Below are 427,093 nucleotides of genomic sequence, written 5' to 3'. Positions count from 1 at the left end.
TTATAAGAAATTTTAATTCGTCGTACGTTACGGTTAAAAACATTTTGTTTCTTACGTTACGTAATGTTTCGCTATGTAAATTTATAAAGAAATACAGTAGAGCGTCGATTATCCGACCCCCGATTAACCGACCGCGTTCTAGTCGGCAAATTCAAATGTCCGCTAGTGATGTGGCGCTACTATATTTGGTTATGTCTTGCTACTTTAATATTATTTTTGTTAAATTTTTCCATGTTTTAGCTGGCAGCACTGGCTGAACCATGAAAGGGATGCTAGTATTTAAACCAGGCCTAATATACTATACTAATAATGTATTTTTTCATACTTTTCGGTTATCCGACTTTTCAGTTATCCGACCAACCCCAGTCCCCAATTGAGTCGGATAATCGATGCTCTACTGAAAATAGCGAAAAAAAATAACTTTGAAACAAAAACGATGTATAAAAAGTTTATGCTACAAAATATCGGAAGTAGCAACACACGTTACAATCGTTACGGTCTGAGTTTATGAAGTGGTAGTATAGCAGTTCTCAAGCTACATATTCACGTGTGTCGCTTCGTAAACGATTGAAGCAACTACTTAAAATAAAATATAGTAATTAAAATTAAAACTTTCAGTCACTTAATATTTCATAACAATTGAGAGTAATGTGACAGTCAAATTGCATATTCTTATGAATAATCGTTGCTTAATAATTATTTTATTATAAAAGAAACAATAAATAATATTGAAATAGATATTTCTATTTTTTGTCTACTGTTTAATAAGTTTTTATAAATATATTTATTTAATTCTCTATAAAAATAATTAAATTTAGTTTATATGCACGAGAAAGTTTCTAAATGAAGGAAGTTATTATCTCTTGCAAACACTTTTGAAGATTTACTTTACATAATATGTAGAGTTTGTGAGAATGGTTTTATTTTCTCTTGATCTGATTTTAATTTATAAAAATGTTTCATCTGAGCTCCTGTTTCCAGTTTGTGTAATGCAAAAGTGCGTGTGACTATAGAAAACTAAATATATTCATATTTTAACAAATATCTCCAAATTTCTTCTGTAATTCTGCGTTTAAAAACTAAAATTTGTCCTCGTACTTTATTATACGAACCATTGACATAGCTTTTTATTGGGCCTACTTAGAGCCTTTATATATTTTTGGTATCGAATTTTTACAATTCAGTGCTGAACACCAAATCATTTAAATATACATATAACAATAAATCTCAATTAATTGAGATCGAAAGAAACAAACAACCAGCTTCGCTCTAGAAACACCGTACACACCAAAAAAGCCGCAACGTGCGACTGCCGCGATGCATTACGGTATCGTATCTTGACCTTATGTTTTTATAGGCGTTTATCCCGCAAACCAATGTAGACGAAAATTAATTGATGTATAGAAATCCAATAAATATTTTGTGATGTATGTAAATTAGTAGTATGTTAACGGAACTGCCGAGTTTCGTAGCAATTGGTCGAATGGCCTACGAGTGCATAGCAAACAAACAAACATTCTCATTTATATACAATATATACAAGTATCTTCTTGCAAAATGTACTGTATGTAAAATGCCCTTTTATAGCTTGTTTCCCCTTTTTATAGTCTGCGGACGCCACTGCTGCTCCCTCTATGTTTAATGCCGATGTGCAGTTTTTATGCTGCAAGGCAGTATTTCCCAAAGGCTCTAAAAGAAACCCGAGTTGTAGCATACACCTATACTTAGTGCAGCTACATAAAAGCTAGAGAGAAGGGTTAGCGCCAATTGACTGTTCGTGTAGGTTTAAAACTAATATTAACGCAATTCAACAAAAAAGACGAAATTCAAAACTGTAACTGTTTTAAAAAAATAAATTGTAGGAATATTTAAAACACTCAAATTTTTAACTTTGGAGGGGAAGCGATCGTGTTTTACGTAATAACAAATCTATTAAGGAAACCGTAATAAAAATAGAAATAAACGTATATTAATTTATTTATAAAAATATATAATAAAATCTAATAATAATTTTTATATTTTAATGTTATATTAATAAATTTAAAAAAGGGGCCGAAAAAGTTAGAATGAGGTAGGAGAGGAGGTGTCGCTTCTTTCGTCATAAAATGGCGTACGTTGCTTGGTTTGATTGACCGACGAGTCGATTCATCCATGCTTTTCTGCTACGTTCCGCTTCTTTTAAGTCATAAAATCGAATTCCTGCACGCTAACGAGCCGACGATCTGTCCCGACATCGGATAGATAACAAACAAACATGAATTCGTTGCGATTAAAGCAGAGAGGACAAACTTTTAAAACTTATGTTGATCTCGGTTTGCAGCAAAAAGAAGATCCGGAGTTCTCGTCCAATTTAGTAAGCGAAACTTTTCAATTTCGTAACGTTACTCGTGACAAAGTCGAGCCAATGTTGTAATACTTTGTTCTATATTTAAACTTGAAACCTAAAGTAATTTGGATTGAGAAGAGAGTTAATTACGCCAATGTTTAAATTACTTAAATGACTGATGTAAACACAAAGTGCTCTTGAAAATCGCCACAGAAAATATTTATAATTATCCCTAATTTTTCAAACTTAAAAGCACCCGAAATTGCAATTAACTTGTGTACAATTTATTTAATGTTGAGTCTAATATTATATGAGTTAGTTATAACTCATTTAAGTGAGAATTGAAATAATTACAGTGAAGTATAAATAATAGATTTAAAATGAAGAATAACGATTAGTTGCATGAAAAATTTAATTTTCTGTACTGTCGTGTTTGTAAAATAAACTCAGAGAGGTATCTAAAATGCATCATCATTGATAAAAAGTATGAAAAAATATACTTAGTTGTGTTTTGACATAAATATCCTTTATTATTTTCCTTTTTCAAATATTTACCGTAATTGAACGAAGTTCTCTGCGTGGGGCCTCGTCGTCGTCTTACGAGGATCGTGGGCAGAGTCGTCTAGGCGTACGTGGCCGTTTGTTATTAATATATAATGCCCTTTTTTTGAATGGATGAAATGTACCAAATTAATAATAATAAGCAGTTTAAATAATTAATGTTATTTTCGTTAACGGAAAATAAATTTATAAGGTGAAGAACCACTGCTGGGCCTTAAGTTTTCTCTGGACCTGGTGAAAAATTTCAACTTCCTTCTTTCAACTGCCCTGATTGTAGGCCATTCTTATACAAGAAAAACCTAAAAAGAATTATAGATCCTAGAGCAATGGTGCATAGAGTTAGGACATCTAGGCACAAAAAATCATAACTTGTATGATTTTTATACCATTTTTTACCACTTGTATAACTTGTAACTTAATCTATATGCTTTTTGTAACTATTTGTGATTTTTAGTGCCGAGATGTCCTAACTTCGAGTGACCCTTTTCGGGATGTAGACCGCTGGTGAACTTCGTGTACTTCTGGTGGAATGCGTGCGTTTTCTCTTACTCGGCGGGTTTTAAGCTTACAACTCTGTACCGACGTAGTTCTTAACTGCCGATACGTTAGGTTATAAAATAATATATGCTAATGAGAATAAACTACATGTTACTAGTTTACATATCATCTTTTCACTGATCGAGTTTAAATGTTCTTCGTCGTGAATATCGGCTGAATTAGGGTTGCATAAAATCTTGAAGCAGAAAACTGGAAAACAAAATTACGTGGCCGAAGCTTTGGAAACTGCTTATTGGGTCTTTGCGGGCTACGGGTTGCTTGTAAGCTTTATTTGAAAAGACAGTTCTTTATTTTATCAAAACTCTCCTTGTCCTTTATTGAAATGAGAGAGGATGTGATTTGTCCTTTATTTTAATTTTTCAATGACTCTGATGGATTTTCAAACAGGCATATTCCTATCATTATATTAATCCATAACCTTCTCTATGGAAAGCTCTAGTTTACCAGTAAATGTTTTAAATTCTAAATTAAAGTTTACAAATACTGTACTAATCATCAATATGAAAACTATAATTTATAAGATAAGAATTCTAAAAATTATGAACAGAATGGTTATTAACTAAAAAGTCTTTCAATTTTACATTTTTTGGGTGGGATGTTGGAGTGAAAGTTGGAGAGTGATGGCATTAATCATTTTTAAGTGTCCTTTAATCCAGTTATAGAAATCTGGCTACCCTAGACCTTCACAAGTACTAAAAATTCAAATTTTGGTGAAATAGCTTGAATATCACTGTTCTAGGCTCTACGAGATTTAAATGTTTCTTTATATTATCTAGATATATGCTTGTTTGAGGAAAATGTTGTACTCAATTACATATATTTGCTTATTTATTTAATTTATTATTTGTTTAATTTCAAAATATTTAAAATATTTCAGAGGTTTTACTTTTATATTAGAAATAATTATTTCCAAAATATAAACCAAACTAAGAAAAAAGTAATATTATTGAGATATTAAAGCAACAAGCAATCATAAATCTAAAATTTCAGTTTTTACTAAAAATTATAGAACAGCTAACTTTTGGAAGTGGATGAAGAATAAATAGATTAATATATGCAGTAAGCTATTTATGATTAATGCAAATTATTGATTGATATGATGTTTTGTGCTATATTCAAATTACTCACTAAAGATGTTTCTTCCTCAGTAGTATAATTTTATCTATTAGAGGAAAATTACATGTTTTTCTACATAGATCATACAAATAGAATTGCAACTTCTTAAACTGTAGCTGACAAAAGAAATTATAAATATCGCAATTGTATTGAAATATACTAAAACATACAAATCTATTTTAAGAATAAGTATATACAATAGTTTGTTACAATATGTGTTGCTATAGTACTGTATGTGTATCATTTTTTATTTGTAAAGATCTTAAATGTTTTGTAAATTACAGAAAATATATTTATATTTTATTTTATAATTTTTAATAATTAAATTTTTAGCTTAATGTCATCGTATCATACCATCAGTTTCTTTATGTAAAGTTGAAGTGATGTGAACAGAAATTATAATTATTATTGTTTGATCTAAATTAGTAGAAATGATACACCTTTTACATTTTAAAAAGAAAAAAAATTATTTTTTAAATTTAATAAATTAATTTCAATAAGTTTAATTTCCACAATAGTTGTTGATATAAATTTAACAAATACCGTATTTTACGGATTATAAGACGCTACGGACTATAAGACACACTTTAACTTTTAAGCAATTTTTTAAAACAAAAATGCCTATAAGACGCTACGGACTATAAGACGCACCTGAATTTTGGAGGCAATTTTTCAAAGAAAAAAGTGCGTCTTATAGTCCGTAAAATACGGTATTACAGTGATCAAAAAGTATCTGGAATAATTCGTTTAAAGTGCACATGTGCAAGATGGTGCTTTTGTTGTTTGGTATGACTTTTGTTGACATCTAGAAACAATCCTTATTAAATGCTTGTTTTGTGTGAATTTTTATGCTGGCAATTTTTCAAAATGTTGAGTGTAATTAAGTAAAGAATATACATTAAATTTTGTTTTTGTAGTGGAATTACTGCTACAAAAATGTTGGAAATGTTGCAAAAAGCCTTTGGTGACAATAATCTATCAAAAATAAGAGTTTTTAAGTGGTGAGGAAGGCAGATAATGCATCGAAGAAGAAAGTGCTCTGGTAGACCATCCGCTTCAACTGATGAACATGTTGCTCAAGTCAGAGATTTGGTGCTCAATGATCATCATTTAACAATTAGGGACATTATTGAATATGCTCCAGTATTGTTTGGATTTTGTCAAACAGTTGTAAAAGATCATTTCGGTTTGTGGCACATCACTTCTTGAATCATCTTGAAAATGTTTAATTTTTTCCAAAAATGTGTTGGATATGCTTTCTCAAGGCAAATCTTTCTTAAAATACATCATTATGGGTGATGAAACATGAATTACACTTTTGACATCAAAACAGCTCAACAATCAAGTGAATGGTGCTTGAAAGGTGAAGTGAGACCAAAAAGACCACATCAAAGTCAGTTAAAAATAAAGGTCATGTTGACTGTTTTCTTAGATTGTCATGGTATTGTGCATCACAGATTTCTTTCAACTGGCCAAACTGTCAACAAAGAATATAATTTGAGCATTTTGTGTCATTTGTGTGAAGTGATTCATAGAAAAAGACCCAATTTGCAGTGAGAAAACTCCTGGATTTTGCACCTGCCTACAATACCTTTTGTTGTTTGTGAATTTTTGGCCAAAAATTCAACAAATACAGTTTCGCAAGCTCTGTATTCACCTGATTTGACACCATGTGACTTTTTCCTGTTTTCTTGACTAAAATTTCTGCTTGGTGGTCACCATTTTGAGTCAATTGATGCCATAAAACAAAATTTGCTGCAAGTCCTGAAGCGATTTTATGAAAACTATTTTAAAGAATGTTTTGAAGATTGGAAAAAATGTTGGCATAAATGCTTTACAGTGGGAGAGGATTATTTTGAAGAAACAAAATAAATTTTAATGAATAAATTAACATCTTACATTTTATTGAACCACTTCCAATACATTTTGATCACAGGTGTATTTAAAAATATAAACATTTAAATAATTTTTAAAAGATGCCAAACTTTTCATCATTTGTTTTGAATAATAATTAATTTACATAGATATGATAACATTATTTTAAATATGTTAATTTTTTTTTTCAAGTCTCAAAATGATTATACAATAATTTGAACCTACTGTAATTAGTGCACAGGATTGATGCTGCATTATAAATTACATCATAGCAAAATTAAACTGATTTCTAAATAAGTATTAATTATCAGAGTTGAAAAAATTTTTTTTAAATAGTATTAATTTTTGAGTGTTTGCTCAAAACAGAAAGGCAAATGTGAAAACTACATATGCATGAAGTAGCATCTAGTGGGATGGAAATACCGAACAATGAAAAGGAAGATGATAGGAAGAGGATCTCCCTCACTTATAACCCGGATTTAAAATCAATATATAATGCAATTGCCAAGAAATGTGAGATCAATATAGCGTACAGGAGGTCTCTGTCCATTTACAGCACACTAAGGAATGAAAAAGACCATCCCAAGCCGACAGATTACCGGGGATCTACGGTGTCCCGCTAAGAGATGGCAGATGCGAAAGAGATATGGTATATGTTGGTTCCACCAAATGTTTGTTAGCGGTAAAATTAAAGGAGCGTAAGTCAGACATACTACACAATAAATGCACAACAGCCCTTTCAACTTATGCGACGGACCCAGACATCACAGCTAACTTTAACAAAGCACATATCATCCTTACCACCCTGCATCATGATCACCTCAAAGGGTTGGAGGCAATGGAAATATTTAAGGCGAGTTGCAAATCCACATGCATTAATTTTAAAGAAGAAATGTCGCTTTCCACGGCATAGTAAGTCCTAATGGACGATAACATTTGATTTTTTATTGGTTTTTTAATGGTTTTAATTGAAACTTGTGCGCATTTAGAATTTCATACTATTATCCGATATTTGAATATCTTGGAATGTGTGCACATTTTGAATCAGAAATTGAATGCCTTCTAAATGAAACTCAAAAATTGAATGAACAGCTTGCAACGGATTTACGTAAAATTCCAAAGAAGAGCCCAGAAGGGGCGTCGAAAATGTTTGCAATAGTAAATCATTTTTTGCTCCAGTTATTTGATTTAAGTTTGGTTGCTTTTATAGTCTACTCTATTTTATTTGCCTGATAGATGAGCTTTCCATCAGTGTTTGTATAATGTGGAAAGAGCTCTAGTTAGATAAATATAGCAGCAAATAATGGAGTTTATGACTTTATGAATTTTTTCTAAATTTCTCCAAAATTTTGAATAAAATACTATTCACTAAGTGAAAATTTGATCTGTTCCAAAAATGTTGACATCTGCTGTTGGCAAAATGACAAATGTTAGTGATGTAATAAAGGATATGATAAAACAGGATATTGTGGTGATGCTCCAAGACCTTGATTTTCTCCAGTAAATTTGAAGTAGCATTTTTATCTTAATCTGATTTATTATGAAGTATAGAATAATTAAGAAATTGATTCAGCATAAATGAGATACATCATCATTCAGTCAGGATATATTTGATTTCTAACATGGATCTAGAGAGTGGTTATTTCAAAATTAATACATGAAAACCAAAAGTATCCAAAAGGAAGTGGTTTATCAAATACTGATGTATTTGAGGAGTGGTTATTGACAAATGAACATCTTTCATTTTAGAATATTTTGTTTTGCACAAGATTTTAAGAAAATCCATTTAAATATTGATCTGTTTCCAAAATCTTGGAGCAAGCAATTTTATTTAAAGTTTTTATTCAGTTGTAATGCATAGTTTTTCTTATTCTAGAATACAGAGTAGTTACACCAATTATTTTGATTTTGCATTTGATTAAACATTTTTCAAAAAGTAGTTTTACCATTTTTCTAAGACAAGATTTTCAATTAATATAAATTTACAGTTGCACTTATGCTATTACTTGTATGATATGATTATTATGATTAATGATGTTATCATATTTTCGCTGCATTATCACTAGAATGAAAATATATGTAAATTTTTAAGTAAGAATATAACACGTAATAAAAAAATGTTTATGCTGATGATTCTAAAATGTTATAATTATAAAGTCTCAGCATGTTATTTAAATACACATATTCTTTTTTGCTTTTAGATATAAGTCTATAGATATCATCATCTTTTTGTCCCTTTTTAAATTGAATCTCCATAGATTACTCTTTTCCATCATTTTTTATCCATAGCTGCAGTTCTGAGTTCTATTAAGTCAATCCAGTATTTATTTTAACTTCTTTGATTCAATATTTGGCTGTTTGGAAAAAATGAGAAGAATAGTTTCTTACTTATTTGAAATAATCATTCCAAAAGCATTTTAAAACAAAATGTTGAATGATAAAACATTTTTTATAAATATGTATCATTAAACATCAAGATAATGCAGATTTTATACAAGTATTCATTCATTGAATAATGTTTCTTATGCAAACTTAGAAAAAGATAGTAGTTTTAAGAATACACCAGAACATAGTCATTTTTGTTCGTTTTGGATAATGATCTAGTAAACCAATATTAAGAGAGAGCCCTACATTCATTCCTCTATCACTGTGTATGAATAATAAACTCAGGTATTGTATATACACATCTAAGTACTGTACATTTGTAACATTCAAATTATTTTTCCTGTACTTACTTAATTTTTCTTAATTAATTAATTTATTTACAAAGGAGAGGCTGGGTCTCCTGGGCCTCTCCCTGATTATGCTACTGAATGAGATAATGAAATCTAACACGAATTTAATCAAACATTTCTATAAAATTTAATGATATCGATGCAACCACCCTTACTGGTATCCATTAACAGGATGGTCAAGGGTAGGATTTCTGGATTTGAACTCGATATGGTGGATCTCATGATTTTTCAATTAGGTTGTGTATTTTTAAATTTTATTTTAGCTCTATCATTTGAGCCTTTTTTCATGCCCTCGTGGAATCAGCGAGTGTAGCATGGATGTAGCCAAGTGGTGAGAGAAGGTAATAGATATTAAAAAGCAATGAAAGAATCTGTAACATGGTCACTCAATAGCATTTGTGTTATAGTCCCTGTTTCATTTATTAAGAACTATATTTAGCACAGCTAATTTATCTGACTTAATAAGCAATCTTCAAAATTGCCATCATAAATATTTATTCTAAAATGATATGATTGTGATTGATTTGAATAACTTCTTAAAATACGAGCAAGGAAAAGTAGCATCAATATATGTTTGATTCAAAGTTATAAAAGTTTAAATTAATGTCAATTCAATTCTGTAATCTTATATTTTAACTGAAAATAATTGATAATTTATTTAGATTAAGTAAAGCAGTGGTTCTCAATCCGTGGTCCGTGGAACGTGGGTGCTCCGTGAAGACACTTCAAGTGTTCCGCAAAAAACAAATATATAATTAAAAATTGTTGCAAAAGAAAAATAAATACGATGTAAAATAATTTTTGTATGGGAATGTAAGTAGCAAATGCCAGTGTCGTTATCTACTAGACTGAGTGCACTTGATTTTAAAAAGGTTTGCCACCCCTGCTTTAAAGCTGATGTATTGTAAGTATTCTGCAGAAAACAATGTGAAAGATTAGTGTTCCCCAACTTCAAAAAGATTGAAAACCACTGAATTAATTAAAGTGTTCTTGAACATTAGCATTCATATAAATTTAAGCTTTGACATAACATACATGGATGGAGGTATATGTCTATATATATATATATATATACATATACATATATACAGTGTTTTATATATAATATATATTTAAAGTCTGTTATTTCTAAATTTGCTGAGAAATTTTTTGCAGTTTCATCTGTTGGTAATTCCTGTATTGATTTTTAAATACCAATATAAAAAATTGTTATTAATTAATTGTAAATCAAGTAGTTACTCAACATGGTAATGTAAAAGTACTGATTGTTGTTGTTTATATCATAATATAATTTAACTTAAAAAACAGTTATAACTCTCGGTAGAATAATAATGAATTTGTCTAGGTGATAAGCAGCTTAATTAGCAGTGTCTGCTTGCTGATTTTACTATTGATAGCAACTGCTTTCTAATACAGACAGCAAAAAAACATTTCATGCTTAATATTAGCAAAAATAAAATGTGTTTCTTGTATAATCCTTTTTCATTAACGGATATGATCAGGAACTAATAGGAAATATATTCTATTATATTTACTTTTTAAAATTGGATAAAATCCATTTTCTATTTAGTTATAACTTTCTAATGCGAGCTTTAAAAAATTGACATTTATATTACATAAAAATAAAAATTTATAAAATAATTTTTGAAAATTTTTATCTGAACTGCAAAATCAATATTTTAACTAAACAGTCCAGTCATTTAGAAATCCTTATACTTTATATAAGATAGATATCTACTATAGTAAAAATGTCAATTAGCCATTCCATTCATTAACATTTGTTTAATTTGTAAACAAAAGTAATGCATCTTGTTAGACTTGAGCTGATAGCAATTAGATAGTGATTGTAGTAGAATACTTATTCTTGGTGCAGAATTACAGAATGACTGGCCATTTTGCAATTTTGTAGGTACTGTACATTACAGAACAAGCACTGTTATTAAGAACAAGTAACAAGCATTCTACTGTTATGAACAAAGAACAAGTACTTTACTATCACAGTGATAAATTTGAATTGAATGTAACAAGCCAAGCTTGACTTATTTTTTAAGTTCTGCAGGAGATAAAAACAAAAAAATATTTTTATTTGAATTTTGTTACATCATAAATTTATATATATCGATAAATATAAATTCTTTTGAAAATCCTTTTTTATATCTTCCAGCAGAACTTGATGAAAAAGTCTTTCAAGCTTTTTATTTTTCAAATGGAATGATTGGAAATGAAAAATTCATGAAATAAAATTTATCATTTTAGAATGGATAAAAGAAATTTTTTATGCAAGAATGGTGTGAGAGGAAAGTTATACCAAAAAAAGCAATTTAATCCAGAAAATTGATATCGTGTTGTTGTTATTTAGGGTAATTTGAATCGAAACAGGTCGGCTTCATCTTTTCCAATATATCTACAGGAAAACTTATAAAAATAATCAGAGAAGAAAAGATAGAAAAATATCATGAACTTTATTTGAAACAATGTAGTAATCAATAATTTATCAAAATGGTTATATGGACTGAAATTAAAATCATAGCGATGATTTTAATAAATTACTTTATACTTGTATTTCATGATCCAATAAAATTGCCAACAAAACTGTTTATATACAATTTTATAGTATTTAAAGAAAGAAACTGATTTGTAAAGCTTGCAATTTAATCTCTGACAATTAGTGATAACAATGATTTCTATATTGATAAGAATTCAGTTTTATTAAATAAGCAAATATTTTGTGTTTACAAGTTTTATTAAATTAAGAATATGTAGTAATATAATAATAATGTTGTTGTAATAGAGTTTATAAAACAAATATCTATAAGACAGTGTAAAATTTTATGCAAATATTTTATTGATTCTAATAAGATTAAAAGTATAATATAAATATACTCTATTACTCTTGAAATATTAATGTAGAATCTTTTTCTGTTATTAATGTACATACTATAATCTTAATTAGATAATATATTATCTAATTTAATAACAAGACAAGTTATCAAATTGAATTATATCATTTCATAATTCATGAGTAAACAAAAGTAGGTGGGTTAATAATTTTTAAAATGTTAAAATAAGTAATAATTTCCTCCTCTTGTGTGAAAAGTTGCTTTTTTTTACAAAATTGTTGGAATATTTTATTTTTACACAAATTATAAAATTAAATCTATATTTTAATTCAGAGTGGATTAGTGTGTAATGCTATTTAAAATTGCTTGATGAATGGAAATGTTTTTTGCCTGCATATTAAATTCATTTTATTTGTTTCAGTCGTCAGATGAAATTTCATGCAAAAGAGCCATGCCAAATTTATTGAATGGAGAGATGGTCATAGCGCAAGCAGAAAATGTCCTCAAATTTAATATAATGAGTGAATTAAAAACGGGTATTTCTGGAGAATTAATCTGTACTACATTTAAGTTAAGTTTTGTTACTCCAGAAGATATTCCTTTGAATCAGGTAAAATAAATTAATTTTTAAAAATAAAGCTAATTTATGTTGTTGTTGTTGTTTTATTATTTTAAATATATAATTTGAAACTAACTTATTAATTAAAACTTCGGTAATTTATAATATTTCATGTGTTTTATATTTATTTAATATATTTTTGATATTTACTTTTAATATTGAAATAAAATTTTTTAGTAAATAACATTGTTTCTTATAAAAGTATGAATTAACATTAGTTTTACACGATATAATTTTGTAGATTTAATAATTTCAAATGTCGGAGAGTCTAATTTATCTGTTTCGATGTACTTGTACACATCCTGTTACTTTTATGAGTTGATAACAATAGGATGTTAAATTAGTTAAATGGACCAGTGATAATGGAATTTTTCATTAATTTTTTTTTCCTGCTAAACTTTTATTTATTTATTTTTTTGTAATTAGTACAATTAATTAAAATACATAAAAAAAAATTTAAAATTTACGTTATTAATAGAATAAAGTTATTCTTGTCAATATAATTACTTATAAATTTATTTTTACTTTTGTAAGAGAAGAAAATAACTATTTTTAATAAACAAATTTCATTAATTTTATTTTAGTTCTTGTAATTATGTTACTGTTTAATTAAGGTAAAATTAATTTGTGTCTGTAGATATTTAAATTGTAATAAAGTGTTCTATTTAATGTTCTGTTTAATATCTATGATTACTTTTAATTAAATAATATAATTTACTAAGCTTGTTATATGAAATTTTGTTAAAGAAGTTACAAAATATATATATATATATATAAACAATTTTTTATTTTTTTTTTAACCAATGTCTTAATTAATGAGATTGTATCTAAATACAGAACTGTTAAATGTTGATAAATTATTTAAATTGTTCGAAAACAATGAATACTTTGTTTTGAAGTTGTTTGATCTGACTTTTAGGATAGATTGTTTCAGTATTTTTATTACAATAGTAATTCTCTAAACAAAATGAAACAAAAACAGTTATGGGAATATTATAAAAACAACAATGTAAAGTAAATTAGTATGAATAATAAAACATTAAAAGATATAAGACTTACTTTTGCCTCATCACTAGGCTGGTTTGAGAATATGATCAAAAAATGTCTGCATGAGGTTTACTTTACCATAAGTTTAGGCAGAAGAGAGAGAATATAACTTCTATAGCTATAAGTTACTGCAGTTATTGACAATCTGAGTTTAACGTTTGGTTGCAATAATATATTTTAAATGCATATTTGATATTCTCATAGAAATTTTAGTAGGTTACTTAGATGTTTGTTTTTTAAATAAAAAAAATAATCTGTGTTTTAACTAAATTTTTTTCTAAAATGACAAATTTTCTAATATTTAAAAATGTTGTACTGGAAAAGGGACAGGACAAAGTTCAGACACAAAGATCTTAGTTTACAGGACACAAACATTAGACAGAAAAGTAATAGAGCAAACCGAAATAACCAAAATTAACAGAGAACAAATCAATAATAATAATAATAATTAACTGAGCTAGCTGTTTCCATTTCTTGTTCTTCGTGTCAAACAGAAGATATTGTTTCAGTGTGTTTATTAGTGAAACATCCTAACACGAGAAAGTTCCAAATCAAATTGTTACAAACATGATCACTGCTTTTTAAGGCCATGGTCAATGGCCATATCAGCTGAAGTCCACTTCAACATAAAGATAAACTATTGCTGTTTTTGATAATTTATTTATTTCAATTAAATATATGTTAAATTATGTTTTTGATAGGCAAGAAGTATCCCTTGGTGAAATAAAAATATTCTTCTTAAGAAAGTAAAAAATAAGAGCAATCAATCATGGAAAGGTTTTAGCCATTGTTCACTATAATGCTAAAATAAAAGGTTGAAATGTTCAATCTATGTATATAATTGAGATGAGTTGATGATAATAATAATAATAATCAGTGCAGAGCTCAAACAGTTAGGAGTTGAAAGTTGAAATTTGGTACAGTTAGGGTACGTCACGAGAACGCACACTAAGAAGGGATCTTTTGAAATTCCTCCTCACGGGGGAGGGACAGGATTAAGGAACACTTCCATTGTTGATGGAAATGTTAAGTAACAATGGAGAACAAGAAAAAGTGATGTGCAAGATTTACAGGCACTGGAGGAAAAAAAAAAGAAAAAGAGTAATATGTTAGAACATATTTGATTTTCAAATTTAAACAGATTAGTTCGGTTTTTCTTGACTTTTCTTCTTTAGAACATTCGATGAAAATCGAACAATATTAGAATATTCAATTTTCAAATTCAACCTTTCTTTAGAAATATTTAGTTTGTTGATGAAATTACTCTTTTTCTTCTGTGACTATTACGTAATAATCTTAATCTTCGCTATCGTTACTTTTGCCCGAGCAACGCCGGACCTACCTGCTAGTATATTAATAAATAATATATGTATAATTTTAAAGTATTTTGCAATAAGAAAAAATAAAATAGTAATCAGGTTTTATATTTATATAATTTGTGTGTGCTGTTTTTTATATTAAATTTATAAGCATCAGATACAATTTTTTAAAGGTTGTTTCTGTAATATTTAATAGTAATTAAGTGATGATCCATTTTATTTCGTATGAAAAATATAAGTTAAATTACATAATTTATTTAAATATTAAAAAGTAATTTGGGATAAAAAAATGGCATATATCAATAACATGCTTACGATATTTTCATATAAAAAAATTTTAAATGATCTTGGGAAGAAAAGGCATTTATGAACAATTTATAATTGATATTCAAAGTTTTTGTTTTGTTTGTTCAAAGAAATGATTGAAATTATCATGCAGTAGAGAAGGATCAACTGTAGAAATATCACACAAGCACCCAAAAAATGTTTTCAAGAAATGGAAAATGTCTGTTATGAGTCTTTCTTACACGAAAAACCTTGACGATCCAGTGTTTTTATATACAACTGCTGTGCCTGATGAAGACCCCGAAGAGGTTGAAAACGTTAGCAGTTGTATATAAAAACACTGGATTGTCAAGGTTTTTCGTGTAAGAAAGAATTAAGTTTCATCCAGTCTACGGGAAGAAGTATAGTTGTCTGTTATGAGTTTTCCATTTCCTGACGATTTGTCTACAACAATCATCATTGGGTGATGGACCATAACTGAATAGAACACTTTTAAATATTAAAAATATAAACCAAGCAGAACATTTCTAGAAAAGAATGAATGCAGATTTTTAAAAAGAATATATATGTTCATTATAGATGAATGAAAATGTTTGTGATAGTAAAATTAGATGCTTTTAACTAGTTTTTTGGGTGTTTGTGTGATATTGAACTCTATGTTAAATTCTTAAAAAATTGTTACAATAGTTTCTAAAGTTCTTAATAAATCTGGAAGTAAATAAAAAATTTTTATCTAACCAATTACTGCACTTAATACTTAATGAATTTTAAAATAGTTAATATATAAAGTTAATCTATGTTGGTGTTGGTTCATCAGTTCTTAGTACATCTGTCAAATTACTTAATGAAGCATTTAGTTAAAGGAGCTGTTTTAGTACATTGTTAATGCAACCAACCATTAAACAAATTAACTATTTTAAGTTATTTTCTGATGATGTCATTAATCTAAAATATTTTTGAATTTTTCTTAGTAGATTTTTAGATTGAATAGTGTTTTATTGTTTGTAAATGGAAAATAATTATTTGTTTTATTTTCTTTATTGCTTTGAACTTGGTGATAATTAAATTATCTGATTTTAATGACTTCTTTAATAACATTTAAAATGTGTAAAGAATTTTGTTTCTATTGATTGTGATACCGAATTGATTTTGGATTGGTTTGTTGTTAAATGAAATGATTTATTATTATTATTAGATAATTCACATATATTGAGATAATCTACATTGCCTTATTTGTCACTATTACATAAAATCAGTCTGTGTTTTATTCTACATAACTGTTTCAGATATCGTATTGTTATACCTTCAGCGCTCACTCAACCTATAGTAAGCACTAATTTTTAATTCGATTAGTTCCAAAGCTCTGTCAGATTAACAGTTTTACCAGACTGACCAAGGTCAAATAATAATAATGCAGCAGTACATCTTAGACCACTAATTATATGCTTCCCAATGTCTTTAAAGCACTGTGAACTGCTAGAAACTTAAATTAAGCATATATTAATTATGGACTGATGTTTGATACTAATGACATTCTTGTTTTTTTTTTTTTAGAGGCCATAGCTAAGATTAAATATAAGTAAAATGAACTAAAAATTGCACAATATTAAGAGATGACCAGTAACTGTAATGTAGACAATTTGTAAGTTGTAAAAGTTGAAAATATGCTTAATTTAGATTTTCAGGCTTGTTGAAGGTATTAGAAAAAGTTGTAACTTTATTGACTGCAATGGATCATCTGACGATGACAATAAAAGTTTTGTGTAACTGTAATGTAGACAGTCTAAGTGAATGCGTGTTAAATCCAATGCCATTTGTGTTCATCCAGTAAACAAAGTCTGCCAGTCACAAAGAATTTTAAATATTCTCTCATGACTTTACCTGTAATGTTCCAAAAAATCAGTGATGAGCCTGTGTCAAATTTTACTATTCTACCAAACAGTCCTTTAGTGTTCATAAAATGCCTATTGTTTCAGCTGTCAACTAGTGGATCATCATCACAAACATAAAAGGTTATTAGTGTAAAAAATAACCTGATTTTTCTACATAAACAAAAAACTAATTACCGTATAACTCGGCGAATAGAACGATTTTCAGATAAGACGATGCATAAATTTTCGTCGAAGTTTTATAGTTTTAGCATATATCTGTCCTATAAGACGACCCCCAAACTATCGACGGCCTATGAATTTAGTTTAGATCGGCAATCATTATCTGAATAATAATACTGTATAGCGTATATGGAATTATGTCCTATTTGTAATTTTTCGAATGAACAAATTTTATTTTCTTGCATCTGGCGATTTTTGCAAACAGTCGCACTAATTCGGGCATTCGGGTAATGACCGTGCCTATTCACAAAAATATTATATGGGCTATTCTATTTTGTGCACATACCCTACTCTCTTCTAGTAAATAATTACGGTTTGTCTGTCTTTTTATAATGGTTTTAATTTATATAAATTTCAATCTAATTTTTTTGTATCTGTCCTATAAGACGACCCCGGATTTTCGGGGCCATTTTTTATGGTTTAACTATCGTCTTATCCACCGCGGTATATGGTATACAATGGAACCTTGCTTAACAAGCACCTTGCATAATGAGCAAAACAAATTGTAAAAAAATGATTCTCTTAACGAGCGATGTTTTGCATAACAAGTGACGAGGAGAGTGGAAGTCCCAGACTGTGTGCATGCTTCATCCATCTGTGTTTAGCACTCATTTCGCTAGCATCTTAGTGTCGCTTGTGATCTCACATTTTTTCAAACGTGTGTGAACCTATAAACATTAACGAAATTGTGCTACATGTAAACATCATGTAACCAAATTTGTGTTACATATAAACATGCCAAACGATATGCCAAATTCTTGGGTTATGTTAAGACTATAATTAAATATTAAAAATTAAATAATTTGACTAGAGGTAGGCAGTTATGCAGCCATCTCGTATTAAATTTAATAATTATAAATACTTGATTTTTATTAATATTTTTATTAATTTAAATATTCCTATGTATAACATTTTTTTAATCCAATCCAAAAAGGATGTTATACATAGGAATTGAATAAACAGCAACCATATTATATTAATTTAAATATATTTTTATTAATTTAGATATTTCTAAAATTTAATTTGGAATTGGTCATTAAATTTAATACGAGATGGCTACATAACTGCTTACATCTAGTCAAATTATTTAATTTCTAATATTTAATTATAGCCTTTACATAGCCCAAGAATTTGGCATATTGTTTGGCATGTTTATCAGACACATTATCTGTAATTTTCTTTTTGTTTTCTGCAAATTGAATTTGCATTCCGTGCTACAAGAAAAGATGATGATGATTTACATTCCTTAACAATGTATATTGTATAATTTTCTTTGAATAATGGTTATACATAAAGTATTTGAGTATTTTTTTGGCGTGGAACGCATTATCATATATATTTTACATTAATTTATATGGGAAAAATTGTTTTGCTTAATGAGTGTTTTGCATTACGAGTAAGATTCTGGAACGAATTATGCTCGTTAAGCAAGGTTCCACTGTACATATATATATATTAGTTAACAAAAAGTTTATTATGTATTGAAATCTGACAGATGGTTGTTATTTGGTTATCAAAAAACCACCGGATAACCAAATAACAACAATCTGTCAGATTTCAATAAACTATAAATAAATAACGACTAACCCGTTACAAAGCTATACATCCACAAGAGCCGAATTATCGGGCTAGAGTTGGCTATAATAAATAAATAATTAATAAGACAATTTGGCACTAGAGCTTGGCGTTAGGCGCCATCTCTTACTAAACTTAATAATTATAATTAAATTAAATAAATAATTTTAATAATTTGGAACTGGAGGAAAAGAAATCGGCCCGAAGCGGGACTCGAACCCGCAACTTCTGCTATCCGTGCAGACACGTTACCAGTTACGCTATTCGGACCTTCAGTCCGATCGCCTCCTCCAGTATATATAAGCTAACACGACGACCATCGACGGTCATTACAATGCCGGCTGGGGACACATCAAGTGCCCACGTCCTCCCAAGGCACTCAACCGGCCATCGCAAGGCGTATAAATATAAATAAATAACGACTAACCCGTTACAAAGCTATACATCCACAAGAGCCGAATTATTTATTATAGTCAACTCTATTATTATAGTTGGTATTTATTATAGCCAACTCTAGCCCGATAATTCGGCTCTTGTGGATGTATAGTTTCAATAAACTATTTGGAATTTAGACCTTGATTATATAACTTCATTTTTTACAATAGATAAACATACATTATTCTGTATTTAGTTTTAATATATCTAAAAAATGAATTAAGTTTAGCTTATAATCTAAAAATTTGAATCATATTTTTAGCATCATCAGAATATATATTTGGGTGAAAATGATATCTGCTTGATTAATATTGACAGTATATTCCATGGTAAGAAATTTATAAAATATTATATTAAAATAAAAAATATTAAATAATAATAAAATTTATACTATTCTTAGAGAATTAATGATTACATTTATAAAAATCTTCAGAATTTAAAAATATAATTGCCAGTTTTCTTTTAAATTTCTTCCAATTGTCATTTATTTTTCTAAATTGATTGATATTTAGATTAGGAAATGTATTTTGCATGAATTTAATTCCAGTTGTTTTTAACAATCATTAAGTAAAATATATTTTTCAATAATTTTGTTTCTTGTTCAGAATTAAAATTATAACTTGTACAAAACAGTATTTCTGTGTTTAAAAAAGGGATTGATCTACAGTTCATTAGCAATATATTTTTAAGTTAATCGACTATTAATTTCCTGTTTTTAATAAATTTAATGTTTAGTGTCTTATAGCAATTTTGAACATATTTTAAATTAAAATTTGTATATCATACCATTTACTTAAAAATACATTTATAGTGTAATTCTCATAAATATTAGAAAATATTAAATTAAATAGTTTATTGGATGATTTTTTTCTTTTATCTATTTAAATTCCAAATTTTTGAGGATATATCTAATATTAGTGACAAAAAATAAAATATTTCAACCTGTAGATGTGAATTAAAAATTATTATAAGCAAATAAAACAAACAATAATGAGAACAATTATTGTAGATAAAAAATTTTAAAATTGAATTTTTATAGCAAATATATCTAAGTTCATGAAATTGATAAATTTAAATGAAGAATTTAAGAGATGTGTCAAATTTCTAAGTCAGTCATTGTATGTAGTGCTGCTGTTTGACACAATGTCCTTGTACAAATATATTTAACTTGAATTGAATATAGTCAAGTTCAAATGTATTATATAATGTTTTTTTAAAACTTTAAAATATGATGATAAAGTATTATAATTATTTTTATATTTTGTAAATGAAGAGAATCCTACATTAACACATTTTGGATGTGTATACAGAATATAAAAAATTTTTGAGGCATTAGACTGTTTCTGCCTCAATTATAAAAATGGAATTTTTATAATCAGGTTGGGAAAGGTTAAAGTAATTTTAGATGAATTGTAGAAATAAATAAAAATTATATAGTTTGTGATGAGTGGCAACTTGAGATAAATCATTGTTTTTTCCTACACGCTTTGTAGCAAGTAATAGAACATCTCAGTTTTATTATGAAAACATAAAAATTAAACTAAAAATTTATTAGAAAAATCAATTTTAAAAGTTATATTTAAAGAGTCATACAATTTCATTTCAAAATATTTGTTTTTAAATTGTCTTTTACTACCATATGTCATAAATTTTAAACAAAATCCATCAATGGTTTCTTTATAGTATCTAATGGTAGAAAGAAAAAATTATTACCAGGAAGTATCATTTCCAGTCAGATAGAAATAATTGAAATTCACTGCAAGGTAAAGTAAATTTTATAATATAAATTTGTTGTAATAAAGTTAATAATTTAATTTGTTAATTTTTATTTTAGGATTTCCGCATCTATACTTTTAGCTTCAAGTTCTCTCCTAGTGGCTGCAATAAACAGGTATTAATAAAACATTTACATATTTTTTTTATATGTAAATATTTTAATGTATAAAACTACTTTTAAGAACTATTCTGTTAAATTAATTTAAAAATTTAAATCATTTCACTACTAATAAAAATTACACAGGTCTGAAAGTTTCAACTAATAAAAAACTGTTTGGACTTTGAGATGTGATTTTTACTAACAACTATGGATACAACTAAAAACAATCTTGCAAATGTTTTCATCATGTAACATTTTGATACAAAGGCTTTGCAAATTTTTGTCAAAAATTCATAAAAGCATATTATATACACATTATTTTAATGCAGGAAAAATTACTAGTTTCAGTTTATTATTTACGTAGGTTCCACTGTAGTATTAAAATCCTCAAAATATGTGTAAATGAAGATGAAACAAAACATTTCTTGGCCAGCAATGTGTGTGTGAGAGATTTACAGATGTTGCTATTATAAAAATGAATGTAGACTTAAAATTTATTTAGATTTACATTATAAGGAATAAAAGATGTTTAAATAGTAGTACGTGGTTTTGATTAAATATGTATAAGTTTACTAAAATTTTTGTCTTTAATAATCTTACTTCATCACCTAATGATTGCTGAGAAAAACTACTTATTCAACAGACATTTTCAACTCATTATCATACACTTTGTTCAGGTTTTTGAATTAATTTAAAAATCTCAATTTTTCTCAGCAAATGTTAGGTGATGAAGTAAGATTGTTGTATCTCTCTGCTGAGTGTTTTTGAGTAAATTTGATTTCTTCATTCTTTTTCCAATTAAATAGAATTATTTGTTTAATTAATGCAATATTTTTTTCAGATTATCAATGCTCTTCTTTATCATGCCTTTGTTCCAAAAGTGCAATTATTATTTTTATTTGATTATTTAGAACATGATAGTAAGTTCAGGTATTTCTTTTTTTTTTAAATATTCAGGCAAAACTGATACATAAAATATAAAAGTTTAGTTTTGCTTTCTCAAAAAATATTTATCTTAAGAAATCAAAACATATGAAACATGCTAACTATTCCTTTTATTTTTAATTGATAGAAAATGCTACATCTAGTCCAATACCATTTTCACTTCCAATAGACTGGGAGGCAGAATTGACTCGTTGTTGTTGTTGTAGTGGTTGGAGAGTAACCCAAGTAAATGAACGTTATCAAATGTGTGAGAGGTATTGTCAGAGATAAAACTAAATAATTTAACATGTATTAAAAAAATATATATATAGTATTTATTTATTTATTTAATTGTAGACTAATAAATTTATTAATCATTAACAGTGGTATTGGTTTGATGGTATAATTAAATATCAAAAGTTGTTTATACTTAAATAATTTCAGAAAAAATTTGAAGAGTGTTTTATGCTTCTAAATTTTGCATTTTGTGAGAATACATTTACTGATTGCATTATTCAAATTTTGGTCACATTCTTCAAGGTCTTTTAACAGAAGAATTGCTAGTAGCTATTTATAACAGAAATAGATTTACATACTTGCAGATAATAAATTGATTTTTACATTTGGTATACTAGTTTCTGATGCTGATACTCAACTTGCAATCACATTCTTATAATATCTATCATTTTTTATAAGAGAAGTTATTTAATGTATAAGAATGAATTGTGTGTATTAATGAATATTATTTAAATTTTAAAAATTTATTAGAAGACTGATAGCTTATTTTTCTTTTAGTCTTCCAGAATGTTTTGTGGTACCTGCCAATCTTTTTGATGCAGACATAACTAAAGCTGCACCACATTTTATAGGTCACAGAGTTATGGTAAGTTTTTCTCTTTAATGTTGTTCTAATTAATAATTCAGTTTAATTTATAACTTAATGAAACATCAAACACCTACTGCAGAAAAATGTTTAATAAACGAACACTAACATTTTCAACCTACTAGAATACACCATCTTCAGGTGTGACTGAATTCGAACATATTTTAAAAATGTAACATTCTAACAACCAAACATCCAAATAATTTACATTTAAATTTATTTTTGTTTTAAATTTAAATGTAAATTATTTGGATGTTTGGTTCTTAGAATGTTACATTTTTAAAATACGTTCGAATTCAGTCACACCTGAAGATGGTGTATTCTAGTAGGTTGAAAATGTTAGTGTTCGTTTAATAAACATTTCACAGCAATAGGAGGTGTTTGATGTTTTTTTAAGTGTTTAAAATCGTTGAGTTTGATATTTGGTTAATTTATAACATTGATTATTGTTTTGTTTGTTCTATCCTTGTCAAACCTCTCTTGTTAATGTGGTATTTCTGGTATCTATAGATCATACTATACATATTAATTTAGAGACCAAACAACACTGGACTTTTTTTGGATTATAATTTGCAACTAAAGGCATGCTGCCTTTAGTTCCCATTAAGCATCCACCCTTAGTTCCAAATTATAATAATAATTTGATGTTTTAACTATAGCTCAAAAATCCAGCACTATTATAATTAAATAATCATTACTTACATAAATATGAAAATTAAAAGTGATTTAAATAAAGTTTATAATTATAATAACAAATGAATTGCAAGGATGTTTTTACAAAATTGAAACTTTTTTCCAAATGTATTTGATTACTGGAAAAATTACTAGTCATATTTAGATTGGGCCAAATCAAATTAATCAATATTCTCGGATAAACCTTTCTGACATATCAAGCTAACTCTTTATCCTTAAATTTGGATACAGTTGAATAGGAAGATAAAAACTGCATTTACGAACAAATTGAAGTGATGTGTTAAAGAAATAACATGCAACAGGAATAAAAAAAAACGACTAAAATAAATGTCATAAGAGAAACTGAGAATTTTGGATACAAAGTTCTTAAATTCAGAACGACATGTTCAATGAAATTTGATTATTTCTTTTGGCTATTTTTGTGTAATTAAGTTTGTGATTTTTGTACTTTATGATGGATGGTAAAATTGAGGCTATAGAAATAAAAGGAGAAATAATTGTTTTTAGACTACTTTAACTGTAAACATAGCTATGGGATGATGATAATAAAAAGGAATATTGAATATTTATAAAAGATACTGAAATATAAAATCCAATTTAGAAAGTGACATTAATAAGTCTAAGACAGATACTGTTACCAGGATTTTGATTCTTGTAAAAAATTACTAGAATGTTAAATTCTATTTGTGTTGAAAGTTTGAAAATCTTTCAAAATAGTTCTTGTGCAGTTAACATAATATGTAGCTTCCAATGGAATAGTATAGATTCTGTTTTTATGAAATTAGTGGGAAACATGTTATATTTCACATAACATGTTTCCCAACAGCTTTCCAAATTTTTCAAAGGGTGTATTTATAAACCGAGTTTACTTTTCTACAAGTACAGTTTGAATTATATAAAATTATATCAATATTGTTAAGAATAAAATATGGCATTTGAAGACTGCATTTCATATAGTCAGCAGAAGATTTATACCAGTTGTAAAAGTAAAAAATTTTCTGTTTTTTAAATGTTTTGTTTTAATTCTGTTAAAAATAAGGATAAAGGAGAACTAATTGGAATAAAATCTCTAATTCAATTCAAAGTTCTTCTCCCAAAGTAATAAATGAGTTGTGAATAAGCTTATAGAGAGAAAATGAACTTTATTTCTATGTAATTTTTGAATTCTTTGGAATTATATTCATTTATTATAATTTTAAACTATTAATTTCTGAACTTATAATGTTGATTTTTACTTAATTGTAAATGATTTTGTAAGTGCATGCATGTGCGCTTTATTTATTTATTTATAATAATTCCTTGAAGATTATCTTAAAATTATTGATAGATGTGGAGTTGGGGACTTCCGTCCGGATGTGCTTTAGTTCGAATGGCTGCTGCTGATCCTGCTATTTCAGAAACTGGTCAAGAATCAAGGTGAGCCATTACTTTATAAAGTAATATTTTATTTAAATAAGTTTTTGTTTTGAAATTAGATATCATACTCTTAAAGTTAAAAAATGTGTGTTTTGTAATAGTTTTTCTGACAAGTTGTCATTTTTACTTTTCTGGCTGTTTTATATAACAGAGAGAAAGTATGACAATTGATTAAAAAAAATGACCACCTGAGATTTTCACATTTTTGGGCTTGGGACTTTGAAATGTGAAGAAATGCAAAAGAAGTTGGGGATCTTTTGTGTGTGTGTGTGTGTGTGGGGGGACACAATTTTGTTCACCCTCTTAATTGAAGCTTAATAACTGCTATGTTTTTTGTCGAAATTTTCTGAAAGTTTGCATGGAGGTTGTGTATTGGGAGATTGATGCTATTAAATTTTGGTGGTAAAAGGTCAACAGGATGGGGAGATAAAGAGGGTTGTGCCATATCTTGAGTAGGGTCTGACTTAATGATGATTTTACTCGTTAATAGCATCTACAATTTTTTTTATAAAACCCATTCCTATGTTTAAAATTGAGTTTTTTGCCATTTTATAATAATTAAAAATATAAAATGTTCTTTTTAATAAAATATTGTAACAGATGGTGCCACCAGATGTTGCTGGGAAAGTTAAATGACTTGTTGTTGGGGTTTTTTTTATTTGTTGTTTTGCCAACATTCTCTTAAATTAATCTCTCTGTAATGAGCAATTATTTATTGTGATATTGTCACAATGCCAGAATGCAATTTTTAATCATATTTTTAATTTATTTAATTTAAAACATGCTTTCCACCTCAAATTATTGGCTTGTCCCTGTACATCTTACTTTTCCTTTAACAATATAATCATGTTGGTCATCTCTCTAACACTTTTTGGGAGGAAATTTTTGAATTGAAATAACATGGCTTCTGATTTGCATCGGAAGTTCATATATAGTTAATTGGGGTCTCCTGCCTCTAAGCTTTCCATGTCTGGTCTCATCTTTCATCTATGTAACTGTTCTCAAGATTAAGGAAAGAGATGGATGGATGACAGTAGGAATTTATAGGTCTACAATTTTTTGAAATTGTAGTCCAATTACTTAAAATTTTAAAATTTATTTTATCATTATTTTCTTATTTCTTCTGTTCTGTATTAATAAAAATTAATAAATTTTTTAGTATGATTGAAGCAGTCAGTTCAGCTCATCCACATCAGTATCCTGCTCGTGTGATTGATGTTGAGTCAAACTGTCCCTTCGTTAGAGAAATTCAAAACAGTTATTTAAAGTTACGTGAAATATGTATGCCATGTAAGTATCCAACTATTTAAATTTTTTAATTTAATAAATAGAATAAAGTTAATATCATTTTAAATCAGTTTGTTGACAGATTAAAAATTGCAAGACAAAATGCCTTTGCATTGAATATATCACAGTTTGAACTTGACAGTTTTGCATTTGACATTTCTAAGCTGTTAAAATGATGAATGATTCTTCATTTACATGCATTCTGAATTAATTATAACTTTATTTTAGTTTCATTTATTATTTTTTTATAACTATTATGAAAATGTGACCATAAAGTATTTTAAGGAATTAATTACAATTAAATTTTTGATCAGTTTTTGCTGAAAAATTAATTTAAATTCAATTTCTAAATTCAATTTAATTTTAGAAGGCAAAACAAATTCTGTGTTAAGAAGGAAAAGGGGAGTTAGAAAAAAATTAAAATCTCTCCAAATTAAATATGTATATATTGTCATCTATTAATTTTTAGAAATTTCCTGTAAATTTAGTTAGTGATGACCTTTTAAATCAAGGTAGGACATCTAGGCACTAAAAGTCATAATATGACTTAGTGCCTAGTCTTAGTCCTCACATTTGAGTTTAGGCTTATCTCAGTCAGTTTGATTTAAATCTAGCTTGCATTTGAGATCTTTTAATTACTCATGTTATTCGAGTTAAGTTTTTTTGAAGATGGAACTTGCAATGCCCAAATGTAAAAGTTAATGTCCTCTTAGAGCTTGCTATAAAGTAAACTGGGGGAGAGAAGGACAACCATGCAGGTTGTCCCTATTCAAGCCTAGCTAAAGAAACTGGTGAGGTGGCCAGCCCCATGCCAATGCCAGCTTTACCCTACAGAGATCATCCAATGAAAAGAAGGCTAGGTGACTCACAGACTTACATGAACTGCAATAAGTATAAACTGGTGCTATTGAAATTCAATCTTGGTTCATCCACTCAATAGTCCAGACCATATCACTAGATCACCTTAAACCTTGATATTCTATGTTAAAGCTAAACATTCTAGTGTTTACTATTTTAAACAAATTATAATTATATGAAATAATTAGAAATTTTTTGTATAATTTAATTTCTATTAGCTTAAACAGATACTGAAAGTTTATTATTAAAAGATACATACTTCTTCAATTGTCATAATAATTTTTTGTGAACTTATTATAACAATATTTAAGAAATGAATGATGATTTTATTTGATTAATTTTTTTTCTAGCAACTCCACATGAATTTTGGGAACAAGATTCCCATTATCTTAGTGCTCTTGAATCGTCACGATGGCTTCATCATATTTCAGCTTGTCTTCAAACATCTTTACAAATTGCTATTACTTTGTGTCAAAATAAGCATTCAGTAATTATTCAAGGTTAGTAAATTTTTCGTATTGTTTAGGACAGCGGTTGCCAATCTTTGACTTCGTGAACCACAAAACTCACAATTTTGAATTTTGTGGATCACTATCATGAATTTTTTTAATGATACAAACCTCTATAGAAGAATGATCATAAAAGTTCCAGTTTACTTATTAATATGAATTTCACTTGTTTAATTTAACAAATTAGTGTAAAGTTTATTGCTGCTGTTTGAAATAGGTTTATGGAATCTTGGCTCTTTTCCACAAAGGACCGCAATTGCACATCATTTATTGTTGATTATTTATTGACATTATTATTTATTTATAAGTCATTTTTTGTTTGGGTTAAGATTCAAATAAGAAACTTCCAATGAGTGAGAAAAAGCAACCAAGCATTTACATTTCTTTCATAACACTTTGCGTAACCTTGAGTTGATTAATGTCTAAATTTCTCCTTGGACCACCAAAATTGTTTCATGGTCCATCAATTGGCAACTGCTGATTTAGGAGATAATAAAAGTTTTGTAATATTTATTTTGTTGATTATAAATAATTATTTAAAATATATTTATAGAATATATTTGGTTAATGTGAGCTTAGGTATAACAAAATGGCGGCACTTCCGGCCGCCATCTTGATTACGACTATTGGCGAAAATATTTATGCAAATTAGGCCTCGCGGATTATTAGACACTAAATCCCTATTTTAAATCTATTTTATGTAAAAAGGTAATTATTAAATTGAAAAAACAGATTTACTTACATTAAGATGCTTCTTTTCCTTTTTTCCGACACTTGTTTTCTACAACAGTTGATTCTGACGGACCGGTCTGATTTTGTTTCTTCTTATTGGTTTTTTTGCTTTTTTTTGTAACATCACATTTCTTGCATGTTTCCTTTTTCACTTTTTTCTTATTAGTACAAACAGGAGCGGCAGGAACAGTCTCCAGTTCTTTCCATTCGGGAATTCTGCCACATCCCGGAAATATCTTTCTTAAATGTTGTAAGAGTATATAAAACCTTTCGCTGGGTTTCTTACATGACCAATCTAAAAACTTCTTGTATATAAATGCATACATGTACGAATCGGATAGATTGTCGGTATAATGTTTCGGCAGATTTTTTTTATTTTTTAAATACCCCAGAGTCTTTCAATATTTTGGGTGTGATCACCAGTAGTTGGATTAACAAAATTTTCTGAATGGTTGACTGTTCTATGTTCAATATCGATTCCATGCAGATCGTCTATATGCATATAGCCTTTCCACTTTTCGGTCAGCACTGTACTCCCTGAGTTAACAAATTTAAAAATTATCCAGTTTAAAGTGATTTCGGAGTGATCATTCACTTGACACATACAGCAGTTCCTGTCTTCTCTGCATATTCCACTGACAACCCATTTTGTACTTTTCAACTTCCATCCTTTTTCATATTTGCATTTGCATATGACTGTTTTGTCCATTTCTACAGTTTTGTTCAGCCCGCCAATTTTAAATGTAGTTAAATTATGCATAGCAACCATCATTACAAAACGGATGTGGTTTGACCAGTCTATTCCAGCTCTATTAGAAATACCTGAGGCTAAGGCAGCAGTTGTAGTAGAACAGTCTAATCCAATGTAATGCCACATAAATGAAAAAATTCAATTCAATTGAGATTTTGCCACATTTTCCTTTAAATGTTCCCTCAAAAGCTGAAGAATTGCTTCTACATGTTTGGCATCGCATAACACATGATTCTCTGTCAATTCTATAGATTATTTTACATAAATTAGAACACTTTTTACACACATCCCGTACGTGCTGTATTCCTAACGTTACTGCTAATTTAAAACCTTTATCAATTCGGGTATCAATACCCAGTTCGGAAAAGTCAGATTCGAACAATTGAAAAAACGATTGAGAGGCGCATTCAGCCCAAAATGCTTCGGAATCAATATTAAATGATCCCATTTCTAACAAATTACTATTAATAAATAACTAAATTGAAAAATTAGGAGTTTTAAAAAACTCAAATTTAGTATTAACGCAAAATCTACAGTTCTCCTACCGTGTCTCCTCACAAGGGGCGTTTCAAAAAGTAATTTGCATAACACGACACAATCGTCAGCAGCTCCCTCTACTTTGTAAGTCATTTAGTCTTTGCATTTGAGATTATCAAAAGTGCCGCCATTTTGTATACTTAAGCTCACATTAACCATATATTTTTATTGTTTTTATAAAATAATATTGAATTTTTTATCAATGTGGTATGAGTGCTGTTTCTTTTTCAATCTCCAATGGTTCATAAAACAAAGACAAATGTAAATAATAAAATGAATTTATTACCAAAAGTTAGGTACAAACATGGCTACTTTTTGACATAATTGCCATGAAGATTGAGGCATTTGTCATATCTGTGGACAAGCTTTTCCATCCTCTCTTTATAGAATGTTGTTGCCAGTGAATTGAGATGGCCTTAATGACATTGTTTTGAAGATTGTCATTAGTCTCAAACCTCTACCCTCCTAGCCACGTTTTCAGTTCAAGAAAGAGGTTTCCACACATCAAAAAGTTCCAAGCTGGGTGGAAGTCTTCACCACCTTTAAACACTCAGTGTATAACACCGATTTAGCACCAAGCAATTTCTACCTCTTTCTTCAACTGAAAATGTGGCTAGGAAGATAGAGGTTCGAGACTAATGACAATCTTCAAAACAAAGTTAGGGGCCATCTCAAGTCATTGGCGGCAACATTCTATGAAGAGGGGATGGAAAAGCTCGCCTACAGATAGACAAATGCCTCAATTTTCACTATGATCACATCAAAAAGTAACCATGTTTGTACCTAACTTTTGGTAATAAATTCATTGTGTTATTTACATTTGTCTTTGTTTTATGGACCATTGGAGGTTGAAAAAGAATCAGCCTTTGTAGTTTTATAGTTGTTAGTTATGATTGTATTATAATTCACATACAATAAAACAATCTGGTACTGAAAAATTTATTCACTTGCTAATTGAAACTTGGTTTTGGAAAATTTCTAAAAATGTTTATCAGAAACTAATGTAAAACTAGAAAACTTGAAAATTTATTTTTAAATTTTGTTTTCTAGGGTAATTTATTATAGAAAATAACCAAATTGAATTCTGCATATTGTGTAAACTGAAAAATGAAAAGAATTAAAACACAAGTACTTTCACTTATAATAAATAGGATTTCATAGGACTTCCTCAGATTGCAACAAATTTTAACAGACAAGATTGATTTTCATTCAGATTTGTATTGTGATTTGAAGAGTTACTTATTGAAGATGAAAGTACTTAATATTTAATTTTTTTTTATTAACTATTTTAGAGTCGTCATTACTATTAAACTATTTTCTATTCTTAGTTTTTTAGTTATTTCTAAAAAAGTAAATATATATTTATATTTATTTATTTATTTATTTATTGCTTTCTTATTGGACTGCAATTTGAACAAATTGTAGACCTATAACTTTCCACTGTTGTCTGTCTGTCTGTCTTTTGTTAATCTCAAGACTGGAGTAAGATAGATGAAAATAGAGACTAGATATGGAAAGCTTAGGAGCAGGAGGCCCTGATTAACTATATATGAGCTTCTGATTTGCACTAGAAATTACATTATTTCAATTTAAAAAATTCCTCTTAGAAGAAGTTAGATAGGTGATCAGCATGACTGTTTTGCTAATGGAAAAGAATTATGTGCAGGGGCAAGACACTACTAATTCGAGGTGGAGAATATATATTTTAAATGAAATAAATTAAAAATATGATTAAATTTGCAGCCTGGCATCATGACTATGTTACAGAAAAATAATATAAAATATAAATTTCTAAATATCAACATTGTATAATTCAATTCTTAATACCAAATAATTTGTCAAATTGTATCGAGCTATATTATGGTTATGTTTACCTACCTCTAGACAAAATTACTCTATATCTTATATTATAATTTTCGTCTACTAGTACGTATTTTCTATTATCAGGTCTTATTAGACTGGCTTTACAGATACTGCAACACAGTTTCACAGATCAGAAATTTGTTTTGTTTAATATACCTGGTTGTACATTTATTTCCAAACTTATTCCCTTCATTCTTATTTCTACCAAACATTCACTTTCAAACGTTAATAACAACAATACTGTAAATCTAAACATCTCTTCTTGTTCACTTTGACTTACTCCTCGTCTTAACTTGTTTTGATCGTTCTCTTTATACCTCAGATCCACCCACCAATCATGGCGAAGAATCATAGAGGAAGGGGCGTGTCTGAGGTATAAAGAGAACGATCAAAAGAAGTTAAGACGAGGAGTAAGTCAAAGTGAACAAGAAGAGATGTTTAGATTTACAGTATTGTTGTTATTAACGTTTGAAAGTGAATGTTTGGTAGAAATAAGAATGAAGGGAAAAAGTTTGGAAATAAATGTACAACCAGGTATATTAAACAAAACAAATTTCTGATCTGTGAAACTGTGTTGCAGTATCTGTAAAGCCAGTCTAATAAGTCCTGATAATAGAAAATACGTACTAGTAGATGAAAATTATATTATAATAAAATAAGGACATTGAGGCATATTAATTTACTCTATATCTAATTATTAAACATAGTCATAATATATAGTACAATGCAGTCCAGTTGATTATTTGGTATATATTTCTAAAATTGATTTTTAAAATATTTTTTAGAAGTTCTCTTTTTATAATCTTACAGAGGATATAAACTATATTTCATAGTGGAGTACTTTGAGAATGCATACTATATTGGTCCTAATTTAAGTCAACTCCCAATTTTGGAATCTCTATTTTTGAAAAAATTAGGAGTCAAATATAAGTTGACATTTATATTAATTTTAATTACAAACAAAAACTTGGCAAGTTGCATTAAAAACATTTGAAATGTAATTGAAACAAAACTATATTCCTTTTGTCATCAGAACTTTCATTGTCATAATGTTCTTCAGTCTCCTTGAACAGTACATCATTGTTCTGTCCAAGTTGTTGGTAACATAACATTTCTTAAAGAAATGTTATGTCTCTCTTCACTGACAATCTTTTCTAATACTATTATTGTTTTAACTTTTACAAGAATGTGGAACTTTTATTACTTTTTATCTGTGACATTGTTTTCAAAAATTAGTTGTTCAGTTAATTTCTGTCTTTTCAAAATTACTGCAATTAGAAATATGTTTTTTAATTTGATTCTCAGATATTTGTAAATACAATCAGCATAAATAAATTTCTACTTGCTTTCTTAGTAATTTTTACAAATTGCATTTAAATCATACCTAGTCAATTGAAAAACTATATTCAAATGATTTGTTTTATTGAAAGAAATATATGAATTGGATATCTATAATGTAAGTGGCAAATTGTAACTTATTGTTTTTTGTTGACATCAGTAAAAAACAAAATTAATAGCTTATGAAACAAAATCAAACAATGCCCTATGCACTGGATAGTAGTCTGACATATACATTACACTAGGGAGCTAGACTTCCTTGCATAATTCACATGTATTCCAGAAAGTGTATTTGTTGTTTTATGACTATCAGAAATGAAACTGAAACTTCATATTTCATTTCTGATAGTCATAAAACTATAAATACACTTTTCGGAATACATGTGAATTATGCAAGGAAGCCTAGTTCCTTAGTCCCTCTAAAAGCTCAAAACTTTCTAGAGAGTAGCTAAAGAAATTAATACCAAGCCTGAAAAAAGATCTGGAGCTTGGAGCCAAAAATTTTTAAAGAATATGTGGCTCTGGCTCAAATATCGGGTGCCAGATAACCACGCATTATCTGGTGCTAGAATGATGAACTCCTATGTATGAAAGAAATTTACGAAAAAACAATTTTACAATGTGTTGATTTTAGAAAGTTGAAACAAGTAGAATTAGAATTGAAAATAAAAATTATTTATTCTCAGTTTGTATTGTGAGGACTTAATTGGTGTCTGGACTAACATGAATTGAATTTTTAATCCAAAGATGATAGAGATAGATGAGATGATTTAAAATAATAAATACTTATTTTCCATTGTTTTTAAATTCAAAATTCTTCTTAATTGATGATGATCATAATAAAAGCAAAGTATCAAGATTATGAAAGTTTTTATTGCATGCATTTTTTTCTGAGTTTGCTTAAGATATTACTAATACAAAGAACACAAGTGTAACATAATTAAGCAGTTTCTTTCTCTGAAGATTCAAATATGTATCAAAAATGATTTTCATTAGTTTATATAATAAAGTATCATTTATTATTCAATACCTTTTTTATAAGAATTAAATTCTTTTTAACTTATTATGATATTGATTCTTTTATATGGAATTCCAAATTTTTAATGCTATTAAATAATTTCTTTTATCCAATAGTCCACTTAGATTTTGATTAAAAAAAAAAAATCAAATTTGTTAATTTATACATGTTTAACTTTGTTCTCACATTGCAAACACAATATAAAGCAATTAAACATAATTGATTTTCATCATACTAAACAGCATATATTTGTCATCAATTTTTCATATTCTGCTAAATAATAGTAATATTAACTTATAGCTGGATGCTTGATGTAATGAAGATATTGGCCTACTATTCTGGAGACTCAAGTTCTAATACAGATTGAACCTTCAAATTTTTATGGGTGGATTATGCCTGACCAAATGTGTAATGGGCATGATAAAGGATCTCTTAGTACCTTTTCTCTTAGAATGAGAAAGGTTTAAATAAACAAATTAGAAACAGTCAACTCTGCAACATAAAGTATAATTATGTATGAAATAAATTTTATGTAGTTGTTTTAATCACAATTTAAGATGATACTTTCACACACATCTTACATTAAATGTAACCTTTCAGTATTTTGTACAAATATATTTTAGATGCTCTTAATTTTTTCAAATTTTTATTTTGCACTTTTATATTTTTAATATCTGAAATTTAATTGAAAGTAATTGTGCATATAAAATCAAAAGTTTTATTAATTACACTTTCCTGTTTGAAATTTGCAAAATTTACAATTTTGAGATATTTAAAAATCTATACACCATTGTGTTTTAAACATTCTAAAGTAAATATTTATATTTAATTTGAATTTATTTAAGAGAGAAATTAGTATAGTATAGAAAACAAGGATAGTTTTTACTTTTCCACTTCATATTCAGTCCATGTCAAGTGCAGAATTTGCAATGAAAATATTGGTTTGTAAATTTTTAACACAATAGTGTAATTAAAATAATTAATATTATTTGTTATACTCAGGCAAAATAATCTGATAATTTCAATCATGTTTATAGAATGAATTTTATTAATATATCAGTGAAAAGCTAACAATGCCTGAACAGCTAAGTCAGAAAAATTCCATACTCTGGAATCTGTTCTTGATATTGTCAGATTAAACGTAGTGTGTATATAATTTTGGTCACTGAGTTGACCATTGTTGAATTATTGCGCACTGAAATAAATGCTGTTTTTTAAATTTGAACAGATGCTCTTCAGTTAATAAAAATTCTAACAATAATATTTTTGTTAACTCACAATTGATAAACTAAATCTGGCACTTTCTCAAAATTCACTCCTGTAATGGAATTTCAATTTGCCTCTGATATTTTATTTCTAGGTTGATACTTTAATATGAAAACAATTTCAGAAAAGGAAGGTAATAGTTATTTGTACTGTACATTAGTGATTATTTCTAAGTTGCAATATAAAATTAAACCAAGATAATTTAAATTTTCTTATTTTCTAAGAGTATGGATGTATCAATACAATGGGAATAATTTTTATTTTATAAATGTAGAAAAACAATTTATCTTTTTTATAAATAAATGAATTTTTAAAAATTAGATTAGTTGTTGTTATAAAGTTTACTTCTTAGTTAACTTTATTTAACTAATAAATTTATTTATATGTTAGTAGAAGTAAAACACTGTTACTGTTTAAATTACTGTTATGAATAGGTAAACAGAAATCAATGAATAACATGTTCAAACTGCACATTATTTGCTACCACTAAATTGAAATAATTCCAGAATTTCGTGTTTCAAATCACCATATAGTCTAACACTTCTCCCACACCGGGTTGTATAAACAAAAAAATTAAATACCTTCTAAAACCGATAACCGGTGCGAACTATTTTTCGAAATGGCGAACGTTTTCACTGCCCCTCCTGTGCTCTTCCTCAGGCCAATTCTGGATTTGATAAACGAACAGCATAAATAAATGGAACGTGTTCCATAATTTAAACGATCGAGTACGTTGGGCAACCGTGTGCCGTTCCAAATATTTAAATTTCCTTTTATTCCGTTTGGGAAAACGATGTGCGCCTCCTATGATGTAAATCGTTGACGTCACACGTATTTATCATAGGAGGCGCACATCGTTTTCCCAAACGGAATAAAAGGAAATTTAAATATTTGGAACGGCACACGGTTGCCCAACGTACTCGATCGTTTAAATTATGGAACACGTTCCATTTATTTATGCTGTTCGTTTATCAAATCCAGAATTGGCCTGAGGAAGAGCCCAGGAGGGGCAGTGAAAACGTTCGCCATTTCGAAAAATAGTTCGCACCGGTTATCGGTTTTAGAAGGTATTTAATTTTTTTGTTCACCATATAGTGGTAGCAAATGGCCTACATTTTAAACATGTTATTCATTAATTTCCTTTTGTCCACTTGAAATAGTAGAAGTAAAATGTTACATTACCAACATATAAATAAAGTTATTGCGGATATAATGTGTTGGGTACCCATTGAAACATCCTGTAATTCTTAGTTTACTCGTGTGGTCCTTATTAATAAGAAATTTTATCTCAGCACAACTTTGAATAAGGCATATAAAAAAAGTGAAATTCATTATTTGCTTAATTTTTATATTATGAATGTTATTTTTCGGATGTCTTGCTATTCATAATTTTATTATAACAAACTAAAATATTGAATTGTTATTACTAGATTTGAAATGGTTATTTTTACTAGGTATAATTTATTCATAGTTTAAAAACCGATTTTCTTTTAGCTATTTTGAATACTTTCAATATTCTTTACTTTTTCTTTATTAATAAACTGTTTCTTTATTTTAGAAAGAGAGAATCGAGATTTAAATTGTGTCATTTCAAGTTTAGTACAGATTCTTCTAGATCCTTATTGTCGCACACAACAAGGTTTCCAACACCTAATACAAAAAGAATGGGTGGCTTTGGGCCACCCTTTTATGGAAAGGTTGCATCATATAAATACCACTGAAAGCGAAGAGGTAATGAATTTTTAAAATATTGCTTTATATTTTTGCATAAATTGTAAAATATTCTAAAAATGAAATTATTTTTGCAGTCACCCGTATTTCTTTTATTTTTGGATTGTGTTTGGCAGTTAACACAACAGTGCCCTTCGTCATTTGAATTTTCAGAGACATACCTCACAACAGTTTGGGATAGTACTCACATAAGTATATTTGATACCTTCTTGTTCAATTCACAAAAACAATTGAAAGAAGCATATTCACAAAATGGAATATCTGGAAGTCATAGTGTGTGGAATTGGTCACAACAATTTCTTCCACATAATATTATGTTTTTTCGTAATCCTTTATACACGCTTAATTCGTATCAAAAAATAACAGTTGCAATTCCACCATTACAGACTAGACCTTGGTCTCTGAACAGTGCAAGAGATGCGAGGCGTAATTCGCAAAAACGACCTTTAAGAATATCTTGTCACGAAATGAAATCTAAAATTAGTTATATGACTCAAGAAAATTTATTAGAAATTGATCCTTATATTAAATCATTGAAATTATGGAGTCAGTGTTATTTGAGATGGATTCCACTTGCACAAATTGTTGGTGGTGGCATGCCCGTTCTTTATCTTAATAATCTGAAATTATCAGAAGAGATAAGGTCTTTGGAAAATATTATAAAGTCACTTACTAGTAGAACGCGTCAGCAACAACTTTTGCACCAGACCCATCGAAGAATTGCTTCGGACGATTGTGTCTTTACTACGGAAGTCAATTCCTGTAAACTTAGGCAGGATTCTTTTGTTATTACATCTTCGTTCCCATTTTTGCCTCTCGGGCCATGGACTTCACAAAATCTTCATGCTGTACCGTCAAGTTCTTGCCTGCAAGTTGTCAGCTTTAGTTCTGATGAAGAACTTTTAGATGAGTGAGAAAAATAATTTTTTTAAGTTAGTAATTTTGCAAATTTTTATACTTTGTTGATATTTTTTGAACTATTTTTTTAATTACAAAAATAGTTGCAAATCTAGTTATTGCTTTTATAATGATGGTTTTATGTAAATAGATATTATAAAACTAATGTCTTCCTGCAATAAAAGATTATTTTCCTTTTGCAAGAAACCTAATTTCAGAAACCTATATTTTTATTGTTATACATTTGAAAGTAAATAACTTAAAATTTGTATATATTGTGCAAATATAATTTACTATTGTATAATTATCTATATTTATGACAATTTAATTGATATTTAAAAACATTTATTAATGAAACTAAATACTTTAAAAGTATGTTAATGTATTAATTCTGAGTTGTCATCCACCCCATACCTCAGAAGTATGCTATCGTATTTGTAATCGTACGCTCGTAAAACAAAGACGCACGGCGAGTCGTCGCGGTCCGAATCGCGAACGGCGGAATTCGAGAACGTTTAGTCCATTGCAACAAACTTGAATTTTTAAAGTGTGATCATACCAAATTTGTTATCGACATACGAATGCCAAATATTTGAATTAATCAATTTTTACAACACGCTATGTATCTCATGTATTAGAATAGATCAGACCATCATTCCAAACAAAAGATTTGCTTATTTTAAGATAAGAATTGTGAGAAACTTCTATTTTGAAAAGAAATGTTATTTTATAAAAATCAAAAATATACATATTTTGCTTGTTTTTGACCATTAATTATTTTATTTGTACTAATGTGAAAAAATTTTCCATATTTTAATGGTTGTGTTGAATTAAAAAAAAAAATAATTGAAATAAAGTGAGATTTAAATGTTTGTTTGTTTCATTTGAAATATTCATGTTCCTTTTACTTTGTTTATTGTTAATATACATTATCAGTAAAATTCATAATCAAATACATAATAAATAGCTTTTGATTTCTTTTTATATTTAAAATATTTAACATTATACTTTCTTACATTTATCAAATTAAACTTAGTTCCATATATTTTCAGTGTAATATTTTTGACATTCAGCAATTCAAATTATTTTTGATTGTGAGAGTTAAGAATTTATATCCACACGTTTATTACTGCATTAAAAATATTTTTTCCGTAATTTAAATTTGTCGGAAAAATAACCGCTCTCTTCTAAACGTCTAGTTTTACTCTAAACATTTTTGGAGAATTTATCAAAATCTCTCGTGAACAATTACAGATTATCCAACGACACCCGCAAATTGTTTATAACGAAAGGTAACTCGGATTAGTTTGATATGTAAATGGTTTAAACAATGTTTTTAAAATACTTTTCAATTTTCTAAACTATATTTGGTTGTTTAAGAGCAATTATATAAACTAATAAGCAAACCTATCAAACCGAGTAACACGCCCCGAAAATATTTAATGCTACAAAATTTTGCAGTTACACCAAACAAGACAATTATTTGCTAGAAACTTAAACCAACAAATTTCAGTTCTTAAAAGGATTAATTTTATATCTAAGTTTGACAATATTGAAATGTATGATGATGATATAATATTTTATATATTTGTGTTCGGGCATTATTTTTTTAAGTTTTAAAATTGCATTATAACAGTTTCATAGTAACACATCGTACAACTAACAATTTTATGCTAGTAATTTCGTTACGTAAAAGCACAAAGCGATACGACCTCGGCGAATAGAGGACCGGATCCGGGAGACCAAAAATATTTATTTCGAACGTTTTAGACGGCTCCGTTCTGCCACTTAGAAGCCATTTCTCGAAATAACGATCAGAGTTTCCGATCGAAGCCATTTGTCGAGACCGTTAAATAAGCGTTTATCGGCCCTTTTGCTATTATAAATACCCGGGCACGAAACCGGTATCCGGCAAGAAGTTTTCTTCGTAGTTTCTTACCAGATATCGGTTACGCGTACGGTGTCTATTAACATACACCCAATTTTGGGTAGTTAAATTTCGTTATGTCGAGACCATATAAACAAGATTTATATAAAAGAATTTTCTTGCCATCAACAAGTAAATTTGTGTGAATCAAGTATTTATGTTAGTAACATTACTAATGTCTATGGTATATTTGTACCAATAAATGATTTTTCTACATAAATTCCTTATTTTTGTAATTGGGGGATTAAACATTTTAATTTGAGAAGAATAAAGTGATATTTCGAATAAACTAAATTTTTGTGTCTTCATAATTTATTACTGAGTTAATGAAAATTAACATAAGATATTATAATAAATATGGTATTTCGTTGATCTGGAGCCATGTTTATTTGCGTAAACGTAAGAAAATTTAAATTTTTTTTATACGAAAGTCACGTGACCGTTTTAATGTTTAAAAAACGCTCCTGCGCTTAACCAGACAATTTTGGCAAGTCGTTCGAATACGTCAAACTAGCGCATAATTGGGTAAATAATAAAGGGTCGCGCTGGTGGCCGGAACAAAACAGCCGGACGTACGTCGTATTATTTATACCGAGAGAAATTTGGCAATTAAATCGCGCTTAACGTACGAATAAATCACGGATTAAAAAAAAAAGTTAAAAAATCAGTGAACGTTAAAAGAAATGTCTGAGAGAGGGCGCTGTTAATTACCGCTTTTGTGAAAAGTTTCGAATGAACGAAAGAATAATGTCGGAAGGGATAATGTAAATATATTGAGAAAAGTACAATGGAATGCCCACATTTGGACGACTGCGTCAAAATAACAGTTCCTCCTCAAATTAAAGAAAGTGATCCGTACGAGTGGTACTGTTTCGGTAAGTTTTCGCTCCCTTTTAAAGAAAGAAAATGGTTAGGCCTAACCAATGAATCGAATTTGTATTTACTAACGTTTATTTGAAGAGAATTACATTAATACATCGATTATCACGGCCGATTCTATCTATATTTATTCACTAATTGTCAATCGATTCCTCTTCTCCTTGTTAACTGAATGACAGATGTCACCGTAGAGTAACATACATTACTCTGTGATGTCACTATTCAAACGATGTTTCCGAATATTTCTCATTAAATCTTCTTTCTACGCTTACAATAACCTCCCTTTATTAATTTTATAAGGCATTCGAACACTACAAACGAGTTTCGAGCCGGTGAAGCCACTTTCCTATTTTAATTTTCCCAAATCGACGGCCACTTACTTTTACGTTATTACCAGCGACGGTAATTGTAATTCGGTATTTTAATTTAAAATTATAATAAAAAAAATTTAGTGCAATAAACTCGATTCGTAACGTTTGCCGTTTTATTGGAAGTGAAATTCGTTTCTTGAGTGTTTCTGAGTAAAATTTTCTATGTAAAATTATTAGTAATTGGAGAGATTGTAAGGTTGATTAAAATTTGACTTTCTTGTATACAGAATTAGATTTGTTTTTTGTTAATTTGAGATGACGGTAATATATTGAACGGAATTTAATATTGTGAGATGTTAAATTGCTTTTTATATTTTTGAGGACAAATGGATTTTTTGATTTTTTGGCTGGTAACATTTTTCATATCATAATACTAGTAGTTATTGTATTTATTAATATATTTCTGTATAATTAGATCATATTTATCATCAGTTTTTCAAAATTTGATGGTCCTGTAATAATAAAACAGTAGAAATTTGTGTAATAATAATAATAATAATACACACACACTTCTACTATTTTTAAAGTTATAAGTTAATTTATTATTGTAATATAAATAAATATTTTCGATACTCGACTGTGGTGTTTCCAATTTTTATAGAAAAATAAAAGTTTATTATACTATTTACTTTTTGTTCTTCAGTATTATTGGTAAATCTCTTTGTTTCGTTTATTTTCTTATATAATAGAATTAGTTTTTTGATTATAACAAGTAAAAGCTGCATAGCTATAGTATTGATTTCTACTTGGTTTTTAATAATTTAAATTATTAATTATTGTTTATAATAAATATATGATCAATATATATAAAATCAAATTGTAAACCTAATTGTTCCAAGAAGATAAATTTCTTGGTTGTATGTACAGTACATATAATAAATGTTTCACAAATTCATTTAATATTAATAGATTTTAAGTTTCAAAGCTAATAAATTCATAAAGTGTGTGTGTTTGGTTATCTTTTTAGATTTATTATTATTATTATTGATCTAAAGTAGAATGTTTGTAATGAAAATTGTAAAGATAGCTTATAAGACATGAGTATATTTATATATGATAAATAATATATCTATTATTAGAATCATTAAATACTGATAACTGTGATTTTATTGGTTGCATAAATAGTATTGATTCTCTTCTAACTCAAGATTGTTTGTTGCACAAATGGCATGAAATTTATTTACACTGTCATATTTGGCTTTGTTATAAAGTAATTTAGCTTATTTTTTTTTCTAAATTTGAAAATGATACATTAGAAATAAATTTATTAATATTTGTTTTGGCTGAATTAAAAATTTTAATGATAATCTCAGATTTATTCTTTATAATGTCTTTAGTATATTTACTTATTATTCAACTTATAATAATTTTAAGACTTTTGTGAATTTGTTTTCTGAGTTTGATTAAATGAGTCCATACGTAACCAATACCAAGTTTTTTTCTTAACTTAAAAAAAATATATATTAACCTATTGAATAACAACATTGAAAAAAGTTATAAATGGTTACTTATATAATTTAACTCTTATAATGTGTTCTAATTAATGAGGATGAATTTCTCTTTCATAAAATATCAATTATATGTAATAAATATATTTAAAACTAAAGAAAGAAGTTTGATAGTTGACCTCAAATTTTAGGACACAGTTTAGAGCTGACACTTGCAAAAGGAATGATTAGTCATCGTTTAAGAATCCATTTCGTTCCACATCATCATCCGAATTTCACATTGAATTTGAATGTAGTGTAATAGCTTGAATTCATAAATTTTAGAGATATCTGCTTACTTTATACGAAAATATTCAAGTAGTAATTAATAATTGTTAATTATTTATTTTCAATGAAACTTTAGTTTATTAAAATTGTGAGAGTCAATAAGAACAGCAAACAGTGAATTTTTAGCATGACTTGCTTTCATCTCAAGGATAATCATTTTTTTTTTTTTATAGGAAGGAAATTTCATTTTATGTAAAGTTCTGCTGATGATGGATGTATAGTGTGTGAATGAATTATGAATTATTCAGAAATATGAATCTGAATCACTTTACATACGGCAAATATGGGTAGATAACACACTAAATGAAAGTCAAGAACTCATTTAAATGTTATATGTTAACATATATCCAAAGCAAAAATAAAACAAACGTATAACACCTAAAATACAAATGCCGATATACAAACTATGAATCGTACGGCAAATTCGACAAAAGAAAGTAAGGTAGGATTAAGTCCCAAGTAGAGGGAAAGATTTTGTTTTTCGTTTGTTTGGCCTTTGTGTATTCTTTGGATGTACTATAAAGTACATGTTGTTTACATATTACCGTATATAGTTTAGATATTGTTGTCTTTATTTAAGAATATCAATTGCATATGAATTAGTATGTGAATAAATTGAAAAAATTGCATATACAAAGTAATTTAATTTTGTAAGCCAATTATTGTATTAAAGAAATTATTTATACTCTTCAATAATATCTGGGGATTAATTGAGATTTTGAAACTGTTACAACAAAAAGTGAAGGAAAGAATTATTAATACTAATAATTAGTGGTGATTTAAAATAATTTTTTATTTCAAAGTTAAATCAGTTAGATGGAAAATGATATTGTTAATGAATTTTCATTTTAATTCACATTGTAACAGAAGTTGTAACTATTTTCTGAATTATACATAATAGTAAACAATAAATATTGTATTGTTGTGTATGTTATATCTAAAGTGAATATTAGGAAATTATAATGAAAGAATTGATTAAATTTTAGATTTTGGTGAATAAGATATTGAAAATTACTTTGTATTATGTAATGAAATCATACTTTGAATTATTTTTATTCATATAACATGATTTTTGAAGAGATTATTATATTTAATAAATTTAACTTTAATACAAAATTACTTAAATTCTTATTGAAATAATTCATCAAATCATCAACTCAAGTTTTGTTCATATTATTTTATTATATATTAAAAGTATGTCTGTCATTCCATCTTCTAAAAATTATTGCAAACAGGATTGAAATTAAATCTAATTTGTAGATGTACAGTACCAGTATAAGAAAATATGGAAATTTTAAATTATGGAGAATAATATATTGTTGATATTACAACAGTTGAATATAATGAAATCCAATAAATCAAATTTATTAAATTACAAGGTCTTTTGTGTATTAAAAATACTTAAGTTATTTTTTTTAAAGATATTTATATTTTATCTATATGAAGGATATGATATAAGAAAGTAGCAGACAGTATGGCAACCTGTCTATCCGTATTAATCTACCTGTATCTATGATAAAAGTAAAAAAAAATAAGTACTGTTAACAGGAATAAATGATAAAAATCTAATTTGCTAGAATGAGTATTTAAACAAGTTTAGTTGTAACAGATTTCCTTTGACATAAATTTTGTTCTCAGAAAATTATATTTCTCTCAAATTTAACAGGCAAATATATCAGTCATTAATATTGTTTGATATGTTTGTTTAAATATCATACATTAAATATTAAGTTTGTAATTTGATAACATCTAATGCTAGTTAACATTTAATTCGTTAGTTACTACTGATGTACCATACATATCAAAAGCATACAAATCATTTTCCTGAATATTATTTAAGAGACTTGCCAAACTGGCAGTAAAATTTGTCAGGCATTGTTCCTTATCTCCTTGTTGGAATCTTTAGACAGATGTTTGTAATTTCAAGAGATTTTACTTTTTTTATTTTTTTGTAGTAGTAGTTACTATTTAAAAAGAAATTTATTATATATATAGTTTAGGTTGTTTTATTATTTTGATTTTTCATAATTGAATTTGTATATCTAATTAATACAACAAAAACAGTCTGGTATTATTGAATCTGTTTTAACTTTGTAATTTAAATGTGATATAATAGAAAGAAGTAATGATTAATTAATTTTAAAATAAAATAAAACAGTTTTTTAATGTAAATGCTAGATATTATTTTAATGTTCTAAATTTTAATAATGTTTAGAAGAACAGTACATAAATATATGTACTGAATGTACTATTTGCTAGTTAACTATTGTGAATTGTGATTGACATAAAGTGAAAAAACAAGAACCTTTACTAACTTTACATTTGTTTTTCAATATTCTAGAGTTAATTAAAGACATGAATGAAATGTTCTTTTAGAAATCAAAATGAACTAATGGAGCTGTTTGTTTATAATGTATTAATAGTATTAATAATTTTGTCAGATATTAATAACTTTCTTCTAAATAAAAATAAAATAAATAAATTTATTTATTTTGGATGACACGTTTAAAGTAGTTTTTGAAAGTATCAACTTTTAAAGACTACTTTAAAACTATGAACTGTATACTTAAAAATTTTCAATTCTTAATGTTGCTTTAGAGATTTTGTACATCTTTAATTGTTTATTGTGCATTGTAAAGTAGAATAAATGAAAATATTTTTGAAAAAATATAAATACAACTTTTTATTGTTGTGTGAAGTAGGAACATTTCTATTAAAAAACACAGTAAAGTCATTTCTCATATTATTAAATTTTTTGTATTTTATTATAGGTCTATTATAGATTCAATATAAAATAATTTATTTCAGATATAAGTGATAAGATTATACATATATAAAGTTTATAAACATTCTTTTAAACAGAATGAGTACCTATGAAATTTGCAGATATGAAACCAGATTTTGGTAGTTTCTAATTTAGAATGAAATTTACTTTTTAAACACAAATGGGACTAGGAATTGGAAAAGCAGATTTTACATCAAATAATATTAATAGTAAAAGTTTTATTAATCAAAGTTTCTTTTATATGGTATTAGAATTATTTAAAAACAATTAAATTTTCAGTTTAAACATATTAAAGACTTACGTCCACAACAAACCAAAACGGTGTGTAACTCAACTATACAGCTTTCACTAACTCTTTCAAATCAACGGTTCTTCTTCGGGTGAAAAAAACAGACAAACGAAATAAAATTCGATGGAACATATTAAAGACCTTTATATCTCTAAAATGTTACTAATATTATATTAGAAACATCAAATTTTCTAGCTAATAAAATTAGTTGCAAAGATAGGTTCAATACTTCCTTCCAACATTGATTTTAGAAATATTTTTAGAAGTATATATTTTGTTTTATTAACGTTTTAATATTCTTTTGAAATAATTAGTTTTGACTAATAAAAGAATGCCTTTTTTTTTTCTTTTTTGGCTAGAAATGCTTTTCAAAATTTTAGAAGTAATTTTATTGTTTATAAATTAATATGATAATATTCTATTGAATTAAACCTGTGTAAATCAAAGATGATATTATTTTAAATTTTAATATGGCATCATCCTTGATTTACACAGCATTTATTTTTTAGTTTTGATTTTACACATTAAAGAATTGTAACTATAATTTGTCTCTACAGTTAAAAAAATTTTTTTTTAAATTATTGACTATTTAACATTGAAACCTGAGAGTTTATAAAATATCAAGTTATTCAATTAATTTGTTATATTTACAATATTCAGTTATTAACATTGAATTATTTTATATTTATGATGAATTAATTTTACTATTTATTGTGATCTGTTGTTGTCTGCTTCATTAAAATCTGTGCAATGTTACATAAATTTGTTAGTACTGATGACAGGGGAAAAATATATTTCTGATTTACATTTGAAGGTCACAATTCACGGAATTTGAAACAAAGCTTCTAATGGCCAACAACGTGACCAATAAACTAATTAAAATATTTGTTACAAAAATAATCAAAAGCACTTTCAATTGGTTGAAAACTAGAAAATATTTGATTTAGACAATGATCTTTAGAGCACTGCAATTTTAAATATTCTAATTAAAAGTTGATTTATAAATAAATATTTAAGAAATCCTAAAATACAAAAATATAATTGTGAAAATTTATTAAACAGACTTTAAATGCTTAATTTAAAAGAATAAACTTTGTTTTAGTGATGATTTTAAATTGAATTTAAATAAATAAATTAGAAAAACAAACAGTTCTTTTTGTTTGTAAAACTTTGGAATTTAATTCAACATTTTGTGTTAAATCTTATAAATTAGTATCGATTTACATACTATTTTTCTGAAGCAAATTACCATGGAGCTCCAGGGATACCTTTATTATTATTATTATTAGATTTATGTTACATCATGCATTAACTTTTTTCTACTTTTGTTGCTTGTGTTAAATTATCAAAAATCTTAATCTTAGATTCATTATATAATGATATCGTATCATCAAATTAGAATTAGATGGTAAGAAAAAATGTAATTTTAAAATTTTATTTTAGGAATTGGTTATTACTATTTTACTTTTCACATCCCCAAATGATTTGGATTATCTATTGGAATATTTTAAGGCTAGTAAATTATTATTTAATATCTTTTTATTTATTAATTATAGTAGTTTAATTTTAATTATTTACTTCTTACATTGAAGAAGAATAAATTTTAGTTTACTCAAGAAACATTTTAAATGTATAAAATTTAAAGTATTTTAAATGTGAATGGAATATATTTAAAATTCCATATGTTTATAGTAGTTAATTTGCAATTTTTAAAATTTGAAGTGTTTTTTCTATCATTTAATGAAATTTGTTTAAAAATTATAGATTATGAAAATCTTAAATTATTCTAATTTATCTGCAAGTGGGCCATATTTTTTTTACAAATAGAATTTCACATTTAAGTTTTTTTTATTTGAAATAATAATTTTATTTAAAGAAAACAAATATATAAGTAAATTTTATCATTATATTAATATTTATATAATTTTTAAAATTTCATCATTAAGTAGCAGATATGAAAATACAGAAATTTAATAATAATTTTAAATATCATGTTTCATTACTTAGTTAAAATTTAAATTCAAGTATTTACTAACAGTTTCTTTTATATTAAAATTTGGCCTTGGTTCTTTGTTATAACATGAAGTTTTCAGTATATGTAATTGAAATAAAGTATCATACAGAGAAGTTTTAGTGTTATACATCAAAGTAGAAATGATTTTAAAAAATATATAATTAATAATAATTTGTAATGCTTGGAAATGACTTTCTTCTTCTAAATGAAGTAATTAAATATTTAATTCTTTATTTAAATAAAAATAGTGTCAAGAAAGAGGTGAAAAAGCATTTCTAAGTGATTAAAATCTCATTAAGAAAAAAACAAAGTTCAGTTAATAACAGTAAAAGCAAAAAATGTTTTTATAATTTATAGAAAGTAAAAGATATCAATATTTAATTTATCATAAAATTGGAAACAATTTTGAAAAAAAACAAATGTGCTTTGCATATAATTTAAATTTGTAATTTGTAAAATCATAATTTTTTAAAATGATCCATGATTAATTTTACCTTGAAATGGCTTCTACAAGAAAAACTGGTTTAATTTTTGATTAGGTAAACATATTTATGAATTTTAGAAGAATGAAATTTGAAGAGTTTTTAATCATCATCAGTTATTACTTTTTTAAATAAGACATTATTATTTCTAAAACAGTGTTGAGTGTAGAATGGAGATAACAATTAAACAACGATTCAAACACTGCCGAATTATCAGGCTAGCAAATGGCTATATAAATATTAATAATTAAGATATTTTATTTAACAATTAAACAAATTGCTTTTGTTTTTTGTATACACTTTACATTTTATTATATATTGTTACTATAGTAGTTTTCTTTTTACATTAGTAACATATTAATTCTTTTTTATGAAACAAAACAATTTAGTAATTAGTATTTATTATGTAAAGTAAATGCTAATTGTTTGATATTTCTACTATAGCAATAATCAATAAAACACAATGATTTATGATTTATTGATTGGGGGATTGCGTGTCATTGTAGTGTGTATAAGAAATTGTCAGAGGATAGAAATAAATGATATAATCAGCTGTTATGATAAAATGTTTATAAATTATTAAAATTTTCTGAATTTAAGGTACAGCAGAAAATTGTCAAAATGAATTTTTTTATTTCTTCTGAATTCCAAAAGGCTAATTTTTTTTTTAAGGAAGACAAACTTAAAGATTTCTGTTACAAGATTAAAAATTAGTATCAGATATAATAATATTTTATTTAATATATTTAAATTAATAACATGCCAATTTTTGAATGAAAATGTTCGAGAATAATTATCATTGTTTCCTGAACAATATTAAAGTTGAAAAAAATTTAACAAAAGGAGTATTTTAAAAAATTCTAAAAAATTAATTTTAAATTAGTAGTGCTAGTAATTATTTCACATTTTTGTATTTTAATATTGGTAATGTTTCTTTAAATTTTTATATGAAAATGGTTCTTTCCAAATAATCTGACAATAGTTTCATTTCTTTCTATATTTGTTCTCTTTTATATTATGCACTTATACTAGATGAAGATTGAATATTATTTGCTTATATAATATTTCAAGGAATCAGGATGTGCTATTCCAGTAAGTTTTGACAAGCTAGAACATCTGGCACATTATCAAAAAAAGTGCATTTGAGTATGTTTGAAATCAAATGTATATTTTTAATTTTCTTTTTCATAGATATGTGATTTTTACATTAATATTTACATTCCAAATATTATTTGTTTATTAAAGTTAAGTCATTCCATTATATTATAAATAGTTATTTAGAAAAGATTCTTCAGGAAGAAAGTAAAAAAACTGCATTTAAAGTCTATTTGTTCCATTTGATTCTTACCAACCTTTACTGACACTGAGTACATAGGCTGTTTAGTTCTAAATCAAATGTATTGCTAAATATTTCACATTAACATCAAACTATCGTGCAACTATAGCATAAGAAAGTGGATTAAAGCTGATAATATCTTTATTCTAATTTATTACACTATAAAATTTTGTATTTAAAACTTATTTGTGCTATCTTTTAATAAGATTTAAACAATAACTTTGTGTTTTGGTTTTTTACAACATAAAACTCTGTCCTGTTTTGGAAATTCTTAAAATATAATTGTGTATATACTGTTTGAGATGGATTAATAAATCTGAAAACATGAATATTTGAAATAAAATTTTCTTCCAAAAACAATTCCTTATGAAGATGGTTGAAAGATTTACTTATCAAATTTTCTGAGGTTTATTACTATTATCAGTAAATTTTTTTTATATATAAAATTTTCCTTTTCTGAAAAAATGTGATTATCTTGTGTCAAATAATTAATGTATCTAACTTTAAATATAAATTAGTTTATAGAGAGAGATTTATTTAATAAAGTAGTCAAAATTTAAAAATATTAGACTCTACTAATACTATTTATAGTCATTCAGAACTTTGACTTAACATTGCATTTCATAATTCACAAAGGAAATTCTTAAGCATGACGTCATGGGGAAATCCTAGAAATGAGATTAAGTTGAATAAATGCCAAATGTGAATCATTGGGTTCCATTTGTTGCAACTTTGATTATAAGATTAAATGATGTGGCATCATACAATAATAAAATCATTACATTTCAATGAGAATTATCATCAGTTTATTTGCTGTTTACCAAATTTATTATTAATCTGAAAATAGAATAAAAGAATCTTGGAAAAAATAGCTGAAAATTGTTAAAAATGAACAATATTTATTAGATTTTAGGATATAAATTTTTAGGAATTATTTATGTAATTTTAATTATTATTTTAATAAATAAAATAAGAATGAAAATGAGTAAAAAACAGTTTTTCATTTTTGTATTATTTATTATTGTAATATTTTAAAGTTAAAAGATGACTATAAATAAACAAAATTCTTTGTTATGTTATGAGGAAAGCAATAATTTTGTAAACTGTGCCTAAAATTCCTATTTATTAATTGTTGTTTTGTTTTGATGCAAAATGTATAAATGTTTCTGTAAATTATTTGGAAATAATTATTTATTCACATATTATGTATTTATTTAGATCCTCTTTCATATAAAGTATAAATTAAAAGATACATATCAATAAAAATGTATATAAATTAAACCACAATTAATTGATTTTCTGCATAATTTGTCTTATTTGCTATTCACTGATGTAAACGGTATTTAAAATATAAATACAATATTTAGTGGTGATAATTAATTAGAAGTCTTTTTAATTGAATAATGATTGAGCAAATTGGCATTTTTAGTTTAAAAATTGTATTTATTTGTTTCAATAATGGTTTAGAGTTATAATTATTTGTGATATAAAATCAAAAGTTTTATATTTCTTATTTTTTATTGGAAAATTTTAGAATTTGGCATTTTATTTTGAGAATTATTTACACTTCAAATTGAGTTTTTTACTAAATTGAATCTTGAAGTGTAAATAATTTATTCAAACTGAAAAAGTAAATTATTTGTAAAATAGAACACCATTTGTAATTTAATATTTTAAATATACTTTGTCATATATAAAACACCAGACATACAGTACTTTATGACACTTTATTGGATCTTGCTGTACAATATGGAGTTAGGATGCTTTTGGAAGTATCCTCATCAGCCAACCATACATACTATCCATGAAGTTTTACAAATCACAAACAGCATTTACAGAACATCTCAGTATATTGAATTACATTGAAATGATACTATGTATTGTATATATGACCTAGTGTATTTATAACGAGAAAAATAAATAAATGTTTTAATAACTGGAAAACTATTTTAATTTCTTTTCACCAGTCACAAAATTATTTTTAAAAAAATAGTAATAAAAATAAGTTGACATAGAGCAATGTAATAGTTGTTAATTATACGTCAAAAGCATGTGAAACACATTCATTAGAGCAATGGATTGGAACAGATGGTTCAAACAAACAGAAAAGGCTAGTAGCACCTGCATTTGGATCAGCAAATCAATATTTATTTTACAAAATTTGATATAAAATAACCAGGAATGTGTGTTAAATAATTTTATTTTTTATTCCTCCAAAGAGAATTAGAATAATAAAAAATATTACATAATAACAAATAACAACAAAATACATTTATTGAAATTTGATACATACAAAGCATAAGTAAATGTGCACTATAATGCATATTTGTATAAATTACATGGTATTTATTATTATTAAAGTAATTACAGAATTTCAAATACTAAAAGTTAAAAAATATTATCTTGAATAATATCTCTAGATCCATTATAGTAATTATGAATTTTTTAAAGTTTTTTTTTAATTTTTAAATGATGAACATTTTCAGGTTTGTAAATTTTGTTTTTTTTCCAGATAGTAATTTGTCTGAACATGATACATTTTTGATCAGTTATAATCTCCACTTCAACTTTCCCATATGATATTTTATAAATTTACTAATTTTAAAACAAGTTGACAATATTGTAATTTATTTGAAATATAATCCCCTTCATTTGTGTAAAGTATGCTTTTGTGCAAAGATTAAGTCACAGCAATATAAATAACAATTTCCTAATTTTAAAATCTATTTTTCACATGAACACATTCTAATATATTCCTTAAAATATAGTTTAAAACAATTTATTTCATAAAGGTTTTTAAAGAGCACTGTGCATTGTTGAATCTGTGGATTTTTTCATCATAAGATCATATTATTTTTAATTCATTGTATACTTTTTAATGTATGAGTCATTATTTTAACATTTTTTTTTAATTTAAAAAAAATATTAAAGTTATAATCATTAGTCTAGAATCAATAATGGCTTATTTACTGTAATTTTGTAACTACTAGTGAGCATTTTAATTTTACAAGAATATCTGCTTAACCAATTTACGTAATCTGTCCTAATAATTAGTCTTGTTAATGACCATTGTTTGTTTGAGCCAAATGATAAAAACATTAGTTTCCTAGTACTTTCAGACCTCTTAAGTGCATTATCAAGGATAAAATTTATTAAAATCAAACTTTTACACTATTTGACTTTAAAGGAAAAGTGTTTGAGAATATTTTGATTAGTTGGTTTTGATTTATGTATGAGTTTTGCTTTTCACGAAGTTTATTTCCTTGGTGATAAATCTCAGTTCTCTAGTACTATAAGATTTTAAGTTCATTTCTCATTTGACTTCAGTAGAGCAGTTTTAGTATAGAAGGCATTAGTAAATATTAATGTATATATAATGACTTTTACAGGAATGTTATTAATTTTTTTTGTCTTTCTTTCAAGTAACAAAGATTGAAAACATTTTTGTATTTTGGTTTATATACAAGGTGATAGTTAAGGGCTGAATTTATATGCATATGTATGTTTTTCTCCTTAAATGCTATGATATTGAAATCTTGATAGAAACATGATTTGGATCCAAGTAAATAAAATTAAGATTGTCTAATAGAGCATATTTTGCATATTTGATGATTTTTGGGACTAAATAAGTGATTTATAATCTTTAAAGCATGTTTGCATGATTTCAAGTGCTATTTTTTTCAGTGATCTAATATTTCTATATTCCATTTCTTCTATCTGTGAGGAATTATTTTTGTACATGTACGGTTCCTACGAGAAATATCATTTCACAATCCAATTACAGATGCATGTGCAAAATTCAAATATTTTAAATTTGAGTGGCCATCTGTCATTCTTTTAACACGTTGACTGCCATCTACGAGATGACTCGTAGTTACCGTTTCTGCCTAGGACACCACCTACGAGTTATATTGTAGTTTGTTTCCTTGCCATATTTGTGCAGCTACGATGTAATTCGTAGTATATCAGTGTAAATATGAATAGATAGCTTCAGGGGCAAGAACAAAAAATCAAGTTTGGCTTACATGAACAAAACATTTATTAATAAATGAACAGAAAATATAATCATAAAAAGTTTATTCAAAATCGAAAGCAAAACAATATTTTTATTGTTTGTGATAATTTATAAAACAGAAATATAAATTTAAACGAACAGAAAATATTATAAAATGTTTATTCAAAAGCAAAATGATATTTTTATTGTTTGTGATAATTTTTAAAACAATCTTCTACGCAAAGGGCTGGCTTCTCAAGACAGATTGGACAGAAATAACGCGTTTCTCAGCGTTTTTTAGCTTTGGTACAAATTCGACATGGCTTTGTCGGATGTTGTTTTTTCTGAGTAGATGGGATACTCTGTAAATAGTGGAGCTTCTGCAATTTAATTTTTTTTGAAACTGGTTGAATCTCTTCTCCAATCAACGCTTTGACGAATGCTTCTCTAAACTTTATAAGTTTTATTTTAGAAGAAGTTGCTTTTTGAAAGAGTTTGTGCGCATTATGTATATATATTTCTATAATATGTAATGCAACCTTTTTGGACCATCTAATAGTCTTTCTTAGAGCTGTGTAGTACGATAGCATTTGATCTGATCGTCAATGCCAGACATTCCATGATTATAATCTCGAATTATATTCGGTTTCATCGAACATTTTCCATTGCGATTGAACACCTCTACCATTTCAACAACGTGCATGTTTGAAATGGTAAGGACTTCTCGTTTGTCTTTCCATTTACATACAGTAACAGGACCATTTCGCTGCCAAATAAACTCCCCCATCCTCACCAAAAATTTTGTCAGATTCTGAATCACTTAGATTAGTGTAGTAATCAAGTTGTTTTTTAGTCAGTGGTCTTTTCTTATCCATTTTGGGATATTTATAATTTGATTATAAAAATAAATAAAAAATAACACTCTCAAAAAAGACGTAAATGTGATGTGCTCGCCTCTATATCCGATTTATTACTAATGAATTTAGACGCACATCTCCGATTGGCTGTAGCGAAGTGACAGGACGAATCGTGTCTGTGCACGAATTAACTCGTAGTTTGGCTTTAGCGAAGAGCTTTCTGTTACATAAGCCAACTACGAGATAATTCGTAATACCTTTATTTTAAGAAAAACACATTCTATATGCTATTTGATTATTACTATATACTCTGATTAGAGTTTTTAATAATATAATATAATTAAATTAAGTTGGCGTTTTACAACAGAATCCTAAAAAGTCACGTGGCAGTCAACGTGTTAATAGTCATTCTCAAATATGTTACAATTATATATAAAGAAATAAGTTTAATAATAATTGATTAGATAGCATAAAAAGTTACAAAATTTTATTGAACATGTAATTTTATTTGTAATTGACTTGAATGTACACTTTCTACATGAAATATTATCCTAATGTATTTTATGATGCTATGATTTTCAAATCCCTTATCTACCTTTTGTTGTAAGGTTATCCCTTCTTAAAATATTGTACCAAAGCTCATGTGTTGCAAATAACAAACATCTTATTTTGATAAGACACTCATGCAATATACGAAGACCTTAAAAATGCGGAGAATACTGTTCAATGTGGTCTACATTCTAAAAGTGTAAAATTTAAAGATTATGGTATATTCAATAGCTGATTGTAATTGTAATTGATCCTCTCTGATCACATGCATTTGGTTGCTTTATTCAAGACTGTCAAATTTTCAGCATGTCGTTAATAAATCACACTTTTTAAATATCTCTATAACCAAAAATCACACAGATTAAGGTTAGAGCATCATAATGCTGACTTTTAGCACTATGATATTTTTATAAGTACAGTAGAGCATCGATTATCCGAAACAATCAGGGACTTGGGTTGTTCAGATAACTGATTTTTTGGATAACTGATCATGTACGAAAAATATATTAACCTATCCCATGTTAAAATTTTTCTCCGTTGCATGTCGCTTCGTGTTGAATTTTCGTCGATGTTAAGTCTAACGAAAATTTTTTTAAAATAATAATCGTGTTTATTGTATGGTTAAAAATTATTTCTTTATTTTGCACAAACAAAATAAATATATTGAAACATATAAAAACAAAAAAAAATTATATTTCGGAAGTTACTCTAGTATCAAAAATGTTCCAGTTCATCAAGACACACAATCCTCAGAAAAACACCACACAAAACAAGCAAAGCTCACCACTCATGATGGAAAAAAAAAAGCCTCATTCAAATACTGGCGTGTCCTTAAGTACCTTCTCATGGTCGTGCCAGTGCTGCCAGTTAAAAAATACACACCAACAAAAATAATATTGGAGTAGCCCAAGACAGCCAAATATTGCTGCCCCACAGCACTAGCAGAAATTTCAATATGCCGACTGAAATGCTTTCAGTTAACCGATGTTTTGGTTGATCACTATTCAGATAATCGATGCTCTACTGTGTATCTTTTACATGTCCTAAAATGTTACCATAACAAATTTAGTTGCATTTGGACTGTTGAATATCTTTAGACAGCATTGAATAGGAGTACTTTAATTATGACCATCTGGTATTCTGACATTGTTATTTTTTTATATTATTTAACTGGAAGTTCTTGCCATCAGATATGTCAAATTATTTAGTTGTACATATAATATTATTTATAGCCCGATAAATCAGTTACTGCTTTACATTTATTTAATGGAATGTGATGTTTTATATGAAAACTCTTACATATTATGCCCATGCTCTCCTAATAGGATTCCATTTTTCTATTTATATAATCATATTTTTAACCCAAAACTTTAAGAAAACTCAAAACTTCAACAAATTAAGAAAATGAATATGATACAAAAACTAAATATTTAGTTTTTCATATGTTACTTAAATAAAATTATATTTATAAGGGAAAATTTCATAACTAAGGAAAAATATTATAACTGAAGAATTTATCAAAGTAATAAATTGTGTTTTCAATAAAATTTTCATGTAATTAAAAGAATTGGATAAATAATATGAAAAAACTTTTCTTTGATGGCAAAATAATTCCTAATAATGAGAAATATACTTACGCTGGTCATTTATTTATAGGTATATGGCAGAGCCAGAGTTTTTATTCTCCCTACTATTACACTTCTGTAATGTCAGTTATATTTTCATATTTGAAAAAAAACGAAAAATTTAACTAATTTTGTATTATTGCTTCAAAAATTTAAAAAAAACATTTAATACACTCATTACCATTTAGCTGCATTCAAAGAATGATAAATTACAGCAAAATGGTTTATGTTGACAAATACTGCAATAAAAGTTGAAGTTTTGAATGCGATACACAGGTGGACAGATGACTGAAGTGGTCAAGACGTCTGCCTACTGCTCTGGGGACTCAAGAACAAATCCAGACAGACAAAAAACCTCCAATAATTTTTCATGAGCAGTCTGTCCCGTATACATTGGGCTCTGTTTCTTACCATTTGCCTGTCCCCATTGTGGGTGTGATCAAACCCACAGTATTGAAAAAGGTTTTCTTAGTACCCACAGAGAAAAAACAGAAACAAAAAATGATATTACAAATTAAATTATTTCAAAAATGTTAGTGTTCTAATGAAAATTTTGAAAAATTTTAAAATTGTCTTTAGAACAGCAGGAATAAAAGATATGATTTAACTTATAATTTAGTTGTTATATTAAACATACACTATCATTATTATGAAATAAGATTAAATCTTGTATGAAAGTATATATTTTATATAATTTTAGGTTTTTTAAAAATGTAATATATACCATCCTGAAATTAGTCTTTGATATTAATTATTCCTATCTCTTGGGAATGGTGTGATAACTAGGTGGAAAGCTATATGCTTCAGCATCAAAATCAAGTTATAGTTTCTTAATAATGGGAACAGATATAGTACATTGGTATCAACAAAGAAAAAAACTAGAAACTTATTCATATGATAATCTAGGCCTAATTTATATAAAATAAAATATTAAAGAAAAAACTTAATCATATCAAAAACTTGATGCCCTATATATATATTGTTTGGCTATGTATCTACTAGCAAATTACTTAGTTTATAAATTTAATAATCAATACTATTAAAAATTTATAATATGGAGATCATAAATGTTATAATTATTGTAGAAATTCATACTTCTTATATATATAGATTTCAGTAGTAATATTTGATAACTGTTACTAGTAAGGAAAGGAAGATATTTGTTCTATTAATGTAAACTGATTTGATTCTTGTTGATATGCAGAGATTTTGGATGAGTTATCTATATGTTGTTTGGTTTTTAAGCATTGGTTTGATAGTTTTAAATGTGAAGTCTTTGAGATATTTTATATGTTACATTGAAATGATTTACACAATCAAGATTGAACTAGGTAACAATTATGATCTCATTTTTCATCAAAAAATGGATATACATACATCAGTTATATGCTGAGTCATTATTTTATATTTTAAGGTTTATTGTCTTATTTCTGAGATAGATACAAAAGACATTTAGAGAATTCTTATTTTCTTAATTATGGCCAGCAAGCATACCAAGATTGATATCAGTAAAAATTTCATCATTAATATAATTACTATTTTTAAGTGTGTTTATTTCATGTTTCAGCTTTTATGAAGTTTATTCATTGGCATTCTCTAGAACTGAGTTAATGTCATACATTAGAATATAGTGGGTGATCGGTTAACAAACAGTTCGGACTACGAACAAATCGGATAGCAAACACTTTCACGAAAGATTTTTACATTCACACAACGAACACCTCATAGAACAAACACAAGAAGAAGCGATGTAAAATAATGTATACCTCTTGGTCTTCCATTGTCTTCGGGCAACAATTCAAATCTTTTCGGAATGCGGGAGACATCGACGCTCAACCCAGTATATACTGAACAGATAGTATTCCTCCGAACTTTGAAATACTCCCTTGTAATTCCAGCCTTTATTTTTCTGACAGAAACAATTCTTTTATAGTATTCGCGATACTGTCGAGCGGGCACTCGTTAAGTTTTGCGTCGGTTTTTATTTTCAAAAGGTGAGAGTATAATAGCAAAGGTAGAGAGTGGGCAGAAGATGTCTGATGTTGCTGGGCAGTATGGGCTTGAACAAATCTACAATAGGGCACAGTTGAATCTTATCTAAGAAAGATACAGTATAATCAAGAAGACTCAAGCAGCTAAAGGAGTAACAAAAATCACATCTAAGAAATAAAGAACATTGAAGAACTCGTAACGGAACCTGAAATGGATCTGATGACAGAAGAACGCCAAGAACTCTCGAACGAAGAACACCAAGAAACTCAGCAAGATGTGTTTTCTTCTGAAAAAGAGGATTAAAACCAATAGCTGCTATTAAAGATCTTTTTGAAAAAGTGGGAAGCTGTCAGAACAACGGTCTTAGAATGGCATCCAAACCAGGTTGAGGTTAATAGGTTTAGGGATCTGTACAATTACAATGCTATTAATTACTTCTGAAAAATCCTGAAGAAGAGAGAAAAGCAATTGATATTAGACAGATTTTTCAACCCCCACAAACAGAAAAAACATGACTAATAAAAAAAATGCAAGACTTTGTATATATGTATTTTTATTATTACATATAAATAAATGTAGTAAGAAAGACCACTCACCAAATAAACCATCACCAGTTCATATCCAAACAGAAAAAATTCTTGCTACGAATGTTTTCATCTATATGTAATAGACATTCTCAGGTATTGATGATATCGAACTAACAGCTAGTAGAATAGAATGTTTTTTAAAGTTCCGATTAACTATGCAATTCGTACTCAGTTTTTTAAAATTTATTGTAGTAAGAAAGTATAAATTTTTTATTTTTTGGGGTCTCCAGAACGAATTAATCAAATTCCCATAAAAACCTATGTTAAACTGATAATTGGTTAACGAACAATTTGGATAGCAAACAAAGATTATGTTCGTTAACCGATCACCCACTGTATTTAATATTCAAGTAGTATTCTATAATCTTTAAATTATAGTTATATATCTATATGTATTTATGTATTCTCTTCACAGAGTTAAATTGAATTACAGTACATTTAAATCAGTTTTTATTGTAAATCTTATCTAGTTATAGCTTTAATGAAATATCGAATTATTTAATTTATAAAACATTTCTTTTCAGAATGCAAAATAAAAAAAAGCCCTTGGATGTGTGTTCAGTGTGGAATAGTAAATTGTGGAAGGTAGTATAATTTTTTTGTTATATTATACAAATTTATGAATATATCAGTTAATATTGTTTAAGAAAAATGAACATAGTGGGAAAATTAATCATAGTTGTCTGAAAACTTTACTTAATTAGTGAAACAGTTTTTACTGAAAGATTCTTTTATACTGTATTAGCATGAATAGCAATAAAAAAAACAATGCATAGATAACAAAATAAAACACAACAATGCATGATACTGTAAATGCTAACATTTGTCTTCTCTAAAGTTATAATGAGCATTTATTGATTCTTCTATTTTGTTTACATGAAATCTTAGAATTGTAAAATTTGTAAATTCAATAGTGATAGTATTAAATTGTTATAATCATTGACATTAACAACAAGATTCATTTTATCAATGAACATTGAATAGAAATGATAGATTCAAGATAACAATATTTTGATGTAAAGTAAATATTTTTCTTTTTTAAAAGCCCATTTCTTTTTAATCTTTAGCTATTTTAATGCTTTATCAACATAATGATACTTGTAAAACAGTCAGAAAAATATCTGATGTTTTAAATTCATTTAAAATATATTTGAAGAAGCCATAAATATTAAAGATAAATCTGTTTGTGCAGTTTTTAAGTCTATTTACCATTATTGCAGTGTTGATTTGAGGATTTGTTATTAATAAGAACTTGAAGCAAGTAGTATATAATTTAATCAGTTAATTGATAAGAATTAGCTGTACCATATAATGAATAGTTTTTAACTAACAATAACACCAACAAAACCTTCAAAATATACCAGAAAATATAATTTAATATAAAGATTTTATCACAAATGTTTTTGATCTAAATTGGATTTGCTTCAGGTCAAAATGTTTGATAGAATGCAGAAGGAATTTAAATTTTAAAACTGCTGTAATAGATAAATATACCCTTCTGAAACTGACATGAAAGCTAAACTACAGAAAGCCAGTCTCATTTGATGCACCCTTCACACCGATCAAATCAAAATTTTAGAAGCTTTTGAACTTTTAAAGCCAAACTAAAGGGAAATGTGTCAATTTTAAAGAGGAGGCAAACATCTAGCATGCGTGGCAGTCTTTTTTTTGACAATTCCAATAACATTAATAAGAAATAAATAATCAATTAATTCAGGATTTGTAACAAACAAATATATTTGTTAATTTTTATTTTAATTTTAATGTTAATTTTATCATCTAGGCGTGATTTTTATATACTTGTTCTTGTATTTAACTGTTACAGTTAAAATATAAATTGGTTCTTTTGCATTCTAATTCTATCAAACATTTTGACCTGAAGTAAATCCAATTCGGATCAAAAACATTTGGCATAGCATATTTATATTAAATTATATTTGCTGGTATATTTTGAAGGTTGGTATATTTAGTGTTATTTCTTACTTACTATAACCAGCTTTTGGAAATTTTTGAATAGTTTATGATCTCATTTATGGTATCATTCTAATCATTAAAATAGCAATGCATAAGCAATTAATTATTAAGCTAAACGACCTTGCTGAAATTGTTGGGCTACTTTTGTGCTACATTAATAATTAATCATTAATTAATTCAACTATAGGGTTATGCATTGTTTATTTTGGTAAGAACATATTTGTTCTTTCTTTCATCTGTTCGTGATTGTTTGAATTGTTTAAACTTACCGTTATTGTGCATAACTGATAAATTTACTATTCAAAGAAGAAAACTTAGCAAACCATTCCAGAGCATATGGAAGAAACTTTTGTGACAAGTTATTTCTAAAAGTTACTGTTAGTGAAATTGGGACGTTATAGATGGCTACATGGCATGGAAAGTTAATAAATGAATGATAGTATTATGAAGCAAATGAACCACAGTATCTTTTAATTAAATATTAATTTTTGAAATACAATAGATCTCACTTTTGTTACTTAATTGGTTTCTGAAAACAATCATTAAACAAGCCATTACAAAGCAAGTTTTTGTGCTTTCCATAAACCATGCCATAAATTGAAATTTTGCAATCCATGAAAGAAACTGAGTTTTTAAATTTTTTTTGAATTGTCAAAATCATTGGAAAATGTATATTGAAGCTTAGGATGATAATTTTCAAAAATATTGTAAAAAAATATATATATATCTGTGTATTTTAGCTATTCTTGAAATTTTTTGACAATAATTTTATTTTTAGCAAAGATGATAATATAGTAAGAGAATCTTGTGAACTAGTTGCTTAAAAAACAAGTTTAATAATAAAATTACATAATGAGTTGAGAGTAACTATTTACAATGTATTATGCTATCCTTAAGTGTCAAGTTAAAAACTTGCAATTAGAGTTTATGAAGTTTCGAAATTTGTCTTATCTTCAATCTCTGGAAAAACAGCTCAAGATTCAGGACTTTATAAAATTAAATTTATAAATCTGAAATAGAAAAGTGTCAAATTTATTATGATTTTTAATTTCGTTAAAATGAATATTATATCGTAGAAGTTGATTAAATGTTTTTTACAGATCAATGAAATTATTTAATGACTGCAGTTAATATAACATGACTTGCTATTTTATACATTGATTTGTGTTTCTTAGGCATACCTCACAGAACATCTTTTCAGTTAACATTTTCTTGGTAGAACATAGTTTGGTTTTAATACCTAAACTTCACAGAGCTTAAGGAAAATTGATTTTTACATCATTACAACAATTTTGGCAAAACAATGTGTGGAAAAAGTCTGAAGTTCCTCATCAAAATACCATTGGCAGAATTTCAGAATCACATGTAGACGTTTTGAAAAAGCACCATTTGTGAAAAAACATTTGTATCTTGAATGTTGTTGGCACTGATAGAGGCATTACAGTGGTTTACCAATACCCTATAGAACAGAAATCTAAATATACTTTTGTAATGTCATTAACAATAGTTGTTCAATTTACAGAAGAATTGGAGAAATTCGTTAAATGCATAGAAATTTATTTCTTTTTTTTTCCTCACTGATTTCTTTGTTGTTGTATGTTATATTGTAAATGTAATGTTTATGGTATGGCATACAAACTACATATATTACTGCATAAAAGGCATCTGTTTGTTAATAATCATATTAATCATTTTGTTATTAGCAAGTGATGTTTTAAGATTTTTAAATTTAATGTGATAATGTTTGATTGTTACCTATATGAGGTGGCAAGTGACCTGGAAAACTGGAAAATCTCAAGGATTATTCCTAATAAACAATTTTTTTTAATTTACAACTTCAACATTACACCAAAGCAGAATTTCCCTCCTGATCCTTGACATCATTCAAGCATTGATGCCAGAGAGTTTTTCTACATAGTGCAAACATTGCCAAATGAAAATTTTATCACTGCGATGATAAATCACATGTCACAAACCAACAAACACATGATCATAGTAGGGGCCCAACAGTGGCCAAGCGGTCTTTGTACCCTGAACACTGGGAGTTTGGTTGTGGGTTTGCACCTCGCTCGGACAGGAGTTTTCCAGTTTCACTCCATGTCTGTAATGCCTAAATAGGGGCCAGTTTCCCTTTAAAAGACCTTCCAAAAGGCATCCCTCCTTAGGCAGATTGCCCAAGTGTTGTTGCCATAACCAAACAAACAAACATGATCATAATGATTAATAATAAAATTCCAAGGATAAATTTGTTGATTAAATCAAAATTACGACCATACAAATATTTTGGGTCAGAACACAATAATCCTTTTTAATAGTCCAACCAGAGACAGATGGTAACAACTTAAAACCGACGAAAAAAAGGATTAGTGTGTTCTATTAAAAAGGATTATTGTGAGGACTATTAAAAAGGATTATTGTGTTCTGACCCAAAATATTTGTATGGTCATAATTTTGATTTAATGATCATAATGATGTTTACTAGTGCTAGTGTATGTAATCAAAATGCAAATATAGCTGTTGTAAGTTTGCTGACTTTTAGGGGAGGATTGTTAATTCTTCATCAGGATGATCTAGGGTCGTTTGTCTCCTCTGCCACACCCACACACAAAGATGACAAGTATCTTACAAAAACCTGTTTATTTTAATATAAAGTAAACTTACACTACGAAACAAGGTTTTTTAAACAGTTGAATGTTTGAAAGCTCTAAATGTCGAGGATGTTTTTCTAGGTCACTCGAAGATTGGGCCCTGGGGCAGCAGCAGGTGAGGAAATTCGTCAGTTGACATCAGTGGCACGGCTTTCTGGATGGGCACAAGGGGAAACTCAGTCTTCCGTGTGTTGACACACAGTGTCTTTTTGCTTCCAACTTCACTGAGTGTCGACTTGCCGAGTGCTTCTTGCCAAGCATGATCAGGGATTATCAATCTCCGTTCTCCCCTTTTTTTGTCTGTTCTGATTGGTTCCACAATTATCCCTAAGCAAAAGATGAGACCTGTTCGGGTTTCGAGAAGGTTTGCTTCGGAGAATTTACTCAACGACATCTACTAACTCTGGACGGAAGGTGTTGATGGGACTTTGAACTTGCACTCATTTTACCCCATTGTTATCCAGTGTATGACGTCTTAAAATTTTAATGACTTGACATGGTATACCCCTTTTATAATTAACCTTTTCCCCTCTTCCAAAATTTTTCTATGTTCTAATTGCTTGTATACGAGCACCTTGTCAAAGGCCCATCTCTACTGGAGGACACTCATTTACATTTATTGCATCATGTTTTACATCAATAATATATATATATATTTTTGTCTCGGTTTCATATGACTAGCACAACTGATCCGATCTTTGATTGGTTTTAACAATGGAGGTTGTTTTTCTAGTTTTATTTAAAAAATGTTCTAATATAAATATTTAATTTCAACCCATTTTTGGGACCTCGCACTGTGCATTATTATTTTCCTTAAGGGCATTTAGTCTCTGTTAGTAGAACTATTATGGTCCAGAGCTCTGGTAAATAACATTGTCCTCAATGGACCATGTAAACATATATCATGGCCTGCTTCAATGGAAAAGTGCAACAATTCTAATTTCTGAGCTGACACTTAGGATCTGTTAATAATTATATATTAACTATTCCATATGTGGAAATATGTAAATAAATGCTGTTAATTGTAGCCTTATCTGATTCATGGGGTTAAGCCATAATATATACAAACTACTAACAAAATATGGATGCCATTGAATAAATAGGCAATTTTGTTTTGGCTTGATTTTAAAGAAAAAAAATTTGAAGAATTGATGATTGTTATTTTTTTATAAAAATTAATTTTTTTGTAATTAATAATTTTATTATCATCATAATCTTTATTTGTAATATGGAAACCTTGTTACAAAGGGGGATCAATTTTGGGTCAAAATCATTAAATATTAACATCAAGCCAGTTACAGTAGTATTAACAAGTAAACAATAAAAATAATTAATCAATTCATATGACAATGTTTTAATACATTAACAAGTTGTGTAAAATAATTGACACTTGGGTGATCTGCCTAGGGGGTGCCCAAGTCTAGGAGATCTTTTTAAGGGTAATTGACCCCTATTCAGGCATTATGGAGTGGAGTAAACGCGGAAAACTCCACGTGGCCAGCCCATCCGGGCAAGGCGTGAACCCACAATCAAACTTCCAGTGTTCAGGGAACAATTGGCCACTGGTGTGCTAAAAAAGTATAACCAAGCAATTTAAAAAAACTTTGTATAGCTTCATGATATATAGTACACTCAAACCTTTTTTTGTGTGATTTTTTTTATATGTGCAATGTGTTTTGTGCAATTATTTTTGTGCAGTATATCAATTTGATTGAAATTCATATACCGCACACAAAAAATCACACAAAACAAATCGCACAAATAAAAAATTGCACAAAAACTGGTTTGAGTGTATCTCTTTGTATTCAGCTTTGTATTTAAATTTACATGTTCAAATATGTTAAAAGGACTATAATCTTTTATATTTAACTAGCAAATGAGCCCAGTGTTGCTTGGTCAAACGATTTGGATGATTTGGAAATTAAGTTATTACTATCAAAAACAAAAAATTGCATCTAAAATAGTACAGTAGAAGCCGTTCTTCAGGTTAAACCTTAATCCTCTCCCCCCGCGGGCGAATTTCCAAAAATCCCTTCTTAGTGTGCATTTTCATGACGTACCCTAACTGTGTACCAAATTTCACCTCTAAGTTCAGCGGTTTGCTCTGAGCGATAATGAATCAATCAGTCAGTCAGCACATGTAATCTTATATATTTTGATTATAAGTGATTAATATATTTGAAAAGTAAGAATGTTAAAAAAAATTTTTTGTATATTTTTATAGATAAATTTATATATACTAAATATTGTTATATAAATTGTATTTTCATTATTAATAAAGAAAATTGGAGAAAAAATTTCTAAGTATGTTTCTAGCCATTATGGGATAAAGACTGCTTGAACAGTTTCTTTCAATGAATGTTTCATTTTTATTTATTCCTTGATATGAGCAAGATTTAAAATGAAACAGTTTGTAATTATACTGTTTTATTTCTGTATTTTGAATATTTTACTATTAAATAGTAAAAATAACTAATATAGTTAAATTCTGAAAATATTTAAAAAAATAATCTACTTAATGATTGTTACAAATGATTTTTAGTATAATTATAATTAAATTAATATAATAAATTTATATTTAAGTATACAATTTAATTACATGATAAATTTAATACCTAGATTTTTATAAATTAACTTGTTCTCTTTTTAAGTTATATTCATTTAATTTTATTGTATATATAAACAAGGAATTGTTCAAAAATTATCCGGTGACTAAGAATTCTTAGCAATCTTTTTGGAAGATCCTGTATTTCTATCATTTTAAATTATTGCAATTGCATTAATTATTATCTGTGAATGTTGTAATGGACATTTAAAACATTAGAAAACCATCTAAGTTTTATATTTGCACATGACAGTTAAGTGCAAGCACTTGTGTCACATGGTACACATGCAACTGAAACTCAAATTCTGTTGTCACTGTTATTCTATTGATTGGTGTATATCAAATACTACTCTGATAATAATTAACATAATTACAATAATTAAAATGGTAGAATTTATTTTGGAAGATTCGGCTTATATTATCTTTTTTGCTTTAATTTTGTTATTTCATATTTTATGTACCTGTACATTTGTTAAAATTTTCGAATGCTTGATTATTGTGGTTAACCTAACTTTCATCTGAATGATTGTTTTCATACATGGTGATTTTATTATAATTATTTGTATCATTCAGCATTTGTCATTGTATTATGATATCCAAAATCCTAACTTTACTTTAAAAAATAAAACAAAGAAAAATTGACATTTATAAGAAGTTACATCAGTAAGTTTAATTATTATTTGGTATTTACAAAACTACAGATTGAATTGGAGCTGAAATGTTTGTTATACAAAATATTTCAAAAATAAACTTTATTTACCAAGTTACTACAGTTTTGGAAGATTAAAAGTAATAAATTTAATTATAATTTATACCATTTCTGTAACAATCATTATTAATATAAGCAATTTAAATTCAATAGGTATGTAAATGGTCATGCAAAAGCCCACCATGAGGCAAATGAAGAACATATGGTATGCATGGATTGTATCAATTATGCTGCTTATTGGTAAGTAAATTCTAAGTTTATAATAAAAAAAATATAATAGGGTATATTATATAAATTACACAAGGATAATTAATCCTTCTATTTAATTAGTATTGTGATTTTTATTATTCATTCAAATTCTTTATTATAATCAATGTATACTTTTTTTTAGTTATGTCTGTGATGATTTCGTTGTGAATGATACCAAATCTGGTGGATTAGATCAGCTAAGAGAAAGATTGCAGGAATTTAATAAGTATGATATAAGTAATTTCATATTATCAGTTTTATAATTTATATTTACTATTTTTGAAAAATTCTTCACCGTTTACAAGTTAAAATGCCTTGATACGTATTTAATGCAGATGTATCAACCAATATATTTTTGAATTATTGCGTAATAAATATATATGCGCACTTTGTAATTTTTAAAAGATCTGTTTGACTTGCAAATTACTCATTTAAAATTTTGCTTATTGAATATTATTTATTAATGTTGTTTACTTGTATAATGCAGTAAACAGAAAATTCCAACCATTCAAGATAAAAATTATACAAAATAGTTTATTTTGAAAATATTTTATTTATTTATTCTTTAGATAAATAAAACATTTTTCAAGATTATCCTCTGTTTATTGAAAATTAACAATTTTTTTAATAATAATTTGTTTTTTTTAATTTTGATTTATTTTCTTTATAGTTTAGATTCCCAGAAAAGACTGAAGAGACAAAATAATGTAAGCAGTGGAACAGAAAATGCTAGAAGGAAGAAAAGCAAAAAAGTTAGCATTTTTTAACTTTACAGTAGTACAAATTACAAAAATATTGTATTAATAACAGTATATTCTGTAATTATATATAGTATAGTCTTGCTTTATGCAGGGGTTCCATATAAAATGAAATTTCATGTAAATTTGTGTTCCACCTCAAGTAGTCACTGGTGATTGCCTAAACACTTACGCAACTATTTACAATTAATAGAAAAATATGAAATTGCATTTAAAACATTTCATTTGTATTTGTTATAATGAATAACATTTTTACTCTGTTATTTCTGAATATACGGAGCAAAATTTTATTATACTACATGAAGTATATTACTTGAGAAAAATTTACCACGGCAATTAGCATTTGCAAGGCTGCCAAAATATTGCATGTCTATCAACTTGGGAGAGGAGAGAAAAATATGTGACAGTTCGACAGGTTGAACTTCAAGGATGAGGGACTCTTGCATTTTTCATGCATTTTGTGCAAGAACTTTGCTTCCCTTTTCTGCATAAATGGAATTGTGAGTGTGAAATCCTAATTCCCGAAGTTCTCTTTCACCTGTTTTTTCTCTTCTTGCATCTGCATAGATGCAGTCTTGGGAATTTCAGAAACTGGAGAAACATGATTTTCTAACTTAACAGTAAGTTTTATGACACTAGGATTGATTAATTAATCATTTATTATATATATTATTCTCACATAAAGCAAAAACCTTAATGTATAATGAAGTTCTTAGTGTGAATATTGCATATTATTATCATTTTATATTACATTATATTGAATATTCAACAAAAGTTGTTTGAGTCAAACAAAATGAGACTTAGTGATATTGTGAGTTTACACTGCCAGTTCCAACTTTCATCATTGTCAAACTTTTTATGTTACTTTTCACAAGTTGTACTTTCATTTGATTACCAATACAATATAGATCAATTTTTAAATACTTTAACCTTTCAACAGTGGGATAATCATGTATGGTGCTATCCCAAAGTAGTGGAAAATAAACGTGGGAAATTTTAAAGTATTTTTTCATGTGTTTTTTCTTGTTACCATTTCAGAAAAAGATTTTGTAAACAGTTATGTCTAGAAAAGAAAAGTCTTTTTTTATTGTTACATAATTCATTTTTATGTGAATTTTTTTTTTGCGGTAGTTTTTGGCAATTTCCCCAAAAGAATTTAATGGATATATATGTCTCTCACCACTGCCACACGATCCCCCTTGCTGGATATATATATGTTGGTCACTGCAGAGTGGTTAATTGTGAAGTGACTTTTTTATAATTAAAGCATGATTTAAAAAAAAAATGTTTTGTTTTTAACTTTTTATGAATTTTTTAATTATACTATTAAAATAAAGGATATCTGTAGTTAGTAGTTAATGTTATTTTTAAACTGCTTTTATTTATTTAGCTAATATGTTGCAACAAAAATTGATATACTGTAAACAAAGCTTTTAACTTTTTAATGCATTTTTTTGACATACATAACACTGAATTTCACCACTTACTTATTAATGTCAATATATATGATAGTCTGAAATGTTTTTACAAAATAAATTAACTTAAAATAGGAAACCATCCAAATTTTAATGCATTATTGTGATACTATGTGATTACAAGTATCTGTTTTTCTGCAAAATTTATTGACAAAATTTAGGATATGTTAGATTTATCAAAGAGAAACAACAGAAAATATTAATATACTACACTACATCAATTGTAATCTTGATTTCCCAAGTAATGTAATATTTTTGTTCAAACATATTTTATATTGATAAAAAAATTTATCCATAATGTCTGTTTCATGGAATTTGAAATTTTTATCATTTGGTTGAGCATATAAATGCTAGAATTATATTAATTAGCAAGGTTATATAAAAAAAGCTAATTATAGCACACCTGTAAGTTGCTTTTTCATTTGTTACATTGATTTGCTGATTGAATCAATGCATGGCTATGATAATTAAAAGCAATGTGAAAATGCTTCATTAAGTTAGCAGACAGGTGAATTTGATGTCACCTGACCAAAGTTTTTACTATTGAAAGATGGCTGACAATTTTTCCACATTAAAAAATACTTTGTGAGAAATGAAGACATTTTAGTCTCTATGTATTTTTTAACTAAGTTTTTTCTTTTGGAATTATGTCAGATATAACTTTTGCATTGTCTGTTGTTTTAAAATTTTATAAGTACATTTCTATTTCCATTGTCACTCATTTTTAAGAAATTGGCAGTGTTGAAGGTTATTTTGGACTCATTCATATTAGAAAACAAAACTAATTTGTATGGAGGTATTACAGTATGTTAAAACATTTTTATAATATAGCAAGTATGGTGACAATGACACTTGACATTTTGTGTTATATAACTTTCAAGTATTTAGGATAAACACTGTAATTATATTTACATAAAAAGAAAACAATTTTCCTTTAGAACATTTAATTATTTTCATATATTATTAGACAAAGAAACTGCAAAGTATAGTCCTATAAAATGATACACTGTAATACATCAACTACAGTGGCATCGTACTTCCTTTTAAGGTGAAATTAATGACAGAATTTTTTATAATTTTGAAATGTTTTATATGTAGTACAACATTAGTTTTATTAAAACAAGCATTTGAAAGTTATAAGTAAATATCTCTAAGTAACTATTTTGATAATCAGAAAGTTCATTCATTACTGAATTAATTTTTAAGATATATATAATTTATTTAAATTTTTTTAAAAATATATTTGAAATTTTATTTATTACTGTAGAATAGATGTATCAAATTTTTGAGCTATAAAGGATTACATAATGTATTGATTTCTTTTAAGGGAAATGGGAACAAAAGTTACTGTAAAACTCGAATTTCTGGTTTAAGAAATCTAGGTAACACATGCTTTATGAATGCTGTTTTGCAGTCATTAAGGTAAATTTATCTATCTTTAAAAGTTTTATTTAATTTATGTAATGTAGTTTCTAAGAATTAAATATATATTTTAAAAAGTTTTTATCGATTTCAGATACAGTTGAACTTTATTTATACATTTCTCAGTTGTACACTTATCACAGTTATACATTAAATATTTTCTGATGGTACTTTCTCCATTTTAAAAACACTTCAGTTATGATTTTCTACTTGTCATATTTTTCAGTGCCCTAGAGCACTTTTTTTCTCCTATACATTATTCACTTTCAAATGAAAAAATTTAAAGAAATGAAAAAGCAAATTATCTATTCACTTCAGCTTAGTTCAAATTGATAGTAAATTGCCAGAAGATGCAAAAAGCAAAGGAAATAATACATAACATAATTCTGTTTCTGATAAATTTTCCCATTTAGAAAATTGCCTTACCAGTCCAACACTGAAAATTTTTGCTTTCCATGTTCTGTAATGTGAACCAATTTTACCAACAAAATAAAAATTGCGTGGTTTTTTTATGTTTTTACTATTTTCTGTCAATATGAGGTAATCTTTTCTTTCTCTCTATTCTTTCACATGACTGGCATTTTGGCACACACATGCAATCAGATCTATTTAGGATGACAAAAGTGATTTCTCTGTAAAAGTGAATATATAGCATGATATTTGCTTAGCAGTTTCCCAGTAGGTAGTGTTGGTAGGAAAACTATGGAATTCTGCTTGAAGGAAGTCTGTTTTAATAAACACACAATAATTATGAAGTAAATAATGTGGAATGCTGCATGTACACATTGCAACTACCAGAAAACAAAGGGATCATTTGAGATATCTGAATTTTTTATTATTTAACCGTTAAGATGAAAACTAACATACAAACCACAAAAAGTAGCAGTATTCAGTAGAACATTTTTGAAAGTCTCAAACAAAATTATTAAATGAAATTACATCTTACAAATTTATAGATTTTTCAACAATAATGTAATAATTAATCAATATAATAATACAATTAAAACATGTATATCTCTAGCTTCACACTCCAGACTAAAAATTATTTGTTATGGTAAAAAAGCATAGTTGCTCTGTGGATGTGATTGATGCAAGTGCAATCAGGGGGGGGGAATGTTCTCTTGTGGGGATACTAATGCTCTTATTACTGTAAGTAAAAATGAAAAATAAGTAAGGTTAGAAACATGGATTATCAACGAACAGCTATTAAAACTACTATTGTATTTTAGCCCTAATAGAAAAATATATGTTTGTTACCTACATAGTCTATTTCTTATATGTGCAGCAGAAGGAAACAACTGACATTATGTGCTGTACAGCAGGGGTGGCCAACAAGTCGATCGCGATCGACCGGTCGATCGCCATGCCAATTTTGGTCAATCGCTAGCGATGTCTTGACTTAATGTATTATATTTGTAATTGAACTCAACTGTATGCATGCAGTTATGACTCGACTCATAAGCAATGAGTGCACTTCGTACTGAAACAGTGTATAAACATAGTATGTATTTCACACTTCCCCCCCCACTTAGACTATGCCTATGACAACAAGTCGATCGCGACACATTTTTACGATAAAAAGTAGATCTTATGTGCACAAAAGTTGGCCACCCCTGCTGTACAGTATAAAAAGAAAAAAAAACAAGAAACAAACAAAACTTGATCAGTTTTTTAAATGTACACAACTAAATTTTACTCTGTTTTAATTTCTGAATATAATTTGAAATCTATATTTATTCACTTTTTAAATATATATATTATTCTTAAATTTTTCTTAAAATTTAGTATTTATTGATTCAGTTTAAACTTGACATCATGAAGAGCAATTTTTTCAAATATTTTTATGCATTAATAGCACTCCATATTTTTTATCTATTGATGTTCATTGATTTATCCTGTATTAAATATTGTAGATACTATATTTAATTTTTAAATAATTGCATTTAATGCAAATAAAGGAATATATAAAGGGTAATTTGGGAAAAAAATTATTTGGTTTTCACATGCAAAACTATTAATTTAATTGATTCTGCCTATTCTATTATTTGACTTTTTAATTTGCATCTTAAAAATGCATCTCTCATTTATTTTTAAGGGAAATATTGTAAAAAATTTTTTGCATTAGAAATCCACAAAAAATTCATAAATTAATGAGAAACTTATTTTATACTTTCTGGTTAGTTTAAAAATACCAATAATTTTATTGTAAAAATTGCAAAACAGTTTAAGAGCTTATAACAATGCATGCATGAAATGCATCTTTTCTTCTAAATGATCTACATTTATTGTAGAAAAGTCATTTTACTGAAGTTGTTGGAATCAGATTGTATATTTAAAATGTGAATATTTTTAAAAGATCACATTTTAAATGCATAGTTTGACTGTCATGAAATTTATGTTGTTATATTTGCAATTTTTTTTCAATGCATTATTTACTTAAGTACAAGATGAAATTTGTGATGTTAATCATATTCAAATGCAGTTATCTGACTTTATAAAATAAAATGTAAACAAAAATTTGTATGCTCTTCAACATGTACTAAATGCATACTTGCTATAAAAATAAATGATTAAAAAAAATACTGCTATTTTAATAAATAGCAATAATTTGCTTTTCTATTATTTTGTTGCTTTTTGGATTATTTTATTTAACATATTTTACTACACAGTTAAACAGAAAATTTAAGGCAAACAAAATATAAAGTAAAATTTGGCTTATAAATTATTATTATTATTATGAAATTCTAAATAAAAATTGTCCAATGTTATTTTGGATATATAGATTTAATCAAGTAAATTATAATTTATAGATAAAGTTAATATAAATTATTAATCTGTTTTCTTTAATAATCTAGCAACATACAGCAATTTTCTTGCTACTTCAAACAGCTGCCATCTCTTGAGCCAAAAGTGCACAAAAATGGTCGGAAAAATAATCATGCGCGGAAGTGTAATGGAGGTGACGAAATGTAAATAAGGATATTAATTTGGAAAATATTGACATGGAAATTTTTGTTTTGTCAATAATTTATAAAATAGTAATTTATTAATAAATCATATAATATTTTATCCTATTTACAGATTATTAGCAGAAGAATTGAGAAAAACGTTAATATCTTTATGGCAAGGAAGCAAGACAGCAATTTCTCCCGAATCGCTGTTTGCTGTAATTTGGAAAGTTGTTCCTAGATTTAGGTAAGAAATGAGTTTTTCACTTTTGATTTGCCCTATAATAACCATAACAATATGTAAATCAGTTTAATAGGTTAACATTAATTTCTAAACTCTGAATCTTTCAACCTAATTACCGCATTTTAAAATATAAACTATTTTATTTTATCTGGAAATTTTACAAATAAATTGTTATGTTGTGATAGATACATATGTCTGCATGAAATATATATTTTTGTCTTTAATCGCTATGAAATCTGAATGTACGAAGACAATTTTGGATTAAAGTAAATGAATATTTATTTTTTGTAGAAATGTTTTTAGTTGTCTTCAAGCCATTATCAGCTACAATATTTTAACAAATTAATTGTTAAAATATAAGATAGTAAAGAAAGATAGTCTATATTTTATGTTATATATATGTACAGTATGTAAGTTAAAAAAAAACTTCATTTCAAGAGCAATTTTCCTCAAACATTTGTATAAACATTTTCAATAAGTACTATAATTTTCACTAAAATGCATTTTAAATTCATTACATTTAAGTTTTAAAAATATAAAACAATCAAAAACAAATTATGAAAGATTATAATTATTAGAAGTACATTCTAAGAATTATAATGTATACATTCAAGGAATACAAAAGAACATCTAGTCACAAAGACAAGTAAAAACAAAAGTGAATGAAACAGATTTTTTTTGAACAATTAAACAAATTAAAACAAAGATTTTCTCAAGAAATTCATAGTTGTTTTAAGATGAAATTATTAACATTAGCAATACTATATCTTATGGCATAAAAGATGCAGACTTCCATTTCAGCACATAATATTTAGTGTTTAGTATATTTTAGCCATCTCTTACACCTTTGGCACTTATTTCTAAAATTTTTTACTGTATTCTGGTGTTGAAAAAGTGAAATTATCATGCACACTTTTACTTATCAGGATAAAAGAAGAGTTTAATAGAAGTCAATGGTAAATGACATATTTACCATTTAAATATTCAACTTGAATACATGAAAAAGCTGCTTAATTATAGCTAATAATAATAAATAATGTGTTTAATTAAACGATAACATTTTTATTCAAGAGTGGTCTAGATAGAAGTTACCTTTAGCCTACGGTAGGCTATCTTGGGAATCCTTAAGGCTTGGAAAGCCTTAAGGAAGACAGCAACTTACATTTGAAATGCAGGGTTTTTTTAATGAACAAAATTTGCATCTTATATGCCATAAAATATGATATTTAATAAATAAATCTCATTTGAACTAATGGTATATAGAAATTGCTACATCATCCATTTATATTTGAACTAGCAGGTAGACCCGGCGTTGCTCAGGCAAAAGTAACAATAGTGAAGATTGAGATTATTACGTTATAGTCACAAAAGAAAAAGAGTAATTTCATCAACAAACTAAGTATTTCTAAAGACAGGTCAAATTTGAAAATCGAATGTTCTAATATTGTTTGATTTTCACATGTTCTGATTATATTGTTCGAATGTTCTAAAGAAGAAAGGTGGAGAAAAACCGACTAATCTGTTTAAATTTGAAAATTGAATATGTTCTAACATATTACTCTTTTTCTTTTTTATTTATTTTTTCTCCAGCGCCCGTAAATCTTTCACGTCGCTTTCTCTTGTTCTCCATTGTTACTTAACACTTCCATTGTTACTTAACACTATCATTGTTACTTAACACTTTGGTACTTAAATTTGGTACCCTGTGTACCAAATTTCAACTTTCAACCCCTGACCATTTGGGCTGTGCACTGATGATGATTATTATTATTACGTTGGGTTAAGTGAGATATACTCGGTTAACACCGGTGGCTATGTACTATGCCAGACCAAAGTCAAGGCATAGTAACCAAAACAGAAATTAAAGTGTATCAGTGTGTGTGTCTGTATTCAGGAATTTTCTCACAATATGACATGTATTCAATATAGTGGCCTTCTGTAGTGTGATGTATATGTTTCTATTCAATTGTAACGTGCCCAGGCTTTTGTGTAGTGTGTGTGGTATGACACCTGTAGAGGAGAGAACAACAGGTACAATAAGCACCCTATTCATCCTCCACAGATGCCTTATTTCCTGGGCAAGTTCTGTGTACTTGCTAATTTTTTCAGTGCATGCATTTTGTATATTGTGAGTGTTTGGAATGGATATGTCTATAATGTATGTGATTTTATTGTGTTTGTCAGTGAGTGTGATGTCTGGTCTGTTGTAGTAAATTGTTTGTGTGATTATGGCTCTGTCGTAGTACATTTTGTGCGTGTTGTTTTCCAATACTGTCTGCAGAATGTATTTGTAGTATGGTTCGTGGATGTCTACTAATTTGTGTTTCTTTGCAAGCTCTTGATGTATTATATTTGCTACTTGATTATGTCTGTGTAAATAATCTGTCTGTGCCAAGAGCTTGCAACCAGAGGTGATGTGTTGTATAGTTTCTGACATGATGTGACATTTTCTGCATGTGTCATTTGTGAGTGTTGCATCTTTTGAGTATGTGTTTTCTGTAGTTTTTAATATTTATGACCTGATCCTGTATGGCGATCACGAATCCTTCCGTCTCCCCAAAGAGGCATCCCCGTGCTAACCAGCTGTTTGACGCAGTTTTGTCAACAAAATCCTGGGCCAGATCATAAGGATGCCTGCCATGGAGTGTCTTTCGAACCCACGATTGCTTAATGGTGTCTATGCTTTTTATATGTGTTGTGTCCATATGATGTGAGTGTAAGTTTAATGGTGTGTTATTTGAGTCTGCTAGAGTTACTGCTTTATGTAATTGTGATGTTTCTTGTTTTTTATAGAAAAACTCTCTCAGTGACTGTATTTGTTTGTAGTGAAGGTTAACTGTGTCAATCAGGCCAATTATTATTATTATTATCATCATCATCAACTCATCTCGATTATATATATATATATATATATATATAGATTTGTAACTATAATTTCTTAATTATTGCAGATTCAAATGTAAATTTATTAAGAGCTAAGTATTCTAATTCTGGAAACAATTTTGTCATTTTCCATCAATTCTTTAACCTAAATGAAATAATTATATTAAATTCTTCGAATTTAATTTTTTTTGAATATATTTTTAACAATTTTATTTATAGGAATCAAACTATTTCTTATATAAAATATTTTTTGCTGTTATTACAATTGAAAAAAATCTAATTGTTTTAATCAACACTCCATGACTCTGATGTTTGAATATTACAGCCATTTGCTTTATTAATTTTAAATAAAAATTTTGGACTATTTTGGACCCTTTGATTTTAAAATCATCTAAATAAAACTTTGTTTGCTTTAACATAACTTATCTGATAATTGTAAAGATATAAATACTTTTTCTATTTTTATACGACAGAGGGTATCAGCAACAGGATGCTCACGAATTTCTTCGTTACATGCTAGACAGACTGCATATGGAATTGTTGAATATATTGTCATATCCTGCACATAGCAACAGTATATTTATAGGTCCAAAAGGTAAAGCAACAATTGTCACGACAATATTTGGCGGTATATTACAAAATGAAGTGACGTGTTTAGTTTGTGGAACAGAATCAAAGAAGCATGATCCTTTCTTAGGTATTTACTCTATCAAAATACTAAAAACAATAATAAACTTCACTTTTTTTATTTTTTTCTTTTTAATATTTTCTTAGATTTATCACTCGACATTCCTCAAACAGTAATGAATAAAACAAAGTTAAAAGAAGAAGAAACATCTCTAGTACATTTATCAGGTACAAAATTGATTACATTATGTAGGTATTAAATTATGCCAGATTTAGAATAATAATTCAAGATTGTGTTAGATACAAACATCAGTTAAATTATATATAAAAGTTTCACAAATTTCTATCCTATTAAAATTTGTATCTTAACTAATTTAGGTTATAAGGAGTCTATTGAAAACAACTAATTTGGTATTTGATATTAAAAGCCATTATAAAAGAATACTAATACTTTATTAGACTCTTGCAATAAATTTCATATTTATACTTTAAATTATAAAATTTATTTTCCAGATTGTCTTAGTAGTTTTACAGAATTAGAAGAATTGGCAGATAGTGAATTATATCATTGTCACACTTGCAAAGGCAAACAAAGATCCACTAAAAGGTTTTGGATTCGACGCTTGCCAAATGTAAGCATTTCAAGAAAATTTAAGTTAATATTGATATTAATCAATTTTAATAACAAATTCAATGCTTAATTTAATATTAGTGATTAGTAATTTTAAATTATGTAAACAAATAAGCATTTTTAAAAGAAATTTAGCTCTGAAAAATATTTTCCAAACTTCCTTATTATTATACATTTATTTTTCAAAATTTCTAAATATATTGTGAAATGGATCAAAATTTTTATACGGTCAAAACTCAATCTAGTGCCCTCCTAATTATCATAACCCTCATAAAGGTCCAATGAAGACTTATTAATGGAAATCTTTTTAGTATTAAATACAGAACCTTTTTAATATCTTTAAATTACTAAATGTACAATTTTGTATTGTAAATGACAATGTTATCACTAAATCACACAACTGCAACCCCCCAATCATAAACTTTTGTGTATACCAGTGTTGAAAACCTGTTTGAAAATCTGGGTCTAACCTGGATTTTAATATTACTTTTGGAACAGGAAACTGACTGTCAAACCTGGTTCTACCAAAATAAAGTTAAGCTCAATTTTCGTTTTCCTTGAATATTCTTTAAAAGAAAAAATAACACAAAATATGAACAGATTGAAATAAAAAATATTAAATAGATAAAGGAAATAGTAAAATTCTCTTTTCCAAAATCAAAAAAATTATTCTCTAGTTCTTGTTTTTGGTAAATAATACATTTTTTGTTTATTAAAAGTTACATAACTTTTTGGTTTGAAATTTCATTGCATTTTGAATGTAGATTTATTGTATTTCATCTGTTTTAAGTGGGGTTTTTTTTTTGCAATTAGTTAATAATTATCATATTTATTTTAAATGGACACTTTTTTTTTATTGATTCTAAAATTGATTCTTTTAATTTTTTTTGATAAAATGCAACTTAAGTATATTAAAAAAATTCCAAATTAAGTGTGAGTTTAACCTATCCTTTTTCATACTTTTACGTGTAAATAAAATTACTATTTCTATTAATGATAAATTAGTTAAGCGATGCTACCTATTTAATTTATTTTCTCTGTACATAATTAATTTTTTTTTCACTGTCAGAACTCAGTTTTGGGCCATGACTTGATCCTGGAACTGGTTTTGTGGTTTTTGGTTTCTTTTTATAACCCTAGTACACTTTGTTACTATATGTAAGAGTTCCTGTAGGACCATGAGATTCCATGAAGTGATTTAAAGAGTTTTATCAAATGAAAGTACATTATTTGTTGGTTGTTCTAAATTTATACATATGGCATTTGACACCAATCATTCAGCCATTGATAGTGTGAACAGTCCACTGCTGCTTCATTCCTGAATCTTCTTAAAAGACAAATATGTTTGATTTACCTCTTTATTTACTAGTTAATGTGTATTTTTCTTTTTTTAAATTAAGGTATCAGAAACCTTCGGTCCAACTTTAGTGGGGATAAGATAAAGGGCCAAGTGGATAATACCGCCGAACATCAGTATTTAGTTGCGGATTCACGTCCGCCCATGTAAAGTTTTCTAGGTTTTTCTCACATTTGTCACATCTAAATAGGGACCGGTTTCCCCACAAAAGACCTCCCGGGAAGCATTTTTCCCTCAGCAGATTGTCCTTACGTCGTGCGCCGATAATCAAAATGATAAGATAAAGACGGATAGGTGTTCCTCGGTATGTTCTATAGGTTTTTTGGGTTAAAATAGATCGAGAATCGTCACTCGAGGTACTTCGGTTTAACTCCCATTAAATTTTGTGCCGTCGTCGGAGGCAAAGAAACGGCGTCGCTAAATCGAGGTTCGACCGTAATCGAGAATTCTTTAATTCTTATAAACGTTTCCGTTTTATTCTGGTTTTATACATACAATTATTAGGATTTTAATACGAAGAATTGGAATCAAAATAACAAAGATTTACGTAACTTAAAACAAAAACGGGAAATTTCATTTATAGGTGTACGAATCAGTTAGCAATAAGCTGTTTTTGTTTGTTGGTTTTCTTACCTCACTTTTGAAAGAAAACAGTTAATTTCATGTTACATGCATAAAAATTTATAAGTGCATTTTAAATACTTAAAACATAGCAATGGTATAATGCAATATAATGCAAAGTATTAGTTCATTCCAAATACATCAGTGTGGTAAATATTATTTGTTATTAAATTTGGAAGAATTTTTAACACAGACAAGCATATTGTTTTTTGGAAATTTTATGGTTGGGAAGTAAAGATATATTATATTCTATGCTTTTTCAATAAGAGAGAAGCTAATTGGGTGAACTGAAATTGGATGTATGACATATCAAATTGCTAAAAAAGTTTACAAATAATCCTAATCAACATCACTGATTTTATATCATAGAGGAGTTATTTTTAAACACTAGTCATTTTGATAATATAATAGAAATTAAAATGGATTTTTTAAATCAGTTAAGAATTCTTTACTTTTTCTTATGTTTTGTATTTAGAGATTTTTATTAATTTTCGATAAAAACAATTTTCACACCTCTGTACGAATACTTTTGGTTTTAACTTACCTACTGTCTATAGTAGGTAAAGGTGTCTACATTCAAAAGATATTCTCGTACAGGTGTTAAAATGATTGGATATCAATTAACACCCGTTTGTGAATAAATGTCAAATACAGCTATTTAGAACAAGAATTTATAGCCAGGTAAAAGTTGTAAAAGAGCAGAGTGCCGATAATATAGTCTTTATTTTCTGTTTATGACAAAGTATGTTTACTATTTCATTGTTATATTTCAGGTGCTTTGTCTACATTTAAAACGATTTCGGTGGAATACCTACTTTAGAACAAAGCTGGATACTTACGTGAAATTTCCAATTAAAGGATTAGATATGAATAAATTTATGCTTTCCAATATGGTAAGTCTTGATTAAAAGAATTAATTTTACGCTAATTTTTTATAATCCGTAATTTATTACGTTCAGCACGAAACACGTGGAACATCGGGTGGCAGTACTCTGTACGATTTGGCGGCTGTGATAGTACACCACGGTTCTGGGTAACGTTGTTTATATTCTCTCATTTATTGGTGAAAGAAATGTTTTAAACTTACGGACACACGACTATTTCCAGGGTCGGTTCCGGTCATTATACCGCTTATGCAACTCACGAAGGTAATTTTATTGGTCCTTATTTTCGCGAATACCGTTTTCGTGACGTTTTTCTGTCTCGTTTTACAGGCTGCTGGCATCATTTTAACGATAGCACAGTCACCTTGAGCGACGAAGAGACCGTAGCCAACTGTAAAGCGTATATTTTGTTTTACATTAGACGAGAAGTCAACTTGACACCCTTTAGCCTATAGGTTGGAGTGAGATTCCGGAGACGAAACTCTTGCACCAAATACTCTTAACGACCAAAACTCGGCCGATTTTCGTTCCCATTAATCGGAGGACGAAGTGCCACGTTGCCTAGATTCCACATCCACTCTTAGTATAGATTGGTACAATCTTCCCTTTCTGCCGCACACACAAAAAAAGTGAGATTACAACACTCCAAAGTCTGTGTTCGTCATAGTGTACATTAACAAAATCCTCCCGTTTGGAGCGGGAAGCTTTTACTGGAAAATTCAGTGTCGTGTGCTTTTCTGCAACCGTCTGTGCCGTTCGAACTGTGTTTGCCATTTCTCTCATCGAAGAACGATACGTTATTTTGTAATTTCCATCCAGTTAACATAAAGGTGCCAAGCGAAGATTTACTCATTACAACTTCAGACGGGGAATAAATATGTATTTAAAAAAGGAAATCTTATCGGGCATCCATTCCCTTAAGTGTAAATCAGTGTCGATCGTTTTTTGTGCAAGTTATCGTTTTATGATCTCTACGCCTCTGGCAGGCTGTTTTTTTAATGGTGTGAAGACGACGTCGTTCGCTGTCGATTTCATTATACCTTCGTTAGACATTATTATTATTATTAGGCTGTGTGGAGTGTCGATCGGAGGACGTGTGGAAAAAAGTGGTGTGTTCAAGATATTCGCTTATCGTCTAGCACCCGAAGTATAGTTTGGTATTTAAATGCATTTGGTTTAAAATAATCTTATTTTTTATATTTCGTTTATAATTTTAAAAGTATTTAGCGAATCTTTGGAGTGCGGCACCAATTTTTAACTATATATATATTATATATATATAATATATATATATATGGTGTGTGTGTGTATATATATAGTAGACACTGCTGGCTTTCCACTAGCGTGGAAGATAAGAGGGGGAGAAGTTAAACAGTATTGTAAGGTTTTTTGAATCGCAGAATTTTTTGTTATTAAATCTGATTCATTTGTACTTAGAGCTCGTTTAGAATTTTCCTTGGGTTTTCTTTTCGTTTATAAATTTAAAACAGTCGAATGGTTCGGGTATTAAACTCCCTACACCGATTTTCGATTAATTCTAGATTGACGTGGAGGAGAGAATCTTGTGCATTTAGACTGGTTTAAAATAAACAATAAATTTATTTAATAATGTACGAGTGGTACTTTTTTGGCGAACTCGCAAACGGTTTCGAAGGTACACTCGAGTACATTTTCGGGAAAACGTCCACGAGAAAAATCATTAAAAATTTTCGTAGTGGTGAACGAATGCCGCTCCGTCCTTCCTGTTCAGTCGTTCGCAGGCCAACTGGACGCTGGTGGTCATGGGGAGAGGTCCGCAACTGAACACGCCCACTTTCGTCACCTGAAATTTAAATCCATGAAACTCCGCTTTGAACGGTGGTGTCGAAAATTGTCAACTTACGCTCGGATGCTGCCGCTGAAGAGAGTTGAAAAAGGCGAAGAAGTTGGGACGACCGAAATGAGTGACGGACTGAAGGCCGGTGAAGAGACTGCGATTAGAAATTCTCTGGAAATGTCTTTCGCAAATGTACTAAGAGGGAAAGAGAAAATCAGTGGGCCAATGACCGAGAAACGAAGAAATCAAAAATTGAATCTACCCACCAACATGGTGGTGCGCAAGTCGAATTTCTGATAAAACTGCGTGATAAATATATGAACCGTGACCAAATCGTTCTTGTCTTTCGCTTCTACGTCTCTGATTATGTCCAGCATCCATTCGAAGTGCTTCTGAGTTCTCGTCACCCAAATAAAGTAAACCTGGAATTTTTCTTTATAGAAAAGTGCCTTTACGAAAAGGTAAATATTTAAAATTTTCTCACTTTTTTGCAGGGAATTTTGGCGCGATTGCCGGATTTGGCCACCACGTCTTTGAGAATGGAGGCGAAAGGAGTGACTCCTATCCCTCCTCCCACCAAAACCGACACTTCGAAACGGAACCAGTCCTGGTGACCTTCTCCGTAAGGACCGTCCAAAAATATCTGAAGAACACGAGGATTTTAGTAACTGGGAGCGCCTTACGGACCGAATTACCGGTTACTCACTTTGGGATAAGCGTGCGAACCCACGTTGGCCGGATCGTAAATCCTTCGCAGATTAAGGGTCCAGGGCCCGACGGCGCGAATGTGCAGGGTCAGGTTCTCTTCGTGAGGAGCGGACGACAGAGTGAAGGGATGATACTCGTTTTCGTTGAGAGGGAGGCAGGCTATTCTGACCCATTGTCCACTCATGTATTCGAAGTTGGGAGGTCGTTTGAACTCCAACATGGTGACGCCTGCAAATACCGGCGCGCGCTTTCACAAAACAGTTTCTCCGCACTAGAAGAAAGGCTTAAAACTTACCGGATGGCAAGAGTTCGGCTCTTATGACGGCAATTTCTACCTTCTTCCTGTTGACGCTAATCAGTTTGTCGACGGTGAAGAGGACGCAGGGCCCCAGGAAAAAGTAATAAAAGATGGGATCCTGAACCAATCTTCCCAGCCCGTGCAAAACCATCAAAATATATAAAACGGGGTATAAATTGTGAGTTAACCAAAAGGCGTCGAAAACGTGTCGTCTGGAGTACTGAATGGCAAAGACGTACATAACGGCAATCACCATGACCAGAAAAACACCCGTCAATCCTGAAAATGGGCGTAACGAGAACGCTTAAACGCGCCACAGATAATTGTTATACTCTCGGTTGTGGATTTACCTGTTATCGTTTGGAAACACCAGTAATGGAATTTTGGCAGTTCGTGGGTTCTGAAATTCAAAGAAATTAGCGTGAAGAGAACCGATAGACAAAGGCCATGGTTAAATTAATAAATAAATTACGCGTGGTAAAAATCGCGGAAGAGGCAAGTAAGATCGTCGGCCGTCTGCGTAGAAATGTGGTAGAAGTTCAGAGCGTGACCGACGGTGTGGATGACTGAAAAAAAACGAAATAAAGTAAATAATAGAAACCGTACGGGTGCGGTTAACAAAAGAGGAAACTTACCGGTAAAGACGAGAGCCCAAAAGGCGATGTATTTATGAAACTGGACGGTGGCGTCGAAGGGCACGAAGCGATGAAGGAAAGTCTCCCTGAGGAAGGTGATGCAATTGCGACACATAGTCAACAGAATGGTGGAGTAAGTGAACATCATGACGCTGGCCGCTCCTCTGGTCACAGTCACCCCGTAACCGGCGATTCTCCTGAGTCCTCCGTGCTCGCGCTCCACCGAGTAATCTAGCGAGGAAGGAAACCCTGAGCCCCAATCCCGGTTAAAGATCTAAGGACGGACAAAAGACTCACAGTAGGCTCTCTCGGCGAAAATCCCGAAGACCACAAAGGTGTAGAGCACCGACCAGAAGATGTGCAATTGGTAGTTTTCCACAAATCGGATGGTTTTGATCAGCAACTGTCTAAACGCGGTGGTTTGGTAAGTCTCCTGTTTCGTTTCAACTTGCAGTTGGCTGGGAGTTTTAGGTTGGGCAGTCTAACGGGGTCGTTCCCTCCGAAGTAACTAGAGCGCGAGGAAAACAGACGTCAGTCCGTGGGTACGGAGTGACTTTCTAATTCGAGTGGGTTACCTGTAAGCGCGGTAGATGGTTTCGTGAGCCCTGAAGACCGCACTCTGCCGGGCTGCCGATTTGGGGGGCATGGGGTTAAATCCGCTGACTGCAATGCCGGGGAAAAATTAATTTCGGCGGGAGAGCGAAAGCCCGCGCGTAAATGCTTAAGAGGAGTACCGTCGAAATTCAGTTGAACGTATCCCAGGTCTTCGCGGTAATCTCCTAAGAGTTTGGTGAAATCGTCAAAGGTTAGGTCCTGTTTGTGCTGCAGATTGGCCGACTTGAACATGCTGTTCACCAATTGGTTCAGGCGTTCGGTAGTTAAATTCTGATTGGCCAATTCCAACATGGATCTGAAAGGAAAGGTGCGTTAAGACTGGCGCCGAGCGGACGAAAGGCCTTTCGGGTACCGACGTACTTGATCATGCTGGCGAATTCCTTCTTGGAAAGTTGTCCCGAATGGTCGATGTCGTACATGTCGAACATAAGCTTGGCCTTGTCTTCCGGCGTACCTGCGGGGCGAAAATAATTGCCATCGCCTAGTGGCACAAAACCCAAGCGGTGATTACGCGATATCGCGATAGTTTCCGTGGAACGTTTAATTGTTACTGTAACAATGACGGATCAAATCGTGCGTAGATAAAACAAGCGTCCCGGAACATTATTCCTAAAATATGGCAACCCTAGCCCAAACGTCGGAAGAACGGAAGTGTAACGGGATAAACCGATCTTAATCTTTAGACGCTCCTTTTTGGTTTTCGTGGATTTACCGTCCACAAATTATAATGCTTGGATAAATTTACTTTCATCCGTTTTGGCGGGTGTAGCTAGAACACAGTTAACCGACTCTAGGTCGTTCGGGAATTAATATTGGTGAAGGGTGTCCGTATTTACAATCCATAAAGGGCACGGCCGTATACTAGATATACCCCATTGGTTGTAAATTTACCGCGGCCTTGGAGTCCAGAGTAATTAGAAACGTTTGTTCTTACCTTTAGCAAAAATGACGATCATGTCCAAAAATTCCCGGAAAGAAATGTATCCGTTCTTGTCGGTGTCGACCAGAGCGAACATCTGCTGAACGAACACCGCGTCGGGACGCAAGGACAGAGATTCCGCGAATTCGTGAGGCGTTAATTCCGTGTTTATTATTTCTTTGGCCTGCGCCGCGTCCAGCTTCAACAATTCGTCTTGATCGTGTTGGATGTTGAAAGCCTGAAAACCGGAGATTAACGCCCGGAAAGCGAGAATATCGGGAGGAAACCGGCTTAAAAACGCTCACCTGGGCGAACACTACCCTGAAAAACTTTTCCAATTGCTTCTGGCGATGCGCTTTGGTTATGGCGTCGTTCAACATGAACGGAAGTCTGATCGCTCTTTTCTGTCTTCCCACTCCTATCGCACCTAAATACTCTTCTAATCTAGCCACGAACACGCTCCTTTCTTCCAACATGTCGAAACTCAACACCTGCAAAAGAAAGTCTATGCTCAAACCCGTAACGGAAAGAAAAGAAACACAACCGAAACTGACCAAGTCGTATTCTCTGGCACTCGAAACAGCAAAAAGTGTTTGTGCGCGCCCTCGCTGATTTGCATCTCCACCGTTTCCACGTGTTTCAGGTCGATGGAACGAATCACTTGTCTGTTCAGCAACTGAATAACGATGGTCTTGGAATTCTTGTCCGTCCGGATGATGATCTGCCGCAGCTTCTCCTTCTTCCCCACCCATTCGTTGACTGTGGATATAAAAATTGATCCCGGTCGGTCGACCACCTTTCGTTTGATTATAGTTCACGTTTAGAGCCTACCTAACATGTTATCCGGTCCTAGTGTTTCGCGCTTGGCTTCGTTCACAATTTTCTTGTGCGCGGCTAGCCTTCGTTCCCGCTTCCTGGCCAAGTACACCAAAACCACTCCGCAACCTACGAAAAATTAAACAATGTATTTTGCCGAAAATATTCGTCAATTCCGGCCAGATGTCCACCCCGTCTCCCCGGGTATTTCGTGGTATCGTACGAAACCACCGCGTTGCTATTCACCCTACTCCAACGAAGTACGAGCTTTAGCCTCGTCACCCGATGTGTTAGCCTAGCATTAATTTTGGAAAAATTAGGGAAACTTACCCACGACGAAAAGTCCCAGCGATAAGAAAGTAAATGCGTAAGACACTTGGCTTCCACTGAAGTAGTCGAAAGTCTCGACGCTGCTACAACTTTCGATGTGGTCGTGAGACAGCGGGGGTAGAGATCGAAAGGAGGCGTTGTCCGATTGATACGTGAAGTCGAAGGTTGGACATGCGGGACCCGGGTTTTCTGCCGGGAGAGGAAGTTTTCCGTCAAGCCGTTGTATTTAAGTCGGCCAAAACCGTGGCGTAACGTCCAGCGTTCGTACGCTACGTAAAAGTTGAAGTACGAGGTGCGACATTTTAATTTCCGGAATGGCGCGTAGTGACATAATTATATCGAAATGACACGCGCATTCGTGTTCGAACATGTTTGAACTAATACGCGCATAAATTTCAAGCCGATAGTGATAGTTGTTAATTAGCTGTTGCCGAGGTAATGATTATCCGAGTGTACTCTTCGGCATAAAAATGGGTTACCCAATTTCAGAGCAACTTATTAATATTAAATTGTGTGTGAAAACGGGTAAATACGTTACCGAAACGTTACAGTTGCAAGTGGCACGTGGCGAAGATGCTACGAAAAAGTCCGGTGTGTTCGAGTGACTTAAAGGTGCATTCTGGGGATTAAATTTGTCACACCTCGTACACCTACCGTTGGACGGAAGTAGGAAAGGATTGCTCTGGATGTCTTTTTTGGTGATGTTGGTGACCTCCAACAACACGCTCAAGATGGTCAGACGCTTGATTCGGTCGATTTCGTCTTCGGTAAACAATCTGAAAAATTTTTATGGAATTTCTCTCTGGAAAATTACTTCTAAAAATGAAATTCGGGCACCTACTTATTGTTTCTGTTTTCGAACCAAAATCTGTCGCCGTCTCTTATTCTTCTGAACTGATCCTTGATGATTTTCTTGAAGAGAGGACCGGGAGACGTTTCAGTTTCCAGTAGGCCTCCCACCCAGATGTCGATCTCTCTAGTGGAGTTGTAGTATTTCTTCATCTGTTCTACCAGGCCCTGCGTGCGGGGGAATATCACCGTCTCCGTTCACAATTTACCACCGTTAGGGGAAGCCGACTCACCTTGGCGTCCAAACTGGAAGAGATGGCACTCTCCATCTGTTTCCAGTTGTCGATGATCTCTTTCTCGGGGAGCAAGATTTTTCGAGCCGTCCTGTAATCGGGCAGTCCGTGATCCCTGCCCCTCTGGATATTAATAGCCATCAGGTCTCTCCGAGAAAATTCCAGAGGGCCGAACACGTTCCCTGCAAAAGACTCGATATTATCGTCTCTTCCAGGATATTATCAAAAACTCGAGTCTCGAGGAGTCTGCACGGGGATGGTTTCTATTTTTGCATTTACGTACCTTTGTGAACAAACCGCCGTCCGGCGAATATCTAGACCAGGGGTGGCCAACGGTTTTTGCTCGCGAGCCGGATTGGAAGGAAAAATTTTTTCGAGGGTCGAACGAAATATTAAAATTAAATCTCATGTTAAATACAAATACGCTGACCCGGGCGGCAGGTCAGGTTTATTCGAATAGAAGTTCCTGGCGCATGCGCAATGTTATTTTACAATGCGAAGAAATGTACAAGCAAAAAAAATAAGTCAACAGGCAGGCGGCGCTGCGCGTCACACGTCAGCATAAACGGAGTGGCATGGCGGAATGGCAGACGAGTTTCAGTGAGTGTGGGGTCTTTCGTTCTTCGAATAGTGTAAATTTATAACAGACGAATACAAACGTTGCAAATCTCTACAATGGAATTTTTTAAAAAACGAAGTATCGCGAATTCATTCGACCAATTATTGGAAGTTAAGTAGCTAATATTGAAAAATTAATCGCGGGCCGTATGTTGGCCACCCCTGATCTAGACTATTTTAATATTTGGCACCGCAAAATTTATCTCCGATTTTGATACAATTCTTTCGAAAAGGGAGTTGCGAGTTTTACATGGGTTTATGCCCGTTGTTGGGCTGCAATTTGAAAATTCCCACCGACTTACCTCTCAAATCCTCCACGATGACGTTGTCTTCCCTCTCCGCCGGTTGCGAAGCCAGACCCATGAGAATTTCGTCGATGCCCGACTCCAAGACGGAATCCTGCAAAAGCCCATCTCTGTGAGAAGTGACCGAGCGTCGACCGATCTACCCGGACAATTCGTACCTGAGGGTTCCAGAAACTGTTGCAAGTTCGGATGTTTTTGAATCTGTGGTGACCGCCGGCCTTGATTTGTCTACCCACTTCGCAGTCCGGAGCCTTGGAGCTACCACCGCAAACAAGTCCCCGTTTACGCTACATAAACACTTACGTCTCAAAGAAAAAGCAACCTACCGGGTGTGTACCGCCGACACCACCAGTGTGTGCCCGAATCTCATGGCCGCCGACTGAAAGACGTGCGAAATGCCCGGATCTATGCTGCTGTCGTAACCTTAAAAACAACGAAAACTTAGACTTTTTCGGGCAAATTCGGGACGTGCGTAAATAAAAAACTCACCGCTGTAAGGGTCCAGTTTATCCTCCAACCACATGGGCAGCCACTCGTCCACCACTATGTGCTGCAAAATAAAACTTTTAGAGAAAATTGCTACGCGACGTATTAAATCTGACTAAATTTTTTTGTTTTTATTTACGTTGGACCGAGCTTCGACGTCATAGGTCAAACTGGTAAGATGAATTGCCAAACACCGAAAGTGCCTTCCTTCGGACATCCGAGCGCTTTTTTTCTTTTTAGTCTGTGTATTCGCGTACCGATTTGTCCTCTAAACGAGAGTTGTGTCGCGCGACTTCGGTCATTTTGGAAACGATTCGACGGGACGTCGTTTCCGTCCAAGTTCGATTGAAGAAAACAAGCGGCAAAACCGGAAATGGAGGAATCGTCACGAAACTTGTTACCAATCGTCTCTATCGCGAACCAGTGGGCCGAGCGTGGATTGGTTCGGCGGCTTAAATACAAAATCTATTTTTCACAAATCCACCGATGTCTGTCCGTCAAAAATTTTAATAGCCTGTCTACGGAAAAGAATTTACTCGAGAGCAACGTCCCGCGTGACGTGGCTTCGATTAAACCTACCGGCATATTCCCTGGTCTTAATATTTCAGGCAGTATGCGAATTTTATTTTGTTTTATTTCGGTAGATGACAACGATTTTTTCCGTTAATTATGTTAATTTTTTATAGCAGGTATAGCTGTATTAACTGTAAAGAATCGTGCTTTTAACTAGAATGTAAAGCTTCCATAATACCAGAATCAATAGTTACATTGGTCTTTGCGCTATGCTCTCAAATAGAGTTAATGCGTCAGATTGGCGATAGCTGGCGTTAGTCTTGTAGCCTATGAGTAATGGGCTGGCGTTAATCTACTCCCATTTTCATGCGTTTCTGTAACTTTTTTCTACTGTTCTGACAAAAAATCTTATTCATAATTACATTTTTTAATTTTATATCATGTATAAAGAAAGAAGCGTATTTGGTTTATAAAAAAATTAATAATAATATGATTTTAAATTACAGATGAGGATGTAGATAAATCGAAAATAGTTCTATTTTCGATTTAATTTATCCAGGTTTAAATAGATATTTAAAACTGTTAAAACTAATATATCAAATACTGTAGTAGAGATAACAGACATATCACACTTACTGGTAACATAAAAATGACACTTCTATCATCAGAATGCAATCTTCTGTCATTTTAGTGTTACCAGTAGCATTGTGATAAGTCTCTGTTATCTCTACCAGGGCCGGATTTACATAAGGGCATTGGGGGCCTGTGCCCAGGGCCCCCATAAAACTAAAAAAAAATTATGTTTAAACATAATTTTTTTTCTATTACCGCGACAGTCTAGTGTGGCCTAATCATTAGGGCAACAGGCAGAGAGAACCAAACCCGGGGAAAAACCTATGAAACATCGGAAAATTTCGGGAAAAAATTTCACATAGGCATTTTTCAGTTAAATTAAAATAATTAGTTTTACACAATAAAATATATGTATGTTTACAATAACCGTATTTTTAAATGAAATTTACAACTTCCTAGTTCAAATCTAATTGAAAGTACAGTATTTTGTGTAAATTTTCTAAATCATCAAATTTGCCTACTCTTAAAGGGCGGACCCCCACCGAATTTGTGCCCAGGGCCCCTGGATTGGTAAATCCGGCCCTGATCTCTACTATAGTATTTGAGATGTTAGTTTCAACAATTACAAGACAAGAAGCTTTTTTATAACGTTTAAAACTGTTATATTGCTACATATTGTGAATGAACGTTTTGTATATAATGTTCTGTGTGTAATATATCTGTTTACTTATTTTACCATTACCTATTTATTAAATAAATTTGCATTTTACTGTTTTGGTTTATTACATATGTATGTCAATATAATTAGGAAAACCATAGCTCATCCTATGATACATTTAAATAGCCATAGAAATTTAATTCAGATAAAGACGAATTACTTTTTAAATAATTTATTAACTTTAACACTACATAAAGTGTGCTATACAATTTCACTTGATTTAGTATACTGAGAAATAGTATTTGGGATGATGAGAAATTACGTTTCTTATGACACTCATTGGCTCTACATATTTGGTAATTTATATAATATTGTGCACTATTAAAAGTAGAACACGAATGAAGATTTATTGATGGCCTGGTACGTACACCTGTCCTTTATTTATATAGGTTTAAAATATCACTAACATGTCTTTCTTTTAGCCTCCATGTCACCATTAATCACTATCACTGTTAATATCTAATAATACTGTCTGAACTCTCGCCATCCTACATTTACCTATTTTATTTGTCAACCTCTAACTCATCATCTAATCAACTAAGTAATTATGTGTCTGTAAATATGTTGAATATGTTGTCTAAATAGTTGGAATTTCCTCTTTTTTTCTCTGACTGTCTATATTTGAAATCCAAGAACTAAATCTACTGACTTAATCTCCCTCTCTAAGCTGTTCCTAACTTTTTTGGATCAATTTTAATCTCTTTCTATCTTATTAATAAACACAATATAAATTGTGAACAACACATATCATCAGGGCCGGATTATCGAATAGGCAAAGTAGACAAATGTCTAGGACCCGTAATCCGGAGGGGCCCGGCTTCAGTGCAGAAGATTTCGCTGTTTCGATTTCGAAACTCGAATCGAAATTCGATAGGACAGAAAAGGCTGTATTTAACAATTCTTACTAAGCTCCGCTCGACTAGCCATTGCCTAAAAAAAAAAAAAAAAAAAAAGGTCAACAGCCACCCGTGCGTCAGAAGTAATGTATGCCACGGGATCTCTCGCGCCATCTAGAAATATTCCTAGGGGCCGCGTCTCGTGGTAGTACTGATGTATGGATGGTTATGATTTATTTTCTAAATCTACACTTATACGTCGCGACATCGCATATTCGATATAGCGTTCAAGTTGCTCGAGTGCGAAGATATTACAATTCAACAGTGTTTTATAAAAGAGTTAAAAAGTTATGGGTGTCACCCATGCTAGCTACGCTAATGTCACATTATATAAGATTTGTTTAGATGCAACTTATTTAAATGGGGCCCCAATTTAAATTTTGTCTAGGGCCCGCTAGAGGCTTAATCCGGCGCTGCATATCATAGCTCTTCTCTCGCTGCAAACTACAATAATTTACCTAATATTAATAAATAAAAAAACAGATATGGGCTTAACCTCGATAAACTCCATAGTCATCCTAAATCTCTTTTTTTATAACACTTTAAATCTATTTTATCTTAACACATGGTTTAACACTTATACATTTCCACAATTAGATTATATAATTCTCATCATTCTCTTTTCTTCCCGATTCAGAGTTCTCGGGAACCCGAAGACATCCCATATTAATATTGTATATAGAGGGTTAATTATAAATTTTTTGACTGTTTTCTTGCCCTTAACGAAAACCCCCAAAAATATTTTAAAATGAGCGCAAATTGTAAGCAACAAACAAACAGTCTAATCAATTTAAAGATTAAAATCGTGAAAGTGACAGTTAATAGACATATAAATATTAACGACATTTACGAATAAATAATGTTCGAAAGCGAATTAAAGTAGTTATAAGCGGTCCTTTAAAAATGACAAATGAAATATCCGAGTTAAAAACGAGAAAATTTCATATATTAAAAGAATTTCGAATGTTTTCAGCTGACTCTCCCTATACTCCAGCCAAACTTAAGACTACCCGCTATCGAAGCGCTCGAAGTGGCAGAAATATTTATTAAACCAGAATAATAGCGTTACAGCTATTGGCCAATATATCTATCGACTATGATGATACTGTTTATGTCGGCGGTGACACGTTTAACAAATGAGCAAGATACCGGAGGTAACTTGCCACAACTAAGTCATCGATGGTCGATGCCGATTGGTTAATAGCCAGTTGATTCTTTTCGTAGACAGACATTTTTTAAAAAAATCTTTCTGTCCTGTGGGCATTAAGAGGGCATCTTTTTAGCAAGCCCATTATGGGTTCGGCCAGGCGCGCATTGGGGCGGCAGGGTGGTGAGGGATGGGGCCCGACATATCCGGACGGACTATCCCAAAGATTCCCGGGATTTTTCGACCCTGTCCGAATTCTATTTTGGGTTCTCCCAGAGCGAGAGACTGCCACCTTGACCGCTCGGCCATCCGACCCTCTCCGTAGACAGATTATAGATGGAAGGCATTTTACCCTTTCGAATAGAAAGTTCGAAAACTAACAGGCCCACCTGTGGCCAAGCAGTCTTCGTACCCCGAACACTAGGAGTTCGGTCGTGGGTTCGCGCCTAGTTCGGACGGTCTGGCCACGTGGAGTTTTCCGGGTTTTCTCCACGTCTGTAACGCCTAAATAGGGACCAGTTTCCCTTAAAAGACCTCCCGGAAGGCACATTGCCCAAGTGTTGCGTTGCCATAACAAACAATCGAAAACGTACGGTTACCGCCGACAAATATACAAACGAGTGGCGATGCCCCTGTAAATATACCGTTCTTAGTCACTTTGGAATATCTGACTCGCGCTAGTTGGCGCGAGCTCGACTAGTTTTTTAAATCCTTAAATGTCTATCCGGAACGTTGGCAAATCTGCAGACGAGACCGAGTAGGGCTTCCCCATTGTAGTACTGGTTTGGTTTATTTACGACAACGTCACCCCTGGGCCATCTGCCCAGGGAGATGTCTGCGGAAAGGATTTTCTACTTTGTTTTCGCCAATTCCCTTCATCGAAATAAGGGAATCCGAAAAAAAAAAAATTAGAAATTCGGATACACATTTTCAATGTATAGTGAATACTGGCCGGATGGCCGAGCAGTCAAGGTGGCAGCCTCTCGCTCTGGTGACCCGGGTTCGAATCTGGACGGGGGTGGTCCGTCTAGATATGTCTGGCCTCGTCCCTCACCATCCGGTCGCCCCAATGCGCGCCTGGCCGAACCCATAATGGGCTGGCTATAAGAGGCCCTCTTAGTGCCCACAGGGCGGAAAGAGTTTTTAAAAAATGTATAGTGAATAAATAAATAATATTTTCGTTTAAATTATATTTCGGTAAACTCCACATTTTTAGCCGCGTTAAAGTTTATAGGGGGAGAGCTCCCCCTATAAACTTTAACGCAGCTACGTTTTTACTTGGTAAAGGTAGCCGCGCTAACACCTTTTTGCTATGTAAAACCTTCCTGGCATAAAGCATCTCGAAAGCTAAAACGTGCGAAAAGTAACTCGAATACTTTTTAAATGAATCGCTAATTGCTCGTACACGTCCGAATTAAATTTCGAGTCACTAACGGGATGACTTTATTTTACGTATAATTGGAAAGTAACGACAATGGATTTCCACCCCCTAACGACGATTTTCCCGCACCGTACGACAGTGGCGTAGCGTGGGTGTCAGCCGCCCGGGGCGGAGGAAAATTTCGCCGCCCCCTTATTTAGGTATTTTTACAAGATATTATTATTTATTGTGTAATTTTGCCGCCCCCTAAAAGTGCCGCCCGGGGCGGGCCGCCCTTGCCGCCCCCACTACGCTACGCCACTGCCATACAAACAATCGTGAATCGATGGTTTGTACGAACAGAAATTCGTCGTTGGGTGTCGAGAAAGCCTGTGTCCGATTAACAAATATTCTGCCTTCGAAAGTCCTAAATAACGCCGTAAAACATAAAATATCTTAGAATAAACCTTAAATTATAATTTCCAGTTTTTATCCTCAACTAAATCACCCAATTTTAGGGAGAAAGTCTTCAAATTGGCCATATTGAGCGCACGAAACTCGACCACCAAAGTCGAGGGGGTTACGTACGCAGAAGCGTAAAACATTACGCTAACAAATTAATATTTTCTTACGGAGGAATAATGTTGCGCAAAAATAACGTAACACTAGCTTGGCCTGCGTACAGTAATAATATTACACCGTAATATTATGGTAACACGTATCTAAAGATTCTCGGCTTAGGCCGTATTTAATCTTTAATCTGGCATTGCAGACAACGATTCAATTGTTTTAGAAAGATGACGATTTATAGTATCCGGACAAGACGTAATTTCTAAAATGATCGACATTCGGTCGGAGGGACGACCACACCAATCAGATGAAAAATCTTGGCAAATTTTTTGCCCATGGTAAATACTATAAATTTAGATTTCCGTATTTTACAAAATAAATAAATAAATAAACTTGCCTGATAAGTAGCGATGACCCACTTTCTGGCTTCGTTGAATATCCGCTCGTCCGACCATCCCGGATTCTTATTTCGTAGGGTTTCGGCAATGCGATTGTGCCACCGGAACCATAAAATCCCAAAGGTCAACAAGAAGGGGTTCTCGTTGCCTCGGGGATTCCCCAACTCTGAAACCAGAGACGTATATAGAGACACGCGGACACCAGACAGGAAATGGTTAACCATACTTACTAAAGAACCGCGAAACTGGCTTCAAGTAATGATCTTTGGGAGGAGGAGGATTGGCCATGGGCAATCTGACGTCGTTGTAGGCGGGGTACAGACCTCCGTGAGAGGCGGCCAGGGTGCCGTTGACGAAGGATCTGAGGGCGTCGGCCCAAGCCTTAGACGTGCCGTACATTAACCCGCCGTCGATCCAGGGGGTGATTTCGTTCAGCTGAAACGACAAAGTACGTAGTACCATCGAAAGAAGGGGAATTCGGGTAAAGGTAAATGATCTACCGTCCTACCTGTTGTCTGGGATTGTTTGGAGAGTTTCCGGTATCCACGGCGTATCGCGTTCGTAGGACGGGCATCTCTCTGTGCCCGGTTTTCAGGTACTCGTGCCCCTCGGGTATGGGTATATTGTAATATTCGGGGGGACAAGAGGGTCTCTGAGCGTCCAATATCTCTTCTACCACTTGTTGACCTTAACAAAATAAAAGTAAAATTTAGGTGGCTGGCATTTTCGTCTTTATTTCCAAACTGGAACTTACCAAAGAAGACGAGAAAAGCGGTTTTCCCCGTTTTGGAGTGATTTCCCGAAGCTCCCTTCATCAACGCGTCGCTGAGAGTTATCGGGTTGGGACGATCTTTGGTTTCCACGGGTTTGTAGGACCCGTCCGCGTAGGCGGGTGGCAAAATTCGAATTAAAGGACTATCTGTTAACAAAATAATACTCGGTTACGTCGTGCCAACCGCACCCGGCAAAAACTATCTCCGGTAAGCGACTTACCCACGGCTCCCAAATTGGGGTGAGCGGCGTTATTGTACCATCCGTCGTATCCCTCGTATTCCACCGGTTCCCTATCGTCGTCGACGTCTTTCAGTAGATCTTCCAGAATCGAATTTTTCTTCTCGGCTAAGACGAAAAATGGATTTTTTAACCAAACTTTCAGTGTTAAGAGTATTGTTTGCATGGAAAAACAAGAAAATTTCCCGATTCGTGTTCGGCTGTGATATGAAAAAAGTTTACAAACTCTAGACAATACTGGCGTAAGCGGCTACCTTTATTATGCCTTTGTAGTCCCTAATAAACTATTTAGACGACGATACGCCTAGAAAATCACGATATTCCCCGAAGCGAGCGTGTGGTGGACACCGTCATCTTTACAAAGTAAAGCCAGCCGTCGTGGCCGGTGCTCCTATTTGCCAATATTTGTTTTTATATAATTAAGCTTCTGGCCACGGATTTTGCATATTGCTCTTTGACAAATGACATTGGTAATAATTTTTACTTGTCTTAACGAGTTATCAATGGCTGCCCGATGCTGTGAATTTGTTAGCCTTTCGTCGATTAAAACTACAATAGAGAATCGAATTACACATTTATCTCCCGAACTACCTACAATTAAATGCTTAGATAATCGGTTACAAACGGACATTTTTGCTTTTTACTCGTCCGGGCAATGAAATCGGTCACAAACGGTTCACTTGTGGTCTCTTATTAATCTAAAGGCCGGGTTTGCTATTTAGGTACTGTACCTGTACCTACCTACTTGCCCGGTTTAGTAAAAATTAACTAGATATTCATTTAACTATTAATTTGCTTTCTACCGGAAACTTGTAAAAGAGAATTTTCTGTTCATTATAATAATCTCCCCGTTTATATTCGCACCATAGTTTAATACAGTAGAGTGTCGTTAATCGGAACGCCGGTAATCGGAATCGCCGGTAATCGGAACGATTTTCAGTCGGACTGTGTCATGCTGAATCGAACGTTTTTGATACTTTTTTTTTTTTTTAACTCTTTCCGCCCTGTGGGCACCAAGAGGGCCTCTTTTAGTAGGCCCATTATGGGTTCGGCCAGGCCCACAATGGGGCGACCGGGTGGTGAGGGACGGGGCCCGACATATCCGAACGGACCACCCCCCGAAAAATTCCTGGGGATTATTCGACCCGTTCGGATTCGATCCCGGGTCCCCCAGAGCGGTAGGCTGCCACCTTTACCGCTCGGCCATCCGGCCGTCACGTTTTTGATACTAGATTTACTTGTAAAGTATAATTTTCATGTTTTTATATTCTTCAATATATTTATTTTGTTTGTACAAAATAAAAAAAAAATAATTTTTAACGATACGATAGCCTCGATTATTATTATAAAAATTTTCGTTAGGCTTAAAATCGACGAAAATTCAACGCGAAGCGACACGCAACGGAGAAAAATTTCAACATCGGATAGGTTAATATATTTTTTCGTACTAATATATTTTATCGAACATAATGATAATCGGAACAACCCCAGTCCCCAATTGATTCCGATTTTCGACTCTCTACTGTATAAAGTTTAAAAGATACGCACACTCCTTATCCTCGATTGGTAGCCGTATTGTTTACATTTCACTAGCGCTACCACAAAATGCGGTGGCAGCCGTGCGAGAGAATCGGGCACGTGATTCCAAAGTCAGAGCGGTCTTAAACTCACTGGATAATAGGAAAACGTTGGAAATGTGGCATACGACTTAGTGTATGACTAGTCTATGGAACAAAATGTAAAGAAATTATTTTACAATGCCTACTTCTCGTTGCCTAACTTTCCTGGCTGTTAAGAGAATTTTTTTTAAAACAACTTTTATGTTATCAAATACGCTATTTAATAAATAAATCGTGTGTGGCGCCACTGTTATGATATTTTATAATAAAAAACATTTATATTATTAATTACTGTATTAGAAAATGGCAAAACGCTTAATTTTGGGGTAGAGATGAGTTTTATAAACTCTTGTAAGTTAATAGCCAGTAACATTTTTATTAAATCCTATCCCTCTTCAGATATGACACGTGAACGCTTTTATCTCCCCACCTTCCTAATATATTCAAGAGGTATCCCGATTATAATAATGGATGCCTAAAACACGCGATATAGACGTCCAAAGGAAAATCCTTCAATGTAGAGAAGTATATAATAAAAAAAGCTAAGCTTATAAGCGCTGTATATTATCTTAATAATACGATAATAAAAGTTAATATACGAAAGTAAAGATATTTTTACTACATTTGTAATTATAGTACAGAAAAAACTCGTAGAATATAATCATTGTTTTTATATCGATATATCACGTATACAACCGTCCGTATGGTTATGGGGATATCTGAAAGATCGTGTCTATAGAGGAGGCAAACGAACTCTGCCTGAATTGAAAGCGAGCGTAACATGTCATATTGCTGCAATTTCTCAAGAACCCTATGGGGCTACCGTTGAACACCCTGTAAGGCGCTTTGAACACGCGATTGATGCAAATGATTGCTCGTTGAACAAATGTCGCGAATAAGTCTTTTGCGTATTTTGTGTTTCTTGTTCTTCGTGCGCCATTTTTTCACCTAGAAATTTGAACTAATTATTATTTTTTTTTGCATTTTCCTTTTTCCCACGGTCCCTATAACATATATACCAAGTTTCATCAAAATACGCCAACGAGAACAGACTCTATACAAGTCTGAGTAGGCAACTTTAATTATAACCGCCCGGTATATCTGTCACAGAATCGCTATGAATGCTATCGAATAAAAATCATCGCTAGGGCGTCCCTAGCAATAATTTTCAGCTATTATTTAAATTAATAGTATAAATTTATTTATTAACAGTATACCTGTATATTATTATTTTTATTTGTAACAGGAATTTGTTATTTATATGAATTTTATTATTTATACCACGGAATAACACTGCCGCTGCTAGCTAGAACGCCCACTAAGGGGCATCCCGGGATACTAGTATATTTATAAAAAATAAATTTATCATTTTTTCAATTTCTGTTTATTTTAATATATAGAGTGTTACAATGTAACATACAAAATTCATACAGGCTAAATTCATATAGTACTATGTGGAGGCTGGAGGTAGAGATTTCACTCCCCAGTGGAGTGTGATCCAAAACATTACACTAATATCGATGTTCGGTGTTCATTGACCGTATCGGTGTTCACGCGCCACTAGTGATCACTTTGAGCACTACCAATCGTTTAGCGTCGGAACTGTTAGAGATTAGAACCCAAAAAATCTATTTACTGCAAAAGTAAAGTAAAATAAAAACATATACACTAAAAATGAATTTTTTGAAAGATACTAAATTGAAAGGAAAGGTATTAGGATTTCACGAATGGTACTAGGAAAATGTTGTTGGGTATCTTGGTACTGGTATAAGTAAAAAGGTACTAGATCAGTACAAGGTGGAACAACACTGGCCACGACCCTTTCGACCCGTGTCGCCACCTCGGCACATACGCAGTTAAATTTAACGTTTAATTACAGTCTAAATCTCAACATATATTACAGTTATAAACGTAACGTTTAACCGTAATTATAATTAAGCGAAGAGGAGTGACAGAAACGATAGGCGCGATTCTGCCTTAACTTATAGAAAGGTGGAATTATATGTAGAGAGTGGGAGTTAGATATTATACAACTTAATTATTATCGGTCGACTTTCCCAACAATCTTTCGTGGATACTTCGTACAAATAATGTACGCTGGACGATAATATTACGCACAATTAAGACGAAAGATAATCTTAACTCTTAGCAATGTGTTCCTACAAATTTTTGTTGGTCTATTCTTCTTTTTAAGATACGAACTGAGTCAGCCGGATGCCGATTGGATGAGCATTTTAAATCGACAGTCGAGTAAACGTTTAAAGAAAGGATGTGACTTACATCCGGTATGAATCTACCGCTGACTTTCCACACGATGTCTCGTTTAATATATTTTTCCCAATAAAACTTTCTGATTGTAAAGGAATCTTTTATAAAAAATCAGGTTACTTTTTCCATTATACCGACTCCTTGTTCCGAAAATATAGTTTTTAATTTGAATGGATGAATTGTAAGAAGAAAATGGCTAATTATTTACCGAAATTAAAAATAATTATAATACAATGATAATTAGTTTGTCTGGGTAACAAAACTCGCAGAAAATATTTTATTTCGGCCAGGGAAAAAGCCTAAAGAAGGGTCCATCGGCGCAATATAAAGACGATTCCGTATTATGTAGATGTCGCTAATACTGTACAATAAACCACATAAGAAAATAATTGAAATGGATAATGGCGTACGCTCTCTTATATCGAAAGATTTATTGGGGAAAAAATGATGAGAATATCGCGCAAACGAGGTAATTTAGGGAGTGGGCGAGCGCAGCGGCACCTCCTCCGGATAGAAAAAAATTTTGTAAGGCATATTGCTTCCATTCTGTACCCCATTGGATTTCTACATCCGCTACAAATGATACGTGTGACCAGCAAATTAAAGAGGCGAGGGATCATTATAATAAAATATACTGGTAGGTAAAAGTTATTCGCGCGATTTGTCTATCGAATTTTATTTGATCTTTTGGCGCCAATCGATCGATTTCCAGAAGATATATTTATATATATTTGGATATATTTATGCGTGTATTTGTGCACGTGTAATAATATGATATACAATGATAAGGATCGAACATCATTCTATCAAGAAAGGGGGGTTTAGAACGAGAAATGAAATCTTACTACGAAATGGATCGACTGTGGACTATACAAAACAACTAAAATTGCTTTCGATTTAAGTTTCGATTTTGCATAATGCATGAATCACGAGGAAGAATTGCGATTTTCAGTATTTTCCAACAAATGAATAGTTTCGATTCGACATTTGTTTTTGCGTCACTCACGCTTCCAAATCGACAAGGAAACAAAACTGTCCAAAGTACAAGTTTTTTGGTTTCTTTTATTTAAATACAAATAAAACTGCGACTAAACATATTTTCGACTTATATTTATGGTTTCATTATTGTATTTCTAATTTTCATTCTTTCAAAAATAAGACAAAATAAAACTCTGTTAAACCATCGTCCACAATTCCATTATTTAAATCTTCGGTATGCATTAATTCGGAGGTCAGCCGACCAGCCAGGACGGCATCAAAGACACTCTTATACAAATAAAAATATGCAAATACTAAGAAAATTTAGATACAGAGTCAGCCTTTTAAATGTTTGTTTGAATTTGTTTGGCATTTGTGTGGAAAGTACGGGCACGCTTGTCGAGAACCATTGGATTAACACGTAGGCAAATAGTTGATCTGTACGGTAAATATATAGAGCATGATGTATATTCTGTACTATTCAATATATTGAAATGATTTTAAGTCGATCGACTATATTATCTGATTTCTATTGCAGAGAGAATGCTTTTTATGAAGCTAAAGTTATCTCCGTACATCTCTTTAGCGCCGTAACTTATAGCCTTTATATATTAAGTAACGTTAATTAAAGGACGTATAATGAAAATTTCTTTACGTAGCTCTGAAGTGATGTTTAGTGTATTAAAAACACGAAACGATCGATATTCGCAACATAATCCAAAATAAAGTGCTACGTAGACATTAACTGCTCGCCAATTTGCACGCTTATTTCTTAATTAGCGCCCGTATTGTTTGCTTCTCGGCGAAAACGTTTAAAATTATTTTTCGATATTCAATAATCATTTAATTGTACGAAATAACGTGGATACCTTTGTACGTCTTGCCAGACGAAATAAATATCTAGCTTCAATTTCCTATTTCGACTGTCGTTTCCTGGCACTTATATAATTTATAAGAAGGGCCTCTCGGAATTCGACCGAAAGGTCCTTACCTCTTTCAGACCCTCGATATATTAATATACAAGAAAGTGAGTGGAATGGTGATTTACGTAATGTTTCCGAAGCTTCCGTACGCGCGAGACCCGGATCGAACCACTCTTCTGTATTATCCCTGTGTTAAGGTCTAATTTTGTCATTCGTAATTGGTGTATAGTCGGTCAATATTAATTATTTCTATTTTAGGGAGATGGGGTAGTATTCCCGCGTCAAACTTCTCTCTTTTTTTTAACCTCTTTTCGGGGCTCCGTTCGACTCGCTCGGAACTCGAACCTGGAATTGCGAGGCTTTCTAAAAAACAGTCTTCTCGAAGCAAAAACGTGTGAGACCGACTATTAAATCGTAGATCGTCCTCCGGCCCTCCCCTACTTCCCCGATTATTACCCGGCTACAGACGGTTCGCTTTGATTTATACGCGCTCTTTTCGAGAACAAATGACGCATTATAAATGATAAAACTCGTACGCACAGGTACTTGCGGGTGTAGCAAAGTTACCGCGAAAATATCCCATCCCGTCACCCTACCGCCCCTAAAATGGGCGCAGTTAATATTGACCGAGTGCAATCTCGTCGCACCGATTATACATTATTCTAATTTAATTAAATTTTAATTCTCAAAATTATTTGATTAGTTTATAAGTTATTCGAATTATACAAAGCCATACTTACGATTTTGAGTGGTGGTCGTGGGGGCTACAGTGGTAGTGGTGGTGGTGGTGGTGGTGGTGGTGGTGGTTAAGGGGATGGGTTGAGGATTGGGATTATCTTGACCCCTGCCGGTGGTCCATAGAACAAAGATGATCAGGTATCTGCGATACATCGTCGGGAACGTCGTAAGGCCGAATGACAAAAGAACGGCCAGGAACTAAAAACAAAATGGGGGCGACACTTCTCTTCCTGAACTTCCTCTCTCGGAAAACGAATTTCCAGGAAGTTTTATCAGTCGGTGCCTTATTGGTTACCGATAATATTTCGAAAGTAAGAGAAAGTCCTCTATTTTCCACTTTTTAATCTATTATTTTTCTCTCGAATAACGTATTTTGTAAAAAATGTTATTTTGACAACTTGGCAAATCCTTGGCAATAAATAAACGTAGCGTTTAAATTCGTTGAAATAATTAAATAAAATTATACGTTTACATTTACGACAGACGGAAATTGTTTATTTTTTCAAATTATCCATCTAATCTTTCACGGAAAGAATGCTTTTAAGAATAAAATATTGGACGATTACTGAAGGCACGTAATGTTCTCCGACCCGTGGCGCACGAGCGTCACCAGTCCGCGTACACATTTTCAATATACTGTAATTACATTTATATAGTTTAAACCGGGACCGGTTCGAGGGATTGAGGCACCCAAGGTCAGTTTGGTTTTCGCGCCAGATCGTTTTTTTTCAAAAGTTTAAATTTCTTTTGTTTGATTTTAGAGGAATCTAGTTTAATATTGTCCGAGGTATAAATCTCGGACAATATTAAACTAGAAGTATAAACGAAACTTCTATATCCGTTAGGGACGTTGTGCAAAGCTGTGCTTAACGAAAGTACTGAAGGCATAGGCCTGCCGTGTAAAAATTCTCAAAATGAGGATGTTTTAATTGAAAGACTGCGCTAATTCGATAGTGTCTTCGCCTCGCTTTGTGGTATAACCTACCGTTATTTTCTAAATGAGTTGGATTTCTGTTCCATTTCCGAAATGATTGTTGATTAGATTGTAATTCATTGTTAATCTTTTATAACTCGAGTTTTTAAAGTTGAATAATTAATATGTGTTTGGAAAGGCATAAAAATGTACATTTTAGAATGTCGATATTTTTATTTTTGGGATAGTAATTTCACAATTAAGAGAATGTTACATTACTGCAGAGTTGAGTTGAAATAACAAAAAAGTTAGAAACTGTGAAACGATCGAAAACAATTTTTATTTTTATTACAGCAAAAGCTACACCGCATTTTTCACACAGTGTTTGAGAAATACCTGTGCATTATGGAAATTTGCACCGAATTATCTTTTCTGCCTACACAAGTCAGTTTCTAATTTGGTCTCGTCGCACTGCCATTGGAGAGACATACCGAGCAGCTCCTTTATGTTTTTTTTTTTTTTTTTTTTTTTTGCTTGTATGTCGTGTTCAATTGACATTCGACTTTTGATGTTTGGTTTTACTCCAAGCTTACGTAATGTTTTGCCAATCTCTATTCGGAAACTTGCAGATGCCAACTCTTTATCCTTTACAATTTTCCTTTTCGGACTCTTCTATACAAAAACCATAAATCGGCCATGGTAATATACGGGATATGATAAAATAGTGGAATCTGGCATCGTTTGTTTAGTAGCAACATTTTGTATCTACCCATTATGCTGTCAATCGTGTCCACACTGTCTATGTGACGATTATATCCACCAATAATATTAGGCCGATCAATCGATAAATATTTTTTGTTCTTTTGTCATATCTTCTAACCTCAGATTTTGGCATTTCACCAAAAAAAGTCGAAGCAAGATTGACTATTTTATTGTCTTTTCGTGTTACAATTGACACATTTAACTCATTGGCATTAGCCATGTATTCGATAGAATATCCTCGGTTTTCTTCATTACTTCCTTTTCTGATGGCAACTTGCAATCGGGGATTTTCTATTTCGGTTTACTGTTCGAGGCTGAGTATACCTTCTTTGGCAAGATATTCAAAAAGTGGTATAGAGGTATAATAGTTGTTTCAATAAAATAGAATTTCAATATTAGTTACACAAAATGTGTCGTTGGGTGTTTTTTGCACAATATAATAGTTTGTTTCTTCAGCAATCATCTCAAAAAATTGTATAAGAGTTTCAAGATCTAAGATGTCAGGTGGCAGTGTATTATTTCCAGTAAAAGATTACTGTTGGTTCGTTCAAAATAAGGTTTTTCTTTTCATTGTAACTTCAAGTTTTTGGTATTCTGATCAGATGTAATTGTCTGAAGAATGGAGGAATGACAGACGGTAGATGTTGAAGGCATTGGGCTAGTCGCTAGTCTCAAGACCTTCAATAATTGAATTTATACTAGTTTGCACATTATCGTCGGAAAGATGCGCAAAATCCTCTAATTACAGAAGAAAATTAGCAACAGCTATATTGTCGTCGTCATTATGTAGTTCATCTTCATTGTCCGTATATTGATTGAATACTTCAGAGATTTCATATTCAGAAAGGCTTTTTAAAGACATCTTAAAATAAATAAATATCCCGTGTTAACATCAACCATTACCCCATAAGAACACAACCCTTGTAATCCAATGTAGTAGATATGTTACAAACTATAAAACTATTTTTTTTCTATTGAATATACATAACTACAAGAAATTATTCAAAAATGTTATAAATCACTTACCTATCAACATATAACAAAAGAAAACAATACAATACAATAAAACAACTTCTTTTCGATATTTGAAATTACATCTTATAGACACGTGTTCGAGTCAGCAGAGTATAAGCTCGATGTGGGGAAAAAAATACAGTTTGCACCACTTATGATTTCAATTCTGAACTAAATTCACAGCGTAGTTTGTTACCGACACGTTACTATCATTTAAAAGAATTTTTTACAGTGTAGCCATTTTGTAAGCGGTAGCATGGTTTGTTGTAGAACTGCAACATGACGCTATAAACTGTATAATGTGTTAATAACCATTTAGTACATAAGTATCGTCGTGGCCTCTCACCATTAAATAGTTAAAGATGAAACACGACCTACGCAGGAAATCTTCGCGAAAATTTTGAAGATTTTCACCAGAACTCGAACACGAATTCCCGAAAGCGGCTAGTACATGCTTAATCTGCTCAGTCTTCTGGACGTCATAAAACTATAAAAATAGCATTCTTCCCAACCGGCTCTCCCATTATTTGCCTGGCCGAACCCATAATGGGCTTGATTAAAAGAGCAGCTTAATGTCTACTAGGAGGAAAGAGTGAAAATAAATAAATGTCAATTAGAAAAACTTTTAATATAAAATCCTAATTTATTTAATGTAAACCCACTAGAAGCCGAGCGGTTCTGTCGCTAAAACAATTTTTGTTACATAAACTTTACGTTAAACCTTAAATAGAATGTGATACAGTAGTAACAGCGACGGAAATTCCTCGGTGTAGCCTCCATCAGGGCCGGATTTACGTAAGGACATTTGGGGCCGGTGCCCAGAGCCCCCACAAAACTATGTTTAAACATGATATTTTTTTTCTATTACTGCGACAGCCTAGTGCAGCCACAGGCAAAGAAAACCAAACCCGGGAAAAAACCTATGTAACATCGGAAAATTTCGAGAAAAAATTTTACGTAGGTATTTTTTAATTAAATTAAAATAATTAGTTTTACACAATAAAATATATGTATGTTTACAATAACCTTATTTTTAAATGAAATTTACAACTTCCTAGTTGAAATGTAGTTGAAAGTACGGTATTTTGTGTAAATTTTCTAAATCATCAAATTTGCCTACTCTTAAAGGGGGCCCCACCGAATTTGTGCCCAGGGCCCCTGGATTGGTAAATCCGGCCCTGGCCTCCATTATTGTCTATTAAAACTTGCAAACGATGTGTGTTCAACCTCAGAACGCAATCCGGCTGTAGTGTTATTATATGTCAGGTTTCTAACCTGACAGATAGAATAACATTCGTATATCAGGGCGATAAGACGTATCGTCCTGACATACGATACTTTTGAGATCTCACAACTTATAAAATTCCATCCTAGGAAATAACCAGGAAATTTCTCGTCTCGTCTCGTATCTGGGTTAACATGGAAATTATTTCGTAATCGCTTATCCTCCGAAGAGCCGGCCGAAACTTTTTTGCTCGACCATACGGAATTACTCGCGAGGAGCTGAGCTGGGAAAATGTCTTCCGAGAGGTCTATTAAGGGTAACTTGGCCCCTTTCAGGCTTTAGAGACGTGAAGAAAACCCCTACGTGGCCAACCCGTGGAGGCGCGAACCCACGACCAGTATTCGGGAAACAACCGCGTGGTCACTGGTTGGCCATCACCAGGGATTTTTATCCGGGAACGAGGTGTTAAACAGCACCACGTAGACCTCTGGTGGTGACTTTTAAGACTAAAGTTTTTACTATGATAGCTTGCGCACGTCCAGGATAAAATTATCATCAAATTTGATCCAATTTCGCCCAGTAGATTCCTCTCTAAACTTGTCTCAGTAGAGATATTTTAATTATGGTCACCTCGCATTTGATTATTTGCCTGCAGGCATTTGATTATCCCTGTATAACACGATACTTCCGCAACAGTTAAACAATCGCTACAAACCTCGCAATATTGGCCGGATGGCCGAGCGGTAAAGGTGGCAGCCTACCGCTCTGGGGGACCCGGGATCGAATCCGAACGGGTCGAATAATCCCCAGGAATTTTTCGGGGGGTGGTCCGTTCGGATATGTCGGGCCCCGTCCCTCACCACCCGGTCGCCCCATTGTGGGCCTGGCCGAACCCATAATGGGCCTACTAAAAGAGGCCCTCTTAGTGCCCACAGGGCGGAAAGAGTTTAAAAAAAAAAACCTCGCAATACCTTGTATATAGAATGAATGTAATTTTTCAACATTTTTTTTTTTTTTTTATAAATTGGCATTTTATTATTGGCGTTGTATACGCCTTTAAAATTTTGAATAGAAAATCGTTTAATAGATTTGATACCGAATTCACTGCAATAAGGATGGCGGGAAACATTTTACAATTACGGATTTTTTTTTCTTCCTTTCTGCCCTGTGAGCTCTAAGAGGACCTTTTTTAGCAGCCCCGTTATGGGTTCGACCAGGCCCACAACGGAGCGACTGGATGGTGAGGGACGGGGCCCGACATACCCGAACAGACCACCTCCCGAAAAATTGAAAAATTCCTGGGAGTCCGGATTCGAGCGGTAGGCTGTCACCTCGACCACTCGGCCATCCGGCCATACAATTATGGATTATGTGGTACAATCCTGTGAAGATATGTTATTTTCTTTGTTAAAAGAAATACACGTGGAACCAAAATAAAAATGAAAAAAGTAAATTTTAATTTAGGTAAAAGTTATTAGCTACAGGTTCTTTTGAGATTCCAGTATATTTTCTGTCCCGACAGATGGAAATAAACGCATGAGCGAACAATGTTGTACAAAAATTCTCCGACTCATATATAGCTCGCGACAAAAGGAAAATAATTAAACTAATCTTATGCTAATGTTATACTATTACAAACACGAATAAAAAATGAAAATTAAAACTAATATTAAACTAAAGGAGGAGAATAAAGGACAGGTAAGAAAATGTAAGAAGTTAGGAAAGGGGTACCCAGCGTTGGTCTTTGAGGTCTTCGAAAAATCGGTCTCTTTTATAACGTCCTTGGCGAGGGTCTTACACAAAATATGTAGAGGGGATTCTCTTCTTCCTTTCAGTTCATTCGCTTGCCAAAATTCACAGTTAATTCTCGTGAATCGATCACAACGAATTCTTTAGTCCTTCAATCAAACGCTACTCTTTCTCTTCTGCACGATGCCAGAACGCACCAGAAGCTTCTCTCTCTCCTCTTTCTTGAGTCCGAATCCTTTTTGTTCTCTCCTTCACGACCCTCCTGCCCTCTAGTTTCGTACTCGACCCCTCAGGGGTCGCGCACCCTTTCTTTGTTTTTGGGGATATACTATGACCATATAAGGAAAGGAATTTTGGAAAGACATTCCAAAGAGGAAAAACAATAGGTAAAGAAAAGAAAAGGGGATAAAAGCGTGAGAAAGTGAAATTAAAAATAATAATAAAATATAAACTATATACAAACACATGGCGTACAGCTACAATTCCATAACGAAAAGCTGTTAATATTAAATTTATTGTTAAAATGCATGACCAGAGTCAGTTCATTCAAGAAATGTGCAGAAAAAAAGGAGTCGGTAGGATAAAAAAAATTGTGTCATACACAAACATCCGTACATATAAAAAACTGCCGAATTTTTTTTGCATTTCTCTAAGTTTCAAAATCCCCCGAATCCAAAAATGTAAAAATCTCGAGGAGTCATTTTTTGACCGATGGCCATACTTTCTCTCCGCTTTACACAACAGCCGAAAAAGTAAAAAATAAATAAATAAAAATAATAAAAAACAGAAAATAAACGAAAACTAGACGATACGGAAGAAAATTTAGAAAGCAAAGGCATTCCGAGACAGAGAAAACGTTTTTATTTGATTGAGCCTAGCAACAATGAAATAAGCATACATTATCTGAAATATACGAATCGCAGCTTTTTTTAAAGAAAACTCCGCCCTGTTGTCATTAGGAAGGCCGTTTTAGCAAGCTAATTATGGGTTGGGTCGAGCCGGGTGATAAGGTATGGGCCCGACGTATCTTACACAGACCGTTTACGAAAACTTCCGGAAGAGCCGCTCACCCGGATTTAATCTCGAGTTCCACAGAGCACGGGAATGAAGCACGGGAATTTTAACCGCTTGGGTCATCGGGTCCCGTTTCTCATCCTCTATAACAGAGTTTCGCATTATACGAGAATTTATAAAAATTCGAACACCGCGTTATACGAGGGTATTCATCGACACGCGATATATTAAAATCGAATAAACCACAAAGAATTAACAGCATTATCGATAAGTTTAATTAAAATAATGAAATTGGCAATTTTAACATTAGAATTACGAATAAGTAGAAATTAACGCTTATAGCTTCGGATTATCTCCTAGAAATCACTCTTATAATATCCACAGACTCCAGCATACACTAAGAAAGAAATATCTCGTCTCTAACATCGGAGGAAGGATGAGGATCCGAGAGCTTTCCCAATTTCGATTCGATCTTCTCGAACTAATTAATAAATAACATTGAAATATATTTAGCCGATTTATATCTCATAATTTTAGTAACGTAACTGTATCGCGATGTTAAGTCGTATCTTTGAAATTAAGGGATTATCAATGAGCGGCAATACGGCTCACCTTCTCTATTAAGCCATCGATGTATTTTTCTATACTTTTCAAGTTTTCTATTTCTTTCGAATTATTTAGTGTCTCGGGCATCGATTCGCGCTGTTTAAACTTGTATTCCCTGTCGGTTATCGGATTATCGTAATCGATAGCCAGAGAAGACGTAGCGGCATCTTTCTCGACTTCTTGAACGTAATCGCGTCGCTGGTTGTAATATTGCCCAATTGATTCTTCACTCTCCCGCCGAAAAAATAATCGATTAAAGCTTAATTCGGAACTGAAACTTTTAGAGGAAATTTCGGAAACGGCTTTTTTAACCTCATTCACCTGTTTAATAATTATTACAAAATTTAATTATTATTATACGCAGTGGCGTAGCGTGGGTGTCGGCCGCCCGGGGCGGAGGAAAATTCGCCGCCCCCTTATTTAGGTAACTCAATTTAAAAGACTAAAATATACAGTAATTCTAAGGAACTTTTCGGCAAGAACAATCATCATTATTGTGTATCGTATAGGTGTATTGTATTGTTATTATTTATCGTGAAATTTTGCCGCCCCCTGAAAGTGCCGCCGGGGTGGGCCGCCCCTGCCGCCCGCACTACGCTACGCCATTGATTATACGCGAAACCGAGTTTTTGGAGTGGTTAACTTTAATGACCTCTTCGAGTAATTTATCTATGCTTATGCTTGTCTTCAGTTTAACTTCGTTCGTAGTTCTTGCTTCAGATCTGTAAATGTTAGTAAATATTTTAATAAACTGTAATATTTGAAATTAACTTGAAATAAAGCCATACTTTAGTACAACATTTATTGTTTTCATTGAAAAAATCGTAAAAATAAAAAGTAACTCTGATTTATAATTTATTGAGTAAAATTATTTTTAAAATTTTAAAATGAAAAGGTAAGAAAAATTATGACGATTCCTGTGAAATTGGATTTATTTAAAGCATTTTCTAAAAAAATTAGAATTAACAAGATGTTTATGATTAAGACAGTTGCCGCCATCTGTCGGAACTTATTGAAATAATATCATTTTTTAAAATTTAAATTGGAATATTTGAGCGATGGCGCAACTAAAATTTAAAATTGAATTAAATATTTAATAATTAAAAAGTTCTTAATCGATAATACTTAATTTTTTTTCCTAAATAATAAAAAGTCTGAAATCTAAAATAAAATAAATACATTTAATTAATGTTTTAAAGTTTAAATTATTGTACGCAGGTTATATTTTCTATGTTTTCTCGATAATAAAACATACTGTATTTCTATCTTAATTACAAAAATAGTTAGTTCTAAATGATGTAAATGCGATAAAAATATAAATTGACGGTTACATTTTGCAAAAAAAATTCCATTTACATCTCTCATTTTAGACACTACTATTAAATTAATTAGAACTTATAAGATTTTAACGAACTCTTTAAATACTAGAGACTTTCGGGATACATTCTGGTCACGCTCATTGGCATCAACATCCGCATCCCCATCCTCTTCCAATTCGCTAACGATGGATGAACCAAAAGCGGGTTGAAGTAGCTTCAAGTCATTCATTAACTTGTTAACATCATTCGGATTCACTAAATGATCTAAATTTCCCAAGTTAAAACTGACAGAAGATTGAATTTCTTCGGAAGAGGAATTTTGAAATGTTGTGATGTCTATGGAGCACGTAGCGTGTTCGTATTCTTCATCCTCGTCCGAAGTGGAGAAAGAGGAGTTGGCATTTGAGTTATTCGGGAACATCTCCGACGTATATATTATATTCTATTTAAAAAAACAAACCAATTTACTGCGAATCTAAATTTCGTTATTTTAATTAAAATTCCGACCTTCAGTTTATTTTTAAATTATTCAAAGTTCACGTATGCACTGTACCTCATCGATTTTCTTTCAGAATAAATTTCGAAATAGTTTAACAATACAAAGTACAATAATACATTTGCAAAGTAGATATATTATTTAATTAAAAAAATAAGTTTATATATTAATTTTTGCTGTTAAAAATCATTTACATTTGAAAATATTAAAAATTAATGCATTAAAAAATATTAAGTTAATATATTTATATTTAAAATATGCCGAAGTAAGATAAAATTAATATTATTTTTTATTTTAACCCTTAATTTATTTTTAAAAATAGCAATTTACAGAAATTTTAACCTTTGTTTTTATTTTTTCAAAGTTTTTCGCAACAAAATTAGAAAAATATATATTTAAAAACGGAAATTTTTGAAGAAAAATCGATCAAAGTTTCATTTTTAAACCCCAAAATAATTCTAAAATTTCGATATATTCGATGCAATGCATTCATATAAGAATCTCAAAGTATATTTTGTTTGTAAATATTTTATTAATGTCAAAATGGAGAATATTTTTGAAACTGGAAACTTTTCTTTATTTTTTATTTCCAGATCCCATTTAACATTTAAAATGTAAATTGAACTCGGAGAAAGCAAAGCTTTGTGCAATATTTCCACGCGTCAACTTTTGCCAGAAGTTAAGAAAATTACAATATCGACCGGAGTTTCCGTTCGACTTCTATAAGTTATTTAAGAAGTTCTAGAAGTAAGGAGATGATGCGATACAAATCGTTTCTTTTTTCTTTTTTTTTCCAATATTCTGTCTGAAACCCCGAGGCTTGTAATAGGGACTGAACGAGGAACGTGATTTTGCATTTCCTGTTTCACCTCCCAAAGAGAGGGACAGTATAGGGAGTGTTTTTCTCAATCTATCCTGTGGAAAACAATCTCGGATAATAAATCATTCGGTTAATAAATGAAATATGCCATACCGTGTGGCAAATAGGCAATTCGCGTGGCGCGCGCGACATTTATAACCGGAAGAATTTTTAAACTTTTCTATAGTTTTACACCACGGTAGATAATAAAAACGCGTGCTTACTTATAAAAAAATATATATACACGTACGCTGTTTTTTATTTCGCCATTTTTCTACATTAAAACATTATTTTAAGCATTTAACGTAACAAAAAACGCATTTTAAAATTTCAAAATTTAAACACGAAAAAAAATCACTTAATTTCTGATGACGCGAGCAACCTGTTCATTATATAGTCCAATAATGCGAAGCGTTACAATTACGTCACACGAAAAGCGAGTAATACTATTTAATAACCAATAATCTAACTAAATAATCGAACGTCACTAGGTTTAAATCTTTTCGGCCAATGAGGCGAGGAATAGGCACCTACGTAACGTTGGGAAAGTTTTCGATTGGTCGGACGGCCTAGGTTGTCGTTTGCTTTATCCGACGTCGATTTAGTTACAAGTGGAGTGAAAGGAACTATGTTGTATGCCAGAATTTGGTTTAAAATACTTCTATTCAACAATTGGATGTAATATTACATGATCGGTAAGTGTTTTGGTATTTCGTATACGATCGGGTGGACCAAGTAATGGTTTGAACATCTGACAGCTCTCCGCGTAACTACACTTCCGCTCGCTTCTGGCCAAATTGACTTTAAAAGTCCAAACTTCGGGCGAGAGTCGAAGAAAGTTTTCCTTCGTTTACATTTATGGCCAAAACCTTCGATTTTCCATACGTTAATTTACTCCAAACCTCATTATATATTTAAATATCGAGTCCAACTCGTAATAAAATGGTTGCCTCGGAAACTAAATTCGTTACTTTTTTTATTTTTACTTAAAAACTTTATTAAAGTTTTACGGCTTTTCTGCCCAATAAAATTATAATAAATATTTTTACTATTTTTTTTTATATATAAGTGTACGTCACGTGTTTATATAGGTTCGTATAGGATTTTTTTTTTTAATTTCGATTTTATAAGTTGTGTTATTAATTAAGTACATTTTATATAATTTAAAATAAATCTACGTACCGTTTAAAAAGTGATTTGTAATGTGTTTAACATAGATAATCATTATAATGGCGTAGGTCATATGTTTCCATTCCACTCTCGTTAATAACCGTAAAAGTTTGTAATTTAAAAATGTATCCTGTTAAATATTTATTTATCGGTAAATTATTTTATAAATTTCGGATGAAGTCTCATTTAAATTTTAAGTAAATAGCGATTTAAACCTTAATTATAATATTGCGGGAAAAAATAACATTTTTTCCCCGCAATTTTACTTGCGTAAATAATAAAATTGTAGCGCGGATGAAAACGATTTTGGCAGTTTGTTTATTTAAGCGGTGGAAATAAATCAAAAAATTATAAACTTTCTATTATGTACTGACCAGGAAAAGCTGGCCGCTTCCTACTGATGAAGTTGGAAGATAACGGAGATTTTGACAAGTCGTGCGGACCCGACAAAAGTCACCGTCGCTTTAATTTAGATACATTATCGATTCCGTAACGTAATCCAATACACAAATTTAATTTATTAATTAATATTAGCGAATAACGAGTATCGCCTTACCGTATAAATCAATATATTGTAGTCAAACTCGTTCCCTGTAAATCTATGACGCCTAACACAATTACAGGCTTCTAATAATTTCTTTGGTTAGGAAATTTTAATAAGATAAACAGTTTTTCTTTTTGTTTATTTTAATAGTTTTTCTCTCCAATAATCATCCCTCTTTTTTAAAAAATTTTCTTGTTTCTAATTTAAAAGATTAATTTTTTATGCTAACTGGTATTATGAAAGTAAATATAAATTTTATATTTAAATAATTGTCTTACTGTACTTATTTTCTGATTTTAAAACGATTAAAGTATATAAAAGTCGCATTGAAAATACATATCTTTGATGATTTTATAGATTTTTCTGTAATCGTTCCTTTAAATCAAACGATAAAAATTATTTGGAAGTAATAAAATTGAGGTTGTTCCTTTTAGACTTTACTACGAGATTATTTGAATATAATAAAGTAGTATAAAATAATTAATTTCGTGTTTAAAGTAAATATTTATTGCCTTAAATGTGAAAAAAGTTACCGAGATTATTTTACGTTAATTTAACGTTCGAGTTATAATTATTTAAAATAAAGAATAGATAGTAAAATTGAATTACAATCAATTTATTAGTTAAAAAACATGTAGCATTTATTTGAAACGTAGAATAAATTACTTTGTAATAACGAGAAACTGACTTTTTCGATAATTTGGTAAAGTGGTCGTTCGATGGGATTTAATTAAATAAGTCGATCGGTAACGATTTAGATTCGGCAGTTTATTATTTTGGGCCGTGACGAAAATATTCGTCTTATATTTATCTAACTACAAATGTGACAAATTGAAAACTGTTTTAAATAAAAATGAAAAGAGGATAAATTTTTTAAAATAAGTTTTAATCGGATACAAAAGCTTGAAAAATTTTATTTCCTTTATTTTATAGTTTATCAAATGTTATCTTATCTCCTATGTCTGTAAATTCAAAAAAATAATCTCTTTAGACGTATAAAAATTGTTTTTTCTTGTTTGATTTTCTTTGTAAATTTCAATTATTATATCAAATATTTATTAAAGTGAATTTAATTAAAAACATTAATAAACAATAGAAACAAAATATGTTTCAAAGAAATTATTTAAAAATGGATATAGCATATTTAATTTTTTATTAGCTGAATAAATTTTATAGATGACCTATAGGTTAAATTATCCTACATATACAAATATCAAACAATTACTACTTTTTACTAATTATTTTACAAAATAAGAAAGAAATAATTTTAAAAATGTAATTGTCAAATGGCAGTAAAGTTATGGAGTTTATTTTATAAAAATATTATCTGTAATATTTATAAATAATGAATTTAGAATTTATCTTTTGTAAATATTTACAAATGCTTTTGAAATTATGGAATTCAATAAGAAACATGTGTCGACGTGGAAAACTGGGTTTTATTTACAGACGTTCGTCGGTGTCCTCTTTTCGGCATACGTGTTAGGGATAATATAATTTATTTCGTACGATTTATCGTACCGAATTTTTTCTCGACGGTCGAGAGATTAGAATACGTCGATTTTAATCCCGCATGGCTCGGAAAGATACGGTCGTACGGCGTATCGTTCTAATTTTTTGTATTTGCGGAAGATATTGCTTAATTGGTTTTTTGATAATTGATTTGTTGTTACTTGTATTTAATTTAAAATAATTAACCGGAGCTTATTTAGAAAACATTTTCAATATTTCTCAAAATAAAAAAAGTATTAATAGAAATTTTTAATTAAAATTAAACACTTTTTAATATTTTACCAAAATAATACATTTTTTAAAATTTTAATGAATTTAACTTTTATTCTTTTAACAAAAATAGGACAAGTGCTAAATCTCCATAAAGAAGGGGAAAAAATAAATAATGTGAAATTTCTCTTATGTTGAAATATTATTATTCATGTAGAATTTCTCATTTTTAATGGAAATTACATAAAAGTTTATGAAAATTTTGAAAAAAAACTCAATATATAAGCATATTATTGATTGAAAAATTTGTAAATTATTTTTATTTCTAAATGTGAAAATTTAAAGCTGATAAAATAATTTTAAAAGATTTGAAATAAATATTTCCTGCAATGTTACATGTTCTAATATTGCATCTTACAATACTAGACAGATTATTATTTCTGTGATGGGTTTATAACTTTATCTTATGAATATATGTTATATATACATATATACACAAGTGCACATATACACAAAAGTAGTTTTTAAACTGTTTTCGTCAATAAAAAAACATTGTTTATATTATAATTTAACTTTTTAATAAATTAATTTATGCTGAGATAATTTATGTTGAATTATTTACTGATAAATATTTATTAAAAATTATATAAGAAAATATGAAAAAAAAATACATGCAAAAAAATTGTTTAGGATCTTTAGGAAAATTAATTATTGCATTATTTATTAAAAAATTACCAAAATTTTCCATTCGCTTTTAGATATTATTGGATTATAGGTTTTAAGTCTCTTCGAAAGAGATTGTAGTCTCCTTTTGTCTGCCGCTCGTCTTTTTGAGCGGGGACGGGCGACCTTTTTCTACGTAAGGGCCGCGTTTCGAAACTTTCGAAGTGACGCGGGCCGCGTACGAGAGGAAAGAGAAAAAGAAATGCCGGTAAATCGCAATTATTTATTCGTATATAATTATAAATTAGCATAGGTATACTTAATTTAGCTTCCGAAACTAACGTGGGCGTAACGTGTCGGAAATATTTGGTTAAATATTAGTCGCCGCTAGTTTTAAATTAGTTTCGACGTGTCCGTTCGCCAATTTCTTGTTTTAATTTTTACTAAATTTGTTGTGTATAAACTATTTACGTACGTAAGTCGTAGAAACTAACGTTTGAATTTTTTGCCGCATACTTCCTTAAGCCGGAAAAATGGTATATTTGTTTGTATTTTATGCGATGCGGGCTCGAGGGCTGCAGATTTGCCCGTCCCGACTTTTGAGCACGAAGATATGTATGTCAAAAATATAAAATTGCCTCTAATAATAATTTTTAAATTTAAAATCAATTTATTTATTCAGTTGCTTTATTGAAAAATCTTTTTAATTTATAGAAATAAAATATGAAATTATATTCAGTAAAAAGCTAAATATATAAGATATTTATAATTTTTATATGACTATTAATTTGAATTGAGGTTTTATTTATTAAATATCTTATTTAAAACCCAATATGGCCTACCTAAAAATTTGATTATTGTTATGGTATAATTAAGCTAATTTTTAATTAATCTGAGATTTGGTTTATGTAAAGACATTTAATTTTCCCATCATGTGCTAAGATTAATAATTAGAAATTAATTTTTAATAACTAATAATTTAGAAGCTAAAATTAAAAGTTAGCCTTTAATTTTTAACATTTTAGGTCCAAGTTCCACTCCAAGCCCAATAAATTCTTCAAAATGTAGAAAATTTCGTAGAAACCTTGTACCTGCTACTTAATTTTTACTTGAAAATAATTCTGCTTTTTTAGATATTGAACATTATAATCAGATTAGAGCATATTATATGTTTATATATTTTTTATCTTTCCATTTAGTGTATATGGAATGGAAAAATAAAAAAACACAATATTGTATCAGTTTTCTTTTTGTCTTTCATGTAGTACATGATGATGTGCTACAAAAAATCAATTTAATCTTTAAATATTTGCCATGTTAACTGCTGAAAATACTTGAACTCTCATCATTCTTACATCATTAAAACTTGTTTATATTTTGTCAGTGGTATTATGAAAATGAAGTTAGGTGGTTCTGACCATATGGTGTCTGCTTCCGGTATGGAATATCCTAATACATGGTTTGAGGTACCAGGTTTATCTTTGCACGTGTTCTGTCTGATTCTGGATGTTTGGATTCTGTTTTTGTATAGACATGCATCAGATGGTGATTTTGATATAGAATTGGCTGGAGGTAATGTTTTCAGTGGTGCACCTAGAGGGGGCCAAGGGGCCTGGCATTGTCCAAGGAAAAAAAAATTTTTCCAAAAATCTTTTCCTAATTAAACTTCATTTTTTTATTTATATTTTATTGTTTTCTACACTACTTATGAATTAGCAGTCATATAAGGTTGGAATTTTATTGAATTCACATTAAAAATTTTTTTCTGTTCAACTTGGTTCCCCTCAAGATTAAATCCTGAGTGCACCACTGCTTTATTACTTTTTTCCCATGCATGTTCATAAATAATGAGTCTTTATATCAAATGTTCTTTAAATATCTTTTCATTATTCGAAACAAAAAATTGTAGCCAGTGTACTGAGCTGCCAGAAAGCGACGTTTCCAAATATGGGTGGCCTCTTTCTCGATAGAGGAACTGAAATACTTAGTCTTGTAGAAAATAACTGTACTTTTCAATTGTAAAGCTTCTATGGTTTCCTATAAAATGTTTTCTGAAATTTTACTTTTTTCCATTATAGTATCTGAATATGAATATGACAGTTTGTAACCAGATAAAAAAATAAGCCTTTAAATCCAACAAATGCTAATATTTTCAATCATGCGTGAAGCCTGAAGATGACCATTCAATCATGGTTGAAAAAATCAGTTTTGTAGCCTAATAAAATCATTTGCTGGATTTAAAGGTTTATTTTGAAATGTCTGTATATGAATAATTTCTGATAATTAAAAAAGGAATTGGTTAGAAAACCTTCACTGTTTTTTTTGCATGGAAAGATATCATTAAATAATAAATACAGTAATAAAAAAAATACATAAAAATTATGCAGCTTCATTGTCAGTAGAAAACACCGATTTTTTTGAAAAATCTGTTAAGAGAATATCAAATCTTGAAATGCTTTGGCACAGATTAATATATGAAATTTTGTAAAATAACAAATCATGAAACATATGCAGTTTCAATATGATGATATGCTCTTTTTTCTTATTTCATAAACAAAATAGCTTTTAAGAATAATTATGAATCTCATTTGTAATTATTGATTCTCATATATATTATTAAGATAATATGATCAAATTGAAACTGAATATATATGTGATGAAGATTTTTCTGAGAAATAATGATTGTAGATTGCTATATTACGACGAACTGTAACTGTTTGGAAGCTGTTTTCCTTTTATGTTCGGTACTCTATTAAATAAAATACTAGAAAGAATTGGAAGAAGTATCTACGAAGAAGTTTTCTATGTAAGTTATATAAGACGTATATAACTTACATAAATTCAATTTCAAAATATATAATTTATTGATAATTTTATGTAATATGATTAAGAATTAGCTATTTTATTTTTAAATTATGGTATTGAGAAGTCTTTTAATTCTTTTAAATGAATTAACATGTTCTATAATGCACATGTTAGGCTCAAAGACCGAAATTGCTTGTCGAGCGGAAAAACGGCCACAATGCATTGTGGCCAACTCAAAATGACCAAAAAGCGAAATTCGTGTCGTGACTTTCGTGATATTTGACCACGACGCGTTCTGGTTAGGTTAGGTTTGGCTAGGTTACTTGTACAGATTGAAAATGGTTTGAATGTTTTAGTTAGCCCGATGTCGATTGGGGACGTACAGCTCCCAGAAATGTTTTAGCCGTCGTTACGAGCATTAATCCTTCGGGTCTCTATCGGTTAAGAAACGAGGGTGTTCTCGATCGACTCTATGCTCGTACGAATTTACAATTTCTGACAGTAACTTTATTAACATTCGGGACGTATCCTCAACTTCACATTTTGCTTGGCATCCATGTTAACTTCTGGAAGTAAGCAAGGGTTTATAACGTGTCTCTGTAAAAGATACTATATTGAAAAAAAACGCAAATGTCACTTAAAGAACATAAAATGCAACTCGAAATGTCACTGTAATAGTTCTTGTGAAAATAAATAACTCTGCAACATTCTCAATTCTCATAAAAAGACTGGCTTATTAATAAAAGTTCCTGACAAAGTAATTATTTTTAGTAAATTAGTTGTTAGGAAATATTGACATATCAAGCACTGCAACAGATTTTCACAAATGATTACATGTTGTTGAAAAGTAACCAAGTAACCCAACTAACCTAACCAGAAGGTTTGATTTGTTTTATTACTACTTTATTTTACTCTTTAATTGCTTAAATTTGCCTTAATCCAATTTATTATTTAACAAATAGTCAATATGGATAGAAAAAACATTAATTTAGTTTTGTTTTTTAAGAATTCATAATTGTTCATAACAGTAAAATAAAATTTAAATTTAATAATTTTATTATTATTACAAATCATTAATAAGTATTTAAAATTTCTTTAAAAAAATCTCTGGAAAAAACAAAATTTCTTATTCAATAAGCTATAATATGCATGATTGACAGGTTCATTACTTTTTAAAAAACAAAATTCAGTACAAAATGGACCATAGATCTATAATTAGGTCATAGAGAAGTTTTTTTAAGATTTTAAATTATTAGGACAATGTAAGTGATTTAAGAGTTATGTAAATGTAAATTCATAAAGAAAAATATAAATTTTTAAAAAGTGAAATGTGTTTTCTTTAATAAAACCTTTTAATTATTCTTAACAACATTAAAAAGTTACAATTTATTTATTTACCCATTTAAAATCAACATAATTCACAAACAATCAAAACTTTCAAAAGAAAAAAAAATTGAATAACCAAACATGCATATTAAAAAAAGAAAAATTTGTTTTCATTTATATTTATAAGGACATTGGTATATTCAGTTTTTAGAAATTATTTTTCAAGTAATTATAATAGATTTTTAGCAATTAGTTCATTCTCATAAATTTATTTATTTATTTATTTTAGTAAATGTCCTTATTATAGTGAGTAAGTAGTTATAGTTTATCTCTAAATTTATAGTTATCATTATAAAATTTATTTCAAAGTTACACTTGAATGATTATTTAGAGCATTGCATGGAAATATTTGATAGATTAATTTTTTTGACTTACAATGTTCCATTACTTGATACGGTATTAACTTTTCTTGTGGAAATAGGAAATGAAATTTTGTTTCTTACACTTTACAGATAAACTCTCATTATCATTATATAAATACACAAAATATAATGAAACAAATTAAGTTACATAAATAAAAAACAAATCTGTAAAACTTTGAATTACAGAATTATAACAAAACTAATTTTTGTTTTAGTTATAGTTATGTGTAAAGTTTTGTGATATTCAACAGAAGTAAAATCAAATCTTAACCAGTAATGACATAATAAGTAATGACATAATAATGTGTCTTTAACAATGCTTTTTTTGAGATAAGCAAATTCTTATTTTATAATCTATAATAAGTTTTGATTAACAGTTTAATAATTTCAATATAACAATTTTAATTTATCTCATTATAAATTTTTCAAAGTTCAAAGTTGTTACTGATAATAGGCCTACTCTTTGTTTTTTTAATACAAGCTATTAGCTTAACTGTGTTAATACCATGCAATACCAGATCATCCAACCTGCTACATGAATAAAGAATGCTATCAAGAAAAGAAAAAGCTGATGTCAAATGAATAAAGCTGACACTCAAAATAACATAAACCATTTATTTTTCCATGCTTTTTATTAATGGCTGTGCTGATGATTGGATGACATAACAGCTTGTTACTTTTGCTTCCAAAGTCTCTAGCTGTTTTAGCCAATTGGGTCATAAGAGTATAGAAATACAGATTATGATGACTAGATAGTTGAGGAGACTAGGTTATCTGCCTACTATGAGGCCTGAGATCACGTGAGAGATTGAATTTGGGTCTGTGTTGGATCCTCGTGAATCTTTCACAATGATCTAGTCATGTTGATATCAGTTCCTCACTGTCCTTTCTACTTACATTTGTTTTTGTGATGCGTATGTAGCAACCGGCGTAGTGGAGTCGGTAAACAAATAATCCGACTCTGACTCCGGAAAATTTGAAATGTGCGACTCTGACCTGTCACACTACAATTCCTTTTATAAGGAAGATCCCACTAGGTATCCAAATATTTTTTTATCTAAAATTTTTCTATAAAAAGTTGTACTAAAATTGATGGTTAGAATCAAAAAATGGATGTAACGAATTTACCTCGGAAAAACTTTTGAGTACATAAAGACACATACATCTTAATCGTTCAAATTCCACTTTTTATTAGTTAATTATCAAAAATTGATTTAAATTTAATCATTTTAAAGAAAAGATTTAAATACACGATTTTCAGTTTGCATCTGAAGTTTGTATATAGTTAATCGGGGCCTCCTGCCACTAAGGTTTCCATATCTGGTCACATCTTTCATCTATCTAACTCTGCTCTTGAGATTAAGGAAAGACAGATGGACGACAGTGGAAATTTATAGGTTTACAATTTTTTCAAATTGTAGCCCAATAAATGAATTTAATTAATGAATAAACTGGTTTGCAAAATACTTTATCTCGTTCTGACAACTACTAGAATAGTTAATTTTCAACTGACGGTTGACTGAACTCAAGTATATCGTAGAATTTTAAAATATTAATTTTGGAAAAAATATACCAGTCATCTTTGAACCAATGCATACAATCCAGCCCAAGAAATTAAACTGGTAAATAATAAACTGGAACAATTCTATTAATTACATTTTACAGTTTTTGCTTCCTCTTTTAGTTTGTTGCAGTTAGATTCTGATCTTGGTTTTATTTTTTTGTTGTGTTTCTATTGACTGTTTTAAGGCAAAATTATGTTATAGAAGCAATAACGAGTAAAATGGCAAAGCCATATTTGTGACAAGACTATGTCTTGGAGACTCACTGCTGAGCGGGATCACTTTGACACTCATGGCGGGTCTCATTCTCTTTCTCCAATCTTCTTTGGTATTGCTAGTTTTGAGCGCAATCTTTGAAATTTAGCCGGCCACGACCACAAGGTCGTCCACGAGCCATTTTTGGTGAAATTAACTTATCCGATATCGAAATTTCTGTTCGTCGCGTGTCAGCCCCGGGTTGAATTTTTGCCAATGCCTAATGAAAATTTCTCATTTTTGAAAAAAATAATGGTGGCTACTGTATTGTCCGAAATTATTTTATTATTTTGCACAAACAATATATATTTTTATGTTGTATATATACATATATTAATAAATGTAAAAAGAAAAGAAATTATATTTCGGAAGTTAGTTTTAATATAAAATTATGACGATGCGCCATCTAGTTTCAAAAATGTTCCGATGATGAAACGAGATATCTCCGGTCAATTGGTCAAGGTTAGCACATTGCAACCAGAAATATGTGGGGAATAACACAGGACAGGTAAATGGGTTTTTTCAAAGATTCATCTGTCAAAATTCGATTTAGCAACATTCACTTTTTAAACTTCCCAACGCACGTGTTTGTCAAAATTTGATTTCAGAATATTTGTATTTCCAACTTCCCAATGAGCAATACACGCACAAATCTTGCACTACTGCCTGATTGTAGAGAGTGTTGCCACTTTGTATTTTATTTTGACTCGGTTCTTGGTCTCCTGACTACTTACAAGTCTGGTTTTTTTTATGCGCACATGATTTGGGCACCTAATACTCTGTGCCAAATTGCAAATCCTGACATGTACTCCTTCATACCTCTAAGCTGGTAACACAGCAGGCAGTATGATTTTATAAACAAGACATAGTCTTGTCAATAAATAGTTATAGTATAAAGGCAGTGAAAAAGTTAATTTGTCAAAAACAATTGATATCCAAGATAAAAAGTATCGTGCCAAGTAAAAGTCATGGCACCCATGACTTTTAACTATGACCAAAAATGAAAGTCAAATTTTTTCTTGGGAGTATCTCTTTGGCAAAGATAAGCTTGGCACTACCATAAAGTTTTTATTTTTGTCTCCATACTTTGTGTTCTTGCTTAAACAACATAGTGACATGGTGAAGTTTTCAAGAACAAATTTCAAAGATACTTTTTGTTTTAAAATTTACACATCTTTTGAGGACTTATCATAATAACATTTTAACACATCTTGCACATTTAAGTTCATTATTAATTAACTGATATTTTTAAAAAATATTTGATTTAACAGACTTCTATCAATAGTGGATACTCTTTTCTTCAAATAGTCTATTAAATTGAGAATTTACTATATGTGTATATGTGTTTTTGGTGATTTCAAGAAAATTCACGATGGCAAATGAATATGTCTGAGATACACAAATGATTTTTTCATATTTTCTAAAGATGGTCTTAGAGATTTTAGAGAAAGAAAAAGTTGTTTGATGAGTTTTTAATTGCAAGTTAAAATATGCGTATGAACTGTCCTAACACACAATTCATATCAGCTTTCCAGTTGCCTCTTAAGTACAGATAACCCACAAATTATTTGTAGAGAACAATGGTACTATAAATTTCAACACCTACTCAGACTGTAATCCTTAACTATTACAACACACACACCTTATATTGCTGAGATCAAACATTTTCAATCAGATCCTTCGACGTTTTCACCCTTTCCAGAGAATTTAAAACCTGACAATGACCTGTTGATCATGTTGAAAATGTTTGTTTAAAGTAATAAAGTTGGTTCTCAGCAATATAAGGTGTGTGTGTGTGTCATAATATTTAAGATACTATAAATCTTTACTGAATGATTGGTTTTTAGTTGGAGATTTGATGTGTTACCACCTTGATAACAGATGTTTAAATGTAAATAATATACAAATATATTCATTCTTTGTTTCATTTTTATATTGTAGAAGATTATCCTTTTTAAAGTTTTTTCCATGATCTGTAGATACTATTTCCATATACCTGAATATACATGGGATAAAGAAATTTTGGTATAGTTTAAGATTAATTAAAATTTCAGATGATTGTGAATGTTGTTTTCAATACTTCCAATGTTTAATTTTACTGTATTAGCCAATATTTCAGGATGATATCAGTATTATGAAGACAATAAATATTTAATACAGTATACAGTTTTTAAACTTTAAGTTTTCAAGATTGAAGTAGCTTGAATGTTGAATGCCAAATATAAATGGATATGAATCTAGCATCTTAGAGTTCATTGTATATCTCCAATTTTCTGAAGCTTGATCCCTGTAAAGTGACAAGATTATGCTGAAGAACAACTGACAAAGGTCATTAGGCTTAAAAAGAACAGAAACTAAATGATTAAATCTCAGAACACAAAGCTGTACACTCAACAAAGTATGTGAATAGATATTTTATCAATAAGGTCAAATTAATGATAAGAAGCTAAAGAAGAAAGCTAAAAATATTTTGATTGCTTATTCAGGTGGCAAAAACTTATCACAATACTGACAAAAAATGAATTACCCTCTATTAAAGTATAAATTTATAATTTTCTGAGAAGAAAGGCAAAATTTGAAAGCTTTGCTGAGCTCTGATCAGAAGTTTCTTTCCAGTAGATTGGGTGAAAGAGGAAAACTCATTCTCTAACAATCTTTGAAGAGTATTATTATTAATACAAAAGACAGATTCTAGATCAGTAAATAATTGAGAGTATTCAGTTATCCAATAGTTCATTTTGTCAGAACAATCCAGTATTTTCAATGTACTGTAGTTTGACTATTAGAAATGAAAATGGAACTGTTAGACTTTAATAATCATTAAACACACAAAAGACTAAAAGAAATAATGAATTAAAACAAATAACCTAGAAAATCATGGGAATCTGTTCGGTTGCACAAGAAAGTCTATTCATATTTTTTCTAAAGATTTTGATCGAACTTTTTTAAGATTGTACTGAGCATAATAAAAAGTTTCATGAAATATACCAGCAATAATGAATAGAAAGAGTGCATAAATTTATCGTAGTATATTTTATGCACTAATAATAAGTTTTCACATTGTGTTTATAGCTTTAATAATCTGTTAACTAAATTAATTTAAGATTTGTAATAGCTAGACAAAAAAGTAAATGAATGATAATAAAATCCATTCAGTTAATATTTCTGTATCATATACATGCTCATGTATCTAGCGAGATTTGTAACCTTACAGGTGGGAGAACCAAAAATTTTAAAAATTAAAATGCGGATGAATTTTGAAACACATAATTAATTAATAGTTAAAGAAATTGAAATGATGTAAAATTTTTTAAATTGTTGAAATGCATTTCAAATGCAGCTGAGAATTAATGTAATGTAGTCTTTAGGTATAATCTCTAATAATTCAACAGAACAATTTGTAAAACAGTCAATCTATATTTTGAATTATATAATTATAGTTACAAATGAATTAGCAACTATATGAATGTTACAAAATGATGGTAATTTTAAAATATATGGATGAAAAATAAATTTAATGAAAGAAAAATTAATTTTCTTTAGAATTTTGCTCATCATTATAATACATGAACAAAATTATTCATTATAAAATTAAACAGTAAGATATTCAAAATATTGATATTCAGTTGATTACACTGTTTATTATAGTACACAAAACATTTGTTTATTTATTGATCTGTGAATTATTTGAGAAAATTTATTATCCATGATGAAAATTGATCATTGCACTATCTATATATATAATCGAGACGAGTTGATAATAATAATAATAATAATAATAATCAGCGCAGAGCCCAAATGGTTAGGAGTTGAAAGTTGAAATTTGGTACACAGTTAGGGTACGTCACGAAAACGCACACTAAGAAGGGATTTTTCGAAATTCCTCTCCACGGGGGAGAGGGACAGGATTAAGTCTTAACACTTCCATCAACAATGGAAGTGTGAAGCAACAATGGAAGTGTGAAGCAACAATGGGAGTGTGAAGAGCCCAAACGGTTAAGAGTAGAAAGTTGAAATTTGGTACATAGTTACGGTACGTCACAAAAACGCACACTAAGAAGGGATTTTTCGGAATTTCTCCCCATGGGGAGAGGGACAGGATTAAGGCTTAACACTTCCATTGTTGATGGAAGTGTTAAGTATCAATAGAAGTGTTAAGTAACAATGGAGAACAAGAGAAGGTGACGTGCAAGATTTACGGGCGCTGGAGGAAAAAAAAAAAAAGTAATATGTTAGAACATATTCGATTTTCAAATTTAAACAGATTAATTCGGTTTTTCTTGACTTTTCTTCTTTAGAACATTCGATGAAAATCGAACGATATAATTAGAACACGTCGTGAAAATCGAACAATATTACAATATTCGATTTTCAAATTCGACCTTTTATTAAAAAATATTTAGTTTGTTGATGAAATTACTCTTTTTCTTCTGTGACTATAACATAATAATCTTAATCTTTGCTATCATTACTTTTGCTCGAGCAACGCCGGGCCTATCTGCTAGTTAAGAATATTTTTAAAGATGTAAGAATTTTTAGCTGTTTGAAAATTTTTATAGATAATTCTTATATACATTTCCTCTGACTACAGTTCATAATTCAACAGATTGAGATCTGTTAGAAGAGGACCAGCTTTCAGTTTTGATGAAATCTAGAACATTTTTTGCAAACCAGTTTTGTATGGTTTGTCTTATAACCTGGAATAAAATTCTGTTAAAATTGTTTATGGTAGTTTTTGAGCAGTTTAGTAATGATTTTCATTATATCTTCCAGAATTGATTATATCTCCAATATCTCCATTATATCTCCAATATATCTTCCATTATATCTTCCAGATCTTCCATCTTCCATATCTTCCATTGTTTCTTATACAGTGGAACCCTGGTTAACGAACTTAATCCATTCTGTGAGTCCATTCGTTAACCGAAGCAATTTTTCCCATAGAAATTAATGCAAATACAATTAATCTGTTCTAGCCGTCAGTATTTTTGTAATTTTATTTGTAAAATGGATTTTCTTTGATGAAAATATAAGAAAACATAGTATCTGTCATTACAGCAACAAATATGTAAACTTTATTTAATAAAGTAGCACTGTACATACCTTTGTTTCTGTGGAGCTTATTAATGCTTGGAAGAGGAATCCCCCTCCATAAAAATATCGGGTAGCACTGCATCGGGAGATTCTTCGAGTTGAGGTCTCTTTTGATAAGGAACAAAAAAATGATCTAAGGTTGATTGTTTTACTCTCTTAATCAAAATTTTTCTAAAATGTGCTAGTGCAGTGTTGTTTATTAAATTAATGACCCTATTAGCCACAACTTTTGTTAGGATGGTGCTTCTCAATAAATTCCTGCACATCATTTCATTTTCTGCAAATTTCCTTGATCTCAGCACTGGTGATTTCTTCCTCTGACGAATGCTCTTTTTTGTAAGACTTTCATCTGTTCTTCCTGCATGGCGACCAGCTCTTCTGTCGTTAGTTCATTTTGATGGTCTTTCAGCAACTCCTCCACATCTGCATCATCTACCTCTACTCTCAAACTCTTGCCAATGGACATGATTTCATGCACTACATCAGGAGAGCTCTCTTCAAATTCCTCAAAGTTTCCCTCTGGGACACACAGCTTTTTCCAGGCCGATTGCAAAGTGTGGTGAGAGACCTCACTCCAGGCTTTGTCAATAAGGATGATACAATGCAGGATGTTAAAATGCTCGTTCCAAAAAGCTCTAAGAGTTAAGTCGGTATCATTGGTAACCTGAAAACACTTGGTGAACAGTTCCTTGGTATACAGCTTTTTAAAATTGGAAATCACTTACTGATCCATTGATTGCAGTAATGGAGTTGTGTTGGGTGGAAGGAATTTGACCTTGATGAAGTCATGTTCACTATCCAAGTCTTCCTCCAAATTTGGTGGATGTGCTGGAGCATTATCCATTAAGAGAAGACATCTAAGAGGAAGATCCATTTCCTGAAGATAATTTTTAACAGTAGGAGCAAACACTTCTGTGAACCATTCTGTGAATAAAGTCCGAGTTACTCATGTTTTGCTATTTGCCTTCCATTTGTACAGGCAGTTTGGACTTTATCACATTTTTGTTCGTAAAGGCAGGGGATTGTCAGCATAGTAGACTAAAAGTGACTTGATTTTGAGGTCACCATTTGCATTAGCACAAAATAAAAGAGTGAGTCTGTCCTTCATGGGCTTGTGCCCGGGAAGTGCTTTCTCTTCTTGGGTTATGTATGTTCATCTAGGCATTCTTTTCCAAAAAAGACCGGTCTCATCACAATTAAACACTTCATTCGAGACGTATCCTTCAGTTTTTACAAACTCTGCAAATTCATCTACAAATGCTTTTGCTGCTTTTTCATCTGAACTTGAAGCCCCCCATGTCTTATGACACTGTGAATGCCAGTTCGTCGACGAAACCTATCAAACTATCCTCGGCTCGCTTTAAAGTCCTGCCTGCACTTGTACTGGGTGTCTGGGTCAACAAGTCATTGTATAAATTTTTAGCCTTTTCACAAATTATAGCTTCACTAACAGTGTCTCCAGCAAGTTGCTTTTCATTGATCCATACTAGCAACAGTTTTTCAACTTCATCTAAAACTTTGGGTCTTTGTTTTGATATCACATTCACTCCTTTAGCCACTTCAGCAGTCTTAAATGCTTTTTTGTTTTAATAATTTTAGAGATAGTCGATTTTGCCACATTATATTCTTTAGAGATATCAGAAACATGAATGCCATTCTTGTATTTTGCAATAATTTCTTTCTTTAATGCTACACTAAAACGTTTTCTATTGCCACTATCACTTTTCTCTTTCTTCAGTGCCATATTGATTAAATATATAAATAACAAAACTAAAAAATGAAGTTTAGCGCACTTGAAAAAGCAATGCTTACCTCGCGCATGCCTAACAGCAACTGAAATTTGTGAGGTTCCAGAACGGCTGGAAACTGTAATTTAATATCCACATGTTAAAAGCGAAAACACTATTGTTAAGTCGGACCACATTAGTTTTGTAAGGAAGAGGTAAGGAAAAAACTATAGTTGTCAAAACAAACACGAAGCGAAAATGAATGACATAACGGATCAGGCGGAATGTCCGCGGGGAAGATAGAACTCTGACAGAAGTGCTCATAAACAGTCGATCTAGATTAAATTTTTGGAAAAGGGGAAAGATTTGACGGGTATAAAAACATCGCGTATGATCGTTAAAGTTCTAAAATGACAGATAGCAGAAACAATCGGCTAAATTATGAGCGCAAGGCTTATAGGTTTATCAACAATCTCTGATCAGAGTCGACAAACAAGTGTCAAATAAATGCCTCGGAACAAACCTTTCTCGTGACTTGATCTGGTTTCGATTTTCACCTAGAGACAAAGAAGAAAACAATTGGGAAGCGAGGAATGGGATGCAGGACTAATCATAACATGAGATTCAAGGAAGAAATACTGTAAAAATCAAGAATCTCAAGGTCAAAATGCAGTTCTCCTAAAAATTCTACAGCAATTAATCTGTATCGTCTTCATCTGGATTAAGCCTGAAGTCGTGCTCGCTAAAATTTGTGTTGTGTCTTGCGGACTGCTCCAGTCATTGCAGCTCCATCACCTACCATTGCTTCTGTGACCAAGCGAACCCATCTCGTCTGCTCTGGGGCTACGACCGATCAGCTTGTACTATCGTAGGACTGGCGATTCGCCACTCCTCAGTGCCGGGAGAAAATACTGTAGATAAACCATTTCCAATCACCTCAAATATGTAAGCATCTTCCCGTTCTAATAAAAGATTTTCACTGTAAAATACCTGTCATCTGTCTCCTCCGCCACCACCAACATACGAATGGAACCTAGACCATCACTGATGCATGATTAACCGATTCCTCCTAAAAGTCGGCAAGCTTACAAATTTGACACAAAAAGCCATTAAGTTCGTTATCCGAGACAAAATTTTTGCAAAATAAAAGTTCATTAACCTATTTGATTGATAACCAGGGTGTTCGTTAACTGGGGTTCCACTGTATATAATAACTGATGTTTTATCAACATTTTAGGAAGGAAACAACTTAATGACCTTATTATATGCAACATTTTATCAAATCACAAAATCATTATAAATGCTGAGTAATGATATTTTTGAACTTCTCCAATTATTCTAGCTATTTCTCAGGAATTGTGAATATACATTTAATTCTACATTCATTGATTATTCTTCTGCAGAGAAAATAATCTCATCTGTAAACAGAATTATTCTGAGATTTTTGATTATATGTTAAGAATGTTATATTATAGACTATACATTGGTGAAAAATAATACTTTAAGTGTGTTTTTATTAAAAATTATTCTAAAGTTTTGCCAAAGCATTCCCCTACAAATTGAGACTTGTTTAATTAAATTTTCTATATTCAGTTTGAAAGAGAGTTTTGAATCAAATATTATACCTATATCCTGAACTGTAAGTGATTTCCAATCTTTGATTATTGATAAAAAATATATTGGAAGTTGGTGCTCCTACCAGGCTATAGATCATTATTTTAGTTTTACTGGAGTTTATTTATAAATTTAACTTCTTAAGTAAGGTACAGTAGAGCTTCGATTATGCGACTTAATTGGGGACTGGGGTTGGTCGGATAACCGAAAAGTATGAAAAAATACATTATTAGTATAGTGTATTAGGCCTAGTTTAAATACTAGCCTCCCTTTCATGGTCGAGCCAGTGCTGCCAGCTAAAACATGCAAAAATTTAACAAAAATAATATTAAAGTAGCCAAGACATAACTAAATATTGTAGCACCACATCACTAGCGGACATTTGAATTTGCCGACTAGAACGCGGTCGGTTAACCGATAAGTCGGTTAATCGGGGGTCGGATAATCGATGCTCTACTGTATTAAGTTTATTAACATCACATTGTAATGAATGATGACAGCTATTGGCAAGTCTAATATCATTGGTGTATGCATTTATGAATGAAGGAAAAATAATAGAAAGTGTTTTATTTATATATGTTATGAACAGTAGATTAGTAAGGATCGAACCCTGAGATATACCTGTCAGTGCTGAAAAATGCAAAAAGTAAAAATTGGAAATTTTAATCTGACAAGTACGTAATAGGAAAAAATTATTAAGCCAGATCAAAATGATCTCGTCAATTTCAAATTTGGAAGATAATTTGTCTAACAGAATATTTAAAACAACATAATCAATGGCATTCACAATATTGAAGTATGCCATGTAGATAGAAAGTTTTAACTGAAATTTTGATAGAATGATATGCTGAATTTCAAGGAAATTGCTTGTAATAGAATTATGTTTTATACCAAGATTTTGAACAGGATATATGTGGGAAGTAATTGGGAAGTAGATGATTTTCTATTGTAGATAAAAAAATCATGTACTTCCCAATTACCATTTCATTATCATTTTATATAGGCAGATTTTGAATAATTTCAACATGGCAAGGACTAAAGAAATTGGACGATAAGAGTTATGTTCTTTTTTTGGAACAATAGAAATAACCGAATGAGTCCATTGGGCAGGTATGTAAACAAAGTCTGGAATCTGGGGGAATAAGTGGAGGAAAATGGAGGCAGACAAAGGAACTAATTTCTTATAAAAATAGAAGGAATACTATTGGCACTATATGTAGATGTAGCAAGCAAATTTATAGTGTTGGAGAGAATAGTAAAAGAAAGTAAATGACTAGAAGTAGTTAAAATTAATTGATTAACATTTGTATTTCTTATACTTAGCAGTTGATATTGTGTTTCAAGATGTAAATTAAAACAGCATGATTTAATATTATTAAATATGCTACATACATATCTTCTTCGATAAGATGACAATGTTTTATTTTAGATTTAGAATAACCAAGGAACTATTTGCCAAAAAGTTTCAGGATCATGTGCAAAGTCAGTAATAATTCTTTGAAGGTAATTTAAATATTGAAATTTACATTCTCTTTCATAATGTTTAATTAATAGTTATTACATGGTGTAGACAGAGTTTTCCGTGAGTTTCCATCTGTTTTCCATCTGTGCCACAATGTTCTAGAACAGTGATTCTCAACCGTTTTTCATTACGGTACACTTTTAATAGTTTAAAAATTTGGCGGCACACACGGTTACTTCGGTAAATACTGCAGGACAACCGGCGACATCATAACAGTGATATTTAAATGCGAAGAAATTTGATCTAAAATTGAAATGTATGCATTTCTATTTTTATTTTTATGAATATAGCAAATTGGAATAATAAAAAAATTACGTTTGCATTAATTTTTATTATTTTGGATTAAATTGTAATATTTAATTTTCTAAGAATTTTAAATATTGAATTTTTAAATAATTTTCATTTTATCAAAATAAATTTTCATTATAAATTTATTCAAATTATAAATTATGTTTGGATTAATACTATGATATTTCTGGTCTTGAAACTTTAGATGAAATCATTTATAAGAGTACAGTTTCATATGATATTTATTAATGCATATTACTGAAGCATCTCCACATAAATAAAAAAAAAGCCTCATAAAAGTTTCCTATAGGCATGGTCAAGAAGTCAATTGTGATTGACCAGTCAGCACATTATTTTTGGTTGATGATAGAAAATATGGCCTGTGTAAACATGAAAAACATTTGTAATTTCCAATATAAATTTCATGTTTTCCACCTTAAAATCTTAACTACTGGGTGATTCGCTTGAGATCGAACATTTATTATGTAGAATATTTCTGTATAAAGTGAAAAGATGAGCATGAAACATAAATGGAACATCTATGAGATATTCCTATTTGCTATGAACCAAGGGGTCTTTTTAATTACATGTTACTCAAATGTGACCATGCCATCGTGAGTTATTAAACAAAATAAGTGTTCGGACCCGAGTGAATCTCCCTGTATCAGTATGGGTTGCTAGCACTGTGCTGTATGAAATAAGATTTGTTTCTGATTGTGACAAAATAGTCTGCAAAAGAGATGCAGAAACTGAATAAGAAATACAAGAGAATAGATAATATATATAAAAGATCGATGTTTCACAATTTCTCAACTGCCATTCTGTACAGATTTTTGTAATGATTCACAAAAATTATGGCCTAAAGAAAGATTTTGATGAAATCATAAAAAATAAAATAAAAGAAAGTAAATATCTGATGAAAAACAATCTTTTTATTGCTAATGTTGGAGCAAAGGAATTGGATGGCTGCTAATCTTGCTATATATCTTATGAATAAAATTCTTCAGATTCAGAAATTGAAAAGTTATTCAATGAGAAACAATAAGGATCAGATTATTCTTTGTGTTTACTATAATATTGGATTATTTGTTTAGCATTTCAGTTTTGATTTTCTTATTGAGTTTATTTAATTTTATTTATTTTGATGTAAATAGGAGTATGTAAAAATACATTTGTTTTGATGGTCTAAAGCAGAAAATTTGAACAATTCTTTGATTTCTAATATGTTTCGGATGGAGATCAAATGTTGCATTAAAAGTAATTAACAATTACGAAGGTAATCCCCAAAGTAAGGTGTCTTATTTTTTTAAAAATACAAAGAACTGTATATTTTCAATAATGTTCATATCATTTTAAAGTTTGAACATTTATCTATTTTTCTACATAATTGCCATTTTGATCGATGCATTTTTGTTTTAATGCCGTGGCAATTTATAATTAAGGTGGATTGGAATATAGATGTAGATTAGAGTTAAAAATTGTTCCTTTTGATCATAGCCAGTTTATTTTCTACATTTATTTTCTACATTTATTTTTTAAATCGTGTAAAAGCGAAAACGTGTAAAAGAAGTACCGTGTAAAACAAGGGATAGGTGTATTTTCTTATGGTGTATATATTTTTTGAAGAGCTACTGAAATTTAATTTAAATTAAGAGAGAATGAACAACTAACTATATTACCTATTATTTTGCAATGTATACCTTTTTGTTTCTCTCTTCTGCGTACCATATCGGAAATCCCGACGTCGGCGAGCACCCGATGTGGGTTAATAAGCGGTTAGTAAGGCACCGGGGAAGTTACGACCAGAGTTGTTTCTCGTCGCCTTCTCCGGTGCGCAACGTTATGCGAGGGGAAATGCCTTCCGGGAGATCTCGTAAGAGAAACCGACCCCCATTCGGGTGTTACAAACGCGGAGAAAACCCGGAAAACTCCACGCGGCCAGCCCGTCCGAGCGCGGCGCAAACCCGCGACCGAACTCCCGGCGTTTAGCGACGGAACCGCTCGGCCACGGCGGACTCACCTTTTTGTTTATATATCTAAAACAGTGGTTCTTAACCTTTTAGTGATGAGGGACCATTTATCAAAATTTTTCTTTTGCCATGGACCACAAGCTGTTTGGCAGTAATATAAGTTCTTATAAGGTTGTTCTATAAATTAAACATGTATAAAATTATTCGAAACCAAGAGTATTATATTATTTGCGAAAATGTTACATTAATTATATTATTTTAGTGCAATTTTTGTAACTGCATAGTGTTTACCAACCGCTGGATTCTTTGTTCGGTGCTACTCGAAGCCAAATGCGTGTCGGCACTGGCATCCAACCGATTTCGATGTTTATTTTTAATTATCAAAAGCACCGAGAATCCTCGCTTGCATAAATACGTGGTTGAAAATAAAGTTAGGTACCGTAAAGCAATTTCTTGAATTTTAGAGAAAGCGATAGCTTTATGGCTCCAAAAATCTTCAAGATTAATTCCTGTCTCGAAAGTATCCTCGCAGTTACTATCGTGTTACATTTCAATTAACTCTTCTTGTATTTTATCCGGCACCTCAGAAATGTTGACTATGAAAGGATTGTGGATCAGTTTCCGAATAATGCCTTCCAGGAGGTCTTTTAAAGGAAACTGGCCCCTATTCGGGTGTTACAAACGTGGAGAAAACCCGGAGAACTCCACGTGGCCAGCCGTCCAACACAGTGGGAACCCGCGACCAAACTCTCGGCGTTTAGAGACAGAACCGCTCGGCTACTGGTGGGCATCTCGGCACACCGTCTGTCAATAATTGGGTTCGATGTATCAAACGCAGAAAAATTCTCCCTTTCAACTTTGCCGATCAATAGGTCGATTTTAGCGATAAACGTACCGATTTTATCTTCAAATGCAAATATATTGCTAGTGCCTTCCAATTTCATATTTCCTGACCGTTGTAGTCGAAGGTTCAATTTATTTAGTTTGTGAAAAAAATCCACTAAATAAGCAAAATGTATTTGAAATTTGAACCGAAAAAAGTCGTCAACTCGTCGTCATTTATTTAATAATTTTAGGACGACTTCACGGACCACTTCGGGTGCTTTCAGGGACCACCATTGGTCCACCGGTGGTCCACGGACCACTGGTTAAGAACCACCGATCTAAAATATATCGACAAAAATGTGTATGCGAATATTTAGATTATATGCACAGAGATGTTGTTATGCATAAATTATTAAAATACTGTATATCTTGACAGATTGCATTCGTTATCCGAAACTGATTTCACAAGAACAATTACTTACAGAATTGTAGAGATTAGTTCTCATTCTTTATTTCTCAATGCCAACAAGCTGCATATTGGAAACAATCCGATGATGATTGAAGAATTAGAATTTATTTTTTTGATATTGATGATGATACTAAGTAATATATAAATAATACAAATTGTTTACAAATATAAAATTGGCTTTAATTTTCTGTATTTAAAGTTTGATTTTTCAAAGCGAATCGACGGAAAGTTTTAAATTTGAGGTTATAAAAAAATAAAAAAATCGAGCAGTACGTTTTGAATATTTTTGCGTATTGGCATTTTAAAGTTAAATGCATCTGGTATCAATATATGATTAGAAAAATCTAAGATAATATGTGAATTTTATTTTATACCAGAAACAAGACTTTTTCTGTCTAAAAACATTTGTTATAGGTTGAAAATGACAACATCGATCAATTATAAAATAATTATTTCAATAATTTTGAGAAAATTTTATTTGCTTTGGCAGTTTTAGTTATTTAGCATTCCTAAGATTATTTCAATATTTTACTGAAACAGTAACAATTATTTCACTCAATGTTTGTTGTTGCTCTTTTGTTTGTTTCTATAGTTAATTTTTGTTAGTGGTAATATTATAATTAAAGTTTGTTATTTACATAACTTAGTTCACAAAAGCGGCATTGTAAACAAACGAACAACAAAACAATATAATTAACCTTATAAATATTTGAAAAATACTTTTGCCAATTTATTACAAGTTTTTTTTTCATCTTGTTAATTATATTGCTTACGATGTTGCTTTTGTGAATATAACTTAGTTTGTTAATTATATAAGTTTACTCGATGTACAGGTTTTATTTTACTTCACAATTAAAGAAATTTATTCATACGCAAATTCCTTAAGAAACTGGAAGTCTGTTTTATAATTGGCATTTATAATTTTGAAATGAGAAAAATAAAATTATTTAAGTAATTTTGTGTGTTAAATTAGTTAGTAAATGAATAAAAATTGCCGTTTGATTAAAAAATATCCGAGCATTAACCGTACTTTAATACGGAATGGCACAATTCTAATCGTGCCGCTGTAAGTCGTTACAAATTAAGATAAAATAAAGATGCGCCGACTAATTTACACATCGGCGATGCAAACGATACGTAGAGAATTAGTCGATACAATAAATTTTAATTTCTTAGATTTTGTTCTTTCGTAATTGCAAAAATGCAAAGGACACCGGCGCTTTATCCGTGCGAAATAGTGTTTTATTTTACATTAGATTAAATCTGTTACTTTTGCATTCGTGGCCGTGAAATAAATTTGGAAAAGGAGTACAATATGTTTAATTTTTAATAATAAAAATAATCATTAACAGCGAATGAAATTTCAAATAAAAAACTATTAAAATATTTAATTGGTTAAATGAGACGTAATCATTTATTATTCCTCTACTATATAAACATAGAGATGAGTGGCAAATACAAGATTACGTAAACTAGCCGAAACTCATTTTTTAAAATTGCTCATAAAATCCTAATATATAAAACAACATTAATTTAACGAAACTTTTCGAGCGTGTCGTTTTATGTCGAATTTAAATGTAAATTATTTTCTCATATTTAACTAAATAATTAAACTCGTCAATTTGAACTTTGGACTAATTGTATATAGGAATGTTCGATTCGTGGATATGGAGAAACAATCGTGTTTTGTATTAAAATTGTTAATTGAATTTCGGCAGAAGACGGAAAAAGTTCTAGCCAAAACATTAGAATAAAAATTTAAAATTCCTAGTATCTGCACACGCGTTAACGAAGATCAATTTTTTTTTATCTATTGTATATTTTTAAATAAAGTTCTTCATTCTTGTTTAAACCATAAGTATTAACAGTATATATCTAGTTTACGATTCGTTTTTTTACCAAGTGTATTTTTACGTATACAGAAATTTTCTTTCGGTCAGTTTATATACATTAGCGTAACACCACACGCAATTTCCAAAGGCTCTGGTCCACGTGGGTAACAAAAATAGAATCAGACAGTTTATCCAAACTGCTTTTATGATCATTTTATACCAATCGTATCCTGTATAAAATCTATGCCAAGAGGTCCGAGACTAAATAGGACGCTATTTAGTCTCCACACTTTCGATAATTTATAACTTTTTCGCGTTTAATCTCCGGCCGTAGATTAGCTTTTTTAGCAAAGGTACCGTTTAATTAGAGGTTTCGATTAAAAAATGTATTTAAATTTTACCCGCTAGTACTTTTCTGCGTCCAATTGTTATATAATTTTAGTTATTTTTTATTTTATAAAGTTTATAAAACTTTTTTCTTTCGTAAAGTTAAGCTATCCGCGCATTGTTAAATCTTATCTTTCGGAGAGAGAAAGAAACGGGTTTAAAATATCTATTTTTTATTAAAATATATTTCACAAATAAATACGTAATAAAATTTTAGAAAATTTGATGGATATTTTAATTAAAAATTCACGGAATTGCGTGTTAAATTTACAGTTTTTAAGCAGAAGAGGAAGTAGAAAAATGTTTACCCGGGGTTTGAATAAAAATTTGTTTTATGCCAAATGAAAAAAAACCTGTTTAATCGAGTTAATCAAATTATCTAGCAGAGGATGAAGATTTATTTAATACTTTATACGAGTTACGTATTTGTGGGGTGCTGCTTTTTGTTAGTTAGTTATACTAATCGATTTTAATTATTTGTATTTGATTTTTCCAATCTGAAGGATAACTTAAAGCTGTTTTTTCCAATATTTATTTTTGTAACAGTTAAAACGATTATTTAACACTTAGGAAAATAACAGTTTTCGTTCGTTTCAATTAAAGAATCTAATACGGACGGTCTTGGATTTAATTAAATTTTAAAACATTATATTTTCGTCAAAGCCGTGGCGCCGGAAGCGCTCGACCGGAGTTGTCTTCGGATAGGCAGACGGAGAGGATGACCAAAAAAGAGGGGAGGAATTGCCGGTGGTACGGGATGTAGGATGTCCCGTGGGCTTATAATTAAAACGAATTATCGGGGATTTCGGAATGGGACGGAGAAGAAATATTGGAAAGAGGATAAAATTGGATAAAAGAAGGAAGAAAACGTCGATCGTTTGGTCTGGGTCGAGTGGCGAAGCGTGCAAATATCTCATCCGGCCATTGACGCGCGAATGAATCGAAACGATTTCGACTGTTAGTTCCGATAGTGGCGACGTTTAACGACAGTTTGTAAGCCACTACGCAACCCGTTTCCTTCCTTCTCTGGCTCTTTTGTGCGTGTGACTGGAGGGGCGGAGTCCCAAATCCGGGAAGTCGACCGCACTTTCTTCACTGGTTAAAGCCGACTTTAGGTTTTTTCCCGCTCCGGCTTCGACTCGGAATGTCGTTTGGCTTGTCGGGCGTGATTGTAGCTAGCGTTGGCCATCTCCTCCGCCGACGCGAACCGAATTATCGGATTCCGCTCGGTGGCAGCTCTTCGCTTGACCACGAGTCCGACCGTCCGCCGACCCGTGTAAATCGACTAAGGTCGTCCGGTCCTCCGGCTGCCCAGGAATTTCGATTGTATTTTAAAATCTCGCGGCCATTCCTTATCGCGATTCGTTCCTCTCCTCCCCTTTATTTTCGTTTCCTCCCCGAAACGGATTTAATAAATAGAAGGAAATTCTGGCGATTGTCGAAATTGCGAATAAGCGGAGGAAAGCCCGAATTATTTTTCTCTTTGACTAATGGAAGTAACGGATTTGCTACGACGACAATTACCGTTCTCTCGGTTCTCGTTGGAATTGCAGGACTATAATATGGTTATTTTTTATTTGGAGGAAAGTTTTTATCATTGTAAGTAATGTTTAAATCGAAATATATAGCCTAAAAAAACGCATAATAATCGTTACTTTTAAAAAATTTTGACTTCCACGGGTGTAAAAAATGTCAGAAATCTTACCCGGTCATCCGTTAATCTATTTCGGAATATTAAAGAGACGTTTTAAAGATTTGTCAGAAATAAATAACTAGTATTAGGCATTTCGTACGTTCACCCCTTGGATTTTTTTAAACGGAATATTTAGAGATTAGGAATTTATTATTTTTGTATTACAAAATAGCGCGATTTGATTTATTGTGAGATACGTTATAATTTACTGTTGATTCGACCTCCGGTTTGATTTTATTTTCAATTTTTTGTCTCCTTTTACGTGTAACAACTTAATTTGAAATTCTTGGCAACCTTCGAAGAAGTGCTTCGTTATTTTGCCTTTAACTGCAGGAAGTGGACAAACTCGTTACTTTATTTACATTCCGAAAGCATCGCGAGGAAATTAAGAATTATCGTAATTGTAGTTTTCCTGGCGATGATATTTCGTTCGAATTTCATTCATAATATGTAAATAGACGAGTTTTTTAAATTGAATTAACATTTATAAAAAAATTTCTAGAATTTATCGTAATTAAATTTTATTTTCGAAGATTCTGGCTTAACACTAATTCATTTTGATCGTCGTCGTCAGAAAGCTGATTTTTTTTCCATGTAATTCGTAAACAGATCATCTTTTATTTCAAATTTAATATTGTATGAAATTACTAATATTTTTGCAATAAATTATTGCATACTTCACCGATCATTCGATGATTTCTCGTACGAATAGGTTGGTTCCGTCGAATTCGATACAATAAGGATAAAGTAGGGATGACGGAACTCGTTTAACAAAAGCAATTTAATAGTAAAGAATATATTCGTATATAATTCCGTAAATTTCGTTTAGAATTATATTGAATGATAATAAAAGATGCTCTTTTTTAGATTTAGAATCTCTATTGAGCTAAAAATATAATAAATATTGTGCAAGGAGAATAACATTGCGTATGTTAACAATGCTGTTTGGAATGATTTGTTCGCCAGTGAAAAATTTAAATGATGAAATTCCTCTATTAATAAATAGCTTCGTAGAAAAATTTTTTTGCTTACTGTTAGCTGCTATTATTATTTTAATGACGATAGTTTTTGTGTAGGAGTATCTTAATCGAAGTGTGAAAAATCGATACAAATGTTTCGTTACTCGTCGAAACGTTTACGCGAATCGTTATACGAACCGTAATTTTAAATAACGGTTTCTGCCAATTAATCGTAAGAAAAACACTTAAAATTTTATTAAAAACGTAACAAAACAAGTTAAACCTCGATATAAAGCCGCCAACGATGCTCGAAAACGAACCTTTCCTATAAATATTAAATAGAGTAATTACTAAATGTACGATTTTTCTATTGCCAACCACCTCGTTATCGCCAAACACGCGCGAGATCTCGTCGTTTCGAGTTTAGTACCACACTCGATTTAGTGCCAATTTCCGAGGTGAACAAATGGTAGCGTTAAATCAAACATTGTATTTTAAAATAATACAGAAACGTTTAATCGATTATTGGCTTACAACGGAAACATTTTTATAAATTGTGGTTTTTTGAAGTTTTTTTATATATCGGATAATGTTTATTCTAAGAGAAATTTTTTAGGATAAATATTTATATATTTTTGCATATTTCAGACACGTAAATATATTTTGCAAACCGTATTTATGATTTTTACGTACAATTGATTTAGGTGTTTAAATAGGATGGCGACATTACTATAACTTTATATTTAGAAAAGTACCTCGAGAATGTACGAAATTTATTTATTGGCCGTTAAAATTGGTAGATAGAAACTACAGAATATGCGCAATTATCTAGTTTTTCCTCCCGTAATCCCAACACGCAGCGATTACATTTGAAAAGTTCGAAAAGTACGCGTAAAAGCGCTAAAGCGTGAACTGATGGCATTATTCGCTTCACTTAACTTAATTCTACGGTTCGATTAATATTCACACTTATTTCACTACGAAAATTATAAGATTTTTAAAAAATATATACGAATCGTTGAATAGATTTAGGTCTTAACCCGTAATTTCTCCCGCTAGTGGAATTCATTTTAGAATGTCTTTTCGTTTATAAATCGAGAAATTTCGACTAGTTACTTTGGAATCTTTATAAATGTTAGATAAGGTGGACGTGAGCTCTGTACGAGAAGAATAGTATTACGATAAATTAAAATATTTGAATATGCCAAGAATAATCTTTCTGGAGAATGTTCTTTACTCGGTCTGTAGGCGTCATATAGAAAAGAATGTCAGTTGCGCGTGAAAAGATTCGTTTAAGACAGGCATTTCTAATCCTTAATTTAAATACGATTTACTACTCGACAGAATTCTGAAGAATCTACTGCACACAATTTTGGATAAGTCGTCGATTAATGCCGAAGAGCCATCCGGGAGATAAGGAATGACCAAACGAGAAAATTTGAATACTAAAAAGTATACGTAAATAGCATCTTTATTTTTCTAACCACCGGTTTAGAAATATTTTAATCGATTTATTCAATTTGTTATTGTTCGGGCCGCGTATTTTAAAACTTTTATATAATATCACCTTTTTATTTATTTGAAAATAAATGTATTAAAATCAAGGCCGAATTTTGTTTGCAGGCGAGAGAATTAACTGGTCGAGTCGCTGTATAAACTTATTCTTCGATTCCCGGAGTAGAGTGGATTTAAAGATGAGATAACTTTGAATTTTTCGAGATTATTCGCGAGTTTTCGTTTTAATCTTTGATTTTTTATCGTTGTAAATACGAATGTGTAAGTTATTTATTGTAATCGACCTTTGTGAAATATTAAGCCAAGTTTAACCAAACTTAATGTTTGAATTCGTAAAGCGACTACGTAGCGCAGTTTTTCGAGCGAAGATTTTAATATATTTTAATGTCTAGAGACCTAAAACAGATTCTAGCCATTAAAGACGATGTTCAAATTTTCGGACTTAGCGAGTGCTATCGCTAGACTAATTTATTCTATACCAGTTAACCGAAAAACTATAATCTTAACTAATTTTTATTACAGCGAGACACGTGTTTGAGCCGTTATCAGACACAGCCCCGCGTTTAAAGTGTAGTTTCCGTACTATAAATAACCAAATAGGTATCGATTTGATTTAACACTCGAGAATAAGTATACGGTTCGACGAGTCGGTTATTTCTTGCATATTTTCGAAATAGATTTTTCTGCCGTTATTCGATAGAAATGTATAACATCCGACTGAAAGATTTCGTACGGTTTTTGGCAGAGATCGTCCGTACGCATCGAACTGCGTATAGAAATACTATAGCAGTATGTTTCCTTACATCGACCGAAGCAAATCTGCCCGGTATAATAACGTTTCCTTGTTTCGCCGCACAAATTAAAATGATAAGAAAATAAAACTTTATCGCGTGTTAATTCGATGGCGATTTTATTTTCAGACTTATTACACCTGGGACGGGATTCTTTTATTATTCTTTTACATTATTACCTTTAATTTCTTCCTCCAATATGCATTTCGACCGTACGTCCCTCTTCAGTTTGGAGTTAAATTATAAAAGTTGAATTAAAAAAAGTCACGTCTCCCAGGTGGCGACACGACCCTCGGTAAGACGTTACTCGTGTACTTATAATTATCGGGTGACTGGTCCTAGGTGGACCAAAATCGAGGGGGAGAGAAGAATATAACCGTATTCTCGCTCGATTTGCATAGGTCTTTGAAAAATAAAGAAACCGGTTAATTCGATTAAGTGGATGCGGGTTATATAATAGCGAGGACCGCGGAGACGGGACTGATAGAATAGGGTGAAGAATGAACGAGTTAACTGTCGTCACAGTTTATTTTTGAAACTTCACCAATGACATATCCCGTCGATACTTTTTCGGAAAATTTTATTTAGTCACTTTTTCCGGATGTTTAGCCGGAAAAAAACGAGGAAGTCGATTCCAACTACCAAACGCTCGTTAGTTTTGGGGAATAGAAAAATGTTTTAATTTTTCTACCGGATCGTTTCGAGCGGGCTAATTTCCATTTCGTGATTTTTCTTCTTTTTACGTCGTATTTTTAATGGTTTGTCGAAAATTCGGAAATGATCACTATAAAAACACGTAAAGGCTCTTTAGGTTCTTGGTTAACTCTTTAACATTTCCAAGTTATCATTCAAATATTTCCATTAATTGTATTTAATAATAAATAACTTCTCTGTTATTCTTTTAATTTTTATGAATATTTTTATAATACAACATATTTATAGACAATAAAAGTAATAATTGCAATTTTATTTCTTACACATCTTATGAGCCCTATTTTAAATCATATTAGATAGTTTTTAACCTTAAAATTAATGTTTTAAACAAAGTGGAAGATTTTTTAATCCACATTGCGCATTTCGTGGGGGAAAGATCGAAGCAGAATATTATTAATCTTATCACTTAACTTCGTATCCTCGTCACATCCAAATATAATTACGGCGCGGAAACTATTAATCACTTAATAAATCAACTAAGAATCGTCATCCTTAATCAGATTAGAAGAAATTCGGTCGTTTAAGAGGTTTAACTCTTCCTACTAAACGAAATTTAAATAAACGTCACGGTATATGTGGAAATCTTGTCGCGAGTTGTCAGTTATGTCATCGGAAACAATTAACGTAGTCTTTAGACAGGGACTGTCATCTCCGTTTACCTGTGTATAATTTCATAAAAGGCAAATTAACCGTTAAAGGAACGAGTATGAGATTACCGGTAACTCGAATCCAATATCGGAAAATGCTCTTCAATTGACGTTTTCGCCCGCGATGTGACGGTGCCATTTGTGGCAATAACCCGATCGACTCGATTCGTTTGTTTTGTATTATTGGGCCACAATTTGAAAAAAAAATTATAGATCTGTAAATCCCCACTGTCGTCCGTCTGTCTTTCCTTAATCTCGAGAACGATGTTACATAAATGAAATTACAGACCAGATATGAAAAGCTTAAGGACGAGAGGCCCGGACTAACTAGATACGAACTTCCGATGCAAACCGGAAGTCACCTTAATTTTAATTCGAAAACCTCCCCCGAAAGGTGTTAGATAGACGACGGGCACGATTTCGTTGCTAACGGAAAAGTATGACGTACGGGAAAAAACACTACTAATTTGAGATGGATAGCGTATATTTTAAATGAAATAAATTAAAAATATGATTAAAAATTGCAGCCCGGCAGTGTGACCGCGTGACAATAAATAATTGCTCGTTTTTTATACTTATTATCGTCGCATCTTAAACACTGGTAGGTTAGAAGATAGAGTATAGGTTAAGAATAACAAATCTCGACACTTACAGTATTAGGCTTTTTCTTTTATTGAAATATTCGATTATTATAAGCCTTGTTATAAACTTTTAAACATTAAAGATAAGGTAATAACTACAATAAAATCCGACGTTGCGTGTTAAGTAGCGCTCGCGCTCTTAAGAGATGGTTATTTTTTTGTTTTCTCTTCGCGAACATTCGAAAGAGGTCCTTATCGGTTACTTAAATTGTGCAGTTTAATATTAAAAGGCTGACCGATTCTTAACGATTTCGAACAAGCAGTTTTACGGTCGTTCTCGGCTGCATTTATTTAAAAATTTGACGGCGAATATTCATAGATTTTTTCTGGTGACGTAAATTCTGAAATATTTATAATGTTTTTATTAGAAATCTGGTGCAATTACACGCCAGTCGCGTTTCCACTATCTAATCTCATACGCGGCCATTAATGTAAATATTACGGGAATATTATAATTATCGATTAGCCAAATCTTTAATTTAGCTGGCATCCAGTTCGCTATCGAATCTGCCGATTGTATCGTGTTTGCCAAGCGTGAACTTCCTCGAAAATTAATCGTTATCCCGATAAAATCCGGGCCTTTCCGATACTTTGCCGTTATACACACACACACAAAAAAGAAAAAAATAACAAGAGTATTTTATCATTGTTGTTATTGTTATTAACCTGTGGGGAGGGTCGACGAACAAGGTCGAATCTTCCATCTGGAAATGGAGGTATTGATTTCTCTAGTTGGCATATTTGTTTAACATCTTTACACAAGTTTGCTTTTGTAGGCCACGGGTAGGCGATTTCGATTTTTCCGTTTTAATTCTCGGCATTACCGTGCCGTTAATATATACAAAAGAGAAGCGCGATTCTCGCGAAGAAATTAACGTTTAACAAATATATCCGTGCAAAAACAAACGTAGAGTCCCCTGGCAGAATCAATATTGGTATTTCGTAAGCCAGCGGCCATTCGAAGCTGCCGATGAAACTGTATTTTGTTTTATCGAATATTCCTTCCACTCGTATCTTTCGGATTATTCGGCTCCGCCACGCGTACGCGCCGTTATTTCCCGGTTTTAAGCGTTAATTATTTTTTTCGTAAATTATCAAGAATATATTGTAGAAATTTATGCGTAAGAGGAAACATTCTGTAAGGAAAGTAGCCGTGTCTTCGGAGAAACTGCCGACTGTGTTTTTCTCGCAGCTTCTTTTTCTTTTTCTGTTTTTTCCCCTCGTGTTATTTTTATTTTTTGGTAATTTTTAAATTTACAACGAACTGTTCGAGTACAAAAAATAGTGAAGCGTAATAAGACAGGCACGATAGGAAGAAAAAAATGATTTATGTAAAACTTAATTATTATTTGAGATTTTAACAAGTAGGTCAGCACTATTAATTTAATTAACATCGACTTTTCGTTATGCGATGTTTTTTTTATTCGCATTTTTCAAATAGGTTTCTAGAAAATCCTAATTTAATTTATTTTATAATTAAGGCTCTGCTCCGAAATATTGTGCCGTATCTACGCGCTACTCACGCTTATAAAGCAAATGTGTTTATTATTAAGCTTTGTCTTATAAAAATTCACGCTTTAACATTATTTATAATAAAAAATGTGTAGAATAATTACAAGTTTCAAATACGCTTACGTAAAATGGAGGCTTTCGATTAAATGGCAGGTGTTTTTCTTTACGGTTGTATCTGATTAATATTTACGTTAACTAATCTTATTTGCCATTATATTTTATTTTTAATTTTATTTTCGGTAATTCGTTAGAGCAGATACGACGCCACCAAATCGCATAGTTTATTGACCATTCTGGTGTGTCGAATAGGAAATATTATAAACAATGACTAACGAGAATAATGTATTTCGTAACCGGGGTTCGATAACACGCAGTAAATACCGATTTTCGTAATACATTTTGACGTACCTTTAAGGAAAGGGTCATTTTTGGTAATTTATAAACCGTTCTATACGTAAGTGCCGTATCTTTAAACCGTTGTAAATTACGCAGACTTTCTACGGCAGACTTCTTCGCGGACGAATTGTTCGATATTTACGCAAACGTAACGGCGCTTTGTCAATTCGAAACGAGTTTTAGAAGCCGATAAAATAAATTTTCCATTAAATTTTATAATTTTTTATACTGGGAAAATATATTTAATAAGAAATAATCGAGAGGATTTAGTTAATTATTTTACCAGTTAAACCGATTAATTAATAGCAGTCTTTGATGTTTGCAAACTTCGTAGTTGGGTAATTCCATTGTTTTATAAAAGAGTGTTTTCTTTTAATTACTAATTGCGTCCGATTTATCCGATTATTCTCGGAATAAATACATTGCCGAAAGATTAAACTTAATAAACCCGCGCCTTCTATTATTGCTCGAAATCTTTCCATATTACCCGCGCCGACCTTATTTGATAAATGGTCGAAAAAGGGGAATTGTTTAAGGTGGTGTCTTTACGCGTTTCTAATTGTTGGCCGATAACGGACTCTTAAATTGACTCACGATTTTCTTCGAACAATGCTACGAATATCTCCCACGGTGTTTACGAAACGAGAGCGCGTATACGTCGGCATTACGTCCTGTCTACGTTATCCATCACCCGGTTGCTTATAAATTATTACCATTACGTTTTCGGATGTACCAATTGGTAGCATTTCCACCATTACGTCTACGAAAATAGGACTTTTAGTACAGATACGGATCTTTAAATTATAGGCCGGTAGGGGCCGTGCCCTTTCGTTTCTCCTCTTAGATTTCGTCGATAATATTGTCGAAATTTCTTCGAAAGACATTTTCTCCGTCCGCGAAAGGAATCTGATACGTCCGAACGTGTCATTATTTATCAAAATAGTCGTCTGGCCGTACTTAAAACACATTGGCAGAGTACAGAGATACTATATTTGACGCGCCTTACGCTCCGTTAAAATATTGTTTGTTTTCATTAACTGGCTAATTGTTCACGCCACGTTTCGTTCTATAAATAGGTATTTATATTGTTCGCCGTTCGAAACAAATTAATTAGTTTCGGAGGGAAAAAACAAATGTTAATCGGGGTGTCCGTCCGGACGAAATTTACGGGTTTCGTCGTTTGATGTAAGGTGTATTTTGGCCAGATTCGTTTCGAAAAACTCGATAGGGGAGTTGTTTTATGTTTTATTCACGTTGTAACGTTTCAGAATTTAATGCATAAATATTTTTTTCGTCGTCGTAACGTGTTTTCGGTACGAAACTGGTTTTGCGGTTTTATTACGTTAACATTTTTGTTTTTAATATAACGGAGGCGGATTTTTTGACAAAAAGCGATATCTTTAATAACGTCCGGATTTATTGTCCAATATCGAATATAATTTTAAACCGTGTCCGCTTTTTATAGCGTAATTTTCGAGTTTATCGTCTCGTTAATAGTGTCGGGTACACAAAACTATTACGACTCGTTTCGAATTGCCCAAACGAAATTACGGACGGATCCAGTTCGTGTCGAAATGGTAATCGGTCAAACAAGTTTTGTTTTCGGAAATATTCATTTTTTTTATATTCCTGTATGGGTTTAGGCGTGTATAAGTTCATTTTAATTCTGCTTTGTTTTGCTTTTAATGCGCCGGTTTCGTTCATTTTCTGAAATATTGTTAGAAATGCCACGAAATAGTTTGAGTTGCTCCATTATTTAACAATTCGCAAATATATTGGTTAATTGAGTGTTAAATTTATATCGAGAATTGCGAAGAATTCTTACTATATATAAATATATATATAATTATAAATTTAAATTAAATATTGATATATTTTATTTCGAGACATTTGGGTTTTAATGAAAGGTAAAAAAAAATTGAAGTTCAAACGAGGTAAAAAATTGTCTCGCACCCAGTTTATTAAGAAAAACTTAATTTCCTAACGTTATTTTCAGTTTAATTAGTTCAATACGCAACGAAATCGTTAATTCTATATAGCGACACGTCAGAAATACTTTATTTTCCGTTTGTATCAGGATGTTATGCCCAAAATATTTACATTAATTTAATAAATAAAGAGCAACGAATTGCTGTATTCTCATTCGTAAATTTTCGAACCTTCTAGTACAAAATAAAAAAAAGTAAGGCAACGGAGGCATTTCTGTGGCAACTCGTTGTTTACGTGAGGTGGACGTGGCGGCAGGAAAGTGGTAAAATCATCGGACTAATTGAGACTTTGCGGAATATCGTAAGCCGGGTCTGTTACATTCTGGTTATTTTATTTTCTGTTCGGGTAGTAAAACGATATCGTTCGACGAAGCGAGTTTTGGTTTTGATCGTTTGAAGGTCGGGCGAAACGACCTTTGGAACCGACTTGCCAATATCATACTTTTCTTTATCGTATTTTGAAACCGATAAAATCTTTTCTGTAGATCCAAGAGCTATTAATACAATGTTGTTATTGTTATCTTCGGAACAGACTAGAGTTTAACAATAAGAAAAAGATTTTTCAAGTTCATCCCGATATAAAAATAATTGTTCTCTCGTAATTGTGTCGTTTTACAGGAAACGGACGACCGTTTTCCTCACCGAGCCGTTTGTAGCCGTGCCACATTCTCGTACGCAATAATAAATCCGAATCGACGCGTAAATGGCAAAATTCTTTGCCTTTTTATCTATAGGTTGGGCGTTACGGATAATTCTCCGTGAGAATTTCTAGTTAAAGTTCCGTACGAAAGTAATTCCGAAAAATCTGGCAGGTAATACGCGTCAGAATTACGATAAGCGTGGACAATTCTAAATATATGTTAAAGGATAAACGATATTATAATTGGGGAAATTTAGCAATAATTATCTCCGTCCTATTCGTCGCGCGTATAGACTCTTATAAGGTTTATATTTGCGCGTTAAGTGTTTACGCCTATTTCGTACGCATATACGACGTTTCGAGTGTTTATATTTATATGTAACACACGTCACGAGATGTATTTTTTGCGTCGTTTGGTAAAAATTACGATAAACATAATGTGATAGGGCATTATAGATTCGGACGATTTCACCTCTGCCTTTGACTAACGCTCGACACGAATTGCGTGGGATCCATCGGTCTATTTAACGACACGAATTATCTTTTTAATTTTATATTGTTTTACGGCACTATAAATTTATTTTTGATAAGGTTTAAACGTCGAAATTATCTAAAAATATAGAGATTCGTTGCTCGATATCCGGAGCAACCGTCTTCGGGAGTAAGTTCTTTATTCGGTTAATATTCTAATATGAAAAATGCTAAAATATTGTTAAATTTCCTATTTTATATTCTTCATTTAGTACGTAGGTTAGCGATATTGTCTATTATACCAGTAATATTTTACTTTAAGTGAGCGATTACGAAGTACTCGTATTTCTAAGGGATAATTTGTTATTTTCTATCGGCCCATTGCGCCTAGAATCCGTAAGTAATTTCGTACTCTGGCGCACGCACGTCCGCAAAAAATTTCCCGGCGGGGGCGACAAAGCTTGCCGACAAATAATTACGTGGATAGATTTTACTTAATTTATTAATTTTTGGGTTTCTCGCGGGTAGATTATAGAATACGGCATTGCATCGATAGGAGAAGACAAAGCGTCCCGCGGTCGGGGGTGTAAAATTACGCGTCTCATTCATTCGCTTTTACCATTATAATTTGTGGAAGTTTTACGCCATCCCGGGGAGGGCGAGCGCCGCTTTTTCAAAAACCCCTCCGCCAACGGCGCGTTTTCGGTGGGTCGAGGCCGAGGGATTAACCGGCGGATACCAAGAATAAAAATATACCGTAAATTTCCGAAAATTTAATAGAAAAAAAGGGAGAGATAAAATAGTCATTCCTTTTTCGGCTCTATTTGTAGAAAACGGAACCGTGCATTACACACGGCGTTAACAGCTAAAACTAGTGGGTGTTCCGATAGATCATCTCAAGGTTCTCGAAGGAGCTAATGTAAATAACAACGATAGTGTACGTCTACTGCACTTTAGCTGCCATTCGACCGAGATGAATAGCGGCCTAAGGCCAAAAGAAAATACGACCACCCTTCCTGTTTATAATGTCATCTGTTGCCATCCTATTAATACCAGGTGTTACTCTAACGGTTCCGTTCGATTAGCCTTTCACTTAAGCTCGACTCTTTTTTCGTCTCTTTTCAGGATCCTGCGGTTTAAGCGCCATGCGTCCCGTGCCGTCCAGTTCGCCCATTTACGTGAGTAACCCTAAATACTTGTGGAAACGTTTAAATTCGTGATAAAATTTTCGTTACAATTAACTGGACGTCGACCTTTCCGTTCCTTCCGACGGGAAATATCGGATTCGAACGGAAGGAGTCGACTTAGTAAATTCTATTCTTAACAGCAATTTGGTATTTTCAGGGTGGACTGGAGTTGAGTTTGGAGGTGGACGTTCGAGGCTCGAATTACGATCCGATTCACTCGCAGTTCTATCTAGTGTACACGGGGTCCAAGGTGCGACACGTGACGCCGGCTACGTACACCGCGGCCAAAGACGGCCCGACTCTTCGAGGCATCGTACCGGGTAAGTGCCTCCGATAAGATAAACATCCTCTACGTTTCCGGAACGAGTCCGTACTTAACGAGATTACGGCGATTCGTGCGCCTCGGCCAATAGAAGACGTTAGGAAGTTCCGGTTTATTACTATAATATGTTACGCCGGTCGGAGTTTCCTATTGTTCGATACGTATTAACCGAACGACACTTTGCGTTAATTTCTCTGGCCGGCGGCTGTTTTTAGACGGACGTTTCATTAAATTAACGTCCGACACGCCAAATCGGAAGCCATTTGTCGACAAAAGGCTACGTTTAATGGACGCTTAAACCGACGAGATAAACGGAGGCGCAGAAAGTACATTTATAGAAACGATACGGGCCGTTCGTTTCCTACTTTCCTTCCTCGGATTAATTGCCATCCGACCTGGCGTTAAGCTCCGCCCAGTTTTACGGACCGTTGACCGCTTTCGTAATTACTCTCTCTCTCGACCGTTCGTCGTAACGAGAGAGTAACCAGTTCTCCGGCCCGTGCACCCTTTTTTCTACATCTTCCTCCTCGGCCCACTCGCCGACACTTTCCTCGCCTTTCCAATAGGTACAGTCGAACGCCGTGGAGTTTACGCTCGTCCCTCCACCTTTATTGTTTTCGCCGTCATTGTGGTCGAGTCTCGAATAAAAATACCCTCTCGCTTTTTACTGGAAACGATTTTTTCTGTAAATGCCATTTTGCGTGTCTTTCCTCTTCCTATTGTCCCGCTGCCGTAAACGATCTCGGTCTCGGTCTCAGATATCGAATTGGAGGTCGGTGGCCCATCCAACCTGTTCTGCCGTCTCCTCCAATCTCTATATATAGACCGTTCTTCCCCCTACGACGTGGACGTTATCGGTTCGTCGCTAATAGAAATGAGTTAAAGTTTACCTCCTTTATCCCTTTAACCTACTTCTCACGTCTTAAGCCGACGTATTTAGGTTATTCTCCCACCCTTCGGCCGACAAATTATAAGTTCCTTTTACTATCGAAGCCCGGCCGTTTACGTTCAAATTTATCGGACGGACGGCCGCGGTGGCCCCGAACATACCGGTTCCCCCTCTCTCGTCTTTGGAAAGTAATAGAAATTTATAATTCGTTTGTTGCGCTAATGGGTAAAAGGAACTCGTTTCTTTGTCTCTCGGCAGCCACGGGTACTTTCGAATGACTAACTTTTGAATTAGCGTACGTGTCGCTCGTGTCCGATACGACTACCTTCGGTGTCGTAGTTAGTGTATATTCGAACTCTCCCGCTTATAACGATTACGTTTTTGTTTTATTAAATGGTCCGAAGGTGGGTTAGACCGTGTCTGTCGTCGTGATTTAATTTGGTGTATCGAAAGTAAGTGCGGGGCGTTCTTTGCCCGTAGATGTTTCGTGGAAAGCGATTTAATAACTGTCGTCTGTTGTGGCGCGTGTTGTCTTTTCGCCATTGGCTTTACCGCGCCGTCGTACACTGGGATGAAAAACACAGTTATTACTTTGTACCGTACTGTAGCTTATTTTGCTAGTTCCGACACCGACTAGACGGGGTCGAGGTTGGATGACGTCACTTTCGGTTACGTTTTACTCGATGACGCAGACTCCATTGCGTAATTCGTAATTCGGCGAGTTTTAAACGAAAATGGGTTTCGATGATTTTTCGAGTCGTAGTGGTTAAACTACCCACGCCTTTGGTAATACAATCATCAAAATAATGTTTTCGTATAAAAGTTTTGACTATTTTATTGCCCACCCACTCCGACTTGTTCCGGATTCCACGTTGTACTGTACTGTACGTCTGTACGTCTATTATTTAAAATATGACAAATCACTGTTTTCGTGCTGGCGATCTTCGGTATTTTTCGTTAATGGAAAGAAATTAAACGATTTTTATGAATATTTTACTGTTATCTTTTGTAAATAAAGATATAATATAATATATATATTATATCTCTTTATATATATATATATATATATATATATACTTATTATTATTCTGTAATTAATGCACCTTTACGTTGTATGACTAGGCATTGTTGTGTTTGAATTTGTTTAACATTAATATTAAAGAAATAATTGCACATTTCAAAGTTTATTTGTAGAAAGTGTACTCGTTAGTATTATAAAGCAATTCTAAGCAATAACTAATGTAGAAATTGATTAAACAGTGTTTCAATTATATACAACAGTTTTCCAATTGTATATATCTGTAATGACATCACGATTTATCGGTTGGAATATGTTCAAAATCTTTACTTCATTGAAATAATTAAAATTTTTAACTACCGATATCACAATTATCTGTAAAATTAGATAAAAGTTCGATAATAACCACAATAAAAAATAAAAATATTTCGATTATTTATCTTTAGTAGAGTATTCTTAAAATGTGGAATGGGCTTTGGACCGATGATAGAATGCCAAACAGAAGCGAAAGACGTCTATATCAATTTCTCTCTGTCGGGCACGCTTATTCTTTCATCCATTATAACTGTGGTGAATGAAGCACTACGACCGAGGAACTGGGGTCTTTAACCCCGCGTTTCCACCACTATATTTTGCTGCGTGGACAGTTCCGTTCATAAACTTACTTTTAATTTTAAAATATCGCGTAAAAATATTTTTGCAATAGTTTATATTATTTAATGTTTTTAAGAATATTTATAAATGTTTTTGCAGATAAAGTTTTGTTTTATTATCTTTAAATAAAAACATTTAGTTGTTAAAATTTATTTTGAGTTTTCACCATAATTTGACTATTAAAAATTTAAACAAAAATCAAATTTAAGCTTATTCCACTTCTACTTATCGAAATGCTTTAAAAATATATATTTATTCACACTTTTCGTAACAGATTCGATAGATGGAAAATATTTTGTATTGATGAATATAAGAAAAAATTCCATTAAAATAAATAATCCATAAAACTTTTCGTACAAAAGAATTACTAAATCTTAATAAATTATTTTAGATATGACGATAAGTTTCTTTTTAAATACCAGTAGAGATTTTTTTTTAAAGTTGCATTTGTCATTTTTATAAAAATATTTGTCAAAAAACTAAAATAAACTTTATTTTCGGTTCAAGAATATCGATTACATTATTTTGAAAATTCAAAATTGTTTTCGACCCGTTGCGTCTTTATATATTGCATTTATTTTCGGAGATGCCACTATTTTCACATAATTCTGCCGATACAGTAATGAAATAATTCGGTTTAAAATTTTTTAAATTTATATTTTTCATTTAATAATAATGACGATAATTAATGGATTAATTTATTATTAAAATATTAATTTAAAAAAAATTAGTTTGGAAAACTTTTGTACTGTACAGTACATCCTAGACGAGAAGAATGGCTTATCCATTACACTAACTAAACAAATTAATTTATGTTTTGTAATTATTTACGCATTAAAAATTGTATTATTAGATTTTGTTGTTACGATTCGGAACGATACGTTTATCGAATCTTTTAATATTTGTTAGATTTATGTCTGGGATATTACGCTAATCTTTGTCGGGAATGACGAAAGAAGCATTGTCGACATTTGAATAAGCGATTGAAAATATTCTTAAATTTGAAATATCAATCTGTATTTTGGAAAATATTTATTGCGGGGTGTGCGCGATCCAAATGGAATTTTTGCATTTTGAGTGTAAATTTCGGAAAGGTTTGGTTTGATGGGATGAGGCGATGCGACGTGTAGGCGATCTGTCGACGGAGGATGTCTCCCGGGAGAACTTTCTACCGGAAACCGTCCTCTATTTGGGGATTAGAAATTTGAAGAAAACTTAGAAAACTCCGCGTGGCCGATCCGTTGGGCGGATGCGAACCCGTGACCGACTACCGGCGTTCGGCGGTTTTATCCGCTAAGCCGCCGGCGGGGCGTATTAGGGAAAGACTTAATGCGAAATGTAAATTTGGGATCATTATATTCGTATTTATCGTAATAATCTCTTAAAGGAGCGTATCCTGGCGGCATATTCGGTACTACAACACCATTTACGACGAAAAATATATTATTATTTTATTATTACTATTAAATTTCTATTTTACTATTTTCTATTTTAAATTCAAGAATTTCCATAAATATATACAAAACATTAAGATGACAATATTGGCTCCCGGTAATGGCAGCCCTCTTTGCAAAATCTTAGATATTATAATAAAAATTTCTTCGTTATTAAGTTTGAAATATATTGAAGTAATAAATTTGAAAGATCTTGTGCTAAAATTTCATTGCTATAAAATTTAATGTATATCTTAGTAATACATTGCTATTTTTTTCTGATAAACTCAATTTTGTGTTTACTAATTCGATTCTGACAATCGATTCAATTACTGCATTTTTATTAAGATTGTATTCGGATTTTCAAGCTAGTTAAAAAAGCGGAAGCATTAAACATATGTCTATTATAAATCCTATGGTATTCGTTCGTATTTTCTGAAATGATGTTTAAAATGTAACTGCCGTGTCTGCACTTGTTGCTTAGACATTCGTACTGGTTATATTACGCTCGTAAACAGTATATTATACTTGTAGTTAATATAGTATGTAATATGTGTATAGTAATTATATGTATAATAATTAGTATGCGTAATATCGTCGAAGAAAACCATTTCTCTGATGTTTTCGTGTAATGCTTAATTTTGTATAACTTATCATTGTGCTCTTTTTCACTTTTTATTTACTAAGAATTGATGTATATAAACACACATACTGTAGATACAGACGTATATACGGTATACGTATATTTGAGAACAAATTTTTTTTGTTATTTCCGAGTGTCCGCCGGTGGCCGGGCGGATAAAACCGTGGATGCCGGTAGTCGGTCGCGGGTTTGTGCCTCGCCGCCGGGCGGGTCGCGTGGAGTTTTCCGAGTTTTCTTCGCGTTAGTAACACCTAAATAGGGCCGGTTTCCCTTAAGAGACCTCCCGAAAGGCATTGTACCGTACGTCGATAAATCTACGAAATCTTTATTTTTGATTAATTTCTTCCGGACTCGAAATCTTTAGAATGATGAACTGCCGATACTCGAGGAATATGTTGTTCTGTTTTATGCCATATTACCTACGGTTTTATTTATTGCTGCCATTGATTAAAAGCGATTTTCGAGATAAATAATTTCTGAAATCGATAATTATGTTACTTATCTTTGGATGCGGTGGAAACGGCATAAGTTACGAGAAGATAATTCGGATAATACGAGTTTTTAAAAATTAAAATTTTTAGTTTGTGCCTCTGCGAACGAGGGAACTATTTCAAAAGTACTAGGAAAATTTTATTAATATTTAACTTTTCTGTACTCCTAAAAAACAATGTGGAATTATTTGTATGCAAATCTATAAGAGTTTTTGTAAAGGCTAAATATTTCATTTTTGAATGTATACAGATTAGTCAAGTTATATGTATCAGACATCTCTTTATATTATTATTCATCTTTCTATTTACTAGTTCATTTGTCTTATGTTGTTCTATAATTATGATTTGTGAATATTCTCAGAATAAATATTTTTGGAATAGAATCAACATTTATATGGAAATTACTGTCTAAAGACATAATTAGCAAATGCAGTCCATTAAAGTTTTTCATATAATATTTAAAAATTTTATATTATTTATTTCAATTTCTAATTACAAAAGGTGTATATAACCCCATACGTTAGAATTATTAAATTTATTAAGATACGATGGCTCGACGTTTCTTACTCGTTAGCCAAATTGCTTTGAATGGCCGTAGCCCGATAAAAATGTTGCGGATCGTTTAATAATTACAAAAGTTTAAAATGTTAGAATATTTTAAACGTGATAATAATAAAATCTATTGTTTAAAATGATTAGTAAATCTTGTAGCGTGATGATAATTAAAAATAGAGTTAGGAACAGTTTAGTCACATTTATTTTACTTTTAAGTATTTGTTTTATATTTCAAATTTAATATCAGATTAAATTTGGAAACAGAGTTTGGATAATAATGTTTATATTTACTCAGCTTTAAATATTACAGAGTTTTGTTAGTTTTTTTTTATTTGTAGCAAGAAGAGTATTATGATAGAATGAGAGAAGTGTGTTTAAAATGCATAAACTCAGAACTGTTTAAGATATTAACATTGCTGCATTTTGCATAACTAACTAATGAATGCAAGTGAGGCTTATAAACTGGTTTCATTGTTTCTGTAATAAAACTCTATGAACTATAAACTAGAGATCTCAGTAATCCTACTTGACACCAGGTCATCAACATGCTTAAAATAGGAATGTAAAGTTCAAAACATCCAATCTAGTCATTTACACAATAAAAGATGGCGCCATACTTAGCATCATATCATTATTGAAAACTAGCAAATTTTAAATATAAAACACTATTAAACTACATAATTTAAATGAAATATAATTGCTTTATTAGAAATTTTTGGAGGGATTTTTTTTTTTACTTTGAGAGCATTTTTCAGGCCCATCATGGGCTTGGCAAGATCCAAATGAAGCCATCAGGTGGCAAGGGATGGGCCTGACATATTTAAGAATTTTTCGGGCTGACCATCCTAAAAAATTCTTGAAATTTTTTAGTTGTCTAGATTCAATCCCAGGTTCTCCAGAGTCTCTTTCTGAAAGAAATCTTTATTGTATTGAGATATATCTGATTCACTGGAAGAAGTCACTTTATTTAACAAAACTTCTAATCAAGTCAACATTAATTTTATATCTTCAAAAATAGTTTTCTTAAGAATTTAGGAAAAAGAAATAGAAATACTTATTATAGTAATTTATATATAAATAAATAACGACTAACCCGTTACAAAGCTACACATCCACAAGAGCCGAATTATCGGGCTAGAGTTGGCTATAATAAATAAATAATTAATAAGACAATTTGGCACTAGAGTTCGGCGTTAGGCGTCATCTCTTACTAAACTTAATAATTATAATTAAATTAAATAAATAATTTTAATAATTTGGAACTGGAGGAAAAGAAATCGGCCCGAAGCGGGACTCGAACCCGCAACTTCTGCTATCCGTGCAGACACGTTACCAGTTACGCTACCCGGACCTTCGGTCCGATCGCCTCCTCCAGTATATATAAGCTAACACGACGACCATCGACGGTCATTACATATTTATATATTATCTAGTTTTTATATATATATTTAATTAGTAGGTAATTTATATATCTATACCACATCTGTGTTTAAACTAATCTTTTTAAGAACCAGAAATACATATTAATCCTAAAGACATCAAAAAGTTTTATTTGATGAAAATCAATTCATATGTGGGATGCTGTGAAACATTCTAGAATATTTATCTGCATTTGATTTTCTGCTTCTTTCAAAATGGCAATGAAAGATCTTTATGCCTAATGTCCATTGCAAACGAGTCGATGTAGTTGTTTCGACAGGTAGACAGAAATTAGGTTTTATGTCACGTAACTGCTTTTTATCTGTGTTTGGTCATCAATTCACAGCAATCATTAGCTACTGTCAATGATTGCCATGGATTGATGATTGACTGTGCATGAGCATCACTAATCACTGAATGAAAAGAACCAACAAGTTGAATATGCTCTTCATCAAATGGACTATCTACATTTCGTTGAAAGGACCGACCTTGAGTCTACCGGTCAATTGCAAGCAGGCAAATTTGTTTCAACATCAAAGATGATCGGTTTGCTTTGATGTCGACTCATTTGTACCTGGCCTAAGAGTGTATAACTTTCACACATTAAATGAAACATTAGGAAGGGGGAAATTCACTGTAAATCATTCTGCAAATGAAGGAACTTCAAAATGGACTATATATTGCATTCTCTAATGTTTCAACAGTGAGTTATCACCACAGAGAATAACAAGATCTAGTAGAAAAGTGAAAATTCTAATGAAAACCAACTAGAAATGATTGAAAAGTACCTTTGAAGGCAGCAACAAGATTTCAATTCAATCTGTAACTGAAAATTACTTTTAGTTGGTTCTAAGAGGCTTTGGAAACAAAAACACATATTAAATATTGAAAGAAGCAGGTAATTCTGAACAGAACTGATATGTAAAATCACTGGCAAAGAGCAAGTGTGGAAGGTTATTGCAAAAGCTCTCTGAAAGGTTCTTCATTTTAGATGTCATATCTTATATGATTATAATCATATAATAAACGTTGGCATGAAGTGACATTGTATTATATTATGGATGTCATATCTTACTTTACACTTTTGGACTCAACAATCAATGGTAATAGTTGATTTTATACCACTGATATCTCCTCTACACTTACTCATGAAGTTTTCCAGAAAAAGAAATTTGAGGGCAAAACTTCAGTTTGGATTGCAATGGGACTGAAAGCCCTGATCAGAGAACAAAGTTTTGCTATCAATGCCGAACAATATTTAAATTAATGTATACGATATTGCTCGATTCTTTATATTTGAAAGAACTACAGTAGACCATCGATTATCCGAAACAATTCGGTACTGGGGTTGTTCGGATAACTGATCATTTTCGAAAAATATATTATACACAAAACTGTGCTGTATATATTTTGTATCACACATCTTACAAACACATATCTTATATAAAGTAGTACATTAAAGTAAGCCTACAGTTTAGGTTGGCAGGGAGGGGGGAGAAAATTTGAATTTGCCGACTGGAACACTTTCGGTTAACCGATGTTTCTGTTTATCGGAATTCAGATAATCAATGCTCTACTGTATTCTCAAGCAGAATATGTTATCTGGCCAGATCAAGCAAGTTCATACTATGCCAAAACTATATTGGATTATTTGTGACAAGACGACTTACCTTCATTGAAAAGGATGACAATTCTGAAAATATGCTGGAAATTAGGGCAGTCAAGTATTTTTGGCAGTTCAACAGTGGTGTAGCGAACATAACTGGCACCCGACATTTTATTGGCACCCCTTTCTCCCCTCCAGAAACATATAGTTTGTCTTGGAGACCATTTGGGCGCCTTTCTGCGAGTGGCACCCGGTGCACGATAACCCCCTTCCACCTCCCTCGCTACGCCACTGGTTCTCAAGGCAGCTGTTTATGAAAAGGGGTAGAAGGTAACAAACATGGATTGGTTGATCAATTGTATAAAAGACTGTCTGAAAAATGTAAACCAAACTCTTGTACAGAAACTTGCATTGCACAACCAAAGTTGAATTGATTACATTTGACAACAGGAACTTGTAGAAGTACAAAAATAAAAGATAATGTACAGCTTTTCATCATTTTTTAAATGACTATTTATTTAGTTCATACAATAAAAACTGTTACACAAACTTGTGCAAATTTTTTTCTGGACAGTCATTAATAACTGGTTAACATAAAATTTGAACACAAAGAAGACAAATATGAAAAAAGAGAAACAAATTTATAAACAATAATGAACAAGAAGAATTTGAAAGAAATTAGGTCCAAATATTCCTAATTTAAAAATTACCTGGATAAAATGTGAAGATAGCTAGCTGTTCAATAAGCATTTATCTACAACAGTTTTGAAATATAATTTTAAATGTGTTATTAACAATACAGTATTTCCAAGATATAAATATAGAAAATATAAAACAAAAAATACAAAAAATGTTTTTACAAAATGTATTTGAATAATGAAAACTGACTATACTCAGCATACATGGATTTTCATTTATAAATAATGCTAAAGAAACTAAAATATACTTTAAAATCATCTTAACAAAATAAAATGCTTAGAAGAAAAATGAATTGAGTTGTAGTATGGGAAATTTGATTTTAATGTCAATGATTGAGTTTTCAATAGCATATCTAAACACTGGAAAATTGATAAGATTATTTCCATTGTAAAAAATGATAAAAGAAACTATCAAAATTATAGATAAATAAATCTAATAAGTCATGCAGGTAAATTTAAAGTTCAATGGAGTAAATTATTACAAGAATATAAATTTTGGATTCTGATGAACAAAAATACAGTAAAAGACAAAAGCTAAATGCTGGATATACTATATTCAATCACCCTACTCAAAAGCCTAAACTCCAGCAAAAAATCCTTTACCTATGCAAATGTTTTTGTCTACATTCCATTGGACATCATCAAGCTGTGGAATTGGAAAATGGAGCCAGTGTTTGAAAAGTCAAATGCAACATGTTTAAAAATCACACAAAACCAATAACCGATGTGAAGAAAACAAAACACTATTCCAGCTATGCAACATGTTGTATGCTGATGACATGGATTTCTAAGAAGTCTCCCTATAGACTTCTTAGAAATCCATGTTGTACCTGGTGGTGCAAAATGGATTTTCTTTTCACAATGAATTTCTTTTCATGAATTTGTTTTCACAATTTTTCTAAAAAGTCTGTTAGGGGATCATAGAACACCATACTACCATTTACATCTCAGGAACTGCAATCCGCCTTAATCTGAAATGTACAACAGTCATATACAATGCAGCACTGGCTCCTATTTACCAAGAGATAGCATTTTGACATTCATGTTCCTTTCACAGATTGAAACTTTCTCCGTGCATTTATGTTTAAAATTTGGTTTCAAAAAGATTTTTTAAAATTACAAAATAAAAAATGTAATGGTTATTTTAAGTGAAAACTTTAATACAAAAAAAGACTTGATTAGAACTACATTAGGAGAAATAACTTCAAAGAAGGAAATAGAGGCAGAATGAGTAGATATTAGGGAGTTTGAAGGATTGGAAGAAAGGATAAAAGCAGAGAGATAGCATGCACTAATAACATCAAGCTGACCTACAAAAGGAGTGCACACATTTTTTCTCTCCTTAGAAATGCCAAAGACCACCAGTTTGGTGACATTCTCCAGGTGTATGCTCCATCCCCTTCACCAACCATTGAACTGGAAATGAATTGGAGTACATTGGAGCTATCTACAGACAGATTGCTTCCCGCATAAAAGAACACCAAATGGACATTTTCAGTGGTAGATAGATTTAAACTATATTGAAAATGTATCATTTTTAATATATATTTAGAAGCCTGGATCAAGATAGTTTTAATTTGGATAAACATTTCTAGAAATTCAATATTTCATTTTCAAGATTCAATAACCACTCACCACACCAGATTAATGATAATGACGCACTCTGAACCAATTACAGTGTGATAACATTTTTGTTATCGCGTCGTAATTGATTCCGAGTGCGTCATTTTCAAGATTCACTACGAATAAGATCTATTTAATTTTTTTAAAGGTTTAGAAATAAAAAAAATAAAAGTTGTTTATTGTATGATTTAAAAATTTATTGTTATTGAAAATCAGATTTACAATAGCTTTAAAAATCAGTTTATTGAAATTTTTAAAAATTTTTCAAATGATCCGAATTAATAAATTATCACATAAACTATATAAGGTATATAAATGGCAACAACAGTAATAATGTAGAAACTCTATTAATAAAATAGAATTTCTTTGGCAAATTTAATTTGATGTCAATGCAAACAGAGCTAAATAGTTTAGAAGAATAGAAAAAAACATTAAACCTAAATAATGAATGAATGTTAATATAGTGCACTATTTTAGAAACAGTTTCTACATTTAGATATCAATTCTTTTGACCTAGTTATACATAAACTATTAGAAAGATTGTTTCAATTGGTAAAATTCTGAAGAACAAGAATGTATTCAAATAAGGTAAATTAAAAGTCTGCAATATAACAATAATGCAGGTCTTTAATATTGAATTGCAGGCGTGAATAAATTGAGATAAAAGGAAAAAAAATTATTAGTATTTGAAATGAAGCAAACTGTTTAGAAGAAATTTAGAGATGTCCAAATATCATTTAATAATCATGTACTCCGAACCAATTACGATGTGTAGATAATGAAAACAAACAAAAACGAACGATTTCGAACTCCTTCCGCGTTCTTCATCAGTTCTTTTCATTATGTACTGTACATACTGTAATTGGTTCAGAGTATACAATTAACTATATCCTGGTGTGGTGAGTGGTGGTTCATTTTTCTTGAATTTGAATATTAATCAGATCCTGAATAATTGAATACTCCAAATACTTGGTCAACTTAATTATCTTATATAACTTATTTAGTTAATAATTTATTTAATATTTATTATTTAACTTGCTTTATTTATTTCAATATATTAATAAATTAATAAAGTAAAACAAAAAGTAAAAGGAAAACAATTGACTAAATTTAAAAAAATGAAACTTCAAACTTTTAATTTTTAATTTAAGTTTTAAAGTAGCTTTTTTTAGCTATTCTTATCTCAACTACAATAGATTAACAAAGAATTGTTCTCATTCTTATCTACTGCAGATTTTTATTTAAGAAAACAAGAATTTTAATATATTCGGGGCATAGTTTATTTCTTTTCCTGTCACAAATAAAACTAAAGGTGCCTAAAAGGAACTATCTGTACACAGTGGCAGATATAATACTATTGACACAATAAAAATTAAAATTTTATTTGTTTGTACTTCAAACTGTTTTTAAAAATATTTATGATAGCAAATATGGTTTATCATACCATCTGCAATACAATTGTCAAGCACTTGTTTATTAACAGTGCTTGACAAAGGTACTTAATAATATTTGAATAATTAATAATTGTCGAGTTAACTCTCTTCGTACTTCTGGATCTGCTACTGTTGCTGTACATATGGTGTGATATTTGAGATATTTGAATAAATTTTTTTAAAATTAATGTAATATTCACAATTTTGAATTTCAAAGACTTTCTAGTATTTGAGTATTTGCAGGTGGTATTCAGCTACATCTAAAAACTTGTAATTGTTATGTTGAAAATAAGTTATCAAGAAAGATTTAGTTAAAAGTAACTGATTTAATAATTTTGCATGAATTTCAAGTAAACTCCCATACTTGTTCTTATAGATAAATATGAAAAACATTGTAGTATGTGATAAAAAGGATGAAATAGGTTCAGGTCAATTGTAACCTATTTCATTCTTCATTTTACAAAAATTTTCATTTCAAGAACTTTGGAAAATCTACATTAATAGAAAATTTGTAATTGAAAAAGAATGAAATATATGAATTTCTAAGTAAAACACCTTTAATGTAAAAGCACCTAACCTAAGTAAAACACCCTAAATAATCTTGTTATATTAAAGGTGATTTACTTAGAAATTGTGATTCATTTCCCTCGGTATAACAAGTCCTAGTTCACAAGAACATCTGAAGTGGACACCAAGGGTGTTGCCAAGGGGGGGCAGGAGGGGGAAGCTACCCTCCCCAGAAATTCGAAAAAATTATTTAAATGCTAAGTTTTAATTAAAATAATCTTCTTAGGCTTCCTGTAAGTTAAAAAAATGTTTTAATTAAGATATTTCTTTTCCAGTACATAGTAAATCATTAAAACTTTATGAATTGTTTTTATTTTACCTACATACAATTCATATCCTCTATCAATTTACATCATCTTGCCCTTCTTGCCCATTGGCTGGCATCGTCCTTGATGGACACAGAGATGTAATATACTCTAGATCAGTGATCTCCAAACTTTTTTGATCCCGTACCCCTAAGACGACAGTAATTCTAAGTTGTACCCTCTATAATATAATAGCGACGTCGAGGCCGAAGTTTTAAACACGAAAATGTGTACGTCGGATGTTCGGCGCCGCTTTCTCGTAAGCCTAGAAGTTTGACAATGGTGTTTGGAAAGTCAGTGGAATCACGCTCGACATTCCAAATGGCATTGTCAAACTTCTAGGCTTACGGGAAGGTGGCGCCGAATGTCCGACATACATGTTTTGCGTTTAAAACTTCAGCCTCAACATCACTAATATAATACCATATTTGCTCGCATACAAGATGATCTCGCATATAGGACGAGATGTGATTTTAAAGATCAAAGTAAAGAAAATTAGATTTATTATTACAATTCTAATTTAATTTTGTTTAATCACAAGTAAAATATCAAATGAACATAAATGCACACATTGTCCTGAAAAAATTACTGGCATTTTAAACTTTAAGGAAAAATTTTGTAAAATCGACAACATAATTTGTTCACATAAAACTGGACAATCCGGAACCTTTTTTTTGCCAATTCTTAACAGTCGAATCCACTCTCCGTCGATTACACTTATGAGTTTCTCCGAATTCTGATTTCTGAATAATCATCTGTTTTCACGTGGGAACAGATTAAAACTCATATCGGGCTCCCACGTGATTTTGGAATTTTAAATTGGAATTCAATTCAAAAGCTTTGCTTTTCATGTTGCTATTCATCTTTACTCCTGACAATACACTAGAACGATTGAAACGACCCAGATAAAATACTTTTGTTTTTAAACACCAGAGGGTGAGCATCTGGTAGAAAATGCGAACATGTTGTTCACAAAAATTATTTGCAAAAACGTAAAGGATCTTTTGTTTGCGTGTATAGGATGACCTAGGAATTTGAAGCTGTGATAAATGAATAAAAACCTCACACTGTATTTGCTTGCACTATAAGGAATATATATATATATATGTGTGTGTGTGTGTGTGTTTAGTCAAAAGTCAAATTATTTATTATTTATTTATTTTAAACAATATACATAATTTAAATTAAATTACAGATTTACATTTTGAATTAGAATTACTATATTTTGACTGTATAGGACACATACAGTATTTTGAAGGAAAACTTGGCATACCCCCAAATATCACTTTGCATACCCCCTTGGGCAGTGGTTCTTAACCTATTTATACTCGCGGCCCACCAAATCTTTCATAATTTTTTTTGTGACCCCCATTTTTTTTAATAATAATTTATATTTGTTAAATTATCTATAATAAATTGATTTTTTATTATTGCTTTATTTTTTATATAATAAATGTAAATCATAACTTTACTATTTCATTATCTATTTAAATAACATTCAAACTTCACAATTAAATATGAAAACTCATTAATTTTTAACAAATAAAATCAGAAACATGTCGATAAATCGATCCAAAGTCGATGCTAAAACTAAACTAAAACTAAAACATCCACAACTTGTAAAGATTTTGCATATCCTTTGCAAAAATATTTAAATTTTCAAAGCCTACTACTAAGCTTACTATTTTTCCTAATTATTTTTAAAATTCCAAGCATGCAGTAGTGTAGCGTGGGGGGGTGCAAGGTGTATCATGCACCGGGTGCCACTCTCAGAGGGGCGCCCAAATGGTCTCCAAGACAAACTATATGTGTTTCTGGAGGGGGAAGAGGGGCGCCAATAAAATGTCGGGCGCCAGTTATGTTCGCTACGCCACTGCAAGCATGAATAGTTTCTTAGAATTGCTTTGGAATAAAAGAAGTAAATACTGCAGTGTAAGTAGCATATTTGCATTTATTTCTTCTGTACTAACAAAGTTGTATGTAGAAAGAAATAAAAAATAAATAAAAAAATACTAAATAGGAAAACTTTATCTTTCTTACTTCACTTCTCAATATGATATTCGGTTATACATACATACATACATACATACATTCTTTATTTAGGTACAAAAGTACATTTCTCGGCCCCGCGTATGCATTACCGAGAGGTTTGTAAAATATTAAATAGAGTAACATTGAGTAAATATATATATACATTAGTACAGTTAAAGTAATTAAAGAATAAATAGAATAAGTACATATGTATATGTAAGAACAATATAGTATTTGTAATAATAATTCATAGTGTTTAAATGAATAAATTAAATGAACAAAAAACAAAACAAAACAAAAAAAAAAAAAAAAAAAAAAAAAAGATTATAGTTATTATAGGTAATTATAGTTGCTGAAAACTGTAGGCACATCCGTGGTAGTCATAGTTTTATTCAGCAATTAAAATGTCGAAATGTTTGCCTGTAGGAAAAGCAGAGATCCAAAATGGAGAATGCCTGATGAGTGGTCTACAGGTGATCCAGTATGTCTATAGTTTAAGACACTTTGCCTTTAACAAGGCGCAACTCTCAGACGATGTAGAGTTCACGCACTAAGGGACGACCTAAAAGCAGCACCTCTCAATGCACAACTGAAGCAAACATAAACACATTGGTTTCCACAAAAAACTGAAATTTCGTACTACAGTTAAAAACACGTCGTATACATCAGGGCACGTTGATTACTTGAAACACGCTGAACACTAAGATATCGAGGCACACAGAGAAAACCCATTGCACAGATTTAGGAGCTTGCCGAAACTTATTCGAAGCACACTTGACCCATTGAAAACACCACAATGATATGTTGAGACACACTCAAGCACATTGAATTGATTTAAACATTGAAACACACTAAGCACTAAGCCTATTAGGCACACTAATGCATACGAAGCACATTAAAACACTTATGAACATACTGAAGACACATTGGAGGACGTTGAGGCACTTAAGTGGTAAATTAAGAAAGCTAAACTAAAAGTCTAGAATTCGTTGAAAGATATTATAGACATGTTGATCTCACTAAACCTGCCAAGCGCGTTGAAGGAAATTAATGAACACCACTGTAAAAAAAAAAAAATTCGGTTATACAATCAATTTTCTTTTTATTATATTCTGAAGGAAATTTTGCATAATTTGGCAGCCCCCGGCAAACTCCTTACGGACCCCCAGGAGGCCACGGCTTCCCTGTTAAGAATCACTGCCCTAGGGTATGCATACCCACTTTGAGGACCTGCTCTAGATATATCTGTAAAAAAATTATTTCACAGAAAGAGATTTATGAAGCCTTCTTTCAGAAATTGAAAATTAAGAATTTTTTTATTTTCTGTTACAGGCTTATAATTTCTTGGAGTGTTTTGGTTATTTACAACAGAATATGATATTATACTTTTGTTTTCATAACAGAATCTTACATAGACCAGATTGTTTTATTTATATTGTCATAATTTTATTTTTTAGAATTTAATTAACATAGTCATTTAAATACAGTAAATGACTAGAAATATAAGTTTTTGGTATAATGCTCTTTATAAGATGTTATTATCTATTTTCTGATATCAGTTGGTGATATTCTCATTAAAGGCTGGCCCTATATTGGCCTTCTTGTTCATTTCATTAAATACATATGAATTCAAAGTCCAGTTTTTCTTCTTAAGACAAAAAATGATTTTAAAAAGTTGCTTTGTAATTAAAGACTCTATTAATTCATTTATATTTAAATGAATTAGAAATACATATAAAAAAGAAGCAAATGGTCTTTTATTATAACTATTTTATTTACTGGATGTTTTTAAATTCTAGTACATTATACAAAAATAAACTTTTAACTAGAATATATGTATGATTTTAAAATTTTATAGATCAAACATCTCTATTTTTATAAGTAATTTATTATTATTTTACATAAATAGTTTTATACTTTAACAAAATCACTTTTTATTGTATTGAAATCTCTCTCATTTTATACTTGAAATTATCTATTTAAAAGGATTTTAATAATTTATTATAAATATTAACCTTATATAAATGCCCTTAATTTTAAATAATTTTATGTAGTTCAGCTAATAAAAATCAATAAAATTTTTCCAGTTATTTTTATTATATGAATCACATTTGTAATTGCTTATTCTTATTGACTCACTCGACATCATTTTATCCGATGGAAAAATATATACATTAAAGTTATTTTTATATATAAGTAATCAGCTTCACTCCCTTTTAAATGATCTTTTCAATTTTTCAACCCCACCCATCAAATGCTATAAACATGATTTCAATGTAAAAGTTGTCAAATTTAATAGTAAAATCATAAATTTAATTTTATTAAATATTTAAATAATAAATTTGTGAGACATTTAAGTATAAAGTTGTGAATGTATTAAAATAAATCTTATTTTAAATATAAGAAAAACATCAAGGATAAATGACCTTGGAATGTCAGATATCAAAGAAAGTAAGTAAAGTTAGAACAATTGCTAGGTTTTTATTCAAGGTTTTTCTTATAATTATCTGTTATCAGATATACAAAACTGAGTGTAATTTATGTTTATAAACTATATTCTAGAAATTAGTTCAGAAAAACAAATAATTCTAAATTTATAGTTATAAATGGATAAATAGTTTGATTAATTGAAAGGAAAAATCAATTTGTCATCACGATTTCTATAATTGTAGTATTGTGTTCCTGTTTTCATTAATGAAGAAAACTGTCGATATATTTCGAAAATTTAATAATGGTTACTAAAATCAGTACTTATAAAAATTTAAATTAGTTGTGTAGAAAATAAATTGTTAAAAAGTGAGACAAGGCTATTGGTTGTCTCATTTCTTATTCATTTGTTACTCTGAATGGTTGATCCAAGAAGTTTTTGATAATTATGAGATTGGAATTAAGATAAAATGAACTTTGAGTAATAACATGATTATACCTCATGATGAACTCAAGAACTAATCAAGAAATTGAATGCTGCTGTCAAAAAACATCATACAAAATTTAGTCACGAAAATTTCAAGAAAGATATATGATAAATTTAAAATTGGAAGGGAAGTAATCAAACATTTGAATATTTACGCAGTTCGATTGTTAATGATGTAACCGACTAACTTGAAATATGATTTTGAAATCAGAATCCACAAAGCAGGAAATAGTTTCTTTAAAATATCAAAAATATGCAGTAATGAACAGTTAAATAAAAAAAAAAAAATTAAAATTAATCAAGACAGCAATTTGGAGTGTGGAAACATATGGATGCAAATCTTAGATGCTTGACTCTAGGAGCATGTTGGTTTCCATCTTGTTCAAAGACAGTCTCAAAAGCTCCTCAAGCTTTTGAAATGTAGTCTCTGAAGAAGATGGAAAGAATAAGTTGGATGGAAATACTTCACAAATGATGGGTTGCTGAAAAGAATGGAAACAGAAAAAATTTGTTGGCCAGCATAATGTAAAGGGAAACTGCTTTTGAGGACATTTCATGAAGGGAACCTGGAAATCTTAAAAACTACATTTTAGAGAAGGATTGACAGCACTGGAGGAAAAAGATCCTCAATAAGCTAGGATTTTATTCGGGATCGTTCTCTGTAATTCTAGTGCATCAATCTGATACACTAGTATTATCAAAGTATTTGCTGAATTATTTCAGTCTATACCTATAAACAAACTGCTTTTTATCTGGTTATTAATTAGCCTTAATATGTGTTGATAAATAATCTAGTAGATTATTTGGTAAAAAGTTTAATATTGATAACTTATGACAATGTTTTTAGACCACACTTGCAGAGTTAATCATTTATATTTACAAGGATATATAAATATAAACGAATATATATAGTAGAGTCCGCATAAGTCGACATCCCAAGGGGAAGTGAAAATGTGTGGAGTTATCCAATATGATAACTAAAGCAAAGTTGGAAAATCCACAATACTACAATTAGTAAAATACAGTAGTGTAATATACCTCTCTGATTATCCATCAGTGATACTAAAGTTGGTTTCTACTCCAAGTACCCCAGCAATTTCCATCACCTTTTGTTTTAGTATTGGTCCCAAAACAGGAAGATTCGATGAATGAATTTGCTTTAGCCAATGTAGGAGAGCATCTTCGACATCTTTGTACGGCGACTTTCTCTGGTGTTTTGAGACAGCTGTGACAAAAATCCAAGAAGAAGTTTTTTAATTTCCTCTTTTTTCTTCAGGATTCCCACCAATGTTGTTTTTGAAAGGTAAAAAAAAACCTTCCAAAACTATTGTTTTGCAAATTTGGCTTGCAAAGTTTTCTTATATTCAACTTCAGAAACAAGTTCGTATTTTTCCTTCGGCGTAAGCATTTTAGCTTTCGGACACTCATTTCTAACAGAAATGTGAAACAGGTGCTACAAATAACGCATGACGTGAGAAAATGCAAAATCGGATTCTGCTGTGACGCTGATATAGATTGTATATTTTTTGTTTATCTGTTATTATTTTATATATAAAAATACATAGAATGTTAAAGCATTTTTATTATGTATATATTAACAAATAAGTCGACTCCCCTCCTGAAAAACATGAGTTTACGCCGCACTGTGCAGTGTGAACTCATTTTTTTTCAGGAGGGGGAGTCGACTTATCAGACGTCTAAACAAGTGTGGGACAGAAAAAGTATGTCGATTTATCCGGTGGTGACGAGTTAAATGGTGTCGAGTAAACCAGAGTTTTTTAACAGTGCTTATGTAAGTCGGCCGGGACCACGGAAAACTGACTACTTAACCGACGGTGTCGAGTTATACCTATGACGACTTATGCGGACTCGATTGTATATATTATATATCAGTATGATTATGAAAAATGATAAATTTATTATGTTGTTTTACTTTATGTATTATGTTACAAAGTGATAAATTGGCTTCTTTATGTACTGAATAATCTTGTAAAGTAACATAAACACGTATGGTGGACATCACTCCGACAATTGTACTTGACACAAGGAGAGAACCTCACATAAAAGGTGTTAGGGAATATTTTATTTTTAAATTTTTAAAACTTTTTCTTCTAAAAGTTGTTATTATTCTAAATGGTTAATGCCGTTCCTGTTTCTAATTTAAAATACATTCGAAAAAAATGTTCGATTCCTTTTCTGAATGAAGACGATGTTCATAACTCCATTGAAAGTGCTCGCAGGAAAATAAAATATTCCCTAATGCCTTTTGTGAGTTTTTCTTCTTATGTTAGTGAATAATCTGAGATATATTACCATCAGGACTGTCAAGAGAGAGAAAGATAGCCAGGAATTTCTCTTCGGGCCAAGAGAAAAATTTGGAGTGTGTAGTGATTCTTATTCCTATAAAATTAACATTATTTTTACTAACAGAAAATAAAATTTTTAAGACATCTTTTTATTAATAAAAAACATTCTACATATTTTGTTTGTTCAAAAAACAAAATGCTAAAGGGGCCTACTCTACCCTGGGCCCCATACAAACCCTCAACCTGGGTTACCATTCATTAATTCACTTTGAAAATACAAAATGCTATTAGAATTAGACCAATGAATAAATAAAGAATGTAAAAAACTGCCTCGTGTCTAATCAATTGCACTTCATCGTGCTGAGGAAACAAAGTACACAGGAAGACATGGTTTCAAATTTAATAATAAGCTATTAGAATTATACAAAAATCTATACATATATCATTTTCCACAGAAAATTTGAAATTAATTGATTATATAGATCAGACATAATACAAGTTTTCAAATCACATTCTAACCATTTGTTAAATATATTTATAATAATGTTTAGCATAGATTGTGTACCTAGAACTATTGTATATTTAATCCTTTACTTGGGCTGTTGTATAATAGAGGTTGAAATCAACCTCCTGATAGCATTTCCAAAATTCAATGAAAAATGAATAAATAACAATAAATAATTTGTCTACAATTTATTTATTAATAATATTTTTGGTTTTTACAGTACTTTAAACTTTGAGAAAGCAAGTAAATCACAATTGAAAGAGCAAATGATAATTTGAATGTTTTTGATAAATTACAGTGGCATGCCGTGACATTTGATGATAGGGAAGCTGTGTTTCTGTAAGGAGCCGACTTCCAGGGGCAATCGGTTAATTGCGCATCAGTGGTGGTCTAGGGTACGTGCGTGGTGGCGGAAAAGACAAAGACGACAAGTATCTGACAAAAACCGCATACAAAATAGTTTGCTGTAGGACAATCAGCTGTTTGAACATCCTGGGCATCGATGTGGTTGTTTGATCATGGTCCCGGGACAGCAGTGTTGACAAGTCTGTAAGACACAGAGAGACTTCGTCCGTTGACGTCGGGGACACGGTCTAAGTCTGAAGTGGCACAGGTTACAGGTTGGCACAATAGATGAGAAATTGTTTTTTTTGGAGCGTTGACACATGGCATTTTGGTTATTCGGAATGTTAACCAAGTGCGAAGTGTTCTCAATTGTCGGGGATTATATCAGTCTTCGTTCTTTCTTTCGTCCAGTTTGATTGGTTATTCTCCCTCAGTTACACTTCCCGAGTGGTTGGTCCCTGGTTACTGAACGTAACAAGACTCCTGGAGCATGAGAAAAATCAAAATCGAAGATGAATTCGATCTTCCACCGATCATAGGACTACTTCCTTCCGTGATTTATGGTTTCTGCCTCGCAGTTTGATATAAAGAATGGGTGTCCGACTACAAACGACATTTTCCTGTTTTTTTAAACCAAAATTTTTCTCTAAATTAACCATTTTTTCGTGTCTTTCGTGATGGTTCAGATCTGTCCGGAACCTCATATTTTCATAAAAATTTTAAACAAATACTAGAAATGACAAAAATAAACAATTTATGTATTTTAGTTCTAAAATACAAATAATACATACATAATACAAATTGATATGATACAAACAATAATAGAAAAACTTGTTTTTTTTTTAATTTTTTATAAACTAACTCTATTCGGCAATTTTTTCCTCAAAGTCATTAATTACTTTATCATAAAAGTCTCTGGTCGTCGGTTCCATCAACGTATTTAAAAGCTCTTTTTCTATCGAAAGCAATGCTAGTGACGACAATCTTTCCTCCAACAGAGTGTTCCTTGCCAATGTATGAATTTGCTTCGTGATTGAAAAACTGCACTCGACAGACTTACCGGTAGATGGTAGCGTAAAAATTAATGATATTGAATCATATAATTCTTTTAGTCATATAATTCTTCTAAAATTGTATAATTCTTTACATCTTTGTTCGGATCGTCATTAACTATAATACTTTTTATGTCTAAGAGTTACTTGTCAATATAGTCTGGACACGAATATAAATATTGCGATTCACTACGTAATTTAGATAAATCAAAAAATTTCCCATAAAATTTACTTAATTTAAAGAATTAAAACACGCTTGGAAAAATTGTTTTTCATAATATTAAAATTATTAACATCTAAAAGTGATAAAAATTCTAAAGATTTTATGTCCAAAAATCTGTCAATATAATTACAGTATAATTAAAAGAAAATTATAATTAAATATAACTTTGAGAAAAACATACATAAAAAAAACATTGAATACTCTTTACTTTTTAAATCTTGAAACAATTCACATAGTCAGATAGCTCCCTGCCAGTGGCTAAGGGATAGAATCCTTGGAAGCGTTATATGATATTTTGGTGTGTAGCTTCCACTGGCTAAACCGGGTGAGGTTGATGCTCTTGTAAAGCACATACGCCAATGCCTATAATCTGGCTGCTTTACACCATTCAGTTATTTTCACCATGGAAGCTGACCCGGTTTCAACAATACAGCGCTTCCATTCTGCCACTGATATTTGAATATACAATAGCAATCGTATTGTTTTTTTCACATGTAGTATAGAAATTTGTAATAAGATATATAATGTGGTTATAATAAAATATTAATTTTAATTAATTTAAAGTATGTTAAAATATGAAAATAATTACCCAATATGAATTTATATTTTAGAAAATACAAGGAAAGCGGTGCTTCCATCGCTTCCAATGACGGCACGCCACTGATAAACTATAATTATTAGAAACTCTCAGAAATGTATATAGTTCATCTTAGTTCAGGAATAAATTTTCAGACTTCCTAGTCACCAAGTCTTGACTGGGAGTATCATCTAAATCACCATCCTTATATTTTTTAGTTTTTAGGTGTTTTTCTGAAACAACTTGTTCAGTAATTGCATCTACTTAATCCCCATTTTCATTGCAACACAGACGATCAGCAATGTATAAAAATTCTTTGTGGTTTCTAATATTTTGTAGTTTATGAACAATTTTACTAACATTATTGGTTATATCTGGCATTTCCTGTTCTAAAGTCTTAAAACTGTAATCAGAAAAGCAGTTTTGAATTGTGCTCTAGCTTACTTTTCTTCAGCTATCAGCGGCATATTGTATTGCTTATAAAATAGTAACCTTGGAACTAATTTCATCTGCTTTTGTAGATGATGATAAGATATTTTTTTCAATTGCTTCAAGGATATATTGTACCTGCCTTCTGCAATACATTTTCAAATTTTTTATTATTCTCATATCCAATGGTTGTATCAGGGACATGGTATTAACTGGAAGAAACTTCAGATGAATGTTTTTTCAAACACTACATGAGGATGAACAGCAGAGTTGTCCAAGAATAGCAAAAGTGTTCTTGACTTTTTTGAAGTTCTGCATCCCAACTCACAAGCCATTTCAAAAAAATATTGGAAATCACCCATGCATTCTTGCTGGCATAATACTTAACTGGTAAACAGTGCTCCTTAGGAGTTATATTGAACGAACACTCAGCTGATATACAGAATGAGAGGACCACCAGTTCTAAGACCTTTAAAACACCGAAGCTTAGCATACTTTCTAATGACTAATAATGTTTATCACTTTATGACATATTACAGCAGCATAATACAGTAATGCAATCCATTGCTTTTTTTGAATCTGACAGTATTCAGTTTCATCTGCCTTGCAGATATGATCAGGACTAAATTTCTGCAGCAATTCATGCAACTTAGTTGATTTCCATTCTTTGGCACTCATAGTGTCAGCATTGGTTTTTCACTTTGTGCTATCTTAAATTTTATTTCATGTCTGGTTTTCCGTCACGATAATCACTCATCTGTAGCTTTGAAATTGATGTCATCCATCTTTGCAGCTAACTCTTCTGATTTGGTTTTTAACATCAGTCAATTAACATATTGCCATATGCTATGCCAATAAAGCAGTGGGATGTCCCAAATAAGTGAAGTAAATTTGCCTTATATCATCTCCTTTGTTTCTGTCTTTCAATATATGTCCCAAATACTGTAAATGGTAGTCCCAATTAACCAGCATGTACTGTACTGTATATGTAAAAAACATCACTAACTCAACACCAGAGTGCAGTAAATTAACAATACCTTCAAGCCTGTTACTGGTGTGTTCACCCATGATGACGAAAAATGAAAAAATAGTTTGTTACTAATGTTTTTGAACTAAACAGGTTCTTCTTCAGGTAACATTGAATTCCTGATGGAATGCAGATCGAAGAAAAGGAACACAATTTGAAATGCAAACATGCACTTTTCAATTACATCTTGGGCATGCACTCTCTAGCAATTGACGGTATTTATAGATTTTTGTCATAAGTGCTTGCCACGCTACTGATAGTGTTATCTCTTCTTTGTGATTGATGCAGTTATTATTACTGAGTCTAGCTATGTAGATGCACACAGCCTCTAACCACCTGAGATGTTGTGTGGTGCGGATAACTCTCATCTGATTAAAATCCAGCTCTGTGTCTGGATCCAAGGTGTAAATGGCCAGAGCAGTGGTCCACGCAACAAGCTCTCCAGACCAAGCCGAAACATACGCAACGCATCGCCAAGGACCATGGATACTACAAGCTCTCACATAGGTTGATCGACAAGTTCCACCGACACAAAAATACCGCCCAAGTCCTTTCCCAGGGCGAAGACCGACCCGAGAAAGACAAAATCATTCCAGTCACTTACAACCCTTATCTCAAATCGCTGTATACCGAGATAGCTAAAAAGAGCCACATTCGCATCGCTTACAGAAGATGTGCATCCATATTTAACATCCTCCATAATGGAAAGGACGATCCTGACCGGGATAGACTCCCCGGTGTATACAGCATCCTGATTAAGGATAACAGATGCGAGAGAAACCTAGTCTATATAGGTTCTATGAAGTGCTCTTTAAGAGTTAGATTGAATGAACACTCAGCTGATATACAGAATGAGAGGACCACCACTGCTCCGACCATTTACACCTCGGATCCAGACATAGAGCTGGATTTTAATCAGGCGAGAGTTATCCGCACTACATAACATGCACAACACCTCAGGTGGTTAGAGGCTGTGTGCATCTACATAGCTAGCCTCAGCAATAATAACTGCATCAATCACAAAGAAGAGATAACACTATCAGTAGCGTGGCAGGTGCTTACGGACAAAAATCTGTAAATACCGTCAATCACCGGAGAACGCATGCCCAAGAAGACGTAATCGAGAAGCACATGTTCAAGTTTCAAATTATATTCCTTTTTTTTGATCCGCATTCTGCCAGGAATTCAATGTTACCTGAAGAAGAACCTGTTTGGTTTGAAAACATTAGTAACAAACTATTTTTTCGTTTTTTGTCATCGTGGGTGAACACACCGGTAACAGGCTTGAAGGTGTTGTTAATTTACTGTATATGTAACCAGCATGTTCAAATATCTTGTTTTTTTTTTAAAAAAAAACTTTCTTTACTGTGGGAATTAAGAGAGCCTTTCTAGCAAGCCCATTTTGAGTTTGGCCATCCCACAATGGAGCAGCTAGGCAGTGAGGAGTGGTGCCCAACATATCTGGACAGACCACACCCTGAAAAATTTCTGGTGATTTTAGATCCCTGATCCCCACAGTGGTAGGCTGTCACCTTAACTGCTTGGTCATCCAGCCATTTAATTTCAAATATCTTAAATATTTAAAATAATTGATTTCATATATTTAATTTTGACATCTGTGATTTTATAAGATAATTTTAAAGATAAATGATACTATCCATCAGAATTAATCATCATTTAGATAATATAATCATTATTCAAAGTGTATTTTTTAACACTTTTTATTTGGATAATGATTTTTATTTTGTAATATTTTATTGATAAAATGTTACAATTAAATATTTTTCTTTGTGATTAAATAAAAGATTAATGCTTGAAATTTGTAGAAACTTTTAATTAATATAGGATTTTTCAACATTTATAGTTATTTCTCTAGATTTATAACTTGTAGAAAAGCAATAAAATTAATAGCCCATATTATAAGAATACTGAAGTAGAAATTTAGAGATTAATCTTGTATTTAATATTGGATATTTGATATTTAAAACATCTTTCTTTTAACTATCAAAAACTTTCGAATACTTTGACTTGGAAATTGTGCATGCAATTAAAAATAATAAATTATTTTTAATTGCATCTATTAATAATACATGTAAAGGAATATTCCGTATTTATTATGTAGGAGTAAACTAAAGTATAGAACACTTTGAATTAAAAAGTTGAAGTTGCTTGACTGGAATTTTATTTTACAAAATTTTAAAAATAGACTAAAAGAAGATGATTTTAGTCTTCATATAGAGATAATAATGATAAATTCTGCTGACCTATTTTTATAAACTTCAAAGTCTATAGTTATGCTCGCTCACTATCATATTGTGTTTTTCACTGTAACCATATTGAAAAATTTACTTAATAAATTTAAAATCTGAAATGGTTTGACTGGTGTTTCCTTTTATAAAAATTTAAAAACAACAGTTTACAAAGTAGTATGATTCTTTTAGACTGTAAATATTCTGGATTTTATTTAAATCTATGAAAAGAGATCAGTAAAGTTTATTAATACTTTTTTCCCTCTATGAAGAACAAAATTATTCTTCTTTTTTGATTAGTTTTTAAAGTTTCTCTAAGAAAGAATACTGATAATTTCAAAATTTAACTTTATTATATAAATTTGTAGGTATTTTATCTGATTAAAGATATAAGATAGTAATAATTATAAACCTTGTGCTGTATAAAAGTTTACAAAAACTAACAATTTTTAGCATTCTTTTCTACTCATTGAAATTTTTAAGAATGTACTTTATTTCTTTATTTATTTACTAATTTTATTGAGTAAAGCTTTACTCTAAAATGTTTGGCTGTCATATTCAATCAGTTTTAATAATTTGTGATTTAGTAAAAATATTCTTAAATTCAAACATCACGCAGTTCCTATCTCATATTAATAAAAAACAAGTGTTTAATTAACTCTGCAAAAGCATGCTATGTTAGTTGACATTTGCCAGCCCAATATCTTGTTTCAGGAGTAATTTATAGTTGAGTGATGATTCTCTTTTAAAATATAATAACTTTATTATTATTATTTTAAGAGAGATTCATCTTCTGCTAAGATAAGACAAATGGCATATTGTAGTAAGCAGACAGAATAATCTATCATAAAATATCATTCATTTAGAATGTTATGTTAGTAATTTTAATTTAGTGAATATTATTATAACTATATATTAATAACAATAATATAATGCATCATTAATAACTTTTTATTGTAATATGTAAATACATTACAAAAATTAAAGGAAAAAAAAATACTGTGACGACTGTAAATAAGTGACATTTATGCATCCAGATCATTAACCTGAACATCAGATGTGTTTTTTTAACTTAAATTTAATGATTATTTTATTGCAATTTAAATTTGTTAACTGTTGTTTTGAAATTCTTGTTTGTGAAATGTAAATTTATAGTAAAAGTCTTATATAATATAGTTCTTTTTTTATTTAAAATTGAAAGAAAGCAACATATTTTGACTCCTTAAAGCCTACGCCATTTGTTCGGTATTAATTAATTGTCGAATAATTGTTTATTCATCTCCTTTGATTTGACACGACATACTGACAAGGAGCCAATACCAAATATTAGTCGCTAGTAAATCATCTTCACCGTTCGGTATTGGCCAAAGTTTGCTCGGCATTTGGCAAATACCGTATGTGTGGAACCATCCTAAGATACACGGCCCCAAAAACAAGTAGAAACATTTTTAATTAATTGAAGAAGTATTCAATTTAAGACTTCTTTAGTTAATTAAAAATATTTTCACATTCTTTTGTGAATCGTATATCATATTGCATAAATTTATAAAAAATTATAGACAATTTAAAAGTTTTAAATAATGTTTGTGATATAATTTTATCATAAAGTAGATATATATATGCTTTATATATTTATATTACTGTATATGATCTAAAGCAGATATAATCTGCTTTATATCATACAGTGATACAGTTATCATATATATTAAATTCAAAAATATATTATGTGTATAAGTACTTTTGAATTGAGCATTTAAATAATATTTAAAATGTTAATTAATATATTAAAAATTCTGTTGTTAATAAAAAAGTAATGAAAGTGTTTTCATTTATATAGTTTACGACAATAATAATTATAAAATAAAAATTTTTTATTAATATACTATATTAGTGCAATAAACATATTTTAATATTCTTATATATTAATTTAGGTCATAATGAACCAGAAACTGTTCAATTGGATGCATTTATACAAATTAGCAATAAGTTAAAATGTATTGCTTCTTGTCGTTTCGATTATATTTCTGATACAATATATCAGATTGCCAAAATGCTTACCGATGGAGTCGACAATGAAAATATGTGGAAGAAAGTTGAATATTTATGTAAAGAATATATGGACACTACGTCGGTTTCAAAGTCGGAAATGGATTTGTGCCTGACGGCTGCCATTAAATCGTTACATTTACCCGTTTCTTGGAGTTATGCTAGAAACAGCATTGAAGGTATTTGGATATAATTAAAATTTTTTAAAAATGTTTTTGTTTAATGAGAAAATTATATTTACAAAAATATAAATAGTTTTTCTTAACATAAACTTTGAATTCTATCCATTTCCATTAGAAAAATCTTATTTAAGTATCAATCTGTTGATGTTATATTTTGCATTCATTAGAAATTTATTACTAATGAGTAGAAATATTTATTTACAAAATTATTTACTGTAAAGAATAACCACAATATCTTTTCAAGTATTTTGTATACTGGTAAACTGAACCAGAAATACATTGGGTAATTGAAAACGTCTCATGTATTTCAATTATGTATTGAAGAAGTATTAAATTACATACAGTATATGTATGTTTTTGCTTCGTATAATAAAGAATGGGATCGAGTATTTCACAACAGTTACAGATATTGAAAATATCGATACAATACCTGAAAAAGTTTGAAATCATTGTGGTGGTTCAGTTAAATTTGTACAAATACAACTCTGAATGAGACAGTTGGGTCCTTATCAGAGCTGTAGACTGTGCCTGTAGGAGTAAAAAAAAGTCAAAGAAACCGATGGTCTGTATGTGATCTTTTGAGGGATATAGCTCCTTGAAATTGGCCTATTTGGAATTTTGAATACTCTCAAAAATGGGTTAAAATAAAAAAGTGAAAAAAATCCAGAATTATTTCTCAAAACAATGCTAAACAATCAACTGTTTTCCACTTTACTAGAGATGGCTAAAAGCTCATAAAACACAAAAAACACCATTGCACTGACTACTTTCAGGACAGGACTGGAGTTAAACCTGTCACATGAGTAACAAGCAACTTGGTCAGATATTTTAACAGTAATGACATCACAAAAACATAGGAGGCAAATATCTCGCTAAGGGTCACAATTAGAGATATGACTCTTTTCTGGTCATCTAAGAAAGTGTAAAATTTAGGGAGTCCAAATTCCTCATTCAGAACTGCAATTTTACCTTAAATTTCAAATTGAAAACTTATAGGATATTAATAAAAGTACTGCATTAAAGACTCTTATCAATTAAAAAGAACATTGTTTTCTCTTAGAATATATAAAATACTAGCTTTAATACAAGAAAAATAAATATAAATTAAGATTGTTTTTCTCTTATTTTATACATTTGTATTATTGTTTCAGATTTTACCGTTCCCAACGACACATTATTTCATTTAGTTGCCTGTCTTGGATTTGAAAAGCTGGCTCTGTACTTACTGACCATACCAAATAATCATTTTGCATTACAGATGGTAAACCACAATGGTTATCTACCAGAACAAGTTGCATATAATAAACAATTTTCTGAATTAGCAAATCTACTAAGGATGTAAGTCATTGTTTTGTATAAATTATTTCTTCAGATGTTTACCTATAAGTACATATTTTATTTAATTATATAGTTATATGCATTCATTTTCTGTATAACTAATTAAATGTGAAAAAAATATATTTTTCACATTTGTGAAATATATATATATTTTACATTTTTGGGATCAAGTGTTTCAAAACTTCAAGATTTGCAAAAACACAGAGGGTCAAATTTGACATGATTCCAACACTTTCTCATGTTAAATATATAACAAGTCAGGAAAATAAAACACATTAAAAAACACTATGGAGGTTTTGCTCTTTCTGCAGAGACTTTATAGCACCTTGTAAAATATTTAAAATATTCTAAAGAAAGATTAATCCTATTATGTATGATGTTTCAGAGAATGATAAATAGTGAAGATTTCATCCAAAACAAGATTTTTAACATTTTACAAGTGACTAAGACTTTAAAGAAAAATCAAGACCATCTTAGTGTTTTTAATGTTGATTACAGTAATTATGTGGATGAGCAATGTGATTTTTATTTTTAAAGGAGTTTTTAATTTTATGAATGAATGTATGTAACAAACAAACATTTTTCTGAATTTGTTTCATTTCTAATAAGTAAGATTGATCATAGATTTTAAAAATTTGTTGGCATTCGATATTAGTAAGGAAATAACTTTAGGACGATTTATGTTGTTTAATACACAAAATGTTATTCCTAGTCTTGGAGAAAATTTTAGCAGTTTAAAAAGAAAATGTTTATTGTATTTTATTTACTTTATTTTCCATGATAGGAATAAAATTTACTTAATCTTATTATTCTGTGAGTTCTGTATATCACAGCTTATTATTTTTAAATTTTCCTGTGGTATTCCAGTATTATACATCTTTAAATTTAAATCAAATTTTAATTTTATATTATTGATATCTTATTCAGTATGAACATACAAAGTATTATCATCAAATAATGATATTTTTCTCATTTAAAATTTCATCTTTCATCCTTTGCTTTGGGATCGTCGAACTTGAAAAGTTTCTCAAACTTAAGTAATTTATTTTACAATGGATTATGAGTTTTTTACATAAAGTTCATTATATTTTTAAAAATTTAATATTTTTCTATTTATATTTAAATATTTTTTTACTTTTAGAAAACTGATATCATGATGAGTTAATTCAAGTTTAAATTGTTTTATTTCAAATAATTTGTTGTTGTTAATGTCTATTCTGTATTAGAACAAAATCCTAACCAAGCATTTAGATAATTAATTATGACATTATTTCATCAATTTAGTTATCTATTTTTTTCATATAGATCTGAAAAGTAAATGCTTCATTTTCTTTGCCATAAAAAGTATATTTATATATAGTGTCTAAAAGAGATCTTAAATTGTTATTACAATGTTTTCTTCAGGCTAAATGATTGTCAGATTATAATCAGGTTTATATATATATATATAAACCTGATTATATATTTAAACAAACCTCACAAAACCTAATAAATCTTTCTGCAATTATATTAATTATATTTAATTAATTACTAAATAATTTGTCACTAGAGGATGGCGTTACATGCCATCTCTTATTAAATTTAATAATTATAATTAAATTAATATTTATTAAGTAATTTAGAATATTCTGGAGGAAAAGAATCAGCCTGGAGCAGGACTTGAACCTGCAACTCTCATTTATGGGGTATGGATGTGTTGCCAGTTATGCTTCTGGAGCTTCTGGTCAGATCTCCTCTTCTGGACATATTTAAATATGATATAATTGTCCTCGGTAAATGGGAGTTGCGGGTTCCGAAAGAAAAGAATCGGCCCAGAGTAGGACTCTGGGCCGATTCTTTTCTTTCGGAATATTCTAAATTTATGGTGCCTAAAGCATTTCTCTAGTGACAAATTATTTAGTAATTAATTAAATATAATCATGGAAAAGTAGCCTAATGTTATCCGGTGGTTGTTTGGCTTTATAATACGGTTTTTACATGTTTATATTTGTACAGTATTTTCTAGTTAGTAATTTAGTGATTTGTAATTTTTGCATAAATGTATTGGGATTAAAATGTAGATGAACTGTTTGTAATTTTAAACATATTTTTTGGTAAATCATGTTCTTGTAAATTTGTTCTAATATATATATATATGACCATAGGGCAGGTATCTCTTTGATACTGTGTCAGGATGACACCACTGTATCCTTAGACCGATACAGAGATTGTAAATTCGCGCGAGCGGTTACGTATGGGTTAGACCCGGAATGGAGTGAACGGGGAGAATGACAGAAGAAAAGCATTCGGAGATTTTTTATAAATAAATAATACCCGTTTATTTAGACGTAATTTCCGTTAGGTACAGGTTATTTAGTTAGATTAATTGCTATATAAATTTACAGGTTCTCTGGATGAATATCATAAGTATACATATTTTAGATGAGAACGCGACCATAGTCAACTTTACAAGAGGATGAGAGAGAGAGCTTACAATTAGCCGCGGGTTGGATAAATACCTTAAGATATGTAGTCGAACGCCGATGCAATAATAGATGATATCCTTATAGGCTGTAGTAAGTGTTCGGTCCAAGAATAGATGATGATCTTGTAGTACAGGGATGGCAAACTTTTTTGAGTCCGCTTGCTATATTGTAAGCATACTTAGCTTTAAAGATGTTAATGCATGCCAAAGTCTTAGACTTCTAATAATGATATTTAAAGAAATTAAAGAAATACCCTTTAATTCGAATAAATGTTAAAAATCTGATTGAAAAAAGGATGATCAGGTGATAAACAGAAAGGATGATTGAAAAAACAGAAATCATATGATACATTACGTGCCAGATGATTTCTCTTGGGTGCCACATTGGGCACGTGTGCCATAGGTTCCGCCACCCCTGTTGTAGTAGATTATGGGTAATAACTCTGTCCAACAACAGGTAATAGTTGTTCAGGTAGGAAGTGTAACGACGACAGTTCGGCGTGAATATAGTTGATGAGGGAGGATTGGCGGCGATGGGTAAATATGCTTTTGAGTGCACCCACCAGTAACAGCTTCCGCATCCTTACTCATCATACGCCTTTTTTATATGAAGAGGTGTTTTGCAGGCACTTCCTTGATTTCGTCAGAGGAGATGATCTCCTTGGACCAATAAAGTGATGGGTGACATATTCGTGACACAGAAATTAACAAGGAACTCAATTCATGGGAATCGAGTTTAAACCGATCTTATCAGAAAGTTTTATCAGTTGATTTCCCATTAAACTAATCCTTTTTAGTTTACTTCGTTCCGTTTTTGTATAAAATGTAGTTTAACATTTTTATATAATTTTAATTAAAATATTTAAGTCCACAATATAAAAATCCCGATCTTCACATATATATTTATTTATTAGAACAAATTTATGTATATATAAAAGTATATATATATATCATCACCATCATCATTACTACTGTGAATATAATATGATATTTAAAAAAATTTTTTTATAATCATATTGATTAAGCAATTAAATATTTTATATGAAAAAGTTGAATATTATAGTTCTCTCAAAAAATATTTATTCAAATTTATGCTTCATTACTATATTTTTTCTCATTAGATGAACTGGATTTATTTTCTAGAGTCAATTTTTTTATTCTTTTCCATATACAACATTTTACACCAGATCTTGTTGACCTTGTATCACATAAAATAAATATTAAGCTCAATTATAATAATTGTTACAAGATTTTACATATATATATATATATATATATATAATGAAAAAGTAATATTATGAATTCTTACTTTATGTAGAACAGTAAAAACAATTTATATGCAATATCTTTTTTGGTTCTAAATACGTAATATGCGAGACAATAATCAAGGCAAAGTGGTTTAAGAAAATTTACTTGTTTTTTTCTTTGGATGACTTCTCAGATTAAAAAATTATTTACAGTAAAAATTTGTAAGTGATTGGATTGGCTTATAAACATTTTTTTTTATAGTTTTATTTTATCTTATTGTTGAATCAAGTGGTACAGCTTAATTCTTCAGAGTTTATAATCATTGTTATGGATTATATGCAGTTATAAATTATTAATGATAAGAAAAACTTTGTAAGTTTTGAGATTATTTCATTTTAGAAGTAAAAATATATTGCAACTATATATTTGAAGTTTACATCAGAATGCTACTCACTTGTGTTTATAGTTGTAGTTTTGATATTGTTTTTGTGAAATATTAGGTGAATCTGACATATATATATATACACCCAAGGGTTGTTCAAAAAGTAATGATGTGCCATAATTTAAATTGGGAAATGAAGACTGTGCCATGGCTGTACTTTTGAGGAGTTGTACTTGGAAGCTTTAGGTAATGTTGTGGAAAATTTCAAGTTCTCCTGCCAGGCAGGACCACAGCTTCATTGAAAAATGGTGAATGTCAGTGACGTACATTCCAAGCAGCATACAGTGATAAAATTCCTCATTACCAAAGGGAAACTGTTGGAAACATTCACAAACAATTGTGTGGTTTCTATGGTACTGCAGCTGTCAATCAAAGCACCATCAGTCATTGGGTAAAATGTGTGAAGTCAACGACAATAGGAATGGCAGATCTCTGCAATTTGGCACAAAGCAGTTGTCTCACTACGTCTGTCGTGGCAGCCGTGAGGTGAAGAAGCAGCTCTCGATTGACAAAAAGCAGCAACAAAAACCATTGCATAAAAACTTGCAAGACTATGAGTTTGATGGTGATGAGTTCCAGTCAGAGAAGATATTGTCAGTACTGTGAGGAAGTGGTTGCATGCACAAAATAGGACTGGTACCAAGCCAGCATACATGTTCTCCTTCAATTCTGGCATATGGCCAAAGGCAAGTGCAGAGACTTTGTTGAAAAATAACATGATAGCTGATGGTAGCAGCTAGGACATACCCAAGTTTCACAATTGTATGTTTCATACTAGAAGCAAAATAAATTCTGGTGTATTACCAGAATTTATTTAGTGGGTTTTCTATCACACTGATGAAAGTTTGCTTTGGAATGAATTTTATGCCAAAGCAAACTCTCCAAATGGTTGAAGGTGTTATCTTTTAGCAAAATTATAATCATAAGTGATGCAACATGAATAGCCTACTTTAAATTAAACTTGCTGTTGAGAAGGTTTTTTTCTCCTAACATAGGGAAAACTTAGGATCCATAGTGGTTGTTGTTACACCCAATAAATTGATGTTATTTTTACTAACAAAAAAAAATCTTTAAGACTGCTTTTTTATTAATAAAAAAACAAACAATATATATATTTCATTTGTTCAAAAAATGACAAAAGGAGTTTGTTCTATCCCTGGGTCCCACACAAGCTTTCGACAGCTATGAATTTATATATATTTCAAGGATATTGTCATTTATCATTGAAAGTTACAAATGCAGAACTAATATTTCAGTTTTTTGTCTTCAGATAATGTTTGTGTTAAAATAACTTTGCAGTTATTTATAGTATATTATTATTTAATGCAAAATATTTAAAAATTAAAAAATATAAAAAAAGTTTTAAAGAAATACTTTTTATTTACATAAATGCACTAAAAACTAAAAAGTAAATTTTCTTCAGCATTCACAGTGTTTTTAATATTATGTGACTGAAAATAAAAGCAAAGAGTGCTCATGGGAAGCCCATAAAAATAGATAGAAGTGTACCTAAGAATATTTCTAAACACAAATACTCCACTTTTATTTTTGGTCATATAATACCAGAAAATCTTCTGTTCGAATGGTGCAGAAGATTTTCTGAGGGCTAAGAGGATGTGAAAGACGATGAATGTTCTGGATGGCCCCGCACGTCAGAAACCAAGGAAAATGTACAAAAAATGGAACAGATTGTTCAAAGTGATCAAGGACTGAGCATAAGAATGCTCAATCTTTGATCAATTCGACAGTCTACAGACATGGCACACGTGGATAAGGAGAGTGTGAGGCAGATTTTGCATGAAAAACTGAACATGACAAAAGTGTGTGCTAAGGTTGTCCCAGGGTTGCTGTCCCCAGAGCAGAAAGAGAATCGCAAGTGAATTTATTCCAACATTTTGGCTCAAATTGAAGAGATGCCAAACTTTCTGGACAACATCATAATTTGTGATGAAACTTGGATATTCCAGTATATTCCTGAAAGAAAGCATCTATCCATGCACTGGAAGACACCGCAGTCACCAAGGATGGAAAAAGCATGACAAAGCAAGTCTAAGTTCAAGGCCACGCTCATTGTGTTCTTCAACATTAAGAGTGTAATTTTGGAACACTGGGTTCCAGAAGGCACAACAGTGAACCAATACTACTACAAAGAAGTTCTGGAATCTTTGTGGGAAAGGGTTAGAAGAAAGTGGCAACACAGTTTCATCCTCCATTAGGACAACACACCAGCCCATTTCGCTCTGTCAACGAAGCCGGTTTTGGCCAAAAGGGGAGTCACACTACTCGAACACCCACCGTGCTCGCCCGACATAGCTCCATGCGACTTTTACCTTTTCCCTAAAGTCAAGTCTGAAGAGACACCATTTTGATTCAATTTCTGCTGTCAAGAAAAAAATGACAGAACTTTTGTGTAGCCTTGCAGAAGATGACCCGCAGCACTGTTATGATCAATGGAAATTGCAAATGGAGCATTGTGTGGAAGCAGAAGGATCATACATTGAAGGAACAACTAAAATGAATATATTACTGAAGGCTCAAAGTTCCAGCTTCAGTCTCATTATTTTCTGGCCACAACTCATATAATATGACACAAAAAACTGACTTTATAATTACGCAGAATTTCTAATACTGAAAACATTTTGAATTAAGGAGTCAAACTGTAAAATATTTACAAATATACATTCATTTGCTATTTCTTGCTGATTTGAGTGAAATATTTTAAATACTTTATGAAATTTTTATGGCTGATATCAACACCGACCGATATTGTAGATTATACAAATATTTTCAGTATTTGTAGTTTCAGTTGATTTAAGATTGTCTATCTTAAATCAACTGAAACTTCAAGTATATTATAAAAGACTGTTTCAAATCAAGAATAAAGAATAATCTGAAGTTAAGATAAAATATTTAAACTGCTAAACTCTTAAAAATTCAATGTTTTGTTATTGCTTGTTTACAATGAATTCTTACATTAGTAGAAAATGGATTTACTATAAAAATAAATTATGATTTCTTCCTTTTATCTATTTGATTATAATGAAGAAATCTTTTATTTATAATTTACTTTTAATGAAGAAATTCCTGGTCTGTCTTAGTGCTTTGATAAGGACTTCAAGAAATCAATAGCAATTCTTCATTGTGTTTCTTAATAAAATCATCTGTCTTCATTAATAGTTAAATATTGTAATCATTTATGTTCATTATTTAAGATATATTCTAAATTATTTATTTTTCACTCTGCATATATCATGCACATAGCATGCTCAAGTCATTATGCACAATTTGTTCATTTATGTTCTGTTCTGTTTTTAAATATTCATTTCATTTTTTGTTTGATCTAATGATGTCCATTTAATATGGAAGGAAATGTTTGCTTTTACTAAAATTATCTCATTTTCTGGTTATTGCTATTTTTTGTTGGAGTGTTTATCATCATAATCTAAATAATAAATGTAAAAGCGAATATTGCATTGTAAATGATTATTGAACGATATTAAATCAATTGTTAAATATTTACAGAATAAAATGAAAAATAAAAATTTTGATCAAACTGAAAACATATTTCAAAATTTAAATTTTAAGTCATACTTAATAAATGCAGAATGTTGTTAAGCAATGATTTCATATTTCAGTTTAATAGTTTTAACATTTACAGGTTTGTTTGATCCCTTCTTTTTATTTTTAATAATCATATTCAGGGATTTAGAATCTTTTTCTTCTTTTATTTCATTTATTAATTAAATTTATTAATTTTTCTTTTTATGCTATGACACACAACTCTGCAATGTTTAGTAGATATCTCATTCATTTGTCTGAAATAAATCTGCATTATCTCATGCTAAAAACATTTCTTTCTTAACACGATTTCTGTTGGGTTCCTTTCTTTTAAATTATTTTTATGTTCTGAGATTTTTCTTTAATGTGATATTTCTTATATTAATTTATTCTTTGATTTACTGAATTACACATCACAATTTTGTGAACAGTCATCTTTTGTTTCTTGTTGCTTCATCTGTTTCTTTCTTAATTCATTGGAAAGTACTTTGTTCTCTCTAATAATAATGGATGTGGATTTTAAAATATTCTTTTTTAAAATTTTGACTATTTTGGACTTGTTATGAAAACTTTTTATAGCAAATTAACCATGATAAGTTTTTAACTTATAATGGTGATCAGATGTTGTGACTGTTCTCAGTTTCGCTGTTTTGATTTTTAATATTTTATTGTAGAATAATATCACCAATTTATAGATCAATAAATCAATTAGTTTTTAAAATTTATTTATTTAAGTTTAATCAGTTTCAGACTTCATTTTCACTGATTTTGAAATATGTTTCCAGTTGGATTGTAAATGATATGATTATTCTTTAATTGAATGGTACACTGTCTTTTAATTTTTATTCTTTACTACTGACAAATGTTTCTGCCTATGTATATTCTATCTCCCAAAATTCTGAGATCTACAGACCTCTTTAAATATCAAAAAATGCTTGTGGATGATCTATATATATATGTATTTATGCATGTATGTCACATATATATTTGTACAGTGAAAACTTTGTTATCTGAACTTGATGGAAACAGGTCTCTTTTGAATAATTTAGAAACTCATTTGTTTTTGTGTTTTGAGTACATCAAACACCATGCATTTAAAGTTTCATGGACCAGAAATACTGTAATGCAATTATTGTATTTGAGACTAAGTAAAGTTACTCAAAACCTAACATAATGCTATGTACATAACCTAGTTTAGTGGCTAAATCAACAGATGACAGTAATTTCTAGTTACATGAAGTGTTTGGTGTCTATGTCTAAAAAAAGAATGCTGCATGTTTTAATTTTTTTAAAACCATTTTGGGTAATCTGGAGTTTCTGCAGTATGTATATATTAAATAATGCACGGGACCATATAAGGTCTGCACTTAACATTCCGTGCCAAAGGTTTGCTTCGGTCGGCATGTCGCTTTCCATTAGCTAAGTGCATACTTATACGGTAAGTGTAAATATGAATTTGTGGTGGGAAACAAAATTAAAACTTGTTCTTTGAGGGAAGTGGTTTATATGCATACTAATCATATCAAAAATAAGTAAACTCATTGTAATTCTTTCAGCATATTCTTTAAGAAAATAACTGTATATTACTCTCTGAATGTTTTGTAGACCCTTTGGAATTAGACTGTTGAATCTAGTTTAAACAAGCTTTTTTGATTCTCTAATTCATTTTTAATTCATTAACTTGTGAACAACATTTAAATACTTTTATTTAAAGCACTGAAATAAAACTAGTTTATGATCTGAATGTAGTTTAAGAAGAATATATTCCATGTGTTAATATTATCAGTCTTTTGATCAATAAAACTTCTATGCAATTCTTTTTATTTAATTAATTCATAATGTGCTTTACTAGAATACAGATAATTTAAATCTCAAAAATATTTGAGATGTAAATTATTCAGATTTTTTGAATATTATTTTGTTAGACTTATTGAAAGTCTGAGGATGAATAGAGATACTTAAAAGCATTTCACCATAAATTAATTAATGTTTCAATAAAAATAATAATGAACTTATTAATTTGCTGTCTCATCAGATTATTTCTTTAAATTATAATTATTTTAATAATTTTTATTAATAAATCTTAATAAAATTATTACTGATGTTATAATTAGATATGAAAATCTGTTATATAATAATTTTAGCGTCAGTAATATGATGTAATAAAATTTTAAAGTAATATGTATAGAACAATAAATTACATTTTCTGAATATAATTATGAAATCTAAATTAATTATTAATTTTCCAGGCACAGAAAAGAGAATTCTGAAAACTGCATGTTTGATAGAATTGAAGAAGAAAATATATATTCTCCTGTTGTATCTTGTTGTCTTAGTTGGAGCAACAGAGATATAGGTATGTTCTTATTACTTTTACATATTATTTGTCAGCACAAATGATAAATGTTTGGGATTTTATAGTTCATTTTTTAACACCAGTTTAATGTGTCGAATGTTTCGGCATCAAAATTATTATAGTTTAAGATACAAAAAATTTTGCCAATACAAAAAATAATCAAAATGTAGTTTATATTTTTGGTAGTGTTTACTTAATTATCATGAGCTGTAATATTAAATAATTTCATATTTAAATATTTTGACTTTTATTTTTAAATAGAATTGTGAAATTTTATAAGAACATTCTGCACTATTGAAAATAGTCATCTTTTTATGTACAAGTTTTTCAATATAACAAAGTATTTTCTATAAGAAAAGAAAAAAAGTCATATCAATACAGAAATTATTAAAATTTTGACATTATAATCCAAATATGTGGAATTTTCAGCTTTTGAAGAATTCTATTTATTGTTTTCTAACAAAATCTTTAGAAATTCTGAAAATAAAACATGATTGTACATTTAATAAAAGGAAAGATTGAATGAAAGGCTATTTTAATATGTACAGTAAATATAAATAATTTAATTACACTTAATATTGATTATATTTATATGTGGAATAGTAAATCTTTTTGTAATGAAGTCTACTTAAATAGGACAGAAAATATTCACTAAGTTTTACGAAAACATGTCTACTTAAAACGATTTAGGATACTTTGTACACATTAATTATTTCCACACAGTTTCAAGTTTATTTTTATAATATGAGGACTGATTGATAAATAAGGGTTTCATTTTTATAAAATTAGTTTGGGAAGAGTTCGAATAATGCGAACAGCTTTAAAAAGTTGCAAAAATAATTTTTTGTAATCATGCCTGTTTATTTTTCAACATAATCTCCATTTTAGAAAGATATTTTTTAAACATTCCACTTTTGCTTTCTGTGCAAGAAAACTCATGATTATTTTTTGATCAACTTCCATACAGTAGCTTGAACTTTGCCATCCAATGAAAAGTACTGATCTTTTGACACATTCTTTAATTTTAGGAACAACCAGAAGTCTGCTGATGACCACACTGCAATCAGAAAACAGTGAAAATGCTTACAAACCTTGAGTTAAAAGGCTTTCTTTACAGTCTAGATTTAGTAGCATTAGACTTCTGGTTGTTCAGAATTTTCTTTGGATGGCAGTTGATTTAAGAAAATGCCAAAACATTTCATCATGCAAAGAATAAAAATGGATTGAAGGTTTGGAAAAATGTGTCATTCTAAATGTTGATTATAAATTGTAAGATTGAAAAATGAATGTATATGATTAAAGTGAATAATTTTTAAAACTGGTCATGTTATTCTATCTTTTCCCAAATTAATTTCATAAAAATGGAAATTTTGTTTATCAATCAAATCTCATTTTTTACATATCAAACAATATTTATTGTAGTTTATTTATGTTTGGGTATTTTTGAAACTTAATTAAAATTTTTTGGATATAAATGAATTATTTCAAAGAAGTATTACAGTAGAGCATCGATTATCCGACTCAATTGGGGACTGGGGTTGGTCGGATAACTGAAAAAACAGATAACCGAAAAAGTATGAAAAAATACATTAGTAGTGTAGTATATTAGTATGTTAGTATGTCCCATGTAATTAGTATGTTAGTATATTGCTATTAACCTACTTCGTGTTGAATTTTCATCGATGTTTAAGCCTAACAAAAATTTTTTAAAATAATAATTGTCACTATTGTATCGTTAAAAATTATTTTTTTATTTTGCACAAAATAAATACAGTACTGTACTGTATATTGAAAAATATAAAACAAAAAAATATATATTCGGGTTACATATTTTACATAAAGTAGGCCTATACATTAGAAAAAGAAGTCTAAAATTTTCTTTTGCTTCACAGCCGACACTCGTTTTTTTTGCCGCTAAATCTCTCACACGTTTTAAAAACAGCAATTGGATAGGGTCGTTAAATAAAATTAAGCCCGATTTAAATACTGGCCTCCCCGTCGTGGTCGAGCCAGTGTTGCCAGCTAAAGCAGGCAAACATTTAACAAAAATAATATTAAAGTAGCCAAGACATAGCCAAATATTGTAGTGCCGCATCACTAGCGGACATTTGAATTTGCCGACTAGAACGCGATCGGTTAACCGACGCGACGGTCGATCGGGGGTCGGATAATCGATGCTCTACCGTATATAGATTTCTACGAAGTTTAAATTTTTATATTAAATTCTAATTTTCAGATGGTCCTCAAATTCTAGACAACTCACTTTTTTGTACATAATACTTCAATACCTGTAAATTGATTTTCATATGGCAAATTCACTCTTTTGTACATTTTCAGCTGACAGATAAAACTTTCAAGATATTGTTTAATAGTACTTTCTGTCAGTTTTGGTTCTTGTAACATGAAGTATAAATTTTTATTATGTGTTCACAGTTTAATTTTTACTTTTAATATTCAAAATAATGTTTTATGCATTGTAAAGTATATATTCATTGTAAAAAGAGAAATTTTTCTGTCTTAATAAGAGATTTTATAAATAGTACAGATGTGAAAAAATAAATTAGTATTACAAATCAAATGATAAAACTAGATTCATTGTTAGGCTTTAACTTGGCTATTAAATATACAAGTATTATGCAATTTAAAAAGGCAATTAAGTTATTATCTTGTATTAAATTTAATAATTAATCCAAATAATGTATTATTTTTATATTTAATGAACCAGGTTATAGCACAATAAGGAACCTGGTTTTGTTTGATTAGTAATATAATTTAAGCTTTTTTTCTTATATGATAAAACAGTATTTTTGTATTTGAATTACTTTAATAATTGTACTTATTTAATAGTTACAAGATATCTACAATATCTACAAATTTTTTTATAAATGCATTTTGCAGATTATGATATTGCAGAATTAGAAAGATTAATGTCAAATAAAAGAAACAGAGTCGAAATGTCTAGAATATTGAAGCCAAATAACAACCAAACTGGTAAGTAATTAAGTTTTGAATAATTAATTGTTTTCTTAGTTAGTATTTGGCTATATACAGTTAGAATATATATAAATTTGAACTATATTTCTATATACTGTAGTTAGAAAACTATAATCATTTTGTTTTCTACAAAACCAACATTACTGTAAATACAAGTCCAATTGTTTACATAAATTGGAATATACATTCATAAATTAAAATATTTTAGCAGCTTAACTAGAAATAGTATTCAAATTTCAGTAATATTAAAATTTTAAGACTTAAAGCATGTTTTGTGTTTTGTAGACTTAAATGAATTTGTCAAAATACAGTAAAATAGAAAATACAAAATATGCTTTAATGCTAAATATTAAGAAGACAAAAGTTATGCCATGTTTTATTCTGATACTGATTGATGTTGATGGGTAAACTATGGAAATAATACATTCTTTTGGACTTCAAAATGGAAATAGTAACTATTTATTAGAGAATTAAAGAGATAGTTCTAGGAATAAAATTATTTTTATTGAAAGAATTGTCAGAATAAAGATTTTTTTTTCAGTTAAAAAAAAAAAAAAATGGATAAAGTAAGAGAGTAACTTAGGAAACTAAACCTTTCAGATTCAACATTAGAATATTAGCCATCGTCAGGTTCTAACTACATTACTATCAACTTCTAGAATATTGATTTGATAGTTAATGCAGTTAGAACTCGACGACGGCTAACTAAATTAACCAGGTACGTTTGTTCGTGCCAAAAACTAAATTCTGGAAGTTTTAAGGTTCTAGTTCTCAAAGAATACTGTAATAATCAAGTAACATCTTTGAACTTTGGAACAAAAAGTGAAAATGAGCATTGTCTAAAGAAGAGTCAATAATTTGGTTTTAATTATAGTTTAGTGTAATAATTTGGTACAAAATCAAATCTAATTTGCTTACCAAAAATAATTTACAACAAAAAGTTTTATCATAGCAATTTCTTTGCTGAGATATAATTTGTACAGACAGTTGATTAGAAAAACAATTATGCTAAGAAAAGTTTGGACAAAAAAAGCAGACAGCAAGTAAGTTGGATGGATGGAATTGTAAACTTGTTGATTGACTCTGGAAGAATTATCAGACCTTACTAAAGATAGGACAAAATAAACTTTTGCTCACATACGGTATAATTATCTTATATGAACAAAGGTTTAATTGAACATAATGAGATGAAATCTAAAATTTATTTAGAATTCTCATCAAGGTTAGAAAATGGCTGTTGTATCTTTAATATTATACATATACATATTTTTTAGAGTATTATGTTAAATTTGCTATTCATTCCAGATGATAATACATAGAAAGTTGCATAAATGTATTAAATTATCCATCAGCATGATTTATTAATTTTATTTCTTTCTATTGCTATATCCAAATGAACTAAGTAAAACTAAAAATAAACTAATTCTGAAATATAATTTCTTAAGAGAATGCTATTTTTAATTATTTTAATAAGTGTAATTTGCAATACTAAGACACCTTTGTACACTTTCTAATTGAACTTTATTTACATTAAACTCATTTAACATAAAGTCCCCAGAAATTATATAGAGATGTCTTAGCATTGCAAATTATACTAATTCTAAAAATGTAAAAACAGGCTTTCTTACAATTACTTCTCCTTATGGAGCTCTGGTTCTTTCAAATTTTGTTGTTTTGACTGTAATGAATATGTTACTAAAGTTTATAATTTTTTGAAAAACTTGAAATGATAGATTTGAGCCAAAAAAAAAAAAATGTGTTAAACTGCTCTAGAAATGTTAAAACTGGATTCCTTTATTGTTTAGTGTTAAATGTTATCAAAAATTTCACTCAAATGTTAAAAAAAGCAAATAATGATAATTAATTTTTCATCTGTGTTGATGCCTACTGATTGCACTTAACATTTGTTTGAGAGAGTACCACATTTTGATTTGAAAAATAAGTAATAAATTAAAAGTTAATTAAAATTTAGTTTATTGCATTATCGTCATTGTAGAGAAAGGAAAATACTCTATATTTGACGAGTTTAGTAAAAAAAAGGAATGTATCACTGAACAGATTTATCGCAGTAGAGGATATTTTTCAATTTGAAGAATTTTATGTTAAGCTAATACAAATTGTATATGGAACTATATTTCTTACTGCTATGAAGGGATTTATCATTATATTAATAATTGCCAAGATTTGACTGTATGATAAAACTACATTAGTATTAGTTGCAACAGAAAATGCTATATATTTAAATTACTATTACAATAAAATATGATACAAATATGAGGGTCATTAAATGCCAGAATATACTGCCAGACAAAATAAAATATATTTGATTTTAAATCGACTATGTCATCTGTCATTTACTAATCATCCGAACATCACCAGGTCCGGACCGGGGCTACCTTCTTTTACAGAACGAATAATATTTCGAATTGTAATCGCACACTGGGGTGTATATGACAAAAAATGGACTCACTCGAACCTTTAACCGGTGCGTAATATGATTAATGTTAAAAATCAAACGTTTTCTTAGGAAAATGTTCGATTTTTAACATTAATCATATTACGCACCGGTTAAAGGTTCGAGTGAGTCCATTTTTTGAATACTACTTCAATTGGCTTTTATATTTTAAATATATCAACAGTTTAATACATTCCAATTGGCTTCAGCTGAAAACTCCTCAATATAATCTTCGTAAACCTTCGTGTATTTTTACTCCTGTTTTTAGATTGTCCATTTCTCAAAAATCATTTTTTATTGCATTTCTGAAAATATGATAAACTTCAAAAAGTATACTTTACAAAAACTTTACTCATTCTAAAAATATTTGCAAAAGAATTCTTTATAACTTTAGAGTGCACTAATTTTTTTTAAATGCATTTTTAGCTTTTTTTATTTGTTGTTTATTTTATTGACATGTGGTTTATTGTTTTGCAGCATTGGAAATCTTTTGTCTTACTCAGACTTTTCCAATTGTAATTAAGATAAATAAACAAATTAATTAATTAATATTCAACTTAGAAAGTTCTGGAAGAAAAGAATCTGCCTGGAGCAGAACTTGAACCCACAACTCCTACTTACCATAAAGATGTGTTGACCTCTGTCTCTCTTCTCTTTGCCTCCAGAACTGTTAATAATTTAAATATAGATAGGCAAAATTACTTAGTATGTAATTATTAATAGTAGCCACATCATAGCCCAATATAATATCAGTATTTGTTTGGCATTTATCAAATAATTGGGTTATTGGTTGTTTATATTTGTATGAAGATCATTTGATAAATCATGGCAACTGTTTTTCTAAGACTGTAAGAGGTTTTTAGAAGAAAAAACACACAAATTAACTACATTACATTACAAAATTTTTGATATAAATTTGAAATCGATGCATACAATAGCAATGCCATGATGATGATATCAACTGAGACAACTGTCAAAAACAGTCCAAATGTTTCACTCTGAGAATGCCATCTTGTTTAGAGTGGAAAAGCTACCTAAAAGTTGCCATTAAAGATGGATTTACTTCAAAAGAATGTCATGAGAAACTAGTAGAAGCCAAAGGGCAATAATGCTCTCCCATATTAAAGGATTGCCAATGGTGAAAATTCTTTCATAGTGGAATATATTGAATTGCAGATGAACAAAGCAGGGGTATCTACTAACAAATATTAAGAATTTGCCAATTAGATCCATTGGACATTGCCTTGAGTTTGATTGGCAATGGAGCTGAGTTATTTAGTAGCAGAGATTGATCTTACAGTCAATCACATTCTTACAAAAATGTTGTATAAAAGAAAAGTTTGTTCTTGGTGTTACCCATTGGTGGATTAAGGATATGTTGCTATGGAAACTTGATGCAGAGTCAGTCTGATCAGTTTGGTGGGCTGAAGTGTTTAACCCATTTTTAAGGCTGGTTTACAAGATATGACTAGTACTAACATTTTTTCACACCCAGAAATTTGTCTACAAGATCTGTCAGATATTTCAATTCAGATATTTACATGATGTGCTGGATTACAACTTTCAAATCATTCTGACTGTGAACATGTGCAACAAACAGCATTCATCTCTCTCAAATGTGGTAAGAACCAATGTGATCTAACGTGTGTCTGATTTCATCATTGATTGGTTCAGTGATCAACAACAAGAAAAATATCTAACAGATTAGATTTTCTGCAATTCTATTGCAATTTGTTGAACCAAGGTCACCAGTAAGTTGCAAGTTTGTTCAATCAAGGCAAATCTGTCTGTATTACAGTTTTGAGAAACATACTACCCAAAGACAAAATTCTCTGTCTCCATAAGCATTGAAAATTGAGTTGACATTTATTAAACATAATTACTATCCTTTATCGATACTGCCCAATATTTAGCACAAAAAACATTGTAATTATTACAGAATGTTTTTCATACAGAATATTGGCTTTTTCTGCAGCTCTACAAATCTGTGAACTTCTCTGTGCATTTGGATCATATTTTTTCAGGATGTTTAAGCATTGCTTAAGATGGGTAAAAGCTTCAGTTATTTTCTTTAGTGTCAAAGTTCTTGTAATGTTATATTGATAATCATCATCATCATCATCATCAAGTAATACTCTATCTTCTTTCACGACAATCAATTCATTTGCATTCTCAGTGGGATTCTGAGTCCATTTAGTCATGAGCTCAACAGTTTTTTTGCAGTAGCAGTTTTAGAATTTTTCTCAAAATCTTTAAAATTTTGTACTAAATTTGTGCACAATTTATTCTGACAAACATTCATTGTTAATTCCCTTATCTTAGCTGAATATTCTGCAATTTTATGGAATTCTAGATGTTGAAGCTTTTCCAGAATATTTAGGGTGAATCCATTATCTTGTCAGTTATGTTGACAACTAGCTCAATTATTTTCCTGAAGTAGTATTGCTTGAAGATGGCTTTGATTGTGTGATCTATTATCAAAATATCACTTGAAATATTTCAAGATAGAAACAACTTTAATTTTTGAACAGAGATCTATAACCATAATAATTGCAGATGTCCAGAAACAGTGTCATAAAGTAGAATGCTTTGAATGCTAAATTGTTCATGCCAAAACATTGTTTACCTACTGGAATAAACAAAAAGACAAAACTGATTTTGAAAAGTTTTTCTGTAATCCAGACATTTTAGTTTGATTTTCAGATGACTGGCTGCTTTCTCTTACCTCTCCTCTTGGTTCTCTACCTCAAAGTTACAGGATCCCAAAAGACAAACTAACATGATTTTTAAGTTTAAAGTCAGCTGTTACATTTCTATCAAGTAGTAATGCAACGATGTAAAAATTTTGTAGCCAAACGCATCCTTCGCATTTTTTCCGAATAGGTTTGTGTAGATATCTTCTTCCAAAACAGCTCTGTTTCATCAACATAAAATCTGACAAGCAGAATAATCTTTTGTTGTCAATAATTGTAACGAAGTTTTTATCTGTATTAACAGACACTCCCATCAATTTAATAATATATAATATTAAATTGACTCTTCTGTTCTTTTCTTCCACCCTTCTATTAACTTAATTATATCAATCTTTGTTTGATGAAATCTCATGAAAGCTTCATATAAAGTGAAAGCATTAAGTTGAATTATTGAAAGACTTACAGGAATGTTTTTTAATGTAGATCTTTAATCCATAATTTTACAGATCTTTCCTTTATCTCTGTTGCCTTCCTATTTTACCGATGATAATGGATGTAATATTTCCAATGTTTTGCTCATTCTTTAATTTTGTTCTTCTCCATCATAATTGAAGATTTAGTTGACCAGCTTAAGTTCAATGTATGTTTAATTTTCACCACCCTAAAGCTTCGGCACTCGGCATTCCTAATTATCACCATTATTTTCTCCAATAGTATTAAGTTTATAAGATCTATGTTCATTATGATTGCTTTTGGCACTTTCTATTTTCTAATTTCCATTCACTTTTACTAAAATAATAAAAGGAAATGCAAAAAAATATTAAAATACTTTAAAAGCTTTTCTCTAAGAAAGTTAAGGATTCATTACTGAAACTGAAACCAGTGGGAAACTGGCATTACAGTATTTACACAAGCTATTTTCTGGAAGCTGATCAATCTAGCCTTTGCTTGCCAAAAATTACTAATACATTACCAAAATCTAAAGAATTTATTTGGCTTATGAAAAGTGGTTTAAGGATATTAAAGTATTATGTTTAAGAGAATCCAAAAGTAAAGTAGCTGTAAAGAATATTAAGGAAAGTTTGATCTATTCATCTTCAATCTTTAGATATGAATGATTGAATTTATAAATTATTTTATTTATCTTGAATTTAATTTGATTTATATATTTATTTATTTGTTCTTTTCAATTTATTTAAGTTAGGAACAAATATTTAATATTTATATATTTAATAAATTTCTAAACCTGAAACTAAATTTTCGAGATAAATCTTTCTCGTGAAAATTATGTTTAATATGAATATATTTTCATTTATGTTTTCTTTTTTATAAATAATTCAAAAAGTATTGGGTTTTATTGAGCTCTTTGAAAAATTCTAAATCAGTATCATGCAAGCTGCAATACATTAAAATCAAAGTTTTTATATTTAGTTAACATTTGTGTGATAGAATAGAAATCAGCATTCTCTAGTGTAAGCTTGGAGAAACTCAGACTAAATTATTTAATGCTAATTAAATTTTACTTTGTATTTATTTCTAATTACAGTTGTATTTCATTATTTATTTCTGTTTCTAATTGAAAATTCAATTTAATGATTATTATTGTAATTAAAGTACATTTAAAAATATCTTTAATTATATTTTAAAAAATCTTTAAAGAGTAAATGGTTAAATATCCTGATTAACTACTTAAATATTCTTTCAAATTAAAAAAATTTATTATTTATTATTTTATTTCATGTTTTTGGTTATGCAAATGTATTTAATTATGCAAATATTAATTTAAATCTACAACAAATATGCTAATAATTAATATTTGTGATTTCTTTTTTAAGAAGTGAATGCATTGACATTTACATTGTGCATTGATGTGAAGCAAATGCATTGATGTTTACTAATAGAATAAGAATGTTAATTATTTAAGTTTCTTAATAAAAAGTTATAAACTCATTTAAGCATGTAAATTTTTAATTAATTTATTTTTATAAGTCTAAAATTTACAAAAAAATCAAGACTGTGGAGTCGGTAGATTTTTACACGACTCCGACCGAGGGTGGACTCGTTAACAAAGTAGGCCCGAAAATTCTGATGTCATCGCGTGACCTCAGAATATTAGCATCAATAAATATAGTTCTAATAAAGATAGAATGTAGAAACTTTTTTATTCCAAAGCTAAAATATTCCTCTAAGTAATGAGTCAATACGATAATTTTTACTTTTCTGTTGTTATATATAACAGAGGAAAAGTGTAGCCATCGTTCAAAAAATGATCCCACCAAATTTTTGCATTTTTGCACTCGGCACCTCGAAATGTCGAGATATGCAAAAGATTCGGTTTTTTTCCTGTATGTACGAATGTTAGACTGTACGAGAGGTACGATTTTGAATCGGAGTCGGATGGTTTAACACGGGAGTTATTAAGCTTGAAAATGGTCGAACTAAATCGGTCGGTACACATTCTAACATCCATTTGCACTTCACTACGTTTCGAGGCTTCTCGAGTTTAAAAGAGTAAAATTCTGAGAAAGTCATTTTTTGACCGATTGTCATTCTTCTCCTTCGTTATAGGCCTATACCGTATAACAGCCGGGAAAGTGATAATGACGACGATTCTGATTATTTTTTTAAAAAAATACAAAATAAAACGATTTTAAAAAATTAATTAAACATTAAAATTTGACACATCTACCGAATATATAAGTTCACATTTATTGACTCGTTTGATGATGGCATTGGTATTTGGTAAGCGTGTATGAATAAAAATAGTAAATACATTCTTATACAAACAAATTAGTTTAATAAAAATGTTGTACAGTACATAATATACGAGTGTATTGCATAATATATAAGTATGCAGATACATTAAACTAAGTCAAGAATGAGAAATATAACATTTAGACTGGTAAAAAAGAGATTTCTTATAAACAGTACTCACATCCAAAACCAATAACCAGTGCGAAAACTTCCAAAAAGCAAACATTTTCGATTCCCCTTCTGGGATCTTCGTCAGGCTTATTTTGGAAATTTTCGCACTGGCTATTGGTTTTGGATGTGAGTACTGTTTTTAAACTAACCGGTGTGGTGAGTGAATATATTGAGGTTTCTTATTTTGCCATGTTGATTAATTTATTATTTTTCATTTCTGTTAAAAACTGAATTACTTCTTACAAAAAAAAATCACTTCTATTAAGTCAACATTCACCGAAGCTCTTAAATCATATTTAATAATTTTAAGAGCAGAAAATAAATGCTCTACCGAAACTTGGTTGGTGACAATGCCGTGGCAATCAATGTTGTATTTGTATAATGTCTGGATAGTGCAGTATTGCCATTTTAACATCCAAACTTGAAGAGTGGTCAATGTGATTTATTTTTTCCAGTGCATAATAAATATCATCTTCAAATTTTATAAGATTTCCTTTTCTGTCTGTTCTCATATTAGAACTCAAGCTTAATTTCGAGGGTAGAAACGAGTTTTATAAAAAAAAAATAAAAAATAAAAAAATTAGCAGATTAGCCAGATGTTGCTCACGCAAAAAGTAACGATAACGAAGATTAAGATATTTAGATTATAGCCGATTTTACTCGTTTTCACTGGGTGCAAGAATTAGGTCCTCTCTGTTCTGAGACTAATTAGAGAATTTTTAGATGGGTCTAAAAGTATGTTCGATTTTTCACAAAAACGCAAAATACCGCATCTAAAATAGTACGGTAGAAACGGAGTTCTTCGGGGTAATTCTTAACCCTCTTTCTCTTCCCCCATGAGAGGAATTTCGAAACATCCCTTCTTAGTGTACATTCTTATGATGTATTAAGATTGTGAATGCTAATAACAAGTAAAATATTCTTTAAGTCCGACCACACCGGAGATATGACACGTGACCTCTTCTATGTCTCTACCCTGTCGACCTTTAATAAAGAACCAAAATTTAATAGCATTAATGCCCTTTATACACATGCTACTGTGCCAAATTTTGTTTCTTAAACTATACTCATTCTGAGATATTGTTTAATAGTTCAGAACAGAATGAAGAAATTAAACAAATTAGACGCCAACATATGCACGAATTTTTCCCTTTATTTGACATTTTTGGGTTCGAGAGATCTCCAAATGTATAGATTTGCAAAAATCTCGGAGAGTCAAATGTGATACGATTCAAATACTTTTTGTTTTTATATACATAACAAGTTGGGAAAGTAAAAAGGAGTCGGGGGATTTTTGACGACTCCGACTCCAACTAAAATACCAAAACTCCACGATTCCGACTTCGACTTCACAGCGCCGAAAAAAATACTACCTAACTGCTAATTTTTCACCTAGGAACATGGCACATAGGAAATAGAACAGAATTACAGATAATCCTAATCTATTTCCTACACGATGGCTCAAGAATGGTATAAAGTATGTCAAAAATATTAGCATTTAAGTAATTTTTGAAAGTTAAGGGCTTCTGTATATAGTTGAAGTTATAAGGTTAAATATGCAAATAATATATTGAAAGTTTACTTACTTCATTTAAGTTTGAAAAGAACAAGCATTGTTTTCTTCTTAATTAGAATCATAAGTTTATTTCAGCTGAATAAAATAGAAAAGTTACTTAGTTTCTTTAAGTATTTATAAAAGTACAGTACATGTTAAAAAGTTTTATTAAGTATATACCATAAACTAAAATTCAGCAATAACTTTTTTATGTTTTGCATTTAGATCATTAACTATACAAGAATGCTTTTTATACAATATGATAAAATATGCTAATTGTTATTTATTTTTAGAAATAGAACAAAAAAGTCAAATACCAACCATTTTGGAAAATTTTCAATCCATAAAAAGTTATCATTGTCCAAAGATAATTCCGACCGTCGGCACGACCTCGCATTCGCCTCCTAAAAGAAAAAGTATCGTATTAGGTAGGTTTGTTTTTCTTTTTAATTTTTGAAATATTGTGTAAGTATTCTCCACATAGTTTGTTCACATTGAATAGTGTTTAAGAGAATTTTTAAAATGCATTAAAAGCAAATAAATATCATCAAAAATAATACTCGAACTTGGTACCACATTCAAAAAGATGAGAAAAAAGGGCTTAATTATAGAAATGAAAGTAAATTTTATCCTGAAACGTTTTTGTTCTTTTATAAGAACATCATTAGTTTTAAAGTTGTTCTCTGTTTTGAACGTATTTATTCTAAGACACTCGATAAATTTCACAGCCAACGATGATGATCTTATAAAAGAACAAAAATATTTCTGAATAAAATTTTATTTTTTTCCAAAATTAAGCATTTTTTTCCCTCATCTTTTTGCAATAAGTATTTTTTTTTTCTTTTTGTTTAAATTTAAATAGAAATCAAAAGCATTCAAGATAATTTCCTAATAGGATATATTTCAATTCAATAAATAATAAAGTTATGCAACAAAACAAAAAAACACATAAACAGAATTAGAAGGCAATACTTTCATATTGTTATTTTATTTTCGTCCCGTGAAAATCCGCCGATTTAGAGACACTTCCGTGAATAATATTTCTCATTTGGATTCAATTTAAAAATCAATTAATTTTTTTATTTTGTTATAAAAAGTCTTCAATATTTCTTTAATGATCTTCTGAAATAAATAACACAAGGAGTAAACAGAAATTATAATAATTTGCATAAGTATGTTCGAAAATCTTGGCTTTAACTGAAATGAATTTTAATTAATAGGCAGGAAAATACAATTTTATAATATCCATTTAAAAATTTTTTAGCTTTTATGTTCAAATTGCAGATAATTTTACTTGATTTTGGAGAAAAAATGTTTAAAATTTGGTTTCAAAAAGGTTTTTTTTTAAATTACAGATTTAAGGTGTGAACAGTCATTTTAATATATGTTGTAATTAAAACAATCTTGTTTGAGATCAGATTTCAAATGTTTGCTTACAGAATTATATTTCATATACCATATTTAAATTTTGCTTGACAACAGATTAATAAGGCAAAGTCTTCAGTCTCAATTGTTTTTTTAATTTTTTAGTTTTTATCAATTTATTACTACATTTCTACATATTTTCATATTTATTAACTACAGATATTTCATAAGGAGACCAGTGTTTTTGTTTAAAAAATTATTTTTCTTTATTTTAAAATTTCTTGAAATTAAGTAAATTACTGAAATGTTAAACATTGTTTAATGATATTTTTATTTCATTTGTGATTTTTTCTTAAAGTTGCTTAGTTTTGTTATAGAGTTTTAGGAAAGTTCTTCATTACAATAAACCATTCTCAGTGATTATGATTGGACACAATTTTATCACATCTCTCTCTCTTTTTTTTTTTTAATAGAATTGGAATGATAAAGTGCTTTCAATACTTGCCATTATACAGTAGAGAGTCGAAAATCGGAATCAATTGGAGATTAGTCATTTGTTCCGATTACCCATTATGTACGAATAAATATATTAACCTGTCCGACGTTCAAATTTTTCTCCGTTGCGTGTCGCTTCGTGTTGAATTTTTGTCGATTTTAAGCCTAACGAAAATTTTTATAATAATAATCGAGGCTATGGTATCGTTAAAAATTATTTCTTTATTTTGTACAAACAAAATAATACATTGAAGAATATAAAAACATGAAAATTATACTTTAGAAGTAAATTTAGTATCAAAAACGTTCGATTCGGCACGACACAGTCCGACTGAAAATTGTGCCGATTACCGGCGATTCCGTTTACCAGTGTTCCGATTAACGACTCTCTACTGTAATTGTCATTATAAAGGGCTGATCTCCGTAAATTTTGCTTTAATCGTAATTTTATCTCATGCCAATTGTAATTTCAAAGGACAGCTACACGATAGGAATTATAATGATGTACAAACCTATGATCTGTAATGATCTGTACTTCAAAATTCCAGATTTTGTTACAAAGTTACAATTTGAGCATAATATTATAATAATAATTCTTGATAACGGAGAGAAAAAAATGTAAAGAATCAGAGAAATTTAGATGAATTTGAATTTCTTATATAAGAGACTAAAAATAAATGTAAAAGTTAGAAGAATAATGTGGGTATGAATGGGATTGATTTATTAAGGTTATTGATGTATGGAAGAAAGAAAGCAATTATTTTCACAAAAATCAATGTTAAATAAGATAATGCGGAGTATGATAGGAAGATTAATATAAGATGTTAGTTTCATTATATAAGTGAAGAGAGTTAACTCAAATATCAAGAAAAGGAATAGCAAATTTTATACAAAAGATTGTGGTTTTTTGATTCACCCTTTTCAGATAATTTCAAGATAGCATGAAAAATGTTTTTATAAAATCATTCAATTTCTGGTCAAGAGCATTCATCTTCATTATTTCCATAGAATCTGCTTTATAAGTGGGGGGGGTTTACAACATCTCGAAAATACAGTAAGTCAAAAGGAAAATATCTTAAAAAAACTAATAAAGGAACAAACTTAAGGATGTATTTGAAATTGGGAATAACCAAAATTGGAATAGAGAAAAAATACAAAAGAGAATTTTGTATCTATTATTATATAAGAAAATGCATTGGAAAGAAGTAAAGACATCTGATAGTAAAACCAGGTTCATTATTATAGAAGTAATTTTATCAAGAAATGATTTCAAGATCTATTTTTATAGTAAAAACAAGTTTGAAAGAGAAAAAGGATTACAAAGTTAAATTATTTTGAGGAAAAAAATAATTGTAATTTTTTACTGAAGGAAATAGAATGCTAAAATAGAAAGTAAATGCATTATGAGAAGTTTTAAATGTCTAGTTCATTTGAAAAATTTAAAAATTATGTAGAATATATACAATTATTTTTATGAAGGTTTCTGTAAACCTATTAACATTTTGTTATTCATCAGTTCAAAAAAAGTAATCAAAATATCTTATATTAAAAAAATCATAATAATGTATCTACTTACTTTTAAGCTTAGGAATCATGTTTTGATTTTGTATTTTTTTTAGTAAATTTCCATCATAAGTCGATTTGCCGAGAGATTCATTTAATAATGAATTCACGCCATCGTATTAATATTCCATTCTATTTCTTAGATTGAAAATATATCTGCAAACTTATTTAGAATTTATTAATAATAATAATAATTACTAATATTTATAAGAATCAATGTGATCAAAATGTAATTATTACACCTCGGATGTTGTGCGTAGATCGTCAAATTAAAATCGATATACCATATACGTCTTAATGATTATTTAGATGATTTGTGTATTTTTATAACTTCCATTCACTTCAGTCTTATCGACTGAAGTGAATGGAAGTTAATAAATAAATAACATAGATTAAAAATAAATATCTTAAATAAAAAAGTAAATAAATTACACGCGAATAAATAAAAGATAATTGTGTTCTTTAAGAATCATTTTGAGACGAATCGTTCCAACTCGGCAAAGAATTTTCTAAACCGTACCGAATAGACAACTTCTAATTGTGCTTTTATTTTTTACATAATATTATAAATTAGTAATAAATAATTTCAAAACTCAAAATTAAGATATTTTTATTTTATTAAACTGTGATAGCTAGAAGCTACAGGTGATCTCTTATTTATTCTGAAACAAGAATAAAAGTCTATGAACATATTTTTAAAACTAGATATTTATTTAATTATTCTTCTGTACAAAAACATAAAAATGTAATTTTAAAATCGTAAAATAAATAATCAGGATCATCCTTGTTAATTTTTGTAGATTTTAATAATATATATAAATAAGGTACTATTATATATAAGGTTGCCAACTTTCAGAATAAAAAATTTCAAATGCGATAGGAAAAAATAAACCCAAACTTGAAAAAAAGTGACAAGCAAAAGAAAACCTACAATCTTTGGAACATTTCCTTCTTCTCTTTATAATTACGGCGACGATGTCGGAAAGCCGAACGGCCAAAGCGGTTAAGGTCTCGGGCTTCCGTCTGGGATCTAAAAAGCAAATCCAAACAGATCGAAAACCCCGGGAATTTTTCACGGACGGTCTGTTCCGGAAACGTCGAACCTCAACCCTCGCCACCCCGCTATTGCCATTGCGGGTTTGGTGGCAATGGGTACGATTAAAACAGACTTTTAGTGTCCACAAAGTGGAAAGAGACAAAAATATAAAAAAAGCAAATTAATGGGAATGAAAATAATTTGGATTACAGTTAGTAGTACAAATTTTTCACGAGGATAAAGGGACAATTTAAAAAGAAACAAAAAACAACTTGTCCATTTTTCATAGCATTTTCAAACAATTTTTAAAAAATAACTGAAATTTTATACAGATCAGGAAATTCCAGACTGTTTGTGACCCTAATTATATATATATTAGTTATCTCTAGAATACATAGTCTATGATAGAAATGGGTACAGAGAAAGACTTGGATAGTAAAAATGTCTCATTTAAATTCATTCTAAATTTATTAATCGGTTGTTCTACCAAATCCTATTTGTCTAATATAAATAGAGCCTAGTAAAATACTCAACAAGAAAACATTCCCGATTGAATAATAGTTGATAACAATTGTATCATGTCTGAAATGTTACTATATAGAAAAACTGTACATTTAGTTTTGTAATTTTATTTGGTTTTTAAGTAAAAAGAAAAAAGAAGACATTATGTTTGTACCTTGTTATCAAAGACGTATTCCCATATAATGTTTATGTCATCTTGGATATGATTACATTAGCATAAGTTTTACTTTTGCTGTTGAAAAATGGACATACGAATTTAGATACAGACTAACTGTTTGAATATTTTTTTGATAAGACAATTTGTAAGGATGAAATAAGTAGAAACAAAGTGGAAAATTGTTGAATATAGTGGGTGAAGAAACTTTCCAATCAAATGCAGCAAGTACAAGTATTTTCATGGAAATTCAAGGAAAGTTTTTATGTAAAAGATTGTATTTTCCCCCTCTTTATTTAACAACCCATTTTATGTAAATAATCTCTACAGTTTACAATTTATCTGAATTCAACCCACATATATAAATCAGTATTAAAACAATATCTTAAGATAATAGTGATAAATATATGTATTGTGGAAATAGTGGAAAAATTCATTTTTGAAAATTTAAAAATGTCATTGAAAATGTAATTTTATTTAAAAGTTGTTTACTTTTACTTGTATATTATTTAAGAATTTTGTTTGGGAATATTTCAAGACAAACTGACAACTTGGTCATAAATTAGGATCAATAGGATCATAAGCATTCTATAAACAAATGTAAAAGTAAACACAGGAATCGATTCCAGTTTTTCTCACTCATTGTAATGTATTAGCATATTAAAAAATGACAAGTTTACTTTCACTTCTTAATAATTTATTGAACAGGAATTTTTTTCCAATATAGAAGTGCCTCCTCATATTAATGGTAATACAGTTGTCATTTTATTTCAGATTGGATTATGAGTTAGATAGATAATACAAAGAACGACGACTTTAATGCCCACAGTCCGAGGCAAAAATAATTTAAAATCATCGACTTATCGTCGTTGTTCCGTCGGTAGACCTCATAATGCAATAAAGTATGATATAAAACGTTGTCTGGTAGTTGGAGACTTCTGAGGATTTTTTCTGTTTTCTGTAATAATTGAAAGGAATGTAGTAAATTTTTTTAAGCTACAGATTATTTAAACCAAGTAGTATTTTTTGAATCAAAGATAAGAAATTCATAGGAAATGTTAATTTGTTTGAACGGTTGATTTGTTTTGAAAGAACTTGCAAGTTACCACAGAAACACGGGTCTAGTGTAGCATATCACTTTATATTTGTTTTTTTCATCTAAACATTTTCTTATAAGAATTATACTGGTAATTGAGAAATTGTCTCTTTAGAAATCTACAGAATCAAGTTTTGAAATTTTCAAATGAACAAAAAATATACATGAAAACTAAAAAAATAAAGAGAGTTGAAATAATGTTAAAATTAATTTAAAACAAAATAATTAAATTATTGTATAAAGAACAGAGGTTGATATAGATTCCAATTAAATTAGGCTGACATTTTTGTTTTTAACACTGCTATATGTTTCTAATGTAATTTTTTCACATTATTTCTTGGAATATTTTGGTATTTAAAATATTACTAGAATAAAATCTGTTAATTATTTTCTTCTTTCTTGCGAATAGTGACATTACTTTTATGAAAGAAAAATGGTGTTAATTCTTTAAAAAAATCGATAATATTTTTTATTAAAGTCTGGATTTTTCATTTAGACTTTTATTAAAGTATTATTCATTTTTAATCAATTTACGAAGATAAAAATTTGATCTTTCGGGGGAAATATCCGAAAGGGTAGAGAATTGTTATTAAAAGTGATAACTTTTATTTGATGTCGTGCAATTTTGGGAAGCGATTCTTTTGTTTTGTTCTCTTATCCATACCATTGCAAAGATGCGGATCAAACAACGCATTGTTTCCATAGTCTTGATATTAAAGAGCTTTATAAGATCATCTTCAATATCACGCGGAAGAAAAGTAAACCGATTCAAGGACTTTTGTTCGCAGCACTAAGCTTAGCTGATTATTTACACTAAACTGGATTAAAAAGGGGAAGAAAAGAAAAATTGTTACGTTCAATTAAAGCTGCGAGAAAACTGCAACCTTCAAAAAAAAAAGATCGGCAAAAGAATCGACGACTTTAATAAAAGTATCGAGTAAAACACATTTAATCAATTATTCGAAGTGTTAGAATTTGACCCCGAGAAAGTCTTATTGGGAGTGGTGACTTTTTATCATTCCGCATCCATTGGTAATCTAGTCATTGTGGTAAAACACATTCAGTTACTACTGTAAACCCGGATACTTAATATAGATACATTTTCAATAATTTTAGTTGAAAATAAAATAATTTTATAATAAATTGAATGGCAGAAGCAAAGTTTACGTTTGCAGAAACGAGTAGAACGGGCGCAGTTCGGGCTTAAAGGAGAGCCGTACTAAAAATACCACAACGAAGAACGATAAGAAACTTAAATGATTAAACTTTACGAAATTTATGAATTCAAAAAGAAATATTTGACAGGTGTAAAACTTACGACTGCGAAAATAAGTCCGGAACGAGAGAAAACAGAATCGCAACCCCCTAAAAGTGTTACGTACTGTACACAGAACAATTGGTGTCAGATACACGTGCCGACGTTAGTCACTGGAGGATGGTAGCGCCAACCTCGGAAGATAATATCAATAATACGTGGATTTTCCCGGGTTTTCTGCACGTCGTCCGTAACGCCTAAATAGGGGCCAGTTACCCTTTAAAAGACCTCCCGGAAGGCATCCCCCTAGGCCAGTGTTTCTCAAACTTTTTTGTCTGGTGGCACACTGAAATTATTAAACAAAATTCACGGCACTCTTATTATTATTATTATTATTATTTTCCTTTTTTATGGTTAGTAAAGATATGAAGGATGAAAAGTCTTTGAAAAAAATAAAAGTTTTTAAAGTAAGTAAGCTTGTTTACAAACAACACAAAAACATTCAAAACAAAAGTTATTATTATAAAGGTGATAAAATGAGCTCTCAATTTTTGATGATTTACTAGTGCTAATTGATTCCTTAGCTTTACTACCAGTAACCACTTCTTGATCATTAAAATCTTTACGTTTTCTTTTTTTAATGAAAAAATTATTCATAATATTGAACGACATAATTAACTTCGATATTTTATTATAAAATTTAATTACAAGTTAATAATTTATTTTTTCTTGCTGTAAAGAAGAAAAATATTTGTATATAATGCTTTTTCGTTATTGTCTGAACATATAACAATAATAAAAACAACTACTTACTGCATTCAACGCATTTATATCGCACTTCTACTCGCTGCAGGAACAGAAGAACAGACAACTAGTAACTAGTTCGTTTTTTATTTCTAGTATTTACGTATAGCCAATTACCGAGTGACTGAGACGAGTGGCGACGTAACAAGATTAGTAGAAAAAACCAATATTCATTTTTTATAGTTGTTTTAATTATTTATTTAAATTAATACTTTAAATTAAAATTACTTAAAATAATGGAATTAATTATTTAAAAATTTTGCGGCACCCTTGTGGCGTACTTGCGGCACCCGCTTTGAGAACCACTGCCCTAGGCAGATCGCCCAAGTGTTGCCTTGCCGTAACTAAAACAAACAAACAGTCCACCTTTTTTCGCCTCCCGCCGTCCTTAGAATTTTAAAGCGCGCTTTTTTAACCTGGTTAAAAACACCTTACTTATTTGTTTATTCATTTAAGGAGTTTAAAATTGTCCCGTTTTATCGCGAGTATATTTTAGCCAAACCTGAAGTATACCCTGCCGTTTGGTAATGTTTCTATATAGGCCGACCCCGCAGTGGCGTAGCTAGGATTCTCCGGGCCCGGTGGAACCAGATTTGTGGGCCCCGAAAAAATTTTTCGGGTCTTTTTTCGTGATTTTGGGTCCCCCGTGGGCCTATCGTTTTCCCGGGGCCCGGTGCGGACCGCACCTACCGCATCCCCCTAGCTACGCCACTGCTACCCTGCAGTTCGTTAATATAAAAACATTTACGTCCGTCCGAGTTAGAGATTTACCAGAGAAAATTTTTCGAATTTTTAGATTAACAATCACTGGCATTTTCTGAATACCGTATTGGCCGGCGGGTAAGATGCTCCCCATTTTCGGGAAAAAAGTGCGCCTTATGCTCCGGAAAATACGGTATTTATATCGACGTCGACGAAATTATTAATACAGTTTTAATTTCGAAGGAAAATGCAAATAGGAAATATTTTTGTTAGAAATCGTTTGCTGGGAAGCCATGAAATATTTAATAACTCGATTTTTGCAGTTGGTTATACTATATTTGCTTAACACGTCCATTAAGGAACGGGTTAATGCGTTGTCGGAACAGAAACTATCGTCTAGAAACGTTAAATGCCGGTAAATGCGTCTTATTTTATGAATTAACAAATAAAATATTTAATGAAAATGTTAATAGGATTTTCCAGATTTTAATAATAATAATAATTGAGGGGGGAAGCGCGCGGTAACGAAACGGAACGTTAAATCGCTTAATTGAATGTGTTTAAAGCGATTTTAACCCAGTAGAAAGTAAATGTTACGTTTTGATTAACGTTATAAATGCTTTGGAAAGTCACGAAGTTTACCGATAAAGAACATCATTTTTATATACGCCAATTTGTTAAATAGAGAGAAGGAAAAAAGAAGTGTGTCTATAGACGAGTCTTTTAAATTCTGGTTTCGTCTCCTTCCTTTTAAGTCGATTAAACGGACTTTTTATAAGTAGAAGGAAAAGGATTTTTTTTTTGTTTAATTTTCCTGAACAAATCAGTAACCGGGCGCGATTTCGTTTCAATTAAGTATTTAAATTTCGATGAAATTCTATTTTCTAGCGCCCGGAAACCCGGGGCTAAGAAATTCGAAGGTATATAACGAAATTTCGGCGAAAGATGTTATTTATTTTGAAATGTCCGGTAGGTGTGGCCCGTGTCCGTCCAATTGCGCCTGTAAACGTAGCCGTTTCCGGCGGTAGAACGTTTGTTATAATTTAAAAAGTGAAGTTAGAATTTGATAAACCGGAATGAAATAAGAATATTGTACTGGAAACTAAGTGAAATTTAATCGGTTGTGTTCCTATTAACGTCTCACGCCAAGGATAAAGTAATTACACTCCGTTAAATATGCGCAATTAAGTTTTGTCCGTAGCGTACTTAGTTTTGAGAATTTCCACTTTTCCGGTAGCGTTTCGATTTGTTTTAAACGGAACTTTAACGGCTGTAATTTCCATAGATATACGCCGAGTAGGGTTTGGTACCAAAAAGAAATAAATAAACTAAGAAATTTTCTCTTAATTCTACCGATATTATTTAGTTTTTCGGCTCGTAGACGGCTTTAACACCATAAAAAAAGACGTACTACCGTACTTGCCGTTTACGTACATTTATACCGGCGAACTTTCCTGTTTGCTACGTACTGTACAGTACAACAGAAGCCGAGTTTGATGTAAAATTCCGCCTAATCTGTATTCGACTATCGTTAACTATTGTTCGCACGAAAAGCCCTAGCTTACGATTCCTAAAACATCGATTATCTTCTGGTTTCTATGAACAGTGCAAAGATTCCAAATTAGTCATCTTTTTGAAGAAGAGATAGAGGAAAACCGGTCGGAAGATGGAGCCTGAATGAGTCGTTATTAATCTAATCCTTGAGTATTTACGACGACGATGCCCCGCACCTTTGCGCAGTTAAAGTCAAATGACAGAGAATGCATTAAAATTGATGGTCGATACAGGAAATTTTTAAAATTTTGTTACAGATATTAAACGATTAAAAGAATCATCGGTATACGCATTAAGATGAGACGAGGGTGGATGCGGGTCCACCCTAAAATCTCTTTAATCACCCGCCCTCCCACTCCAAAATCATTTATTCCAGTTTATCTACGCTGATCATTGGGCTGCAATTTGAAAAAAATATACACCTATAAATTCCCACTGTTTTTCCTTAATCTCGAGAACGGAGTTAGAAAGACGAAAGACCAGACCAGATATGGAAACCTCGGGCAGGAGGTACCGATTAACTATATACGAACTTCCGGTACAAACCGGAAGTCACGCGAGTTCCATTCAAAAATATCCTCCCCCGAAAGGTGTCAGATAGATGACCGGCACAGCTCTACTGTTAAAGGAAAAGTGTGATGTACGGGGGCAAGCCACTACTAATTTTTGGTGGAGAGCATATATTTTATTATTAGAGGATTTTTCGAAATGCGAATGGATGATCGGCCAAGTAATTACAGTCTCGGCTGAAGCTTTTTTACGCGTACGTCTTTCCGAAAATCGACCGCTAAATTTAAAAAAATTATTTCGTTGAACGATAAAGTGTGCGGACAATGTTCCTCCCCTCACCCAGAATGAAAAACCTAGCGCCTTACCGTTCCTTACATAAATATCTTTGGAATCGAACGATCATTGGGTGTATTTTCGACTGGGAGAACCGTTTTTACGCTATTTCTTGCTAATTATTTCCCGGTGTGGAGAAAGGTGGAGAAACGGTTTTCTCTTCCCTATTCGTTATACATATTTATATGCAATATCTGTCATCTGGTCTCGTTTCCGACACGTCGTCGCATGGGTTCCAGACTCGATACACGGTTTTATTTACGGCATTTCTCCTCTAGAACATTTTAACGTCCACGTCGATACGTGACGTATAAAAATGGTGTTTTTACAGAAAAATTATACGGCATTAGACAGAAACCCGGGTAAACGCTTTACGGAAATGAAAACTCCAACGATGCGAATAATTAGAGAAAATATCAAGTCCGTATCGTAAATTAGGTGAAATCGCTAACAGTCGATCGACAAGTTGTAAAAGTTTCGTTTTATACCGTCGATTATCGCGTATTACGCGTGTCGGATTGATACCACATGACTAAAAAGTCATCCGAACGAAGTAAAATAGCGGATTGGAATTACGGCTGGTGGAAAAGTCGATTAACCCGGGTAAAATATATCCAGGTTAACCGACTTTCGGACTACTCCTTAAGTGGGTCTGTTTGTAGAACGGGGATTACAAGAGACGGTAATGGGCGGAGAGACGTCTTTTAACCGTGTTTCCGCGGGGATTTCGGACGACGACGGAAAAGGAAAGGAGTAAGACCCCGGGTGACTTCCTAATCACGCGCGTGGCACCGTCTCTTCCCCGTTCGATACGCTTTCCTAGTCTCCGATTATTTGTAAAGTCCCTTCGGACGCGGACGAAAAACCGAGGCCTCCCGGAGAAACGGGTCCCTCCGTTTTGTCGGGGACCCGTTTCTCCGGCAGGGCCGCGGCCGGGTAACTCGGGCGACACTCACCCTTATTCGTTTGTCTTTGCAGAGGACAATCTGCGACGCCTGCACGACATCCACGAGGGCATCCAGAGACTCCGTCGACTCGACACCCGCGACATGCTGCTGCAGGTGAGTCTCTCCTCTTCTCTTTCTCCTGTGCGGCCGGCGCCGTCTATTTAACGTTTCCCGTCTGTCCGGGCGCCCGGTCCGGGAAGGGCCCGGCGGGCGCGGGGAGGAGGCGGCGCGGAGGACGGGACGGGCCGCTAGGCGGCGCTGCCGGCGGCCGCCGTCGGCCGGAAGCGGCGGAAGGCGGGCCCGCGCCGACTTCCTCAGTCGACGGTGCGCGCCGGCGTCTCGGGGAAGCCAGATGAGCGGCCGTCGGTCGACCGGATCCGCCCCGTCCCGTCGGAGCGTCACCCGCCGGATGCTGGACGTTCTGGTGAGTGGCCGCCCGCCCTTTCCTCCCCGGCCCGCGGGCCCCCGGGCCCCCTCCATTTCCGGGACTCCCGCCGGCCATCTCCTCCGTTCTTCCCCGGAGAGAGGGGACGCCCTCTTCCCTCTTCGGTCTTCCTTATATCCCGCGTTCTCTTCGGTTCCGCCTTATTATTATCGGAAGGAAAACGACTTTTCTCTCCCGGAGAAGAAATTCGCGCCCGGGCCCATCCGCCGTAATTTTTTCCCTCAAATTTCGGGCATTTCTTATTCTTTTCGGGCTCTCCTTTCCGGCTTTTCCGGAAAGAGAGAAATTTTTCCCAGAAACTCGTCGCGGCTCCCGAATTTTCCTTTCCGCCTTCTCCCGTTTTTGCGCTCTTTGGCGGAAGTTTCCACCGATATTTTTCCGTTGGTAAAATCGAAAGTTAAGAGTTAAAACGGAATTTGATTCGGTTTCCCTTCCGGGTGGTTTGGCCACGGGGGAGAAAACGGAGGAAAATCGGCCGGACCGACGCGTTATTAATTCCATCAATTGGCGGGGGAGGAAGGCTCTTCCACCCTTTAAACACGCGCTCCTTTATCCGTAAAAACTCCCGGCGCTTCCTACGCAAAATTCGTCCCCAGGAAACTATTCTTAAGGACGTATTTTGTTGCGTCGACCGTGGCTAATCCGGCACTAATTTCGAGTTTCTGGTGTCGACCCGCTACGCTCGGGGTTGCTGGACTCGACCACGCGTACCGTAACGACGAAATGTACGATAATTTCACAAGAATTTTCGTTTAATCTTTGCTTTTTCTCTATTGATTGACTCGTACCGATTTAAGGGATATTTTAGACGGATGAGACGGTTAACTTCATTCTCGGTAATCCGGCCTCCTACTGTTCCCGAAGATATCGGATTAGCCGTGGTCGACCCGTATAAAGAAAATAGAATTATCTTACGGTTTATTCGATATTGCGCCGTCTTATTCGGAAAGAAACGGAAGGAGAGGCTAACGTCTGTACCAAATCCAACCTCCGACCTTTTTCGCTTCCTGCCCGGGATCTCGCGCGGGTTTGAGAACCGCCGGAATAAGACGAAAGAATTTTAGGGATTTAATTGGGTGGAAAGTAACGATTGGAGGTTCGAGATTGTTTCGAGTTAGCGATTCTCCTCTCTGGCCTTTTCTTTTCCAGAGGAAAGCTACTTTATTATTAAATAAAACAGCTACGGAACGCGATAGCGAGAAGCCAATAAGCGTGAAGTCGTAATCTCGCGCTTCTGGCGATTTCGTTTCGGCCGTCTTTCTCGCCATCTAAGCTTACCACCGACTGTCGGATAAATTCCGTTACTTCATTCGTGTTTGACTTATTACTTATCGCGCGCGATAAAACGAAAAAATTTCGCGCCAACGTTGGAAAAGTGGCAAAATCCTAAAAATCCGCCGGTGGGAAGAATTGTTAGTTCGGCGTTAAGTGCCCGGTGCGAGTCGTCGTCTTCGAGAACTTTCGGCGCCAACCCTAAAATCCTATTGGAGTGTATGGAAACCGCGACGGTAGGGCAACGAACGCCGTAACGAGGACAAACGACTCGATTTCCTCTTTCTGTTTTTACAGAAAATTTTGCTTTTATGGTCTTTTGAACGCTCGGGAGGATGGAAGAAAACTGAAGTGGCAATCCAAGTGTATACAGAATGCACCGTTTAGAACTTGGTTTATTCTCTCGTATGTTCTTTAAAGCGTTTTTCGTTGAAAACGTATTCCAAAATGTGGGTATTCCTTAACGTTCTAGTATTTACCAGACGGGTTCTTTGTTTTCTACCTTCTCTATTTCAACATGGTTTGTTTCTACGTGTATAAAGGAGCGAGAAAAGGAATTATCTCCCCCTTTCGATACTCCGACAATTACCTTAATTGTGTTTTCGCTTTTTTTTAATCTCGTAATTAGTTTTTTCTCGGTTGCTCGGAAAAAGTAAAATAAAACCGAATGTCGAGTAGACTGCAATTAATTATCGAAGCGTTAACCGCCGGGTCGTTCCTTCTACTTACGTCGTCTCTCCTTTGTTTCCGTCTTCGAAACGGTTACTTACTCTTCTCGAATAACGTAACCGTCTACGGTCGAACTTCGATTTAGCGCCACTGTTCGTTCGCCTCCGAATCTAGTGTGACGCTAAATCGAAGTACAGTACGTGGAGCGGTAATCGCCGACTCGAGTGTGGTCCTTCCGAATATCGCCACTCTGGTAAAGTTTCGGCTTTTCGGGGTGGCGCCGTTTCGAAGGGGTTCGACTGCTTATATTTCTATAGAATTTCAAAATATGCCTTGGTATAAATCTAAAGTTTCGATTACGAATGTCGACTTTGCTCCTCTTTGTTAAGTAAAAGAGTTGGAACGTTTCTTTCCGAGAGAAACGGCGTCGATGTATTTTACGAAACGTTTTCGAATTATTCTTTAGCGAAAACCAGCGCTTAATTAACTTTCGCTTATTTATTCAACAAACTAAATAGAATAAGTAATAAACTGCTAGGTCTTACTTGCCAGCGAAGCCGAAGACCCGCCCTTTCCAAAACGTTTACGCAAATTTCATTTTAATAAAATTAAGCAAATTCTGTCGGCAGTTCCTATTGTTTGTATTTTTTTCCCCCGCGGATTTATTAAAATAAGCGTGTCGGCGATAATTGTTATAACATCCGAACAATAGGCGCGGAACTCCGATGGAACCTCGATGTAGCCCCTTACTAATTAGCATCACCCGCGTAAGACGCCGTATTACCGGATCGTCCCGACTTTCGAACTCTCCAGTCCAGGCTGGCGCGTAGATCGTCGCGCGTGCAGAATTCGCATCGTCCGAGATACTTCGGTTTAGCGCCAGGCTCCATTTAGTACCGCTTTCGAAATGGAAGAAACTGTAACGTTAAATCGAAATTCGACCGTAAATGATTTTGTTGGATTGAAATATTGCGGTTTAGCCAGTCCGAATTTGTTGGGTTTAAAAATGTAACGTCGAGGTTTTTCTTTCCCGGTAATAACGCCGAAAGCTCCAGCGCAATATTATGTAATTAAGCTCCAATACGATTAGGTGTAAGCAATCCTAAGACGAGTCTAAACACGTTTTATTACGTTTTCTGCTTTCTGCGCACGAAATATTTTTGTCGGCGTTTGTTTACTCGCCTTTCACGCGTCATTTGTGTGTTTTGGACGGTCGATCGATACGGCAACCTGTTGCTGCGCTTTTAATAAAAAGTGATTCTTCCTCCGAACACTATGGATAACGTTTTCACCGCTTTTCCTTGCCAAATTAAGGAAGGTCGCATCCGCCCAGGAATTGGTTTCCCGAGGCCCAAAATTTGACGGCTCGACCTCGATACTTTGCATTTTTGTTCCGATAGCTGCGCGGATTGGCGACCGGGGGACGGATAAAAATAGAAAGGACGCCGAGCTAAGAAATTCATGCCGTTTAAATTACGCATTTGTTCTTTCACGCGACGAAGAATTTGGGGAAATGGGGATTTGCAGATTTAGGGAAATTTCGATGGGAAGGTAAATGTCGGCATAAACTCTTAATTTCGGTTGCGGAAAAAACTTTCTGTTGTTTCCTACGCATTCGTCCGCTTAAATTACGCTTACTTCGCGTATTTTACGTTAGCTTATTACTGCGCCTGTTTGTTTACCGTACAGAGATTACGAATAATTTATTAAGTATAAAAGTATGCCGTGGATTTTTACGTGGATCGTAGGCTTTTCCTAGAATTTCATTTTGTAGAATTCCGTCTTTTGGCCCCGAGAAATGGTATTTTTAAATGGAATAAAAGATACGAACGTTTCGATGCGTTTGTTTTTTTAGCAAATGGTAAATATTCCCGGAAAGCGAAGGGAGAAACCGGCGAGTTTTTACCTGGGAATAATAAATTTGTTTATTTAATTTAGGAAAAATTTTGTATTACTTGCGGGTATTTGTGATTTATAATTATTAACCTCTTAAAGTCCGGTCTTAGTGTCGATTGATGGAGATGTAATAGACTTCTCTACGTAAGAGGTTCCATTATCGGAGTAATTACCTTAAAAGATATTAGATTACCTCTCGAGTCTCGGCATTGGCCGTTCCTTCCTTAATCTGCGAAGGTGGGTTCCGATCGTCGGTAGCTCGGAAGTCTCCGGAGAATAGGAAAAAAAATCACCGTCTAAATTTGTAGACGCGGGTTAGATCCCTACGTCGACTCGGCGGGTTTCCTCCGCTTCAACGGAATGACCCTTCCTGTCGCCTGCCGGAATCGCGGTCTCGCCGATAATCGAGTAGACGGTTATTCCGTTACGTCCCCTTTTGCGGCCGGAATTACTTTTTCCCCGTCGAATATTCGTTTAGTAATTACGTCTAACCTCGGATTTTCCAGTTGCGTTCTTCGATGGCTTTCGTTTAAACATAAAATCTGGCGCTTTTATTATTAAGCCCGAAAGGGGAAGAGGATTTCGATCGATTCGAATCTGGATGCGACGAGATCGACGGCACATAAATACGAAATGGCGTATCTCGGAATTATTCCCGTCCTTAGTCAAAGTGATTTTAAATATCGAATCTTAAGAATAAAATTTTGGTGACGGGCGAATCAATTTTCCTTATTGGGTACTCCGGAAAACTACTCGTGTACGACGTGTGTAAAGTCTCGCCCCCCTTATATAACGTATAAATTATAAATTCCGTAAAATGGCGCCGGGAAAATTCTGCCGAGCTTAACACGGACGTATTACCTTTAGTTATTTTATAAATTCTCGTTAATTACGCGTTACGTATGTAGTGTCATTACGGTATATAACGCGTTTTTACTTCCGAGAAAACGAACGTTAAAAAATCGTCCGGACGGATCGACGGGCCGGCGGACACTAAAACCGATAAGACCGCAATTAGGATAACTTAAATTCCAATATACTTATTAATCAAAACGTAGACGTCGATTATTCTACAAATCGATACTTTCTGCCAGTACGTTGGGCGTAAAGAAATTCCTCAGACCTAAGAATGTCTAAATTTTGCAGCGGGGCGCAATTTAATAAATTTTATCTTCAGTTTTTTTAGAGTAATAAAGTTAATAAGTACGAAATTCCGGCACTTCGCTCTACATTCGATCCATATTTTTCCGGTTCTCCGCATTAGTTAAAATACCAAAGAACCGGTAAATTGTTGTCCGGCGTAGAGCAACGTCGATAAATAATTTAAGATTTGGTCCCTTCCGAAAGCCGCGTCATTCTTGCCGGATCGAATCGGGGAATAAATATCGATCGTCTTAAAACGACAGTCGAGATTTCGGTTCGAGTGTGGTTTTCGGAATTCCTCGTTCCCCGTCTTCCTTTCCGAATGTCTAACGGGATTCGTTTTAATTCGGGTTATCGACCTAACGTATATTCTTCCGGAAATTAACGGGAAGACCATTAATATCTAGTAACCGCGTTAAAGAAGGTGCGGATACGGGCTCCCGTCTGACGATATTATACCAGATATTCGTCCCCCCGTCACGCAATAAATACGAATAAACGGAGATTTTCGATAATTTTTCTAGCGAATTTATATATTTAAATTAATGTCGAAGTTATATACCGAGAGGGTGAATGGTTGGGGACGGAATCCAATTCGGATTGGAATATTTTTACGTAAACGAAATGTCGGGCCTCCCACGTTAACGAAAGAAAGAAAAAAAATGGAAGTAATTAGTTGGAAGCGAGGTGTTCCTTAATGGTTAACTTAGCAGCAGGATTCAAATTCGATTTGTTTCGGAGTAAATTCGCGCTTTCTCTCTGGAGTCGCACCATCTTTACTTCTTTGTACCCGTTCGTGCATTTAACTCCCTGTTGCGATTTAGATTTAAATGTGCTAAACAGTTTAAATGAAGAGAGAAAGAATACTTTCGTTTAATTCCGGAATTAATAGTTACAACCGGCGTATTGCGATTTTTTTATCACGTTTTAATTTTTAAAAAGGCGACTTTCGCTTCGGACCAGAAGTTGGTATATAGGTAATTGGGGTTTGCGGATCTGGTTTCGATGTTCGTCTGTCTAACTCCGTTTTGGAGTTTAAGTAAGGACGGTGAGAATCTACAGCGGCGCCGTAACTGGATTTATTTATATTTTGGAAATATCTCTGTTCGAATCCAACGGAATTTGAAGCGCTGTTTCGGTTCGGACGATTTTTTTTTTCTCGTTTCGGAAGGACGAAAGTCGGTTCCGCGTTTATTTTCGAGATTCGTATCGTTTACGCGGCGATTTATTTGGAGATTTTTGCACGGACAGTTGGTGAATTAGGCGGAAATTTCCTTCCGCAGCCCTATTGGAATAAGAGACGACCGACCGTCGCTCGTCTCTTGGCTTTGGGACAGAGATTTGCTATTAATAAGAAACCGGGTGAAGTTTTCACTTTTCCGTTGGCTTTCGATCTTCTGGCCGGATCCGTTGGAGACCGGCGAGAGAAGATTAAAGGGATAAGAGGCCGGTCCGGTCTAAGGCCGCCATCTTTTCCAGTCGGACGACCGTCGTGGGTTTTTAGATTAAGGCAAAGAAGTGTTTATCTTTTTCTATTGTGTACCAGCTATCGCTTCATTCCCGTCATTTGAAATTCTGTGGAGCAGCGGTGAGGGAGTCTCGGGATTTGGCGGGATTTATCCACTCGATTTCTCTCGTTTCCAACGGCAGAATTTTTTCTACCTCGTCTAAGAGGAAGGAGGATCGATAAACGAAGCGTTTCGATTACCCCCTCTGCCGTGGCGGCTTTTCAAACTTTTCTTATTTTTTTCGGTCCTTTTACCGGAATTAATCCCCAAGATTGGCTTTTGTTGTCGTTTCGTTTCGGTTTTCTCGCGGTTCCGTTGGATGGGAGGGTAGAACGACGACTCCGTTGTATTCCTAGTCGAAGAAAGGACCGCCAGTCGAAAAGTTCCGGTTTAAAAAAAATAATAATAGTAATAATCGCCAATGGTTCGGCGGTTCCACGAAAACCGAAAGACGATTATCTTCTTTTCCTATCGGATGCTCCGGAAAAGATATTAAAGCTGGTTAAAGAGAATGATGTAGGCGATTTTTTCCTTCGATCGGCAAATACGTGTTATTTAAAAGACAAAGAAAGCCAGCAACCAGTTACGTAACTTTCTGGGAGAAAAACACTCGACGTACCGGCACAAAAGTAAAATTGTCTGCGAAGCCATCCGTTACGAGTTTTCGTTTAAAAGTAACTTTTACGTTATTAATGACTATAAAATGGCAAAAGGTTTAATTTTCAGTAAGAGGATAAGTTTTATAAAAGAAAATTGTAAACACCGATAACGAGTAAAATCTCTATTTCGCCCGACTCCAATGGATATACGATACGTGAACCCCCTGTATCTCCCTACCTCCCCGACCTTTAGCCACAAATATTTAGTAGCATCGATGTCCCTTATACACGAGCTACCGTGCCAAATTCTGTTTCTTAATCTTTACCTCATTCCGAGATGTTAAACGAAGTAGATGCCAACACAAATATAATACAAATACACACGGAACTTTCTTCCGTTTGTTTGAGTTTTTTGGATTCGGGAGGTGTCAAAAGATGGAGATTGTCGAGATATCCGGAGGGCCAGACTCGATTCGACTCGATTCCAATAATTTCATTGTTACTTATAGGCTACGTAACAGCCGGGAAAGTAAAACGAAGCGTGCGACGAGCTCAGCGGAGGTATAATCTACGAGAGTTCCGGTCTCTTCGGTGCCATTTTCGAGAGGAGAGAAAAGAGATAATTATTAGAAGACGGACAACCTCCTTCGAAATCTGAAGAGTTATTCGGGATTCGAAGGAGGTTATTTTTTTTATCCGGTTACGCCGACGCTTGTTCGTCACCCGTTACTTTGGTAACACGATGCAGTAGTTTTTCTCTTTTGATGATTTTCCAAGAACTTCCGTGATCGTCACTTCCGGACGGAAGTGACGATCACGTTAATGACCCCGATCCCCCTCCGTCGATGGTCGGGGTTTGTAACGTTAATTGACTTTATAAGGCGCGGTTACATCTCCTCTGTTTCCTTCTACGAAACGTTCCTTCCTGAGCGTAATTTTTGGAAGTCACTTCTTAGCGTAACGAAGCCGCGAAGAGTGGATATTTTGTCGCGTTTTCGATACAATTTTTATAATTCTGGTAGGAAAGGGGAGAGCGTTACGTGTCGTGAAAATAGAATATAATATTCGCAAATAGAAACGATTTTGCGAAGTTTCCCCGTTAATCGATAGTAAAACGGACGATAAATACTTTTCGACATAAACGTAGACGTAACCGGTGTATCGCCGGTCGACCGTCGCTAATCCGGTCCTAATTTCGGCAGGCGTAATTTCAAATTTCTGTGTTGCCAGACGCTCGTAATTTGACAAGAATTTCTATTTTACGTTACTTTTTTCGTTACTAATTAGCCAACTCGTAGCGATTTTGAAGGTGGAGGGATATGGTCAGTCGTTAGATTAAGCGTATTCTGATCAGTTATCCAGCATCCTACGGTCCTAATGATGTCGGATTAGCCACGGTCGATCCCTGCTAATCGGGTTTGCCTGTAGTAAATTCCAGATGGGTGGAAATTTTTCCGTACCCGGTAAGGATCCAGTTCGAATCATTCGTGTTATATACAATATTTTCTCGGTTAAATTTGAAGAGGAGAGAACGGAGCGAGAATCGAATTGTCTTCTGGAAAATCGAATCTTTTAAGCGAAAGAGCGACCACTCGTCGGATTCTAGCGAATTTTCTCGGACCACGTGTCGCCAGTCGTACGTCGATTGGGTAATTTTGACGGATTATTTCTCTTTGTCGTACGAAATTCTTACCCTCTTCTTACAATGCTAAGAAATTGGCTCTTCTCGTTACTGGCCGACAAAGGCGTAAAATATAAAATCGTAATAACGTTGTAAACGGGGTTAATTTTAGGCATTGTTAGAAAACAGAAGGTGGCGTGTTCTTCGTTTACAAAAATTCCTCGTGAACGGCTGAAAAATACACTTTCCGTGCATTAATTCTTCTCCCGATGAAGCCGTGTAGTGTTACGTTACGGATAATGTAGTAATATACAACGATTGAGAAGGCCAGCGATTTCGAATTATTTAAATTTTTTCCTTTCTCTCCGAACTGGCATCGTCGTTTCTTTTACATAATTTTAGTTTTTCGTAAAAGAATATGGATCGATTCGTCGTTTGTGTGCCTTATTGTTCGAATACATTTGTCTATACGTGTATATTTTCTGCGTATTTGACTGTAATAAGTAGTTTCGTAATAATAGAGCAAATTGATACATTGACAATTCGACGTTGTTATAATAATAATAATAACGATTAATGTCGTATTGTAACAGTATACTTACTTCGGGCTTCGTTTAAGTCATTTTACTTTCTCGGCTGTTATATATAACACAGGGAAAGTATGGCCATGGGTCAAAAATGATTCCAAAGATTTTTACATTTTTGGATTCGGAGAATCCGGAAACGACGAGAAATATAAAATAAAAACTTTTTCTGTACGTAGGGATGTTTGCGCGGAGGGCCTGATCTCGTTCGGCCACTTCTATTAAATTTTGTTGGTTAATGAAAGATGGTGGGGTGGGGAGATCGAAGGGGTCGGACTTAACAAAGTTTTTACTGATTATTAGCATTTGCAATTAAAAAATAAACTCTCCGCTCAAAATGAAGCGTTTTACCATTTTATACTAATTAATAATGCGGAAAGTTCTTAAAATAAAATCTCGTAACAGGCGGGGCCGCGGGCGATTTTAAAGCTTGGCCAGGAAAGTCGCCAACCGGTTGCTGGACTTTTTTTATTTTTTTAATACGAACGAATAATGATTTAAATTTTATTATTTTCTTTCATTTTCTATCGACCGTATAAAAATTTAATTTTGATAGTTTTAAACAAAGTTATCGATTATATATAACGCCCGCGAAAATTTATTTCTTTTTGTCTCCTACACGAACATAGCCGCGGGACATTGAAATCTTAGCGACTATCACAGTTATAGACAGGCCGGTAATAAAAATCGGCATCTTTCAGCTGTTACGGCTCGAGCGGTTCTTAAAGAAAGGGAGAAACGAATATAGGGTCGTCGACACGTTGCGCTTTAATCGGAATCGAAGTTTGAGAAAGTTTTACCATTAGGAACGAAATATCGAGGCGTGTAAGAGCTTTATTATCTCCTAAGTGCGGATATAAAGTATCGAACGTTTCGGTGATATTGAGTCTAATGTCTCCCTGGCACCGGATAAGCGCTTGTCTTTACACTCGAACGTTGGCCGTCCCCGTCGCTAGTCTTACAAATTCGAAATCTTCGTGCGTGATTCTTAATGAATTTACTCGTACGCCATTACCTGTTTATCATCGATGTTGCGTTTACGGAGTTTTATGTACCGTTAACAACTTATTACGTCACCAAAAACAATGGTAATTGAAGATCTTGGAGCAAAAAGGTTCGAATTTCTGAGAAAATCGCCATAAAGTTTCGAATTTTAGGACGTGGCGAGTGAGGTTAGAGGAATAATAGTGGTTGGAAAGCCCAATCTATGGGAAGTTACGAGTTTCGAGTTTGGAAATTTTTTGAAATTCGGCCGTGTTCTTGCCTCCTGGGTCTTGTTTTCCTATTTTCACACCCGTGATTGATTACCGAAAGCAAAAACTATACGAGGTTTCTGTTTTGAAGTACGGTATTTTTAATGATGGGGTCGTCTTTAACGCCTTTATTTCGTCACATTATTCTCGTCGGCATCGATCTTTTCGGCGAGTTTTACTTTCCCGGATGTTATGTATAACAGAGGAAAAATATGGCGATCGGTCAAAAAATGGCCCTTCAAGATTTTTACATTTTTGGGATTTCAGGACCTCGAAATGTCGAGAAATGAAACAGAAATTACTCCCCCCCCCGAATTTTTTTTTCATTTGTAGTGTTTGTTAGTGTGTGTGTGAAGCAGGATTTTGTTTACCCTGTTTGAAGCTTAAATAATTCCTGTGCTTTTTGTCAAAAATTTCTGATATTTTACATGGAGGTTTGTTTATTAGGGGAATCGATGCTATTAAATTTTGATGGTTAAAGGTCGAGGGGGTGGGGAGATATTGGGGATCGTGTGTATCTCCAGTAGGGTCGGACTTAATGACGATTTTACTCGTTATTAGCATTTATAAGTTTTTTTTTTTTTAATATATATATGTATATATATAACTCACCCCTACTCTCAAAATAAGCTTGTTGCTATATTATAATAATTAAAAATATAAAATGCTTTTACTAATAAAATATCGCAACAGATGGCGCCACAACGTAGTTTTAAATGTTTCCGGGAAAGTTAAGCAACACGTTGCTGGAATTTTTTATTATTATCCGGTTCTGTTTAGTATTCGAATCTACAGGAAAAATATGCACTAAACACGAATTACGGTCGACATTTCTTTGTGTTTAGATCAATTTTTGTCCTTCCCGGCAGTATCGCGATTGTCCCGCGAAACGAATAAGATGATTAATTGACGCGGAGTAGAACTTAAAAGCCGATCAAGTAGTTTCATCGACAATTAATTAAGTGTTGGTAAATTATAAAATTTAATGGACTTTAAACGTTTTGATTAATATTTAAGTAATCGAGGTAATTGAGGAAAATATTTGGACGTTGGGAAATTTGATCCTAATGGCATCGTGGTCAATTCCAGTTTCCATTAACCAGTTGTGAGAAGTGACACAGAGAGGGCCGTTGAAAGTTATATTATCTAACGCATCTAAACAATTTATTAACTGAAATTCCGGCCGATATATTTTACGTAATGTTATTTAGATGAAATTTCGAATTTCTCAAATAATGTCGAAGAGTTCTTTATCAGTTACTTTAGATCTGGATACGGTGGAAGTCTGTCTACGCTCGACAAATCTTTTGAAATCTTTGAAGTAGAAATTCGGCACTCAATCATTTTCTCGTGACGCTTTTTTCTCGATTTTATTGATCTCTGCCGCGACAAATCTGAATTTCTGTTAAATAATCTTCGGTCGGGTGGCTCCTAATCCGAAATAGAAGAAGCATTTTTATTCGTTGTACCGAAGAATTTGACGGTGTATTTTTTCGGCAATGACGCCGGGTTCCTTTCGAGTATTTCTAACGGCAAATAATTAATGTTCGACATTTTACTTTATCTTCCTCATTTATTTGAGCTAAAAATAAATCTTATTTACGCAGCGGATTTTAAAAGATTTTAATTTACGAAATCTAAAATTACCGTACGAAAACGAATTTCCGAGACAATTTAAAATTAAAATCAAAAAAATTAATTGGTTATTCAATTTATTCAATTTGTTGAATCTTTTAAAAACCCATTATTTGAATAATTCGTCCAGAAATCTTTAATTAAAAATTATAGCCGTTACGATGGGTTTCGACGTTACAAATTCGTAGTTTTCGGCATATTTTTTATTCGATCTTTGAAAAATATCCGTATAACCAGTTTAGAATAAATATAACTAGGGTAATAATCTTGCCCGGTGTTGTTACTCCTCGGCGAAAATAATTACTTCATTAATTTCGGCTAAATAAAGAAAAATGTAACCATCTTTTACGTAATATTTAAAAATTTTCCACGTTATTTTAACATTACTTCATTAAATTAACTCGCACAATGCTTATTTTTCTCGCAGGGAAAATTTAGCGACGTGACAATGGCGCCTAATTTCCACCTACAGGACGTATTTTTTAAATGTTTTTACATTTATTTCCCGGAAAGCATTATCCTCTTCGTTCGTCACGCGTAAAAGGGTTTTAAATTATAGAATGGCGAGCGGTCCAACCTGCGTATAGCGCACCCCGATATACTCCCCAAAAAATCCAAAGCGATGGCTATACGATGCGGCGTATATTAAGAAACCTAGCAATTTTGCCGCGTTTTTTATGAGTAAGACCGGTAAATGCGTTGTTTGTTTATTGTAATGGGCTCTCGATGCCAACTGGTGATAGCATACAATAAATGATTTAGTCTCTCGGAACGAGCTAAATCTCTGGCCGCTAACGGGTTACACTTCTTCGGATGGACCGTTATATCGAGGGGGTGAGCCGTGTTTACAACCGGCGAGTGGTTATTTGGTTAGAAAGGATTTAGATTTGCTCCCCGTTATTCGTTTTTCGCTTACGACCGTTTGTTGAGAGCGAGAGATTTGCCCAGTGGTGTGGTCATATATTTTTTCCATGGCCGATAATTACGCATATTCTTTTTTCTTGCACTGACATTTATATAACGTGAAAATTATCCGTAAAATCTACCAATGTAACGGCGTTAGAGCCTAATTTGACGACGTGGACGGATGGAAATTACGCGCAGAATATGTAAATTATTGTAATTCGTTAATCGCGTAAACGCTAAAACGGAAAATCGATACCGGCACCATCGACAATTGCGCTTATCCGATACAAAGAAATTATCTGATTTTCATCGGAAAATTCTGGTGGAAATATATTTTTAAATAACGCAGAAAATTTTTATCTCCGATTTTTCCGACGTAAGAAACAATAATAAAGAAAACAAATTATTAATTAATCTCCAACTGGCAAGAAAATTCCTTTTTAATAACGATATTTCATTGCGCGGCATTTCGAATCCAGAAGAGAAATTTTAAGCCCTTCCTAAGAAGAGTATTGCAATTTTATTATTATTATTATTATTTTAAACGCGGGCAATAAATCAAGCTTCGATAACAGGAACCGTTGCCGAGATGACAGACAAAGAATCGCCACTTATTAATCATTTTGTGTTACGTCACTCGTTGGTTTGCCACTGCCTTTTTCGTTACGGTATCGATTAAAAATATGCCAGCGAGGACGATCCGTCTGTACTTACGGACAGATTCGATAAACGTCACCTCCGAACTGTTAACCTCTGGCACACCGTCACATTTTTTTTCAATTTCCGTTTTTTACTACTACAAATCGAATGCTTTCGTTCTATCCGGGCGCGGAATTTACAATTCTTGTGGCTTTTCTCGTTTCCGAAGGGCACGAGATTTATACGTCGCAGTGTTTTTATTGTTTATCGTTTGTTATTTCGGACGTTATCTGGCTCTCTTTTTTTGTCGACGCGTCGGGAGGAGCGCCGACTGCAATTTTCCCGTAAGTCGACGTCGACGTCGCTCTATGTTCGCTTTGTTATCGATCGACGGAGGTAGGCGCCTTTTCACCTTTTCCATTCTCGTATTCAACAAGTCTCTTTCCTCGGCCAAACGTTAAATAAAATCGTTTATGCGCTTTTCCTATTTAAAATTCCTACTCGCTCCGTTTTTCTATTTTCAAAAATAATAATAATAAAAGACTTAAGCAGTTTTAAGTTACATCTTTTCGGCCGCGCGTGCGTAATCTTCGTCCCGAAAGAAAAAAGAAAACGTGGACGTTTTGCAGAATGCATTTATTTGCGTAAAATCCAATTTCGTTCGGATGCATTTTCGGATTTTTCTAATATTGTTTATTTTTTCCCCCGCGTTCGGCACGCATTCGACGTCTGCCCAATGGAATTGTGGGAGTTTTGGCGTTCCGAACCGAAGAAAATCGTCAAACGTGGAGCCACCGACGTGGTGACATTTCCTTTAGTCCGTCGCCGCACGTCGCTAGTGTCGTAGTTACGGTTCCTCTCGTTTTTTACCTGTTAATTAGACGGGAGGAAAAGAAACCGATAGACTTTACTAGTCGATTAATTGGTCAAAATTCTTGTTTATTTTAGTATTAGTAACCTCGATTCTTTTGCCCTCTCTTGTATTCCTTCTTAATAATTAGCTTTTTCGTAAACATCATTATATATTTTTTAATGTCTTACTAATTAACCTTGTTGATGTCTTCTACACTACTGCGTCCAATTCTGTCTCTTTTTTATACGTCGCTGTCGTAACCAGATTTTTATCGGTTAACTTATTATTCGGTTACAATTTGAAGAAAATTGTAAACCTATGTCGTCCGTCCGTTTGCTGTTTGTCCGTCCTTATTGTCGAGAACGGAGTTAGATAGACGGAAGCCGAGAACAAATACGGAAAGCTTAAGGACGGGAGGCCTCGATTAACTATATACGAACTTCCGATGCAAACCGGAAGTCACGTTATTTCGATTAAAAAATTCCCCCCGAAAGGAGTTAGATGACCGGAATGACTCTACTGCTAACGGGAAAAGTATGATGAACAGGACCGAGACTACTAATTTGAGGCGGAGAGCATACATTTTGAATTAAATAAATTTAAAAATATGATTACATATTGCAACCCGGCGTTGTCGTCGAGTCACTAAATAATTGCTCTTCTTTAATACATTGTTATAAACGGAATCTCCGGGGTTTAAATTCGTGTTCGTGTTTACAATCCTTCGCAGATTATTCCAGTCGAATATTCTCGAGTTTTTGATCGGATTCGCCCGTAATTAACCAATTTGAAGCTCTTCCGTGCAGACGCTATACCGTATACCTCGTTATAACGTCCAAATTGTCTTTGCCTTAATAAAAAAAGACGAAAAAGATCGAACAAACGAACCACTTCCAGTTCGGCTCTACCGTAACTAGACGAAATGTAATCTTAATACGCGGGTGCCCGGCGCTAAATCGGGCACCCGCGTATTAAGTAGACAAATTAATCGACTGGCTAAAAATCCGTTTCTGTAGACGTGACGTTTATCAATGAAGTTCGAATTAACGTTTGTCTCGTTTCATTGCGTAGTCTGTGTTAAGAAATACGTAGTAACCGCTAAAGTAGCGTCAAAGAAAACCTTTAAATGTCACTAGAATAAGTGTTTCGTTGCGTAAAATTCATATTGTTTTTTCTAAAATCATTATTTAAAAGGATCGAAAATAACCTTTGGATAGATCTGGCGGCACGGATGGATCCACCCCGTAAAAAATTATCCATCGATCGGCGTTAATTAAATTAATTAAGTAATGCCGTTAGATGTTAAAGGAAATATCATTGTAATCCTTTATGGCTATCGATTTATTTATTGGAATTGGGATTTTCTCCCGGTGATGCTCCGGAACGAGACAACGGTGAATATACGAGTACTTTTGTATTTTTCGTATATCGATTTTTTCATTTAACGGGACAATGCAGTTCGTGTGGCGTGAAATGTTTATTATTATTTTTTATGAAGTGGAAACATCTTTTTGTGATAATAGAAAACCGACCAGCAATTATTTATTGTGACGGGGTCACCATTCCGGGCTGCAATTTTAATTTATTTCATTTAAAATATATGCTCTCCACCTCAAATTAGTAGTGTCTTGCTCCCGTACTGTACGTCATACTTTTCTTATATCGACAGAGTCGTGTCGGTCTTTCGGGGGGAAATTTTTTAATTGAAATAACGTGATTTCTGGTGCAAATCGGAAGTTCGTATAGCCTATATACAGTATAATCGTTACCTCCCTCTAAAGTTTTCGTGTCTGGTCTCAATTTTTATCTATGTATCTCTGTTCTGGAGATTAAGGAAGGACAGACGGACGAAAATGGAATTATATAGGTCTACAGTTTTTTCAAAATACAGCTCAATAAGCGGAAATTTGCCTCGAAACCGTGAGATTTTTTACGGTAATTGTACGTTTCCTTATTTTCTAATAAATCTTTTATAAACTGTAATCATTTCTTGATTACAGTAGATATTTTTGGTGATTTAAAAAAATGTTTATAATAGAAGGCAACCGTTTTGTAAGCCATATTATACAATAGGATAGTGGTTGGCTCCTGTTCGGAGCGGCAGTTGGTAAACGTCGAGGATGCGCGGACTTTAATATAAAAATTACGCAAATAATGTTAAAAAACTTAGCGTTTTGAAGGATATTTGGAAATTCCGTCGCGCCCTTGTGGGAAATTCGCGCCGCACCGGTCGACGGCCGTGGCTTTATTTAGTAACTCTGCGTATAAATTTATATCAATAAGTTTAGAATTTATAATTAAAACCGTGTTCTTTACCCCGGATATAAATATAAATTGGAAATAATTATATGGACCGCATGAATCTTATTAACGTAATTAGCATATCTTCTAATCGATAATTTGCGCTGGAAGCCGGACCGGATCCGTCCAACTTAGACAATGGCTTTGATATGACTTGTGTATAATATTTCCCGATAGAAAAGCGGATTTGTCGCGCGATCCCGGATTAAATGGCAAATTATTCCATACTTTTTACTATGGATTGAAATAAATACTACCTTATGGCCAATTTAGTAAAGAATATATGTTATAATTTTGTCGCGAAAACAATCTGCTTATTATATAATCGAATAAGCTGACGGAATTTGAAAAGTAAACAGAATTAACTTGGTTAATTTGCATTGTTCTTTTCTTCCCACTCGTGTTTACTAAATGTTTACGGCTTCCATTTTCCGTCGTCTAAAGGAATTTTTATGAAAAGGACGTTTAAACTGGCAATTATTTATCGTGACGTCGTCGGAATGCCGCACTGCAATTTTAATCGTCTTTTAATTTTAAAAAAATCACACCACTTCCGGTTCGGACCGGAAGTTCGTATATAGTTAATCGATGTCTTTGGCCCCTAAGCTTTCCATATCCGGTCTGAATTTTAGCGGTGTCTCGCTCCCCTACGTCACACTTCTCCCGATAATCGTCGAGTCCTGCCGGTCGTCTATCTAATTCCCTTCTGGGAAAATTTTCAATTGAAATCGAGTGACACGCAGTTCAGAGCGGAAAGGCTGTATATTTATTTCTTAAAAAGTCGCGAACAATATCAGATTTTGTCTTACTGTTTGAAGATTGAAGTCACAAAACTGCTATTGCCCGTGGTCTTTTAAGAAATAAATATGTAAAACTAATACAAACAGTGGGTAAGATAACATTTGAACTTAATAATGCACTAAGTGTGTCTTACTTCGGATATTTTATAAAAGTAGAGCAAAGTTTCAGATGCAGTTTGTAAAATATAGGTTGAAAGACAAATAAAAAATATACGTAAGCCGTAGCGCAGTTAAATTTTTGATGGATATTTAATATACATTTGTTTGTATACTCTCTGTATATTTATAGTTTTCTCTTTCGAAAGCAGAATTCGAGAGTTACGAGAGTCCTCGCTTTGCGCAATTTCGAATTAAAATTCCTACAACGAAACACGTAAGCGAGATTTTTTCGGGGCGGCATTACTCGGGTGACAAAGACGTTGGTTTATCACTCCCAACTCCCAGGTGGGACCGAGTTCGAATTCTAATCGAACTCTCGGGTAGTGCATCTCGGATATACATCGGGTTCCGTTCCTCGTCGTCTGTAACGAACCGGTTTTAAAATATTTTTGCATTAATGGTAATTTGCAAGCTCTTAGTGTATTTTCTTAAATTAAACGTTAGAAATTTGAAGTTCTCGTTCTCGAAACGATTTCTTTGATCCGTCGGTCGGGATGGCAACGTCGAAAGTGGATCGTTACCGGTGATGATTTCGTTAGCGGAGCTTTTTATGTGACTCGTTTGCGTGCGTATGGCGCAATAAAAAAGGATTGGAGGGGATTCGTATAAAAATTTAATAGACGATTGCCATTTAACAACGGCACGGCGTCACTTTTACCGCCATAATTTTAGATATAAATGCAACTTTAATAGAAATTTAAATGTACGGTACGCGTACATTACGTATATTTTTATAAGTATCGGACGAAGAATGTAAGCGGACATTGTAATTAGAAACTTACGAAATTGATTTCACGTTTGGTCCGTAGCGGGAAATTTAGTGTTTTCCTTCGTATTAAGACTGGAGTCGATGGAATAAAGTATATTCGATATAAATACAGAAAGGAATTGGTCGGAATGGATTTTTTCCACGCCGAGTAAGAGTCGAGCACTGGATTTTGTCCACTTCTATTATTAAATAACCTCTTCTGAGATCCGAGGTTTTCAATCGAAATGTAAAGTTTATTAAAAAGCCAATGGTAAATTTCACTCGAGAAAACGCTTTAGAAAAGACTTTTACCGGACATCTTTGCAGAAGGGAGGGAATATCGAAAATAGTGCTTCGACCGTTTACAATGTTAGAATTGGTTTTGAATCCGGATCCTTATTACGAAATTCTTTATACACGCAATGGGTACCGTTGCGTGTGTACGAACCGTGTGTGTACCGAGAATAAACCGTTTGTATGCTCACCGTCTTCCGTCGAGACTCGGGTGACACGGTTTATCTGGTCGCAACGTAACGAAGCCGTATGAAAAAAAGGCAATAAATTGCCAGAGACAAATTCTAATTAAAATTCCCTTTGAGAGCGACAAAAAATTGTTATTCCGGAGTGAAATTTGCCAGTCGCTTTCGATATATTTTAAGTTAATCGATACCTCCGTGTAAAAAAAAAATATCTAGCAGTCATAGAGCCAGACGTTTAATAGAAAGATTGTATCTCTTTTTAACGCTGGCGATACGCCGCTTAATTTATTTTGTGACAGAAGTCGATGTCTTAGTTCCTTCCATCCCGCTGTAGTAACGTTGCCTCCGACTTTATTCTTCTATCGTTTACGAATACTTTTACCGTCGAGCATTCGGAAGGGCGCAATGCCTTAACGTTGTAAATGCCGTTTTTCTCTAAATACGTTTCATCGAAGAAATGAATTCTAAACGCGTTGTTTTCTGCTGCAAAAAAATATAGCGGCGCTGTAAGTGGCTGTATTTCGAAGTCGAATGTACTGTATGTGCTAGGCGTGACGTTTTAAGCGCCAAAGTGCAAGTCACGTGACCCTTTTGGCGCCTAAACCGTTACGACTTACGTTTACATCGTTTTCTTATTTAAGCGAATTTGTAACATAGTGAGTTGTTCGAGCATTTTTTTGTAAAATTGAAGTGAATTCCTTCGAGTCTTCAAGGAATTCATTTACTAGAAAACTTTTTTTTTTCAAATTCCTCCGGAAAAGTTCGTTTTTTTTGGCATGGCACGCTTCTTTTATCTCCGACGACACAATGGAGTAATTTTTTCTTCTTTACTCGACTCCGGGCCAGGGTTAACCCTTCCCGTCCGAAATTTTTTATAACGATTTAATTATTTGTCGGGCCTCTAGCCAACCGCACGAGTCTTGCGATGGCTTCGAGAGTCCCAACCGCGTGTACATTCGAAACGAAAATGTCATTGGCATTGAAAGAAAATACCCTTTATCCTACCTTCACCCGTCTTAAGATTGTGTTATGTTTGAACCTTTTATTCGGATTACGGAGAATTTTTTATTGTTTTCTTCTGTAAAGACAGATTGGATACCGCAAATAGGTTTTTCTCGTAATATTTTGTTGGAAAAATTGAAAATTATTAAGTTGAATGGGGCGAATTAATTTTTTGCCGGATAAAAATTTGGGTGTGACGGACGACGTTAAACCCTAAGAAATTCGATAATTGATAGAGCGATATCTTTATGATTAAATGCCAGCGTTTTCGAGTGGAGAATGGGATTGACTGTAATTTAGTGTAGAACCTCAAATATATTCTGGCTTGTTTCGAAGTTTTCGGTGAATTTAACGGTACGTTTCGTTTAAACGGACATTCGTGATATTTATCGAAAGAGAACGGGATTTTACGCTCCGATAATATCTTACTCGTAACTAAATATTTAATCCTCTTCGTTTATTTTTGGACGAATTTCGCCGGATTACGTTTTGTGAACTTCCTCGAGGGACACCGAATTATAGAGAAGTTTTTAGAGGAATTATAATGTAATAGTAGGTCTTCGCCCCCTTGTTCCCAATATAGACTATTCCTAACAAAAATTTCCTGGCGAATCGTCGATTCTCGGCTTATGTTTCGTTGAATTACTTGGGATTTTTCCGTTCGTTTACATTTGTTGTATCAAACAGCGAATTAAACAATTTGGTCCGTCGTGGGAGAGTCTGATCCGCGATAGGATTGACTAGTATAAGTGTAGGAGGACGATTTTTTTCCATCCCGTGGGCACCGAACAGGCCCTTCGCCCGTGCCGGGAACGTCAGGACGGCCAGGGACGAGGCCCGACTTATTCCGAGAGAATTGCCCATGAAAAATTGCCGGGATTTCTCTCCCGGACTCGACCCGGTTCCCCAGAGTCCGATTTGTTAGAAAGTAATTATTACTTAAGTCTCGTTGTTCGATACCTTCCTATTACCGTCGAATCGATTCCTTCGCCGAATCCGTACGCACTCGAGTATGTCTGTCTGTTTAAATCCGTTCGAGGCGTATGTTTATTCGAGCTTGCGCAGCAAATCTGTGGGTTTAACTTTGAAAATTACTTCTTGTACGCATTGGTGCCAGTAACGGATACTAAGAAATAATAATAATAAAGTAATGCGAAAAGTAAGGGCGACGAGAAATGCGAGGTTTGCTATAGAATCTCAATTGTCCAGCCTAAACGGGAATGGCGACGGAACAGATAATACGGAACCGATTGTATTTGGAAACGGATTGTTAGATACAGCCGTTAATGAGATAATAACCGATTCGTGTAGTCTATTCATTTTTGTGGGATTTTGTGGAAACGAGCGAGACGTTCGGAGAAGAGCCAACTTCGCTGTTCGATGCTAGCGTGCGCTTCTACGTCACGCCTAACGGGTTTTTATTCGAAGACGTGCGTATTTTAGCAGTATCGGCTGGACCATAACTCGCGTCCGATGCAAAACCGATTTTTTATCATCTCCCCTTGCGGGACACTGATAAACCGAGAGCGCTTGTAGCACTCTTGTGCGAACTATTTATAAACAACTTTAATGCGCATTTACGGGACTTCACTGCATTCGGTTTATTATTTTTATTATTTATTTTTTTCCTCTGTTTGAACATTTTTCACCAGTCACTGGCCTCGTCCCTCCGGCCGATCCCGTCGTTCTTACAACGCTCCTTATTAGAAAGACGAAAAGTGCACCCTAGTAACACAGAAGACCGGATAATCGGGAATCTGCCTCACGCAGATTTTCAAAACCGATTTGTAATATTTATATTGGTTTTTCTGCACCGAAAAAGCGAACGAAATTTACGACCGTGGGAATTCTCATTCTCTAGTCGTAACGAATATTTTTATTGGCAGATCCTGACATTTTTTACAGTACTCGTATCGTCGCTTATAAAAAAATTAATATTTTAATTCCATTTCTTACTGTAAAAAAAAACAGAAATTCGATTATATAAACTTAATTTAGCGAATATGTAGGCTACTTTTAGACACCGATTAAAAGCCGGTCCGGAAGAATATCTGGAATATAAAGGTCATTCCCGGTCGAGATGTGGAACTTTAAATTGTTAAGAATGGAAATTCCAGTTCATTTCCGCGAAATCCTTCTTTAGATGTTATACGGAAGAGCGACTCGATTCCATAATTAATTAGGAGTAAATGAGGCCACCGAGGAAATGAGTCGGCACGGTCTTTACGACACTGACTTTGTTGATTACACCGGACGAAATCTGCGCATTCATAAATCATTTATTTGTTCCCAGTTAATGCGTCAAAGGAATAATAATTATAAAGAAGCTCTTTCGCGCTTTTCTACAGGCGTTCTCTAGTTTTCGTATCAGTAATATCAATAGCAGTTTGGAGAAATCGATGGAAACTACTCGGATAAATTCTTTTAAATGGTGCAGTAAGAGGCGTAAAGTTCGAAGCCTGTTTGAATTTTAGTAAAGAATTGATCTCTGTATTCTAAAATTAATTACGTCGATGTTTAAACGCGTCAAAAGTATTTACGGTAAGCTTTTATAACGTTGACACGCGCGTACATAACGTTATACACTTTGTTTTCTGTTTACTCTGTTAATTAGATTTCAATTTTTCTCGGTTACCGGCGACGGGAATGCATTTATTTTTATTACGCTTTCATTACAATGGCGTTAGTTAAATGCGGTCTTAACTTTATTTCTTTTGATAATATTTCGAAATCGATATACTATGGAAAATTGGCGCTAAAACGAATTACCTCAAACAAAGAATTATATACGGTAATGAGATCTACTTCTTCCAAGTCGAGAGTGAGTTTCGCGTTTGTGTTTCACCAGCGGGCTGGTCGTGTGGAGTTTTCTACATTTTTTCAGATGTCCGACATTTAAATAGGGACCAATTTCCTATAGAAAGTCTTCCGGGTGGTACTATTCCCCGGTCTTCTTCCATCGATCCGTTTTGCGGAATCTTCGAAGTGTGCCGTGGGATTCACATTGAAAACCCCTGCACTCGGGCGTAGGTTTGCGCCCGAGGAACTGGATGGTCTCACGGAGTTTTTCGTATTTAATTCGTCTACCTAACATCTAAATAGGACTAGTTTCCCGTAAAAGTCCTCTCGGGAGGCACATCTCCTTGGAAGATCATTTGAGTGTCGCATTACCTTATTCTATCAATCCAATAAAAAAAAATAATAAGAACCCGATAACGATATTGTTTACGAGGAAAAAAAAAATCGTACGATTTGTAGTTTGCAGGGTTCTAATATTTACTATTTATGAGGAAGATCCGTCCACAAATATTCATTGACGCTTCGCCGGACGGCGCTGTGTAGAAGCTGGCCGTGTCGAGGTTTGATTATATTTAAATGACAACACTTAGGAATAGAAAATTCGAGAGAAAATCTCTTGGTTTATACACGGTATATGCTTGAGATTTGACAACACGATGACAATTGACTGCTTATGTTCTATTTTTACTGTAAATGTTATAAATACAAGAAATTGTATGTAGCATAAAGCGAAACCACTCCTTAATGGATTTTTATGTAGAAATTACAGAAACCTCTGGTTTTTTTTCGGAATCAATTCGGTAGCCTTTACTAGAAAAAGAAACGATTTGACGTCGTTATCGGAAAGTATTTTGTAACTCGATTATGTCAAATATAAAATTACAATTTTACTTGTGGACGTCACGAATAGACTCGTTCATTCATCATATCTCCAGACTGGTTTACTTTTCGAGCAGTCAATCGATTTCCTTTTCCATTAGATGCCGGATGATGGCCAAACATTCCCCTGATATAATTATATGTGTAACTTAATACCGCAATCGTCTAGCTGCCACCCAGTAATATCTGTTACACGTGAGAACTGTAAATAATTTGTTAACTTTACTTCAGTAATACAACTTGCTTCTGCTATTACCACCCATTAGCTTAGTTCGTAAATGATTATAAGCGGAATTCTTGCAATTCTCGATTTTATTATCCGATAATAAACAGTTCTAATTCTTTTATTCCGTGACATTTTCCAATTTAAATATGGCAGAAAATGGTCAAAATCTACTTGGAAACGCTCGAGTACGTCGTATTTACTTTCCTGGTTGCTACGAATAACAGAGGGAAAGTATGGTCTACGAGATATTTGGATTTTCGAACTCTGGTATCACGAGTGAAAAAAAATTTGGGGTTATTTCTGTATATATGTTTGGGGGCACGATTTTATCTACTCACTTTGGAGTTTAATAACTTCTGTGCCTTTTGTCGAAAACTTCTTAAATGTCGCAGGAAGGTTTGCGTATTAGAGAGATCGATGCTTAAAGTTTTGGTGGTGAAAGGTCCAGAGGTTGGGGAAATAGAGGGAGTCACTTGTCGTATCTTCGGTGGAGTGGGACTTGAAAATTTTACTCGTTATTAGCATTTACAATTCTCTTTATAAAAGTCCTCTCTATCCTCAAAATTAAGTTTTTTTTCCATTTTTAATAATAAATAATATAACAAGTTTTTAAAAAAATTACGCAACAGATGGCGTGACATACAATTTTAACATTTTTCGGGGAAAGTTATGTAACTCGTTGCTGGATTTTTTTTTTAAACATTTATACGTCTAGGGTGGTCTAAAAGTCAGTTGAGCGTTATAAAGACTAAATTGTTATCTTATTCAAATACAGAGTAATTCGGAAGTCGGAAAAGACTCTAAAAATTCGTACCTCGATAAATTTCGATGGTTTTTGACAGAAATTCTAGAACGACCAGAGACATTTTATGCAAATTTTAGTGACAATTCTTGTCATTAGTGGCGTCGGCACGTAAGGAAACGGGCTTACGATGCCTTCTTTACCATTGACTTCCGCCTCTTTACATCTCGTTCTTTTTATCGATCACTGTTGTCACGTCACGTAACGATTCCCCGTCTGAGAACGGTGCCCTTACTGTAAAAATTATAACCGTTCTAAGCATTTCTGCGAAAACCGTTCGTATTTAGCATAAAAATCCACCGAAGACACGAATTTTTAAATTTAGATTGACTTTTGCATCTCCCTCCCCCACGCGGCAACGTGGCAAAAATTCAAACGCCTTCGATACACGGAGTTTTGAGGGGAAAAAATTGCCGAAATAGTCGAAAGTAACACGGTTTGTCGCTTTTGGGCCACCCCGTAGGGACTTTTATTAGTGCCGAAAATACGCGTTTGTACATTGGCTAATCGGAACGAATTTTGTGGGGAACGACGGCTCGAACCGAGTAATCCACCCAGTTTAATATTCTCGTTTCTATTCGTTAATGGAAATTAAAAGAAAAAGGAAAATCCTTCCGATTTATTGTGGAACTCGGAAGAGTCGAATTGCAAGTTTTAATTGAATTAATTCTCCACGGAAAATAAAGTAACGCACCGGAGAATTGGAAATCGGTTCTCGTTCGAATCCTCTTTTCCACCACACTAAAATCCCGTAACCGTCGAAATTAAGACCGAAAAATTTTTCGCCCGCTTTCGCCGTAATTAATGACCACATTAAATTTATTTTAATTAAAATGAGTTATCGTTTCCTCTTCCCCGACTTAAAATTTCCTCCGTTTCCCGCATTTTTTCCTTCGATTAACGTGGTAAATTCGATACGTATTTATTACCAAATGTCGAAATTGACCGGTTTTCCGCATCGTCCTGGCCATTTTCCACTTAAATATCTCTGCCGTATCGAATAATTATCGATAATTATAATAGATTTAATTATCGTTTGCCGAATGAAATAGCGTAACCGATGAAATGTAGCTAATTGACTCGGTTACGCTCGGGGCACGAAAGAGTAGTTAAGGAAATTTGGAAGTGATAGGAGTGTGTGACGTTTGATCGGGCGATGACGGAAAAAAAAATTAAAAGATCGTACGGAAGACAACCGTAATACGCAACGGGGACTTAACTAAACCATCCAAGTTTTTACTTTTCCGTCTGTTGTAACGAGGGAAAGTATTGTGATGTGTGAGATTTGGTCTTCCCGGTTTTTTTTTTCAAATCGTGACGTTTTCGGACTCCCCGAACCCCTAAAAGTCGAAAAATTCTCTGTGTGTCTTTGTTTAATATCTCATTATGGGATAATGATTAAGAAGCGAAATTTAGCACGGGTTACAACTTGTATATAATTAGTGTCTATTTTATTAAATTTTAGTGGTTAGAGGTTGCAGGGGTGGAGATAAGAGGGGAGTCACGCGTCATATCGGCAGTGAGGTAAGATTTAACTAAAATTTTACCGGTTATTATCATTTATATTTGTTTGACATAATATTTGAGACGTATTAGGCTCAAAAATTAAGAAAAATGCGCCAATCTTCTCTAATATAATTTCTGCACCATTTTCGCGTTTAATTTATTAAGAAATGTGATTAAATAACTTTGATAAATGACTTTCTTCTGGACATTTTATATTTAATGGAAAGAGAAAAACTAGCTTTTCTTTATTTGTGTTTTTCGGTAGCTCCTAATTCACCATACGAACAACTCTCTGATAACAATCGAATTACGTCACGGTATAAATGAAATTGTAATTTGTTGCGAAGAACTTTTGGTTATAAATCCTTTAATTGGTTAATCAAACTATTGATTTAGTTAGCGGCTCGATTATCGACTCGACAATGTTAGTGGAATTACAATTGAGGCGTAATGTGTGCAGTCGCCGACGGAGTCGAAACTCGATGTCAACCAATCAGAATTCGAGTAGTTTAAGTAAAACGAATGCCGATTGAACGACTCTGTTGGCGACTGCACCGCCGATGTTTAGTAAAATGTGTAGTATAAGAGTCGAGTCCCGTTCTACGTGTTGATTATAAATAAACGTTTTCGGTTCCGTGAATTATTGAAAACTTTCTATTTGCATTTCTACTCGCGCCTCGCTTGATATTTTGTTTAACACATTCCATCTTTCCGCTTACTTTTCCCGAGTAGTGTTTTCTGGTATTTAAGATAACGACCAATGCGATGAAATTTGGAAGAACTATTTTCCGGAATATTTACGTAAATAGTGAAAATAAAATAGTAATTTTAATCGTCACGAAAAAAAACTGCAGAAACGGAACGATCGTTAATTTTTATGTCGTACGATTTTATTTGGCGTTATTTCGTATTTTCGAATATATTGTTTTGTCTCGGGTCAATTTGACTAGTCCTGGCCATCGTTTACGGAACGTATTCTATGGGCCATGGCTACTTCTCTTCGAATTTCGAGTGTTGGGTCCTTAACACAAGAGATATTCTTTCACACTAGTTACTACGTTACAGTCGAAATACCTTTCGCATTTTCATCCCTTTCTAAGCTACAGGCGACAGTTTTCAAATTGCGGGCGTATACCTTCCCACTGTCGTCCGTCCGTTCCTCCGTCCTGCTTAATAACGGAGTTAGATTTACGAAAATCGAGACCGGATATATAAAGCTAGAGGTGGGAGGTCTTCGTTGAGTCGGATGATTTTTAATTTAAAACAGGATTAAAAATCGAGCTCGACATTACCCGGCACGATAATATATACTACATTGAAGTTTTTACTTACGTCTTAATATTAAGTATTCGAAAAAGGACGATACGGAAATGCCTGTAATTATCGAGGCGCGAGTTTGGCATAATTACGTTTGGCACAGGCGGAACTCGAGTACCGATTCGATAGGTATTATCGGTGGATGTAAGGAAAGAACATAGAAGTCAAAAGTCGCGTGGAAAGGTCGTTTCCGGGACTAAAAAGGAAAATCATTAATAATTTATATGCAACACCTCGCTTTGGTAAAGACGATGGAAATTGGCGAAGGAGCGTTGGAAGAATGCCAGACGTCGAGGGCTTTAGATTAATAATGTTAACACTTAGCGCGACGAAGAATAACTCGTCGTAATCGAGAAAGTCTCGGAATGTTTCTCTTTCCGTAAATTCCCACTGTAAATACAATGCAATCGCGTGTAAATAAACACCGATTGGGCATTACGTAGCGAAATCCATCGGTTTCCTCGGTGTCGGAGATGGACATTCTTAACACGAAACGAACGGATTCGTCTGTAAATCTCTTATCGATAACAATGTCGTTGTCGTCTTACGAGAAAAGTGCCGATATAAATCGATCCTTTCTGTTTCTTCTTTCTCCCGTCACTCTTCTCCGTCCTTCTGTCGACGTAAATCGAAACGTCAACACTTTCGTAAGTAAAAACTTTCTTGGCTACTTTCTTTCTGCGCGCTTTCTTACTTTTTGGGCCGCAACTTGAAAAAATCGTAGACCCGTAAATTCTCAATGTCGTCCGTCCGGCTGTCTGTCCATTTTTAATCTCGAGAACCGTGTTAGATAGACGAAAGTCGAGACGAGATACGAATGGCTTAGGGGCAGGGGTCTCCGATTAACTGTACGCGAACTTACGGTCTAGACCGGAAGTCACGTCAATTCGATTCAAAAATTTTCCCCCGAATGGAGTAACGTAGATGACCCCCGCGACTCTGTGGTTATCGGGGAAAGTATGATGTACGGAGCATACCACTAATAATTTGAGGTGGAGAACTTATATTAATATTATATATTATAATTTAAATTAAGTAAAATGAATGCGTTACTACAAGAGCACTTTTGGATTACTATTTGAATCTTCTTGGGCTTTAATGCGGTTAGTTAAAGAAGACGATGACGCAGCTGGTATCCTTTGAAACGGACAGCGCCATTGGTTGGCTTATCCCGTTGTATTAAAGCCTCTCGACTGGTTATCTTTGACTTTCTGCCGACGACGTCGTTACTTCTACTTCCTTCCGCCGAATGTCGGTTACACTCTCGACTATTCCCCCACTTGTAGAATTTTATTACGCCGGGCCGTCGATCCTTCCGGTTCGTACGATCGATGAAAAATTTTATATCGAGTATAAGAGCTTCGATAATATCCTACGGAATTACAAAGTTACGTATTTTTAAAAAATCACGGCTTCTTTTTGGTCGTAATTAAAATTATTTTCGACGTTGCCTAATATTCGAAATAATTTAACAGGCGAAAACTTTCAAAGCTCTTCATTTCTTTCTCGGTATTAAGAGATTACAGGTTAACTCGGCCGTTATTGGGCCGCAATTTTCAAATCGCACTGCCGTCTTTCGTTAATCTCGAAAACGAAGTTATAGGCCAGACTGGATAAGGAAAGGTGAGGGGCCCGACGATCCGATTAACTTCCCATCCGGACCGCGAGTCGCATTATTATTTACATATAACAGGCGAGGTAACCGGCGAAAGTACCGTTTCTGCAAATCGTTTTACACGAATTTTTCGAACGTAATCGGGTGCAGTCACGTCCGAGCCGTAGAGAAGAATTATTTCGATGGGACGGGTCTGTTTCTTTTAATTACCCGTTTAGAAATACGGTGGCTTAACGACGATTCGGAAATTGGAAGGACGTAAGCGATTTTATCGTGATTAAAAGCGAATCTCGCTTACGCGCGCTCTTAATGCCGGAGACGATATCGATCCGTCGCTGTCCTTAACCGTATCCTCTTACCACCGAGATAAAAGGCTATTTCTATTATTCGCCGCATAATAGCCTCGATGTTAAGACTTTTAAAGTCGTCGATTGACTCTTGTCGACAAAATTCAGATTACCCTATTCTCTACGGCAGGTAACTATTATATTGCCTCCTTCCCCGCCACGTCCCCCCGTTTATTTTGTAAAATTTTGGTAACTGGAAAGAAAATTATTCCGGATTTTTCCTCGTCGTAGGCGTCTACCGCCGTGTAACCAGGTAGGGTACGTAACTCCATCAAAAATGAATCGTAGATTTTAAGAAATCGCTTCCGTCGACTTAATTAATTAAATCGATAAGAAGATAAAATATGAATTTTTTGCCGATTCTACACGGCGGGAAAGCTGAAAAATTGTGAAAGGACGAAATAATTTTATGGTTTACGAGTATCGACGATACGACGTCGCCTTAACGGTACGACGTTACACCGAAAACGACGGAAAAATGTGGTAATTCTGTGATGGGTGATACTCCTTACGCGCGGCTGGTCGCCGACAAATGTCGTTCTCGTGTTTCGTTCGTTTATAACGGGGTTCTTAACCTTCTTTGTTACACCACCCCTATTCCAGTCGGGCAAAGGTCACGGACCCCTTCTCCCAACAATGTTTTTAAGCGCTTAAAACAAAATCACAAAAGAAACCGGTTACCGTAATAGAAATACATTTATTACGAACAATTATTTATTGCGATGCCGGGCTGCACTTTTTGATCATATTTTTAATTTAGAGTATATGCTCTCCACCTCAAATTACTCTTTCCTCTGTACACCACACTTTTCCTTTAACAATAATCGTGCAGTTCATCTATCTAACTCCTTTCGGGGGAAATTCTTGAATGAAATAACGTGACTTTCGGTTTGCGTGGTAAGTTCGTATATAGTTAATCGGAGCCTCTTGCCTCTAAGCTTTCTATATATGGTTTTGAATTTCATCAATCTAACTCCGTTCTCGACATTCGGGAAAGACAGACGGACGATATTGGGAATTAATAGTTCGGTAGTTTTTCAAATTGCAGCCTAAAAATAAAAACGTACGATATAGTAACACGCATCTTTCCTAACACAGTTAAAAATTTCGGACAATAACGCAAAATTAAGATCAGTCGATTTATCCCCTTCCCAGCCCATGGCCCCCCGAAAACTTTTTACCTACTACTCGGGGTCCTGGATGCCCGGTTTATAACGTCAGTAGTGTATCGAGTATAACTTATTAATTTAGTGTTGGTCTGATAAATTCGACAGTACATATTTTCTATGCTTTATTATAAAAATGTACGGTCAAATACTATATCCCGAATAATATCGATTCCGCGTTCATATAATCTTTTACGTAAGTGGTTGATAGCTTCCCGAAGGTTATGTAGTAATAATAATAATATTGTAATATCGTTTAAATTGGGTGTTTTATAACAGTGCCAGAAAGCGGCAGTTATTTATTCCCTCCTCCCGTTTATGACGTAGTCTTTTTCTTAATTTATGGGTGGATGAAAAGAGAAAGGAGTGAGTTTTTTTTCCGCCAGAGATTTGACGCTTTTTTCTTATAATACTCACGATCTTATTATTAAACAAAACGGACAAAATTATTGCCACGCCGCCAAAATATTTTAAATTTATTTAATCTAAAATATATACTCTCGACTTTGTTAGTGTCTCGTCCTGGTAATCGTACTTCTCCCGATAAGGACAGCCGGTCGTGTGTCTTTAATTCCGTTCTGGAGGAAATTTTTAGATTGAAATAACGTGACTTCCGGTTTAGACCGGAAGTTCGTACACAGCTAATCGGGGCCTCCTCCCCTAAGCTTTCCATCATCTGGTTTCGATTTTCGCCTATCTAACTTCGTTCTCGAGATTAAGGAAGGACAGACCGATTGACGGACGCCAGCGGGAATTTATAGAGTTTGAAAATTGCAGCCCAATTATAGATCGTAATTTTGCACTTGGATCAACGTTCAATCGCGGTTTAAACCAAAGTTTCGTGGGAAGAACGTGTTAAGATATTCACGCTTTCGAATTAATACGGAGTGAATTATTCGCTTTTCATTAAAAATATATTTTTTTAAAATTTCTTATTAATTAAATCCGTCATTTAATTCGGAGGGGGAACAGTAGTGAACGTTGGAATATTCTTTGAGATTTTGGCCGTTATTTCTCGAAATGTAGCATATTTTTTACTCGACGTTTACACGAAAAATAATAATCAAGTCATTTAAACGCTCCTAATTTATTTATCGCGGGAGAAAAAAATATCATCCCGCTCAATTTATTACAAGAAAAACATTGCTGTTTAATCAAATTGCGAATGGAGCTGGCCACAATCCGAAGGAGAATTCGAAAGTGTTTCCTCCGATCTCCAATCTTGTTTTGTTTCCGGCGACGAAAAGTGGATCGTCCACAAATTCTCTAACCGAATCTAGTGACTTAGGAATTTCCACCCCAACCGAAACGTTCTTTCTTTTAAATCGATGACGTAACTATAAACGCATTTCCTCCCGGTTTACTAAATTCTCCGAAGCTCTTCCGCATTAAAATATATTTAAATAAGTCGTTTCTTCTCCTTTTCTGTAGAAAACAGCGCTTTAATTTTAAACGGTTTTTCTTTTCTTTCCTCTTGTTTTCGGTTTTTAAGTTTCAGTTTTCCACTTTTTCACCTTCTCCGTAAAATTAGGTTTTCGTCGTCGATCCTTATCTTCTCTTCGCGTAATTATTTTATCTTCAGTCAAAGGTTAAAGGTTAAGTCCGTGTCGGGCGAATAAAGAATTTCCTTCTCTCACCTTTCTTAGTCCTTCTTCCATTTTACTTCCGCCTATCCAAATTTCCGGTTGGAAACGATTAAAGAAAATCGTCTACGTTTCGCCACGTCAAAGGTCAAATTGGCGCATCGTGACCGTAAATTTTAATAGAAGAAGTAAACTTTTACTTTATTAAATCTTTTAAATGCGCTTTACTTTTATCTATCGGCGAAAGTGTGGCTCGGAAAAGAGATTCGTACCTTTCGCCAATAACCGGATGCATTTGATTATTACTTTCTATCCAACCGAATTCTTAGATATATTCGGAGATGTAACCGGAAGTTATATTACCTCGGACGAGTCGCATCCGGGGGAAAAGTAGAATGAAATACATTATTTACCAGCGGAGCCTGCGTAATAAAGTAAATGGTTTACGAAAACCTGTGGTGCACCCACCGCCAGGCAGGCAAGATTTTATTTTATTTCTGTATGAATTTTGGAGGGTCTTTAATTGTTTAAGCTACATTTAAAATCTAGATTAAAACGGGCGTCAAAAGTGGGACTACCCTTTTTCTTAAGTGAAGATTCGTAAACGCAGAGTGAAGAGCGGATTGAAGTTTTCCACGACTAAATCTTCGGTTCGATAGAAGTTAATGATAAAACATTGGTAGAGAAAACACCGTAACGTTAAAGCGTGGGAAGAAGCGCCTCCCTTTTCGTATAAATCGGGAAGAAGAGTTTTTATGGGAATGCCCTTGGTGTATTTTGAACGATTAGCAATTGTATTATTAATATAAATCGAGAAAGTGATTAGATTATCGGTGAAAGTTTTCCATTATCTTCGGGAGAAAGGCGAAGAAAACAAGTTAAAAAGTGAAAAGAATGCGAATGAAAACATTATAAAAAGAAAATGCAAAAGTTTTTACGGAAGTTATTATTAAAATCACGTCTTTCCTCATAAAGGTCTAGCGCCAATTGTACGAAGAAAATTAATTATAATCAATTTTATTCGTAGTACTTTTCCCGGTTTCAAATTCGTTCGACGTACCAAACTCGATATTCAAATTCCAGTTTCTTAAATTGGTTTTTAATATTCAAATATTCATAAATGCTCGTAAGCCGGGGGACAAATATTCATTTTATTCCTCTTACGTGAACGAACGGCCAGCCTTTTTTCCACGTTAAAAAGTAGAATTTATATCTAAATAGAAGTTATTCCATCGTTATGGCCGCGCGGACTGTTTAAGGACTTTTCTTGTGTTTGTGTCAGGCCATTGCCGATCGAGTATTGTATTCCCAATTTTACTTTCCTCCTTAATAAGTTTAAACATAATTTAAAACTAACATCCCGATGTATCGCGCCGGGCCAGAATAAATATTCTACAATTCTGGGCACACCGCTGGTCGAGAGGATAAAACTACTGGTAGGGGGTTCGGGCCTGACCAATGGCCTGACCACGTGGGGTTTCCTAGGTTTTCTTCGCGTTCGTAACACCGAAACGGAGGCCAGTTGCGCATAGAAAGTCCTCTCGGTAGGTGCCTTGCCGTATGCGAGCAAGCAATAATTCCGAAGTTGTTACTAAATTTATTAAGACACGGCGTATTTTAAGAATTTCAACAATTCTACGGTATTGTACTGTACGTTATCGTCGTTTATGTATTACGGTGTAATCGATACACCGACCACCCGATTTAACGAACACTCGATATATAAAACAATTTCATCGGTCCTTTCTAATCCCTATGTTTGGATCCTCGATATAGTGAATTCTCGAAAAGTCTATCACTGTATATCGAGAACCCACTACAATTTACGTATTTATTTGCAGTTATTCTGTTCCTATATTCGAACCTTGGAAGATACTCTTTCGATTGAAGAATCGAAAGAGAGCATCTTCGACGACATTAGTTCTCTTTTCTGTTGCAGTAAGTGTATACTTTAATTAAAATCGTTTGTGTGTACTTTGCGACCCGAAAGTCCACACTTAACTTATTATCGGACTTCTCGATCGATTAACGAGCCGTATAGTCCTTTCTGTCGAGGATGGACTCGAGAGTTTACTATATACAAAGAGAACGGCAGGGATGGTGATGAGTTAAGAACTCGTCGTATCCGTTTAGAGGCGCGTTAAAATTCTCTCGTACACAAAAGAAATCGGGAGTTTGCCTGTTGTAACGAAATTTATGCCGGGTTTCGTTTTCACAATATTTAAAACTTCGCTTTTCCTATTTTGAATTATTACTCTAGTCGATGGATTTTGACGTCTCCCTCCCGGGAATTTTCCCATCGATTCGTTTAAAACTCGATACGCTTACAAGAAAGCCTTTTATTGGAAATTAATAACAATGTTACGTAACGTCGACTTTTATTTGACTTACTCGTTACATACGCTAATCTTTCATTTATTACTAATCTTGCACGCTCGTCGCTGCTTATCCGATTCACTCGCCAACGTGCGCTCCCCGCCGAAGCCGAGTAAATAAAGGCCTCGTATGCAAAATATAAATTAAAATTCCTGCGGTTTGTCGATAACGCCAAATGTTCCGTTCGTAAATGTTGGCCCGTTCCGAATTGCTTTCGTAAACGTTTACCGGTACTTCTAAGCAAAGGATCGACTAAAACGACGTGGTTACTTGGGCATTTCGTGGCATTAACTGGCCAAACTTCCATACCGCGTCCTTCTGTAAAACGCCACCTTCATAAAGCGCTAACGAATGCTTACGTGTAAATTTATTATTATTGAGTCATCTACTTTGTTTAGTTCCGCGCTCAGTTTAGTGACAAGTAATGGCGCTAAATCGAAGTTTAATTAAGCGTAGTTTCTGCCAGGAAAAAGTTATCGGACGAAAGCGTAAATATCGGTTGTTAACTACCTTTTACAATCTTTTAATATGGCCCTGGCGTGTAACCCCCGTTCCGATCGAAGAAAATACACGAGCGAAAGAGTGGCACGAATTTTATTACCGCGAGGAGGGGACACGCGGACTCGTACAGTACCTAAGGATTATAAGGTATCGCTAAAAAGTTCGTATTTGCGTTTTAGTTCGATATCGTTTTATCTCACAAATTAGATTCTTCACACTTCGATATAGCGCCGCTATTTGTTGACTTCCGAAGTTGGCAATAAATCGAGTGTGGCGCTAAACCCGTATATTTCAAACGATAAAAGTTACGTGACGAGTTCTGTAGTCGAGTTTAAATGCGATGCTTCGCGAGTCACGTGAATCGATAATAACGTTTGCGTTAATATTTATGGGAAATATTCGTCCACTAGTAGACCTATTCGTTGGCACCTTACAGGGTAGCACTGTTTACAGAGGTCGACTATAGTTGATCCGAAATAAAATGTCAAAGTATCCGACGTCATTTTGTCTAATCCCGTACTTTCGAATCCGCCAATAATTGGCGTTGGCGGGTCGCGGTTTGCCTCCGACCGACGTGCCACGGGGACTTTTCTAGATCTTTACGTGTCTAACGCCTAAATAGGGACCACTTTCCCATCGAAATCCTTCGAGAGGCACCCCTTGGCAGATTACTCACTCGTTGCGTTGCCTTATGCCATTAATCCGGACCACTTCCCTGTAAAATTTTGTGGAAAATTGTTTTCGTGTGTTGTTTTGTCCGTCGTTACTGCCTGGTTATTAAAAATGGTGTTGGACCGAACACTTTGGGAGGAACGGGTCTCGGTTGCGAGGTGTCGTATTTTACATATATTTATTTGTTTTTTCTCCGGAATCGAAAGAAAGGAAAATAAGGAGATGGAATAGCTTTTAAGGAGAGGTGGGTCGACGGTTCACTTACCTGGAAGTTATCTGTCAATATCTTATGTCGAAACCGAGAAAAATTTATGGACGTCGTTAAAAATATAAGATCCTATTTGGACGCTCGTCCGAAGGATATTATTTATTAACGTAAGTCGACCTAAATTAAAATAAGGCATAAAATTACGGGGTTCCGCCTTCGCCTACTCCGCCACCACCTGATAAATGGGTTCCTTTGGCTCTGGTTATAATTACAGTACTTGGAAGTTCAAGTTAACATCGCCAGCAATAATTTTACCGATTTAACTTAATATAATTATAAATAATTTAATTATTTAAATTTTATAAAAATATCGACGATAAACTCTAATTTTCTTTTACGAACTTCCTCTACTAGAAATCCAAATAAATGTTTTTTGTAAGTAGGAGAAAAGCTACCATTTTTGTTTAGTTTCACCCGAACGTGTCCGGTGCAGATTCATTGTTACCAAAATCACACGAAGCCCCTCGTATAGGTTTTTGTCAATGGTTTACACGTATGTATATGTAGGTTTTCTTTAATATAAGAATACATGTAACTATAACTCCAGGCCGTAATTCCTATCGAATGCTTACATTCCGAAAGCTTAATGGGCAAAAGTAGTTTTTCTCTCCCTGTTGCGAATCTTATAATAGCTCCTTAGTGCATCCAGGGGGAAGTTCTATCTTCTTCCTTTCTAAGAAAAGAAATGGATCTTACAAATTTTCAAAACTTTGCAATTGATTCATTCTCGTAGCGTATTCACTTATAAAGGTTGGTGTGAAAGTCACTCTATCGCTGTAAAGTCTAAATTGCAATTAATTAAAAATATATTTAATTCGGTTGCAATTTTATTTCGTTTCCGGTAGTTTTGTAGAAGACTAAGACGAAACGATGTTAACCGACTTCCGATAAATTTCGGAGAATTTAGGCGATTTTTATACGAAAAGTAATTTATAGCTGTGTAATTTAGGGTCCGTTAATTATCTTAGGCGTGGCGTCACTATTAGTGGCGTAAACATCCTAAACCGAAAAGCGAAACGTCGACGTCCTAATCCGAAAAAATAGTCCGGAAGATCGAGTACTTTAGAAGTAGCAATAAAAATCTGGGAGAAACGATTTTTACTTCATTTTAAGGCTATAAACTCAAAATGGAGTGTCCGAAGACGTTAGAAGGTTGCTAAGGCAACCGCGCTTTCCGAAAGCTTTACACTCGGAGCCGAGAGTTAAAAATTGAAGTGGTTTTAAGAGAAAGGTTACCGCAGTTTCGTGGACGAAAGTTTATTCCGAAAATCGTGTACGATGTCTTCTAGCATTTCTGATTTACGTAATTAACTCCGACGTTCTCCCGCTAATTCCAGAAAAGAGGATAATCGCGCGTAAAGGAAATGGTGATTGGAGAAGACGTTTACGAGACCATTTCCGTTTAAGACTTCTCTTTTCGCCCCGGGACACTAAGAGGGCCTTTTTGCCAGTCCGTTATGTGGTACGATGGTGCGAGGGACGAGAACGGGCCACCTCCGAAAATTCTGGGATTTTTCCACCCGCCCGCAATTGGATTCCGGGTCCTCCGGGACGATGAGTTGCCACCCTAACCTCTCGATCGTCCGGCAGTCACTGGCAAAATTGTGCGGCACGCGCGTGAGATGCGTAAATGGTACAGTATTACGTTTCCGCCTCTCTTTTCGGGAAAGTTTGTAAGAAAATTGTTTACGTTTTGACCATTGGAAATGTCCGTCTCGTTTTCGTTTAAAATGTGGGCGAAATGTATTTTGACGCTCGGCATTCCTCCTTTGGTCTGTCGGGTCGTATTTTTTTTAATTATTATTTAAATATTTATTTAACGTCGTTAGCATCCGAATCGCCTTCCAACGACCTTGGATTCTTTTCTTCCCGCCCCCGTTAGACCGGAGATTCCCGGGAGATTCGACGGGATACGCCTTTAATTCGCTTTTAATGTCTTTAATTCGTCAGGATCGACGACGCCCCTCGACCGTTACCAAATAAGGCACTTCCCGATACGCCCGAATTTATCCGCTTTAATCGCTCGATTACTCTCGGCCGGTTTCCCCCGGTAGAAAAGACGGGAGTGGCTTTTTCTTTTACCTTTGTACCGATCGATTCTCTTTTTTAGGGAAATTTCGCCGGGATTTTTCCCGGTTGCGGGGAAAAATACTTTCGGGCGCTCTTCCCGGCCTGGGAAAATCGGAAAGATGCGGCCACTTCCGCGCGTATGCCAAGTCGATACCATTAAAGCGCGCGCACGCGTAAATCGCATCGGCTTTCGAAGGCGATGACGAGAAACGTCTGCCGGCCTCCGGTTTATCGTCGCGGTTACGCGTGCGATAATTTAATAATTAATTTAAAAGGCGGGAGCGTAGCAACGGTTTTGTTCCGGTTTCTCCGGCGACAAAACAAAACGGTGGAGAGGGTGAGTATCTTCAATTTTCTCCGTTCCCGGGCGGGTTCGGAACGCATTTTGCTTAATAATTTCTCCCTCCCGACTCCCACGCCACGGTGGATTGCCGTCGAACCGAACGCCTCTTATTTACTCGTTCTTCGTGGACGGGGTAGCGGCCGAGCTAGAAACCTCTCCGGAAACGTGCGGAATATAAGGGCATTTGTTGGATTTTCACTCGGTAAGCCGTCGGGCAAGACCCCTTTCTAGTTACTTTGTTATTCTTCTACCCGACGAGATCTTTTGGTTCTCGAAATGTACAGAAGATAAAGGCCGAGTGCTGTTCTTGCTGGAATTCTGTCGTCAGAACGTGCGACAAACCCACCCGGTGGATTAGCTGGTGCCAAGTTTTCCCTTTTGCCTACCGACGGGGGAACGTTGATTACGTGTGAAAAATCGGAAACGTTCGAAGATTCTCTCCGATAATTTATGCCTCTTCGTATGAGGATTAGCTCGCTTCCCGTTTTAACGTCGGAGATTTGAACTTATTTCGGTCTTCCCGGTCGTAGCTTGTAATACGATGGTTAGGATTTTTTCTTTTACTTTCTTCCTCGGATCATATCCTTTTCTCCCTTCAATTCCATTTATATTTCTCCAAACGTATCTTTCGCGCTTTTAAACGACTACGTTCGCTGCAAGCGGTTGGAATTTTAAAGATAACTCGTGGTGTCCGTGGTAGACTAGGCAAGATAACGAGGGGTGAGCCCCACCCCTTCGGAAATTTGCAAGGATTCCGTCCGAACTCGAATCCGGAACCTTCTGGATCGTACTTTCAGAAGATATTTATAATTAAATAAGTTTTTATTTAATACCGGCAGGTTCGAGTACTAATTGTAATTCGGTAATCCGGCGGGAAAATTCCGATACGGACGAGTCGGTCGGCAACGGGATCGATCGATTCTAAAAGAAAGGATTGGAAAATATTTAAATTCTAAGGAGAATTCGACAGAAAACGTTCTCTGATAATTCTGTAAATTTCCGTCACCGTCGATTCGATAAAAACAATTTAATATCTAACGCCGAAGAACGTTTCTCAGAAAAAAAGAAAGGAAAAATTACCTCGCCGGGAAAGCCAACGAGAGGAAATTTAAGTGAAAAATTCAAAAATGTATATTCGGTCGTCACGCTTTTTAGCGAGCGAGAAACAAAATCTAAATCTTAAAGCGTATTGGCCGCTACCGAATTCGTTGGACAGACAACCCGACCGACTCTCCACCTCCGAGCGGAAAGGCGACGGAGGGAGGGTAAACGTCGCCGGAGCGTTATTCTCGTCCACGTCTCGAATGGCTCGTAAATTTAACGATTAGTACAACGGCTAATGACTCGTTGGCTTTTATAAATGCGCCTTTTCTTTTCCTCCCCTCCGCTCTTGTCGTTTTAACGATAATTACCTGCTTATAACTATTTATATCCACGGAAAATGATAAAGCGTTATTTGTAGTCTTGCACGTAAACTCTAAGAACTTCTTTTGTAATAAACTTTTTTTTAAAGCGCTAATTTAGTTTTTAAAATTACAGTCTGCAGTCTCTTACGTGTTTAAACTGCTTCCATCGGTCGCACTTATCGATGCGAAGATGATAACAAAATACAATATGGTAATTTATATCGAATATGTAAGTCTTACAAGTAGCCTGTGCATAGTAGTCTTTAAGTGAATTCGACGATCGAAGATAAGGACAACGCCTTACCCGACTAACTAGAGAAACGCACCACCCGAATTTCGACTTCTCGCCGATTACCTGGTTGCAATAAGAATTTCTCTTTGGAAACACCCGACTTGGAACGTCGTCTTACTGTTTGGATATTGGTAGAAGACCGACCTAACGCATTATCTCCGACCCGTTAGGAACTGGATCCTCGAGGCACGAACCGAATCGAATTCGCTCTCGTATTGTGTGCCGTCACCCCGGGCCACCCGAATATTTTTGACTTCTTTCGATAAACCGCCGAAATGGCTTTCCGCCATATGTTGGAGTGGTTCCAAAATGAATTTTGCTGGAGTTTCTCCGAATCCTACGCCTTTAGCGACCGGATACGTTTATCTCAAAATTCCTAATCGTCGACGTTGACGCAATATGTAAATGGGGATTATTGAAATCCGAAGGATGATGTATCGGAAGATTGGATGTCCGGAAGAAATTTATTGCAGTTTTATATGGATTTTTCACCAAGAACAACTTACTTCGTGCAGCGTAGATTTGTGAACGATCTTTATTTAATAAAAATGGACAAAAATAAATATGGTTCCGGATTAATCGAACAATGCCCGCCTGCAGTGTGAAACGTTTCGCTTTCATTTTTTTTCCGACTTTTCGCCCCGTGACCGCCGAGAGGACCTTTTTCGGACCGGTATGTCCGAATACGGTAACCGTCCCCGTCTCGTGGTGGGCCCGGCCGAACCCGTAATGGAGTTTCTAGAAAAGGCCCTCTTACGTGTCTAAAGAGTTGGAAAAACAAAAGAAAAAAGACCGTCCATTAAAATCCCAAGGTCGCTCTCCCGGATTCGATTCCGGATTCCCCGTAGTGACACGTCGACGCTTTAACCGCCCGGGTCATCCGACCCGAATTAAATATTTATGACAGTTGTTGGAATATTATTTTGAATAAATATATAACATTCGTAACGCTAACGCTGGTCGGTAAACCTATTTCTGCGCCCTTTCTTTCCCCCCTTCTGTTTGTAAAGTAGTAACGACCTCGAATGACTTTTGATAGCGAATTTACTTGTTTATTGTAAGCGAAAATCTATGGTTTTTTATTTGCATAATGACAGACGCTGCATTTTTTTCTTTTCTTCGGTCTGGTGAAGTAGCACGTAAATGTCACAAGGTTGCCAAGTCGAGCAATCGATAGGCTACGATGTTACGAATACGCGTGTGTCCCAGACCATTATGTCTGGAAAATTCTCGAAACGGGGAAACTGTTTAATCCTAAATACGGTATCGATATTTGGGAGTGGGCGAAACTCCCGTTTGTTTCCCATTTAGGAAGTGGCTCTTCGATTTTCTTTCGGGCCGTATGCATTTACACAAACATTCTATCGAATGCTCACCCTACACGCCACCACCAGGTTAAACGTGATTAATCTACGTTGCCCCCAATGGTTTTTGCCGGAGACGAAGTTAGCGCTGTTTACTTTGGGGTGGATGGCTCCGTTTAATCCGATTAACCGTACGAGGCATTCTTTCCGAAAATCGTTGGTTATCGAGGTATTTATGATAAAACTACGTTAAATATAAAGGGCTTTCTTTCGATTTCCGCCGACTTCTGCCGTTATTTACCAGATATTTATCTCGGCTATTACGTTATCTCTCCGTACTTATCGTTGTTGTTATAAATAACCCGGACTTTCGATCGTCCGTCAGAAAAATCGGCGATGTATTTATTATTAACGGAGTAAAATACATAATGCAGAATTATTTTAAAGAGTTTCTTTTTCCATGTTTTAAATAGCGTTAGAATATTAGACTCGATTTTTATTATGCTATAAGAAACGTATCGGCAAAACTGCCGATACGTTTCTTAAAAAACGCGATATTTCACTTCTTTTAGTAAAAGAAATATATTTAAATTTTTTCAAAACTCGGTAAATTATCAAATATTATAATGGAGTTACGATATATTTAATACACCGTCAATGTTTTATTAAAGTCACAAATACGAAAGATAAAGATCCGCAATTCGGTTTTGGTCACAGGCGAGAAGACTTTCCCGGCTATTGAAGATAGCGGAGGGAAAGTATGACCCCCGGATTTTTATGATTTAGGTCTCGGAGGTCCTCGAAACGTCGAAAAATGCAAAAGAGTTCGGGGTTTTTTCTATATGTATGAATGTTACTGTACGTGTGTGGCACGATTTTGTTCACCCTCTTTGAAGCTTAATAACTCTTGTGCCTTTTGTGGAAAATTTCTGAAATTATGCAAGGAGGTTTTTTATTAAGGGATCGATGCTATTAAATTTTGACGGTTAAAGCTCGAGGGTGGGGAGAATAAAGGGGGTCGTGCGCATCTCCGGTAGGTAGACTTAATGACGATTTTACTCGACATTAACGTTTACAGCTTTTTTTTTTTTTTTTTATAAAACCCATCTCGCCCCTCAAAATAAGCTTTTTGCCATTTTATAATAGTTACGATATTTTGTTTTAAAAAAACTTTAACAGATGCGCCACCAAATGTTTCCAGGAAAGTTAAACAACTAGTTGCCAGGTTTTTTTCAATCGATTTCGTTACTCGGAGAGATCTTTCGGTAGGAAATACGGAGGACATTGCAAATACTGTATTTGTCATTTTTAGGAATACATTTTTTCATTAAAAGTGTTCGGTTTCTTTGTATACGGGCGTTCTTCCGAGAGAAATGCCTCCCGGGAGGGTTTTCTGTAAGAAATCGGTCCTTGTTTAGCCGTATAAATGTGAAGAACCCGGTAAACTCCGTTGGTTGTGGGTTGGACAGACCCGAACCTACGACCGGTTTCTACGTTAGATGGTTGTATTAATTAGTTGAGGACATTACTTTAACATCGTATATTATGGATACGATCGTAATTGCCTACGCTGTTTACTTCTTCGCTTACTTCGCTCTTTATTATTATTATTTGAAATTTTACCAAGTCTTCGAATAAAATGGTTTCTTTTAATATTAAAAGTATCCTCGGTGTTGGAGTACGTTTTGCATTTCTCGGAATATTTTTGAGATGAACTTTTTCCGAATTAGCGTTGGAATTTTTGAAAATAATCGGAAGTAACGTGTTTTTATTTTCCGCAGATTTTTCTCTCTTTCCGGGCGAAGTGTGCCTGGCACAAACGCTCCGAAGTTGGAAAAGAAAAAAAGAAAATTAAATTTAAAAAAATATATTTTAAATCCGAAAATATAAAAACATTCGCGACTCGACGGCTTCTCTTGAAGTTAATTTTCTTTTATTAAATTGTTAATAAAAATTGCGATTTTAAATACGTGCGATGCACTTTTTTAATTTTTATTCGGAAAATATTTCTTTATTATTTCCGAATCCCGGCTGTAATATTAAAAATAAAAATGTTGCAAAATTCATTTCCACGTCCGTCGCCATTACGTATAAAATTAGAATGTTAATGCATATTCATTTTATTCCCGTACAGATGGAGAATTCCAGTAAAATATCCTTGGATAAAAAATGTATCGATCGGTTCAAAGATTTTGGATCTTAATTATTTTTTCATCCGATAAAAATTGCTTTTTATTGTTAAGATGGCAAAGATTTTCTATGAAAAATTCCTTCGAATTGTCTGGGTGAGTAGTAGTCGATTGGAGCGATCTATCGAGAATCTTCTCGGACCGACGTGTCCGTAGACAAAATACGAGTTTATACACATTTTCCGTAAATATCGGGCTTAATATTTTTATTGTTTGAGCGAAAACCACGCGCATTGTGGTCTTCTCCGTGTCGCGGGTTCGCATTTCTTCGGGAGCCAACACGTAATTAATCTCTTTTCTAAGTTGGACAAATAGCTGGTATTTGTAGACGAGTTTATTAATTTCTGCGCCGAAGTAATGCCGAAAATACCTATTCGACTCGTGGATTTATAAGTGTAAAATGGTTTCCGTACGGAAATTTATAAATTGTCTTAAGAATTTTTCCGTCGTCTTAATCGATTTTGGAAACTTTAGATATTTTTGAAGTCGCGTCTTCCGGTGGCAATCGATACGCATAATTTACATTTTTATTTAAAATTCCCCGGTGTTCTCCTCGTAAAATTTCACGAATTAATGCGCGCCCGTCTGAAAAGTTAATACGAATAAATATTGTATCAAAGAACTGCTTTAATTATTTCGACCAATCGATTTTCAACAAATTTTATGCATGGGATTGTGTATTTTCGTTTGATTCGATTAATCTTTTCCACCATTCCTCCCGGTGTAAAGAAGGGTTAAGTATTTGATGAAGTACTAAATTCTTTGCCGTTCAAAATGCCCGAAGGGAGGAGTTTGCTTCGAGGTCATATTACACGCGAAAAAATTCCTTATATTATATTTACGATATTGGTGAGGATAAAATAAAATATTGTCGAACAATTCTGTGTCGAGAATTGTCTCTATAAGGGATTTCGCGATTGTCTTTGCTCCCGCTATTAAATGCATCCAATCGATCATTTCTCTTAACTCGAATCGGATAAAATCGTGAATTTATAATTAATGCGCGTGATCGAAGCTTATTGCCAATAACAAATGTAATGCGTACGGCTCGGGTCCATAAATTAGATTTGATTTGTTACGTGTTATACCGCGCAATTCGCTCTACCACACATCCTAATTTTATATACTTCGCTTCGAACAAATTTGAAGCGAGTGGGGAATGAGAAATCGTGCCTTAACACAAATTCCTTACTAGAGGATTCTGCGTCAAATCCACTTTGTCCCGGGATCCTCTAGCACTTCTGGTATTGAATCCCGGACTGGTAAAGATTTAGAAGCCTTAAAGCGGTAAGAGAATATCCCCCCGTTAAAATGGGTATAAAACATTTCTTAATAAAACGCTGATTAAAATTTTCATTAAATACGCGCTTATTTTTTGTAGATGTATTAAAATTAAATCCGTGCATAAAAATGTCATTAAGTCGTAATTTTAAACGGAATTTAATTTGTGAAAGTATCGGCATTTCTCGAGTATACGATACACTAAATCGGTTGATAATTATAACGGCGTATTCTGGTATAATTAAGAAACGGAATTCGTGTTAGGTGCTGTTGAGAAATTGAAGTTGACACTTTGTATTAGTAAAAGACGAAAAAAAAGGATTTTTTAAATTAAAAATAACGTTACTATTATTGTTTTTTTAAAGAAATAAAACATCTGTAAGCATTATAATTCTAAAAATGATTTCTTTTAATTTAGTTTTTGTTAAATTTAAAATTAACAATTAGCTTTCGGAAAGAAGTCAAAATGTATTTCTCTTCATTTTTTTTCCAAAATCAATTATCAACTCAAACGGAAGCTTTGAAACACTTTAAGAAACAATTGTTTTTTTTTTTTTTTTGAAAACTTAAATTTTAAGTTTGATACGTAAGAATGAGATTTGAAAATAAATTTTGAAGCTTATTTAATTGTTAAAAAGCTTTACTAAGAACTGACTGTTTGAAGAATAAGTAGTTAAAGGATGCTTTTTCTTATCATAATTCTACTATAAACAAATTTAAAAAAAAATCTTTATTTACAAATTTGAATTTATTTTACAGGGATGGCATAAGGAGGGTCGAAGTAGATTGAGCAGCTCTTGTCCTTCTCTTCCTCTCGTGGCCGACAATACGGGAAACGGTAAGCGTTTAAATTACGTATTACGCAAAATTTGAATTTCTGTTATTATATGTTTCATAAATAATGTTTCCGGGGACGTAATATGCGGTAAATTAAATTGGTTTAACGGAATATTTATTTAAAATAGCATTTGGTCGTAAATTTTAACCGAAAATGGGAAATTATACATAAATTATAATTTTTCCCGCATTTTTGAGTTTATTTGCAAAACGAGGAAATTTTTTGCTTTTCAAATTCCGAAGACTGGAATAATTAATAATCGGCTAGAAGAAGAAAAACAAATAAGGAGTTTATTTTGAAACTAATATTAAATAGTTAAAATATATTTTTCTAAATTCCACGAAAATATAATTTTATGCGGTTTCAAAAAATTCACTTAGGAAGAAGAAAATTTTAAATGGAAATGTTTCGGCCTTTGCTCAATTAACTATAACTTTACTCTTAGGAAAATGGATATTAATATGGGAATCTCGGTCTTGGCATTCGTTTTATTCTAGCCGGCGTCTTCGACAAACGAACTTCTGTAGAAATACGGATCGAAACCGTTACTTTCTTTGAACAGAAGTGACCAGTTTCGATTTACTTTAGAAATGATAAAGAGGAATTTGAAGCCTTATGATTTTAAAGATGATGTCATATTTTAAAAAATAAAATACTAAAATTTTCCTCGATAAATTAGTTTCTGGCCAAACGTTTTTCGCCTATCTTCGGCTCGTTTTTACAATAATATACTATAATAATTTTATAATAGAATTCTCTTCAAATTTAAACAAGATGTTCTTTTAATTAAGTTAACAAATTCAAGTTATTCACAATTAGAGTAATTAACTGATGTTAGATAATCTAATTGTGAATAATTAAATATTCAATAACTTCATAGAGTAGTAAGTTACCTACATCCAAAATGCATTATTTAATAAAGTTATGAATTTTTCTTACGTATGCGAGATGTTTGTTAAGTTTCGTAAATTTCGCATTACCAACAATACACAAAATTAGAATTAAAATATTTAATGAGTGTTTTCTCTTGTTTCGCTCCAGCTTTGTCGGAACATTTAAAAAAGACAGAATTTGAATTTGCTTAAGTCGAACGTATATGAGTTTAAAATTTAAAAATATTGCATTTATAGCACCGATATATTTTCTTAAACTGTTTGTTTCGTCGATTAATTAATTGTTTAGATCTTGCACTTTAACAAATAAGCTTGAATTCCTTTGGGATAACGTAAAACTTTCGTCTTACTAACTGGCGTCGAGTTCTCGAAACTATTAATTATGGGCACTTACCACTGGACTGCCTGACTCCTGCCTGACGATATAAGATCGTTGGACCCATTTGTCAAACGTCGTGATGGCCAATCAATCTATGACTAAAATTTTTTAAATAATTTTTTTTAATTAAAATGAAATTAATTAAAGCATTCAAAAAGCTAAGTTACATTTAAAAAAATCATTTTCCGACTTATGGACAATGGATAAATAGTTTTCTCGCATTCGTCGTGGATTTGATCGGGCTTACGGTAGAGGTGGCTGGAGAATTAGAGAAGTCGTCGAATATTTACGTCGAGCCACCAATAAAATTTTCTGAAGTTCCACCCGGATCTAAATCTTTCGGAATAGTGGGTTAATGTCTGTTTAGAAGCGAGATTGAAGTAACAAAAGACTATTCCACAAAAATATCAAAGATTTTTTATTTGAAATTAAATTTATCGTGTAATTTATCACTGTTTTGTTATCCAGTTGATGTTTTAATGGTGTGAGATAAACCAAACACTTTTATTGTCATTTATATGGTTAAGGAGCATTACTATGTTATCAAATAATTTCGATAAATCTGATTTTATATTTATTAATTCAATAAATATTGAATAAATAAAACTGTATGTAAAATGCATTTTGAAAGTATTATTTTTATTTTCTAATATTGTAGAATTGTTTTAATACGTGTGTATATATATATAATTTAGGTAATAATAATGAAAGGTTTATAAGAGAAGAAAGGATAAATGTTTCGACTGCAACAATATGTGATTTACCTCAGAGAAAAAGAACACTTTCTTCAAATTCTGGTGCTAATGGATGTAAAGTTCGGGAAGGGAAAACGATGGATAACACGGTGAAGATTCGCGTCAACGACATCACCCCTTCGAATTCTCAAGAGTTTTTGAATGCGGACGGCGACGGAAAACGTTCCCTCGGCAGTTTGCCCGCCGACGTGCAGATCGAAGAACGGGGAAGCCGTATAGGAGGGACTTCGGCTCGGAGGTGCGCCCGTAAACCGGTTACAAGGAATTAGTTAGACGGCAGAGTTGGTCTTCCCTTCTGTCTAATACGCAAAATAATCCAAAAGAAGAAAATCTCCACATTCATAAAAGGTATTTAAAATTTAACATTTATTTTACATAACTTTGTTGCGATTGTTTAATTATAATTTTAAAATAAATATAAAATTAGGAAGAAAAAAATATGATAAACAGTAATAAAACTGAAATAAGGTTATATATTTTATTAGGAACTTTTCAGATTGTATCGTTTGAAGTATAAATAACTCGTAATTTACTCGATTTTTATTCTAGATTATCCAAATCTGTTAAATTCACATATATGTATATATTATTAAGTATTTAGTCTAAATATAACAAAAAATTATGTATGCAGGTATATATAATATGATAATATAATTCACATTTTTAATAGTAAAAATGAATAACAGATAACAATAAAATTTATATAACATTAACACTATTTTATTCTTATTTTTATAAAAATAAAATTAATATTATTTGTTTAGAACTTGCCATCAACAATTTTCATCTTTTTATAACAGTAATAATTTTTTTCAGAATTCAAAACAGACACTCTCAGTTTTAATTTAAGTCAAACACTTAATTTTAACTAAGTTACAAGTTTTGTTTGTAGCATATTTTTGAAGACAGTCTCTGACTGTCTTCAAAAATATGCTACAAACAAACAAATGCAAATAAATGAATATAAAAATGGAATATTATCATTATCATTGTCTTATATCGATCTGTCTTTATTTGGAAGTCAAAATAAAGTGTATGTCTAGAACAAGCAATAAACTACTATAATAGGCAATAACATATTTGTTATAATGAATGTTTGCTGTAATTTATCTCTTTCTATCTATACTTTTGATAGTTTATGCAGTTTATAATAGAGCTACAGATACAAATCTTAATCCCAAAAGTATTGAAACTGTTGTCAACTTCCCTAGTTTAGAAGGAATTTGACAAACAGTTTCAATACTTTTGTCATAAACAAACATGGGATGAATTTTTTTATTGCATCAAAAATCTTATTTCCATGCAAACTCTATATCATATTAGCTTTATATAATATTGTATACTTAAAATTTTTTTCCTTTAAAATAATCAATGATTTATCAGACTTTTATTTATTGATAAAAATAGTTTTTTAATTTATTAAACTCGGCTTAATATTTTACACGTTATGTTATAACACTTAATATATATTTTGAGATACAAGTATTAAGAACATTTTACATTTAGTTTTCTATGGTTTATTTTGCTTCGGTTGCTCACTCTTTTATATATATACCTTTATTTAAGTTAATATTAAGAAAAATGGATTTGTAAAACTATTTTGTTAAAATTTTTTATACAATATAAATTTATAACATCATCACAATGACTGGCTGCATTTTTAATTTATGTTTAATTTAAAATATATGCTCTCCACTCAAATTAGTAGTAGTTGTCTTGTTCCTGTACTTCATACTTTTCCTGCTAGCAATAGAGTTGTGCTCGTCGTCTATCTAACTCCCTGCAGGGAAAAATTTTCGAATCGAAATAACGTGACTTCCGGTTTGCGTCGGAAGTTCGTATATAGTTAATTGGGGTCTCCTGCCCCGAGGATTCCGTATCCGATCTCGTCTTTCGTCTAACTCCCCTCTCGAGATTAAAGAAAGACGGACGGGCAACTTACGACGGTGGGAATTTGTAGGTCTGCAATTTGAAAAATTGTAGACCGATAAAATATACAATATACATTTTAAAATAATATGCAGATTTTTAATTGGACAATTAATTACACATAAAATTAAAACAATTAAAATGAACTTTGAATTATGTTACTTCTAAGTATTATTCGTGCAGCTCGTCTGCTTTTTAAACATATTAGGATAGAAATTTATCTGTTTTATTGTTTAACATTTCTGGTGGATTTTCTTGGCTTAACAGATTGGTTATTTATTGTTAAATTCATTTCGAGAGAAATCCTTAATAATAGGATAATAGAAGTCGATAGCGTAACTTATCTACCTAAATCTCTCTCTCGACAAGTTGATGGAATGCTTCATTTTTATTCTAAGAATCTTGTTTATTGAAGATTAACTAAATTCTGTTTGCAGTAATATAATAAAATATCTTTTTTATTTGAAAATTCTTTTAGATTATATTCCTATCAGTAATTTGATTGTTGAAAGACTTGTCTGTGTATATAATTCAATCAGTCTACAATTCATACTTTCAAAAGTTTTATCCAAAATTTAGCAATGATTGTAGTCAAATGTTACCGAATTTTGGAAGAATTGGAAATATCCAATTCTTTTGCTTTTCACTATAGATACCACAGTACAGTTACTTTTGTTTTAGTTTAAACTTTTTAAAATTGTTATTGAAATAATATAAAATATAAAAAGTTATAAAATGGAAATTAATATTCATTTATAAAATACAGTTGGAGTCTAAGCAGTCTGGAATCCGACACGGACGACAATACGTTTTACGATGCACGAGACCTTCCATTATCTCCCACACATACTTGTTTACCTTCTTCTACTAATGGAGTAGTATCATCTAGTAATGATAGTCTGAAGGAGAAACAACGTAGCTTTTCAGGTATATTATTTTTATTACAAAAAATTAGATTATTTTTTTTTAATTATATTAATTGTATTGTTTAACTTTTATAAAAACTCAATAAATTGTAACTGAAGTTATTTTTACAACAATAAAACAATTTATATAAAAGACGTTTTGTAAATATTTGAAAATTATCCAAATTATCATAATGAAATTTCTCAGTTATTTATTACGGTAGATTTATTTTTCTTTAATCACTTTTGGTCTTGCTCAAACTGATAACAATAACCAAATTATAACGTTAAAAGGATTGGGTAAATAAGGCTATAATTACAGGAAATACTGGTTTTATTGACTCTAACAGTGAAAGGACAGTAAACAATTAAAAATTATTTAAGTTGAAAATTTATTAATTATAATAATAATTATTTTTTTAATGTTTAATTCTTTAGAAAAACTCACGCTTGCTATGCAAATAGTTTTATTGAGCAAAAGGAATTCAAAAGCAATGCTACTAATTTCACACTAATACCTTTATGTGCAGTATATTTTTAATTACACTTTATTGTTTTTGGTCGTTTTTAATGACCTTCTTCAAAGAAGAAAAATTTAGAATGTATTTAAAATGGATCACTCAGATCATCAGCTGTTGCAGTGTGCAACTGTTTGTCATTAGTTTAGTTTTTGTTTTGAAAGTTGCATCAAATGTATTAAAACCAAGGAATAAAGCAAAAATAATTTACAGTTTCGTTAACAGCCATCATCATTCGCAGTAATATTAGATTTATTACACCGGGATTGGAATTATGGCTTGATTAGGAAATTGTCAACATTTATCGATTCATTTTATACGGGGAACACATTCCGGACCATTTTGTCTCTCGTCGGTCCCTATACAAGTTATACATTGTCAATAATCATACATCGTGATGTATTACTACGGATGACGATGGCCATTAATGAAATTGTGAAACGACAACCAGGCACCAAGCAAATGCAAGAAAAAATAATTTACTTATCAAATGGGTACAACCTTACCTTGGCTTCTGAGTTGCCATAGCAACATCTACTTCTGAAATTTCCTGCCAAAAACACTACATCAATAAAGCCTGTGGAAAAATTTGTGATTTTGGTGCATTCTATGCTCTATCACAAGTGACTTTTTTCATATTTTCTGACTTTTTGATTATTTTCACATTGAGCCATTCAGACATTTTTGGGTTTGAATAAATTTAATATGTTTTGCTAAGCAAATAATTATTAATTGGTGCATTAAACATTGCTATGTCTGGCAATAATAATTGTTAACAATTGCCAATATGCAGAGTCTATTGTATATACTGCAGGAACTTATTTTTTGGATATTAAATTATGAATAAGTATATCATTGAATAATAAATGATTTACATAATTTTAAATTAATATGCAAAACAATTTATTTAAAATAAATTTGATGTAATTAGAGTTTTTTAACTCAATAATAATATTTTTGAAATGCATATAGTAGGCTAATATAATAAATGTATATATATGCAAATTACTTGCCTAAAAGCATGACTCTTTTAATTGTTACAATTTTTTATGACTATTAAACTTTCCAATTCAGGAACCAAAGTAACATGTTTATTAGTAGAAATATTTTCCATCGCAGGGTTTAATCATTGTTGCTAACCAATACAGAAATAAAAATAAATAAATAACAGGGGTGTACTATAGATTACTCCCTATGGAATTTCAGGACTTTGATTATATATTTGAACTCAGGGGACCGAAACGAGTTCAACGGTACCCTATTTTTGGACCGGAGACGAAAAATAAAAAAGTTATCATACTTTTTCCCGGCGATCGCACGATGATAGGGAGTCGCGTCGCTCTCCGCTAAGTGGCCTCGCTATCGCAATCGGGAGTCGCGTGCTTGCCGTTAAAATTGCCTTTAGTAGATGTTTCCCCCCTTTTTTTACTTTGTTCAAGAACTACCGTGAATCGATCACTAGCTTAGCACATGGCGGCGTGTGGTGGCTCTTATACGAGAGGTCAGTCGGGAGCACGAACAGTGGGAACGGCCGCCGTGTTTGCGATCGCACGATGATCGGAAGTCGTGTCGCTCTCTCCACTCTCGTATCGCGTGTTTACCCTCCGGAAGATGACCGTAGTCTGACGTCATGGTTTGCAGACTTTACCGCAAGATGGCAATACTAGCAACTACGGTGCCGTCTGCATGAGAGCATTAAAAAAGTATGGTAACTGAAAAAGTATGATAACTTTTTTATTTTTCGTCTCCGGTCCAAAAATCGGGTACCGTTGAACTCATTTCAGTCCCCTGAGTTCAAATATATAATCAAAGTCCTGAAATTCCATAGGGAGTAATCTATAGTACACCCAATAACAGTTTTTGTCTCTGTTACGTAACCAAACATTACTAAGTATTGATTGAAAACAGCTCTATTAATAAATTCATTATTTATATTTCTGCATTTAAACATTTATAGTTTAATTACTTCAAATTGCTGAAATGAAAAATGCTTGCATTCTTTTTAGAAAGTCATTACATTTAATTCTTGATTTAATTATTTTTAAAATAAATGTAATCAAATTTATTCTAAGTTAAACTACTTTAGATTGATTTATAAATCACAATTTATGTAAAGTTTTTATTTTAATAATGTTTCTACATTAACTGCATTTTGCTTTTATATATAACTTTAATATTTGATATAATCAAAAAATATAGGATCCTGTGATCCGTTTCAGTACAAAGTAGCAGTCTTCAGGGCTTTAGTTTAGGAGAGCTTTCACACATTCGTCCTCTCTCCGGGCACTAACTCGGGAAAGCAAACATATAGAAGGGATAGCAGTAGCCCACGGGTACACCAACCCTGTACGTGGATTATGTAAACGATACAGAAGTAGCCGGGAAGCATACAACAATCCGACGGAAAGACAGATAAATTATCAAGAAGAAAATACAGAAAGGATCCCCATCACATTTAATTCACATTTAAAATCATTATATACCATGATAGCCAAGAGACGTCGGGTCAATATAGCATACAGAAGATGCCAAACTATTTTCCAAATACTACGTAACAGAAAAGATCCTCCAAACCCAGTCAGACTACTGGAATATACACCGTCCCGCTCAGAGACCGCAGATTTGACAGAGATAGGGTTTATATTGGCTCCATCAAACGTACATTGGGGATAAGGATTAAAGAACATAAAGTTGACATACAACACAACAGGACTATAATTGCTCTCTCAACATATGCCACCGATCGGGACATCACGGCGGACTTTGACGCTGTGCACATTATCCTCACTACTAACCACTCCGAACATCTCAAATTCTTGGAGGCTACGGAAATATTTAGAGCAGGACGTAACGCCTCGTGCATCAATTTTAAAGAAGAGATGGCCCTTTCAACAGCCTGGCAGATCCTGCTAGATAATAATATTTAAAATTCCCATTGACATTAATAAGGAGTGCATGTGCTTTACACAAATCATTACTCATTTCATTTTAAATCTCCTGGAAGGTTTCCACATGTCATGATTTGAATGGTAAACTTTTCAAAAGAAAATATTTGATTTTCATTGTCCGGCTTATTATTTACACAAAAGGCCTGAAGAAGAGCCCAGAAGCGGCCTCAAAAACGTTAGCTATCTTATAACACAACCACTTCGGTTACCAGGTTTAACGTAAGTGTTATTTATATCAATCAATGTACACTACAAATATTAACATAAAATGAAGAAAACCTCAGTATTTTGGTGATAAATAAATCAAAAAGACTATTTTTTCTCCTTTTTAGTTGCACATGCTTACTTATTCACTTCCAGGGCTACTCAAACTGTGGGTGCTTTTTGGCCTCATTCACAATCTGTCTTCATCTGCCTGTATTTGTTGCCATTTCCTCTCCATAACGTAATTATTTTAAGTTAGCAGTAATATCATATTTTCATTCAAGTCTTGATCTTTATCTGGACTGATTTCAATACAGTCAAACCTGTTTTTATGCGCTCTTTTTATGTGCGATTTTTATTTGTGCGATTTTTTTAATGCGAATTTTTAATTTGTGCGGTATAGTTGGCGACTAGTCTCGTGCGATTCGTCATGTCTTACGTTGACTTATTATAGCTAAATAAACTTATTATAGCATAAATGCACTTATTATAGTAATATTATTGCATGAATATGCGAAAAATGAAATAATTTACTTTTTAAGTCAACAAAACACCACCTGGACAAAAATATGTAAAACAGACGATAGACCAGACGATGCAGTCAAGTGCTGACATCTGTTGTCAATAAATTCTATTTCGTACGGTTTTGAGTTATTTTCTATGTGAGACTTTTTTTATGCGGTCCCTGTTGACCGCACAAAAAAAATATTTTTTTAATTGTGTTGCGAAAACTATTATTTACAGCCATTCGTGAAGTTTCGTGAGATTTTTTTAAATGCGTTTTTTTTAATGCGGTCGCTATCCCCCGCATAAAAACAGGTTTGACTGTAATAGTAGTTATGTAGACTATGCATATGGGTTCTGGGAGTTTTTCCCGAGCATTTTTGTTGTTGGTTTTGATGACAATGTCATCTGCAAAAGCCAATAAGTTGATGGTATTTCCGATGTTTTTTTTGATTACTTTCTTTAAGTCCTGTTCTAAGTTAGAATATATAGATTATATTCATAAAATTCAAAATAAACAATTATTAAATTATTTTTTTAAAATGTTTCTCTCATTAAATAAAAAAATAAATTTTATCATTGTTTAACTATTGTCTAAAATTATAGAGCCATATTCATTCATAATGAAAAAGTAATCATATAAGAACTGCATACATTTTAGTATAATGAACAGTTGTAATTAGTTTGCTTTGATTGTTTTCATGTCTTTTTCTGTTTCTTTTAAAAGCAGGAATAATAAAAAAATAATGTAAATAATAATTAATGTGGTGTAATTCTCAATGTGAACTGTGGATTCAGGACTAATATGTTTAGGTTCTTTGATAAAGAAACATACTTAAGTACTGTACATATCCAGATAAAAATATTAGATATGGCAGCAGACAATATAAAAATATAAACTATGTATGTATATTATGTCTACAGTTTATTTATATGAAACAGAATTCAAAACAGAAAATTTCTAGACTTGATCCATTACAAGTGTTTTGTTGAAACCAAAGAATAAACTTGGGAAAACAAAATTTTCTTTTGAACAAACAATTGTTTCTTCTTGTTTTTTTACTTTATCCCCTTTTCTTCTGCTAACAGTTGGTCCTTCTCCTTTCTGGGTTCCTTAACACAGATCACTTTTAGAGTTTTTCTCATTTTAACCAAAACAAAAAGACATCCTTGCTCGACATCCGGTTTATCACTACCGGTCCACGGGTCGAACCCTTTGCAGTTTTAGTCACAGATCGATCCGAATCAATCGTTATCGTCCAGGGAACCAATACACCAAATAGGTTAGCTATTAGCACTAGAATGGAAGATAGAAAGGGGTAATAAAGAAAAGAAACAATGGATGCTAGACCACAATACTTCTTATTTATTTACAAAATATGATACTTAACCGATAACATACCAAAATAATTACTGTATAATATATTTATAAATAGCAATTTATAATTTAGTATTAGGAAGTCATAAATGTGGGAATTTACTTATATTTCATTGAATTAAAACATTATTGCAGAATTAAAATGCAAATGGTTTTTATTAAATTTTCCTCTCCTTTACTTTTGGATCTTGGCCAAGTTTGTCTTGCTTTCAATAAACATAAATTAAAATCTTTCTTACCTGTCCACGTTAGTACTAGTCCTCTGGTACACCTTCGTCTTCTGGGTGCACTTTAAAGCGATCAATAATATAAGTTCCACGAGGAGCATGTTCTAAGTTCCAAGAATTTTACCAGATTAGCCATTTATCTTCTCTAATGAAGAAATATTTTGAAATTTTTCTAGCAATAAGATTTTGCTGCTAGTTTACTTTCTGCATTCATTAGAAATGTGTACATATTATTCACTCTCAGCTCTTAAACAAAACTAAGAAAGTGGGTGTGAGAAAATTACAGTTTCAATATACTCGTTAGTATATTGAAATTGTATATTACAAGGATGTAAATAATGTACTGATCCAAAGTTAAGTAATGGATTAAATTATCAAGTATAATTTATTAATTATTTTAATAAAAATTCATGTATTTTAATTCATAGAGGTATTGAAAAATGTAGAAAAATGTTAAAAAGCTTTTTTTTGTTATTTTTATTTACTTATAAACAAACTTTTATGTGTAAACTCTGATTTTTTTAATGTATTAAATAAATAGATAAAAATATTTTTGATTATTTATTTTTTCTGGAAAGATTGACTCAAATTTAATTTAAAAATTATATTCTTTAAGGAATCTTACATTGAATAGTTAAAATAAAAATTGATTGTATAAAATTATTTCATAGAAGAATAAATTTACTGTAGCTTTGTTCAGTGATTTATTTAATTTAACTCCTTGAATTTAATTAAATATGTTACTAAGTAAGAAGTTTAAAAATTTTAATTTCACAGACTTCTGTAAATATATTATGTGTTTATGATTCAAATTAAACTTTGTTTTAATAAGAAGGTTATTTTAATATTTAGTTATATAAATAATGTAAATATGTTTTAAATGTTAACTAATAATGTTGTTAATAACGAGTAATATTCTTATAATTTGTCAATAAATGATATAGCATTTGTCTCTCTTAGCAGAAATTATTATAAATGCAAATTATTTTACGAAATAATAATGGAAAATTTTATATTATTTTAATAATTGGATATTGTATACGAGTATATGCACGAATATAAATATAAATTTTTAAATTTTAATAGCTGGCAGTGGTGACGATGTCTTTCGTTCGCTGGTCGGCGATAGAGGAACTATGGCCGTTCACAGTTTGACAGATATTAATTCTGATGTTCATTCTGTAAGTAAACAAAACACATTTTGTAAAGCAATTATTAATAATAATTTTTATTTTATTTTTGATACTATTTTTTGTCTAAAAAAATTCAATTTGGAAATATTTTCACTTATACAAGAAAAAATATAAACTGCAGTTTTTAATCTGGCCGTAAATATTAAAATTGAGAAACTTTCTTGTTTGAAAATATGAGTTGGGAGAAAAAATGAAATAAAACTGCTGTCATGTACTACTGTAACTATAAATTAAACTTTCAACTATTTATTTGAGCATTAATTATAATCTCTTCTGATCCTTCATAAAGTAAATCCTTTCTGATACCCAGATATAAATTTCTTTAAAATAAATAAATAAGTTGCTGATGCAGAATTTTTCTCCATTATTTATATGCCCTATAATTAAAAAATGCATGCTCGAGGAATTACATTATCTAAGGTATTTTTGAGAAATAAAAGAAAAGAAAATTAAATTCTGCTAATATTTTAAATAATTTGGTAGAAATGCTTTCAGTCTCTTAAAGGATTATTTTTAATTTTTGCATTAAAATATATTGAAGAAAATATATAATCGAATTTATATGAGACAAGTATGACTATAAATTTTAAAATGTTCAGTAAATAGATATTTTTTACTTACTTCTTTATATCTATTAGACAGACTGTATGAATATATAACATGTAAAATTTTCTGTACAGTATAAAACTCACCAAATATATTCAGGGATGGTACAAGAATATTTGATGCTCCTATTCAAAGAAAATTTAGGTGCTTTTACACATTGTCTATGTACAATTACATTCATATTATTATTATTATTATCATATCATTATTATACTCATACAAGCACACATACACTCATATATGTAAATATTTATAAAAATAATATCATTAAGAATATTTTTTTTAAATTTTTATAAATTAACACTAATTAATGATCTATTTTTTTTTTTCTTTGTTTATGAGTAAGGCTGATGCATATAGACCAGCGTTTCTCAAAGTGGGCGATAACGCCCCCTTGTGGGTACTGGAGGCTTTCAGGGGGGCAGTAGAAGGCTCAAAGGAAATTAGGGGGCATTAAGGAAATCTAGAGGGGCGATGGCAGACAAATTATATCTATAAAAATCTGACTATAATATATATAATATGCTGACAATCTATATATTTTTTAATTTTTATTGAAGATCACAACCTGAATATTTCTAACTGTTGACTTATATTATAGCATGAATGAACTTATTATAGTAACATTATTGCATAAATATGCTAAAAATGAAAGTTCAAGAATGGCTACCAAGAATTTTGGCTGCAGAAGCAAATCTCTCAACTGTACCCTGAGTTATGGTCAGTTGTTCAACGATTTCTGATAGCATTCCCATTGTCGTATTTGTGTGAACGTGGATTTAGTGCTGTAGCAACGTTGCTAACTAAAAACAGAAATCGGCTGCAAGTTACTGAACGCGGCGACTTACGGCCGATTTTAAGTGAATTTGACCCCGATATTAACAAACTGGTCGAAATACATCAGATTCATCTTTCACATTAGATAAGTTTTAAATTCAAAGCCTTCTCTTAATGTTAATAAAAATACTTCTAAATATGATCAAGTATGAGTTTTATTTCCTCTCATTGAAACATTCTTTGATCTCAGAAATAGGATATAGATCACACCCTATCTATCCTATCCATATAATAATGCATGTTTAAACATTATATTTGCAACTGTTTTTAAGATACGCAACAGATGGTAATGTAAAAAGGCAAGTTAAAAAATATGGGAGCACTAGGAATTTTTTTAATCTCAAAGTGGGCGGTGGTCGAAATAAGTTTGAGAACCAGTGATATAGACAATTGCCTAGATTTGCCTAATGGTGAAACTGGCCTTGAATATATTTATTGAGTATATAAAATCAGTTAACCAAACTGAAATTTCTGTTGCATTGTTTATTGAATGATATTGTTTTAGTTATTGTGCCCACAGCTATCAAATTAATATCCAGATGATGTCCTTTTGAAAATAATTATACATGTTATTGGCCTTTTGGCCTTCTTTTGTACAAATTCATTTTTCTAGTATTTATATGTGTTAATTTTATGGTAGATGCAAAAAGCAAAACTTGAAAATGGTTAAAGGAGTCTGATACTTATAAGGTGGAGCAGTCACATAAGGTGGGAATTTTATTGAATTTGCATTAAAAACTTTTTGTCCGTTTAACTTGGCTCCCCGAGATTAAATCCCGAGCGTGCCACTTGCATTAATGGTTGTTCTATTCAAATTATCAGAACATCTATTGTTGTTGATTTGAAGATGGGATTGAAAATCCCCAAAAGTACTTAATACAAATAAATAAACTGACTTCTTTAACCACTTTCAAGTTTTTTTCCTTACATTTATACCCGTCGAATTGTCTGTTTCAGTTTTTGAGTTTCATGATAGATTTTTCAGTAGTTTAGTTTTTATGTATGTTATGTTTTTTCAATTTTTATACCTTAACAGTGAATGTAGGAAGTATGAAAATACTAAGAAAATTTTGTTTGCTTCTTTGTTTTGACTCCAATCTTATATTTTATTTGAAATGCTTTTTTATAATTATTCTTAATAGATAATGTATTTTGTGGAAAGGTTTACACATATCTGTTGAGAGCACTTGAAACTCTGATAAATTATTTGAAAATATATCAGTAATTTTTAAAATATTTTATTCTTAATCAATAAGTGTTTTATCTCGACTTTTGTGGCTTAATTTTATGTCTGTTATGTGTGTTAAGAAAAATTATGGTAGATTTAAAACATAAAAAATGTAGAATTTATTTTTCCATTTTGTATGAATAAGAAAACCAAAAATAGACTAGTTTAGAAAGATGTAAAATATGTTTTCTATTATCTTTCTATATAACAACCTACTCTCAGACTTTTCTCAATTTAATAATAATATAAAGAATCAGTAAAAATACAATATTTTGATTTATCTTTATTGAACTGCTTAGAGATTATACTTTTTCAGCCAAAAAACATATGACTTTATATAGATTTGGAGATAATAAATGTTTTTTAAAACTAAGTTAATGACTTGGTTCTTAAGAATTAAGTTCTAATCATTTGAATATTTTGGGATTGGTTGTTTATAAGATTTTTATGCATTTATTTAAAGATAATCAAAGCTTTTTTTAATTCATTTCAGTGTACAGAAGACGAAACTATGGGTGCAAATAACCTGATAGGATGTTCTGATACAAATGCATGGTTATCGGCACCAAGAACCCCTTTACAGAAATCTGTATCGACACCTTCCATCTTAATTGCTCAAGAAATCCAAGAGAAAAGTATTTAAATATTTCATAATATATTTAAAATTTAAGAATTAATTACTACTTTTAATGTAATATAATTGTTAATTTTATATAGAATATCATACATGACAGTTTATTAATAACTAGACAAACAGGATATTTTCATATTTTGGAAGACTTAATAATCTTCACATTGTTTATTGTCCTTGGCTATTTCATTAATTCTTGTGCTAATTGAAATATTTTTTATAGAATATTTTATTTAAGTACAATTTTGAAAATTAACATTCTACATTGTACAGTTGTATTAAATAACATTATTATATTGAGAAAAAATATTTTCATAATTGAAAATCTAGACAATACGAACAATGTTCGAGTCCTTTAAATCTTTTTCGCTCCATTCGGGAACTATAAACGGTAGATGACTTGAAGCAAAAAACTTCTTAAAATTGACAGATAAACACTATTAAAAAAATTACACATTAAAAATGACCTTGATGTTAAAAAAGTATTTATTATAATATATATATTTAATATATTTTTAAAAACATTAAAAATATATTAAATATATATTTTTTAAATATTTGTAGACATCAAAGCCTATAACAGAAGGTTGACGTCAAGCTCATTTTTAATGTGTAAGTTTTTTAATAGTGTTTATCTGTCAATTTTAAGAAGTTTTTTGCTTCAAGTCGTCTACCGTTTATAGTTCCCGAATGGAGGGAAAAGGATTTAAAGGACTCGAACATTGTTCGTATTGCCTAGATTTTCAATTATGAAAATATTTTTTTCTCAAATTAAAATAATCCTGGACTTATGTATAACATTATTATATTTTCAATGTCAAATATCTTGTCTGCAATATATAAATTCTTTAGGAAAGTAATATTAAATGATTAGGAATTTTAAGTTTTGATCACATAATTTGTTCTAAAATTTTCTGACTAGTTTAAAGACATATTTTCCTTCAAGTAAGTAAACTTTTTACATATTAGTTCAGTGGTTCTCAAGGTTCTCAACCCGTATTTTGCTGAACACAAGTATTCCACAAAGTTGTCCAGAGTGTTCCATGGAAAAAAAAAAAAGACTTTTTTTGCAAATTTATTGTAAGACAATTTGTAGACAATTCCATGTTTTATATTTTATTCAATACAATAAAATTTATTACTTAATTGGTTTAGTGTTTTGTGAAAATAGTAAACATGGAATTAAAAATATAATGTATTCACAAATATCACAATCAGTTCATCAGTGTGAAATCCAGACACTTCGAACATTTTCGACCTACCGCAAAGACCTTCTCGGGAAGAACAGAGTTCCGAAATGGATCGTTTGACGAGCCACAGAATACTCACTTTAAAAATCACACTTTAACCACAGAATGGCTTATTGATTTTTTAATATAACAATGCTGATGCTCTACATAATGAAAAGTATACAAATGGTATTTTATGGTCTCAGAAAGGTTAAGAAATACTGTATTAGTCAAAGTACATTACTCCATGGCAATTGTAAAAGTTTTTCTAATAAATAACCTCCAAGAAGTCAGTTGCAACTTTTTGACTACCTTCGATGACGTCAGAATGTGCCATTCATTAAAATTGTATTTCATTTGGCAGTAATATTAAGTTTTTACACTTTGTATTAACTGCCTTGGTCTTAGTATTGTGGGAAAAATTTCAAATTTTTCCCACAATATAATAACGCTAATCAATAGTTGGAACCAGTCTTTTGTGGGTAATTAAATCAGGAAAATTGATGGATTTGTGAAATTTTGGGACAAATTGCAAATTGAGAAACTTTAGTTGTTTTTTTTTTCCAGAAAAAAAGTTATATTTTTTTTTAATAGAGAATTTTAATAAAGTTAACTTATATTTGGTACAATTTTTAACAGTTATTTCTTTCTGATCTAAAAACTTAACATAGGATGATTGTAAGAAAATTATAAAACATTACAAATTCTTACAAAGGCAATAATTGAAATTATACAAAAATCCATAAATTATTTAATTGTAGAAGTTGTTTTAATATTTTAACAAAATAATAAACTGAATAAAATATATAAAAAGATGCTTTTACATAAACCATAACATTTCATTTTAATAACTTTCTTGTTTATTTTTCCAGATCATCGGGAATGTAATAGAGATAGGTAAGTTATATATTGTTAATAGATTTTTCTGCTAATTGAAAACTCAATTTATCAATTTGTTAACATAAAAAAACTACATTCAAAAAGAAAACATAAATGAAATTAAAAGATTTTAGTTCTGTCAAGTTTAATATATTTAAAAATTCAAATGTCTCAGTTCCTCAAAAAATTTTCCTTAAATAGTTTTCATTAAATTATGGAGATTTATTATTATATTTTGCATCTTAGATGAGAAATGTCATAATTATGAGAAAGTTATTTATGTAAATTTGAGAAAAATGATGATATTGCAATGTCGATATCTGTATGGTGTCTATTATACTTTAATGAGAAAAAAGAATTGCATGTATTTTTATTAGAATGATTTAGATTGATATTAACTGAACGTATTGGAAGTATGGGGTGGTTATAATTAAAGTCGAGCCACTCGGACCCGTCTAGAGCCCGTTCTCGTGGACGTATTTCGATGAAACTTGGTATATATGTTATATGGACCATGGGGAAAAGGAAAATGCAAAAAAATATTTAGTTCGAATTTTTACCACTAGGTGCAAAATTGGCGCAAGAACAACAAGAAACACAAAATGGAAACACACAAAAGGTTTTTATTCACAACGTCTGTTCAATGTGCAATCCATTTGCCTCAATTACATGTTCAAAACACCTTACAGCATTGTAAGGCGTTTCTTGTTTTTCACGAGCCATTTTTGCACCTAGTGGTAAAAATTCGAACTAAATATTTTTTTTGCATTTTCCTTTTTCCTATGGTACATATAACATATATACCAAGTTTCATCAAAATATGTCCACGAGAACAGGCTCTGGACAGGTCTGAGTAGTGCAACTTTTAATTATAACCACCCTGTATTTATCATTGTAAAAGAAAGGTATCAATATATGAATAGAAAACTGTCTATGCTTGCATAATTTAAAATACTTGTAGAATAAATTATGGATTATAATGTCTGTAAGATGTCATAAGTAACAGAATATTAATTAAGAAGCTATAAATTATTCCTAATAATTCATTCTCTAAAATTAAGGCCTGTTTATAGTCAGTCTAATGGCAGCATGGTACTGCAGCAGTTTATGGAGGTTTGTTAAGTTTGTTACATTACTACTTTGCTAGATGTCAAACTTTTTTAAAACACTTGATGTTTGATGCTACATTTTTCATTTGTACATATTCTTAGTTTTGTTAAATATGTTGGCCTTTTCTTTTTGCCATTTGCCAAGTATTAAACTATTGTTTAATTGTTGAGCATTAAAGTGTAAACAAATTTAAGAAGAAAAATTAAGTAAAATTTTGGACTTTATTGTTTCTACTAAAAAATTTTGATCGTCGCTACTATTTAGACACATTTCAGATCTGATCTTATCTTAATTTATTCACTTTTTTTACTTTGTATTTGTAATAAAATCATACTGCAACAAAAACATTTTGATATTTATTAATTTAAGATGAAAAATTCTCTACTACTAAATATTCATTTGATTGATCCACATCTAACTTACTGGTTTGGGCAACGAACGGTAAGATAGTTAAGAAAAGTTAAACAATATTCAGTTTCGACGGGACGTTTTGCCGAGTTAGATTTGTCCCCGGTCGAATATAACCGTCGTACCGACTCGTCGACTGCATCGACGATAACAATCTCGATACTCCGTGCTGCCGTTGGACTATAAATTAATTTTTATTATTATGACTGAATTACTTTAAAAAATACTACATTTATATTAAAATTACCTTTTCTAAAATGGAAAAGATTAAATGTACAAACTTATAAACATATTTTGAAGTTAAAATCATTTGATAAATTTTTCATTTATATTCTTTCGTGATATTTTAAACTGAAGGGTGCATACCCTTCGCATCAACTTTTTTCAAATTAATTACGTTATTGGATATGATTTTGTCTAAATTGTCTCTAAAATTCAGTTTTCTGTTACCTTGATCCCGATGATCTTTTGAATTAGATTTACTAACTAAAATTTATTAAATAGAGTTAATTTATATTAAATCAACAACAGTTATCATTTAAGCAATTAGACTTTTTACGGAAAGTTTTTGCTTATTTTAGTTATGATCATAAATCTGTGATAATCTGATAAATCACATTAAATATTTTTTTATTAATGTACTTTACTTTCATTTGTGTTTTTTGTTTTTGTAAATTTTCATTTTCTTTATCAGGAAATTTTATGTTAATGCATGCAATTATTAAGTTACATAATTTTTGTTCAGTTTTAATTTTATTTTTTGCTAATTATACAAACAAATTTTGGTTAATAATGTCAATTAAATATTTAAGTTAATTTTTAACTTATGTTTCGTATTATTTTATTTTAAATTATAAAATGCACGATTTTTGATTAGTTTGTTCAGTAGTCAGTCTTTTCAACTTCACGAAATTGACGACGACGACGATGCAAACTTAGTTTTAGAAGAGGACGACGAGCCCGATGAAATGCCAAATATTTTATCGAGGCATATATCTCTTGCTGGTATATTTAGGGAGTAAGTTTGATTAGAAGCTTTTTTTTTAAATAGAGCAGTGTAGATAGAATATATTCAACATTAGTTTCTTTAAATATAAAGAAATATTTAAAATATATTCTAATACAGTCAATTAATTTTTATTTTAGTTTTTAAATATTAAAAATGGGTCTTTGATTTGCTTATTTTAGCCACGGTTCTTTGGTACAAGATAGCGACGAGGATAAACCTTTTCGGAAAAGAAGAAAGCGCGGAAGTCTCTTTTTTAGGAAAAAAAGAGTAAGTGCATTTATAAAATCGTTAGTAAAATTATAATTCTACTAACTATTATAAAAAATACAAATGATGTTGAAAGCTCAGATTAATAAGGCAATAAGGTTAAAGTGACCTTTTGTAGTTCTGATTAAAAAAATGAATGAGATAATATATTCTTCAACAGAAAATTATAAAAATTGTTCTTTGCTGTGTTTTAATATTTTTTAATTATTTGCACTTTCTATAATTGTTAATATTAATACAGTAGACTCTCCCACATCTGGCCCTTCTATATCTGGACTCTTCCTTATCCAGATTGATCAGAGATAACAAAAGTTTTTGTCATATTGTACACTGCTCCAAATCTTACTTTTCTATACTACAGTGTGTACATTTTTTAATTATTTCTTTTATTAAGGTTCCTTGAAGTTTGTAGAAAGAGTACAATGCATGAACTACCACTAAATGTCGAAAATTCTTGCATGTATTTAATTCATAAAAAACTCCTCTATGTAAGCTGAAACTAATTTAACTTGAAAAACACCTTAAATACTCTTTTCAGCAAGACTTAATTCATCAAGTAAATAAATTTAATGTCAAATTACATTTTCTTCTGTATGTCAAAATAAACTTTTTGACGAGACTATGTCAAAAAGTTTTGTCTATAAAATTGCTCGTCTTGTCTCTAAAATTGCGCTGCTGTAGACGGCTGGACACCTTAGAAGCATGAAGGAGTACTGTACGTGTCAGGAGTTGCAATTTGGCACAGAGTATTTGGTGCCCAAATCATGCACACGTGAAAAAAAGTCAGATTTGTAGGTAGTCAGGGGATCGAGAATCAGGTCAAAATAAAATTCAAGATGGTGAGACTGTTTCTACAAACGGGCGCAAGTGCGAGATTTGCGCTTGCGTTGCTCACGCTCTCCGAGACATAGTCCCGTCCCAAAAATGGCTTTGCCATTTTACTTGTTGTACATACAGTAGGCATATAAGTTACAGTCTTATTTATAAGTTCTCACACTCTTCTATCCAGATTTTTCTAATATCTGAATCATCTCATCTGCATTAGTTTGGATACGCTGTATAAGTTTAAATTTGTTAATAAATACGATCAGTTTATTAATCAGTCATTATAAATATAAATGAATACAAATTTACTATGAACACAATACAAGAACAAATGTAGTACTTAGTATGTATACACATTAGCTATTTTATAATATATCCATTTTATATTAAGTTATAAAGCTTTTTTACATTTATTTTTAATTTTAAATATTTTTATATGCTACAGCAGAAATGTGTTAAAATTAACAGTTTTAAACATTTATAAAAGTTATAAAATTATTTAGACCAATGGAAAACTCACACAAATATACCAAAACTAGTAAAAGGAATAAAATTATCTAATGATATGAGCATTTTTATTCATATCATTAGATCAATTGTCTAGTTAGCCAACAGTACAGAATTTCTTTGAAAAAGATTTTCTTTAAATAGATTTTAGACTCACTTTAAGTTATTAATGATTATTAAAGAATATTTATCCCAGAGACAATACAATAATTTCTTTTTTTCCAAATTGTTTCTATAATAATTAATATCAGTGCTTATTGATGCTTGCCTTGCCAAACGTCTTTATTTCACAAGTTGCCATATAATAGTCGTCGACACATTTTGGGATAATTTATTCCCTCTTTGGTATAGTTTATTTTCTAGTATTTTATAGTTTTTTAAGTCCTGTCTTTTGCACTTTTGTTGTCACAAAGTTACTGGATTGGTTGAGTATGATCTTATTATATGGCAATTTGTGAAATAAAGAAGTACAAAATAAGAAGACGTAAGCATTGATAATGACTAATATTAATTATTATAGAAAAAAATTGGAAGATAAGTGCCATAATGCAGTTCCAGGAACAACAGTAATAAGTATAGAAGAAAATATAATAAAAATAATTTTTTATCAAAGAGTGGATTTTCCATCTTTTTTATCCATCTTAACTTACTGAAATCATAAAATAATAAAAGTCAATTATCATTTAAATGATGATTATTTTTTCAGTTATAATTAGATTACACAATTGAAGAGCTTATTTTCAAAGTAATGTATCTCCATTTTTTTATTTTTTTTAGTTTGTGGCTATGGCACAACACATTGATAATATGCTTCTCTATAGTGCTGCAATATTTTTTTCCCAAAACAGGTGTTTCGTCTGTTGGAAAATGTATCAAAAAATTGGTTTTCTTTTCAAATGTGATGTTTTTTGTTTTGTATTTATTTCCAAACTGTCACACTTCCATAACAGCCAATTACGAAGAGTACATTGTTCGCGTGACTAAGGCGATACATTGCCAACTGCCGCAAATAATCAGGCTAACTTTTGGATATAAATGATTAAAGATTAGAAATAAATTTGGCGACGTATTGGTTTAATGTTATCGGGTTTAGTACGATGTTTATTTGTCACGCGACTATTTCACGGTAATGACTTTTCTGAAGTGCAAGTGCCATAGTGTTTGATTGTTCTCTTACTTTTTTGTTAATAATGGCCACATTTTCTAAAGAAGTTCAAAGAGTATTTAGTCGATATGCTAGAAAGATGTCGTGTTCTTGTTTTGTAGAAATTTTTTTAAGTAAAATCCAAAAATCAAGAAAATTCATTTGTTTTGTGATGGATGCAGTACTCAAAACAAAAATTATACATTATTAGAAATGCTAAGTAAACTTTCAGATATGTATGGTGTGTAATTTTTGAGATTACATATCCGGTGCAGGGTCACAGTTATTTACCCATAGATAGGGACTTTGGAAGGGTGGAAAAACTGTTAAGAAAAACTGAACTGCTTCTTTTACCAGAAGACTACAATAAAATTTTTAAGCTTATAGGACAAATACATGTTCTCGGTAAAGACTGGCAACTTGGTAATTGGAAACTTGCAATTTATTCACACATTACGTCTAAAATAGATTTTAAAGTATGTGAAATGAAAGTAATCAGAATAAACTGTAAATATGTTTGTTGCAAACAGCACTATTCTGATAGATTGGAAATGTGCAAAACATACAATGTTAAAAAGAGGTAAAAAAAAAATGGTCATATCTATTAGTTGATTTGTTACCATTGGAGAATAAACTTAAGCTGGAAAAGATAGATGAGGTGAAGAAATTTTTAAATAAAATGGGAATAAGTAATGGGCATACTGCAATGATATTTTACAAAAGGTGTTTTGTTGTTTAGAAAGTGATTGATTCTAAATAGGTACTGTGACAGAACAATTACAATATGATTTTTATTCATTTTATGTACTCATTAAGTTTTCTCTTTCTTTTGGAATTATTATAGTTTTTTAAACACCTTTTTTTTTATTATCTTCAGTCATATGAACAAGGTTCGTGTGATTTTCATTTTTGTTTTGTATCTTATTTTGTATATTCTCCTTTGATTTTATATATTAAAAGTTTTTGACCATCTATTTGTTGTTTTTATTACATTATCCATTTAAATGCTGCAATTTTGTTCCAAAGTGGTGTAAGTTTATGATTTGAAGTACCAAAACTACCATTTCCTTTGCCTCAGGATTTTTTTCACTGTTAAACCTATATTCAGAATATAAAAATAAAGCTCTGTACCAATAATTAAGTTTTTACCTTAACATTTAAAGCAATTATTTAAAATTTGCAGTTTTTGGAAATTTGTATTTTCTGGAGATACATCACTTTGGGAATAAGCTCTTCAGTTTCTTCATTGTTTATCAAATGTATTTTGACCAAATTTTAAAGTAAAATATTTTTATTTATATTTATTAAATAAGAGGAAAATTATAATTTAATTTTAAATTTAACAGGGTAAAGATAAGGAGAAAGAAACGAAAAAAACTCCGCATCAATTTGTATCCATCTGTTATAGTACCGCCGCCGTGTGCGATGTTTGTAACAAACAATTAGCTAATAAAAATGCCTTGAGATGCGAAAGTAAGTAGTGACTTTTATTTTAAGTAAAAGAATTAAAATGATGATAAATTTACTTTTTAACAAATAGCATTTTCAAGTTATTTTACCAGATTTAATATCAGATAAAATCAATAATAATTCTGAAGTATTGAGTAATAATAATTTTGATTAGAAATTTTTGGTTAGATGAATTTTTAATAATTAAAAAAATTTACTGTAATCAGTGGTGTAGTGTGGGTGTCAGCTGCCCAGGGCAGAGGAAAATTTCGCCCCCCTTTTAAATAAAATACGGGGAATCCCTACAAGTCAGTACAGACGGTGTTGTCGGTCGCTACAATGTGCAAGATGTCGTTATTATACATTCATTTAAAGAAAGAGGATTCCCCAGTTTCGTCACAGAATAAGTAATGAAAAATTCTGTGCTCGTTTCGATCGGTCTGAATCGTAGGTGCGATAAAAATACGAAATGAAATGGTTCAAATTTTTACAAGATATTATTATTATTTATTGTGAAAAAATGCTGCCCCCTAAAACGCCCAGGTATGGTGTAATGCCGCCCCTGCCGTCCCCACTACGCTAGGCCACTGACTGTAATAAATTTGTAATATATAAATAAATAAGTCTAATGTGAACAATTCCTTTTAATGAATTAGACCAGTTGTATTGTTTGTTTTTAAATATACGGTCCAACCTTTGATAAGCTGCCTCCATCAGTTTGGCAATGTTTTCGGCAGATAAAAGTGACTGTTATCAAAAACAGTCCGACGGTCCTTTATAAGACGTCGACAAGTAAATGATTATTGATATTCGTGTAATATTAGCAATAGCGTAATCTGTTAAAAAAGTATAAATTTATTAAATTATCACATAACAAATTTTATAAAATTGTCAATATACTGGAAAAAATATATCGGAAATTAATTTTTTCTGTTACACAATTAAAATTATTAAAAATGTAAATTCAAAAATGATGAACAGCACAGTATAAATTATGTTCATTAACACTTATTTTAAATTGAGTATATAATGGATACTCGTGAGTGGTTTGAAAAGAATTAAAATATGCAATATTGGTATTGTGGAAACAAATTTTATTAATGTTAGATGATTTTACTCAAATTTATAATTTTCCCTAACTGACATAACATTTTTAAAGTTGCAGAATGTTTTAAAATTTAAATGCATTGATTATACATCTGTATAATTTAACTTCTGATGTTTTGGTCTACTTTGCAGACCATCATCTGAAATAACTGATTATATAATTATTGTAATTAATGACATGATGGCACAAACTGGCAAGGGAGAGTTGCCTCCCCTGTAATTCTCCAAGGAAATTTTCGGAAATAGGTGAGATTCCCGCAGTCTCCTCGAAACGTAGCTCCTTACAATTTTTAAGTTGATTTCACTTCGTGCATATCATAACTTCCATATTGTGTACCTGTATGTATGAAAATGTATGAAGATATACGTCAAAAATATGTAAACTTTTGACCATTTTAATGTTAAATTCAGAAATCTGATAGCACTGTGTATGACATATATTTAAAGACAAAAATAATGTCGATAGGACTTTGTCTACCAATACAGTTGGTGATGGCATATTAATTGAGGTTTCCTATTCTTTTACATTTGGGAAAGATCTGTTCAGTTACACTTTTTGGCAGTCGGCGAGGGTGATCCGTTATCGGGGTGATTTGTCGAGGGTTGACCGTATATACGTAATATGCACATTTATTTATATAATAAATATAGATTCTTTGTATATTTGCCTTTATAAATATTTGTAAATATAAATGAATTTAAGTATACACATGCATATAGATCAATATTTACATTTTGTTTCTAAATTAATATATTCATATTTTTCTTTTTTAAGATTGCCTCGTTACAGTTCACGAAAGTTCCTGTAAGGATCAGATTCTTGACTGCAGCAAATTTAAAAGTCCAAAAGTAAATCTACTTTTAATTGATTTGTATTTGAATAATTATTATAGTAAATTGATTATAAATTTAATATGAAAAATTAAATAAAAGTATAATTTTTAGATTTTTGAAGTTATACAGGGTGATCAAATGAAGGGAGACTTTGTAGTTTAGCAATGCTAAGAGTCAGATTTAGTGACATTGTGAGCCTGCAATAAAACAAATGTGGCTGGCTGGGACCATTGTCAAGTCTGACTTTTAGTATCGCTTCACACTAATTCTTGCAAGATGTACTTTAATTTGATCCCCGATATAAAACAAAATGATATTTCGTTGTATTCATTTGTATTATTAAACTTTTTCTTTTTTGTAGTAAACTAATTTCAATGACAAATTTTTCTTTTAATAAGAAATAATTACAGAGATGAAATAGAATTGTATTTTCTCTTAAATTATTGATTAGTTAATAAGATTAAGGATGATGATGCATCAGTTTAATTTTAGAAAATAACTTTGATAGTTCTGCCTTTTTAATTTTAATACTTATTGTTAAATTTTTTGACAGTTACCTCCCAAAAATAATTCTTTATCTCTGTCCAAAGATCAATTAAATGCAAAATTACAAGTCTCACATGGTAAATATTTTCTTTTTATTTACACTTATCTCTTTCAACTAAAGCATGTTTCGCCTTTTTTTATTACCTTATTGTTGAAGAATAGAATTTGTTATTGTCTGCTATGGTTCTAATTCAAAGCTAATGGTGATTGTGTCTGTGTGTTAAATGCTTTTGTCATGTTGCATGTTCACAGGTCGCATTCCTTATTACCCTTGTCGTTATCAACATCTTTTAGGATCGCTTAATCCGACCGTAACTAACTTAGGTGTGTATCTGTTTTGCTTCGGATATTATTTATGCGGGCTTTGTCTTAGTTTATTTCTTTTTCGTTATTTGTTTGAAATATTTTATTTAAAAAATTAGTTTCATTGCAAAAATTAATATATAATTCAGGGAATAATAAACATCATTCAAGCAGTCTGAGTAGTAAAGAAAAGAAACAAGGATTGATATCTGTAAATAAATTTCAATCACAACCAAATGCAGGAAACAGCGTAAGTGATCACTTAAATTCATATATATTAACTATATACTTATATTTTACTTATTAATATTTATAATCTAAATGTTTTTAAAGTTATCTTAATTAATTTTAATATTTTTATCTTCAAACATGAATGATGTGAATTTTTTCTCAAATTAGTCTTACTTATAAAGTTATCAGATTGTATTTGTAAGGGAGTGTTTTGTTTCAATGTTAACTCTACCATTAAGAGGGTATAAATATCATAAGTGTGAAAGTAAAGATTGGCATCCAATAGGTAAATGAATTCGATAAATACACGTGTCATAGACCGTGTCGAGGTGGCAATTGCATAAGGAAATCTTTCCTAGTCCTAGCTTTGCAAATTTTAAACTAACTTTCTATAATCCTTGGCCAGCAATACCATAAAGCAGTATAATAAACAACAGTAGAAAGTGGAGAAAGAACTTAGAAACAAAATCATATCTTATATCACTCCGGCAAGCAAAAATTTAATAAGCCAAAAATGTTTTTAATCCAGTTTAATGATTTGGTCTTTTTTTTATACATTTCATTGTGGGTTCAGCTAGACCCACAATGGAAGCATCTAAGAGTGAGGAATGAAATCAAAAACATCTGCATCAGAACAGCCAAGAAAATTTTCTGAGATTTTCAACTCAGATTTGAACTCTGGCATTCGTCTAACTGACATCTTCATCAGCTTGATCATTTAGCCATCATGAATAGATTAAGTGGTGTGATTATAAAATAGAGTCTATAGCAGCATATAGGATTAATGTATTATCTTCAGGTTACAAGATAAAATGATGATGTTTCTGTTTATAACTATCTGTTGCATTTTATAAGAATGAGAAAGTTTTATGCATTTAAAATTTTGCAATTTAAAAATTATGAAAATTTAAAATTGTAAGAATCTCGAGTTAGAATGTTGTTCTAATTGTTTTTTTCTCCGCACGTAGAATTAAAGTTCGTAATAATGGTTATAAATACGGTCGGTAAAACTTAGATTTTGCTATTATTATTTGAACTTTCTTTCGTCAAAGCAATCTGATTGCTTTATTTATACATATGTTTTAATTCTATTATGTATTATAATTAAAAATTACTTTAAATTACCGTAAATTGATCTATTTAATTACAGAATTCTCCAACACTGGAAACATCTGGTAAAATCGTAATAAATTCAACAAGGTAAGTATCATAAAGTAAACAGATTCTAATAATTTTATTACGTTATAAACTTTTCTTTTGAGAATACAAATTTTTTTTTCTTATTCTCAATCATTACGTTAAAATATAAATATCAGTAATTAGTTTATTAAAACTACATCATACTGTTTTAATTAATAATGTAAACTCTGTTCATCACTACTAAGTTCATTATTCATTTACTTAATTTTATTATATAAAATGAAATATAAAAGATTTTTCTAAATAACACAGGGTGATTAATTGAAATTCTTTATGCTCTAAATAAATTAAAAGTAAATAGCAACCAGATTAAAATAAAAACAGAATTGTTCCTTATTAAATAAAATAAAATAAAATAAAGTAGTAAGGCAGTTGTTAGATTGAACATTAGTCAGTATATTGAATAAATTAAAATATGTGTAATGATTTTTTTGGATAGATGTAAAATTACTCATTTTTATTTGATTACATTAAAAATTCAATATATCATTTCACCTCTAAAGGATTATATATAAAGACACCAGAAATTCATTGATATCAATGCTATTTATATACCAGCAATGAGAGAATTAAAGTCCACATTTTCACTTTTCATTGAAAGTGATGTCAAAAATAAGTATTGTTTTGTGCATAAATATTTATGCACAAAACAATACTTATTTTTGACATTGATAATATTTATAATGTAAATAATCAATCATATTACATTTGATTATTAAAAACTATTTTAGAAAATTTTTGAGTCAAAAAAGTAGGAATACAAAATTTACTATTTAAAATATAACAGGAAGAAAAAATTCTAAATTACAATTGTTTTCGTATTATATTTACTTTGTTAATAAGTAATACTATAAAAATGTATGAATTTTATTTAATGTTATAAATTTGAGTTTGTTACTTTTATTTTTTAATTTTGAAATGAATATATATTTTATATTTAAATTTTGAAAATAGATCATATTAATTTAAGCATTGTTCATGCAACTGTTAATGTTTATATCAGAAATATTCTACTTATAGAATTATAATTATAATATAGATATACTTTCGATTGGCTGTTAGAAATTTCTTTGCCAAACCTTGAGGCAACCGAATGTTCGACACTCCGATACCTTACATTTTTTATAAATTGATTTACTTTGTTAATGTGACCGATCCCAAAGTAAACTAATATAATGTATTTAATAGTTAATATTGTCGATTCATTAATTCATTTCTTCTAAATAAGTAAATTAAATTCATGTTTAATAGAAAAAAGTACCAATAAAAATTTTGGAATAATTAATTTTTAACTAATTAATTAATTAATTGTCTCTGTCAAAAGCAGAAAATAGTTCTGACAGTCTTTTATATGTAGTAGGAATGCCAATGATCAGCCTACAAGAAAGTTATGAGAAGTTCTGATTATTATCAGACTTTTGAATGTTTTTTTAAACAATCAGTTTTTAGAAGTCATAGATTTCTTTGATTGTTTACACAATATAGATGTAATGCCTTGTAATCCAATACCGTCAAACACTCCTCATTCATGAGCGTAACATCTTAAATTCCTGTTAGTGAGTTACGCTCATACTTCATTGATAAATAACTTGCAAATTCCTACTCCTGGAAATCCTTTTAACTAACGGCTTAAGAAAAGGAATGTCACTTTTTCTATACCTCCATCAAGCTGCCTCCTTGCTTTTGTGCCTTGCGGGACTTTTTATTCGCCAATATCAAGAACGAAAGAACTACAATATAGGTATTTAGATTACAGTTTTGTCAAAGAAAGTTTTCGTTTTAATAGAGATAAGTTTGGGTTTACCATATTACGTAACAACTCGACAAATTAAATTATTAATCTGAAGTGTACGGTGGGTGATCGGTTAACGAACGTAATCCGTTCCGAGATCGTGTTCGCTACCCGAATTGTTCGTTAGCCGATTATCGATTTATCATAGATTTTTATGGGTATTTGATTAATTTGTTCTGGAGACCCCAAAAAATAAAAATTAAAAAAATTATATACTTTAAATGGCAATTCATTGATTTGAAGGTAATGCTTGGAGCACAAACTTTCAAACAGCCAATCTTTGATAAGAGCCTGCATGACCCATGCTCTTTTATTTAATCTCCACATTACTGGCAAAAGTCTTTCTTTAATTATGGAAATTTTTTTGAATGCTCTAGGGTTCTCAGAGTGATAGACAAGAAGTGGGATAAGCTTCGTATCACCACTAGCATTAGCTCCCAAAAGTAACGTCAATTGGTTTTTCGTGGGTTTACGATCAGGAATATTTTTTCATCTTTCGTGATGCAGTACGGTTCAGCATACGCTTCCAAAATAAACCAGTTTCATCACAATTGAAAATTTGTTGTGGACAATATCCTTCTTTTTTAATGAATTCTTCAAATTTGAGACAGAACTGAGCTTCTTTATCTGCACTAGCAGACTCACAGTGAATTACCACATGTTTAATGCCAGATCTCCTTCTAATCTTTGCAAACCATCCAGTGGTAGCCTTGAATTCTATCTCCGCATGTGATGAAAATAGAGTTTGTTTTTTCAGTTTTTCAAAAATTTCTCTAGCTTTCTCTTGAATGATACTCAAACTAGTTACATCTCTTTTCATTTCCCTGTCTTTTATCCAAATTAAAAGCAATCTTTACATTTTTTTATAGATGGCACATCTTTGTTTCTCAGATATGATTTTCATTACTCCTCTAGCTGCTTGAGTCTTCTTGATTATATCTTTCTTAGCTAAGATTGTGCCTACTGTAGACTTGTTCAAGCCATACTGCCTAGCAACATCAGACATCTTCTGCCCACTCTCTACCTTGGCTATTAAACTCTCACCTTTAGAAAATAAAAACTGATGCAAAACTTAATGAGTGCCCAACAGTCTTGCAAAGAGTATAAAAATTATTATTGCCATACTGCCCTTTAGTTTCTTATTATATATTTTGTCAACAATTTTGTGGACATTAATTATTAATAGGACAATTATACAGGTTTTAAGATTTTATGCAAGTATAAAAAATTATTTGTCAGAAAGGTAAACAAAAAGCTGGAATTACAATGGAGAGTTTAAAAGTTTGGAGGAATACTATCTGATCAATATCGGGTCGAGTATCGACGTCGATGTCTCCCGCGCTCTAAAAAGTTTCGAATTGTCACCCGGAGACAAGGGAAAACCAATTGGTATTTGTTATTTTACATTGCTTCTTTTTTGTGTTTATTCTGTGAATTGTTCGTTATCCAAACACGTGTTCATTGATCAAATATAAAAATCTTTTGCAAAAGTGTTTGTCGTCTGATTTGTTTGCAGTCCGAACTGTTCATTAACCAATCACCTACTGTGTTTTATTAAAATATGAAAAAATAGAACTGCATTTTGTAAACAAATTGTGAAAAACTGGTAGATTTGTTTTGTGTTTTTACTTTCCCAGCTATTATATATAACAGAGGGAAAGTATGGCAGTCAATCAAAAAATGACCCCCCAAGATATTTTCCTCAAATTAATATTATATATACAGTATAATTTTGAGAATTAATGTAAATAGAGATTATTGGATTTCATTTTAATTTGGTTAGACAATCAGCCCTACTTACACTGCATAATTATGAAAAATTCATTAATTCTGGTAATTCTATGAATATAAATTTAAATAATCAACAATATTTTTTTGCTGAATCTGCAGTTTAGCTTCTCTGATAATAATTATAATGCTTTAAATTAGTTTAATCAGAACTTAACAATAAAATTATGGAATACTTTTTTATTCATGTGAATACAAATTAACAAATTATGCAAAAACTGGGATTATTTTATAAAATGAAAAAAATAAATACTTTCTGACCATATAATATATTTATGTTTACTATCTTTATATTAATACTTTAAAAAAATTTTAATTACATATATTTACTGTATAAAATATATAATTATAATATATATTTAATAAAATACTATTATTCATTTCTTTTACAAAAAAAAACAGTGATTTCTCTAGAGATCAACAAAGCTTTATACAATTCTTTAAAAGTGTGCTATTATTTAAAATTTTGTAATTATGTTAATTATTATCCAAGAACTTTGTAATGTACATTAACCATGGAAAACTGTCCAACTTTTACATTTGCCCATTACAATTTCTCAATACATACACTTCATATCACTTGGCACACGTGTGACCTATATTCAAATTCTTCCTATGCTTACTATGGCATATCTGTTGTCGTGCCTCAATCGTAGCCACAATTTTGCGGCTTCTGCAGATTACATGTGTTGCACAATATAAGTGATTCCAACTTTGCAAATCATGGGGAACAAAATGCCTTCTTTGTTGCAGAGTCTCTATTTTTGTTTATGGTGCCTCCTAGAGGTAGTAGAAAACAAGACATTTGAATGCAGATGGTAGATGAAACTGACGGTTACTCTATTGATTGATGTTCTGTACGTTGCATACTTCTTGGATAATAATTAATATAATTACAATAATTTAAAATGGTAGCATTCATTTTGGAAGACCCTGTATTGTATTTTTAAACAATTGCACTTTAAATTTCAGCAAAATATTTGATTAATGTTTACAAAAGTCTTTTCAATTCTGTATAAAAGTGTTTCAAACAGAATTAACAGTTAGTTTGAACCATCATTATATATAAATGTATTTAATAAGATAATTAGTGATGATTTTTTATGATAAAATTTAGTAGATATCAGTAGTTAATGAACAGTGTTATTGTTGCATTATCTTAGTAGCCAATTTTTAAACTTAACTTTCACTTTCTGACAGTAAATCAATTGGTAGTTATTGTCATGGCAAATTAATTACGTTTCGTAACAAATACCTTAATGCGGTACATTTTATTAGTAGATTACTATTATTTATTTGCATTTTTATATCATATACCACAAATTGCATGATCAGAGCAATTTTGGTTCTATTTGCTGTCTTGTTTTCCCAGTGCACTGCGTAGACCTTACACTCCTAGTGGTTACTCCCAGTGGCGGCGGGTGGCCACAAAATTAGGGGTCAAGTAAGTGGGGTTTCTCTCTTTCTAAGCACAGTTCTCGAACGGTATTATACTTTTGATGCCTGAGGCATGTGCATGGCGTGTTTAGATTTTTATCACGTTTAATTATCGTTTTGTTTTTTAGTTGCTATATAATGATTTAGATAAAAACTATAGACATATCAAATCATTTTAATTTATTTGCATGGTTGTTAAATGTTTGTTTACCATTTTGTTTAACTACGAAAGATTTCTGATTTAATACTTTTCGTGTAGCAAAGTTATTTCGGAAGAAAAAGAATGCGAACCGATCGAAGATACGTGTTCTAGCAAGTGAGTTTTGATTTACGTTTAAGAAAATAGTATAAAAATAAAACAATTACGGTTCATTTTAAAATTCTATTTGACGTGTTTTGTAGTATCACAGATGTTAATTCGGCTTCCATGGAATCTCTAGACGAAGGTGAATTGAAAAGTTATTAAATATTCATTATTTTTGAAATTTAATGAAATAGTTTTATACAACGATTAAACCGACTATCGTTTAGGTGCACAAGAAATCAGTGATTTAGACGACGATCCGCAACATATAGTTATGGACGAAGAATCGGAGTCGTGGAGTACGACAATCGATAAAAAAGTAGGCATTACGTAAAAATTAGTTAAGAAAAGAATTGTAATTAATATTTTTTGAATTTTTAAAAATAAATTCAAAAGAACAATGAAACTTGGATAAGTATGTCTCATTTAATTATTTTTACAGATTTTGAAAAAATTGAAAGATAAAGAAATCAAAAGGCAAGAAGGAATTTATGGTAAGAAAATAATGTAGTAATTTTTTGATAGATAATCAATATATCAAATTAATCATAATTAAAGGTTATATTTTTATTATCTTTAACTTAACAATATTTATTTTTCTAGAACTAATTCTTACAGAGAAAAACCATTGTATAACATTAAAGATAATGCAAAAGGTATTATTTTTGCTATAACAAATTATAATAGTTTTTAATTTTTATATAATAAAATTATTTAAAAACATTGTACTATAAGATATTTTGACATTTTAGAAATTATATAGCCATTTTTTCCCCTTTGTTTTAAGAATAGTTTTTATTTTATTTCTAGGTCTTCTATCATTTATATATATATATATATAATCTTTTGCTTCCACAATTTAGAACTTTCAGTAATGTATATTTAGATTATCATCTAGTTTCTATCTTACGTACATTTATTAGCTTTATAGTTGTGACTACTCCCGAATAACAGACACGATTCCTTCAGTGTCTGTAAGTCTACAGAAAGAAGTCAAATAAAGAGTATTTTTAGAATTTTGAACTTTAGTGATTTTAAATTAATTTTTTCATCAGTGTTTATTCGAGTACAACTTTCCACTTGGTTTTGAATGGTTAAAAATCTTCTTTGACTATTTTCTGCTCTACGTGTAGTTAAACACAAGAAAAAGCAACAATTTATTTTAAACAATTTCATTATATCATTAAAGAAATTTTTAGAAAGAAGTGTAATCTTACAAGGCCAATACAGATATAAAATTCATTCTAAAACATTATTTGATTTGACTCTCCATTTAAAGCATTTTCGTAACCGTAACTTGACTAAAGAAGTCGAGAAAGTTTTTATGTGTAATAAAACATTTTACTACCTAAAAAAGAGGGGTGAATTTGTATTTTTATGGTACAGTATCAAGAATTTTGCAACTTAAAAGATTATTTCATTCTTTTTGTTATTCTAATTACTAAAAGTAAAAGTGATGAAAAAACAAGAAATTTGAAATGCTAATTTCTGGGAAACTTGCATGTATTTATTATTTGAGTGATTCATGTTTATTCTAAAAGTCCTTCTAATTGTTATTAATATTTAGAGTAATACTATTACTGTAGTAACTAATTAGACCAAAAATACAAATCAACAAGATCAACAGCCTGTAGAATTTTGTAAAATTGTCTTTTCAATTGTGAACAACTGTGCATATTCTTATCCTAAAATTTCACCCTGAAAACATTCGAGAATTTTGTGAGTGCCTGCAAATCAATTTACAAATGCTTTATTCGGTAAAATAATTACACTTTGAATCCAATCGTCACTGTTGAGTTTACGAGATAACCTAAACTTCCTTAACTTGAAATTCTTGATAACCAGAATTTTATTTTGAGTGTATTTCTATAACTTTGTCAAAATAATTTTGAGATTACATTTTGCTGACTTGAAATTTAAGATTTACAGACTTCATTTTGTGTCTAACATATTTTCTGTGCTTACATTGTGTTTTTAAGGGGCTGAATGATATCACAAAGTTGAAGATTGCTATTGTATAGAACTACACTTATAATTGTACAACATAAAATTGAAAATTTTAACAATGTTTTGCAATTGAAGTAATGAGTACATCTGTGATTTGACAACTTACTGTATTATTGGCCAATCAGTTTTATAAGTTCATCTATATGTATCTCCATATTTGGAACTAAACATTCATACTGTATAAATTTTATTGTAAAGTTTGAATTGCATGTTGTGAAATGAAACTCTGGACAGGGTATGAATCTCTCACTAAAATTCATTTTAAAATGTTTTGTGTAGAAAATAAAAGAAAAGAGAGAGAGTGACAATCATGGAATTTGACATCTTATTCCAATGGTCATAAAAACAGGTAGATTAGAGTGTCCCTTATTTTGATGAAATATTTTTTTGTCAAAATGTTTTTGTTCAGTCCCTGAATTTTTACATTTTGTCAGAATTACTCAAATATGAAGTTTCACCTCAATAGGATGACATTAACCCGTGCCAACTTGAGTGCAAAACCTGAATATGGGGAATGATTGACATGGAGGATATTAAGCAACAGTAAAACCAATAACTAAGAAATATAACAGTTTATTAAGTTTTTGATATAGTAGTAGTCTGTAACATTTAATTACAAGATTAGAAACACTACTGTGCTTACTTTCTCTTCGATGTTTCTTTATTTTTCAATTTGGAAAATAAGGGACACACTAATATAGATGTTAACTTTTTTGATTTGTCACACAATCTGTGACTCATCAAACCATCAATCAAACTGAAAATTGAACTACATCGTACTGTTTGTTGGATGCAACTGAACAAAGTTACTCTTGTCAGGGATGACAAAACCAAAGCTATGGTTTTCATTTGGACATTCTGGATTCAAAGGAAGCAGCAGGTGGCTGGATAAATTTAAAAAGAGGCATGGAACAGTTTTTTCAACGAAATCTATAGTGAAAGTATAGAAGTGTGATAGGAGATTGCTGAAAGTGCTTGAAAAGTTTACCAGAAATTGTATAGAACCATAGCCAGAATGATGTTTTTGACACGTGAAATGAACTTATTTTTTAAATGGCTTTTGGACAAAACAATGGAGTTCAAAAGCAATTCATGTGATGAAGGTAATAAAAAAAAGAAAGAAAGTGTAACTTGTTTTTAGAACAAACATGACAGATAATGAAAAACTGTCATCATTATTAATTGAAAAATCTATAAAGCCTCAAAGCTTCTGCAATGTCAAGATTACCTATACAATATGCAGTGGTTATGAAAGCATGGATGACATCAAGGTTTTTTCTAACTGGCAGAAAAAGTTTGACACCTGCATGATGTAAGTAAGCTGACTTACAGGGGAGAATCAATTAATTCTGCATCAGTAATGGTCTTGGGGCTTTTCATATGTGGGTGGCAGCAGCAGAGACAATGATGACAAGTGTTTAACATAAAACCATTTATTTTAACATAAGAGTAACTTACACAATACAAAGGTAGTTTGTTCTAGAACAATCGGCGGTTCAGATGTCCCGGGCAATTGAACGTCGTTCCTTGATCGCCAATCAAAGGTGGCCCTGGGGCAGTGGCGTCGACAAGTCCGTAAAGGCAGGTGGGGAGACTCTGTTTGTGGTGTTGGCAACACGGTTTGAGTCTGTAGTGGCACAGGTTACAGGTTGGCACAATTGATGAAAAACTGTATTTTACACATTGATATATGTCGTCTTGGTTAATTAGAACATTTAACTAACTGAGTGCGAGGTGTCTTTGATTGTCAGGAATTATATCAATCTCCATTCTTTCTTTCATTTATTCCAATTGCTCATCCTCCCTCATTCACGCTTTCAGAGTGGCTGGTCCCTCATTACTAAGTGTAATGAGACTCCTACGTGGAGTTCAAGAAAGGTCACAATTGAAGCCGAATCCAATCTCTTGCCGATCATAGAATGAGATTCCTTCTACGATTTATGGTTTCTGCATCACATTCTGATATAAACAAAAGGTGTTGGACTACAAACGTTTTTTTCTTTGCCTTTTTTAAACAATTAAATTTTTCTCTAAATTAGCCGATTTTCACAGATTTCATGACAGTTTGGACCTGTCTGGGACCTCACAATTGCCAAAAACAGAAAAATATTCTTTTTATCAATAATTACAGTACACATTTGGTGATTTCCATTCTGAATGCTAGTTGAACAGTTTAATTATCATCATCAAATATAACCTCTAGATATTGCAACATTTAGATCAGGGAATCATGCAAAAGTTTAAATTACAATACAGAAAGCTTATTATACAAAAGATGTTATTGAAGATGGCTCACGTGAGTTTAGAGTGAACCTGCTATATGCAATGCAAGTGATTAACAAAGCCCGGAATTGTATATATACAATTTTTAGCTTTATATATATATATATATATTTTTTTTTAATTAACACTTTAAGTCTATCAACTACTAAAAACAAAAAATTATTTTCAGTTAAAAGCAAGTAAAACAATACTCGATCTACTTCCGACTTCGAGGACCTTACAGGTCAAAATGGCAAACAAATGACGGGAAACAAACAAAGGTATCCACTGATGAGGCCTACTAGAGAGGTGAAATGCGTTTGGATAAAATAAAAGCATTGGTAATGATAGTTTAGTTTGTTTCCTGTCATTTGTTTGCCATTTTGTGACCCATAAGGTCCTCGAAGTCGGAAGTAGATCGAGTATTGTTTTACTTGCTTTTAACTGAAAATAATTTTTTGTTTTTAGTAGTTGATTGAATGTGCCGATCCCATTGGTTTTAATTGTCGAATTTATAACTTTAAGTCTAACTGTATTGTTTGTATTGTGATATTTACAGTTTTATTAAAATAATAATAGTTTCTATAGCTGGAAATTTCATTAACCTGAAAATTTTTCTCTGTTTCTTTCATTTTGAGTAATTGAAAGTCTTCTGTATATCATTTCTTTCAAGCTGTTTAAAAAGGAATCCAGTAAATTAAATATTTTAAATTATTTAATCCAGTTTTATAACTTGGAATTTATAATTTTTGTTCTTTAATATATCTAAAACAAATAAATTTGCTTTAAAAAGGGTATTTGACTAATAATAAAGATTATGTTTAGTGATTAAGTTAAATATTAATGATATGCTTATATAGTATGTTATTATTACTAATTGACTTTCAATTTACCTTTCTTTCCTTCTTAGATTTATGCATCCGGCATGATCAAGGAACTCAACATGAGCAAAGACTTAGTCGAACGCATTCTTCCCAGTATAGAAGAATTACTAGACGTTCATTTAAACTTTTTATACAAACTAAAGGAGAGGCAACAAAAAGGATGCATTATCGAAAATATCGGCGATATTTTGATTCAGCAGGTACTTGGAAATTTTTACATCAAGTTAAATAATTTAATATTTTTAAAAGTCTGTAATATTTTGTTCTTATGTTAATGAAATTTTTTATTATATATTTTTCAAAACATTACAAATTGAATATTAAGATTGTTTTTCCTTATTAGTTTCAAGGAGAAATGGCAGAGCAGATGAAATCTGCTTACGGCCATTTTTGCAGTCAACATAAAGATGCATTATCTCTATATAAAGACATCTCGAAATCGGATAGAAAATTTCAGAATTTTATAAAGGTATATAATCAAATATACTGAAATGCAAATTAAATTTTAATTTTATATTGTATCTTAATAATAAAGTAATAAAATATATATTTATTTATTATTACTTGTTGATAAAACTTATTTAAAAAATATTATGTATTCTGCTTAAATAAAAAAATACTAAATTATTTATTTCTAAAAATTGTTTCAGAGATACAAGTTAAAGCCCACTTTTAGAGGCAGATCGATTCCCGAATGCATTCTTCTAGTCACCCAGCGGATTACGAAATATCCTCTCGTTATAGAAAATTTAATAAAATTGACTAAGGGTATGACAAATATTAATTTTAATTTATATATTTAAATATGTTAAAAATATCTACTTTTATTTAAGTTACGTTAAATTAAAAAACATAACGTAGAACGTTATTTTTGGCCGTTAAAATTTAAGTTTTTAATTTTTTAGACAATAAAAAGGAATTTGACGAATTGACTCAGGCGCTAAATTTAATAAAGGTGTGTAATTTTAGTTATTTTATTTTATATAATATGTTTGAAAATTTTTTGAAAGTAAAAAGTGTTACTTTAATTTGCATTTGGGTAAAAGTTGTTAATATTTTATTTATGGAAAAAAATGCTGATATATATTTTTTCTATTTAAATCTATCTCAATTATTAGCTCTGCATTAACATAACAGTTCTGTACTTCAAAAATTAGTGTTACTTGATTGCTTTTGGTTCTCTTTTAGATTGTTGAAAATGAGCATAAAATTGCTTTGGAGAACTCCAAAGCAATTTTATGCTCACTTTAAACATTCAAAAATTTAGCTTCTCTACTAATTATAAGAAGACTTAAGAATAATTTCAACACATAAAAATGTAAACAGTAGGAAGACAAATTAAATTACTAATACAGGAAATTCTCATTAGTTCACTCCATCACTCATTGCATTCTTCCAAAATGTTATGCAGCACTGAAGAACAACACTACATCTCAGGATTCAAACAAACATATAAATTTCCATACAAACAAACCAAATATTCATTAGGTGAGGAATTTTTCAAGGAGATTCCTTGAGTTCTTTCTGGTTCTACCAAGCCTTGAATTCATTATCCAACAGTTTAAACAACATGCAATATGGTTACAATATCAGACATGAAAAAACAACACAGTTTACACTGTCACATCTCATGTACATGGACGACATAAAATTTCATGCATCCACACAAAAACAACTTCATCAACTGCTACAAATTACACATTCATACACCAAGGACATACAAATGGAGTTTGGCCTAGACAAATGCAAAACACTTCACATAGAAAAACGAGTCCTGAAGAAAGAAGATTTTGCACTTGGAAATGGAGACGTTATTGAATCCATGGAAGAGGGCGAGTTCTACAAGTATTTAGGATTCCAACAGGCCAAACTAACAGAACATGCACAAATAAAGCAAAGATTAATTAAAGAATAACAAAGTAGGTTAAATGCTATTCTCAGAACACAGTTAAAGCAATAAACTCATATGTTGTTCCAGTACTCACTTATTCTTTTGGAGTTTTACATTGGACTCACAGAGATCTTGAGCAGCTCCAAAGGAAAACAAGAACAACACTCACTAAGCATAAACAACATCATCCTAAATCTGTCACAGAAAGATTAATCCTTCCATATAAAGATGGCGGACATGGTCTGATTGACATACTTAACCTTTACTACAAACAAATACAGACACTACAAGAGTTTTTCTATAAAAAACAAGAAACATCACAGTTACATAAAGCAGTAACTCTAGCAGACTCAAATAACACACCATTCAACTTACACTCACATGATATGGACAAGACACAACATATAAAAAGCATAGACACCATTAAGCAATCGTGGGCTCGAATGGCACTCCACGGCAGGCATCCCTATGACCTGGCCCAGGATTTTGTTGACAAAACTACGTAAAACAGCTGGTTAGCTTGGGGGTGCCTCTTTGAGGAGATGGAAGGATTCATGATTGCCATAAAGGATTGGGTTGAGGGTAATGGAGGGCCGCATGTGGAATCAGAAGAAATGGCTAGTCCCTCACCCATCCATTTCGATCATTACTAAAACTTGTGTTTTTCGGGATGCGGTAAAAAGATTCTTGTGAAGTCCACAACTACCTTTTAAACACTAACAATATTTATTCATGAACAATCGGTACAAGTACAGTACACGTTAGAGCTACACGTGCTCTAGCTACTAACTTCCGACAAAAACTGGTATCCCAGAATACCACGGGAATAATCGAGTTCTCGTGTACGAGGCTATGGGGGCCTCTAGAGGAATGGCGCCATCTGTCAAGTCTGTGACAAGTTACTGGTTGCCGCAGGATCATAAATACTAAAAACTACAGAAAACACATACTCAAAGATACAACACTCACAAATGATGCATGCACAAAATGTCACATCATGCCAGAAACTACATGACACATTACTTCTGGTTGCAAGCTCTTGGTACAGACAGATTATTTACATAGACAGAATCAAGTAGTAAATATAATATACCAAGAACTTGCAAAGAAACACAAATTATTAGACATCCACGAACCATACTACAAATACATTCCACAGACAGTACTGGAAAACAACACGCACAAAATGTACTACGACAGAGCCATAATCACAGATAAAACAATTTTCCACAACAGACTAGACATCACACTCATCGACAAACACAATAAAATCACATACATTATAGACATGTGGTGTACATACAAGTGGTACCGTACGGTCCGCGAACGAAAGTACAGAAAGACTCTACAACAATTATACAGACGTTCAAAGTCCCTTTATTTCACTTTGTACAAATAAGTTTTATCAGGAATCCCAACTGGTTACATAAAACCCTTAGATTCGGCGCGGCTTTCACAAAACTCCTGGTACCAAACAAGGCACGAAGTGACCGTTCCCCGATCGCGCGACAATAAAATTTTGGGGAAAAACGCGTAACTAACCTAACTTAATTCTAACTTAAATCTAACTTAATACTAAAGGAAAAATGAGGGAGATAGGAAAGTGGGAAGAAATGAGAATTGAAAAGTTTCTTCACCCGGGATTTTTCTATTTTCAGGACGATACGCACTTTGGGGATGGTCTCGGTTCTGTTATCGATTTCCGTCTTTCGGATTCTCTCCTCTATATCGTTATTTGAGACTTACGTTCTCTTACTCGGTCCCTGTCTGGACGGCCTCGAACTTCTATCTCGATCAACTTCTTTTCGAGCTCCTCACACGTCTGATCTCCTCCGTGTCTCGTCCAAAAGTGATCTATATTCGGGCGCTATTCACCCGGCCGCACCTTCTATTGTTCCGTGTTCCGATTCTTAGAACCGCTCATTCCACCCCAAGGCAATAACGGTCTTTGAAAGTTTAGGAAAAGAGAAGACAAAGAAACAAAGGAAAGACTAAGACTAACTAAAATTAACAAATATAAGTATATTATTATGGCCGACGGCCACAGACATATCCATTCCAAACACTCACAATGCACAAAATACATTTACTGGAAAAATTAGCAAGTACACAGAACTCGCCCAGGTAATAAGGCATCTGTGGAGGATGAATAGGGTACTTATTGTACCTGTTGTTCTCTCCTTACAGGTGTGATACCACACACACTACACAAAAGCCTGGGAACATTACAATTGAAAAGAAATACATAAATCACACTACAGAAGGCCACAATATTGAATATGTACCATATTGTTAGGAAATTCCTGAATACAGACATACACATTTATTTAATTTTTGTTTTCTACTACTATTCCTTGATTCTGGTCAGGCATAGTACACGGCCACTGGTGTAAACTGAGTATAACTCACTAAACCCAACACAGTAATAAAAATGTAAATGTGTAGGTAAACAGCACGTGTGATGAGAACTTCACAAGTTGCCAGATATGTCTTATAAAAAATAAAGCGGAATTCTTCGAAATGTTGCACCAATTATTTTTAAAATGGCCTAAAATATAGTAAATAGTAAGTCACCCAATTGTATTAGTCTAGATCCCTACAAGTATCTCAGTCAGCTACTCATAGCCCTATCTTGCCATCCTGAAAACCAGCCTTATTTTACGAGATGAGAGAAAAAAAGGATAGTCCGTGGGTAAAGTGACACCTTCATTATAAACAAACAACTTAACATGCATATCATGGTTCAGACAGAATTTTCACTTCAAATTTCAAACTAATTGAATTCCCTAATGTGTAACTCTCTATATTTTCTGCCAGAACAGATAGTATGGTTATACAGTTATACACTAACAGGATTTTAAACTATCCAAGTTCAAATTAATGAGAATTTCCTATAATTTTAAGTTTGTCCTTTAAGTAGACTATTGCACTCCTACAGAACAATTCAAAAATGTTTAGATGAAACACAGTATTTAACCAAACAGACATGACTGATATATGAATTTGTTTTTTTGGCTACAAATTAAATATTAGAAAAGAAGTTAATGACTATTGAATATTTGACTTGCTCATTTGATACAATTGACCATTTGAGAAGTTTGAATGAATTTCTTATTGTTGTTCATCCAATTCCATTTCTGTAAATTGTCTTGTCGTGTCTTATGACGATATTACTTGCATTTTCAAATTTGTTTTAAGTTTTGTAAAATATAAATTCTTAGAAATCGATTTAGGGTATTTTGGTTTTAAAATTCTTTATTAACGTTTACTGAAATAATGAAATGTTATAATTTTGTCATAATATTAATATTGGATATCTTAGAAAGTTTTATTACAATTGCTAAAACAGAAAATCTCAAATGGTTTTGAGTTCTCTGAATTTTATTTAAAGATATAACAAAGAAAAAAAATAGCATAAATTACATTAAACTCTGAATCTAAATAATTCATAGGGCAGATGGCCAAGTTATTAAGGTGGCAGCTTACTGCTCTGAGAGACCTCAGATAGAATTCAGAGGTCTCTCAGAGCAGGTAAAACCTCTGGTATTTTTTGGGGATGGTCCATTCAGAAATGTCTGGTTCCGGTCCCTCTAGTACCCACCAGGCAGAAAGTTTTAAAAAATCTAAATAATTCTATGTGATAGAATGTTCTGTTAATACATATTAATAAAGCAAACAAAAAAAATCAAATTTTTATCAGATAAATACAATTTAAATTATAATTTTTTAAATGTTTGTTTATAAAACAGGTTTTCAAAGACACTGTAAAAATTAGATCAGACTTTTAACAAATACATTGTTAGACACTTTTTAATTTCAAATCATTTTATAATAATTAAATATATATATATATATTTGTTTGTTTAGAGATGGCAATAACATAGATTTGTAATGCCAAGATGCAAAATTTTCATTATTCAATTTCAATTACTTTATCTAAGGGATGTATTTTTTACAGGAAATAATACATCACGTCGATGCTCAAGTAGCCGAAAAGGACAAAGAACAGAGATTGTTAGAAATTTATAATAAAGTGGATGCAAAGTCCACAGCTTTCTATAAAGGAAAAAAATTTAGAGTGAGTTAATTATTTAAAACTTGGTTATTTGTTTTGCAGTTTTGTAATTTTGCGTAAATTATTTATAGAAATCGGATCTGTTTTCAAACAATCGGAAGTTAGTTCACGAAGGTCCTCTCTCTTGGAGACTGAGTGGAAAATCGAATGGAAAAACGTCAGGTAAAAATAGATAAGACTAATGAAATTTATTATTTTCAATGATTAATGAATATATGACTAAAAGTGATGCTAGCTACAGATTAATAAAAATAAATTTAGAAAGAAGTATTTTGTAAATTTTCGAAATGATATAATTTTTTTATATTTATATTAATTTACTTTTGCAATATTTCTTTAAAAGTACATTTTCCCTCATTGTAGAAGTTATTGGAGTTTTACTTTCTGATGTGATGCTTTTTCTACAAGAGAACAATCAAAAGTATTGCTTTGCTTCCATAGACAATAAGGTTTGTTAACTCTATATATTTTTAAAATTAGAAAGGCATAATAATGAAAATTGTAACAATTTATTAAATTTAATATGTAAAAAATTAAGTACAGTAAACCCTGGCTAATTCAGACTAATAGGAAATGAAGGTTGTCTGAATTAGCAGGATGTTTTCTCTGACAATGCATAAAATGAGATGGATATATGGCACAGTAATTTGTTATGATCAGCTGTATATGGAAGTTTTAATGAGCTTTACTAGGTTATACTGTTGAATTTATTATTACAGGAAATGAGCTATAAAAAATTAATGACAGTACATTATAATGTTTGGTCTTTGGCAGATTACTGACTGCAGTCATATAATGTATGGTATAACAAAGACTTCCAGATATAAACACTTGTTAATTACAATTGTATTATAATTACTCATTAATTATAATTTTTTTATTGTCAGGAAATTTAAAATTACTGTATGGTACTTTTCAAAACAATTTGTCTGAGTTATGCAAAGTCCAAATTATGATATGGGCAAAAAATCAATATCAAAGTCATAGAGCATGACCAATTAGTACAAAGAGGCACCCTACATATGTGAATAGCGTGAATAGAAAGCGTGAAATAATTCCTTGCGCATCAAGCACATTCGGTTTCTTGTTTTCCTCTGTCTTTGTGCTGCATTCGTTACCGTTTTTTGTATTTTGTGAGTCATTCACACATCAGTATATAAGAACTTTACTATCTACTTTGTATTAATTTAAATTAAAATGCTTTAATATTATAATTAGTATAAGTAATTTTTCAGAATAAGTTATAAATTGATGAAGTCTATTTTAAAACTGGTATGATTAAAATGTTATTCAGAGTGATAAAATTAAAATAGAATTTGTGAAAAGTATCACAAGAAATTTTGGTAATGCTGTGATACAATTCAGGCAGTGACACGAACCAGTGACTTGACAAGTATGGTTGGCTCACAATGTCTTCAATTCTGACTCAGAGCATTGCCAAATCCTTTATGCTACTTCTTGCAGTTTTTACATTTGCTTGCTCATCTGGTATAAACAGGTTAAGGAATATCTATTTACATGGACACAAATTTTTTTGAGTAAAACAAATTTTATACACTATGTTGCAAAAAGTGATTAGACACCATACATCAAAACAAAAGCTTTATTGTCAAGAATGTTAGTAACATGTCACATGGAACTACCTTTTGCACTTATAATGCATGCTGTTTGTCTTATTCTCCACTAGGTTTTGGAGCATAGCGATTTGAATTAGCTGCCATTCTTACAGTAATTCTTTGGTTAGATTATCTGTTGATGTAGGCAGTGATGGCCCAGCCCAAATTCTCTGTTTAAGTTTTTCTCACTGGTGCTCAGTTTGGGTTCAGATCATGGCTTTGGGCAGACAAATTCATCCATTGCACATTATCTTATTAATAGTAGTGTAATGTGGACCAGGCAACATGTTAATTTGCATTACTATCTAGAAAATAACAAGTATTTGTTCCAAAATGTTCAAATTGGAAGCATCCGATTGTCCAGAACGACTTGATAGGCACTGACTGGCATCCGTTCTACCTTTCATCACAACCAGTTGTCCCAAGCCATACTAATAAAAACCACCTCATACAATGACACTTCCTCTGCTAAGTTTCACAGTAGGAACTACATACTTAGGAAAGAGATATTTGTCCAAGTAAATGCCAGACTCAAATATGTCCACCTGAGTGGAAAAGTCATAATCTGGATTTATTTAGAGAACCCATTCCATTGTTCTACATACCAGTTTTATGCTATTTTCCTTACTGGTTTGTTATTTTTGGTGATCAATGACTTATGAGCAGCACTTTGTCCATGAATCTCTATGAGATGATCTTTGTATGCAATGTTTAAACATATTCAGTGACTTCGTTGGTTGCTTGCCACTCTTTCTGGATATTACACATTGATAAGAAGTGTTTTGTTGCATCGTCCTCTTCGGCACCCTTTGATTTCTAGACGACAGTTTTCTTAGTTGATACGATCTTGACTGATTGTTAGTTACCACACTACTTCCATTTGCATATTATGAATGGCCAGTTGATTTTGGATGAATAAGAATAAATCTGTCAAACTCATACATATGACATCTGATGATGACCCTTTTCTGGAAGCCTGTCAGCAGCATTGTGTGATGTCACACAGATTTCAGTCTGAATGATGTCATACAGTACTACTCTCAGAATAACTGATTATGATCCAGGCATTTTATCCTGCAAATATGTCACCTGAAATATGTGACATATTTGAATTTTTCATGTTTAGCAGAGGGATCCAATCACTTTTTGCAATATAATGTATAAGATTACAGTTGATTTTATACATGTTCTATTGATTTATTTTGTTCATTAAGTCTTTCAATATATATTATTATTTAAATTGTTTATTTTTGGGGAAATTAAAATTTTATTGTAGATTTAGCATAAAAACTTTGAGATTTATCTTATAAAAGTTTATTGTTTTGCAGTCTGGAATTTTGTCACTTCAAAAACTTCTAGTAAGAGACAAAGCTGGTCAAGACAATCGCATTGTTTATTTGATATCCTCAAATCCCAAAGAACCCGAAATGTACGAAATAAAATTTCCAACTCAAAAGGATAAGAAAGTGTGGATTGGAAAAATTAAGAAAGCTATTGAACATTGTGCAAATGAAGGTTAGTTTGAAGAACAAATGTTTTCATATTATATTTTATGTAGAATATTTCTCTTCACAGTTGAACATTACAATTAAAGTGAATTTTAAGTGATACAAATAAAAGATACATTAGAATAAGATAAGAATGGAAATATTACTAACAAAATTAAATACACCAACCTTTATTTTCAGTTAATATATTTACTAATCAAAACGTTTTTGATCTCTTAAAGGCCATTCTGGTGTTTTCTAGATGAAACATCTTTCCAAAACAAAAGAAGGTTGGGTTTGGAACATTGATATCATTATTTTAAACATTTTTAAAACATGGAACATTCTATAAACAGAGAGTTCTTGGAAATTTAAAATATGGACATTCCATAAAGGAAAAAAGAAAAACAAACACAATTTCAGAGGCTAGATCTTGTAATTATATAGCTGCTCTACATAAATTTAAATGATTCACGGGTGGAAAGCCGGTGTAGGATAAGGTCAGACAGAAAGGCATAAAATTAAAATAGGAACAAATAAAATAGAGATAGAAAAGAAATATAGATCAGACAAAGAATATATTAGTCTTTGAACAATGCTTTCCAAACTATAGTAATGAAGTTCCTATCTTTTTAATTAATGCACGTTGCATTTTTTCTGGCCTGATATATTTCAAGTTGTTTTAGCAGCTTTATGTCATCTATATTTCTTGCAGGATGGATTAGATCAGCCTCGTCGAATAGAATTTTACTTTCAGAATCTGAGATAATTGTGGATAGGGGTTTGGCTTTCGATTCTTTATTCATTAGTTTATTTTTAATGTTTGAAGACAAAATTTGCCCGTGTATGGATCACTATTTATTAGCCCAAAATTCGCTCGAATGTTGTCTTCAAATATTAAAAATAAAAAGAATCGTCGGATGAAAAAATTACGAATTATTCATTAGTTCGGTTATTCTAGATAAGAGGGAATGTGGGGTGACTGCTTTGTATACACATCTCATTTGAAATCGCCTATCAATTAAAGATATTTCATATGCATTTGATTTCTTAAATGAACATTGCATATCTTTCTCATTATGAAACAGCCCTTCTGTGAATCAAATGAATCTGACATTCTTCATTTAGAAATAAATTTATACAGAGGTTTTAAAATAAGATTGAAAGCAACTATATTCATTTGCAATGTTTCCTTTCTATTTGTTTTTAAGTCCTTAGATGTGCATATAGTAATATGAAAACTAAGAACACCAACCTTTATCTTCAGTTAATACATTAATTGAAGATAAAGGTTGGTTATTGAAGATAAACTTTAGTTTTTTATATACTTTTTTTCTGTTTTGGAAGTGCTGATATAATTAGAAAATTTTATATAGAGCAAATGAACTTCTTAACATATACTGGATAAAATATACTTCTTCACACAAAAAAACCTTTAAAATCCAGTGATGCGTGTTTATACGACAGCTAACGTTTTCAACCCCGTCGGAGTCTTCTTCGGGCAAAGTTCGTACGAGATTTCAAATACAAGCGGAACGGAACAAAAACCGAAGCGTACGAACAAAAAACTTTGCCCGAGGATCCCGAGAACGGGGTCGAAAACGTTAGCTGTCGTATAAACACGCATCACTGGATTTTAAAGGTTTTTTTGTGTGAAGAAGTTTATGTAGAGCATTTGAAATTCTGAATGGGAAAGAAATATATTTTAAATATGCTGTTAAGAAATTAAGCAATGTAACTGCTAATAATTTAAGGAGTCTTGCCATTTTTATTTCAGATAAAATGTTTTTTGAGACCAACTATTTTGGCATCAAATTTCTAATGGATTAGAGATTGATGTCAAGACAGTTGTTTGAGACAGACATTGAAAGTGAAAAAATACTGAAACTTAGTTTTTTAAAAAATAATTTGAACAAAAATTTTTTATTAAAAAAATAGTTTTTTTCTTATTTTTGCAACTTTTTAAAAAATATTTCTATTGAGCCAAGCTAAGTGCCATATAAGATTGGACAATTATAATGTTAATTACTAATTAATTTGTCCTAGAGGGAGCTACTAGGTGCCATCTCGTATTAAATTTAATAATTATAATTTAATTAAATAATTTTAGAATATTCTGGAAGAGGTCCATTCTTATATGGCAGTCGGTTTGGCTTTATACTAACGAATCGGAGTTTGAGAGACGTACGTTTATATAAGCACATTTCTATTCATTTTAATGTAATATTGTTACCATATTGAAATCAAGTCTGAAGTATAAAATAATAGTAATTAATATATGCTGTTTCAGATGAAGGTATTCCAAGCGAAACAGAAGAACAAAAATTAGAAGAAGCTAAAAGCTCAAAGCTGAAAGAACTAGTTGGTAAGTTAGGTTGCTTTGCAACACATTCAACTATTAACGTTAATTTAAAAACTGGCAAGCTTCAATTCAACTTTGGCATATGCTTTTTTATGTAGTAATAGATTAAAAAAAAAACTTGTGTTTATAAAGCTTAATATTTTAATACAATGAAACATGTGAACATTACAAAATTGTAATGTTTTAACTTAAGGTTAATAGTTGTGTGTGTTACACAACGATTCATCCAACATTTGTGAGTAATTGGTCACTTTGCTTTATTTATTTATTTATTCCTGTTTAATTGATTACAAAATATCATAAATAGCAAGAAAGAGAGTTTATTTTTATATAACGGAAAACATACTAAGAATGTTGATATAAAAAAATAAGTTACAAAATATAAACATAATTATACAAATATTAACGTTATATATAATAAATTTACTACATCCACAAATAAAAAGTGATTTGCAAATGAAGTTGTGGCAATAATTGCAGGAGTGAAAAATAAATTTATAAGTTTACTATCAAATGAACTTGTATTTTTTTTCTGAATGTGTAGAAATTTTGTGCTTAAAATGGAAGATTATCTAGAACACAAGTAAATACATATTTTTTTTAATTTTAATATTACAAAATGCATATACAAAACCAAGAAAAAATCTTACATATGATAACTTTCTAGCTAATAAATTCGTTTAATAAAGTTATTAATGAGGTTCTTAAATAGCATTTCGTGGAATGGATGGAGCTTATTGCAGGGTATCTAAAGTTAGTGTGCAGTGAGAAATTTGTAATAACATTAAAGTTGGTATTGTATATGAGACCCATAAGTTGTGTATATCCTGCATTTTCACTTTGTGGTAGATAGTACAGTAGAGCGTCGATTATCCGAATCAATTGGGGACCGGGGTTGTTCGGATAATCGATTATGTACGAAAAAATACGGTATTAATATCTCGTGTAATTATATATAATAGTATTCGCATTTTTCACCGGATGCTCGCCCTCTGGTGTTTAAAAACAAAACTATTTTATCTGGGTCGTTTGAGTCAATCTTTACCTTAAAGATGAATAGTAATAGCATACACAAAGCTTTCTGTTGCATTCCAAATTGCAATTTCAAAGCCACACGGGAGTCCAATGTAAGTTTTCATCTATTCACATACAAAAAACAAATGATTATTCAGAAATCGGTCAGTTATATTATTTATGAGCTCAGAATTCTGAAAGAGTGATTGTCCAGCTCTACATGAACAAGTTATGCTGTTAATTTTAAAGGATTTGTTCTTAAGTTTAAAATGCTTAAATCCGGCCCTGTGCCCCTGTGGGACACGGCCGGATTTAAGCATTTTGAGGCCCTAAGATGACCTCTGTAAGGTCTCTTACCAACGCTTCACAATTTTAGAGTCAATCATAAAAAGAATTAATTCAAACTATGGCTCTGATTTAATACGAATATTGGAAGAAAAAGACGTGAAGATTCACTCGTCTTATGTTTTATAACTAAATTTAATTAAATGTTTATATCCGTTTCATTAAAATCTTTTTAATTTGGTTTTATCAATTTTAAAAAAAAAAGACTCTATGTTAATTCTTTAAAAAACATTAATGAAATATTACATAAAATATTAATAAAAAGTATATTTTGTTGGTTTGTAAAAAATGTTTTATTATAAAATTTGACTTCAATTTTCTTTTTTGTAGAAATGTTTGAGGTCCCTTGAAAGTCGAGGCCCTAAGCAACAACTTACATAGCTTACTTGTAAATACGGCCCTGGTGGGACAGATGTCAAAGTCGATGTGTTTTAACACAAAGGGCACAAATATGTATAGAACAATCTCGCTTGTTTGTTTCGATACCACATAATGATGTCCCACTAACAATAATTGTCACCTTCTGTAAAATTTCTCGATAAATGGCTACAAGCAACATGTATCAATATATCGAACAGTAATATATGATTAATTTTACATCACTAGTTACGAGCGACCCAGATAAAGTAGCCATTTTGTAAAAATGCAGCGCCTTCATGAAAAACGCAAATATTAATATATCCCACGTTGAAATTTTTCTCCGTTGCGTGTCGCTTCGCGTTGAATTTTCGTCGATGTTAAGCCTAACGAAAATTTTTATTATAATAATCGTGGCTATTGTATCGTTAAAAATTATTTCTTCATTTTGTACAAACAAAATAAATATATCGAAAAATATAAAAACAAAAAAACTATACTTTAGAAGTTAATCTAGTATCAAAAACGTTCGATTCGGCACGACACAGTTCGACTGGAACACTTTTGGATAAATCAACGCTCTACCATATTACCACTTGCTCACGGACGTCCTGGTTTTGTGGGCTGTAGTTTTCGGAAGACTTCTTTGCCGACCGAATAATATCCCCAGGAATCTGACTTGCGAGGTCTTCGGATCTGGATTTCCCAGATTTTGGGGGGTTGGGGATGTGTGGTGTTTTTTGTAGAAGAAACTGCAATATCGTATGTAAAACTTTACTTAAACCTTTTTCATTGCGCAGTAACTTTTCCAACACCCAGTACTTTAATATGTTCATTAAATAAACATTGCTGGGCAGTTTTTGAAAAAGTTCAGAGGTTGCATGTTGGAATTTTTTTACATTTTCTAAAAATTATTAGTTGATAATTTGAATGAAGTCAGAAAATTACTTCCATAAACAACATATTTTCTACATTTCATGATTAGGAATAAAAATTTTGTGTCAGTCAGAGGTTTGTCTTTATTATTGTAGATATATAATTATAATGAAAATATTATAATTAGAATTACTTATTTCAATTTTGTAATATTTCAGGACTATTACATGACAAAGATATAGAAATTGCTGTTGTATGTGAAAAGAAAATGAAAATATTAGTTGATATCCTGGTAAGTTTAATTGTAATTTAAAAGATTTTGCTTAAGGAATTAATCAATGTTTATTTGAACAATAAAATTCATTAATAACTAGAATAAACTAATAAATAAAATGTCTAGGATGACAGTAATGTATAAAAATTATTCACAAAATTGGAAGAAACGGTAAAATGTCTTCATATCTCATCCTCTTCGACACCCGAGGGACAGAACGGTGTATACTGCAGAGTCGACCTTTTATTCGAGGCTACTCGTCCACTTTCACATGCAAACATGTTTAAAATTTCAGGGTGACGACACAGTTATAAAAACATATTAATTAATGAATTCCAATTTTGCGAATATTTTTTATATATTATCATCATCATTACGACAATTTTATTTATTAATTAATATATTTTTATAATTGTGTCGTCGTCTTGGAACTTTTAATATTTTGCGTATCGAGGCAGACGAATAGTCTCAATTAAAATGTTTTCCCTATTGTGTTCCCGAGATGTTGAAAACAACAAACTACAAAGGCATTTTATTGTTTCTTGAAATTTTGTGAAGATTTTTATAGAATAAACTATTAAAATGTCGTCAAGAATCGTATTAAATAAGAACACATACACATTTTATATAGAAACTTATAGTATTATATTTTGAATATAATATTATAATATAATTTTTTTAACTCGAGGAGAGTGAACTTTGCTGTGCATAGTACATAATAAAGCAATATAAAAAGTCTGTAATAATTTTTTTTAATATTGTTAAAATAAAAAAAATTAAAGAATATTTTTGTATTTGAATATTTATAATTGTTGTAGAGAGAAACAGACTATAAATAAAAATATGAAAAGATAGATTTATTTATTAATTTGATGTAGTAAAATAATTTAAATGAAGTCAAAGGTACTTTCATATCAGTTCTTTGTATTTGTTATGGAACATCATGTATAGACAAAATCAAACTAGTTCATATCTCCAAAATTGATAGTTCTAGGGAACCTGTGAAGCTTTTACAGGAAAATAAATATTGGACATGGTTGAGATTGAAGAAATATTTAAGTCAATTATACAAAAGCAAAGTGGATCATTTTTAATAATGAATACACAAAATAGTTTCTTCGATGTCGGTCAATTTATTTTGTACAAAGTGATAAAATTCATTACATTATTAAGTTATCTCTTAGCCGAATCACTTCTGCAATACATTTAGTCGTAGAAACGGTTAGTTGCAGAATTTGCTCCGAGGAAGTTTGGTCTCATTCTTTCATAAGATGTTGCAAAGCTGAAGCAGGAGTATTAGTTTTTGCTTATTGCTTCTTCACTTTAGATACCTCTAGAAGTTTTCAATTGGATTAAGATGTGGTCTGCGTTGAGACTAATGTAAGAGGTTGGTCTTTTTTCCAAAACCAAGCCGTGGTTATTTTCACCTATGTGGCTTCACGTGGTCTTGTTGGAAAGTGAATTTCTTCTTTTTGAATAATTTAACTGGATTAGGAACGATTTTGTTCCAATATTTTGATGTAGTCTTTTGCAGTGATGATTTTGGTGTAGAAAATTTAGGTGGCCAATTCCCTTTGCAGAAAAACAACCACACACACCAACGGAGCCTATTTACACGGCATGTGAGCGGCAGCACGGGTGGTCGTCTTCGGTCCACGTTCGTACCAATTTTTTTCTAATAATGCCGTATTCTAGGCAGAAGCGGGATTTGTCTGATTGTGATATGTTTTTCCCAGTCTTTCCCTGATCACTTTTGTACACTTCTAGTCTCTTTCAATGTTTGTCATTTATTATGGTTTTTCTTAGCACAATGGAAGACAAATATTGTCATATCTGTGATTTAATATATTTTTCTTTTGTGCATTTCTTGTTCATAACAAGCTGATTCTTCTGGATATGTCTGCAATTTCTGTCATCTAAGATCCTTTTTCTATCACATCTTTGTTTCTGTGAAACTGTAGAACTGCAATTATATGGTACTTAATTATATTTTGGACTGAACATTTACTCAGCTGCAATTCTTGAATTATCTTAGCATAATTTTTTTTTACACTTGTGTTTTTCCACAAGTACTTCTTGCAGTCTGCACTCACAGATCTACTCCTAGTAATTTCTATGGTTTTGTTAATTTGTTTGGCTTCTATACCTCTTCAGCCACCTCCAACCTTCATGACTTGCTTTCATTTATATAATTCTGAAAGTTTCCACAGTTCCTCATTATAATGTGAAATAATTTGCATGCTACCAAACAGATATTTTTCGTATTTGTTACGGTTAGTGCCGTTTCTTGCTTTCTTTATTATGGGCTTACATATTTCGTGTCCCGAATGCTGCCCAATTCTGTTTTTTCGGTCACAATTTCGTAGTCATGCCGAAATGATAAGTTTTAGCAGATACTGGTACTAATTATTTTAATTTTGTCTTTGTACATAAAATTAGCTAATATGATTATTTTATATCATAATCGCAATTAATTTGAATTGTTACATTTATTCTTTTGTTTTTTATAGGAACTTTCTGGGATTGAAGCAGAATCATATGAAAATGTAATTATGTTCACTTATTTTATTTAACATAATTTACAATATTAAATTTTATTACCATTTTTTCTTTTTATGCAAGTATGCGTGTAAAATTATTTTATAAGAAATATAATTGACTGAAGTAATTTATAGTTTTCAAAAATAATTAATTTTAAAAAAAGTAAAATTCAAGGACCCAGGAGAATATTATTACATCTTTTATTTATGTTAAGTACCTGTTTTTTGGATCCTTTCCAATCTAAATGAAAGGAGTTTTTTATTAAAATAAAATTGAACAAGTTTTTACAATTTACAAACGTAATTAATGTTTAACATACATAATAGATAATATAAAACTGTATAAAACTTCCTATCTTAAAAATTCACTCGGTAAAAGTTTAATTTTTTGAATATCGAGACATTTATTTCCACGTGTACTTAGAATATATATCAAAGCCTGATTTCTATATATATATTTAAGTATATATATAGAAATCGGACTCGAATGTAATAACTAGAGAGTCGAGAACTGCTAGATTTATTTGGATTATTTTTAGGCTAGAGTTTAATTAATTTAGCATGAAAGTTTAATCTAAAGATAGATAGTGTTGCCATGGTGTAAATAATTTAATAATCAGAAATAATTTAATTAATTAATAATTTGTAAACATTTACGGCAGACAAACTGCGGTCGGTGGGGTCGCACGCAGACTTCTTTCGCCTTTTGGCATAGTTTGCTTTGTTGTCGTTAGCATTCGTAATAAAATTGTTGCTGCTAAAAAACTAGGTTGTGAAATAATTAGTTGATTTCTGTTGTGAAATTGCCTGCATTTTCAATGTAATTTTTTATATAAAATTTATTTCTTTTTTATTTAAGAAACTTTTTAAAAACAAGCTTTATCCTGTTTTATTCAATTTTGGTTTTCTACTAAATGATTGTTCAAAAACAGCTAATCTTCCATCTGATCTATTTTAAAGAATATAGTATTAATTACTATCTGCATGATTTTGCTTCTACATCATAGACAACTGTATTGTTTTAAAGAATATTGAAAATAATTGATGATGAGCTAATTTGTAGAAGCAACATCAAATATTGTTCTGCATTTCTTTACTTTTACAAATTGACCTTTCTTCTTTAAGTAATTATTGATGCTCTGTTTTAATTTTCATTAGTTTATTGAGATCTATTTTCTGTCTTTTTGAATAAAAGATCTTTTATAATATTTGATTAAGTTCAATTTTTCTAATAGTGTATACTTGAAATTATGTTGTCATTAATTTGAATGTATAAAATTTTACTACTGTACTTTGTTTTGTTTCTTATATGGCTCGAGACAAGATTTGAATTAGTCGATAGGAAAGAGTCGATTCGAATACGGTACGTTATCGTTTATGCTATCTATTTTCCGAGTCAAACGTTGCTTCTAGACATTTATATATAATTTAGAAATATTATGCAATTATGTGGATTATGTTCTCATTATGTAATGTTTCTAAATTTTATATACATCTAGAAATAACAGTTGACTCGGAGCCAGATAGCTTAATAGGTAACACATCTGTTCGGTTTACAAAAATTAAAAGTTTTAGTTTTACTCGAGTTTATCATTTCTTCAAGATATTGTTGAAATGTTAATTAATAAAATTAATTCTAATTATTAAAATATTTACAAAATAGAAATTCCACTTTGGAATGTACTGGAATTATCTGTACACTAAATTTCATTTTAAAGTAATTAAACTCTAACCTAAAACTAATCTGAAAAAATACAGTATTTGATTAACAGAAAGTTACAAATAAATCTTATTTTTCATATTAAAATGTCTGTGTTTTTTCATAGAAACTAGTGTATGAAGTATTAACATAATTTAATATAAAGTTACTCTCAAGCGCTAATAAAATTAAATAAACCTTTTATCATAGTTTAAATAAATAGGCCTTTTAATAGAATAATAATAACCAATGCCCTGTAACATTGTATTATCTAGCCATATGATGAGTAAGTTAGCTAAGTAACGTAGATGTAGGATTGGGTAAGAGCCGTGCATAAATTATGTAATGACGGGAGTGGGTATGCAGGTAATCATAAAAATGGGAACAAGAGCAGGGGGTGTTTACAAAGATGTTACATAATGCTGGGGTATTTAAATTGACTTGTGTTGTTAGTTAAATATGTAGGATTAGGCTTAGATAACAGAATAATTCATTTTTGTTTCTGAAGTGTTGTGTAATGAATTGTACTGTTTATGTCATCTCTTTGTACAGTACATTATATGTGTAATTAATAAAATAATATGTTCGGTACTGTGTGCTGTTTATTATTCCTTAGTACAATTAAGGGGGTTGTTTAAGTACTTATGTTACCTAATTTTGGGGTTGGACACGTACGACAATATTATAGAACAATACAGTAGTGAGATGTAGTTGAAAAGTATAAAAGTAGCATTAGGTAATTTATGGACGATTCAAAGGCATACACTTTACATAAAAAATTCCTTGTTTGTGGCTGTGTCTAGGGACATCCCGATACTTTCAATACCGCATCGATACTTTCCTTCGATACCGAGCACGTTTGTACTCGATACTTTATTTTAGGCATTGAATCTGGTATCGTTACATTTTTCACGGACAGGTAAGATTCAAAACCAGATTTTGCAGCCAAATCAGGAATAGAAATGGAATTTCATACTATTTTTGATTAAGTTAAATGTATATAAAAAATATTAAGGACAAAAAATGAATAAATGTTTCATGTCAGATTTCATTTCCAGAATCTATCTGTGCTATCCCAGTTCCAATTACTATTTATAAATAAATATTTAGTTAAACATTATGCAATACTTTTGTTTGTTAACCAACCTGGACCATTGGTGGAGATTAAAACTGAACTACAATTTGTATATACTTATACATGACATTTGTAAAATTTTAACACAATAAAGAACTTTTGATACCTTTTTACCAACGATTCCTTATTCACCCCTATCCCATATATAGTAGTACCCACAGAGCCCATTAACACGACTATAGATCTGGGGCTTCTTTTGTGTACATAAGACATAAGATTTATTTTGATTGTACCTTATTTAATTTTGAATTTGAATTTTTGTATTCCATGGATGGAATTTTAATTTCAAATGTATTCCAAGCCTGAAGATGGCCTGTGAATCAGGCTGAAAACGTTTGTTTGTTGCAAATAAATATATTTTTTCTCGGCAAGAGTAAGGTGTTAAGTACGTATATCTATAATGATTTGCTGAGTGCTTTATAATATCATAAGACATCTTACGAATGTAAACTAAAGTACTGACTGATGCATTGACTTCTGACCAGATAGCCGGGATTCGATTCCCTGTAGCAAGCAACAAAATACAAATTGCCGTTCCGAGGCCCACTCGGCCTTCATTGTGATAAGTACGGTACACCTACCCTCTTTTTATGTAGTCCATTTTACACGATTTTGAAATAATAGTCAACAAAAGAAAAATAATCCTCTTTTTTACATGGGGAAAAATTTATTAGAAAACTTTTAAATTCAACTTTTTGTTAAAATTGTTGAAATCAATAATTAATTTTTTTTTTCTTTCTAAGCACAGTACAGTGTGCTTGGAAAGGAAAAAAATTGTATATCAGAGAATACTGTGTGTCAATTTTATGTTTTCTATGCTACCTTGTATTTATTATATTTACATACAAATAATGCTAATGATAAATGATGTTAGAATAAATAAAAGCTTGTGTTTCTTTTGTAAATTTCATATTTTTTTGTTCCATTAAAGTTTTGGATCCTATCGAGCATTTTTCTGTGGGATGCACGTACTGTACATTTTATGAAATTTTTTTTTTACATGACGTTCTTTGAAATGCATCCATCACATAAGAAAAATAAACGTAACTTCTCGGTAGTAAAAACGACACGAAGGCAAAGTGACAGAGTGAACGGAGGCAGCCGGCAAGATTTTCGGTTTCGATACCCGATGCCAATACCGGCCATTATCGATACTTTAAGACCGATACCGATACTTTAAAACTATTTGTGATAATCAATACTTTTGTGGTATCGGGACATCCCTAGCCATTTCCCTTAATTAAATTGTAATTTTATAGATTATTTACTGTATATATTTTGCTATTTTCTTTCCTCCTATAATTGAGATTTTGCTATAAATTTAGAGATGAATAATTTATAGAAATTACAAATTTAAAATAGTAATCTTACATTTTAGGTAAAATATACTCATTTAGTAGAATCCGAAGAAGGAACTAATCCTAAAGAATTAATGTTGGCTGCTTTAAGTAATGGTAAGTATTACACGATTTACTACGTTTCATAAAATATCGAGTCAAAATATATAATTTTGTTTTGCACAATTGTTTTCGTAGCCTCTCGTCTGGCAAGTTCTCTCTATGCTTCCGGCACTAATTTGAGTAGAAGTGTCAGTAGTGCAGGAGAACATCAGAGCGAAACTTTCATATCACCGCAGTTACCGAAACGAGCGGAAACGTTCGGCGGCTTCGACAATCCCAACAAAGAACAAAACAACAATAATAAAGGTCGGTCGACTTTGCTTTCCGCGGCCGTTGGCAAATATAAACGACTATATACATATTTATGAATTATATACTTCGTTTTTAAGGATTAGGAGTGAAAAAAAAAATACAGCTTCTTAAGGATCAAGTCGGAATGAACATTTCTTCCATATCTCTGTCTGCTAAATCAGAAATAGAAACCGAATTGGAAGTTCCAGATAATAAGGTATTTTATTTATCATTTTGTAAATGCAGAAAGACTAAATTAACTGAAAAACAATTAAAATGTGCTTTTTTTCTTTTTCGTGTGAAAAGTTTCATAAATACCTTTTATATTAACTTTTTTCATGCAAATATTAAGAAAAATTTTTTAATGTTTATGCAATTACTGTTTTCACTTTTATAAACTATAGTTATAATGAACAGATATTAGATAATTGTATCTCTGTAACAACAATGCGAAATTAAAATCTCTCACATATACGGGAAAGATTTCTATTATATTTAAATCAAGTAAAATTAACGAATGTCGTTATCAATTTCTTTTAAAGGGAACCGAGGTGCAAAGCACACCAACAATTATTACTGCTATTCCAAAATCAAGAACAGAAAGTCCAGTAAGAAACTTTTAGCTATACAATGAAAATAATTATTTACAATTTATTATTATGATATAGTGTATATTCTGTTATATATAAATTTCTGTTTTCTGTCTTCAGTTTTTATAAAATAAAATATGGCGTTTACTCAAAACAAGATTGTCTTTGCAGGAAAATCAGAGTCCACCTCAAGGATCGGTTGCCAGCAAAGAATTTTTAAGACTGACAACTACACCACTCTTAGTGACTCAAGGAAAAGAACAGTTAGAAGAAATTGTTGAATTATCTCATAATGTTAATACATTAATAGTAAGAATTTAATTATATTTCTAAGTATTTATTCCTTTGCATTGTAATATATTTGAATTTTTAAAATTTTCAGTGTCTCTTAAGTCAACACTTCTCAATTGTCGAAAGGTAATTTTTTTTATCAAAACTTTATGTAAATTAATTTTTTCTAATGTTATTAACAGTATAAATAATTATTCAGCTTTTTATATTAGTAATTATATCGGTACGTCCCAACGGGAGTACGGAACCGCGGCTAAGTGCGAAACCGTAATTTTCAGAAAATGGGATTTGGAAATCGGAACAATCTTTAATTCTTTGATAAAAATGACCAGCCTTTCTTTCTGAATTCTAAGTTTTATTGTATTTACTGGAAATATTTATTTTAATTCGTTTCGTTCATTTAAAATAAATTTGCATAATTTATCGTGGTAGAAATTAATTTATATTACTCGGTAATGACGATATAAAGATTTATAAAACCAATAGCAAAAATCGTGTTTGATATTTATATTTTTAATCGATAGTATGCGAGTTCAGTTAAAAGAAGCTAACGAAAAAATTGCAAAATTAATGGAAGAAAAAGCTCCCCGAGAAAAACGCGAAAGAAGGTCGTTCTACCGGCCGGAACACCAGTTGGAGGAACTGAGGAACCTGCAAGAGAAATTAACTCAGGAACGATTACAGTGGCAAAAACAAAGGATAGAAGAAGAAGCGGAATTAAACAAATCAAAAGCAGAATTAGAAAGACTTCAGGTAAATTTTTCAAATACCTATTAGAGTAATTATCAAATAGTAGATTGTCAGAAGAAAATTTCAAAAACGTTTATAAGTCATAAGAATATGATAAAAATTGTAATTAAGTACAAATACATTTACTTATACATCCTTGTAGTTTACAGAAAGCTAAGATACATAAAATTTTCTAATACAGCTTTAAATATAGCATTTTAAAGATGACTAAAATTAACAGTATTTGCCTAGTTAGAAAAATCAAGCATTTAATAGCATTGTTTCTAAAAATCATCTATAAATGACAATAACAGCAAAAGTTACTCCTAAAGAACATATGAGAAACTCCTACCAAAGCTATCACATCCGATTGTCTCAATGGTCAAAGTCTCCAACTAATCTTTGGAAAAAAATTAATCCTGTAAATTTGCTATTCTTTCCAGTTGGCAGTAACTAGAATTCTTTATTTCATTGTTTATATATATATATATTTTAATCATCATATTACTTTAAGACATATCTGCAGGATTTAATTAATAATAAATGTGAAAAATGTATTAATATGGTCTATTTTCAACCAGCAAATTGGAATGGACAAAATTGAAATTTAAGCACAGGTTGGACAAGGGGCTTATTCGAAAGACCGGTGGACACTTCCGGTAGGCTTTGGAAATCGATGTTTGTAACTCGATGGGAGCGTAGCAGAGGTCACAATCGCTCGTACCCACTACATACATATCCAAAATGTCAGATTGTCAAAGGTGTGCATATATCTCTTTTATCGTCTTTTCTGGTGGAAAACTAATCATCACTGGTCAAAACCAACTTTAGGAAAACAGTGAGAGTCTGCTAGAAATTTGTGAACTACAAAATATTATCGAGGTTCGAGTATTCTGTCGAACTTTCACTCTGTTTTCAAATTTAAAGCGCGTTCTATTCAGACAATACACTTCTTGATTAATTTGCACCAAATAAAATTATAATTAACACGTTTGCGTGTCCTATCGATATACGGTACGTTGGGCCCTACGAAAATTTTGTGGAAAACTATTCGCAGTGGTTTTCTTCTAGGTGTGTAGTAGAATATAATTACTGCGTGTAAACTTCCATTCTACGAAACGCCAACGTACTAGACTGAAAACTATTTATGTTACGCCATCTTTCGTTTCATTCTCTCAATGTAAAAATACCTAAATCGAGTTGGACAATTTGGATAAATGTAATAAAGCGCAGTTACACGAATGAATTCCACGAAATACGATAGAAAAGAGTATAAGTTTGGTTTTTTAATGTTGGATAAGGATAATATTATAGAATAATAAAAGAAAAAATCCCCGAAAGTTCTTACTCAAAGCTATAAGGGCTATTTGCAGCCTCCACAAATAAAATGCCCAGGACACTTCACACCCACGCAATATTTGTAATACTGGACGGGATGGGCCTAAACGTTTGCAGGGCTGGGTTCCAAAATTGTGCAGGGCCAAAAATGCATTTATCACAATAAGTAATTTATTATTACAAACTTTAGAAGTAGGATAATTCCTATTGTTGTGTTATAATGTGGTGGAAGAAAAATACATTTGAAATCATTTGCAATTATCATTATTGAATTTTCTTTATAAGTAGTAAAATTGGGACGTAATGGCCTATATTTTCTTGTTCCTATTCATATATGGGCATTTTATTATTTGATCTCGAAAACGTCATTTTTTAATTTTACAGTTATAATAAGATTCGGCTTTAGATATTTAATAACGTTTTTAGATTTGAGCCTAGTTGTAGTTAAAAATAATTATTTTAGTATTCCTCTCCGGTGTTCTTCTCCCTCTCTTCTTTCTTAAAATATATTATTTCCCATTTCAACAAACTGTATCTCCTCCTACTGATGTAATTATAGACTGTGGTAATATTCCTAGCATTCTGGTATTTTTGTAATGTCGTCGGGAATATAAGGGAAAACGATAATACTTTTGTTTGGGGTTACTTAAATATAGTTTAGTTTTGAAGATGCGTGACCGAACACTCCGGTTAGTTGCCGAATCCAACGAGTTTTGATCGTTTGTCCGATTACTTAGCCAACATCGGAACACCCCGCCGCACTTAATTCCTTTGATTCTACAGTTTTTTGTATTTTCTGACATAATTAGTGTTTTTAGGTTATAATTTTACCTAAAAATTTGACACCAATGTAAAAAACCCCGGTTGGGTGGAAAGGAAACAACACCCAACCGGCGGGATTCGAATCCCTCGACGGGATAGCGCTAAAATGCGATTTACTAAATAATACGAGGGCTATTTTTTAAATAAGGTCCGTTTGTGAATGAGAGTGAGAATAATGCGCAATCAAGGCAGTACGCATGGGCTTCTGCTCCGAGCAAGCATGGCGCGCGTTTTGACGCCATTTGTAGCCATATCGTCAGTCTGTGTGCCGAGCTGTAGAAGTTTAAAATGTTTAAGAAAATCGAGTCTCCCGCCGACTGTGAGATGCGATCTGTTATTCGATTCTTGAGTTCAAGAAACCTGGCAGCAGCGGAAATTCACCGTCAGATTTGTGAAGTTTACGGTGATAATGCTACGAGTGACAGTAAAGTTCGAAAATGGGTAAGAATGTTCAAGGATGGGCGAGTTAATGCGCACGATGAGCCACGCCCTGGCCGACCTTTTCTGATTTCTGAAGATTTTGTTCTTGATGTGGATAACAAAATTCGAGAGAACCGACGATTCACGATTTCAACGTTATCAATCGAATTTCCACAGATTTCAAGATCAGTCTTGTATACCATTGTTTCGGAGAAACTGAATTATCGAAAATTGTGTTCTCGGTGGGTTCCAAGATTGCTTTCTGACGATCACAAAACAAAAAGATTGGACAGTGCTTTATCGTATTTGACTCGATACGATCATCCACAAAGTCCAGACCTTGCACCCAGTGATTTTCACTCGTTTCGATACTTAAAGGAGTTCCTTGGTGGTCAACGATTCAACGACGATGAAGAAGTGAAAACTGCAGTCGTGGATTAGGCTTCTTTACGGGCGGCAGATTTCTTTGAAGTCGGAATTCAAAAATTGTTGAGCGGTATGACAAATGTTTAAACAAAAATGGAAATTATGTAGAAAAGTATGTAGAATATGGAAAAAATATATTTTAATGATATTTACAGTATTTTTCTTTTTATTAAAAAACGGACCTTATTTAAAAAATAGCCTTCGTAATAACAACAAATTAATAGTCGACTGCAGAAGAATGTGTGATTTTGTATGATTGTGCGCTCGTGACCGTACAACGGAAGGACAATTGTAAGTACAGGTTGAAAGATGTGTGAGAAAACCGTTGGTAAACAAGTTTTAAAACTTCTAGTGGAAGGAAGAATTAGTAAAGGCCGTATCGAATTATGTCCAAAGTAAATATCCGTTTTTTCTCTCATTTGCATAAACGTCGTTTATTATTCGAGACGTAAATATTTACTAATTATTCTACTTTGTTTATAAATAAAGTAAAGTGCTATTTACTGCACGTTTTAACCAAACCCGGTTTTAAATTCTCCCGAAAGTAAACAATATAATGTTAATACGGACCTGGTAGGCGCCAATTATTCCTTCTTACACGATTGTACGCGAGGGATTTTTCCAGGAATTACGCATAAAACTGACAAAACTCCGGAAAAAACTATAAGATAATAAAATTAGTTCTCGTCGTCGGTCCCCGATAACGGATGGCGGCATTAGCGTCCTATTTCGGGGTGGATATCGCGCGCGTGCGGGAAGATCTTTGGTAGCCGCCAGCTACTCAATTTATATAAATCGCGGTTTATAAGTGGGTTTTAAAGACCTATCCACGTTTTAATCGTCCGTATATTTCCACGCTGTGTATAATTATACGCCCATATTTGAATGCGTATGCAAATTAATAGCAACGAAATTCCGACAGAGTTTCTTTCGGTTTCTAATCGGTGGAAAACTTTCCGGTATTTTCTGTCGAATTTTTTCTAAAATTGAAATTCCTTTTCGCTTATCTTTATGTCGTGGTTTTATATCTCCCGTTTTATTACGCCATTTCGTAGACCTCGTTCCGCTTGAGACGTCGGTACAAATCCGTTTCCGGAAATTCGAAATCCGCCATTTTGTAAAAATTTCCGTTGGTTATGTTTTTCTTGGAATGGAGTAAACGATGGCAAGGATAAAGCTGGAAACGCTAATATTTTACACTTGCGAAAGAACGCGATGCGGTACCCTATAACGCGTAGGCGCGTATTTGTTAAGGTTAGAGAATAAGAATAGCTGGTGTTATTTAGAAAAAAACTTAAATTGGTTGGTCGTTACAGGAGCAGATCAAGTCGGAACAGGCGGATCTCAACCACCAGAGAGACTTGCTGTATCGGAAGCTGGAAGCCCTTCAGAAGGAAGGGATCATCCTCAGCCCCCAACACACGGTGGTCAACTTGGGAGGAGCGGGAAACAAGGAGGAGGCGGCCGCCGTGGATCCGGTGGCCCAGCATCGAAGGTCCGTCTCCTTCGACCTGCAGAGGGTGCAGACACCCGCCGCCAACGGGGAGAACAGGTCCAGACACGACCCCCGCTTCCAGTCGTCCCACAGCGCTTCCAGCCTGCCCGTGGCCGCAAAGAGGGAAGGGGGCCGCGAGCCCGTCCCCCTGCAGCTGCGCAGCGCCACCAACATGCAGAAGAGACAGGTGGGCCAAGTCCGGCAGCAACTTCCGCTCAAGTTGGCCAGCGGTAGTTCGGCGGCCAACGGTCCGGCCCCCACCCCTCCGCCCCTCGCTTCGGGCCCCGAGGGGGCGGGATCGCGAGCTTCCTGTCGGTCGCCCGAAGAGAAAATCGAAGGGCCTCCCGGCAGTCCCAAGGGCTGCGGCCGGAAGTCGGGCGTAGAGGGAGCGGGGGAAGAAGAGAGGGGCTCCGCTCCCTCGCGGGCGGCGCCCGGAGATCGGAACCGACGGGACGGAGACTCCGACCGGGAAATCTTCTGTTGAGGGGAGGAAGACGGGAAGCTTCTTCCGTTAGACAAACGGACGGACGGAGGAACGACGGGAAGGAATGGCCTGCCCGATCCGCTCCGTCCCAATTTCTCTTTCGCTCCGTTCCGTGTACATAGACTGTCCCTGTAAATAACGAAACACGGGCGCGCGTGGCGCGGCCGAGAAGAAGAGAAACCGGCCCCCTTCGCTCCCTTGTAGGGGTAGGGTAGGATTCCGGCCCCCGTCGGCGGGCGGGGACCCGTAACCGGAAGACCCGGCGCGGTCCGACGGAAGGCGGAACGTTCCGGCCCCAAAAAATTGTGATACTTCCGGTTTTTTAGAGGGCCGGCGCCTTAGACGTACGCGCCCCCTTCTAAAATCCCTTTCGTTTCTATCGCACCGCGCACTCTTCGGTTGTTTTTTAAAAGAATACTCCCGTGATTCAATGGTAGCCTCGGAAATGTAATAATAATAATAATAATAATAATAATAATAATTGCATCGTGTCGATAATTCTGTAAAAAAATTTCTAAAAACTAAAAAAATATTCTATGTATATGTATAAATATATATATAATGCGGAAATAATTTTGTGATATTTAAAAGAGGAAAAAGTTTATATATGATATTTTAAGCACCGAATATATAAATATATATATAATGAATATAATGTACGTAATTAAGATCTTATTCCCGAGTTGTAAATGATCCGATGTTTTATATTCGCACGACGTCGACTTCACCAGGTTCTGTACATAAACGAGCGATTGCCATCTAATACCTGTAAATGATGTATTATTTCTGATAATAAATGTTTTACGGTTCGACCTCTCGGCCCTTTTCCTTCTCCCTCGCCCTCTGGCGACGGTTTAACCAAACTCGGACCCGAAGTTTCTAAACCGGCGGATAAAAGTTTCGTGAAAAACCAAGTAAACCGGTAAAGTTGCAGGAGTAAATTCGTGACGTCGTTTATCGAAGTTTGGCCGAACGAGTGAAGTTTACGTCAGTGTCGGTAAATGACGTAATTAATTGCCGATAAATCTGTCGTCGGACGATCGTAAGCCTACCGATAACCACGCGCGGTCCGGGACTAACTGCGCGTGCCGGATGGCTCGGTGGGTGTCGGCGTGGCGGGCGATTCTGGCCTAACCACATCGGTTTTCGGTTTGTTTCCACGGGTGGCTTTTAGGCCACGGAGCCGTTTTCTATTTAATACGCGCCTAAATCCGACTTACGTCGACCGCCACCCATCGTCTTAAATAATGCAACCGGTTGTAAAAATCGATGGTCGAACGCGTTGCGGATCCGTGTCCCGACCCAACGTCGTTCGGAACTCGAGCCACCGTTAAAATAAAGGTTTTCCGAATTCGCACCCGTTTGTTGGCGATTTAACGCGCGGGACGGAGGCGGGTGGATCGTCTTCCGCGGATTTAGGAAGCGAAACGCGCGTGTCTCTGTCCCGTCGAGCGGAAGGCCGGCGGCCGAAACCGGAAGAAGAAAAAACGAGTCCGGGTTCGGCCGCCAGAGGGCCGGAGGTTTAAGAAGAGAAAGCGACGGGACGACTTCAGAATGTCGATCGACGGTCGACGGAGGACTTCTTTTCGCATGGACCGGACGACGGCCACGCTGCTGCTTGCCGCCTGCCTCTGCGCCGCCGTCCGCGGACACCGGACGCCTCCCGGGACTTCCGGTACGTGTCTTTTCCCTCGCGGCCACCCGGATCGGACCCTTCGACCGGGTGGGCGGTCCGACGCCCGGGGCGACTGGGCCCCGGACGCGGCCGGTCCCCGACCCGTCCGGGACCGGTTCTGACGTTCGTCTCTTGCAGATCGACCGGAAGTGGTGGTTCCAGAAAGGATCGACGGAGCCGGGCGATTTGTGGGCCACGGCCTGGCCCGGCACTTCGGGCGCGGAAAGAGATCGGTCGAAGAAGCCGTCCACTATCGTCTGCCCGCCGGCGGAAGGGACCTGCTGCTGACCCTGAGGCCCAACCGAGGCCTGCTGGCTCCCGCCTTCGTGGTAGAGAGGCGCCGGGGCCCCAACTCCACTTTCCACCGGAGCCGGAAACCCTCGGAGGACGGACTTTGCTACTATCGAGGGAACGTTCGCAACGTCACTGGCTCCAGCGTGGCACTGTCCACGTGCGACGGTCTGGTAAGTCTCTATCCTCCTCCTCCTCCTCCTCCTCTTCCCATTCTCCCGTTTACTCCGGAATCGGTGCAAATGCTCCAGCGGAAGCCACGTTTCCACTTCCACTTCCGCTTCCGATCTTTTCGTCCGTGGTTTCTCCCTGCGGGAACGACGGGTCTTCATTCTTTCCGAAAACGGAAATTCTTCTCTTGACACGGACGTGGTGGCGCATAAACGAAGACGGAACCGATAAGAATTCGAATTTGGTAAAAATTTCCGATTTTAAATAACGAAAAACTGTTAAAATTACGATTTTACCCGTGGCTCGACGTAGGCCCGACATTCTTTTTTTTTCGTTCGTGTTTGTTTCGAACCCGGGCCTATAACCACGATAATCTTTGGCTTTCCGCCGTAAGATGGCGGCGATAAGACGGTACGGCCCGGTTACTTTTTTGGCACCATTTTAGTGCCGAGACAGTATCAATCGTACGTCTTCGTTCGGACGAACCGGCGGAAAATAAAGTAACTGGACGAAAACTTGGCCACTTTCCTGTCTTTAGACCGGAGAAATAACCCGACACCCGGCGTAAAGTTAGCGAATTATTCAAACTTTTGGCCGAGATAAACGTGAGAATTCGTACCACGATTTTACTTTCTACTTTAAAAACCGTGCCGTATTTTCTTCGAAAGAAGAGGGATAACACGGTACGCGTGACCGATTTGATCGGTCATCCCGCGGAGTTTTTCCTAAAGCGCGCGTGAAAAATATAATTTAATATTCGATTTATTTTTACCATCTTCCGTCGATTCTTCATTTTCTTTCCCTCGTTACAGCCCGTCGCACCACGCGGAGGAAGTCTCCCGTTTGATGTTTCCTTACCTCACTGGCCGCGGACCCTTTCGAAACTCCCTCATTCTCCCCTGCTTTCTGAATTTTCGCGCTTATTCTCCGGTGGTCGACCGTTACAGCCGGGAAACCAAGTTCGAATTACGGATCCAGGACGGAGGAAACCCGCCCCTATATCGACGTTACCCGACCAAAATTCGCCAAACTCCACGTGGCCGGCCGAGCGCCACGTGGAGTTTTCCCTCCGCCCGCTACCGGCGTCGGGGGATTTTGTTGGTTGGGCCCCCGGCGGGCGCTAACGACTTTTCGTTCCCGATTTGTTCGGATTGTCCTTCTCTTCCGATCATTTATTCCCAGCGTCCGCTCCGACCGTTAACGCCGGAAGGGGGTCCGGTCAATAGCGCTTTATACGTGCGTGTGCACATTCGTAGTATATATAATGGTCTCCGGGCGCCTAGGGATTATTAGGGCTTAAAATAAAGGAACCGATGGAAATTTTACTTAGAAGTTAACAAGAGGTGGGCCAGAAAAATTGTTAGCCGTCGGGGTTAACCATCTTATTCCTTTGCCCGTGCGTGAAAAAATATCCGAATTTTCTACCGTCGACGTCATCCGCACACCTCGGCCGAATTTGAAAAAAATTGGTTTTTTCCATCGAGCTCGTCCCCCAAACTACGCGCGCCGACGCCCTCTCTCGCCCTAAATTTGCCCGTAAATCCTCTTCCGACTACGACCTTTGCCTTCCTACCGAAGTACTTTTTGCGCAGGCGCTAGGGAACCGGAGCGCGTGCTCGTCGACACGGGCCGTGCCGAATTCCACCGCCAAAGACTAATTTTATAAGCGGACCGCTTTCTAACACCGGGAAATTTTCCGGCAGTCGTCTCGAGACAACGCTTTAACCTTGAATTTTATTTCTATAAAAGTAGACGAAAATTTTTATTTATTTTTTCCGTCTTTCTCCTGTCGCGCGGAGGAAACTTCTGGTCGACCCGGCTCTTGCGCATCTTTAGACGAATTTCCTCCGTGGTTTATCTCGTCTCGGGTTACGCGCTTCGTTATCGCCTCCGCCCGACGGTAATAGGAATTCTGTCACGTGATCCGTACCGTAGGAAGTGGCGGTTATTTGTCCGTCCTCTTCGCCAGACGTCGGAAGTGGCGGCGGCTTTCTCTGCCGCCTCGACTGTGACCTAATAAACGCGGTGTATCGATTTTCGTCCGGATTCCAAGCCGGAAACGGAAGTCGGTTTTCTTTGGTCTGTGGCGGAGGTGGCATTTTTAAGTCGCCGCCCGAGGTAGGGGAATTTTCGACACCTATCGTATTCGTTCATTCTTATCGCAATATCGATATATTTCGACGTATAAGCGCCAAGATAGTATCTGAAGTTTTTACGCTCTACCTGTACTTCGAAGGTTGCAGTTTTTCCTCTTTTTACAGAATTGTCTCTATTAACTAACTGCTTTCCCATCGACCTTGCGCCCAACAATTTATTCCAATTATTTCCTCCTTTCGGTAATTCTAGAAAAAACGACTGGAATAGAAGTCTGTTCGTTTTTTCCCATTATTTTCCTTATTTCGGGGTTTAATATAGGCGTGACGTGGGTTGAGAATCGAACCACTTCTGTAATTTGCCATCTCGGAGACAAAATTATTCCAGTTATTTGTGCGTGTGACTTTACCTTTACCTCGTCCGTCCAAATAATTAAAAATATTTTATTTCCCCGAAGGAAAAGGAAAATGTTACTTGTCCGAAACAAAAGGAATATTACACGTGTCTGTCGTTTACTGTTTCGCACGTTTCGCCGGCGCGTAAGAGTCGACGTTCCTTTCCATTATTCTTTGTTAAATCGGGGTATTTAGTCCTTTAAACGTTCCAACGTTTTTAGCGTTAAATCCGAGTTTCTGCGGGTAGAATTATCCGAGAAGAACGAGTTTTACCAGCCGCGGTTCGGCATTGCCCGTTCCCTCTTGGATTTCTTGTCTCTAATTATCCCTGTCCGGCCGCAGCGTTACCCGACCAATTCGTGCCACGTGACGCTATAAGCGGAAACCCGGCACCCAGACGTGTGCCTTAATTTGGATGGTCAAAAGTGCATTTTAAGCCAATTTAAATCGAGTTTTCGCTCAGAAAAGGTCATTTTTAAATACGAATTTTGCCCGATGCTAGAGTATTTCGCTCTTCGTTCGCGCTTGGCTAATTAGAGGCAATCCTAATTTAAAAAATAATGACAAATTTATAAAACAAAAGAAGTGATTTTGTTGTTATTATTATAGAATTTCCAGAAATAGAAGGCCCTAAAGCTGCCGGGGGCCCCGTAACATTTCGAGCTTCGGGGCACCAAAAATGTAGGTCGGATAATACTATTAAAGTTTATAGTATTATCGAGACAGTGTCTTCGAATGTTATTGGGGCTAGTAATTTCGAATTTTCGGCGCGTTGTAGTCAAGAAGGGTGGATAGTAGAACACGCGAATGGGAAAGGTTCTACTCCGTTCCGGCGAATAAACCAAACTTTATTCTCGCGATATCCTTGAAAGTTATGCCACCGGTGATATACTTTTTGAGAAAAACGAGTCCATATCCGGTTATAAAGTTTCGAAAGCCAAGCGCCATTGTATGGGCAAAAAAGGTGTTAACATTTTATGCCTCTGCGCACCTAGACGAAAGGATAGTTAAAAATATGTATAAAAATTTACAGTACTGTATTGTTACGCTGAAAAACTGATAGTTACGGGAGACGTCAGTTGAAACGAGAGAAGTGCTCGTGGTAGACATCTGTGTTTCTCCAATTGTCTGTTAAAGAAAGAATACGATAATCTGTCGATGTCCAAAGATGGGCTACACCGATCGACTCGAAAGTTATTGCCTAAGTTTCTTTGTACGTAGCGTGCATTATACGGTTCTTTATACAGCGTGTAACGGAACTCCGTGCCAATACAAGAAATCCTGGTTAATTCGAACTCGGTTAGTTGAAAATTTCGAGTGAAAATTCTATCGGAACTAAACTCGTTAACTGGTTCGTTTAGATCCAAGTGCCTCCATGCTGTAAGAGAACAATAGATCAAGAACGACTTTAATCCGATCAATATGGCTTTGCTTTACTGTAACACATTTTCGGGTGTCGCCTTACCCACGGTCTACCCTTTTTTTTCTTATCCCATAAAATACGGCTGGTTTTCGGGATGGCGAGATTGGGTTACGAGTAGCAGATTGAGATATTTGTATGGATTTAGGCTAATACATTTGGACTACGTTTCGAGGAATTCTTCTTTACTTTTTATAAAAACCTATCTGCTAACCTGTGAGGTTCTCACCGAACACCCGATGTTTACCCGCAGTTTATTAATATTATTATTACTGATTAACGAAAATGGCGTCCGTTTACTTAATAAATTACATTGGTTACGTGACATTTGACATATTGTGCAGAAGTATGTAAATCTCGGATTATTCCAAGTGCCGACTATTTTGCCTTCTGAGACGAATAAGTTTAAAATCCTTTATAAACCTTTCGCAAATTCTGCTTGGTTTTCGAGATCTGGAGAACATTTTGAGTAGTTTCTGTAAATTTTTCTGTCTAATTTTGTAAAAAAATCTTGCCTTCCAACTTTTTTTAGTGTAAAACGGATGGATATGTAAAATCTTCAAGCGCATTGTTTACATTTATTACAGTAGAATCCACTCCGGCAACGTTTACTTACGTCGATCCGTTGACGAAAACGTAAGATTACAAATTCTTTTAAAAAAGTTGCCATCTCTAGGTACTTTGGCGGGAATTTGAAAATTACGGTGATGTCTCGGAACTCGAATAAATTGAAACCCGAACAATTTCTTCCAGGAAATTTTGCCCAAAAGTCGAATTTTTCTCGGAATTCGAACACAAAGAAGGCCTTACTGTAAGGTGTATGATATCTTTACAGGTAGGCACGATACGGCAATGTTACCCGATTAGGTCAGCTTTTATTTTGAGCTACTAAACATGATTTTTGGACTGCAGACAATGAAAATCCGTTACTTTTCTAAATTCGTTGATACCAGCTCGGGACAAGTGTTGAACCAATCCAGTTGCATTCTATTGCCTTATTTACTTCTTTTCGTTGTTTTTAATCTATTATTATTATTTTTCATTGTTTTATGCATTAATTAATGATTTTCTTAGAATTAAAATGGGCATATTTGGGATTTGGTAACGGATTAATTCACTTTACATTATTCCTTATGGGAAAACTCCAGCAACGAGTCGCTTTACTTACCGGCAACATTTAAAACTGCGTATGGCACCATCCGTTACGATACTTTATTTTCAAAATTTTTTTATATTTTTAATTATTATAAAATGGCAAAAAAGCTTAATTTTGAGGGTACGGACGAGTTTTATAAAAATAAAAAACATTGTAAATGCTAATAACGAGTAAATTCGTCGTTAAGTTTCACCTACTCGAGATATGGCACACGATCCCCTCTATCTCCCCATTCCCTCGACTTGTAACTACCAAAATTTAACAGCATCGACTACCCTGACATACAAATCTTCCTGCAAAATTTCAGAAATTTTCATCAAAAAGCATAGGAATTATTAAACTTCAAACAGGGCGAACGAAATCGTGCCCCTACACACTAACATCCATACATACAGAAAAATCTCCGAATTTTCAACGTTTCCGAGTCTAAAAATGTAAAAATAGTGGGGGTCATTTTTTGACCGAGAGCTATACTTTCCCTCTGTTATATTTTATAAGGGTTTTCATAGTTCCCTCTGCGTTTATATTATCTACACCCTCGTAATTGCCGATGGCCGGCGACTAATTGCTATAATTAAGTGTAAATTCCGTTTAAATTCAATTTTCTAGCGTTGGACGAAGAGAAATTGCAAAAAAATGGGCCGTCAGTTTGACGAGAAACTTAATCGTGTGGCTCGTTTAACGGAGTTAAAACCGGCGGTTTTATTGGTGGTCTCATTGTATTGTTATCTTCATTCATTGCAAATCCGGTTCATTCACGACTCTGCTCGCGAATGATCCGGATTTAAGAAGGTTAAGTGAACGCAATTCAAACGTTTGCCCTTACTTTTTGCTATAAAAACTGTTAAACTGGGACAATTACCATGCAAATGAATGGCGATTTCGTAAAAATTTCCTGAATTAATTGTCGAGTTAATCGGAAGAATTTCGTCGATTGTAGTGTATAATATAATAAAAGTCTGGTATAATCGGACTTTAGAGCCTTCTTCGCATTTGTAGTGTAGTTTCTTAGTCTTTTTCTTCTTAAATAAACGGCGCCGTTAGTTAAGGCAACAGGAAAAGTGTCATTGTAGAATAATAAATTTATCAAATACGAAAGGAATGGAAACAATATCTGCCAAATTTATTATTATTATTATTATTATATTATATTGATGGCCGTTTCATCTACACCGGATGCTCTATTACGTAACGATTTTATAGTTCTGTGTAACTCTGTAAGGCGACTTTCAAGCTGTAAGGAATACGATACGTTCCTCTATCGTAAATTCATCTGGACGTTTCGCGTCGTAAATTAATAATAATTTATGTCGAAGTTCCTATTTAACGGCCCTTTGCGCGTGCCTTTCGTTTAAACTGTCCTTACTTTAAATCGAGAAGAGAAATTAAATCAAAATTTCCATTTATTTACGTCTTTTAGTGTCTATCCGGCGAAATTAACAATAGAAGAATCCAAGGATTTAATCGTCGGTTTCTTTTCGGAAGGTTCGGGTTCGATTTCCGATTCTCGTCTCGATTTTGGCGCTTTCCTTCACCGAAATCTCGATGAAAATTCGTTTTTTGTCGTTTATTTTGAAGCGAAATCTCGCTTAAGAGGGTGTTTTTTTTATTTCGAAAAATAGAAGGACAAATTGTTTAGTAGTTGGGAAAATTAACCGAATTATTAGGGAGAAATTTGGCACGCGACTTCTAGCTTAAAAAGGAAATTGTAACTCACTGGTGGCCCCCGAGTCGCTTCTTCCTTCGGGACGTCTTCATAAAACAATGTATTTTGGTAGGGAAAAAAATATGAAATCACTTTGGTGTTCTGTCTACTCGACCAGTGGAACGTTGGCGAAAGGCAGTTCCATCTTTGAGGGTAGGTCACGTGTTTTCTGAGAAATTTAATGAAGTTTTGAACAGTTCTTTAGCCTTTTCGAACAGTTTTAACAACGTTCCAAAAAGTAGGGTAATTCGGCACGTATCCGAAAATACACGCACCTTCTTACGGATGTTTATCGATAGGATACGCTGTAAAACAAAACAGCCGGTTGGATTCGAACCCGTAACCACCGGCAGAAAACTATATTGTAGTTTCTGCTTGTGGTTACGGTTTCGAATCCAGTATTATAAAAATTTTAGTGGGTAATTCATACCGGAGCGTGATCGGTACGGATAGAGACGAATGACGAACGAAAGACGAGTTTTGCCAATGAATCCAGCCAGGTAAAAATATTTACGTAATAAAAGAAAATTGTGATTTCCCTTTAAAGAATATAGGGGAGAACGATCGGTGGCTAAGCGGAGACTGGTCTAAAAATGTGTAACCGTGCCAACGTTTATAGGAACTGGAGTGTATAAAGCTATTATTTAGTGGCAGGAAGAAAAGAGACGGGGTTTTTCCTTGAAGTAGCTCATTCGTTAATGAGAGAGACTTAATGACTGGTGTTTTTACGAAATTTTTTAACCGGTTTTGTATTTCGCAGTCATCTTATATACAGGATGAACGATATTAAATACTCTAACCTTGAGAGGAGCTCGGAACATTCAGTTAATGCCACCGATCCTTTCCGATATTGGCCCCCTTTTCCGATCGTTTGTAATGTTTCGTCCCATTGGTCGACTAATTGCTATAATTAAGCTCGAATGCGTTAAAACTAACAGGAAACATTTCAAAGCCTGTTTGTTTTTTTAAAAATTAAATACTTTGCTACTAAAATTATTAAAATTAATAATGATTTCAATTAAAGAGTTAAGTTACGTTATTATTTCCTCTTCCGCGTCCTTTCTCCCTCTTGTTTTTGTATTTTTTCCTTAAATTTACCTTTAAACACGTTTGCGGGAGTAGTGACCCCGGTATAGCGATTCCCAAATTTCATAATGTGTAAAAGAATCAAGTACAGAAAGTATTTGTTTATTGTTTTTCGTAAGAGAAGTTACCATCGGTTCTTAACGGAATAGAAAAACGTCCGAATCAACGCTTCCTACACAAATATTCCAGTCCGGAATAGGAAAATAAGGAAGCGGGAATTAGCGGGGTGAAAATTTTATAATTTTTAATAATTGATTTTTCGGAAGAATGGCGAAGCATTAATATCGTGCAAATACTAGAATTATTCGTACCTATACGAAGTAAATTATAAATAAATAAATATTCTTGCTTCTCGACTTATCACACTCCGTTTCGTCGCTTAACCTACAAGGTGTGATAAGTCTGCACAATTAGCCAGTCCCGGGCTAAGTCGAAAAAAATAAATAAGTAAATCTTAAATTAATCGGGATTACACTTACGTGGGGAGTAAAATTTTTAATATAGAAAATAACCGTAGCTAGAAATTAAGGCCCCTTAATTTTTAGCTGGAAACCGGCGTAAGAAGTTGTAAGTAGCCACACAGTTTGTAACATTTGTTTCGAACACAATCGAAAAATTCTTATTTTATTTAAAGTAATAAACAAGAGTCCGAATTACTTTCTTCTGGTGTGTTAACAACACTCAAATCGTACGTTATTTACGCGTTAAAGCATAATTCGATAGCGTAGAATGGTTCTTTTGCAATAAAATGACTGCGAAAGCCACACTTATACGACAACGAGAAGACACGTGTCGCGTGGTGGAATCCGTAGTAGACGAGTACCCAGGAACAACGTTTATTTGCCGTACATTCTAAATTTAATTTTATCACTTAGACGTGAGGATATAACATTTTTCGAAACTTGTTTCCGAGGGAGCGAACACGGGATGGAAATTTGTGGGGAGGATCGGTAACGCCGAGGGGTGGCCCCACCGGTGCGTCACCGTTAACAGTAAGAAGCATCGGTCGATTGTCTAACTACTCCGATTCGAAAGTGAAATTAAATAATGTCTAAGGTCAAGTTCGAGAATCCGTTTCTTAAATTACACGCGGAGTTAAGTTATTAATGCCGCGAAGAATGTTTAATTACGGAATTACGACATCCATTGTTTGCGACACTACCGCCTGGTTTCCTGGTAACGTATAACGCGCGGTTAAAACGGTCACGCACCGAAAATTTAATACACAATTCGTCTTATCTGGGTGGGGGTAAGACGAGCGTCGTGTTTTCGTGTAGAATTTCCTGTTGACGCGTAACGCTCTTACCAGTTGAGCAATTCTCTACCCACCGTTCTACACCAATCGAGTAATTAGTCTCTACGCTAATTACTGCCATTATCTCTCCGGCCGAGCAATTTTATACGAAAAAGAACTGCGCGAGTTTCCCGGGATGTGCTACTTCGTATTCGTCGTCTCACGCGCCATCGATTGGTCAAAATTCTGGCCAAATCTTTATTTTTTAACTGTTTACATTCGAATGTAGGAAATTAGAGACGTGTCGTGTAGCAATTGTGATTCCTTTTATTGTAGAAAGCGTCACTAGCGCGACTCTCTGGTTCTTTAAGCATTTTATTGAAATTTCGGACTGTACCGGCTTTCTGTAGGTTATAAGCGAACGAAAAGGATCGCCCTTTCGCCTCGTGATCGCTCATTCCGTGCACGTGAGTTCTTTGTCGGTAACAATGCGTTACTAACACAAAGATCACGTTCTTCTCCTCGTTAAGACGATGGTGAATGCAGAAGTTCCAATCGAATTCGTTTCCTCGCATTCTTATTCTAGCACTTAAAAAACATTTTATTGTTACGTAGTTTCTTCTTAGTTACCGTGTCTCGTACGTCCCTCGAATGGAAATTATCGTGGTGGTGTAATTGTTACGTCGAGTAAGCGCCTAGAAGCTGGGAAAGGTTAAAGTAACTCGGCGTTTTAAATAAATAAGAAATATTTTTTTCTAAATCTCTCGGGTGGATTCTGACAAAAATGTATTTTCATGAATATTTTTCGTGCCGAACGTACATCATTCGATATTGTCTTCGTTATTAAGTTACATTATGTAATTTCCCCTTTCTAAAAGGCGATTTGGTTTCATCGGCATCGAGACGCGAAAGTCTGAAAGGTGCCTTTACGGTGGGAATCGATTTTAAATAACGAACACGCTTCGGTGAATGGAGATAACTTTTCTCACACCGTGGTAATTGCCGTATTGGTCGGCGCGTAAGGCGCACCCCATTTCCAGTCAGTAGGAAATAACTGCGCCTTATACGGGAATGGATTTTGTAGCGTGTGTCGATCGGACGAGGGCGAAACACCTTTTGCTCTTCGGCACCTCGCCACTCTACGTAAATAATTCAATTAAAGTAGGGTATAGCGAGAATAAACAGGAATTATAGTTTAGGAATTCCAGAACGGACAGGCCGATTATCCAATTGTATTTTTATGTCTTTGCCGTCTTAAATAAACCACTTTTACGTCCGTAATTGCGGAATAACACTAATAAATCGGAGAGGAAAAAATTTCCGAGCGGAAATAAAGGTTAGCGTGGACGGCATTTGGCAGGAAAAGTTGGTATTTAAGGCCACCCCGTGCCACGACGGGTCGCATTTCTTAATTCTTATCGACAGACTTTGTTTTTCCTTGCGAAAAATAAGAATCGAATGACACGACTCGCCTTTTTAATTCCGAGAGATTAATTTCTTCCAACTAAGACCTTATAACCTCAAGTTCACGTGGCAGACTCACGTTCGGTTTTATATTCTCCCCCGGCATATTTTTTTCCTCGGACGATCTTTAAAAACGTCGGCTTACACTCCACATTGCAGCCATATTTCATAAATAATCTGAAAAAATTTAATTAATAATTTCGTTTTTTTAGATAGAAACCATTCTAAAAACGCGCAAATTACCCAGCCGTTCGGCAAGTGGTAACGTTATATCGAAGTGCGCAGCTCGTTAATTCGGTTAATTATCTAGCTTCGAGACCGGCCAAGTTTTGCACGTGTCTTTGTTGGCTTCGGAGGAAATTTCCGGTTTCAAGTTCAATTTAGACGGCGTTTTCGAATTAAAATTGATTTAATGAGAATAAACGAAATTCGGCAGATCGAAGTTAGACTAGAAGACATTTTCCGCATTCTCTCCCCCGCAAACAAAGAAAGTTACTTTAAAAAAGGGAACCTTACGGGTGCCCCGGACCCACGTTACTACGCCAACGTCTTCCTCCTCTCGTCGGGTTTGGTCTCTGCCTAGGATTTGGAATTTCTTTATGTTACGGACCGAGATGTGGTAGGTCTTATGGTCTCTATATACACGTCTGGTGATTCTCGACCTATACGAGTTGATAGCGCGCGCTCAGTCTTTGATGGCACGCCCACGAAACGGTGCCGAAATAATACTCTCGCGGTATAATCCGAAATCCTTTTTATATAAAAAATATCCAAATTAAACTAAAGATGGGGACCAAAATTAGCATTTTTGTGGAATTTTGTGACGAAGTTCGGCGAAAGAACGCCGCAGTGGGCCTACGTAATTGTAAACAAACGACGCTCCGACGATTTCGTGTAATAACACAACAGTAACGGGAATAAATTTAGCCAGATGAAATTTCGGTTCGTCCGAAGTGAGACGAGAGCCATTTTGTGGTTTGACTTTATAATTTAAAATAGAGGGTAATTTAAACCCTTGACATTCCAATTATTTTCCTCTTTAAGTTTCGACTCGACTCTTTTCTCAAAAATTTCTCCGCTTATCGATTTACGTAGCGAACGGGAAGGAGGACGATTTCTTCGTGCGATTAACAAAGGTAATCACCGGGTTTCGAATCGGATAGACAATAATAATAATAAAATAGGAGAAGAATAGAGAATAACAAAAGTATTATAATAATACTCATTAATTTACGTCAAGTTATTGTTTTTCCGGGAGATTTCAAAAGGAAATTGCTTCCGTTGGAAATCTCCCTGTATTCAAATTAAATAAAGCACATTTTTCAATTACTATCCGTCGAGTTTTGTTACGCTAATTACGGGATAAAGTTAAAATAATAATAATAGTGACGATCGTAGGACGAAGGAAGACGGTATTTTTGTGTCACTATAGATAATTAACGGCAGGTTTTACGACTCTCAGATACAATGCTCAAACGAAGGTAGGTGACAACTCTACGTAACGAAAGAAAAGGGACTAACGTCTCCGAATCAGACGTTAGTTCCCTTTTCTTCCGTTCTAACTTAACGTAATGGTTTTCTCGATGTATTTGTATTACGGAAGGAGGAATATTTCGCACGCGCCACGCAATACGTTAGGTTACGTTTAAGCGATAATACGTGGACGGACGGTGTTTATTGCAGATGGGGGTCATCAGGACGGAAGGAGAAGAGTTGTTGATTCAACCCATGCCGGGAGGGAGCGAGAAGAGCGGGCGACGTCCTCATCTCTTGTACAAGAGGTCGACGACGGAAGTGCACGGAAGGGAAGCCAAATGCGGAAACAGAGGTAAGTGGCCGATGGTCCGTCTGGACGAGTTTACTCGGTCGAGGCTGGTTTCCACCACGCCGGAATATATACCGGAAACGGAAAACACAACCGGAAGTACGAAGTTTTCCTTTCCCGTCGCACCTTGGCCCACAGAAGAACGTCGCGGTTACCGCGAAGTAGTGACGTTTTACGTCTGCCGTATCCAAGGACGACGACACGTTATTCTAAAAGAGCGAAAAGAATTAGAATTCTTTTTACAAGAGGTCTGGAAGTATTGTTTCTTTTTATAATAAAATAGAGAAATAATATAAAGACGTCGGACTTAATCGCTGGCGCGCTATTCTCCGGGCAAAATAGACAATTGCCCGGGGCTTCCATCGAGAGGAGTCCAACCATCTTATATATATTTCGGGGGAATATTTTCTTATTTTTTCATAAGAAAATATTCCCCCGAAGAAAAATGTCTACAGTCGACACGGTACACGGGGCCCCTAATTGAAATTTGCTCCGGCGCCACCACCAAGACTGGTGGCGGCGCCGGTGGTATTGTGGTACGGTGGAAATGGAAGCGAATCTCTATTTTTCCGTTTGGATTTTCTGCTAAGGCGGAAAGCGGCCTTTACAAAGGAGTTAGGAGAGGGCGACTCGACGGATGAAAGGACTAACCGGGTGTTTTTGTGGACAGACGACGTGGCCAGAGCCCTGAAGTACCGAGCCGAATGGGAGAAGAAGAAGAAGAGGAAGAAAAAAGGAAGATCGAGAAGCAAGCGATCGGTGAGCGTGGAGAGGAACGTCGAGACGTTGGTGGTGGCCGATAAGGCCATGGTCGACTATTACTCCGACGAGGACATCGAGACCTACATCCTCACCGTCATGAACGTGGTAAGTGGACGGCGCCTAATTAACCCCTAATTAATTAAAGGGAGAGACGGGTCCTCGGAGAGGAATACACTCCAACCCAAAATCATTTTCATTTAACAACTTTGACTAAAATATAAAATTTTCCCATTTAATTTTTTGGAGATGCCATTTATACGGCCGTGTGTTCCATTCAGGTAGGCGGAATACGCCTAAGGAATCCAAGGGAGTTTTCAATTTATGCAAATTTAACAATTAATTTGTTTATAAAGTTTCGGTATGGAATTACATATATATATTTGTTATTTTACGCCGTCATTTTATAACTTGTGCGTGACCGATTTATAAAAAACCAAGATAAAAGAAATTCGATACGCGTCGTACAAATACGAAAGAATCCTACGGCGGCCGGGAGGGTCGAGCAACGATAATTGCTATTTGAATTACAAATTCACCTTCGAATATTTAAATAGGCGAAAAGTATGAATAATTGAAATTTTATTCCGTACTCCAACACTCGGATCAGAAATCCATTGTTGTCTTAGAAATTTCTTAAGCCACATCCGGAAAATTTCGTTAACTTTATGATTATAATTGTAGGCGGAAGCGTAGGAAATCCTAAATAATACCACCCATTCTCCAATGATCTTATACGTTCTATAGCATCTTATGTCTTGTACAGAATCTTAATATCCTATACTTAGAGCTCAGGGTTCTATAGGATCTTACGGCCTAGGGCCGATTTAGACGTGTGGCTACGCGTCTAAATCGCGATTCACCGCAATGCGAATAAACCAGCAGTTATAAATCGGGCGCTCGATTTTATAGTTGATAATATAGAGAATTGGTGCAACGGAACGATACGGGGTTAGGAAACTTTAAACTGTCATTTTGCAAGTTAATCGTTTCCTAGCTCGTAGAAACCCGTCCAAGTAGGAGAAAACGGAATCTTTCGGTTTGTTTAATAAGAAACGAAATGCCAACAAATCGTTTGGAGCAAGAAAAATATCACGGAAAATATAAACACGATCGAATGTTTACGACGATACATTAAAGTTAATCGTCGGACGTCCCATCGCGCGCCCGTCACGTGGTGGCATTAATTCTTTCCCCTTTTTTCGTCGGTTCGATGAGCAAAATATAAGCCACATCCGGTCAGACGTCGAATGTAAGAAAGATTCGACGGCAGGAATTTTATCTCCTTTCATCGGCACTTTGGCATTTTATCGGGTCACGCCCGGTAAAACCACCGTAATTTGTTCCTAAATACGAGGGGAAAGTGTTGGAAAACAATACTTATCGTCTGGCGCGCTTCTCTTTAATTATAACGTTCGATGAATACTTTGCATTTAATCGCATGCCATTATGAAGGAGCTTCCGGTCTTTTCTTAGGTCCGGATGCCGCCAGAGGCGGAAGGAGGTGCAAAATCCCCGCGCCTTTTGGCGCACGTAGCCAAAGCCTGGCCTTTTTTAACGCCGGAAAATTCAAATTTGCCCTATTATTAGCGAGGTTGATGCCGAAGTTTTAAACGCGAAAACGTGTACGTCGGACGTTCGGCGCCGCTTTCCCGTAAGCCTAGAAGTTTGACAATGGCGTTTGGAATGTCGAGCACGGTGGAATCGTGCTCGACATTCTAAACGCCATTGTCAAACTTCTAGGCTTACGGGAAAGCGGCGCCGAACGTCCGACGTACACGTTTTCGCGTTTAAAACTTCGGCCTCAACCTCGCTATTATCGCCATACGTAAACGTCTGCGCGCCCTACGTCACCGAGCCATTTTTCCGGAATGCGTCTCCGGATAATAGGAAAAATTTTTGGTAGATGTTAAAGTAACGAACCGGGCCGTGGCCATTTATTTTCGTTACTCCGTCCCGGGCGCCGCGGAAAGGGTAGGAAGTCTTCCGCACCGGAACTAAGCTTAAAGATACAAAGTTAAATACTTAGGTGTAGTTACAAGACTCGGTAATCGGATCCGTAAGCGATAAGAAGATGGAAAACAAAAAGTATATATATATATATATTGGCACATTTACATTATTTCCAATTGTAAGAATGTTATAAAACTAGTTAACTTTACAACCGTTATATTCATCAATTTTTAGTGTTTGTGCTCCAACGCGGGTGGGTTTTCGTCAGGTAAAACCGCGGGGGGGAGCGGAACATTCGGAAGTTTCTATCTCCGGCTTACCGATTCCTCCGGTTCTTTGTTTTCCAAGGTCGGGCATAGGCAAAGGTTGGCGCCAAAGGAATCGTGCGCCCTGTCACGATTCCCGCCCGACCAATACGTATTTTATCGACGCCGCGCATACTTTTGCGGTTCCCCGGACGGGGGGACTGCGGCGCCGGGTGGCTCGGCACCTGCGGTAAATGGGATTCCGGCCATTTTTTGACAAGGTTTTCCGCCCTGTGGCCCGGAGTTTACGGTAGGAGCATTCTTTCGGTAGAAAGAACCGGAAGAAGGAATCTTTCCTCTTTAGGACCGGAAGCCGCGCGTTCCCGTTTCCGGGACGGTGACGTAGTGGGGGAGACGTTTACGGTCGCGTGAGAGAAGAGGAGCGACGGCGTCCTCGGCCTCGAGCTCGGACGGTAAACAGACACCCGATACCGGAAGGAAGAAGAGGTCGACCCACGGTAGCGGGGTCGAAGCCGCCACCGGAAACGGGATCCCACGGCCGTCTCCTTCTCGCGCCCGATTAATCGCCGTCCCCGGGAGAAGACATTTTAATGCCGATTTTATTTAGTAGATAAATATAGGACAGGCACTCTTACGTCTCGGCGCGTGGGAAATGCGCCCTCTCTCTTTCTCCGTTGCCGTAACGTTTACACCGGGCAGAACCTTCGGGGCTTTTGTCTATTTAAACTCGCGTGTTTGTGTTTGCGTGGCTCCTTTCTCTCTCTCCCCTCTTCTTCCCTCCCCGCCCGTCTTCGCGCTTTTCTTCTTGTCTGTGGCTGTGGCTGTGGCTGTCGTTCGCGGAATCCGACCGGGAACGTCCGCCGGACGGGAACGGACCCGGACGAAGCTCTTCTTAATTCTACGTCCGGATTAATTAACCTCTTAATTACTTCGGACGTTTTTGCGCCCTCTTCCGGCTGCGCCACTTTCTCTTAACCGGATGGCCCGCGCTTTAATTTAACGCGCAAATAACTGTAAATCGATAACTCCGACGAAGATTTACTCCTATTTATTCGCAATTATTAAATTTAAATTCGTTTCTACCGGGAGAGGGGTGGGCTTGACGCTAGACCGCGGTGGCGTATTTAGGTTTTCTGTTCCGTCGCCGGAGTAATTCCCACTTTATTTTTAAGTGGCGTTACCCCCGCGCGGAATCGGGTCTCTACATTGGAAGTTCCGTCCGCAGGTGTCTTCTCTGTATCACGACGCCAGTATCGGGAATGCCATCAACGTCATCCTGGTTCGTCTCATCCTGCTAGAGAGCGAAGAACAGGAGGTAATTCTCTGGTTCTTTCCCGCTTCTCTTACGTTTCTTACTGGTTCTTACTCTATTGTCGGATGCAGAAGGAAGATCTGTACATCAGCCATCACGCCGACGACACGCTGAAGAGTTTCTGCAAGTGGCAGAAGTACGTCAACCCCCGAGACGAAAACCACCCTCATCACCACGACGTGGCCGTATTACTCACGAGGTACGGATGCGGTAAGCGATATTTTATTTCTTAGAAATCCTTTTTTTCTCTCTCCCTTCTTTCCCCCGACACAATGGCGCCGGTCTACCCTTTTGTTTTTTATGTAAAGTACTTTTCTTGGTTCTTAATTAAATTCGTTAAAACCAGTTTAATTTAAAAAACAAAAAGAAGAGCCCGGTGACGTCGGGAGGAAAATAATTAGAGAAGAGCGCGGCGAGACGTCCACCGACCGCGCTATTAAGTTACGTAAGAAAAACGAAAATAACGAATCGGAAATCCCTTTTGTCTTCTTTTGGCCGCGCAATTTATGGTTTTTTCGTCTTGTCTGATGTAGAGAAAGGCGAGTAGAAACCTTCTAATTCGATGGCAATATCCCCAGAGAGGTTACTTACCGGCATACTCTCGTAGTAAAATAATATATTATTACTCAAAGAATTGCTTCTAAATAAGTAAGTAAAAGCGGCTTAAGACACAAACATTTCGTCGTCTTGCCCCGGTGTTAACTGTGCTTAATCTGTAAGTAAGCGTGTAAGATTGAGACTCGTAGACTGTATTTAATTGTACGATAAATGAAATGAAGGGCTGAACGATTTTAAACTACAAAACGTAGAATATTCGACAAAGATATGTTCTACTTCCTATTAAGTCGGTTTGCATTTTCAATACGGTAGTAACAAAACGTAGTTTCTTTATTTTTCTGTGACTTTAAAACATTTAATATCGAAAGGTAGCAGTTTCCCTAGGAATTCGTTAGAATTTCTAGTGAAACTACTGAAATTTCACCAGAAAATTACGATGAAACTAAGATGTGTTACAGAACAAAAAGAAACTATAGAGTTTCTTTACTAAGAGACTGGTAGAATCCGTCAAATTCCCAGAAAATCGAGATTAAAAAAAAATAATGCGCTGGAAACGATGAGGTGTCAGATAACACGGGAGACTTTCTCTACTCGAATTGGTCTTAGTGTTTCGAGAATGTCAAACTCGCGTGCTCTAAATCGTTTATTTTACGTTAGGCAAATTCTATGATTTACGTGTCGATGTGTTAAGGAATTCGTTAACTTAATAATTTTAGAAAGAAGGGACCAAATAGGAGCGCCGTTCTCTCCGCTTCGTCCGCTGTTATCTTAAAATAAATGCATAAATAATAATGTAACTTATATACATTCTGTTATTAACAAATGGAATTCACCAACGATCGAATTTTCCACTACTTATTACGCTTACGGTGACTGTAACGTACTCCCATCTGTGAGATAAGCCTATTGTTATAGGCTATTTCCGTAAAGGGACCAAAATGGCCAAGATGTTTAAGACTGGCGCGAAATTTAAATTCCGAAAGGTGTGACGATCTGTATAAAATATATCCGTATATTAAATAAGTATATCGATCAATTAATGGATATACGCATTTGTGATGCCTTCTAGTGTCTATTAATAACTTTGTGGCGCATCCTTACTTCATTCTAATGTCTTTGTGGTAACCTATCTTCAAGTGTCTTTCGACTCCGTCTGGCAACTCTTTGTAACGCATTGGTCGCACTAGTACTTAGTGTTTTCTAATACACTCGTATTTCCGAAGTCTTCTATTGTTTTCTTAATGCTTTCTATAGTCTTCTACGTGCATTCTACACGCGAAGAATACGAAGATTTCGTATTCTAATCCGATTTGGTACCGAATTAATTTATCGGAAGTTTTTCAAATTGTAATTATACCTAACGGAGGAATAAAAACGGGATAATTTGGATAGATCTTAGTAGTATTTTTCTATGGTCTATCCAAAATTCGGTAGGTCGAAAGTGATGACAGTCGCCGTGACGTAACTTCCGTTGTCGCTTTGACATTTCGGGTAATATACGCCTCGATCCAGCGGAAATTCCTTACAATTTCCTACAGAATGTGATTAACTCGTGGACGATAACCAGGAACGGGAGGAGGATGGAGAGAGGTCGAAGTGGCGACTAACCGTGGAACTCAATACGGAAGTAGTAAATGCATTTTCCCGGAAGGAGTGCAACGGACCAAGGCGATTTTTCCTAGAAAGCTAATCCGCCGGGGCCAAGTTAATAAAGAAAAACATAGCCAATTTCGAGGAATTTTGATCGTCGTTCGTTGTTCGCCAGTCAATTCAAACTCCGTTATAGAGTTATATTTCATTATTATTACTATTTATATATTTATTTTTTAAAGGAAAAGTACGTAAAGTTATGGTACACGTTAGGCAATGCGTGTGTCCACAGCCAATCCAGTTCAGTGGAGAAGAAAGAGAAAGAAAACCCAGAAAAGAGTTGCTTAACTTTCCCGGCGAAATTCAAAACTGCGTGTGTGACGCCATCTGTTACAATTTGTTATTATTAAAAACTTTTTATGTTTTTAATTATTATAAAATGGCAAAAAGCTTAATTTTGACGGTAGGGATGGGTTTTAAAAAACTGTAAAGGCTAATAACGAGTAAAATCGTCATTAAGTTCGATCCTACTGGAGATACACGCGACCCCCTTTATCTCCTCACCACGTCGACCTTTAATCACCAAAATTTAATAGCATCAATCCCTGTAATAAACAAACCTCCCTGCAAGATTTCAGAACATTTCGACAAAAAGCACGGAAGTTATTAAGCTTCAAACTGGGTGAAGAAAATCGTGCCCCCCACACACACTAACATCCATACATACAGGAAAAAACCTCGATTTTTTTTTTTTTTTTTTTTGCATTTTTCGACGTTTCAAGGTGTCCAGAGTCCAAAAATGTAAAAATCTGGAGTGGTTATTTTTTGCCGAATTTCCACACTTTCCCTCTTATTTATAACAGCCGGGAAGTAATATAACTGATTAATAGTAATTTCCAAATCGAGAATAATCTGGTGTAAAGTTTATTTCTGATATTTTTTTTTGTTGCTTTCTCTTTATTGACTTTATCAATCGTCTCGTTTGAGAAACGGTGACAACTTTGTCGACTTCAACTGTTTAGTGCAGTGCTTCCCATATAATATGTATACTGCATATATATTTTTGTTTCGAGATGAATTTTGCCATCTTGTTTGTCGACACCCCTATCACCCCTCACCTTCGAGTCTTCTACTACCCTGGAGGGACAGTAGCGCCCACTTTGGAATCACCGGTTTAGTGCAATTCATCCGTTTCTGATTTGGGCTGAAAATGAATTTGGTTCGAAAGACATTTCTGCGCTGCTTCTGTTTTATATTATTTCGATTTTTTATAATGAACTTTTCCACTTAGATCTTAATTTTATAATTAATCCTTTATTAGGAGTTATCGGTTTACACTTACTTATAAGAATATATTGGTAAATAAATTCGATAGATAAAAGTATTTTGTTTCCGCCATTAGAAAATATTAAGTAAAAGTTATACGCAACGATAGATGGAACTCATTGATAAATTGTGGAAGCTTTTAAAGAATGATATCACGCACTGGTGTCTATACCTCGGTAAGTAGGCTACCTTTTTCCAAGTACCTTTATATGGTACTTGGCTGATTGCACCCACCGTGCATCCGATTCACTTGTCCGCACTTGGAACTATCCGTAGTTGGGATCTCGATAATGTGCCACGGTGTAGCCACGAAGGATCCGAATTGGAATGGCTGGCTGGTCGGATCCAATGTCATTGAATTATTCGATGGATAATAATGGCAAATAACAAAAGAATTTACAGTGTATTGTAAATGTATTTCTTACATATTTATGGCTACATATTTCATAATTTTTCGTTTCTTTGTAAGTAAAAATAATTTTTAACGATGGACGTTTCTTCGACTGCGAACAGATATAACATTTGTACCAGAGTGAACGAACCTTGCAGCACCCTGGGACTGGCCGAGGTGGCGGGAATGTGTCAACCTCACCGAAGTTGCAACGTGAACGAAGACACGGGTCTGGCTTTGGCTTATACGATAGCCCACGAATTGGGACACAAGTAAGTCTTTTCGATCCTTCACCGCAGATCCTCGCGTGGAACCAACCGAAAATAATCTGTCGACGGAGACCGGAGGTTGGATTGTTTTCGCCGTTAAAACCCGGAAAACTGGCGAATAAAAACGATATTTGGCCAATTTCAGTTTCGGAATGAGCCACGACGGACCTCACAACGGGTGCCAGGCGCCTTTGGGAGAACGTCAACACGTCATGTCGCCTCATCTCAATTCTGACGCCAGTCCGTTTGTCTGGTCGAACTGCAGTCGAAACGAGATCACCAAATTCCTAGAGTAAGTATAATTATTTTATTGAGTCCAAGTTAACGTCGTATTACTATGACGTAATTACAGCCGCGACTGGGGCAGCTGCCTGGACGACGAACCGTCCGATCACGAGTTCACCTTTCCCGAATTACCCCCGGGTGCCATGTACAACAGCGACCATCAGTGCCGATTGCAGTACGGCCCGGAAGCCGAATACTGCGAAGGCATCGAGGTACTCCCCTACTAATTATAATTAACTGCCTTTCGGTAATTGCTCTTAAGTGGCCTCGTTAATAACTTGCCAATCCGTTAAACTCCACCACCAATTTACTCGGTAGGACGTCTGTCAGACCCTGTGGTGTCGTCAGGATAACAAGTGCGTCACTCGACTGGAACCGGCGGCCGAAGGCACCCTCTGCGACAAAAATAAGGTAAACCGTTTCTTAATTATTATAATTAACTTTTAATACGGATTACGAAATTCCTGCTGCCCGTGGATTTCGTTTCCTCGCTCCATAATCAAACAATTGCAGCTGCCATACAATTTCATGCTTAATTTATGCAAATTTTTTCCTTCGATTTCTGTTAATTTTACAAATTTGTTTCCTGTTTGTGGTGTTAAAGCAATTGTACACGTTTTGATTGTCATTTTTATCTATTGTTAAAGTCACGTTACCATTGGTGTTACTCACTTTATATTACTAATTGTAGGGTATTTAGAAAGTATAATTTGTAGTACAAAGTCAAAGTGATCAATTATATACCTGGATTGTTCCTGATTTTACTAATTTTCAAACAATGAAGGAAGATGGAAAATTGTTCAACTCCACGCTCTTAATTGGTATTATTTTTATAATTTCGATTATCTCCATTCGTTAAATGCCCGTTGGGACGTTTAATTAACGAACGGGATTGTGGTAGTGCCCGAAAATGAGTCATACGGTACTGTCGCGCTAATCCGAACTAATTGAGACTAGTAGTAGTTCGGATTAACGGATTATGATGGTAAGAATATGATGCTTACGCTTCCCGGCCAGTTTTTACCGTTGTAAGATACTTTACCGCAGCAAACAGAGATTAGATTTGTCGTTAAGTCAAAGAGGGTGGTAGAAAGAATGAGCAACGATGCTCACAACGCGTGACTTATTTTACTTTACACGCCAGCTGCAAGCGTACAGTTGACAAGTCCATTATTTTAGTTAGGAAAATGACAGAAGCTGTTATGTTACAAAGATTACACAGTACTGTGTAATTATTATAAGATTATGACGTAACAATGATGTGAGCAATCTTCACTCGTTATGCAAAATACCGTACAGTAGATAAGCAGGATGGATCTTTGGCGCATTAAAAAATACTACCATATGCGGACAACCAGATAATTAATTTAAGTATTATTAAAGGAGAGACGTGGTGCTAAATGAAGAGAGTCGAGGAAAGGAAAGATTAAGTGGAGAGAGCGAGACAGTAGAAAATGGCAGTTTTGTCTTCCAATCTATTTAATTGAATTTATCATCTACTTCGCTCGAACGGTCCCTTTATTGACTTATCCCATATCTTGCTGGACGATTAAGGCTCGGTAAGTAGAATGGATATTTAAACATTCGATCGTTCACGTATCATTTGTGTTTAATTAAACACGTGGGAAGTTTTATTGAATATTAAGTATACTTTATCCCGCATTTACGAAAATCGTCGTAAGGCCAGCGCTTTCTGTTACATATAGCCTAATTAAGGGCCTGGGGACTTTACACTAGAGTAGGGCCTCGAATAACCAAAATTTCTACTAGAATTGACGCTATATTAGAATTTTGTGGACGAATTCGTAAAAATATTTAAAGATATAACTTCTAACATCGGAGATAACAAATCTGGCATCGCTTGCCAATGTTTATCAATTCGCAACTTCGTTAATTCGTAATAAAAATCGTGTAAGTTTTACTGTTTTGTCGGTCTTTCCTTTTTCGTTTATAACAAAAACTTGCCAATTAGAATTTTTGTTTCTTTCTTCAACTTTGACTTTCTGCTTCTTTAGTTCTTTTGCATTTAGATGTTTAAACGAGATACATCGGAACAAAGAAGAACGATTATTCTTTCTTTATATTGAATCTTGGTTCCTTGAAGTATCTCGAGAATAAAGGTTTTTTCAGAAAAATCTAAGAAATCTAAGTGCTCTCTACCAATTCGGTTGCATAAAACGTGCCACTTTAAGCAACTAAACTGTGTAACCTTACATTTGATAAGCTGCGTAACTTACACAAATATACAAGATACATACGCAAACTAGAGCAAATAAGTGTGTAGCGTTGTAAACCTTATACAGAATTGGTTTTGATCACTTTGATTTTATCACGAATTTAAGAAATATTATTTACATTTTATATAAGATGTAATAATAAATGAAGAGGTACATCGAATAGGCAATTAATTAGTTCCGTTAATTATCAATCGAAAATAAAGAGGTTAGTCTATTGGATTCGTTTGTCAACCCTCTTAATATTAGCCTACATCTATTGATTTTAATAAAATTATAAATGTGTCTGGACTAAGATACAATAAACCCCGGAGCCGGGCACGCTTTGTTCTGGACACCCCTCTAAGTTCGACTTTTAATTAGAACATGCAGACGTTTATACGTTTTCCTCTTCTTCTCTATCTAGGACGTCCCCGTAAAGTGGTTCCATAATTTTTGTTGGATTACTTCGTTTAGTATAAGAAAAGTAGTATTCGTTTAGTATTACTTCGTTTTATATCCTGGACACTCGTCTAAATTGGATTCGGCCAGCATCTACATAATTTTCTTTTTCCTCTCTATAAAGGACACAACGGTTCCACAATATATAGTGTTTAGTTAAGACAGATTTTACTGCATTTGAAGCAAATGTAAGTTTTCGAAACAAATCCGAAATAAATGCCGCAACGAACGATAAAATATTTATAAATTTAAAAGAAAAATGACCGGTAATTTTACGTGTTAATACCAATTATTCCTCGCTGTAACAGTAATTTCTAGTTTTGATTACCGAGGGATTAGGTCGATCGGACCTATTAGAGAAGCTACCACACCCTCATAACAAGACACGGCTTAACGAACAAAGCCTTTTTATTAAGTCGCCAGATTAAATCACGCACTTGAAATAAAAAAAAAGTCACATACGTACCGAATTTATTTAAAAAGTGTGTATGTACCGTAATTGTTGGGCGCAGTACTTTAAACGTTCTTCCAATTGTTGAAGCGTAAACTGCATCCTCTTATTTACTCGAAAGTAAAGAGTGAAATTTAAATAAACAAGAGACTTTTCCCCTCTAGAATTACAACAAAAGAATCTTATATTAAATGAAAGTAAGAAGCCGATCGAATTTCTAGTGTAGAAATTTATTTGTTAAACAACTGTTAAATTAATACAACCGTTAGTAGTATCTGGTTGTTTGTTTATAATGTCGTCCCTGTTTAAAGAATCGGTTCAAAGTAAAATCTGTAAAATAAATCTGAAATCTTATCTAAAGGTCAATACAAAATATTCCAATATTTGCTATTTTAAATATCGTCTCGGTTTTCTTCTGCCGTGGGCTACATTCCAATCTAAATTTCATCTGTTCGTAACTTAGCGTTACGTAATTAATTATTATTTTTTCACTTTTATACTTTAAGGCCGATTTAATTTTATAATTTGGGGTAGAAAGTTTACTTTTAAGGTCCGAACTTGTAAATATTAACGTGTAAATCGCCTAAAAGAGTATTATAGGATCTGGCTTTGTGCATAAGTTTGGAATGCATCGTACGAAAAATAATTAGCTTTAATATATAACGTTTATATAAATATAACTATTTTCCTTTATTATTTATCAATTGTAAACATTTATATCGATTGTACTTTGCTCCCATCCGCGGCTCATTTATGAGCCTTTACGGCTGTCTGTTCGTCTTGCATAGGTGAGGACTGTTGTCGTTATCTATTCTATTCCCAATACAGACTATTCGTAACAGGAATTGTGTGACGAATTTAAGCTAAGTGTTTTATGTAAAGGTATATAGAACACATTTAAGTATTAATAAATTGACGGAAACAGTTTTGGCAAAAATACGGCACGACGGAAGATCCCGTATAAAGACTGATGAATCCATTATTTGATTTCGAGGTAATTAAAGCACTTAACGTTTGATCGACGTGGTTTTATTAGAAAGGATTTTACAATCCGTTTAGTCCTCAATTCGAACAACGGCCGTGCCTCGTTCTTCGAATTTAATTCGTTCGAACCGTGAAACGTTCGAAGTACGAGATACCATTGTACTTAAAACGAACTTTTCCAACATTTCTAAAAATTTTAGAATTAGAGTTTCTTCGATAAGAATGTATTTAACTTTTAATAATAAATCCGTTGATTTGATGATTAATTAATTAAATCATACAACTGTTTGATAATTAAATGCATCTTTACGGTACTTGTTTGTATTCATTAACGGTTTAAATACGTTTAGTTTCTTAATTGATATTTCGCGAACAGGAGGTTCTTTAATGACACAAAGAGCAGTTTGAAGCAGAGTCGAGAGTTTTCTAGTACCGGCGAGTATCTGCTAAGTGAATCTTTAAGGGAAAAAAAGGTTTAATTTTCTTATAATTGCAGAAACGTGGGACTAATATCGTTATTATTCTTTAGAGATTTCGTGAAAATACAAGTACCGTACTTCATTTCTGTTTGGCATTGTTTATTAGAAAAGGGCAATACGATTTAAATAAAAGGAAAACAAAAACGATCTTATATGTATATTTTTCATTTAAATCGTAATTCATAACGAATGACATCATTGGCTAGCATGGTCTTAAATGAAAATGATATCACCGATTGGAGACCATCTATTGCATCATTTTAAATTGAATGATTATTAAATTACCATTTACCGTTTAGATAATTTTCTATTTTTATACGTAAACTGCGTCATATTTTGTATTTTAAAAATACTATTCATTGTGAAATTTGAAATTTTTTAACTTAAAATACAGTATATTCTCTCCACTTCAAATTAGCGGTGGCTCGCCCCCGTACATCATACTTTTCCTTTAATAATAGAGTCGTGCCGTCATCTACGTACTTCATTCGGGAAAAATTTTTCAATTGAATTCACGCGACTTCCGGTCTAGACCGGAAGTTCGTATAAGTTAATGGGGCCTCCTTCTCCAAGCAATCCGTATCTGGTCTCGGATTTCATCTAACTCCGTTCTCGTGATTAAGGAAAGACGGACAGACTGACGTTAACGGTGGATATTTATAAGTCTACAATTTTTCAAATTGCAACCCAATCAGTTTTATAAGTTTTATATTAACTTCTGTTGTTATGTAGGGCAGTGTTTCTCAAACTTTTTGGCCCGCGACCCCCCTTCTGCACTTAAAAATTTCAAAGAATAAGTATGTGTCGAAAAACATCCCGGAGGGAGGGGGTTAGGCTCGTAATTTAAATTATTATTTATATGTGCAATTTATTTAAGTAAAAATTATTTTATATATTTTTTATTTCTATTATTTCTAAACATGAATCCATAGTAAATTTATAAAATATTTGAAAAAATTGATCTGGCATCAATTTTTCAGCGACCCCCAAATATTTTTCACGACCCCCTTGGGGGTCGCGACCCCCACTTTGAGAATCACTGATGTAGGGGATAAGGATTGAACGGACAATTCTATAAGGCATAAGGATCATCTCTTTGACATCGCGGTAATATTTGCAGAAATGCAATTACTACGACTAAAATCGGTTTGAGAGATGCTTTCGATCCAATTCTCGTTTCTTTACAAGGAGAAGAGACAAGAAGTTTGTTTTTTAGAAATTCCAGCCATTTATTGAAATATATTTACGGAAATTGCCACTCGGTAATTTCGTAAGATTACAGTAAGTTACATTCGTAAATAAAAAAAATTAATGTACGGTACAATAGTAGATACCACCCGTTTTCGAAAACAGTCCTACAGCCAGCCTTCTGATATTTTCTTACGAATGATTACTGTATAAGTTGAGAGTCATTACTTAAATAATCGTTTTTGACTACGTGGCCGACAAAAAATGCGCCATTTCTGTACGATAAAAAATAAACCAGGAATGAGTTGCTCAACTTTCCCGGCAATATTTAAAATTTTGGTGGCGCCATCTGTTATCACATTTTATTTTTAAAAGTTTTTATATTTTAAACTATCATAAAATGGCAACAAGCTCAATTTTCGGGGTAGGGATGAGTTTTATAAAAAAATCTTAAGTGCTAATACTCAGTAAAATCGTCATTAAGTTCGACCTACTGGAGATACACATGACCCCCATTATCTCCCCATCCTTCGACCTTTAACCACCAAAATTTAATGGCATCTATCCCCCTAATAAACAAACCTCCCTGCCAAATTTCAGAAATTTAGACCAAAAGCACAGGAGTTACTAAGCTTCATACAGGGTGAGCAAAATCGTGCCCCACATACATCCATACGTACAGAAAAAAAACCCCGAAATTTTTTGCATTTTCGACGTTTCAGGGTGTCCTAAGTCCAAAAATGTAAAAATCTTGGGTCGGTTTTTTGACCGATGGCCATACTTTTCCTCTGTTATATATAACAGCTGCAATTTTTTTTTAAAATTATCTTTTAGTTTAAAAATGGCGTGATTTTCGGTTCGGACCGGAAGTTCGTATATAGATAATCGAGCCTCTGGGCCCTAAACTTTCCGTATCTGGTCTGTATTTTCTTCTATCTAACTCGAGATTAAGGAAGGACGGCCAATGACTTAATTATTTGTCTGGGGTTAATATAATTATCGATTAGAAAATGATTGTTCTTTTCTAGGCTAGAAAATTCTAGTTTGGGTTTGGTTTTATTTGTCATGTATCTAGAGGAATGCCTGCCGGCAGGATTTTTATAGGAAAATGGCTCCTATTTATGTGTTATTAAGGTGAAGATAAAGGAAAAATATGATGTACGGGGCAAGCCACTACTAATTTGAGGTGGATAGCGTATATTTTAAATGAAATAAATTAAAAATATGATTAAAAATTGCAGCCCGGCATCGTGACCCCGTCACGATAAATAATTGCTCGTATAGTGTAAGATAATTAATATTGAAGAGGGTGGGTGGAAAAAGATTTTTCTTAAAAGGGATCGATACACAGAAAGATCGAGAACCCCTGCTCTGTTCGATTATATTTTCGAAGCTTACGAGTAAACTGGCTCTAGGAAACGAAGTTGGATTCTGTTACCTCGGAAGAGAAAATCTTTCCGGATAGTGTTTTATCCTTATCTCTTTTGTTCGTATTCGGTGTTTATAAGAGTGGACTCGAACTCTCAACGGTTCTTACGAGCAGAAGAAATATTTGATCTACTCAAGTGTGTTCTTCCAGATATCCGTTCGAGTGTTTACTCGAACGTAAACTTCCACCCTCATTTCGTCTCTGGCTAGCGTTTTCAAATATACACCAGAGATCGACGTTCTCGATAATCCCGGAGAGAAACTTTCCACGCTTCCTTTCTCACGTGTCTAGCGCAGCTGCTCGATTATCTCTTCCTTCTCGCAAAATAAAACTCCACTTATCCGCCTTGTCTGTTTTAAAATTCCAACGGGCGCGGGGGGCTTTCTTTATTATAACTGCGTAAATTACGCTTATCAATTTTTTGTCGGTACGCGTATTTTCGTAGATGTCGTGCCGTAGACCGGGACGAGAGCGTGCATCCTATCTTAAGATACGCAGGAACCGCTTACGCACTTGGCCGACTCACCTGTCGATAACGGTAATTGGATGTTAAAAGCTAATTGTTCTATTAGTTGTGACGTAACGAAGACGTGAGAGGGCGTTTGCCTGAGTTCGTGTTCCGTTCGCTTTTATAATTAACCGTTTGATGTCTTTGCGTTACTTCCCGTCACCGACGTCCCTTATTTTCCGCCCAATCCGTGAGTAATGCCCCGATAAGAACGTTTCCGCGTTGTCTTTTTTAGCTTCTAAGCCTGGTTTTGAAAATAAAGTGCCGATTTTGGAGTCAGTCGATCACCGTGGACAAAATGACCCTAAGACGTCGGTTATACACGCAGTTGAACCTCCGAAAGACGGCCGCCGACCGGAATGTAAAAAATCCAACAACGAGTTGCTTAACTTTCCCGGTTACGTTTAGTGGCGCCATCTGTTACAAATTGCTGAAAAAAGTTTTTATATTTTTAGCTATTATAAAATGGCAAAAACAAACTTAATTTTGAGGGTACGGATGGGTTTTACGAAAAATTGTAAATGCCAATAACTAGTAAAATTATCATTAAGTCCGATCCTACTGGAGATACCCACGACCCCTTTAACTCTCCACCCCCTCGATCTTTAATCACCAAAATTTAATAGCGTCGATCCTCCTAATACAACGAACCTCCCTGCAAAATTTCAGAAATTTTCAACAAAAAAACACAGGAGTTATTGGGCTTGAAAGTGGAAAGTGGGTGAACAACGTCGTGCCCCCCACAAACATCCATACGTACAGAAAAAATTTCCAACTTTTCGTTGTGCACTTGTCGACGTTTCAAGGTCCCCGAGTCCAAAAATGTAAAATTCATCTTTTGACCGATAGTCGTACTTTCCCTCTTATTACATCCGGGAAAGTAAAACCCCAAAGTTTAACTTTTTAAATTAAGAACGGTGAAATGTTGAAATTTCTAATGAAAGTTTAATTGGAAGAAATAATCATGTCTATTTAATAAGACTTTCAATTGCCGGAAAACACATTAGAAAGGAAGCAGAAGATGAAAAGATGCCACCGAAAAGGGCATTTTCGATCTTCTTACGAGAGGAAGAGGAAGAATATCGTATACTTCGATTGTTATTTATTACGTAATTTATAGAAAATTATTCTCGTATTTTACGATAAACGTTAAGAAAAACTCCCCCGAAGTAGTGACGAAATTTTGCAGGTGTTTTCTTTCATTTAATTTCTTTAACACGTTACCGAATAAGTCAAGATAATTAATTATTCTGTCTGCACTTTGAAATGTCATTGAAGAATGGATCCAAATATTGTTTTTGTATTAAATGTCTGACATTTTAGTTTAATTCGATTCGTTTTTATCTTAAATTTTCACATTTAAATTGCGAGAAATCGCGATTTATATCGGCGAGGAACCGCGCGTAGTACTACGAATGAGATAGATTTCAATTTTTTCGTTACGACGAACACGTAAATAATGTAAATCCTCACTCAAAAATATCTTATAAAAACTTCAGTTGGTATTTATTGAATTTAAATATTTGTAAGACGTCTACTGACACAAATCTCCCTTTTCTATTTGTGTCACGGTTCTAGTGTTCTTGTTTATTTCTGTTTCTCTCCGTGCGATAGACCCTAGGTTCGTTAAGGCATCCTAAGCTAATCGAGTGTCGAATATTGAAAAACAATTTATGTGACGTCGGCTAGTCTCTCTCTCTGGTGGGGACGACGATGAAGTCGGGGGCAATGGACCTTGTACTTCTGTACTTATGTCGTAAACTACGTCTGTTAGTTACTATTTTTAATAAGTGACTTGAGAATTTTGATTTGTATTCGCAAATAATTATTATTGTTAATCTACATCTGATGCATTAATATTTAAAATATTCTGAAAGTACAGTTGTAATTTTCCTTATTTTCTCCAAAAATTACTTGGTAAAATTTACATAAAATTGAAAAGATTTTGTCGTAACGTAAGATTTTTACCTTATAAAACACGTAATATTTGCACAAAAAATTCGGTCAAATAATGGAAATTGTACACAAGCCGGAGGGCATTGTTTACAATTGTTTACATTCTAACACTTTTATATAGATTACACGTAACTTAGCGTGATTTGATATCGTTCGTAGTCGCTTTTTTGTTTCCTGGAGCCTTTTGTTTACTTCATAAAAGGAAAAGTTTTAGTAGAAAAATGTAGGCTATGCGTACTTGGGTGTAATTTGTATTTTTGTAAAGAATCGACGAATACGAAAGCTGTTTTTATTTTTTAATGTATTTGTAAACACTAGATGACGTACCTGTACGATACGTCAGGCACGAATAACAACGTAACAATTAGCAAAATGGCACGTTATTTCGGCGTAAGCGCACCGACACAGCGCGCAGTGTTTATCGGAAGTGATTAGCAATTAGACATAACAAAGTAAAGATACAATCGAAGACGTTTAACTGTATTCGTTCCCCGACTTGTCTTTTACGGCTGACGTGGCCCTTCTGACAAAAAGTTGGACACTCCACGATCTATATAATAGCAAACGTGGAGAATTGTTGCATTTAAACGACATTAAAATGGGTATAACGCGTGTAATAAATGATTTAATAATTAATAAATAAATTTTGGATCCTTTTTCGAAAGCAAATTTAAATTTAAATTATTAAATGTATTAGATTTAAGTCATTACTTGGATCAAGAATTTTTATGGCTTATTTTATTTTTTGTATAAATTACGCTATCGTCCGAGTATACCTACATGCTGTTCGAATGCATATTTAATCAAATAATGCGTCATGCCGCGTATTGCACGCCGTGCGGTATTACGTAATACGTACGGTGGCGTTACCCCCGGTCATCCGAATCCATTGTAATCCGAACAGCTTCTACTATTCTCCTAACTAAAATTATGTTAACTGTAGGCCTACACTTGCAGTTGGCGTGTAAAGTAAACAAATCACGTGTTCTTTCCGTCATTCTCTTTGACTTAACGATAATTCCAACGTTTATTTGGTCCCGTAAAATAATTTACCATAGTAAAAAATGGCCGAAAGCGTAAGCATCATATCCCCATTAATCCGAACTGCCAATTAGTTCGGATTAGCGCGACATTAATCTTTATTTACTATATTCGCGTAGTACTACCTTAAAACGAATACAGATACTACCTTACGTACATTTTAGTGTCGAATTATGTATCTAGACTTAGGTAACGCTGCATTTACATTTGTTATTGTATAATTCTCCATTGTAGTTTCGTACAACGTAAGTCGAACTGGAAGCTTTTGTAAATTTGAATAAGTTTCAACCTATTGTCTACGGAGGACATGGCGAGTTATCAAATGGGCATATATTTAAGAGTTATTTATCGCTATTTTTGATGTTTTTTTTAACCGATGGATTCATCGATAAAGTGAAAAAACTGTTATTTTATCAAACGGTCGCGTGAAGTGATCGCTGCTGTATGACTATAAAGTCATATGACCCGTTTCCTCGTTACGCAATCCAATATAATCCGACGAAAGAATAATTAACACTTAACGAAGTGTGCGTCGTTTAATATTTCTGTTATTTCTTTCGTCCGACGACGTTTGTTACGAAATTCTTTCTGGTGACTTTTTATTCCGGTCACGTGTTTGCTCTTTATCAAAGACACCGACGTCGAAGGACTATTTTAATCTGCCCGATTGTTTTTATTTCTTATTGCCTTTAAAACTGAAATCGACGTTAATAAGAATGGTCCTACCATTGTTTTTAAATTGTTTAACGAAAAGAAGAAGATTCGGTTCCTGTTTTGATGCCAACAAGTCTGATATTTAGGTTCAGATTTGTAATTTGGTTATTATTTGTTTAGTTAACGAAATAATACATTAGACGAATGTTTCTTTTTTAATACCCTAATACTACAGATGCAAAATAGATCCAACAGTCAGGAAAACTCTCCTTTATGCAGCTTAGAAAATATGTAAGTAAATCAATTGCAAAAATGTCTGTACGATACTTTTGAATTTGTTTTTGTATTAATCTACAATTATTCATCTTTTTTATATCCTCTATTTGTCAGTCCCCAAAATAAATAAAGGAATATACGATCGATCTCCAATTCGGAGACAGCCGACGACACCAGAGTCGTGGATTCAAATAAATAATTTAGTTTTTTGAATAGCAGATATTTTCCAGTCATTAATTATCTACAAACCTAAGTATTCTGGAAAATAAATTTGTCGTTGCGTAACGCTACACGGGTGGCTTCGGAGCATCAAAAAGCCGCCATTAAAGTTGATTTCTCACAAAAAAATTCCTGTTTAAACAACGTTTTTAATGTATTGTATTTAATTTTCTAAATTTCTTTCCTCTTTATTTATTTATTTTTTCTTACATATTGATACGTTTTTGCCTTGTGTTAATTTATAGCAGAACTGAACACAACTTTCAGTCTTAGTTCTGCTTATAACGTGGTTTCAGAATTCCGAATTTTCTGTGAATGTTTCTTATTCTTCCTTTTGTTTCTATTTTTGGATGTTCTTTCATCGCAATCTTTCGCTCCATTCAGTTTTCCTTTGTGTCAATTATTCTTATTTGTCATTACGATCTTACAAAATACCTTACTTCGATTTTAAGATTTACCGTTCCGCCGCATACATCGGGAGTCATTAAATTATACGGGATGGATGAAAAGTAACTAGACACGGAGAAATTGCTGTAATTTGTATATTTTTAAGGCAGTGGTGATGAAAATAGTTTAACCTGTACCTTATTAAATGGAAATACGGATGTCTACCTTAACATTCAATTTGGGCACCGGCGCTATTCATCGACTTCCCGAAAAGACCGGAGATGGTGATGTGGACGGACGGCCACTTCTCTGCGCGTCCACCACCGAAACTGCAGTTGTGGTTCGAATGACAATTTTCCGTGTTTCTAGACGGATTGTGGCACGACGTCCTTTCGCCATTTCTTCCCGGCAACCACCGATTCCCACACCTGGTAGCGTGCAGCAATCTGCGCTCGCTCCCAACCTGACGAGCGGTCGGCCATCTTTTTTTACCACAGCGCGTGCGGCCTCTCTCGGTCATTACTCACACCACATATACAGGAATTATAAAATTGCGTTGATTGATGTACGTGTATATATACGTAAATTTTATTACGATTGCATTATTATTGCAAAAGTTATAGTGATTTCTCAACGTCTAGTTACTTTTCATCCAATCTGTAGAATAAATTCTCTATCTAGAATTTAGATATTGGATTGTGTGTAAAGTTATAATTTACACAAGTCATTGTTTGTTAAAATTTGCTATGTAAAACGCCCGAGTCTTAAAAACGTGTTTGCGCGTGTTGTTTTTTCACGTTTTTTTTTCATTTTTTAAATAGGGATGATATTTTACCTATTCATCCCGGATAATCGATAGCGTACGCATATTCGAAGCATCCGGAGTGTTTATTGTTTAGTTGTATAAGAAAGGAAGTAATAAAATACTTTAGATTCCATTCTTCGTTACTTATACATTAGCCTATCGTTTGAACTGTATAATAATTTCTTGGAAGATAAAATCAGAGAAGACAGCGAGTAATACCCCGCAACATTAAACACATGCAATACATTTTATGTAATAATTTTCAATTTTAAAGGTTTGTTAAAATTAAATTATAGTTCGAAGTATCAAACACAAATTCGTGTTAATAACAACCACTTGGCTTTTTTCCACCTTTATTTAGTTGATACGGTACACGTTTCGGGCCTTATGCCCCTCATCAGTCAACTAAAATAATATAAAATAATGTATACAGCGTTTTTACCGACAAGTTATATAAACTATTAAACGTATATAACATACCAGTTCTTCCCCAGTATGGCACTTGTACACGGTAAGTTTGGACATTACAAACTCGAGGATAAAAGTTATAAAATTCTTTTACATCTGTTTTGAGTTAAAAAGTACAACTATTTAATATAACAATAAATTTACATTAACTGTGAATAAAACTGGGACAAGTTCTTACTTTGTTGTTCTCTTGCACTTCTTAGTTGATGGTTAATACACAGTACATTTTCAAAGGTCGTTCGAGCACTTTTGGCTCGTTTATGTTGAGACAGAATCCAGAAAATTTTTTTAAAGACAAATTTGTAGACCAACTTTGGGTATAAGTTTTAGTCTGAACTTTCCCCTGTTGAACGTTGTTTAACAACGTTCAACAGGGAAAGTTCACAAAATCAACAATTAAATTATAGTAGTAATTTGGTCTAAAAATGAAATATTTAATTGGTAATTAATACTTTAAGTAAAAATTAATATAAAAATAAGGATCCAAAAGCGCGACTTTAAACGAGAATCCACAGCTACAAAGTTACAAAATTTCTAGACGAATTATAATTATGTTTTCTGCTCGAAAGCTTATAAACTTCCTTAAAACTTAGCAATTTTCGTAATCAGTCGACTTTTTATGAGCTTTGTAGGCCCGCTTTCGTCCTCACCACTTCTCTAGATCTTACTGTATTCCTTGACCCTCTGTTCCCGACTTCATATCTTATAGCATCCTTCTTCGGCTTCTCGTCCCATGTTTTCCTTCATCTTCCTCCAAGATAAAAATTAATAATAAGTGCGAGCTGCAAAGTATTTTATATTGATATTTAAAATGACTTAAATCGATTTTATGAATGTTTTTCTTTTATGATGTAAGTAGATTACATCAGTTTCTAGGAATATTTATTTATCTATTAATTATATAAATATAATTTGTACTCTCGCTTTTAATAATAATATTAACATATATTTATTATTATTTTTTGAATATAGTGGTGTTACATGGGAAAATGCACCGTTATAGGAGAAAGATTGGAAACTATCAACGGAGAATGGGGATCTTGGAGTCCGTGGTCCGAGTGTTCTCGATCGTGTGGTGCGGGCGTCATGCATTCCGAAAGGCACTGCGACAATCCTATGTACGCATTCTAAGTACAGTCAGAAATCTAATAAACCTTTATAGACTTTTTAACATTAACCCAATTACTCCTTATATTATAAAAATAATCGACGGCGATAGAAGTAAAATTTATATTACTTTCTGCGAGGTTAAAGATCGCCGGAACGTAGCGACTTTGCGTGTAAGCTGGCCAAAAGTAGGTCGGGCGCGCAACAATGAAATAAAATACAACTGTTGGCGTTAATGGAATGATATTTGATCCGAAGTCTGACCACTTTGTGACAACAGAATTGGGATTTCGATCAAAATAATCGTACCACGTCCTCGCCAACTCCGGTCGAGCTTCCTATTAATGTAAATACTAATTTTGATAATTATATCCACAGATTCAAATTTAAAAGCCATCATTTTTCTTACTGTTTTAAAGATTTCTGGCGGAACGTTAACCATTCCTTCTACGATTGTTGGAGTCGACTTAAAGTATTTTAAAACCTGCTTCGACCACGTCGTAATCACCGATACATTACCCTTTACTAATTTATCTCTTCTAATTCTGTTCTTGATAGCATAGATTTCTGTGTTATCTTTCAAGGTCTGTTTTGGTTATTGCTGTGATTCCTTGGCATGCATATTTGCGTTCTTGAGTATTTTTGGATCGACGCACTGCAATCGATAATTCGCATCTGTCTACTATCGTTCTTGTTTGTTTCTTTTTTGCTTTTTTGTGTCACGTCTGGTCCCGTAAACTCGATTCGTTTGGTGCCGACAGAGATGTTCGACTAATCTGTTAGCTCCGATGACGTAAGCTTCTCTACTTCTCTCGATTTATTCTCCTTCTTACCATCCTCTTACTCATTTCTCATTGTAGAAAACATTAAACAGAAGGTGGAGATGAAAGTTAATGATACTATCTATCGATGAAATGCAAAAAAAATAATTAACATTTTTAATAATGTTAAGTATTTCTCTGAAATATAAATACAGTATATTGAACATAAATGTATTTTGCAAAGTTTTGTATGTAAGATGCATTTTTACACTTCTTTGCCAATTGTGTGTTTATTCGTTATATTCTTATATAATAAAAACATTCGAAGATTAATATGTCTTTCCTTAATCATATTCGATTTAGTTTTTCCTTAAGTTTCGATTTCTTATATTTAATTATATTATGTGTAGTGTATATATATATAATATCAATAGCTTGATAGATCCACTCTCTGTGTATATATATCGAGCGTGACCCTCTGAGGGATTGGTCAGTGTTTTCTTGTGTGATATTGACGGAAACGTGATTTAAATATATATTTTTTTATAATTTAATGATTAATAAACTTATACTGTTTTAACTTGTCCAATTATTTCGATCTCATTTTGAGACTCCATTTTACCATTTTAGGCCCGGAAATGGCGGACAGTATTGTATTGGAGAAAGGAAAAGATATAGAATATGTCAAACGGAGGTAAAAACGGAGTTGTATAAATTACATAGGAAAAACGAATAGAAATTTGTAATTTCAGTTAAATTCTACATTCTTCTACAAAATTTGACATTTATCTTTTAGCCTTGCCCGGAAAATTCCCCGAGTTTTCGTTCGGTGCAGTGCAGTGAATTCGATAACATACCTTACAAGGAGCAGCTGTACACCTGGCTCCCAGTTTCTACGCCTTGTAAATATTTTAAACGTTTATTAAGTATAATTCTAATAATAATTTATGGAATATTACATACAAATATATGAATTTCTATTTAACATTTTTACTTAAATGCAATAAACAAAAAAATTTAAATATGATTTGTGAAATTTATTATATAGTGCTCGAATAATACTGTACTTTTAAATATAAATTTGATAATTATTCATTTTACAATTTACGTCATCGTAATTTATTGAAAGGATTCAATTTTTCCTCATTTAAATGGAAATTAAATAATCTAATTCGTACAAATTAATGTATAATTAAAATTCGGCGTATTAATTTTACAGTAACCCCTTGTCAGTTGCATTGCAAGCCGAAAGGAAAGTTTTTCTCTGTTATGCTGTCGGATACTGCGAAGGATGGCACACCCTGCAATCCCGGTACAAATGACATGTGCATTAATGGAAAATGTAGGGTGAGAAACTTTTCTATCTACGTAATTACAGTGTAAATATATATATCTATATTCCATAATTAACTAAATAAAAATTTTAATATTAATGTTCCTCACAAGTTAACATTCGGTGAAGAATTTTAAAGAAAAACACTTGGCGAATGCCATTATAGACGACTCAAACAATTTAAAACGTTGCTTTAAACTGTTTTCGGGTATATCGATTGATATCGAGTGGACTGAAAATTCAATTATTCAACAGAATTGGCTTGGAAATTTTATTATTAAATTTTTCAACAACTTTTAAGTAGGGAGGCTTTATGATTCATTTACATATGCTTATCGCTTATGTGTTTATAAGTTGTATAACAAATGCGAACGATTAGTGTGTCGTGTTAATTTATAATAATAATTTACACACGTATTGAACATATTGTGCAAATCGTGAATTTATACATTAAATGAATGTCATCGTTTCAAAATAAGCTTCTTGAGATTATTATATTTCTTGAAAACAGTAACAATTTACATTAAAAATCTATGAGCTAACTCTTTTAATGTTTTCGTCACATTAATCTTGCTTCTGTGTGTTTGCTGAACTGTTAAATTGTATATTTAATATTTTATTTGCCAGACAATTTCGCATTTCAAATTAAATTCGCGGTTGATAATTCCAATTTCGCGAAATTTTGTTGTAATAAACATCACCAAAAACTGAGAAATAATAAGTGTAATAACGTTGTCACGTTATCTTCTGAAATACCTTTAGTTCTTTCTGGAATTTAACTTTCTCTTATTGTTGAAAATACCCAAAACTTGTTTTATTGGAGTATTAACATACAATAAGGGAACACCATAATGCAACTTTTAACAGCATGCATTGACGATAAATAAAATAATACTTTTTAATGCTTGCAATATTAAAGCCGAACGAACTGTTGAATTATTGTGATATAATATGGTTATATTATTAATTAAATACAAAATAATTTAAAAGGTGTAAAATAGAATGAAATAGAATCAACATATAATTTTGAGTCTTGTAAATGATAAATCAAGAGGCTCGAAATTATATGTTTATGGACAAATAATTTCCAGCCTCTTGATTTATCATTTACAAGACTCAAAATTATATGTTGATTCTATTTATTTATGATGGTTCTCTAATCAAACAAGTTTTGGATATTTGTAGAGATTGGATGGTTTAAATATGTTACCAAATCTTCCAGTCTGAATACCGGTATTAAATAAGTACTCACTTTTTGAACCTTTGTATCCGGTACTTTTTTACTCTCCAGAAAACAAACGTTTTCGGCCTCACTCGAGGTCTGCTCCAGGTTAAGAAAACAAAAGAACAAAAGAAAACTGGCTTCCCAATTATTTGAATTATTCTTCGAGGAACGTTTAGCTTTAAAATAAATTCGAACGTAATTTTCGAATATATGCGTGACGCTACGTAGCGTTGTCGTCTTTCTTGTTCTTCGCATACGTAACACACAGGCGTATGAAAGTGCGTTGCCGTCTTTTAGAGTTTATACATTTCCCTGCACGGCCGGCTCTGTATATTTCAAGGGCTTCGAGGGCCCTGATGTCTTCCGTCTGAAAGCTCTATTTATCAATCTGGCATTGGATAGGTCCGCGTGAATCTCTGGATCGGTGGCGTAGGTGGATAAGGCGGTGGTATAACGAGCATGGTTTATATCGTATCTGTGCTCCTTGAGCCTCTGTTGGATGGAACGTTTAGTGGAGCCAATGTATACTAATTCCCGCCTAAATCTGTCATGTCTCACTGGAATACTGTATACGCCTGGAGCCCGAAGATGGTTCATTTTGTCTTTGGTGTTGCGCAATAATTTATAAATATCTGGGGACCTTCTGTATGTCAATCTGGTACCAGTTTTGGTTGCAATTTCTTTATATAAGGCTGAAATCGCCGGTTGTATTCGACAACTGCGTATCCGCTGGCTGGTTCTTGATTCCGATCCTCATTTCTAGCCCTTTGAGTAATGGGTGTACTTTGCGTATCCCGTGGTCTGGAATAGGCCCGTGCTAACTTTCGTATTAGTTCTTTTTTGTATCCATGTGCCATCGCGATGCGTTCTATCTTCTGTAGTTAAATTATAGTATCGTTCCACCTGGAAGGGTGCGTATACGCTCTTCTAATTAAAGCCCGGAACGCTGCGATTTTATATGTGTAAGGGTCGGCTGAGTTTGCTGGTATAAACCGTGGGATGTAGCCAGGTTTATAATATATACCAGTTTCAATCCTTCCTCCATTCAGTCTGATGTTGATATCCAAGAAGTGGACATTGGTGATAGACATTTGGTCCATTTTAAGGGTCAACCCGTATGGATTGATGAATAAAGACGTGTAAAAGTTTTATCCGTCTCCCCTTTTTATCCTTGCTGGCTCAATTTATCCAAAACCACCATCAAATTCCTAACAAAGGTTTATGGACCCAGTAATGTCTTTATAATTATTTGTTCGATGTGATACTGGATTTATATGTGATTTGGTGGGATATCCGAAAGATAACGTGTGAGATGAAAAATTTACAATTTATTTTGGAAGTTGACGAACCCTTCACAAAGGAAGGGTTGGTCAACTTCCAAAAACTGAATGGTTCATCTAATATATCATCATAGCAATTCGACATAAAAATGCTGTTGATGAAGGAAGATCTGCGGGCAGCAATCGAGATCCTACGGCGAAGGAAAAAGTTGTGATCGAAGGGCGTTAGGACGATAGCCCTGATAGTTGAGGACCATATCAAAGTCGATATGCAACATTGTACAAGTGCCAAAGAATTATGGGATACTATAGTAAATCTCTACGAAGATGAGTATGCTGTAAAGGCTACAGATAAAAAGAGAACTATATTCCATCGATTTTAACACGTGCTTAGGTACGGCCGCTTATATTAATAAAATACAAACTCTTATTGACCAATTGAGGAAAGTTGGTTGTACAGTTGATGATCAGGAACGTGCCGAATTATTATTCATGCGTCTACCGGAGGAATATGATAGTTTAGTAACCAATTTAACGATTGCCACAGACACAAAATTAACCTCAGTTGCAGTCAAAGCTAAATTGCTGCAACAGGCTGCCAGAAAAAATGAATGCAGTAGTACTAATGACTCAAAAGAGTTTAGTGCAACAAAGAAACCGTTTCGATAGAACATCGCAAATGTCACAGTGAACCAGATAAAATCGTTTAACTATAAACAAGCGTTGACGCACACAATCTGACTAGATAATAGACAGTGGTAACGCTCATCATTTAAGTTATTCTCGTGAGCTTTTCGTAAACTTTAGACCTGCTAATTATGTGATATGTGTGGCAAATGATTCGAGTTATGAGAGTTGAGAGTAGCAGGTGAAGGCGATATATCCTTGTGCTAACGTGTAAACGTGAAAGATGTACCCTTCAATTGTATACTAAGAGATGTCTGGGTATATGCCCGAAGCGACTGTCAATCTGTTATCAGTAAGGCTAGGCTTACCAAGAGAGACTCGAGTTACTCATTTTTATGGAAATAAGTGTGTCATCAGAAAGGGCGAATTTATGTTATGCCACAGCAAAGAAAGTAAACCACTATATATATACTTATATGCACTTATATGTAGGCCACAAACGAATGGGACATCCGAGTGAAGCTACCACGAAACATATTAAAAGAGAAACCAAACAGCGTCGACTACAAAACAGTACGAAATGAAGTTTGTGATGTGTCTACCAAAGGTAAAAGACAACGTCACCCGTTTGGCCAAAGAAAAAATTATAAAACAAAAGGTCTATTAGAGCTAGTCCAAAGTGACGTATGTGGCCCTGTGGGAGTGAATCACTTGGAGATGAGAAATATTTGCTGACTTTCATTGACGATTATTCGGGATGGATTTATGTATATCTCCTAAAATCAAAAAAGTGAAGTACTTAATTGTTTAATAAACTATAAAAGATTGGTAGAAAATCAAACATGATAAACAAATAAAAACCTGCGAACTGATAGCGGCGAATATGTGAATAGTCAATTTAAAAGCTTTTTGAGTAAAAATGGAATAATTTCACCAGCTTACTTCTCCGTACTCACCACAACAGAACGGAAAATTCGAGCGGATGAACACAACTTTATTAGAAAAGGCCCGTTGTATGTTGCTCGAGGGTAATATTCCACCGGAGTACTGGGGAGAAAGTGTATTAACAGCAGCTTACATCGTCAATCGTATTCCACAAAAGAATGGAAATATTCCGTATGAGAAATGGTTTAAGCGAAAAGTGAGTTTCAGACATCTTAGAGTATTCGGATGCACAGCTTATGTACTGTACAGTATGTACTGTACATGTACATAAGATGCAACGAAAGCACAAGTTTCAAGCACAAGCACGAAAATGCATCTTGCTTGGTTATTCTCCCACCATGAAAGTGTACAGACTGTATGATCCCAGCAACAAGTTCATTGTGATATCACGAGACGAGACGTGAAATTTGATGAAATGTCAAGAGATACAGCTGACAAAAAAACAGATAGAAACCATTCACGTATTCCTTATCTCTAGTTCAGATGATAAAAAAATAGGTTGAACACAGATGAACATCAGAGGTTAGCGGGGGCTGATTCCCAACGTGAAGACGGATACTCAATGTATCAACGTTGACTCCATGATCTCCGATGACGAATCTGAGGAGCACGAGCACAAACAAGAAGCAGAGCCATTCATCTGTCTCGACAACAAGAGCTGGATTAAGGAGAAAGATTGGACCACCACACACAAAGATACGGCAATCCAATTGTGTATGCAGTAGGTCAAGTGCCTTTTTCATATATGCAAGCAAAAACCCAAATTCTAAAGACTGGATTAATGCAATGAAAACAGAGTTAAAGGCGATTCAATCAAATCAAAAGGTATGGACATTAATGTAAATTGTCCTACTGATAAAAGAGCGATAAAAACTAAATGGATTTTTTATAAAAAAGGAATTAGATGGGAAAAGTAAATTCAAAGCTAGGTTAGTGGAGTAGATTTTGGGGAAACGAATGCATCGACCGCCAGGAGCACAACCATTGGGGACGCTGTTTGCATTAGCCACAATGAAAAACTTAGAACTCGAGCAGTTTGATGAAACAGCTTTTCTTAATGGAGAGCTGCAAGACGAAATCTTTGTAACTCAGCCAAAAGATTTCAGTGTAGAAGGGAAAGAGAATTGGGTTTATAAGTTGCATAAAGCATTATACGGATACAAACAATCGGAGCGCGTTGTTGTTGCAACAAACACTAAAAGAAAAATGAATGCAGATCAAGTTGCAGACGTCAAGCTCTGACGACTGTTTATATTATAGGGCTGAAGGTACGAAAATTTTATTACTGCTGATTCATGTAGATCAGGAGTATCAAACTCCAACTCCTTAAGTGCCAATTTTTTGTCTCAATGTAATTTGTTTGATGAAACCGTGTCTTTTTCTATAATTTAGGCTTAGTAAACACCAGTGTTGTGTTGTGTTACAAGGACACTTGGCAAGTTTTCCATCAAATTTCTTTATTCAGTTTAGTCGGCTAAACTGAATAAAGAAATTTGATGAAAAATTTGTCAAGTGTCTTTGTAACACAACACAACACTAGTGTTTACTAAGTGCAAATGTAATACTAAGTATAAGTAAGAAGTATATATAAAAATGATTTTATTAAAGAAAAAAGTTATATTTTTTTTAAGTAGAGACGTATTAAACCGAAATATTTTGAGGATCCAAAAACTTGATTTCTTTACGCTTCATCATCTCCTCGATGTTGTATTGATTTTCAAAATGGACCGATATTCATCTGTAAGTCTTGAACGGTATTTAGATTTATTAATCTTCATTGTTGAAAACATCTGTTTACACACACACACATGAACTTCCAAACATGCATAAAAATGTGGGCAGCGTGGTTCCTCGAGTTTGGATAGCTATTTTGATTTTTGAAGTTCTTTGTATAAAATGCCAAAACGTCAAGTTCATTGAAATTGCGTTTTAAAGTAGTATCACAGTGCAAATTCTATTAGTTCCATTTGCATTTAAGTCGGTTCTTTACCAACATCGAAACGTAAATACACCATTAAAAAGAGGAAAATCGTACGTATTGAGCTCGCGAAAATCTGCAGAACGACTATCAAAATTCAAAAATAAGACCAAAGCGAACGGTTAGAAAAATCTAATTTATCTGCATTATACAATGCTAGGGAAATGGTCTAGTTAAAAATAAACAAATAGCATTATTGAATTGATGTCGTAGGCCGCAACTAATTGTCTCTCGGGCCATATCTTTGACATGCCTGATGTAGATGATGATAGCTCATAATAATGGTAAATGAGTGGACGAAAATAAGCGGAGATTAACAGAATCGTTCAAACTAAAAGACTCGGGTTCTAAAGTCCTTCTTAGGGATAGAGATTAAAAAGGATTGCGACATTGGCACAATTACACTAAGCCAGGAAAAATACATTCGTGAAATTCTAGAACGTTTTTTATGGACAAATGCAATGCAGTTTCAACTCCATGCGATTCTAGTAAGAAACCTGAGGCGACAGATTCTGAGTTAATGTCGAAAATACCCTACCAGCAGGGCAATCGGCTGTTTAATTAATGTATGCCGCAGTAATGATCCGTTCTGATATCGCGTATATAGCCCGATATTCGAGCAAGTATAATAATGCGTTTGATAGAACTCACTGGGAGGCAATAAAGTGTTTAAGTATTTAAAGGGAACTGCAGATGTAACGCTTAGCTATCAAAGAAACGGAAAAATGGACATTGCAGGCTTCTGCGATGCTGATGATGCTGGCGACGGAGATGACAGAAAATCATGTTCTGTCATCTCCGTTTATGTTTTAAAAAAGGAAACAACCCTGGTCAAGCTGTAAACAAACCAGTGTCTTTCAACGTGCGAAGCGGAATACGTAGCAATAACCGAAGCTAGCAAGAAAGCAATTTGGATAAAATTGATATTAAGAGAAGTGCTATCGAGCGAACTTAAAACAAAAACGATTTGTATATTTCCGATAATCAAGCAGCGATATGTTTGGCCAATGGGGAAGGCTCTCGCAAAAGGACAAAACATATTGACTTAAAATTACATTTTCTGAAGGACCTCGTCAGTGAGGGTAAAATCAAACTAAGGCACATCTCAACTGAAAATATGCCTGCAGATATATTGACAAAGGCTCTCGGTCCTAATGAAAATAAGAAATGTTGTAAACTATTGGATCTTAATATTCATTAATATTATCATTGACCTTTGACCAGGCGACAGCCACGCGGGGGTTTGTTAGGAATGTGCGAAAGTTTGGCGTCTGAAAGGCAGGATGTGGTGTACGATGACTGTTTACTCTGGTTACCTGTGACTCTTTGGACACTTAATACCTTACCCCTTTGTAACGTTCTTATGACTGTACCTCTTCGATGAATAAACACGTATAAAAGTTTTATTCGTCTCCTCTTTTTCTCCTTGCTGCCTCAATTTATCCAAAACCACCGACAAACTTCCTAACAATAACGAGATATTAAACGAAGTAGACGCCAACACGTGGAATTTTTCCCGTTTTGTTGACTTTAGGGGTCTCAAAACGTCGAGGTTTGCGGAAGGTATAATTTAACGTTATTCCCTTATTGTGTATAGCCTACATTACAGCCGGGAAAGTAACACTATTATGGAAGGTCATTCGCTTTTATTTGCTCGGTTTAGCCTATATGTTAATGTTCTTTACACGTGATTTAGAACAATTATATTTAATTTTTATTCGACGTATTCATCGTTTAACTCTTTAAAACTAGCAAAGTATACTCGGGGTTGCTGGAGAACTTAGGGATAGGTATTACAATTTTTGTGTTACTACACAATTGAATAGGGTTGAGTTGTCCTCGTTATAAAGTAGCGTATGTTTTTCACCGAGTGGCATAGAGCAACTATACAAAATTTGATGCAAATCAGTCAAACGATTTGGCAATTTGTGTAGATTACTTTGTGTAGATACTGTATCTCATAGCATAAGACTAATTCTTATTTTTAAATAATGGAACGGTAGGATTAATACTAAAACAAAGAACACACGAAAATACTGTAGACCTAAGAACAAAAGTTTAGTTTCACCTAAGGGAAGTAAATTCGCTCTTTATAGTTGTAAGTTTCTGATAATGTAAGGATATTATATATATATATATATATTGGGATATAAGAAAGATACGACCAAGATAATATAAACAAAATAAACTTACACAACTACTCGAACTGCACGAATCAAAACCGAAACCGAATAGATAAGAGAATAAGTTTAAAAATGCCATCAGTGGTGACTCGGAAGGGAGTAGTCAAACGACAATACGACGTTGCCAGACAAATGCTGCGGTAAAAACATCTTTCTCGAGTACTTTCCTTTCTTAATATAAAAGTAGTTTATATCTCAGGTTTATCCGAAAGGAATAATCTTTCCATTAGCAAATAATTTAAGAAATCGGTTCGTTAGACTCCGAGATTACCTCCAGCAAACAAAAAACGAACAAACATTCTCTATTTATTATATATAGATATAGATATAGACGACATACAGATTATCAGGAAATCAATATCCTCTTTACTTAGAATACTACAAAAAGTAATAATAAAATAAATTTCAAACATTATCATCAGATAACGAGCAAATATTTGTTGTGACATGGTCACAATGCCGTGCTGAAATTTTTAATCATAATTAAATTTTACTCGCTATTTTAACTTATTTCATTTAAAATATATGCTTTCCACCTCAAATTAATAGTGGTTTGCGCCTGTACATCATACTTTTCCTTTAACAATAAAGTCGTGCCGGTCGTCTAACACCTTTCGAGATAAAATTTTTGAATGGAAATAACGTGACTTCCGGTTTGCGTGGGAAATACGTATATCGTTAATCGGGCCTCCTGTTCCTAAGCTCTCCATATCTGGTCTCGATTTTCATCTATAACTCCGTTTTCGAGATTAAGGAAAGACAAACAGGCAACAGACAGACAAATGACAGTGGGAACTTATAGGTCTAAATTTTTCACATTGCAGTCCAATAAACCTTTCAAACTCGAAATAGCTTGCATAAATATTTAAAAAGATTCTATATCGCTGTTAAAAATTAAAAGTTTATTGCCAAATGTCATGTTGGGTCAACGAGACGAACACGCACGCGTCTCATGTAACACATTATTATTGTTTCCCCCCTTTTTTCCTTTAACGGTTCGCTCTGTCCCATTAGTAATTCAGTCTCACACCCGAAGAACTGCCGGCAGTTCGAAAACGTTTGTGGTGATTAACATCCTTTAATTTTTATTTTTTTATATCACACCGGTTATAGGTTCTAAGAGTGCAGTATTTTACACATCCCGGTGTTCTCCGGTGCAGTTTAGTTTATTGCCAAATATTAAAACATATATTAAAGCTCCGCTTACTTTAAGAATTTCATACAACCGCGTTATATATTCCAGGTTATTTAATTATATTTAAAGGAATTATTATGCCACCGATTTCACGTTATAAATGTAGGCTGTGTGTAACCGAACGACACTTTTTGTGTTTTTGTACAGATTAAATAAATACTGTGTGCATTTTAATAGGCTAGACACGGGATGTTCTCGACTTTCTAATAACACTTCGAGCTCTTTGAAAGTTTTAAATGAATATCCTTATTAAATTTACCAATTTGTCAAAATGTTAAACTAGTTTAACCTATATTTAACAATAAGCCTATATATTAATTTTAATTTACTACGTTATGAAATCAGAATATAAAGTAAATAAATATTCTGTATATATTATAAAATATATACAATTTGCGTGCTGTATACGAGTGAGTTTGTTGGTATTTCTGCTATAGCTCCATCTTTAAATTACTTGATAAAATATAGTTATTATTAACTCTTCCTTTGTTCTACATTCTAACTCAATTAACACAGAAATTTGTATTTGAATTTAAATAAATAAACTCGTTCTTTACACTAAAAAGTATTTCACCCACCGTATTGTACTTTTTAAATATTTATATACCATAAAGTAATTAATTCTGGAGCAGTTTCTAGACACTTTACTCCATAATCGAATATTCTGTAGACGACTTTACCACGTAACACGTATTGCGTCGAATTCATTAGTTTTCTCCGGCCCCTGCCAAATGTTGATTTATTTGTATCAACAGCTTAAATGCCATTTGGCCTTGAAATAGTAGTCAGGATATTACACCATATCGCGAGGTCATAAACGTTATTTGTTGTTAACTTTTGACAGAGGATCATTTTTTATATCTGTTTACATACACCGTTATCGAATTTCCCTGTAATCTAATACGTGGAAATATATAAGCGTGACACTAAATACATTTATTTTATATTGTGATATTATTTATAAATAAATTCGCTTAATAAATTACGTTGTGTTTATATATAATATGGCAATAATTTAAAACAATTCACACCTTTTTACACTGGCCATTTGTTCATTTTCTACTCGCAAGTTTGGCACGGGCGTTAAATTCTTCCTCATCTTATAAGTCAATCGATAATTGAATTGAATTCTTGATAATTTATTTTGATCTTACGACAAAATATTAATCAACTTATTTTATTGTTATTATGTTTAAGAAACATTAACCTCGTAATAAACTTCGGTAAATACTAAGATTAAGATTGCTTTTGTAGAGTTAAATACTTTCTTTCCTTATATTTTAGTGGGCGATATAACTTTCCAAGTGTTCAGGATAGTTTGGTGGAGGTTTCTAATTAAGTGACGGTGAAACAATTAGATAATTGTTTGTACCGATGACCACGAATGCCGCTTCTTACGCGCGATATTAGATTTATTTGATGATTTCTACAGATTTGCTATTCTTAAAGCGGATATTTTAGAAACACGTCAGCGAAATAAAACGATTTTTACACTTTTATCGATAGCACTGATGTCTGACATGTTATGATGAAATGTTTCGTCTGTCAAGAACAAAAATGTAAACAAATCAAGCATAATTCTAGCCAACTAATTGCAGTATATAAAAATATATACATTGTTTTGTTTTATATTTTCAGTTTGTATGTTTCGTTATTTTAGAATTGCATTTGTAGTCAGTGTATATAACATGGCTACTGTAGAACTGATAAATATGGCTTATTTTTATATCAGTTTTCGGGTATTTTAATACTAAATCGTCTTTATAATTGGAATATGTTTGAATAAGAAGTTTGTAATTCGATGTAGAAACTTTCTAATACATTAGATATTTATGCGATATCGCTGCATCTGTAAATAACATTTGTATTATTTAAAATAAATCATCTCCGCTTTTAATATTGATAATTCACTTCTGAATTTGAAATTCTCATCTTGTGTTTGACTGTGAGACACGAATGTTTTAATATCAGGGAAGCATTACTGACAAGCTTGTAACTCGATGCTTCCACATCAAACACGGCACAAGCTATTGAAGCTGTTTATGGTATTTTTCACGCAGTTTTTTACGTCCTTTCAAATTTGTGAGATTTATACTATGTCCGATCATTTGTCACGAAACGTTTATAATTAATTTTAGTGACCGTGACCATCGTTTTCGTTGCAGAAAAATACTTTCGTCTCGTTTTTGCACATTTTTTTATGTATGTTAAAGACATTAAAGGTGCAAAAACATTAAAAGAATATTTCGGATATTATTCTTTGGTATCTCCGAGATAGTCTACATTCGTGTCAGTCGCAGAATTCAAAGGATTTATTTGCAGTCACGTGCGTCTTTTTATCAAAGGGTTAGAGCCTACAAATATGCAGAGTGATTGAAAAACGACTTTGAAGGCGTATAGAATTCTAATCGGGAGACTCGCAGAATCGGTTGAATCGTTAATTATTACAAAACACATCAAACTTTATCTGGAACGGTCGTCCTGTCAGTACCATTGGTTATACGGAAGACATAACACCCGAATTAAATTACTTGCGTGTCTGTTGTCATCCCGGTAACTATCTACGGTAATTCGAGTTTTGAACTCGGTGACATTTGCAGGCAAAACACCACGTCTTTAACGAAACCTCAGAAGCATATATCCGGGATTTCCTCAATAAACGTGACTAAGGTCGGCGGATTGGTCGAGCAGATTTGACAACTCGCGAATTTTCTTACGGTGTCTCGTTAAATATCTAGTGTTTATTCCGTTCTTTCCTGCCAATCTTACAGAACCGAAAACTCGGACCACAATCACGGTTATCGAAGTGACAAAACACACGCTGCTTCGAGTTTGGCAAGAAATTAATGCGGGTAGAATCATCAATAACGCTTATACAAAACTGTTCCACGTAAAACTTGATGTGTTTTGCTATAAATTAATGCCTGAACCGATTCCGTAAGTCTTCTGATTAAAATTCTATATGCTTTCAAAGTTGTAGTCTTTTTTTAAGTTAATATTAATACAAAAAATTTAATGAAATTATTTTAATATCAAATCTATATAATTTTTTGTTCTCAAAAATACTGGTATAATTAAAATATTAATTAATAAGTATCGCAATTATAATGGTTATTATTTAGAAGATCCAGGACTTGATCTATATCTGCGATGACTAATGACTGAATCGAACTTGTTTAATTTGATAATGCCGCTATAAAAGACAAGTTATTAAGTATCTTTACAGTAAACAGTTACTTACAGATAGAGATATTGCTTCATACAATAACAACATTTATCAATTATTTATTTTATATAAGTTTTTTCTAGTCGATCCCAGAATCTTATCTGCCTTTATACACTTAATGTTTATAAATTCTTTAAAATATTCATTCGGTCGCAAGATTTTTGAATATGAAATCTGTTTTATCTATTGCAAGTAATTTGAATGTTTATTAATTAAAAGACATCTCAACATTTCGTGGAATTTATCAAAATGATTCGTAAAACATACTTTTCTATGCGATAATTTAACTCTTAAAAATGAATGTTTCGTGTTCATTAAATACAAAACGTATTCATTATAATACAAGGCCCTCTCGTATTAACGTTTATTTCTATTTTGAATAAAGACAAACGTTTTCTCTAAATTTTAACATCATCCGAATAATATTTTACGTCCTTCTCCAGCATTCCTCACACTAATTTTAATATTTTTCTATATTTTTCTGGACGTCTTCTGTGCCGAGAGTTGAAAGAGATTAAAACAGCCGAGATAGTTGTATCCTATTTGTTACGTATCTGTTCCAAAGGAACCGGTCACCCAGTAATCTGAATTTTCGTTATTACTGGCGTAGCTGGCGAAAGTCCTTCTAGAAATGAAAATATATAAAGAGTAGATTAAAATCGAGCCATGGCTGATTCGTGCTATGAACTGCGAGAAGATTTTGAGCGGAGTTGAAAACGAAGAAATCGCCATGGCTGTAGCCGAATCTTGTCCCCTATTACCAAATAAATTATTTGTTTTTGTTATCATTTAACAACGAATAATGATATTTGTAAAATATCTTTTTTCTGTACTTAATCAGTGACGTTTGTAAACAAAAATTGATGGAATGGTCGACTCCTTTCCTTTATATTCATAGCTGTCGGCGCCACTCCATATACCGGTATTTCCCGCGGTTCTCGAGCAAATTCCACCATGTCCGCCATATTATAATTATGTCCAAAAATTAATTAAACGAATCGTTACTAGAAGATACGGTTTCGTGTACGGGGCTTTGTGGTTATTCTATATATACACTAAGTCAACGTAAAGGATGCGGCCGAGGTTAAAACCGATATAGTCGGTATATTAAGGCCTACACGGTACTTTTTGGGTACATAAATTATAAGTTTATAATTGTATTTTTAAACTGGAACATTATTACATTTAATTACAGAACGTCGCTTGCGATTGGGGGATCGATTCAAACGCTCAAGAGGATCGATGCGGGATTTGCCACGGAGACGGAACCCAATGTCAAACCATACACGGAAACTTTCTACAAAAGAAAGGTTTAGGTACGTATTCCGGCCGTCGATATTGCACGGATATAAATATATAAATAACCTTTGTAATTATTTCTTTCTCAGGTTACGTCGAAGTATTAAAAATACCAACGGGAGCCAGAAACTTTCGTATCGAAGAATTGGGGGATGCAAATAATTACATAGCCATTCAAGACAGTAGCCGGGAGTTCCAGTTAAACGGTCAATGGTTTATACAGTGGAGCGGCGAATATCCTGTGGCCGGTACCATATTTTATTACAGTCGAGAGGGAGAGGAAGAATCGTTGCACGCTCCCGGACCCACCAAAGAACCCGTATATATCCTGGTAATTATTTTTACTCCCACGATTACATTCGTATACCCTACGGTATACTCGTCGTAAAACATAAAGTTTAAATTCGCAATTAATCCCAGACAAATGAAAAACAAGTTGAGGAATACCGGCGGGGGATACCGCGCGATATCAAATTCGCGCTAATTGGTCATTCAACTTCCACCAGTACTTCAGAGAAATAGCATTAACTACCGAAATAACTATCCGTAAGTCCTTATTGACCGCCGGTACGCATCTTGCGTGTTAGATTAATACTCCGTATTCCTTTATTTTCTTTTCTCGATTCGGCACTTGGCCAGAATGATCGCCGTCGACATTTTCCAGATGTTAATTAACTTTTCCTCTTCGTCGGAACTATCTACATTCCCCCAAGAATTATCATTTTCTCTTTCATTCCTCATTCACTCCTAATCTCTCCATTATAAAACGTCTTGCCAGTGTTCGTGTTATTTTAATATAATATTTTAACGTAAGTGTGAATTTACAGTTTAATACCGAACAAAACTGATTTACGACGTATTTTGTTTATTTTTTAAAATCGCTTTTTACAATTATTATTGAATGTAATGTGCTAATTATGCCATGGTGTTAAAATAATATTAATTAAAACCGAACCTGGAAAGAGAAAATTCAATTTCTCTAAAACTCTAAAAAATAGGCAAAAATATTCCAGTGTGAACTATACAAATCTATTTACTTCTAATTTTCTTATACGTCTTCTAAATAGATAATCTTACAGCATAAACCACTCCTCTTCATCCGTCTCTATCAACCGGTCTCGTCCACTTTCTAATATTCTCAGGCCGTTCCTCTTTTCTCTCTGCTTTTCCTTTTAATATTAATCTAGTATCTGCTGCATACAGCCTGTCGGCCTATGTCGACCACGCTTTCTTTACCACGACGTTATTCGTCTCCATAAGTTTCTTTTTTGTCCACCTTCCTTGCTTATTTCATCCACAGAGCTTATCTTTTTATCCTTCTATAACACCGGGTTTCAGACGTCTCGGTCCTCCTACATATATAAGCCTCTATATATACTATAGCTAGATAAGCCTATATACATACAACCCACGTGTAAACATCTATATAGAACCTATATGTATAGCCTCTATAGGCTTACATATAGGCTGTACATTGTTATACGTGTATATATGTATATGTATATATATATAATATTACGCTTCAAAGTAACTATTTTTTTGTTTTTTCTTATAAATATAGTAAAAAATAGAACTTTTAAGGAAGAACAGAAAGAAAATATTACACGATGAAGCATATTTTAGTGCTGCAGTATAGAAGACGGTTTTCGAAACGAACAATTATACTTGTTATTTTCAAATATATTTTCCATTAGCAGTGGTATATAATTAATTATAATTTGATGCAATTTTAGATAATTCACTCACAAGGAAACTTCTGTCCTCCGTGTATTATAATAAATCAACTAACTTCAAGGATACAGTTATTTGCCATTCCGTTTCTGTGCAAATTTTGGGTTTTATGTGCCATAAGATTACTAATTAATTATTTATTCGTCGATGATAATGTAAATTACTCTATTAGATATTAACCGACATTAAAATTCTCTTACAGCTTCTCTTCCAGACTGAAAATCCCGGTTTGTCCTACGAATACACAATTCCAAATAAAAATATCACCAGAAAACCAGAATTCCATTGGCAGTACACTGACTGGTCTGTCTGTTCGGCTACTTGTAACGGAGGTAAGTCATTTAATTAATGTAATTTATACACTTTAGATTGATGCATTTATCGATTAAATAATACCAGAGCATTGGCTGCTATAATTCTTTGCGCGTTTTATACGGAATGGTCCGTTAACCGTTGTAAAATACTAAATTACTGCCTTATTACTTACAAATTTTACTAAGATTGTCCAGAATGAGGTTCGACACACGAATACTTGTCGAAAACACCGTTAACTGACGTTTAAGCCGCTTTATATATTCTAGTTTCACTTTTATAATCTTTAAATTCAAATATATTTTGAAATTTTGGTGTGATAGTGAGTAGAAGAATCCTTTGTTATTGTATTTATCCACACATAAAAAGATTTGAATAATTGTTAACACTACAGGAAATTAGTTTTATTATTTTGTATGAAACTTGTACGCCATCTTTCGGACACATTCGATACAATTTACCAGTCGTCTTGGAATTTTTTATTATCACACGCTGTTGTTTATATCAGTTATTTTCACCCGGTGTGCTACGGCATACTGATTGAGAAGTAGATATCCTACTTGCTATAGTAATAATTTTCAACCGGTAGACTGCCCTATTGAGAACGACCGATTTAAGTTCCATCAACTCTATAAGATGGTATTTTGATTTAAATGAACAATATATAAGTGTGTCCATAAAATGAAAATAGAAATGCAAATTAAAACAGTCCAACTCCGCCATCGTAAAGCCAAGGCATCCCATCCCTTATAAGTTGAGCCAAAATAGCGTAAAAAGGGGTGACGAGGCCCGAACAGAGTTTGGTAGAGGTGAGATCGGACCGGTGAAAAATGTAAGGCCCTACAAACAGTTATAAAATTTATGAATAAAACACAAATTAAAATAGATTCTCCCGTTACGTTTCTCATGTGTAAGAGTAAATTTGGAGCCTCGCTCGAACCGAATAATTCGCTAGGCCCCTTCATGGATTATTTCGATATTAGAGAATCTTTTATGATGCTTTCAACAACGGAATATTTCAGATATATTTATAGAAATTCAAAAATAGTCAAACGTTCTAGGTCCTAAGTATTTTTAGATTTATTCAGTACTGAATACAGTATATACTTTTTTTTTATGGTCTTTATTTCACGTAAACACACTTCATTCGCTACTTTGATTCTTTCCATGCACATTCTTGGTTTAATTAATTCAAGCTTTTTCATTATAAAATAAACTATTAATTTTTAATTCGTTGTATACTGTATGTGAAAAATAGAGTACGTTCGTTTGTTGATTTTTAATCAATTTTGCTAAACATTTACATTTTTCGACAACAGATGGTGCTACAGACACTAAAACTTCAAAAGTGAAAATTTCAATTCTTGCTATTACATTCGAAGATATTATTAAAATTGAACTAAAATTATTTCTGAAATTGTCAAAATTGTTTTAATTGGATACATTTCATTGTTTTTATACACGTAACTGAACACAGCTGTGTACAGTACCGTACCAACAGTGACGTGTGTAGTGACGTATACATGAATTAAAACACTGAATCCAGTTATAAAATTTAAACAAAATTAAATAAAAGTTTTCACGAAACAATATAATTAACAATATTTTACATTGTGTCATTACGTGATAGAATCAATGAAACGTATCTGAGGAGCTAAGCCGTTCCGCAGTCTCTTTTCTAGTTTATTTTCTAGGTGAAACATTTCATTATTTTGATATTTATTTGTTTACAATATGGCACAGTGGAACTCCAATTATCCAAATTGTCGTTATCCGGATCGTTATCTCAACAAAGCAACAAATTCTATATAAGTACTGTATAGCAAATTTATTAATTTAAACGTTTATATATGTTGTATTGTAGTCAATAGGAAATAGCATAAACTAACCTTGTGTAGAAAAATGCACTTTATGATGTGACAATAGCCTAGTTTCGTTAGACATCCAAATATCCGGATTTTCCGTCTGTCGGTCCCAATTAATAAAGATAATTGGATATATACTGTATTGCACCTATGTATTTGTATGAAATATTATTTTGGTGTGTATTTGTTATAGTTATTGTACATTTTTACTTTAGTTTTCCACTTAATGTTTTCTTTTTTCATTCGCTCTTTACTATGGGTAATTGTTGTTAATGGTGATTGATAGTTGAGTTCAATAAATGACAGTAATCGCGATGAAGTACTTTTGATGTTGCTTTTCTTATATTAAAGATGTCTAAGTGCCATTTTAACAGTGAAAGTTGACCGTAATGGTCACCTTATCTCCAAGTGGGATAAGAAGATCGGTGATCATATAGTATTATGCATAATACAGTATCTGATTCAAAAATAACTACTCAAAAGAATTTCGGTCATTGTCTCAACACGCTGGAGAGAAAAAAACATAAAAATTTGCCAAAATTAGGTCGGCACTACACCAGCTTCGTCTTGTTGGTACCACTCCTACATCACGTGTCACTCAAGCAGCTGCTTCGAGTGGAAACACCATTGCTCTTAGATGTTCCAAAGATGCAGAAAGGGCTGAAATCATATAGAGTGTTAAGAGTAGTTTCAGACTTTTCAGCTTCTTCGTGTAGTATTATTATCGAAGCTTTCTCTGTTAAATTTGGTCAAGGAGCGGTTCTTGAAAGTTTTTCTTTATCACCTACAAAAATGGGTTATATTATTACAAATTGTCTTGGACCAGACTTTACAAGAACTTACTGAAGGTCTTCAGTCTTCATCCATATTACACATTGCAGTTTGTTGCAAATAGTGCCAAGTAGTTCAGCCGATTTACAGGACCATTACGGCAACAAGAGTCACTTATTCGTGTTTTACATAATTGTCTTCGGAATCTTGCTAAGTTGTTTCTCTTGTGTTACAAGAAGACAGAATTAGTATTTAATATATTAGGGAGGGAAAGAGCCCCAAGTGAAAATGAGATATATCCTGTTCGTGAAGTAGAATGTGGCAATAAAGCAAAATAAAAAAAAAACTTTAAGAAAAGTTGCGAAGAAGGATGTACTTCTTATTTTTAAGAACGTTAAAGCCTATTATGAAGGGGCATTTTGTCACATTATCGGAGTCACTTCTGTGTTCAGCAAAACTTTCTAGTACACGACTTATTTAAAACCAGAGAAAAGAAGTTCAAAAAGCTGCATACCAGTGAAAGTAGTGGACCTTCCGCTATACTGAAAATCAGTTCTTTTCAGGCCTTAGTAATGGGCTGACTGTGTGAAATTTTCCGGTTTCTCCACATATCTAAATATTCAAATGGGGCTTCGTTAAAGTTCTTCCGGAAGGCTTACGTTTGCTAACGCTCCCGTGGAGTATGGCCAGTGTCCCATTACCAAAATTCAACTTTTTCAAATTTCTGCGTCAATCTTTAGTGGATTGCCCACTGTCGTAATTGCTTTCCTCTGCAGCTGTGGGCAAACCAGACAATTCAGGTCGGCTTTTAGTTTGTTAGGAACTATCTTCTCTCCTACACATTTTTGAGCTGCAGGAATTTTATTAAAATGAATTTCAAAATGAATTTGATATTCTTCTTGAGTGAAAAATGCAACACGCAAAGGATGATCCAGAAAATTACACAGATCAACAGCGGCGCAATCAGAGAGGGACAAGAGAGAGAGCATTCCCCTAAAGAGAATTTCAACAATGAAAATAAAACAGCACATGCTTACTCTTTTATTGTGATGTTTTAAATAAAAAGAGGCAAAAATTTTTGTTTTTTATTTAAAGTTTCTGGTTGCGCCACTGCTGATCCACGGATCAGCCATGTTGAACGATGTTTTTCTTTGTCGGGCCAATTTTTCTCGAAAGAGCGAGTTGCTATCCAAGGTTAAACCTCATTAGTGCAGTAAAGAAATATTTTTATAAACCGGAACTACTACCAATCACAAATGAATTACTACACGATACATGAGAAAACTACCACGAGCACTCGGAGCGAGTGAAAGAAAAACAGAGGAAAAATCAAGAAGAGAAAGAAGCGCGGAAATTAGCAGAAAGAAAGCTGCCAGAAGAAAAACTAAATATTGAAGCAAAGAAAAAAAGAAAAGATGATTACACGAAGAAGAAAGCGGATAAAGTATTTAGTCAGGCATCCGAAGTTTCGAAGAATGCTTTGAAGAAGAATGACGTAAAAGAAGTACAGTTTGACCAAGGCATGTTAGAGGTTTTAAAAAGTCAGAAAGGAACCTTGCAGAAGATAAAAAGAAAAGATAAATTCAGGAAAAGTTGGATAAGAATAAGTCAGGATGGATCAACAGCTTTCCTGTACTTGTACTTGTACTGTACGTAGAGACAAATTAAATACAGCGAAGTCTGTTGACATTTCTGTTATTTGCATAAATATTTTAATGACACGAATCTTTTAAAGTGCATTATTTTGTATTTTACACGGTCGTATTTCATAGATTGTAAAGAAAACTGACCAGACTTCGTAGTCTCGAGTGGTGTGAATAGCAAAGCCAACGTGTCCGGAGTGTCACGTGATACCAATGCCTCCAACGTGTTAGTACCGCGTGACACTTCCAACACGTTCGTGTTGCCACTCGCGTGACTGGAGACAGGGCAGAGAATACTGTTTAATTTATGACCCCGTTCGTTTATTGCGTTTTTCGGGCAAATTGATGCAACTGCTTAAATGATTGAGCATCGCACATTGTTTGATATTTTGTCTACAAGTATCAGTTGGGCCTTCAGTTTTGATTTAACCGGGTTCATAAAACGGTTGGGAATAATCACTTTTTATAAAGTGAAGTTTTTCGATCACCGTTTAGATATTTTTCACCATCAATCTGTTTTTAATTATTTTTTTCAAGAATTTAGTTCACTTTTTCACTTAGTAAACTGAACTGTGAGTGTTGTTTTTACCCTACTTCAGGCAATAAATGTATAAAGACTGTCAGGTAGGCAATCATACTGTATTATCTTCCTGTTTTTACATGGGAATACATAATTTTTAATATCCAGTATTGGTAATAGACAAAAGTAAATCACTAATATTCTAGTTTGTTGTGGCGTAGACAGAATTCCTTTGTAATCGATTAGAAAAAGAGGTTTTTATTAAAACAGAGAAAACAATCCAAGAATTGGAACGTTATAATTAGAAGCTCGTTCTTATGTAAACCGATGGATCAGTTAACACAAGAGGTTCGTCTGTCTTCTTTGATGTCGGCTTCACTGTATACTTTCGAAATTTTGCGTATTGCCTCCTACCAGTCGACTGTGTTTTTCTAAACAGAGATTAATTCGGTATACAACATTATTGGATATAGTCCGGGTCCATTTTTCTCCGGTATACTCTCAACTTCAAAATGTCGATTTCTTGTGTCGAAATTAAAATATAACATCATTGCTTTGATCTGTTTGGTTTCTTTGTCTACGACAACGCGACAGGTGGGCGATCTGCCTAGGGGGATGCGTGAAGAAAACTCCATTGAAAATACTCTAGTCGCTATAATTAATATTATTTACCAATTCCTTCCCTCGTACCTTACGAATGAAGTCTTATATAGAAGAAAACCGATTTTAAAAGTCTTTTTATCAAAGAAAATGAATGTTCAAGTTTTTAAATAATCTCCCCTAATTATAATTTAATTTCTTGCAATTGTCGAGTTAAATTTTATTTATTTATTTATTTTTATACACAGAAGGAGATGTCAGACGACAATTGATCTCCATCCCCATTAACAATTAAAACACGTAAAAAGCAGCTGAAACTTGTAAAAAATTAAATGTAAATACACATAAAAACAAATTTTCAAATCGCAAATCTTTCAATTTTAAATTCTTAAAGATAAGAAGACGGTGACTTTGTTTTTATCTTAATGTACTTTTTCATTAAAACGTGAATATTCGATGGTATAAAGATAGAAATTAACGATAAAGGAAGGAAGGGGGTAGAGTTTCGAGCATTGCACCGGTCAGAAAAAAAATGCGCCAGGTAAAATTGCCGCCAACTACCGTAGATAGAAATGGCAAATATATAACAGCGGGAGCGGCTCTTTAAATAAATATTATAGAAAGATATGACAAAAGAGGAGTCGGCATGCGGTTTACACAATAGGGTTTGAGTTAGGACGCTATTTGTTTATTAAAGGGGGTAAATTCGGGGGAGCGGTAAAGAAAGAGAAGAAATATCTGACGAACGGCCGGACAATAGGTCGAGATAAGAGTAAATAACTTTTAGGATATATTTGCAGCGCGGAAAGGAGTTCGTCCGTCTTATTACAGATCGCCTGCACCATTTTAATTACCGTTTATTTGCTTTCGGAGTCTTTTCAAAAGGACGCCCCCTTTGGCCGGCCTCTCGAAAATGGGCCCGGGTGCATCGCACCCCGCCTACTCCTCGCTCCTTTCTACGCTTCTAAATTAGAAATTATGAATTTCTGTCTTCGCCCGTCTCTCGACGGTCTTCCAAATACCCGCGTGTTGTAAATAGCGAAAATTACGCGACGTTAAATACAATTTTATTCGTTTTTTACCGAGCGAGTTCCGTTTTGGGTAGTCTCGCAAAATTCCAGTTTCAAGCGGAAGTTTTATTTATTTAAAAATAAAAGAAATCCAGGAAAATGCACTTTGGTCTTCCTTAATTTCTCTTTAACCTCTGACTGTCGCCATCTCAATGGCTTTCTCTACAATTTCGTACTTCGTTTTAGCGTTAATTGGGCTGCAATTTGAAGAAATTGTAGACCTATAAATTTCCATTGTCGCCTGTCTAACCGTCTTTCCTTAATCTCCAGAAAATTGCTGGTTTTTAATACATTTTTCTGGAGTAATTTCTTAATTTTAAATAAAATTTTAGCTTAAAACGGGAAAGGAAGAGCTTGCCTGGTAAAAACGTTTGATATATTTAGTTTATTTACTCGTTTTTGTTTGCAGATAATAAACTTTGTGAACTTTGTCGCCTGGAAAAGTCTTGCCCGTCACTTTTCTGTGGACGCCACGTTTGTTTCTTTATACTAGTTATTACAATTAATTTATAGTCGTTTTATCTCGTGTTTGGGAATTAATCCAGCCGAACCCACGTTCATTATCTCGGTTCGTTCGCCTTCCTTACACAATATTAGGAAACGAATAAATAACGTATTTGGACGAGTAATGTACTCGATACCGCGTAAATAACTTGAAAAATACTACGTAAATTGCCCGTACGGTATTTATAATATAAAACAAACACGTGTTAGTACATGTGTATTAAAAAGTCTTTCGGTTTTGTGTAATATACTATAAACATTCTCGGATTGTGTTATATAAGGTGAATAGCTACTATGGGGTTTTATATTACGCGCACGGTAATGAAAGGGCATGCCACCGCATTGTGTCGGTAGTGCCGACGAGCGTGATTTTTTATCATTCCGCGTGCAAACTGTATAGTAATTATGGAGTGGGTACTATACAAAGATACGTTTGTCGCACATTAAATAGGCTAACGTTGGTATTTACTACGGTTACTGTCATCCTGTAATAAAGACGTGTGGTAATGTTACTAAATGGAAAAAATATCCGTAACGAAATGACCCAGGCTGGTAGATCAACCGATAAACGGGGCAGCGTACTGTACATTATTACGTCAATTTGACGGCATTTTATACATCGTTATAAAAATAGAGGCGACATTAAACTGTCGTAAGAGTGACGATTAACGTAAAATTCCAACTTTTAAACGGGTTAATTTATTTATTAAACTCACGAAGAATTATCTCTTAAATAAGTGTATTGCATTCGTTACATAATAACATTTGTGGTTCCCCGATGATCTGGCCAGAAAGAAGAAATGTATTGTTTTTCCGTAGTATTTTGCCAAACGGAATATAAATTTGATATTCGATTATAATTCGTTACTAGAAAAACAACTCGCTTATCAAAAGGAAGGAAGAAAACGTCTAAACAAACAAATGCCTATTATTTATACGTTTGTTAGTAAATTTATTGGAGAGATGCTGGTAAAGTCTTATACGACAATAAACTAGGGACTCGTTAGTGGAAATTGCTTACCTGTTTCCTATTACTGTGTTCGGTATATAATTTCAGAAGGTAAAGTTGGATAAAGGTAAATAGTAAAATTAGATAAATGTAAAACAAAGAATTGTTGAGCCTTCTGGTCGAAACTTGATAGAACCCGCCTTTCTTCCTTTGTTAAAAGCTTAATACAAAATACCTCCCACAGCGACGCAGAGAATAATTGTTACAATTAATTGATTCGGCGACACCTAAATTATGTGTTTAAACACGCTGACGATTGTTTCAGTAACGCGTTTAAAGTTACAAACCCAAAGGCGTGAATTTACTTTCGAGGATATTTTAATCGCATATATCTTGGATGGCCACGCGTTTTATTATTCCAGTAGAGCGTAGTATTGGATATCTGAGGTGGGTTAGATGGGCCGATTTGACTTTACACCCACATCAATTACATGATCAATTGTCCCTGGGTTGGCCGTCAAAGTAGAAAGACGAAGGTAATTATTTAGATATTTCCATCGATCTAATCTGAGTGTTTCATCAAATTTCGTATCGAAAATACCATCTCGTGACGCCATCGGCGATTACTGTTAAATAATAATTAAATCGTTTCCGAAATAATGAGATAATTCGACGATAAAACATTATCATTTCCTCCCTCGTCGTCAATTAACGTTCGTTCGATTTAAAATACTCCCAGTGATTAAAGATGAAATTTCGTATGACCCTCCTAAAACTAAACGCCTCTTCTCCTCTCTGCAATAGAATTCTAGTGTAAAGGCGAGAAGAGTTCTTCCACACTATTCTAATATGGCAGGTGTTATCCCCTCCCTGCTGTATTTACATTGTTTTAGTGCAAAAGGGGGATAGTCTCTCTACACTAGAATATTGTACAAGGATGATTTCGATAATACTCCTGTAAAATAATTTACTTGTTATTGATTGTATCGATAATAGAAAAGTATTGTTTTAAATTGTTCAATTTATAGCTGCCGTTTCGTCCGAAATAATTATTGGAACGTGGTTATCAGATGCGCGCGTGTTACCCAGATGTTACATCTAAACAATTTTAACTGGACGTTTGGTCACTTATTTGCTTGGTTTTCTTCCATACAGAGAGGAAGTGTCTACACGTTTGGGACGTCTATTCTTTGTCTTGTTCAGACGTTGTTGGTTAAGTTTTAGACTTATCGCCACCCATCAATTATAATAACAACAATAATAATTACCCTTAAAATAGAATTTTTGTCTGTCTGTTCTCGAAACACTTCTGAACTCTTTCTGCACTAAATTTTTCATACTTACTGCCTAGGATCCTGCAGAAAATGTCACCTACCATACCTGGACACTCCGTCCAATTCCTTTCGATGTCATCTCCTTCACACTTCTCGATAAACGTAACAGTGGTAGGTTAAATAACCGAGTACAGGCACATCTGCGGCTAATTTATAAAATATATTGATAATTTAAAATAATAACATAATGTGACGGTTGTTATTTAATGAGGTCTTAGGGTTACAATATGCTATCCAAAAGGCAGACTCCTTCAATTTAAACACCTCCGTAATATCCTCGTTTTCAAAATAACTTTGTCCTCTTTACAAAATGTTGTGCCTTTATAGATACTACGAAGGTGTTTAGGAGGAATAATGTAACTCACCACAAGCTAATACATAAGAATAGACACAAAAGGGTTAACCTAAAGGGTTTGTTATTTATATTTCCTCTATTTTTTAATACACCATTGCATAAAATTTATAACCATATAACAAATAATGGGTTCTTAATTCGGAATAGCGATTTTGTCAACTCTCTTGGATTGTTTACCAACCGGTAGCGTTTAGATTGTTGAAATCGTCGTGTAATATGACGGATTTCAAGACGATACAGTAGAGTAATTCGGTTTGCTTCCGTTCTATTCTTTCGTATTCCCGAAAATAATACTCGATACTAATTACCGATTTTACGACACAACTAATCGATGAAAGTCCTCGGTTACAACAAAATATTTTGAATGCTACGTGCGTGATAAAGGCAGAAAGGAGTTAAGAGAGAGAAACGATTCCATAGGCCCTCGCCGAATTTTCTCTCACAGGATGTAAACTTGTACGATTCAGCTCAACCAATAGATTAAAATCATATTCCTTAAACAGATTTTATCTATTACGCTACCTTCGTCTACCTTCTTAATACCCAGGTTTAAAAAACAAGCGAAACTCCAATTATCCACCCACTTGGACTAAATAACTCCTCATACGTGTTAAATAAGAACTATCGGGATTACATTTTCCACGTGAGAGAATAGTTCAATAAAACAATTTTTAAAAATAAAAAATAATGCCAAAATATCGTTATATTATAAAACTGGTGTTTGAAGAAAGGAATAAAGAAAATCTCGGAAGGGGGTAAGTGTGGTGGCGCGAGATTACTATTAATTTCTGTCTAATTAAAGCGCATTTTAATGCACGAAGTTTGCTTTATTACAAGTATACCTGCCGCCTGGTTTGGTCGACGGTTGACGTCGAAAGTTTCCTATTTCGGGGATCTTTTTTGCTACCCGTTTGTCGAGAGTATCCGATTTAATAACTGAATTTCCAAACTGTCGCTCCCCTGCTAATAACGTTTTGATGGATTAATGAAGGCCGATCCGCGATATAATTATAAAGTTAATAGATCAAAAATAATTTGTTTTTTACATTTTAATATACCAAATTCACTGTTTAAAGTCAATAAGAAAATAATTATCGCGCTTAATTTATTCCAAGAGACTTAATTCGATTTTTTAACACTATTTACTAGTATTTTAATTAACTAATAAGGCTAATTAATGATAATTATTTATAGAATATAATGATGCTATTCTAAAATTACGACTAATTTTGTACCTTCCAGTCCTCCGTTTATTTCTCCACATTCTGGGTGTACTAAAACTAGTGCCACCCCTCTGTGAACCCTATAATAAACTATTCACTATAAATTCTTTCACGATTAATATTTTATATTTAACTGTGGTAAGTTTTCGATTTAGCGCCATTATTCGTTCGACTGGCAAATTGGTACTAAATCGAATGTGACATTAAACCCAACCTCAAACAATAAGAATTACAAGTAATAAAGAGGTTTGAAACCCGATTTATTGATTATAATACGACTCGCAATGCAAAATCGTATATTTATTAACTCAGATTTTGCTTGCAAGCTTTCACGCGGGTGGCGGTATATCGAAGACTTTTAAGAAGACGCTACGTCGAGGTTAGACCGTACTTATATTACAATATTCATATGTTAGTTTCTTTAATTGACGATATAATTAATTATTTATATATCAATGGAAACTTATTGCTAAAATGTTTATCTGGTATATCCGAATTTAGACGCCCACCTGTGGCCGAGTGGATAAAACTACCGAACACTGGCGGTCGGTCGCGTGGAGCGGGCTATCACGTGGAGTTTTCCGGGTTTTCTTCACGTTAGTAACACCTAAATAGGGGTGAGTTTCTCACAAAAGACCTGCCGGAAGACATACCCTCTCGTCAGATCGACACGTGTCACGTTGCCGTTTACGAATAAACCTAAACCGAATTTAGACTCTAAGCCCTAATACATAAAATGCCCGAGCTATGCCCTCGTGCGATAGGTAGAGCCTACGCGTATTTTCTGCGCTGGATATGTAGAGACGAATAATTCGGCGAAGAAGATTTGGGAAGAGGTTTCTAGTCTTGTTATTTCTTTTATATTTGTCGATACTCTCGAAGAAAAACTAAATATTTAGCTAAACTTACGTTGGGTTTTCGTGTTATTTAAATTATTTTACAGGTATACAGATATCACGCGCGAGATGTTTGGAAAAAGAAGCCGGTTTAGTGGAAGATATATACTGCAGCGATCTGGAAAAGCCCGCCGATATCAGCAGGATATGCAACAGGCACCAATGCCCCGCCAGGTTAGTGAATCAATACGGTATATAAAATCAATGGGAGCATTCTTTGGTCCCGTGTTTATCACCGACATTAATTAATTTGGAACTAGATGGTGGGCGGGACCGTGGCAGCATTGTTCCGTCAGTTGCGGAAGTAACGGAATTCGCAAAAGAACGGTCATATGCGTTCGTTCTCTAGGACCCGACGAGCAAATCGCTCTTCTGGACGAAGACTGCGATGCCGAAGATCGCCCTTCCGATTCCGAACCCTGTCGTCACAAGCATCCCTGTCTCATGCACGCTCACTGGGAAACCGGCCAATGGACCGACGTCAGTATCCAAATATCCTCTAACACCAGTAATTACGCCTCTCTGTTTCTTTAACGTAAAGTGGAAATGTATTGTGGTTTCAGGTTTGCCACGGGGATCCTTGTAATTACCAAAGCAGACACGTCTACTGTAACATCCCCAATGGTTTCTGTAACGAAAAGGAGAAGCCGATTTCCAGAAGGAAGTGTGGAAATATTACTTGCGGTGTATGGGTCATTGGGAATTGGTCCGAGGTACGTATGTCCGTACTTATATTTTTTAAGTAAATTCGATCCGACGAAACTGTGAAAGATTAGTTTTTTCTTTCTTTCTTAACTCGTCTTCTTTTTTACGTGGTATTTTTAGTCGTTCGGTTAATTTAGACGCGTATACTTCCTTACAAAAGTAATTTGCAAGGTTACAAAACCCATCCCTTACAAAACGAGTTAATAACGCGACGACACCACATTGTTCCAGATATTCTATTCACTATTATGTAAACCTAAATTAGACGATTGGTCTAGCTAAAACGTTTGGCACATTAATGAATTCATATACCGTATAATTTTTTTATGGGAAACAAAGTTTTAAAGGGCCGACTATACTGGGAATGCCAACGATTTCCACTGGCTAAATTTGAAAATAATTGTAGAAATTCTGGAGACCACCGATCTTGTTCATTTATATAAATGACGGAATTCGGTGTTCGATGTTAGAAAGAAAGACGAAAAGTAAAACGACAAGCAATGGTTATTCAGTATATTAAGTAAATCGAATTACGCAGTAAAGACTATAAAAATTTTTAGGTTAATTCGTTGTAAAAATGCGTAATAAACCCTAACCATCAGTGGATAAATTTGTAAATCGAAACGGTATTAAACTGTAGGCAACTTTAGGGAAAACCAAATTGGATTGTCGAATAACATTTCAGATTATTCATTATTGCGGGATTTTTACTTCCCTAAGCCACAACGTATGAAAGGCACCCCCTTCACCAAATAATGATACTGTGTATTCAATAAAGCGAGGTACTAAGCTACTTTCTAGGGGTGCGAGGCTGTAAGTCGTATCCCGTTACGAATAAATCGAGCTTCAATTTGCCAATTATACACCTATTTATAGCCCTACCCTCGATTAGGTAGAGATGCGTTAATTAATCCCTTTCAATTTACGCTTCTTTATGTCCGCTTAGAAGATAGAAACGTGCAGCATTCGTCTCATCACCGACACCACAACACACCAGAATTCTCCTAGGCTCTTATAAGATATGTACTGTACATATATATTGTAAATTAACAATTTTTTTCAACGTCTCTAATGATAATCTAACGGACCTAGCTTTGTTTATGAGGCTATACTTTGGGGGTTAATTTATAATTTCTGGAGATATTGATAAACAACCAACCGGTTAAATTGATACTATCGACGTATCAGATAACCTCTGGTGTTTATTAGTAATTTGTTAAATTAAATTTCGCAAAGAGAAGCGAAAACGGAATCCCGAGATGACGTTGGTGTTTATAAGACGAGAATAATTAGTTAATTATCCATTGTTTAGCGAATGAATTAAAGAAAATCCATAAATAATGTATTTTACAGTAAAATACCTGGCATCTAGTTGGTTTCATCGAGAGTAAATATGCAAGAATCGAAAATTAATCAAGTAAATATTTATGAATCGAATTTTGATCGAGTTACGCACTGAGATAATGCACTTAACAAGGTGTTTCTTAGGTCCTTGTTCCAATCCGGCTTTATGTAGCCTAAATTCAATCTTCCAATTGCTTCGGAGATAGAAGCGGCGAAGGAACTTGGTTTGTTGCTATTTCGTTCTACTGTTTGACGGATTACTTTCTTTATTCTTTCAATAACTATTATACGAGCCGAGTTCAAATTATAATGGCATTTCGACAAATACTATAAAAAATGGTGGAGTTAAATTTCAATTCGATGGTATTCAATGATTTAGATCCGTAGATACCAAATGAAATATCAGACGAATCGTTTTCGGGTCATAAAATTAGATCTGTAGATAATTTGAGTACATTTATGCCAGGCTCGTTCGGTGGAAAACCCGAAAAATGCCACGAAACTGGCGGAGGCGACGGTAACTGCGACTGGCAAATGTGTCGGTAGTGAATTTCTTTGTCGTACTGTACTGTACCTTAGAAGTGTCAATGGATGGGTTTTTATCTAAATCGGTCGAGTATGCTGCCTTCCTTCGTCCACTGCTGGAGAGGCGCCGCCATTTTATGAGTCGCCGAATTACGTTTTCGCTGGTTAACAGTGTTGCCAATCGCAGTCACCGTTGCCTCTGACTGGGAAGTTTCGTGTGTCAAAACTACTACGCTCGCCCTCCCGACTTTTAATGGCACTTTCTTTGGTTTTGTATCGAACTTGTCTTTGTAGAAAATCTTACTTTTACCGATTAAAAAACAAAAAAGATAGGTATTTAAATGAAATGGCAAACTTTTTGCTGGACGAAAATTCAAGTCTCTTACATTTTACAGTATATCGTTTCTTTACGAAGTAAAATATTCTGTGAATTATATTTAGGCCTAAATTATCGTAGATACAAGCTGTATATGTTACAAAACTGATAACAAAATTAACAGAAGAACGGGAGTAAAAGATTTGTCAAGAATTGGAAAACCAATGAATAGTTATTCTGAATTACGGATAACGCCATTAGTCGGTAATCAAATATATGGATCGTTATTTCCTGTAGACGTTCCGTACAGAATTAGAAGAAAAATTAAGATTGTCCTGGGCGAAATATAAAGATTCTAATTTAACGGCGGGCACGCGCTCCCTTTGTCTGGGTTGCCCTTTTCCTAATCTCCAAGGGGTCCCCCAAATCCATTGTCGACAAACAACAGAAAATTCGTCACTTCCAGCCTCTTCTGAAAATATAAAGGAAACTAACGAACGGTATTTGTCCGTTGTCTCCTGCAACTTAGCCCTGTGTCGACCAAAACTTGGCCTGGAATACAAGGAACACGTTATCTCCGGTCGCAACCGGTGCCATCTCGTGGGAGCGCCGATCTCAAGTTGAATCACAGTTGGAAGCTTCTTGCGTAATGTAGGATGCCCCTTTTTTTATAGTCTGCGGGCGCCGCCGAATTTAAGTAATAAAAAAATAGGCTATTTCTGACCGTTTAACACTTCTTAATGCTAGTAGAGTTTTAAATGTTAGAAGAAGAAAGAAAATAACCAATTTTACATACTTGTACATTTTTGCGGGTGTAGTTTTATTCGTGTCTTTTCACTTGTATTGTTATTCTTATTTTGTTTTATCCATAATTATTTGTAAATGTTTCGGGGCCGTATCCGTCGGCTCTACCTGCCTTGCCATTGCAATTAATTTAATTTAAATAAATAAAATAAAATAAACATTGCATACAAACAGTTAATTAAAGAAGTACGATCAAGTAAAAAACCGATTGTCTGTATCCCGTCCGTGCGTGGGTCCTCGAAACTGTGGTAAGACGAGTGCTCCCACCCTTATAAGACCCCGAGACGTGAGTAACGGGTGCAATTCTGAGTGCGACCAAATAAAAAACGAAGAAACAATTTATTTTTTATCACCTTTCGGCAAGAATACGCGAAAACGATGGGTGGAGCGTATATACAAAAGGCCAACTACCGTTACTAGACTGACTAAATGGCAATAACTTTCCGACGTATCTCCATATAAATCTAGAATCGTGACGGAGGGAGGTATCTACGTCACGAAGGAGGTAGGCCCACGTTTTTCGACCTTTAAAAAATGGAGGAAAGTTACTTAGAAAAATATTAAACGGTAAATTAGGGCTTTATCTTGACGGATTACCAACAGTTTTCCGTCAGTAACGTCGGAGGCGGGTGGTGACACAGTTAGATAAGAGCCTCCCACCTAAACGAATTGGATGGCCAGATTTTATGTAGAGGTTACCCAGATCCGGAATATTTCTTTAGGGGTCGTTCGTCTTTGTATCCGCCATCGTAATTAAGAGCACAAAGAATTAATTTAAATAACAGGAAAGCTACTGACACATTTATACAGAATCCCGTATATTAATTGCCATCTCGCGGAGCTAGCTTCTACTTTACTCTCTTGCCAGTAACCTCGTAAAATCACGTGTTTCTGGATACATGTTCTTCTTGTTCCTCATTAATAGACGCAGAGATTTGATCCGTGTGAAAGAAATTTCCAACATTAAACTGAACTAGTGGTTCTGGTCTTATTCCAGCTTAGTATTTTTAAATAATTTTCGAAATTTTATCGTACACTTTTACTTTCGCGGTTATTTATGTAGGATATAACAGAGGGAAGTATGACCATCCACCAAAACATGTCGGGAGTTCTTTCTGTATGTATGGCTATTAGTGTATGTTGGGGCACCATTTTTGTTTACCCACTCTGAAGTTTAATAACTCTTGTGCCTTTTGTCGAAAATTTCTGAAATTTTGCCGGGAGATTTGCATATTAGGGGATCGGTGCTATTAAATTTTGGTGGTTAAAGGCCCAGGGGTCACGTGTCTTATCTCCAGTGGAATGGAACTTAATGAAGATTTCACTCGTTATTAGCATTTATAATTTTTTTATGAAACCCGTTTCTACCCTCAAAGTTAGTTTTCGGCCATTTTAAAATAATTAATAGTATAAAACGTTTTTAAAATAAAATATTGTAAGAGATGGCGCCACAGACGATTTTAACATTTGTCGGAAAAGTTACGCAACTCGTTGGCTTCTGACTTTTTGACGCACTGATTTAGGATAAAGGCTATAACAAAGACATCTGTTGTAGCCCGCTCGATTTCTTTATTTTCTATAGAGAAGTGGTGTATAATGCGCAAACACCTTACATAGAATATAATAACTTATAGAAGAGACGACATTATAATGTATTTTTAGCTCATTAATCCAATAATATTAATTGGATCTATTCTATAATAACATATTGGCGGTTGAAAGCGTCATTAAAATTATTTGTATAGATTCGAAACCGGTTAATTAATTACATTAGGATGCGATCTCTTAATAATTGCCTGCATAAATCTGATTTGCATTCGTCGGCGATTTGAAAATGAATCGAGTAAACATTTATTTTATTTTTATTTAACACGAAATTCTCTAAATGAAAATTCTGCAGAATAGAAGAAACACCGAAAAAAAAAATTAAGCGACTTCCTAATCTCTCCTTTATTGTGACGCTCTTCCCCGCCTGGGTGTGTGAAACTTGTTGAAATCGGCCCTCAAATATGTCATTAATTAAAGGAAATGTAAGATCCACAGTGGATCCTTTTATATTTTGGAAAACTTGGATGTTTCGACAATAGTGTATAAGGGGAATCCCTTCGGGTTTGTCGATACCTCTTGGTAATTGAATTGTCAATATGTATCCAGGAATTATCATTTATCTCTCATTTATTCGCAAACAATTTACATCAAATAAAAATCTATACTAAACTAACATTTGGTTAACGTTTAACGAATGTTAAGGAAAGTATACAAACACCATACAAAGTTTACTTAAAGAGGAAAAGCGTCGAGTAAGACGGTAGTTAGTAATTTTACACCGAAAAAAGTCCATGCCAAAACTACTCGTCGCAAAATATTTTTACGCGATTTTACAATCCATTTTATCAAAATTTTAATAAAAAATAATTGTAAGCGACATTATTAAGTTCGGATGACCCACCAAATTTAGATACTTTGCCAGTCAGTAATTCTTAATAGAAATTTTCAATATAAAATGTACTCCCCCGTGTTTATACCTTAAAATCCCATTAAATAAATACTGAAGGGATGCCGTGCCACGATCTGTTCGGAAACAATCGAGAATTGTCATTGGAAACTAAAATGATAACATACTCGATGCATATCCTCGTCGCGATTTGAGCCGTATCGTTAGCGGCTGGCTCCGGTGCCTACATTAAATTCTTAGGTATGCATCGGTACCTTTTAATAATCGGTACCTTTTGCAATCGGTACCTTTTACCACTTAATAAAGTGCGCGCCAAGTGATTTTCATCACCCTCTTCGTAGAAATATAGAAATTATAGGGATTTCTCGATGCCTAGTTACTTTTTACCCATCTTATATTTGACTCTTCAACATGAATTGACGTGTAAAATAGCTTTTCTCATAATTTTTTCCGTCTGCCGCTTTCGTTATCGAGTATTAAGTGATTAGAAGTTCGAGATTACTCTTAACTGTAGAGACGTGACGAGTTGGGAATCGAACATTATCATTCTCGGTTCGAGATTTTCGTTATGAAAAGAAAAAAAAAGAAAAAAGATTAAATTTCTATCCAGAATACAAATTTTCATTATTAACTTTTCCTTTAGTGTTCTAAGACCTGCGGAACCGGTTACAGAAGGCGAAACATCACTTGTCAAGGAGGAGAAGCCTGTCAACAGGCGATTAAGCCTGTTAAGGAGACGACGTGCAACGAGCATCCCTGTTTGCCCTTCGACGATACTCAGATTTTCGGAGTGGTACACAAATCGAACGATCATAAAAATAATAAAGGTGGGTCCGACCACAAGCATCGACATCATCACGGGGAGGACAAACACGAAGAGAACGAAAACGAAGAGCGGAGGTCGGACAAGGTGGCCAAAGACGTCATCGTCGTCCCTCTCTACGAAGTACCGGATAATCGAGCGGAAGACGTCAAAGTGGACAACGAAATCGACGAAGGTATTCATCAGATTAGAAGAGAACCCCCGACCGTACCAGAAGGAGGTCGTTCGAATCCTAAACAGGATAGCCAAAAATACGAGTGGCAAGTGACCATGTGGGAAAAGGTAATAAAGTACTTTACTTATCTTTGTCGCGTTACGTTAATTAATATAATTAATTAACGTAACGCTAACGTAACGCGAAAAACAATTAATATAATATATATACATCAATATTACACTTATATAACCTGATACGGCAATAAATATATACAGTAGCATTCTCGTCTTACCACGTAACTCACTGTTAGAAATCCGTCGTAAAGCGAGCGTGGCTCTAAAGACCCAATGTTATAAATGAGATTACGTTTTTAGACACGCAGTATATATCCAAGAATGTTTTCACATATATACTACACCGAAATGACCGAAGATTCTGACATTTTAATACAATGGCAGAAAAATTTATATCAGTGGTAAAGCGAGGGATCTGCCGTTTTTATAATTAATATTCCTATTTATAAATAGAAAATGGGGTTTAAAAACGAAAAGTATATATAATTGCCCTTAAGCACACGCACACGTACTATTATCGGATTTCTAATTATTTTATTTAATATAATAAACGAATAAATAGAAACCCAATTGTACGTGGGACGATAAGAAAGTTGCGGATTCTTGAAACGACAGTCATTTAATAATAAATCTTCGTGTAAAATGCATCGAGTGCCCTTAGTAGCTATTCTGGGTATGTAAATACTTTATTAACGAATTCGATGGCTTCTCGAACCGGCAGAAATAATATAGAATTGTATATTTATTGTTTATCTGCCAGGGTCTCCGGAGAAACGTGTGTCTATATAAAGAATTCCACTGCTTTTATTGAATGCGCCTATATCAATCCGCCTAAAAGCTTACTACACAGGTTACACAAAGTCGGTTTTTAAAAAGATATAAAAAAATTATTTGAGTTAAACTTTACAAGTTTAATGTACTGTACGTGGTATTTATTGTTTCTTATCTCGAAAGTTATCTGTCTATAGGTTTTTACTCGGTACTCTGAAAACTGTCTAAATAAATTGTAGATAAACGATTTACGTATAAACAAACAATAACTTAAGGAAGGTCCTTTCCCTCTATCAGGTTATGGCTTAAACTTACTATTATTTAACCTCGGATTTATACGTTACAAAACCGTTTCTTTTATCCATACGTAGGGAAGTTAAGTATCGGAGTTTGATTTTTTTTAAATATCGTCAACGTGCCGACGATTTCTCAAGAAAATTATGCAAATTTTATGTAATTATTCCTCCGAATTTTTCATATCCGTCACATTTCCCTTTATTTCTAGTTTTTCTGGCGTATCGACAGCAGATTTGAAAAGTTAAATGACTAGAGTTTGACTTCAGGTGTTCCTACGCGTTTGACTTTTTAAGTTGAAAACGATTATTGTGCAGCCGTTTATTTGGGTTTATTCGGGCCCAAGAAATGACTAAGCTGTCACCTTGAGTCTAGGTCATTTCTTGGGAAATAAATCGGCCCAAATGGGCTGTAATGGGCTCCTCTACTTTCCATCGAATAAGTTATAGTTCATGTCGATTTAGCTACCGAATTAGCTAGAAACTTAAAATTAAATAATGACTTAAAAACATCCTAACAACGAGTTGCGTACCTTTCCCGGCCAAACTTTAAAATTGCCTGTGGCGCTATCCGTTACGAGATTTTATTTAAAAACTTATTATATTATTAATTATTGTAACGTGGCAAAAAGCTTAACTTTGAGAGTAGAAATGGGTTTCATAAAAAATTTATAAATACTAATAACGAGTAAATCTTCATTAGTTCCGCCCTTCTCGAGATATGACGAGTGACCCCTGTGTATCTTTTCACCTGCTCGACCTTTAACTACCAAAATTTAATAGCATCAACCCCCTTAACACATAAGCCTTCCGCAAAATTTCAGAAATTTTCGACAAAAGGCGCAAGAGTTATTAAGCTTTATAAAGTGGGGGAACAAAATCGTGTCCCCCCACACACTAACATTCGTATATATACAGGAAAAATAATATTATCTTCATAAAAAGAAAAAAATGTTTTGCGTATTTACTTGAACGTTAGTTCGGCAAATTTTTGCTAAAAAATGTAGAAGAATGCGAGAACTTTTCAAGATTATAACGTGTTAGTAACACGTTTATATATTTAATATATTAGTATTATTTATTGTGTCAGAAGTTTTCAGCATTTTTGTACCATAGTGTAAATTTTTCTATCGTAATTGTGTCTATTAAAATAAATGTAAACACCAAAGGATAGTGGGCACTTCTTGGTCGATATTCGTATGTCAAATATACATATTTAAGTATGTACCGATTGACATAATAATACGAGTGCATTGTATCAGGATAGATCGTGATATATTTAGGCTAAATACAGCAGGCCTCCTTTATATTAATACTTTGTTTCTATTATTGAATTTTTATAACATTTTATGTAGTTATTTCATGTGTTTTTGTAACATATAAATCCGGGTATTAATTATTATCATTATTTGGCGAAGGGAAGTCTCTACATGTTATAAGAGATGGCCCAACAATTGTAAATCCGGTACGTTTTAAACACTGCATTTCAGAGCTATGTTGTATAAAAGGTAAACAAATAAAATTACATCCGATTTTTCCAACAGAAATTTAGGACTACTCGCGATTTAATTCTGGGAATTTTTTCACCATTATGGAACTTATAAGGAAATTTGACACTTGTTAACTTTTCAGTGTAGTAAACCGTGTGACGGAGGAGTTCGAAACAGAAGAGCTCTGTGTTTCGACGCCGTGACCAAACACATGGTGGTGTCGGAATTATGCGATCCTTTCGAAATGCCTTCCACCGAAGAATCTTGTAACTTGGAACCCTGTCTGGACTGGATTCTCACAGAGTGGAGCGAGGTCTGTATACTTTTTAATTCAGTCCCTTGTAATATTAGTTTCTGGTTATCTATACGCTTAACACGAAAGAGTATTATTAGAAGCATACGCCGTAATATATCGTTTTCAATATATTATTAAACACGTAAAATTCAATTAAAAGCGGAAATATTTATACTAGTTACGTTCTCGGGGTCACAATAATAAAAACATAATTTTAATCCGCCTATAAATTTACTGTAGCCTAATCAATATGTATTTTACACATCAGTAATTAATCTCCCCATACAAAGAATATAATTAGCGACTCTACCCATAGAAAGATTACAATCAGCACTCTGTATTATACAGGTTAGCCTATTATGGATATGATCACTTGTCAAATATATCTCGCACGGGAGAGGATTTTTCCCGAAGAGCGTAGGAATTTAGTCGTATAAACGACTTATTTACAATTACTTAATAGTTATAATTTAATCTATTTAATTCTGGTTTATTTTTGTATTATATGGAACCTGGTTAACTCGAATAAGTCGAGGAAGAGAATAACTCGGAGTTATCCAGGTACGAGTTAACCGGGTTCCACCGTATTACGACGAGTAAAATTAAACAAATATCACTTGTTAATTTTGCCAATATTCCTTATATTTAATATAGTATATATATTGTAATTTATTGGGTAAATGAATTTACTGGTAATTGTAAATTACTTCGTAAGAATATTGTTTATATCAATGACTTTACTAGTTTATTAATTAAAAAATTAACTACTTTCTTTGAAAAAAACTGATAAAATAATAAAGTAATTGGTGTAAACAATATTCCTACGAAGTAATTTATAATTACCAGTAAATTCGTTTGTTGTAATGAAGATGATTAAATAATCGGAATAGCTGTTAAGGAAGGGGCCCGGATGGAGGAGAATCGACGGACCCGGGCCTGGTTCATAAAATGTAAAGTTTTATCTTGAAAAAACAGTAGGACAGTCTCTGACAATAAATGATGACAAAAATCGGTTTTATTCGTCAGTTTATGGACAGGGAAAGCCCTGATATTTGCCAATAATTCGGGCCCTTCTTGTATTTTTTCGGCTGTTGGTTCCGAACGGAACAAAAATGTAAGGTTAAGGTTAAGGTAAGCTAATAATAGTCCAAAGTTGGAGGGACGTAACGGGCTCCCTTACCTTATAAAATACAATTATTGGAGTGTGACGTTTTACGTAACGGGTATTTAAATGCCCGTTGCGTTTAAGAATTAAGCCTGAACATTAGTTTTACATTGAAGACTTCAATTAAATATTTCGCCCATCTCCTTTCAAATATTATGTAATTTCCACTAAAGCCTTTAATCTATCGACTGTTTTACGTTTATTTATTAATCGAAGAGTGATTGGAGTAACCGAATAGAATCAACTACATTTACGTTAATTTTAATTCAATTAAATCTAGAAATTCCTTTAAGAATTAACATTAAAAATTACTGTAAGTGTATCATTTTAAATTCGCCTGTTTTTGAAACCAAATTTGAATACACTTCTTCTGTTTAACACTGTTATAAATAGTTGTCGATTAGTGTTAATCACTTACTGCTTATATGTAAGTTCTTGCGTAACCAGTAAATGTTCTGTGTCTTTCGTTAAGTGATTAATTTAATTAAAAGAAATTGGTGTTCTTACTTCAGACGAGGCAATAAATACGGTCCGAAGAATTGTGTGACGTCTTTGTTGTTTTAAGTGTGATTCTGGACCCCTTCCGTGTCTCGGCCTATCAAATAATACGGCTTATTCGTCCCGGTATTGTGTTAATGTTAATATTCTACATTTGTAAACACTAAATTTTCAAATAAACTATTAATTTCGTGTAGTAGAATAGTACGTGTTTTAAAGTGTAGTGTCCAAGTACGGTCGGAGCAATTAATAATCGAATAACGTCATTCGAAACGAAATTAATTAACGAGGTTGTGGTGTTTGATTATTTAACAGTTGTGTCGATACGTCGAATAATAATTTTCGACTCTATTAAAAATGTAACTGGAATTCCGTAATTGGCTTTCAGATAATCAGAAGATGGGGAAATCGAACCCGGTCTCACATACTTCCTACGTATTTAACTGCCGGCGGAAGTCGATAAGTATTAATCCGGTGTGTACCGCGACTGAAACTATTGTTAAACTTATATTTCAGTGTTCGTCGTCCTGCGATCGTGGGTTACAGTATAGAAAAGTCTACTGCCCCGAAGAGGACAAATGCGATCCGGAAGCGAAGCCATCGGAGACTAGGGTGTGCTTAATAAAATCCTGTCTGCAATGGATAGCCGGACCCTGGAGTCAGGTAAATTTTACACCTTAGTCACGCACCCACCCTTCTAGTGCGGGCGTTACGCCAGAACAGTAATTTGAACTTTACCCTCTCCCCGCGTGCTTAGTGTTCCGCGTCTTGCGGAGAAGGTTTCAGGAGACGTCACGTGAAATGCGTGGATCTGAGCACGCAGGCTTCGTCGTCGAGATGTTCGGCGGACGACAAACCCTCTCACCTGCAACAGTGCGTCAACCAGGAATGCGCCGAACACAATTCAGGTTAGCGGGAGATTTGTGAGAGTTTCCGGGGCGCCATTCCCCTCCTTTTTCTAACCCGTTTCGACCGTTTAGCTTTCAGTCAGTGCCGAGACAAGTTGGAAGTGGCTCTGTGCCAGTCCCTGCGTCACATGTGCGACACGTGGTACTTCAAAGCGAAATGTTGCCACACCTGCAACAAACGGATCAACTCCAGGAGGAGGACATACGGGAGCAGAAAAGTTGGAAGTTCGTGAACTCCGTCGTCTGTGATTTTATTTTTATTCGCACTTTTTTGTAATATTAAAGAGTCGTCTTTTAAAGATTAACGCCGAGTCTGGCGTCACTTAACACGGTTCTTTTTCCATTGTTAATTGATAAGTGTAAACGCGGTCGACGGATAATCGAGTTTACGAAGAGGAAATAATTTTCTGGAATGGAAGACGGCGGTTTTTGTGTTAAGTTAGCTACTTAGGTCTACCGTTTACTTTTCTTTTACGTTTGAAGTAGAAACTGTTTACCATCCTGGCGTCTTTTTGTAGCGCGACACCTCTTCTTTTCGACAACCTCGTTTCTACGTTGTCCACGTAGGCAACAGTCGAACCTTTCAGATTCGAATACCTCTAAAACTATAAAGTATTCTAGTTCCGTTGTAAGAATATACCCGGGGGGTGATCGGATATTTTAAGCGTGTCGTGTCACGGAATCGAAGAACGTCACTCCGAAATTACAGACCTTAATGCCAAGGGGGAAGACGTACCCCCAGTCATACCCACCTTACGTGTAATTCTATCAGTTTAAACTGAGAAATCGGTAAACACCCCCAAATTTCCAAGACTGCGCCACCGACAGGGCGCAGAACGTAACGAAACAACAGACGCCAGGGTTGCGGGGGGATGGAATACGGCCCCCGGGTGGAAGAAGCGACGCGCCGTCCGCCGTCTGCCGAGAAAGATGCAAAAATTCGCGGAATTCGGGGCCTCAACAAACAGGTGTTTCCCACGTCCTCGTCTCTAGTGGCTTCGGACCGAGATTAAACAAACGGCTGACCGCAAATTACCGTTTTCGCCGTATACCGATAACGGTGGAAACAAAAAAACACTTCAACCGACACCTACGGACCACACCTCCTCTCGGTAGCATACCTGACGTGGTTTCTCTTTCCGCTGTTTGCTCAGGTGGAAAAGTCTCCCGCGCGAGCGCGTCGCCGGTCGTCTCCCCCACGCGAAACCATCTAGCGTCGGTGTAATTTTGCTCGGACCAATTTTATTTTAACACACAAAAAACGTAACGGACCGACCGACGGTCCGTGCATAAATAAAAGAGCCGCCGCCGAGTCGCGGACCCTCCTCGGACGGCCGTAAAAATACAATAGAGAAGAAAATATGAACAAAAGGACGCTTCGACTGCGCGCCGACGGCGAGGTTTTCGCGCCGCCGCGCGCCTCGGTGCGGACGCGGGCGTCATAAACCTTCTTCGGGTCGTCTGATGGTCTCGAACCGTAACTCGCACGCGCATCCGCTCCTGATCAGGATGTAGTCCAGGCGCCAGTCCTCGTCGGTGCCGTGTTTTCTCACCAGGGCGTAACTCAGGCCGTATTTCTGAACGCACTTGGAGTAGGGTCGCAGCTTCTCGCGCACGTAGTTGCAGCGCTTGTCCAACACGTCGCTATGGCAGACCGTCTCGTAGAACTTCTGCGTCGAGTTACGGTCCCGATACAGGTCCATGAGTATCCCGTTAACGGACCTCCCTCCTTGGGGTTCGCTGATCTCCAACACGGAAGGACAACACTCCCTGACCACTTCGCTGGGTCGAAAGACGTAACTCCTCTTCTTCCACGACGCTTCTCGCAGCCAGTTTCTACCGAAAAGAAATGCGTTACGTTAGTTTTCCGTTTCTACGTAACGTCGTCCGACAGCGTAACCGCGTAGGCGGCGCTTACGGCTCGAAAGATTGGTAACAGAAAAAAAAGAATTTTAACCGCGTCGACCCGTGGCCGTGCCGGAAGCGAAACCGACCCGAGCGTAACGCTTCGTTACGTTGGTAGTTACGGCGACGGAAGTGGAAAGAAAGAATCCGTCCGATGGCGGTCGTTTTCGTTGCTAGGAAACCGAGAAGGAAAATCCGGAAAATTTCGTTCGAATTTAATATTTGGCGCATTTCTTTGAAGTTTCCGATCTAAGTTTTACCATTTTCTGCATTCGAGTCGATGGGACAAAGGAGAAATTCTCCCGTCGCGCCTGGCGTGGCTTTCTACGTTTCCTACTTTTATCTTCCGCGGGAAAATCGTAGAAATAGTCGAGAGGACCGATAAGACCAGGGTTAACGGCGTTACGTAATCTCCGGAAACGAATTTTTAATCGTTTCCGGACATCTCGGGCGAAAAGACGTGACGTCGCGTAGCCGTCCCCGACCGGCGCCGTCGGGGGTCGAAGGTCGCACCGGGACTCACCTGTTCCTCCTGCCGAGCTTCCATCCGTTGGGAACGTTGGGTCTGGACTGGGCGCACAGGAACGCCGACAGCAGCTGCAACGAAAACAAACGGGTCAACCTGCGACAGCCGTAAAGAGCGCGTCAAAGTGGCTTTTAACTATCTTCGTTACTCGCAGCCTCTTCCGGAATTGGTTAAGCGTAACCCGGTCTTTTCCGGCAAGACTGGTCCTTCCGGAAAAAGCTCGACCTCTCGATTTCCGAAAAGGTCCCCACGGCGCCACCGGCAAAGCCCCGGGCCACGAGAACCGGCGAGGGCGCTCGGTGTCCTTTATTCGGGGTTTACAACCAGAGAACTTCGGAGAAGGCGCTAAATCGAGGGTGGTCGGGGTCCGGGACAGAAACGCTTCCAGTTATAACGATTGTTTAAGCGAAACCCGGACGTAGAGCGATTAAGAGGCGAAAAAACCTGCCCGGGGATAAATAAACCGGGATATTTTAGGGGAGGACATCTCTTTGTTACCGTTCTTTACCCAAGAATTGGAGAAAGAACAAAAGTTTAGGAGGGACGAAGTGTCTCGACCGTGACAAAGACCGATTTACCGTAAAGAGTAGAGGAAAGGAACGTACCAGTAACACTAAGTTCATGTCGAAGGTGGAGAGAATTAACCAGTCTTCGCTCTCTCCGCGTATATATCCCGCGCGTTGCAAAAGGAGACGGCAATTCCGTGACGTCTTTATCTTTCTCTTTCCGCCGGGGGTTTCCGACGCCGCACCCGTAGCGGCAACGATATTTCTCCGATCTCTTCCGGCTCCGGAAGAGATCGGACGCCCTTCTCCGGGAATATTTGGACCGTGGAAAGTGGCCGTCTTCTTCGACGGGTCCAACGGGTTCGATTTCCTTTATCGCTTCGATAGCTGCAAACTTTCGAAACGATCAACGCTTCTTCCAAGCCACACCACGCGTTTCCCTTCTTAACCGTAAACTGTCCGCGCTTCTTTTGGTAATCGTTCGAAGCATCGGGCTTTACCGGCGGTCGAGACCCCCGAAAGTCGCTTTCGTACTGTTATCGGTGGCGCGCAAACCCGTCGCCGATAACGAAACGAAAGCGATTTTCGACCCGCCGGGCTTATCGGCGGTGGCAGTACGTTCGACACTAATTAAATAATTAACATTAACGACGATTTCCTCCTTTCGGGAAACTTAAGCTTTCGTCACCCCGATTTACTCGTCTCCTGGGCAATTCGTCGGCTTGTTTACTGGTCTGGCGACGGAGAAAGCCGCGAGGGTCCTTCCCCAATAACTGTTCTTATCGACACCCTTATCTCCGGGAAATTCCAGACCCGGAAAACTTACTTTTTCGGGAAACCGGGAATTCTCGCGGTTCTCGATGCTTTTCCCTTGCCGATTGGGAAGAAAAAGAAATCGTCGGTTCTTTTTTCCCGGTATTTGGCGGAAAAGGGTGTGGATATTGGTCTGGGGTGGAGGGTTTCTTCTGTTCCGCTTCCATTTTTCGCTTCGTTACCGCGGAAGGGGGTCCGACCGTCGGTATTCCTTGGAAAACGTCGCCATCTCCTTTCGGCTTCGTCGACCACCAGACAATCCCAGAACTGTTTTTCGTCGGACATTTAAAGAGTACGTCGAAGGTACGACCGCTTTTCGGCAGTTTTTCTCGGGGAGGCAATAGCCGGGCCCCCTTTGTAAGACGCGTCGGATTCGGAGCCACTTTTCGACCCTGTCTGGCTTTTCCGACCACTTCCCACCTCCCGTCCTCCGTCGGCTTTTCTGCCCAGGTAAACAGTTTTATCCGGGATCCAGGTTGGAATCCGGGTGGGGATTCCGGAATTCCGTTCTTTCCCCGCGCTCGAACCTCCTTTTATCCTAATAAAATCATTTACGCGTTAACGTTTCGTTTCCTTTCGCTTTGTGCGCGTCGCGTCGTCCTCCGCTCTTCCCGGCGCCGACTTTAATTCGCCCGCGCGTGGCGGTGATCGTCTTTAAGTCGCGACGGGGAGGAGCGAAATTCCCACCCGTCCCGTACCGGGTCAGAGGGAGGCGGCCGGTCCCATCCCGCGGCGCGGAGCGCGGAGGAGGCGACTCGGCGCCCGCCCCGACGCGTCCGGAGGAATAAGTAAATAAAAGAAACGTCCCCGGCTCGGCATTCCGGCCAAAGGCGCGCGGAAGGAGGCCGTCGACCTGCGACCCCGGGAAGGTCGGGGCTACGGGCGTCGGGCGACGCGCCGCCGCCTCCGCAGGAACCAAAACGGAAATTCCGGAAAAGACCGGGAACTCGGACTTCTCCGACGAAAAAAAAAAAGTAATTTTCCGGCCGTAGGCGATTTTCTTCTTCTGGCCGCGGGCGCGCTAGCGCCGATCCGGACCGGAAGAGCGGCGTGAAGCCCGGGAGGTCCGGGGCGGCGCTGGGGTTCCCCGGAAAAGCGCCCCTCTGGGGACCAGACGGAAGGTGGCGCCCGAACAGACGGACAGACGGAAAGAAAAAGCTTACCGTGAACGCGATGCCGACGGCGATTCGCATGCTGCGTGTTGCGCGGGGCGAGCGACGGCCGAATGGATGTCCCGTCCGGGCGACGTCGGAGCGGGTTTTGTTCGGTCGTCCGACCGCCCACACTCGGCACGCGGCCTGCGCAGATCCCGCCACCCGTCGCCGTCGGTAGCCACCGGAGTGTCGCTCCCGGCCGTCGGCCCCCGGGGGAGGGTCTCTGGCCGGTCCCTCCGCCCCCAACCCACGCCTTCCTCTTCTCGCCCGTCCACCGCCTCATCCGGTCCGAATGCGGCAAATACTCGGGGGCACCCGAAAGAGGTGGCCCCGAGTATTTGCCGTATTCGGCAGGTACTAAACCGACGAGGCCGGCGGGAATTACGTAATTATCACCCGACCAAAGCAGAAAATATCGTTTCTTCACCCGAAACGATGATTTTCCAGGCGTCCGTCGTCACTGCTCTTCCCTCCCCGCCCCTACATGGACAAAGTCGCGGTTTTTGTCGAATTCGAACCCCGAGCCACAGTTGACTTTCCGTTCTCTTCGGTTAATTATCCAAGATGAAACCCGGATAATCGAGCGATACCATTTGCCGATTCTGTCGGATTTCTACTCCACACCTGCAAACGATATTTTTGATTTAATTTTAAACCGGAGATTGTGATTAAATCGCATTCCCTCGAATGGCCTATCTGGACGGAAAAAACGGATTTTCCTCCCGTCCCTCCCGTTTTTCCGGCGCGATTAACGCCAAAAACGAAAACCCGCTGACATTTCTTCGCTTTCGATTCGGGTTCGATTTCGTCCCTAGGAAAATATCCAGGAATTCGAACGAAATTCTCGTTGGGTGGACGGAAGGTCGAGCGTAAGAGAGACGTGATGGAAGAGCGAGAGGCCGGTCGGGAAAATCCCTTGTGGAAAGGTGCGATTTTCCGGGTGGACCGTTCCGAAAAGCGGTGGCGTCACGGATAATCCGTCGTTCCGCGCTCCGGATAACCGGGCAACGGAGGATAGCGGCGGCGTCTTTATCGACCGTCGAGTCGTTCCCCGGGAGGAGTTTGTAAATATTTACAGATACAAAACGCGCCTTTATCCTCGCCACAAAAAGCGGAATATTTTATCACCTCGGACTTTCAATTTTGCATAAAATTTATTAAAAAGAAGTAAACATTATCGACCGTCTTTCCTTTCCGTGCTGGGGAAGGACGAAGATAGACGGTTAAACGGGAGAGCGCGCGGACTCCGGCTAATCGATGGGGATAAAATATCGCGCGCTGGTTTCACAACCGGAAGCGGAATCCAGTGTTTTTGGTCCGGTGGTTTCTCCCTGGCACGATTTAATTGGTATTTCGGTATCGTAACCGAATGGATGGAGCCCATCGGCGACGTTACGATACGTACGCGGTAGTTACGTTGGACGGGCGTGCGAGGACGCGTCAAGAGCCCGTCTAATTCGTCGTGTGTATTGTTCTTTCTACACGCCGCGCCGGATGGAGACAACTTTGTAAACGAAGCGATCGATGATCGATCTTGTAAGCAGCGATTAAGGGGAAACGAAAACCGATCGGCGGCCAGACCATTTTTTGTAACCAAGATTTTCGGTTCCCGGCACGTGACGATCGGATTTCGTATTCCACACTTTTAAGATTTATTCTGAAGCGCATCTTTATTTCTACGTGCTGCGACAGCGCGGGCGCGCGGCCGCCTCTCTTCCTTCCGTCTACGCGCTTTTACTCGATACTTTTCCATCGTTAAGGAGTGTCTTCGTCTCGTAATATACCAGAAATTATTCCATCGTCGTCGCCTTACGCGCGCCGCGTAGCTTCTACGATGTTTCCTCGATACGCAGACGAATTAACGCGCGTAACAACTCTGCGATTATTACGTGACGGCTTGGTAAGTTCCGTTTAAAGTCGCGCTAATTACGCGCCGAATATGGCTCCAACGACGTAGTTAAGAGTCGCACTCGATACGGTAGTGTTCTACGCGGCCAATGCTAGTGTGCGGTTAATGAGTAGGAGGCCCGATCCGGGTTCCAGCCGGTCCTGTAGGATAATTCTCTGGTTCCGCGTAACGCGTTACGTCGTTAATTTGTCGAGGCAAATGTAAATTTTAGAGTGTTCTTGTCTTAACGGAGAATTATGTGAGAACCTTATAGCTTCCTGTATCTATTCGTATTTTACATCGATTCCCTTAGTATTGTGTTATTTAGACTCGCGTGTCGATGGAAATTTTGTTCTGTTACGGATCCGTTATATCGTTTTCGACATCGTACTTTTGCATTTCTTTCTTTGGGGGAGTAAATAAATACGCGTAACTGAAGTGCGGACTTTATCGTATTTCTAAGAAAACACGTCAAATACTACTGTAGAAAAGTCTTCCCTCTCCAGTTCAAATTTCTTGTGAATAACCGAAAGATTATACGCGTCACAGTTATTCTCGGCATACGAAAAGAGTAATTTAGGCCGGAAGTTGAAAATAATCAATCATCGACAGTGCGTTCGAACCTGGAGCCATTCCCGTTTATTAACACGTGACTCCCGTCCGAGGTTACGTTGCCTGTTTGAACTTGGCGTGGTTACGCACTTAAGGGTAACGAACAACGATAACGCGTTTTTTAATAATTATTTACTTACAAACGATGTCATTCGTGTTCGATGGCAAAATGATCTTCGACTCTAATTCGAATTTAATAATGTGAAGAAGACGAGCGTGAGAACGGTTTATTAAGTTAATTTTAAATGTTTTTATTCTTTTCCAATTTCTATACAACGCTATACGCGATTACTTCCTTTCGACGTTCCGCTTTAGTAATAAAGTAGGTTGCCGTAGCGAGACCCCGGTAACGTATTTACGCGTTACTCCGCTGCTAGCCAGCAAACGACACTGGTGACGGACGGGTTACGACAATGGGGAAACGGAAGCGCAGGAACGGAAGTTGTTACATCGAATTCTGCGTTCTTCATTGGTTGGACTTCCCTCGATCCCGAAAGACTTAGAAAGTGCCTTTCCATTAATGAAAATCAAGAATGCGTTGGTGATGTACCGCATTGGGTATCGGCTCGAGGACGTGGGTGCATTTATTCGCTCAAAGTGCGACTAAAGTTAAAATGCTATTGAATTTCCATTGCCAGCCTCATTTAGGAAAAATAAATGCCCAATAAAACGTGCTTCTTTTTACTAACACTTTCGGTCATTCGTCTAGTAATAACACTAATTACCGCTACGTATAGCCTCGCGTTTCGTTTACGCGTGGTTCAGTCGTTGTCTTACGCCATCTTTTTTTCTCTTATATCTTTAAACGCGTTGGGTGGGATTTATTTGGACCACGCGCCTGAATACGATCGAAGTTCGATTTAGCGATTTAGACCATTTGTTCGTTTCCGAGGGGGTCGAGTTCAGACGGCAGTTATTATAGAAGCTATAATTATGAGGACGACACAAGTCTGAGTTTGACTCTTAAAGTCACGTGATTGGACGGAACGATAACGCAAAATCGCGCATTCGGTGATTGGCAGAACCGAAGAGGTGTCCGCTTATTTATGGGGAGACCCGTCGGCCGGTATCCATTGTCTCGGCAGGGCGCTATATCGAAGTTTGAAATTTGTTTTCTCCGTGGAAGTCGATCCACATTTTATGCCATAAATCTATCATAAACTTATCTCTTTTATCGAATTTTTAAAGACGTTATTTCGGGGAAGAAAAGGAACGAACCGAGGACTTCGAATCACCTCCGATTCAAATTAAAATCGAATTCGAGCGTGTTTAATACATCGGCGAATTCTATTTTCGTCAATCGTTTCGTGTCGTAATCGGCGTGACGTAAAAACAGATGCAACGAGACACTGGAGCGTGCGTCACTAGATCCGTTACACGATTACAAACCGGCGGCGCGTAATTACTAGAAAGCAAATTAAACTTTTCTTTTGGCTCCAACCTAAGCTTACGCCGACTTGTAATTAAGACGCAATTAAATCCGTCCGGACGACGCGTTGGGATGCGTTTGGACCGTCTCTTATTACGTTACGTTAGGTTTGGCCAATCAAAGGAGGCGTTATTTCTAAGGCATTCTTCCATTGACCAGACCTAACGTGACTTAACGTAAGAAGAGCCAGTCTGAGCTCGACCTTCCTGGTCGAGCGTGTATTAGGAGTCCGGGTTCGATTCTTTTGTTGTTCTCTACTATTGCTGGCTATTCGTAACGAGTGATTGAGTCGAAGTCGAAGAGGAGAAGATCGACCGACCGATAAAAAATCGCGTAGCAATTGATGCCACGTCATTTTTAATCTATTCGGTAGATAAACTTTGCGTGATTGGCTATAGCGTTATATCGAATACATTATATAGATACAGGGAGAGCAGATCGTAGGTAGAGTTAAGGAAACTATGAAATGTATAAAACACTCCATACCATAGCTTCTATGGTATATAGAACAGAGATTTTAGATAGGTTATTTCCGTCGTTACTTCGAAGGAAGTCACGGAGGAACCGCGTTTAGAATTTGAAAGTAAATTTCCGCCATTTTTGAATTATGGTCAATGTCGATCGTATCCAAAGACCATCAAGGTTTTTTCTTCGTCAAGAGACGATTTTTCCCGTTTACAGTGTCAGAAGTTAAAAATAAAATCGGCAACGCGATAATCGAATCGATCTTTTTGCGGTTTATCCATGTATATTAAGTAACGTAACCTCTTTTTCCGTTTTAACAGGTAGCGTTACGCGTAAGAAACGTCGGAAGATGTGACTTCGGGCGTAGACAAACACATTTCGAAATATTTCGTTTTAATTAATTCGTCGGCTCGAAGAAGAAAAAGTTCCGAACTTTGAAAGCGCGACGAACCAATGATTCGTGTTTAGTTTTCATTCTGTTTGTGACGTCACCGCATACGGATACAGGCCTGGAATAATTCGAGAGTATCAACAACCTTTAATTCGTTTATCTTCTGTCATCTGTGGTAATTGTTGACAACCTCGTCGAATTAGTTGAAAACCGCCGCTCGTCCCCCTCGTACCAGCTTAAATGACGTGTAAATAGCCACGCGCCGACAATATCGAACCTACGGGAATTAAAATAGAGAATTTAACCGCCTTCTAGGAGCGAATTCCCTTCCTTTCGACCTTTACTCTTCGTTACCCTGTGAAGTGGCTTTCCCCTGGCGTCAACCGTTACGAAAGGAGAAACTATCCCCTTCGACTCTGTCCGATCGGTGACGTAGAAAATTGAACGAGAGGTGTCACGGTAGCTTTTATATTGTGTTATTGTAAGTGAAAACCCGAGTAGTTGGTCCGTTAAAAACGCCAAAACGACTAGCCACCCAGGTATACCGTACGGGCAGCTTTCGTTACGGATATGTATACAGTCATCCTTAGATGACGTATTTTTGTTATTTACGATATTATATAATAAAGTTACATCCCCGGAACCGAACCCGCGACTAATCTGTTCGGTCTAATCGAAATTTACGTCACGACACAGGTAGGGATGGGTTCCTCTCGAAAACAAGTGTGTGTCTGTCAGGTGGTTTCTGCGCTCCGTTTGTTTATTAACCCTTTCGTTTTGTGTTAACTGTAGCGATTGTTACGTAACAACGGGGTGTAGAGTTCCCTCTGCGCTACATCCAACACTCTGTGACGGATGGATAGAAGGTGACGAAGAAATTAATTTGGGGGCGAAGCCAACGTCACCCACGTCATCCGGCTCGGTAAGAAACTGCAAAACGTAATACTTAGTTGGCGTCGATTCCCCCAATTACGAAGACCCCCGACTCTTTAGAAATTTCTAATCGATAAAAAATTAATTTGGCCATTATATAAAAAATAAATAAATAAAAGAAGGAATTTTATTGACAAGCTGTCGTTTCATAACTCTACAAATAAATCAAATAATAGGAGAATCTTTTATAGAAGGGAGGAAGGGGAAGAAATATTAAATGTACGCTATAGAAAGGCAAATGACTAGAAATTGCCTGGAGTCAAAATTCGTTATTTTTAGCTAAATACGCCATTGAAAATACCTTCAAAAAGAGACGAAAACACCGGCTTCGGCTTTAGAATGTACACAAAAACAGCTGAAAACATAATGAAATATTATGAAACCGGGATTTATAATTTATGTAAATTAGCTCTCGACTCAAAAAATTAATTATTAATACTTTATTTTATTCTTCATCGCATTGGCAGCCGAAAAATAAGATAAATAAGTAAAAAAATGACGATCCGAATTTCAATATGGCGCCCAGAGTCGACGTGGCGGAGACGAGCATTTTTTTAAATAATTTACGATAGAAAAACGTGTTACGTGACAGAAAAAGCGGGCGCGGGTCCCATTAATTAGTTGTTTTTGCCGGGATGTGCTTCGCGACCCCGTCGCTGGTACTCGATGGGAAAAATCCCTCCCGACCTAACCGGAATCGTATCACGTGAACGGATCGCGAAGTCCCGCGGCGAGTCGACCGATTTACGTTCCCTGGCCGTACTTTTTCATTTGTAAAACGTGGGAAATAACACGGCTCCGGGTAATTTAACCTAAAATATGTGGAACGAAAGGTCGATTTTCCGTCCTTTCCATCGCCGTTTCCGCCATTAAATCGGGGGAAGGGGAAAGGGCAAAAATGCCCATCGTCTGGTATCGTACTGGACGAGATTAAAGAGACTTCCGTTCTGCCTTCTACGCGTATCCTTCCGCCTTCGTTTAGACTTAAGCCGATTTAAGCCGGCGGCTAATTCCTGTTTAATAAGGAATCGGATGGTAAACGGAGATACAAATTGATAATTAACTCTCTATAAATTTGTAAAATGCTTAATCGCTTGTTGTAAACAGTCCATTTAATCTACTTTTACAATTCCAGATAGAATAAAGACAGTTTTTTCCTTTGTTTTCTCCCGTTTCCGGATTTTTTTTCTATTTCCAATCGCGGCGCGGTCTTGGTAAAAAAAGAAGAAAAAAAAACAATTAGTTTCCACACAACGACAGAAAATTATTTTAATAATTCCAACGACATAAATGTCGTCCGTTCCGAAAGACCCGGTAGTAACGCGTGGCGTAATAACCCGCCGTATTTCCGTTTCTGCGACATCTGGTGACGAATTATGGAAATAGCTTTTTATGCAAACTTTTTTTTACCCAAAATTGATATCAGAATTCGATAAGACGTACCGTACAAGAAATATTTTATTAAACTAATTTTTTAATTAAAATTTTAAAATATATTTAATCGACAATTAAAATTCTTAAGTTAATTTTTAAATTAAAAAAATATTTAAGTTAACATAAACATCAGTAAGTCCGGTGAGTGTATAACGAAAAACCAACGGTCGCCTTAAAAATCGGGCTATAAATTGGCTAATTAAATTATTGATATAAAGTAATTTGTTACTAGAGGTAGACGTTAGGCGCCATCTCTTATCTAAGTTAATAATTATAATTTAAGTTAATATTAAATAAATTTAGAACCTTCTGGAATAAAAGTACCGACCCGGGGCGGGGCTCGAACCCGTAACCTTCGCTCGCCAGTTACGCCACCCGGATTCCGAGCGATTAATGTTACTTTTATTAAAAGTTAAAATCGTTTCACATTGATTTTTATTTCGTAAAGAAATGCTGCACGCATTTCGTTTATTCAAAAACGATGGCAAAAGGGACCCGCTCTACCTCCCGGGTCCTATACGGCTCTCCACGGCTCCGAAAGTTCCTATTTAATTTACGCAAACAAGTCGTTTGGGCCCGTTAATAAGTGTTTTTAGCGGTAAAACAGTAAGAGTTTAGCTGGGAGGCCAGAGACGGGCGGGATTGTCGTTCCCTCTGCCTGACCCAAAAGTATACAAATTGCCACGTTCCGTGTTACCAGAGTATACAAATACTCGCGTAACACCGAACACGAAATGAAGCGAAACTTTGGGGGCGAATTAGGCTACTGGTGACCCAAAGTTTCGCTTCGAGTTATATTATTATATTATTCTAGCAATTCTTTTCCGTACGGAATTTTTGATCCTCCCTATAAATCAAAAACTCGACACTCCGTCCGTTCCTTTCGTGAGATAAGATTCCATCTTATCTCGCGCGATAAGATTAAATAACGTAAAAAATGAAGAGAAGTACTGTTATCACTCGGTTACCTTTTCTCCGTAGACTAGTTTCGAGGCGATTACAATAAGCGGCGTCACTGTATAGATATTTCAAGAGCATTTTTGCATAATATCTCGCCACATAAAATATATATTACGATACGCGGTATCAAAATAAGCCAGACGAGGCCGAACCGGTCCCCAATGCGGGTTCCATCCCTCTCCAAAAGCTATAGAATGATACGACGAAAATCCTGGAAACAAAAAACCTTGATTTTTTACTACTCGTCAAAGTAGTGGGTATTCGAGTCTAAGCTCGTGTTTAATTAATGTTATGTAAAATATCGATGAAACATTTTGATAATAGATACAATATATTCTGTTACATATAAAGAAAAATATACCGGAGAGATATATTATATATCTTACTTTAAAGTTTGAATGTAAGTTACGTAATATACAGTGTTTACAAACACGCATGGATTACAGTAACTAAGTGAAGGGAAGAAATTTAAAATTACATAAGCTCATTTTGAAGCTTTTATAAGAAGGAAAAGAAGAAGAAGAAAAAAAAAACAGCTGACAACGTGTTACTGGGCTTTTCCGGCATTCTTTGCTTCTTTTCATTCCTAACGATTGCTTAGGTTATCTTTAAGTTACACTTTTACACGGTGCAAGGGCAAAAACGAGCGTGGGTACACCGGGCCCTAGGCGCAGGTGCTGGGTAATCGACAATTTTTAAGTATATTTTTTCATTTAAAATGATATCGATGTCTTCCATAGTAATAAAAATATAATTAATATATTTCGAATAATATAAATTTCCTGAAATTTCGGTAACATTTCTGAAATTCGCGGATAAGATCGGATATCGCGTGAACGGCATTCGGATTTTTATTGATAAATTCCAATTTGTCGTTTATCGACAACAACGAACCATCTGTTAAGATTTTAACAAGCGAAATTTGCGGTTTTATGCCAATCTTTATGGGAAGTTTTATAGATAAATCGTAATAACGAAATATGTTAATACAATAACATTGGCTTCGGTATTTGGATTGGAATGATGTAACGGAAGTATACCGACGACGGTAATATTTCATCGCGTAATTTATTCGACAACCGGGTGTGGATCGATGGAAGAAGACAACACGAAAACGTGGATCCTTCCTCCCGGAAGACACTCGCGTTTTTTGCTGCAGTTAAACAGTTTCTTCGCCCGTCTAACACCTAAATAGGAGGAAACTTTTTAATGAGAAACTGAATTTTTTTATCGGCGTTCGTATTGGTTTTATCCGACGGTTGGTGGTCAATAATTCTAAATGAATTAAAAAAATTAAAGTAAATTATGCGAAAAAATAGTCTGGATTACTGGCCTTCCCCGCATTCTTTATTTGTTTTCGTCTTCAAAAATCCGGCAACGGGTTACGTAACTTTCTCCACGAAAAATATTTATATTTATGAAACACGTTAGCAGTTTCTCAAATTGTGTGTAGCGCCATCTGTTAAAAGAATTTATTTAAAAATAACTTTTATATTATTAATTATAAGAAAAATTTTTTACCAAAAAATAAATGTATTTGTTTTTTATTAATATGCTGTTTTATAATCTATTTTTTAAACATTTTTATTATAAATAATAATATAATAAAAAATTTTACGTTGTAAAAATCTTTCGTAACTCGCAAGTTTTTGAGATATGGCCTCGCTCCTTAATTTCAAGACAATATTTAGAAACATTGTACCCTAATACACAAATCTCCCTGTAAAATTTCAAAAATTTTCTACCTATTGTTAAGTGTCTAAAATGGATAAACAAGATGGCGCTCCCCACGCTGATATCTATTCGTATAGAAAAAAACCCCAATTTTTAACGTAACGT

At 33.3% G+C, this 427,093-nt stretch overlaps 7 protein-coding genes and 1 long non-coding RNA gene across 8 annotated transcripts; 4 read left to right on the top strand and 4 right to left on the bottom strand.

Moving 5' to 3' along the window:
• Positions 1-2,077: 2,077 nt before the first annotated feature.
• Positions 2,078-38,853, top strand: LOC136979218 (myotubularin-related protein 10-B). The gene is made up of 13 exons (XM_067275159.1): positions 2,078-2,353; positions 12,433-12,621; positions 19,665-19,731; positions 21,086-21,165; positions 21,237-21,293; positions 22,120-22,198; positions 22,351-22,477; positions 22,998-23,085; positions 25,106-25,194; positions 26,354-26,484; positions 27,690-27,839; positions 36,912-37,084; positions 37,162-38,853. Exons 1-13 carry the CDS (start codon positions 2,255-2,257, stop codon positions 37,996-37,998), a joined length of 2,166 nt encoding a protein of 721 aa, XP_067131260.1. The 5' UTR covers positions 2,078-2,254; the 3' UTR covers positions 37,999-38,853.
• A 1,716-nt stretch (positions 38,854-40,569) lies between these two features.
• LOC136979214 (ubiquitin carboxyl-terminal hydrolase 3-like) lies at positions 40,570-83,091 on the top strand. Its single transcript, XM_067275156.1, has 15 exons — positions 40,570-40,783; positions 59,968-60,028; positions 67,533-67,619; positions 67,771-67,854; positions 68,299-68,380; positions 71,189-71,283; positions 74,139-74,252; positions 74,365-74,478; positions 77,832-78,055; positions 78,133-78,213; positions 78,499-78,617; positions 81,368-81,487; positions 81,554-81,627; positions 81,702-81,742; positions 81,809-83,091. The coding sequence occupies exons 1-15, from the start codon at positions 40,696-40,698 to the stop codon at positions 81,931-81,933; spliced, it is 1,509 nt and encodes a 502-aa protein (XP_067131257.1). The 5' UTR covers positions 40,570-40,695; the 3' UTR covers positions 81,934-83,091.
• On the bottom strand, positions 83,058-104,048 carry LOC136979215 (dual oxidase 2-like). Its single transcript, XM_067275157.1, is given in 32 exon segments — positions 83,058-83,300; positions 83,361-83,489; positions 83,561-83,716; positions 83,779-83,937; positions 84,001-84,230; positions 84,298-84,579; positions 84,651-84,700; positions 84,773-84,866; positions 84,936-85,166; positions 85,233-85,393; positions 85,511-85,562; positions 85,637-85,845; positions 85,911-86,004; positions 86,485-86,707; positions 86,775-86,960; positions 87,024-87,040; positions 87,043-87,228; positions 87,301-87,414; positions 87,616-87,804; positions 88,270-88,391; positions 88,457-88,632; positions 88,698-88,879; positions 89,618-89,714; positions 89,779-89,878; positions 89,947-90,043; positions 90,110-90,170; positions 96,281-96,447; positions 96,512-96,716; positions 96,790-96,968; positions 97,036-97,200; positions 97,275-97,400; positions 103,821-104,048. Coding segments are annotated over 32 exon segments (4,713 nt in total). The 5' UTR covers positions 103,972-104,048; the 3' UTR covers positions 83,058-83,177.
• A 6,667-nt stretch (positions 104,049-110,715) lies between these two features.
• Positions 110,716-113,030, bottom strand: LOC136979200 (uncharacterized). The gene is made up of 5 exons (XM_067275141.1): positions 112,969-113,030; positions 112,516-112,862; positions 111,754-111,823; positions 111,108-111,422; positions 110,716-110,976 (listed from the first exon to the last, which is right to left on the bottom strand). Exons 2-5 carry the CDS (start codon positions 112,839-112,841, stop codon positions 110,893-110,895), a joined length of 795 nt encoding a protein of 264 aa, XP_067131242.1. The 5' UTR covers positions 112,842-112,862; positions 112,969-113,030; the 3' UTR covers positions 110,716-110,892.
• Positions 113,031-114,324: 1,294 nt separating this feature from the next.
• cyst (rho guanine nucleotide exchange factor 18 cysts) lies at positions 114,325-332,750 on the top strand. The gene is given in 49 exon segments (XM_067275154.1): positions 114,325-114,470; positions 153,065-153,117; positions 153,284-153,446; positions 182,372-182,665; positions 183,820-184,006; positions 193,968-194,074; positions 196,973-197,065; positions 206,990-207,124; positions 219,064-219,146; positions 265,246-265,324; positions 267,292-267,600; positions 267,603-267,699; positions 270,047-270,207; positions 277,051-277,145; positions 280,322-280,463; positions 282,561-282,585; positions 284,963-285,103; positions 285,274-285,361; positions 289,184-289,310; positions 291,169-291,242; positions 291,781-291,850; positions 292,026-292,097; positions 292,226-292,326; positions 293,458-293,507; positions 298,460-298,531; positions 298,784-298,840; positions 298,927-298,970; positions 299,056-299,147; positions 299,271-299,322; positions 299,432-299,484; positions 304,008-304,181; positions 304,325-304,450; positions 304,632-304,749; positions 304,887-304,936; positions 309,831-309,950; positions 310,019-310,109; positions 310,311-310,396; positions 312,892-313,078; positions 315,341-315,415; positions 318,223-318,296; positions 320,789-320,824; positions 325,031-325,106; positions 325,188-325,358; positions 325,442-325,560; positions 325,886-325,951; positions 326,105-326,242; positions 326,316-326,350; positions 326,749-326,977; positions 331,276-332,750. Coding segments are annotated over 49 exon segments (5,757 nt in total). The 5' UTR covers positions 114,325-114,463; the 3' UTR covers positions 331,939-332,750.
• LOC136979216 (uncharacterized) lies at positions 194,305-219,274 on the bottom strand. Its single transcript, XR_010881358.1, has 4 exons — positions 219,042-219,274; positions 210,133-210,275; positions 207,018-207,100; positions 194,305-194,551 (listed from the first exon to the last, which is right to left on the bottom strand). It is a non-coding gene; the product is annotated as an uncharacterized lncRNA (long non-coding RNA).
• Positions 332,751-333,449: 699 nt separating the features above from the next.
• On the top strand, positions 333,450-412,543 carry LOC136979210 (A disintegrin and metalloproteinase with thrombospondin motifs 7-like). The gene is made up of 25 exons (XM_067275152.1): positions 333,450-333,613; positions 333,752-334,077; positions 346,313-346,457; positions 347,125-347,321; positions 350,658-350,747; positions 350,816-350,943; positions 354,732-354,881; positions 355,024-355,170; positions 355,231-355,375; positions 355,482-355,574; positions 369,656-369,801; positions 371,182-371,245; positions 371,348-371,453; positions 371,771-371,898; positions 385,739-385,859; positions 385,932-386,173; positions 387,776-387,905; positions 399,663-399,789; positions 399,876-400,095; positions 400,179-400,328; positions 406,408-406,869; positions 409,515-409,685; positions 411,847-411,993; positions 412,088-412,238; positions 412,311-412,543. The coding sequence occupies exons 1-25, from the start codon at positions 333,493-333,495 to the stop codon at positions 412,469-412,471; spliced, it is 4,068 nt and encodes a 1,355-aa protein (XP_067131253.1). The 5' UTR covers positions 333,450-333,492; the 3' UTR covers positions 412,472-412,543.
• Positions 412,544-413,460: 917 nt separating this feature from the next.
• Positions 413,461-417,292, bottom strand: LOC136979211 (uncharacterized). Its single transcript, XM_067275153.1, has 3 exons — positions 417,152-417,292; positions 414,667-414,740; positions 413,461-414,074 (listed from the first exon to the last, which is right to left on the bottom strand). Exons 1-3 carry the CDS (start codon positions 417,179-417,181, stop codon positions 413,678-413,680), a joined length of 501 nt encoding a protein of 166 aa, XP_067131254.1. The 5' UTR covers positions 417,182-417,292; the 3' UTR covers positions 413,461-413,677.
• Between the last annotated feature and the right edge of the window lie 9,801 nt (positions 417,293-427,093).

The sequence above is a fragment of the Centruroides vittatus genome, unplaced genomic scaffold (assembly GCF_030686945.1).
Source record: "Centruroides vittatus isolate TY-2023 unplaced genomic scaffold, ASM3068694v2 contig_596, whole genome shotgun sequence".
NCBI classification, from domain to species: domain Eukaryota; kingdom Metazoa; phylum Arthropoda; class Arachnida; order Scorpiones; family Buthidae; genus Centruroides; species Centruroides vittatus.
The sequence above is the reverse complement of the archived record's forward strand: the minus strand, read 5'-3'. Positions and strand labels throughout refer to the sequence as shown.

Excerpts from the sequence above, each read along its gene's own strand:
- LOC136979218 (XM_067275159.1), top strand. The coding sequence starts at position 2,255 with ATGAATTCGTTGCGATTAAAGCAGAGAGGACAAACTTTTAAAACTTAT. Across the intron at positions 12,622-19,664 it reads AAGATATTCCTTTGAATCAG|CATCATCAGAATATATATTT; the intron begins GTAAAATAAATT and ends TCATATTTTTAG. Across the intron at positions 26,485-27,689 it reads ACGTGAAATATGTATGCCAT|CAACTCCACATGAATTTTGG; the intron begins GTAAGTATCCAA and ends TTTTTTTTCTAG.
- LOC136979214 (XM_067275156.1), top strand. The coding sequence starts at position 40,696 with ATGGAATGCCCACATTTGGACGACTGCGTCAAAATAACAGTTCCTCCT. Across the intron at positions 67,620-67,770 it reads ATCAATTATGCTGCTTATTG|TTATGTCTGTGATGATTTCG; the intron begins GTAAGTAAATTC and ends ACTTTTTTTTAG. Across the intron at positions 74,479-77,831 it reads AAAGTTGTTCCTAGATTTAG|AGGGTATCAGCAACAGGATG; the intron begins GTAAGAAATGAG and ends TTTATACGACAG.
- LOC136979200 (XM_067275141.1), bottom strand. The coding sequence starts at position 112,841 with ATGTTCCCGAATAACTCAAATGCCAACTCCTCTTTCTCCACTTCGGAC. Across the intron at positions 111,423-111,753 it reads TAGATAAATTACTCGAAGAG|GTGAATGAGGTTAAAAAAGC; the intron begins GTCATTAAAGTT and ends ATTATTAAACAG. Across the intron at positions 110,977-111,107 it reads TCGATGGCTTAATAGAGAAG|TTCGAGAAGATCGAATCGAA; the intron begins GTGAGCCGTATT and ends TTTATTAATTAG.
- LOC136979210 (XM_067275152.1), top strand. The coding sequence starts at position 333,493 with ATGTCGATCGACGGTCGACGGAGGACTTCTTTTCGCATGGACCGGACG. Across the intron at positions 346,458-347,124 it reads AGCCAAATGCGGAAACAGAG|ACGACGTGGCCAGAGCCCTG; the intron begins GTAAGTGGCCGA and ends TTTTGTGGACAG. Across the intron at positions 347,322-350,657 it reads TCCTCACCGTCATGAACGTG|GTGTCTTCTCTGTATCACGA; the intron begins GTAAGTGGACGG and ends TTCCGTCCGCAG.
- LOC136979211 (XM_067275153.1), bottom strand. The coding sequence starts at position 417,181 with ATGCGAATCGCCGTCGGCATCGCGTTCACG. Across the intron at positions 414,741-417,151 it reads CCGTCGGCATCGCGTTCACG|CTGCTGTCGGCGTTCCTGTG; the intron begins GTAAGCTTTTTC and ends TTTTCGTTGCAG. Across the intron at positions 414,075-414,666 it reads AAGCTCGGCAGGAGGAACAG|AAACTGGCTGCGAGAAGCGT; the intron begins GTGAGTCCCGGT and ends TCTTTTCGGTAG.